Here is a 576716-nt window from a genome sequence, read left to right as displayed (position 1 = left end):
CTTTCAGTACCACGTTTTTGAGCTGTTGTCATGCTTCATTTAAAATCATGCTCTCAGTAGCCTTAGGGAAGCACCATTTCCCACCATTCTAATTGTTATCCATAGTTATAGTTATCTAATTGTCATAGTTGTGTATAGTTAGTTTGCCTTTCTCTGGTGACATATGCTGTGGAACATCTTGTCATATGCTTGTTTGCCATCTGTATGTCTTTGGTGAGGTATCTGTTCAGGTGTTTGGCTCATCCTTTAATTGGGGTGTTTGTTTTCTAATCACTGAGCTTTAAATGTTATTTTGGTATACTTTGAATAACAGATGTTTATGAGGTATGTATTTTTCTAATATTTTCCTCAAGTCTGTGGCTTGTCTTTTGATTCTTTGGACAGTGTTTTATGCAGAGTAGAAATTTTTATTTTAATGAATCCCAACTTTCACTTCTTTCATGGAATGGACTCAATTCATTTTCGTTAACACTTGCGAAAGGTATAAACTCTGTGTCTAGAATCATTCTTTACTTTGTGGTTGTCCAGTTTTTCTAGCACCATTTGTTGAAAAGACTATACTTGCTCCATTTTATTGCTTTTGTTTCTTTGTCACAGATTACTTGACTACCATTATGTTGTATGCCTTAAACTTACACAGTGTTATATGTCAATTATATCTCAATAAAACTGGAAGAATAAAAAACCTTAAAAAATGAGTAGACAGTACTTAGGTGGATCTATTTCTGCTCTTTATTCCACTTCATTCATTTCTTTGTTCTTTCAACAATAGCAAACTCTCTTGATCACTGCAGTTTTATAGTAAGTTTTGAAATTGAGCAGTATCAGTCCTCCAATTGTATTCTCCTGTTTCAGTATTGTGTTGATTATTAAGACTTTTTAACCTCTCCATATAAATGTTAGACTCAGTTTGTTGCTTTCCATGAAGTAACTTGCTGGGAATATGGTTGGATTGAATCCATTGATAAAGCTGGGAGGAACTGACATCTTGATAATAACGAGTCTTCCTATCCATGAACATGGAATATGTCTCTATTTATTTAGCTCTTATTTATTTCAACAGATTTTGTAGTTCTTCTCATATAGATCTTGTACATATTGATTTATGCCTAAGTACTTTTTTTGTAGGGGGTGCCAATTTAAATGACATTGCATTTTAAATTTCAAATTCCAGTTGATCATTGATAGTATGAAGAAAAGTGAATGAATTATATGTATTAAGTTTGTATCCTTCAAACGTGCTATAATCATATATTAGTCCCAGTAGTTTCTTTGTTGATTCTTACAGATATTCTACATAAGTGAACATGTTATCTGTCAACAAAAAGCGTTTTATTTCTTCCTTCACAATATCTGTATCTTTCATTTCTTATTATTGCATTATCTAAGACTCCAGTATGATGATGAAAAGAAGTTTCCTTGCCTTGTTCCCAAAGTTAGTAGGAAATTTTGAGCTTATCACTATTAACTATGATGTTAGCTGATGAATTTTTGTAAATATTCTAAATATCCAATTTTAGAAAGTTCTCCTCTGTTCCTAGTTTACTGAGAATTTATATTATGCACGAGTGTTGGATTTTGTCAAATGCTTTTTCTGTATCTACAGATATCATCATATGCTTTTCCTTCTTTAGCCTATTGCTTCATTTATTTTTCTCTATTGATTTTTTATTTTCAATTTCATTGATTTTTGCTCTAATCTTATAATTTATTTCTTGTTCTACTTTGGATTTAATTTGCTCTTATTTTTCTAGTTCTAAGATGAAGCTTAGATGATCGATTTTTAGATTGTTCCTCTTATCTCATATACACATTCAATGTTGTAAATATCCCTCTAGGCACTGCTTTCACTGTATTCTACAAATTGTGATAAGTTGTGTTTTCATTTTTATTTAGTTCAAAAACTTTTAATTTCTCTTGATATTTCTTCTTCAACCCGTGTGTTATTTAGAAGTGTGTTGTGTAGTCTTCAAGTATTTTCAGATTTTCAGTGTATCTTTTTGTTATTGATCTAGTTTACTGTCATGGTTGTCTAAGAGCAGACATTGTATGATTTCTTTTAGATGTGTTAAGGTGTGTTTTATGACTCATAATTTCTGTCTTGGCTAATGTTCCATGTGAACTTGAGAAGAATGTGTATTCTACTGTTGGATAAAGTAGTCTGTTGATGTCCATTATATCCAGTTGATTGATGGTGTTATTTAGTTCAACTATGTCCTTACTGATATTCTGCCTGCTGGATGTGTCCATTTCTAAAAGAGTGGTATTAAATGTCCGCTGTAATAGTAGGTTCATCTATTTATCCCCTAAGTTCTATATGTCAAGTTTTTGCCTCACATATTTTGACACACTGTTATTCGGAGCATATAAAAAAATGGGTGCCCCATTTTTTCCCTGATAAATTTTCTTTCTTAGAAGTTAGCTCTAGCTGAGATTAATATAGCTACTCCCACTTTCTTTTGATTAGTGTTAAAACAGTCTATGTTTCTCTTTCCACCTATTTTAATCTCTGTCTTTATAATGTTTTTTTTTCTGTGTGTGGACAGCATGTATTTGTGTCTTGTATTTAGATCCACTCTAACAATCTTTTAACTCATGCATATAGATCATTGATGTTCAAAGTAAATATTGATTTAATTGGATTAATATCTACAATATTTGTTAGTTTCTTTATTTGTTGTCTTTGATCTTTGTTCCTATATTTGTTTTCCAATTTTCTTCTGCTTTTCTTGTTATAATTGAGCATTTAGTATGATTCCATTATCTCTCATTTCATTTTTTCATTTCTTAGCATATATGTTTATATATATGTATACATATATATGCATATATATGTATATACGTTTATATATATGTATACATATATATGTATACATATGTATACATATATATATATATATATATATATTTCCTTTTTTAGTGGTTGCCCTGGAGTTAGCAGCATTTATTTACAACTTTTTCGACTCCAATTTCATATAGCTCTATACCATTTCACTAGTAGTACAAGTACCTTATAGGATCAGAATAATCCAAATTCTTCATCTCATCCCTTGTGTCATTGGTATAACTAATTTCACTTATTCATACTTATTCATAAGTGCACACAAATACATTATCCATAATCATACATAATTGAATATATTATTGCTATTATTTTGAGTAAACTATTGTCTGTTAGATCAGTTAAGAATAAAAAATAAAAGTTTTTATTTTACCTTCAGTTATTCATTTTTTTCATGCTCTTCCTTTCTTTATGTATATTCTGTCTGACCTATATTGTTCTCCTTCTTTCTGAACAACTTTTAACATTTCTTACAAGGCTTTATTTCTCCTTCACTATTTTTTTTTTTAATTTTGGCTGCGCTGGGTCTTCATTGCTACGCACAGTCTTTCTCTAGTTGCAGTGAGCAGAGGCTACTCTTTGTTGTGGTGCGCAGGCTTCTCATTGCGATGGCTTCTCTTGCTGCAGAGCATGGTCTCTAGGCTTTTGGGCTTCAGTAATTGTGGCATGTGGCCTCAGTAGTTGTGGCTAACAGACTCTACAGCACAGGCTCAGTAATTGTGGCACACGGGCTTAGTTGTTCCGCGGCATGTGGGATCTTCCCGGTCCAGGGCTTGAACCCGTGTCCCCTGCAATGGCAGGCACATTCTTAAAGAGTGCGCCACCAGCGAAGTCCCTCTCCTTCACTTTTGAAGGATAATTTTGTACAGTACAGAATTCTACACTGGTTTATTTTTTTCTCTCAGCCTTTTAAATATTTCACTCAATTCTCTTATTGCTTGCATGGTTTCTGAGGAGAAGTCAGATATAATTCTTACCTTCCTGACTTTATGAGGTTTCCCTCCACCCCTGGCATCTCTTCAGGGTTTTTTCTCTATATTAGATTTTCTATACTTTGAAAATTATATGACTAAATGTAGGGTTTAGGGTTTTTTTATTTGTCTGTTTGTTTTGCATGTCTCTTGCTTGATGTTCTCTGAACTTCCTGTGTCTGCATTTGGTGTCTGACATTAATTTTGGGAAGCTTAAGTGATTATTGTTTCAAATATTTGTATTTTGTTTGTTTTGTTTTTTGCTTGTTTGTTTGGCTGCACCATGCAGCTTGCAGTATCTTAGTTCCCCGACCAGGGATCGAACTGAGGTCCACGGCAGTGAAAGCACCGACTCCTGACCACCAGACAGCCAGGAAGTCCCTTAAGTATTTCTATTTTTGTTCTTTCTCTCTTCTCCTAGGATTCCTTTTATTTGTATGTTACACCATTTGTAGTGTCCCATTTTTCTTGGATATGCTGTTCTCCTTTTTCAATAGCTTTTGTTTTTTTCCGTTTTTAAGGTTTCTATTGAGTTATGCCCAAGGTCAGAGATACTTACATCAGCTGTGTCCAGTCTAATAATAAGCCCAGCAAAGGCATTTGTCATTTTTGTTACAGGGTTACAGTGTTTTTAATCTCTAGCATTTCATTTTGGTTCTTTCTTAGGATTACCATCTCTCTCATTAGAGGCCTTCGCTATTACTTATATCCCCACAATGTCTGGGACCTAATGCTTGCTCAGTCTCCTCAAATTGTGGTTTTGCCTTTTGGTATGGCTTGTAATTATTTCTTGATAGCTAGACATGATCTATCACATAAAAGTAACTGCTGTAATGTGGTGATGAGCTGTCAGAGTGGGAAATACTCTATTATCCTGTGATTAGGCCTCAGTCTTTTAGTGAATCTGTGCTATGGACTGTAAGCTTCACATGTGCTTATGAGTTCTTTCTTTCCTTCAGTAGGACAGGATGGTTAGAGGGGGCTGAAGTTGAATAATTCCTACAGGTTACCCATCTGTAGTTGGACATCTCCCTTCCCCTGGATTAGTTAGGATCTGATAATACCTCAGTGGATTAGGCACCAGTAAATTAGTTTCTCCTGAAGGCTGAGTTTATTAAGAACAGAATGCTTTGGAGTATTTCAAACTGTTCCCTTTCCCCTCTGTACACGGAAGCATGAGATGATTTTTCTCATATATTGACTGTGGGAACCTGGTTAGAGCTATCTAAAGTAAAACTCACCAAATTGTGGAGCGTGCCCAATGACTTGGTCCTGCTGAATTTTTTAACTCTTAGAGCAGTCCACTCTGAGCCTCCAGCATTTTGTCAATTGCAGTTCTAGTTTCCCTACCCCACACTGGTTATGGCATGTTTCTTCTCTGGTAAGTTGTGATTCTCTGTATTTACCTGTCTCTCCAATTTTGTGGGCAGTTGTTTGCCCTGTGACCTCACATCTCTTAAGAATCTAGGAACAATTGTTGATTTTATGTTTGTTCAGCTTCTTATTTGTTGTTAGGGTAGCTTGGGAACTTCTGAGCCTCTTACAGGCCTGGTTTATAAATTTTTAAAATTATTAAAATATGCATATAAATAACAATGGGAGCCAAAGAGGACCAAAGCTCAGAACTCTGATTTATCTCCTTATTCAGCATTTTGGATATGTTTGAGAAATGCATATAATTTGAGAGGTAGGAAATAATTTCAAAGTAGCACAGGACCATAGTCATACATTTTATTTCCCTTCATGTTTCAGCTGTAACATATTAGTATCCAAAATAGAGAGTTTAAGAATTTCTGGGAAATACTTATACATTAAAATGAGCCTCTTACACAAATACACATAAGAAAAGGCAGATTTTTTAGAAATGTAAACACTGTCAAAATCTTAGTAAAAAGTAGAAAGCCTTTTGGGAAGTTTAAGTTCCCATCTTACTTTATTAAAAATAACTGATACTCTTAAAGACCAATGGAGATTACCAGAGTAGCAACAGAGGAGAATTGAACCACTGAAATGGGAATTTTGAATAAATGCTTTCCTCTTCTAAAACCAACTAAGATTTTTATGCTAATAGGCTAATAGGAAAAAGATACTAGAAGAATGTGTTCAGAGTTGGAAGGACTAGTGATAGTTCCCCATATTCAAGCTTAAACAACAAGAGAGGAAATTTTCTATTAAGACTCCATCCTCTTAACACATCTAAAGGAGAAGGGTGTGTAACCTCAACCTGATTGATCTTTAGTAAAATGTGATCAACTTTTACTAATTAGTTTCAAAAAAGGATCCAGGACATCTTTTTTCCACCTCCTTAACTCAAGTATAATATTCTCTCTATCTTGCTCTCTGCTCCTGGACTAGAAATAACTTTCCTCTGTCTTTATTAATCAATATTTCAGAGGCAAGGGTGGCAAATTTGATAAATCAAAGGCAAGATTTATGTTGAGGATTTAGACAAAGTAAAAGGCTTAATCTGCCTCATCCAGCTGAGCTTTCAGCAGTGCCTCTCCATTTGAGGTTGCATGGTTTTAAAATTAATTAATAAAGTTGATAATTTTATCCAGAATAATTATACATGTTTCATTAGCAAAAATTTTGAGTGGTCCAGAGGTGACTTTTCAGAACACCTGATATTTATAGTTGGGAGGACTCTAAGAAAATGATACATTTGCTTTAATCTTTTAAGAAAATAGTCAAATGTATATTTATTGCAGTTGTTAGTTGTAATTAGATTTTTATCTAAATATAATATGGAGGATATGGCATATCATTCCATGTGTTTTACAATGCAAAGTTGATATCTATGGCTTAAATAGAACAATTTTAGCAATTTAATTTAAAAAATTACACTTAAGTTTGAGTTTTATAGTCCTCCTTCATGCTTACAAGTTTCTTGGTATTTCTAGTGGAATTTTAATTTTACACACCTGTTAATCAGTATTTGTCTTAATACACACTATGTCTCCACTTTATTCTGATTGCCTTTAAATAGGATGCATATAAGAAATGTCAAATATGCCTTCCGATATATCTCCAGATATTTCGTGTTCTTTTAAATTCCTGAAGTGATATTTCCCTTTTTTGTCACAGTTCAAATGGTCTCAGAGTACAGTTGAAGAACAGAGATGCTTTTAGTCTTAAAGTCACCATTACAGTCCCACAAAAAATCATGTAAACTATTTCTCATTCTAAATATTCATGATAGTATGTCATTGACATGAAAATTGTTATTCACAAGTTTCTTTATACCTGATGAATTTTATTGTTAAAAATGATGAGCACAATAGACTTTATCAAACTAAAATAACTTAAGATGAGGAAATTCAAAAAATAGTCCACACATAGTCATATGATACCCAAGAAAATTTTTTAAGTTTTCAAAATACAGGAAAGATGAAATATGAGAGAAGGAGGTAGAAAATGAATATATCATGTCTATTAGAGTTAATTAAGAACAAGTGCTACATCAAAAGTGTGGTATAACTGTTCTTATGTTTTCTTCCCCCCAAAATTAATGAGTATTTTTCACTGAGCCAGAGAGGCCTGAGCTAACAATATTGTCTTGAGTTTTGTTGTAAATTACTTAAAATGCCATTAAGAAATATTAACACAAAAATAGAGAAAATGCATAGGCACAATTAAATTCAGAGAATAAAACCACTGAAATAAAGCCAGGCATGAGTTTTTTTTTTAATATTGTATCTTAAATTGAAAAAAAAATAAGATTTGTGTTTAAATGATGAAAGCTGAATCAATGCTGATAGCCAACTGAGAAAAATAAGGGACGATAGCTTACTGATGATTCTATAAGGCAGGAAGGAAACTCCCATATTTTAAAAAGTGTTTGAAGTTTTTGCTTTCTGAGTGTTAAACTGTAAAATAGATGCAAAGCCAAAGCCACCTTATAAGAAGGGGAAACTTTTTTTTTTTAAGAAGATGTTGGGGGTAGGAGTTTATTAATTAATTAATTTATTTTTGCTGTGTTGGGTCTTCGTTTCTGTGCGAGGGCTTTCTCTAGTTGTGGCAAGCGGGGCCACTCTTCATCGTGGTGCGCGGGCCTCTCACTATCACGGCCTCTCTTGTTGCAGAGCACAGGCTCCAGACGCGCAGGCTCAGTAGTTGTGGCTCATGGGCCTAGTTGCTCCGCGGCATGTGGGATCCTCCCAGACCAGGGCTCGAACCCGTGTCCCCTGCATTAGCAGGCAGATTCTCAACCACTGCGCCACCAGGGAAGCCCGAAGGAGAAACTTTTAAGTAGTCCTGAATGGATCATAATCACTGAAATAAAGAGAAAGAAAATTTATCAGGGAAAGAACTTGGGAGAAGCAGAACACCAGACCCTAGTTCTGCAGGATCTATAGCTCCATTGCACAAATTTTCCCTACTTGAGAAGTGTAGACCTCATATATGGGGCAAACTATCTGTATTATGTAATGGCTTTGTCTGCTGTCTTGACTGACTTCTGTTAAAAATACAGTTAACCCTTGAACAGTGTGGGGGTTAAGGGCACTGACCCTCCACAAAGTTGAAAATCTGTGTATAATTTATAGTTGGCCCTTTGACTACATAGTTCCTCTGCATTTGAGGTTCTGCATCCTAAACTCAACCAACCACAGATTGTGTAATAATGTAGTATTCAATAGTGAAAAAAAAATCTGCTTATACGTGGACCCCTGCAGTTTAAACCTGTCTTGTTCAAGGATCAACTGTGTAATTCACCAAATTTCTTTTTTAGCTAACAAAACCAAGTCTCCCATGATCTGATCAGCATCAGTGCACATACAAGAACAACTGCTGACATTTTTTTTTCCAGTCTAATGACTTTTTTCTTTCCCAAGCTTTACTGAGATATAACTGACATATGACATTGTGTAAGTTTAACATATACAACTTGATGGTTTGACACACATGCATGTTGCAAAATTATTACCACATTAAGGTTAGTTAACACTTCCATCACTTCACATAACTATCATTTGTTTGATAGCAAATATCTAAGATCTATTTTCTTAGCAACTTTCAAATATATAATACAGCATTGTTAACTATCTTGACCATAAAAAAAAAAAGGGGAAGCATACAAACTTGTGAAAAAATCAAACTACTTAGGATATCCATGGAGGTAAGCTGAGGTAACAGAAGATGAGGTCTTCACAAGCTATGGTGTCTTGTTTATAATTGTAATGAGGAAATGTTGATAATGTTTGACTATCACAAATCAACAAAAAGGTACATCTCATAATTGATGTAGATTTATGTGTCCTCACATTACTTCAATTTAACTTTTATTGTGCCAAAATTATAGAGACATGTTAAGTTTTACCATTGCTCTTGCTTCCCTCCTATATACACACATATCCCAAAGGTTGACTTTTAACCACTTCTTTTGGTATATATCTCTTTATCACTAGATAACATGTTTACAACTTTAATACTCTATATTTTAGATTTAGGCATTATCTAGGCACTTGCCACTGCTAAAGATGAAAATAAAACTCTCTTCATTAACTAAAACTCAACATATATATACAACTGCCATCCTGTTAAAATAATTATGAATGAAACCATAATATGCACAACTGAGCCATATGGTATACTTCTTTGCACAGATAAAGGAATATCTGTGAATCAGCTATACATATACATATATCCCCAAATCTCTACCCTCTTGCATCTCCCTCCCACCCTCCCTGTCCCACTCTCTAGGTCGACACAAAGTACCGAGCTAATATTCCTATGCTATGCTGCTGCTTCCCACTAGCTATCTATTTTACATTTGGTAGTGTATATATTGTCAATGCTACTCTCACTTCACCCCAGCTTCCCCTGTGTGTTCAAGTCCATTCTCTATGTCTGCATCTTTTTTCCTGCCCTGACACTAGGTTCATCAGTACCGTTTTTTGGATTCCATATGTATGCGTTAGCATATGGTATTTGTTTTTCTCTTTCTGACTTACTTCACTCTGTATGACAGACCCTAGGTCCATCCACTTCACTACAAATAACTTAATTTCATTTCTTTTTATGGCTGAGTAATATTGCATTGTATATATGTGCCACATTTTCTTATCCATTCATCTGTTGATAGACACTTAGGTTGCTTCCATGTTCCAGCTATTGTAAATAGTGCTGCAAAGAACATTGTGGTACATGTCTCTTTAACTTTGTTAAATCATACAAGAGTAATAATTTTATTAATTGAAATCATACTAGAGCAGTAATTTTATCTAGTCAACACAAATATAAAATTTATGTATTTTTGATACAATATATTTTTGACAAAAGCTTGATAAATTAATTGATGAGACTTTTCCATCAAATGTTATAAATTTAAGCACTACTAAATTTTACATCTGTCACTCTTTGTGACCTATGAAATTATCTGAAAAAAATTTTAACTGATTTTAAAACAGCAAAACCCAAAAGTGCTTATTCTTCATAAGTAAAAACTTATGTATTTGTAGGAGAATTTTTCTCCTTCTCAAGACAATTATCCGTTCTTAGTCTCTGATACAGTAGTTCTCTTTCTCATTTCCTTTTTCAGAGTTTTTCCAAAGACTCTTCTAAAATATACATATATATATATTTTTCCCCCTTGTTTTGTTATTGAGCCTAATAGTTTTCCCCATTTAAAAAAATGTTTTTGGTATTACTTTTTCAACATTTTGCTTCTGCAGCATAAACTCAACATATAGTATTTAATGCAAGCATAATCTTATTAATGGTGATAGGAAGGTTACTTGCATAATTATTTTTCAGTCTTCAGCAAGCCAAGAGTTATAGGTACAATTTGTAAGTTAATTTAGTTAAATAACTTGGTTACATTCTTGTTCATTTACAGTGGGTTTGACTGTTTTAAGATAATTTTGTTGGTTCTATAATGAAATTATAAAAATTAATAGTTCTTCCTAGCTGTCCAATCATAATAGCTGTAGAAAGTAGAGTCCTCTATATATTGCTTTATTCCTACTGTTTTTATGGTTATTTTTATGGTTACTTACACTTACATTTTATTCTATTTTGTCTGACATTACATTTGCTACATTAGCCTTGTTTTGTATCTAGCTACTTAACTGATTTCCATCTATTTTCAATTTCTATATTTTTCAGATTTTAAAGCTATTGTTTATTTAATAGCAGTCTTCAATGTGCCATGTTTAAAAATAGAGTTAAGATGAGTATATATATTTATTCCACCAAACAGCTGAAATAAGTTTATAATCATTTATTGAAGTAAATACATAAAGAAACTGCATATATCATAACTGTAAACTTGATGAATTGTCACTAACCAAACACTCGTGCAACCAGCACTCAGGTTAAGACATCAGATATTATCAGCTATAGACACGTAACTCACGTTCCTTCTAGTTAAGACCAGCCCTTCCTTAAGGGCAACCACTACCTTAACTTGTAATAGCATAGATTTCTCTTGCCATATTTTTAATTTTTAATCAATGGTAGTATTTTTAATCAATGGAATCGTACAGTGTATACTCTTATCTTGGCTTCTGTTAATAAATATGAACTTTGTGAGATGCATCCATGTTATGGACTGTGTGTGTATCCCCAAAGTCATATGTTGAAACCTTAAATCACTCTGTGACTGTATTTGGAATTAGGTCCTTTAGGAGATAATTAAGGTTAATCAGATCATAAAGGTGGGGCTCTTATCTGATAGGATTACTGTTCTTATAAAAAGAGAAACCATTGTGCTTGCTCTGTCTCTGAGACCTAAGGACACAGCAAGAAGGCAGCCCTCTGTAAGTGAAGTAGCGCTCTCTGACTGGAAACTGAACCCTGCCAAGAACTTTGGTCATTGACTTGCCAGGCACCAGAATTATAAGTAATTTTTGTTGTTTAAGAAATGACACTGTCTGAGGTGTTTTGTTTGTTTGTTTTTTAATGGCAGCCTGAGCAGATGAAAACAATGCACATTTTTATGTAGATTTAAATATTGTTATTCCTGTAGATTATTCCACTGTGAATATGCCACAGCTTATCCATTCTGTTGTTGAAGAACATATCCATAGTTTCCAGATTTTGGTAATTATGAAGCATGATTCCGTGAACTTTCTTGTACATATGTATTAGTGAAATACTACTCCATTGTCTCATAGCATTTACTTTCCCAGTGTAAAATAAATTTGATTGTGGCTCCAGTTAGGCAATTACTGACACTGATGCATAGAAAGCATCTATAAGCTCCCAAGAAACTTTTTTTCTTTTTTTTTGTTTTTTTGCGGCACGTGGGCCTCTCACTGTTGTGGCCTCTCCCGTTGCAGAGCACAGGCTCTGGACGCACAGGCTAAGTGGCCATGGCTCACGGGCCCAGCCGCTCCGCGGCATGTGGGATCTTCCCGGACCGGGGCACGAACCCATGTCCCCTGCATCGGCAGGCGGACTCTCAGCCACTGTGCCACCAGGGAAGCCCCCAAGAAACTTTTGAAGGAAATGAAGTGCAATCCATAATTGCCACACTGAAAATTCTAGTCCTGTTGTGTCAATTTCATATTTCACTGAGATAGGTTACTTCAAGATTTATTTTTCGATATGATCAGGATTTTTATTTGTATTGTTTTAAATAAAATTAAGGAGTTTGTAGTTTTTACCATCATGTTTGCATTCCTAAAAAGGCTGTTATTTAATATTTACAATATTATGAAGTTTACATACAAAGGCTACTATTGTATACTTTGAGTTCCTTTTTCTTATATTTTTAGATGCATTCATACTGATACACATTTCATTTTATTTTGATTTTGATAGCTTTGAATGTATCTAACAATTATGCCTCTTTTCTACCCTTAATAACTATTAGGTTTTTTCAGTTTCTTGTTATTACAGAAAATCCCATTAGAAATAAGGGAGGATTAGGATATGAATAGGATAAACTATTATCCTATCCCAAGCAGTTTTCCAGAGCAGTTGGCCCTAAAATTATCACTGGATGAACTTTGATTACCCTCCAATCTTGCCAACTGTTAATATATATTGAAATTTGCATACCTATAAGAAATTAAATATTTAACCTGGTGTTTTTAGTTTGCATTTTCCTGACTTGCTAATAACTTTGGTAAATTTTTCTTTTTGAATACTCCTGTTTCCAAAGCCTTTCATGAATTTAGCCTTTTTTTTTCTAATGTAATATTTGTCATCTTAATGTTTTGTTGCAGTTCTCTGTATTTTCTGGACACTAATTTTTTGCTAGTTAAATATGTAGGAAAATCATCCCAATATTTAGCTTATGTTTTTTCCCTCTTTTTAAAATTTTAAATGAACATACATAAATCTATTATCTTTTCTTCAGTCTCAAATATAATTCCTTATATTCTCTTCCAACAATTAAAGGACTAATTTCATCTTTCAACTTTTTATCTACTTGAAATACATAAATGCACATGCTTCTGTTTTGACTATTTTGATCTATGTATCTTAGATATATATCATAGCATATTAATTGTCATAGCTTTGAATATGTCATTACATCTGGACAGGTAGATTTACTCTCCGCATATTCTATAAGACTAAGAAAAAGTTGAAACTTATATTGAAATTTAATTGAATCTATAGATATTTTACTAATAGATAATATTTTATGGTGTTGACTTTTTAATCCAAAAACATTATTTTTATATTCCATTTATTTGTATAGTTGTTGGAATATTTTCATTCTTTTATGATTTCTCCATGAAAAGTTTATATAATTCTTGCTAACTTTCTGTACATTTTCTTCATTTTTTTATTTTCTGGCTTAATATATTAATGCTGATAAGTTGTCAATTTCTCCTTATATTTCTATAACTTTTTCATTGTATTTCAGGTTCTAATGACATACTATTTTGAAATGGTCAAAAATTTTTTTAACATCTTTATTGGAGTATAATGGCTTCACAATGGTGTGTTAGTTTCTGCTTTATAAAAAATTGAATCAGCCATACATACACATATATCCCCATATCTCCTCCCTCTTGTGACACCCTCCCACACTCCCTATCCCACCAATCTAGGTGGTCACAGAGCACCAAGCTAATCTCCCTGTGCTATGTGGCTGCTTCCCACTAGCTAGCTATTTTACATTTGGTAGTGTATATATGTCCATGCCACTCTCTCACTTCGTCCCAGCTTACCCTTCCCAATCCCCATGTCCACAAGCCCATTCTCTACATCTGCATCTTTATTCCTGTTCTGCCCCTATGTTCTTCATAACCAATTTTTTTTTTTTTTTTAGATTCCATATATATGTGTTGAGCATATGGTATTTGTCCTTCTCTTTCTGACTTACTTCACTCTGTAGGACAGACTCTAGGTCCATCCACCTCAATACAAAGAACTCAATTTCGTTTCTTTTTATGGCTAATATTCCATTGTATATATGTGCCACATCTTCTTTATTCATTCATTGTCGATGGACACTTAGGTTGCTTCCATGTCCTGGCTATTGTAAATAGAGCTGCAGTGAACATTGTGGTGCATGTCTCTTTTTGAATTATGGTTTTCTCAGAGTATATACCCAGTAGTGAGATTACTGGGTCATATGGTAGTTCTATTTTTAGTTTTTTAAGGAACTTCCATACTGTTCTCCATAGTGGCTGTATCAATTGACATTCCCACCAAAAGTGCAGGAAGATTCCCTTTGCTCCACACCCTTTCCAGCATTTATTTTCTGTAGATTTTTTTTTTCTTTTTTTCAGTAGGCAGGCCTCTCACTGTTGTGGCCTCTCTCGCTGCGGAGCACAGGCTCCAGACGCGCAGGCTCAGCGGCCATGGCTCACGGGCCCAGCCGCTCCGTGGCATGTGGGATCTTCCCGGACCGGGGCACGAGCCCATGTCCCCTGCATCGGCAGGTGGACTCTCAACCACTGCGCCACCAAGGAAGCCCTGTTTGTAGATTTTTTGATGATGGCCATTCTGACTGGTGTGAGGTGATACCTCACTGTAGTTTTGATTTGCATTTCTCTAATGATTAGTGATGTTGAGCATCCCTTCCTGTGTTTGTTGGCAATCTGTATATTTTCTTTGGAGAAATTTTGGTTTGGGTTGTTTGCTTTTTTGCTATTGAACTGCATGAGCTGATTGTAAATATTGGAGATAAATCCTTTGTCAGTTGCTTCATTTGCAAATATTTTCTCCCATCCTGAGGGTTGTCTTTTCATCTTATTTATGGTTTCCTTTGTTGTGCAAAAGCTTTTAAGTTTCATTAGGTCCCATTTCTTTATATTTGTTTTTATTTCCATTTCTCTAGGAGGTGGGTCAAAAAGGATCTTGCTGTGATTTATGTCATAGAATGTTCTGCCTGTGTTTTCCTCTAAGAGTTTTATAGTGTCTGGCATTACATTTATGTCTTTAATCGATTTTGAGTTTATTTTTGTGTATGTTGGTAGGGAGTGTTCTAGTTTCATTCTTTTACATGTAGCTGTCCATTTTTTCCAAAACCACTTATTGAAGAGGCTGTCTTTTCTCCATTATATATTCTTGCTTCCTTTATCATACATGCATGGGTTTACCTCTGGGCTCCTATCCTGTTCCATTGATCTATATTTCTATTTTTGTGACAGTACCATACTGTCTTCATTACTGTAGCTTTGTAGTATAGTCTGAAGTCAGGGAGCCTGAATCCTCTAGCTCCGTTTTTCTTTCTCAAGATTGCTTTGGCTATTCAGGGTCTTTTGTGCTTCCATACAAATGGTGAAATTTTTTTTGTTCTAGTTCTGTCAAAAATGACATTGGTAGTTAAATAGGTATTGCACTGAATCTGTAGATTGCTTTGGGTAGTATAGTCATTTTCACAGTGTTGATTCTTCCAACCAAGAACATGGTATATCTTTCCATCTGTTTGTATCATTTTTAATTTCCTTCACTGCCTTATAGTTTTCTGCATACAGGTCATTTGTCTCTTTAGGTAGGTTTATTCCTAGGTATTTTATTCTGTTTGTTGCAGTGGTAAATGGGAGTGTTTCCTTAATTTCTCTTTCAGATTTTTCATCACTAGTGTATTAGAATGCAAGAGATTTCTGTGCATTAATTTTGTATCCTGCTACTTTACCAAATTCATTGATTAGCTCTAGTAGGTTGTTGGTAGCAACTTTAGGATTCTCTTTGTATAGTATCATGTTCTCTGCAAACACTGACAGCTTTACTTCTTTTCTGATTTGGATTCCTTTTATTATTTTCCTTCTCTGATTGCTGTGGCTAAAACTTCCAAAACTGTTAAGTAATAGTGGTGAGAGTGGGCAGCCTTGTCTTGTTCCTGATCTTAGAGGAAATGGTTTGTTTTTCACCATTTAGAACGATGTTGGCGGTGGGGTTGTCATATATGGCCTCTGTTATGTTGAGGTAAGTTCCCTCTGTGCCTCCTTTCTGCAGGGTTTTTATCATAAATGGGTGTTGAATTTTATCAGAAGCTTTCCCTGCATCTATTGAGATGATCATATGGTTTTTCCCCTTCAATTTGTTAATATGGTTTATCACATTGATTTCTTTGCGTAAAGAATCCTTCCATTCCTGGGATAAACACCACTTGATCATGGTGTACGAACCTATTAATGTGCTGTTGGATTCTGTTTGCTAATATTTTGTTGAGGATTTTTGCATCTATGTTCATCAGCGGTACTGGCCTGGAGTTTTCTTTCTTTGTGGCATCATTGTCTGGTTTTGGTATCAGGGTGATGTGGCCTCATAGAATGAGTTCAGGGTTTTTCCTCCCTCTGCTATATTTAGGAAGAATTTTAGAAGGATAGCTGTTAGCTCTTCCTTAAATGTTTAATATAATTCACATGTGAAGCCATCCGGTCCTGGGCTTTTGTCTGTTGGAAGATTTTTAATCACAGTCTCAATTTCAGTACTTGTGATTGGTCTGTTTATATTTTCTATTTGTGACACAAGATATGATCTATCCTGGAGAATGTTCCATGAGCACTTGAGAATAAAGTGTATTCTGTTGTTTTGTGATGGAATGTCCTATAAATATTGGTTAAGTCCATCTCGTTTCATGTATCATTTAAAGCTTGGACCCTTGTGGGTAGTTTCAGGTCTTCTGCCAGCATTCAGTAGGTGTTCTGTAGGAGTTGTACCACATGTAGATGTATTTCTGATATACTTTTGGGGAAGAAGGTGATCTCCAGGTCTCACTCCTCTGCCATCTTGAAAGTCTCCCACATTTATATATATATATGTATATTTTTTTCCTTTTTTGTGACTTTGTATATATATGCTTCTTTGTGTGATTTTGTCTGTATGGCTTTGCTTTCACCATTTGTCCTAGGGTATTTGTCTGTCTTCTACAATCCTACCTCAAGAAACAAGAAATATCTTAGATAAACAAAAAAACTTTTTTTTTTTTTTTACTATAGTTTTAGTGCTTGCTATCAGTTGGATTTCTTTTTTCTTGGTTTGGTTGCTCTCTTTTCTCTTTTTATTTTATTTTATTACTTTTTAATTTTTTTCAATAATGAAAAATTTTTTATCTTAATTATCTTATTTTGTTTTATTTTATTTTATTTCTATTCTCTTTTCTGCCTTTTCTTTGGAGCCGAGTTGCTGACAGGGTCTTGGTGCTCCGGCCAGGTGTCAGGCCTGAGCCTCTGAAGTGGGAGAGCTGAGTTCAGGATATTGGTCCATCAGAGACCTCCCAGCCCCATGTAATATCAAATGGCGAAAGCTTTCTCAGAGAGCTCCATCTCATTGCTAAGACCTAGCTCCACTCAATGACCAGCAAGTTCCAGTGCTGGACACCCTATGCCAAAAAACTAGAAACACAGGAACACAACCACACCCATTAGCAGAGAGGCTACCTAAAATCATAAGGTGAGACACCCTAAAACATACGAGTGGACGCAGTACTGCCCACCAGAAAGACAAGATCCAGCCACATCCACCAAAACACAGTCACCAGTCCCCACCACCAGGAAGCCAACAAAACCAACCGAACCAACCTTACCCACTGGAGCCGAATCCAAAAACAGTGGGAATTACGAACATGCAAGCTGAGAAAAGGAGACCCCAAACAGAGAAAGTTAAACAAAATGAGAAGACAGAGAAATATGCATCAGATGAAGGAGCAAGGTCTGAACCCCCCAGACCAAACAAATGAAGAGGAAATCGTGCAGTCTGTCAGAAAAAGAATTCAAAGTAATGATAGTAGAGATGATCCAAATCTTGGACATAGAATGGAGAAAATACAAGAAACATTTAACAAAGACCTGGAAGAACTAAACACCAGACAATGATAAACAACATAATAAATGGAATTAAAAATTCTCTAGAAGGAATAAATAGCAGAAAAACTGAGGCAGAAGAACGGATAAGTGACCTAGAAGATAAAATAGTGCAAATAAGTACTGCAGAGAAGAATAAAGAAAAAAATAAAAGAATTGAGGATAGTCACAGAGCCCTATGGGACATAATTAAATGCACCAACATTCAAATTATAGGGGTCAAAGAAGAGAAAAGGGACTGAGAAAATATTTGAAGAGATTACAGTTGAAAAATTCCCTAATATGGGAAAGGAAATAGTCAGTCTCGTCCAGGAAGTACAGAGTCCCATAGAGGAAAACTCCAAGGAGAAACATGCCAAGACACATATAAATCAAACTATCAAAAATTACAAAGAAAAAATATTAAAAGTAGCAAGGGAAAAACAAATAACATACAAGGGAATCCCCACAAGGTTAACAGCTAAACTTTCAGCAGAAACTCTGCAAGCCAGAAGGGAGTGGCAGAACATATTTAAAGTGATTAAAGGGAAAAATGTACAACCAAGGAAGTTTTCTAGGCAGGAAACACAAGAGAAGGAAAAGACATACAATAACAAACCCAAAACAATTAAGAAAATGGTAATAAAGACATACATATCTTAAATGTAAATGGATTAAATGCTCCAACCTAAAGACATAGAGTGGCTGAATGGATACAAAAACAAGACCCATATATATGTTGTCTATAAGACAACCACTTCAGACCTAGGGCCACATACAGACTGAAAGTGAGGGCATGGAAAAAGATATTCCATGCAAGTGGAAACCAAAAGAAAGCTGGAGTATCAATTCTCATATCACACAAAATACACTTTAAAGACTATTATAAGAGACAAAAAAGGACACTAATAACAATCAAGGGATCAATCCAAGAAGAAGATACAACAATTGTAAATATTTATGCACCCAACATAGGAGCACCTCAATACATAAGGCAAACACTAACAGCCATAAAAGTGGAAATTGACAGTAACACAATAATGTTAGGGGACTTTAACACCCCACTTTCTCCAGTGGACAGATCATCCAAAATGAAAATAAATAAGGAAACACAAGCTTTAAATCATACATTAAACAAGATGGACTTAATTGATATTTATAGGACATTCCATCCAGAAACAACAGAGTACACTTTCTTCTCATGTGCTCATGGAACATTCTCCAGGATAGATCATGTCTTGGGTCACAAATCAAGCCTTGGTAAATTTAAGAAATTTGAAATTGTATCTTGTGCATTTCTGACCACAGCACTATGAGACTAGATATCAATTACAGGGAAAAAAAAACTGTGAATACACAAACACATAGAGGCTAAAAAATACACTATTATTAACCAAGAGATCACTGAAGAAATCCAAGAGGAAATAAAAAAAAATACCTAGAAACAAAAGACAATGAAACACGATGACCCCAAACCTATGGGATGCAGCAAAAGCAGTTTTAAGAGGGAAATATTTAGCAATACAATCCTACCTCAAGAAACAAGAAATATCTCAAATAAACAAACTAAACTTACACCTAAAGCAATTAGAGAAAGAAGAACAAAAACCCCCGAAGTTAGCAGAAGGAAAGGAATCATAAAGATCAGATCAAAAAGAAATGAAAAAGAAATGAAGAAAACAATAGCAAAGATCAATAAAGCTGAAAGGTGGTTCTTTGAGAAGATAAACAAAATTGATAAACCATTAGCCAGACTCATCAAGAAAAAAAAGGGAGAAGACTCAAATCAACAGATTCAGAAATGAAATAGGAGAAGTAACAACTGACACTTCCTTAATACAAAGGATCGTGAGAGATTACTACAAGAAGCTATATGCCAATAAAATTGACAACCTGGAAGAAATGGACATATTCTTAGAAAAGCACAACCTTCTGAGACGGAACCAAGAAGGAATAGAAAATATAAACAGACCAATCACAAGCACTGAATTTGAAACTGTGATTGAAAATCTTCCAACAAACAAAAACCCAGGACCAGATGGCTTCATAGGCGAATTCTATCAAACTTTTAGAGAAAAGTTAATACGTATCCTTCTCAAATTCTTCCAAAATATAGTAGAGAGAGGAACACTCTCAAACTCGTTCTACAAAGCCACTAGCACCCTGATACCAAAACCACACTGAGATGTCACATAAAAAGAAAACTTCAGGCCAGTATCACTGAGGAACATAGATGATAAAATCCTCAACAGAATACTAGCAAACAGGAACCAACAGCACATTAAAAGGATCATACACCATGATCAAGTGGAGTTTATCCCAGGAATGCATGGATTCTTCAATATATGCAAATGAATCAATGTGATAAACCATATTAAGAAATTGAAGGAGAAAAACCATATGATCATCTCAATAGATGCAGATAAAGCTTTTGACAGAATTCAACACCCATTTGTGATTAAAAAAAAAAAACCTTCAGTAAGTGGGCATAGGGGGAACTTACCTCTACATAAAAAAAGGCCAAATATGACAAACCAATAGCCAACATTGTTCTCAGTGGTGAAAAACTGAAACCATTTCCACTAAGATCAGGAACAAGACAAGGTTGCCCACTCTCAGCACTATCATTCAAAATAGTATTGGAAGTTTTAGCCACAGCAATCAGAGAAGAAAAAGAAATAAAATTTAGGAATCCAAATCAGAAAAGAGGAAGTAAAACTGTCACTGTTTGCAGATGACATGATACTCTACATAGAGAATCCCAAAGATGCTACCAGAAAACTACTAGAGCTAATCAATGAATTTGGTAAAGTAGCAGGATGCAAAATTAATGCACAGAAATATCTTGCATTCCTATACACTAATGATGAAAAATCTGAAAGAGAAATTAAGGAAACACTCTCATTTACCATTGCAACAAAAAGAAGTACCTAGCAATAAACCTACCTAAGGAGACAAAAGACCTGTATGCAGAAAACTATAAGACACTGATGAAATAAGGACCATACAAACAGATGGAGAGATATACATGTTCTTGGATTGGAAGAATCAACATTGTGAAAATGACTATAGTACCCAAAGCAATCTACAGATTCAATGCAATCCCTATCAAACTACCAATGGCATTTTTGACAGAACTAGAACAATAAATTTCACAATTTGTATGGAAACACTAAAGACTCCGAATAGCCAATGCAATCTTGAGAAAGAACAACAGAGCTTGAGGAATCAGGCTCCCGGACTTCAGACTATACTAAAAAGGTACAGTAATCAACATAGTATGGTACTGGCACAAAAACAGAAACATAGAGCAATGGAACAGGATAGAAAGCTGAGAGATAACCCCACACACATATGGTCACCTTATCTTTGATATAGGAAGCAAGAATACACAATGGAGAAAAGACAGCCTCTTCAGTAAGTGGTGCTGGGAAAACTGGACAGCTACATGTAAAAGAATGAAAGTAGAACATTCCCTAAGCCCAGACACAAAAATAAACTCAAAATGGATTAAAGACTTAAATATAAGGCCAGACACTATAAAACTCTTAGAGGAAATCTTAGGCAGAACATTCCATGACATGAATCAGAGCAAGATCGTTTTTGACCCACCTCCTAGAGAAATGGAAATAAAAACAAATATAAACAAATGGGACTTAATGAAACTTAAAAGCTTTTGCACAGCAAAGGAAACCATAAGCAAGACAAAAAGACAACCTCAGAATGGGAGAAAATATTTGCAAACGAAGCAACTGACAAAAGATTAATCTCCAAAATATACAAGCAGCTCAGGCAGCTCAATATCAAACAATCAACGCAATCCAAAAATGGGCAGAAGACCTAAACAGACATTTCTCCAAAGAAGATACACAGATTGCCAACAAACACATGAAAGGATGCTCAACATCACTAATCATTCGAGAAATGCAAGTCAAACTACAATGAGGTATCACCTCACACTGGTCATAATGGCCATCATCAAAAAATCTACAAACGATAAATGCTGGAGGGAGTGTGGAGAAAAGGGAACCCTCTTGCATTATTGGTGCGAATGTAAATTGATACAGCCACTATGGAGAACAGTATAGAGGTTCCTTAAAAAGATAAAAACAGAACTACCATACAACTCAGCAATCCCAATACTGGGCCTATACCCTGAGAAAACCATGATTCATAAATTCATGTATTGGGGCTTCCCTGGTGGAGTAGTGGTTGAGAGTCCGCTTGCCAATGCAGGGGACATAGGTTCGTGCCCCGGTCTGGGAAGATCCCACATGCCATGGAGCAGCTGGGCCCGTGAGCCATGACAGCTGAGCCTGCGCGTCCGCAGCCTGTGCTCTGCAATGGGAGAGGCCACAACAGTGAGAGGCCCACATACCGCAAAAAAAAAAAAAAAAAAAATGTTATGTATCACAGTGTTCATTGCAGCACTGTTTACAATAGCCAGGACATGGAAGCAACCTAAGTGTCCATCGACAGGTGAATGGATAAAGAAGATATGGTACATACATACAATGGAATATTACTTAGCCATAAAAAGTAATGAAATTGAGTTATTTGTAGTGAGATGGGTGGACCTAGAAACTGTCATACAGAGTGATGTAAGTCAGAAAGAGAAAAATACCATATTGTAACACACGTATATGAAATTTTTAAAAAAATCGCTCTGAAGAACCCAGGTGCAGGAAAGGAATAAAGACACAGAGAGTGGACTTGAGGACACGGGGAGGGGGAAGGGTAAGGTGGGATGAAGTGAGAGAGTGGCATGGACATATATACACTGCCAAATGTAAAATAGATAGCTAGTGGGAAGCAGCCACAGAACACAGGGAGATCAGCTTGGTGCTTTGTGTCCACCCAGAGGGGTGGGATGGGGGGGTGGGAGGGAGACGCAAGAGGGAGGAGATATGGGCTATATGTTTATGTTTGTCTGCTTCACCTTGTTATGCAGCAAAAACTAACACACCATTGTAAAGCAATTATACTCCAGTAAAGATGGTTAAAAACAAAAGAGATTATGCTGGGGTATAAACTACTATATGTAAAATATATGAGCAATAAGGATATATTGTACAAAATAGTAAATTATAGCCGTTATTTTGTAGTAACTTGTAATGCAGTTCAATCTATTAAGAAGAAAGGAAACTGAAATACAATGCTGGATGAGGGTATTAAGTAGATGTATTTTTGAATTGCTTTTAATTAGATACACTTACATTTGAGGATATTTAATTTTCTTTGCTGACCCTTTTTTTTATTATACAATTACCTTCTTTCTGTTTGTTAATACTTCTCAATTTGACTTCTAATTTGTAATTAATAAAGCCAAACCAGCTGTCTATACTTTTTCTTCCAATGTTTTACTTTCAATGTGCTAGTGTATTTATCCTTAAAATTCATTTCTTTTAAAGAGCTTACAGCTTCACCTTGCTCTTTTAATCCTGCTGGGCTATCTTTGCTTGTAATTAGAGGTTTTACTTCACTTATATTTAACATAATTCTTGGTACGTTTGGTTTTATGTTTGTCATTATGTTACATACTTTCCTTTTTTTCTTCTTTCTTTTCTGTCTTCTTTAAAATCAAAGAAATTTTGTTGTTATGCCATTCTGTTTCCTCTGTTGACATTTCAACTGTCTTGCTTTTTGTTATTTTTAGGGATTTCTTTAGAGAACAAAATAGGCAGTCTTAATTTATCAGTCTTTAGCTTGAATTGATACTTACCACTTTATTTATAATGTACGAATCTTACAACAATCATTTCAAATAAAAAGTTCTTTTCTTGATATCAAATATTTTACAGACATACTTGTTATAAAGCCTTATAGATTCCCTTAAAATCTCATGTAGTGCAGGTCTGGTATATCTTGTTTAATTGCACTTCACAAATTGTGCTTTTTACAGCCTGCATATAGCAAGTCTATCGGTGCCATTTTTCCAGCAGCATTTGCTGACTTCATGTTTCTTTGTCATATTTTGAAATTTCTCATAATATTTCAAACTTTTTTCATTATTACCATATTTGTTATAGTAGTCTATGATCATTGCTCTTTAATGTTAACTATTGGGACTTGTTGAAGGCTCAGATGACCATTAACATTTTTTAACAATAAAGTATTTTTAAATGAAGGTTTTTAAATTAACTTTTTAGACATAATGTTATTGCACATATAATAGTCTACATAATAGACTACAGTGAAGTGTAAACATAACTTTTATATGCACTGGGAAACCAAAAACTTTGTGTGACTTTTTTTTGAGATATTCACTTTAAGTTGGTGTTGTCTGGAACCGAACCTGCAATATCTCCAAGGTTTACGTGTACTAGAGACAATTATCTCTGCTTACATGTGAAAAACCTATACTTCAACTTTACGGTTGAGAACTTTTACTACAAAATTAAATTTACAGAAATAATGTGGAGAGAGTGGAAGCAGATTCCATAAACTCTGCACCCAGTTTCCCTTATATTTAAATTGTATGATACACTTGTTAGAACTAAAAACCAGTATTGATTATTTGGTAAAGTCTATGTATTATTCAGATTTTCTTAACGTGCACTTAATGTCCTTTCTCGGTTCCAGGATCTCATCCAAAATAGCATACTGAATTTAATCATCATGTATCCTTAGGCAACCCCAGGCTGTAACAGTTGCCCAGACATTTCTTGTTTTCAGTGAACTTGAAAGTCTCAGAATACTGGTCATACATTTTGTAGAAAGCCTCTCAATTATAACTGAATATTTTTCTCATTTTTAGACTGGTGTTATAGAAGAAAGACCACTGAGGTAAAAGTGTCATTTTCAACACATCATATCAACAGAGCACAATACCAAGGTAAGTAATGACTGCTGATGTTGATCTTAATCACCTGCCTGAGTTAGTGTTTGTCAGCTTTCTCTACTTTAAATTTGTTCTTTATCACCATTTTTCAGTACTGTACTATCTGAAAGGAGTTCACCATCTACAGTCCATACCTAAACAGTGGGGAGTTAGGCTTTACCTCTGTGGTACTGGATTATCTAGATAAATTATTTGGAATCCTTATTCATGGGACATAAGTCTCTTATCTCTGCCCCATTTATTAATTTAATCATCTAATTGTATCAGTATGGATTCATGGATACTTATTTTATACTTTGGTTAGCATCCAATACTATTTTATTGATTTTATGGTTCAAAATATTCCAGTTTTTTGCCATTGGAAACTCTTTCAGTTGGCTTCTCTAATCCTATTTACTTACCCCTTCCCATTATTGTGTGTGTTTTGGAGGAGTTGCTTTGTTGTTTTAGCACTCTCTTACTTTCTGGTGCTACAGGATGATTCAGGAACATCTGGTACACTTCCTATTCAGTCCTAGAATCAGCCACTTCTCCAGGAGCTCAGTTTCATTTTATTGGAGGATGATATTTGAAACTAAGATTTGGGTGCTAGATGTGCTTGTCATTTCTGTAGTATCACTGTTTCTAGGGCATCTTGGCTGATAGAGCAAAGAAATATATGTGTGTGTACTAACCCATAAATATACATATATCTATAAATATTTCTCTATATAAGCTAGAGATGATTCATACTGGTATCTCCAGTTCTAATTCCCTACTGTATAGATCATTCTAGCCTCTCCCCCTTGCTTGTGTGTGAACTCCTGTTCCAAAAGTGATACAGTGGTATCAAAAATTTTAACCTATGTCCCCATAGGCAAGAAAAGTAATCAACTAGAATTCAATTCTTATGAACAGCTTCTTTTGCCTTTATTCTTGCTAACCTAAGTAACTTTGAAAGTGAATAGAACATGCAATTTTCTCCCCCATCCACTTCAGTGAGAGTGTTTCATACATTTATAATATAGTTAAATTGTTTTTGTAATAGTTCACATTCCTTCACGGGACCTCCCAACATCCTAATTGATTTTTGTTTCATACATAAAGTTCAGTCTTTGTGTTGTAAATTCTATGGATTTTGACGAATTCATAGTGTAATGTATCAATCATTACAGTATCATACAGAATAGTTTTACCACCCTAAAAATTTTCCTATGTTTTACATATTCAATCCTATTCATCCCACTCCCAAAACACTTGGAACCTATTGATCATTTGTTGTTTCTGTAGCTGTGCCGTTTCCAGAATGCTATATAATTGGGATCATACAGTAGGTAGATTTTTTAGACTGGCTTATTTTGCTCATCAGTATGCATTTTTAACTCATCAGTGGCTTTGCATGGCTTGGTATTTCCATAGCATTCCTTTTTATTGCTGAATAGTATTCCATTGGATAGATTAAAACATTGTTAGTTTATCCATTTCACCTATTGGAGGTCCTCTTAGTTGATTCCGTTGCTTCTAGTTTTTTGGTGATTCCAAAGTTGCTGTAAACATTTGTTTGCAGATTTTTGTATGGACATAAGTTTTCATGTAAGTTGGGTAAATACCTAGGAGTGATACTGTTTTATCATATGGGAGACTATATTTACCTATTAAGAAACTGCCAAACTGTCTTCCAAAGTGCCTGTACCATTTTACATACGCAGCAGAAATGAATGAGAATTTTTGTTGCTTCTCATCCATACCAGCTGTTGGTATTATTAGTATTTCGGATTTTAGCCATTCTAATAGATGTGATATTTCACTGTTGCTTTAATTTAAAATTTCCTTATGCCATATGTTGTTGAGTATCTTTTTATATGCTTTCTGGCATATGCTGTAAATGTTGTATACATCATGGTGAGATACCTGTTCTGATACTTGGTCCATATTTTTTATTGTGCAATTATTTTAAAATTTTTATTGGAGTATAGTTGATTTACAATGTTGTGTTAGTTTTAGGTGTATAGCAAAGTGAATCAGTTATATATGTACATATAACCACTCTTATTTTTTTAGATTCTTTGTCTATATTTTAATTGGATTGTTTTTATTGTTGAGTTTTGAATTCTCTGTATATTTGTGTGTATTTTGCAAATGTTGTCTCTACATAAGTGGTTTCTCTTTCAAGTTTCTTGATACTGTTTTCACAGAGCAGAAGTTTTTAATTTTAATTAAGCTCAAATTGTCATTTTTTTCTTCCATGTTTCGTAGTTTGGTGTTGAGTTAAATAATGAAATCTTAGATACAAAATCACACAGATTGTCTCCTATGTTTTCTTCCAGAATTTTTTGTTTTTGTTGTATATTAAAGTCTGTGAACCACTTTGAGTTAACTTTTATAAAAAGTGTAAGGTCAGTGTCTATGTCATTTTATTTTTCCTTTTTGTACCTTTGGGTTTGTGTCTGTTTGGTTTTTTTGTTTGTTTGTTTTATTTCATTGCATATGGACATCCTTATTCCAGCACCATTTATTGAAAAGTCTATCATTTCTACTTTGTATTGTCTTTGTTCCTTTGTCAAAGCTCTGTTCACTATGTTTGTATGTCTTTTTCTGACATCTCTATTCTGTTCCATTGACCTATGGGTCTATTCTGTCACCAGTACCATAATGTTTTCATGGTTTCCTACATAGATAATCATGTCATGTGCAAATGAAGACAGACTTATCCCTTTTCATATCCATATGTGCTATATTTTCTGTTCTTGTTTTATTGCACAAATAGAAAATCCAGTGTGTTATTGAATAGGATTATTCAGTAGAGATAATTGCCTACTTTCTGACCTTAAGATTAAAATGTCCAGTTTCTTACCATTAAGTATACTGTTAGCTGTAGGTTTTTGTTGACGTACTTTATCAAGTTGAGGAAGTTCTTTATTTCTAGTTTGCTGAGAGTTTTAATGAAGAATGAGTGTTGGAATTTGTTAAATGCTTTTTATGCCTGAATTGATAGGATCATATAATTTTTCTTCCTTATCCCATAATGTGGTGAATTATACTGATTTTTAAATATTGAATCACCCTTACATACCTGGAAGAAATCTCACTTGATTGAGATGTATAATTTTTTTATACATTTTTGGATTGGATTTGCTAATACTTTGTGAGGATTTTTTGAGTATAAGTTTATGAGAGATACTGGTCTGTAGTATGCTTTTTTGCAATGTCTTTATCAAGTTTTGGTATTTGGAGTAATGTTAAACTCACAAAATGAGTTTGGAAGTGGAAACTATTACCTCTGCTTCTGTGTTCTGGAAGATAATTATGGCTTTATTTTTGAAGGTTATTAATAATTGACTTTATGTAATTGATAAAGGTCTAGTCTTATTATGCATTTCTCCTAATTTGAGTGCTGGTAGTTTGTGTCTTTCAATGAATAGATCCAAATTAAGTTAATTTGATTTAAGTTACCAAATATGCGGGCATGGAGTTGTTAATAGTAAGTTTTTATTATACTTTTAGTGCCCATGGGATCACTATTGATAACCCTTCTTTTATTTCTGATAATGGTTATTTGTATTTCCTGTATTTCTTACTTAATTAACCTGGCTGAGTTTATCAATTTTATTGATCTTTTTAAAGAAACAGCTTTGATTTTGTTCATTATACCAATTTTTTTTTGCTTTTAATTTCGTTGGTTTCTCCTCCAATTTTTATTTCCTTCTACTTGTTTAGATTTAAATTGCTATTATTTCCCTAGTTTCCTAAAGTAGAATCTTAATTACTAATTTTAGATATTTTTAAAATATATTCATTCAACGCTATAAATTTCCCTCTAAGCATTGCTTTTACTACATTGCACAAATTTTTATAAGTTGTATATTCATCATACTTCAAAATATTTTTATTTTTCTTAAAATTTCTTCTTTAAACCATACATCACAACAAGTATATTGCCTAATTTCCACATATTTGAGGATTTTCCAACTATCTGTTCTTGATTCTAGTTGAATTCAACTGTGACCTGAGAAAAGATTTAATAATCTTTTCTATTCTTTCATATTACTTTAAAAGAAATTTCTATTCTTTTAAATTTGTTGCAGTGTGTTGTGTGGCCCAAATATGGTCTATCTTGATGAATGTTACATGGGCTTTAGAAGAATGTGTGTTCTGCAAGCCTTTTGGAGTATTCTATAAATATCTATTGAATCATTTTAAAAATGCTGTTCAAGCCAAATACATCCTAAGTAAGTTTATGACTGCTTGATTTATCAATTATTGAAATTGGAGTATTAAAATTGCCAACTATAATAGTGGATGTGTCTATTTCTCGCTGTAGTTCTAGCAGTTTTGCCTCATGAACTTTGAAGTTCTTTTGTTAGGTGCATATGCACTTAGGATTGTTGTGGCTTCTTGGAGAATTAACCCCTTTATCATTATGTAATTTTCATATTAATCCCCATAATTGTCCTTGTTCTGAAGTCAGATTTGTCTGAATGTAGTACAGCTACTTCAGCTTTTCTTTGATTAGTATAAGCATTGTACATCTTTCTCAATTCTTTTAATATGTGAGTCTTTATAGAGTCCTTAAAATTGAAGTGGGTTTCTTTAGACAACAGATATAGTTGGGTCTTGATTTTCATATTCTCTGACAATCTCTGTATTTAATCAGTTTATCTAGATCATTCACACTTAAAGTGATAATTGCTGTAGTTGAATTAATGTCTGCCATGCTTGTAACTGCTTTATCTTGGTTAACTTACTCCTAGTTTCTTTTATTTCTACATTCTTTGGTTTTTAATTGAGTATTTTATGATTTCATTTATTTCTTTTTTGAGCATATCAATTATATAGTACTTTTAGCTGTTGATTTAGATTTTGCAATATATATTTTAACTATTTTTAAGTCTGTCTTAAAATAACACAATACTACTTCACATGTCCCTTGTAACATAGCATCATTCATTTCATTTAGTCACATGTTATGAATACCCAATATATTTTTATTACTACCTAAACAGATAGTTATTTTAGATAAATTTAAGAATAGAGAAATAAAATATTTATCTTCATTTATTAATTTTCCAGTGCTATTTTTTTCTTTATGTAGATACAAATTTCTGATCTATATCATTTTCCTTCTCCATGGGAATTTTAAAAAGAAACTGTTTCTTTCTGGACAGGTCTGCTAGCCTTGAATATCCTTTTTTGTTTGTTTTTTCCTGAGAAAGGATTTATTTATCTTTCATTTTTGAAAAATAATTTTTCTGGACATAGAGTTCTATATTGGTGGATGTTTTTCTTTCAACACTTTAAATATTTTACTCTACTTTCTTCTTGATTGCGTGGTTTTGGCATAAAGTTGGTTGCGATTCTTTTCCTCTTTTTCTGTATAGGTAGGGTGGTTTTTGTTACCTGTTCAGCTTCTTTTAAGACTTTCCCTTTGTCTTCAGTTTTCTGCAGTTTGCTCATGATATGCCTAATGCAGAATTTTTTTGGTACTTATTCTGCCTGATGCTCCTGTAGTTTGATGCTTGTTGTTAACTTTGGAAAATACTTGCGGGACATTTGATCCTGTCCAAAACATCGATAAGACGTTTGGACCATGCCAAAAAGTACTTAACATTTAATCATATTTAAACTTGTCCAAAATGTCCATAAGACATTTGGTCTATGTGAAAAGTCCTTGACATTTGGTTCTGTCCAAAACCATTTGGAATGAACCAAAAATGCTCCACAGACATTTTAGATAGGACCAAACTTTAGGGACATTTTCACGTGGATAAATATGGACATTTTGGAAAGGACCAAATGTCTGCTAACCTTAGATAACTCTTTACAATTATTAGTTCTAGTATTTGTTCTGCTCTATTCTCTGTCTTCTGGAGAGTCGTGTTTATGTTAAGCTTTTGAAATGGTCCCTTAGTTTCTGGATGTTCTGTCTGTTGTCTTTCTTTCAGTTTTTCTTTTTGTATTTCAGTTTGGGAAGTTTCTGTTAACCTATCTTCAAGCTCACTGATTTTCTCCTTGGACATATCTACTTTATTTATAAATCTATCAAAGGGATTTTTCAACTTTTTTACAATGTTTTTTAAAAAATTAAAGTGTTTTAGATTTTTTTGAGTTTCTATCTTTTAGATTACCTATATTTTATTGTACAGTGCACATTTTTTAACATATAAATGATATTTAAATTAGATTTGTGATAATAGTTTTATGTCATATTTCAGTCTGGTTCTCATGTTTGCTTTGCCTCATCTTGCCTTTTAGAATGGCTTATAATTGTTTTTGTTCAAAGCTGGACATGATTACTGAGTAACAGAGACTGAGGTATAATTAGGTCTTCATGTAAATCTAGTTAGGAGTTGGGCTATTTTGTAATGTTAGCTATGAGAGCCAGAGACTTCAAATTCATCTAGTTTTTATGGTTTTTGTCTCCCCTGTTAACTTTGGACTTCCCTAAATACTTATACTCCAAGTCGATCTGTGTTTCATAGCTCTTTGGTCTATACTCCACTGTTATTACACTGGAGTCTTGCTGGTTTGGTGGTAAGGTGTGGGGGCAGGGAAGCATTCTAAAATATTTTGATTAAATTTCTTTTTTTTTTTTGCGGTACGCGGGCCTCTCACCGCTGCAGCCTCTCCAGTTGCGGAGCACAGGCTCCAGACGCGCAGGCCCAGCCGCTCCGTGGCATGCGGGATCCTCCTGGACGGGGGCATGAACCCATGTCCCCTGCCTCGACAGGCAGACTCTCAACCACTGCGCCACCAGGGAAGCCCAACTTTCATTATTTTAATGAGTCTATGTGTCCTTGGCTGTGACCTTAACAAGTGTTTCTTAACTTTCCACTCACAAGGCTACACTGAGCGAGAATGGGAGAAATGCCCTGTCCCCAGGTGGAATCAGGCTCTGGAGATTACGCCTTTGTTATGAAGAAGGTGCTTGGAGTATATTTCACAAGTACTATTAGTCCCCTTCCTGTATCAGAGCCATAAGGGAATCTTTCTTGAATTGTTACCATGATAATCTTTGCTTTGTAGCAGAGAAAGGTCAGTATGCTGATGACTTTCCTCCCTGGTACTCACCAGTTACCTTATACTAACTTAGAGTCTTCTAGTGCTTCTAGGGATCTTCAGATTTTCCTGTTCCCCTTCAAATCTTGGCAAGCCCTGCAGACGTGCACCATGGGGGGCAGTAGTCTATCAAGTCTCCAACCCTACATTATTGTTTCTCATGAGACCTTGGGGAAAAATAATAATAAGGTGCAGATTAACTTTGTAGTCAAGGTTTCCAGTGACTTTAAAATGTCATACTAGTTCTCTATAAGATTAAAAAAAAAATTCATCTGTTTCTTCTTACTATCTTCCATGATGGACTCCTATTCATGTTCTGACAAAGGTGAATCTGTTTGTATGCCTAATCTCCACAGAGATGTTTATCAACCTTTGGACTTCAGTTAGCATGCTTACCTTGTGACCTCAGATATCTGTTGGGCTCAAAACCAATGATTTAATAGACTAGCTTATTTTATTACTAGAATGGAAGACATTGTCTTGCAGCTTTTTATCCCTCAGAGAACAGGTGTTCCTGAATTTATATTTAAATAATACACTTTTCCGTAGTTTTACTTCTGTTTGTTTTTATTTTTCTTGTTTCTGCACATAATCATATCCAAAATCAATGTATTGTATTAACTTATACAATCAGTTTGTACTACTTAGAAAATACCCTCAGTATGTCTCTTCTAGAAGTCCTCAGTTACTTATAGAATAATTATTTTAGTATTACATTTTCAAGTCCCTTTAGAATTCTTTCCTTTATCCCCCCTTTGGCAGGTTCTGGATGTATATTTATTTATTTTAGAGAAAATGTCCCAGGAATTATGTTAAATGCTATGAACATTTAACAAAATAGCACAAAATCTGTTTTCTCAAGGGGGTCTCAAATAAGTAGAGGAGATAGTTTCAAAACAATTTAACATATGTCAAAAGAGTGGCATTGACTAAGGAGCCCTATTTCTGTTTGAGGACATAAGGGAGCCCTAGACTGAAGAGATGATGCCTGAGCTCAGTTATGCTAGCATCTCTCAAGGGTTAGAATTCCAAAACTTTAAATTTTTTAATTTATACTACAATCACTATCTAGAATACAAGGTCTCCTTATTTGGATAATGGTTATTGGTTTATTTCATGCCCAATGTTATTAATCTTTATTAAAAACAATCATCCTACACTTAAAGATTAGTACATTATTCTTGTTGAACATAAATGCAAATACTTAGTTTGATAATCAACATTCCAACTACCTGCAAAACATCTGATACAGTCATGAAACAGTATTGAAAACAGTATCAATAAGCGTTTGATTTATTTGAAATTAATAATAAAGCTGTTTGCTAATTTTTTAACTACAGTTTAATAAGTCATAACATATGATACACCATTCTCACAGCCATTTCTAACCTTGACCTACAGCCTTGGTTTAATCCAAACTCCTTGGTTCTACCATATTACCTAATTCACTACAGCAGTGACAGCTGTTATCTTTCACTATATTGGAGATGAAACAATCACTTTGAGCCAGACAGGCTGTCACTTCTCATTATTCTTGGTTAGCATGATATGCCATACAAAATTAACCAACACGTTATAGGAAATATCATAAGTGGTTTCATGGTAATAATCAATATAAATCTGGCATTTGATTCTGGAATCAATAACTGCCAAAGACATCTTAGACCCAGACTTCCAGCAAGGGAATCTGCTGAACTATAGTGAGTAAGTGTAAATAAAGAATGATAAGGCTTAAACTCTAGAGATGTCATAAAATCCTATGGTTATGTGCCTCAGAGTTTAAATCAATATGACTTTAAAAGAGTAGAAATGTCAGGAATGTCCACACTTAACCGTAAATGATGAAAATGTGTTTGTAGTAACAACTCAGGGAAATCTAAAACTACTTGTGTAGAAGAAAAATAAACAATGCAGTCTAGTCTGTGCTAGTCTTTTCTATTCTCTTAACAGTGTCTTTCTCAAGCAAAACAAAAAAAATTAACAAAGTTAAATTTATCCAATTTTATTTTATTGATAGATTATACTGTAATGTTTTATGTAAGAAATTTAATACTAGATAATCTATAGATAATTAAATTATCTGCTAAATAATAGATCTTTATTAGATTATGTAAGCTACCCAAGGTCATAAAGATTTCTCCTTATTTTTTCTTCTAGAACATTTATAGTTAAGTTTTCACATGTATTCCTGAAATCTATTTTGATTTACATTTTGTATTTGGCTCAAGTTATGGATTGAAACTTACATTCCTATTTTCTGTATAGATTGAAACTGTATAGATTGATTCCTTTTTGAGAATAGATTTACAATTTTTCTATCTCCATTTGGTATTAAAAAGAAAAAACCTTCTTGCTTTCTCCATTGAGTAGCCTTTACACCATGTCAAATATTAACTGACAAAAATGGACGTGTCGATCCACTTCTGAACTTCATATTCCTTTCTACTGATATATTTACCTATCTTGATGCTACCACCAAACTATCTTGATTTATAGCTTTATAATATGATGCGAAGTGAGCTAGTATAGTCATATAATTTTGTTCTTCTTTTAAAAGTTGATTTAGGCTCCTATACAAATCCTTAGACTCCATGACTCTCTTCTAACATGGCCCAAGATAACTCTTCAAACAAGACCATAGCAACAAAGCGTAGAGGCAGATGCAGCAGCTTCACAGAAGATCATCTGAAAATCCTCACTGACACATTCAACAAAACCCCTTACATAGGTTATGCTACCAGACAAAGACTTGCTCTAGAAACCAACACTGAATAGTTTACAATCCAGTATTGCTTTCAGAATCGAAGAACTAGGCATGGATTCCAGAAAAAATCATAACGTGAGGAGCACGTAGAATCAAGCCAGGACTGAGATCACACTGAAGAGAAGATTCAAAGTAGAAATGACAGACAGCCTCGCATCAAGTACACTTGCTCCCAATTACACACCCTCAACAAAGCATTTATAGGCAACAATTATCCTGGGAGAGATTCCATAGAGAAACTTGCAAAAGAAATTGGGGTCTCAGAGTCAAGAGTTAAAGTTTGGTTTCAAAATCACAGATCTAGTTGCTGTATCCAAAGAAAAACAGAAGCTAATGAGGGCTTAGAACAAAGACAAAACCAGGGACAAGATCTCTGAGATGAGAGCCTTGAAGGTATAGAAAGTACGTAGAATGGTACCTATCTCATTAGAGACAACTATCTTATTTCTCTGGAGTCAGAACAGGGTGAAAAGGGAGACAGATTCAGTGTATTTTATGTCATCAGCCTGGGATCCAAATTTTTCAGTCTTCCTGGGAGCATACCCTGCTAAACATACCTTCAGCTTCTCCAGAGGCAGAGCCTTCTGGAGATGGTAAAGAGGACTTCAGGAGGCAGAGGCAGAGGCAGATTAAAAGCACCACACAACCCTACTGACTGAGCCTGGCTCCAGAGTTCAGCAGATCTTGAGGACAGCGAAAATAAATGTATTAATATCAGTTTTCAGTCATCATAGTAATGACTGATTCAGGCAAAAATCATAAATACATGTGTGGTATTGTGACGTTTGATAAAATATAAATATTTGTCTACATCTTTTCTGGTACAGAACTCCTAAAGCCCTTGGGATTTTCTGTGGTAAGAGCAATAAATGTGTTTTTTGTTATGTGAAAAAAAGGGTTTAAGGTCCTTACACACACACACACACACACACACGTACACTCACACGGTCACATATATATTTTAGAATCAACTATTCATTTGGTTAAAAAAACAAGCCTGCTGGGATTTTGACTGGAATTGCATTGAATGTGTAGATAAACCTGTAGACAAATTTAGGCAGAATTGGCATGTAAATGATAGTGAATTTTTTGATTGATGAAAATTTCTCTTAGCAATTTTTTTGTAGCTTTCAGTATACAAGTCTTTATACATCTTTAGTTTATACTTAAGTATTTCAGATTTTGATGACATTTTAAGTTTTCCCTTTGTAATTATATAGAAAATAATTGATGTGTATATATTGATCTTTTATTGTGCAACCTTGCTAAATTTATTGTTTATAGTAGCATTCTTGTAGGATCTGTTATGTTTTCTACATAGATGATCTTGTGTTCTATGAATAACATTTATGTCTTCCTTTCAAATCTGGACATTTTTATTTCTTTAATTTTCCCCATTTCATTGAATGGAACCTACAAGATCTTGTTGAAGAGAAGTGATGAACATGGACATTCTTGTCTTGTACCTGATATCAGGGGAATTCCTTTAGTATTTCTCCATTAGATATGACACTAGCTGTAGGGTTATTTGTAAATGTACTTTTATCACATTGATGGGGTTCCCTTCTACTTTGCATTTTCTCTGATGTTTATCAGGAATGGATGTGGAATTTCACCAAATGCCTTTTCATGAATTAGTATGTGTTTCTTTTCTAGTTTGTTAATATGGTGAAATGCATTAGACAATTTGGAAAGTCAATTCAACGTTATATTTCTGGGAGAAACAAAACTTAGACATGATGTATTGTTGATTTCAGTTTGGTAAAACTTTGTTTAGAATTTTTACTTGTATGTTCATGTTAATTTGGGACATTGGTCTGTAGTTTTATTTTAATGTCTTTCTCTGATATCGGTACAAAAGTGATGTGAACTTCATAGAATGAACTAGAAAGTATTTCCTTACCTCTAATATTCAGGGAGATTCTCTGTAGATTTATTAGTGTTTCTCCCTTACATGTTTAGAAAAATTCTCCAGTGAAGCCATCAAGGCCTCAAACTATTTTGTTGGAAGCTTTATTTTGTTCTGTTTATAAGAAATATGATGTATTCAGTAGTACTGAGCAATTCCTATTTCTTCTTGAATGAGCTTTGATGCTTTGTGTCTTTTAAGAAATCTATGTAGATTGTCAAACTTATTTGAATAGTTTGCATTATACCCTCTTAATATACTTTTAATATATAGAGAGTTTGTAGTGATATCACTTGTCTCGTTCATGACATTCTAATTGGTGTCTTTATATCCTTTTCTGAATTATGGATTTAATTGATCTCCTGAAAAAAAATTGTATAATTTATCTATTTTTTGTTTTCTTTTTCTTCAATTTCTGCTCTGATCTTTCATTTTTTCCTGCTTATATTGTTTTGTTTATTTTTTAAATTCTCAAGGTAGAGGCTGAGGCCACTGATTTAAGATCACTGTTCCTTTCTGAAACAGGACTTATTGTTACAAATTATCTTCTAATAACTACCTTAGTAACATTTCACACATTTCAATATATCGTTTTCAGTTTCATTCTACTCAAAACTAATTTCCAGTTTCTTTTTTTTTATACATCTTTATTGGAGTATAATTGCTTCACAATGTTGTGTTAGTTTTTGCTGTACCACAAAGTGAATCAGCTATATGCATACATGTATCCCCATATCCCCTTCCTCTTGAGCCTCCCTCCCACCCTCCTTATCCCACCCCTAGGTTGTCACAAAGCACAGAGCTGATCCTCCTGTGCTTTGCAGCAGCTTCCCACTAACTATCTATTTTACCTTTGGTAGTGTATATAAGTCAATGCTACTCTCTCACTACGTCCCAGGCTCCCCTTCTCCCAGTGTGTCCTCAAGTCTGTTCTCAACGTCTGCATCTTTATTACTGCCCTACCACTAAGTTCTTCAGTACCATTTTTCTAGATTCCATATATATGCTTTAGCATATGGTATTTGTTTTTCTCTTTCTGACTTCACTCTGTATGACAGATTCTAGGTTCATCCACCTCACTACAAGCAACTCAATTTCATTCCTTTTTATGGCTGAGTAATATTTTATTGTTTTAAACTTCTTCTATGATCCATATGTCACTTAGAATTGTATTACGTTTTCAAATATTTAGAAATATCCCAAATAGTTTTCTGATATTGATTACTTAGTTTAATTTTATTGTGGAAAATAGGGTGTGCATAATTTTAATCCTTTTATATATATATTAAGACGTATTTTCTGCTGGTGTTGGGTTTGAGGTGGAGTGTGCAATAAATGTCAGTTGTACCAAGTTGGTTTCAAATGTTGTTCAAGACTTCTATATATCCCTTACTGATATTTTTTTCTAATCTATCAACTATTGAGATTTTTTTAAATCCCTGAATATACTTGTAGAATTACCTATTTTTCTTTGCAGATATATCAGTTCTGTTTCATTTATTTTGAAGCTCAGTTATTATGTACATAATAATTGTAGACTTATATATCCCCACATATAAATTTTTGCCTTAGTCAATGAGTAAATTTTATCCTTGGTAATAGTATTTGCTCTAAAACCTATTTTGTCTGATATTAATATAGCCACCTTAGATTTTAATTTAGTGTTAGCATGACAAACCCTCTTCCATCAAAAAAAAATCAGTGATTTTAATGTGAGTTTCTCTTAATGAGTATAGAGATGATCTTGCTTTTATATTTATTATCAAAGTCTTTGCTGTAAATGGGGTGTTTTATACCTTTATATTTAATGTTATCATTGAAATAGTTGGATTTAAATCTATGTTCTTGCTATTTAGTTTTCACTTGTCAAATCTCCTTTCTTTCCTTTTCCCTCTCCTTCTGACTTCTTTTCTATAAATTGCTTAATTTTTATAGTTTCATTTCCTTTCCTTTTTGGCTTACTAGCATTTATCTCTAATACTTTATTGTGATACTTTGGTGGTTGCTTCAGGGTTTGCCATATATCTTCAACTTACCACAGTCTGCTTTCATATGATATAATTCATCCATAGAAAAATAAGCTTCTTGCTGGCTTTTTGTTATTATAGTCATTCATTACATTTCTACATATATAATAAATCATACAATTCATTATCTTTTTTCCCATTAAATCTTTGATTATCTTTTTTAAAAATTTCAATAATATGGAAAAAAACTCCACATGTACTCAGTATTTTTGATGTTCTTCATTACTTTTCCTTGTCCCACATTTCTATTTGGTATCATTTTCCTTTGGCTTAATGACTTGCTTTATCATTTCTTTTAGTGCAGTATGGCTGAGGATGGACATTGTCAGATTTTGTGTGTCTAAAAAAATTATTTTTCCTTCCATTATTTTTGAAAGATATTTCTTGCTTAATAAAGATCTCTAGGTTGACATATTTTTATGGTTTGAATGCATTGCTTCGCTATCTTCTAATGAAAAAAATACTGTATTTCTTACATTAACATACAGAAGATTTAAATTGTCTTTTTGTTTATGAGCTTATTTTAAGATTTTCTCTCTTTTTAAAAATATACAATACAGTATTACTGTTAACTTTTATTTACTGTAGTCACCATGTTGTACATTACATTCCCATGACTTATTTAGATTATAAGTGGAAGTTTGTACCTTTTGACTTCTTCACCCATTTGGCCCACTCCCCACCCTCCTGTTTCTGGAAACCACCAATCTGTTTTCTCTTGCTATGATCTCGTTTTATTTTGTTTGTTTTAGATATTACATATGCATGAGATCATATGTTATTTATTGTTCTCCTGACTTCTTTCACTCAGCATAATGCCCTCAGGGTCCATCCATGTTGTCAAAAATGGCAAGATTTCATTCTTTTTTATGGCTAGATAATCCATTGTACAGCACATATTTTTATTCCTTTATCTATCAATGGAAACTTAAGTTTTTTCCATATCTTGTATGTTGTAAATAATGCTGCAATAAACATGGGAGTGCATATATGTTTTCAAGTTAGTGTTTTTTATTTTCTTCAGATAAATACACCAAAATGGAATTGCTAGATCATATGATAGTTCTATTTTTAACTTTTGGGGAACCTCTATACTGTTTCCCATTGTAGCTGCACCAATATACATTGCCACCAACAGTGCACTAGTCTTCCCTTTTCTCCACATCCCCACCAACAGTTATCTCCTGTCTTTTTGATAATAGCCATTCTGACATGCGTGAGTTGATATCTCATTGTGGTTTTGATTTGCATTTTCCTGGTGATTAGTGATACTAAGCATCTATTCATGTACCTTTTGGTCATCTGTATGTCTTCTTTCGAAAAATAACTATTCAGATATATTTCCCATTTTTAATTGGATAGATTTTTTGTTCTTTATTTTTTTGTTTGTTTTTGCTATTGAGTTGTATGAGTTTTTTCATATTTTGGATATTAACCCCTTATCAGATATATGATTTACAAATATTTTCTCCCATTCAGTATGATGTCTTTTCATTTTTGTTGATGGTTTCTTTTGCTGTGAGGATTTTTAGTAGGATGTAGTTCCACTTGTTTATTTTTACGTTTGTTGCCTTTGCTTTTGATGTGAGTTCCAAAAAATCATTGCTGAGAGTGATGTCAATTTGCTTACTGCCTGTTTTTCTTCTAGAAGTTTTATAGTTTCAGGTCTTGTGTTCAACTCTTTAATCCATTTTGAATTAATTTTTGTGCATTGTTAATTTTGTACATTTTTTCTTAATTTTGTATAAGATAGCAGTCCAGTTTTTTTTTTTTAATGTGGCTGTCTACTTTTCCCAACGCCATTTATTGAAGAGACCATACTTAGCCCATTGCATATTCTTGGCTCCTTTGTTGTAAATTAATTGACCATATAAGTGTGGGTTTGTTTCTGAACTCTTTTCTGTTCCGTTGGTCTATTTATCTGTTTTTATGGCAATACCATACTGGTTTAATTACTGTATCTTGTGATACAGTTTTAAGTCAGGGAGGATGATGCCTCTAGCTTTGTTTCTTCTAAGTTTGCTCTGGCTATTCTGGGTCTTTTATGGTCTTATGTAAATTCTTGTATTGTTTGTTTTATTTCTGTAAAAATGCCATTGGAATTTTGATAGGGATTTCGTTGACTCTGTAAATTGTTTTGGGTAGTATGGACATTTTAACAATATTAATTTTCTAATCCATGAGCGAAGAATATCTTTCCATGTATTTTTGTCTTCTTCAGTTTCTTTCAACAATATCTTATAGTCTTAAATACAACATACTGAAACTTATGGGATGCAGCAAAAGCAGTTCTAAGAGGAATGTTCATAGAGGTAAATGCCTACCTCAGGAAGCAAGAAAAATCTCAAATAAACACCCTGACTTTACACCTCAAGGAACTAGAAAAAGAAAAACAAATGAGGACCAAGCTAGTAAAAGGAAGGAAATAACAAAGACCAGAGCAGAAATAAACTGAAACCAAAAAGACAATAGAAAAGATAATGAAACCAAGAGCTGGTTTTTTGAAAAGATAAACAGAATCGACAAACCTTTAGCTAGACTCACCAAGAAAAACAGAGAGAGGACTCAAATAAATAAAATCAGAAATGAAAGAGGAGACATTACAACTTATACCACAGAAATACAAAGGATCATAAGGGTCTACTGTGAACAATTATACACCAACTAGTTGGACAACCTAGAAGAAATGGATAAATACTTAGAAACATACAACCTTCCAAGATTCCTCTTCTGTGAATCAAGATGGCAGAATACAAGGACATGGAACTCACCTCCTCCTAGAAATACATCAAAAATACATCTACATGTGGAACAATTCTCACACTATATCTACTGAACACTGGCAGAAGATCTCGTAACAACAAAAGCTGCAAGAAAGACCACCACATAATCATGTAGGATGAAAGAAAAATAAAAAGGAATCTGATAGGACCTGTGCTCCTAGGAGGGAGCTGTGAAAGAGGAAATGTTCCCTAACCCTGGGAACCTCCTCCAATGGCTGAAAAATCAGCTGGGACAGATAGGGAGCGCCAGAGGCTCAGAGGAGAATGCAGCATCTGGCTTGTGGCAGGCAGAACAGAAAGAGACCAGCACAGATGCTGCTGGCCACCACACTGCAGTCTCCAGCTTGAGACATGTGTGTGCTTCAACAGACAGATCTGGGGGGAGGACTGGGGCTGGCTGCATGAAGATAGCCTGAAGGGGCTGGAGTGTGGTCTGAGCTGCAAACAAGGAAGAACCCAGGTCCACCATGGAAGCCCCATTGTGAACACAAGCATGAAGGGAGGGGTAGGGTCCTGCAATAGTAGCCTCATTCTCAAAGTGCTCACAGTAGGCCCAACTCTGCCTCTATGAGCTCAGGTTGCCCACATGCAGAGAAAGGGCTGAAATCTGAGCCAATCCCCAGGGACCATGGGATTTTGGAAACAGGGCTGAAATCTGAGCCATGTCCTGGTGGCTTTGAAGGACTTACGCCACAGGCACCTTGTAAGCTCAATGCCTGTGTGATGTCTGAGCAGATTACTGGTGCTCCTTTGGCTGGGACTGGGACAGGTCCAGCATTAGCAGCTGTGGACCTTGCATGTGGAGGTGGGGCTGGGGTCTGGGCTGACTCCATAGCTCCCATGGTGGGTCTAGGTGTGCGACTACAGTGGTCCCGATGCCTGACTTCATCAGCAGATCTGTGTGGTGGCTTTGGGAGCACAGTGACTGATGGACATTCAGGATGATTGCATTCATTCCCACAGCTGAGGCAGAGCTGAGGACAGTGCCAATAATAATGTACTTTGTGAGCACACACAATGGGTGATGGGCAACAACACAGAGTGCACTTCCCAGTGGAAAGCTCCTGTGGAGGAGTACTCAGGGCCTCTTCTCCCAGCAGAAGTGCTCCAGTCCCACCTAACTCACACTGCAGCTCAGGAACTGATCTGGGGGTTTCCACTCCAACAACTGGGGAGCAGACCCTGACCTCAACAGGGATGTGACAACCACAGAGCAAAGAGGAGGTCACACTCAGCATCCAGTGCAGGCTCTTGTCACCACAATAATCACAACCCCTATCAAGGGGATAGCAGTCAGCACACACTAAGCTAAGACATGGCAGGCATCTATACTAAAAACAGCCCTCGAGTCAAAAATATCAGACTTAACATAGGCTACACAAGGATGCTTCCACATAAAAACAGTCCTTTAAGACCACAGTAGATGACTGTTTCTCCTAAATTCATAGAATCAGAGAAATATAAATAAAATGAAGGAGAGAAACCACTCCTAGTTAAAAGAACAAGAGAAATCTACTGAGAGAACAAACAATGAAACAGACCTCTCCAGTCTACCCAATCCTGAGTTCAAAAAGAAGGTAATAAAAATACTGAAGAAATAAAGAAAGGCTATCAAGACAAAGGCAGATCAGTGTAACACGGAGGTAGAAACTATAAATAAGAGCCAGTTAAAATTAGAAAACTCATTTGCTGAGATGAAAGGTGAGCTAAAGGCAATAAACAAATAATGCAGAACAAATAAGTGATCTGGAAGATAAAGAAATCACCCAATCAGGACAGCAGACAGAAAGGCAAATTAAAAAAAAAGAAAGCAATATAAGAGACCTATGGGATAATATGAATTGAGCCAATCTATGCGTAATAGGGATCCCAGAAAGAGAAGAAAGAGAAAAGGGGAACAAAAATGCATCTGAAGAAATTATGACTTTAAATTGCCCAAATCCAGGCACAGGAAGCACAGAGGGTCCCAAACAAGATGAACCCAAACAGAACTACACCAAGACATTTTTATAAGTAAATGGTAAAAGTTAAAGAGAAGGTTCTAATAGCAGCAAGAGAAAAACAAAGGGTTAGTTACAAGGGAATCCTCATAGGCTATCAGCTGATATCTCTACAGAAATGTTGCAGGCCAGAAGGGAGTGGCAATATGCATTCAAAGTCCTAAAAAGAAAAAATATGCAACCTAGGATACTCTACCCCTCAAGATTATCATTTAGATTAGAAGGAGAGATAAAGAATCTCTCAGACAAGCAAAAACTAAAAGAATACAGCAATACTAAACTTATCCTAAAAGAGATATTGAAAGGTTTTCTCTAAATAGAAAAAAAGCAAGAATGTATACGAAAGAGAAAATCACAATTGAAAAAAAAATCACTTAAATAAGCAGTACATAGATTAAAAAAAAAGGTGTGAAAGCAATAATAACTACAACAGTAAAAGGATAAACATGAAGATGTAAAAGAGGGCATCAAAATCATAAAATGGGAGGGTGTAAAAATATAGATTTTTAAAAGAAAATGTGTTTGAGCCTACGTGACTACCAGTCTAGAGCAAGCAGATGTAGTAATGAGTTAACATCCTTGAAAAACAGTGTAACCACAAATCAAAAACATACAATAGATTCACAAAAACCAAAAAGAAGAGAACTCAAGTATAGTACAAAAGAAAATCATCAAACCACAAAAGGAAAGAAGAAAGGAACAAAGAAGAAATACAAAATCATCTGGAAAATAAGATTTCAAATGGCAATAAATTCATGTCTAGCAATAATTGCCTTAAATGTCAATGGACTATATTCTGTGATTAAAGACATATAATAGCAGATTGGACGGTTAAAATAAGAGCCTAGAATATGCTGCCTACAAGAGACACACTTTAGCTTAAAGGACACACAAAGATTAAAAGGGAGGGGATGGAAAAAAATATTACATGCAAACAGAAATGACAAGAAAGTGGGGGTAGCAGTACTCAGGTCAGACAAAATAGACTTTAGAACAAAGACATAAAGAAAGATAAAGGACATTATATAATGATAAAAGGACCAATACAAGAAGAGGATATTATATTCATTAACATATATGCACCCAATATAGAAGCACCTAAATACAATAAAATACTAATAGACATAAATGGAGAAATTGATGGGAATACAGTAATAATAGGAGACTTAGTCACCCCACTCACATCAATGGACAGATATTCCAGATAGAAAATCAATATGGCAACAGAGATCCTAAATGACACAATAGAACAAAGTTAATTGATAGTTTCAGGATATTACATCCAAAAGAACCCAGAATATACATTCTTTTTAAGTGCACACAGAACATTTTCTAGGATAGACCAAGTATGAGGACACAAAACAAGCCTCAACCAATTTAAGAGGATAGAAATTATTTCAACCATCTTTTCTGGACAAAATGGCATGAAACTAAAGACCAACCAAAAGAAATGAAAGAAAGGGAAATGAGATTTTAAAAAAATGGTTACATGGAGACTAAACAACATGCTACTAAAAATCCAATGGGTCAATGATGAAATCAAAGAGGAAACTAAAAAAATACCTTGAGATAAATGACAATGAAAACATAACCATAGAAAATCTGAGACACAGCAAAAGAAGATTTAAGAGGGAAATTCACAGAGATACAGGCCTTCCTCAAAAAAGCAAGAAAAATTTCAAACAACCTAACCTACCACCTAAAAGAATTAGAAAAAAGAAAAAACATAACTTAAAGCCTGCAGAAGGAAGGAAATAATATCAGAGAGGAAATAAATAAAATGTAGATAAAAAGCAATAGAAAAAAATCAATAAAACCAAGAGCTGATTTTCTGAAAGGGTAAATAAAATTGACAAACCTCTGGCCTGGCTCACCAAGAAGAAAAGAGAGATAACATAAATAAAATAAAAAATAAAAGAAGGAGAAATAACCAGTACTGCAGAAATACAAAAAAACCCCCAAAAAGAATACAATTAGAGGTCAACAAATTGGACAACCTAAAAGAAATGGACAAATCTCTAGAAACGTATAACTAACTCACCAAAACTGAATCAAGAAGAAATAGATAATTTGAACAGACTGAACACAAAAGTGGAATAGAATGTATTAAAAAAAAAAGACTGTAAACAAATTTCAGGAGCAAAAGACTTCACTGGGGAATTCTACCAAACATATATAGAAGATATTATACCAATCCTTCTTAAACTCTTTCAAAAGATTGAAGAGGAGGAGGGAACACTCCCAAGGTCATTCTATGAAGCCACCATAATCCAAATATCAAAACCAGACAAAACAATACCAAAAATATAGATGCAAAAATTCTTTTTTTCTCTGTAAATATTTTCTTTTTATTGGAGTATAGTTGCTTTACAATGTTGTGTTAGTTTCTGCTGTACAACAAAGTAAATCAAGTATGTATACATATATCCCCTCCCTCTTGAACCTCTCTCCCACTCTCCCCCTCCATCCCACCCATTTAGGTCAACACAGAGCACAAAGCTGAGCTCCCTATGCTATACAGCATGTTCCCACTAGCTATCTATTTTACACATGGTAGTATATATATGTCAATCCTAATCTCCCAGTTTGTCCCACCCTCCCCTTCCCACCCTGTGTCCACATGTCCATTGTCTACATCTGCCTCTGTTCCTGCCCTGCAAATGGGACATAATTAAGCTTACAAGCTTTTGCAGAGCAAAGGAAACCATAAACAAGACAAAAAGACAATGCTCAGAATGGGAGAAAATATTTGCAAATGAAGCAACTGACAAATGATTAATCTCCAAAATATATGAACAGCTCATGCAGCTCAATATCAAAAAAACAAACAATCCAATCAAAAATTCTTAACAAAATATTATCAAACTGAATCCAACAGCACATAAAAAAATGTCATACACCATAATCAAGTTAAATTTATCCCAGGGTCACAAAGATGGTTCAACATAGGTAAATCAATGTGATATACCACGTCAACAAAAAAATGAGAAAAAAAACTCATGATTATCTCAATAGATGCAGAAAAAGCATTTGATAGAATTCAACATCCATTCATGATAAAAGCTCTTACCAAAATGGGTATAGAGGGAACATATCTTGACATAGTAAAAGCCATTTATGACAAACTCACAGCCAACATGATACCCAATGGTGAAAAGCTGAAAGCCTTCCTGCTAAAATCTGGAATAAGACAAGGATTGCCCACTCTAACCAATTCTATTCAACATAGTATTGGATGTCCTAGCCACAGCAGTCAAATAAGAAAAAGAAATAAAAGGTGTCCAAATTAGAAGGGAACAGGTAAAATAGTCATCATATGCAGGGGACATAATACTCTATATAGAAAATGCTAAAGACTCCACACAAAAACTACTAGAACTGATAAATGAATTCAGCAAGACAGCAGGATACGTGTAACATACAGAAATCTGTTGCATACCTTTATACTGACAAGGAAATATCAGAAAGGGAGAGTAAAAAAAAAATCCCTTTTAAAATCACATCAAAAAGAATAAAATAATTAGGAATAAACCTGAACAAGGAATTGAAAGACTTCTATGCTGAGAACTACAAAACATTGATAAGTGAAACTGAAGATGATTTAAAGAAATGGAAAGATAGCCCATGCTCTCGGATTGGAAGAATTAATATTATTAAAATGGCCATACTTCCCAAAGTAACCTACAGATTTAATGAGATCCCTATCAAATTACCCATGAGATTTTTCACAGAACTAGAACTAATAATCCTAAAATTTATATGCAACCATAAAAGAACCAGAATTTCCAAAGCAATCCTGAGGAAAAAGAATAAAGCTGGAAGTATAACCTTCCTAGACTTCAGACAATACTACAAAGTTACACTAATAAAAACATAATAGTATTGGCACAAAAACAGACATATGGATTAATGGAACAGAATAGAGAGCCCAGAAATAAATCACACACCTATGGTCAATTAATCTTGGACAAAGGAGGAGAGAATATACAGTGGAGAAAAGACAGCCTCTTCTGCAAGTGGTGATGAGAAAGCTAGACAGCCACATGTAAATCAATGAACTTAGAACACTCCCTCACACCATACACAAAAATAAACTCAAAATGGCTTAATGACTTAAATATAAGACATGACACCACAAAACTCCTAGACGAGAACATAGGCAATATGATTTATTCTCTAACATAAATGGTAGCAATGTCTACCATTGCAATAGAAATAAAAGAAAAATAAAGAAATGGGACCTAATCAAACTTATAAGCTTTTGCACAGCAAATGAAACCCTAAACAAAACAAAAAAACAACTTATGGACTGGGAGAAAATACTTGCAAATGATATGACCAGTAAGGACTTAATTTCCAAAATACACAAACAGCTCATCCAACTCAATAATCAAAAAACAAATAACCCAATCAAAAAATGTCAGAAGACCTAAGTAGACATTTCTCCAAAGAAGACATACAGATGGACAAGAGGTACATGAAAATATGCTTAACGTCACTGATTATTAGAGAAATGCTGATCAAAACTACAAAGAAGTATCACATCACACCGGTTAGAATGGCCATCATTAAAGTCTACAAATAAATGCTGGAGAAGGTGTGGAGAAAAGGAAACCCTCATAAACTGTTGGTGGCAATGTAAACTGGTTCACCCACTATGGAAAACAGTATACAGCTTCCTTAAAAAACTAAAAATAGAGTTTCCATATGATCCAACAATCCCACTCCTGGTCATATATTCAGAGAAAACTTGTAATTTGAAAGGGTATATGCACCCCAATGTTCATAGCAACACTATTTACAATAGCCAAGACATGGAAGCAACCTAAATGTTCATCAACAGATGAATGGATAAAGAAGGCCTGGTGTGTCTCTCTCTCTATATATATATACCCACACACACATACACATACAATGGAATATTACTGAGCCATAAAAAAGAATGAAATAACGCCATTTGCAGCAACATGGATGGACTTAGAGATTGTCATACTGGGTGAAGTAAGTCAGACACAGAAAGACAAACATCATATGACATCACTTGTATGTGGAATCTAAAATATGATACAAATTAACTTATATACAAAACAGAAATAGACTTACAGACATAGAAAACAAACTTATGGTTACCAAAGGAGAAAGGGGAGGTGGAGGGATAAGTTAGGAGTTGAGATTAGCAGATATAAACTACTATATATAAAATAGATAAACAACAAGATCCTACTGTATAGCACAGAGGACTACATTCAATATCTTATAGTAGTCTATAATGGAAAAGAATATGAAAAAGAAATGTATGTGTGTGTGTGTGTGTGTGTGTATATGTAAAACTGAATCACTTTGCTGTGTATCTGGAACTAACTCAACATTGCAAATCAACTATACTTCACTAAAAAAAATGAAAGTTAAAAAAATAAAAATCTAAACAGACTGATTACTAGCATAGGAAACTGAGTCAGTAATCAAACTCTCCCAACAAACAAAAGTCCAGAACCAGACAACTTCACTGATTAATTCTACCAAACATTCATAGAATTAATATCAATCCTTCTTAAACTTTTCCAAAAAATAGAACTGGAGGGAACACTTCCAAACTCATTTTTTAAGGCCAGCATTACCCTGATACCAACACCAGACAAGGATGCCACAAGAAAAGTACACACCTGATGAACATATATGCAAATATCATCAGCAAAATATTAGTAAACCAAATTCAACAAAATGTTAAAAAGATCATATACCATGATCAAGTGGGATTTATTTCAGGGATGCAAAGGTAGTTCAACATATCCACATATCGGTGTGATACACCAGGATAACAAAATATTTAAAAACCATATGATCACCTGAATAGCTGCAGAAAAATTATTTGACAAAATTCAACATTCATTTATGATAAAAACTCGATACAAAGTGGGTATAGAGGGAACATAACCTCAACATAATAAAGGCTAAATATGACAAGCTTACAGCTAACATCATTCTTAAGGTGAAATACTGAGGCTTTCATCAAAGATCAGGAACAAAAGAAGGATGCCCACTCCTGACACTTTTATTCAACATAATATTGGAAGGTCTAGGTAGAGCAATTAGGCCAGAAAAAGAAATAAAAGTCATCCAAATTGCCAAGGAAAACGTATACCTGTCATTATTTGCAGATGACATATTATGTATAGAAAACCCTAGACTCCACAGCATACTATTATAACTAATAAATTCAGTAAAGGTGTAGGATACAAAATCAGTGTGTAAAAATCATATGCTACTAATGAACTCTCAGGAAGAGAAATTAAGAAACCAATCCTAAAAATACATTTAACCAGGGATGTTAAAGTACTGAATATTGAAAACTATCAGATTTTCTCTTCATCACTGATTTTAACTAATTGAATTATGATGTGCCTTTTAGGGTTTTTTTTGTATGTGTGTGTGCTTGTGATTCATTTAGTTTTTCAGTCTGTAGCTTTTTACTTTTCATAAAATTTGGAAAAAAATTAGTCATTCATCATTTATTTAAACACTTTTCTGCATCTGCCCAACTTTCAGTTCTCTTTTTTTTTTCAGGTTTTTTTCCTCTGTGCTTCATTTTGGGTAGTTTCTATTCCACTGCCTTCAAGTCACTGATATTTTCTTATGCAATATTTAATCAGCATTAACCCCAATTAGAGCATTTTTAAAACTCAGACATTATAATTTTAATCTCTAAAAGCTTGAGTCTTAATCCATAATTACCATGTCTCTGTTTAACATGTGCAGTCTTTCCTCTAACTTTTCAACATGGAAACAATTTTAACAACTACTTAAGTGTCAGTGTCTACTAATTCTCATATGTTCACATCTGAGTCATTTTTAAATGACGGACTTTTTTCATTTTGTTTTATGAGTTGGTTGTCCTGCTTTTATGGTGTCTGGTAATTGTTGTTTGTTTGTTTTTCTAGGTTTTTGTTAGCTGTCAGGCATTGTGAATTTTACTTTGTTGTATTGTGATTTTTATTGCATTTGTTTAAATATTTTGGAGCTTTGTTCTGGGACATGTTTGAGTAAATTGAAAATGCCCTTATCCTTTAGAGTCTTGCTTTTAAGCAGTTTTAGGTTAGACCAGAGTAGTGTTTGGTCTAGGGCTACTTTTTCTCCACTATTTAACTAAACACTTATGAATACTTTACCCAATGTTAACAAACTGTTGAGGAGGGTTTCTACTCTGGCTAATGGGAAGAGCACGCAATAACTTCCTTTGGTCAACTCAAGGAGTTTTAGTTTTCCCTCTAATTATCTGTTTGTTTGTTTGTTTTCCTCTTAGCCTTGAGTCCTTGCCTGACACATATATATGAGCTGATCAAGTACTCAGCTAAATACTAAAAAGGGAATCTTCAAAGCTATCCAGAGCTCGCTCTCTCTGCAGTTCTCTCCCTGCCAAAACTCCACTTCTAGCTGCTTTAGCCTTCATAAAAGCCCAGCTCCATTTCACAACTCATGCAGACTGCTGAGCTTGCCTGTGTTTGTCCTTCTGTACAATAATCAGAAAACATTCTATAGGCAAGATGTGAAAATTATTGGATTAATCTCCTTTGTGTTTTTTTAACCTCTCAAAGATTATAGTCTGTTCTTGTCAGATATAAAACTTGAGACCATTAATGCATATATCTTGTCCATTTTTAAAAAAAAGTTTTTCATGCTGAAAGGTATTGTTACTGTTCAGGTTTTAGGCTCTGGTACTCCATCTTGGTCTGATATTCCCCATTATTTAATTTTTCCTTTCCTACCATCCTAGATTAACCTGACCCCTGTCTGTTTTGAAAACATAAAAATTTTATCCTATCCTTATTAGGTAGGATAACTTACCTAATTCTTTCTTGCATTGACCAAATATGACCCTCATAATTTTAAAAGCAAAGGCAGCCTTGCTGTGTCACCCATCCAAAGATGGATCAGTCTCTGATATCTCACGTGGCAATCTTCTTCAGTGTTATTAAAGGATGCTGAAGATTTGCTTTGTCATGGTAAAAACTGTTGCTTGTGGGAAGATTATTTAAAAATACAGTAAATACATGTATGTCTATGTGTGTGCACATATGTGTGTGTACATGTATCCATGTCAAAATATTGGGACATCTGTATTAGCTGTATGTTGTGCTTTGGGAGGACTTTCTTATGATTTGATCAGATATAAATTATTATAAGAGTTTCAGCAGGAGTTGGCAAACTTTTTTTCTAAGTTTCATGTAGTAAATATTTTAGGCTTTGAGGGTTGTATCATCTCTGTGACGACTCAGCTCTTCTGTTATAGTGAGAAAACAGCCACAAATAATACAAAGGAATGGGAATGGCTGTAGTCCAGTAGACTTTATAAAAAACAACTAATGGACCACATTTGGCCTGTGGGTCATAGTTTGCTGGTACTTAATCTAGAGAATGTCTTGAATATTTATGGTAGACAAAATAACTTTTGTGGCCCCTTTAGGTAGTAAATATTTTGGAAGTTTAAATTCTTATAGGGACATATTATCTTAAAATGTCCTTCAAAATAATTTTAGGTTCTTTAATGAGAGCAGGAAAAAAGGGTCATATTTGAGCCATATTAATTCCATACCTGAGACCTTTGGACAATTACAAGGAAATTGCTTCCTTTAAAGAACAAAGGCCACTTGACAATTTTAAATTAGTTTTTTTGTGCAGTTTCTTAGTCTTTCCAACGGGTCCTGTGTGATGCTACTGCTAAAAACTGTCCTATCTGCTTCCTTCCTCATTTGTTCTCTTTCAACTGTATTTTCCTGGCATGTAAAGATAAAGTTTAGGAGATTTCTCACACATAATTCCTGACAGGTTGGGTAAACACACTTACAAAATTTATTGAAACTTTTTAGAATATCTTGGATATTTTCTTTAATACCTTTAAGTCTTGTTGGTGCCAGAATTAAAACCTGATATGTATCAATTAGATAGGATATCAGAATAAGCATTTTAAAGAACTTACTGAAATTTATGTGGTATTTATATGTGTGAATATTCTTATTGGTCAATTTCCTTAGTTCCCAAGCAGGAATTATTCCTTTTAGCAACTTTCTTTGGTTCTGCCCAGTGTGGTACTCTTTGTGAGTGGGAGAATCAGTGATAGTAAGACAAATATTGTAAGGCATTATTATAGCATTCTTCAGAGAAATGAACTGACCTTTTTCCCTGAATCCACTTCCTAAGCCTGTGATGCCATCACAGGTGTATATCATTGTTGCAACCTGCTAGACCTCATTGCCATGGGGAAAAAAAACAAATAAAAGATTCAAAAATAACAAAGTTGCAAATATTAATAAATTATTATTGACTTACATGCCAAAAAGAATACAAGGAAATCTAATAAGTAATTTTTTACCTTATTTTAAAATTGATGATACTTGAATTCTCTATCACTTTACTCATTTTCTGTCATAAGTCTTACTGCCAGATGGTAAACTAGACACTGAACTGGGCATGAAGAATACAACAAATCATATTCCCTGTACTTTTGGCAAGTAAACTGATTAAAATATAGACTACTATATGCTATGATCGAGAAATACTCAGAATACTATGGAACCATAGAAAAGGGGTTAAGCAAATCAGATTGAAGCATCAGAAAAAGACTGAGGGAGTTCCTTGTCTGAATTTTGAAAGAAAATAATGTGCTATGCAAACCAAGATAAACTTGAGGCAGGATAGAAAGTATTTCATGTCAAAGGGCCCAAATATAACAGTGAACATGATCCATCAGGGGTACTAAAAGTAATTGGGTATGGTTGTAGCATAGAATGTAAAAGTAGTACTGATGAGAGGTAGCTCTGGAGAAGTAGAAGAAAATCTTGAATGCTTTACACAGGGGTTTAAAAGTATTCAGTAAAGACATGCAAAACCATGAATGAATTTAAATAAACTGCTATGAATAATTTTGTTCTTTTAGAATATTTTCTTGGAATTTTTGAAAACTGAACTTGAAAGGTGAGGGTCTTATTAGAAGGATATTTCAGCAATACAAGCAAGATATAAGGGCTTGAACTAAAAAATTGTTAGAATGATAAAAGTGGGATAGATTTCAAGGACATCTAGGAGGAAAATTAAATAGAACATAGTTTGTTTTAAAATTCTGTTAACAGCAGTAACATATCTAAGCATGTTCTGTGTGCTGCACAGTATAAGTATTTATTTAATATTCATAAATACCATAACAGTATCAAGCAAGTATTATGATATTATACTCAGTAAAGTTATTATTCAAATCTTGTGTGGCCAACTATAAAGTTCATACCTTTAAACACTTCACTATGCAAATTTATTTTTTTATTGAGATATATTTGTTGTACAATATTACATAAGTTACAAGTGTACAACATAATGATTCACAAGTTTTAAAGGTTGTATTCCATTTATAGTTATCACAAAATGTTGACTATATTCCCTGTGTTGTACAATATGTCCTTGTAGCTTATTGACTGTATTCATAATAGTTTGTACCTCTTAACCCCCTACCCCTATCTTGCCCTTCCTCCTTTCCCTTTCCCTCTGGAAACCACAAGGTTGTTCTCTTTATCTGTAGTCTGTTCTCTTTTTATGTTCACTAGTTTTTTTATTTTTTAGATTCCACATGTAAGTGATTTCATACGATATTTTTCTTTCTCTATCTGACTTACTTCACTTAACATAATACCCTCGAAGTGCATCCATGTTGTTATAAATGGTAAATTTTCATTCTTCTTTATGGCTGAGTAGTATTCCATATATATACACACACACACACACACACACACACACACAATGGAATATACCACATCTTTATCCATTCACCTGTTGGTGGACACTTAGGTTCTTGACAATTGTAAGTAATGCTATAAACATTGGGGTGCATGTATCTTTTAGAATTAGTGTTTTTGTTTTATTTGGATATATACTTGGGAGTGGAATTTCTGGATCACATGGTAGTTCTACTTTTAGAGTTTTGAGAAACCACCATTCTGTTTTCCACAGTGGCTGTACCAATTTACATTCCCAACAACAGTGTATGAGGGTTCCCTTTTCTTCACAACCTTGCCAACATTAGATATTTGTGGTCTTTTTGATGATAGCCATTCTGACAGGGGTGAGGTGATATCTCATTGTTGTTTTAATTTGCATTTTTCTGATGATTAACATAGTTGAACATTTTTCCATGTGCCTGTTGGCCATATGTATGTCTTCATTGGAAAAATGTCTATTCAGATCTTCTGACCTTTTATAGTCAGGCTGTTTGTTTTTTGATATTGAGTTGTATAAGCCTTTATGTATTTTGGATGTTAACCCCTTTTTGCTACAATTCATGTCAAAGAGTGTTTTGCCTATGTTTTCTTCTAGGCGTTTTATGTTTTCTCCTCTTACATTTAGGTATTTAATCCATTTGGTGTTTATTTTTGAATATGGTATAAGATGTTCTACATCCATTCTTTCACATGTAGCTCTTTAGTTTCACCAGCACCACATATTGAGGAGACTGTTTTTTCTCCATTGTGTATTCTTGCCTCCTTTGTCACAGATTAATTGACCATGTAAGTATGTTGGTTTATTCTGGGCTTTCTGTTCTGTTCCATTGATCTCTGTGTCTGTTTTTGTGCCAGTACCATACTGTTTTGATTACTTACTTTTGTACTATAGTCTGAAGACAGGGAGAATGATTTCTTCAGCTCTGTTCTTTCTCAAGTTTGTTTTGGCTATTCAGGATCTTTTGTGTTTCCATACAAATTAAAAATTTTTTTGTTCTAGTTGTGTGAAAAATGCCATAGGTAATTTGTTAGGGATTGCATTGAATATGTAGATTGTCCTGGATAGTCTGGTCATTTTAACAATATAAATTCTTCCAGTTCATGAACACAGTATATCTTTCCATCTGTTTGTTTCATCTTTAATTTCTTTCATTAATGTCTTATAGTTTTCTGAGTACAGGTCTTTTATATCTTTACTTAGGTTTATTCATAGGTATTTTATTCTTCTTGATTCAGTGGTAAATGGGATTGTTTCCTTAATTTCTCTTTCTGATACTTCATTGTTAGTGTATAGAAATGCAACAGATTTCTGTATATTAATGTCATATCCTGCAACTTTACGAAATTCATTAATGAACTCTAGTAGTTCTCTGTTGATGTCTTTAGGATTTTCTATGTACAGTATCATGTCATCTGCAGACAGTGACTGTTTTACTTCTTCCTTTCCAATTTGTATTTATTTTATTTCTTTTTTTCCTCTGATTACTGTGGCTAGGACTTCCAATACTGTGTTTAATAAAAGTGGTGAGAGTACGCATCCTTGTCTTATTCCTGATCTTAGAGGAAATGCTTTCAACTTTTCACTGTTGAGTATGATTTTAGCTGTGGTTTTGTGATGTATGTCCTTTATTATGTTGAGATATGTTCTCTATATGCCCATTTTGTGGATAGGTTTTATCATAATTGGATGTTGAATTTTGTCAAAAGGTTTTTCTGCATCTACTGAGATGATCATATGATTTTTATTCTTCTATTTGATAATGCAGTGTATCACATTGATTTTTGTAGATACTGAAAAATCCTTGCATCTCTGGGGTAAAACCCACTTGATCATGGTGTATGATCTTTTAAATGTAACACTGGATTGGCGTACTAACATTTTGTTCAGGATGTTTGCGTTTATGTTCATCTGTGATACTAGCCTGTAAATTTGTGTGTGTGTGTGTGTGTGTGTGTGTGATAATCTTTGTCTGGTTTGGTATCAGGGTGATGCTGGCCTCATAAAATGAGTTTGGAAGCATTCCTTCCTCTGCAATTTTTGGGAATAGTTTGAGAAGGTAAGATGTTAACACTTCTCTACATGTTTGGTTTGGTAGAATTCACCTGTGAAGCCATCTGGTCCTGTCCTGGACTTTAGTTTCCTGGAAGTTTTTAAATTGCTGATTCAATTTCATTACTGGTAATATGTCTGTTAATATTTTCTCTTTTTTCCTGGTTCACTCTTAGCAGATTGTATGTTTCTAAGAATTTGTCCATTTCTTCTAGGTTGTCCACTTTATTGCCTTATAGTTGTTGGCAAATTTTATTTTTTAAGAAGTATTTGCTTACTATGGGCCAATATCTATTATATGTGCTTTTTGAATATTAACTCAATTTTAAGTGCATTGAGTTTGATATGCACATGATACAATAATGATTAAGTGCTAATAAAAGTATGTGTATGTTTATTTGAATATATAAATTTTATAGTCTTCAGGCTATAGGTTTTTAAAATTTATTTTATTTTTTAATTAGAAAATTATTTTTTATTTTTAATTGGAGTTTAGTTGCTTTACAATATTGTGTCAGGCCATAGTTTTTATGTAAATATTTCAAAGGGAGTAAGGACATGTGGAAAAGAGATTATTTGTAGCTTCTCTGGAGAAATTGGCTGGGGAATAAGATCACTGAAAGAAAAGAAATGGAGAAGCCAAAATGTAATTTTTTGGAAGCCATATAAAGAAAAAGAGTAATGAATGAGAGACAGAGTATAATAGTCTCACCTCTGGCCAGTTTTAGGTAGTAATGAGCCATATTTTCCATTGGCCTTAGCATGAAAATCATCTACAACATTGGTTGGATGGTGGGATCAGAAACCCATTTGCAGAGATTTGAAGTAGGAAGGAGACTGTAGTTAGGTACACGAGCTGGGTCTGCAAAAACTGAAATGACATGAGAAAAAGAAGAGAGAGGCTGCTGAGTAGAAGTGGATTGGCAAGTTTCTTGGAGGAAGAGTGACAAGAATAGGATAATAGACATAGTGCAGAATACTAAAAACTTACAACCTGAAGTTCAGAGATAAAATATTTCACGTGTGGGACAGCTGTATGTAAATCAGTGAAGTTAGAACACTCCCTCACACCATAAACAAAAATAAATTCAAAATGGCTTAAATATAAGACATGACACCATAAAACTCCTAGAAGAGAACATAGGCAAGACCCTTTGATATAAATTGTAGCAATGTTTTCTTAGGTTAGTCTCCCAAGGCAAAATATATTAAAGCAAAAATAAACAAATGGGACCTAATCAAACTTGTAAGTTTTTCACAGCAAAGGAAACCATGAACAAAATAAAAAGAATACCTACAGACTGGGAGAAAATATTTGGAAATGTTGCAACCAACAAGAGCTTAATGTGCAAAATATACAAACAGCTCATACAACTCAGTAACACAGAAAAAATAAACAGCCCAATCAAAAAGTGGGCAGAAAACCTAAATAGTCATTTCTCCAAATAAGACATATATATATGGCCAACAGGCACATGAAAAATGCTCCACATTGCTAAGTATTAGAAAATGCAAGTCAAAACTACAATGAGGTATCACATCACACTGGTCAGAATGGCCATCATCCACATGTCTACAAATAATTAATGCTGGAGAGGGTGTAGAGAAAAGGGAACCCTCATACACTGTTGGTGGGAATGTAAATTGGTACAGCCTCTATGGAGAACAATATGGAGGTTTCTTAAAAAACTATAAAGAGAGTTTCTGTGTGACCCAGCAATCCCACTCCCGTGCATATATCCAGAAAAGACAAAAACTCTAATTCAAGAAGATACATGCACCCCAATGTTCATAGCAGCACTATTTATGATAGCAAAGACATGGAAGCAACCTAAATGTCCATCAACAGATAACTGGATAAAGAAGATGTGGTAAATATATAGATAGATAGATAGATAGATAGATACAAAGAGTGGAATATTACTAAGCCATAAAAAAGAATGAAATAATGCCATTTACAGCAACATGGGTGAACCTAGAGATTATCATACTAAGTAAAATCAGACAGAGAAAGACAAATATTACATGGTATCACTCATATGTGGAATTTAAAAAATAGTACAAATGAACTTATATACAAAACAGAAACAGACTAGCAGACACAGGAAACAAACTCGTGGTTACCAAAGGGGAAGGGATAAATTAGGAGTGTGGTATTAACAAATACACACTACCAAAAATAAAATAGATAAACTACAAGGATTTACTGTATAGCACAGGGAGCTATATTCACTATCTTGTAATAACCTATAATTGAAAAGAACTCACTTTGCTGGATACTTTGCTGTATACCTGAAACAATTACAATATTGTAAATCAACTGTACTTCAATAAAAAAATATTTCAAGTGTGTTCAGGGTACAGGATTTAGTTTTTTAAAACAGAGGATAACATTATGCACGCTCCCCCAACAGAATGTTGCAAATAATGGGTTACTTAGGGGAGGCAGGTGTAATTAATTATTCTTCTGAGTGTCCTTTAAATGGGACAAATGAGTCTCATGAATCAAGCATGGTAGAATTTGCTTATGTCTGAATTACTTTCACTTTTCTAGAATTTTATTACTTGCAAAATTTGAAAAGGATTTTTTAAAGAGGAGGAATGCTGATATTTCTGTGTTTATCTTGTCTATGAGTGTTTAGTGAGGAGGAGAATTATATTTAATTTTTACAACATTAAAAATTAATTGGTATATAAATAGGAAGTAAAATTTAGGTAAAAATATCTATAGGGCCAGAAAGTACCAAAATTTTCTTTCACCCGTCATAGTTTCTCTGTGTTTAAATATAATTAGCAATGTGTTTTATGCACTTGGGTGTAGCTAACTGCATTTCATAATTACACTCAAGTCCCCAATGTAGGTTTTTCCTAAGCAAGAAGGAAAAACTATTGGTTTTCCTTTCCATGTTTTTATATCACAGACAGTAGGGAAAGAAAGACCAATAAATCACTACAGCCTTTATGTATATCATATATATATATATATATATATAAATATAAATATTCAGCCAGCTGTCAGAGCCCGTGCAGCTGAGAACCACAAATGAGCTGACCTGACCTACTTGTGGTTTGGTGCAGTTTTCCCTTTTCCATCTCAGTTAATTATACCTTTAGAGACAACTCAGATTTGTTTATTAAAAAAAAGAAAAACCTCTATTTTTTCTCAGTAATTTTGATGACCTTACATTTCCTGTGATTCTTCTTGTTTTTTTTAAATAAAAAACTATTTTCTTCCTTTGAGGAAATTTTCTTTTAAGCTTTTTTAATTTTTTTTATTTACAACTACTGCATTTTCTGTGTCAGAAAAGAAAAGTCATTCAAATTGGGGAAATGGCAGTCAAGTCTCTGCCAAGTTTGTCAATGTCATTTTGTTCCCAGGAGAGATGATTTTCTCTCATTTCACAAATGTCACATAGATACCAGAGAATAAGCTTATACAAGTTGAAAAATAGAAAGCATGTGAGGGTCAGAACAAGGGACATAGACTCGGGCTAGTGTTTTAGTCTTTATGTGCTTCTGCATAACTATCTATAAAATGGGTATTATGGTTGTGCCTGTCTCACATTTGTACCAAAGGAATTAATAAGCTATTTATTATGAAATTATTTCAGGTTCCCACAGTAAACATCTAATAAGTTATAAGGAATATATATATAAAATAATGTATGACTATGAAACTATATATATATATATGCATATATGTGTGTGATATATTATTTCACAGTATCAGAGCAAAACATTTTTAGGTATTTATAAAATGTGTAATTTCACAGAGAGGACAGTTTCTAACATGGCCCATCTGTGCTTAGCACTGTGCTGTGCAGAGAGTAGATAATGAAGAAAAAAAGTAGGAAGCATGTAAAATGACAATTGTTAGATGTATTTACTACTATTAATTTTCCTGTGCTCAGCAATACCTTAAAAAATCAGAATATTTCTATAGTAGTCAGGATAGAGTTTGCTATATTGTGGTATCAAGTAAATCCCCAAATCTTTATGGATTAACAATACAAGCCTTTATTGTTCCTTCATTTAAAGTCCAGTGCATCCAAACCTGCCATCCTCTTTTGAAACTGACCGATTTTGAACACATCGGTCTGTAACCTGTTATGAATGGTGAAAAAAAATAATTAAAGTCACTTTTATTTACTAAATATAATTGAGCTAATCTTGAGAATCAAAGACATGAGCCTACTGAGATGCAAGGTGGTTCAAAAAGGCAGCTTTGGGGCTTCCATGGTGGTACAGTGGTTAAGAATCAACCTGCCAATGCAGGGGACATGGGTTCAAGCCCTGGTCAAGGAAGATCCCACATGCTGTGGAGCAACTAAGCCTGCACACCACAACTACTGAGCCTGCACACTACAGCCTGCAAGCCACAACTGCTGACCCCACGTGCCACAACTATGGAAGCCCGTGCACCTAGAGCCCGTGTTCTGCAACAAGAGAGACCACTGCAATGAGAAGCCTGCACACCACAATGAAGAGTAGCCAGCACTCACTGCCACTACAGAAAGCCCACGCACAGCAATGAAGACCCAATGCAACCAAAAATAAATAAATAAATAAAAGGCAGCTTTGCTCTATACCTAGGAAAATGAAGTTATTTAGTAAACTCATAGCATTATGTTATAATTCCTCTTAGAAGTATAATTCTCAAAACTAAAGTTTCACAAACAGACATTATCTAAAATGAACTGGTAGACACATACACAGAACCACACACACAACCACACACACACATAGATATACACGTTGGTATTTTAATAATTTGAGGCACATTAACCCTTAATTCCTGAAGTATTTTTTAATTGCAAACATAATTAAAAAAACCTCTTCTTTAATGCTATGAGATTAGAAATTAATTACAGGGAAAACACTGTAAAAAACACAAACGCATGGAGGCTAAACAGTGCACTGCTAAATAACCAAGAGATCACTGAAGAAATCAAAGAAGAAATAAAAAATACCTAGAAACAAATGGCAATGAAAACACGATGATCCAAAACCTATGGTACACAGGAAAAGTTGTTCTAAGAGGGAAGTTACAGCAATTCAAGCTAACCTCGAGAAAAAATAAAAATCTCAAATAAACAATCTAACTTTACAGCTAAAGCAACTAGAGAAAGAAGAAGAAGAAAAAAAAAAACCCAAAGGTAGTAGAAGGAAAGAAATCATAAACATCAGAGCAGAAATAAATGAAAAGGAAATGAAGAAAACAATAGCAAAGATCAATAAAACTAAAAGTTGGTTCTTTGAGAAGATAAACAAAATTGATAAACCTTTAGCCACACTCATCAAGAAAAAAAGGGAGAGGACTCAAATCAATAAAATTAGAAATGAAAAAGGAGAAATTACAACTGACACCGCAGAAATACAAAGGATCTTAAGAGACTACTACAAGCAACTATATGCCAATAAAATGGACAACCTGGATGAAATGGGCAAATTCTCGGAAAGGTTACAACTCTCCAAGACTAACCAGGAAGAATTAGAATATAGAAACAGACCAATCACAAGTAATGAAATTGATACTGTAATTAAAAACTTTCCAGCAAACAAAAGTCCAGGACCAGTGGCTTCACAGGCGAATTCTATCAAACATTTAGAGAATAGTTAACACCTATCCTTCTCAAACGCTTCCAAAAAATTGCAGAGGCAGGAGCACTTCCAAACTCATTCTACAAGGCCACCATCACCCTGATACCAAAACCAGACAAAGAAGTCACAAAAAAAGAAAATTACAGACCAGTATCACTGAAGAACATAGACACAAAAATCCTCAACACAATACTAGCAAACAGAATCCAACAGCACATTAAAAAGATCATACACCATGATCAAGTGGGATTTATCCCAGGGATGCATGGATTCTTCAATATGCAACACAATGTTGTACACCATATTAACTAAGAATAAAAGCCATATGATATCTCAATAGATGAAGAAAAAGCTTTTGACAAAATTCAACATCTATTTATGATAAAAACTCTCCAGAAAGTGGGCACTGAAGGAACCTAACTCAACATAATAAAGGCAATATATGACAAACCAACAGCAAATATCATTTTCAATTGTGAAAAACTGAAAGCATTTCCTCTAAGATCAGGAACAAGACAAGGATGTCCACTTTCACCGCTGTTATTCAACATAGTATTGGAAGTCCTAGGCATGGCAATCAGAGAAGAAAAAGAAATAAAAGAATACAAATTGGAAAAGAAGAAGTAAAACTGTCACTGTTTGCAGATGACATGATACTATACATAGAAAATCCTACAGATGCCACCAGGAAACTAATAGAGCTCATCAATGAATTTGGTAAAGTTGCAGGATACAAAATTAACTCACAGAAATCTCTTGCATTCCTATACACTGACAACAAAAGATCAGAAAGAGAAACCAAGGAAATAATCCCATATACCATCACATCAAAAAGAATAAAATGCCTAGGAAAAAAACCTACCTAAGGAGGCAAAAAACCTGTACTCAGAAAACTATAAAACACTGATGAAAGAAATCAAAGATGACACAAACAGATGGAGAAGTATACCATGTTCCTGGATTGGAAGAATAAATACTGTGAAAATGACTATAATACCCAAAGCAATCTACAGATTCAATGCAATCCCTACCAAACTACCAATGGCATTTTTCATAGTATTAGAACAAAAAATCATACAATTTATATGGAAACACAAAAGACCCCGAATAGCCAAAGCAATCTTGAGAAAGAAAAACAGAGCTGGAGGAATCAGGCTCCCCGATTTCAAACTAAGCTACAATAATGAAGACAATATGGTATTGGCACAAAAACAGAAATGTAGATCAATGGTACAAGATAGAAAGCCCAGAGGTAAACCCATGCGCCTATGATCACCCAATCTATGATAAAGGGGGCCAGAAAGTGCAATGGAGACAAGACAGCCTCTTCAATAAATGGTTCTGGGAAAACTGGACAACTACATGTAAAACAATGAAATTAGAACACCCCCTAACACCATACACAAAAATAAACTCAAAATGGATTACGGACCTAAATGTAAGACCAGACACAATAAAACTCTTAGAAGATAACATGGGAAAAACACTCTTTGACATAAATCACAGCAAGATCTTTTATGACCCAGCTCCTAGAGTAATGAAAATGAAAATGAAAATAAGAGAATGGGACCTAATGAAACTTAAAAGCTTTTGCACAGCAAAGGAAACCATAAACAAGACGAAAAGACAACCCACAGAATGGGAGAAAATATTTGCAAATGAAGCAATGAACGAAGGATTAATCTCCGAAACATACAAACAGTTCATGCAGCTCAATATCAAAAAAACAAACAACCCAGTTAAAAAAATGGATGGAATACCTAAATAGACATTTCAGCAAAGAAGGTATACAGATGGCCAAGAGGCACATGAAAAGATGCTCAACAGAACTAATTAATAGAGAAATGCAAATCATAACTGTAATGAGATATCACCTCACACCAGTCAGAATGGCCATCATCAAAAAATCTACAAACAATAAATGCTAGAGAGGATGGAGGGTAAAGGGAGCCCTCTTGCCCTGTTGGTGGGAATGTAAATTGATACAGCCACTGTGGAGAACAGTAGGGAGGTTCCTTAAAAAACTAAAAATAGAACTACCATATGACCCAGCAATCCCACTACTGGGCATATACCCTGAGGAAACCTTAATTCAAAAAGACACAGGTACCCGAATGTTCATTGTAGCACTATTTACAATATCCAGGACATGGAAACATCCTAAATGTCCATCAACAGATGAATGGATAAAGAAGATGTGGTATATACATACAATGGAATATTACTCAGCCATAAAAAGAAATGACATTGGGTCATTTGTAGAGATGTGGATGGACCTTGAGTCTGTCATACAGAGTGAAGTAAGTCAGAAAGAGCAAAGCAAATATCATATATTAATGCATATATGTGGAATCTAGAAAAATGGTACAGATGAACTTATTTGCAGGGCAGGAATAGAAAGGCAGACGTCGAGAATGGACATGTGGACCCGGTGGGGGGAGGGGAGGGTGGGATGAATTGGCAGATTAGGTGTGACATAAATACACTACCATGTGTAAAATAGATAGCTAGTGGGAACATGCTGTATAGTACAGGAAGCTCAGCTCGGTGCTCTGGGATGACCTAGAAGGGTGGGATAAGGGGGTGAGGGAGTTCCAAGAGGAAGGGGATATATGTATACATATAGCTGATTCACTTCATTGTACAGCAGAAACTCACACAACATTGTAAATCAATTATACTCCAATAAAAAAAAAGAAACCTTTAGTACTCCGAGCCATGACTTATACCTACATTAGTGATTTAAATTTAATTCAACTGTCAAGGGATATATTTCCTTTGTGTTAACCACATTTATCTCTATATCTTTCTGATTTTTTGTTTTTTTCCCCAAAGTTTGGAAGCTTAGAAACTCCATTTCCAAGAGTTGTGTTCATCAGAGTTCTCTAAGTGATTTATGGTCTGTCCTTCAGAAGCATTAGTTTGAGATTTGGAAGGGGAATTGGAATCTTTTTCACTCTTTCATCAGCAGTGACAGCAGATATGTGGGTTTCTCAGGGTCACACTTTACAGATTCCTTTGTCCCTTTGTCATCCACTTTAGAGTGAGACACAGTAAGCAAAGTATGCAGAAGTTTCTTGAATGTTCCTGATATAGAAGCATCAAAAACTCTTTTGAAGAAATGTAATTGTGATAGTCAGAATAAAGACTACCTCTCCACACACACACACACACACACACACACACACACACACACACACACACACACACACACACACACACACACACGTTCATACCCTAATTCCCAGAACCTGTATGTTATTTTACATGACAAAAGGGACTCTGCAGTTGTGGTTAAGATTAAGGAAATTAAGATGAGAAATAATCCTGGAATATCCATGTAGGCTCAATCTAATCCCACTTGTCCTTAAAAGCTGTGAACCTTTCTGGTGTGGTCAAAGGGAGATGTAAATATGGGGGGAAAAAAGTCAGAGATATAATACTAATGGCTTTGAAGACAGAGGAAGGGGGCCAGGAGCCAAGATGTGCACACAGCCTCTAGAAGCTGGAAAAGGCAAACAGAGTCTCTCCTAGAGTCTCCAGAAATGAATGCAGCCTTGCTGACATTATAGCCTGATGCAAACTGTTGTGGTCTTCAGACTTTCAGAACTGTAAAACAACAACTTTTTATTTTTAAGCCACAATTTATAGTAATTTATTATAGCAGCAATAGGAAACTAATAGAGGTAATTTCCTACATCTTAGATAAAAATAGATATTATCAATCTTTTTAGGAATAAAAAAATTATGTAGTGCTATTGGAATATTCACTTTAATTTTGTCTAAATTGGAGTCTGTATTCATATTTGAGTGGATATTCTGCAATTTAGTAATTTTTCATATTTTATAATCTTCCCACATCTGTCAACATGCCAACATATGTGTATGGGAGCAGTGGATGAGCGAGGTCTTCATAAAAGAAGAATCGAGGCAAAAACAGTGTTTTTCTTTTCTCTGGCCTGTTTCACTTCAGTCAAGAGGGTTCCATCCTTTCTAGTAGACAAACTATACTCTCCTTTCTTAAGTATGTGGATCCCCATTTCCCCAAATATTCAAAGCTAGATCCTTCATTCACTACTTATACTAGCTGAGTGTAAGGAAGTTTCTGCCAATTTAGCAGCAGAATTAATAAATTGTATCATCAAATAAATCACCTTTTCCACGTAACAGTTTAATAAACTGCTGGCAGGCCAATTAGCGTTTACTCATAGCTGACTTGTTCTTGAATATCCTTTTATTTCCAAGTCACTTGAAAAGACAAAATGTTTTTGTTAGTTAATGTCCAGTTTAATTAGCTTCCATTGAAATATTGATTTTACATTAAGGAAGATAAATGCTAAAGTATTGGCAGATGAATGTTGTTTTTATAAAAAACTGACGGTTTACAGATAGAAAAGACTTTGCGCTGTCATTGCTCTGTCATTTTTGTGCAATTTCAATATGTACATTACTCTCTATATACAGCAGTACTTATAGTGCTCCTGAACTTTTAATATCTTGGTTGAAGAGGCCAGGTCAAAATCTCTACATCTGGATTAAATAAACATGCAACCCTACCTATTTATACATCAGGAATATCACATACATGATTTTTTCCTAAGCAAATCTATACTTGGAAAACTTACAGGACTTGTTTATGGTGTAGCACCAACTTCCCTTGAACTTGTTGAACTCTATCTGGTAACTGCCAGTATATTTTAATCTTGGCTTTAATAATGGCTGTGGTGATGTCCAAAAAAAGCAAAAGATGATTGAGGCAATGCCTTTGATAAGTTTCATTCTGTTCTTTTCCTTGTATGTGTGTGTGTATGTCTATGTAGATATATGCATACGTTTTCCTCTGTGGAGAAATGGTTATGAATGAAAATTTTGCGTTATTTTATTGAAATTAGATAGTTATCTTACTGGGATATTTAGTGAATAACACAAAAATTAAGTTCTTAAAAAAGTCTACTAACAATATAGGTATTGAGGGCTTATAATCTTTGTTTCTTAGAAAATGTGACATGGAGAATGGAAATCTGCATGCTCAGAACCCTGTATTATGCTATTTTAAAATTAATATTTTATGATAGTGTTGTAATAAACATTTTTTAATGATTTTTTGACATCTTTATTGGAGTATAATTGCTTTACACTGGTGTGTTAGTTTCTGTTTTATGACAAATTGAATCAGCTATACATATCCCTATATCCCCATATCTCCTCTCTCTTGCATCTCAGTCCCACCCTCCCTATCCCACCCCTCTAGGTGGTCACAAAGCACCGAGCTGATCTCCCTGTACTATGCGCTGCTTCCCACTAGCTATCTATTTTACATTTGGTAGTATATATAAGTCCATGCCACTCTCTCACTTCCTCCCAGCTTACCCTTCCCCCTCCCCATGTCCTCAAGTCCATTCTCAATGTCTGCATCTTTATTCCTGTCCTGTCCCTAGGTTCTTCATAACCATTTTTTTTTTTAGATTCCATATATATGTGTTAGCATATATATGGTATTTGTTTTTCTCTTTCTGACTTACTTCACTCTGTAAGACAGACTCTAGGTCCATCCACCTCACTACAAATAACTCAATTTCGTTTCTTTTTATGGCTGAGTAATATTCCATTGTATATATGTGCCACATCTTCTTTATCCATTCATCTGTTGATGGACACTTAGGTTGCTTCCATGTCCTGGCGATTGTAAATAGTGCTGCAGTAAACATTGTGGTACATGGCTCTTTTTGAATTATGGTTTTCTCGGGGTATATGCTCAGTAGTGGGATTGCTGGGTCGTATGGTAGTTCTATTTTTAATCTTTTAAGGAACCTCCATACTGTTCTCCATAGTGGCTGTATCAATTTACATTCCCACCAACAGTGCAAGAGGGTTCCCTTTTCTCCACACCCTCTCCAGCGTTTATTGTTTGTAGATTTTTTGGTGATGGCCATTCTGACTGGTGTGAGGTGATACCTCATTGTAGTTTTGATTTGCATTTCTCTAATGATTAGTGATGTTGAGCATTCTTTCATTTGCTTGTTGGCAATCTGTATATCTTCTCGGAGAAATATCTATTTGGGTCTTCTGCCCATTTGGGGATTGGGTTGTTTGTTTTTTTGTTATTGAGCTGCCTGAGCTGCTTGTAAATTTTGGAATTAATCCTTTGTCAGTTGCTTCATTTGCAAATATTTTCTCCCATTCTGAGGGTTATCTTTTTGTATTGTTTATGGTTTCCTTTGCTGTGCAAAATCTTTTAAGTTTCATTAGGTCCCATTTGTTTATTTTTGTTTTTATTCGCATTTCTCCAGGAGGTGGGTCAAAAAGGATCTTGCTGTGATTTATGTCATAGAGTGTTCTGCCTAAGACCAGACACTATAAGCATTTTTCTGAATCAAGCTGTCCTGGGTATTTGGACATGATGGAAGATGGTTGCCTAAGTGACATCTCCAGAGTCATCTTTGATCTTTTGCTCCATAAATCTACCTGCTTGTGAGAAATCTCTTCTTGGCTGAATGACAGACATTTTAATTGTACTTAGAGTCACCATATTATTCCCATGTTACAAACAACTTTTTTGCTTCTGTTCCCTATCACAGTGAATAGCACCATCAGAAGATGGCATCAGTTTTAACACACTCTCTACTTCATCTTTCTCCATCCCTACTGTGATCCTTGGAAGCCCTGCCAATTTTGTGCCGGGCTTGGATAGGGTAAACTTCTTCCAATTCTATCCAAAAGCCTAGATTCTGCCTTCCTAAATGCAGTGTCTAAGAGGTCTTCCAAACCTCCTCAGGATTATTCCTTGAAGCAGGGTGTGGATTCCAACCATTTCCAAGACTTACAGAGTGCTGGCCCATTCCAATCCTTGGAAATCTCCCCAAGTTGCTTGCCTGATTCTCAAAGGCAATGCCTTTCTAGAATACCTAACACATCTTCTCCACTCGGTTAAAGCTTTTGGGAAAAGTCTGTTCTTTCAGATTATGTTCGCTTCCCATGGTCCCTTCTTAGGACTTATCCCAATGCCACTACAATCCTTAAGGCAGACAATCAAAAATGTTACTTACAATAAGATAAAAAGAAAAGAATTGAGAGGAAAGTATGAAATTTAATATCTTAAAATATGCTTGGCTGCAAGTATGTGTGACTTTGTTTATTGCATGTAGTTTTAAAATTTTTATTTTATATATAGTAGCGTGTATATGTTAATCCCAACCTCCTAATTTATCCCTTCCCCCCTTTCCCATTTGGTCAGTTTGTTTTCTGTGGCTGTGGGTCTATTTCTGTTTTGTAAATAAGTTCATTTATATCTTTTTTTTAGATTCCACATATAAGTGATATGATATTTCTCTGTCTGGCTTGCTTCACTTACTATGATAATCTCTAGGTCCATCTATGTTGTTGCAAATGGCATTATTTCATTCTTTTTTTTATGGTTCAGTAATAGTTCATTGTGTGTATATGTATTTGTGTGTGTGTATATATACACACACACACACACACACACACACACACACACACATACACCACATCTTCTTTATCCATTCATTTGTCAGTGATCATTTTGTTTGTTTCCATCTCTTGGCTATTGTAAATAGTGCTCCTATGAACATTGGGTGAATGTATGTTTTTTAATTTTAATTTTATTGGAGTGTAGTTGATTTACAATGTGTTAATTTCAGGTGTACAGCAAAGTGATTGAGTTATATACATATACATATATTAATTCTTTTTTAGATTTTTGTCTCATATAGTTTATCACAGAATATTGGGTAGAGTTCCCTGTCCTATACAGTAGGTCCTTGTTGGTTATCCTATATATAGTAGTGTGTGTATGTTCATCCCAAGCTCCTGATTTATCCCTCCCTACCACATTTCTCCTTTTGTAACCCTAAGTTTGTTTTTGATATCTGCAACTTTGTTTCTGTTTTGGAAATGAGTTCCTTTGTATCACTTTTTAAGTTAGATTCCACATATGAGTGATATCGTATGATATTTGCCTTTCTCTGACTTACTTCATTTAGTATGATAATCTTTAGGCCCACCAATGTTGCTGCAAATGGCATTATTTCATTCTTTTTTATGGCTGAGTAGTATTCTATTGTGTATATATACCACATGATCTTTATCCATTCATCTGTCAATGGACATTTAGGTTGCTTCCATGTCTTGGCTATTGTAAATAGTGCTGCAATGAACATTGGGGGTGCATGTATCGTTTTGTATTATGATTTTCTCTGGATATATGCCCAGGATTGCTGGATCATATGGTAGTTCTCTTTTTAGATTTTTAGGAACCTCCATACTGTTCTCCATAGTGGTTGTACCAATTTACATTCCCACCAACAGTGTAGGAGGATTCCCTTTTCTCCACACCCTCTCCAGCATTTATTGTTTGTAGAGTTTTTGATGGTGGACGTTCTGACAGGTGTGAGGTCATTGTAGTTTTGATTTGCATTTCTCTAGTAATTAATGATGTTCAGCATCTTTTTCATGTGCTTTTTGGCCATCTGTATGTCTTCTATAGAGAAATGTGTATTTAGATCTTCTGCCCATTTTTTGATTGGGTTGTTTGTTTGATATTGAGCTGTATGAGCTGTTTGTATATTTTGGAAATTAAGCCCTTGTCAGTTGCATTGTTTGCAAATATTTTCTCCCATTCTGTAGGTTGTCTTTTGGGGTTGTTTATGGTCTCCTTTGCTGTGCAAAAGCTTTTAAGTTTGATTGGATCCCAATTTTTAATTGCTGTTTTTATTTCCATTACTCTAAGAGACGGAGCCAAAAAGACAGTGCTGTGATTTATGTCAAAGAGTGTTCTGCCTATGTTTTACTCTAGGAGTTTTATAGTGTCCTTCCTTACATTTAGGTCTTCAGTCCATTTTGAGTTTATTTTTGTATATGGTGTTAGGGAATGTTCTGTGTCATTCTTTTACATATAGGTGTCCAGTTTTCCCAGCACTGCTTATTGAAGAGACTGTCTTTTCTCCATTGTATATCCTTGCCTTCTTTGTTGTAGACTAATTGACTATAAGTGCATGAGCTTATTTGGCTTTCTATCCTGTTCCATTGTTCTATATGTCTGTTTTTGTGCCAGTTCTATACTGTTTTGATGACTGTAGCTTTGTAGTATATTCTGAAGTCAGGAAGCCTGATTCCTCCGGCTCTGTTCTTCTTTCTCAAGATTGCTTTGGCTATTCCGGGTCTTTTGTTTTTCCATTCAAATTAAAAATTTGTTTTGTTTTTATTCTGTGAAAAATGCCCTTGGTAGTTTGATAGGGATTGCATTGGATCTGTAGATTGTCTTCGGTAGTATAGTCATTTTAACAATATTGATTCTTACAATCCAAGAACACAGTATATTTTTCTATCTGTGTTATCTTCAATTTCTTTTATCAGCTTCTTATAGTTTTCTTAGTATGGATCTTTTGCCTCCTTAGGTAGGTTTATTCCTAGGTATTTTAGTCTTTTTCATGTGATGGTTAATGGGAAGTTTTCCTTAGTTTCTCTTTCTGGACTTTTATTGTTAGTGTATAGAAATGTAACATATTTCTGTGTGTTATTTTTCTATCCTGCAACATGACTGAATTCATTGATGAGCTCTAGTAGTTTTCTGGTAGCATTTTTAGGATTTTCTATGTATAGTATCATGTCACCTGCAAACAGTGACAGTTTTATTTTACAATTTGGATTTGTTTTATTTCTTTTTTTTTTTTTTTTTTTGCGGTATGCTGGCCTCTCACTGTTGTGGCCTCTCCTGTTGCAGAGCACAGGCTCCAGACGCGCAGGCTCAGTGGCTGTGGCTCACGGGCCCAGCTGCTCTGTGGCGTGTGGGATCTTCCCAGACCGGGGCACGAAGCCACGTTCCCTGCATTGGCAGGCGGACTCTCAACTGCTGCGCCACCAGGAAAGCCCTCTTTTTCTTTTCTGATTGCTGTGGCTAGGACTTCCAAAACTATTTTGTATAAAAGGAGAGAGTGAGCATCCTTGTCTTGTTCCTGATTTTAGAGGAAAAAAAATTACAGAGGAAGGAACACTTCAGAACTCATTCTGTGAGGCCACCATCACCGTGACACCAAAACCAGACAAAGGTACCACAAAAAAAGAAAATTATAGGCCAATATCACCAAAGAACATAGATACAAAATTCTCAGCAAAATACTAGCAAGCCAAATCCAACAATACATTAAAAGGATCACACACTATGATCAAGTGGGATTTATCCCAGGGATGCAAGGAATTTTCAATATCTGCAAAGTAATCAGCGTAATACACCACATTAACAAATTGAAGAATAAAAACCGTATGATCACTGTGATCTCATTAAAACCATATGGCTTTTTATGATCTCACTTGATGCAGAAAAAGCTTTTGATAAAATTCAACATCCATTTATAATAAAAACCCTCCAGAAGGTGGGCATAGAGGAAACATACCTCAACATAATAAAGGCCATCTATGACAAACCCACAGCTAACATAATACTCAATTGTGAAAAGCTGAAAATAGTTCCTCTAAGATCAGGAATTAGAGAAGGATGCCCACTCTGCATGTGTGTGTGTGTTTTTAAATATATTGTACTTGCTCTAGTTGTGGGTAGATTTAATGTAAGATGGCAATAAGTTGATCCTTTGTTTCTTAAAACAAATGGTAAAAAGAGGGTTTTGGGGGTCTCTCTGAAGTTTATTACTGTTCTGTAGAACTATCCAATAACAATTTTATATCAAATGTAAGGTATAGATATATAGGTGTAGATATAAAATACATATATATATTCGGTTATCAAAATGGGTAATTTTTTTCACCCATGTACCCTAGAAGGTCTATGAATATGATTTATGGGATCGATTAGCTCCTTGATATGGTATATGATACACAGAAGATTGTGTATTTCAATTCTTCTATGTGTAGTGACTGTAGTTCTAATCAAATTTTCAAATGGCCCATGGTCCTCATAAAAGCCGTGATAAAAAGTGTTTGACTTTCTCACATTCCCTGGATTATATATGCCAGGGTATCCAAGAAAGTAACTATGTCATTCCTTCTGTGAGTGAAATGAGGAGGGAATAAGTTTGGGAGTTTTTAAACAAGAAATGGAGCAAATGGTATGCTTTATGAAAGCTGAGATTAATGCAGACGCATTGATTGTGTTTTTCATTAAACTAATGAGAAAGCTAAAAAGTTTCTCAAAGAACTGAAAGTGTCCAGTTTGTCTGAGTACCAGAAAGGCAGAGATAAATTGGATAGAAAATACCACAATCTCTCTCATATTCCAGCTTATTTTAGGCCCCAAAATGATTTACATTTACTCCTCTGTTGACTAAAACTTGTTTGGGTCAGTCTGAAGTCAAGTACCAATGGTGGCATACCCTAAAGGATAGATACTGGAAAGTTATCCATGGAACTGTCTTTACCCAGTTCTGTTCCATGCAGCGTTTTCACTTTAAATAATAACTGTATTAAACCTCTTTCACATCAAGCCATTTATACTCTTAATAGAAGTATATCCTGGTTATATCTGAGTATTTGATTTCTGTTAATATTTTTATTTTATGTCCTATTATCATATTAACATCACATACGATCCTTACATTTCAAAACATTTTCCTCAGAGGTCAAAGTATAAGCAACCTGAAATATCTGAGTGCATATGCATGCTCATATTATGAGTTTTGAATAACATAAAATATACCTAGTTAACAGTCTTACCTGAGTTAACACTAGAGAGTTTGAATCAGTAAAAGGGAAAGACTGAAATTATCAAGAGAACATAGAGGTTAACGAAGTGTTTCCCATTAATCTCATGATGCTTGACATAAATACGATAGTGAGGAAACAGATTCAGTCTCCTGTGGGTATGAACCACTGCCAGAAGGCGCTATTCAGTACCAAGGTAGTTATAGTATCTGATACCTTGATCATTGAGCATATTGCCTCCAGTTTATTCCTATGATAATGGGACTTTCTTTTTAAAGTTGGAGGAAAGCATCAAAGATACAAAATACCCTGAACCCCCGGGAGGAGAGAAATAACTTCAGTAGGGAAAAATAGAAAATGAAGAGTACATGAAAAGTTAAGGTTGAACTCAATAATTGATAAATCCATCCATGCCTAAGATGAAGGGTTTTACTTTGTGTCTAGTCATATAAATACATATATATAACTATCAGAAGGAGTGTTTGGCTGATGCATCCTAGACAGTGTGTGTGTGTGTAATTCTGTTTTGTTTTGGTTTTTGGATGATGGTGACATTTTCTTATGTTAGTAATAACATTGTTTAACATAAGTTTTATGTATATATGTAAAAGTATATACATATATTTTAAAAGATGTAAAAATATGTATGTGTGTATACATATGTAGTTGATATATATGTAACATATACATGAATTATTTGTCTGCAATCACTATTTCTATTTGGGTCATCCTACTAGTTTGATTTAGGTGTCAGCTTCATTTGATCTGTAACTTTTTTTTTTTTGGAAAATCTTCGCTTCCTGCCCCAAGCACCTCATGAAAATTTAGCACATTATTTTGACATTGTTGATGACCCAAGGTGAAAACATTTGTTAGAAACACTATTGTTGTCTCTGGGGAATACTTAGTTTTGGGGAATAAACTGAACCCCAAATTAATATGTATTAATTAGCAGGGTTATATTTTAACAAGCTTTTTGTATATGTCATTTTCTTCGTAAGCATATTCTTTTTAAATTTCTTCTTTTCTCTTCTTCCTCTCTCCATCAATTGATCTATTTCTTTCATTTTTAGCATCATGAGTAGATAGTACCATATTGAATAAGACCTGAAACCATCCTACCGTTTTTCAAATGAATGACATCACTGATGATCCCAAGCAATAATCCATATGTGGAAACACTCTCAGTATCAATGAATGGAATAGGCTGACTGAAAGATAGTGAGATCAGAACTAAGGAATCTGTTTTCTAATATGTGCAAATCTGGTCAAGATGATAAAATTAAATTTCCTATTTACAGGTATGGCATGGCATCCATAGGTAAGCATCTTGGTCAAAGGTTTCATTTCCTTTTTACCATTTATTAACCTCTCACCTTTTTCATGCCCAAAGCAGAGCTTTACAAATCTTTTCAACCTGTACCCTCACTAAGAACTGCCAAAATGTTCAGTCTACTAGAATCATTTGTTATGACATTGGCCTGCAATGACTAATACCTCTTATAGACACATTGTTTTTCAGTGTGACTTCTCTGTTTCTCTCCTCAATATTTGGAGTACCTTTTCTGCTTCTTGTATCTAGATTGCTCATGTGAATTTCTTTGATCTTTACAACATGGTTGTAAGTGATATTGTGTCACTTCCGAGTTAAGGCCTTAGAGGCTTTGCGAATTCTGCTTTGACCCTCTTGGAACCCAGTTGCCATGTGAGCTAGCATGTGGAGAGGCATAACTAGGTGTCCCAGCCAAAAGTTCTGCACAACATCCATACTTGTGAAGGAGATGGCATGTGATCAGCCATCACAGTGAACCTGCCAGCAGCAGGCATGAGCCCTACTGACCCCAGGGGAGGCAGGGAAGAGACATGTAGTTGAGAATTACCCAAATATTAAAACTACAGATTTGTGAGGAAATGAACAGAGATTAAATTTTTGGGTGATTTTTTAAAGTATGTATATTAAACATATATATTTGAGGTGATTTTATATGTGTGTATATATATATATATATATAGAGAGAGAGAGAGAGAGAGATTTGATACCTTCACACATTGAGTGAGACAGAGAAAGAATGGAGATTCCTTTTAAAATTTGTTTTATAAATACATAATCATTTTAATGTATTTAGGATAATTCTTCCCTTAGTATATAATTAAAAATAGCACACCATTAGATAATTCATATGTAATAGCTGTTGAATTTGCATTGTTAAACGTAGAGTTCAAAATTAGTGCTATGTACATAAAATGTGATTTATCAACACATGGATATTATATTGCCTATGGTACATGTTAACTTTTTTTCATGAGGAATACTGAGTGGATTCTCATATGGATGATTCCTGGAGGGTCATTATATTTTTTTTCTGACATGGATTAGCATTTAATTTTATTTTGAATGTTTACCATATAGAATGTTATAATTTTAGTAGTTATTTCATCAATTTTTTATTGAATATTTCCAATTTTTAAAGTAACTTTATATTGAGAGCAGCTTTAGTTTCTAGCAAAATTGAACAGACGCTCATAGATTTCATGTATACCCCCTGCCCTTAAACTGCACAGCCCTCACAATTATCAGTATCCCTCACGGTACATTTGTTACAGTTGATGGACCTACACTTCCAAATCATTATCCCCCAAAGTCCATAGTTCATATTAGGTTTCACTCTTGGTAGTGTACTTTCTGTGGATTTTGACAAATGTATTGACATGTATCTACCATTATAGTTTTAGACAGAATAGTTTTGCTGCCATAGAAGGCCTTTGTGTTCTCTCTGTTAACTTCTCCCTTCACATTATCCACTGGAAGCCACTAGTCTTTTTATTTTCTCCATAGTTTTGCTTTGCTAAAATGTCATCTAGTTGAAATCATACAGTATGTAGCCTTTTCAGATTGCTTCTTTCACTTAGTCATAATCATTTAAGGTTCCTCCACATCTTTTCATAGCTTGATAGCTCATTTCTTTTTAGCACTGAATAATATTCCATTGTATGGATGTACACAATTTATATAGCAGTCCTATTAAAGATCACTTTGTTTGCTTCCAAGTTCTGGCAATTATGAATAAAGCTGCAATAAACACGTATGAGTAGGTTTTTGTGTGGACATAAGTTTTCAACTGCTTGGGTAAATACTAAGGAGCCTCATTGCTGGATCACATGGTAAGAACATGATTACCTTTGTAAGAAACTTCCAAACTGTCCTCCTCCAAAGTGGCCATCCCGTTTTGCATTCCCACCAGCAATGAATCAGAGTTCTGTTGCTCCACATTCATGACAGATTTGGTAGTGTCAGTGTTCTGGATTTTGGCCTTTCTAATAGGTGTGTAGTGGTATCTCACTGTTTTAATTTGCATTTACCTAGTAACAGATGATGTGGAAAATCTTTTCATGTACTTATTTGTCATCTGTATATCTTCTTTGGTGAAGTGTCTATAAAGGTATTTGGCCCTTTCTTTAACTGGGCTGTTTTCTTATTGTTGACTCTGAAATGTTCTTTGTATATTTTGGGTAACAGTCTTTCATCAGATGGACTGTTATTTTTAAAATATATTTTCCCAGTTTGTGGCTTTTCTTCTCATTCTCTTGCAATTGTCTATTGCAAATCAGAAATTTCTAATTTAATGAAGTCCAGCTTAGCAACTATTTCTTTAATGTATCATGCCTTTGGTATTGTACCTAAAAGGTCATTACCAAACCCCAAGTTATGTAGATTTTCTCCTATGTTATCTTCTAGGAATATTATAGTTTTATGCTTTTCATTGAGGTCTGAGATTCACTTTGAATTGTTCGGATGGTTGTAAGTTCTGGTATAGATTCTTTTTTTTTTTTTTATGTCAGTATCCAGTTTTTCCAGCACTGTTTGTTCAAAAGACTATCTTTTTCCATTGTATTGTCTTTATCCTTTGTCAAAGATCAGTTAACTGTATTTCTGAGGGTCTATTTCTGAGCTCTCCACTCTCTTCTATTGATCTATTTATCTATTTTTTGGCCAACACCACACCATATTGACTATTATAGCTTTCTAGTTAGTCTTGAAGCCAGGTAGTTCTTTGACTTTATTCTTCTGCTTCAATATTGTGTTGCCTGTTCTGGTCTTTTGCCTCTCTGTTTATACTTTAGCATTAATTTGTTGATATCCACAAATTTAACTTGCTGGGATTTTGATTGAGAGTGCATTGAATCTATAAATCAAGTTGAGAAAAACTGACATCCTGACAATATTGTTATCCTGTGCATAGACATGGAATATTTCTCCATATATTTCTCATTTAAGTTCTTTCATCAGAGTATTATAGTTTTTCTCATACACATTTTCTTATACACATTTTCTTAGATTAATACTAAGAATTTCATTTTTTAGGGTGCTAATGTAAATGGCATTGTGTTTTTAATTTCAATTCTACCTGTTCACTGATAGTCCCCTCCTTTAAGAGTAGGAAAGGACCTCAAGAGGTTATCCAGGCCAATGTTCATGCTGTACAGACCAGGAAATTGAGGCCCAGCAAAGGGGAGGTGCCTCATCAAAGCTTGACTTGAGAGCAGGAGCTGGGAAAACAAGGCCTGCGTCTCTCTCTCTATCTCTGCACACACACACACACACACACACACACGCACACACACACACACACGGTATTTGCACTACCAATAAAGTGATACAATGTTACATATATATATACTTTTTATCAGTTTTATGAGAAAATATAAATTTCTATATTTAATATGTATTTCTATATATCAAATAACACTTTATTATATAAATATTTATATATTTTCATCAGAAAAATATGCTTATATATTTACATGCACATAGATATTATTGCACCATTTCATAGGTAGTAAAAGTACCTTGTAATAACAAAATTATCCTAACTCCTCTCTCCCTCCTGTACCATATTTTATTGCTGTCATTTATTTCATTTTACATAACTATATATATATATATATATATATATATATATATTCAGCTTTTTATACTTTGTTAGGATGGAATGGAGACTTCCAAACTCCTTACATGCCAGACTGGAAACCAGAAGTGTTTTCATATACTTTTACTACTTGCAAACCTCAGTACCATATGAATAACTAAATGTTCATAACTGTTTGCTTCAAGCCATGTTTTTTATATTGATACATTTAATCTAGCTGAAAATAGTGTCAATATAAAGTATGAGGTGTGAAAAATACTATTTTCTCCCAAATTATAGCCAGGTTTCTTAGTAGCTTCTACCAAGTAACTTACCTCTTTTCTCTACTAATTTTAAATGCTACTTTTGCTGTTGGGGAAGAATTTTTTTCTAGGTGCCCTATCTTCTACTTTTATCAATTTGACTTTTTTTTGCATAAGTAACACATTGTAATAATTACAGCAGGTTTATAGTATATTTCTTGACTAATAGGTCACAACCCTCCTTTTCCTGGTCAAAATGCATCTGGATATTCTTGCCTATTTTTTCAGAAAAGCATGAAAATTTTCAAATGTCTCCTCTATCATCCCAACAGCTCCCCACAGTTTTGCCTGAAAGTATAAGAAAAGTTACATTAAGCCTATACATTCGTTTAGAAAAGAATGGATTAAAAAAAAGTAATATCAGGAACAATATATGCTTTCACTTAGAAAATTCATTTGTTCTATCTTCTAGTAAATTTCTGTCAAATAATTATCAAATTTATTGTTTCTTATTTGTATAAGTGTTTACATTAATAAACACATGCATATATATATATAATTTGTCCATATTTTTAAGTGGGACAACCATTGGTTTAATTATCATCAATATATGATCTAGTCTTCACATATTAAAATTCAATTATGTGAAATTTAGTCGTTTGTTCAATTCCATTGCCTTAATATATAGTCATTTTCACTAAAAATTGAAGGAAGTAGATATACATAATGCAATCTTCTATGTTCTTTATATTCCTTCTTAAACTTTAAATGAGAACGATCTGTATTATTTGTTAAGATTTGAGAGTTACTCAAAGAGCACTTCAGAGACTACTAATATAGTATATATCTCCTCTAGTAAATAAATATATATCATATAAAAACGTAACTAACAGTTTATAATTTTACATACTATAAAACTCATATAAATTCAGAACCTTAGTAGTTTGGATGAACTCAACCCCAACATCTGAGCTAATGTCAGAAGGTAAAATATTCTAATACCTGACTTTTAAATTGCCTACTGTTAATCACATCAGAACATTTCATAGAAAACTATATGAACTATATCAACTATTTGTCTTCAGTAGAGTTATACTTATTACTAGGCTGCTCATTCTCTGAAATTTGGGGTAACTTGGCATTCTTTGCTTAACACTTGCTATAGAGCAGCTCACATCTTGGCACCACCATATAAACTATTCATTTTTTCAAACCTATGAAATATAAGTTGGTACTGTTTATTCTCAGCCTTACACAGCCACCAGGAGGGTTTGAAAGCCAGTAAGAATAATTAATTACAGAATTCTGTTGAATGTAGTCATCTAATCCAACATTGCTATTTTACATCTGGATACAGTGTAGAAGAGGCTATATAGTTTGCTTATGACTAGGTGACAAAAAGCAGACTGCCAGCATGGAGACAGTTATAGGCAATGGGTCCACTTGAGTTTGAATTAAGATGCAGACAATTAGTAGCTATAAACATAGGAAAATTTATTTTACTCATGTTGCCTCAGTTTGCTCATTTAAGATATAGGAAATATGTACCTTTCTTTCTTATTTTAAAGATTATGAAACATAATGTAAGTAAAGCATCCAGTAGATACTCAGGGAGTCTAAGCTCCGAGTAACATTAGGAATACATAGTAGAAGGACTCTGGTCTGTGAATGAAATGAATGAAATTTCCTTAAATATATTTAACTCTTTAATCAGGTAAAATACAATTTGAAATATACATACCACACATGCATATAAAAGAAACAAAATTTCTAAGTCTTCTCACTATCTGACCACATTAGTAAGACTATTCTGGATTCACTCTTTTTTAATTGGGGTAAAATTCACATAACATAAAATTAACCACTTTAAAATGTACAATTCTCTGGCATTTAATGTATTCACTACATTATAAAATGATCACCTCTATCTAGGTCCGAAACATTTTCATCACCCCAAGTGAAAACTCCTTACCAATCAAGTGGTCCACTCTTTATTCATTTTTCTCCCAATCCCTGTAAACTACTAATCTGCTTTAAGTCTATATGGATTTACACATTCTGTATATTTCATATAAATGGCATCATGCAATACGTGATTTTTTTTTCTGTTTGCCTTTTTTCACTTAGCGTAAAGTTTTCAAGTTTCATTCACATTATAGCATGTATCAGTATTTCATTTTTTACTGGCTGAATAAGATCCTATACTAAAGGTATGTAACGTTTTTCCTTTCATCATTTGATGGTCATTTGAGTGTTTCCATATTGTGCTATTGTGAATAGTGCTAATATAAACATCTGTATACAAGTTTATGTTTGACTATCTTTTAAAAATGATATTAGATACCTGAGGAAGAATTTTTGGATATTGTGTAATTTTTGTTTAAATTATTTTTTAAAAAATCACAAAACTGATTTCTACAGAAGCTTTGCCATTTTATATTCCCACCAGCAATCTACAAGTGTTCTAATTTCTCTTTGCCAAGACTTGTTTTTTTTTTTCCCCATCCGGGTTTTTGATTATAGCCATCCTACTGAGTATGAAGTGATATATCTCATTGTTGTTTGGATTTGCATTTTTCAAAAGAAGAGCTGTGTTTAGGATCTTTTCACGTGCTGGTTGGACATTTGTATATCTTCTTTGGAAAGATGCCTATTCAAGCCTTTTCTCCTTTGTTTATTTGGGTTGTCATTTTGTTGCCGAATAGAAGAGTTCTTTATAAAGTCTAGGTACTAGACCATTGTCAGGTACAAGATTTGCAGTATTTTCTACCATTTTATAGGTTGTTTTTTCATTCTCTTCATGATGTACTTTGAAGACCAAACAAATTTAATTTTGATGAAATCCAGTTTATCTCTTTTTCTGACATACCTAAGAAACCATTGCCAAATCCAACATCCTATAGAATTATCATTATGTTTTCTAAGAAGTTTACACTTTCAGCTCTCTTACATTCAGGTCTTGGATACATTTTTAGTTGATTTTTGTATGTGATGTGAGATACTTCGTTCTTTTGCATGTGTATATATAGTTTCCCCAACAATATTTGCATCACTCTGATAAATAGTAACATTGAGCACAATTTTATTCCTGTTGGCCATTTGTATTCCTCCATTTGAGAAACGTTTCTTTAGTTCTTCCCCCTTCTGCCAACTCTTTCTCTTTTGAAAAAGTTTAGGTATAATCAACGTAAAACATTATATTAGTTTCAGGTATAAAACACAATGATTTGATGTGTGTATACACTGTAAAATCATCACAATAAATCTAGTCAGCATGTCACCTTACATGGTTTTAACAATATTTTTTCTTGTATTGAGAACCCTTCAGATTTACTATCTTAGCAATTGTAAAAAAGCAGTACGATGTTATTAACTGTAGTCGCCATGCTATAGTTTATATCCCCATGACTTATTTTAAAACTGGAAGTTTGTATCTTTTGACCTTCTTCCCCTATTTCTCTCCCCCCCACAACCAGCCTCTGGCAAAACATCTGTTCTCTGTATCTATGAGGTTGGTTATTTTCTGTGTTTGTGTTGTAGATTCCACATATAAGTGAGATCCTACGGTATTTGTCCTTCTGTCTGACTTATTTTACTTAGGGTAATGCCCTTAAGGTCCATCCATGTTGTCACAAATGGCAAGATTTCATTCCTTTTTATGGCTGAATAGTATTACAAGATGTTTTTAAATCCATTCATCTATTAATGGACACTTAGATTGTTTCCATATCTTGTATGTTGTAAATAATGCTGCAGTGAACATAGGAGTTTGTATATCTTTAAGAATCTGTGTTTTCATTTTCTTCAGATAAATACCCAGAGGTGGAGTTGCTGGATCATATTGTTAGTATTTTGAGGAACCTCGATACTGCTTTCTATATTGGCTGTACCAATTTACATTCCCACCAGCAGTGCACAAGCCTTCCCTTTTCTCCACATCTTTGCCAATACTTGTTATCTCTTGTTTTTTTGATAATAGCCATTCCAGCAGGTGTGTGGTGATAGCTCTTTGTGGTTTTGATCTGCATTTCCCCAATGATTAGTGTCGCTGAGTATCTTTTCATGTACTTGTTGGCCATATGTATGTCTTCTTTAAAAAAATGTCTATTCAAATTCTCTGCCCATTTTTTAATCAGACTGTTTATTTGCTCTTGAGTCTTATGAGTTCTTTAGATATTTTGATATTAACCCATATGAGATATGTGATTTGCAGATATTTTCTCCTGTTCATTTTGTTTATGGATTCCTTGGCCGGGCAGAAGATTTTTAGTTTTATGTAGTCCCATTTGTTTATTTTTGCTTTAGGTTTTGAGGTCAGATTTAAAAAAAGAATCTTTGCCAAGGAGTTTACCATCTGTCTTTTCTTCTAGGAGTTTCATGACTTCAGGCCTTACATTCAAGTCTTTAATGTAAAGATTTCAATTCCTCAGGCTTTGCTCTTCTTTCTCAAGATTGTTCAGCAATTCTGTGTCTCTTACATTTACATAAATATTTTAGAATTGTTTTTTCTATTTCTGTGAAGAATGCCATAGGAATTCTGATAGATCTTGTACTGAATCCATAGGTAGCTTTGGGTAATATGGACATTTTAACAATATTAAATCTTCTGATCCATGAATGAGGGATGTCTTTCCACTTGTTAGTGTCTTCTTCAATTTCTTTCAACAAAATCTTGTACGTTTTGTTGGACAAATCTTTTATTTCCTTGGTTAAATTTATTCCTGGGTATTTTGCTTTTTAACTATTGTAAACTGGAGAGTTTTCTTTATTTCTTTTTCAGATATTTCATTCTTAGTATATGAAAATGCAAGTGGTTTCTGTATGTTGCTTTTATATCCTGCAACTTTACTGAATTAGTTGATCTAACCGTTTTTTTGTGGGGTCTTTAGGGTTTTCTGTGTATGGTAACATGTCATCTGCAAATGGTGACAGTTTTACTTCTTCCTTTCCAATTTGGATGCCTTTTATTTATTTTTCTTGCCTACTTGCTCTGGCTAGATCTTCCAATAGTATGTTGAATAAAAGTGGCAAGGGTGGGCATCTTTGTCTTGTTTCTGATCTTTTAGGAAAAGCTTTCATCTTTTCACCTCTGAGTATGATATTAGCTGTGGGCTTGTCATATTTAGCCTCTATTATGATAAGGTACTTTCCCTCCATACCGATTTTGTTGAGAGGTTTTTTTTGTTATTATCATAAATGGATGTCATATTTTGTCAAGTGCCTTTTCTGCATTTATTGAGATGATCATATAATTCTTATCCTTCATTTTGTAAATGTGGTATATCATGTTGATCAATTTGTGGGTTAAAACTATCTTCCAATCTCTGGAATAAATCCCACTTAATCATGGTGTATGATCCTTTAAATGTATTATTGAATTCAGTTTGTTAATACTTTATTGAGAATTTTTGCCTCTATATTCATCTGGGATATTGACCTGTATTTTTCTCTTCTTGTAGCATCGTTGTCTGGCATTAGTATCAGGGTAACATTCTATTCTATTTTTTGGAAGAGTTTAAGAAAGATTGTATTAATTCCTTTTTAAATGTTTGGTGGAATTCACCAGTGAAGCCATCTGGTCCTGGACTTGTATTTGTTGGGATGTTTTTGATTATTGATTCAATCTCTTTACTAGTAATCTGTCTGTTCAGATTTTCTATTTCTTTATGATTCAATCTTGGAAGTTTGTATGTTTCTAGAAATTTATTCAATTCTTCTAAGTTGTCCAATATTTAGCTGTAAAATTGTTCATAGTAGTGTCATGACCTTTTGTATTTCTGTGGTATTAGTTATAACCTCTCTTCTTCCATTTTTTTTAAATTTAAATTTTTATTTTTATACAGTTTTTAAATGTTACACTCAGTTTAAAGTTATTACAAAATGTTGGCTATATCCCCCATGTTGTTCAATGCATTCTTGCAGCCTATTTTACAGCTAGTAATTTGTACCTCCCACTCTCCTACCTTGTATTGCCCACCCCCACCACTGGTAACCACTAGTTTGTCCTCTATATGTGTGAGTTTGCTTCTTTTTTGTTACATATACTAGTTTGTTGTATTTTTTAGATTCTACATATAAATGATATCATATAGTATTTTTCTTTCTCTAACTTATTCCACTTAGCATAATGCTCCATCCAAGTTGCTGCAAATGGCAAAATTTCCTTCTTTTTTATGGCTGAGTAGTATTTCATTGTGTATATGTAGCCATTCATCTGTTGATGGACACTTAGGTTGCTTCCATATCTTGACAATTATAAATAGTGCTGCTATGAACATTGGGGTGCATGCATCTTTTCAAATTAATGTTCTTTATGTATACACACACACACACACACACACACACACACACCAAGGATTGGAATTGCTGGGTCATACAGTAGTTCTATTTTTAGTTTTTTAAAGAAAACTCCATACTGTTTTCCACAGTGGCTGCACCAATTTAAATTCCCACCAGCAGTGTACCAGGTTGCTTTTTCTCCGCATCCTTGCCAACGTTTGTTATTTGTGTTTTTTGTTGATCACCATTCTGACAGGTTTTAGGTGATATCTAATTGTGGTTTTGATTTGCATTTCCCTGATAATTAGTGATGCTCAGCATTTTTCATGTGCCTGTTGGCCATCTGCTTATCCTCTTTGGAAAAATTTCTGTTAAGTTATTCTGCCCATTTGTAATTAGGCTGTTTGTTTGTTTGATGCTAAATTGTATGAGCTGTTGATATATGTTGGATATTAATTCTTTATGGGTCATATCATTTGCAAATATTTTCTCCCATTCCCTAGGTTGTCTTTTCATTTTGTTGATGCTTTCCTTTGCTGTGCAAAAGTTTTAAAGTTTAATTAGGTCCCACTTGTTTATTTTTGCATATATTTCCTTTGTTTTAGGAGATGTATCCAAAAAAATATTGCTGCCATTTATGTCACAGAGGGTTCTGCTTATGAGTTCCTCTAGGAGTTCTATAGTATCTGGTCTTAAATTTAGGTCTTTAATATATTTTTTGTTTATTTTGTATATGATGTTAGAGAATGTTCTAATTTCATTCTTTTACACGTAGCTGTCCAGTTCTTATTTTATTTGAGGATTCTCTTTTCTTGGTAATCTTGATAAGTCTTGATAAAGGTTTGTCAATTTGCTTAACTTTTCAAAGAACAGATTCATAGTTTCATCGTTCCTGTTGTCTTTTTAGTCTGTATTTCATTTATTTCTGTTCTGATCTTTGTTATTTCCTATCTTCTAGTAACTTTGAGCTTCACTGTTTTCTTTCTCTAGTTTTTTGAGGTGTAAATTTAGGTTGTTTCTTGTTTCTTGAAGTAGGTATTTATTCTATGATCTTCCTTCTTAGAACTGCTTTTGCTGCATCCTATAAATTTTGATATGTCATATTTCCATTTTCACTTCTCTCAAAGTATTTTTTAATTTCTCTTCTGATTTCTTCTTTGAACCATTTCGGTTTTTCAAAAGCATGTCATTTAATATCCACATATTTGCAACTACATATTTGTAAATTTTCCAGTTTTTTTCCTTATAAATTTATTTCTAGTTTCATAGCATTGTGGCCAGAGACATGCTTGATATGATTTAGTCCTCTTAAGCGTATTAAGACTTGTTTTGTGGCCTAACATGTTATAACCTGTAGAATGTTCCATGTGCACTTGAAAAGAATGCGTATTCTGCTGATTTTAGGTAAAATGTTTTGTGTATATCTGTTAACCTATCTTGTGTAATGTGTCATTTAAGGGCAATGTTGCCTTATTAAGTTTCTGTCTAGATGATCTATTCATTGATGTAAGTGGAGTATTAAAGTCCCCTATTATTGTTTTCCTGTCCATTTCTCCCTTTAGGTCTCTTCATATTTGCTTTTTATGTTTAGGTGCTCCTTTGTTGTGTACATAAATATTTACAAGTGTTATATCCTCTCATTAGATTTACATTTTTATTATTATGTACTGTCCTTCTTTGTCTATTACATTTTTGTTTTAAGTATATTTTGTCTTATATAAGTATTGCTACCCCAGCTGTACCCCTGTTTCCATTTGCATGTAATATGATTTTCTATCCCTTCATTTTCAGTCTTTGCATGTCCTTATATCTGAAGTTAGTCTCTTGTAGGCAACATATAGATGGGTCTTGTTTACGTACCCATTTAGGCACTTTGTGTCTTTGGTTAGAGAATTTAGTCCATTTACATTTAAAGCAATTATTGATAGGTATATACTTGTTGCCATTTTGTTAATTGTTTTTAGGCTGCTTGGAGTTCTTCTATGTTTGAGTATTCTTTTCTAGCTCTCTTAGTCATTTGATGACTTTTTTAGTGACTCACTTATATTCCTCTCTCTTTATCTTTTGTGTATCTACTCTAGGACTTTGTTTTGTAGATACAATGAGGCTTCATATAACAACTTTTATCTATAGCAGTCTATTTCAACTTGATAACATCTTAAGTTTGATCCCATTCTAATGTTCAATATTTTTACTCTCCCTCTTTCATGTTTAATATTTCTGATGTCACATTTCACATCTATTTATATTGTGTATCCCAATATTGTATATTGTGTATTGTGTAATTAATTTTTATAGTTATAGCTATTTTTAGTATTTTTTGTGTTTAACCTTTACACCAGCTTTATTAGTGATAAATCCACTATCTTTACTATATATTTACCTTTCTAGTGAGATTTATTCTTTTATATGTTTTCTTCTTACTAATTAGCACCCTTTCTTTTCAGCTTAAATAAGTTCTTTAATATTCCTTGTAAGGCTGGGTTAGTGATAATCAGCTGTTTAGCTTTTGTTTATCTGAAAAACTCTTTACCCTCCTTCAATTCTCAATAATGATTTGATTTTTTTCCCCCACCACTTTAACTGTATTGTGCCAATCTATTCTGGCCTGCAAAGTTTCTGCTGAAAAATGTGCTTATAATTTTATGGGGGTTCCCTTATATGTTACAAATTGTTTTTCTCTTGCTTCTTTTAAGATTCTCTCCTTGTCTTTACTTTTTGGCATTTTAATTATGATGTGTCTTGGAGTGGATCTCTTTGGATTCATCTTGTTAGAAACTCTATGGGCTTCCTGGTTCTGGATGTCTATCTTCTTCCCCAGGTTGGGAAAGTTTTCAGCCATTATTTCTTCAAATAATTTTTCTGCTCCTTTCTCTTCTCCTTCTGGGACCCTTATAATGCAAATGTTATTCCACTTGGTGTTGTCTCATAATTCCTTTAAGCTTTCTTCACTTTTTTTTCTATTTTCTGCTCTGTTAGATGAGTACCACTGCCTTGTCTTGAAGTTCACTGATCCTTTCATCTGCTTCATCTAGACTGACACTGAAACCCTCTACTATATTTTTCAGTTTAGTTATTGTATTTGTCAGCTCTGTGACTTCTGTTTAGTACTTTCTTTTTTTCTTTTTATATATTTTCTCTCTTTGTTGAAGTTCTCAGAGTGTTCATTCTCCTAAGTTCAGTGAGTATCTTTATGATGATTGCTTTGAACTCTTCATCAGGTAAATTACTTATCTCTGTTCCGTTAAGGGTTTTTTTCCCGTGAGGTTTATGTTTCTCTTCTTTTGGATCATATCCCTTTGTTTCTTCATTTTGCTTGACTCTCTGTTTGTTACTATGTATTAGATACAACAACTTTCCTAGTCTTGAGGAAGTGGCCTTGTGTAGAAGATGAACCTTGTCATTCAGCCCTGCCCTAGTTCTTGGTTGTCTCTCAAACCTTTGAGACTGTTCCAGCAGCCTATTATGTTTTAATAGCTCTCAGTTGTTGAGAGTATGCCAAGACTTGTCAGTATTCCAAAAGGGAGGATCTTAGTTGGCACCTAGATTTAGGCTGATTGGAAGGCAGACCTTTAGTCAGTAGCTTTTAAAGTATGCAAATACATACACTTCTATGGGGCTGCAAGCATAAGCAGTCACAGGAGCCAGGCAATCTAGAGGTTTCCCCTAGGTGGCAGTCACAAATGAATAGGATCTCCACTCAGTTGGATAAACTCTTTTCTCAGAGATATCAGAGGGAGATCCCAAAGATGGCATCTCCTTTTCCATTCCCTGAGAGCAGCTTCATAGGCCCCTAAGTGTATGCCAAACCTGAAGCTTGCCCCTCAGGCCAAAGCTCCAGAACTAAGAAATAAGCCTCTTTCCCAGTAATAATGGGAGTGTGTTTCAGTCTGTTGTCTGTGTAGTGCTTTGGGGGTAGTAGCTGGCAAAAACTGTCTCCAATTGTTACAGTTTTATGGGACACAAAAGCAAAAGCCACTGTGGCCACCAGAACCAGGTGGTCAGAGGGCATCCCCTGAATGGCAGCCATGAAAACTATGACACCTGATGTAAATGCCAGGACAGCAGATGCATGTAAGAGCTCCCCTTTGGGAGATGCTGCTATTCTACAGTGAAGCAGAGGGAGAGCTCCATGATAGCACCTGCCTTCTGAGGTCTCTAGAAGGGATTATGGTCAGTCCTTAGTTACATATTTAATTAGAAGCCTGTCCCTGGATCTATGATTAGCTAATAGATGTCCTTCACAGAGAGACTAAGCTCCTGGATCTGTTGCGTCTTGCTGCACCCTAGGGTTTGTAGCTGTTTAAGGACTCTTTTTTCATTGTTTATAGTCCTGTGGAAACTGTGAACATAAGCCCTGCTAGCCACCAGAGCCAGGCCATGTAGAGGTGTCCCAGGTGATTGCTGCAAAAATTGGGGCACCAGATAAGGTTACAAGTACTTTTCTGGGAGATTCTGTCTTGTCCGTTGTGACTCAAAAAGATACTTGGTATGCTTTCTGTCTTCTTAAATGTGTTGAGACTTGTTCTGTGACCCAACATATGATCTATTCTGAGAATGTTTTGTGTGCTTGAAAACAATGTGTATTCTGCTACTTTTGGACTGAAATTTCTGTATGTGTCTGCTAGGTCAATTTGCTCTATAATGTTGTTCAAATCAGCTGTCTCTTTATTGACTTTTTTGCCTCCATGTTCTATGACTTATTTTAAGTGGGGTATTTATTCACTGACTATTATTGTACTGCTTTCTATTTCTCCCTTCACATCTTGAATATCTACTTTATATATTAAAGTACTTTGATATTGGGTGTGTGTATGTTAATACTTGTTAAATTTCCGGTTTAATTGTCCAAATTTGTCATTATATAATAACCTTCTGTGATTATAGAGACAGTTTTGGACATAAAGTGTATCTTATTGGATAGAAGTGTAGTCACTGCTGCTTCCTTTGTTTACCATTTGCATAGAATATCTTTTCCCATCTCTTTATTTTCAGCCTGTGTGTGTTTTAAGATAAAGTGAATATCTTATAGATAGTATATCCTTGAATTGTGTTTTTTGATCTTTTAAGCAACTCTATGATTTCTGATGAGGGAGTTGAATCCACTTACATTTAAATTAATTATAGGAAGGACTTACTATTGCTATTTGGTTTATTGTTGTTTGTCTCTTTTGTAGTTGTTTTGTCCTCTTTTCATCTATTCCTGTCTTCCTTTGCTATTTGATTTTTTGTAGTGATTTGTTTATTAATTTTTCTTTATCTTTTGTGCATCTATTACAGTATTTTGTCCTTTGTGACTAGCTCAAGTCTTCCATAACAAGTTATAATCATCTATTTTAAGTTGATAGCATTTAACTTGTTTTCTTAATTGAAAAATATTAGAAATACAGCATTGTGCAAGTTTAAGGTGTATAATATTTTAATTTGATACATTTATATATTGTAATATGATTGCCACTGTAGCTATAATTAGCATGTCCATTATGTTACATAATTATCATTTCTTTTTAGTGCTTGAATGCTTATGTTCTAGTCATAACAAGTTTGATAACTAAGGTACAATATTGTTGTCTGTATTCACTATTGTGCACTAGATCTCTAAGATTTATTTACTACTCACTGTAAGTCAGTACCCTTAAGCAGCATCTATCCTATTCCCCTGGTAACCACCATTTTACCCTCTGGTGTCACAAGTTTGGCTTTTCCAGATTCCACATATAAGTGGTATCATACAGTACTTGTCTTTGTCTGAGTTTTCTCACTTAGCATAATGTGCACAAGGTCCATTCATGGTGTTGCAAATGGCAGAATATCCTTTTTCTCATGCCTGATTAATATTCCACTGTATATATACACCACATCTTTTTTATCCATTCATCACTTGATGGACACTTAGGTTGTTCCATATCTTGACTATTATGAATAATACTACAATAAACATGAGAATGCATATATCTCTTTGATATCCTGTTTTCATATCCTTTGGGTATATACCCAGAAGTGAATTGCTGGATCAAATGATACATCTATTTTTAATTTTTTGAAAAACCTCCATTGTTTTCCATTGTGGCTGCACCAATTTACCTACATTCCTATCAGTAGTACTCAAGGGTCCCCTTTTCTCTACACCCTCACCAACCATTGATATTTCTTGTCTTGATGAAAGCCATTCTAGCAATTTTGAGGTGGTATCTCCTTGTGGTTTTCATTTGCATTTCCCTGATGATTAGTGATATTGGCCCTTTGGATGTCCTCTTTGGAAAAATGTCTATTTAGTTCCTCTGACCATTTATCAAGCAAATTGTTGTTGTTAATGAGTTGTATAAGTGCTTTATACATTTTAGATATTAACCACTTACCCAATATATGGTTTGCAAAAGATTTTTTCTCATCTGTAGGTAGCCTTCTGGTTTGTTAAATTTTTGCAGAAGTTTTAAAGTTTGATGTAGTCCCATTTGATTTTTCCTATTGCTATTTGTGCTTTTCATGTTATACCTAAAATTATTGCCAAGACCCATGTTGTGAAGCTTTCTCCCCAAGTTTTCTCCTAGGAGGTTTTTTGTATTTTTTTTTTTGCGGTACACGGGCCTCTCACCACTGTGGCCCCTCCCCCTGCAAAGCACAGGCTCCGGACGTGCAGGCTCAGTGGCCACGGCTCACGGGCCCAGCCGCCCCGCAGCATGTGGGATCTTCCCGGACCGGGGCACGAACCCGTGTCCCCTGCATCGGCAGGCGCACTCTCAACCACTGCACCACCAGGGAAGCCCTCTCCTAGGAGTTTTAGTGTAACAGGTCTTATATTTAAGTCCTTGATGCAATTTTAGTATGTGGTACAAGATAAGGTCCAATTTCATTGTTCTGTTTATGTGTATCCAGTTTTCCCAGCACCATTTGTTGAAGAGACTATCTTTTCCTCGTCGTGTGTTCTTGGCTCCTTTGTTGAATATCTGTTGACCATATTTCTGGGGGATTAATTCTGAGCTCTTCATTCTGTTCCATTGGTTGATATCTATTTTTATGCCATAGTTTTGTAGTATAGGTTGAAGTCAGAAAGTGTGATACCTCTGCCTTTGTTCTTTCTCAGGATTGTGATGAATATTTGATGTCTCTTGTCGTTCCACACAAATTTTAAGATTGTTTTTTCTATTTCTGTGAAGAATGTCATCAAAATTTTGATAGGGATGGCATTGAATCTATAGATGGCTTTGGTAGTATTTTAACAATATTAATCCTTTTGATCCATGAACACAGGATGTCTTTCCATTTTGTTTGTGTGTTCTTCAGTGTTTTCCCTCAAAGTTTTGTACTTTTTATTGTACTGATCTTTCACTTCCTTGGTTAAATTTATTCCTAGGTATTTTATTATTTTGATGCCATTGTGAATGGGGTAGTTTTATTTCTTTTTCAGTTATTTATTATTATTATATAGAAATGCAACTGATTTCCATATGTTGATTTAATACCCTGTAACTTGAATGAATTCATTGATTAGTTCCAACAATTTTTCAGTTATTTGAGATTTTCATTATATAAAAACATTATCACCTCCAAATAATGACAGTTTCACTTCTTCCTTTGCAATTTAGGTTTCTTTTATTTCTTTGTCTTGCCAGATTGCTCTAGTTGGCACTTCCAGTACTATGTTGAATAAGAGAGATGAGAGTGTGCATTCTTCTTCCTGAATTTAGGGAAAAGGATTTCAATATTTCACCATTAATTATAATGTTAGCTGTGGTTTGGTCATATATGGTGTTTATTATGTTGAGGTAAGATCTTTCTGTACCCAACCTACTGAAGGTTTTTATCATAAAAGGATAATATATTTTGTAAAATGCTTTTTCTGTACCAGTTGAGATGATCATGTAATTTTTATCTTTTATTTCATTAATGTGATTTATTACATTTATCCGTTTGTGTAGGTTGAACCACTTTGCATCCCAGAGATAAATCCCATTTTGTCATTGTGTATAATACTTTTAATGTATTCTTGAATTTAGTTTAATATTTTGGTTGAAAAATTTTGCATCTATATTCATCAGGGATATTGGTCTATAGTTTGCTTGTAGTGTCCTTATCTGGCTTGATTGTCAGGGTAATACAGCCTTGTAGAATGAATTTGGAGTTCATTTCTTTGGAAGTGGTTGAGAAAACTTAGCATTGATTCTTAAAATATTTGGTGTAATTCTCTAGTGAAGCTGTCTGGTCCTGCAGTTTTCTGTTTGGGGTTTCTGTATTGGGAGTTTTTTGATTACTGATTCAATCTGTTTTTATTCTGTTCAGATTTTCTGTTTCTTGCTGATTCAGTGTTGGGAAATTGTATGTTTCTAAGAATGTATCCATTTCTTCTAGATTATCTAATTTGTTGGCATATAATTGTTAATAGTAGTCAATTGTGATCCTACACATTTCTGTAGTATCAGTTGTAATGTCGTCTCTTTCATTTCTTATTTATTTGAGTCTTCTCCCTTTCTCTCCATTCCATACTTCCCATCTCTCTTTAATAGAGTCTAGCTAAAAGTTTGTCAATTTTATTTACTTTTTGGCGGAATCAGCTCTTAGATCCTTTCTATTGATTCTTCTGGTCTCCGTCTCACTTCCACTCATCTTTATTATTTCCTCCCTTCTGCTAACTTTGGACTTAATTTTTTCTTCTTTTTCTAATACCTTGAGATATAAAGTTAGGTTATTTAAGAACTTTCTAATTTCTTAATATGTGTATTTATCACTTTATAGTGATAAAGTTTATACTTTTTAAAGTTTATGGTTTCTTCTCAGAACTGCTTTGGCAGCATCCCATAGGATTTGCTATTTTGACATTTGATATTTGATGTTTATATTTTCATTTGTTTCAAGATAATTTTTTAAAATTTCCCTTTTGATTTTTCATTTTATCCATTGGTTGTTCCGAATGGTGCTGTTTAGTTACCACGTATTTATAGATTTTGCAACTGTCCTCTTTTCGTTGATTTCTAGTTTCTTACTTTTGGGGTAAGAAAAGATTGTTGGTATGATTTCAGTCTTCTTAAATTTGCTACGACATGTTTGGTGTCCTTTCACATGATCTATCCTGGGGAGTGTTCCATATGCACTTGAGAAGAATGTGTATTCTGCTGATGTTGAAGAGCCAGTTCTATCTGTTTCTTTTAAAACCATTTGGTCTAAAGTGTGATTCATTTTCAACATTTTCTTGATTTTTCCATTTGGATGATCTATCCGTTGCTGACAATGGAGTAGTAAAGTCCCTTCAATTGTTGTATTGTCAACTTCTTCCTTCAGATCCATTAGCATTTGCTTACTATGGTTAGGTGTTCAGTACATATATATCTACCAAGGTTGGATGCATATATTTTTCATTTTATGCCATCTTGATGACCTTTTTCTCTTGTTACCATTTCTGGCTTACAGACCATTTTTTCTGATATAGTAAGTATGGCTATCCTTACTATCTTTTGGTTTCCCTTGCATGGAATATCTTCTGCCATCCTTTTACTTAAGCTTAAATGTGTCTGTAAAGCTGAAATGAGTCTACTGTAGGCAGCATATAGTTGGGTCATTCAGCAACTGTGTGACTTTTGGTTGCTAAATTCAATACGTTTACGTTTAGAGTGATTATTGATAGGTAAGGACTTACTACTGCCATCTTATTCTTTGCCTTCTGGTTGTTTTGTGTTGCTGTTGTTTCTTTTTCCTTAGGTCTCTGCCTGCCTATGTAAATTGGTGAGTTTCCATAGTGGTATGCTCTGTCATTCCTTTTTCTGTGTGTATCATGAATTTACTGTAGATCTTTGCTTTGTGGTTACCGTGAGACTTAGACAAAACAGTCCACTGTATGTTGACAGCACTTACCTTGTTTTACATATAGAGGCTCCATGCTTTCACTCATCCCCTTTATTTATATATTTGTTTATTTATTTACTTATGTATGTATTTATTTAACAGCACCACGTGGTATGCAGGATCTTAGTTCCCCTACCAGGGATTGAACCCATGCCCCCTACAGTAACAGCACCACGTGGTATGCAGGATCTTAGTTCCCCTACCAGGGATTGAACCCATGCCCCCTACAGTGGAAGCATAAAGTCTTAACCACTGGACCCCCAGGGAAGTCCCTCATCCCCTTTTATATTTTGATGTCATAATTTACCTTTTTATTCTGTGTTTTCATTAATAATAGTTGCTACATTTATTTTTAATGTTCTTTTTCTTTAACATCTATAGTTAAGTGGCTAACACACCATCCTAATATAGTTAGTTTTCTAATACTATTTTCACCTTTATCAGAACGTTACGTACTTTCATATGTTTTCATGTTGCAGATTACCATCTTTCCATTTCAGCTTGAAGAACTAACTCCTTTCTGTGTTTCTGCGAGTCAAGTCTAGTGGCGATGAGCTCCCTCTGCTTTTGTTTGGGAAAGCTCTCTTTCTTCTTCATATCTGAAGGATAACTTTGTGAGATAAAGTATTCTTGGCTGGCAGTTTCTGTCTTCCAATACTTTAAGATAGCCTATTGGTAGTTATTTGTAAGTTACATTATTTTCTTTTTCCCTAGCTGCCTTTAAAGTTCTTTTTCATCATTGAGTTTTGATAGTTTCATTATAATGTACCTTGGAGAAGGTCTTTTTGCATTGAGATAATAGAGTGTTCTATTAGCTTTGTGGCATTGTATGTCCAATTACTTCCCCAGGTTTGGGAATTTCTCAGCTATTATTTCTTTAAATAAAATCTCTGCCCCCTTCACCCTCTCTTCCCCTTTTTATGTACCAATTATTCTTAGATATGCTTTTTTGACTAAATCCCATAGCTCTCATAGGGTTTCTTCAGTTTCTTCATTTAAAAAACAATCTTAGTTCTCTGTTCCCTTCTACCTGAATTATTTCTGTATTCCTATTTTCCAAAACCCTTATTTTTTCCTCCATCTCATCTGCCCTGTTACCAATACTCTCTATTGCAATCTTCACTTCATTCATTGAATTCTTCATCTCTAGAATTTCTGTATGATTGTTTTTAATAATTTCATTCTCTTTAGTAAAGAACTTTTTTGGTAATGTTATTCCTGTGTTGATTGAATTTCCTTGCTGATTTTTCATGTAGTTTTAAAATTTCATTATAAAAGCTATTTTGAAACTTTTATTATCATTTGGATTACAATATTCTGTGTATTTATGTTTAGTTGCTGGAAAATTATCATTTTCTTTTTGTGATACAATATTTCCTTTATTTTTCATAGTGTTTGAGGTGTGCGCTTTTGCTTTCACATTTGAAGTAGTAGACACCCTCCTTACATAAAGTTTATGTCTGCTTTGGTTCTTTCAATTCAAGAGTTTGGTTACTAGAAACTTTTCTTTTGTATTCCAATATACAAATTCCAGGTGGCACTATAGCTCAAGTTTGTGGTTTCTCCTACCTGGTCTGGCTATCTAAGATGTGCTTGTGAGCATGCACACGGTGCCAGCAGCAGGGTGGGGGGAGGTGTGGGCTTAGCACCTGGGGCTTTGTGGGGACCCATGGTCCCAGTGAGGGAAAAACATGAGTGGGTTACTCCTAGGCATTCATGGGTGGACCTCCAACTAATGTCCCAAAGGAGACAGCAGGAAATGCATTCCTTTAATGCCCTTTTATATTCTTTTTTTTTTTTTTTTTTTTTTTTTTCAGTACGCGGGCCTCTTACTGTTGTGGCCTCTCCCGTTGCGGAGCACAGGCTCCGGACGCGCAGGCTCAGCGGCCATGGCTCACGGGCCCAGCCGCTCCGCAGCATGTGGGATCCTCCCAGACCGGGGCCCGAACCCGTGTCCCCTGCATTGGCAGGGGGACTCTCAACCACTGCGCCACCAGGGAAGCCCTGCCCTTTTATATTCTTATCTGGATCCTTCTCTTTCCTTTCCCTCCTCCCAGTCATTGGGGTCCCTCCTCAGAAATCTGGGTCCTGCTACAGAAAAATCAGGTCTCTCCAGCCACAACCTGAACAACTGGGGCAGCCAGGCAGTCATTCACCACTTTTGCTTTCTACCTCCTCTGTGGGGGATATCACCACTGCCAAAAGCCAAGCCCCTTGCAGTGTCACCCTGGGGAGGTGGGCCTCCTTAGCAAGTTCCTCCCTCTCCTGTGCATCCAAGCATGTCTCTGTCCCACTCGAATTGTATGTCAGATTCTTCCCTCAGGCAGGCTGGTCTCTCACCCATGGGTATCTATATAGTTTTGTACTCTCTTTTTCCTGATTGTGGCAAGTGGGGTTAGGGCAGATTCACTAGCTTCCTTGGATCCACAGTTCCCACTGAGATTCAATCTGTCCCCTTTCAGATGTATAGGTGGATAGAAACCTCCTGGGTATGTGGTATGATTTGCAGAAGAAGTTTCGTTCAGTTAAGAATGTTCAGTTAGTTGTTAATCAAAAAGGAGAAAAAAGAGGAAGGACTCACACTACCCTGAATGCTGACGTAACACACCAATAAAGCAATAACATCTTAATTTTAATAATATATAAAAACTCTAAATTTCTACTCTCTCTTCACACTCTGTGTTTTTGTAATGTTTGCTTCTTTTTATACTGTTTATCCATGAGCAAATTTTTATCTTTGAACTTTTATATTAGGATCAAAAGTAATTTATGCACTACCATTACTGTGTTTCATTGTTCTGTGTTTGTCTATATATTTACCATTACTAGTGGGATTTATGCTTTCACATGATTTTGCATTGCTATTTGCCATGTTTTCTTTTCAATTTAAGAATTTGGTTAACCATTTGTTGCAAGGCAGCTATAATGATGATCAAATCCTTCAGTTTTTATTGTCTTGGGAAGACTATCTCATCTTCTTTTTCAAAAAGAATTTTGCAGGATAGAGTATTCTTGATTTTCAATTTTTTTTTCATTTAATACTTTGAATATATAATCCCACTCTCTCCTGGCCTGCACAGTTTCTGCTTAGAAATCCAATCATAGCCTTATTCAGGAGTTCCTTGTATGTAATGTGTTATTTTTCTCTTGATGCTTTCAAATTTTTTCTTTGTCCTTATCTTTTGACAATTCTATTATAATGTGTCTTGGTGTAGTCATCTTCCAGTTGATCCTATTTGGAGTTTCATGGACTTCATGAATCTGGAGACCATTTTCCTCCTAAGACTTGGTGAATTTTCAGCCACCATTCTATTAAATAAGTTTTCTGCACCCCCTTTTTTTTCATTTTAGGACTCCTGTGATACAAATATTGTTTCACAGGATAGTGTCCCATTATTCATGTAGGCTTTCTTCACTCTTTCATTCATTTTTTCTGTTTTTTCTTCTTACTGGATAATTTCACATGATCTCTCTTTGAGTTCACAGATTTGTTCTTCTGATTGGTCATGTCTGCTGCGGAAGCTCTATATTATACTTTTCATTTCATTTATTGTATTCTTCAGCTCCAGAATTTCTTTTTTTCTCTTTGTTGAATTTCTCTTTTTTCCATATATTGATTTTCTAATTTCACTCTCTGTCTGTGTTCTCTTGCAACTTGCTAAACTTCCTCAAACCATTATTTTGAATTTGTTTTCACACAATTTATAGATCTCTATTTTTTTGGCATCAGTTACTGTAAATTTATTGTGTTCCTTAGGTGGTGTCATGTTTCCTTGTTTTTCATGTTACTTCCTTGTTTACATGTTACAATACAAGTAACATGTTTCAATGTTACTTGTATTCTTTTTTTTTTTTTTTTACATCTTTATTGGAGTATAGTTGCTTTACAATGGTGTGTTAGTTTCTGCTTTATAACAAAGTGAATCAGCTATACATACACATACGTTCCCATATCCCCTCCCTCTTGCATCTCCCTCCCTCCCCCCGTCCGCCCCTCCCCATCCCACCCCTCTAGGTGGTCACAAAGCACCGAGCTGATCTCCCTGTGCTATGCGGCTGCTTCCCACTAGCTATCTATTTTACGTTTTGTAGTGTATACATGTCCATGCCACTCTCTCGCTTTGTCACAGCTTACCCTTCCCCCTCCCCATATCCTCAAGTCCATTCTCTAGTAGGTCTGTGTCTTTATTCCTGTCTTACACCTAGGTTCTTCATGACATTTTTTTCCCCTTAGATTCCATATATATGTGTTAGCATACGGTATTTGTCTTTCTCTTTCTGACTTACTTCACTCTGTATGACAGACTCTAGGTCCATCCACCTCATTACAAATAGCTCAATTTCGTTTCTTTTTATAGCTGAGTAATATTCCATTGTATATATGTGCCACATCTTCTTTATCCATTCATCCGATGATGGACACTTAGGTTGTTTCCATCTCCTGGCTATTGTAAATAGGGCTGCAATGAACATTTTGGTACATGACTCTTTTTGAAATATGGTTTTCTCAGGGTATATGCCCAGTAGTGGGATTGCTGGGTCATATGGTAATTCTATTTGTAGTTTTTTAAGGAACCTCCATACTGTTCTCCATAGTGGCTGAACCAATTCACATTCCCACCAGCAGTGCAAGAGTGTTTCCTGTTCTCCACACCCTCTCCAGCATTTATTGTTTCTAGATTTTTTGATGATGGCCATTCTGACTGGTGTGAGATGATATCTCATTGTAGTTTTGATTTGCATTTCTCTAATGATTAATGATGTTGACCATTCTTTCATGTGTTTGTTGGCAATCTGTGTATCTTCTCTGGAGAAATGTCTATTTAGATCTTCTGCCCACTTTTGGATTGGGTTGTTTGCTTTTTTGTTATTGAGCTGCATGAGCTGCTTGTAAATTTTGGAGATTAATCCCTTGTCAGTTGCTTCATTGGCAAATATTTTCTCCCATTCTGAGGGTTGTCTCTTGGTCTTGTTTATGGTTTCCTTTGCTCTGCAAAAGCTTTGAAGTTTCATTAGGTCCGATTTGTTTATTTTTGTTTTTATTTCCATTTCTCTAGGAGGTGGGTCAAAAAGGATCTTGCTGTGATTTATGTCATAGAGTGTTCTGCCTATGTTTTCCTCTAAGAGTTTGATAGTTCTGCTCATTTGAATGAGTGGTCACCTCTTCCAGACTTTACAGACTGATTTTGGGTTAGTGCAAGGGCACTGGCTGTTTGGTGTGCAAAAGCTCTGGCCCCAGGGATTGCAAAAGTGGCTCCATCTCCAGGGTGATACTGTGGCATGGACTCTGGCCAGCTCCACCAGTTGAAGTCAGTGACTGTGAAGATTGCCGGGGTCCTTGGTCACTAAAAGGCTGAGTGTCTCTGCCATACTTGCAGGGCTTCTGAGTTCTTTGATAGTGAAGTGAGGTATGCGGGGATTCTCCTATTCTCATTTTCCTAGATGTGGTAACATCATGGCTGAGGGATCCCTCTTGGTAGTAAACTCTTGGTGGTGGTGGGGATTTGTGCAGTAGTGACTCCTGTTTTGGAGGGTTGTGGCAGTATGAACTCTGGACAGCTCTGTCCACTGGGGTCAGTGTGGGTGAAGATGGTGGGGGGGGTCCTCCTCTCCTTGCTTTCCCCATGATGGAGGTCCAGCTGAGGATATTGAGGGTATCCTTCTTAGTGCTGAGCTGTTCTGGGACAGTGAATGGAGTGACAGATGTAAAATGCTTCCTGTGTTTTTCTGCGCAGCCATCCTCGGTTTGGGTGTCCCACTGGGTTGCTTCAGCTTCTTAATTTTAATCTGGATTTATTCCAGAGATACTTTCATCAGTCGGCAGTTGTTTAATCACTATTTTTGTGGGAGGATGAAGTCTGACCTCCCAATCTACCATCTTGCTGACACCATTCTACTGTATGTCCTATCTATTATTGATAGTGTGGTATTGAAGTCTCCAGATACTATTGTAGAATTGTTTCTCCCTTCAACTCTGAAAGGTTTTGCTTTACATGTTTTTCAGTAAATTTCATAAATGGATTGTCATTCTACATAATTCTTTATGGCTTCTTCTTCTTGTCTCTATTCAGCAAGGCAAAAATTGCTACTCTTAAAAAATAGTAACTCATTTTTCCTTTGACATTTACATTGTTTCAGTTATTACCCTTTCCAAGTACTGAGATATCATTGTCTATATATAGATGATTTCTATCTTGGCCTTCAGAGTATAGTGTGATAGTTAAGAGCGTCAGTTGGTTCTGCCACTTGCTTGCCGTATGACATTCAGTAACATAGTTTCTTTTGCTAGCAGTTTACTTTTGAGATAATGGGGACATCAATATCTACATACTAAGTTATTCATAGGATCGAACAATAATAAGTACAGGAAGTGTGTACTGCAGTGACTAAGCTATAGTAACATGCAGTTATTTGGAAACTATATTACTATAATAAATATAAGTATGATTTCCAGTATACTTCTTTTGTTATATGTATTTAACATAGTAGTAAAATGCATACTCAACAATATGATTACATAGTTAAGGAAGTACTAAACTATACACTTACTTATACTTTAAAGTCACAACAATCAATTTGAATTACCAACATTATTGTGATTTTTATATCATAAAATCCTATCATAAACATTAAATATATTATTAAAATGTCAGCAAGAATATACATCCTATTTTTTGGAAAATTGTGTCTTTTATTTTTGCCATGATAGGCCCCAGATCTTTGAAAGAATAAGAGGTTTATTAAAGAAAATTTGAGAACCACTGTTCAGAAGCATTCCCCAAGGTGGAATATTTGAAACATTATATCTGGAATTGGAAAGCTTGAGTATAAATCCTGTCTCAGCTGTCACCAGTTCTGTGGCTTTGAAAACCATTTCAACCTCTTTAAATGTCTTGAATCTTTTCTAAATAGGAATAATAGTTATTGTGTAACCTCAAAGGGTTATGTAATCATCAACTTAATTAGGAATACATTGTGTGCTTTGATACAAATGCTATTCTTTTTTAAAAAAAATCAGCTTGGTGTACTTGGATTAAAAGTATAGTAAGACTGGCTTGGGGTCTAATCTTGGCTCCAGTCACTTACTAGTTACGTTATGTGAGCACATACTGAACCTACTGATTTTATCTGTAAAATGTGGTTAATTTTATTTTCTTGCTGGGTTATTGAGAGGATTAAATGAGATGGCTAATTCTAAACAAAGATCTGACTCTTAATAAAGAGGAATTGTTGTTACAGTCGTTGTTGGTAAGTATGATTGCTGATTTTCTTATTACCCACCCAGTAAACGCTTTTTACTGTGCCTTAGTTTACGTACCTACTATTTGACAATTGGCTAGGAATGCCAGTTCAGTCATATGTTCCTAGGCAAGTAGACAAGGGCTAGGCATTGTCCATTATCTTGTGCTTTACTCTTCACTCCCCTATTTCACTAATGTAGAATTCAAAGCTATACGTTGTTCTCATATATATTTAAGGACAAAATAATTTGGAGTTATCAGCTTAAGGACACTCAACTCTCATACTTCGTTTTACTTATATTGACTAATGGTGACATAACTTTAGAGAATTTATAGAATGTGCCTCAGGTTCATTATTTTTATTCTTTCAACATGCAGCACTTGAAAGCTAATCTGAAATGTTCGTTACTATCTCCACTAGTGCCGTTTTCTCTTGGATATTCTTTAATTAGAATACTAGATAGAGATGATAATAACTTTCTGCTTGAGGTTAAAATGATTCCTGTTTCAGCCTTTTTGTGTGAGCTCTTTGCTTCTCAACACAAACCACAAGGATGTATTTGTGAAATCCATATCATCTTTTGAAAAGCTTAACTTGGCGAAAACATTGCAGGTGTATCTAGAGACTGTCTTCTTGTCCTGAGTGGCAGTACTAAGGTTTAGGATAAGGCATTATTGTTCTCTCATGGAAAGTGAAAGTGCTGAAGTGTCCTTAAGATCTCAGCGGGAGTGATTTTACTTATAATAAAGGAAACTGCATCCATTATGGTTACCACATGCTTTGCTACAATTCCTTTAAAAAATACGTATCCATATGTACATGTGGAAAAAGGGATTTGATACTAAATCCCTTTCCACACGTATATGTGGAAAAAGGGATTTGATACTAAAAGGAAAATGTTACAACTTGAAAAACAACAACAGCATCCCTGTTATTTTTTCAAGAATGAAAATGAAAATTATGCCTTTTTAATGCCACCTTCTGAGTGTTTTTAGGTATGGATCATATTCACTGTACTAGAATACATCAGACCCAGACACTTTGGTCCATTCTGCTCTTCCAGTGTTATCTGATGGTCATTGTGCAATCACTGGCCTTTCACAACAGTAAGATTTTAGATTTAAAAAAAGTATTTAGTATCCTCGTGCAAAAATAATAATTGTTCTATCTCTGGAGTGTCAGTCCCCAGTGCCTATGTGATCAGAGCCTTCTGAAGAGTAACTTCATTGTGCTCACAGATGTATTGCTAAGCTTTTAAATTAGTAGACACCTCAAAGTGCTGTACTATAAATAGGTCACAGACTATTGGCTCAGAAATAAAGGAAACATTTAAGTAATGAAGGTCTATAAGGAATGTACTCAGGGTAATACTATACTGTACTAATGGTCATGTTAGGTAGTCTGGTGAAATGTAAGCCAGAGTAATTCTGTTAAAAGATTTCAGGAGTCAGTAACTTAGCTTCATCCTGATTCTAAGAAGAGGTGTTCCTGTTGAAATGATATGCCATTTCTGAGGTTTGTGGCATTTATGGTGCTCATGAAACTGTACAACCATAAAATATCAAAGTTTTACAAAATACACCTCAAGGAACAATTTAAAATCAGCTGGTTAAATGAAACTGCCTCGGCAATTTTTTTTTTAGGACACATGAGAGCCTGACAGGAGGTTAAATGGAGGTTCACTCTCTCTCCTAACTTCCCAAATGTCATGACTTCATAAGTCATTCCTACCTTTTGGTCCTCAGTTTTTATTCTCCTCTATATCAGTCTTCTAAGGGAAGTGATTTATTTGAAAAATATGTTGTAAAAGCTACATTTTGGCCTAAATCCTTTACAGTTGCTGCTTTGCCAGTAGTCACATTGACTTCCATTCAACTGGACCAGGAAACTTATAGTTCAAAGTGAAACATTAGAGAAAAATTAACACTCTCATAGCTTTGAAGGCATTCCCATGCCTTCAAAGGTATGAAATTCATACATTTCAGGGTTGTTTTCTTCACTTTTGTTGTGATTGCTGTTATAGGGTTTTGTATAAAATGAAATACTTCCTATCTGTATTTGCATTACTGAAAAAAAATTTACCTGATACGACAAACTCCATAATGCAAATGTACACCCATTTCACAAAGGATAAGAAGATATTTCAACTTAACACACATACTAATTAGGAAAAGGAAAAATTAACATATAATAAATAAATAACTAAGATGGAATATATCCAAATGACTACAGGCAGTCATTGTAAACTTTATATAAAAACTTTTAATTGTGGGAAAACAGAATTAAATGCAAGATAAAATGATTTATTCAGTATGATGTCAAATTTGTTTAAATGTGTTTAAAAATTGTGTAAATTTGGTATTGATGATTTCAGGTTTGTAGGAATTTAAAAAACAGTTTTCTGCTTTGCATTTCTAATAATTTCCCAGTATCATAAATTAAAGAAACATTATTTTAAAAAAGTTAAGCAGGAGATCTTTAAAAAGAAAAACAAAAAACTTAGAAACAACTAGCAAGTGTAAAATGCTGTATTATCTTTGACTCTTTCAAAATGTCACCGATGGTCACCAACCATAGCATTGGATTAAGAAATTAAGAGTTAAGGGTGTTGCTTTCTATAAATTTATTTGAAATTGTCTCTTTTTGTCATTACATCATTTTTCAGTTGTTCTGTATGAATATTACCAATTACATTTAGCTGGAATAATGTTTCTATTAGACGTGAAAACTAGTTAATACTGTCATGATTCTATAGTACAACTTTTCTGGTTACACACACAACTACCTGACGGGAAATCCTGATATATTTTTACATACATATTGTAGCTAGCCAGTGTTGGGGCAATGTTGCCTGAAGGTTATATAACTTTGAGTTTAGTGTAAAAATAATGCATAGCTTTACAGAAATGTCTTGTTTTGCGTGTTGGCAGTGGCTGTTTTTCCAGTAGATTGGATTTTGAATTTGTCATGAAAATTGTACTTTGAAAGAAAATTCTGATACCTAGCAAATAACTTATTCCACATGAGATGTTTATGATTTGGAACCTACTGTTGTGTGATTCAGGAGTAGACAGTGAGTTCAAAAATATTTTTTTCAGATGAATAGCTATTCAGGCAAGAAAGCCTTTGCCATCAGATTTTCCAAATAAGAAAAATATCATTAGAATGGAATTAAATAAAATGAAACACCAGAGAAAAGCACCCCGTGTTTTGCTAAACTACATCTAAAAAATAGTTTAATAGTATTTCAAGATTTATTCTAATCAAGATTCATTTTCCAATTTATGAACTTTGATGCCACTACAGCTGATATGAATAGAACAGAATTTATGTAGATACATTTACTCACTAGTGGTAACTTCAAAGTTTTCAATCGCAATATTATAAGAGAAATTTTAAGTGAAAAGCATATTTAATGGTATTTAAAATGTTTGAGGGCTTTATACTTTACCTGGTACACATTTATTTAATTTCCAAAACATCTCATTGGTGTTTCAGGACAGACATTATTTTTACTATTTCACCACTGAGGCATAGAGAGGGTAACATGTGGCTACTGCAAACTGCATTCAGAACTTGACCCTGGGTCCTGTGGCTTCAAAATAGTAGTTTTTCTTTTCTATATTAGAATTTGTGATTATTCTTATTAAAATAAAGAGCCCAACAATTGTCATTTTGTTTTTATAAATAATATAAATGGTATGTAGTGGCTGCTTATGTATGTGAGAGGTAGTCCAGTTCTTTCACTCACCTCTAGGAAAGGCAACAACACGATACTCCTTAAGATATTCTCTAGGACAGTAACCAAAACAAAGAATGAAATTAATGCTTGTTGAATGAACTGTGTCATCCCATTAGTTCGAGTAGCAAATGGAATTTTTTCATCATAGTTCTTTTTCCCTATATTTTTATTCATTCAGCTAGATATCATGAACTGAACATTGAGGACAGACGCAAGTTCCAGTTGTTTATAGAAAGCTGACCCAGCTACTCTGTACAATAGCTATGACTAACATAAATATCAGGAGATTCTTCAATAATCATCAGCTTACAGGCTGTGGGCTATAGTTAGGGGATAGCGCTCCAGCTCATAAAAATTGTTATCCCTCTTGTGGAGCCCTATTTTGATATCCATAACATTCAATTGTTTGTGCTCTTTGAGATTGCTAGTTTGCTATCTCAAACTAGCTTATTTATTTTTCTATTTTTGGTATTTTTTTCTTATATTTTTAACATCTTTAGTGGAGTATAATTGCTTTACAATGTTGTTATTTTCCTCTGTATAACAAAGTGAATCAGCTATACGTATACATATATCCCCATATCCCCTCCCTCTTGCGTCTCCCTCCCACCCTGCCTATCCTGCCCGTCTAGTGGTCACAAAGCCCCAAGCTGATCTCCCTGTGCTATGCGGCTGCTTCCCACTAGCTATCTATTTTACATTTGGTAATGTATATATGTCCATGCCACTCTCTCACTTCGTCCCAGCTTACCGTTCCCCCTCCCCATGTCCTCAAGTCCATTCTCTACATCTGCGTCGTTATTCCTGTCCTGCCCTACCCCGGGTTCTTCAGATCCTCTTTTTTTTTTTTAGATTCCATATATATGTGTTAGCATATGGTATTTGTTTTTCTCTTTCTGACTTAGTTCACTCTGTATGACAGACTCTAGGTCTATCCACTGCACTACAAATAACTCAACTTCGTTTCTTTTTATGGCTGAGTAATATTCCATTGTGTATGTGTGCCACATCTTCTTTATCCGTTCATCTGTCAATGAACACTTAGGTTGCTTCCATGTCCTGGCTATTGTAAATAGTGAAACTACATTATTTTTAAAGGAAAAAAAGGGAAATATTATATACATCAGGAAACTAAATTAGGCTGTTGGATGTTTCCTTTGAGAATTCTGCATAAATACAGATATTTCAAATTTAGGAGACAATTTTTCCACTAAAACAGCATTTCTAAAGCTGAGCTTAGTAGAAACTGTTTTCTGCAATGTTAATAAGATGGCAAGGTCTCTGGTTAAACAAGTTTACAGAGTTATGTCTACAAGTATTTTCATCATGCACATTAGCCCTTTAAAAGACTCTGGGAAGCTGTTCTTTACAGAAATCAGTTAAAACAACCCTTCAAATTTATTGCCTATGAATATTCCATTCTTTTTTTTCATTCACGGAATTCCTCTTGTCAGCTCCAGAAATCACTGCTGCTTGGATCACAGGTTGGGAAATGCTGTTCTAGCATTGTAGTGTAAAAAACACTAGAAGTGAGATCAGAAAACGTGGGTTTGAGTCCTAACTCTATCAATTAAATTAGCTCCATGGTTTGGGGCAAGATCCTTCTCTGGATATCAAATTAGAACATTATCTTCTTAGGGCAGTTTTTTTTTTCCTTGAAAATAAATTTTAAATTGTTTAATATACGTGTGTGTATGTATGTGTGTGTGTGTGTACCTCTTAATGCCTTTTATCCTTTTTTAATTGGGATATCATTGATCTGTAACATGGTATTAGTTATATGTGTTTGATACATGTATATATTGCAAAATTATTAAGTTAACTAGCATCACCACAATCGTTAAATTTTTTTTTCTGTGATGAGGACTCTTTGGGTGTACACTCTAAGCAACTTTCACATATACATACAGTATTGTTAATGATACTTATCATGCTGTACATTACATCCCCAGGATTTATTTATCTTATAACTAGAAGTTTGTACCATTTGACCACTTTCACCCATTTTGCCTACCCTCTACTCCCAATCTCTGGCAACTACCAACCTGTTTTCTGTATCAGTGAGTTTATTTGTTTGTTTAAGATTCCACATATAAGTGATACCTTACAATATTTATCTTTCTCGGTCTGATTTATTTTACTTAGCATAACGTCTACAGGGTCCAACCGTGGTGTCCTAGGTGTCAAGGTTTCCTTCTTTTTTATAGCTAAGTAATATGTGTATATATACCACGTCTTCTTTATACATTCATCCGTGGACGCTTAAGTTGTTTCCATTTCTTGGCTATTGTAAATAATGCTGCGATGAATGTGGGGGTGCTGGCAGATTGGAGGTGCAGATAGATTTCTGAGATGGTGATTTTGCTTCCTTTCGATAAACACCCAGAAGTAGGATTGCTGGATCATATAGTAGTTCTAGTTTTAAATTTTGAGGAGCATCCATGCTGTTTTCCATAGTGGCTGCAAATATTTACATTCCCATAAACAGTGCACATAGGTTCTTTTTTCTCCACATCCTATGCAACACTTGTTATCCCTTGTCTCTTGATAATAGCCATCCTGTTATCTCTTGTCTCTTGGTATTAGCCATACTAACAGGTTTGAGCTGATATCTCATTAATCCATTTCGAGTTATTCAACTCATTAATCCATTTTGAGTTGTTCTATGTGTATGATGTAGATAGTGGTCCCATTTCATTCTTTTGCATGTGGCTGTCTGGTTTCTCAACCTCATTAATTGAAGAGGCTATCTGTTGCCCACTGTATATTCTTGGCTCCTTTGACATAAATTAATTGACCATTTATGTGTGGGTCAATTTCTTTACTTTCTATTCTGTTCCATTGATCTGTGTGTCTGTTTTTATGCTGATACATTACTGTTTTGATTACCATAGTCTTGTAATATAGTTTTTCATCAGTAAATGTGATGCCTCCAGCTTTGTTCTCTCTAAGGATGGTTTTGGCTATTTGGGGGTCTTCTGTGGGTCCATACAAATTTTAGGATAGTTTGTTCTATACCGGTGAAATATGCCATTGGAATTTTGATAGGGATTGCATTGAATCTATAAATTGTTTAGGGTAGTATGGACATCTTAACAATATTAATTCACTAAAACATGAGCATGGAATATGTTTCCATTTATTTGTGTCTTTTATCAAATGTCTTATAGGTTTCAATGTACAGGCCTTTAACCTTGGTTAAATTCTCTGAGGTAATTTATTCTTTTTGATGTAATTTTAAATGGGATTGTTCTCTTGCTTTCTCTTTGTGATAGTTCATTATTAGTGTATAGAAACACAACTTATTTTTGTATATTAATTTTGTATCCTGAAACATTACTGAATTTATTTGTTCTAACAGTTTCTTGGTGGAATCTGTATGGTTTTTAATGTATAATGTCATTTATTTGCAAACATATATATATATGTATAAATGATATATATTTATATATTATGTGTATAAATCATTTGTAGATGGTATATACTGATAGATAATAGTAGCAAACAAAGAGGCAGTTTTTAATTGGCTGTCTGCCCAGGGATCAACACAAAAGGAGCAGACAAAAATGTCCATCTCCCAGTCTTTCCCTGAAAGGGGTTTATCTGCATTCTTTAAAAGCTGTTGACTGAGGGCCAGCTTTTTAAGCATACATCTCGGGGCTGGCTGCAGTCCTCCATAGGGACCAGAGCAGCTGGAGAACACATCCCCCACTTTCTCCCTCCAACCAGTTCCAACAATAAAACCAAGTTGCCAATATCTTCTGGTAAAGAGCTTGTACATACTTCTGGTGCCAAATCTTTTGTGGCAGCCATCTGAGAGTCAGCCCTCTGGATCACTAGCACTGATAGCCAATGAGTTTTGCATTTAGTAGTCCCACAGGACCGTAGAAAACCGAGAAGCAGTTCTAAAGGGTGCAGGAGCACCACTTCTGTGGCTTTATACATGAGTCCAGCACCGAGGGAGCAGGCAAAAGTTCCCACCCGCCAGTTTCTTCCAGGAAGGGGCTTAGCTACTACTTTCTCAGCAGCTACCTGAGGGTCCAACTTCTAATCATCCTGTGAAAGGTGCTGAATGTAATTCTCCCCTTTGGGACACTGGTGCTTTAGCAAATCCTTAACTACTAGGTACCTCTAAGAACAAAGGGAGTGACTTGAACAATCACAAAAGTTTAGAGACAATTAGCAGCACAGGCCAGGTATATTGTCAAAGTTCATCGCCAATACAAGACCATTCTGTTAACACTGGGAGAAGTGGATGTTTCATCTGACACACAGAAACCGAAACAGATAGTTGAAGAAAATAAAGAAATGGAGGCGTATGTTCCAAATAAATAACACGACAGCACTCTAGAGACAGATCTTAATGAAATGGAGATATGTAATTTACGTGAGAATTCAAATTAGTGGTCATAAAGATGCTCACCAGGTGGTGCAGTGGTTAAGAATCTGCCTGCCAATGCAGGAGACACGGGTTCGAGCCCTGGTCTGGGAAGATCCCACATGACACAGAGCAACTAAGCCCATGTGCCACAGCTACTGAGCCTGTGCTCTAGAGCCCGTAAGCCACAACTACTGAGCCTGTGTGCCACAACTACTGAAGCCCACGCACCCTAGAGCCTGTGCTCTGCAACAAGAGAAGCCACCACAATGAGAAGCCTGTGCACCACAATGAAGAGTAGCCCCCGCTCACCTCAACTAGAGAAAGCCCCAGAGCAGCAACAAAGACCCAACACAGCCAAAAATAAATTAAATAAATTAAAAAAAAAAAAAAAGATGCTCACCAAGATCAGGAAGGCCATTCATAAACAAATTGAGAATATCAAAAGAGAAATAGAAAATATTTAAAAGTACCAAACAGAAATCACAGAGCTGAGGAATATAACAACTGAATAATATAATAGTAGAGTTCAGTAGCAGACTAGATTAAAAGAAAGAAAGGATCGGTAAATTTGAAAACAGGGCAGTGGAATTCAGTCTTTCAGAGAAGAAAGGATGAAAAAGAGTGAAGATACCTACAGGGACTTATGGGATACCATCAAATGGTCCACTGTATGTATTAAAGTGGTCCCAGAGGGAGAATAGAGTGAGCAAGAAGCATAAAGCTTCTTCAAAGAAATAATGGCTGAAAACTTCCTTAACCTGGGGAGAGAAGTTGATATCTATATCCAGGAGGCCCACAGAATTCCAAAAAAACCAAAATGATGACTCTAAAGAGACAGAAACCAGACTCATTATAATTAAAATCTTGGAAGTTAAAGACATAGAATCTTAAAAGCAGCAAGAAAAAAGCAACTTGTTACTTACAAGGAAGCCCTCATAGACTATCATAGGAATTTTCAGCAGAAACCTTGTAGGCCAGAATGAAGTGGGATGATATATTTATAGTGCTGGAAAAAACAGCCAACCAAGAAATCTACCCAGCAATATTATTCTTCAGAATTGAAGGAGAGATAAAGAGTTTTCCACCAAACAAAAGTAAAGGAAATTGGTGAAGTGAAGGCCATGATACTGGCCTTATAAGAAATCTTAAAGAGCCTTCTTCAAGTGGAAATGAAAGGATGTTAATTAATAACATGAAGCATGAAAGTATAAAACTCACTGGTAAAGGTAAATATGTAGTTAAATTCATAATACTCTAATATGGTAATGATGGTGGGTGACTTTCTTATAAATATAGTGTAAAATTTAAAAGACAAAAGTATATATTGAAAATATAATTTCAATAATTTATTAATGGATACAAAATATAAAAAGAGGGAAATTGTGACATCAAAACATAAGATGCGTAAAGTTTGTAGAGCTTTAGTGTGTGTTCAAAATAAAGTTGTTAATGGTATAAAATAGACTGTTATACCTGTAAGACTTTTTAAGAAAGCATCATGGTAACTGCAAAACAAAAACCTATAGTAGACTCACAAAAGATAAAGGAATCGAAGTGTACCACTACAGAAAATCATCAAATCACAAAGGAAGGGAAAAAGAAAGTAAGGAACAATGCAGCAATGAAACCAACCAGAAAACAATTAACAAAATGGCAGTAGTAAGTACTTACCTACCAATAACTACTTTAAATGTAAATAGACTAAATTCTCCAATCAAAAAACAGGGTGGCTGAATGGACTGAAAAAACAATTTCCAACTGTATGTTGCCTCCAAGGGACTCACTTCAGTTTTAAGGACACATGTGGACTGAAAGTGAAGGGACAGAGAAAGATAGTCGATGCAAATGGAAGCTCAAAGAAAGGAGGAGTACCTACAATTATATTAGACAAAGTAGACTTTAGCCAAAGAATGTAACAAGAGGCACTTTATTATAGAGTGATAAAGGGGTTAATTCATTAGGAAGATAAAACACTTGTGAATATGCACCCAAAAATAGGAGCATCTAAATATACAAAGTGAATATTAAGAAATCTGAAGGGAGAAATAGCAATACAACAATACTAGCAGATTTCAATACTCCAATTTAAATAATGGATAGATCATCCAGACAGAAATCAATAAAGAAACATTTAACTGATTTACACTTTAGATGACTCTAACAGACATATACAGAACATTCCATCAAACAGTAGCAGAAAGCACAATATTCTCAAAAACACATTCTCCAGGATAGACCATGTTAGGCCACAAAACAAGTCTTGAACTTAAGAAGACTGAAGTCATACCACATATCTCTTCTGACCACAGTGTTATGACACTAGAAATTAGTTTCATGAAGAAAACGGAAGATTAATAAATACATGGAGATTAAACGACATGCTCTTGAAAATCCAGTGGGTCAAAGAAGAAATCAAAGGGAAATAAAAAAATATATCTTAAGACAAATGAAAATTGAAACAACATGCCAAATCTTATGGGATGCAGCAAGCACAGTTCTAAGAGGGAAGTTTATCATGATAAATGCCTACATCAAGAAACAAGAAAAACCTCAAGTAAAAAAACCTAATTCTACACCTCAAGGAACCTGCCAAAAATAAGAATAAACCCCAGAGTTAGTGGAATGAAGGAGATAATAAAAATCAGAGCAGAAATACAGACTGAGAGGACAATGGAAAAGATCAATGAAACTAAGAGCTGTTTTTTGTAAAGATAATGAAAATAGAAAAAGTTTTAGCTAGACTTACCAAGAAAAAAGTGAAAGTGCTCTAATAAATAAAATTATAAATAAAAAAAGAGACATTACAGTTGATAACAAAAATACAAAGGATCACAAGAGACTCCTGCCATTTTGGATAGAATTAATAGGATTTGTAAACTTTGGCTAAGGCAAAACTTAATTGAATAGATATGCAAATCTTCAAATAGATTTTGCAAGATTTCCAAATTTCTTTTTCATATGAAGTTTTTGTTATTGAAGTATGGTTGAATTACAATGTTGTGTTAATTACTGCTACACAGCAAAGTGACTCAGTTATACATGTATATATGTTATTTTTTATATTCTTTTCTATTATGGTTTATCACAGGATATTAAATATAGTTTTCTGGGCTATATAGTAGGACCTTGTTGTGTATCCATTCTCTATATATCAGTTTGCATCTGCTAATCCCACACTCCCAATCCATCCATCTCCCACCCCCTTGGCAACTACCAGTCTGTTCTCTATGTATGTGATTCTGTTTCTGTTTTATAAGATAGGTTCATTTGTGCCATATTTTAGATTCCACATATAAGTGATATCATGTGGTATTTGTCTTTTCTTTCTGACTTCACTTAGTATGATAATCTCTAGTTGCATCCATGTTGCTGCAAATGATATTATTTCATTCTTTTTTATGTCTGAGTAGTTTTCCATTGTATTTACGTACTACATCTTCTTTATCCATTCATCTGTTGATGGACACTTAGGTGGTTTCCATGTCTTGGCTATTGTGACTACTGCTGCTATGAACATAACTACGGTATGAACATACTACTGCTGCATGTATCTTTTTTTTTTTTTGGCGGTACGTGGGCCTCTCACTGTTGTGGCCTCTCCCGATGCAGAGCACAGGCTCTGGACGCACAGGCTCAGCGGCCATGGCTCACGGGCCTAGCCGCTCTGCGGCATGTGGGATCTTCCCGGACCAGGGCACAAACCCGTGTCCCCTGCATCGGCAGGCGGACTCTCAACCACTGTGCCACCAGGGAAGCCCTATCTGTTTGATTTATAGTTTTGTCCGGATATATGCCCAGGAAAGGATTGCTGGATCATATGGTAATTCTATTTTTAGTTTTCTGAGGAACCTCCATACTGTTTTTCACAGTGCTTACACTGACTTAATTTCCCACCAACAGTGTAGGAGGGTTCCCTTTTCTCTACACCCTCTCCAGCATTTGTTATTTGTAGAGTTTTTAATGGTGGCCATTCTGACCAGTGTGAAGTGGAACCTCATTGTAGTTTTGATCTCTTTAATAATTAGCAATGTTTAGCATCTTTTCATGTGCCTATTGGCCATCTGTATTTCTTCTTTAGAGAAATGTCTCTTTATGTCTTCTGCCCAGTTTTCTATTGGATCCTTTGGGGTTTTTTTGTTGTTGAATTGTGTGAGCTGTTTGTGTATTTTGCAAATTAAGTCCTTGTCAGTCACATCATTTTGCAAATATTTCCTCCCATTCTTTAGGTTGTCTTTTCATTTTGTTGATGGTTTCTTCTGCTATGCAAAAGCTTGTAAGTTTGATTAGGTCCCATTTGTTTATTTTAGTTTCTATTTCTATTGCCTTGGGAGACTGACCTAAGAAAATATTGGGAGGATTCATGTCAGAGAATATAGGCAAAACATTCTATTTTAGGAGTTTTATAGTGTCATGTCTTATGTTTAAGTCTTTAAGCCATTTTGAGTTTATTTTTGTTTGCAGTGAGAGGGTGTGCTCTATTTTCATTGATTGACATATGGCTGTCCAACTCTCCCAATACAACTTGCTGAAGAGAGTGTCTTTTTTCCCATTGTATATTCTTGCCTCCTTTGTCTAAGATTCATTGACCATAGGTGTGTGGGTTTATTTCTTGGCTTTCTATTCCATTCCACTGATCCCTATGTCTGTTTTTGTGCAAATACTATGCTGTTTTGATTACAGTAGCTTCGTAATATTGTCTGGAGTCTAGGAGGGTTATGCCTCCCGTTTCCCCCACCCCCACCCCACCCAGGATTGCTTTGGCAATTCTGGGTCTTTTATGGTTGCATATGAATTTCAGGATTATTTGTTCTAGTTCTGTAAAAAATGTCATGGATAATTTTATAGGGATCACGTTAAATCTGTAGATTACTTTGGGTAGTATGGACATTTTAACAATATTAATTCTTCTAATCCCAGAGCATGGGATATCTTTCCATTTCTTTGAATCATCTTCAGTTTTCTTTATTAGTGTTTTATAGTTCTCAGTGTGTAAGTCTTTCATTCCTTGCTGAGGTTTATTCCTTAGTATTTTATTTTGGGGGGTTGCAATTTAAAAAGATATTGTTTTTATGCATTCCCTTTCTGATATTTCATTGTTGGTGTAAACAAATGCAACTGATTTCTGTATGTTAATCTTGTATCCTGCTGCCTTGCTGAATTTGTTTACCAATTCTAGTAGTTTTTGTATGGAGTCTTTTGGGTTTTCTCTATATAGTATCATATCATTTGCATATAATGACAATGTTACCTCTTCCCCTCTTCCCTTATAATTTGGATACCTTTTGTTTTTCTTTTTCTCTTCTGATCACTGTGGCTGGGACTTCCAATACTATGTTGTATAGAAGTGGTGAGAGTGAGCAATGTTGTCTTGTTGCAGATTTTAGTGGGAAGGCTTTCAGCTTTTCACCTTTGAGTATTATTTTGGCTGTGGGTTTGTCATAGATAGCTTTTATTATGTTGAGATACTTTCCCTCTATAACCACTTTCATAAGTGTTTTTATCACGAATGGATGTTGAATTCTAACAGATGCTTTTCCTGCATCTATTGGGATGATCATGTGGTTTTTCTTTTCTTTTGTTGAGGTGGTGTGTCACATTGATTGATTTGCATATGTTGAGCCATTCTTGTGAACTTGGGATGAATCCCACTCGGTCGTGGTGTATGATTTTTTTTTTTATGTGTTGTTGGATTTGGTTTGCTAATATTTTGTTGAGAACTTTTGCATCTATATTCGTCAAATATATTGGTCTGTAAATTTCTTTATTTGGTGGTGTCACTGTCCAATTTTGTTATCAGGGTGATGGTGGCTTCATAGAATGCCTTGGGAGTGTTCCCTCTTCAATCTTTTGGAAGAGTTTGAAAAGGATCAGTATGTTATTCTTTATATGTTTGGTAGAATTTGCCTGTGAAGCCATCTGGTCCTGGAGTTTTGTTTGTAGGGAGTGTGCTTTGTTTGTTTGTTTGTTTTTAATTACATATTCTATTTCATTTTTAGTGATTGGTCTGTTCAAATTCCCTATTTCTCCTTGAATCAGTTTTGGTGGGCTGTATGTTTCTAGAAACTTGTCCATTTCTTCTAGGTTGTCAAATTTGGGGGCGTATAATTGTTCATAGTATTCCCTTACGGTTGTTTTGTATTTCTGCAGTGACAGTTGTTATGTCTCCTCTTTCATTTATTATTTTATTTATTTGGGTTCTCTCTCTTTTATTCTTGGTGAGCCTGGCCAGTGGTTTCTCAATCTTGTTTATCCTTTCAAAGAACCAGCTCTTAGTGTTATTAATTTTTTCTATGTTTTAAATCTCTATTTATTTCCTCTCTGACGTTTATTCTTTCCTTCCTTCTGCTGACTTTAGGTTTTGTTTGGTTTTCTTTTGTTAATGCTTTTAACTGGTAGGTTAGGTTGTTTATTTGAAATTTTTCTTGTTTTTTGAGGAAGGCCTATTTTGTTATGAACTTCCCTCTAAGAACTGCTTTTGCTGCATCCCATGGATTTTGTATGGTTGTATTTTCATTGTCATTTGTCTCAAGGAATTTGTTAATTTCCTCTTTGATTTCATCATTGACCCATTGGTTTTTTAGTAGCATGTTGTTTAGTCTCCATATAATCATTTGTTTTCTCACTTATTTTTCTGTGGTTTATTTCTAGTTTCATGCTGTTGTGGTCAGAAAAGATGCTTGAGATAATTTCTACACTCTTAAATTTGTTGAGGCTTGTTTTCTGCCCTACCATGTGGTCAATCCTAGAGAATGTACCATGTGCACTTGAAATGAATGTGTATTCTCCTTTTTGGGGACGTAATGTCCTGAAAATACCACTCAAGTCTAACTGTTCTATTTTATCATTTAGGATCTCTGTTGCCTTACTGATTCCCTGTCTGAAATGCATGTCCGTTGATGTGAGTGAGGTGTTAATCTCCTACTATTATTGTATTCCTGTCAATTTTTCCCTGTATGTCTCTTAGTATTTGTTTTATGTATTTGGGTGCTCCTATATTAGGTGCATATATGTTGATGAGCGTAAAATCTTCTTCATGTATTGATCCTTTTATCATTATACAGTGTCCTTTCTCTTTCTCTGTGGCCTTTGTTTTAAAGTCTATTTTGTCTGATGTGAGTATCGTGACCCCTGCTTTCTTGTCATTTCCATTTGCATGAAATATCTTTTTCCACCTGCTCACTTTCAATCTGTGTGTGTCCTTTGCCCTAAAGTGGGTCTCTTGTAGGCAGCATACTGTAGGCTCTTGTTTTTTTTGTCCAATCTGCCACTCTGTGTCTTTTGATTGGAGCATTTAGTCCATTGACATTTAAGGTAAGTATTGATAGATATGTATTTATTGCCATTTGAAACCTTGTTTTCCCGTTGATTTTATATTTCTTCTTTGTCCCTTCCTTTTTCTCTGTTTTTCCTTTTGTTGCTTGATGATCTTTTGTTTTATATTTATGTTCTCTTCTTTTTTGGTTTTTGTAAGTCTGTTGTATGTTTTTGATTTGTGGTTACCCTGTTTTGCAAGTGTGTTAACCCCTTCCTATATCTACTTGCCTTAGACTGGTAGTCATATAGGCTCAAACACATTCTGGGAAAAAAAGGCCTGATTTTCTTATTCTCCTCCCCCACATTTTTTGATTTTGATGTCCTCTTTCACATCTTCATGTTCATCTTTTGTTGTTCACTGTGGTTATCATCACTTTCACAGAAAAACTTTTTCATTTTTTTGTTTAATCTTTGTTCTGGCTTATTTAAGTGATTTATGTTCCAATTGTAATTTTCTCTTTCCTATAGATTCTTACTTCTTTTCTATTTAGAGAAGACGTTTCTTTTTTTTTTATCTTTTATTTTTTGGCCATGCCACATGGCCCGAGGGATCTTAGTTCCCCAACCAGGGATCGAACCCATGCCCCCTGCAGTGGAAGTGTGGAGTCTTAATCACTTAAAGGGAAATCCCAGAGAACCTTTCAATATCTACTTTAGGATAGGTTTAGTATTGCTGTATTCTTTTAGTTTTTGCTTGTCTGAGAAATTCTTTTTCTCTCCTTCTCTTCTAAATGGTAATCTTGCTGGGTAGAGTATCCTAGGTTGCAGATTTTTCCCTTGTAGGGCTTTGAATATATCTTGCCACTCCCTTCTGGCCTACAAAGTTTCTGTAGACCATTCAGCTGATAGCCTTATGGGGGTTCCCTTATATTTAACTGTTTGTTTTTGTCTTCCTGCCTTCAGAATCCTCTCTTTTTAACTTTTGCCATTTTTATTATAATATGTCTTGGTGTAGGTCTGTTTGGGTTTATCTTGTTCGCCATCCTCTATGCTTCCTGTACCTGGATATCTGTTTCCTTCATTGGGTTTGGGAAGTTTTTAGCCATAATTTCTTCAGATATATTTTCGATCCCCTTTTCTCTTTCTTCCTCTTCTGGAATCCCTATTACGTGTAGATTGGCACACTTCATATTATCCCATAGGTCTATTATATTGCTTTCCTTTTTTTTTTTTTTTTTTTTTTCATTTGGCTTTCTGTGTTCTGTCCCAATTGAGTGACTTCCATTATTCTATCTTCCAGGTCACTTTTCATTCTTCTGCATTATTCATTCTGCTCTTCATAGCCTTTAGCTCAGTTTTCATCTCTGCAAATGAGTTTTCTAATTTGTCTTGGTTCCTCTTTCTAGTTTCTTTTTACAGTAACTCTGCCTTTCTGTCAATAGTCTTTCTTAATTCCTTCAGTATCTTCATTATCCCCTTTTTGAATTCAGTGTCAGACTGAAGAGGTCTGCTTCATTGTTTGTTCTTTTAGGGGAATGCTCTTGGTGTTTTAACTGGAAGTGGTCCCTCTGCTTCTTCATTTTACTTATATTTCTCTTATTCTGTGAGTTTAGGAGAAACAATTATCTACTTGGCCTTGGAGGGCTATTTATATGTGCAGGCATCCCTGTGTAGCTTGTGAGTTTAGTATATTTGGTGCGAGGGCTATTTTCACTGTGTATATCTGGCGCCTCTTTCCTCAGCATGTGCTGGTCATTATCCCTTGCTAAGGGGTATGTAGATGTGGTGGCTGGTGTCCAGTTCTGGGGTTCTCAGCTGAGGTGGCAGCTCAGGCGCACCACCGGAGTATGGGATGGGAGCAGAGGTGGCTGACGACCACTCCTGGAGTTTGGGTGGGCGGCGGCTCCTGACCACTCCAGGATTCCACAAGGGTGGCGGCTGCCTGCGATCACTCCAAGGGTCTGGGAGGAAGGTGGACGGGGGCCTGTGACCAGTCCCAGGGTCCAGGTGGGCACGGGTAGTGGCTCATGACAGCCCCTGGAGCCTATTCAGGCAGTGTCCTCCTGCCCTCTGGGAGCGAGTGCACCCAGGGAAAAAGACTACAATGTGGTCCTGCCTCTCCCCTCGTGCACCCCTCAAACAATGGCAACTGACCTCTAAGGCAGCCCCAGCTTCGTCCACGTAAAGCTCAGCCGTGGTCACACTGGATTCCAGCATCCCCAGTCTGTCTCCACATAGACAACCCCAGTCCTCTCCCCATTTCTGATCTCCAAATCCCAAATTCCAGCATGCGGCCCGCTCCAGAAGAGTGAGTCAGGCTGGGGACTGCAACGTGGTGACACTGACCATCTGTGCAGTTCTTCCTCTGCTCTGGCTGCCACTAACTGGCTGCTGTGCTCTCCCTCAAGGATCTGAAGCTCCCTTTCTGTCCAGGCCAATCTCCTAGCCAGCTAAGGGGCTACCCAGGGGGCAGGAACTTTCCCTATTTCACAGCTCTCTCCCAGGGCCACAAGTCCCATCCCAATTCCTTTCTAACTTTCTTTTTTATTTCTTTTTTCATTTTTCCTCCCTGGTTATGTGCCGAGTTTCTTGCCCTTTCAGCAGTCTGTGGTCTTCTGCCAGCATTCAGTAGATATTCTGTGAGAATCATTTCACACGTAGATATATTATTTTTAAATTTTTATTGGAGTACAGTTGATTTACAATGTGTTAGTTTCAGGTGTACAGTGAAGTGAATCAGTTATACATATATGTATATCCACTCTTTTTTTAGATTCTTTTCCTATATAGGTCATTACAGACTATTGAGTAGAGTTCCCTTTACTATACAGTAGGTCTTATTAGTTATATATATTATATATAGTAGTGTGTACATATCAATCCCAATCTTCCAATTTATCCCTGCCTCCCTTACCCCCTGGTAACCATAAGTGTGTTTTCTACATCTCTAACACTATTTCTGTTTTGTAGATAAGTTCATTTGTACACTGTTTTTTAGATTCCACATATAAGTGATATCGTATGATATTTGTCTTTCTCTTTAGGACTTACTTCACTCAGTATGACAATCACTAGGTCCATCCAGGTTGCTGCAAATGGCATTATTTCGTTATTTGTTTTGGCTGAGTGATATTCCATTGTATATGTGTACCACATTGTCTTTATCCTTTCCTCTACTGATGGACATTTAGGTTGCTTCCATGTCCTGGCTATTGTAAATAGTACTGCAGTGAACATTGCGGTGCATGTATCTTTTTGAATTATGGTCTCCTCTGGATATATGCCCAGGAGTGGGATTGCTGGATCAATGGTAGCTTTATTTTCAGTTTTTCTAAGGAACCTCCATACTGTCCTCCAGAGTGGCTGTACCTTTTCCGTTCCCACCAGCAGTGCAGGAGGGTTGTCTTTTCACCACACCCTCTCCAGCATTTGTATGTAGATTTTTTGATGATGAACATTCTGACCAGTGTGAGGTGATACCTCATTATAGTTTTGATTTGCATTTCTCTAATAATTAGTTCTGTTGAGCATCTCTTCATGTATCTTTGGCCATCTGTATGTCGTCTTGAAATTGGGTTGTTTGTTTTTTTGATATTGAGCTCCATGAGCTGTTTTTCTATTTTGGAGATTAATCCTTTGTCCATTGCTTCATTTGAAAACATTTTCTCCCATTCTGAGGGTTGTCTTTTCATCTTGTTCATGGTTTCCTTTGCTGTCCAAATGTTTTAAGTTTCATTTGTTTCTTCTTGTTTTCATTTTCATTTCTCTAGGAGGTGGGCCAAAACGGATTTTGCTGTGATTTATGTCATAGAGTGTTCTGCCTAGGTTTTCCTCTAAGAGTTTTATAGAGTCCAGTCTTACATTTAGGTCTTTAATCCATTTTGAGTTTATTTCTGTGTATGGTGTTAGGGAGTTTCCATTTCATTGTTTTACATGTAGCTGTCCAGTTTTCCCAGCACCACTTATCGAAGAGACTGTTTTTTCTCCATTGTATATTCTTGCCTCCTTTATCAAAGATAAGGTGACCATATGTGCGTGGGTTTACCTCTGGGCTTTCTATCCTGTTCCATTGATCTGTATTTCTGTTTTTGTGCCAGTACCATACTGTCTAGATTACTGTAGCTTTGTAGTATAGTCTGAATTCAGAGATCCTGATTCCTCCAGCTCCATTTTTCTTTTTCAAGATTGCTTTCGCTATTCAGGGTTTTTTTTGTTTCCATACAAATTGTAAAATTTTTTTGTTTAGTTCTGTGAAAAATGCCATTGGTAATTTGATAGGGATTGCATTGAATCTGTAGATTGCTTTGGGTAGTATAGTCGTTTTCACACTGTTGATTCTCCCAATCCAGGAGCATGGTATATCTCTCCATCTGTTTGTGTCATCTTTGATTTCTTTCATCAGTATGGCATAGTTTTCTGAGTTCAGGTCTTTTGCCTCCTTAAGTAGGTTTTTCCTAGGCATTTTATTCTTTTTGATGTGATGGTATATGGGATTATTTCCTTGGTTTCTCTCTCTGATCTTTTGTTGTCAGTGTATAGGAGTGCACGAGATTTCTGTGCATTAATTTTGTATCCTATAACTTTACCAAATTCATTGATGAGCTCTATTCGTTTTCTGGTGGCATCTTTAGGATTTTCTATGTATAGTATCATGTCATCTGCAAACAGTGACAGTTTTACTTCTTCTTTTCCAGTTTGGATTCCTTTTAGTTCTTTCTCTTCTCTGATTATTGTGGCTAGGACTCCCAAAACTATGTTGAATATTAGTGGTGAGAGTGGACATCCTTGTCTTCTTCTTGATCTTAGAGGAAGTGCTTTCAGCTTATCACCTTTGAGAATGATGTTTACTGTGGGTTTGTGGTATATGGCTTTCATTATATTGAGGTGGGTTCCCTCTATGCCCACTTCCTGGAGAGTTTTTATCATCAATGGGTGTTGAAATTTGACAAAAGCATTTTCTGTATCTATTGAGATCATATGGTTTTTATTCTTCAATTTGTTGATGGAGGTGTATTACACTGATTGATTTGTGGATATTGAAGAATCCTTGCATCCCTGGGATACATCCCACTTGATCACAGTGTATGAGCCTTTTCATGTGTTGTTGGATTCTGTTGGCTAGTATTTTGTTGAGGATTTTTGCATCTGTATTCATCAGTGATGTTGGCCTGTAATTTTCTTTTCTGTGTGATATTTTTGTCTGATTTTGGTATCAGAGTGATGGGTGGCCTCATAGAATGAGCTTGGGACTGTTCCTTCCTCTGTAATTTTTAGGAAGAGTTTCAGAAGGACGCATGTTCGCTCTTCTCTCAATGTTTGATAGAATTCGCCCGTGAAGTCATCTGGTCCTTGATTTTTGTTTGGCAAAAGCTTTTAAAGCACAGTTTCAATTTCTGTACTTGTGATTGGTCTGTTCATATTTTCTATTTCTTCCGGGTTTGGTCCCAGAAGGTTGTACCTTTCTAAGAAATTTGTCCATGTCTTCTAGGTTGTCCATTTTACTGGCATATAGTTGCTTGTCGTTGTCTCTTATGATCCTTTGTATTTCTGCGGTGTCAGTTTTAACTTCCTTTTCATTTCTAATTTTATTGATTTGAGTCCTGTCCCTTTTTTTTCTTGATGCGTCTGGCTAAATGTTTATCTTATCAAAGAACCAGCTTTTAGTTTCATTGATCTTTGCTATTGTTTTGTCTCCATTTCATTTATTTCTTCTCTCATCTTTATGATTTCTTTCCTTCTATTAACCTTTGGTTTAATTTGTTCTTCTTTAGTTGCTTTAGGTGTAAGGTTCGGTTGTTTATTTGAGAGTTGTCTTATTTCCTGAGGTAAGATTGTATTGCTATAAACTTCCCTCTTAGAACTGCTTTTGCTTCATCCCATAGGTTTTCGATCATCATTTGTCTCTAGGTATTTCTTGATTTCCTCTTTGATTTCTTCAGTGAGCCGTTGGTTACTTAATAACACATTATTTAGCCTCCATGTGTTTGTGTTTTTTACATTTATTTCCTGTAATTGATTTCTAAATGCATAGCACTGTGGTCAGAGAAGTTGCTTGATATGATTTGTTTTCTTAAATTTACCAGGGCTTGATGTGACCCAAGATGTGATCTATCCTGGAGAACGTTCCCTGTGCTCTTGAGAAGAAAGTGTATTCTTCTGTTTTCAGACAGAATATCCTACAAGTATCAAGTAAGTCTATCTGGTCTAATGTGTCATTTAATCTTGTGTTTCCTTATTGATTTTCTGTCTGGATGATCTGTCCGTTGGTGTAGGTGAGGTTGTTAAAGTCCTGCACTAAGATTGTGTTACTGTCCATTTCTCGTTTTATGGCTGTTAGCATTTGCCTTATGTATTGAGGTGCTCCTATGCTGGGTGCATAAATATGTAGAATTGTTATATCTTCTCCTTGGATTGATCCCTTGATCATTATGTAGTGTCCATCCTTATCGCTTGTAACAGTCTTTAAAGTCTATTTAGTCTGATATGAGTATTACTACTCCAGATTTCTTTTGATTTCCAGCTGCATGGAAAATCTTTCTCCCATCACCTCACTGTCCGTGTGTGTCCCTAGGTCTGACATGGGTCTCCTGTAGACAGCGTATATACAGGTCATGTCGTACTACTCCGCCATCTTGATAGCTACCCCCAAGATTTCCGAGTTATATAATTAAAATCTAATCTATGACTGTTAGAGCATAGTTATTAATAATAGCAGACAGGTGTGGTCTTTTAAGCAAACATCATCCGAAAATTAGAATAACATTATGAACATTATTTTTTCATAATGCAATTTGCTTTAAATAATTTCTGCCCATGACTAAGAAATTAAAAACAAAATAGAAGGCTGTGATTTCAGTGGCAAGAGGAATTTCTAGATTACATGTAAAGGGATAGTTTTTATCTATCTGAAAAGTATTGTAATGAAATCTAAATTCAGAGTCTGTTTAGACACGTGATGGCATATATTTCTAAATTGGGTGACCTTTCATCTCCTATTTCTACCACCACACCATTAAAATACACTTATTATATTACTTTAGGCCAGAGGACAATGAATAGAGAAGTTGAGCTTCTCAAGGGGTAGGGGTGTGAATTTTCTCTGTACCTATAATGTCAGAAAAATGAATGAAGTGTTAATTCTGCAAAAACCTGCTAAGTAAATTTGAGAAATAATAACAGCTACATGTTTTCACTTATTGCTGTGTCCCAGGAGCTTTTAAAAAAACTTAGGCATAAAATTTAATTTTCGTGGGCCACAGTTTAATTACCTCTAAAATGAAGCTGTAGAAAGAGATGATGTAAAAAGGCCCTGCCCAGGTGTCTCCTGGAACTATATATGTAAACAGAACAGCAATGTCCACTCTAGAGTAAAATGACTCTTCCTGGCAAAACTTTTCACTTTATTGGAAACTTAACAATTTTTAAGCCACATTCATATTTGTTGCCTCATTAAATCCCTCCATCAAACCTATGAGGCAGATTTTATTACTTGCTCTTAGTGTGTGAATGACTGGGATTGAAAGATTCTTGACTTGACCACGGTCATCCATCAAGTAAGTAGAAGATAACTGAATACTGTCTTGTTTAGTCCGAGACCAGTTCTTTTGCCTCTATACTAATGGCTTTCCTTGTTTTTATTTTCTGGTTTTGAATTATATTTGCATTGAACATTTTCCACTCTCACATTTACTTACATTCTCTGGCTGTTTTATGTTCATACCATTTATTTCCTCAATCAAAATTTCTCTTGTTTGTATATATGTGTGTCTTTCCTAGTTTAGTTCCTACATTGCTCTGCACATAGTAGGTAACTAATAGAGGCTTACTTGGTCAGCTTTATGTTTAGATAGTTTTGCTTGGAAATTTGCTATGAATTACAGGAGGTTGAACTGCTCAAATATATGAAAAACTCAATTCCTCTTCAAAAAAAATATATCAGGTGGCCTATAGATCCTTACTAGGTTGTTAAATTAGTCTTGATTCAGCTCTGGTAAAGCCTGCATTTTTGAACTAGTTGGGTTATTTCATTTGCTTTCACCGCCTGGAATGTGACAAGACCTTTTAGTCTTCTCTGGGCTTTAATGGTATTCATGGAAAAGCAGACTAAATTTTTTTAAAGCGAATGAGGTGTCAGCTTCCTTAGTGACTCATTTTCTCTTTTGTCTGTCACTATTTTACATTCTCTGCCTCAGAGCCACTACAGAGTAACCAAATTGTAAGAGGCTATTAAGAGAGCATTTGGGAACCTCATGAAAACACTTAAAAAAAAATCAGAACCAGGACTCAACATTAATTTTAATATTTTCCTCAGTATCTAATTTCTATCTCCACATTTACGTCACAGAAAGATTGCATATTGATGACAGCATTCACCAGATGATCTTTCAGCTTCTTCAACATTTTACCACTTAGGCTCGTCTAACACTCTGGTGAAATATGTTTTAGACAATAGATGTGAATAGGCTGACTGAGCCTCTGCCCACTAACAAACACTTATTTGTAGTGTTCTAAAAGGAAAGAGATCTCTTTGGCCGGTGTTGTCTGAAGTTCTTGTATTTATTTCCATAATTTGAGTAAGCTCCTTATTAAAATGAAAATATTTTGACTTGATGTTATTATACTGATCCACTTATACATAAGCATGTAGTAACCAACAACATATGAGCAGCACCCTGGGGAATGGATGTTGATGCCCTACGGAATTTGTCTCCCAGCAAAGGTCCACATGGGGCACAACTATCATGGTCAGGCCCTCTCTTCTCTCACATACTCTGGTGTGAATATTTTGATAACCACTAGATCTTTGGCATTGAGGAGTTACCAGTCCTGTTGTTGACTCTGTTAGCAATTGCAAAGGCTCATGACATGTAGACATTTGTAATTTTCTCAGGCACAACACAACCTTACATAACAAATTTTATGACTGATGTGGATAAGTGAAATGCCTATTTGGTAAAGGGGTCACTTGCTTGAAAAGGGAGTATCTCCTATCATCAAAAATCCTGGGGTTTTTTCATGTTATTTTGTAATTTCTGTTTGAATTTCTATTTCCATTAAAGTTTTGGCTCATTGTTTTCTTAATTTTCAAGCAGTTTAGATTTTTTTCCAGGTCATATTTTTAGAGGGTAAATTTTTATTATGTTTTTCTAATTTTCATTATGAGTTGAGAAAATGGCTTGTCTCTAATTTTTTTTTTTTTTTTTTTTGCGGTATGCGGGCCTCTCCCATTGTGGAGCACAGGCTCCGGACGCGCAGGCTCAGCAGCCATGGCTCACGGGCCCAGCCGCTCCGTGGCATGTGGGATCTTCCCGGACCGGGGCACGAACCCGTGTCCCCTGCATCGGCAGGCGGACTCTCAACCACTGCGCCACCAGGGAAGCCCTTGTCTCTAATTTTGATCCTTTCTGTTCTTGATCTTCCTACACAAACATACATATGTATAAACAGTATACCCAGAGTTCATTAATATCGGGCCCAGCCGCTCCGTGGCATGTGGGATCTTCCCGGGCCGGGGCACGAACCCGTGTCCCCTGCATCGGCAGGCGGACTCTCAACCACTGCGCCACCAGGGAAGCCCTTGTCTCTAATTTTGATCCTTTCTGTTCTTGATCTTCCTACACAAACATACATATGTATAAACAGTATACCCAGAGTTCATTAATATCAGGTCCTCCTTTTCCATACTTTGTGGTCTACTGAACTGGTCCCCTTTCTTTGAGATAATGACTAAAATACATTAGTACTGGAAGTATTATATATTAAGCTAAGTCTATTCTTCCTCCCTTCCTTTCTAGTTTCCCTTTAATGGCTTTTGAATGTATAGATTTTGGACTTTCTATGTCTTAATAATAGACAATTCTGTTACTTATGTACTCTTTGCATCTCTCTCATTTATTGAGTTTCTTCTTTAACTTCCGAGTATTGGAGCTATCCTCCAATTTTGTTATTTTCTACTTCTTGCAACCTCCATGTTGTTTAGATTTTTCCTCCACTGCTTTAAGATATTTTCTGTGGTATCAAAATTTTTTATTCTTAGAAAGCTTTGTTTGAGCTACTTACTGTAAGGTCGGATCTTAACAAACGGCACCGCGAAACAGAGGAAAGCTTCAAGTGAGCATTATTAGGGAGCGCTCCCGGGCGAGGTTCAGTGGTCCGAGAGCAAGGGGCCAGAGAAGTCGCAGCCGGGCGAGGGTTGGGCAAGATTTTATAGGGGAAGAAGGGAAAGGGGTGTGGTGAATCTGAGAGGGCGCAGGGTATTCCTTATTTGATGGTCTCTTTGGGTATGGTGGCAATATCCGGTGCCGGTTGCATCAGTCTTGGGACCGTTAGTCCCGCCCCTCGAAAGGCGGGAAGGCTGGGTGGAAAGTCCCCAGGTCAGTTCCTGGAACTGGGTGGTCCGGAGAGTTTCGGTCTGATGCAACCTGTGAATCTGATTGCGTTCCCCTGCCTCGGGCCAGCTGGCCGTACCTCCCGACATCTTTGGTGTAATGGGGCAGCGTTCTGATCTCTGGCTACTTCATGCTGAATGGGGGCGTCGAAAGGGGAGTGGGGCGACCAGAGGTCTGAGGCTTAGGGGAGACCAGTGGGGGGGTTCTGTAGGAAGCAAGGTGTAAGGACCGAGGAGCACTTGGTTTGTGGCCACCCTAGAGACTTCCTCCATGCGCCTGCAAAGGAACCTAAGAAAACAGGGAGCTTAAGATTGCTGTTAGCCAGGTAGAGAGGGTGGATCGCCACCAGTTGGGGAGGCAGACTGTTGGTGTTTGCGTTGGAGTTCTTAAGCGATGGAGGGCGTTTACGTTGTCTTCAACGAGTCCTGTTTCACCGATGTGATAGCAGCATTCCTCCTGTAGGAAGAGGCAGGTACCTCCTTTGTCGGCCATCAGGAGATCCAGGGCTTGTTGCTTTTGGAGGGCAACTTGGGCTACGGAGGTGATCTGGCGCTGGAGGGAGGTGATGGAGGCGGCAGAAGCCTCGATGGCTAGCTGGAGTTTGTTCTAGGTCCCGGGATGTTGAGACACTGTGAGTTAGGGCTCCTCCCCTGATGCCTGCGACCATAGGGAGAAAGATGGCCCTTTGGCCCTTAGAGAGGTCGAGGGCCTGCGTGAGTGCTATCAGTTCAGCTCTTTGAGAGGCTGTCCCTTCTGGGAGGCTGTTAGCCTTGATAATAGTTGAGATAGTTACCACCGCATAGGCTGCCTGTCGGCACCCATCAGGACCGAGTATCGACCTGCCATCTATGAAGAGGGTGTGGTCCAGGTTTGAAAGAGGGGTGTCAAAGAGTCCCTCTCTCGGCGGGCTGAGGGCCTCTATGACTTGGTGACTTGGGGGCAGGAGTGGGAAGAGGAGGTCCTGGTGCCAGAGATAGGCAGGAGAGAAGCCAGGTTCAGGTGAGGGGAGAGATCAAGAGAAATAGCTGGGTTTTCAATGAATAGTAGGTGGAACTCCTGGCTGTGGGAGGGACCCAGGAGGGAGAGAGACTACTTGTGGCCTAGGAGGTCGACCAGCGGGTGGGAGGAAAACACGGTTAGTGGGTGGGCCAGAGTCAGTTTGAATGTTTGTTTGGTCAGTTCGGCTGCTGCTAGGGCCCGAAGGCATGGTTGCCATCCCCGAATGGAGGAGTCCAGTGGCTATTCTGGCCCGTTCATCCACAAAAAGGTGAAAAGGTCCGTTTGGGTTGGGCAGAGAAAGGGGAGGAGAAGATATCAGAGCGTTACGGAGGGTGAGAAAGGCCTGTCGAACGGCGGAAGGAGAGGTGAGGGGTTCTTGAGGGGTTTCTTTAGCGGCTACATATAAGGGTTTAGCGAGGAGAGCCAAGTTAGGGATCCAGTGTCGGAAAAATCCTATAAGGCCCAAAAAGGAGAGAATTTGTTCTGCTGTTTCCGGAGGCTGGAGTTCACGGATAGTCCGGGTGTGGTAGGGGTAAGGTGGAGCCCCAGGTAGGTTACGGAAGACACAGAAAACTGAGCCTTGGCTGGGGAGACCCGATAACCGTGAGAGCCAAGGTAATTGAGGAGATCTGCAGTGTGTTGTCTTGAGAGACGGGCTACAACGGAGGAATTCATCTACATATTGAAGGAGTGTGTTGGGGGCAAGGGAGCAGGAAGTGAGGTCCCGTGCGAACGCCTGACTGAAGAGGTGAGGACTGTCGCGGAAGCCCTGGGGAAGAAGGAAGTATGAGTATCTGGATCCGTCCAGGTAAAGGCGAAGAGGAAATAGGAGTCGGGATGTAGGGGGATAGTGAAAAAGGCATCTTTGAGATCCAGAACCGTAAAGTGGGTTGTGGATGGGGGGTATGGGAGAGCAAGGTGTATGGGTTTGGTGCTACTGGGGGGAGAGGAATTATGTCCTCGCTGATTATGGGGGGAGAGGAATTATGTCCTCGCTGATTAGTCGCAGGTCCTGGACCAGGCGATAATCCCCAGAGGCCTTGTGGACAGGTAGGATGGGGGTGTTGCAGGGAGAGTCAGAGTCAGTGGGGATAAGGAGTCCCTGGTTTAGGAGTCTGGTGATAATAATAGGTTGTAGGCCCCTAAGGTGAGTCTCAGAGATGGGAAAGTGGGGCCTTGATGGAAATTTGGAGGGGGCCTTTAGGTGGATGAGGACGGGGGAATGGGGGGGGAGGGTTCTAGAGACAGGCCGAGAAGAGGAAGCAGGAGTTGGGAGGAGGGGACCTTAGGGTCAGGTCTAACCAGCTGCAGGGAGGCCCCTAAGTGGAAAAGGACGTCTCGGCCTAGCAAGGGAACTGGGCAGGATGGTCTGACTATGAAGGAATGAGTAAAAGGGAGTCCTTCGATATGACATGGGAGTGGACCGGTCTGGAGTGGGAAGGAGAAACTGGCCCGGAGGACCGAATAGGTGGCCCCCGTGTCCACCAGAAATGAGACGGACTTACCCGCTACCTGTAGCGTTGTTACACTGGGCTCGGCGAGGGTGATGGGGGGGTCTTCGAGTCCAGGCGCCGTCAGTTGTCAGCCAATCCCAGCAGTTTGAGTGGTAATGCCGTTGGGTCAGCCTGCCCCCTGCGTGGAGACACTGAGGGAGGGCCAGTCGTAGGGCAGTCACTCTTCCAGTGGCCCGTTAGCCCGCAGCTGGGACATGGGCAAGCCCAGTGGCCTTCTTTTCTGCACTTGAAGCAGGACCCCGGTGGGGTTGCCTTTTGCAGACCCCTGTCCCTGCCAGGGTGTCGGGATCCAGCCAGGTGTAGAGAGTTAAGGCCTCTGTAAGGCGATTGAGAAAGATAGCTGGATTTTCGTTAGGTTCTTGGGTTATCACTTCCTTATGGGTGGCAGCCTGCAAGCCAGCCAGGAGGCATTGGATTATGAGGTCGCGTTTACGGCGGCCACCTTGGCCATCCTGATAAGGCCAGCCTGGATCGGTGCCAGGTACATCAGTCGCTCTGACAGGCACGGAGTTGTCGGTAAGGTGAACCTGATCTGCGTGGTTTCAGGCAGCAGTTTGAATTCTTTCCCTCTCGTCAGGGGTCAGAGTAGAAGATAGGATCACAAAGATGTCGTGCCAGGTTAGATCGTAAACTTGAGAGAGGTAGCGAAGTTCTCTGATGTAGCGGGAAGAGTCGGCAGAAAAGGAGCCCAATCGCTTTTCTATTTGAGAGCACTCTTGGAGGGAACATGAACTCTAACTAATCCTTCTGCTCCTGCTACCTCCCTCAGAGGGCATTTGGATCTCGGGAGTTGTGAGAGTGCGTATGTGCACCACTGGCAAAGCAAAGGGCGTGGGAGGAGAAACCGTTAAGGGTAGGCGGGGGAGCAGTTGGAGGGGCCCGAGCGGGTTCGGGAGGAGGAGGGACTGCTTCAGGGTAGGGTGGAGAGGAGCTCTGGAAGGGGGAGAGGTGGGAGATTCCGGTGGGTTGGCTAGTGGAGAGGGGTCATAGTCAAAGGAAATTAGGGGCTTGAATGTAGGAGATGTCTGTTTGGCAAGAAGGATCTGGGAAGTGGAACAATCGATGCAGAGGGAAGGGCGGGAGCGCAAACACCAGAAGGCCTGAACATAGGGGACCTCGGACCATTTGCCCGTCCTGCGGCAGTAATTATCCAGATCACGGAGGATGTTAAAATCGAAAGTCCCTTCAGGAGGCCATTTGGATTTTTGGATTGAGATTGATTGTCTAGGGGATATTGTGGCCAGGCCACAGTGGGATAGAAAATAAGCTGTCGGCGACGGAGATCTTGGGAGAAACCGAGGGCTGTAAAATTATTGGCTAGGAGACACCCCACGGGCGTCTTAGGATCTGGTTTCGATTGTGAGGTTCCCATGACCCCCAGTCTGTCCCTGAGTGAATGGAGAGGGAGAGAGGCGTCCCTGGTCTCAGTCTCCAATTCACGGCAGGTCGGAGGGCGGTCAGGCGATTGGGACGTCTCCACAGTTGCCCGAGGCCCGGAGAGAACAAGGGAGCGGGACTTACCCTGTTTTCTGCCAGATCGGGTGGATGAGTGGAGGTTCCCTGGTTGTCTCCTGGGGGAGGAGTGGCCTGTGCGGTAACCCGCGGGGCTTGGTACCCCTCCCGGGTTTCGGCACCAAATGTAAGGTGGGATCTTAACAAACGGCACTGCAAAACAGAGGAAAGCTTCAAGTGAGCTTTCTTAGGGAGCGCTCTCGGGCGAGGTTCACTGGTCCGAGAGCAAGGGGCCAGAGAAGTCGCACACCCGGGCGAGGGTTGGGGAAGAAGGGAAAGGGGTGTGGTGAATGAATCTGGGAGGGCACAGGGTATTCCTTATTCGGTGGTCTCTTCGGGTATCGTGGCAATAATATCCGGTGCCGGTTGCATCAGTCTTGGGACCGTCAGTCCCTGGAACTGGGTGGTCCGGAGGGTTTCGGTCTGATGCATTCCGGTCCCCTGCCTCGGGCCAGTTGGCCTTCCACTTACATTTCCTAATTATTATCCTCTTTATTATCCTCTGTATCTGTCTATCAATCAATCAGCGCCAGTCCTTTCTTTCTTTAGTACTGTGCACACTTTTTTTGGATTGAGTTTTCTCTGTCTGGTTGATGAAGAAACTTTTTAATGACTCTACTATGCTTTTGTTAGCCTACAAAGCCAGCTTAAAGTCTGAGCTAGTTATTGAAGGACACTGTGTTGGGTAGAAACAGGAACCCTTGCTGAAGAGGCTGCCTGACACTTGAGTCGAGTCTCCTAATAGTCTCTCAGCCTGCGGACAGTAGGCCTCAGGCCATAATGCCAGTTCCTTTATAGTGGTCCGGGGCCATCAGAATGCATGTAGACTTTGCAGGTTCCCACATCAATGTTGTAGTAACTTACTTACTTACTCCATTTCTTATGCCTTGAGGCTGTCTCTCAATGTTGTGGTGCTGACTCCAAAAGATCTTCTGTTTGTCTTGTAGATCTGTTTGTCTTGTAGAGGAGCTGAGGTTGCACTGGTACCAACAAGCTGGCAGTGAGCCCAAGTAGAAGGTTAAATTGGAGTTGTGAGGGTTTGGGAAGAGAGGTGCATCGTAGGTCCTATTTTGGTTGCTGCAGTCACAATAGCAAGTGGGAAAGCCATCGTTCCTACTCGTACGACTCCTGTGTGCTTACGAGGGGGAAGGAAAATGTAACTCATGTGTGAAAACGTTAATCTCAGCTAGTGATGTGCTATGAAGATTATCAACTAAGAATAAATAAATGATATAAGATGTCTGGGAGATGTCAGAGTTGCATATACTTGGATCAGGATCATGAGGGAAGTGATCTGAGATAGATAGGTAATAATAATATAAGGTGGGAAGAACTGAATGCGAAAGAGCTAGACGTACAAAAGTTCTGGAGAGAAACAAACATTCAAGGCATAGAAACAGCATAGGCAATAGCCCCCCAATAGGTTTTGTGTTAGAATTCAAAGAAGGAAGGCCAATGGAGTTGAAAGAGAGTGCCCTGAGCATAGTGGTTGGTACAGATAAACGCAATGATATCTGAAAAAGGGATGAAAATGTCTTCTGTGGCCTTAATATAAAGCCAGTTGCAGGTGTCAGCATTAAATACAATACAAACGATTTCTGAAGAAAATAGTAGTGTGTAACTCTGCAAAAAGGTTGTCTTTCTTTAGTAAAATAGAGAGATACAGACTGCAAATTTGGTTATCTTATCAGTAAATATACAAAGCTCTCTGGATAGAATGGAATGTTGAGCACCAGGATATATAATTCCTTCCAAACATGTCAGACAGTTTCATACTTTGTATCCTATTCTCAGGTGACTCCTTTTGATTGGTAAACACTTTTTCTTTTCATCGTCTTCAAGAATCAAGACCAAAATGGAGAGGCAGAAGAACCAGGCCTCTATCCCCTCCCTGACAAAGATCAACAAAGAAACAGCTGTCCACAAAGACTGGCAGAGCTCCGGAGTCCGTGTAGAAAAGCAACACAGCAGGACAGAAAACCAGAAGAAGGGCATGACTAAACAAACAGAGAAGGGAGACAGCTTCATCTTGCCTGTATCATCCGTCCACCAAGCTGGTACTGCTTAGCCCCAAGAGGGAACTTCCCATCTAGAAAGAGTTTGCTGCAAAAGGAAGAGCATGGTGAGTAGTAATTAGCTTCCCCAGGCTTTTGGGACACCCAGTGAAGGGCTTTCTATGGTTTCACCCCAGGCAAGCCAGCAAAGCCGAGGAGATCTTATTATAGAGATGACTAGCAACAAGAAAGAAAACGGTGGCTACCGATAGCAGCCATGCAGCAGGAGTGATGGTGGATCACAGTGACCTGCTCTATAGGATGACGATACTAAAGGGGCCAGCAAGGTCACCCCAAAGAGAGCTCTCTTATTTTACCTGCTTTTACCCCACAGATATTTGCATTTGCTGACGTCAGCCCAGGGCTCTGTGTAAGACACCAGTCTAGAACCCCTACCGCAGACCACCTGGCGTGCACTCTGGACAAGCCTCTGCACCCACCACTGTGCAAGTCCCGGAGTGGAAAGTATCCACCCCCAGGAGAGCATGCCTATAGCCAGGGCCCCTGCAGCTGCCAGTGAGCCTGTAGTTGGCCCCACCAATGATGTGGGCCCCTTAAGCTGTCCCCCATAGCATAGCCGAGTGTGTGCGCACACTGGCTCTGGACACCACCACATTTGCCTGCCCCAGTTCTTAGCTGCTGAACTAAGAGGTGCCACTGAGGACACATCCCCACTGCGTTGCAGTGCTTACCACAGTTGTTGAAGTTGTTGATTCTGTGCACCACAGAGCAGAGGCCCGAGATCTCGCAAACCACCGGCTCTAATGCCAAAGCACACCCCCCACGCTTGCAGCCCTGCACCACTTGAGTCAGGCTCATCCTATGCGTAAGCACACTTCTGTGCACAGGTAGAAGTCTTCTCTTACCACAGCCAGTCCATGAAGTCTGGAAGAGGTAACTGCTGCTTCAAATGTGCTGATGCCTATGCAGGGCTACAAGGGACATAAAGAAGTCAAGTAACTGTTATGAAGATGGTCAGAGAGCTATTAGAAAACACAGGTAAGCAATTTAATAAAAACAGAAAAAATGTACATGAACAAAATGAAAAGTTCCACCAAAAGAAAACGTGAAAAAGACCTGAACAGAAACTTTGGAGCTGTAGAACACAACGAGTGGATGAAAGAATGCAACAGAGTTTTCAACAGCAGACTTGACAAAGACTCAGCAGAGAGATCAATTGTCCAATCAGAGAAGAAAAAAGAACGTCTGTGGGACTTACAGGACAACATCAAGATAACAGCAGAGCCCCAGAAGGAAAAGAGCAAAGGGCTAGAAACTTACTTACTTCTTTAAGGAAATAAGGGCTGAGAAATTCACAAACCTGGCTGGGAAGGGATTTGGACATCCAAGTAGGTGAAGCTAAGCTAATCTAAGCTAATAGGTGACCCCCAACCTTTACCCCAGAATGATCTTCTCCAAGACACACTATGTATGCTAAAACACCAGTCAAAAGTCAAAGAAAGGATTTAAAGGTAAGATAGTTTTTTAAGGTATTCAAGAGTACTTCTTTCAGGCTATGATCAAGCAGCTCTCTCAGTAGAGACCTCGCAGGCCAGGAGAGAGAGAAACGGATGATACATTCCAAGTACTACTATGAGAGAAACGGCCAACCAAGACTATTTTACCAAGCAAACATATCCTTCCTAAATGAAGGTGAGATAAAGCCTGCCTAAGAAACAAAAAGCTGAGGGAATTTATGAACGCTAAACCTACCTTACAAAAAATGCCGCCAGGAGTTCATCAAGCTGAAGGTACCATGAAAAGATACAATACACTGGTAAGCATATAGTCATATTCACACTACTCTGATATTTCAATTTAGGGATACGTTAACTACTCTAATATCATTAACTGCTTTAATATAAAGGTTAAAGAGCAAACGTATCAAAATAGCTGTAGTTGGATGTCACCGTCATGGCATGAAATGGTTTTCTTTTTTTCTCTTCCTTTCGATTTACAACTAACTGGACCTCTACGTCTCTAACAACCATAACCCAACCAAAGGGCCTCTGCACAGGACACCTGAGAGATCACCCAGTGGACATCTAAAGATGCTGCAGCTCCAAGTCCTGAGCCTGCCTCACCCTCAAGTACCACCTAATCTGGAGAGTACAAAAGTGGGAAGACACTCATGGGAGAGAGGGAATTCGTGGTGCTCTCGCCAGTCTGACAGAAGAACTTGGCAAACCAGCTGAGCAGGATAGAAACAAGTCTGGAGGCAGGCAAAGGGAGGAACGGCCGGAGTGGACCCCTCTCCCCAGAGCTCACTTGGTGAGTGCAATGGTGGCAGCAGCGACTTCTCTGGCAGAGGAAGTGAAAAGTGCAAGCACCTGCAAACGTTATAGCTGGAGGTACCCTGAGGTTTCTCTCAGGCAGAATGCAGATTTCTGAGCAGGGGCCTCTGTGGAAAGTGTTACCTGCTACCTGCTCAGGATTTCAGCAGGAGATCCAGCAAGAGACCTCTGAGAGTCTTGCAATCAATCAGACTCCCCTGACAGGTGTGTTGGGGACCCTCAAAGCCCCAGGCGCTAAGCCCACGCGTCCCGCAACTCTGCAATACCTTTCGTTTTTATATGTACTCTCCCAAGTGTAGTAGCAGGGACAGGCCGGGCCAGTGAGAAGTCAAAAACTTGGGCTATATCACCACCTTCTGGTAAATAAAAGGAAGTTTTGTTTTGTCAGCACGTTAAAATGTTAAGGAAACGAAGATTTTTTGTAACTAACTAACTAAGAAAGTAAGAAAGGTGCCTGCTACTTTACACGTTACAGCAAAGGCACAGTTAGTTAATGATACACTATGAAGAATCATGGTACCACCGAAAGAAAATGACTATTCTCCAGCACCTGAACTCAAAGATATGGACTACTACAGTCCAACAGCTAAATACCTCAACATAGCTGTTTTGAAGAAACTCCTCAACAAGCTACAAGAAAACTCGAACATAATTAATGACTAGAAGGAAGGAATACTGTACCACAGTAATTGAAATTATAAGAAAGAATGCGTCGGTGCTAGAGGAGATCAGATGGAAGAAAGAGAAAGTGAAGTAGATGACTGACAGGAATTTAGAAATGATTTAGACGGAAGAGGAGTGAGAACTAAGATTTGAATAAAGTGAAGAAATGCTATGAGAGCTATTAGACTCAATTAGGAAAACCAAGATAATGATGATAATGGGTATATCAGAGGTAAAAAGAGAGAAGGGGGCGGGGCAGAGGGTGTATTTAAAGAAATAATAATAGCTAAGTACTTACCAAAGAAGGAACTGGACATGCTGCTAAGGCATTCTGTTGGCCTTGTGGATAAAAAAGACCTTCTTCAAGATACATCATAAGGAAACTGTAAAAAAAAAAAAATCAATGCTAAAGAATTTTAAAAGTGGCCAAAGGGGAAAAAAGTAACTTACAAAATGATCCCCCATTTAGACTACCAGCAGATTTCTCAGCAACAGGCTAGGAGAGAGTGTAATGACATATCCAAAATATCAAAAGATGAAAAATTGCCAGCCAGGTATACTCGTCCCTTATCTGGCAAAATTACCCTTCAGATGTGAAGGAGGAACGACGGCTTTCCCAGACAAACTGAGGGAGTTCACCACCACAAGCCCTGCATTGAGAGAAACGCTGAAGGGAGTTCTTCAAACAGAAACAAAAAGGCACTAATTAGAGACACACACCACAAGCCCTGCATTGAGAGAAACGCTGAAGGGAGTTCTTCAAACAGAAACAAAAAGGCACTAATTAGAGACACACACAAAATGAAAGAACATAAAACACTGAAAAGGGTAATAGACAGTCGGAATTAGAAAACCATGACCGTTTTACAACAGTGGGTTAAATAATTATACCAAACAGGTTAAAGGAAAAAAAACTGAATTCATAACATAAAAGCCATAATTTGTGAAATCACATAGAGAAAAAGGGAGGAGTAAAAAAAACAGTGGAACCTTTGCAGGCAAATGAAGATAAGATGCTATCAGCAGAATAAAGGACTGTTTTACCTATGAGATGTGAGATGTTTTACGTAAGCCTCCTGGTAACCACAAAGCGAAAATCTAGAGACCTAAGACATAAAAATAGGGGTGACTGAGCAAATCACCATGGAAGACCAAAACTTTACAAAGGTAGGTAGTTTGAAACAGAAGGATAAAGACACAAAATGAGAAGAAGGCAAAAGATAAGGTGGCAGTAGTAAGTCCTTACGCATCCATAATCAACCTTGACGTTGTAAATGGATCAAACTCACCAATCAAAAGGCATAGAGTGCCTGGGTGGATTTTCAAAAAAAAGTAAGATGCAACTATGTGCTGGATATAGGAGACCAATTTAAACGCTAAAGACACACAAAGGCCCAAAGAGAAGATGATAATATTCCAAGCAAACGGAAACCAAAAGAAAGGGGGCATAGTGATATCTGTATCAAGCAAAATAGACTCCAAGCCGAAAATGGTAACAAGAGACAAAGGAGGTCATTATATAATGAGGAAGGAGCCAATACAACACAAGATACAATCATTATAAATATATAAGCTCCCAGCACCCAAATACTAACAGGTCTGAAAGGGGACATAAACAATACGGTACTATCAGGGGACTCCGATACCCCACTGTCAGCAAGGAGAGATCACCAAGACAGAAAATCAAGAAAACATCTGAACCAAACCATAGTTTAGACGCGATGGGCTTCACACACACAACCTATAAAAACTGAATCAGGAAGACGACAGAGAAAAAACCAGGACCAGCTTGGCTTCACTGTCGAATTCTATGAAACATTTAAAGAAGACTTAACACCACCCATTCTGAAACTCATCCCCAAAATCCAAATTCATTCTATAAGGCCAGTATTCCCCTAATCCCAAAGCCAGATAAGGACATCACAACAAAGGAAAACTAGAGACCGATATCCCTAGCGAACAGAGGTGTGAGAATTCCCAACAAATATTAGCAGACCGATTCATGAACACATTAAAAGGATCATAAACAATGAAGAAGTGGGATTTATCCCTCAGATATAAGAATGGTGCACTCAGATATAAGAATGGTGCAAAATACACAAGTAAATCACACCAGTACAATGAAAGGTAATCACATGATCAATAACTGTAGAAAAACCATTTGACAAAATACAACATGCTTTCATTATAGAAACACTTGATAGACTAGGTATACGAAGGAAAATCCCTCAACGTAATAAAGGCCATATATCAGAAAACCACAGCTAACATTATAACTCAATGGAGAAAAAACCGAAAACATTTTCTCGAGATCAGGAACAAGACAAAGCTGTCTACTCCCACCACTCCAGTTCAATGTACTACTGGAAGTCCTAGCTAGGGCTAGAACAATTCTAGAGCTAGAACAATTAGGCAAGACAAAGAAATAGAAGACATCCAATAGAAAAAGAAGTGAAAGTGTCACTCTTTGCAGATGACATGATTTTATATATAGAACCCCCAAAGACTCAACCAGAAGACTGTGGGAACTAAGCAGTGACTGTAGTAAAGTTGCAGGGTACAAAATGAACATACAGAAATCAGGTGCATTTCTATACATTGAAAAACCTTTTGAAAAACACTACCCTATTCACAATAGCATGAAAAATATACCTAGATATAAATTTATCCAAAAAGGTTAAAGACCTGTGCACTGAAAACTGGAAGACATTGATGAGAGAAACTGAAGAAGACACAAACAAATGGAAAGAAGACAGCCCATCTTCATGGCTCAGAAGAATTAATATTGTGAAATTATCCATAATATCTATACATCAATGTAAGCTCCATCAAAATACCGAAGGAATGCTTCAGAGAAATAGAAAAAACAATTCTAAAATTTCTATGCAACCACAAAAGACCTCAGATAGCCAAAGCAATCTGGAGAATAAAACCAAAGCGGGAGATATCACTCCTCCTGTTTCAAAGTACACTACTAAGCTCTAGTACGTACTAAAAACAGTACGGTAGTGGCACAGAAATAGTCACATAGACCAATGCAATAAAATAGAGTCCCCAGAGTCAACTAATTTTGACAAGGGAGTTAAGAACACCCACCGGGGAAAGAAGAATCTCTTTGACAAACGGTGCGGAAAAACTGGATAAGTACATGATGAACAATGAAATTTGATAACTATCTCACACCACTTATGAAAACTAACTTGAAATGGATCAAAGACTTAAACGTAAGACCTGGTACTCTAAAACTCCTAGAAGGAAATGTGTGGAAGAAGCTCTTTGACATTGTTTTTGGCAAAGATTTTCTGGAGATGACCAAAAGCGCAAATAACAGCAGCAAAAATCAGCAAACGGGACTACGTCCCATTTAAGAGCTTCTGCAAAGCAAGAGAAAGAAACAATTACCAAAATAAAAATAAAATGGCAGTGTACCGCATGAGAGAAAAGCTTTGCAAGCTATATATTGGATACTGGGGTTAATTTCTAAAATATATAAATAACTCATATACAGTTGAAACTTGAACCGTGCAGGTCAACTTATTCATGGATTTTTTTTCACTAGTAACTACTACAGTACTACACGATCCATGATTAGCTGAACCCATTAATGCATAGGAACTGTGGATATGGCGGACTCACATATATGGAGGGCCGACTCTAAGTTATACACAGACTTTCCACTATGCAGAGCACAGACTTTCCACTATGCAGAGGGGCAGTGCCCTTATCCCCCACATTGTTGAAGGGTCAACTGTACTCAGTAACAACAACCAAAAAACAATATACAACCTGATTAAAAATGGGCAGAATAACTAAGTAAACACTTTCCCAAAGAGGATATCCAAATGGACAACAGGCACGTGAAAACGGGCGGAACATCACTGATCATCGGGGAGATGCGAATCCAACTTACAATGAGATATCACCTCACACCTGTTACAGTGGCTACCGTCAAGAAGAAGAGACACAACAGGTGCTGGAAAACAATTGGTAAAAAGGGATCTTTTGTTCACTTTGGTGAGAATATACATTGATCCAACAACTATGGAAAACAATATAAAGTTTCCTCAAAAATTAAAAATAGATCTACCATATGACACAGCAGTACCACTTCTGGGTATATGCAAAGGAAATGAAAACAGGATTTCCAAGAGATACAGATACATGCACTCTCATGTTTACTGCATCATTAGTCTCAACAGCCAAGATATGAAATCGACCTAAATGCCCACTGCCAGATAAAGGATGAAGAAGACGTTATGTGGCGTGTGTGTGTATACCTGCCATTTGCTACAGGTATACACCTTTTGGTCCATTTGGATGGGCCTTGAGCACATTATGCTAAGTGAGATAAGTCCGAGAGAGAAAAGACAAGTACTGTAAGATATCAATAATATATGTAATCTAAAAAAGTCAAACCTGTAAAAGCAGAGTAAAATAGCGATTACTGCTGGGGGTGGGTAAGACAGATGATGTTTCAGGGTACAAATTTGCAATGAGTAACAGCTACGCTGTAGAGATCTAATGCACAGTATAATAAATATAGACAACGATATCATATGTATTTATCAAACCTGCAAAGAGACTCGAACTTAATTATCATGACTACTAAAAAAGGCATAATTATGTAACGTGATAAAGGTGCTAAATTGCCAAGAATGGCCATGATATCACAGTATATAAATATATCAAATTAGTATATATTTTACACCTTAAATGTACACAACGTTATGTGTCAAATATATTCAATAAAAATAATTATAGTTACAATTTGTTAATGGATATGCAGTATAAAAAGATGTAAATTGTGACATCAGAAACATAAAAGGGGGTGTTAAAAAGTCAAGTTTTGATTGCAACTGAACTTAAATTGTTATCAGGATAAAACAGACTGTTGTTATAAAACACTGTTTGTAAGGCTCATGGAAACCATAAAACAAACCCTACAGTAGATTCATAAAAGAGACACAGAAGGCAGTTGAAGCATACCACAATAGAAAATCACCAATCACGAAGAAACGCAGCAAGAAGCAGCAGCAAGGCATCTACCTATAGCCTGAAACAGTTAATAAGGTGACATTTGTAAGGGCTTACCTACCAATAATTATTCTAAATGTAAAGGGATTGAATTCTTCAATCAAAATACATGGAGTGGCTGGAGAGATTAAAAACAAAATAGACCCTACTATAAGCTACCGAAAGAGACTCACTTCAGCTTTAAGGCTGACTCTGATAGGCTCCAGGTGAAGAGATAACAAAGGTACTGCATGCAAGTGGAAACCAAGAGTAGGAATAGCTATACTTGTAAGAGACAAAATTGATTTTAAACCAAAAATGGTAACAAGAGACAAATAAGGTCATTGTATATGTAAAGGAGTCAATTCAACCAGAGAATATATCATAAATATATATGAACCCAACACTGCAGCACCTAAATATACTGAGCAACTGAACAGCTCTGAAGGGAGAAATAGACACCACCACCACAATAGTAGGGAACGTCAATCTACCTTTCAACACAGATAGATCATTCAGATAGAAAATCAACAAGTAAATGGTGGACTTGAAATAGACTTTACCAAGTGGATCTAACAGACAAGAAAACGTTTCAACCAATAGCAGCAGAATGCACTTTCCTCTCAAGTGCGCATGGAGCATTCTCCATAATATGTCACCTGATAGGTCACAAAACAAGTCTTAGCAAACATAAGAAGATTAAAATTACACCAAGTATCTTTTCCTACCACAATGGCATGAAATTACACATCAATAATGAGGAAAGCAGGAAAATTCACAAGTATGTGGAAATTAAACAATACAATCCTCAATAACCAATGAGTCAAAGAAGAAATCAAAGGGGAAATCAAAAGTATCTTGACACCAACACAAATAAGAACACAACATATCAAAACATGGGATGCTGCAAAAGGAGTTCTAAGCGGGAAATGTAAAGCAATACTGAGAGAAAGGAAGGATGTCTACTAAACAACCTAACTTTATACCTCAAAGAACTAGAAAAACAAGAACAAACTAATCTAGACCCTGAAAGATCAGAGCAGAAAGAGAGACCAAAAACAAAACAAAAGCAAAGAAAAGATAAAACTTAAGACCAGTTTTTTGAAACAATAAATAAAATTAACTACCTTTAGCTAGACTAAGAGAAAACCCTCAAATTTATAGAAATGAGAACTGAAAGGGGGGGGGGACATGAAAACTGACTGCATAGAAATACAAAGGTCAGTAAGATACTATCATGAATACTTATACACCAACCATTTGATTACCCTAAAAGAAATGGATGAATTCCTATAGACATACAACCTCACAAGGTTAAATCATGAAGAAATAGAAAATATGAATAGACCTATAATGAGTATGGAGGTTGAATGAGTATTCAAAAACCTCCCAAGACAGAAAAGCCAAGGACCACATGGTTTCCCTGGTGAGGCTACCAAACATTTAGAGAAGAACTAATGCCAATTCTTCTTAAATAAACTCTTCCAAAAAACTTGAAGAAGTGGGAACACTCCTAAAATCCTTTCACTGGAACAGCATTGCCCTGATTCCATAGCCAAATAAGGACACTAGAAGAAAAGTATACTACAAACCAATATACCTGATTACTATATATGTAAAAATCCTCAATGAAATATTAGCAAACCAAATTCAATAGCATATTAAAAGACTCATACACTATGGTCAAGTGGATTTATCCCTGGGATACAAGGTTGCTTCAACATATGCAAATCAATAAATGTGTTCATAAGAGAAAAATAAAAATCGTATGATCATCTCAACAGATAGAGAAAAAGCATCTGAGAAATACATCTTTTATGATAAATAGATTTTAAAAAGGTATAGAATCAACATACCTGAGTACTATATGACAGTCCCACAGCTAACATCATACTTCATCATACAATGAAAGATTAAAAACTTTTCCTTTAAAATCAGTAATAAGACAAGTGTGCCACGCTTACCATACCTATTAAATATAGTGCTAGAAGTCCAACCCAGAGCCATCAGGCAAGAAAAATATATGAAGGACAATGAAAACAGAAAGAAAGAAAGAAAGAAAATTCTATTTGTGTACGATATGATCTTATGTATGGAAAATTCTAAAGACTTCACCAAAAAACTGTAAGATCTAATCAACAAATTCAATACAGTTACAGGATACAAAATCAGTATACAAAAACTAGTTGCATTTCTATATAACAACAAGGAACCATCAAGAAAGAAAGAAAGAAACTAATCTCATTCAATTCAATTTTCATAGCATTAAAAACAATAAAAATCCTTAGGAATAAATTTAGACAAGGAGGTGAAAGGTCTGTACGCTGAAAACTACAAGCCTTTGATGAAAATCGTTGAAGACACAAGAGTGGAAAGATAGCCCATGTTCAGGAATCAGAAAAATTAATATTGTTTAAAAGTCCACACTACCCAAAGCCATCTATAGGCTCAATGCAGTACCATCAAAATTCCAATGGTATTTTTCCTTAAAAAAAAAAGAAAAAATCCTAAAATTTGTTATGTAACCACAAAGACTTCTAATAGCCAAAGCAATCCTGAGAAAGAAAAAAGCAGGAGGCATCACACTTCTTCATTTCAAACTATACTAAAAACCTATAGTAATAAAAAAGTAAAATACTGGGATAAAGATAGACATAGACCAGTGGAACAGAGTCAAGAGCCCCAAGATAAACCCACGCATATTCAATGGACTAACATTTCACAAAGGAGCCAAGGATACTAGATGTAGAAAGTATGGTCTTTTCAACAAATAGTTTTAGGAAAACTAGATAAACATATGCAGAAACGTAAAACTGGACCTCTATCTTACACCATTCACAAAACCTTACTCTTAATGGATTAAAGACTCAAACGTAAAACCTAAAATCGTAAAACTCCTAGAAGAAAATTAGCAAAACTGATTTGAGGTATTGCCCTTGGCAACGATTTTTGTACATGGTAACAGAAGCACAAGCAACAAAAGCAAAAACTGATAAGTGGGACTACATCAAACCAAAAAGCTTCTGCACAGCAAACGAAAGAATCAACAAAATGAAAAGTCAATTTACTGAATAGGTGGAAATATTTATAAATCATATATCTGATGAGTTTAATATTCAAAATATGTAAATAATTCATACAACTCAATAGCAGAAAAACAATACAATTTAAAAAGGGGACAAGGAAGTGAATATATATCTTTCCAAAGAAGATATATATACAAAGAGCCAACAGGTACATGGAAATATGCTCAACATCTCTAATCAGAAGAGAGAAGCAAATCGAAACCACAATAAGATATCATCTCACACCTGTTAGAATGGCTATCATCAAAAAGACAAGATATAAGTGTTGGCAAGGATGTGAAGAAAAGAGGACCCTCATGCACTGTTGGTGGGAATGTATATTGGTACAGGCCCTATGGAAATAGTATGGAGATTCCTCAAAAAATTAAAAATAGGACTACCATATGATCTAGCAATCGCACTTCGGCATATGTATCCAAAGGAAATAAAAAGTTGATCTCGAAGAGTTATCTGAACTCCCATGATTATTGCAGTATTATTCACAATGGCCAAGATACAGAAACAACCTAAGTATCCACCAGTGAAAAAATGGATAAAAAAGAATAGAATACTATTCAGCCATGAGAACAAATGAAATACTGCTCTTTGTAACATCATAGATGGACCTTGAAGGCATTATGATAAGTGAAATAAGTCTGACAGAGAAAGAAGAATATACCAGCACTTATATATAGAATCTTAAAACAAAACAAAACAAAACAAAAACAAAGAACTCATAGAAACAGAGGTTAGAGTAGTTGTTGCCTGGGGATAATGGGAGAGACTGGTCAAAGGGTACAAACTTCTAGTTATAAGACAGACACATTGTGGATGTCTAATATACTGCAGGTAATTTTAATTAATAAGTCTGTTATATTTTTGCAAGTTGCAAAAAGGTGAATCTACGTGATCTTGCCACAAAAGAGAAATATAATTATGTGAGGTGATGGAGGTGTTAACTAACCCTGTGTTAATTATTTTCTAATACATATGTATTACATTAATTCACTGTATATCTTAAACTTACAGAACGTTGTATGTCAATTATATCTCAATAAACCCAGGAAAATTTAAAGAGGAGTAAATCACAGATCATTTGTTATCCCCATATGATATCTCATCGATTCTCTTCTAAAACTATTTGAGTACTCTTTTCTTTTACCCCATAGGTACCTCATACAAACCTTTATGATTTCACTTATGACGCTTAACTGAACCTAAAACCTCCTCCTCCACGCGTGAGTTTTCCTGTTTAAATTATTTTTCTATACTTAAATCTTAGCCCAATAACTGGCACATATTGTATGTTCAATAAACAATATTGGTAATGAATGAGGGAGAGAGAAGAATTCCTATGGACACGTGTAAGTGTCAAAAGAAGGGAAGTGAATAGTGTCAAAATACATTGAGTAATGAATGAGGCTGGAAGGGAAAGGGAATTGAGATGTAGGTTGTGTACAAGTGCTGGAAACTTTCAGCTGCATGATACTGTCAAAATGCTCATGTTGTTATTATCCAAATCCAAAAATCTATTGTAAAGATACTAATCAATATGTGGGAAATGTGGAAATGTGGGATATTAAAACAGTGTAGAGATTTGCACTAAGTGATTTTCTCATTGACTTATGAACATTATCAGCCAGTTTAGAACAAAAGAAACTAACATCTCTTTGTAAGTATTGATCAGTCTATAAAAAAACCTTCACAAGTAAGAGATATTTGCTTGGTTAAGGCTTATTTCTTACTCTTCCGAGATCATGTTGTATAGGATTCATACTTTTCCTATCCTCACTCTTACAAAATGGGTAATTGGCCACCTAAGTTGACTTACTCCTTGAGTTTAGCGTGCTCACAGGAGGTGTCTTTTGTTCAAACACTATTGAATCCAAAGATCAATCTTCAGAATGCATCTTTTCTGGGTTGGACTTGAGAGAAACCCTAAATGACACTAGCACCCAAGCAGCTGTTGTATGAAGAGAGATGAAATACTTAGTAGTGTTAGAAGTGCAATTTTCAGTGTGTAAGCGTAACTGAGTTTGCAGAAAAACTAATACAGCAGACAAATAGGTTTATGAAGGACCTGCAATAAGAGATCGAATAGCTATGACTGAAATGTGGCTATGATCTGATCACGATGGAAACTGAAAAACCCTGAAGAAATATATATTATTACTCTGTCTAAAGGTTAGAGAATGAAGTTCTCATGAGTACCATAGCAAGAGGGTCTGATGTTTTTTGTGTTAATAATGTGATTTTTAAAATTTTGTTTTGATCATGATAAGCCTACTTGAGCTAGCATAGTACATTAAGAAAAAGAATACTTCAATACACTAAGTTTTAGGTGGCATGTATATACAAAATATCCTTTAAGTAGAAACTCTCTGTATTCCAATATGGCTAAAGTTTGAAATAGTATTTTAGTACTGTAGGTCACTGGCTCTTCATCAAGATACATTACACTTTCTGTGACTTTGGGCAAGTAACTTTGGGCGAGTATCTCTGGGCAAGAAATTCTTTAAGCCTCTGCCCATTTGTGAAACCAGGTAAAACTTCTCACACTGAATGCCTTCCAGCAGATTAAATGGTGTCTATTACAAAGACTGACATATGAATGTTTGAATAATAGTTACAACAGATATTCTAATTTGACTGATCAGAAAACACGTCCCAACCAACTTTTCCCTTACTGGCTTTTAGAAGAGAGCCAGGAAATGTAAATGCTCTTATTTCCAGCATTATTACAGCTGTGAGTAGGTTTTTGATACTGTTCTGGACAGTAATATATAGAAAAGTTTGGGGTGGGGGGCAAAAGCAAGGGGTTCTGGAAAATCTCCAATGAGAGGGATCAGAAGGGATTGATATCACTCCTACCCTGGCCCGCAACACATCTCCATTCTTAATTCCTATGTTGAATAATGGCTTCATTTTCACAGTTGTGTCAGCGTTCTGCTGATAAAAATAGAAAGACTAACAGGATCACAGAGATAATACAGAATCACAGTCGATTCAGCCCCATCCACTGGGTTCCAGGTTGCAGTGCTAAATCTTTATTGGAGGAGCTGCTGTTGCTGCCCTGGGCTTCACTCCTTGAGTCCCAAGTCATGCTTCAACTGCCATTATCAGGACTATGCTGCTGCCTCCTTACCACCCACCGACCACTTTCCAGGTTGCAGCTCTGAGTAGCCATTGCCAAGGCTGCTGCTACTGCCCTGAACACCACCCCTCATCCAAGATTAAGATGCTAAACTGTCATTGCTGAGAAGGGCTCTTGCTGCCCTAAGCCCCACCCTCTGGGGTTCCAGGTTACATCTGTGACCCATTCTTGCCAGGGGAGCTGCCACTACCCAGAGCCCTACCCCCATGGCAGGTTGAGGTGCTGACACATTCTTACTGAGAATGAGCTGCCACCGTTCTGGACCCTACCCCCAGGTCCTGAGTTGTGGCTCTGAACTGTCACTACCAGAGCCATGATGCCACTGCTCTATGCCCAGCACCCCAGGTCCTGCCATGTAGCTTTAACAGACTACCATGTGAATTGTGTTGCTGCTATCCTGTGACTGACCCCTGGGACCAGAGTTGTGACTTTGACATATTACTGTCCCCCAGCTGTCCTACTACTGCACCCTGCCTTCTGGGTCCAAGTCACCACTGCAACTTCTCATCCCAGGGCATGTGACACTGCTGCAATCCCCCCACTCTCACCAGCTGGATTCACAGTGGTAATCCCCTGAAACCCAGGTATTGGTTCTACAGGACATCTGCACACACCCTTATCCTAGACACGAGTGCCACAGTCATAGCGAATGCACCTGTGCATCAGGACCCAGGCACTGCGGTAGTCCCACATATGCCTGATGCTAGGATCCTAGCTCCAATACTGCTTTGTGGATTCTGAGCTTCAGCATGCCAACCCATTCTCCAAGAAGGATCCCCTTGGATATAACCTCCTCCCATGGGCGAACATAAAAAAATAAAATAAAATTTAAAAAGGAGCGAAGAGGAAGACCTCAGCATCTAAAGATCTGAATAGCCCTACCTGCCATTCCGACCTGCACTTCCTCTGCAGCCTTGGCCAAGAAGACCCCCCACCACCATCTGACCAACATCAATCTCAACCAGCAGAGTGGCATGGGGACTATGCCACTGTGACTTCCCAGGAACAAAAGATGCTGCATCCCACCCAGCTAGCACCCTTACAGCCACCTCCAGGTGAATGTCTTTCCTTACTAAAGTCAATCCAGATCTAAGACTGACAGAGATGAATGTGCCCTCAAATGCAGAGATACCAGTAATACTCCAACAACTGACCCAAGGATACAATCTGCACATTATGTGAGAAAGAATTGAAAACAATTTTAAGGAAGCTCAGCAAGGTTCAGGACAACACAGATAGACAAATCAATGAACTCAGGAAATAATACATGACTGAAATAAGAAATTCAATAAAAAATAGAATTCATAAAAAAGAGACAAAAATAAATTCTGGAGATGAAGAATACAATAACTAAAATGGAAAATGCAATACACAGCTTCAAATGTAGTCTCAATCAGGCAATAGAAAGAATCTGTGAGCTTGAAGACGTTTCCTGATATCATTTAATCAGAGGAAAATAAAGAAACTAGCAGGAAAAAGCGTGCAGAAAGCCTATGTGAGCTTGGGACCAGATCAACAGAAACATTATGGGAGTCCCAGAAGGAGAAGAGAGGGAGAAAGGGAAAGAAACTTCAGATAAATAATGGCTAAAAACTTCTTAAATCTAGGGTGACAGATGTCCATCCAGATACAGGTGCCATACAAGAAATGCTAAAGAATGATCTTCAAGGTAATACAAAAGTATGCTAATTAGTAACACAAGAACATACAAAACTATAAAATTTACTGGTAAGGTAAATATGTAGTCAAATTCAAAATACTCTCATACTGCCATGGTAGTGTATAAGTCACTTTGAAATCTACCATATAGGTCAACAGAAGAAAGTTTTGAAAATAGGTATATCTCCAATATTATATTAATGGAAACAATGTAAAAAGATAAAAATTGGGAACTCAACATAAATTGGGTGGGGATAGACTGGGAGTTGGGGATTGACATGTATACACTGCTATATTTAAAATACATAACCTACAAGGACCTACTGTAGAGCCCAGGGAACTCTGCTCAATATTCTGTAATAACCTAAATAGGAAAAGAATTAGAAAAAGAGTAGATACATCTATTGTATAGCTGAATCACTTTGCGGTACATCTGAACCTAACACACCATTTTTAATCAACTATGCTCCAAAATGAAATAAAAATTTAAAAATCTGTGGCGGTGGCAAGTAAATGGGTAAAACTTTCTTGTGCAATGAAGTTGTTATCAGCTTAAAATAGATGGTTATAAACCTATAAGCTGATTTATTAAAGACTCATGGTAACCACCAAGCAAAAACCTAAAGTAGACATACAAGTGGTAAAGAGGAAAGAGTCAAAGCAAACCACTTCAAAATATCACCAACAGAAAAAAAATTAGGAAGAAAAAAAACTAAGGAATTACAAAACGATCAGAGAGCAGTGAACAAAATAATGATAGGAAGTCTTTATCTATCAATAATAACTTTAAATATTACTGGTTTAAATTCTCCAATTAAAAGACATAGAGAGACTGAATGTATTACAAACAAGACCCATTTATATGCTGCCTACAAGAGACGCACTTCAGTTTTAAATATACTCACAAGCTGAAAGTAAAGTGATGAAAAAAAGATATTTCAAGCAAATAGAAACCCAAAGAGAATAGGGTAGCTATACTTTTCAGAGAAAAGGGACTAAGTTAAACTATCCTAAGAGACAATGAAGGTCATTATATAATGATAAAGGGGTCAATTTATCAGAAGGAGATAACAATTGTAAACACATACTCTCTAATAACGGAGCACCTAAGTATATTAAACAATCATTAACAGAAATGAAGGGAGAAAGAGACAGCTATGCAATGATAGTCGAGTACTTCAATACCTGGCTTTAAACACTGGCGAGATCATCCAGACAAATTAAATAAGGAAATAATGGATTTGAATGATACTTTAGATGAAATGCCCTAACAGACACATAAAGAACATTCTACCCAACAACAGCAGAAAATACATTCTTCTCAAACGCACACAGAACATTCTCCAGGAAAGATCACATGAGAGGTGATCTTTACACAATATGTCTTAACAAATTGAGATCATTCTAAGTGTGTTTTCTGACCACATGATATGAAACTAGAAATCAATCAAGAGGAGGAAACCTGGAAAATTCACAAATCTGTAGAAATTAAAAAATATAAACCTGAACAACCAGTGGGTCAGATAAGAAATTAAAAGGCAAATCAAGAAATATCTTGAAACAAACAAAAATGGGAGCATAACATAGCTAAACCTATGGGATGTTGCAAAAGGATTTCTGAGAGGGAAGTTTATATTGATAAACACATTCAGAAACAAGAAAAATCTCAAACTCACTTGACGTTTCCATGAACTAGAAAGTTTCTGTTCAACATAGTACTAGAAGTCCTAGCCAGAATAATTAGTCCAGAAAATGAAAGGCATGCATATTTGCTTGGAAGAAGTAAAATTTCCTGTTTGCAGATGACAAACTCTACTAAAAACCGTTAGAACTAATAAATTCCGTAAAATTGCAGCATACAAAATGAACGTACAGAAACTGATTGCATTTCTGTACACTAACAACACATTACCTGAAAGAAATTATGAAAGCAATCCCACTTATAATAGCATAAAAATACTTAGAAGTATATTTAACCAAGGAGGTGAAAGACTTGCACACAAAAATGATAAAACGTTGATAAAAAGAGATTGAAGAAGACCCCCCAAAATGGAAAGATCCATGTTCCTGTATTGAAAGAATTAATATTTTGAAAATGTCTACACTACTCAAAAGTGATCTATAGATTTAATGAATTCCCAATCAAAATTCCAATGTGTTTTACAGAAATAGACAAACTATACTGAAATTTGTCTGGAACTACAAAGGGCTCCCATAGCCAAAGCAATCCTGAGAAAGAACAAATTGGAAGCATCATAATACCTTATTTCAAGCTAGATTACTAAGCTTTAGTAGCCACAACAGTATGGTATAGGCACAAAAACAGACACATAGATCAATGGAACAGAGTAGAAAGCCCAGAAATAAATCCACACATATACGGTCAATTAATTTATGATGACGGAGCCAAGAATGACTAAGTGAAATAAGTCAGACAGAGAGGGACAAACACTGTGTGATCTCACTTATATGTGGAATCTTAAAAAAAAAAAAAAAAAAAAAAGGAAGGTGAGATCAGATCTTTGGTCACCAGAAGAGGCAGGGGGTAGGGAGAGGGGAAATAGGAGAAAGGTGGTCAGAAGTTACAAACCTCCAGTTTCAACATAAATAAGTACTAGGGATGTAATGCACAACATGATGACTCTAGTTAACACTGCTGTATCGTATATATGACGACTGTTAAGAGAGTATCCTAAGAGTTCTCACCATAAGGAATTATTTTTTCTTGTTTTGTCTTCTCCGTATGCTATCTATATGAGATGATGGATGCTAACTATACACTTATACCAGTAAATAATTTAACACTATATGTAAGTCAAACCATTATGACATATACCTTAAACTTATAGAGTGATATATAAAAATTATATCTCAATAAACCTGGAGGGACAAAACCTAAAAAAAACAAATGTTGGTAAGGATGCGGAGAAAAGAGAACCCTTGAACACTGTTGGTGGGAATGTAAATTGTGCAGCCACTATTGGAACACCATGGAGGTTCCACAAAAGATTAAAAATTTAATTACCATATGATCCTGCAATCCCACTCCTTGGTACGTAACGAAAGAAACTGAAATCAATTTCAGTTTCAATCAATATCCCTCGAAGGGATATCTGCACACCCATGTTCAGGGCAGCATTATTTATACTAGCCAAGCTATGGAAACAACCTAAGGGTCCAATTACAGATGAATAAAGAAGATGTGGTATATATACAATGACTTATTATCCACCCCTGAGAAAGAAGGAAATTCTGCCGTTTGCCAACAACAGGGATGGAACTTGAAGGCAACCTAAGTGAGGTAAGTCAGACAGAGAAAGGAAATATTGTGTGGTAATATTTATAGGTGGAATCTCAAAGAAAACTGAACTTGTGAAAACAGAGAAATGGGGTCGAGGTGACGAGGGGCTGGGGGAATTAGGGAGATGCTGTTTTAAGAGTACTAACTTACAACTAGTAGGTAAATAAGTTCGGGGGAGCTAATGCACAACATACTGATTATAGTCAACAATACTATATCATAAACTTTAAAGTTGCTAAGAGACTAAGTCTTCTCAACCCAAAAAAGAAATGATAAAAGTATGCCATGATAAAGGTGTTAGCTAATGTTACTGTAGTAATTATATTGGAATATATAAATGTATCACCAACATGTTACACAACACTATGTTATGGTCAATTATATATCAATTTAAAAAAAAAAGAGTCCAGGAACTGTAAATGCTCTTTTTTCCAGTCTTACTATGGCTGGGAATAGGCATAATTTTCAGGGCAATAATGGATAGAAAAGTTTGGGGGTAGAGAAAGGGAAAGTGTTCGAAAAAATCTCTGAGGAGAGGGATCAGAAATGGTTGATGCCACTCTTCCCCCACCCCTCCAACACACACTTACCTCCATTCTGCCTTTGTTGAATGATGCCTTATTGTTCAGTGTTGCGGCAGGATTCTACTGATAAAAATAAAAGGATAACAGAATTAGAGATACCAATCAATTCATCATTAAGTCGACTGGAACTGATTATTCACAAAAATGAATAGTTTCTATTTTAAACCACTTTAAGTAAGGTTTTCTGCTACACAGAGCTAAATCCAAGCCAAATTGATAAAATGACTAATTGTAATATTACTTTTCTAGGGAAAAACCTCTCTGTAGTGATAACATCTTCACCTTCCCAATTAGAAACATGGATTGCGTGCTCAACACGGAACACTCTGAGAGATGAATGGCAGCATTCATATTTTCACTAAAAATGGAAATAATGTTATAGGATTGTATATATTAACATTAAATATCAGGAAGAGTATAAATTAAAGATGTTACAGCAAACATTTCTTGACTGTTTTCTCCATTATGCAGAAATGAAAACAAATAGCTTTCCAATTTTAAATACTACTCAAGGTATTAATTAAAATTATGACTTTTGATTTACACTGACTATAACCATATTTAAAACATTTACATACTAATATCTTATATGTGACCATATCACAGTTTTAGAGCGTATGAGTTTATATTAGTTAGAACTGACTAGGTATTACTGCAAGGTTTGACCCTACCATGTTAAACCAAGGATTTCTTTACAATTTCCTGATAGCACATGAGAGATGTAGAGAGTCTCATACTGAACTTTAAATACTCTGGAGAAGAAGTAACACACATCATTTCACTTGCCATATTGTCGAGAACTACTCAGAGGCCCATGTAAAACTACAAGCGTTCAAGTCAATGTGTTCCTGTATGTGCCTCAAAGCACAGGAGGCTCAGATATTGATGAGTTAGCAATATCTATCCAAGGGCCTAAATATTAACCAAATTGGCCTAACCCAACTAAATGAGCTAACCAGTGTTCTTGTAATAATTTAACTTTTAATAATTGTCATCTTTTAAATTGGTTATCCAGGGACAAACAATCAAAACAAGCCCAAACAGTGGATATTAGAATATTCAGTGTTCTATCAAGCACCCTCTGAAATGTTGTATATCTTATAATGATGAGTGCCATTTACTTTAATAAATGATAGAGTTATTTAACATCTGAACTGCTTTGGTTTCTTTCCTTTACTAGTCTCAAAATTACCTACCAAGTTGGAGAGCATAGTTTGAGCAATATTTGTCCCGTATCAAAATATTTTACCAACTGCACAGCACCTTTCAATCAGTTCGTTCTGGATCAGGACTATCAACACACTTTCTAAATCATACTTTCTTTATATTAGCATAAAAAAATCTGACCTCTGACCTGACGATACAAACTCCTTGCCTAATTTTTCTCTCCTATATCTAAATCTTTGTATAAATTCTTAAATGGTGGAAGAAGAGATACACAGGTAAATTCAGAGATATATACTTTACTATGTAAATTTTAATGGCTTTAAATTTAAAATTAAATCACTTTATTTGTAAATGAACTAAATGCTCCAATCAAAAGACATAGGGTGGCTATTATCAAAAAGTCTACAAATAGAAAAGGTTGGCAAGGATGTGGAATAAAGGGAACTTCTGTACACTGCTGGTGTGAATGTAAATTGGTGCAGCCACTATGGAAAACACTATGGAGGTTCCTCAAAAAACTAAAAATAGAACTATCATATGATCCAGCAATTTCACTCATGGGTATATCTCCAAAGAAAACAAAAACAGTAATTTGAAAAGATACATGCATCCCAGTGTTCATAGCTGCACTATTTAAAATAGCCAAGTATGGAAGCAACCCAAACACCATCAAAAGATAATCATCTTTTGATTTAAGTTTAAGAATTAGTTTAAGAATTGGTTTAAGAATAAGATATATATATATATATATATATATATAATGGAATATTAGTCATAAAAAAGAATGAAATTCTGCCACTTACAACAATGACTCTGCCACTTACAACAATGTGGATAGACCTAGAAGGTATTATGCTTAGTGAAATAAGTCATACAGAGAAAGGCAAATACTGTATGATATCACATATATTTGAAATCTAAAAAATAAACAAAGGAATATACAAAAACAAACTCACAGGTATAGAGAACAAACTAGTAATTACCAGAGGAGAGAGGGAAGGGGGAGGGACAAATAGGAATACGGAATTAAGAGGTACAAACTACTATGTATAAAATAAATAAACGCCAAGGATATATTGTGTAGCATAGGGAAATATAGCCATTATTTTGTAATAGCTTTAAATGGAGTATAGTCTATAAAAATATTAAATCACTATGTTGTACACCTAAAACTAATATTGTAACTCAGCTATATTTCAACTAAAAAATAAAACAAAAATGACAATGAGTGTTTCTGTGCTATATCCTTTTACATTTTAAATACTAAAACCATTTAAATGAGAATCCTCCTTTTTCCAACGATGTAATAACAAGGACATGACTTACCCTATGCCTGAAATAAGTAAAAAAATTAGACAAAATATTAAAAAAAACTACAGTTTTAGATATGCTGAACCTCAGACAATAATGAATAGTGACCCATGAGAAATACAGAAGAAGCCTGGGAACCTTATGACTGTCCCAGCCTACTGCCTTGAGAGAGTTTACAGGCTGAAATACTGGTGGAAGAAACTCAGATGTAGCCTGGTGGATACTCTGAAATGAGGAAAGAAGAGGAGATCCACAGAGATCAAGACAGTTAGAGTTCACAGGAAGAGGGCTGAGGAAGAGAGAGCTGAACAGAAAGAGAACTCTGGAGATATGCATAGATCAGGAGAGTACTAATCAGTGAATGTATGTGAGGCAACTACCAAAAGCAGGGTAAAAACTTCTGAAAATATTAGAGAACAGTGTCAGGCACTCAGGGCCAGGAATAGAGCCTGTTCCCCCCCCCCCCAAAAACTTGAGAATTTCTCAAGGAATTGGGTAGAATACTCAAGAAGGTCTTGCCTTATTACTGAGAAACACTTAACCCTAGACTGAGCGGTCATTTGGATTGGCCTAATAAATCATAAAATCAGATCAAAAAGGATCACCCTGTTTTAAGTAATGCAACTGCATTTTAGAAAAGGGCTGAAGAATTTTTATAGGAATACCGACATATCCAGTACAGGGGGGAAGATTATCTTTCAGGTTTTCCCATCCCCATCCTCTCCACATAAAGAAACCTCAGGAGGTAACTGAGGGAGACTTCATCCCAGTGTCTCAGATAAGCAGACCTAGGAATGAAGGTGTCTGAGATAGGAATGTAAACATGGCATGGCTGGCCAGGGGAGCTGAAGACTTTGACAGCAATTCCCATCTGAGATTGAAATACACTGTGCATCAGACTCTGAATGCTTTGCAAATGAATCCTACAGAATATTTATGTAAGGAATTCTACCCTAATTCTTCCAGAAAAAGTTGAAGCTGAGGAAATACTTTCCAACACATTCTTTGAGGCAAGATTTACCCTGATACCAATTTTAGACAAACACACTCCAATGAGAGAAAACTATAGACTAATATTCACAGAAGCAAAGATTCTAAACAAAGTTTTAGCAAACTAAATCCAGCAATATATACAAAGGATAATATATCATAATCAAGTGGGGTTTAATACCAGGAACACAGGTTTGGATTTAATATTGGAAAAATCAATCAATGTCATTCACCATAATAGCAAACTGAAAATTAAAATCCATAGTTATTACAAAAATGTAAGAAAAAGCATCTGAGAATATCCAACATCAATTCCTGAAAGCAAGTCTCTGTAAAATATACATGAATAGAAGGTAATTTCCTCAATAGTAAAGGAAATCTATGAAACACCAACAGCTAACTTCAGACTTGATGGTAAAGGGCTGAATGTTTTCCACTTAAAATCAGGAATGAGAAAAGGATGTTTATAACGATAATCATCTTGTCGAGGGTGCTGTCCATGGTGGCATTTATGTAGTAGTGGCAGAACCAGTGGTACTCTATCTATCCAGAATACTGCTGTGGCCTATGCTCTCACTGCCTAACCTCTTTTGCTTCCTGTGTATTTTACGAGATTGGGGAACCAATCTTCCTATCATGTCTGTGTGCATTGGTTAGCTAGAGTTTGTGAACACTGGAGGCATCCAAGGATTCTTATCCAAAATTAAAATTTACTTAGATGGACAATCATACTAATAGCTATTTTCATTTTTTAAGTCTTAAAAATTTTTTAAATATATTATGTATTAAAAAAAATTAAAGCAGCAACATATAAAATTATGTAATTTTAAAGAATGGAGAGTCAATATGGCAGAGTTGCACTGACCTTTTATAAACACACATTAGATTCATATCTTGACTCTAACCAAACATACTGAGATATAAGAACTCAATTTTCCTATCTATAAAATGAAAAATGCTTACCTTTTACTGTCATTGAATTAACTAAACTCTATACAAAATTTAAATAATAATATGTTTTCTGGGACATTGAAAGCATCTAACAAGCAGTGAGAGGTGTGTGTGTGTGTGTGTGTGTGTGTGTGTTGTTTAAGGTGGCATAGTAACACCCCCTCCTCCCCAACAATTGAGCAGCATATCTCCTCCAAAAACAATTCAAAATCGAACTATGGCTATAAGGAGTAAAAAAGCACTAAAAATGTAGCCAGGCATCAGTTTGCAAAGATTCATGACTCTGAATGTTAGAAATGTGGACACTTGGGGTGAGGGTGGGGAGAGGTGGAATCAAATTAAGCATAAAACATGTGAGCTCAGAATCCAGTTCACTCAGCGGAATTTTGGACATTCAAGACCATTACCGTGTTATTTTTATAGTCTCTTGAACTATTCTTCTTTTCTGTGGGAAAAATTCAGAATTTTTTCAATAAAATATCAAGCTTCACAATCACTTTTTGAGTTGTACATATATGTAGAGATTTAGAATGTTTGCCTTTATTTCCAGGTTATAGAAAGGTACAGGGAGAGTAGAAATGTTTGAATGTAAGTCTATCACCTTCTCCGTTTATGACTTAGAAATGCATATTGTGATTCTTTCATCTCTGAAGTGATGAAGGCACATCAACTTATTTCCTGAGAAGATTTTAAAAATGTTCCTGCATGGAGTGTGTGAAAGTCTGAGAATGTACTACATACCCAGTTGGTACAAGTAGTTTTTTCACAGATCATTTCAGTGCTTTAACTTTCAGTCAGTGCTTAAGATCTCAAGCTTATCAATGGAAATCATAATGTTACAGGAAGCCTGGTATGGTGGTAAAGCACTGACTTACAACTTTAGGATCTTGGGTTCAGTCTCCACTCCACCAATACCATGCTACTGCTCTCAAATAGGTTCAAGAATATAAAAATGTGGCATTAGACTCCCACTTTTTAAAAACTCATCCCAGCAGGTAGCCTCAGGATATACTGAGGATGAGTTTTGTGTGAGTCAGCACACAAAATATAGATGTAGACCTATTTTCTTTCTATGTTAATGTTAGGGTGGCTTGAATTTTTATTTAATTTGTGAATACTCTGAAGGGTCTTTGTTGACACTGTGGAAACACATTACAAGTTGTCACATGCAGTCTGTGATACGTTAATTCCTTAAGGATTAATGTACTGTCTATTCCTATTTTCCTACTTTCCTTTTTGAAAATTAAAGAAGAAAAATGATTGAGCACAGAGGTAAAATGAATGCATAAGTATAATCCTGATAAGAATCAAAGAACAATAAGGAAATGTATGGCATTTGCATTTGGAAATGCTTCTCCACAGAGGAAGTGTTAGAGATTTTTAGTAAGAAGAGGTCTGACCTAAGTAGACATTTCTCCAAAGAAGATATACAGATTGCCAACAAACACTTGAAAGGATGCTCAACATCATTAATCATTAGAGAAATGCAGATCAAAACTACAATGAGGCATCACCTCACACCAGTCAGAAGGGCCATCATCAAAAAATCTACAAACAATAAATGCTGGAGAGGGTGTGGAGAAAAGGGAACCAACCCTCTTGCACTGTTGGTGGGAATGTAAATTGATACAGCCACTATGGAGAACAGTATGGAGGTTCCTTAAAAAAACTAAAAATAGAATTACCATATGACCCAGCAATCCCACTACTGGGCATATACCCTGAGATTCAAAAAGAGTCATGGACCACAATGTTCATTGCAGCACTATTTACAATAACCAGGACATGGAAGCAACCTAAGCGTCCACTGACAGAGGAATGGATAAAGAAGACGTGGCACATATATACAATGGAATATTACTCAGCCATAAAAAAAACAAAATTGTTATTTGCAGTGAGGTGGATGGACCTAGACACTGTCATACAGAGCGAAGTAACTCAGAAAGAGAAAAACAAATACTGTATGCTAACACATATATATGGAATCTAAAAATAAAAAAGGTTCTGAAGAACCTAGGTGCAGGACAGGAATAAAGATGCAGATGTAGAGAATGGACTTGAGGACACGGGGAGGCAGAAGGGTAAGCTGGGATGAAGTGAGAGAGTGGCATGGACATATATACACTACCAAGTGTAAAATAGCTAGTGGGGAGCAGCCGCATGGCACAGGGAGATCAGCTCGGTGCTCTGTGTCCACCTAGAGGAGTGGGATAGGGAGGGTGGGAGGGACACACAAGAGGGAGGAGAAATGGGGATATATATATATATATATATGTATAGCTGATTCACTTTGTTAGACAGCAGAAACTAACACACCACTGTAAAGCAATTATACTCCAATAAAGATGTGGAAAAAAAAGAGGTCTGAATCAAAAACATAATCATATATATCATAGAGTGTTAGAGACAAGTTTATTGAGACATTTGTGGATAATTTTATTTATATATACATAGTTAAAATTTTTTAATAAGAAAACAAATAGGAAATTTCAGAAAAGAGTTGATTCTCTGTGTTTTCCCAGAATTTTCAAGTCAAAATATATGGACCATTTTAAAAATTAAATATAAAGAATATTATTTACTTTCAGACAGTTGTTCAAACTTTATTTGTGAAGTATTTTCTGACTACTCGCTTAAAATTACATAGATACCTTATCTCACTTTCCTGGCTCTGTTTGCTTTCTTCTCCATAGCACTGGTTATCTACTATTTTATACATTATACTTTATAAGTTCATCTTCCCACAATTAATATGTGAGGTCTATAAAAGCAGACTTGTATTCGGTCCTCTCTTTTGCCTTAAAACAGTGACTGGCTCAAACTAACCTCAGAAAAATATTTGATAAATGAATGAATCAAACAATTATCTGAACTGTATAAAGTGCATTAAAAACTTATTTAAGTTAGTCTTCACAACAACCCTTGGGACATTATTCTCTCAGTTTTTACAGAAGAAAGTGAATTTTAGGGAGTTTAGCTGCCCAAGATTATACACATATTAAGTGTTGATTTCAGAGCTGTGACTCGAAATACATAAATCTGATTCTGAAGCTTATAATCTTGTCCAGTAATCTCAATATTTCTGCAACAAAATTCATAGAATGATAAAATTAGAATGGATTCATCCAGAATTTGGCTAACACTAATCATGTTATTCCTAATTGAGATGGTATATAGGCTCTTTTACTTTTAGTCATATTAGCCAATAAATATAACTATTGTAATATATAAGGGCAAGGTACTAAAAATATTACCATGCAGGAAATGTATAATCAGAAAAATTATCTTTTTTGGTTCTGCTATACTATTAATACCACTTTTTGAAAAAGGAAAAAAATACTTCTTACTTATACTTTTTCTCTTTGTGCATTTAATGCCAGAATAGAATCTTTAGAGAGCACCATAATTAAGTCTATATCACAAAACTCCAATTTAGTTATTTCTAATAAAGGATAACCGTAAATACTTCTTTTATATGCAGCAGTCACCTTTAAAATGGAAAAAAAAATCTGTAGTTACAGGTGGAATAGGGCAACACATCAATTCTTGAGTATCATGGAAAGTAAGTATTTTTGATAGATTTAAAAAATGTGTTGGATTTTTCTTTTCTCTTTCTTTCCCTATAAGTGCACTATATATACCAAGACTATGCAACCAATTCATAGAAATTCCAATTCCTTTAAAAAAGTGAAACAGCTTATGTCATGAATCTCTCTTAATAGATATATTGTTGATAGAGACAACCTGGTAATACGTGGAACCATAAACACAAAATTTGCACATTTACCACTCTTTCATGTTTATCCTTGAAAAAGAAGTTCTGGAGTTTGCATGATTGGACTAGAAAATTTAAGGATTAAGATTAGTGAGATGGACTGTGGGAATTTCAAATTTACCTGTTTTGGCGACTCTTACTATTTGTGAACTCCTTATGATTCTGTTTCAGGTTTCCCAAGAGAGAATTTCTCCTTCCGTGTCATACTAGTAAAGTTCTATTAAATTAAAACTGGCTTTATCTACAGTGTGAATTAATAAATGGGACACTAGCCTTTGAGTACTGCTTTTCACAAGGATTGTCAGCCAAAATGGTCAAAACCCTACATCAAAAAGACACAGACGGGTTTCCCTGGTGGCGCAGTGGTTGAGAGTCCGCCTGCCGATGCAGGGGGCACGGGTTCGTGCCCCGGTGCAGGAGGATCCCACATGCCGCGGAGCGGCTGGGCCCGTGAGCCATGGCCGCTGGGCCTGCGCGTCCAGAGCCTGTGCTCTGCAACGGGAGAAGGCACAACAGTGAGAGGCCCGCGTACCGCAAAAAAAAAAAAAGACACAGACAAGGTGAGACATGAAAAAATAAACTTGGAAGAAGCCACCTGGGGTTCTACCAAAATGTAACATTTAAAATATGCATTATATCTTATTTTATAAATAATATGTATTTATTGTATAAAAATTTAAAAATCAAAATAAATATTATCATAACCTATTAATTTACCACACAAAGATGAAAACTACTAATAGTCACCAGATATTCTTCCAATTTTTTTCTTTAGTAACATATATGGCCAAAATAGGATCACATTGAAAGTCTGATTTTGAAAACCTACTTTTCTTCCTTTAGCATGTTTTTCTGAGTAAATATGAATTTATTATTTTAATGATGAAAAATAGTAATTTATTTAACCACACTCCACTTTTTTGTTTTTGAGGACAGATCCTGGGACACAATTTACCTATAGTATGAATATGCTAAGTGAAATAATAAAATGATAAATTCTAAGTGACATTTAGAAATCTTATATTCTTCAGTTCTATAAATAAAACCAATTTCCCTGAAACCAGCTAATTCCAGGCCATATTCTGTATCTGTGTTACAAACATTTTGGCTCTAAGAAGCTATCCTTGTTGCTCTATTTTTTCATGTTTATTTATGGATGTGAGCCCCTTTGGTTAAATTCAGGGACTATTCTTTACATAATTGCCAGTTTCTACAAATTATACAAATATTGAATTTTAAACTATGTAAATTTTGTTATTTTATTATTGATTAAATTCAAGACCAACATTTCCTGCCAATGGGCTTCACAGGGTCTTCGCAAAGGGGCAGTTTTTCCAATTATAACCATATTTACACTCTTCACCTCATCATCGTAAAATCTAAAATAACAGGATAGGGTAATTTTTGCATCATTTCTTGACATAACTTTACCACTAGACTCAATGCAAAGTAATCTACTAAATGTCAAGTGGTAAATTCAGGAAAGGTGACTGAATTTTTATGATTAGAGATGGTATAGATTTCAAAAGCTTTTGACAATCAAAATACAGAATCAGCAGGATTAATCTTTTGATGGATGACAGTATCCTGTGAGATATAAGGGCAATGTGTGCTCTTAATTTTACCTTCTTATAGGCTTAATCATCACTCCATACTTGTTCTTTTCTTAACTCAATACTGCATTTGGAGGAGTTAAGTTCCTACTTCCTCTTTCTTCGAAAACTGATGTACAAAGCACAATAGAGATCTTAAAGACAGGAATCTATATTTGGAAGATGTGTTGGGAAGTGAATTCAGTAGGCAACTAACCATGCAATATGATTATTTCTAAAATAATTGGCTTGACATCTGGTTCATGATGGTGGACTGAACAATGCCCAACTCATCTGGAACCTCACTACTGTTTAGAAATACAAGAAAAAATAAAATTGCAAAGAAGACTGTAGAGGAGGTTACATGAACAGGAGAGTTCATGTTTTCTGTATAGTCTATATGAGCAAATGTTTCCTAATGTATCACATAAAAATGTATTTGGAAATAATGCAAGTAAAATCTGTACTATTATATAATATTTAAGGTAAAACCTTCACAGTTTCTAAGAAATTTATAATGCCACATTTATTGAATCACATTTGTGCTATACAATATCAAGCAATCCCTTTAAGAACTATTAGAAAGCTATGTCAGAAAAGTCTCTTCTGCAATATCTACTGTTCAATAGTAAGTAATCCTTTCAAAGTATTAATATGGGCTTTATTTTATATAGTTAAGATTCTAATATTGTTTAAATACTAATATTTTACTAGTTATGGTTTTATAATTAAGTCTGCATTTAGATACTTAATGATTTGTTAAATATGGTTTCATATTTCTGAATATGAAAATCTTTAATATTGATCATTTTTGTGTATACTTTTAATAAAACATGCAACATATATTATTACAAAGGGGAAATTACCAAATAATTCATTGTTTATGTCTAGAGAGATTAAAGCCCGAGTTAAGTAACCTATCATTAAACAATACATTCAAAAGATGCTCAAACTGATTTACCATTGAAAGAAGACCTGTGAAAATGTGTATTAGGCAGGTATGCAGATCAGTTGTTTCCATTCTTACCATTCTCACTGTATTACATGACATTTGAAGCACCTGGGTGGGCGGTCAAATGAGAAATTTAGCATTATACATTGATAGCATTGGGAAACATAGGTCTTTTGTTTCCCTTTTTGGCCTCTATCCCTCCCCTAGCCCTACAACATGTCATTCATCTGGTTTTAATGCTGCATAAATACGCATTGTCTTATGCCTGTTTGCCTTGGATGCTGTGTGCCCAGCTGTAACAAGATGTTGCTTCTTTTGTTACTTGTATACAGCTGCTTGCTTTAAACTAGTAGATTCTGAAATACCTTTCCTTGCATGCCTAAAATAAAACTATTGCTTGTAAAAAAAAAAAAAAAAAAAAAACTGGTAGATACGCATCAGTTGGGAAAACAAAGTAGAGAAAGGAAGCTCCTGCTTAGACCACATCCATCAGTACCTTCTGAAGAAGTGGGGCTGGTGTTATCAGTGAAACCCCAGAGGCTCTAGGCAAGGTGTTACATACATACAGTTCAGCCTGAAAAAGCTGCTGAAAGGGAATTATTGAAGGTATGTTTACTCAATAGTTGTATCAGGGAAACTGACTCTTTCCTATTGCACTCTATAGACAAAATCACTCATATCCACTGAAGCACTTAGGGAGACGTACAGGGCTGCACTAGGCGTTGGCATCTGAAAAAGTCAAGTTTCATGATTGTGAAGAATAGAAACAGTTTCTCACTGATTTCATCAGAAAAATAAATTTATTAAAGAACATTGGTTAGCTCACAGAATTATCTGATAAGCTATTAAATCCTACGGTGAGCTAAAAAACAACAAAGTCTAAAATCTGGTTGTATAACTGTTCCATAAAGGAAACCAGTAGACATAATAACTTGTTTCATTGACACATTTGCCCTGGGAGCTTGATAGTGCCACAACTTCTGCTACTGCTACCACAGAAATTGTCATTACTGTAGCAGAAATGTGATGTTGTTACAATAACTATCTTTACTGGATACAGAATCATTTCAGTTAACTGTATATTTGTGTCACTAGCATTGAGTTAGAGTCTGACATGAGTGTGTCTTACCAAAAGAAATAAGTAAAAATAAAAAGGAAAATTTATAAATCCAAGCTCTCTAACATGTGAATAAAAGGAGTTCCAGAAAAAGAGAATAGGAAAAATAAAGAAAGAATATTATTTGCAAGAGTTGAGTAAATAAATGAGTCTTTATTTTGAATGGTCTCATCAAGTGTTGATAAGCACGAAAGAAAAGAGACTCACATCTAGACATACAAAGCCCATTGAAGTGCCAGATTATCACACATAAATAAAATTCTAAAAACAAAGACAGGTGGATAAGTGAATAAATAGATTAATATATACACATATTACAGATTTCAATTTTTTAAAATACTGCCTTTAAGCCATTTTTTTCATTTCTTGTTCTAAGGAATGAAAAATATTGTTTTTATTAACTTCATATAAGGATAAACTATCTAAGAAATAAAATTGCATTTATATATATTTGATAGAATGATCTATGCATGCATACCTTTTTTAAAAACTCTGGATTATAAAATATAATCTGTAAGAGAATAATTTTAGTTTTTAAAAACTTACTTTTAAGCACACATTTTTTTGTTCATTTCCTACTCTAAGGAATAAAATATGCAACTCCTAAACTCTATGAAACACCACATATTTTAGGAAGCTCTTTTAGCTACCAATACTATTCAATAAATAGCAAAAACAAAGCTTTATCAAATTACATACTCTGAAAAGTGTATACATGGACTCAAGGTCATAGGATATCCATTTGAGGGCAAGTTTTCATTTTTGAAACAGTCTGAACCTAATATCTCCTTGAAGTATATCTGTCTCTTTTGAGGATGAAAATCTTGAAAGATCTCAGATACATTAGAGAAGAAAGGTCATATCTCTCATTAAAAATCAATATTACTTACTTCATAAAATATATGTAGTCTGAGTCCATTTAGAGACCTGCAAGGATCCTCCAAAATCATATTACGGAATTTTAAATCTCCCTGGGGGGTGGGGCATGGAGTGGGAGATAAATCATTACTTGTTAAATTCCCTTTCAATTCTCAGACAGTGTACTGACTGTGTGCCTGCCAGTGTACCCGACCATGCTGTATCAGGCAATAAATACCAGGGGTTCCTGACCTTGAATTAACTGAATAGTTTTGAAAAGTTAATGTGATTTGCTCATGGTATAATTTAGAAGGGAAGTTGGTCCAAAATGCGTTAAGTATTGACCGCAAAAGCTCCCACATTGTGGGAGCTGTGCCAGATTGTAGAAGAGAATAAAATCTGTCATCTGCAATATTCTCTAACCTGTAATTTCTAAATTTTAATTTTTCTTTTATGTTTTGAAACTATTTAGAAGCCAACAGGAAAAAATAAACTATCAAAAAGGCTGACTTAACAGTGAGATGTCTTCTATGATATGCTTGGTGCTAAATATGGAAACAGCATCTTTGCAGTAAATAAGGACTTGGGGCAGAATCCTGCAGATTTCTGTATATTCTAATAATATAATAAATAAAGGATAAGGTATTTTTGGTGCTGCTTGAGAATATCTGCAGTAGAAATACATCAGCTTTCAGATCTTTGCAGTACAATGACAATTATGAAGAATACCTCTGTGTCAAGACAAGTGCCTGACAGGGATTGTCCTTTTGTATTTTACTATTCAAGTTTAGGATAAATCAGCCATTCTCTTATTAAACAGGAATTATCCTGCCTGTATGCTGGAGCCTGGCATAACTAGGCTCTTAACAATGCTATAAAAGCTTTGAGAAATAAAATGTCTGTGAGGTGTTAATTTCCTCTTTTTTTCCAGTATTGCTTGGTAACAGTAAAACACAACTTTCCTTTAGTTACTCCATTCATAATCCAATTACAGCTTCAAATTTATGTTATGTAGGCTAACAAGAAAATTCATAGAGAAGACATGTTCTCTTCGACAAATAGCTGTTAGTACAGAAAGGAAGTATTTGAAAATTGACTTTTATTTCCTGCAGAATTGACATTTTGATACATTAAAAAGGTACAAAATATGGAATTGCTCTTTGGTGATGGCCATTTTATATATATTGCTTGATAAATTATTCTGAGTATCCTGCAATATCTTGAAGAGGTAAACACTTCGTGTCTGTACAAGTGATAAAATAAACCAAAAATCCTGACTAAGTTAGAATGAAACCAGATCATGGTTCCACTTAACCACCATGTGGCTGTACTCTGCTTAATCACTCAGATGCCCCTGTTCCCAACTTTTAATTGCTATGATATACAATGATTAATTAAGGGGAGTTTATTTCTGGAAAAGTCAAACCCTGGCAGTTCCTCCTGCTGATCCTGATGCTTTTGGAAAACTCAGCCCTGCAACTAATTAGAATGTCAGAATGTGCTGATGACCTTTTCATTGAAGAGAACTATAGAGAAGTTAACAGGAATGAGCTATTTAGACAGTAATCATCTCCTCATTCACTCAAACATGTGCTACAGCCAGCAATAATGTATGGCTAGCTTTTTATTACCACAAACAGTGGGAGAAGATTCACATGGTTAAGTGGTAAGAGCACAAATATTTGTCTACCCCTTTTTTTCAATGTAGTCTAAAGGAATTATAGAAAACAAAATAAAGTAAAATAGAAATGTACCATTACCGTGAGCTCAAAGTGCAAAAGGGGAGCGGCCAACTTCAACATACACACTCATACAATTGTAAATCATTCTCTCTTCATTTCTCTCTCTTCACCTTTTTCTCACTCTTGTTATTTGATTGGACTCTACCAACTCCATATTTACCAAAAAAGTTAACTGCAAACACTTTTGTTGTTAACGAATGAATTGATCTTGTTAATAAAATGGTTGATACAACTAGATTTTAATGTCATAATGGATTATCTAATTTTATTCCATAAAAACAGCTGATTGTTTTTAAAGTATACATAATGACTCTAAGAAAAGGAGGGCTAGGGACTTGTAGAAAGGAAAGAACGGAGAAACAGAATTGGTGAAAAGGAAAAAGGAGAAGAGAGATGTCTAATCCCATCTAATCAAGCACAATATGGGTTTGCTCTCTGTCTCTGGTTGTTTTTCTTGGATCAGATTAACCATCCAAATTTATCCAGAAACTCCTAGATTATATCTAGAATACTGAGGTTTCTATTAATAACATTTTATTTATTTCACTCTCATTTTTATTTCACTCTCACCAGTGGTTACAATTAGACAATAAACTATTTGGTCATTTAAATATATTGTGGCAATAAGCAAAGACCACCCAAATGAGAACAGGCAGAAGCTATTTATTAAGAGTTTGCTATAGCAAGGGTGTCAGTCATCATTGTTTGCACTTGGGAGAGTCTCAAATGCAGGCAGGGTAGTATAAAAGCTTTATAGTGGAAAAAAGGGAAGGCTTCACTTATGCTCTGATTGGAAGTTGTTTGCATGGGTGAGCTGGAGAGGAGACGTCCTATGTGATTGGGTAAGGGAGCATATTTGTTTTCCTCTGATTGGTTCTAAATTGGAGTAAGGGCAAATGATTAGGAAAGCTAGTAGTTAAGGACCAAGTCCTGACTGTTTTTAGTCTACAGTTGCTAAAATTGGTTGCTGCAGACTGTGGGTCAGAGTTCTGTTTTGTACATATGGTTTGACCGTTGTCAGTTTGTATATTTGGTCTCTGAATAGTTGCTCAGACGAGTGCTTCTTTGCTCAAACACAAGCAGTCGTTTATGCTTTGCCTTTCAATTTGGATACTGAGATAGAACTGAAATGGTAATGAATAACTATTGCTGTAACTGCCTGTATCTCAGTTGACTCAAGTAAGATATAATTTTCTCGGGGACAACAACGATTATGTTCATAAAGATTCATAGTTAAACTTCAAAGATAAGTTGTAAATAAAACTTTGTTTTTCTTTAGAACGCTAATGCTACAGAATGCAGGTTATTTTCTTGAACCCCAGTTTCCATATCTACAAGAAAAACACAGGATGCCTGAGTTCCTGTCTAGCTCTCACATGCTGATTTTGTGAAGTGTCTTGGTGTGCACAAAATTACAAAATTTCAGACATTTACTCTGGAACTTTAAGGATGGCAGTTAATTCAGAATTCCAGCTTGTGATCATTTCCTTAGCATCCAGTTTTCTATTTGCTTTTGGAGTAACAGACTCCATCTGAATGAGGCCTGCCTCAGTCAACAATATCCAAGGACTATAATTTGTTTTAAAGTTTCACTGAATTGTTTCTAATTAATCTCTGTTCCATTTCCCCTCTCCCCATACACAGAAGTGCCTCAAATACTTTACTTTTTTCTCAGATTGGTCCTAAGTTTAAATATGACACGAAGAAAGATAATTAATTATATATAAAAAAACCTTTAAAAAGCTATTTAGGGAAAAGAAGAAAGCTTACTTCAGTTTGCAGCTTATCAGTTCTCCTTGTTAAATATTCAGAAGTTCCATTCTGCATGGATAGTACAGAAACCTCAATTTAAAAATACTGAATCCTGGGACCGCTGTTACAGGCCTTCAGGGAAATCCCAAAACCCCCTTCACAGAGAGAAACCACAATTGGTGAATTATTAACTATCAACAAAAGTATTCAATGTGGAAAATAAATAGCACAATGCCTGCTCATCTCTTAAAAATTATATATTTAAAGAAAGAGTATGAAAACAGGCATTGCCAATGTAGCAAACTAACCTTAAAGAAAAACACTAAGGTAGAATAGAAATAATTAGATGGGGAAAGAGGATTAAACATATGCTTTTTTGTGTTTTATGTTGTCAGGAAATGTGCCCTTATTTTTAAAATATACATTTTATTCATTTACTAGGAAAACTGCTATAAAGTGACTATACATAATATATGAAAAGATTTGCTGATTTTCTGAGACAAAATTTGAAAAATTTACTTTTTCTATTTTATTTTGTGATAGCTTTACTTTTTTTACCTTTTTATTTTATATTGGAGTATAGCCAATTAACAATGTTGTGATAGTTTCAGGTGCACAGCAAAGTGACTCAGCCATACATATACGTGTATCCTTTCCCCCCGAGACTCCCCTCCCATCCAGGCTGCCACATAACAGTGAGCAGAGTTCCCTGTGCTATACAGTAGGTCCTTGTTGGTTATCCTTTTTAAATATAGCTGTGGTGTACATGTCAATCCCAAACTCCCTAATTATCCCTTCCCTCCACCCTTTCCCCCGGTAAGATTTACTTTTAAACATAAAGGATTCACTTATAAAATATATAAATATAAAATTTTAGATCGTCACATAAGATGTGATTTTTTAAAAACAAATTTTTAAAGAAAATTACTTTAAAAATCATTATAAACTGTAATCCTAATATATAAAGATAATCAGCATTCATATTTTTAAATGTTTCCTTCAGCTCTGTTCCCTCCAGTGTGTGTTCATGTGTGTGTTCACAGTATGTGGTGTGTTTGTTTTAGCTTTTTTTACAAAATGGGATAATCTGGTTATGTATTATTTCATCCTGATTTTTCTTACTTGAAGTTATATTTTTACCATTTAACCCTGTCAATGTTTTCAGCAGCATTGTTTTAAATAATAGCATAGTAGTCTATTTCAAAATTTGAGTTTCCAATTTATGCTATTATAAAGAAGAACTCAATATGGTTCCTTCAACGGACAATTCATGAAATCAATATAGTATTCCTATATTTTTCTTTTACAAAATTATTAGTCAGATAGAGTCTGGATTTTAAGGAGGCTCTTGACTCATATTACCATGTTAGCATTCACAAAATTTAGACCAATTTAATTTCCAGCCAGCTTTACTAAGAAAAACTCTCACCAAACAATTGCAAACATGGCATTTGATCAGTTACAGAAATATTTGATAATTTCATAGATGACAATTAATATCCTATTTATAAAAAACAGAATAACTGTTAAAACACATTTCATTAGTCACTAATAGGTTCTGGGAAGTCCTAAAGATTTTACTCCTAATATGCTTTTATTATTGAGCTGCATATTATTACTTTGAGTATTGAGATAAATAAAATCAATTATATTGTGACGTTGCATATTTGCAGTAGCATTAATTGTTCACATTCCAGCAATAACTAATAAACTCTCAAGCCAGGAAGGCAATAATACCTGATTGTATCGTTCAGAAAACATTTGGGTTTTATCAATAGGGACATACTGTATTCAACTTTAGAAAGCTTGGATTTTAGCTTTCAAATTCTGTCTTCGATTTTCAGATGCTGCCACAGAGTTCATTCACAGGGTTAATTTGTTTACCTTTTTAATTTATTTGGGCTTCAAAATTACAATATGAACTTGGCTAGGTCATTTATTTGTTTTGAACTCTGCTTCAACACTTTGACCATGTAGAAAAATTACTAGAATTCTCTCATAAAGTTTCTTTGTAGCAAATTCACAGAATTTTGGAGTACTTTACATCATTAGTGTCCTCCTAATGCTAAATGACTAATATTTCAACTACCACTTTCTCGTACATAAAATTAATAATATTTCAGGATTTAGTGTTAGAAGGTAACAGAAAATGAACTGGAGTTGAAAGCAGAGTATCTGAATTATATTTCCAATTTTGCCATTTACTTCATGACACCTTAGAAATACAAAACTTCTATAAGGTTACAAGTCTATCCTCAAAGTGAATAAAATAGCCTTCTTAATTCCATTTACAATAGCATCAAAAAGAATAACATACTTAGGAATCAACCAGAGTGGTGAAAGACTTGTAAAATGAAAACTACAAAACAATGCTGAAAGAAATTAAAGACATAAATAAATGGAAAGGCACTCCATGCTTAATCAATATTGTTAAGATGCCAATACTACTCTAGGCACTCTACAGACTCAATGCAATCCCTATTAAAATCCCAAGAATGTATTTGCAGAAACAGAAAAATCCATTCTAAAATTTATAGTGTATCTCAAGGGACCCCAGGTAGACAAAACAATCTTGAGAAAGAGAACAGTCTTTTCAACAAATGGTGCTGGAGAAAAGTGGATATCCATACGCAAAGGATCAAGTTGGATCCTTACCTAACATCATATACAAAAATGAATTCAAATGGATCGAGAACCTAAACTCAAGAGCTAAAATTATGAAACTCTTAGAAGAAAACATAAGAGGAAAGCTTCACGACATTGGCCTTGACAATGATTTCTTGTATATGACACCAAAAGTATAGGCAGCAAAAGAAGGAACAGACACACTGGACTTCATCGAAATTCAAAACTTTTGTGCAAAGAATACTATCATCAGAGTAAAGAGGCAACCCACAGAATGGAAGGAAATATTTGTAAATTGTATATCAAATATGGACTGGTATCCAAATATATAGAGAACTCCTAAACCTTAACAATAACAAAATACAGTCCAATTAAAAATAATCAAAGATGAATAAACATTTCTCCAAAGAAGACATAGAGATAGTCAAAAGAACATAAAAAGGTGCTCAACGTCACTAATTATTAGGCAAATGCAAATCCAAACTACAATGAGATACCATGTCATACTCATTAGAATGCTTATTATTTTTTGAAGTAATAATAGCAAGTATTAGTAAGGATGTGGAGAAATTGGAACCCTTGTGCACTGGTAGTGAGAATATTTTAAAATGTTGCAACCATTATGGAAAACAGTAAGTTAGTTCCTCTAAAAACTAAAAGTAGAATTACCATATGATCCAGTAATCTCATTGCTAGGTATACATCCAAAATAACTAAACCCAGGGACATAAACAGACATCTTTATACCCATGTTTATAGCAACATTATTCACAATTGACAAAAGGTGGAAGCAACCCAGGTGTACACTGACAACTGAATGAATAAACAAAGTATGGTATACATATAGAATGGAAGATTATTCAACTTTTAAAGGAAATTAATTCTGAGACATGCTACCACATGCGTGAACCTTAAAGACATTATACTAAGTTAAATAAGCCAGTCAAAAAGGACAAATGCTGTATGCACATATATGAGGTACTTAAAATAGTCAAATTCATAGAGAAAAAAGGTAGAATGGTGGTTATCAGGGGCTGAGTGGAACAGAGAATGCAGATTTATTGTTTAAAAAGTGCAAGGTTTCAGTTTTGCAAGATGAAAAAAGTTCTAGAGGTGGATGGTAGTGATAGTTACACACCAATGTGAATGTACTTCATGCCAGTGAACTGTACACTTATAAATGATTAAAATGGTAAATTTTATGTTATGCATAATTTACTGAAATTTAAAAAATTAAAAATCAACAAAAAAACAAATGCTGCAAAGAGAAGCATTTTATAGTGGTGCAGACAGAGTTCAAGCTAGGTAATATAAATGGGTCAATGTTTTGAAGCCTCTTAGGTACTTAGGTAATTAAAATAAAATTAAGGAAGAGGTGCATTCCTTTCAAATAGTCTCTCTACTGGCTCTTTAGAAAACCAAGTAAGTGCTAAATGGCTGAGTCATCAGGAGGATTACTCATAGTTACAACTTTGAAGCTTGCCTGAATGTTTTCACTTGAAGTATTCATCTGACAAGGGCCAACAGTGTGAACAATTTTGCTTTCCACTAAAAATCTCATGTCCTTTGCATTTTGAAAATATACCAACAAATTGGAGCAACTCATAGACTAGTAAATGCAGACTGGCATTTTGCTATTTCCTTAGTAAATATAACTAGAGGATTTACCTATAAAAGCAATATAAAAAAATTCATTCTGAAAAAGTAAAAAATCACAAAAACTAAATGTGTTAAATAAAACAAAAAAATTTAGAATTCATGTGTTTGGATTTACCTCCCTTAAGGTAATGATATATAAAGGAGGTTATATAGATTCTTTTTCTTTCCTTCTTAAAGAGTGAATTTTTTACCATCTTACTGCTGTGGAAGCAATTGCTAAGCAGAATAGCCTTGGCACTTTAGGTGCAAGAACTGGAAACATACTCTAGCTAATAACTAAAGCAGGTAAGGGAATTATTAAAAGAGGTAAGTGACTCAAGTTTTTGAAGAACAAAAGAACGAACTTTGGGGGTCACATATCTAAGAGAAATGCTAAAAATAATGCCAAATAATCCTTGAATTTATTCCTGAAAGCTTGTACCACCTCCTGAGCATTAATTGCCTCAGATAGTACTTCTGCTACTATACCCACTTGCAGTTAGATGTGGCTCCTGCTGCCATGCTTCCTAAGATGGGTTATGATAATTCCCTGCTTGTTCACCTCCGTTGTGATTTAGATCATGGGACGGACATATCTGACTTGTACAACCTTCGGAATATGCTAAGTCTTACAAACATGAAAAGCTGGGAAAGTAAAGAACTAGTATTATCAGCTTTGGTGATAGGAGATGCAGAACTGTCAACACAGAAATGGAGGTCAAATGCTGGGCAGTGGAAGAGAATGACGAATGTTACCAACAAGGGTGAGTACTGAAAAGAAATTCAGAGAGCCATGTCAAAATTAAGTTTTATTATTAGCTTGTTGTGTGAAACTTGACAAATGACCAAGCTTGCCTTAATGTTTTCCTCAGCTTGACTAAACTTTAGACAGCTCCTTCCTGACCCTAGGTCCCTGAATTCCCTTGTCCTAGAGCATTTACTCTAGAAAACATCATACTGTATTTTCTTTCCCTGCTCCTTTCAGATGCAACATTTCTTCCAGCCTCTCATCGGTTTCACACCTGGGGAATGTTCTCAAGGACCTGGGAACCATCCCACTGAAATCATCAAGAAAGTTAGGGCCTCTATCTCCTAGTCTCTATGGGAGGGTAGGGGCTTGACTTCAATAAGCACAAATTTGCAAACAACGGTGGGCCTAATCACATACACCAAACTTCCTCCTAATGTCACCCGCAGTACTTTTTCACTATCTGACTCTAGCACTTAAAAACACTCTAACCTCTTCTTTCAATGGAGTTGAGTTAAATCCCTCTCCCCTATTGCAATAGTTTTTATCCCTACTTCCATAATCTTAAAGTCTTCCCTGCCTGTTTAACTCCATCCAGTGCAATGTTTCTTTGACATAAATGATTAAAATATGCATACTTATAAATAGGTAGATAGATACGGATAGATAGGTATGATACATGTATACACACACATACACTACATGGCATACCTGTATACCTGTATACTCTTAAAATGTAATTTTTATAAGAAGATAAAATCATGACTCCTATAGAAATATAAATCAGGTTAAAACATTTGTTTTACTCAATGATATGACAGAACTAGGCAGATATTTTAACTGATTCAAAGGACAAATAAAAAGAGCCTAAATTAATATGGAATAAAGGAATAATAAGACAAAGGTAATTTTTGGTAGCGGCGAGTCAATTAAATCACTAACAGACAGGACAGAATCTACAGATCTCCCAGTTACCTACAACTTACAGAGTTGGAAGTTACACAATAGCTCAAAGTTAATGCATAGAAGTGGAACCTCATAACCTGGGAGGGTAAACTTTAGACAATGAATAGTTTTGTACTGGAAGACAAATTTGTTTTTTCTAAAGTGCACAACAGTGGGTGTGGGTGTGCATGTGTGTGTGTACATATTATGAATGGTATGCTAATAACTTTCTCCTAAGATACTGACAAAGATCAAATGGATAAGAGTAGACATTAGCAGCCAAAGTGCAAGAAAGGCACTTATTAATCATAGGTTGAAACCTAACTTGTTTCAATATCATCAGAAGGAAATCTGGCAACATTTCACACATTTTTAAGTCATCTAGCTGTCGACATAGCAAATCTAATTTTGGAAATTTTTCTTACACAAATATAGGCACATGGATGCAAATGTGTGTGTACACACATACATACACACATATAGCATTTACTCTGTTTTTAGAATAGTAAAAGGCTGAAACAACATACAGATTCGTCAGTAAGGAGAGGCTTAACAAATTGTGGTAAAGCTACACAAGAAAATATTTTACGAATGATAAGAAGAATGTGACAGATAAGCAATCTCTAAAATAATCTTCAAAAATTTAGTCTTAAGTGAGAGAAAGGAGGTTTATATAAGGTAAGTAGCTATAAGTAAATAAATAAATCTATTATTCCCTTATGCTTACACAGCAAGTTTCTTGTTCTGTTTAGTGCATGTGTCATTTTGCCTTCTAAATGTTTCTTCTGCCTAGCTTTCTCCAACATTGTGCTCTGATCAACCTCCTGTCAGGGCTGGGCACTTGCTCTTCTTTGCTTCTAGCATACAGATATATATTGCTCAGATTTTAATGTTGTTACTGTTTTGTGGAATTGAGTAGAATGGTAGAATGGCATATTCCTTTGGGGAAATGAGCTCCAGAGTTGACCCACAAAATAACATAATGTTTTTTTGGTTTGCTTTCTTAGCTGTGCAGTAAAGACCTTCTGAAGAACAGTCTGAAAGCGTTATTTCAAAGTCCATGAAAAAAAGTACAAAATATTGAAAGAAATGATATTGTCAATAAAGGTCTAGAGAATATGTTGCTTGCTGTGTGTGTGTGTGTGTGTGTGTGTGTGTGCTATAGTCCTCAATGCAGTGCTATGATACTCATGGCCAACTTTGACCCAAGAGAATGAATGTAGTGCACTTCTAATTAGAATTTCTTGTATGGGAGAAATGAAACATAATTTCCATCCCTGATACATAGCATTTTAGTATTCTGACCTTTTGGTAAAGGTACGTGCGTGATTAGAAAACATTTGAACACCCTTGCCATTGGAAGACAGGGCTGTAAATGGTAAAAGCAATGAAATGAGCCCCCAATTTAGTACAGCCTCTCCAAAGGTCAAGATGAAGCAGCCCATCTATTTAACTACCCAAATATATGAGGCATTCATTCTAGTACAAGGCAGTTTCATGACAAAGAATATAAAACAAAAGCAATGGCACTATATTAACTGAGTTTATAGTCTGTATTAATAAAATAAAATTCCATATATTTATATATACACGTATGTAATATTCTAGAAACTATAATTCTGAAGGTGTTCTTCTTTGCCAACACAGGATATCAGATTAATTTAAGAAAGCTGCCAATGAATTAAAAAAGTTTCATCAACAAGAAAGGATTTCTAATAGCTTCCTATAAGAAAAACTTCCCTCACTAAACTTCGTTGTTGTTTTCCTTTTCTGTGAGAATTAATGGAATGTTTTCTGCTCTGCTGAATTATTAAGCTTCCTGATATTACATATTTTCAAGCCACTGTTGAAAGGCCATCTTCAGAATTGTTACTTCACTGCAAATAAGTGAGTTTGAAAAAGAAAATAAAAGTAAAACAAAACAATCGGCTTAACAAAAAGAATTGAGAGAAAATAGAAACAAATAACTTCATCATTAGACTTTCAGTGTTTCATATAGTATGTTCTTAAATCATATTTTGGGACCCACTAAGATATATCTAGTTACCTGAAGGGAATTTTGTAAAGTGAACTTTTTTTTTTTTTTTTAACATCTTTATTGGAGTATAGTTGCTTTACAATGGTGTGTTAGTTTCTGCTTTATAACAAAGTGAATCAGCTATACATATACATATATCCCCATATCTCCTCCCTCTTGCATCTCCCTCCCACCCTCCCTATCCCACCCCTCTAGGTGCTCACAAAGCACCAAACTGATCTCCCTGTGCTATGCAGCTGCTTCCCACTAGCTATCTATTTGTAAAGTGAACTTTTTATTCACTTCAATTTATAAAATAGGAAAAGCTGATATAGCTTTTAAAAAGGATTAGGCATTATAATAAAACAGAGAGGAGATGCAAGTTCCTAAAATCCTGGGAATGGCTGTTTGAACTATTTAAATAAGGATTTATTGGGTTTTTTTAAAAAAAAAATTTCTCTATACTAAATTCAGTATAAACAAATAGATTGTTTCAGTTTTTATTCCACATTTTATACTACTGAACAAAAATTCTAGAAAGGCTTTTTCCATTATTCACAAATATTTGTGTATTTGAACACCTATTACATAAACATTCTTCTTCATATCCTGTGTGCTTCTGATGTAGAGCTAAATTTCCTCACTATATAATTGTCTTCTTTTGGCTTTCATGGAATACATTTTCCTGATCTTCTTATTTACACCTTTGAGCTATATATAAGGCAATGGGATTTATGTGAGATGTTCTCTGGTACTCTTAAACAGGATGATCATTTAACATGAATTCACATTTTCGGTCTCACTACTTGTCATTGATGAGAACTGAGTATCATACTCTACTATAGGAAAGAAATGGGAAAACTTGCAGTAATTTAAATTATAATACCATGAGATATCTTCCGTGAAAATAACATGAACTGTGTATATTTGTGGGACATAAAATTAAAAATCAGCACCAACGGTTAAAGAATCTTTAAAGGGTTCAAAACACTGTAACAATATTGACCAGTGAAACCAAGCAAGAGTCTGCTGACGTAAAGTAAGGCTACTGTTCCTATGTTAAAAATGAGAACCCAGAGAAAAAATAAAGGAAGAGAGAAAAGGAATAGATGACTTTCATAGGTCTGAAAAGCAATTTAGTAATCAAAGTGACCATTTTACAATGGCACTAGCGCAAGAGGTCCAAAGCATCATTTTCCCTCAAACTTTCAGACTGCTAGAGTGTAAACATTGTAGCAATAGAAGTTAGCATAAGCTAACATAAAAGGAAATGGAAGGAGGACCTGATATGGTAAGGGTTAGAGGTTGGGAAAGAAGTCAGTGTTGGAAGCAGATGGCCCAGGATTGCTCTCACTCAGAAAAATATTGATTGAGTTTGCAGCTGTCAAATAGCTGGGGTCGTGTCAGTTTTAAACAGAGGTCTACATACATAAAAAAATCTAACCCATTCCTTGACTCCTTACCCACGTTTCAGCATGTCATTTAGGAATCAAGTTTGCTTTTATAATGAACCTGACCTTACCATAAAACAAGTGAGCAATTAGCAGAGAGAGTTTAGGTATCCTTAGCAAAGAAAGTTGAATTATTAACCATTAATCTTCCATTGAAGAGAAGATAAAAAGACGATATTTCTGGCACCATATCCGAACAAGGAAGGGCTGGGGAGTAAATGGATGGGATAGCCAGGTGTGAGGGCAAGATCTCAGACATACAAGGCTGATTAAGCATTCGGTAATTGGAAACATGGAATGAATAAATGGAATTACAATTTTGATTCTCAGTACAATGGTTGAAGAATGTGTTTAAGTCTCTTGCATATCTCATAGATGAATAAAGGACCAATTATTATTTAGTGATTTTCTTTAATTAAAGCATATATTTAATTAAAATTTATCATTTATCTTTTTAAAGATAAGGTTTTAAGCCAATTCTTCTCTATCCTATTGTGTTTTGCAGGCTGTCCCCAGAGCACAAGAGTTACCTCTATTCCATCCATAATTAATGTGTCCACACGATGACACCACACATACACTAACGGGATATGAAAAGATTTTTTACTTATATATGGAAATTTTTTTGAAGAGAAGAACAGTCATTTAAGCTGGTCAGAAATGGCTTAATGGTCGGGAGGGCTTTGGTTTTCCTTGTGGTTGTGCAGGGGGAGCAGGCTGAAGGGTCTGTGGGCTGCAGTTCCCATGGTTTGAACTTTCTCATCAGTGGTGAGGGAGGGCACAAGCAGGCATTATTTGCTTGTCCACATGTGGAGCAAGAAGGGAAGAGAGAAGAGTGGGGTCTAAAAGTGTTCAGCATTCAAGTGTCAAAAGTGGAGTCAGACTCTCCTCTTTAGAAGGATTAAAAACATGCAATTTTATTTGGAGCCAGAAATGTCAGGAATGAAATAAAAAAGTCAAGGCACCTTATACTTTAGTTTTCTGTTTTAGTCATGAGGTCTAATAGAAACTTTCTTCTATAAAATGATCCCCTTCTTATGATCCATTTGAAGTACAGCTGCATATAATCACTGCAAATGACAAATGCTTTTTAATCTAAAAAGACCTATCTTGCATCTCCAAATGGAGTTTAATTTCCCCTCTGTGTGTCCTTAGTGACTCATTTATACTTCTACTATTACATTTCCTATTCCATGTAATTATTTGTTACATGTTGTCGAACCATGATTTTCCTATTCTCCAGAATTTTGGATGAAGGCCTAAAGCTTGGAAAACATGTTCATAAGGTTTCTGTGTGAGATGTCTCTCATTTGCTCATCAATAACTGCTCTCCAATTTTCTCCATCTTTCTCCATTCATCTCTCTACATCACATGAAAAACACTGGATTCTTTTGCCCTCTGGCTCCTGTTCGGTTTTAGCCGATGGGGGACACTGGCAGATATGGAAAGTATAAGAAAGGAAGTCGTGTGGGTCACTTTGGTATGACTGCAACTTCGAGGGAAGATCACATCCCTTCTCAAGGCAGCCTCTCATTAACTTTCTTCTCTAGTTTCTGATAAATTCTTCCTCTTCATTTGATAAGGTTGTCAGAGCCTCAGGGTTCTGCACCATCTTTTATGATTTTCTTTACTCTTTCTACACATTTGTCAGTTGTCCTGTTATTAAACTCTTTATGAAAAATATTGAATGTGCCATTTATTTGCTGCTGGGAATCTGATTTACACACATCCTAAGATTACTGAGAAGTGTAATACACATCTATGCCAGAATCACCAAGGGACAGAACAGATGACATTGGAAACTTAATCTTTATCACTCCATCAAACTTAAGACCAGAAATTCAGAAGGAGATTCACTGATAAATTTTATGAGAGTGTTTTGACTTTTCTCCTCTACTTTCCAAATTATGGGTGTGTATGTATATATATATATATATATATATATATATATATATATATATATAGTTTTCAAGAAGGAAAGCCAGGACTTCAGTCTTGAGTTACAGAATTGCTGGGCTGCAGAAACTAGAGAACCATCTTCATATAGCTTCTTGAATAGTTTAGTGTATTTGTTTTCGATTGTTGCTGCAACAAATTAAAAACTAGTGGTTTAAAGCTACACAAATTTACTATTGTTTTGTTCTGGAAGTCAGAAATTGAAATTGGGTCTTACAGGGTTAAAATCAAGGTATCTCTAGAGCTTCATTCCTTCTGCAGGCTATAGGGGGAAATATCTTTGCCTTTTTTTATTTTTACAGGCTGCTGGCATTCCTTGTCCACAACACTCCAACCACTGCTTCCTGCGTCTCATTTCCTTCTCTACCCTTCTGCTTCCCTGTTACATGGACCTTGGAGATTATACTGGGCCTACCTGGAAAATCCAGGATAATCTAAACATTTCAAGATATTTAATATAATCACATATGCAAAGTCCTTTCTGCCACATAATTTAACACATTTCCAAGGTCTGAGAATTAGGGCATATATATCTTTGGGGGGGGGTCATTATTCGGCCCACCACATAGAGTGAGAGACTTTTGAGGACAGGGGGATATTTGTACCCTGGAAGCTGGGAATTGTGTGAGCACAGCTGCTGGTTCTGCTTATCAAGTGAAAAATATAAAGACTAAATGCAAGCTGCAACAGTTTGCAAACATGGGATAAAGAGACTGATTGTCACTTGGAAAATTGTACTTTCACCATTTAGCGGAAGTAGGATGTGTAGCATTCTATGGACTAAGTGAAGTCCACGGAAGTGGAAGGCTTGAGTCATTATGAAGGGACCCAACCTAGGAGGGGTTACCAGGGTGGAGGAACTTCAGAAGTAAGAAATTCTGTGTGGCAGACCACAGAACATACAGTGAGAGGGAGGGTGCTGTCACAGATCACAATGGGGGAGGTCATGTCCCAAGTCAGAGAATTGGGCAGTATGTCACTGTAGAGGGTTGAAAAGTAAACATAAATGCAGTGAAGCAGCCACAGGAGTGTCTGCAACAACAGCAGGCACAGGGCCAGAAAATATCATCCAAAGAGATAAGTAATACAGCAACAGGCAAATAAAATAACCTTAGCACCTTTCTTTCTGTCCTCTCACAGCCAAGACCCTAGAATAATAAGAAGGGAAAAGGGGGTGGAAAGGGAATATTGCAGAGTGGACCACTCTTCCTTTGCCACTGATGATTCCTGAACCAAAGGAAAGAACTGAGTTGTGGAAAGGCAAATTATTGGCCTGGTATTCGAGACTGAGTTTTTAGAAAATATCTATTAGACTCTACTGGATGTTTTAATAAGTAAACCCAATTTTTTTCTAATTACAGAAATACCTTCTGATATATGTTTACGACTAGGGACAGTAAAATCAGAGAGAACACATTTGAAAATAATGAAATATTGCCATACTTTACTTTTAGCCTATCAAGTGCAGCCCATTCCAGAAAAAAAAATTAAAAAGCTATGCAGAAGAGCACTGTTAATGTTAAGCTCTTTTTCTTTACCTTTAGATTCTGAGTACAAAGAGAAGGTCTCCTTCTAATCATTTGAGTGTGATAGGTCTGTGTTTCTATATTCCTCTTTCTGTTTATTTCATTCTACTCCTGAGGAAAAGGGAGTCTTTTTATATTGTTTTGTTTAATTTGGCTGCACAGTGTGACATGTGGGATCTTAGTTCCGCCACCAGAGATTGAACCCATGTCCCCTGCGTTGGAAGCATGGAGTCTTAACCACTGCACTTCCAGGGAAGTCCAGGGAGTCTTTAAAATTAGAAATGCATCAAGTTATGCCCTGATACATGGTATATATTACATAGAAAAAGGTATTTGTAAATTAATTTTTTAATTGTTATTGAAATATAGTTGATTTACAATGTGTTAGTTTCAGACATAAAGCAAAGTGGTTCAATTATACATATATATGTATATTCTTTTCTTTACATTATCTTCCATTTATAGGTTACAAGGTATTGAGTACAGTTTCCCGTGCTATCCAATGGGTCCTTGTTAGTTATCTATTTTAAATATAATAGGGTGTATATGTAAATGCTCTTTTCTGATGAATGTGAAAAACCTAAAATACCCACAAAGGACTAAATGGATGTTGTCAGCTTTCTAGGATGGAATCTAGAAAATTAGTTTTGACTTTGTAGCACACTTAGGTGGAATAAAGTTAATGAGAGGAATGATAAAAACAATAACACAAACACATAGAGCAACAAACCCAACAAGTAAACAAGCAAATGAAAAAACACCTTTGGAGTTGGTAAGAAGGTAAAGGAATAAAACTAGAAGAAAGAAGGAAAATGATAGGAATGCCCTCTATATAATGAAAAAGGAAGAGTACCTTTTATGTCATTTTCTAGAAATCGTAGGTGTTCATCATCATCGAATATGATACAATAGGTAGTGAACAGAAGCTTTCAGAAAACAAAAGTTTCCATCATACAAATTATATTTCATAGATTTATTTCTTAGTCTTGCATTCTATGATTATCCATAGAATTTTCTAAAAACTGATAGGTTTGCCAGTATGTTAACCTTGAAAAAATTTTGAAAACAACATTTAGTTTGAACTAAAGCAAGGTATAAAATCATCATGTCAGAATTTCAAGAGGAGTGAAAGAATAAAATAGTTTTCTTAATCTGTGTAAATAGTTTATAAATATATCATTACAGAATAATTTAAATCAATTACATTTAATTGGAATAATATTTTTTTGACTTTGTTCACAATTTCTCAAGGAAGCCTACCTTTTCCATATACAATCGTCTGTCTACACATCAAACTAATAATAGGATGTTGACATTTACCCCTAATCAATAGTCACAGTTTCTCCACACTTATTCTCAGAAAACCAAAAGAAAAAAAAAAAATGAAAAAGAAATAGAGCAGTTAAATAGCATACAACTATCATTATGCCTGCTTCCTGGTTTTCATGACGTTGGAATGATGAATTTTTTATGGAAAACCTGCCTATCATAGACCACATACTCAGTGATAAAGTTATCCTACACAGCCCAGGAAGAGCTCTCCAGACATTAGTTTAGATTTTTTTGAAATTAATTGTAGCAAATGGATTGCTTGAAGTATAGAAAATCTCAATTTTCATACTTTACTATAAATGTAGAAATTATAGAAAATGAAATGTGCAATCTATATATAAGGATCAATTCAGAAATCTAGTCCACTATTAGTCTTTTTTTTCCCCATGAATTATAGCTGATTTACAACGTTGTATTAGTTTCTGGTGTATAGCAAAGTGATTCAGTTATACATGTATACATATATTCTTTTCCATTATGGTTTTTTTTTTTTACAGTCTGAATACAGTCCCCTGTGCTACATAGTGGGTCCTTGTTGTTTATTTATTTTATATATAGGAATTGTATCTGCTAATCCCAAACTCCTAATTTACCCTACCCCCTTTCCCCTTTGATAACCATAAGTTTGTTTTCTATGTCTGTGAGTCTATTTCTGTTTTGTAATTAAGTATGTCTGTGTCATATATTAGATTCCACATATAAGTGACATCATATGGTATTTGTCTTTCTCTGTCTGACTTACTTCACTTAGTGTTATAATCTCTAGGTCTATCAATGTTGCTGCAAATGGCATTATTTCATTCTTTTTTATGGCTGAGTAGTATTCCATTGTGTATATATACCACATGTTCTTTTTCTTTTCTTTTCTTTTTTATGGCTATACACATTACCTACTTTTAAGTTTAATCTGCATTATTAGCATTTTCTCTATCCCTTTTTTAAGTCTAGAAACAATTGACAAAACAATATATCAAGTCCTGATTTGTAGCGTTTGCTGATTTCTATGGTGTAATACTACCATCGTGACTGAGTTCAAGCTTCCAATATGAAGTCCCTGAATACAGAGTTGGGAAGAAGTGTTCTACTTCCCACTATTTTGTAGTATTTTGACTACACAGACACAATAGATGTAAATAACCTGGAGAGCATAACCTATAGTAAAATGCAGTAAAATAAGGAGATAATGAATTTTGAGTATTTATTACCATTGTTTTTTTTTAACATTTTTATTGGAGTATAATTGCTTTACAATGGTGTGTTAATTTCTGCTTTATAACAAAGTGAATCAGTTATACATATACATATGTTCCCATATCTCTTCCCTCTTGTGTCTCCCTCCCTCCCACCCCTCTAGGTGGTCTCAAAGCACCGAGCTGATCTCCCTGTGCTATGCAGCTGCTTTCCACTAGCTATTTTACGTTTGGTAGTGTATATATGTCCATGCCACTCTCTCACTTTGTCACAGCTTACCCTTCCCCCTCCCCATATCCTCAAGCCCATTCTCTAGAAGGTCTGTGTCTTTATTCCCGTCTTACCCCTAGGTTCTTCACGACCTTTTTTTTTTTTTTCCTTAGATTCCATATATATGTGTTAGCATACGGTATTTGTTTTTCTCTTTCTGACTTACTTCACTCTGTATGACAGACTCTAGGTCCATCCACCTCACTACAATGACATGATACTATACATAGAGAATCCTAAAGATGCTACCAGAAAACTACTAGAGCTAATCAATGAATTTGGTAAAGTAGCAGGATACAGAAATCTCTGGCATTCCTATACACTATTGATGAAAACTCTGAAAGTGAAATCAAAAAAACACTCCCATTTACCACTGCAACAAAAAGAATAAAATATCTAGGAATAAACCTACCTAAGGAGACAAAAGACCTGTATGCAGAAAATTATAAGACACTGATGAAAGAAATTAAAGATGATACAAATAGATGCAGAGATATACCATGTTCTTGGATTGGAAGAATCAACATTGTGAAAATGACTCTACTACCCAAAGCAATCTACAGATTCAATGCGATCCCTATCAAACTACCACCGGCATTTTTCACAGAGCTAGAACAAAAAAATTCACAATTTGTATGGAACCACATCTTCTTTGTCCATTCATCTGTCAATGGACATCTAGGTTGCTTCCATGACTTGGCTACTGTAAATAGTGCTGCTATGAACACTGCGGTGCATGTATCTTTTTGAATTATAGTTTTCTCTGGATATATGCCCAGGAGTATGGGATGGGCTTTAGAGAAGTTCCTGGCAATTAGGTCTTCATTAAATTGTGACCATTATTGTATTGTAATTGTTGGTTTGATTTGGAAAATTGACAAAATGCCTGAAACCTCTTACAAGAACAAGGCCAAGAGCACTTGTAGTGATAAGATCACTTTTTTTGTTTTTTTGGGAATTAGTGGTCACGTTCAGTCTGGACTTTAATCTCTGGGAGGATTCACAGATGGATTAATATTTGAATATGGAAGACATTTTTCTTTACACCCATTTGACACATCCATAAATCATGTTCTCCTTTCCTCCAAAAACACCAATATAATTTTACAGATTTAAAATTAAAGTTTCTATCCCACAGAAACTTCTTTGGGATATCCTAAGGATATTTTAAAAAATCGAAACCCCATCTGTAATCTTAAGTATCAATGGTGAAATAAAGCAGGAGATAAACATTACTTACTTGAAGTGATCAGCTTTAGAGATAAATTACCTAATTTGATAAGCCATTTAATTCTGTAGAAGAGATAACTTACCTTGTAAAGGGCCTTGCTCTAGTTCCAAAGGAAAGAACACTTTATTCTTCTGTCTGTAACATGATGCTCACATCCGAGAAGAATTAAGAGAAATGGCACCACTTAGCCTCTTGAACTGCAGCAACCACAAGAGAGCAAAGAATTGGAGAAAGAAATGTTAAATGATTGAGTGCAAATGAAGCATTGTATGAAGCAATTCAGATAAAGTATTTTAAGTCCAGAAATAATGTTTTCAGGGACGAGTACTTTGACTACTAATTATATAACTTATAACTTACAATGCCAATGACCCTGGCTTTTGAGATTTTGTGAACAATTTTAATTTAGAAGTATACTGTTGGCAAACCACACAGTTTTCAGCAAGTCAATTAGAAACAAGCAGGAAGTTACCCTAATAGAATCACAGATTATAGTGTCTTTCCCCAGTACTTTTGACTTAAGTAACATCTATTACAGGCTAAGCAAGAGATATCATTGTTTAAATTTTTCTCAGCCCTTTTTTTTAAACTCCAGAGAACTAATTCTGCCAAAGATTTCTCAGAACATGTGTTTGTGATTCCCTTACATGACTCCTGGGTCACTAGGAAACTGTTAACATTTAGTGAACTTTATGCAATTAGCTCTGTCCTTTGGGTGTTCAAACACATTTTCTTTATCCTTACTCTGTGTATGGGAAAAGAAAATTTATAGTAGAAATGTAGTCTTGCAATCTTCATTAAAGTCTCCCAGGGCACTTTACAATCATTAAAAGTTATAATTAGCACTGAATAACATTCAACTCCTAAAAGGATCGTTTTGTAAACTAATAATTTTTTTTTAACATCTGTATTTTAAAACTTGAAAACAGTTTAAGTGCTCCCAACTTCAACCGATAATGACTTCCTAAGTATAGAGGAAAGAACCCAAAGTGTTTTTAAATGCTCTGAGACATATTTCCTGATCCCCTCTAGATTCTGTTCATTGAAAACAGTCAATTATTTATGTAGTTTGAGAAGGGTTTCTTTATTTAAAAGAAAAAAAAAGGCTTCAAGCAAAGAGATAAGTCAACTATAGGAGTAGGTTGGCTAAGGAGACTACGACGAGTTATGAATTTTACTCTAGGTCTTAAGTATGCAACTAGTTAAAATTAGGCCTTTATATTGATATCTTCTGTTACATTTTTAGGAGTTTAGCTTTATATGGTAGATGTTGTTGGGTGGGAACTCAAGCTATGTATACAATCATTTCCTCCCAGCCATCATCCAGCTGGGGTTATATCCATGACACAATTCTAGTCAATATCATTGTCAAGAGCTCTGAAAGATCTGATCGTTTACACTATTTGCAAACTAACAAACGTGCCTGTCACAGTTTATTGGATGCTGGTAGAAGACACAAATCTTCTGGATCAAAGAAAAAGGACAATTATTTTTCACAAAATAGCAGTAGCCAGAGTATCATTTTCTTGTACTGATTCTTTACCAATGCAAGGCTGTAAAACTTGACCAATAACAAAAGGGAAAGCCCTATTAAAATTATGACTGTTCATCACATACATAGGTAGCAAAAAGAGAGAGAAGTAAAGGTGCCTGTGTCTATGTCATCTGTCCCTTAGGATAGCACTGAAACAAAAGGAGACAGATGACATGACTATACAGCATGAGTGTTGGGAACCCCTTTTGCAGAGGAGCTGATGTCATGCTGTAGCTAAGCAGTCTCAGAGTCTGCAGCAGTACCCTAAGGAGGCAATGCAGACAGCCTCATAGCTCCTCAGAAACTGGAAGACTAAGAACAAATGTCTCATGACAGTATCCCAGGGGAAATGGGAAGCAAGTAGAAAATGGCCTTTTAACAGCTCTTCACAAACATCATGATCTCATTAACCAGGAGGATCACAGGGCATTCTGCAAAGACTTAGTCAAGTTGAAGTCAAGTCTTGCCTATGTGGTCTACATAGAAATGTGCAAGGTTGCTAGGGTGCCAAGGTAGAGTCATTCTCACAGATTCCACAAGCCTCAGCTCCTACAGGAAATACAGTAATAGTCAAGAGAACCCAGAACACACAGCGGGTTGCATTACAGAAGAGGCACTCTGAGCCTAGGAAACCTCAACCTTTTATAAAAGCTGCAATCAAATATGACTGTCCTTTATCCCAGAAGTAGATATATTGATATAGTAGATATAGTATATTATATTGATCTTATTGGATAACACACAAACATGCCCTCTGCTCTTCTGGGAGATTCTACTTCCCAAAGCTATTTCCTCCATAAATACCTTTGAACGATTTTATGTAACAAAACACTGTTGGTGCCTTTGCAAACGTGCAAAATCATAAGAGACTCATGGGAAATTGTCTCCAAATATTCATGTATTAACAAGTAGCAGGTGAGAGTGGCCAAGAGGGTGGAGTAAGAAGACCCTGAGTTCACCTCCTGCCATGGACACACCAAAATTACATCTATTTACAGAGAAAATATTGATGAGAAAGACCAGAGGACTAGAAAAAACCTGCATCTAAATATATAAAGAAGGAACCATAATGAAGCAGGTAGGTGGGGCAGAGATGCAGTAGAGTCAAGTCTCACATACTTGGGTGGGCAACCTGCAAAACAGGAAGATAATTAAAATTGCAGAAGTTCTCTCCAAGGCACGAGGAGCAAGAGGCCCACATCGGGCGCCCCAGCCCAGGGGTCCTGTACCAGGAAGACAATCCCCCCAGAACATGTGGCTATGAAGGCTAGCAGGGATTATTTTGGGGAGATACAGAAGGCCATGGGGGAAAGAAACTCTACTCTTAAAGGACACATACAAAATCTCATATGCTCCAGGACCAAGGACAGAAGTAATGATTTGAAAGGAGCCTGGGTCAGACCCACGTGCTGATTCTGGGGAGACACCCAGAGAGGCGAGAGGCAACTAGAGCTCACCCTGGAGACACAGACGCTGGTGGCAGCCATTTTTTGGAGCTTGTTCTCCTATGAGGATACTATTGCTGGCAAACACCATTTTGGAATTCTCCCCCTAGCTTATTAGTGCTGGAATGCAGCCCTACCCACCAACCTGTCAGAACCATTACTGGGATAGCTCAGACCAAGCAACTAGTGGATGGGGAAACAGTCCCACCCATCAGCAGGCCAGTTGTCTTAAGACTGCCTGAGCCCACAGTGGCCACAAGAACTAGCCCCATCCATCACAGGGCCTAGGACATCAGCCAGAGACCACAGGACTTGGCTACACCCACCAGTGGGCCAGCACGAGTGACAGGACCCAGTTTTATCACCAGTGGACAGGTACCAGCCCCAGGATCACCTGATTCACAGCCCCATCCACCAGCAGGTAGACAGCATTTCCAAGACCACCACAGCACTGCAGCCTGCCATGTTAGCACCCAGTCCACCTACCTGAAGGCCAGGACTAGCCCAGGGACCCCCTGAGCTCTGGCCCTACCCATCAGTAGGCCAACACCAGCCCAGGAATCCCCCCCAGGCCCCAACTCCACCCACCAGGAAGCCAACACCAGCTTCAAGACACCTTGGATCCCTCAGTCAGCTGCCCCAGGATCCAGCCACACTCAACAGTGACCAACACCAGATATGAGCCCCACAGGCTGCATAGACAGCCATTTCAGGAACTGGCCTCACACACCAGCAGGCTGACACTAGATCCAGGAAATCCAGTCTTGCAACTATCCATCCCAGGACTCAGCTCTGCCCACCAGTGGACCAGCAATAGACCTGTGACCCTCGGGACTCCGCAGTGAGTTACCTCATGAATTGGCCTTGTGTACCAGCAGCCACAGCACAAGGCAGGACTTGGCAACCAAACAAACTGGGGGCCTGCCACACATACCAGACCACCCACAGTATTCAGACTCCCACAAGAGAAGGACCCATGCAGCCCACAGAGGGTGCACGGCTAGAGCACATAGCTCTGGTGACAAAAGAGGAGTTCACTGCTTGGATGCACATGATATCTTCTACAAAAAGCCACTTCTTCAAGATCAGGAATCACAAACAAACCTCCAAATACATAGAAATAAAAACAGCAAATCAGGCAAAATGAAGTGACAGAGGAATATGTTCCAAATGAAGAAGCAAGATAAAACCCCAGAAAAAGAACTAAAATAAGAGAAGATAAACTATCTACCTAATAAGATTTCAAGGTAATGATTATAAAGATACTTAAAGAACCTAAGAGAAGATTAAATGAACAGAATGAGAAGTTACATGTTTTTAACAAAGAATTAGAAGATATAAAAAAGAACCAAAGTGAAATGAAGAATACAATAATTGAAAGAAAAAATACTCTAGAAGGAATCAACATCAGATTAGATGATATAGAGGAACAGATCAGCAATCTGGGAGACAAGGTAGTGGAAATCCCTGACGCTAAACAGGAAGAAAAAATAAAATAAAAATAAAAAGAAATAAGGACAGTTTAAGAGACCTCTGGGACAACATTAAGCTATTAATATTTACATTATAGGGGTCCCAGTAGGCAAAGAAGAGAAAAAGGAGCAGAGAACATATTTGAAGACATAATAAATGGAAACTTCTCTTACCTGGGAAAGGAAACAGATATCCAGGTCCCAGAATTATAGAGTGTACCAAACATGATCAATGCTGAGAGGACCACACCAAGACACACTGTAAATAAATGACAAAAAAATAAGATAAACTACTAAAGGCAGCAATGGAAAAGCAACAAGTTATGTACAAGGGAATTCCAATAAAGTTATCTACTGACTTTCAGCAGAAACTCTGCAGGCCAGAAGGCAGTGGTAGAATATATTTAAAGTGATGAAAAGGAAAACCCTACAACTAAGAACACGCTACAGAGCATGGTTTTCATTCAGATTTGATTGAGAGATCAAAAGTTTTACAGACAAGCAAAAGCTAAAAGAGTTTAACACCAGGAAATAAGCTTTACAAGAAATGTTAAAGGGACTTCTCTAATCAAAGAAAGGCCACAACTAGAAAAATAAAATTTATGAAAGTAAAAAGCTCATTGTTAAAGGCAAATATACAGCAAAAGTAGTAAATCAAGCATGTAAAGAGTTAGCAGGGAGGTTAAAAGAAAAATGTAGTAAAGTCATCTATATCTGCAATAAGTAGTTAAGGTATACACAAAACAAAAAGCTGTAAAATAGGATGTCAAAAACAGTAAACATGGGAGGGGAGTAGATTCAGAGTTGTTACAATGCATTTGAACTTAAGACATGAGCCACTTAAAATAATCACACACACACACACACACACACACACACACACACTGCTCTATATAAATTTGCATGGTAACCACAAACGAAAAATCCATATTAGATACACACATACAAAAGAGAAAGGAATCCAAACAAAATACTAAAGATAATTATCAAATCACAAGGGAAGAAGAACAAAAGAAGAAAGGAATAAAAAAGAACTACATAAACAATCCAAAAGCAATTAACAAAATGGCAATAAGTACATACCTAGCATTAATTGCTTTAAAAGTAAATTGACTAAATGCTCCAATCAAAAGACACAGAGTGGCTGAATGGATACAAAAACAAGACCCATGTATATGCTGACTACAATAGACTCACTTCAGATCTAAAGACACACAGAGACTGAAAGTGAGGGAATGCTAAAAGGTATTCCATGCAAATGGAAATGAAAGGAAAGTAGGGGTAGCAATGCTTATATCAAACATAATAGACTTCAAAACAAAGACTGTAACAGGAGACAAAGAAGGACATTATGTGATGATCAAGGGATCAATCCAAGAAGAAGATATAACAATTGTAAACATAATGCACCCAACATAGGAGCACTTAAGTACATAAAACAAATATTAATAGACATAAAGTGAGAAATTGACAGTAACACAATAATAGGGAACTTTAACATCCCACATACATCAATGGACAGATCAGTAATAAAACACTGACCTCAGATGACACATTAGATCAATTGGACTTAATAGATGTAAATAGAACATTCAACCAAAAGCAGCAGAATACATATTCTTTTCAAGCTCACATGGGACATTCTCTAGGATATCTCACATGCTAGGCCACAAAACAATTCTCAGTAAATATAAGGAAACTGAAATTATATCAAGCATCTTTTGCAACCACAATATTATGAGACTAGAAATCAACTACAAGAAAAAAAAGCAAAAAAACACACACATGTAGAGGCTAAACAATATACTACTAAACAAAAAATAAATCACTGAAGAAATCAAAGAAGAAATAAAAAATACATGGAGACAAATGAAAACAAAGACAGCAATTCAAAAATCTGTGGGATGCAACAAAAGCAGTTTTAAGATGGAAGTTTATAGTGATACAAGCTTATCTCAAATAAACAACCAGGCCTTACACCTGGGACCTAGTTCAAGTTCCAGTTCAAAACCTGGAACTAGTTTTCTAGTTCAAGGGAACTAGAAAAAGAACAACTAATACCTAAATTTAGTAGAAAAAAAGAAATTATAAAGATCAGGGCAGAAATAAATAAAATAGAGACTAAAAGAACAATAGAAAAGATCAATGAAAGTGAGAGCTGATTCTTTGAAAAGATAAACAGAATTGATAAATCTTTACCCAGAAAAAGAGAGAGATTGTCCAAATCAATAAATTCAGAAATGAAAAAGGAGAAGTTACAATCAACACCACAGAAACATGAAGGATCTTAAGAGATTACTATGAACAATTATACTCCAATAAAATGGACAACCTAGAAGAAATGGACAAATTTCTAGAAATGTAAAATCTCCCAAGGCTGAACTAGGAAAAAACAGAAAATATGACCAGATCAACTACCAATAATGAAATTTCATCAGTAATTTAAAAATATCCCAACAAACAAAAGTTCAGGACCAGATGGCTTTAGAAGTGAATTCTTCCAAACATTTAGAGACGAGTGAACACCTCTCTTTCTCAAACTAATCCCCAAAATTGCAGAGCACGGAATTCTTCTGAACTTACTCTGCAAGACCAGCATGATTCTGATACAAAAATCATGCAAAAATATTACAAAAAAGAAAATTACTGATAAACATAGATGTAAAAATCCTCAACAAACTATTATCAAATGAAATTCAACAATACCTTAAAAGGATCATACGCCATGATCAAGTGGGATTTCTCCCAGGTATGCAAGGATGGTTAAACATATGCAAATTTATAAATTCTATATACCACATTAACAACTGAGGGATAAAAATCATCTCAATAGATTCAGAAAAATCTTTCAGCAAAATTTAACATCTATTCATGATAAAAACTCTCAAAAAAGTGGTTATAGGGGAAATACACCTTAAGAAAATAAAGGCCATATACGGCAACTCCACAGATAAAAATCTCAGCCGTTGGTGAAAAGATGAATTATTTCCTCTAAGATAAGGAACATGACAAGGATGATCCCTCTCACCACTTTTCTTCAACATGGTATTGGAAGTCCTAGCCACAGCAATCGGAAGAAAATGAAAAAAAAGAAATCCAAATTAGACAGAAAACTGCCACTGCTTGTAGTTGACATGATACTAAACATAGAAAATTCTAAAGATGCAACCAGAAAACTACTAGAGCTCATCACTGAATCTGGTAAAGTTGCAGAATACAAAATTAATATACAGAAATCTGTTGTATTTCTAAAAACTAACAACTGCCAGAAAGAAAAATTAAGAAAATGATTCTATTTACAATCTCATCTAAAAGAGTAAAGTACCCAGGAATAAATCTAACTAAGGATATAAAATACCTGTACTAAGAAAACTATAAGACACTGATGAAAGACAGTGAAGATGACACAAATAGATGGAAACTTTACCATGTTCATGTATTAGAAGAATTTGTATTGTTCAAATGACCGTACAACCCAAAGCAATCTACAGATTCAATGCAATTCCTATCAAAATACCAATGGTATTTTTTACAGAAATAGAACAAATAATTCTAAAATATGGAAACACAAAAAACCCAATAGCCAAAACCATCTTGAGAAAGAAGAACAAAGTTGTTATCTCACTTTGTGATTTCAAACTACACTACAAAGCTACAGTAAACAAAAGAGTATAGTACTGGAACAAAAACAGACACATAGGTCAATGGAACCAAACAGCCCAGTAATAAACTCACACTCATATAGGCAATTAATCTATGACGAAGGAACCAAAATATACAATGAGGCTAAGATAACCTCTTCAATAAATGGTGTTGGGAAAACTGGACAGCTCCATGTAAAAGAATCAAACTAGACTACTCTCTCACACCATGCATGAAAATAAATTCAAAGTACATTAAAGACTTAAATATAAGATCTGAAACCATAAAACTTCTAGAAGAAAACTTAGGCAGTAAGTTATTTGACGAGTCTTAGTAATATTTTTTTGGATATATCTTCTCAGGCAAAGGAAACAAAAGCAAAAATAAACAAATGGGACCATATCAAACTAAAAAAATTGTTTGCACACTGAAGGAAATCATCAACAAAATAAAAATGCCACCTACTGAATGAAATAATATATTTGTAAATGATATATCTCATAAGGGGTTCAAATGCAAAATGTACAAAGAACTTACACAACGCAACATAAATAAAACAATCTGACTAAAAATGGGCAGAGTATGTGAGTAGACATTTTTCCAGAGAAGACATACAGATCGCCAACAAACATATGAAAAGATGCTCAACATTGTTAATCATCAGAAAAATGCAAATTAAAACAACAATGAGATACCACCTCACACCTGTCAGATGACTATCATCAAAAAGACCACAAATATCATTATCATAATCATTTCATGGTGTATATAAGTCAAATCATTATGCTGATCACCTTAAACTCATACAGTGCTGTAAGCCAATTATATCTCAATAAAAGTGGGAAAAAAAGAAGAGAAAGAAAAAAGTAGCAGGTGGCAGTGCTGAGTAAAGCTTCTCAGGTTTTGCTTTCCTTACCAAAACAAAACCAAACAAAACCAAACAAAAATAGACTAAGCAGGCCAAACCTTGGCTTCATTGCCCTTGCACCCACTCCGTTCCTTGAACATAAATATAATGTCTAATATAGTGTAGGACCGAGGGGCCAAGAGCAAAATGATTCCACATAAGGATGGTAGAATGGAAAAATAGGAGCCTATTTCCACAGAATATTGTTAAACATCTTCAGTTGCCCTGGACTGCTCTCCTTCTCTTTGTGTGTGTGTATGTGTGTGTGTGCGTACGCATGCATGCATGCATGCATGCATGCATATGCCAATGGGGGGGGAGAGAGAGAGAGAGAGAGAGAGAGGGAGGGAGGGAGGGAGGGAGGGAGGGAGAGAGAGGAGAGGGAAGATGCTATTTGCTTAAGCAACCATGAGCCAAATATTCTGTTGCTTGCATTTGAAAACATTCCAAATCAAAAAAGCTTTAATTCAGAAGAAACTGTATGTCATAATTCCTCGACACTGAATGCTATCTCCCAATCTCCATTATTAGATGGAAACAAACTCTCATTTGATGCTATTATTTCTAAGTTATCATTACTACCCTATGCTTAGTTGTGTGACTTTATGACATATACTCAATCCACTATCTCCTCTTCTGTTGCTATTTCCTCTTCTGTTGCATTTGAGATATTATCTAATTGGCTTGGTGGGGAGAGTAAGTTATAATGATTATAAATGTATCTCCTGAGGCCTATACAGATGCTTAATAAACATCAGTTTCCTTAGAGCAAAATGCCCCTGATAACCTCCTGTGAAGATAATGGTAACCAAAATTTCCTTTATTCAGTATATGCAAAAGTGTTTTTATCAGTTTCTAAACACATCATTTAATTCAAAAGTTTAACAGGATTTTTAGATGTTTTGATCCCTAACTCATGTTTTTTAATAATTTATGTTCATGGGTTTTTTTTAAGTGAATTATCATGGAACCGAATAGAACAGCAGTAATTATTTGACCTTTATTCTAGTGGCAAATAAGTTTACTGAATTGCTTTAAAAAGTCTTAGAAAAATTAGGTATTTTAAACTTACCCACAAGTGAGGAAATATTTAATTTTTATTTTGTCATCTTTATTGTTTTCCTCACCCTCATAACATTATTTTAGGCAAACAATGTATACCTTTGAGGGAAAAATAAGAATGATTTTGAGACAAGCAATAATTTGGAGTGTGGGTAAATTAATATGTATTTTAAAATGTACACTTTTGGGTTCAATTGTTAATATTTTGTTATGAACGTTTGAATCTATGTTCATGAGATATACTGGTATGCAGTTTCCCTTTCTTGTAGTGTACATCTGATTTTGTTTAGGATGATGATGGCTTCAAAGGTTGCATTAGCAAGTATTTCCTTTGCTTCTAATATCTGGCAGAGATTGTGTAGAAATAATTTATTTCTTAAATGATTGGTTCAGATACCTCAAAAAATAATACTATAGGAATAGAGGAAATTTTTAATGATGAGTGTACAGAAAAAGTAGAGAAAAATTAACTATAGCCCAAAGAGTTGAGTTATAAAAAGGTTAACAGTGCTTATAACATTATTATAATTATACTTACTATAACAAATTAATCATAATAATTATACCAAGATAAAGGATATTATTCTAGTACATCTGTTAAAATGAACTGGGGCATAAAATTTTCGTGAATAACTTATTGGAAATAAAATAAGAATGTAAGTGTGAGGGAGAGAGTTACGTATTACCAGCACTTGAACTGAATAGGAGACCTAGCTTAATGATACGGGGCAGTAAAGGAATTTGCATTCAGCGATTGAACATTATTTGTCAAGTACATCCCTAATTATCACAATAATCTCATAAAGTTGTGTAATCAATCCCCTTATTTTACAAAGGATAATGTGCCCGAAGAGAACGAGAACTAACAAGTTGAGTTTCTTTCACCCCAGAACCCTGCTACCTCTACAAGATACCATGCTGATTCCCTGGATCAGTAGACAGACCTCCCTGGAAAGGTATCAGATGATAGGATTTGGGAATCTTCTGCTAATTTATGATAAGCTTCTCCCTATGACAGCTTTAATACTAAAATTACCCTAGTATTAGAGATTAGAAGGCTGAATGAATGGGTAGACGAATGGAGAGAATAATATCACAAACAGGAGGCTTTCAAGAGTATCAAAAAATCTGTATCTCTTTTCCATTCCCTGTCACTCATATGACCATTGAACCGGATCTTACGGGTCCTAAATTTGAATCCTAGGGAGAAGGCAATGCAATTTAAACAAAAGGGCCATTCTCCAAGATGTTGTAAACCTGAGGAGCTATGGTTTTGTGTCTCCTCATATAAATGAGATTGGAACTTAAGTTGGGTAGAGCTATTCTTCTCACTTCATCAGAGTTAGGATCCTGGCAGTACTGGCAGGAGGGCCTCTGCACATTAATGCTTCAGGTTCTGGGAGATCTGGGTGAAGTGAATCACATTCAGTTCTGCAGTGCATTAATGCAGGACTGTTCAGATGGATGTTAATGTTAGACGTTACTACTAGCCTTGGAAGGTGACTTCATTAAGATTGCAAAATGTATATATTACTTCTAAAATATATGAAGAAAATATAACTTTATATTTTATAACTAATTTTAGCTTTTTTAAAGAGCTCCTACCCCATTCATTGGTAGCAGGTGTCAGAAAACTTGTGAAGACACTGAAATGGGCAAAAATGATTACTGTCCCATTGAGTGTATCCTTCCAAGTTATCTGTCTTTCATTGACTTTGAGCCATTTTAAATCTCTGAAATCTGTAGAACACTAATAGGAATAAAATGTTTCTTGTCCATAAAAATACAAATTGTGTCTGGTGGAGACACACAAAAAATTACCCTAAGGACACTGATCACTGTTTTGTAAATCATTTCAGTCTTCCTGAAAGACATTAATATGTATGTTTTTAAAATTCTCCTATGAACTGGTTGTAACATCTACTAGTTACCTCATTGATTAATGAATTAATAAAATCTTTGAAACATAAGAAAATATTTTCTTTCCTTCCAATAAAATTATTTAGACTTTGTGCTTTCTTTTGTGAAATGTTATTAATTAATGATTCAAGTTTTAAATAGATATAAGCACATCCAAGTTATCTATTCTCCTTGCATAAATTTTGGTAGTTTGTATCTTTCAAGAAATTGATCCACTTTATATAAGTTATCAAATATATGGGCATAGATGTGCTCATAATATTTCTTTGTTATCCTTTAATATCCACAAGTCAGTAATGATGACCTAATCTTTATTTCTGATATTCGTAATTCGTGTTTTCTATTATTTCTTAGTTAGCCAAAGTAGAAATTTATTAATTTTATTGATCTTTTTAAAAAACTGGCTTTTTCACTTTTCTCTATTTTTTTCATTTTCAATTTTATTGATTTTTGCTCTGTTTTTATTTATTTTCCTTCTGCTTGCTTTATGTTTAAAGTGCTCTTATTGAATTTTTCTTCTTTTATTACACATACATTCAATGCTCTAAGTTTCCTCCATGTACTGTTTTCACTGTGTTTCACAAATTTTGATCAGTTTAATTTTTATTTAGATAAAATACTTTTAATTTCTCTTGAGATTTCACCCATGATTTATTTTAAAGTGTGACTTCATCTCTCTCTCCAGCTACCATTGTATCACTCTCCTTCCTCACAAGAGTCATCTCCATGCTTCTCCCAAGGTTTCAATTGCCATTCTCTCTCAAAGTTAACCAAATGGACCAATTTTTGTTACACAATAACCTTAACTGTTCCTGTCTGCAGATGACCTGATCTTATATATAGAAAACCTTGAGGACTTCACAAAAAATTAAAATATCAGAATAAACTTATTCATTACAATGGTAGGATACAAAATGAACAAACAAAAATCAGCTATGTTTTTACACACTAACATGAAACTATCCAAAAAAGAAATTAGGAAAACAATCCCATTTAAAATTGCATCAAAAGAATAAAATACTCAGAAATAAACTTAACTAAGGAGGTGAAAGACTTCTATATTGAAAAGTACAAAATATTAATGAAAGAAATTAAGGAAGACACAAACAATGAAAATACATCATGTATTCATGGATTGGAAAACATAATATTATTAAAATTTTCATACTACCCAAAGCAATCTACATGTTCAACGAAATTCCTATCAAAATCTCAATGTCTTTTTTGCGGAAATAGAAAAAAAGCAATTCTAAAATTCAGCTGGAATCACAAAAGACCCCTAAGTAGTCAAATCAATCTGAGAGAGAAGACGAAAGCTGGAGGCATCACACTTCCTAATTTAAAAATATACTGCAAATCCATAGTACTTAAAATAGTGTGGTACCGGCATAAAGACAGACATATAGACCAAAGGAACAGAAGAGACAGCCCAGAAATAATTACTTACACATACAGTCAACTGTTCATCAAGGGTACCAAAAATACACAGTGGGCAAAGGGCAGTCTTTTCAATAAATGGTGCTGGGAAAACTGGATAGGAACATGCAAAATTATGAAATTGGACTGATGTTTTACTATACACAAAGAAACAACTCAAAATGGATTAAAGACTTAAATGCAAGACCTGAAACTGTAAGACTCCAGAAAACAAAGGGAAAAATCTCCTTGATACTGACCTTGACAATACTTTGATAGATATGACACCATAAGCACTGGCAACAAAAGCAAAAATAGACAAGTAGGACTATGTGAAACAATAAAAAAATTCTGCACAGCAAAAGAAATAATCAAGAGTGAAAGACAACCTGCAGAATGAGAGAAAATACTTCAAAACCATATATTTGATAAGGGATTTATTTCCAAAATACATAGGGAAGTGCTACAACTCCATAGCAAAACAAACAACATTTAAAAATGGGCTGTGGACTTGAGTAGACATTTCTCCAGAGAAGACATACAAATGGCCAACAGGAACATGAAAACATGCTCAACGTCACTAATCATCAAGGAAATGCAAATCTAAACCACAATGATATACCACCTCACACCTTTCAGGATGGCAATTATGAAAAAAAAATGTTGGCAGGATGTGAAGAAATCGGAACATTTATACACTATTGGTGGGAATGTAAAATGGTGCATCTGCTCTAGAAAACAGTAAGGAAGTTCCTCAAAAATAAAATAAAAAAAAGGATCCACCACATGATCCAGCAATCCCACATTTGGGTATTTATCCAAAATACAATATATGAAATCAGGATCTCAAAGAGATATTAGTGCTCCTATGTTCACTGCAGCACTATTCATAATAGCCAAAAACCTGAATGTCTATCAGTAGATGAATGTAAAAAGAAAATGTGTTATATATACACATAATGAAATATTATTCAAACTTAAAAGGAACGACATTCTGCAATATGTGACAATAGGGATGAATAAAGATATTATAAAAACAAAACTCAATACAAACAATATCTCATGAAAACAGTTGCAAAAAATCCACGACAAAATATTAGCAAATCAAATTCAACAATGTATCAAAAGAATTATACACCATGATTAGCTGGGATTTTTCCCAGGTATGCAAGACTAGCTCAACATTAAAAAATTAATGTAACCAATCATATTAATAGGCTAAAGAAGAAAAAATAACACATGATCACACCAAAAGTTACAGAATAGCATTTGACAAAAATCCAACACACATTCATAATAAACATTCTCAGTGAACTAGGAGCTCAGGGAAACTTTCTCTAATGATAAAGAATATTTACAAAAATCCTACAGCTCTAATATCATAGTTAATAATGATAAGCTCAAGTCTTTCCTAATCAGATCAGGAACAGGCAAGGAAAGTCTTTCTGTCACTATTGTTTTTCAACATCATCCTGGAAGCCTTAGCTAATGCAATAAGACAGAAGGGGAAATAAAAGGTATAGAGAGTAACAAGGAAAAAATAAAACTATGTTCGCAGATCACACGACTGTTTATGTAGAATATCCAAAAGAATCAGTAAAGAAATTCCTGTAATTAGTAAGTTATTATAGCAAGATTGCAGCACATGAGGTTAATACACAAAATTAAATACATATGTGTGTGTATATGTACATGTGTATACTTGGAGTATGCAAATAGGTAAAATAAGGCAAATTGTTAATACCTGGAAAAATTTTTTTAATGTGGGAATAAAATACACAACAAATAATTAACTAGAACTTTAGACTGGATTCAGTTGAGGAGAGAACATCAGTAAATTACATATAGAACAAAGGAAGGCACTTGTAACATTGTACAGAAAGACAAAATTATAAAAGTAGTAAAATATCTGGATGTAATATGGAAAGGTTGAATATTCTAAGAAGTAGTCCAGAAAAAAAAAAAAAGAGAATATAGAGTATAAAAGAAAACCATTTTGGAAAAGATTATTTTTGAAAACTTTTTTGAATTGTGGAAACACATAGGTTTGCAGACAAAAAAATGTACTTCAAATACCAAACGAGTTTAATACATACATTCAAACCAAGACATATTATAGTATAATTGAGTAACAGGAAAGCTAAAGTGGTACTCTTAAAAGCTATCAACGGTTCAGACATAGTACAGACTACCTTCAAATGAACAATTAAACAGGGAAGAGTTTTCTCACTGGAAATATAATTTCTCTATGATATTGAAAAGATATGTATGAATGCTGAGGAACACTAGGATTTTACATAGTCAAATTACCATATGAGTGAAGACAGATGAATAAAATTTTATATATAAAAGCTGAAATACATTACCACTCACTAATCTCTATTTAAACACATATTATGCAATATAGTTCATCATGATGTCAACTGAAGAAAAAAGAAAGGCTTGGGAATAAATAAAACAAAAGCCATAGAAACTTATAAAATCTATTTTAAATTTATTTAACTATTTACTATATGATAATAATATTCACATAGTTTGTGTTAGAGAGATATATAATACCATCTAAAGGAATAGCAATTTGGAGCAATGTTCAATGGGGAGTTCAAAAACATTAAAAAAATCTGGGCAAAAGAAGGGTATTAATGCTAAATAACTCTAACTTTTTGAAGTTAGAGTATATTTTCTAACAAAATCTAAGGAGGAGCACTAAAACAATGAAATGATAAACATATAATCTATAGTTTATGAATCAAGAAAGGGAAACAAGAGAAATTAAAATTATATCTAATGAAAGGCAGAGAGGGAATACGTCAAGAATCAATGTTGAGGGAAGGTACACAGCAAAAGAAACCATAAACAAAATGAAAAGACAACCCTCAGAATGGGAGAAAATATTTGCAAACGAAGCAAGTGACAAGGTATTAATCTCAAAAATTTACAAACAGGTCATGCGGCTCAATATCAGAAAAACAAACAACCCAATCAAAAAATGGGTGGAAGACTTAAACAGACATTCCTCCAAAGAAGACATACAGATAGCCAACAAACCCGAAAAGATGCTCAACATCGCTAATTATTAGAAAAACTCAAATCAAAACTACAATGAGGTATCACCTCACACCAGTTAGAATGGGCATCAACAGAAAATCTACAAACAACTAATGCTGGAGAGGGTGTGGAGAAAAGGGAACCCTCTTGCACTGTTGGTGGGAATGTAAATTGATACAGCCACTATGGAGAACAGTATGGAGGTTCCTTAAAAAACTAAAAATAGAATTACCATATGACCCAGCAATCCTACTACTGGGCATATACCTAGAGAAAACCATAATTCAAAAAGATGCATGCACCCCAATGTTCACTGCAGCACTATTTACAATAGCCAGGACATGGAAGCAACCTAAATGTCCATCAACAGAGGAACGGATAAAGAAGATGTACGTATATACAATGGAATGTTACTCAGCCATAAAAAGAAACGAAATTGTGTCATTTGCAGAGATGTGGATGGACCTAGAGACTGTCATACAGAGTGAAGTAAGTCAGAAAAAATATTGTATATTAACACACATATGTGGAAACTAGAAGAATGGTATAGATGATCTTATTTGCAAAGCAGAAATAGAGACACAGATGTAGAGAACAAATGTATGGATACCAAAGTGGAAGAGGGGGTTGAGATGAATTGGGAGATTGGAATTGACATATATACATTACTATGTATAAAGTAGATAACTAATGAGAACCTACTGTATACAGTAGGTTCAGAGGGAACTTGGTGCTACGTGGTGACCTAAATGGGAAGGAAAACCAAATAGAGAGGATATATGTGTACATATGGCTGATTCACTTTGCTGTACAGCAGAAACTGACACAGCAGTGTAAAGCAACTATACTCCAATTAAAAAAAAAGACAAAGGTAAAGAAACATTCAAAAATTTAAAAAGTAAACATGGATCAAAAATTTAAAAGTTAACAAAGTTATATGGTGTTTGTAATGATACACCAAAACCAAAATCATGTGGAAACATATATATTCTAAACTACAAATTATTACTGAGTAAAATTAATGAACTAAAAAATTGAAGGACAGGGGAAACTGAATAAAATTTCAAATTTAGCCAGAGCAAACCATATATATAATACAACCCCAATCAAAATCATAGCTCTGTCTGTGTGTGTGTTCATAGATTTGTGAAGGATTGGGGAGGTGCTAAAAGCTGATTCTTAAATTCATTTGTAAACTCTAAGGGTAAAAGTGCCACAGGGATTTGAAGTAGCGCAACACTATACAACTTACACCACCAGATACCAAGACCTATTATAAAATATATTAATCAGGAAGTGTAGTGTTTGCATTGCACTGGGATATACAAACTCATCAGTAGAATGTCATAGAGATTTTAGATATCTACCCTACATAAATGTTCACCTAATTATGACAACACTAAAGTAGAGAAATGAGTTATGTTTCAATAAATTGCTTGTGTCAAATGGATATTCAAATGGAAAAAAAGAAAACTGTCTTGATCCGTACTCCCATTTTAAGTGAAAATAAATTCAAGAGGAAGGGAAAATGCAAATATGAAAGTTAAAACAGCAGAGCAGGTTAGAGGAAAACATAGCGATACATATTGATACCTTGGATTTGGCAAATATTTCCTTACTATCACACAAAAGATATTATCGTTAACTTAAAATTACCTCTGTAACTATATTAACACTAAAAATGTCTATCAAGAGAAACAGCATTGAGTAAAGTCAACCCATAGGGTGATTGAAGAGATTTGCAAATGCAACAAATGTCACTATTGACAATATAAGTAAGAAACTCAAAATTGGCAAGTAATTGAACAGATGTTTTGCAAAAGAGGATATCTAGTCACTGAATATATGAAAATACACTCAACTTCATTCTTCATCAAGAAAATGCAAATATTCATGATGACACTGTTAATGTCGACCAGTGAGGATAAAGTGAAAGCGATAATACCAAGTTTGGTGAGAATATGGACAAATAAGAGTCCTCTGCTGAACTAATGCATAGCTCGTGACTCAGCTTTCATTCATGCATATATAAACAAAAATGTGTACATTTGTTTACCAGTGCACATGCACAAGAATGCTCATAGAAGCATGATTCATAATTACTAAAATCTGGAAACTACTGAAATGCATCATCAAGGGAATAAATTGTGGCATTTCACATAATGGAATAATCTACAGCAATAACAATCTAAATTTACATGACAATATGCATTGTCTTAGTTTGGGCTGACCACAGACTGTTTGTGGCTTAAACAACAAAAACTAATTTTCTCATATGTCTGGAAGTTGAAAAGTCCAGGATCAAGGTTTTCTCAGGATCCAGTTTCTGGTGAGAGTGCTCTTCTTGCTCTGTTGTGTCCTCTCATGGCAGAGAGAGCAAAAGCTCTCTGGTTTCTCGTTTTAGAGGAACACTAATTCGATTGAAAAAGAGCCCGACCCTTTTGACCTCATTTAATCTTAATTACCTCCTAAGGCCCTATTTTCAAATGTAGTCATTTTATGGGTTAAGGTTTCCACATATGAATTTTTGGGAGGACACATTCAGTCTATAACATGGACACATCTCACAAACATACTACTAAGTAACAGAAACCAAACACAAATAACATTTGCTATATGCTTCTATTAACATAAAATGAAAAATATGGAAAGAGAAATCTATGCTGTTAGCAGTTAAGATAGTGGTTGCCCTTGAGGAAGAGGCTGGTATTAACTGGAAGGGAGCATGAGCTATGTTTCTACAGCTGGTAACATCAGGTGTCTTAAACTGGGTCCTGACTGCTCAGGTGTGTTTGATTAGTGAAAATTCATCAAAGTATACAGCTGTATGTTCATTTCCTGTTAGGTATTTACTTCAATAAAATGTTCATAAAACATTTCAGCTTTTGGTGACATACATACATGCACTTTATCTCATTCTTAAACAAGGTACATAGAAGGCTGCTATTAAATAAATACAACAGTGCTTATAAAATATAAAAGAATGTTTAAGTTTGAGACCAAATAGAATTTTAATATCAGAATATAAGTTAAAAGTTATAAGTACACATAAACTTGAAGTTAACCATGAAAACAACAGTAATAAGGCAAACTATATAAAAAAAACCTAGTCCTTGAATATTGTCAATGATAGAGTCCTCAGATGTAAAAATCAAAAAGTGGCAAAATTACAAGGAGAAGCGAGAAATTCAGGGCTATAGTGGGAGATGTTAACATGTCCCTACCAGGACAGAGATTCTGCTGGCCAAAAAAAAAGAAAAAAAAAAATCAATGTATTAGAAATTTGAGCAAGAAAATTAGCTTTTTCAAATTAAAAAAAATGGCTACAAAGAACTCTGCAAGGAAGAAGTGGAGAACATCATTTGCAAAAAAAAAAAAAAAAAAATTGTTACCCGGAGGACATTGGTTCCAAGACACTTGGGGACACCAAGATCCGTAGATTCTCAAGTCCCTTACATAAAATGGCATAGTGTCGGCACTATATATCCATGTGTTCTGCACCCACAGAGTCAACCAACAGTGGACTGAATTCATCAGAAAAAGTAAGGTTTATATTACAACATGGTGGCCACTGACTTACCAAGTAAAGATTATATATTACTGAACTAATTACACTTTCTTCCTAAAGTGTGTTAAATTTTGTCATTACAGTTTCAAGTGACTTTTCCATTAAATCCAAAGGAATTTGACAAAATTGGCAGCCTGGATTAGAAATCTATATCTAATCTATCAGAGCTAAATTATTTTAGACGTCAAGTGTAAATCTTTATTGGGCTGAAAAACTTATTCCTCTGTGTGACCATTAATTTTCTCTACAACTTCATCTATTTTAGGGTGTGTTCCACTCCATCAGATTACAAATTTCCCAACTTGATTATTAATCACATTTAGGCTTTGCTCACCTAGAAATTTAATCCAGCTTTACATTCTTTATGTAGAGAAGCTATTATAATCATCTTTCTATCTCTGAAGGAAAAATACTTTTTTTCCCCTCACATCAGAGAGCATATTGGCCATAAAAAAGCTCATTCCTGTATCATGTATTCTTTAAAAAATACAACACCTGTTAAATAATTGTACAATTTTTTCTAGTCATATCAATGAACAATGGGTCTAATAGATTATAAAATAGGTTACTCCCCATATAAGATACTTTCTTGACTTTATACAGGTATAATGATTGGACAATTAGAAAGAACTATTAACTTCTATAATCTCATTGTGGAACCAAAGAAATTATCTTAACAGCCAAACACGTTACATAATAATAAGTGAACAGCCAAATTATTTGGCTAAATTTATTAAATTACAAATTGTACCTTTAATTCTTGGCCCGCTGAAGACTGAAAAATAATTATATAACACTCTTCATAATACTATTAATAAGATAATGCTTGCTTGAAATACTAAATGTTAATTTAATGCTAAAGAGGCAAAATGTTGCAAGAGTAATACCAAATAGTTTTTAAGTGTGGGGAAATATTACATTCATTAAGGGAACAAGGGGAAAAAAATATATGTTTTAGAAAAGTTTCTTTGGAAAAACTCTAAAAAATAAAATGCTAAATAGAACTACTATATGGGAGACTAAGACCAGATAATTGTCTTGAGAGGGAGAAAATTTCTCCTACAAACATATTTATAAATATTTGGTTATGAAGAGTAAAAACTTTTGTTTTTTCCTGTTTTAAAAATCAGTTAAAATAATTTTCAGATCATTTCAAAGGTCACAAATTGTAACATATGTAAAAGTTAATAGTGTTTAAAATTTTAACATTTCATAGAAAAGATTCATCCATAAATTTATGAATCTTTAGTCAAAAATATATTGTATAAAATGTACAAATTTGATATTTGTGTTGACTGGATAAAGGTATTTGAAATGAGAAAATTATTAATGCAGTGCAATATTAAAAAGGTAGACTCGGGGCTTCCCTGGTGGCGCAGTGGTTTAGAGTCCGCCTGCCGATGCAGGGGACACGGGTTCGTGCCCCGGTCCGGGAACATCCCACATGCCGCGGAGCGGCTGGGCCCGTGAGCCATGGCCGCTGAGCCTGCGCGTCTGGAGCCTGTTGTTCCGCAACGGGAGAGGCCACAACAGTGAGAGGCCCGCATACCACAAAAACAAACAAACAAAACAAAACAAACAAAAAAGGTAGACCCTATGCAATATGCTTCTTACTTGGTAAATTTCATTTATCATAGCCATAAATACTTCACAAATACACTTACATATATAACTTTCCCCCCCAAAATTAAAAAAAATTTAAAACTCACAATTATTTTTGTTTCAAGAATGAGTTTAGCATTGTATCTCAAGAAATGTAATTATTATTTCTACTAAACACACACATAGACACACATATGTCATATGTGCCAAGTAGTATGCCACATGGCTCATCTGTGCATATCATGGTTTCATTCATAATTTTTACATGATAGTGTTATACATATCCTATGTGTATATATATTATTGAGGTGTAATAGACAAAGAGTTATATTTTTATCTCAAGCAGTGGTAAGTGCCTACGTAATACCTGAATCTAAAATACAAAGCACTAAAATTATAAACATGTTGTCTAGAGATAGAGAGATAAATGCCAAAAGAAGTGGCTAAAACTCTACCTCTGGGAAATAGTCATGTAGGGAGGAAAGCAAGAGCAATGGAAAGACTTACGTAAGAATTTGTGTAATTTTGGTACAAATATAAGTTAAATTGAAGAAACATAAGGGTACATAAATCTACATCAATTTTGAAATGTATCTTCTTTACTTTGTGTTAGCAAAAACTTCATAATAGCTAACATGGGGAAACAGCTCTTCTATTACTTTAGTTTCCTTCCATAGATACCATAAGTTGTTTGATTTCTTTTGCAAGTTTTGATTTTTCCCTATGTTGCCTTTTTTTTTTTTTTAACGTCAGCAGTTTGTTAACTATATACTGATCAGATTGTGGAGACTTGCTCTTGTTAGCTAAAAAAGAAATGTGACAAATTCGATGAATTGAATTTTAATAGAAGCCAGTCAATATAGCAGACCAAGCCATTACATAATACACATAATATGTCCCACAAATGAAATCTACTCTTCCCAAGTAAGCAAGATCTGTGCAATGAACCTGCAGACACTGCAGAAAAAGGGTCTGATATTCTTTACCAGCCTTGTTTTGCTTCTGACAAATTAGTTCTGCCTTTCTTTTGCTTCAGCAGCCGAGGGACATTCCTTCTGAGTACATTTTTTCCCCAGATTTGTTTAGTATATCTATTCAGACTATATTCAGCTTGGGCTAATTTGAAAGTCTCCCTTTTTCTATGAGATGGTTTTGTGTCTTTCTTAGAGATTCAACTGACACTCAGCAAAGATTTCAACCATTTTTAAAACTGGGATGTTACTAACTGAACTTTATGGGACCATCAATATGTTACAATCCTTTCTTTATCTCAGCTGCCTATCAATGTTGATTCACCTTTCACCATTTTCACACAAATTTCACATCATATTTCAATATAAAGATATAATATTTAAAATAAATAACTTCTCATGCCAGGCTTTATTTCAGTGGCTTTTCTCTGTGTGAATTTAATCTTCCCTGTGCATTTTCTTTCTTTTGTGGGAATATTTCTGAGTGACATTTTAAGTGATCTCAAGCAAAACTCAAAACTGTCAGTTCAGTCCTCTCAGTCTCAGAGAAAACAAAGTTCATTAATTTTGGAAGTACACATTTTTTTATTCAGATTAAAAACAGAATGAAATCTTGCCATTTGTGACAATACAAATAGAACTCGAGGGCATTATGCTAAGTGACACAAGTCAAACAACACTGTACAATCTCTCTTATATGGAGAATCTTAAAAATAAAACAAAGCAAAAAACTAAGCTCAGCGATACAGAGAAGAGATTGGTGGTTGCCAGATATGGGGCATGGGGAGTTGGGTGGGAGAAATGAGTGAACTACTTAAAAAAATTTTTTTTTAGTTTAAATAAATTGAATAATTTAAAAAAGTGTACCTGAGATGTCTAAATTCTTGGTTCAAGTCCACCCAACTGAGAAAGTTTATCAGGAGCTGATTTGGCTGCACTGGACCCCAAATCCCTCCCTTGGTCTTGTGGTCCAATTATAGTTTTATACTGAACAGTATCCAAAAAAAAGTACAGATACATCACAGTTTTGATGTGGCCCCTGTTCGTTTAATTAAATTAAATCTAACAAACATATTCATTTTCTACCTCCTCACATTTTTGTTCTTTCCTGTAACATAAACACTTTGAAAACATCTTGTGTATCACAAGAAAAAGCATGGAGAATTTTTTAAAATGTCCTCATTTATTTTAGGTTGAAGTTATTTTAGGTTGATAAAGTCTATTTGCTTCATCATTTTTTAAATCACAAAATTTCTCAGGAATAAAGAAACTTGAGAATAGTCATTTCTATGTCAATGGTATACTATCATGAATATCTGGAATGAGAAATAATTTACATGATGTTTTGTAGAACTGTACTTTAAGACTGAAAGCATTTCTGTCCTCAAACTGCTCACTGAGATAATCTGAAATGTGACAAAGGAAATCTCACTTCAGGAATGTAAAAGAATCCAAAATATTTGGAAATTTATCTTAAGACATATTGGACTTTTTAAAAGTGCATCCCACTTAAAGGCAATCACGTTGTGTACGAAGGTAAATAATACTGACAAACAGGTGTGTATAATTAAAGCTCCACTAGAAATACCAAGAAACCTGTGAGCATTGAGGAAGAAGAAAGAAAACTCAACAACTCAAGTGCAATTTTAATTAAATCATTAAAATTGTTCTATTTATGCCATAGCTAATAGCAGCTTTACACTGAAAAAAAACATAGGAAATTCTGCAGTCCATATCACCAATATTATATATAGATTTAGTCTAATTACAACATCTGGAATGAATATGCATTTAAGTGTTTCCTTTTAAGATAAAAACAAATTCGATATAATGTTTTCTTACTGTCTTTCAAAGAGCCATTCCAACTATAAATATCAGGTATTCTGAGAAATCACCTCTGGACTCCTCAAAATTTTTGTAATGTAGTGCATATAATCAAATGGGAAACAATTATCAACTCTATTAATCCACGTAAAAACCAGGTAACCTCATATGAAAGAGGCTCTGCTAAAATCTCAGTTGGATGAGGCAAATTATACCTTTCACTTTGCCTAAATCCTCACCATAAATCTTGCCTTTGAATTATCAAGACCCCTTATAAAATAGTAGATCAAATTTACCACCCACAGCCTCAGGAATGCTGTGACTAATATAGATAGAGGGAGATTGTGTCCAGTCCAGGAGAGAACAAAATAGAGAGAATGTTATATTTGAGTGAAGGAGGTGACCAAAAAAAGGGTGTTTCAGACCCTTCTTTGAAACAAATTAGTAAAAGTTGACCACATTTTACTAAAGATCACATTCCAATCAATCAGGTTACTCACAGTTCCCTTGGGGAGGACGAGTTAACAAGATAAAGACTCAACAAAAATTTCCTTGCATGTTATATAAGGTTAGAATATGGGCAGAAATCAATAGTTCTTCCAACCCTGAACACACTTTTCTACTATTTCTGTCATATTAGACTATTTGTATAAAAATATTAGTTGATATTAGGAAAGCAAAGTATTTAATCAAAGTTTCTGTCTCAATGCTTCAATTCTCCTCTGCTCCTACTTCTGCAATCTCCACTGGACTTTAAGAACACCAGTTACTTTTAATACATTTTTTTTTCTGGCAGGAAGTCAGATTACATGTTTTAGTAATGGGTGAGAAAAATAAGGCACTGGAACAAGAGCACAGGGGTCACAGGGAGAATAAGAGACTGAGAGCTAGCATTTGACCAAATCTTACAAATAAATATGAAAGAATCTGTCTACAGTAACAAAACATCAAAGGTTTATAAGAGCAGTCTTATATACAGAACAAAGAATTGTAGAGCAGAAACTAACACAAGATTGTAAAGCAATTTTACTCCAATAAAAAAAAAAGAAGAAGAAGAAAAAAAAAAGAAAAAATATTGCTTCCCTTGCAAAGATTCCCGACCAGACTGGAAGACAAGACTCAGAGAAGGCCGCAGGGAGGGGAGTGGAGAGCTCATTGTATGCGTAAAAGGAGGGTGAGATGGGAGAGGGGTCTTTTCCCAGCATAAGTTTATAGGCAGGGGCTGGGGTCAGCCATGAATGGGTTGAGGGTGTTTGCCTGCCCCGTCCCCCTGGTGCCTCGCTCTTGGCTTCAGCCTGGAGAGGGTTTCACGGTGGGGACCAGGGGTCAGCTGGGCCAACCGGCCAGAGAGATGTGAAACTTAGATTTCTGAAAAAAATGCTTTTCTACTCTTTAAGATTTTGACCATGCTTGCATTTCTACCAAATTTGATTTTCTTGTGTGTGTGTGTGCATGTGTAAGAGACTCTTATTCTAGCATTTGAGTATTTCCCCCAAATTCCAAACTGTGAACTTTTAATACTAATGTATTACATCTGAAACATAAAAGGAAATAAAATGTTTTTACCACTATCTTCCATTTCTTTAAAATAATTTCCCATCTTTCAAATTATATGTAGCTGTCAAATGTATTACAAATGCTGAATAAGGAAAAAAAGTTCTGAGTTTTGTCCTCTTTGGCCTTCATAGCTACTTACATACGCATTTTTATAAATTTTAATAATTTAACGTTTATAAACCCAAACCCAGACTGTTGGAGGCTCAGAAGTTGACAAGCTGTCCTAACAAGAGGCTAAGCAAACTGAAAATCAACCACTCTTGCATTCTTAAGAGAAGTGAGGACACAGAGCAAACCACTGCCTAAAATTTGGAAACACAGGCAATTACAGAAAATCACAACACAGAAGAAACATGCTGATGACCAATGACTGGTAGGGAAATGAGAACTGTAATTGACAAATTCCTGGAGGCTCAGCGTGGACTACATTGAGTGTTAAAAAATTCAGAGGGACCCAGTGATCGGGAGCTCTCCACACTTCTGAAGCTTTAACTAGGTTCTCTCAGTGAGTATCTGAGAAAAATCCCTTTGTGTTTGCAGCACAGGGAGAGGAAAGGGAACTATTTTGAAATACACCAGGGCATTCCCTTCCTCTTAATAAGGTCGGCCTTCAGGAGAAACTAATCAACCAGATCTTAATCAGGGGGGTATTATCAGAGCCTAATTGACCTGGGGTAAGAGAAATATCCAGCTCTAGGAGGCTACCCAATTTCAGCACACTCTATCCATCCTGTCCCACTAAGAAGGGAAAAAAATCTGACTAGCACATGTGTAGCTTACAGTACAGAGGCAGAGACTCACTAAAAGACTGAGACCCAATCATAGGATTAGAGAACACTTCCACTCCCCCAATACCTCATCACAATATTACTAAAGGTCTAACTGGAGCAGTTCCTTTCACCTGGTACCTCATGTCCAGCTATTAACAAACAATTACACGGAATACCAAAAAACAAACAAACAAAAAACCCCACAAAAACAATACAATTCGAGGAGACAAGGCAAGCAACAGAACTAGACATAGCAGAGATGTTAGGATTATAAGACCAGGAATTTAAAACAACCATGATTAATAGGCTAAAGGCTCTAATGGATAAAGTAAGCAGACAGATGTAAATCCTAAGAAAAAATAAAAGGAAATGTAGAGATCAAAAATACTGTAAAGATGTAACAAATGAAGAACGCCTTGCCTGGGCTTAGTAGAGTGGATGCGACTAAGGAAAGAATCCCTGGCCTTGAGCATTTCATCATAGAAACCTCCAAAACTGAAAACAAAACAGAAGAAAAAAAAAAGAGGTCAAAAATGTAACAGAATATCCACTACAAGTAAGACAACTACAAAAGGTATATGTCAGATGCAAAACCAAAGATCCAGGAAGCTTAGAGAATGCCAAACAGGATAAATGTCGAAAATACTCTACCTAGGCATTATCAGTTTCAAAATACTGGAAAACAAATAAAGAAAAAATCCTGAAAGAAGATGGAAGTGAAAACAAAACAAAACCTTATCTATAGAGGAACAAAGAATTACATCCCACATTTCTAGACAAAAAAATGCAAGCAAGTAGAGAATGGAGCGAAATATTTAAATAGTTCAGAGGAAAAAACCAAAAACAACCAAAATCCCCACAAAATTATGTACCCTGAGAAATTATCCTTCAAAAATAAAGAAGAAATAAACACTTGTCAGACAAACAAAAATTGAGAAAATTTGTGGCAAATAGACCTGCCTTGCAAGAAATGTTAAAGAAAAACTTCTTTTACAACAAAGGAAAATGACATAAGTGAGACATAGATATATATAAATAAAGGAATAGCAATGGAGAATAAGTAAATGTAAAATACAAACTTTTTTTATTCTTACTTTTTCTAACAGAAAACAGTTTGTTCGGGCTTCCTTGGTGGCGCAGTGGTTGAGAGTCCGCCTGCCGATGCAGAGGACGCGGGTTCGTGCCCCGGTCCGGGAGGATCCCACATGCCGCGGAACGGCTGGGCCCGTGAGCCATGGCCGCTGAGCCTGCGCGTCTGGAGCCTGTGCTCCGCAACGGGAAAGGCCACAACAGTGAGAGGCCCACATACCGCAAAAAAAAAAGTTTGTTCAAAATACTAGTGACAATGTATTAAATTATGCATGAATATATATTTATATATTATTACACAAGTATATATAATTGAAATGAATGACATCAATGATATGGGAAGAAGAAATTAGGATTATTTTGTTATAAAAATGTGCTTGTACTACTGGTGAAATAGTATAGTGTTATTTGAAGGTAGACTTGGATTAGATGTTAATGTATATTGTATATGCTAGGGCAACCACTTAAAAAAAGGAGAAAAAGAAGTATAACATACGCTAAGAAAGGAGTGAATATGGAATCATATTAAATGCTCAGTTAAAACCACAAAAGGCAGAAAAAATTGGAAGACAAATATAGGAAAGAAGAACAAGGGCGACAAATAGCAAACTAACAATTATTGTAGATATGCATCCAACTACCTTAATAATTTCTTTGAACATCAGTGATCTAAATGCACAAAATAGAGATTGTTAAGAGTGGATCAAAAAAGAAACCTAAATATATGTCATTTACAAGAAAACCACTATTAACAATAAATACATGTATAGATTAAAAGTAAATGGATGGATAAAGATGTGTACCTTGTTAACACTAATCGAAAGAAAGTGGGAGTAGCTATATCAGTTTCAAATAGAACAAACTTCAAAGAAATGAAAGTCAGCAGGGAAAAAGAGGGGCATTTTATAATGAGAAAGGGATCAAATAACCAAAAACATGTTACAACCTTTGAAGTTTATGTGCCTAAAAGGTAAGTGTCAAAATATGTGAAGCCAAAACTGGACACATAGAACTGCAGGAAGGAACAGATGAATCCACTATTACAGTAGAGACTTTAACTCCCCTCTTGGAAATGGACAGATTCAGTGGGCAAAATATCAGTAAGGACATAGCTGAACTCGACACCACCATTAATCAACTGGATATAATAAACATTTATAGACTACTTTATCCAACAATAGCAGAATACTTATTATTCTCAAGTTCATACAGAACATTTACTAAGATAGATGCCATTCTGGACATACACAGAAAATCTCAAACTACTTCAAGACTAAACAACACACTCTTAAATAACACATAGGTCAAAGAAGAAATATCGAGAGATTAAATAGATTTTAGCTAAATAAAAATAAAAACACAACTTATCAAAATTTGTGGAATGCAGTGAAAGCAGCTCACAGAGGGAAATTTATAACACTGAGTGCATATTATTAGATAAGAAGAAGTATCTTCCACCTTACAACTAAAAGAGAAGTGCAGATTAAATCCAAAGTAAGCACAAGAAAAAAAATAATAAAAATTAGAAATGAATGTCTTCCAATCTTTTTCTGCCTTTTGTGGTTTTTACTGAAAACTTTATCTGGCAGCATTAGACAAAAATCAAAAGCTGGTTCACTGGAAAGGTCAGTATAGTATATAAGCCTTTAGACAGACTAATGAAGAAAAAAGAAGATACAAATTACTAATATCATAAATAAAGAACAGGACAACACTACAGATGCTATGGTAATTAAAAATACATTAAAGGAAAACTATGAACAACTCTATGCTGAAAATTTTGATAACTTAGAATGAACCAATTCCTTGAAAGACATAATTGGCCAAAACTTACACATGAAGAAATAGACAAGGTTAATAGGTATATATCTATTAAAGATATTGAATCAATAACAGCCTTCTAAAACAGAAAGTACCAGGTCCAGATGGCTTCACTGGTTAATTAAAAATATATATAAGGAAGAAATTATATCATCTCTACAATCACTTTCAGAAGACAGAAGCAGAGAGAATACTTCTTATCCCATTTAATGAAGGCATCATTACTCTAATACTAAAAGGAGACAAGACACTACAAGAAAACTAAGACTAATACTGCTCATGAACTTAGATGCAAAAACCCTCAAAAAATCTTAGGAAATAAAATCCAACCATGCATAAAAAGAATTATACATTATGACTAAGTGGGATTTATTCCAGATATGCAAGGCTGATTCAGTATTTGAAAATCAATTAATACAATTCATAACATCAAAAAGCTAAAGGAGAAAAAGTATATGACCACATCAATAAACGCAGAAAAAGCATGTGACAAAACCCAGTACCCATTCATGATACAAATTCTCAATAAACTAAAAACAGAGGGGAACTTTCTCAGCTTGATAATTTATCCACAAAAACCCTACAGCTAAGATCATACTTAACGGTGAGAAATTCAAAGTTTTACCACTAAGATCAGGTACAGCATAGACGTCTCCTCTCACCACTCCTTTTCAACATTGTACTAGAAGAGCTTGCTAATGTAATTAGGCAAGAAAAAGAAGCAAAAGGTATAAAGTTTTAGAAGGAATACATAAAACTGTCTTTATGTGCAGATGACATGATTGTCTATGTAGAAAATCCAAGAGCGGTTAGTGAGGAGGGAGGGATGAATATGTGGAACACAGATGATTTTTAGAACAGTGAAAATACTCTGCGTGATACTATAACGATGGATATATGACATTAAACTTTTCTCCAAACTTATATAATGTATACATCTGGAGTGAACCCTAAGGTAAACTGTGGGCTTGGGGTGATTATAGTGTATCAAGGTAGGTTCATCAATTTTATCAAATGTACCACTCTAGTAGGGGATGTTAACAATGGGGAAGCTATGCATGCATGGGGGCAGGGGATATATGACAAATCTCTGTACCTCCCTCTTAGTTTTGTTGTAAACCTAAAATTGCTGTAAATATATATATATATATAAAACAAAAAATAAAAACAATAAGTCACACGAATGAATATGAAGAAAGCAGACACAGGCCAAAATAACTATGCTTATTATTTTCACGAATAAAAAACAGAGTACCAAGAATTTTGGCAGAAAAAACTTTTAACTATTTAAAAAATAAGTTGGGGATATTATAGACATTAAAAAGTACTGAAACTGCAAACCTAGTGGGTAGATTAACGCCAGATTAGAAAGCACTAAATTAAAAAAATTGTAAAACCGATTATGGTTTTAAAGAAAATATCCACAATACACATGCATAAACAAAAGAAGGAAAATACAGGGAAGAATATAGAAGACATATTTAATAGCATGAAAAGCTCTAACTGACATGTTCTTTGTGTTCCAGATGGGGATGAGAGTGAGAATTAGGCAGAAGCAATATTCAAATAGGATAAAGGCTGAAAGGTTTTCAAAAATATTAATAAAATACACTTCCTGAGGAAGTCTGACAATATGACAATTGCTAAAAATAAAAGCCAAAGACCACAATCTGAAAGGAAGGGGTTCAGTGATAGGCTCAGGGAGGAACTTGAAAAGAATATCCATAAAGTGATAGTTGGCTTCTCAAAAGAAAGAATGGACACCAGAACACTATAGAATTATATTACCTTTGCTTCAAGAGTTTAAAGATAAAATGAAGCCTAGATAAAGACATTTTCAGGCAAGCTAAATAAAGAAAACTCACCAGCAACGGACCTGCTCTAAAGATAATGGAAAATACTATCCCTCACTCAGAAAGAAATGTAACCTGCAACAAAGATTGAAGATAAAGAATATATATGATTAATAGAAAGTTTTCACATAGCTGTAAATTTAATAAAAATACTGACTGTATAAAACAGTAATAAAAATACTTGTGTAGACAGATACATCAGAAATACATCTACACGTGGAAAAGAACACCTACTGAATGCTGGCAGAAGACCTCAGACCTCCCAAAAGGCAAGAAACTCCCCACGTACCTGGGTAGGGCAAAAGAAAAAAGAATAAACAGAGACAAAAGGATAGGGACGGGATCTATACCAGTGGAAGGGAGCTGTGAAGGAGGAAAAGTTTCCATACACTAGGAAGCCCCTTCGCAGCGGAGACCGTGGGTGGAGGAGAGGAGAAGCTTCAGGGCCACGGAGGAGAGCGCAGCAACAGGGGTGCAGAGGTCAAAGCGGAGAGATTTCCGCACAGAGGATAGGTGGCGACCAGCGCTCACCAGCCCGAGATGTTTGTCTGCTCACCCGCCGGGGCGGGCGGGGCTGGGAGCTGAGGCTTGGGCTTTGGTTGGATAAGTAGGGAGAGGACTGGCCGCGTGAACAAAGCCTGAAGGGGTTAGTGCACCACAGCTAGCCTGGAGGGAGTCTGGGAAAAGGTCTGGAACTGCCAAAGAGACAAGAGACTTTTTCTTCCCTCTTTGTTTCCTGGTGCTCAAGCAAAGGGGATTAAGAGCACAGCTTAAAGGAGCTCCAGCGACGGGCGCAGCTAAAAGCGCGGACCCCAGAGACGGGCATGAAACGCTAAGGCTGCTGCTGCCGCCACCAAGAAGCCTGTGTGCGACCACGGGTCACTCTCCACACCTCCCCCGCCGGGAGCCTGTGCAGCCCGCCACTGCCAGGGTCCCGGGATCCAGGAACAACTTCCCCGGGAGAACGCAGGACACACCTCAGGCTGGTGCAACTTCCGCTGGCCTCTGCAGCCACAGGCTAGCCTTACATCCGCACCCCTCCCTCCACCCGGCCTGAGTGAGCCAGAGCCCCCGAGCCAGCTGCTCCTTTAACCCCGTCCTGTCTGAGCGAAGAACAGACGCCCTCAGGCGACCTACACGCAGAGGTGGAGCCAAATCCAAAGCTGAGCCCTGGGAGCTGTGAGAATAAAGAAGAGAAAGGGATATCTCTCCCAGCAGCCTCAGGAGCAGCGGATTAAATCTCCACAATCAACCTGATGTACCCTGCATCTGTGGAATACATGAAAAGACAATGAATCCCAAATTGAGGAGGTGGACTTTGAGAGCAAGATTTATTATTTTTTCCTCTTTTTGTGAGTGTGTATGTGTATGCTTCTGTGTGAGATTTTGTCTGTATAGCTTTGCTTTCACCATTTGTCCTAGGGTTCTATCCGTCCGTTTTTTTTTAATTTTAAAAAAAATTTTTTTCTTAATAATTACTTTTTATTTTAATAACTTTATTTTATTTTATCTTACTTTATTTTATTTTATCCTCTTTCCTTCTTTATTTTCTTTCTTTCTTTCTACATTTTCTCCATTTTATTCTGAGCCGTGTGGATGAAAGGCTCTTGGTGCTCCAGGCAGGAGTCAGTGCTGTGCCTCTGAGGTGGGAGAGCCAACTTCAGGACACTGGTCCACAAGAGGCCTCTCAGCTCCACGCAGTATCAAACAGCGAAAATCTCCCACAGATCTCCATCTTACGACCAACACCCAGCTTCACTCAATGACCAGCAAGCTACAGTGCTGGACACCCTATGCCAAACAACTAGCAAGACAGGAACACAACCCCACCCATTAGTAGACAGGCTGCCTAAAATCATAATAAGTCCACAGACACCCCAAAACACACCACCAGACGTGGACCTGCCCACCAGAAAGACAAGATCCAGCCTCAGCCACCAGAACATAGGCCCTAGTCCCCTCCACCAGGAAGCCTACACAACCCACTGAACCAACCTTAGCCACTGGGGACAGACACCAAAAACAACGGGAACTACGAACCTGCAGCCTGCAAAAAGGAGACCCCAAGCACAGTAAGATAAGCAAAATGAGAAGACAGAAAAACACACAGCAGATGAAGGAGCAAGATAAAAACCCACCAGACATAACAAATGAAGAGGAAATAGGCAGTCTACCTGAAAAAGAATTCAGAATAATGATAGTAAAGATGATCAAAAATCTTGGAAACAGAATAGACAAAATGCAAGAAACAGTTAACAAGGAACTAGAAGAACTAAAGATGCAACAAGCAACGATGAACAACACAATAAATGAAATTAATAATACTCTAAAAGGGTTCAATAGCAGAATAACTGAGGCAGAAGAACGGATAAATGACCTGGAAGATAAAATAGTGGAAATAACTACTGCAGAGCAGAATAAAGAAAAAAGAATGAAAAGAACTGAGGACAGTCTCAGAGACCTCTGGGACAACATTAAATGCACCAACATTTGAATTATAGGAGTCCCAGAAGAAGAAGAGAAAAAGAAAGGGACTGACAAAATATTTGAAGAGATTATAGTTGAAAACTTCCCTAATATGGGAAAGGAAGTAGTTAATCAAGTCCAGGAAGCACAGAGAGTCCCATACAGGATAAATCCAAGGAGAAACATGCCAAGACACATATTAATCAAACTATCAAAAATTAAATACAAAGAAAACATATTAAAAGCAGCAAGGGAAAAACAACAAATAACACACAAGGGAATCCCCATAAGGTTAACAGCTGATCTTTCAGCAGAAACTCTGCAAGCCAAAAGGGACTGGCAGGACATATTTAAAGTGATGAAGGAGAAAAACCTACAACCAAGAATACTCTACCCAGCAAGGATCTCATTCAGACTTGATGGAGAAATTAAAAACTTTATAGACAAGCAAAAGCTGAGAGAGTTCAGCACCACCAAACCACCTTTACAACAAATGCTAAAGGAGCTTCTCTAGACAAGAAACACAAGAGAAGGAAAAGACCTACAATAACAAACCCAAAACAATTAAGAAAATGGGAATAGGAACATATATATCGATAATTACCTTAAATGTAAATGGATTAAATGCTCCCACCAAAAGACACAGACTGGCTGAATGGATACAAGAACAAGACCCATATATATGCTGTCTACAAGACACCCACTTCAGACCTAGGGACACATACAGACTGAAAGTGAGGGCATAGAAAAAGATATTCCATGCAAATGGAAACCAAAAGAAAGCTGGAGTAGCAATTCGCATATCAGACAAAATAGACTTTAAAATAAAGACTATTAGAAGAGACAAAGAAGGAAACTACATAATGATCAAGGGATAGATCCAAGAAGAAGATATAACAATTGTAAATATTTATGCACCCAACATAGGAGCACCTCAATACATAAGGCAAATACTAACAGCCATAAAAGGGGAAATCGACAGTAACACATTCATAGTAGGGGACTTTAACACCCCACTTTCACCAATGGACAGATCATCCAAAATGAAAATAAGTAAGGAAACACAAGCTTTAAATGATACATTAAACAAGATGGACTTAATTGATATTCATAGGACATTCCATCCAAAAACAACAGAATACACATTTTTCTCAAGTGCTCATGGAACATTCTCCAGGACAGATCATATCCTGGGTCACAAATCAAGCCTTGGTATATTTAAGAAAACTGAAACTGTACCAAGTATCTTTTCCAACCACAATGCTATGAGACTAGATATCAATTACAGGAAAAGATCTCTAAAAAATACAGACACATGGAGGCTAAACAATACACTACTTAATAACGAAGAAGTCACTGAAGAAATCAAAAACTACCTAGAAACAAATGACAATGGAGACACGACGACCCAAAACCTATGGGATGCAGCAAAAGCAGTTCTAAGAGGGAAGTTTACAGCGATACAATCCTACCTTAAGAAACAGGAAACATCTCGAATAAACAACCTAACCTTGCACCTAAAGCAATTAGAGAAAGAAGAACAAAAAACCTCCGAAGTTAGCAGAAGGAAAGAAATCATAAAGATTAGCTCACAAATAAATGAAAAAGAAATGAAGGAAATGATAGCAAAGATCAATAAAACTGAAAGCTTGTTCTTTGACAAGATAAACAAAATTGATAACCCATTAGCCAGACTCATCAAGAAAAAAAGGGAGAAGACTCAAAATGAATAGAATTAGAAATGAAAAAGGAGAAGTAACAATTGACAGTGCAGAAATACAGAAGATCATGAGAGATTACTACAAGCAACTCTATGCCAATAAAATGGACAACCTGGAAGAAATGGACAAATTCTTAGAAATGCACAACCTGCCAAGACTGAATCAGGAAGGAATAGAAAATATGAACAGACCAATCACAAGCACTGAAATTGAAACTGTGATTAAAAATCTTCCAACAAACAAAAGCCCAGGACCAGATGGCTTCACAGGCGAATTCTATCAAACATTTAGAGAAGAGCTAACACCTAACCTTCTCAAACTCTTCCAAAATATAGCACAGGGAGGAACACTCCCAAACTCATTCTATGAGGTCACCATCACCCTGATACCAAAACCAGACAAGGATATCACAAAGAAAGAAAACTACAGGCCAATATCATTGATGAACATAGATGCAAATATCCTCAACAAAATACTAGCAAACAGAATCCAACAGCACATTAAAAGGATCATACACCATGATCAAGTGGGGTTTATTCCAGCAATGCAAGGATTCTTCAATATACACAAATCAATCAACGTGAGACACCATATTAACAAATTGAAGGAGAAAAACCATATATGATCGTCTCAATAGATGCAGAGAAAGCTTTCAACAAAATTCAACACCCATTTATGATAAAAACCCTGCAGAAAGTAGGCACAGAGGGAATTTTCCTCAACATAATAAAGGCCATATATGACAAACCCACAGCCAACATCGTCCTCAATGGTGAAAAACTGAAAGCATTTCCACTAAGATCAGGAACAAGACAAGGTTGCCCACTCTCACCACTCTTATTCAACATAGTTTTGGAAGTTTTAGCCACAGCAATCAGAGAAGAAAAGGAAATAAAAGGAATCCAAATCGGAAAAGAAGAAGTAAAGCTCTCACTGTTGGCAGCTGACATGATACTATACATAGAAAATCCTAAATATGCTACCAGAAAACTACTAGAGCTAACAAGGAACTAGAAGAACTAAAGGATGAATTTGGTAAAGTAGCAGGATACAAAATTAATGCACAGAAATCTCTGGCATTCCTATACACTAACGATGAAAAATCAGAAAGTGAAATCAAGAAAACACTCCCATTTACCACTGCAACAAAAAGAATAAAATATCTAGGAGTAAACCTACCTAAGGAGACAAAAGACCTGTATGCAGAAAATTATAAGACAGTGATGAAAGAAATTAAAGTTGATACAAATAGATGGAGAGATATACTATGTTCTTGGATTGGAGGAATCAACATTGTGAAAATGACTCTACTACCCAAAGCAGTCTACAGATTCAGTGCAATCCCTATCAAACTACCACTGGCATTTTTCACAGAGCTAGAAAAAAAAATTTCACAATATGTATGGAAATACAAAAGACCCCAAATAGCCAAAGCAATCTTGAGAACGAAAAACGGAGCTGCAGGAATCAGGCTTCCTGAATTCAGACTATACTACAAAGCTACGTAATCAAGACAGTATGGTACTGGCACAAAAACAGAAATATAGATCAATGAAACAGGATAGAAAGCCCAGAGATAAACCCACGCACATATAGTCACCTTACCTTTGATAAAGGAGGCAGGAATGTACAGTGGAGAAAGGACAGCCTCTTCAATAAGTGGTGCTGGGAAAACTGGACAGGTACATATACAAGTACGAGATTAGAACACTCCCTAATACCATACACAAAAATAAGCTCAAAATGGATTAAAGACCTAAATGTAATGCCAGACACTATCAAACTCTTAGAGGAAAACATAGGCAGAACACTCTATGACATAAATCACAGCAAGATCCTTTTTGACTCACCTCCTAGAGAAATGGAAATAAAAACAAAAATAAGCAAATGGGACCTAATGAAACTTCAAAGCTTTTGCACAGCAAAGGAAATCATAAACAAGACCAAAAGACAACCCTCAGAATGGGAGAAAATATTTGCAAATAAAGCAACTGACAAAGGATTAATCTCCAAAATTTACAAGCAGCTCATGCAGCTCAATAACAAAAAAACAAACAACCCAATCCAAAAATGGGCAGAAGACCTAAATAGACATTTCTCCAAAGAAGATATACAGATTGCCAACAAACACATGAAAGAATGGTCAACATCATTAATCATTAGAGAAATGCAAATCAAAACTACAATGACATATCATCTCACACCAGTCAGAATGGCCATCATCAAAAAAATCTAGAAACAGTAAATGCTGGAGAGGGTGTGGAGAAAAGGGAACACTCTTGCACTGCTGGTGGGAATGTGAATTGGTACAGCCTCTATGGAGAACTGTTTGGAGGTTCCTTAAAAAACTACAAATAGAACTACCATATGACCCAGCAATCCCACTACTGGGCATATACCCTGAGAAAACCATAATTCAAAAAGAGTCATGTACCAAAATGTTCACTGCAGCTCTATTTACAATAGCCAGGAGATGGAAACAACCTAAGTGTCCATCACCGGATGAATGGATAAAGAAGATGTGGCAGATATATACAATGGAATGTTACTCAGCCATAAAAAGAAATGAAACTGAGTTATTTGTAGTGAGGTGGATGGACCCAGAGTTTGTCATACAGAGTGAAGTAAGTCAGAAAGAGAAAAACAAATACCATATGCTAACACATATATATGGAATCTAAGAAAAAAAAAATGTCATGAAGCACCTAGTGGTAAGACAGGAATATAGACACAGACCTCCTAGAGAATGGACTTGGGGATATGGGGAGGGCGAGGGGTGAGCTGTGACGGGGTGAGAGAGTGGCATGGACATGTATAGAGTACCAAACATAAAATCGATAGCTAGTGGGAAGCAGCCGCATAGCACAGGGAGATCAGCTCGATGCTTTGTGACCACCTAGAGGGGTGGGATTCGGAGGGTGGGTGGGAGGGAGACGCAAGAGGGAAGAGATATGGGAACATATGTATATGTATAACTGATTCACTTCGTTATAAATCAGAAACTAACACCATTGTAAAGCAATTATGCTCTGATAAAGATGTAAAAAAAAAAAAATACTTGTTTAGTGTACAACATGGAGGACATTGAAATGCATAAAAATAATCATATATAAGTTAAGAAGAAAGTGCATTGTGCTAATGTAAAAAATACATATTTAATAATAATATATTTATAGTATAATAACTACAACTCACAATGAATGTATAACAGTTGCTGGTAGCTGTGCACTAAAAAATCTGCAGCCACTGGAATATATACAAGGAAGAAGATACAGAAACTGCCCAGAAACTCTCTTCAGGACTGAGAGACCTTTCCCTCAGCTGCTTGGAATGCTGCCAGTTGCCAACTCCCAGTTGTTAGCCCTTTCTGGAAATTGTCTTGGCTGGAGAGAGTTGGCTCTCCTAAGAAAAGCCCTGTTTCTGGTGACAGATGACATCCAGAGACCCATCAATGTAAGAATATAAATGCCTGACCCACGGATGTAACATGGGAGAACTATGAAGGCCCATCCCAGCTTCAGTGCTCCCCTTAGGTTTGCTGGCTGAAGTCTTTGTAGAGACTGCATGACAGCTCAACTACTTCCTTGGCCTATTCTGGCTGTTTCCATTTCTATCAGTAAATATTGATCCCAGGAGCATTTTTTACTATACTTCCAGCACAATATTTTGTTTCAGATAAAATCGATACAATATTGAGTAAAGATGAAAAACATCTGAATAGCAATCAATAAAGAGGCTCTTACTGAAACATCTAATTTTGAACTCAGATAGTAGAAAATCCAGCTACTTTTTACGTGCTCATGGAACCTTCCAGTATTTATTCATTTATTTATTTAACGAAGTATAGTTGATTTACAATGTTGTGTAATACAATGTTGTGTTAGTTTCTGGTGTACCACCAACCTAAAAATAAAAACAATAAAAATGGAACTGCAGAAAAATCAGTAGTAGAAGGAAGAACTAAAAAATATTTTCCATTGATATCATAGTCAAAGTCCCATTATGTAAAATGCTCTGATAAATAGAGAAAAAAAGAACAAGTTGACAGAATAAAAGGGCAAAAGGAAGTTAACTGGGGGAAAGAAAATGGTCCTTAGGAACATGAAATTATGTTTAACATAATAATAACACCAATACATAACAACACAGTGACACCATTTCTCTTTTATCAGACTGACAAAATCAGAAAGACCAAACACATCCTCTGTTGGCAGGTTGTAGAAAGGAGGAATTTTATATGCTGTGGGAATATTTCAAAATTTTAGAACCTCTATTAAATAGAGTTTGATTCAATTCTGTAAATATAAAACAATATAATATGTAAGTATATTGTTATATCATTACATATTATAGCAAAGATTGGAAAAAATCTGCAATTTCAATACCATAATAGGTAACTAGCTGGGTACACTACAATACACACATACTTATCACAGTTAAAAGAACTAATTAATTATAAAAAGAAATAAGATGTTCATTGTGGGTTTATTTCTAGCATATTGTTAATTTAAAAATGCAGGTTACAGATACATTGTATAGTTTGCTAAAATTGTTTAAAATATAAGGGACAGTATGAAAAATATATATTCTCACAAAAGAGGACAAAGTACAAAATACTGAAAATGATTTGTTAATGGGGAGGACAGAGCTAAGGAGATGCAAATGGAGTAATATTTCCCTGAATATACCATTTTTTGAAAGTTTTTATATTTGGACCATGTCAGTTTTACATATTAAAACTATAAATTTCAAATTTTTAAGGAAAAATTAAGCCTAAAAAAATTTAACCAAAGAAAAATAAAACAGAGAGAGAAAATTAACAGGACTATATATCAGGTAGTTAACATAACTACGAAAAGACAATAAGTGTTTTGTAATAAATTTGAATACAGTACACTGACTAAATACTCTTTGTGGGGCATACTCTAAGGACAAAAGGAATTACTAAGGAATCTTAAACTACAATGTTAGTATTACAACTTTAAAATTCTTTTAAGCATATCATAGGAAAACATACATCCGTACATACTTACGAAATAATGTTACTAATCAAAGAAATGTTCCATATTAGACAAAAGAAAGATAAACGTAAAATCAATAAAGGTATGAAAAATGTTGCATACCGTATTTAAATTGGAAATATTAATTAAAGCTCAGATTTTAAAACATATACATCAAGGGATTTCTGGTTGAAGCTTCAATTTGTAAAGAACTTGGAAGTTTTACTCTCTTTCTTACAGCCAGAAACAGCTGAGCAAATTGAGAATCAATGACCTATCTTGGACTCACCAGAGGACTGAGGGTGCAAAGGCTAACTGCCACTTTGAAAGTCAGAAAGACAGACAAATCGAAGGAGTCACAGCTCTTTACCAGGGGAAGAAACAGCTGGAGCCATTACGATTGGTAGGGAGAGTTAAAAGGACATTTTGAAGAATTGGTGGAGTCTGAATATAGACCAGCATGAGGGTGAAGGTGAGAAACTCTTGGGGTTTAGAGTATTGAGAGGGCAGAAACTTCTGTAGATTTATCTCCAAGGAACCAACCAGATTCTTGTGGTGAAGAGCTGCCATTCCCATTATCAGTTTGTCAGAGGAAGGGGGAAAGTAACCATTGTGAACTAGGTTAGAGCTTTCTCCATAACAAAGGCCTACTCTCCAAGGAAAAATGACCTTGTCAGAGCCTTATTGGACTTGGGGAGAGAATATTTCCCCAAATATCTGTCCTTCCTGTCTCATGGAGGGTGGGGGGAGGGAGCTAAGAAATGCTTATTAAAAACCACAGTTCAGGGCACAGTTCTATTATAACACTGAGATTTAATCATAATATTATAGAATGCTTTTCTTTCCCCATACCTGATCACCACACCAGCAGAGAGCCTGTACAGTAACAGGGATTACAGTAAAGATCTGCAAGGCTCCATCTAAGAAGTAGTTCTTAGGGAAGCTCAAAGACAACAGGGAAGACCAAAGCAGGAATAGTCTAGGAATTCAAATGTGCCTACAGGTATAGCAAACATTATAAACACCTCAACTCCTAGGCAGAATGACATAAATGCTCACATTAAGGCTATTTACCTCAATTGATTTTCATCACACCTGGCATTCAAGAAAAATTAAAAGACATGCTAAAAAGTTGAGTATAAACAAAGTCTGAAGACACAAAGAAAACATCAGAAACAGATATGACACAGATGTTAGAAATATCAGGCGGAATTTAAAATAACTATAATTAATATAATAAAGACTCTAATGGAAAAAAATAAATAACATGCAAGAACAGATGAGAAGTGTAAGGATTGAGATGGCAATTCTAAGAAAGAATCAAAAGAATAAGCTAGAAATAAAAAACACTGTAACAGTACAGAATAATGCTATCAGTGAGCCCTTCAGTATACTAAACATGGCCTAGGAAAGAATCAGTGATCTTGAAAAAGCATTATCTTAATTATAGAGGAACAGGGAGATTTTTTTATATAGTTGACTCTTCATCAGAAACCATACAAGGAAGAAAAGAGTAGAGTAATATATATATATATATATATATATATATATATATATATCTCAGCAAGCTAATCCTTCATAAGAGAAGGAGATATAAAGACTTTCCTTTTTTTTTTTAATATTCCCAGACATATTTTTTTAATTAAATTTTTTTTTTTTATTTTTGGCTGCATTGGCTCTTGGTTGCTGCACTCGGGCTTTCTCTATTTGTGGTGAGCAGGGGCTGCTCTTCATTACTGGGGAACAGGCTCTAGGAGCACAGGCTTCAGTAGTTGTGGCACACAGGCTCAGCAGTTGTGTCTCATGGGCTCAGTTGCTCCACAGCATGTGGGATCTTCCTGGACCAGGGCTCAAACCCGTGTTCCTTGCATTGGCAGGCAGATTCTTAACCACTGCACCACCAGGGAAGTCCAAAGACTTTCTTTTAAACAAAACTTAGGGAATTCATTGTGAGCAGTCCTGCAAATAAGGTTAAAAGTTCTTCACGGAGAAAGAAAAGGATATATGTCAGAAACTCAGATCCACACAGAGAAAGAGAGAGTGTCATGGAAGAATTAAATATAAATAAAATATTTTGTTTTTCTTATTCTTAATTAAGATAATCTAAAAGATAATTGCTTCTTTGAAGTAAAACAAGTAACAATGTATTGTGTGATTATAGGGTATGGATAAGTGAAAGGAATGGCTAAATGCCATAAGGAATGAGGCAGGAAGGGATTGGGAATATTTTGTTATCAGGTACACCCATTACAAGAGAAGCAGTATGTGTTTTTTGAAGGTGGATTAGATTAGTTAAAATGTATATTGTAAACTACAGGGGAACCACACACACGCAAAAAAAGGGATAGTGAAAGTAATACAACCAATAGTCTAAGAGAGGAGATTAAGTTAAATCATATAAAATATTAAGTCAAATCAGATTAGGCAGAAAACAAAAGGAAAAGAGACAAAGAACTAACACAAGACACAGAAAACAGTTACAAACATAGTAGTATTAGTCTAACTAAATCATTAATCACCTTAAATCTGAATGGTCTAAATACTATTAATACAATTATAAAACAGATTGTTAGAATGAATTTTAAAAAGACACAATTATATATTGCCTACAGAAAATCCAATTTAAATATGAAGTTTCATATAGGTTAAAAGAAAAGTGTTAGAGAAAGGTATAGCATGCCAATGCTAATCAAAAGAAATCTGGAGTAGCCATAGTAATTTAAGATAAATTAGACTTTGGAGCAAGGAAAGTTATTAGAGATAAAGGTAGACATTTAAGAGTGATAAACAGGTTAACTCAAGAAGATATTAACAGCTCAGTGCTTTGTGACCACCTAGAGGGGTGGGATAGGGAGGGTGGGAGAGAGATGCAAGAGGGAGGAGATATGGGGATATATGTATATGTATAGCTGATTCACTTCGTTATAAAGCAGAAACTAACACACTATTGTAAAGCAATTATACTCCAATAAAGATGTTTAAAGAAAAAAGAAGAGATTAAAATCCTTAATGTCTATACACCTAACAACAGAGAGACAAAAGACATGAGGAAAAACGTATATATTCAAGGAAAAATAGACAAATCCACTATTATAATTAAAATTTTCAACAGCCTTCTATGCCCACAAATTTGATAACTCAGGTGAAATGAAACGTATCTTTGATAGACTCAAACTACCAAAACCCACAGTGAAAAATAAATAATCCAAATAGGCCAATATCTATTAAAGGAATTGAATTAATAGCCAGTAACATTCTAAAGAGCAAAGCACCCCATCTAAGTGGTTTCACGGGTGATTTCTTCCAAATATTTAAGGAAGAAATGATACCAATTATCCACAGTATATTCCAGAATATAGAATCATAAGGAATACTTCCTAGCTCATTCTATGAATTCATCAATCAGTAACCTAATGCCAAATGAGAGACTTATGACATGAAAAGAAAACTATGGACTAACACCTCTCATGAAAGTAAATGCAATAAATTCTCAACCAAATGTTAGCAGATGAAATTCAGTAATATTTTAAAACAATTATAAACTACACCAAAGTCAGATTTTTCTAGGTATTCAGGCTGTTTCAACATTCAAAAATCAATGTATAATATCTACCACGTTGACAATTGAAGCAGAAAGATACTTTTGATAAAACTCAATATTCATTAATGATAAAAACTCAGCATATTAGGAATAGAAAAGAACTTTCTCAACTCGCTAAAGAACATCCATAAAAACACAGAGCAAACACCACATTTAATGGTGAAACATTAATGCTTTCCCCCCAAGGATGAGAACAAGCCAAGGGTGTCTTCTCTCAACACTTCTATTCAACCTTGTACTGGAAGTTCTACCTAGTTCAATAAGCTAAGAAAAGGAAATAACATGTATACAGATTGGGAAGGAAGCAATAAAACTGTCTTTGTTCTCAGACAGGATAATCTTTGTAGAAATTCTCAAAGAATCAACAAAGAAATTCTTGGAAGTAATAATCAAGTACAGCAAGGTCACAGGACACAAAGTTATTATACAAAAGTCAGTTACTTTCTATGTACAATATACTAACAATAAACAAACTGTGAAATTAAAAATACAATATCATTTATAATAGAACCAAAAAAGAGAAATAATTAGGTATAAATCTAACAAATTATGTAAAGATTCTTTATGTAAAAAACTATAGAGGTCTAATGAGAGAAAGCAAGATCTAAATAAATGGAAAGATATTTCATGAACTGGAAGACTCAGTGCTGTTAAAAATGTCAATGCTTCCCAACTTGACTTATAGATTCAATACAATCCCAATCAATATCTCAGGAAGATATTTTGTTGATATTGAGAAATTTATTCTAAGTTAATACAGAAATGCAAAGGACCTAAGATAATCAACACAATACTGGAAAAGAAGAAAAATATACTTGGAGATTTCATACTACTCAGTTCCAATACTTAATATAAAACTGCAGTATTTGTTGTTTCAAAAACGTGTGCGTTCCCCAGGTGAAATCTGAAACTGGTCCCCGTACACGAAGGGGAAGGAGAGACCTAAGAAAGAGGAAACCCACTCCAGATTGGTAGGTGGCAGGTTTAGTAAACAAGGGAACTTGCATACAAGGCTTATCTTGGGTGACTGCAAGATGAGTATATCTCTGCACCCACCCACCAGAATCTTAAAAGTTTATATAGAGACTTTAACTGGGTTCAGTAACATATTCAGTCCACACGGTCTCGGCAGCACTTTCTCAAGTCTATGTTTTTGATACAGGTCCAGCTATGGGAATGGTGGGCAGAATGTACATTCCAACTATAGGAGAAAGGGTAAGGAGTCTCTTATTGCCTGGGTTCAGCTCTTGGTCAACCAGTGGTCATGTCCTCCCAATGACCTCCTCTAACAGTAATCAAGGCAACATAGTACTAGCAAAAGAATAGATACATAATTCAATAAAACAGAATAGGAAGCCTAGAGACAGACCCATAGAAAGATGATCCAATGGAGAAAAGTTTTTTCCACAAATGGTGCTGGAATATTAAATATTGATATGTAATAATGATAATAAAATAATACCAATATAATAAATAAATCTAATCTCAGAATTTACAATTTTCACAAAAAATAAATAGAGATGGATCAAGGACCTAAAAGAAAATGCAAAACCACAAAACTTCTAGGAGAGAGCACAGTAGAAAATTTAAGTGACCTTGGAGTTGGGTATGAGTTTCTAGATAAAGTATCCAAAATGCAATTCATGAAAAAAATTGATAGATGGATTTCTTAAAGTGAAAACTTTTCTCTGTGAAAAACAGTTAAGGGAATGAAGAGAAAAACCACATACTTGGAGAAAAGACTGTCAAAACGCACATATCTAATAAAGAACTACAAAAGAACTCTGAATAAGAAAAAGGAACAACTCAAATAAATAGTAACGAACCTGAAGAGAGAACTCACCAAAGAAGACATACAGATGGCAAATAAGCATATGAAAAGATTCTATACATAAAACGCCATTAGGGAGTTACAGATTAAAACAAGATATCATTAAACACCTATTAGATTAACCAAAAATCTGATAATATCATTTCTGGTGCAGAAGTGAAGGAACAGTTACATGCATTACTTGTGGGAATGCAAAATAGTACAACCACTTTGGGAGCATTTGGAAGTTTCTTACAAAGGTAAATATACATTTAACATGTGATTCATTAATTGCATTCCTCAGTGTTTATCCAACTGACTTGAAAAATTATGTCTGCACAAAACTTGCATGCAAATGTTACAGCAGCTTTTTTCACGGCCGCCAAAAATAAAAGATACCAAGATGCCCTTCAGTAGATAAGTGAAGAATCCACTGTGATACATCCAAAATATAGAATATGTATTCAGTGATGAAAACATGAGCAATCAAGCCACAAAAAAATGTATGAATCTTAAATGCATATTTATAAGTAAAAGGCTAAAAAGGCTACACACTTTGATTCCAATTAGATGACACTCTGGAAAAGCCAAAACTACACAGACAATAAATCCAGTGTTGCCAGGGATTTGGGGAAAGGGGAGGTAGGGTTTAATATATGAAGCACTGGGGAGTTTTTAGGAATGTGAATCTATTAAGTATAATACTATATTTTTGGATAAGTGACAATATTCAATTTTCAAAATCCATTTATCAACATAGCACAAAGTGTGAACCTTAATACTCAAAAATCTTAAAAATAATAATTTAGTAGGTCAGTGACTCCCAGAATGGAATGCAGAATGTGACAAAACAATTGAACTTTATTACAAATATATGAAGCAACCTCACTGAATGGGGTGGGGGAAATGTTCTGAGGTAAGTAACCTCGGAAATGAGTGGAGACTATAAAACAAAAGGGGGAAAAATAAACTATACAAAATCACTGAACTTGAGATGAAAAAGGTATATCCCATCAGGTATGAGTTAACAAATCTGAATACATATGTTTACTAGAATTAAAGTAAATGGAAGGTGGATGATGAAAAAACAGTTTCCTCACTTTTGTAGTGGTAGCTTAGAGATAAGCAACAGGAAGGAACCAAAATGAATGAAGTGGTAATAAATTAGAATGGGATACATCAGTATCCCATTAGATAAATATCGATATATATGGTGACATAAGGTATCTATAAATATAGATATGTATATATACATAGGCTAGTATATACGCATATATTTTTCCTGCACTGACACTGATAAGGGGGCCTAAAGATACCTCAGTAGCAAAGAGTAAACTTATATTAGGGTTTACTAAGCTAAACCTATATTACTAACTATGTTTACTAACTAAACCTGCATTAGGGTTCTCCAGAGAAGCAGAACTAATAGGATATACATAGACATATAGAAAGAGATTTAAAATGAGGGATTGGCTCACACAATTATGGAGACTGAGAAGTCTCACCATCTGCTATCTGCAAGCTAGGGGCCCAGGAAAGCTGGTGGTGTAGTTCTAGTTTAAACTCAAAGGCCCTAGGACCAGGGAAGTCAATGGTGTAAGTAAGACCAGGTCCAAATGTCCAAGAATCAGGAGAACCAATGTCCAAGAACAGAAGAAGATGTATGTCCCAGCTCAAGCAGAGAGCAAATTTACCCTTCCTCCGCATTACTCTTCTATTGAGGGCCTCAATGAATTGGATGACATCCATCTGTATTGGAAAAGGTCTTTCTTTACTCAGTCTACCCATTCAATGTTAACCTCATCTGGAGACGCTCTCACAGACACACTCAGAAATATTTCTACCAGCTATCTGGTTATCCCTTAAGCCAGTCAAGTTGATACATGAAATTAATCATCTTTTCACCTATTGCCCAGATTTTGGTTTCTAAGTCCAAACTCCAAACCTCCAAAATAAGGAACTAGAACTTTGGATAAATGGCTGATTCTAGGACTAAGGCAGGAAATATACCAAATGAGCCTGGAAAAAATCTTGTGGTGCCAGAAAGAGTTCTAAAAACAAAACAAAATTCCACATAATGTGGAATTTAAGGAACCAGAACCAACTGAAAGATCTCCCAAACAATTTGAACAAAATATATAAGCATTGCCTTCTAATCCAAAGTAGAATATAAATATTCATGAGTATTTACTACTATAAATAAGTTGTTGAATAAGGAAAGAAGCAAATGAGGGATAAGACACAAATTTCCAATGCAGAATAAAATCTAATTTATGTAGTTAATTTGCCTTATTGGAGCTGGAAATTCATTCCACAATCTTCAAGTGTTGCTTTCATATTGTGACTTCTCTCCAAAGTGTACAGTATAGAAATGAGGAAAAATAGTAACTGGACAGTGGGGAAACCTGACAAACCACCACCTCAACCAGAGGATCAGGTTAACAGCAACAACGTCAGGATCCTACATACCCTTGATGTGATGTGCTAAAAATGGCACTTCACCTCTGGTCTTCCTTCCAAAAGCCCATGACCTCAGTCTAATCATAAGAAAAACATCAGACTTTCTAACTCTAATTGAGACAATTCTAACTGAGAAACTTTCTATAAAATACCTGAACAGCACTCTTCACAGCTTTTAAGGTCACTGAAAACACGAAATGCCTTGGAAACTTACAGCCAAGAGAAGCCTAAGGAGACATGAGACTAAATGCAATATGGTATCTTGGATGAGATCCTGGAACAGAACAGGTACACTAAATGAAAGTTAATAAAATCTGAACAGGATGTGGACTTTAGTTAATAACAGTGTTTCAATATGGAGTAATTAATTATAACAAATATACTAAAGTTAGATGTTAATTATAAGGGAAACTGAGTGCAGAGTTTATAAAAACTGTACTATCTTTGCAATATTTCTGTAAATCTAAAAGTGTTCTAAAATATAAAACTTATTTAAAAAATATATCCTACAATCTGTCCACTGAAAAGTTCTAAAAGCTATGATATTCCAAGAGCAATTAGCACACCTAGCACCCAGGTCTTGGTTTGCAACTGCCATTTGACACGTTAAAAAACTAGGACTCTGGGCTTCCCTGGTGGTACAGTGGTTAAGAATCCGCTTGCTAATTCAGGGGACACGGGTTCGAGCCCTGGTCCAGGAAGATTTCACATGCCGTGGAGCAACTAAGCCCATGCTCCACAACTAATGAGCCTGTGCTCTAGAGCCCACGAGCCACAACTACTGAGCCTGTGCTCTGGAACCTGCAAGCCACAACTACTGAAGCCTGTGCACCTAGAGCCCGTGCTCAGCAACAAGAGAAGCCCATGCACTGCAACAAAGAGTAGCCCCCCGCTCACCGCAGCTAGAGAAAGCCCGCGCACAGCAAGGAAGACCCAACGCAGCCAAAAATAAAATAAATTTATCATAAAGAAAAAAATAAATTAAAAAAAACTAGGACTCTTTGAAGATATAGCTGAATATAGTTCTATGGCACGAAGAAAATGCAAATAAAACTGATAAATGTTGTTAGGCAAGAAGCACTCAAAGACTAATGGCATCATGTAAAAAGAATGAACTCTACTTGACAGAGGTCCTATTGGTCACATTTGGTGCAAACTGAGCATCAAAATGAATATTTCCAGTGATCATTAAATACTAAAAGCATGTGAATCCGTAATGATGTACAATCAGATAGATATTTAGAGAGAAAAAGGGAATGAACATTTTATACATATTTAGTTCACTTTAATTCCTAAACTTTCCAATACATTTAAAAAATTTATATCAGTAAGTCACTTAAGCCTCATGAGCACAAATGCAATCTTTTAATGTATACACACCCACACAAACACAAGTTAACATTTTAAAAACAACATAAAACCAAAATACAGTAAACCTTGCAGATAAGCAGATATATATTAGAAATGTTGATTCATAATTAAGCACTTGATAATAATATTAAGAACATCATTTAATCATAAGAGCATTTCATAGTATTTATTAAGGATGAAATAAAGTAATATATTTAAAGTACTTAGATTTATGCCTCATATTCAATATACTTTCATATAGTAATTGTTATTTAATAGTGACCATAAAATCAAAATGGTTTGAAAGACAGATATCTATACCTAGCGATTTTTTTATTCATACCCATTCTCTAGGTCACTTGTTTTTAAATCATTTTTTTCCATAAAATTTACTGTACACAATTCCATCTATAGTTTATATTACAGGATATTTGAAGGACGTACATTATCATTTTTTTATCCAAGTAATTTTCACCTTAAGTTTGAATCCGAGTTTCAAGAAATATGTGACACTACATTCTACAGTATTTTTGAAGAACATTTCACTATTTTCCTTTCATTTCATTATATTGCACAGGTATTATCGCTCATCCTCTAGGCTTGTTTCAGCAAGATAAAGTTTAGAAAATGTGATTCACTTTTCCCTGGTATGTAATATTACTAGACACATGGAATTTCAGTTCAATGAAACATTCACAGGCTCATTTCTATTAAAAAAAATTGTTCAGTATTGTTTTTCAAGTCTAGAGCGAAGTCAATGTAAAAGAATTATTAGTGTTTATGTAAATCACATACCAATGTACATCACCAACCGAATACTGAAACTCTAAGATGTAAATGGTGATTATTTGTGTTTTAATAAGCCTTTCAGATGAGCAGAAAACTTATTTAATAAAATGGAAAAATGATACACTTGCAACATAAAATAATATATATAGTCACCAAGTCAATACCAATTTTGCTCTACACATTTTCATTAGTTACATACAGTTTTTACTGTTATTATTGAAATATTTTGGAAATTCAACTCTCCACTCCTTTTTCACCATTCATTATGGTGATCAGTATGGACAAAACATAAATGTCAGATGTTTGACTTCCTGTACTTGGAAATTTCCATGCACTTGCCTTGAAATTCCCAATACTACAGACATAGAGAAGACAAATCCCTTTCACATATTTCTGCTAAATTCCCAAGAAATAACTTAAACTATCTGGGCCTCCTAGGAATTTAGGTCGGTGATGATCCAGCCTGGCTGCTGAACAGAATTATTTTGCACCAGTTTAACTAAAAGCCATGCCCAGGTCACACCCCAGATTAGTTTACACAATCAATTAGAATGGGTCCCAGGTATAGATATTTATTTAAAGCTCTAAAAGTAATGTTAATCTGTAAGCATGGCTGAATCACCCTAGTGTTTTGGCTTAATCATGTTGTTCTCATCCAGTACTGTATTGATTCCAACACAGAACTTAGTCACTTCTTCATGTTCTACAGTGTATATTTAGCGTATACTACTGAATTTGGTATACCTCACCAAATATCATTTGTTAATTACTTAAATATGTGAAGATTAAATAATTTTTCAACAGGCAACTTGGAACTTACAGTGTTGTATTGATTATTTTATGTGTTCCTTTAGCACTTTGAATATAATTCCTAAAGAATACACCACCTTCTATTGTAATGATCTGTAAAATTGCCAGTCTCCTATCATATACTGGGAGCATTATGCAGGTAGAGATCTTTGTACACCTGGATTGATTATATTTCCAGAAAGGCTTAGTCCCTGGCACAAAAATATGCTTAATATATGCTGGATGAATAAATAATAAATAAATGTACCATAATTCTGTGTGGATATTATTTCTTTCCCAAATGTTTTTTTCCCCTAATATCCAATATACAAATACACTGAGATTCTTGTGCAATAGTTGGGTATCTATTTGTAAGTGACAAAACTCCAATTTAAATAGACGAGTAAATATCAAAAATCTTTTCTTCAGTCCAAACAAAAGATTTGAGCTTCTATCAAGGATAAACAAAACTAAGGACATGAAGGCTTGTACACTACTTCTCCCTTCGTCCTCCCCTCCCTCCCTCCCTCCCTCCCTCCCCTCTCTCTCTCTCCTGCCCCCACCCCCAACTACTCATCACTCCATCTTTCTGGATGTGGTCTTCATTTTGTTCAATACATAATCTTCAAGAAGCACACCCATTACTACAGTGCTAAAAGCAGTTCTGCATTATATATTTTCTATCAAAGCAAAAGGAAAGACTTCCTTGCCATCTCTAGTAAGAAAAACATGCCAAGAAATTATTCAGATTGGTCCAGATAACAAATGAGCTCAGCCTGAATCAGAGTTATTTTGAGGGTAACAATTGACCCATCCCAGTTTATATGTTCAGCTTTATCCACAGAGGCAAGTCTATCACCATAAGGACAGGGAAAGCACAGGCACAGCAATGAGAGAATGACAAGGTTGGCAGTAACCTTTGTATCTGATAAAGCTTGCATTCAAAGGCTCCAAGACCACAGGTAAACTAAAGATAAAACATGAGAGAAAGAAAAATACAGAGCTATAATGATTGTGTGGTGTGAAATTTAAAAACATATCTGTATTGTTTCTACATGTTCTTCAAAGTATATTAGACTGAATGAAATGATTAAAGCAACTAATACAGCCAGAAGTAGAGACTGAAAACATAAAAAGTGAAAGTGGACATAATGATTAATCAAATGAAAAAGTATTTATGTAGTGGCGAAATTAGTTAGCTAAAATGGAATATTTTAGAGAGAAAGAAAATTTAGAATGTACCTCTTTTTTGTGCTTTCTTTTCCACATAGAAAATGAGACTTCTTGGTGCTTTCAGACTTGCGGAAAGAAAATTAAGTAGATAGAATTTAAGAGATTTGGAAAGGTGTTCGTGAAGGATTTGGAAATGAACAATGATGAACTCTATGATCTGTTAGCATGGTGACACAGTAAAACTTTATGAGTTCAACAGTTTCATATAATCTTTCAGTTAACAAGTTCCCTGTATGTAAAATGGATATAAGTCTTCCTGACCCAGAAGTAGGAGAAGGGGTGAAGAAGACCAGAAGTAGCATTTATTATCACCTTCTGTGTTAGACTCTATATTTTTTTGAGTATAGTTTATTCTCACAACTACCTAGGGATAATAAACCCCATTTAAAAGGTTAGAAAACTTTCTCAGAGAAGATTTAGCTTGTCAAAGTTCACATATGCTGGCATATCTGTTTTTGAGCAGTTATTTTTAAATCTACCTAGACATACACAGAACAGGACAGGACTGTTATGCAAATGAGCAAACAAAACACTTTTAGAATACATAGAGAAGAAAAATAAATTAGAATTTGTTCAACTCTTTTCATGTTTTTATAGAAATTTTCAAATAAACAGAAACAAGGAGAAGAGTATAATGAATCATCATGACCTCATTATCCAGTTTCAATAAAACAGCATTATGCCTTTCTTACTTCATTGCACCCCTCTTTTATTTGTGAAGTATTTTAAAGCACATTATACACAAAATTAAAAGAAATTATTAACAGTATATACTAACATATAAGGAATTTTAAAAAATACAGTATCAAAATGATTAACAAACAAAATTAAATGTAATTCCTTATTATTAGCTAAAAATAATCTCCACTAATTTTTTTTTTTTTTGCGGTACACGGGCCTCTCACTGTTGTGGCGTCTCCCGTTGCAGAGCACAGGCTCCGGACGCACAGGCTCAGCAGCCATGGCTCACGGGCCCAGCCGCTCCGCGGCATGTGGGATCTTCCCGGACCGGGGCACGAACCTGTGTCCCCTGCATCGGTAGGCGGACTCTCAACCACTGTGCCACCAGGGAAGCCCTCCATTAAATTTTTACTGATAGTTTTATAAATATTATTTTTAGCTAATTTTATTTATTTTTTAGAATTTAGATCCAAATGAAATCTATGTATTATATTTGGCTTACATCTCTTTAGTCTGTTTCCTTTTTCCCCTGTGGCATTACTTTAAGAAAACATGTCACTTGTCAGAAAGAATTTTCCGTATTCTGGGCTCAGCTGACTGTATCTTTACAGTGTCATTTAGCATGTTTTTCTCTCCCAGTCTTTCTTCTAAACTGATGAGTTAAAAGTGTGATCCATGTTCAATGTTTGGAAAGAATATGCCATGGGTAATACTGTCTAATTCATATTATATCATATCAGGAAATACATGATATTTGTTTGCCTATTGTTTAATAATTTTAGCATTGATGAGAAATTCAAGTGCATTAGCCTGATCCTTCTATAATATTCCACATCAACATCCCACAATGGTTACCAGCTATTGATGACTAATTAGCATTTATTAGCTGTGATTTCTCTAGAAGGTTGATTTTTCATCAGCATCCATTTGGTTACCCTCAAATACTCTCCATATATGAACAGCAGGATAAGTACCTGATTTTATTCATAAATCACAAGATTATATATTATTATATTATATATGTATAATAAAGGGTTATATACATGACATGTATAATATCAGGAAACTGCGGTATGGAGTTCAAAAAAAGTCATGGAGATAATCTTTATTAGTTTGTCATGCTTTTTATGAGAGTTGAAGCAATGGGAGTGAATGTGTTTGACCAAAGACAGAGAAATGAGAGCAAAAACAATAGAAGGCCAATAAAAATATCTGAAGTAAGTTTACATTTTTAGGGTAGACTATAACAGAAGTTGAGATGGTAAAGGATAGAGAAACCATTTGGCTTGAGAGGCAGCCAGGAAACCAGTGAATATTCACTACTTGGAAAGTAAAAGAAAAAGATATTTGCATCAGGAGAAGGTTAATGTTTGGGAGTTTCAAAATATAAAGTAGAACTAGATTTGACACAAGGTAAACATTATTAACATTTGAAAACTAATGTCCCTAGATTAGAAAAGTTTTGCCAAAACTGAGTAATGGCCCCGAGAAAGCATTTATGTTTATATCTACATCTATGTATATAGACAGACACACATATAGGAAAAGACAAAGAGTGTGTGTGCGTGTATGTGTTTACTTGTATGATGAAAGGTATGTGGCTAATGTTGTCTTTTCCTATATAATTACTCAAATAACTAATTGGCAAATTTCCTTTGAAAAGTATTTCATGGGGGGATGTGTCCCTATAGCTCATTTTACTTATCCTGAAGGAAGTCATTTCAACAAAATCCAATGCAAATTATTTCAAATCATGTGGACTTATCTGATTATTACATGCTTGAGGGATCCCTTGAAGCACAAAATGTTGTTAAATACATTATTACAGACTCTTTACCAATAATGTATGCCTTAACAGTATCATTTCATCAAAAACAAAAATTCCTCAGTGGAGTGTTAATGTTATGGTCTGCATTTTGTGGAATTACTTTATGATGATAAATTTACCAAAGGAAGGATGGCCTTTATTGTTTCACATTTATTTTGCTCAAATAATTACTGCATCTATCCCATCACTCTTCATGCTGGTACCCAGAGATTGTACCTAGTGCTTTCATATAAGAGCTGCTTTTCATATTTTTAGTTTCAGTACTGCATAATATTCAGTGTATCATTCAATTTCTACTCTCTAAAGTGCTTTATGAATATCTTTTACCGTCATTATTCCTCTCAAATTAGCCTACTAAATACTCCTCATATGACAGTATATAGGGGATCTATGAAAGCTGCAGGAAAACAAAACAAATTAAAAATGATCCTTGTTATTCAAATGCTAAGAAAACTCAAAATTTTTAATGTTACGTTAAAACAAATCAATGTATTATGTTATGTTATTTTACGTTAAAACAAATCAATGTATTATGGAGTAAAATGTAAATTTCACATGAACTTATAAGGAAATTATTAAACCTAAAAGAAAATTAAGGGTTGGAGTAATGGTTTCTAGATGTGTCCTCCAGACCCCTGGAGGTCCATGCTTACTTTTTTCTAACATGATAAGTTCTTCAGGAAGGAAGAAAGGAAAGAAGGAAAAGAAATAAAATGTGAATAAAGATATGTGCATTACAGCTATATTTGTAGAATACCTATCCTTTAAATTATCCTTCAGGAGGGGTGGGATAGGGAGGGAGGGAGGGAGGGAGACACAAGAGGGAAGAGATATGGGAACATATGTATATGTATAACTGATTGACTTTGTTATAAAGCAGAAACTAACACCATTGTAAAGCAATTATACTCTAATAAAGATGTAAAAAAAAAAACCAAAAAACCCCCCAGTAAATTATCCTTCAAATTTGCTTATTCATAGCTTTTGTAACTAATTTTACTTTTTGATAACTCCCAACCCCTTGCTCAAAATAGTTTTGTTCATTATTCTCAAACAGTTCTCCAATTTGTTTATGTGAGTTCTTGCTTATTTTGAACAATTGGTGATAGTTGCAGATGGGCTTAAGAGATAAATAAAGAGGAGAAAGTAAAGAGTGGAGATGAAGGAGAAGGATGAGGAGGAAGAGGAGGAGAAGAGCTATGTCTTGTTCTGTCCTTGTCTTTCAAGTCTACCACATGTTACAGGAGATGCTAAAAATCTAATAACCTTGAATTCACTCACCCCCAAATCTGTTTTATTCTCCTTGTTTCTGGATTACATGCATCCTTTTAACAGAAATTGCTGAACAGTTTTCAGCCTACTACACTCTCCCTATCAAGGATTTTACGGAGCTTCCCTGGTGGCGCAGTGTCCGCCTGCCGATGCAGGGGACAAGGGTTTGTGCCCCGGTCCGGGAAGATCCCACATGCCGCGGAGTGGCTGGGCCCGTGAGCCATGGCCGCTGAGCCTGCGTGCCCGGAGCCTGTGCTCCGCAACGGGATAGGCCACAACAGTGAGAGGCCCGCGTACAGCAAAAAAAAAAGATTTTATGTATGTGTTTTCAATCAACCGTCCATCCATCTAGTAAATATTTATTGATAACAATCGATATATAAACTGAAATATCTCCCTAAGGTAGTGATCTTAACAGAGGCACAATTTTTGCTTAACATTTCATCCTCTCTTTTTAAGAGTGCTATATGACTATTCTAAATGATTTTTTTAAATATAGTTAAATGTTTACTTTATAATGTTTTCACCAGGAAATGCAGCCAAAATTGTGGCATATATTGCATTGTAATCTGAGCAATTTGAAAACTTGAATAAAGTATGTTTCTCAAATAATTTATACTCATTGAACTATATTCATATCTTTAAATAAGACTAAATATATTCGTTAATCCATAACACAACTTTAATATACACTGGTTAATACACTGGTAACACATGAAATAGTAAATGAGCTGTTTCTTTCAGTATTTATTCAAAAAAGCTTCATTTGCTAAAAAAAAAATTTATTCACTGCTTGCCAGAAACTAAGCTAGGTAATGTAGCCAATAGAGAGAAGAATAAAACAAAGAAGATCACAGAGTAGTAGAGTATATTGGGATAAATGATTTTCAGAAGCCCTCATGCCCCAGGTGGACATGGCTACTTGTATTATTCATTTCTGTGCTTGTGTCTTGGAATTAATCATAGAAATGTTATGCATGGGACAATGTTGGTGAAACTATTGTGTAATCACTCATGCCTTAGAATCTCCTGGGTTGAGCAGATATGTGTGAGAAAACGACAAGGAAATCACAAGGGTCAGACTGGAGATACATGAGAAGGGCCAGGAATTTTTCCAATAATGGATTATAGGCAAAATGACCCATGAAGGAGATGACTGGGCAGTGTCTAAGTTACAAGAGACTATCCCATCTATGACTTTCAGGGGCTAAATATTGAAGACATAATGCCAGATTGCCTAGTTAGAAGGGTTTGTTAGCTGCAGTGGTGACTCTCCAGTGACAAGTGACTGAGGAGGTTCATTCCAATTTATCAGCAATTTCTGTTCCATGCTGTTTCCTGGGGGTCCACAATCCTGGGCACTTCTGACTAGAGCGGTTTCCTAATCTCAAGGGCAAGGAGTAGGGTAGATTTTGAGAGGTTTTATCATATGATTGGTTTCACCACTGTACCCCCATAAAAATTTTTTGCTTTAAGAAAAAAGAGTGCCAAGACTATTTGAATTGATCAACTTCAAGGAATTATTGAGGGAAGAAAACATCAGAGGAAGTGATAAGAATGTTAGCTTCTCTTTGTGGTGTCAGAAGTAATACAAATATTAAGAAATACGATTATCTTAAGTGAATAGCACTATATTACAATACATTTTGAGAATTATGAGAAGTAAAAATAAGAATAATCTGTGATGCCTTGGTCTACTCTGTTTCCCCACTTCCTCCAATTCCTTCTCTGTGCTACTTAGCCTAAATTATACATTACTACATCCATGAATGTCTTCCTAATGAGCTTACCTGGAAAAGTACTATCACCTACTTCTAAGTTTTTAATATTTTACACTTTCTTATTTATAGCACTTATCACACTTGACCATATACTATAATATTTTGACCTAAAAGAAAAACATAAGTGAAAGAGTTCAGAACAACTGCTTTATAACTCCTTATTGCTAATAGTGTTTCAGCATGTACCTTTACTTTGTTTACCCTTACAATGGGCTCTTAGGTCTATGTAGTTTCTTAAGGGCAGTTACTGTGTCATTTAATCCTTACAACCGAGCCAAAACTTTCACATATATTTCAGAATAGTCTGATTGTTACTAAAGAATAATAAATATTTACTTTTCTTCTGTTTTCAGTTAGCCATCTAATAAGTTAATTCATTCTAATGTAATCATGGGAATGTCCATTATTAATAATATGCCCATAGGGAAAATTGATATATTAATGTGGCACCTAGCATCTTAAATGCAGTGATATTTAAAACACTTCCAGAGCAGGCTAGGGTTCATTCAGTAGAAGTGCTTTGGAGATCACTGTTGGGGACAGGGCTAGGTGAGGTTGTTGTGAAAAAATAAATGGACTACTCCTCATCCCAACTTTAACCAGTGTAGCTCAATTTTTGTTATAATTTAACTTGGCCCTGTCTAATTCAATAAAAAATCAACTGTTAAAAATAGTTTGAAAGCCATTGGTGTAGTAATTGTAACAAAGGTAGTGTTTGATCAATCTCAGTTTTAATTCTGGTTCTGCCACTTAGAAGCTTACAGACCTTGAAATAGTTATGCTTTCTCTTGTCCTATGAAAATCAGATGATTTATTCCTACCATCCTTCAGATACACCTGATGAACAATTTCCCATTCTTCCCAAGAAAAATGTTGGTCCTAAGGTTGACCAGTTGCGGACTGAAAATGTCAACTGGCATTTCAGCATTACATGTTCGTTTTGTGGGCAGGAACACAGTTAGTTGAAGCAAATTCTAAATTTTCCTAACTTCCTATGGAACATCATTTTACCAAGTCTACTAATACTCAGTTCTTTTTATGAACTTCAAGATTCATATCCTCTCTGATTTCTTAGTTAACATATTTTCCCTGAAGACACAATTATCTAAGCTAAGATTTTTCCCATTAGTTACATAAAAACATTGTTGTTTATTTCATTATGTGTCTGCAGTTAAGATTGAAAACCATGATTTAGGCTGAGATCTAAAACAGCTAATTAAACTGTCATAGAGAATGTACATATCATTAGACTTAGAAGTTGAAACTAATTTACATAAAATGGAAATTTATTTCAGTCTAGGTATCAAAATCATGGGTCCATCTTGATTTACCACTTTCTATTTACCACTTAACCACCATCTGATCTACTTATGAAACTGATCGACTTATACTCCTGCCCCATGAATGAAAGAGATCCTGTGGAGTCTTTTCCAAACATATCTTTGGGTTGTAGAGATCAAGCTGTTACTTCAGGCAGTCAAATAAGTAATAAAAGGTCCATCAGGAAAGGTGATACTGAGAACCAGGTTTGATAATTTTGCCTTCCTACACAATCAAACTGGGCTTGATCCAAAATTCTTTAACTTTCTACTGGTGTAAAATTGAGCTCATTAATGTCCATAAAAGTGCTCAACTATAAAATGGATATAATACGCACCTACTGTGATTGAGTAGTGCTTGAAAAACATGAAACACTGTATGTGACATAAACAATCAATTATAGTCATTCAGAAATGGATATAGACAGAAGATAAACTGAACTGAGAGAAATGCTTTATTATTTCATTTACCATTCTCACCAGTACTGCTTGCCTCAAATTTACTTAAACTATGATTCAGTTTGTGTCAAATATGAGTTAATAAAAAATATCTTTATATATAATCATTAAGGTCTGTACCCTCTGAAATAACATGGTGAATACGCAATCTCAGAATCAGAATCAGAAATATTCTTTGTACCTTTAGAATTTTTATTGAATTATAACATACATATAGAAAATGTGGAACTGAGTTTTGTGGAATCCTATAGTAGGTACTTATTTGTTTTTGGCCACTTTCCACCAATATTTTATCTGTGAGATGTATGTAGTTTTCTATGGTATGAATATACCACAATTACACACTATAACACAGATGGATACTTCAGTTATTTTCATTTTGGAGAACATATATACCTGATTTCATTGGGTGTTTAACTAGGAATTGAATTGCTGACTTATGGGGTAAATATGGGTTTAGCTTTGTAGGTAATGCCAAATGTTTTATTCAAGTTATTAATATAACTTACTTTGCTGTGACAGTTATGATAATTCAATTTTTCCTGCATCTTATCAATATTTGATATTGTCTGCCTTTTGAAAATTTAGTCATTCTTTTGGGTGTATAATAATTTGCATTGTGGTTTTAATTTACATTTCCCTAATAACTAATAAAATTCAGTTCCATTTCAAAGTCTTATTTATCATGTTTTTTTTTCTGTTGTATGAAATGCCTGTTAAAATTCCTTATCCATCATTTTATTAGTTTGTCTGCTTAAGTTATTTGTGTGAAGAGTTTTAAAATATATTATGGATTTGAGTCTTTTGATATGTGTGTATCAATGTATACCAATACATGCATATTTTTAATGGACATAAAGGATTTAGATATGAGTCTTTTTAGTCTTTCTGTGGTTTTGTTTAATAAATAGAGATAAATAGGTATACAGACTATACTACAAAGCTACAGTAATCAAAACAGCATGGTACTTGCACAAAAACAGACACATAGATCAATGGAACAGAATAGAGAGCCCAGATAAACTCATGCACTTACAGTCAATAATCTACAACAAAGAATGCAAGAATATACAATAGTGAAAAGACAGTCTCATAAATAAGTGGTGCAGGGAAAACAGGACAGCTACATGTTAAAGAATCAAATTAGAACATTCTCTAACACCATACACAAAAATAAACTCAAGATGGATTAAACATCTAAATGTAAAACATGAAACTATAAAATGCCTAGAAGAAAACAGAACACACTTTGACATTTATTTTGGCAATATTTTTTTGGATCTGTTTCCTAAGAGCAAAAATAAACAAATGGGACTTAATTAAAAGGTTTTGCACAGCAAAGGAAACCATCAACAAAATGAAAAGACAACCTACTGAATGGGAGAAAATGTTTTTAAATGATATATCTGATAAGGGGTTAATATCCAAATTATGTAAAGAGCTCATACAACTCAATATCAAAAGCAAACAATCTGATTAAAAAATGGGCAGATCTGAAAAGACATTGTTTTGCAAAGAATATATAAATGCCCAAAAGGGACAGGAGAAGATGCTCAACATTGTTAATCTAATTATCCAATAAATGTAAATCAAACCCACAACGATATATCACCTCACACCTGTCAGAATGACTATCATCAAACAGAACACAAATAACAAGTATTGGGTAGGATGTGGTGAAAAAGAAACCCTATTACGCTGTTGCTGGAAATTTAAATTGTTGCAGCCACTATGGAGAACAGTATGGAGGTTCTTCAAAAATGAAAAATAGAACTACCATAGGACCCAGCAATTCCACTCTTTGGTATATATCCAAAGAAAAAAAACCGCTAATTTGAAAAGATACATGCACCGCAATGTTCACAGAAGCATTATTTACAGTAGCTATGACATGAAAGAAATCTAAGTGCCCATCAACAGATAAATGGATAAAGAAGATGTGGTATGTAAATCTACAACAAAATATTACTCAGCCATAAAAAAGAATGAAATTTTGCCATTTGCAACAACATGGATGGACCTGGAATGTATTATACTAAGCCAAACAAGTCAGACAAAGACAGACAAATACTCTGTATCATCACTTACATGTGAAATCTAAAAAATAAAACAAATGAATGAATACAACAAAACAGTACAGACTCACAGATATAGAGAACAAACTAGTGGTTACCAGTGGGGAGAGAGAGGTGGGGAGGGGCAAGATAGGGGTAAGGGATTAAGAGATATCAACTACTATGCCTAAAATAAATAAGCTACAAGAATATATTGTACAACACAGAGAAATATAGCCATTATTTTGTAATAACTAACTGATGTATAATCTATAAAAATATTAAATCACTATGTTGTACGTCTGAAACCAATATTGTAAATCAGCTATTCTTCAGTTAAAAAGACCATCCTTATTCCAATGCACTATGATGTCAACTTAGATATAAATAGGTGACAATGAATGTGTTATTTCCAGATGCTCTTTTATGTTCTATTTTTTCTGCGGTATGTGGGTCTCTCACTGTTGTGGCCTCTCCCGTTGCGGAGCACAGGCTCCGGACGCGCAGGCTCAGCAGCCATGGCTCACGGGCCCAGCCGCTCCGTGGCATGTGGGATCTTCCCAGCCCAGGGCACGAACCCGTGTCCCCTGCATCGGCAGGCGGACTCTCAACCACTGCGCCACCAGGGAAGCCCTATTCATCTATTTTTTTCCATCATCGCACCAGTAACAAATACCAAACAGTCTTAATCCCCATAGCTTTATGTACAAATATTGATAAACTAGTGGTATAAATTTTCAGGCTTTGTTCATTGCCTTAAAGATGGCCTTTATGCAATAAATTTATCTTTAAATGCTAGAATCAGTTTGATAATTTCTACGAAACAACTGGGTACATTGATAGAAATTGCCATAGATTTACAGACTAATTTGGAGTCAACTTTAATAATTTGAAGTTATCTCAATACTTTACTTTATTCCTAGACTTTAACATGTGTATGTTATATGAAAAAAGCTTTTCAAAAAATTTATATATTCTATTTATTTGTTGCTGATTGTTTCTATTATCAATTTTTATGTAACACAAACTACCCCTAAGTATAATGGCTTGAAACAAAGACAACATTTGTCTTGTTCACAATTCTTTTACATGTACAAGCACATGAGAGAAAGGTAACCTTGGCTTCTCTAGATGTCAATGAGGCTCGCTCAAAGGCACTTCATTCTGGCTGTCAGCTTTACTGTCTACCAGAAAAAGACACACTCTATGGGGAAGAATGATATCACTTTGTGTCTTTACGTTTTTAAAAGATAAAAACCTTGAAACACCAAAATACTGTAATCAAAACCAAGACATTAAAACAGACAAAAGATCCAGGCTTAGATTTAACACAGAATCTGGTGTTAGCTGCCAAGGTCTTTAACAATATTGTCTTCCAAAAATTTTTTAAATGGATTACCAGAGGTTAGAATCAATTTTTTAAGAAGTGAAATGTAATTATTATAATTATAAAATATACAATGAGCTATTTAAAAGGCACATAATTTTCTTGAAAAGTAAAAACTATATTTTTAAGATATACTTCATTTTGTATTGAAATATGACATTTAAAATATCCTGGTATCTTTTATCTCAAAATTATTCTTGCAATAATCAGATTTAAATTTCTAATACAACCCAATTTAAGATTTATTGAGGCAAAGTTATCATTGACAATAACCACAATCTGTTTTGATAAGAAGCAGAATCAGGCAACTAAATTAAGACAAGAACTCTGCTCATGGACCATAATTATACGTTTAAAATATTTGTACATTACTGCCTTTAAGTTTGTCACCTCTGCTTATGATAAGATTTATTTGAGTTATACAGTATTCTTTATGGAATAGGGACTTCTCTGTGTCATAAGTATCATTAGCAATTTTAATGTCTGTTATGAAGAAAATGTGATATGTGTTATAAAACAAATGCACTTTTCCAATGGAGAAGAATGAGATGAAAAGAAGAAAAACTAGGCTGAACCATAAGCTGTCACTTTTTGCACATTTATTAACAACACTCTTAGTGTAACTTCCATCTTAGTTCCTGAATAAAATGATAGCGATTATCAATCTTATACTTTATAGTTGTTTACAAGTTTATAAAGTAATTTTTAATAGCTATGATTTATTGAATGCCTGTCACATATAATGATGTTTTATAAAACCGTAATCTCTAATGTCATAGTTACACTTATTCCCATTTTTGCAACAGGAAAATGAGGCTTTGATGACTTAAGAAAGTCACACCTATCGTAAGAACCAGATTTGAGATTTTCTGCCTTTCCGATTCCAAGGTCTTGCTTCTTAAGCACCATAAAATACTACCACGTACAGTAACCCTAAGATCCTAACAACACTGGGAGATTTTTAAGGATTTTTTTCTGTTCATTTCATAGGTATAAAACTTAATAATGAAACAATAAGTGATAATTAGATTATGATGTAGAGAAAATATCTGCCCAATTCAATTGACTGCAAATCTGATTTTCTCTTTTTCCTTATAACTATTATATCCTTTAAAAATTGACTTTTACTTAGCTTTATTGGTGTTTTGCTGCATTAGGTCTGAATTTCACACAGTATTGTTTTAGTTGGATGTTTGTGGTCAGCATCATAAACAAAATTAAAAATCACATTAAACATCAGAGTTACGAAGGTGCACTGATTTAAACTAGATTGCTGCAATTAATCTACTTGAAACATCTCTTCAAGGAAAAATGGTTCATCCTAAGAAAGAAGAGAGGTATTCTGCTTTGCTTAAAAAACTCAAGACCAAATTCTAATTAAAACCAAAAATAATACATGCACCCCAATGTTCACAGCAGCACTATTTACAATAGCCAGGTCATGGAAGCAATCTAAATACCCATCAACAGACGAATGGATAAAGAAGATGTGGTACATATATACAATGGAATATCACTCAGCCATAAAAAGGAACGAAATTGGGTCATTTGTTGAGACGTGGGTGTATCTAGAGACTGCCATACAGAGTGAAGTAAGTCAGAAAGAGAAAAACAAATATCGTATATCAACACATATATGTGGAACCTAGAAAAATGGTACAGATGAACCAGTTTGCAGGGGAGAAGTTGAAACACAGATGTAGAGAACAAACGTATGGACACCAAGGGGGGAAAGCTGCAGGGGTGTGGGGATGGTGGTGTGATGAATTGGGCTATTGGGACTGACATGTATACACTGATGTGTATAAAACTGATGACTAATAAGAACCTACTGTATAAAAAAGTAAATAAAATAAAATTTAAAAATTAAAAAAAACAAAAACAAAAAACTGAATCACTTTGCTGTATATCTGAAACTAATACAACATTGTAAATCAACTATACTTCAATTTAAAAAATAATATGAATATGACTGTATTGATATTAATAATATATGTGATTATAAAAGTATAATATAAATTTGTATATTTATAAAAAACAAAAGTAAATGTATTTTCTATTATCAATGGCTGGAAACACTTCTTCAAAAGTTTTTCTTTATTGAAGTGTAGCTGATTTATAATATATTAGTTTCAGGGGTATGATACAGCAGTTCAATACTTTTATAGATTATACTCCATATAAAGTTATTATAAAATATTGCCTATAATCCCTGTATCCTTATAGCTTACTTATTTTATACCTAGTAATTTGTACTTCTTAATCGCCTTCACCTACCGTGGCCCTTTCCCAACCCCCCTCTCTCTCTGGTAACCATTAGTTTGTTATCTGTATCTGTGAGTCCATCTCTGTTTTGTTAGAGTCATTTGTCTTATTTTTTAGATTCCACATATAAGTGAAAGCATACTGTATTTGTCTTTCTCTGTCTGATTTATTTCACTAAGCATAATACCCTCCAGGTCCATACATCTTGTTGAAAATGGCAAAATTTCATTCTTTTTTATGGCTGAGTAGTATTCCATTTTGTGTGTGTGTAAAAACACATATATATACATACATATACATACCACAACTTCTTTATCCATTCACCTATTGATGTGTAGTTGTTTCCATAACATGACTATTGTACATAATGCTGCTATGTATATTGGGGTGCAAGTTAGTGTTTTCATTTTCTTTGGCTAAATACCCAGGAGTGGAATTGCTGGAGCATATGTTAATTCTATTTTTAACTTTTTGAGGAACTTCCATACTGTTTTCCTTAGTGGCTATACCAATTTACATTTCCTCTGACAGTGTACTAGGGTTCCCTTTTCTCCACATCACCCCTAAAACTTGTTATTTCCTTTTTCACAACAGCCAGTCTGACAGGTGTGAGGTGATATCTCACTGTGGTTTTGATTTGTGTTTCCCTGATGATTACAGATGTTGAGCATCTTTTCATGTGCCTGATGGCTATCCATATATCTTTTATGGAAAAATGACCATTGAGGTCTTCTGCCCATTTTTTAATATCTGGTTGTTTGATTTTTGATATTGAGTTGCATGAATTCTCTATGTATTTTGGATATTAACCCCTTATCAGACTGGTAAATTATTTTTAAAGCACTCAAAATCCATACTCAAGAATTGGAACAATGGCAATGTGTTTTGGATTAATTTATAAATATATGTATATGTTTAAGGCCAAACTGTGGAACTAGAGAATTTCTACTATATGATCTATCATATGCATTCTTCTACTTTATTAGAACAGACATCATATTGAAATAATAATCATAGGAAGCCTTCACTTCTTCTTTGATGTATATTGCTAAATGTCTGACTGGCTCAAATATAAAATAAACTTTGGTATGTTTATACTTGAAAAGAAATCCATACTCATTCTACATTGAAATTAAGAAACATGATACAACCTAATATATTTTTAAAATATAACTTAACATGAATTTTACATATGGTGGCTCTTGATTGACCAGGCTTTCAATTCCAACAATTATTAGTCATACTAGGCTGGGCAATTTACTCACTGATTAGGATCAATCCTCACATTTAAAGGAGGATGCCAATTTAGCCAATGGGAGAAGCAGAGCAGTTATTCTTTTAGGAACCCATTGGCAAGAGTCTCACTGATCCACATAAACCCTGGAGTGGTAAGCAACGGATCATCCTGTGCTTAGACTTGCATTATCCACCAGGTTTCATTGCTTTAGACTGTTAACTAACAGTGAAATCTAGCTAATAACCAAGGAAAGACTCAAGATCAAGATAGGCCTCCATCTGTTGTAGGATAATCAGGTTAGAGACAAGAAAAAAACTTTACAGAAGTGACAACAATTTTCTATTTTGAATTCCATAATAAGTTCTTGAGAATCAGCAAAGAAGACTTAAAAGGGAACCAAACAAAGAATACATGCCATAACAATAACGGAAAGTGGAATAGAGAGAAAATATAAATAACCTTGTTTCTGATCCCTAGAAGACAAGAAGGGAAAGATAAGGGTCTCAAAATCTGGTAATAAGATAAAAAAGATTAAGCAGTTCGGGTTTCCTGATAGATGAGATAGAAATCGAGGAGCTACTGGGATAAAGGGAGTCAGTCAAGCTCCTTTGGTGGCAAATTATATGATGCCAAGCATTCCGGAGAGCAGGTAAGCCAATCCCACTCAGTCCAGATTAAGTGAGATGAGGTCCAAGTCCAGCAGTGCATCAGATCAGTTTGGGAAAGGCATTTGGATCATATTCTTAGTGGAATGGGATACTATGGGAGAGTTTAAGCAAATAAGTGATGTGATGTGATTTACATTTGTGAAAGACCCCTCTGGCTGCTCGGCAAACATTGAGCAGTAGGAGCATATCAGAGAAACCAGTTAAAAAGCTCTTATTGTAATCTTGGTGGGGATAAATATTGGTTAGTCTAGAACAATGGTTGTGTAAAAGGTGAAAATTGAGGAAATTTACAACTTAATTTTAGAAACAGAGTCAAAAGTAAGAATCAGAATAAGTGACTTAAGCAACTGAAAGGGTGTAAGTGTCAACTGCTAATGGAAAACAGTGAAGGATTTGATAGACTAGGGGAGGAGTAGGAAAAAAAAAAAAAAATCAACATTTCTGTTTTAGACATGGAGAGATTAAGTTGCCTTCTGGGTATCCAGCTGGATGGAGGACCTGTCTAGCAGGCAACTGGATACATGAGTTCAGGGGAGACATTATATATATTCATATATAATATAATAATTATATTATTGTATTATAATATATTACTAAAATTTTACAGATATAATTTATATATAAAGCCTCTCCTAAATAACATTTGAAAAGATATATAACACATCTGTGATGTATGTATGTGTGTGTGTGAGATAGAGAGGGAGAAAGAGAAAGAAATAGAGAAAGAGAGAGACCAAATGTGATTACTTAACATTCCAGGAACCCTGAAACCTTGATTTCACATTCAGTCACCCTGCTTTACAATCTACAACACATTATCTGTCTTAATTATATGAGAAAAGAGCCAATTTAGCAGTGGCTCTGCTCTATCATATAATCTAGTCCATTTCATACTTCACACAGATAAAAATGAAGGAAAAGCAATTTGAAACATTTTTAGTGACTGTTTCAGTCATTAGGTATATTTAATTTAATGAGGAATACTATATGCTTATTAATATTTTAAAATACGGGAGTTAGCTACTCATACAGGAAGTTTTGATAAATTGGATACAATGAAATTAATTGGAATTTAACTGGAATTTAATTAATTGGAATCTAATTGAAATTCCAATACATATATCTAACTAAGTATTCAGGCCCACAACATAAAAGCTACCACAAATCTATTTTTAAAAGTAGACAATCCAACAGCAAGATACATAAAAGGCTCAGGGAGAAATTTCACACATGATGACATGAAAGAAGTCAATAAATAGAGCTTAAATTTGACATCAGTGAAATGCAAATTAATACAATATGGTATTGCTATTCATTTACTAAAATGGCTAACATGAAAAGAAAAGGCAGATTATATCAATACCAACTAGGGTGTGCAAAAAACAAAAGTCATTATAGATAGATTAGATTAGATAGCTCTATCTATCTAATCTAATCTATCTAATCTTACCTACCTATCAATCTATCTAATCTATGTATCTATCTACCTACTTACCTATCTCATACTGATGGCAAATGACATATGCCAAAATGTCCAGAAGAAAATATATCAAATCTTATTACCTAGAGGAAAATATGAGTATCATAGCTTCTTGCTTTTTGAAATTTGGAAGGTCCTTAGGTGCTTATTAATTTGTCTAAACACAAGTGTCCATTTATTCTCAGATTAAACTTGATTTGCAACTACATATTCAAATGGTTTACTGGCACATTTACTTGAAAAGATCGAATCAGTATTCTTTGTATGAAAGGAATATTAAAGCATACCTATGATATAGTGAAATATCTTAGCATTAACCAAGAATACATTCATCACAGTTTCTTGGTTATGAATACCTTATAAACACAGAACTGTCATCACCTCCAGCTCAATCCTGTTTCACCTATCCAAGAAGTTCACACTTGTAGCTTGTTAGAAATAAACAGCATGAAAGACATTCAGTCTCAATGTGACTAAAACCGTATCACCTCAATCATGAGGAAACTCTTTCCACCTTTATTATTTAGGTGAATTTTTCCTCCACCTTTAATTACATTTTTTTCTATTTTGTATAAATACTACTTTACCAGGCACTTAGTTCTTCCATGCAAACCACAAATAAACGCAACATAAACCCAGTTCACATGCAAATACACAGTAATGTTCAAGTTACATTTCTGATCAAGTTCCATTTAACAGGAAGAAAATGTTAGAAGAAGTTACAAGACATACCAGAATATTAGAATATTAACATCCACACATCTACCTTAGGTGGTCATTTACTTTTAACCACAGTACATAAAGATTTAATTTTTGCCATGCTTTGCATGGGGAAACATATTTTGAGATTTTAAAGTATTTTTTTTCTTCAATATATTCAACAATCCCTTTTCCCAAAGACTAGGCAATAGAAAAATAGAAAACGTTCTTATCAGCAAAAGTAACACTTGTGCTGATCTATTCATGGAGAATCAAATACAATAAAACATGTTATAAATCATTTTTCAGTTCCCCAATCCAGTTATATAGTAAGTCAAACAAGTAACTCTAAAAAGTAAAGTCTCAAACATAGGTTTTACTATAATAATGACGACATTAGACAGAGATGGTTTTCTTTACCCAGACTTATTTGTATTTCTCAACATTCTAACAAAGGTCTACAAAAAGGCAATTTACAAATAGGGAACCTCTCAGCTGGTATGTCCTTACAAACAGAGCAAAAAGTAGTAGCTAAAAGCTACAAATGATGTTTTTGAGATAGAGAACAATACAGGGCAGCAAACCGTAATGGAATAACTCTGCCATATTATGTAAATACTTCAATTTCTAGTCCTCACTTCCTCATCTTTACAGATGAGGAAGATGGTGATAACTCTAACCTCTTATGTTGTTTGACAGGATAAAATTATATGTAAGTTAAAATACTTTAAGCACAGTTCCTGACAAAATATTCCATAAATAATAGTATTAATATGGCATTAGGACAAACTTCTGTAAAATTTTTAGTATTAATTTTAGAATTTGTAGTCACTCTTTCATTCTTCAAAATACATATACCTTCTTTCCCCTTCTAAAATCTCTAACATGTTAATTCCCATTATCACTGTCATCTGTTATATCCCGGTTCTCATTCAGATATCAATTATTCATTAATTTATTTGTATCTGCGTTGATTCATAGGTAGCTATTTTATTAAATGGGTTAAAACCATTATTGAAAATTTTCTTCGATGCTCAGATTGTCCAAGATTTGGCCAATGGGAGGACATTCAAGCCTGTTTCTGTATCTTCTTGACATGTCCCCACTGTTTTTTTGAGTACTTTATTGCTTTCTGATACAAAAAGATACCCTAGGTTCATCTTATACTTACCCTTCCCAGCCACTCAATCAGTCATTTTCAGAGGAATCTTTGTCCCTTTTTATGTTCTTTAGAGGCCAAGATTTAGGTGTTAGCTATACTCATCACTATGATGGTTTTGCTGTTCCTACATTCTATCATTGGACAGAAATATGCATACACACAGCAATTTACACCTATGTTTATTTCTATATGTATCTACATATTTTAAAACTATGAGTTTAGACCTGTACCTCCAATTACAGTCCAATATTACAGGCTTTAATCTAGTTTTCTCCCTTTTCATATTTGTAACATCTTTCTCTGAAAGAGATATACTTAGATCCCTTATTCTTAATATATTTACTCTTTTGATCAATCTCCTGGTGAATCTCCCTTCTTCATCACCAACTCTATCCCCATAAAGTGCCTCCATCACCCTGCTTAAACTACAACCACCTCACTATGGGTTTCCTGCCGAATCTGCTTGGACTGTGACATCTGTTCTGGATCATCCCCATATGTGCTCTGACTCCCTATGCTAAGCAGTCCCCCGCGTGGACTCCACCTTCGCCTTGCTTGGATTCTAATTTGCTGTTTCAAGCCAGGTGCCTCATCCCCAACTTCTGACACAGATGTTTGCCTCTATCTGCCCCATCGAATGGATTTATGTTGAAATTGTTCAGGCAGAGAAGATAAATGAATAAAAGAGAATGGAAAGTTGAGAAAAAAGGAGAGAAGTGAGCACTACTATAGTTTTAATAACAAGTAGATGGTGAAAAATATTCTCAATGTGATATATATACAGATATGTTATTTACATTAACTTATGTCATCACTAAACTCTCAAGTTTATTATCTAAATCTATGTAATCAACTAACACACATACTACACAAAATGTCATTTTTGTGTTCTCAGTCTGACACTCCTAAAATATTATGTCTCATTAAGTTGCTTTGTAGAGTTTTGAGTTTCTAGTTGAATTAACAATTAGTAAATATAATTTGATATTAATGACCCTTTTTTGAGAATGTGGTTTGTCGGTTTGTTAAAGAAGGTGTTGAACTAATTCTTAATAGAGGACAGAAAGGGTGCAGTTTGGAGGATGACAAGTTAGGCTGTCTCCTGGTCAATGCAAAGTTCAGAGATGTCAAATATACCACACATGTCAAACACTAGGGATGAAAGTACGTAGATCATTATTCAGAATCAATTTTAATAAGACTCTCTGGTAGGTTTAGTTTTTAAGAATTACCACTCACCTAAAAGATAGGTGGCTGAAGGACTTTTCTCTTTAGCCCAAAGCACCATAAGTTGAATTCAGTATTATATAAAGGGTTTTACATTTTTCCTAGATTAACATTTATTATAAAAACAAAAATATTTTAAAGGGGTTACTGATATCAAGTCTTTCTGACAGGCTTATGCTACTTATGTAATGTACAGAAAAATTATTTCTGCATCTAACTTAGCCTGAGACCTATAATTATCTAAAGTTCTTGAAATAAATTGATTTTTTTGTACTTTGCAATATCAACTAAGAGTTTGAAAACCTCTAATTGTCTTGTTCAAATTACTTAATTTATTGATAATACCCTGCTCATCAAGTTTCAGGGTACGACTTGAGAGAAAGTAATTTTGCAATTAATAATTCATTTATTGCTCCTCGCAACAAATGAAATTTTGCTTTTATTATGAAATAAATGTGTTTCTTCTAGTGATTTAAAGTACATAGTGATAATATATAAGTACATTATTTAGCAAAACAATGAAATAATCTTAGTTAAAAAAACTGTTAGAATAATAAAATATATTTGCTACTTTCTCTTCTTTAGTCGATATAAAATGGAAATATACAGCTTGACTACCATAACCACTGGCCCAGATTTTGAATAAAAATGTTATTTTATTTTTTTGATGTAATGAATTTTGTTCATTCAGATACCCATTAAGAGATTAAAAATATATGGGGCCATACATTTATGTATAATACACATATCTAACAATTGACTAGTATTCATAAGGAATTTCTAAATATCAGTAATTTAAAAACTACTTAAAGAATTAAATACACATTTCGCGAAAGAGGAAAATAAAATGTCCAATAAACGTATAAAAATTCCTTCATCCCTGGTACGCAGTAGGGGAATGCAAATCAAAACCACAGTGAAATATTGGCACACATACCAGAATGACAACAATTTTTAAAGTCAATATTATTATTTCTTGACAATCATGTGAAGCAACTATATCATATAATTCTGATGGGAGTATGCATTGACAAAACATTATTGGGAAACTATTTAGCATTATCTACTAAGGCCTTAATTATTCTGTGATCCAAAAAGCATTCCTAGCAGAAGAGATATGAGAATAGTCTCAGCAACAGTCTTCACAATGACCCAAAGTGGTCACAACCCACACCTCCATCAACACTAAAATGGATCACACACACCTAAACATATATATACTTGTCATTAGATCTCATTCTAAGACAGGCTGGGACCTAGAACCCTTTGCTGCAGTGCTGCAATGCTTGCACCTGGACAAGCATCTCTTCCAGCAACAAAATACAAAGAAACTATAAGAAACTAAAAATAACTGCATGCACGCACAGTTGGGGCAAATTATGGACAACAAGACACAAAAAGACCAAAAAGACCAATTGCCACTTCTGAAGAGCCAGGAGCAAAAGCAGGGAGTCAGAAGCAAAAGCAGGGTACTGCACATGGCCCCTGCACCCACCACCACTAAAGGGGTGGGCAAACCACCTAAGCTAACCCTCCAGCCCAACCCCTGGACACACCCCTACCCTCACCCCATATAAGGAATCAGCTCACCCCGCTTCGGAGAGCGAGCAAGCAAGGGAACTTGCTTGTTTTCGTTTCCCCCCTGTTGCAGCAAGGGCCCCAATAAAGCCTTGCCTGAATTTCTTGTCTGGCCTCTAATCCATTTCTATTGATTATGAAGGCCAAGAACCCTGGTCGGTAACAATTCTGTTATATAGATATAGATATATTGTAGATAGATATATAATCAGTACCATACAGCAATAAGAATGAAAAACTCTATATGCAAAAAAAAAAAATAGATGAATGTCAATTATCAGGTTAAGTGGAAAAGTCAGGTGTACTGCATTTTTAAAAGCAAATCTATGATGATAAAAGTCATCATGTTATTTAGCTTTGGGGTGTAGTGAGTGTATGGAACAATAGGAAACTCCGACAGTACTGGAAATATTCTATATCTTGATCTGGCTGCTGGTTAAATAGACTTTTTTAGTTTTCAAAAATTTGAGCTATAAGCATGATATTCAACAAAACATGTCGGAATAGTCTCTTCACATTTGTCTAAGGTATAGTATTCTAGGCTTGGATTTTTCATTTGTGCAGTATAATCATGAGTAGTACTATAAAACGTGTTCTAGAAATAATCTGACCAAACTCCACTGCAAAAAGAGGAAAATAAGGTCTTGAAAGATTAAATGATTGGTACATATTGAGGCAGGAAACAAGTCTAAGAACTTATACTCAAATGTAAGCCTCCTAGTTCCTGAGCTCATTCTATTTCATTAGGGCTTATATTCATTCAACAATGTTTTTCCATTGAATACATTTACTTCTATTATATACAATAGTTCTTATACTTCCCACTACACATTGCCAACATGTGTGATGAATGACAATTTATTAATCTGTTCTGAGAAATAAATAATATGGATCATATGTATGTCAAATTAGCCTGTATTTATTTTTCTTTGTTTACTGCATAAAAATAGTTTATTGTAATGGTGCTTCATAATCATACAATCAGAACATGGGGTATTATGAATCTCTACATGTGTTATGTATCTTCCAGGTAGGTAAGACCTGCTATGTTGCCTCTTTTTTCTTGACAGTGTAGAAAAGGCATTTGAAATATTTAATTCAAGGAGAATTTGTACTGGGTCATGTTCTTCCTTGATACAGATCTTTATACAAAATAGTCATATTGTTACAAAATAGTATGGAGCTAGAGGTGAAACACAAATTGTCAAAGACTCCTACTGTTCAGTTATTTAATGGTCCTCCTCTAAAGAACATACAAACTTTTCCAGCAAGAGATCACAAATGAAGTGTTCTGTGGTTCTGCATACTTGATTATGTTACACACACACAGTAAACTTGATATCGCTACCGTGTTTAAGCTCAATAGTAACCTTAAAGATGCAAATGGAATAGGAATACGTTTGACAGTTAAACTCAATATTCATATCTCTCTGCAAGCTTCTGGGTACAATGGCATGAGTAAGCCAACAAGAGGGGAACAGGGACCACAAGGTAATTCCAAAGAAATTGTGTTAGCATAATGTTATGAACAGAATGATTGTGTTCCCCCAAAAGCATATGTTGAAACTCTACCCTCCAATGTGGTAGTATTAGGAGGTGGGGCCTTTGGGAGGTAATGAGGATTAGAAGAGGTCATAATGGTGGAGTCCCCCACGATGGGATTAGTGCTCTTACAAGAAGAGACAAAAGAGTTTGCTTCCTCTCTCTGCTCTCTGCCATATAAGGAGACAATGAGAAAAGGGCCCTCTGTAAATTAAGAGCCCTTCCCCAGACACCAGATCTTCTGGCACCTTGATCTTGAATATCCAAGCCTCCAGAACTGTGAGACATAAATTTTGTTGTTTAACCTACCCAGTCTGTGGTGATCTGTTATAGCAGCCTGAACTGACAAAGACACTATCACATCTGAAGTGAATTCTATCAGCTTTTGTTTCATAAACTGAACATAGCCTGAACTCATCCTCAAGCTAAAAACCTATACCGTATTCAGGGCTTGCTGAACTTACTACAATTGATACCATTTCCTTTCTTCTTCTGAAATTCTTTTCCCAGTATTCATATAATACCTTAGACATATGGGCACCATGAAATAGTTTGATTGACATTAACCACTGGCCCTCTAGGCACCCTGAAACCTTATATAGTTATAGAAAATAGCCACTTGCATCCTAGGAGTGACAGGTAAAAAATAAATTCTGGGTTGTTAGGGAAACTACACAAAGGATTGAAAACACATTGCTCTATATCCAGAGGAAGAGAATTATCTCCAGAAAAGTGCTCTTGTCAGCAATGAATCAAATAAATGGTTTGCTTTACTGAAGTCAGAGGAAAAGAGATTCTTAAAAATATAAACATGAACCTCCTATTTAGTTGGATAAATAATAAAAATGCCTTTCCCCTCTCCCTTAATTCTATTTTCAACAATGAGAATACCATCCAGTTTATAGTTCTTTGGACTTGATGTGTTTGTACAATGCAGATGAATCCATGAAGTTAGAAAACAGCACCGAAAAGTATGCTTCACTTTATCATTTGACTCTCTCAGACTGACAACTAAAAGCTTAACTGTTAGAAGTAGTCAGTCTCTTTCTCTCTCCCTCCCTCTATCGCCACCAGCCCATTCTTTTTTCTTAAAGACCGTACACCTTTGAGCTTCCTATTTCCTGATTTATACTGGGAGGTTTTCATTTAGTCTTTTACATTTTGACACCTTACATACAAAAGGTGTTTTCAATGATTCCTCTGAAAAATTTGCTAGAATGGGAAACAAACAAAAATAATGTAAGCTGGGACTTGCCTGGTGGCACAGTCATTAAGAATCCTCCTGCCAATGCAGGGGACATGGGTTCCATCCCTGGTCTGGGAAGATCCCACATACTGCGGAGCAACTAAGCCCATGCACCACAACTAATGAGCCTGTGCTCTAGAGCCCGCGAGCCACAACGACTGAGCCCATGAACCACAACTACTGAAGCCCGTGTACCTAGAGCCCATGCTTTGCAACAAGAGAAGCCACCGCAATGAGAAGCCCATGCACCGCAACAGAGAGTAGCCCCTGCTCACCGCAAATAAGGAAGCCGCACGCAGCAACGAAGACCAAACGCAGCCAAAAATAAATAAACATATATTGCCAAAAAAAGAAGCATTCATTTATAGATGCTATAATACCTAGTGACTATTTAAAATAAAAATTATATTTTATAATTTGATGTATTAACAGTGATTAAGAAGCTTCTTTGCTATAATCCCCTTTTGAAAAAATGTGTCAAAATATATGTTACTTCATAAAAGAAAGTTGATTAAAACAAGACTTTGTATTATGCAAATTCTGTTATGTTGGCAACTATATTTTCTGAATATTGCATGCAAATTAGAGAAACCATTTGCTGTGGGAGAATCGAATAATCTAAAACTGTTCGTCCCTTGGTTGAAAGAACCAACCAATTAGTTATATGACCCTTAATTAACAGTACATCATCTAAAAGCCACTTGTGAACAGTTCAATGCACTAGCTTCCATAAAATCACTTTACAAATATTTTGATTAAAATTTCAAGAATTGTTCCCTATTATTACTTCATCACTTCATTAAAGCACATCCAAACTATAACATTTACATATTCTTAATTTTACCAGGACTACCCTCACCACAACATCTGAAAATTTATCTAACATTGATAAGCTTTCTATTTTTAAGAACTGATTTTTGAGAAAAGGAAACATTTTTTAAAATTGTGTAAATCCTAATACATCTTAGTCTAATGAAGATTTCAGTAAACGTGTCCATAAGTTCAGTTGAATCAAACCTAAAATTGTATTATTCTAGAATATGTATTTATATACGTAATCTTCAACCATTTATATAATATATATGTAATCTTCAATCATATGTATAATATATACCCCCTTTATATATATATAGTATGTTATATATGTAATCTTCAAATGTATATAATCTCTGATCATATATATATATAATAAATATCCCCTTTATATAAGTTTTAGGTTATATATATCTACTTTTTAATATTTCAACACTTTATAATGAATGATCTGTCACATCAATACAGAGATGCAACTCATTGTTTTAATAAACTATAAAATGTTCTATAAAATAGATACATTAATTTATTTATCCAGTATTTTCTTTGATTTTTTTTTTTTGCTTAAATGAATATATTTGTCAATATACTCTTTAATTAATTCCATGAGTATCTATCAAATAGACCCATAGAAGCTGACTGTACATTTATTATACGAGTAGACATGAACAAATTGCCTTCTGAAAGTCTGCAACAATACATATACCGTTGAATGTGAGGGTTAAGCAATCACATCATCTGAAAATAATGCATTTTATCTCTTTTTAAATATTCATCTTGCTCTATTTTTACCTTATCATATTGGCTATTATCAGGACATATTAAAATTATACCAATGATTGTAGGTTTCCACATCTTGTTCCTAATTTCAATAGAAATGTTTTTAAGAGTTTCCATATTAGGTATCATGTGTTGTTGATTTCTAAAATATATCTTTTTCTCAAGATAAGAATTTTCTAATTTTAGATGCATAAGAGTTTTAAACTTAATCAAGAATAAGTGTTGAAATTATCAAATGTCTTTTTATATCTATGGTAATTACATTAATCTATTAATGTAGTGAAGCACATAAGTGGTTTTTCCCATCAGTGATGATCCTTGCAAACCTAGATTAAAAATTTCTAAATCATACCACACAATTCTTTTAATATGATGCTGTATTAAGTTACTTATATTTCATTTGGAATATTTTTCTATGTTCAGACATCAGTTTGGTTTATAGCATTCTTTCATATTCAATATTTTACTAGGTTGTATGTCAGAGGTATGGTAATACCATGTAATACAATATTTATCTGCTCTGAATATTTAAAATTAAAGGTATCATTTCTTATTTGAAAGGCTGGTAGAATTCTCAATCCTATACAGTCATCCCTCCATATCCAATGGGAATCGGTTCCAAGACAGCCCTGAGGATAACAAAATCTGTGAATATTCAAGTGCCTTATAGAATAAGGGGAATATTCACATAATATAATCCACACACATCCTCCCGCATACTTTAAATCATCTCTACATTACCTATAATACCTAATAGAATGTAAATACTATGTAGTTACCAATGTATGGCAAATTGAAGTTGTAATAATTTTAAATGGAGTATAACCTATAAAAATACTGAATCACTATGTTGTACACCACAAACAATATAATACTGTAAATCAACTAGACTTCAACTTAAAAAAAGGAAAAAAACTGTATCAGCAACAACTGCAACTACATCAGCAATAACGGCTGTTCTGGAAATGTCAAGAACCAGCTGATAAAGAAAAGATGTGAGGCTTTCTAAGCTAAGAGAAGGTAAGATATGTAAAGGATTATCATACATATCAGTAACTTTTGGTAATGGCAAGATCAAATAAGTGTCTCATGACTAGTTATCAAAACTAGTATCAGAGATTACCAAATAACAGTAATACTGATCAGTTTAACTTTTCACTGCCATGCCAAATAATCTGTATATACATATGGAGTAAGGAGATATTGAGAGGGCAGCAGTTGGAAAAAGAAAGAACACACAATAATTCATCATATGGCAAATTTAACCTTCATTTGTGAAGAATATATTCCTAGAAAGCAAAGGGACATGTCAAATTGAAACTGTCTCCCATGAATCAAGCCATGATAAACAGAAACTCATGTCCAACCTTCGTAAAGATGCCATTTAAATTTGTTTTTAATTCTTAAAATGAGCAGATTGTCCTATTCACTAAATCGCCTTCCAGACCCAACAATTTATGAGTTTAGTTATTTCTTCCTTTTACAAATAGGGATCAACAGACTTAAGAAAAATTAGGAACATATTTTCTGCGTATATTTTTTAAAAGCTAGTAATAATTATTAAGTACTTTGATACATTATATTTCTCAAGGATTATCATTTATAAGGTATTTTTATGTATATTCTCACTAAATTTTAAAACACTGAAGCAAAAGAGGTCACTAGTCTCGTTTTATAGATTAAGATTGTAGGTGTACAGATTTGTTCCCTGAACCAAGAAGGCGGAGTAGAAGGATGTGCTCTTACTCCCTCTTGTGAGACCACCAGAATCACAACTAACTGCTGGACAATCATTGACAGGAAGACACTGGAACTCAACAAAAAAGATACCCCACATGCAAAGACAAGGAGAAGCCACAATGAGATGGTACGAGGGGCACAATCACAGTAAAATCAAATCTCATAACTGCTGGGTGGGTGACTCACAGACTGGAGAACACTTATACCATAGAAGTCCACAAACTAGAGTGAAGTTTCTGAGCCCCATGTCAGGCTTCCCAACCTTGGGGTCTGGCAAAGGGAGGAGGAACTCCTACAGAATCAGACTTTGAAGGCTAATGGGATTTGACTGCAGGACTTCAACAGGATTGGGGGAAACAGAGATTCCACTCTTGGAGGGCACACACAAAGTAGTGTGTGCACAGGGACCCAGGGGAAGGAGCAGTGACCCCAGGGGAGACTGAACCAGACCTACCTGCTAGTGTTGGAGGGTCTCCTGCAGAGGCAGGGGTGGCTGTGTCTCACGGTGGAGACAAGGACACTGGCAGCAGAAGTTCTGGGAAGTACTCCTTTGTGTGAGCCCTCCCAGAGTCCTTCATTAACCCCAACAAAGAGCCCTGGTAGTCTCCAGTGTTGGTTTGCCTCAGGCCAAACAACCAATAGGGAAGGAACCCAGCCCCACCCAGCAGCAGACAAGTGGATTAAAGTTTTACTGAGCTCTGCCCAGGATAGCAAGAGTCAGCTCTATGCACCACCAGTCCCTCCCATCAGGGAACTTCCACAGGCCTCTTAGATAGCCTCATCCACCAGAGGGCAGACGGCAGAAGCAAAAAGAACTACAATCCTGCAGCCTGTGGCACAAAAACCACCTTCACAGAAAGACAGACAAGATGAAAAGACAAAGAGCTATGTACCAAATGAAGGAACAAGATAAAACCCCAGAAAAACAACTAAATGAAGTGGAGATAGGCAACCTTCCAGAAAAAGAATTCAGAATAATGATAGTGAAGATGATGCAGGACCTCGGAAAAAGAATGGAGGCAAAGATCGAGAAGATGCAAGAAATGTTTAACAAAGTCCTAGAAGAATTAAAGAACAAACAAACAGAGACGAACAATATAATAACTGAAATGAGAACTACACTCGAAGGAATCAATAGCAGACTGAGGCAGAACAACAGATAAGTGACCTGGAAGACAGAATGGTGGAATTCACTGCTGCAGAACTGAATAAAGAAAAAGGATGAAAAGAAATGAAGACAACCTAAGAGACTTCTGGAATAGCATTAAACGCAACAACATTCGCATTATAGGGGTCCCAGAAGGAGAAGAGAGAGAGAAAGAACCAGAGAAAATATTTGAAGAGATTACAGTCAAAAACATCCCTAACATGGGAAAGGAAATAGCCACCCCAAGACCAGGAAGCGCAGAGAGTCCCATACAGGACAAACGCAAGAAAAAAAAAAACCCGAGACACACAGTACTCAAATTGGCAAAAATTGAAGACAAAGAAAAATTATTGAAAGTAGCAAAGGAAAAACTACAGGAATTCCCATAAGGGAAACAACTGATTTCTCAGCAGAAACTCTACAAGCCACAAGGGAGTGGCATGATATACTGAAAGTGATGAAAGGGAAGAAACTACAAACAAGATTACTCTACTCCACAAGGATCTCATTCAGATTTGATGGAGAAATCAAAAGCTTAACAGGCAAGCAAAAGCTAAGAGAATTCAGCGCCACCAAACCAGCCCTACAACAAATGCTAAAGGAACTTCTCAAAGTGGGAAACACAAGAGAAGAAAAGGACCTACAAAAACAAACCCAAAACAATTGAGAATGGTCACAGGAGCATACATATTGATAATTACCTTAAATGTGAATGGATTAAATACTCCAGTGAACAGACACAGGCTTGGACTTCCCTGGTGGCTGAGTGCTTAAGAGTTCGCCTGCCGATGCAGGGGACAGGGGTTCGTGCCCTGGTCCGGGAAGACCCACATGCCAGGGAGTGGCTGGGCCCATGACACACAGCTGCTGAGCCTGCGCGTCTGGAGCCTGTGCTCCGCAACGGGAGAGGCCACCACAGTGAGAGGCCCGCGTACCTCACAAAAAAAAAAAAAAAAAGACACAGGCTTGCTGAATGGATACAAAAACAAGTCCCATATATATGCTGTCTAAAAGAGATGCACTTCAGACATAGGGACACATACAGCCTGAAAGTGAGGGGATGGAAAAAGATATTCCATGCAAATGGAAATCAAAAGAAAGCTGGAGTAGCAATACTCATATCAGACAAAATGGACTAAAATAAAGAATTTTACAAGAGACAAGGAAGGGCACTACTTAATGATCAAGGGATCAATCCAGGAAGAACATATAACAATTATAAATATATATACGCACCCAACACAGGAGCACCTCAATACATAAGGCAACTGCTAACAGCTCTACAAGAGGAAATCAACAGTAACACAATAATAGTGGGGGACATTAACATCTCACTTACACCAATGCACAGATCATCCAAAATGAAAATAAATAAGAAACAGAAGCTTTAAATGATACAATAGACCAGATAGATTTAATTGGTATTTATAGGACATTCCATCAAAAACTGCAGATCACACTTTCTTCTCAAGTGCGCATGGAACATTCTCCAGGATAGACCACATCTTGAGCACAAATCAAACCTCAGTAAATTTAAGAAAACTGAAATCATATCAAGCAACTTTTCTGACCACAACGGTATGAGATTAGAAATCAATTACGGGGAAAATAACGTAAAATACACAAACACATGGAGGCTAAACAATACGTTACTAAATAACCAAGAGATCACTGAAGAAATCAAAGAGGATATCAAAATATACCTACAGACAAATGACAATGAAAACACGACGATCCAAAACCTATGGGATGCAGCAAAAGCAGTTCTAACAGGGAAGATTATAGCTATACAAGCCTACCTCAAGAAACAAGAAACATCTCAAATAAACAATCTAACCTTACACCTAAAGGAACTAGAGAAAGAAGAACAAACAAAATCCAAAGTTAGCAGAAGGAAAGATATCATAAAGATCAGAGCAGAAATAAATGAAACAGAAACAAAGAAAACAATAGCAAAGATCAATAAAACCAAAAGCTGGTTATTTCAGAAGATAAACAAAATTGATAAACCATAGCCAGACTCATCAAGTAAGAGGGAGAGGACTCAAATCAATAAAATTAGAAATGAAAAAGGAGAAGTTACAACAGACACTGCAGAAATACAAAGCATCCTAAGAGACTACTACAAGCAACACTATGCCAATAAAATGGACAACCTGGAAAAAATGGTCCAATTCTTAGAAAGGTATAACTGAACAAGGAAGAAATAGAAAATACGAACAGACCAATCACAAGTAATGAAATTGAAACTGTGATTAAAAACCTTCCAACAAACAAAAGTCCAGGACCAGATGAATTCACAGGTGAATTCTATCAAACATTTAGAGAAGAGCAAACACCCATCCTTCTCAAGCTCTTCCAAAAAACTGCAGAGGGGGCTTCCCTGGTGGTGCAGTGGTTGAGAGTCTTCCTGTCAATGCAGGGGACACAGGTTTGTGCCCCGGTCCGGGAAGATCCCACATGCCGTGGAGCGGCTGGGCCCGTGAGCCATGGCCACTGAACCTGCGCGTCCGGAGCCTGTGCTCCACAACAGGAGAGTTCACAACAGTGAGAGGCCCGTGTACCAAAAAAAAAAAAAAAAAATTGCAGAGGAAGGAAAACTCCCAAGCTCATTCTATGAGGCCACCATTACCCTGATACCAAAACCAGACAGAGATACTACAAAAAAAGAAAATTACAGACCAATATCACTGATGAATATAGCTGCAAATCCTCAACAAAATACTAGCAAACAGAATCCAACAACACATTAAAAGGATCATACACCATGATCAAGTGGGATTTATCCCAGGGATGCAAGGATTCTTCAATATACGCAAATCAATCAATGTGATACACCATATTAACAAACTGAAGAATAAAAACCATATGATCATCTCAATAAATGCAGAAAAAGCTTTTGACAAAATTCAACACCCATTTATGATAAAAACTCCCCAGAAAGTGGGCATAGAGGGAACCTACCTCAACATAATAAAGGCCATATATGACAAACCCACCCCAAACATCATTCTCAATGGTGAAAAACTGAAAGCATTTCCTCTAAGATCAGGAACAAGACAAGGATGTCCAATCACACCACTGTTATTCAACATAGTTATGGAAGTCCTAGCCATGGCAATCAGACAAGAAAAAGGAAAAAAAGGAATGCAAATTGGAAAAGAAGTAACACTGTCACTGTTTGCAGATGACATGATAATAAACATAGAATATCCTAAAGATGCCACCAGAAAACTAATAGAGCTCATCAATGAATTTGGTAAAGTCGCAGGATACAAAATTAATGCACAGAAATCTCTTGCATTCCTATACACTAATGATGAAAGATCTGAAAGAGAAATTAAAGAAACACTACCATTTACCATTGCAACAGAAAGAATAAAATATCTAGGAATTAACCAACCTGGAGAGAAAAAAGACCTGTATGTAGAAAACTATAAGACATTGATGAAAGAAATTAAATATGATACCAACAGATGGAGACATATACCGTGTTCTTGGAATGGAAGAATCAACACTGTGAAAATGACTATACTACCCAAAGCAATCTACAAATTCAATGCAATCCCTATCAAATTACCAATGGCATTTTTTATAGAACCAGAACAAAAAAATCTTAAAATCTTTATGGAGACACAGAAGACCCCGAATAACCAAAGCAGTCTTGAGGGAAAAAAACAGAGCTTGAGGATCAGATTCCCTGTCTTCAGACTATAGTACAAAGCTACAGTAATCAAGACAATATTGTACTGGCACAACAACAGAAACACAGATCAATGGAACAAGATAGAAAGCTCAGAAATAAACCCATGCACCTACGGTCAACTAATCTATGACAAAGGAGGCGAGGATACACATTGGAGAAAAGGCAGTCTCTTCAATAAGTGGTACTGGGAAAACTGGACAGGTACATGTAAAAGAATGAAATTAGAACACTCTCTAACACCATACACAAAAATAAACTCAAAATGGATTTGAGACCTAAATGTAAGACCTGACACTATAAAACTCTTGGAGGAAAACATAGGAAGAACACTCTTTGACATAAATCACTGCAAGATCTTTTTTGATCCACCTCCTAGGGTAATGGAAATAAAAATAAACAAATTGGACCTAATAAAACTTCAAAGCTTTTGCACAGCAAAGGAAACCATAAACAAGATAAAAAGACAACCCTCAGAATTGGAGAAAATATTTGCAAATGAAGCAACTGACAAAGGATTAATCTCCAAAATTTACAAGCAGCTCATGCAGCTCAATATTAAAAAAACAAACAATCCAATCCAAAAATGGGCAGAAGAACTAAATAGACATTTCTCCAAAGAAGACATACAGATGGCCAAGAATCACATGAAAAGCTGTTCAACATCACTAATTATTAGAGAAATGCGAATGAAAACGACAATAAGGTATCACCTCACACCAGTTAGAATGGGCATCATCAGAAAATCTAAAAACAACAAATGCTGGAGAGGGTGTGGAGAAAAGGCAACCCTTTTACACTGTTGGTGGGAATGTAAATTGATACAGCCACTATGGAGAACAGTATGGAGGTTCCTTAAAAAACTAAAAATAGAATTACCATATGACCCAGCAATCCCACTACTGGGCACACACCCAGAAAAAACCATAATTCAAAAAGACACATGCACCCCAATGTTCATTGCAGCACTATTTACAATAGCCAGGTCATGGAAGCAACCTAAATGCCCACTGACAGACGAATGGATTAAGGAGATGTGGTACATATATACAATAGAATATTAGCCATAAAAAGGAACGAAATTGGATCATTTGTTGAGACGCAGTTGGATCTGGAGACTGTCATACAGAGTGAAGTAAGTCAGAAAGAGAAAAACAAATATCGTAAATTAACGCATATATGTGGAACCTAGAAAAATGGTACAGATGAACCGGTTTGCAGGGCAGAAATTGAGACACGGATGTAGAGAACAAACATATGGACACCAAGGGGGGAAAGTGGCGGGGGTGTGTATGTGATGTAGTGGGCGATTGGGATTGACATGTATACACTGATGTGTATAAAACTGACGACTAATAAGAACCTGCTGTAAAATAAATAAATAAATAAAATTCAAAAAATAATGATTGTAGGTGTGTGTGTTAAATAAATCAGCCAACAATATGCAAAGAAGCAACCAAAAATCAGTTATGCAAAAGTCAGCCTTCAGGGTCAGTTAAAAAAAAAAGTTACTCAAATTATTGTTGTGATTTCTAATTATTCTTTGATCTTTGATAACACTATTCCTTAATTTTTTAACACACAGTTCTATAGAATTAACAAAAATGGCCATATTCTGATAATTGGAATATTTGGAATCTGGAATATTTCTAAAGGTTTTTGAGTTAAAAAAAAAAGTGCACTTTTTCCACTTTCTTAGCAAGTGTCAGTGGAAGTGTTAAAGCAGTCAAATTTAAGTCTCCTAAAATAGCCAACCCATGAAATAATATCAAGTGTGTTAATTGGTACCAAGATTGAAAAATAAAATTAATTCAAAGAATAAGTAGTCATTTTTTGTGTGACATTGGTGGTATATGAATGTAGTCTCACAGGGTATTTTAAAGAAGGCCAAATATTCCTTTCTTATTGATTGGTATAAATTACATATTGGAAATATAAAACCAAGACATTTTTATCCAGTTGAAGTAAAAGAACTGTTGTTTCTAACCCACTATATCAGTAAGCATTAACACTTGTAATGGGTTCAGTTTTTAAATATGTTCTCTTGGAATGGTGAGTTTCCATGTAGGCATTATAATTATCATACATCTTTATAATTGGGGTATATTACCTATTAATCATAGAACTCAGTGAAATGTGATATTACTTCCTCATATATTAAACTATATTAATTACTTAATTATTGTAAATAGAAAGGATAATTTCAATGTAACTTCACAGAAATCACAGATTAAAAATTTAAACTATCCAGCTCTGTAACAGGAAGGCTTCACTAAAGATGAAGGCAATTGGACAACTTGCATAATTGACATTTTCTAATGAATAGAAAGGACTGTCACTGTGTCCAGATGATTAAATGGATATCGGAATGTACAAAGGGACACACATCTCTTGACGCCCCCCAAAGCCTTCTATCCATTTAAAGAGAACACTCTATTGCAGGAGGTTTTAGTCTAGTTTATTTTGTGAGTTCAGACAGTTTGATTATGTCCAGAATGGAACGTTCACATTTGCCGTGAAATTTCCTTTAGTCAGAAAAAGCTAAAAAATTAAAGGATACTTTCTTCATGATACCTCATCTCTGCAGCCCAATTGATTTTAGGAAACATAACTCACCAAATAGGTCACAGGGCACAAATCCTTTGGCCCATCAAAAGCCAACATAGATGCCCTGCATTCATACTTGACCTTACAATAGGTTGACAGAAGCTTTTGATTTTGAGTGGCATAGATCAACAGAAAGTTGTACTTGTAAAATAGTAACATCACAAAATGGAAGAACTGAATTTCAAATCACTTCTCTAGCTCAACTGTAAATGAGAATGATATTTATGAAGCATTAGCACTATGTTTTTCTGTAATGAGTATCTAAATGTGTTTATCAGAGATTAAGTGGCAGTATAGCCCATTAAACTACAGCAAACATCTGGAAGACTCTCCTTAGCAGTTTAATCACAGCACTTCCCAAAGTCTGCTCAGAGCAGTGACAGTTATTTCAGACGTATTTCAGAGTAAGCACATTGTGGACTTGGTGCAGTGCAGTGAATATCTACACCAGTTGAAGCATACTCATTCCTGAAGGGGACTCCCTGTTTCCCAGTGGCAAATGTGAAAACCTTTTATTTCTAAAATTAAGAATACTAGGGAAAATGATTATCTTAACTACTTTACTAAACTGCCAAACCTTGCTACTAGGTTCTGGTGGTACAAAGGGGATGAATATTATCCCAGGATCTGACCTTAGGGTCTAGCAGAAAACAATAGTTAAATAACGAGAAATTATTACAAACTCCGATACACACTGCAACTGGAGATATGTTGATACTCTGTGATGTTGGAGTACAGTTCAGTAGCAACTAACCTAGTCAAAGGAAGTAAAGAATATTTCACCTATTTTGTAAGTGAAGGTATGTGGGTGAAGAAGGGACTTCGGCATTTTTTTTATACTAGGTAATTCCCAACTCTGAAAAATTGTTAAACATTTACATAGACTATAATCTCCTTAAGAGCAAGGGCCATGTTTATATTTTAGATTCTAAGGCTTAGAGATTCCATCATAAAATATAGCATGATAAAATATTTGGTGGATTGGGTTTATAGAAGAAGCAATGAATAAATGAATTAAGCAATGAATTAATAAATGAATCACTGACCAAGGGAGAGAGAGAGGACCTGAAGATAATGTCTTTGCAGAGGAGCCCCAAGTACATCAAAGATGAATGTAGGCAGACCCACTGTTTCTCTATATATGTCTCACACATTTAACGACCATCTCCATGGTGAAGAAATGAAAATCATCTTGCATTTTGTAATCAAGTCATTTTCCATCTCTTTTTGAGATTCAATTAACTAATACAAAACAAAAGATGAAAGAAGTAAAAGAGAAAAATTAAAAGTCACTAAATTCAAGGAATACTATCTTTTTCCATTTAATTTGTAATCACACCAAATGGAGGCACAGTACTGTCATCTGTATTTTCAATCAAGTGCCAAACACAGGGTTATGATTCTGTTCTAGCTGGAATATTTTCCATTATTCAACTTATTTAATAACCTGTCACTTGAAAGGGGGTCTGATAGGCTTTTTCACAATGAATCAAAGAGTTGCTCTGCCTTCCTCCTTTATTATGCATGCTACATTTGAAGCTAATGAAGCATAACCTGTGAGCTGTTAGTTTTATAGATGAAAGAGACATCATGACACATCTTCTATTTATTTCATCAGCTACTCTAGCCAACACAAAACACATTGATTGCCTTGCACTTCATTTTTGACAGATGATGGGCATTCTTGTTGCTGTCTTATATAATTGTCCCATACCATATGCGTATTTTAGTTACTAACTATGAATGACACTACTTGAAAAAATAATCTGTGATAAAAATGATACATTTAAGAAATGTAGTGGGGATAATCCCGATTATTTTATTTTACAGAACTGAATGTATTCTCCTCCTAGAGCAAATATTGCCTTGGAATAGTTATTTTTAAGAAGTGTAATATCACCTAATACTGTCTTCATGAGCCTTTGTTATTTATTAAAAAAAAATCTAGAAAATCAGCTCAGATAAAACCATATAATCTTCTCTGCAAGTAGGACAGCTTCACTATAAAAGGGCATCAAAAGGAATAATTCATCACTAAAAAATGCTTTCATTACAATAATAGTACTCAATGTCACTAACACTAGTCAATTCAATGTGAAATAATACTCAGGCATAAGCTATATTTGATCCATAACATGGTATAGGAGATAAATAGCCTTTACCATTTATAGAAGCACACAAATATATGTAACAAAAACCAGATTTTTATATATAACATTTAGCAGCTTTTTAAACTTTAAAAAATGCTAATGTAGGATATAACTTTTTTAAAAATTGGCTCCACAAGTAAAATTCCAAGAGTGTAAAGATATTTCCAGAATAGTAAAGTCTACCACTGTGAGTAGAAATACAGCTTTTACTCATAAGAATAGAAAAAAAAGTTTTGCCTACATGCACATATTCACACAGATTACTGGACAAATATAGAGCCTTCATTTTATTACATAACTTGCTTCTTTATAATCGATTGCTAGCTTGTTTACTCAATAAACCTCACTCGTTCCAAGCACAGTAAGTTTTACATTTGCAAGTGAGGAAAAGTACTTGAAGTGGGATTATAACATACTCCAAGACATATCATTACAGGGAATTGTATCATGAGTTATCACAATCAAAACAAAGATGAAAAAGCTATGGTAACTCTAGAGCAACTAACTGGAAAATTGTTCCACATGTGCACAATAACAAGTTACTGAAAACATACATAATAACAAGTTATTATAAGTCAGTGACGACAAAATTAATAGAGAACAAACACACCCAATGTACAAAAGCTATGTAAAGCCTCTCTTCCTAAAGACAACTGTCAAGGATCTTCACAGTTAAAATGACTACACAAAAAGGAAAGAAAATGAAAATGCATAATTTACTCAACAATTAAAAACTGGACTCCAAATCTGTTATTTTTATATATTTGGAAAGTTGTGGAGTTTTAAAATATGTTTTAACGAAAGTAAAATGTTAAAAGTACAAATTATTTTTCAAAAAAAGTATTATTCATTGCAATTCAAAATTTGCTTTCTGTTATACCTTCTCTTCGGCTATACTATTCAATCAAAGTTATATAAGTCACTGATTCAGGGTCCATTATGGCTAAGGTCTTATTAACTCTGTAGTATTCTCAGTTTTCAGTCCCCAAGAGACAACCTGGCTCTGTCTTTGCTTGAAACTGGTCTGTTCCTTAATATAGTGCTGTCAAGTGTACTTCATTAGAAATCACAAGAAGCCCATTCTATTCATGGCTCATCTACTCATCTACTCTGGGTCAGTACCCTCATTTGCAAAATAAAGCACTGAACCAACACCAAAGCTCTATAATTTAGTAATTCTAAATCATCAAATACTATGAATTCTATTACTCATTTTTAAAGAATACTATATCAGAAATCCAAATATTAAATGTGTTAATGTACATACGTTTTCTGTATATAAGACATAGTCATAAGAAATACAGCTCTTCTTATGTATAATCAAACTCTTTATTGCTCAAATAAGCCTAGTTATCCCTATCATGGTATCACATAATTGAAAATATATTTACATGTTTCCCAAATCAAAGAAAGCTATTACATGATCATCCTTTAATCATCACTAGAATAAATAGTAGTATTCTAGTAAAATTTTATATCAAGTTCAATTTCAATTTCTCTGTAAGAATCCCTTTCTTAACCCATTCTGGCTCATAAAGTTTCTGTGAAACTTGATCTCATCAGGAGTATTATCTTCAAAATTGTTCATATTATCTTTAGTATATTCAGCATGGTATCAAAGAGTTATATTAAAAGATTTTAATGTTGATCACATACCTATGGATTGTTTAATACCTAAGTTCAGCTTTTTATAATCATTATGCAACCTCCTTGACTGTCTAGCTATGACCTCTAATAAATTTTCTATGTCTCCCTAAAATATATATTTCAACAGATAGGTCAGTATAATGAGAATTTCAGTGGTTAAGTATAGGTTCAAGAACAAAACCCAAACTTGAGTAGACTTCTTGTTGCTCTGCATTTGTACTTATCTCTAGACTTTATTTTCTTGTATATTAAATACATAGAAACAAAATACACCCCATATGATTTTAATTGGAATCATATACACTAAAGGATATGAGGTACCTAGAAAAATTTCTGGGCGTGTAATTATTGTCCTGTAAGTATTATTATATTTTAATTGTATAAATATTATATCAAGTATATATATAATTTAATATTAAATTATATATGGCCATCATTACATACTAGATTTTATTGATATTCTTTAATGATATCATACATAATTATTATAAGCACCATAATATATATTAAATTATTTTATATAATGAGGAAAAACATATATAACCCTGAGGAAAAACCTATATATTTAAAACATTCCATTTGATATATGGAAATGTCCTCAGGTCTTTATTTTGCATTCCAGATATTTATAAGGTGAAGTTAAACTTTCTTCGAGATTTTAATACATTCATATTAACAATCTCATCAAGTGGAAATACATATTCTCCACAACTACAAGAGTGACTGAAAGGGTACATTTGAGATCTACAATACAAAATTATAAATATGTTCATCTGTAACTACTCTAAACCTTTATTATTCAAATACATTGAATCACAAACAAGATTTTGTCAGTATGATCATCATAGCAAGAGTTTATCAACAAGCTACATTTCTGGCATGCTATTTAAAAACATACTTCACTGTTTCTGAGATTCTGTACAATTACAAAACAACACTAACAGGATGTGACATAAAAAACATGGTGCGGTCCTGAATGTGTACCAAAACAATGCAAAATGCAATTCAACAAACATGTATTAAATAGCTACTCTATACCAGTTACGTTCCTAAGTGCTAGGGAGAAAGATTTGGCAGGTAAACCATAGACAATTTCAAAGTGTTTTAAAGGAGACTAAAGAGTGGGGTATTAGTGAGGGGATGTAAAAAGATATTCCTTGCAAATGGAAATCAAAAGAAACCTGGAGTAGCAACACTCATATCAAATAAAATAGAATTTAAAGTAAAGAATGTTACAAGAGACAAGGAAGGACACTACATAATGATCAAGGGATCAATCCAGGAAAAACATATAACAATTATAAATATATATGCACCCAACGTAGAAGCACCTCAATACATAAGGCAACTGCTAACAGCTCTACAAGAGGAAATCAACAGTAACACAATAATAGTGGGGGACTTTAACATCTCACTTACACCAATGGACAGATCATCCAAACAGAAAATTAATAAGGAAACACAAGCTTTAAATGACACAATAACCCAGAGAGATTTAATTGATATTTATAGGACATTCCATCCAAAAACAGCAGATCACACTTTCTTCTCAAGTGCACACGGAACATTCTCCAGGAAAAATCACATCCTGGGTCACAAATCAAGCTTCAGTAAATTTAAGAAAACTGAAATCATATCAAGCATCTTTTCTGATCAAAACGCTATGAGATTAGAAATCAATTACAGGGAAAATAACGTAAAATACACAAACACATGGAGGCTAAACAATACGTTACTAAATAACCAAGAGATCACTGAAGAAATCAAAGAGGATATCAAAATATACCTACAGACAAATGACAATGAAAACACGACGATCCAAAACCTATGGGATGCAGCAAAAGCAGTTCTAACAGGGAAGATTATAGCTATACAAGCCTACCTCAAGAAACAAGAAACATCTCAAATAAACAATCTAACCTTACACCTAAAGGAACTAGAGAAAGAAGAACAAACAAAATCCAAAGTTAGCAGAAGGAAAGATATCATAAAGATCAGAGCAGAAATAAATGAAACAGAAACAAAGAAAACAATAGCAAAGATCAATAAAACCAAAAGCTGGTTATTTCAGAAGATAAACAAAATTGATAAACCATAGCCAGACTCATCAAGTAAGAGGGAGAGGACTCAAATCAATAAAATTAGAAATGAAAAAGGAGAAGTTACAACAGACACTGCAGAAATACAAAGCATCCTAAGAGACTACTACAAGCAACACTATGCCAATAAAATGGACAACCTGGAAAAAATGGTCCAATTCTTAGAAAGGTATAACTGAACAAGGAAGAAATAGAAAATACGAACAGACCAATCACAAGTAATGAAATTGAAACTGTGATTAAAAACCTTCCAACAAACAAAAGTCCAGGACCAGATGAATTCACAGGTGAATTCTATCAAACATTTAGAGAAGAGCAAACACCCATCCTTCTCAAGCTCTTCCAAAAAACTGCAGAGGGGGCTTCCCTGGTGGTGCAGTGGTTGAGAGTCTTCCTGTCAATGCAGGGGACACAGGTTTGTGCCCCGGTCCGGGAAGATCCCACATGCCGTGGAGCGGCTGGGCCCGTGAGCCATGGCCACTGAGCCTGTGCGTTCGGAGCCTGTGCTCCACAACAGGAGAGTTCACAACAGTGAGAGGCCTGTGTACCGCAAAAAAAAAAAAAAAATTGCAGAGGAAGGAAAACTCCCAAACTCATTCTATGAGGCCACCATCACCCTTATACCAAAACCAGACAAAGATACTACAAGAAAAGAAAATTACAGACCAATATCACTTATGAATATGGATGCAAAAATCCTCAACAAAATACTAGCAAACAGAATCCAACACACATTAAAAGGATCATATACCATGATCAAGTGGGATTTATCCCAGGGATGCAAGGATTCTTCAATATACACAAATCAATCAAGGTGATACACCATATTAACAAACTGAAGAATAAAAACCATATGATCATCTCAATAAATGCAGAAAAAGCTTTTGACAAAATTCAACACCCATTTATGATAAAAACTCTCCAGAAAGTGGGCATAGAGGGAACCTACCTCAACATAATAAAGGCCATATATGACAAACCCACCCCAAACATCATTCTCAATGGTGAACAACTGAAAGCATTTCCTCTAAGATCAGCAACAAGACAAGGATGGCCAATCTCACCACTATTATTCAACAGAGTTTTGGAAGTCTTAGCCATGGCAATCAGAGAAGGAAAAGAAATAAAAGGAATACAAATTGGAAAATAAGAAGTAACACTGTCACTGTTTGCAGATGACATGACAATAAACATAGAATATCCTAAAGATGCCACCAGAAAACTAATAGAGTTCATCAATGAATTTGGTAAAGTTGCAGGATACAAAATTAATGTACAGAAATCTCTTGGATTCCTATACACTAATGATGAAAAATCTGAAAGAGAAATTAAGGAAACACTCTCATTTACTATTGCAACAAAAAGAATAAAATGCCTAGGAATAAACCTACCTAGGGAGACAAAAGACCTGTATGCAGAAAACTATAAGACACTGATTAAAGAAATTATGATACCAGCAGATGGAGAGATATACCATGTTTTTGGATTGGAAGAATCAACATTGTGAAAATGACTATACAATCCAAAGCTACCTACAGAATCAATGAAATCCCTATCAAATTACCAATGGCATTTTTTACAGAACTGGAACAAAAAATCTTAACATCTGTATGGAGATACAAAGGACCCCGAACAGCCAAAGCAGTCTTGAGGGAAAAAAACGGAACTGGAGGAATCCGACACCCTGACTTCAGACTATACTGCAAAGCTACAGTAATCAAGACAATATGGTACTGACACAAAAACAGAAATATAGATCAATGGAATAGGATAGAAAACCCAGAGATAAACCCACACACCTATGGTCAACTAATCTATGACAAAGGAGGCAAGGATATACAATGGAGAAAGGAGAGTCTCTTCAATAAGTGGTGCTGGGAAAACTGGACAGCTACATGTAAAAGGATGAAATTAGAACACTCCCTAACACCATACACAAAGATAAACTCAAAATAATTAGAGACCTAAATGTAAGACCAGACACTATAAAACTCTTAGAGGAAAACATAAGAGGAACACTGTGTGACATAAATGACAGCAAGATCTTTTTTGATCCACCTCCTAGAGTAATGGAAATAAAACCAAAAATAAAAAAACGGGACCTAATGAAACTTCAAAGCTTTTGCACAGCAAAGGAAACTATAAACAAGATGAAAAGACAACCCTCAGAATGGGAGGAACTATTTGCAAATGAATCGTTGGACAAAGGATTAATATCCAAAATATATAAACAGCTCATGCAGCTCAGTATTAAAAAAACAAACCACCCAATCCAAAAATGGTCAAAAGACCTAAATAGACATTTCCCCAAAGAAGACATACAGATGGCCATTGAAGCATATGAAAAGCTGCTCAACATCACTAATTATTAAAGAAATGCAAATCAAAACTACAGTGAGGTGTCACCTCACACCAGTTAGAATGGGCATCATCAGAAACTCTACAAACAACAAATGCTGGAGAGGTTGTGCAGTAAAGGGAACCCTCTTGCACTGTTGGTGGGAATGTAAATTGATACAGCCACTATGGAGAACAGTATGGAGGTTCCTTAAAAAACTACAAATAGAACTACCATATGACCCAGCAATCCCACTACTGGGCATATACCCTGAGAAAACCATAATTCAAACAGACACATGCACCCCAGTGTTCATTGCAGCACTATTTACAATAGCCGGGTCATGGAAGCAACCTAAATGCCCATCGGCAGATGATTGGATAAAGAAGATGTGGTATATATAGACAATGGAATATTACTCAGCCATAAAAAGGAACAAAATTTGGTCATTTGTAGAGACGTGGATGCATCTAGAGACTGTCATAAAGAGTGAAGTCAGTCAGAAAGAGAAAAACAAATATTGTATATTAACGCATATATGTGGAACCTAGACAGTGGTACAGATGAACCGGTTTGCAGGGCAGAAATTGAGACACAGTAGAGAAAAATTGTATGGACACCAAGCGGGAAAAGTGCCGGGGGGGTGGAGGTGATGGTGTGATTAATTGGGAGATTGAGATTGACATGTATACGCTGAAGTGTATAAAATGGATGACTAATAAGAACCTGCTGTATAAAAAAAATTTTTTAATTAACTCAAAAAATTTTAAAAAGTAAAGAAAGTAAAATTCAAGATTTCTTGCACTGCTGTAGTGGGACTGCTCTCAGAAAAAGTTATGAGAAAGTTTCATATTAGAGTTACACGATATTGTCATTTAGAAATAGGTAATTTAAATTTTCTGCTCTTGTTCTTCTCACGTACTCAGACATTTTTGTGCTGGATATATACTCATATTATGAACTACCCCAGAGTATTTATTTAAATGATATTTCATTATGAAGTAACACGAATTCCTTAGTGACTAAGATTTGATACCTGTTGTAAGTAAACGACTCACATAACCAATGTATAATCAGGGTGTTACTTTAAATAAATCATTTAAAATGGCAAAAAAAAAAGAGTGGGGTGTTAAGTTTTGTATAAGATACAGAGATAACAGATCTTATTAATGAAATGTATCTGAGGGTATATTCTGGAATTACATGCAATTTTGTGTTGCTGGGCCATAAAATATAATTAATGGCTTTTATAATGTCCTACCAGGCCTTATTGAATTTGGCTTTTGGAAGATCCAATGGAAACCATCTACTGGCCAAAAGAAGAAAAGCAACTAATGTCATAGAAGGTAAGCAACATGGGAATAGCTTGAAACAGATTATACTGGTTTTGGAGGCATTACTTCAATCTATTAAAGAGTATATAAGGAAGGGATACATATAAATGGCGGCTTCCTACACATTTGGGAGAAATGATTTAGAAACTGTGATAAGATGTGATATAGATCTCAAGTGAAAAGCCAAGCTGATGATTATATATGGATTGCAAAATCAAGATTCTAGCATATCTCAACATATCAAATGTCATCCCAGAAAAAGCATTGCTGATTATGTGCTTTTTGTTTTATACAGTAGAATTTCAAGGAATTTTCAACATTTAAGTGCTTAAAGTATGAGAACGCATTACTGTCACTTGACATTGGGAGACACATGGTGCTTTTTGAGAGTACCTGTTCCCACCCTCTTATAAACTCTGGGTAATCTCCTCCTGAATCTATCCTTAGAAACAACCCTACTTTTTCTGGTGCACGTTCTTTGGTCCAGAGCTGGATGTCACACAGCACAACACACTTTCTTTTACCCTCCATTCCTTTTCGTGCTGATACACCATTCAACAATGAATTTTACATATAGTACCAAGAAGTGTCAGCTTTAAGTCTTTTGTTTTCTATGAAAATCTGTCATCTTTTAAAGCTTGGTTGGTGAGATTGAAGTCTTCATTTTTCAAAAATGTTTCATATTTATCTGATATTCATGGTTGCCATGCAAAGATACAGATTCTGATCATATATATGAGTGAAGTTAAAGAATGCAGACATCAGCATAATGCACATTGCTGGGTGACTGTCTCACTGGCTTTAGGTGATTCTCATTATCTTTTGAATTGAGGAGTTAGCTATACTTGATAAAGCTGCATAGGTGTGAAAAAAACAACAGTACGTGATATTTTATGCCTTTAAGAGTGTACAGAGTAAAAAGTATTAAGCAGAATAGCTGAACCATGAAGGTCAGCATAGTATTTTATACAAGTAAAACATGTAGCTTCTTGATAGTTTTTCTAATCTGATTTTAACACATGTAATTTCTTGCCAAAGCTTAAAGGGTTTGAATGAAGATCTATTATATGTGTAAATCGATAGCCTGAATATATTTTTCTCTGTTATCTGGTTCAACACTGCTACAAAAAGATAAATGTGAATTTGTACTGTATATTATCTCAAAGAGATGCTTCCTAATCCTTTGACAGTAGTGTTCAGAATAATAAGAGTTTCAGTCAAGAGTTAAATGATGAATCTTTGCTGATTTGTTGACATGGACAGTGCTACAAAACACAATAAAGAGGGAAAACCAGTATCTCTAACCGTTTTCACAGTGCAAATGAAGAGGTAATAAGTGGGAAAGAAAAACTCTTATTAATATAATTTATATAAATGTTTTTGTTTTGAAGGTTTTCAAAGTTCTTTAAATTCGGACTTAATTTTATATTTTTTAACCCTTCATATCCAGTTCTTCATTTCTTCTTAGTTAAAGAAGAGATTATAGTGTAGCATAGTGTTGGAGTAGTTTACTCTCTCTACCTTTGTGTTCGTAAACATTCATAAATACAATGATTAAAAAGCAAATATAGCTGACACTTGTTTTCCGTCCCACTGTAATAAATCATCCACATATATGTCACAATGAAACTATTTCTAAAACTCCCTGCTGACCTCTCCAATTCTTTCTCCCCAGTACCTCTGGAACATCTGCAATTACTGCATAGCTGTTGTTTGCTGGCTTCTGTTATAAAAGAAAAAAGTCTGGATTCTCCATTTATCTCTATGATCACTTCTACCCAGTTTCCTTGCTGAACCCCTCTTACATTACTGTATCTTTACTTTGTAAAGATTATTCAAGTTATTACACTTTGCTCTGTTATCAGAATCTCTGAGAAGGTCCACCTGTATCATGTTTTCCAGTACCATTATTATGTCAGTAGTTCCGAATTTTGTATCTCCATTCTTGTCCTATGTCCTGAGTACCAGGACCAAACTGTCAAACAGATGGGGACTATAACACACATATGTCCATCACCACGGGAAACTAGCCATGTTCAAAACTGAACTCATCTTCTTCCTCTCCAGAGTTATTCCTCCTTTTATTTTCCTTCTGCCTATTCCCTAGATTGTACACTTGAGTTGTCCTTTACTCATCCATCTCCCCTTTTATCTACCTTCGGTTACTAAATGCTGCCAAATTTCTTCTTAACTCTCTCACATCTCACATCTATAGACTCCTTTCCATCCTACTGTCACAGTTCTATTACAGATCTCATTATCTCTCACCTGAATTATCATCTCAGTCTAATTGCTCTTCCTCTCCTCTTTCACCTCTGTTAATTATCTATGTGCTGTCAGAGTTATCTTTCTAAAGTATAGTTATGAGAATATCTTATATCTTACGATTTCTCAGGACCAAGTAGGAAAAGGTCAAACTCTAGTCTGGTCTACAAAGTTCTGTGGAGTAATACATTTTGTGGAAATTATTTTCTGAAGATATTTAATCTCACATGTATGATATTTATATGCATTGGTTTTGGAATCAAGTCTTGTGATTGTTTTACCTTTACTCAATCCTAGTTCTGAAACGTTAAAAAAGTTCTTTAAGCATTTTAAACACCGGTTGCCTCACAGTGAAAGAGGTGTAACAAAGGATTTAACTCAGAACATTCTAACTGCCATCAAAGAATAAACAATAAACATTATTTTCTGTGGTTTTTTGTTAGTTTGAAGGATGTGAAATACCTAAAAGAATTTCCAAATGTTTCCAAAATCCTTAAAGATAAACTGTTAAATAAACCAACGGTAAGTTAAAAGAGTTCTTAATATTTGTATATGTTTATGAGCAACTTATTATTGGAAGAGCATGTGCAGAACATTAAAATAACACATTTTTTGCAGTAATAATAAGAGGTACCATTGTTCCGTTGTTTCAACTGTGAAATTTTTACCAGAGGTGAAATCCAGATATGCTGCCTTAAAGTGCACTGTTCTCTCTCAGTGTTACACTATTTAATATTTTCAAGAGGATTACTAAAAACTCCTATTTCATCCATCTCTGGAAGATGCCTTCTTTGTAAGAAATATTTTAATTTAGAAATGTTTAAACATATATTTTAAAGACATTTAAAATAATTTTATTTTAAAATAATTTGGTCAAATTAATATAATTTTATACAGTACTTGAAACACTTGACCGATTCCTATGTTTTAAATATTTATAAATTACGAGATGTAAATACAGAAAGAAATATTTTGAGCAAACATAGGTTGCTTACTCCAAAACCTGAGAAATATAAATAAGCACATCAAGAGCCAAAACATGATTTTCACTAAGCATTACTTGGTGTGAATAGTGCCCCACAGAGTTGTTTCAGGATAACTCATTTCATCTATAATGAGAACGAATGGAGTAAATTTGCAAGCACTGAAGACACAGAAATGGCACTGCCAATTACCCAGTGCCATCACAACATGCTTCTTCCCTCTGACAAAATAGTGAATGAAATTACAATAAGCACAGTCTAGGGACATATAGCAACTACCAAAGAAATAGTTTGCCTAATCTTGGTAATTATGTCCTAAGTGCATTCCTTCCAACATTTCCATTTGGAGTTAGACATTTTTTTTCCTCTGTGTTTTTGAATACTGTGAAAGAAAAATGCTGTGCTTCAGCCTAGAGGTATCTGAGTTTCACTGGGAAATCTTTTCAAAAAGTTCTAGAAATCTTGGAACTGTATCACTCATGGTGCGTTCTAGGCAGAGATCAAGCTGAATCTCACTTGATCTTTTCTGAGGTTGTGGACCTAGATTGCTGAGTTGTTTGAGTAGTATGGTTGGGAAGTCAACTGGTGGCTTATAAAGAGGCATTTCTGTATCCAAAGATCCAAATAAAATTTAACTTCACAGACTTAACCACAATAGCACCATATTCCTTTCGGATGCTGGTTCACTGTTCCTAGCAACCGGCTAGCAACCGGTAAGAGGGAGGGAAAACCCCACCAATTGTGACTCAGCAACATAGTTTTGACTTCTGACAAATATCACATGTATTATTTTTCTAGTGCAAATAGACATGGCTGTTAAGAGACTTGCTAGGTAGCCCTAACTGTCACAAGGACCAGCTGTGTGACTCAACCCAGGTTATGCCACATTTCTGATCCCAATGACCTTTATTTATGAAATGAATGAGTTTGAGACTAGCACAAACAACATATGATTCCCTTCCTTCATGTGAGAAGACATTCATTTTCAGAACACTTCCCTTCATTATACTCTAGGATAACATATTTGGGTGAAAGACTTTGCAGTTGACTTTTCAATATGCGGAGTATCTAGTCTTATTGCCCTAGGTAGTTCTCTATCATAAAATTGATAACGTGTGCCATGAAACTTTCATTGAACAAACATTCACTAAGTGCCAGTAAGTGCTAAGCACTGTGTTGAGTGCTGAGGGTAGAAGAAAAATATGATATAGACCTTGACCTAAAGACATTATAGAGAAAATAAAACATGAAATGCTTCACTATTCCTTGTGTGTTTGCTATGCACCAGGTTGTATATTTCCAATTAATAGATAAGCAGAGCAATTTGTATTCAAGTCTATATCTGACTGCCTCCAAATTCTGTGTGTGGTCAACGATACACTACCACAACAGGCAAGAGGGTTTAGCAAATAATTATGCAGTCTCCCTTGCATTCCAAGCCCTGTTTATGTACATTCCTTGATGCCTTTAATATATAAAGCTTATCCCACCAAATTTCTTGAGCCAATCTTGGTCAATACAGACAGTTTACTCTAGGCCCTTATCCCTTCCAGTGGGTGTTTCAGAAATTAGTGATATTGCCTGTTAATCACACACTGTACAAAGTGTCACAGGAAATCCTCATTAATGCCCTCTCAACTTCCTTGCCTAGCAAGGTCCTGACCATTTGCTTTGCCCACGCCAGCCCCCTCCTCTAAGAGTAGAACTGACTCTAAAAGCACAGTCGGGCTTCCCTGGTGGCTCAGTGGTTAAGAGTCTGCCTGCCGATGCAGGGGACACGGGTTTGTGCCCTGTTCCGGGAAGATCCCACATCCCGCGGAGCGGCTGGGCCCGTGAGCCATGGCCGCTGGGCCTGCGCGTCCGGAGCCTGTGCTCCGCAACGGGAGAGGCCACAGCAGTAAGAGGCCCACGTACCGCAAAAAAAAAAAAAAAAAAAAAAAAAGAAAGCACAGTCATCATCTGGAGTTCATACTACAACCCAAAAGATGCATCTATATGAAAAACAATATTGTCAATAATCAGCCAGAAGATATTACCTTCTTCAAACATGATGCCTGTCCTCAGAATGCCCAAAATCATCCTGGTTTTTTGTCTAATGACTATTTTTCTTGGTGCTAACCATAAAGCTGGGCTTTTTCTTGGCCTCGGCCCTATTTGATTCTGAATTTCCTCCATTAGCCTCCATCCAGCTAAGGTCAGGAAAAATTCTCAACATTGCTTTCCTATTTAACAATCGTGTCACTATTCAATTTACAGTAATTACATTAAACTGATAACAGACCCTCTATCCATTATGTTTGGCTTAAATTAAATAAATACCTCTCACTTAAATAAGTATAATAAATTTACAACGTTTGTACATTTATCTTTATAGATTGAAACACAAATGACAACCCTTTGTTAAATAGATTCTGTGGCTTTCTTCTACTTAGAGTCAACACAGTAACTTTGATGACCACATCTTATGGATGCCAAACTCTTCTATGGCAAGTGTCTTTCTCTTTCTCTCTGTCATCTTATCTGTTTTGTGATCTCTATGGGCAATGGTTTAGCTTGAAAATGTCTGTGTGACTAGGCAGTTGAAAACATCCTGTGTTTTGTAGGGTTCCACGTTCTGATGGCTTAATTATACTTGATCTCTGGGAGGATGTACATTTTTAATTGAGGTGCAGATGCTACATTTGTAGGATCAATGACCGGGTATTCTATATGTTCCTATTTGAAAATAGGAACTAGCTTCCTTTTAATGCAATTATATTCAAAATACAAAATGCAGTTATTCTGTGAAGTTTCCTTATCATAGAAGAGAGAATACATTGTACAAAAAAGCATATTTATTACAATTTTATGGAAATTGCTAGACTTGAAACAAAACGTATTTTCTCCCCTCATAACATTTTTAAAAAGAGATTCATTTTAGGTGTGCTCAGTTAGATAATGACTATATTCACTAAAATTCCATAATTAACGGTAACACCACCAGTAATAATAGGATGTTGAAAATAATATATCACATTGCGGAAATGTTAAAATTTGCAAAGCTCCTTAGAACATGGGCCTTATAATACCTTAGATAGGAAGCCTATTGTTTACTAATTTTGTGACTTTAGTATAATCACAACCTCTCAGAACAGTTTCCTACCTACCTTATGTGTTGGCTTTAAGCTTCATCTGAGTTAATATAGGTAAAAAAGCATATTTTTGTTAATAACAAATGCTTAATAAATATCAATTTGTATTAGAACAGATTTTATCCACAAAGCAACACTGTGAGACCCCCACCAACAAAGAAGCTCACTGGGAAAAGAAAAGATCTACATATGGATGTAATCATCATAAGCAGTGGTGATCAATTAGTTCCATGGTGTTTTGAGAAGCACTAGTGATACATATTTTGCTGGAATAACAGATGATACATGAGAGTAATAAAGAAAACATTTGGGAAGAACGAGAATGAGAGTTACACCAATTTTTCTGAAAAACAAATGTTCTCACCATATAGAATAGCCATCTTAAAAGACTTGGTGATGTTAACGTATAGAAATGCGGCTGATTTTTGAACATTCATTTTGCATCATGCAAGTATGCTGATTTCATTTATTACCTCTAACTTGTTTTTGGAGTCTTTATGGTTTTCTACATTTAAGATCATGTCATCTGCAAAAAGAAATAATTTTACATCTTCCTTTCCAATTTGGGTGTCTTTTATTTCTTTTTCTTGCCTTATTGTTTTGGAGAGATTTCCAGTACTACGTTGAATACAAATGGCAGGAGTGGGCATCCTTGCCTTGTTCCAGATCTTAGAGAAAACTTTTTTACCTTTTCACTATTTAGAGTGATATTATATGTGAGCTTTGCATATATGATCTATATTGGGTTAAGGTAATTTCCTTCTGTAACTAATTTGTAGAGTTTTTTTTTTTAATCATAAAAGGGTATTGAGTTTTGCCAAAGGCTTTTTATACATCTACATTCTGTTTTTACCCTACATTCTGTTAATGTTGTCTATCACCTTGATTGACTTGTGTACGTTGATCCATTCATTCTTGCATTCCAGGCACAAATTCAATTTGGTCCTGGTGTATGATCATTTTAATAAGCTGTTGATTTCAGGTTTTCAATATTTCATTAGGATTTTTGTGTCTATGTTTATCAGGGATATTTCCTACAATTTTCTTGTGGTGCCTTTCTCAGTTTTTGTAACACAGAGAAACTTTGGAAGTCGTCCCTCTTCTTCCATTTTTTGGAAGAGTTTAAGAAGGACTGAATTATATTAAAAGGAAATTAAGGAAACAGTATAATATACAATTGCAGCAAATAGAATAAAATACTTAGGAATAAATTTACCGAAGAGGTAAAAGACTGATGAAAGAAATTATAGCAGACACAAATAAATGGAAAGGCCCCATATGTTAATGGATTAGAGTTATTAACATTGTGAAAATATCCATACTACCCAAAGTGATCTACAGTTACAATGAAATCCATATAAAAATCCTAATGACATTTTTTACAGAAACAGATAAAATGATCCTCAAATTCATATAGAACATAAAGACTCTGAATAGCCAAAACAATTTTGAACAAGAAAACAAACCTGGAGGCATCACACTCCCTCATTTCAAAATATATTAGAAAGCTACAATATGGAACTGGCATAAAAGAGATATATGGACAATGGAACAGCACATAGAGTCCCGAAATAAACCCACACATATACAGTCAACTGATTTTTGACAAGGATGCCAGAATACACAACGGGGAAAGTTTATTCAATAAATAAATGTTTCTTCAATAAGTTGTATTAGGAAAAGTGGATATACATATGCAAAAGAATGAAATTGGACTCATCTCACACCATACACAAAAATCAACTCAAATGGATTAGAGACTTAAATTAAGACCCCAAACCACAAAACTTCCAGAAGAAAACAGAGGGGAAGAGCTTCTGAATATTGGCTTTGCCAATGATTTTTATGGACACCAAAGCACAGGCAACAAAAGCAAAAGTAGGTAAATGGGACTAACTCAAACAAAAAAGTTCCTACACAGCAAAGGAAATAATCAACAGAGTGAAAAGGCAACTTAGAGAATGGGAGAAATATTTGCAAACCATATTTCTGATCAAGTGTTAATACAGAGAGATAAATATAGATACCACCTATAACTTAATAGCAAAAAAAACAAATTACCAGTTGATAAACAACAAAGGAGCTGGATATGTATTTCTCCAAAGACGACTTACAACTGGCTAACAGGTATATAACAAGGTGCTTAACATCACTAATTATCAGGGTGATGCAAATCGAAACCACAGTGAGATATTACTTCACACCTGTTAGGATGGGTATTATGAAAAGAAAAAACAAATATTGGTGAGGATGTGGAGAAATGGGAACACTTGTATACGCTGGTGGGAATGTAAACTGCTGTAGCTATTATGGAAAACAATATGCAGGTTTAACAAAAAACTAAAAATAGAACTACCATATGACTCAGCAATCCCGCTTCTGGGCATTTAGGCAAAGGAACTGCAATCAGGATCTGCACTCCCATGTTCACTGCCATATTATCCAAAATAGCCAAGATATGGAAGCAACCTAAATGTCCATTGATGGATGGATGAATAAAGTATGGTATACACATACAGTGGAATATTATTCAGGCTTAAAAAGGAAGAGAATCCTGCTATTTTCAGCAACATGGATGAAACTAGAGGACATCGTGCTAAGTGAAATAAACCAGACACAGTAGGCTTATTTCAAAATGTCACTTATGATATATAAAATACAACATACAAAATATCACTTATGTATCTAAATTAATCAAACCCTTAGAATCAGAGAGTTGAATGGTAGCTGCCATGGGCTGGAAGGAGGGGGCACTGGAGAGATATTCGTCAAAGATTTAAGGTTCAGCTATACAAAATGAATAAGTTCTAGAGATCTATTCCACAGCAGAGTGCCTCTAGTTAACAATAATTAACACTTTGCAAAGAGTGTAACTCTTAAGTGTCCCTATTATAAAATAATAATAATAAATAAGAGAGCTGGAAGAACCTTTTGGAGGCAGTAGATAGGTTTTGGCCATACATTATGGTGATGGTTTCACAGGCATATACATATCTCCAATCTCATATTGGATACATTGCTTTAGTGCAGTTTTTATATATCAAAAAAAAAAGTTAAAAAAATATATATACTCAACTTTCAACTGACGTTACTCTAATACATTATCCTGGACTTCCTTCTTACAACACTCATTGGAATTGTCTCAGGTTTTTAACTTAATCTAATGTTTTGTGACTTTACTCAATTGACAACTGGTTGATTTCATGGATATATTAATTTAAATATCAAAATATTCAGAATGAGCATTAAATCCAATTGAATATAATTTATTAATTGAACAAGTCATGCATGAGAGAATAGATGGGTGAATGAATCCTTCAAAAAATAATTACAGCGTATTATTGAAACTTTTCTATATATTTCTCTGCCTGCTTCTGTTATTTCTAGATTTCTTATCACCTCATTACCACCATTTTTCACCTAAGTTGTGAACTTCACTTTATCACTGTATATTTTTTGTCCCTTATATTACTGAATTCACCAACTTAAGTTTTTCAGTATCACCTCTGTGCTGAAGACTCCCGAAGTTCTTTCCCAATCCTGATCTTTGTTGTTTTCCTGTTCGAAATCTCTAATTGTCTCCTAGACAATCCCATTGGATATTCTCTTTTCCCCTCAAATAGTTCAAAGCTAAAATGGATTGATTACACTGCCTTTCACTTTTTTTGTGCAGAGCTGTGCAGAACACCAAAGTTGGCACCAGCAAAATAAAATGAGCAACACTTTTCTGTTATATACCCCGCTTCAAAACTCAGTGCCTGTTTCCTGCCAGCATCTGGGATCATCTAGTTCCTCACTACTAGCCAAGCCCAAGAGTGTCATCACATGGGGTCCTCCCTCTGACAGTACTTTATATCCACTGATCTCTTTCCCTGCTAGAAAATGTAAAGGTCTGTAATTTCTCTCCATCACATATAACAGTATTCATCAGGACGGACCACACGATAGAATTATGTGGAAGATTTAAACAGATACTGGTGTTTAAACTACATCCCCAAATATTCTTCTTTAATTGGTAAGAAGTAAGACTTGAGAATTTGAATTGTGATAAACTCCCTGGATGATTCTAACATGCATCCAGACTTTCCCATGACTGAATTACAAGAGAGATTCTGGATTATTTTGTTTAATAACACATGTTGTCCAGATGCTGCTTCATTCGCTCTCCAGACTCACCTTCCCTGTATACGTGGCACTTCAGCAGTATTGCACTACACTTGTCATTCCCTAAATATAGCATGTGGTCTATTTCACAGTACTAAGGTGTTTCTCATGCTCTTGTCATATTTTTCTACTTCCAAGTCATCCTTCAAACTTCTGTTCACACATTGCCTCTCCCAGGAAGCATCTCTGGATGACAATATCCCTTCACATCAGCCTGTATCTTTACCTATGTTCATTTGTAATAAATTTGAGAATAGAGAGTGGCATCTTCCTAAATTTTAATAAGTCAGACTCACATAGGTGTATCAGTCTTATATTCCCATCTGGTCACTAATGAAGGAGTTGGGCTGCTTACCTGAAGATGCAGTGAAAAGTTTGCTAAGGCTGACCAAACCAAGAGCTCAGAGTAATCACTGCTATTTAATACAATGGCCCTAAACTGTGCTAAATATGTCCTATTATTTTCCCATTTCTGGAGATGGAGAGTGACAAAGAAGTGGATGGAGATTATAACTAGACGGATCCTGCATTAAAATAGAGGAGAATTAGAATAGAGTATCCCTTCATAGAAAGGTAAAAATGATGGAATGAGAAATATTCTAACAGAATTAAAGCTTCCTTTCCAGCTGTGTCATCTGAGATTAAATTATTTAACTTTTTATTACTATATTTTGCAAAATTCCTTCCTGTGCTATTGTTTTAGACCACAAGACTTTCTGCAACACTGGATTTTATTTTTTTTTAATATATTCTTTTGGTAGTTATGGTTCTGTCCAAACAATACATGTAGAACAAGATCAAACAAACAAATCCAAGACTTTGTTATAATGGGTCCCTGATTCCACAGCCAAAGTCATAAACAGTAAGTTAGAAGCATCTCAACTTCACAAAGCCACCATTGATGTCATATATGTTATCGCCAGTGGCCTGAGTTTTTTTTCCCTGAATTTTTGAATTTTTATTTATTTTTTTTATACGGCAGGTTCTTATTAGTTATCCATTTTACACATATTAGTGTATATACTGTCAATCCTAGTCTCCCAATTCATCACACCACCACCACCACCCTGCCACGTTCCCCCCTTGGTGTCCACACGATTGTTCTCTACATCTTGCAACACTGGATTTTATTCTTCATTATTCATTCACCCATTCCTCAAATTGTACTGTCTACTATTTATTGAGTGCCTACTAAATATCAGATAGCAATCAATTTAAATACATTAACTCTACAAGATAAATGGATGTTTAATAACATCACACTGCCAGTAAAAAAAAATCATTTGATTTTAACATGTGTATCTTCATTATTTCTAAGTGATACAACCTCCAAACATTCTCAGGCTATTTAGAGTAAGCATGTCACAGTAAGTATTTAGTAAAATCTTTTACCCATAAGACATATTGAAAGGACTAGGTGAGATTAAAAACCACAAGAACAGAACAAAACAATTATAGCAAAAGGAACAAAAATTCAGAAATAAACTTTCCCAAAAGTAGGCATAGAGTAAAGGGATTAGCTATGCACTCAGAAGAAAATAATAAAGGATATAAAGTTACCAGTAAGGCAATACCTATTCATTGAGCACCTACAAAGTGTGTGCATGTATGTGTGATTATGTATACACTCACACATATATAAACATAGATACATATATTCACATATACTCATAAACATATGATAAATGAGTGTATATATACACAAAAATATATGCACAGGGCTTCCCTGGTGGTGCAGTGGTTGAGAATCCGCCTGCCGATGCAGGGGACACGGGTTTGTGCCCCAGTCCGGGAAGATCCCACATGCCGTTAGGCCCGTGAGCCATGGCTGCTGAACCTGCGTGTCTGGAGCCTGTGCTCCGCAATGGGAGAGGCCACAACAGTGAGAGGCATGCATACCACACACACACACACACACACACACAAATATATATATATATATGCACATATATATTAGCATCACACACTGAGATATATGTATATGTGTACATATGTACAAATATGTATATATACACACAGACACACAGACAACACAAACACATAGATATGTTAAAACACATAGATATGTTACAACAGCACAAATAATTACTTATAGTAACTATATATATAACTATATATATATATATATAAAACTATATATATATATAACTATAATTACTTATAGTAACATTAGCCATTGTTGTCACTGTTGTTGCTAATATTGTTATTACATACTAGCCATTCTCTAAAACCTAAGGAGTTCATGAACTGATATGTGAAGGTAGAATCCTTATGACTGTTCAGTAGAGAAAGACTACAGGGATACAAGGATGGAAGTTGGAACAATAATGAGGAGATAATTGCAAGAAAACAGCTGTGATATGACAGTAATTTGACTGCGTAGGTAGAGGAGAAGGTGGTAGGAAATTATGGATTTTTAAACATATTTCAAAGGAAGAATCCATAGGTTTGCCTATGGACTGGACAGAGAGCATTAAGGAAAGAGGAATGCCAAGGATCATTTCAAGAATGACAGTGATTTAAGAAGTACAGATGAATATTGTCCAAATTCAGATGAAGAAAAAGTTTGCATCCAGCTAGAAATATACAAAATGCTACATCAATAAGATCGTATTTTTGCTGGACCTTCTAAATCATTGTATGAGTAAATGTTTTATAGACATGAGGGTAAAATATAAATATATGTATGTTTTCATTTCTTTCTCTTAAACATTTTACATTCTTCTAGACTCCCCAGCTGGTAACTGATGATAAACACGATTTCTGTTGCTTGTAGGACCTCCAATGTATGTACATGGGTCACGCATTGATCCAAAGTTTACAAGGAGCTGGAAAACTGGAAGGGACCAAATCCTTTGCCAATCCCTGTCACTATTGTTGTTATCACCAGTATTCATTATTACTCTAAGTTTTTCTATGTGATAATCCACTGATCTTTCAGAAACTATGCGGCAGGTCCCTTACAGAAAGACACTGTACAGAACACAGAGTCGCATAACTTTTGAGGAGATGCTTCTGAGAATATTTCATATCTTCTGCCACATGCAGAATTCCCCCCGCAACCAACAACCACCAAACATCTTAGTCTCTAGAAATATCAGATCACTTAATGCGGCTCTATTTACCTGCCATCTTCTTCAACAACAACAGCAACAAAACAACAACAAAAACCCAGTGAGTAAGGATGTTAAGTACTTGGAAATTTCTGGGTTTGATGCTAAAATGCACAGACCAATAAATACCACCCATATTTCTGCTTCCATGCAATGAACTAAAACTTAGGACCGATCTTAATTACTTCCTTAAAAAAGGAAATAGAAAAATATCAACAGCAGAAAAAATAAATCTCAATTTACTATTTCCATAAATTAGCCTGAAGTAGATTTAATTTTTGGTATCTACAGACATTTTGAGAAGGTATTCAAGGTAACATTGCTAAAATAAATGATTATCCAGCAGTTAAGACTTCATTGTTGCAAAAGTGAAAGCAATTCTGCAACTCTGGGAATATCTTTGGTTTTTAACAACTTTTGCATGTGATATTAAACCTAATCCCCAGTTGGATGATGGAATGCAGGATATAATTTTTTTCTTCTGTTCAGTCATTTTTATTAGAGTATTGTCACATATGGAAGAAGAAGGAGAACACCATAAAAATAGCTAATAAAGCTAAAGATATTCACAAATAAAATTGAAATCACAGAGAATGTTACTACTCACGTAGGACTCCTCAGCCGCTATATCTGATAAAAGTAATTTCAACACAGTCAAATTCAGAAAGATACTACAGATTTACAATAACAGAATTATGCAAACTATATTTCACTCTTCAAATGTTCTACATTATCTAATATTAAAAGTAATAAGATGTAGTTTGATTACTTTTTAAAATTCTCAAACCTCAGCTATTTTAAAATCTGATTTTAACCTACATGTGCCATACGTCCTATGCTCCTTATGTAGATGACAAAATAATGAAACATTACCCAGTTTTTCAATATGTACATTAAGTTACAGGATTATAGGATGAAATATGGAATAGTTAACCCGGAAAAAAAGACAGAGTCCTGTTTTTGTTGTTTTTCGTTCTTTCTTTGTTCCAGAAGCCACTTGACAAGTCTACCAACACACTAAACTTTCTTCTCTCTCCCTAGAGTTTCTAGTAATAGAGCAAATGTGCCACTTCCTATCAAAGATGAGCAATATGTTTGTGGGCTGGGAGGTTTGTGCTTCCCCTTCAGCATGATTAGCCTTGACTGCTTGGATCCACACTTGAGTTTAGAAAACATGTACAATCCTAAATCACTTTTCTTTCTGAAGCGCAATTTAAAAAGGGAGGTGGGTAGAACATTTGTGTGTGTGTGTGCGTGTGTACAATGAGTTAAGCTTATCAAAATTATATTTACAATCTCATGTAATCATTGCAAAAACACTGCCAATGGGACTTCCAGGAGACTCTTAGGAAATCTTTGTTATTTGCAACATAACAATAATCTTTATTTCACCTTTAAAAATTGAGATTGTAGTAATTTATTCTCCATTTGCCCCTTATATCCACGTTCAATTCTTGTTGATCCTATAACACACCTCAGGAGACTGTCTACGGGACACATCACTCAGACTCCATTGTCACTGGACTTCCCCTTGGGTTTGGCCACTGGAGGTACTGACAGGAGATCAAAGAGGGGGAAGAGAACTAACTTAGGAGGTATGTTTTTCCCATCTTTCTTTCTCTGAAGGGGTTCTGACAGAAGTTGTGTTCCTTTATGAAACTAGATTCTGCATGGGAACTCCACTTGCCTGATCCCAGACCTTAGCCAGTCTTCAATACCACCCTTACAAACGCTTAATGTAGGCTCAGATATGCTACTGCTAACACCACGTAGCCTCAAATCCTTAGCTGATTCTCATAACCTAGCCCACATGTCTATCAAAGGTCCCTTTATTACAAAAAATAACTTAAAAATCACAGCTCAGTACACTATCTAATCCTTCTGTGGATTAGAGAGAAACAGTATTACAAGACTGAAGGTTCTACCCCAAAATAAAATGTAATCAAGTTACAACAAAGGAAAAATATGAATTATTCTAAACAGAAAAATCAACAAACAAAACACCTTTATATTTCTATATCCTCAGTCCAAAGAAATTATATGGGTTGACTATGTTGTGATACTTCTGTTAGAGGATGCCATCTTTCAATTACCCAAGTTAAAAAAAAAATGTAATCATATATTATCACTGTCAATCATATAGATGAGTGATTTTCAAATAGTAGGTTCTAATATTTAGTGCCTCATTAAATCAAAGTAATCAGTCAAGACCAGCAATTTTTTAAAAGGTACAATACATCAGACAAGTCAGAGATTTAATTAAAATAAAATGTAAATGATCATAATGAGTTGTACATAGTAAGGATCTTTTTTCATGAATCTTGATTTATTAGAAACACGTGTGTTTATGAATATGTCACAATGTAAAATATAGTTCTTACCATGAGTTACATTTTTAAAAGCTTGAAAATTTCTTTTATGAAATAGGGATCTGAACCATTCTTCCTTTGGAAGCATTTACAAGGTTGTGTCAACAGAAGTTGATTCTGTACGCACTACAATATACGTATGCCTTCTAAAATTGAAAGAGTCATCATTCTCCAGGATTTTGACACAAAATAAAGAAAACAGCTAAGGGTTGGGAGAGCACTGTGAGAAAGCTCATTTTTACTCAACGTATTTTGTGTAGAATATAAATGAGGTTTTGTTTAACCTCAAAGTTCTGAATCTCTTGCTCACTGCTTAATTGCAAATACGTACATACATATATATTTGTGCATATACTCCCTTTATAAATAGTGAGCAGAAGATTTAATACCTGAAAATAGAAAGAAAATTCCTCAGATCACAGGCAAGGATTACCTGTAAAGTGTAGGAAATATTATTCACGTTTGAGAGAAGAAGGAATTTAGGTTTAGTAGGATAAAGTAATACCTACACCAAAACAAAGCCAATTTTAATGGTATTGATGTTGAAGTGGACGTATAACCTAATGATTTATATTATAGGCCCTAGGGACTGACTTTCTGGGTTTATAGCCTTGCTTTAACATGGTTTAGCTATGTCATCTTGCACAAGTTTTTAATATCTTAATTCGTCAGGTTTTTTTTCTTAAAATGGAGACAAAAATATTTAAGACTTGATTGTTCTGAGAATTATATAGTTAAATAAGTAAGTACTTAGATAGTGCCATATATATCATAAGCATCCGATAAAGGCTAGCTACTATTCTTCGTAGTTTTCTCTTTCTTTTTACTCAGAGTTGTCATTTCTTGGTTCTTTCCTGTATGATAACATTGGCTTATAATGTTTAAAATATACATATCTTTATGTATGACCATGGTAAGCTTACATACAAGCTTATTATATATATATTATCTTTCATTTCTTACATATTTGAAGGAGATTAAAAAGATAGTCTTAAAAAAAAAAAAAAAAAAGATAGTCTTGGAAATTCCCTGGTGGTCCAGTGGTTAAGACTCCATGCTCCCAATGCAGGAGACATGGGTTTGATCCCTGGTCCGGGAACTAAGATCCCACATGCCGCATGCCACACAGCTCAGGCAAAACAAAAAAAGATAGTCTTCTTACCAACAAGAAAGGCTGCATAATATTATATATAATATATGCTAACATACATAACATGTAAATAATACATAGCATATAGTTCATTTCTTTTCTTTTTTTTTTTTTTGTTTTGCGGTACTCGGGCCTCTCACTGTTGTGGCCTCTCCTGCTGTGGAGCACAGGCTCCGGACGCGCAGGCTCAGCGGCCATGGCTCACGGGCCCAGCCGCTCCGCGGCACGTGGGATCTTCGCAGGCCGGGGCACGAACCCGTGTCCCCTGCATCGGCAGGCGGACTCTCAACCACTGCACTACCAGGGAAGCCCCAGTTCATTTCTTTTTAATTTGAAGATTCTTGTTGTGAGAGAACTGTAATACCCCATTTCTACAACAATATCAGGGAATATGGTAATTCTTTTAAGTAAGTTATTCAGAGAATTTTAAACTGTTCAATTTGGATAGGAAACTTTAGAAAAATATACATAGTATATTGACCAGGCAGAATGATGTGGTTCAAATAGCAGTGTATTAGATATTGGACCTAATTTCAGTTCTAAGTTAGCAACTTGTTATGTCCCTCTGGTAAGTCACTTAACTACACTGTACCTCGAAATTCATCTATAGAATGGAACTGTGGAACTACATAATATATAAAGTACTCTTCTGTAGTTCTCTGACTCAGGATAATAATTATGAATATAATTTATTAGTACTACTCCAATGTATTAATTCTCTCAGGAACTATTCAGAAGTATTGCTTTTTCCCTCACAATAAAAAATTCACTCTTTGATTTTCTCTGTTTTGATGGAGTAAAATTTTTTCTCTCTCTTTCCCCATGGTATAAATATTTTCTACTACTTTTCACTGCCTCGTGATTGTATTTAGTTTCATCAAATAAAATACAGTGCAGTGATTAAGTGTAAGAGTGTAATATCACTAATATCATTTCTTTTACTTACTAGTGACATAACTTTGGGCAAATTGCCTGAACCACTTAACTCTTAGTTTTTCTTTTTTATACAAAAGAGATATTAAAAACAGTAATTATTTCACTTTTTCAGAAATGATTGATTATCCAACACATCACTGACTGAACTCTAGCTATAGACAAGCATTGTTCTATGTGCTCCTGGGCTGCAGAATATGCATGACAAACTTAATGCCCTCATGAACGGAACCCTGCTTTTAGGGAAAGAAAAAACAAACAAAAACGCATTTAGTGCCAGAAGGCTGTAAATAAGGTGAAAATATAAAGTAGTGTAAACATTTAGAAAGTGACGGACAGAAAGTCAGAGTGTGACGTGAACTATTTTAGATTGGGTAATTAACGTAAACTGATATATACTCCAAAGTCTCAATGGCTTAACATTGTTTAAATTTACGTGCTGCTCACGTCTCAGCCCCATTTGGGTCAGGATTTTCTCATAGACATCCCTGTATTAAGTCTGACTCAGATATTCAAGTTCTCTTCATACTGAGGCAACATCCTGCCTTTGTTTTTGCAGTTGGGGAAGGGATAGTGGAAAAATCATGGAAAGTGTTTTTCAGCCACTCGGTATGTGGCATGCTTGATTTCTGACCACGTCATATTTGTTAGAACCCAGTCACATGACCCCAACTTAATTATAAAAGAGACTGTGAAATTACCCTACTCTTGTACCCATTACACACACAAGAAGTGAACCTAGATTTGATGAACACTGAGTGGGACTCTTAGCCACTCCTAATGGAGAGTACTATACAGGCCTTTCTGAAGGCATTTGGATAGAAACACCCAATTTCCAGCCTTGCTAACATTGCAAGAATTTGGCCTCTGAATAAGTGAATATACTTTTAGTTAAGTTTTTGGAGGGAATGTAGAGTCAATGCTAGAAAAAAAATGCCAATGATTTATTACTTGTCCTTCACTCTGTGGTCTGGCTCTGATCATTTAAGACTTCATACTGGATAGAAAAATTGTCAATGACTGGTCTATTATGATTGAGGTAAATTAATTGGTTTTGCAGTGACTCTTACTGCTTGATCCCCAAACAGTGTATCCCTTTTCCTGTACCCCAGAACCTAAGTATACCTCATTCTATTCCTCCAGTGATCAATCACTAATTCTTGGATGTCACTGGTTGCATTATATTTTAATCAGATATGTATTTTTGAATGAACTTAAACATCAGTAAATATCATATTAATATCAACAAATAATTCATAGAATTAAATTCAAATTTCATCTTCAGAAAAGATAATTTTCTAGAAATTAAGGGTTCATATATGTGTGTATGTGTGCGCACATCATACACACACACACACCAAATGTAAGTTTAAGTGCACTTAAGTTCGAGACTGTTTCTATAATTTTTCTCAATAAAATTACTCAACTGGAAAAGATCCATTTGTTTCCAAGAGAGTAATTTTGTAAGTAGAAGCCTATTGCTTGAAGTAGTTCCCTATGGGAATACTATCATCTGGCAAAGAAGTATGCACATCAAAGTAGAGAGATAACAGCACCACTTAAAAAGTAATTTTCTCTGAGGGTTTTCTTCCTGGTATCCTACCAACAACAATCTTTAAACCCTTAGCTTGCTGCACAGAGAAAGGCTCCCAGCACTAGTCCCAGATTAGCGATGCCCAGGTTTATGCTTCTAGTTCTGAATAAAATACATACTAATATTTAGGGGAACCAACATAGAAACAAAAACTCTTAACTTTATAGCAGACAAGTAACTGGGTTATTTCTTTTGCTACATTAACCACAGATTTCTTCTGAAAATAAAATATGCACACCATTTTGGGATAACGAGGCAAATCTAATCATTTACCAAAGTAAAGAATTCATGCTGATGACTCTAAGATTATGTAGAATGTAAGTTTATCTAGGTATAAAAGTAAAATAATAATAATGGGGAATGATAATACAAAGACAATAATGGTAAATATACTAGTAACTAATTTTGTAATTACCGTGTGCCAGAAATGGTGCAAAGCATTCTCATGAGTTATTTACTTAAATGACATAACAATTCTGATAGGTGTCGTAACTAACTTCATTTTACAGATATGAAATGTGAGGCTTAAGACTTTAAATAATTTTTACAAGATGGCAAAGTAGTAGAGATGTTTGATGCCACAATGTTTGCTCTCTATCTCTGTCAACCCCCTTTTATTCAAAAAGACAGATGATGCATTCAGAATCCTTTCGTCTCCATCCACTTTGTATTTTTTCTTCTTACTGTGCCTTCATTCTTTCCTTCATCTTGCCATATATATTTTCACCCACTCAACCTGCTTAAGCCTCTTCTACTGTTAATGAGTTTTCTTTGCTTAAATTCAAGTTTCATTTCTCCCTAGGGACTATACAAGAAATTCAAAAACCCTACACATAGTGGTCAAGTCTTCTATAAACTAGTTTTAATCTTATATTTAAAACTCAGGGAATAGTTACTTTGTTGAAAGAGCAAGGTGTAGGGGTTAGATTCTCTCGAACATAACTCATACCTCTAATATACACTGCACACTGCTTAAATTTTTAAAGTATCTATATTCTCACATTTGAACTTTGTATTACATTGTACATTGTGATTTTATTAGGAACAAATGTGATGTAACATATAAAATACAAGGTATAGAGTAATTATTTAATTCTTCTCTGGGTATGGTTCCTATTTTGATCCTGTAGGTTCCTATCTTGATCCCCTTCTCCAGCTAAAATACAGTACTTGTCATTTGCCGTTTCACAGCTATACAATGTCTTTCTTGACTTAACACTTTGCTGCATCCATTACTACTAAATAGACTTTCCCCCCAATTTTGTTCCCGGAAAAAAGAAATATATTTAAGGGAGAGTTAAAAAATCACCTCCTGACAAACGTGCCGAAATAAGAAAACAACTTCTTCTAAGACAAAATAAATACATCTACAAACAAAAAGGCTGAAGAAAGTGATCTCTACTGGAAGCACAGACCTACTGCAAGGAAGGAAGAGCACTATGAAAGAGTAAGTATGGATGACAGACAAAAGTGAAGCAGTGACATAGGCAAATCCATCAAATGACGGCAGCATTTTAGACTAAACCACCAAAAAATAGAAAGCAGTGGCTAAGACTATGACATTCACATGGATTAGTATGATAGTATTACTCGGGCATTTGTAACTGAGCAAATTCTGTCCCGATTTGTGTGTGTGTGTGTGTGTCCATCTTATTGGAGTATTTCTCCTCTCTTTTTTTTTTTTCTTAATTTTTTTTCATTTTGGCCTTTCAGCTTATGGGATCTTAGTTCCCCGACCAGGGATTGAACCCAGGCCACAGTAGTGAAAGCTCTGGATCCTAACCACTAGGCCACCAGGGAACTCCCATCTCCACTCTTTTATAAACTAGAATAAGAGAGCTGTGAATACTATAATTCATTATATTTGTATAAGCAGTTATATTTACTATGAGGGAACTAAATTTGAATGTTAAGCTTTTTAATATCATAATTTAAATACTTATGTAAAGCTTTTAAACCTGTCCCTTTTTGTTGGGGATATTATATATTTTAAATATACATGATACATATCAAACAAAAAAAACAAGAATTGAAAGAAAAGAAATGATTATCATAATATACAGGATATTGGTTACCTCAGTGAAGAAAGCAGCAGGGCGGGACACAGAAAAGAAACATGGTGGACTGAGCAGTACTGAATCTTAACCTCAGTTTTTTTTTTGTCTTGTTTTTTGTTTTTCTATATTAAAAAGAATTTTTTTTTGGAGTATAGTTGCTTTACAATGCTGTGTTAGTTTCCGCTGTAAAGCAAAATGAATCAGTTATACGTATACATATATCCCCTGTTTTTCAGGTTTCCTTCCCATTTAGGTTACCACAGAGCACTGAGTAGAGTTCCCTGTGCTATATGGTAGGTTCTCATTAGTTATCTATTTTATACATAGTAATATATATATGTCAATCTCAATCTCCCAATTCATCCCACCCCTGACTCCCAGCCTTGGTATCCATAAGTTTGTTCTGTACATCTATGTCTCTATTTCTGCTTTGCAAATAAGTTTATCTGTACCATTTTTTCTAGATTCCACATATAAGCGATATTGGACGATATTTGTTTTTCTCTTTCTGACTTACTTCACTCTGTATGACAGTCTCTAGGTCTATCTATGCCTCTACAAATGGCACTATTTCTTAATCTCACTTTTAAGACGGGTAGTGAGTTTCCCAATTTGCATGTCATTATTCATCAAAATTTGCATAGTTCTTTATGTATACCAATCTTTCCTTAATAAAAATTTTAAGAGAAGAGAGATAATGAAATGAGATAGTTTGATTTATTATTCCTAACCAAATAATTAAAGGAAAGTTTTGTAGAAGGAAAACCTGCTTCATTTCCTGTTCCATGATCATTGTGGGTCTGCTGTGAGCCAGGAATTGCCCATGTTGTCAGATACCAAACAGCATGTAGGACATCTGTGGCATGTATACGATTGTGATCTAAAGTCACCAAAATGTTTATAAAAATAATCATTCTGTTATTTTTAATGTAGGACATTTTTAAAAGTACTTTCTAGTTGTACTGTATCTTTATAAATAAAATAGATGGCTTAGAATAATTTCACACACACCTCCTGCAAGGAGTCTTCCCTGATCTTCCTAAGGAAACTTATCTCTCCAAACTCCAAATCTGATAACTTTATTATTTCTAGTATATTCTCCTTTGTAAGTTAGTTAATGGTTACTTTTTAGTCTATATAAAATGAATAGGCTTTTCTTGCCTACTGCATTGGAAACTCCAGGGCAGGAACCAAATCTGAGATGTATCATGCCCTCTCATGCCTATCGTGGTGACTTCTATGTAGCAGAAACTCAATAATCATTACTTATAGGTAATTCACATATCTCCTTATTCATTTAACATTGTTTTGAAGTTACAGTGCATTATGCACTAAATACAGTATAGATTTACCTACCAAGATAACATATAGTATAGTAACTCTATCTTTTATGCACTTAATAAATTTGTCTTTATATTGATATTAATGCATCTTTTGGTGACTCCTTTGAATCCTAATTTACCAACTTAAAAGGGTGGCTTAACCTCCATCCGCCATCTTCCGCCCTCTATTTCCTAGGTACTGTGCCATTCTCCTCACTGTTTCTTCCAGATAATTATCACTATTGTCTACTCCTTTCTGATATTGCCACTTTTGGAGACTATGCATCTTTAAACTGTGGCTTGTCACCTAGTGCAGAAATTCTACCAAGCTGAAAAATAAAACCTTTTATCAGCTCTGACAATATTTGCAGTTATTTCCCAGATGTTTGGTTGGTCATATTAGTCAAAATGGGTTTATAACTATCAGAAATCACTGTGCAGTTTATTTGGGTTCAATTTTGTTTTGTGTCTGTCTGAGTACTCTCCACCCTTTAGGACTCAGAAGAGTAAGGAGGAAATGACAACTAATGATGCAGCTCCTACTGTGTTGCACTAGGAATGGTATTACATAGAAGAAATCAACTACTGTACAATTCTTGTAGTTAACTGTCTCCAGTTAAGTAGAGTTTTAATTTAAATGAAGCTTAGCTAATTTTAAGTGTTAAGCGATTTTATATTAAAGTATTCATACAAATGAGAAAAGAATTTTATCCTTCTACTTTAAAGATGACATGGCTTCCACACCATGAACTCAGAGTTTCTACACCTCCCTGACTGTGTTAAACTCCGGCTTAGTGCATCACCTGGAAAAAAGTGTGATTTTATTACATGCTAGAACTATGACCTTAAAAAGGGAATCTTATTTAACCTCTCTAGGTCTTAGTTCTCTCACCTTAAAATGAGGAATAAAATTTATCTTTCCTTGCCTTGAAAGTTTGGTTGTGAGGCATAAATATGATAAACATCAAAGTTGTATAATAAACTACAAGTGTTTTGTACTTATTATTATTACAAATGAGAACTCAACATCACTATGAATTTTGAAATTGACAAAATCATTGTCTTAGCACAAATATCTTTCTGGTCACTTCAATTACCTCACCTCCTCTTTTACACACTGTGAGCCTGTTCTTCAAGTACATGAGGACTACATTCATTTCCAATCATAACAACAAATGTTTTCAAACACCCTGTGTGGACAGAAGCTCCAAAGATTGACGAGCCACATTTCTGGTATCATCTCTTTAATTCCTCAGTAGAACTTGCAAAGCAGCTCCTTCAAAGCTTTTTATCTCCATTCAAATCTTTATTTCTAAATTTCTGAGTTAACTGAGAAAATTGAAAACATATAGCCTAGTTGATCCACATTTACCTTGGTTTCCGTATCAGTACACATTTATTCTATTTCTTCTAATGCAGCATGTCCTAAGCTGTGTTATAAAAATGACTAGTCACACAAGAATCTCCAAGGGAAAAAAGTCACAGGTATATTTTATTTGATTATCTGTCTCTATTTAACACTGTTTTCCATTCTAGTTTTCATGAAAATCATTTCTATTTTTTAGTATCTGTCTCATCATTCTCTCCTAATTCTTCTCCTATTCTTTTAGCCCATCCATTTCAAATTCATTGCAAAATTTTTTTCCCTCATTTTTCTTAAGCAGGTATTTTCACTGTTACTTTGGTTTCCCCTTTTTCCCACGTTCTACAACTTATTCCTTTCATTTTATCTGTGCCTTTAACTGCTACACAGATATCATAAACTACACACACACACATATTGCTGACTCAGCATCTCTACTCTAAACCCCTACTCTATGCAAAAAAGAAAAAAGAATTCAATGAAAACTCAACTCTATACTACGACTCCAAAATCTACCTAATCTTTTGAAGTATTTTGTTTTTTCACTGAGTTATTCAAGAAAACTAGCATAATACTAAGTATAAACATTGCATGTAATTAATAGATGTTTATTTTTTTATGGTATTTAAATCTATCTGAAATTAGTGTGTGTCCCTAATGCTATGTTAAGGCACATAAAAAGATAGGGCAGAATTAGGAAACCTAATCCCTGTCACTATACAGTTCTTCTAAAGCCTAGAACATTCAACTAACATGACGTCTACAAGTACTTTCTTCAAAAGTTTAACTGTAGGCTCTTTTGATGAATGAGGACTGAAGAAATCAATTTAACTAGAAAGAACTTTACCGTCCCTCATTTCTACTGTGCTAAGTAAAACCATCTGAAATCCTTTCAAAAATATTCCTGCAAATATGTCACTTTTTAAAAACTTAATATAGTTGCTACACACAAGGCCACATTCTTGACTTAGATTTACTTACTTTGATTCATTATTTTTTATCCTCAGCCAGCATTTCTGAGCATACAGATACTGGCTAGTGAACAGCCTGATCTCATGAGTCAGCAACAAAATATTTAGCTATACTTTATTAGAGATGAGGGTGTACAGGGTGAAAAGAACACAGTGTGAGTCACACGTCTGGATTGAATTTGTCACACTAAACTGCAAATAAATAAGTTTGCAAAGTGCACGAGTTTTTATGGAAGATACTGATGGAGAACAAATATGAAATGTGAAGTGTTTTAACTCTCTTCTGGCTCTAAGGCTAATTTAAAGCAAAAAATAGTTTAAAATGAAATAGAGAAATAATAAAAAAACAAAGACCTACGATTTAATGCAGACCTAAGGCGCATCTTAATGCACTCCTCTGTTCTTTAGATGAGGATTCTCAAAACTGTCTGTTTGCCCTGAAACTACTCTCCATAGAACTGAACACTCCTCCATCACTTATTTCCATGAAAGACAAATCATAATAGACCTATAGAAAATTTGGTGTTCATTTTTTGAACATTTCTCAAATCAAATTTTTAAAAAAATCTACTTTCATAGTGCATCTTTTTATAGTCTTCATTTGTTCAGGTTCTATGAAAATTTTGAATTAGAATTTGGCTTTAATGTATCTGGCTTTTAAATGTATAGTCTGAGGTATCATTTCTTTCCCTGTGGTTTCCTGATATTCTTTTAGTGAATTATTTAAAAGATTTTTTGGCTAACTTTTGTGTAATTTAAACTCATATTATCTGAACTTAAACACATAGTCTCTATGTACAGAATTGCTTGTGGAATAAATTCTCAATCATAGATGCCTGTACTTAGATATCTTTCAGAAATTGATGATGTATTATTCATCAGAGTATAAATTAAATTTCATTTAAAATAAGTGATTAAAAACTATTAAATCTAGAATATATTGGCAAGGCAGTATAATTTTAGTGGGAGGGTCATCATATTTGAAACCAAAAATAAACTACTTTCCAAATGGAGCCACAATATTCATTTTGTAATTTTGACCAACTTATTTAGCTTCTTGGTTTCATTTCACTTATGTGTAAAAAGCACAATATAAAAAACCTAACTCTCTATGAGGAGTGATGTTCTAATGAATGTATGAATGTGAGGACAATATTCTGTAACCACAAATTTTTATATATTTCCGAGTTATTGGAATTAATGTTTTCTTGCTTTGGTTCCTAGCAAATTGACATTTTTAGGACTTTCAGTCTCTTTCTGTAGGCCAAAGTGGGAGTTTAATGTTAGCTTTATGCATATAAGACACTAATAAAGCTGAATAATATTTAAATGTTTTCTTCTTTCTTATTCCCTTACAGATCCTCTCACCCCTTCTACTCACTCCCCACTGCCACATGCACTGCTCACTGTGAACAATGAAGTGTCCCTGTCATTTGGATAACATCTGGAGAAAACAACTTGTCACAAAACACTGTAGATTTTCACATGTATTTAAAGCAGTCATATGATTTTCATTATAACCTGTAGGAGAACGCAACCGTTTAAAAAATTTTTTGAAACTTTAATAGACTGTGAACATAACGGCAATAGTGAAGTAGCAAACAACTTTTGATTCTCCATGTAATCATATTTAACTCTGTTACCTAAGGCTTACTTAAGATTCATTTTAAATGGTATGTTTTTGAGCAGTTACAATGTCTGTAATTCGAACTATGGAATTTATGTTTTGCAGTTTCTTGACCACTCTCATTTATCTTCTACATAGTCTCAATGTTTGCATTATTCTTGAGTTTTCACTTAGTAAAATTCTTAATGTTTTCTTAGAGATAAATCTAAATTAAATGTAATAAAAAGGATTCCATGAACTAATTCCTGTAAATTGTTATCATATCTAATTCTGGGCTGCAAAGAGACTCAAAAAAAGTAAGGTAGTTATTATAATGTACCTAATTAATTTTTCACTTCCATATACTTGAATTTTATCTAGTGAATATAAAAAATCTGATATGGCAAAAAATTATATTTTATTGGATTAATTTTATAAAGATAGAAAATGCATGTGAGGTGAAGACAACATTTAAAATGTAATTTAGTGTTCTCTTCTTCATTAAAAATCTAGAATTGGAGTTGTTTATGATTATATAAGATTGAACTCTATCATGAGGGATAATTCATGTCTAATGTAAGAAAAGTTTCTAAAAGCTCTACCTTATTTCCTAAACTAGATGGATACCATAGAAAAACCCAAAGTGAAGAGAAAGAGAATGATTGAAATTTACTTTGCAAATATAAATGAAATTGAATAGCAAAGATATATGAGTACATGTACAGCTTGTCAATGACAACGGGGCATAGACTTTAGAGAGCAAACATTTAGGTACTTAATATTCATAAAAAACAACAAAAAATACTTTAAAAATAATTCCAGATAGAACTCTTTAGAAGGTTGATCGAAGTAAATGGTAACACAAATTAACGATTGCCAAAACATCTTTTAATTTCAAGCACAAACAAAAAATCCCGTATGCATTCAAGAAAAATATTCAAATACTTAAATAGAAAATAATAAACAATAAGTTTGCAATAGACTTCTCCTGGCCAACATTCGAGGCAAAATCACCAAAGGATCTGGATTCTAAAGGATATAGATATAAGAAAATTGTAATCCAGATGCTTCAACGAAGTTGTTCCTGAGGACAGCAGCAGAAAAATCGCAAATGTGCTTGGCTTTGTAAACAAACCCATTTAAGAACAAAACCCCATTCCAGACTTCACTGTGTCTAAAGAATCATAATGAAATAGATTGAAATGTAATGTTGGGAAGTGAAACAACAGGTAAAGGTATAGCAGGAAAATATGCAAAAGGCAGAAAATTAGTATATTTAGTAATATCACATAAAGTTGAATAAAGAGAAAGCAACACTCAATAACATTACAAACAACAACCATTTCAAAAATAAGAATAGTTGACAACAATGGACAGAAAATGTATAATAACTGCATATTTTTTCTTAGTCGAAAAATATAACATATAATATATAAAAATTAGGGAAAATACCAATACAAATTGGCAGACATAAAATAGTAAAGGAGGAGATTAGCATCTTGGTGCTAAGCTAATAAAAATGATAAAAATTAAAGATACAGAATATCACCTATCTACCTATCTAGCAACCTAGTCACCAAAATCCATATTTTCATCAGCAAAAATTTGTAAGAGGAGATTAACTGTGACTTTTCTTTTAGCTTGGAATATCAGAAGAAAGCCTAAGACTGAGAAATAGTTGCATTCTTCTACAGTTTAATATGAAAATCATATAACTGCCCTAAAATACACACGAAGACTTTGCAGTATCCACTTAAACTATACAAAGTTATTATGAAACAGATTTTGAGACTCTTAACTCAATACTCATCTAGACAGTTTTAATTAGGCTAGACTACGTATCTGACCCAGGGACACTGAAGAAACTAGGGAGGCTGCAGAATAAGAAAGTCTTTGTAGAGAGTTATCAGATACCAAGGTGGATGGATCCTTGAAGAGGACTGAGGCTGCTTCTCCCCTAGTTTAATCTAGTGATGTTGACTCTTTGAGAAACACATAGAGGATGTGGCATAAGTCTTTTGACATAGGGATGTCAGGGATTGCTATTTAATTTGCAAGCAAAAATCTGAATAATACACTGGCTAGCAGGAAGGAAAGGAGGACTACCTTGAGAACTGCCTGGACGTTGCAAGTTTGGTCAAGCAAAGACACTTACATGCCTTCTGTGAACCTGATATAGACACTGAAGAAGGGATCTCGATGTGAGTTATTTTACAAAGAAGCACCCTCGAAAGAACTGCACTGAGAGGAGTAGACCACTGGAAGACAGGGACTGTAAGGAAGAGGCCATAATAGGCTAAGATAAGGAGGCACTGTCCCTGTCAATGAACTATAGTCCAAAGAATCCAGAAAAAGCATTTCTGAGGAAGCCAAAAAAGCATTCTCTAAGAGAAAGCAGAAGCTTGGGTGCCCATGATGTGCCAGATTGCATCTCTTCTAGTTGTATAAGTCCTTTCCCATTAGGCCTGACCCCAGAGGGGCCACAGATATCAGCTTGCAAGAAGAGAAGGAAGGAAAGCAGACTATAGAGGAGACCAGTCATTTATTCTTCTCCACTTATTACCAGTTTCCAGCCTAAAGAAGCATCAATCTGGGTATGCGATGACAGTAAGGAGTTTTGAGAAAAAACTGTATTTATTTATTACCTGAGACTCATTACAAAAACCTGAGATTTCATCCAGAATTAAACCAACCAAACAAACAACTAACCAACTAAACAAACAAACAGCAACAACCAAAAGTCAAGGGAACAATTTTAAAGGATAACTATAAAACTGAATAAATTTGCTTTACTTGTATCTTATTGAGCTTATTCAAGGCAATAGGAAAGGAGTAAATACTATGCAAACCAGCAAACGAACAAACAAAACCTTTCAAAAATTTTTCAGGAACAAAACACAGAGAGAAGAATTAAAGTTTATTTTTACTCATTTCTATAGTGTTTAGGAATGGAAGATATAAAACTCTGTAATTTAGTGTATGCTACCATATATTTCCTCTGTTAAAGCAAAAAAAAGGAAGAAAGGAAGACTTTATTCAAGATTATTGTAATAGGGCCGAGATACCAGACTCAGTTTGGATTCAACTCCATTGAAACAAAGGGCTGGAGAGTTTGTAATAGCTGGAGTGGGAAGATCATAGGCTACTTGTTTCTCACTGGCCTCACAGAAAGGAAAAGTATTCTCTTACCTTCATGACAGGAGGTTGTTTTGTAACTTGGAGAAAAGCACCCACCCAAGTTAGAATCCTGCCCTCTCACAAAGACCCTGACAAAGGGGTGCTATCTTCCTAGATGATGACATTTCAAAGGGATGGCTCCCAGGTACTTGACAAAGACAATCCTGGACTATAAAATGGGCAGGGGTCTTTTAAAAAAGATTTACACCTCAAAGGGACAGAGAAAGAATTTACAAATATTTTAAAGTAAATGCTCTAAGAAAAGGAAAGTGATTGCATATTAATACATAAACTGCATTTTATGCTTTGAGATGGACCGACATCTTTCTACAGCTGAATCTTAATACCTAAACTTCACTTTGTTATACTTTTTTATTCAATTAGCTTTCACTTACCTTAGAGATGAAAGGATCAAAATGAACAACCCAAGTGCATTTACTTAAACAAATCCAGTTAAAAGGACTCAAAGAGCTGAAAAAAATATTTTCCTAAAACATATTTTAGTAGTAAATCTACAGATTTAAATATTCACTGTTGAGATTCAAACAAGTGGCCTGGAAGATCAAGTGTTAGAAACATCTAAGCCTCAAGATAAAATGTAACTGACTGAAAACTGAGGGATAATTACGAGATTTGCCAGCATTTTTTATTCAGTTGATAAGTTCTATTCTTTCTTTAGCACTCTTAATCAGGCACATGATTTTACTTTTGTTTGTAAGCAATATTCATACTATTTCCCATCATAAAATACATTATTCTCTTTCCACTACCTCCCAATTTCTCCCCTATTTCTTCCCCTCATAGGTGACAACATTTTTTATCTTCCCCTTCCCCAATTCATCTTTTCCTTTTTATACCTCCAGTGAGTCTGTATCACTGCAAAAACAAACAAACAAACAAAAACAGAAATAATGCTTATATGTGTAAGAAAATGGGATTTAATTCAGGGAAACAGGTGTAAGGAAAGGTGTTGGATAGGCGTGGGCATCAAGAGGCTATGCATGATGCTGATGCCTTGTGCAGCTGACTTAGATGATTTGATCTTTGAGTCTGGGTGCTATTGCCACTGAAAGTGGTTTCTCAACGGTCAAGTCTCTACCTTGCTTGAGAACAGAAATAGACAAATCTGTATAAAGTCTGTTGCACAAACTTGGGAAGTGAATCTATTTAATGGAAACTTATTTGCAACCATAAAAGCTGCAAAAGAGGATGAGATGTTGTGCTTTGTTTCACCTATCCAGCCTCTGCTATACCTAAACACTTACTAGAAGGAAGTAGAGATGGGTACCGAATGTCAATTGATTACATACAACACAGTACAGCCTTTGTCTACTCAACATTTAAAATTTACCTATCTACTTACCCTAAATTTTAACTCAACCACAGCAGTAACAACATAATGCATCTCCTGCTCAAGAAACAAACACTGCTCAACCTCTCCCCCAAATGGACGAGCAAGGTCATTTCAGTCTTTGTAGTTCTTTCTGTATGAGAATTATTCCATTTCTAGTTAATAACAATCACCCTACATATTCTATAACCTAAGGAATAAATTATATAAGTAGCTACCAATAACAATCCTATAAAATAACTGGTAAAAAATAAAAGGAAAGGGATAATTGGTTTATATATAACACATATATAAATTTGGTAAGGTCAAAAATATGAATAGCTATTACATTCTTTATTTTTGCACTTTGTCAGAACCTTATTTATAACAGTGTTACTTTATTGTTTAAATATTCTATCAGTTCTAAAATACCCCCTTTAGTTGACTAACAATTTGTAACTGATGGGGTGACTTAAATGGTTATATATGAAATATCTGAGTGTTGAGGGTCCTGCCTGGATGAGTTACTATAATTGTTTACTAATTTTTATCACTGCTTATGGAAGTACCAGAGTCATCCCAAATAATTCCCTAGCTTCCAGACATATTCCTACTGCCTCAATCCCACGTTCCTTAACAAGAATGAATTACTCAAGATAACACAGTAACTTGCTTTTGACCTATTTGTTCAATGGCATGAGGAATCCATATTTTCAGAGAAGGGACTTCAATAACCAATTTAATAGAACCATTGTTCTGTCTTTTTAATGGAAGCACCTCCCTAAGAATAATTAAGTCCTCTTGATGAACAATGTCTAAAGATACAAAATGAGAAGAAAAAATGTAGAAATTGGTCATTAGAAGTCATGTTGAAAACAGCCATTCCTACTCCCACCCCTTGGTTTTCAGGTCCATGCATATTGGCCATGGTGTAAATAGCATCAAATATCATTTGTTGGTTTAGAACATGTATAACCTTTAAGAGAGTATCCACACTTGTATGGTATAGGTTACTGTCTGGTATTTTATTGAATCTTCCAAAAAACAAACACATAATAATATTAGAGTAGGCTAGCTGCCTCTCATTAAATCAATTACATCAAAAATAAAGAAGAGAAAGAAATCATTGTATCATATCAATAAATGCCAAAAGGGTATTTGATAAAATTCAACAGAGCTGTCTAATAAAAACTCCTAAGTATCACTGGACTAGAAGGCAAGTGTAATAAAGATTATCTACCAATACTCAAAAGGAAATATGTAATATGGTGACAAAATGAATTGTTTTCTGTTAAATAATTATCTAGACAAGTATGCCAACTATCACCATCAGAGTTTAACATTTCTTTGAAGGACTGGCAAATATAATAAGAGATGAAAATAAAATACCTTACACAAACTTCAGAAAGGATAAAATCACCTTGTTTTGCTAAATGAAAAGATGAAAATCTAGAAAATCCCTAAGTTAGTGTTGCTAGACTGAAGAAAATTTGTCTTCATTTTAATTCTAAATATTAGGAGTGAAATGAATAAAAACATTCTATTGGAAACAGTGAAGTTAATATGTGAAATACTTAAAGATACTTAAGAAATAATACTCAGGAAAGAAAAAAATATCTATATGAAATAAAATAATGAAAGCATTAGCAGAGATAAAACAGTATCAGTAAACAAATGTAGGGGCTTCCCTGGTGGTGCAGTGGTTAACAATCCACCTTCCAATGTAGGGGACATGGGTTCAAGCCCTGGTCTAGAAGATCCCACATGCCACGGAGCAACTAAGCCTGTGCGCCACAACTACTGAACCTGTGCTCTAGAGCCTGCAAGCCACAACTACTGAAGCCCGGGCACCTAGAGCCCATGCTCTGCCACAAGAGAAGCCACCACAAAGAGAAGCCCACGCACCACAACAAAGAGTAGCTCCCGCTCGCCACAACTAGAGAAAGCCTGCACTCAGCAACAAAGATCCAACACAGCCAAAAATAAATAAAAAATAAATTTAAAAAAATGTAAAGTTGTGTATAACGAATACCTGGATATCATCATAAAAATATCAGTTCTCCCATAATTAATACAGTCATTTATTGTTATCCCAATGGAATCCTAAAAGAGGTTAAAATTATCATAAAAATCATTTTAGTTTGTATTCATTTGTACAAAAACCTAAGATAATGATTTGAGTGCAAGTGGTTTATATGGCAGATGATCTTAGGAAGCAAAAGTCAAGGAAGAGGGGTGAATGAGGAAAGGAAAAAAAATCCATAAGAAGTGTGATCATGGTGCCTGTTTGAGGGTACTGGGGGCTCAATCCACTGGGGTTACCTGAAAAGTGAAAAGAATGTTTCTCAGAATTGTGCACCGTACCACTGGGAGGATGTAGTTTTTTCCACCATCTTTATTCCCTTGCTCTTTAAGGATGGATCCAGGAGGCATTAATTCAGGGCAGCACAAAACTTGGGCCAAACAGGCTGCCAGTCTTGCAAAAGATCTGGAGTCAGAAATGGAAAGACTTTAGATGAGAGCTTGACTTTGTCTAGGGTCTAACAGAAAGAGGTAAGTCTGAGTTCTCAGGGAATTAGCCAATTCAGATGCTACTGAAATGAGAGATGGGCCAAGGGGAAGTGACAAAGTGCAGTGAAAGTATCTGGAACAAAATTCAAATGAAAATAAATGATAACACTATTAAAATTTTAGTAGAGAATTTTCTTAGGATAATATTAAAATATATTAAGTAGACACTGTAATCAAATTAATTTATTACTGAGGTAGGAATATACAAACCAATGAAACTCAATGGAGAAACTAGAATTAAATTCTCAAATATAACTTATTAATATATGTGAATATACAAAATTGATTCAGTGGAAAATGGTAAATAGTACCATAAAACAGTACCAGACATAAGATATTCAACTGAAAGAAAAAAACTGATTCTAAGTTTTCATCACATTCAAAACTAAAATCAAGACGAATAAAATACTTAAATATTTTTAAAAAGCAATGAAAACATTACAAGGAAACCTAGAATATTATACAAATTATTTGAGCATAGGAAAATATTTTCTAACAAGACTAGAAACCAAGGAGCTATAAAATTTTTTTTTGACCATATAAATATGGTCAATGAACAACAAACAAAACCAAAAAATGGGATCACAGTAGACAGATAAGAGTTAGTTTTTATAATGCCTAAATTATTTATTAGAGATTAATAAGAGAAATAAATGATAAAACAAGTCCAGGACCAGATGGTTTCCCAGGTGAATTCTACCAAACATTTATAGAAGAGTTAACATCCATCCTTCTCAAACAACTCCAAAAAATTGCAGAGGAAGGAACACTTCCAAACTCATTCTATGAGGGCAGTATCACCCTGATATGAAAACCAGGCAAAAATAATGCAAAAAAAGAAAATTACAGGCAAATATCACTGATAAACATACATGCAATAATCCCCAACAAAACATTAGCAAACCAAATCCAACAATCCATTAAAAGGATCATACACCATGATCAAATGGGATTTATCCCAGGGATCAAGAATTTTTTAATATCTGCAAATCAATCCATGTGATACACCACATTAACAAACTGAAGAATAAAAACCATATGATCATCTCAACAGATGGAGAAAAAGCTTTTGACAAAATTCAACACCCATATTTATGATAAAAACTCCCCACAAAGTGGGCATCGAGGGAACATACTTCAACACAATAAAGGCCATATATGACAAACCCACAGCTAACATCATACTCTGTGGTGAAAAGCTGAAAGTATTGCCACTAAGATCAGGAACAAGACAAGGATGTGCCTTTCACTGCTTTTATTCAACACAGTTTTGGAAGTCTTAGCCACAGCAATCAGAGAAAAAAAGAAATAAAAGGAATCCAAATTGGAAAGGAAAAAGTAAACTGTCACTGTTTATAGATGACATGATACTTACTATACATAGAAAATCCTAAAGACACCACCAGAAAACTACTAGAGCTCATCAATGAATTCAGTAAAGTTGCAGGATACAAAATTAATACACAGGAATCTGTTACATTTCTATACACTAACAACAAAACATCAGAAAGATAACTTAAGGAAACAATCCCATTTACCATCACATCAAAAAGAATAAAATACCTAAGAATAAGCTTACCTAAATAAGTAAAAAACCTGTATTAGGAAAGCTATGAGACCCTGATGAAAGAAATTGAAGACAACAAAAACAGCTTGAAAGATACACCATGTTCTTGGATTGGGAGAATCAACATTGTTCAAACGACCATACTACCCAAGGCAATCTTCAGATTCAACGCAATATTCAGATTCAATGCAATCCCTATCAAAACACCAAAGGCATTTTTAACAGAACATGAACAAATAATTTTTAAATTTGTACGGAAACTCAAAAGATGTGGAATAGTCAAAACTATCTTGAGAAAGAACAGAGCTGGAGAACAGAGTCATGCTCCTTGACTTCAGACTACACTACAAGCTCCAGTAATCAAAGCAGTATGGTACTGGCACAAAAACAGACACAGATATCAATGGAACAGAATGGAGAACCCAGAAATAAACCCATGCACATGTGGTCAATGAATCTATGACAAATGAGGCAAGAGTATACAATGGAGAAAAGACAGTCTCTTCAATAAGTGGTGCTGGGGAAACTGGACAGCTACAAGTAAAAGAATGAAATTAGAACATTCTCTAACACTGTATACAAAAAGTAAATTAAAACTTTAAATGTAAGACAAGAAACCATAAAACTCCTGGAGGAAAACATAGGCAGAACACTCTTTTACATAAATTGTAGAAATATTTTTTTGGATCTGCCTCCTAAAGCAAAGGAAATAAAAGCACAACTAAACAAATGGGACTTAAACTTAAAAGCTTTTTCACAGCAAAGGAAACTGTTGACAAAACAAAAAGACAATGTACTGAATGGGAGAAAATATTTGCAAATTATATGATCTCTAAGGGGTTAATAAAGATATACAAACAGCTCACACAACGCAACATCAAAAATACAAACAGCCCAATTAAAAAATGGGCAGAAGAACTGAATAGGTATTTTTCCAAAGAGGCAATGCAGATTGCCAACAGGCAAATGAAAAGATGCTTAACATCACTAATCATCAAGGAAATGCAAATCAAAACCACAATGAGATATCACCTCACACCTGTCAGAATGGCTATCACCAAAAAAGAAAACAAATAACAAATGTTGGCAAGGATTTGGATAAAAGGGAACCCTAGTACACAGTTGGTGGGAATTTAAATTGGTGCAGCCACCATGGAGAAGAGTATGGAGGTTTCTCAAAAAACTCAAAATAGCACTACCACATCACCCAGCAATTCCACTCCTGGGTATATATCTGAAAAAAACAAAAACACTAATTTGAAAAGGTACATGCACCACAATGTTCATAGCAGCATTATTTACAATTGCTGAGATATGGAAGCAACCTAAGTGTCCATCAAGAGACGAATGGATAAAGAAAAAGGGGTATATATACACAATGGAATACTACTCAGCCATAAAAAAGAATGGAATATTGTCAGTTGCAGCAACATGGATGATTTGGAAGGTATTATGGTAAGTGAAATAAGTCAGACAGAGAAAGACAAACACTGTGTGATACCACTTACATGTGGAATCTTAAAAATATAACAAACTAGTGAATATAACAAAAAAGAAACAGACTCACAAATACAAAGAACAAAGTAGTAGTTACCAGTGGGGAGAGGGAAGGAGGAGGGGAAATATAGGGGTAAAAGATTAAGAGGTACAAACTACCAGGTACAAAATAAGTTATAAGGATATATTGTACAACATGGAGAATATAGCCAATGTTTTATAATAGCTATAAATGGGGTGTAACCTTTAAAAATTGTAAATCACTACATTGTATACCTATAACATATAATATTGTACATCAACTATACTTCAATTAAAAAATTTAATAAAAATAAAATTTAATAAAAATTGAAAAGAGATGAAATGATATTACAGAGGAAAATATTCAAAAGATTGATAAAAATATGAAGAGATGCTCTAAATCAAGAGTAATCAAAGAAAGGTGAATTAAACATACATTGTAATATCTCAAGTACTGAAATATATTAAAAAAGTAGACATCATTCAGTCATTCCACATTGTAAATTTATAAATTACAAAGTACTTCTTACAAAGTAAGAAAGAGGAACAAAGTGAAGGAAAATAGAAAAATAGATTTGGAAAAACTGCATATGGAACATATGTTACAATTAAAAGGCAGTTAAAACTGAAGAGAATGAAGAGAATTCCATAGTCAAGTTAGAAAAGCAAGGTTTTTTTTAAGCAAGATATTTTTTAAAAAGAATGTAAAATAATATTTTTTTAAATTTATGATTACAGTTATAGAGACAATTTTGAGGTAGAAACATATTTGATAATTGCCATGGCTTATCTCTGTGTAGAGATGCAAGCCTGTACTAAAATGATTTGAGGAGGTGCAGATGGATGTCATTGCCACAGAGAAAAACAACATCTATGCTATGAATTCAGTTAGCTAAAATGTATGATTGGAATTAATTTACATATGATTGTAGGAATAATTAACCTTCTGTCATGTTAAATTTTTCTTGCTAAGCTATATACATCATACAAACTTTATAACATGTATGCTGAAATATAATACTAGCTGTTATTATTTTCATTTTTCTAATTATATAAGCAATATGTTACTAAAATCAAATAGTTAAGTAATTAATAATTAAATAATTCTAAATTTTATTTGAAATATTACACTTATAAGAACTCAGAACACCTGGACAAAGACAAGGTAATAATGAGTAAAGTCTTCAGATATAAAAATGTTACATAATCATACAAAAAATACATAAAAATCTTTCAATAATAGGAAGATCAATGAAACAGAATAGAAAATCCAAAAGTAAGTAAATAGCATATATAATGTAGTATATGATGAAGATGGAAGTTTAAATCATTTGAGAAAAGTTGAAATATTATAGGTAATATTGAGACATTTTGCTGGTTGTTCGAAACATAAAGCTCTGCTTCTCTCGCATTAAAGGAAAGAAGGAATAAAAGAAGGGAAGGGAAGTCAGGGAAGAGAGATAATATCGAAATATAAAAGTGAAATGGTAAAAGTACTTCAGTGAATTATATTTTTATAATGCGAAAGTCCTTTTTTTGATATAAAAATCAATAAGCCATGATGGAAATTAATAAATGTGACTGCCACAAATGTGGTAATCATAAAACATACACAGAACCAAAAACATATAAAAAATATATAAAACTAAAGACAAATTTTAACAAAAGATAATCTGTACAGATAATGGTTACAGTTAGCTCTGTATTTTGTGATTTCAGGTAATTAAAATGTTTTTCTCAATTATGTTTGATTGTTTCTTTTTCTACAGTAGTTTCTGAGGACGTAGATTAGTTTCTGAGGGTTTCCATAGCAATGCGCTACAAACTAGGTAGCTTAACACAGCAGAAATGTATTCTTTCACAGTTCTGGAGGCCAGAACTGTGAAATCAGATGGTGGCTCTGAGGCAGAATCTGTTCCATGTCTTTCTCCTAGCATCAAGTATTGCTGGCAATATTTGGCATTCCTTAGCTTGAAGTCACATCACTCTAATCTCTGCCTGTTTTCACATAACTTTCTCCCTGTGTCTCTGTTTGTCCTCTTATAAAGACACAAGTGTTTGGATTTAGGATCCACTCTTATCCAGCATGATTCATCTTAACTTGATTACATCTGTAAATGCCCTTTTTCCAAGTAAAGTCATTTTCACGGGATTCAGGAATTATGACTTCAACATATCATTTTGAACGACACACACACACACACACACACACAGTAAATATATACAATTTATAAGGTAAAATTATTTTTTGCCAAAAAGCAACTTTAGCCTTCTGCTTTGTGCTGGCATCACACTCAGAACTTATTGAACATTCCCCATGTAAAATTAATAAAAGATACTGATTCATTAACCCATTAAGCCACCTTTTGAAATCATTCATCTTTACTTTTGTGCCTTGATTTACTGTTAGTTGCAGTTCTTAATACTTTAGGAAATAAATTATCTCACAGAGCCAAGTAATGGCTGTATAATGTGTGCACACATGTCCACATGCAAGAAAAGAGTGTATATAAAATACCTGCCTTGTATTTAAAGATTGCTTTGGGGGTAGAAGGGATCTTTAGAGGTAATGGATACAGATCATGGTGATGATTTCACAGATATGTACTTATCTCCAAACCCATTGGGTTGTACACATTGAATACATACAGCTTTTTGTATGTTAATCATACCTAAATAAAGTCATTTTAAAAAACTGCTGTGGGTTATTCATTCTTGTGTGTGCTGCTTTTCATTCAAAATAATCTAGAGTTTCTGCAAATACCTGTATTAGATTGTTTAGTCTTCTTCATTAATGCTCTTAACAATGCCCCCTATCTCATGTAGCATAATTCCATACATTCTCAGTTTCTAAATGAAATGTGATTGATTCATTCTGGGTGCAACTGAAGGTGTTTTTCTATGATATCACAATAAATAAATGTCAATTTGCCTTATAAGATTTTACGTAACCAGTTGTAACCCTTTCAAACATTACCTGATTTACTAATCCCATATTCTAGGGATTCCTTTCACTGATATTTGCCCTAAGAGGATCATGAGTATTAGAACAACTTATTCCCAGATATGTTATTTTTAAATGTTTTCTCACATATGTATGTGTGGAAATTCTTAATAAGAAGCCATGAAAATGAAGCCCAGTCAGAACAATAAGAAGAAACTATGAGATGATGCCTTTTTTTTCATAAAGTAATTTTCTAGAATAACTAAGGAAAATAGTTATGAGCAGTATCATTTTTTACCTAGACTTTTAGCATTAGAGACCAAACTGTGGGCCCACTGATATGTCCTAAAAGAACCTGCTGAGAGAGACTGCTGTACAGACAGCTTACCAGGGATGAAGGGACTTGCATCTGGGTGTGCTGGATACTGGGGAATAGAGAAGAGGTGAAAACCCCTGTCAATCTCCCAGAGGTCTGTGTTTGGTCTGAACAGAGAGCTCTACCCACTGAAAGCTTGAGTCTCTTTGTCTCTCATAGGCATTCTTTTACTTCCAAACAGAGAAAAGAAAGTGCAGGGAGGCCCCTTTTCAGAATTCACTTTTTAGTGCAGCTGTACACAGATTTAAAAATCATTCTTTGATTTTTCAATTTACTCTCCTCTAAAGCTGATAACGCTTGAGGGTTGTGCTGAAGAGAGATTAGAGGCAGGTAATGGATAGAACAGAAGTAGAGACACTTGTTTTCTACTATGGTAAATATGAAAAATTATCCTACTTTGATGAGTGCAAACCTGACGTGCTGAGAAACACAGAAATAAGACAAAATGTAAATTAAACGGCCCTTTTATATTCAAAGGAAAATTCAAGTTATGTTTAGAATTGGGTTCTCTCCAGATGCAACTGAATGACAAGCTCTGTGTATCCTAAAAGAAATATTTTCTATAGACAGAAAAAAGGAATGAGGGCTTTATCTTTGTTTCTCTTTGTATGTTGTATGGCAAAAGTTTTGGAAGCTAATCATTTTTATGTACCATAACTGCTAGAGTAGCATTTCACAAACTGTGCTGAGTAACTCATTTTCTGAGAAACATTACAAGGAGCCTCTAGCCACAAACTGCCAATTGTTTTTTAAATGTTAGTAACATATTTTTTCTAATAATTTGTTTTCAACATATATCGATTTATGATTTATTTACTTGTCCTCTAATTGTCTGATAAACAGCCCTCTGGGAATTCAAGAGGGTAAAGGAGAGATGAAGCGATATCTGGCTACTTTTAAGCCAGATATTTCGAAAGACAAACTAACATGTCATGTGCACTCACTATATGCTAGCCCCTGATCAGAGGTTCTATGCATTAATTCCTTTCATCTTCACAATTTGTGAGGTAGGTGTTAAATTAACTCAGCAAGGATGCTATTAGACTGAGATGGCTCTAATGCCATGGAGGCCTATGTAAGCAAACCAAAATCTAAGCCTTTAGATGCTTCTGGCTTACGAAATGTAAACGTAAGGCTAACCAACCACAAACAGTCAAGTAGGCATTAAATGATAGGTGATCAAATAATGTTCTTGCTTTATTACCCACCCCTTCTCTATAAGAGTCTTTCCCTGAGTTCCTCAACAGTGGGCTTCTCCGAACTACTTCTAGTTTGGTGCCGTCAGATTTCAATTGGTTTTTGCTCAAATAAATGCTTAAAATTTTTCTTATTCCTCAGTTTATCTTTTTCACAGGTAATGTAACTATCACCATTTTACCAAAGGTAAAGCAGTCCACCTCTTGGTGACACGACTGAAATTAAGATAAGGGGATCAAAACAGGCCAGAAATATGCCCATACAAGCATAGTCACTTGATTTTTAATGAAAGTGAAAACTTGGCTCAATTTTATGGAGAAAGAATATTCTTTTCAACAAAAGGTGTAGAAACAATTGAACCTCCAAATGCAAAACTTGAACCTTCACCCACAAGATAATAAAACTTCTAGAATGGAACATAGGAGAAAATATCTGTGACCTTAGAATCAGCAAAGTGTTTTTAACTATGTCACCAAGAGCGTGACCCATGAAAAAATGATAGTTTTAACCGCATCAACATTAACCGCATCAACAGTCTCTCACACTGTTAAGAAAATAAAAAGACAGACTGAAGACTGGAAGAGGATATACACACACACACACACACACACACACATATACACACACACACACATATACACATGTATGTATATAGATCACATTTGTGACTAAGGATATGAAGGCAGTGTATATAAATAACTTAAAATCAAAAGAAGATATAATCAGATAAATTACAGGAATATGAAGAGACATTTCCACAAAAAGGATATACTTTATGGGTGGCAAACATATAAAAAGATGCTCAATGCCATTAATCATTGGGGAAATTCAAATTAAAATCAAAATGAGATACCACTACCCATTCACTGGAATAGATAAAAATAAGGTAAAATGAAACTGACAATAACAAGTGCTGACAAGGAGGTAAGCATCTGAAACTCTCATACATTGTTGGTGGGAATGTCAAAAAATTACAGGTAATTTGGAAGAGAGTCTGGCAGCTTCCTGATTTATTTTTAAGCTTTGTTCTTAAGTAATTATTTCCAAAAATGGAACTATGTTTTGAAATTTTTTTGCACAAATTAATTTATATAAGATTGAGTCACTAAGAAATACAATCTAATTATGTTTCACTATACAAATTCCCCTTGTGGGTATATAATAATGTCGTTTAAAATTTTTCCTTTTGTTAAATAATTTTAAGAAAAGCTAGCAAGCAATAACAAGAATAACATATGAATTATGGGCAAATGGAAATGGTTTCTACATATGAAATAATAGATATAATAACAGCAATATTGTTTACAATGTGTCACCATAGACATGCTAAAATTATTGAGGGGTATGTTCAGAAGGCTCCTTTCCCTTTATCAATTTTCCCACTCACCAACCAGTATTCCTTAAACTTCTCAAATGCTTCTCGGTGTCTCTAAACTAAGACAATCTGAGTTAAAGTAACTATTGTTACTACCACACATCTATCTTTTCAAATATACATCCAGACTGAAATCTTAAGTAGTTAGTTTACATATAGTTCTCTGATATATATTGGCAATGGAATCCTCAACTTGAATTTTCATGTTTTGATCTGAAATTCTGTTAATTTTCATATATTCTTATTTTAATTGTGTCTTCTCCAAGGCTATTTAGAACACCCTAAGGTGCTGTGTTCTTCAATTTCTTTCCTAAAATACATTTCTATTGCTGATGATTACCAAATTTCTGAAGTTACTCAACTGGCTCAGAATTTTTTGGTAGATTATTAAGAACAACAACAATAAAAAGCACCTCTACATTGCTTCAAAATTGGCTCTGCATTCTTTAATAAACAAGAATTGAGAAATTATCAATGAAACAGATGTTCATTTACCTCAAACTGACTCTAAAATTTATTATTTAGAATATTTTGAATTATTCAATGTTTACACTATTTTCCCATTAATAGAGAAAAATAAGAACACATTGTATGTGTATTTAATTATATCTGATCTTGTTCTCAAAAGCATTTTTGAAAATTTCCAGAGAAACAAAATAAAACAAGGTAAGTTAAATTAGAAATACATGAGCCATTAAGAAGGAGAAAAATTTTAAAAGAAGGTTAAAAATGAAATATATATACAACTGAGGCTCAGGGCTCACTTATTATTTGTGCCTCAAAAACTAGGCTTTCAGACAAATAAAATACAGATAACAAGAATATAGACTTAAAATTTTTTTCACTTTCATTTACTTTCAGCAGAATCAAAAAGGATTATCTCTTAAAATGAAACATAATTAATCCTGATAACAAAACAGAATTTTCAAAAAGAAAATATCTTTTAATATGTGCAAAATGGTTTCAAAAACATTTTATATACATAAGTATAATAGGTTCTTTCAATTTAGATGGTTGAAATTTTATCAAAATACAATGAGAACAACATCAATTACTGGATATAATTGACACTTATAGACAACATCAACAGCAGCAGACTACACATTCTTCTCAAGATCCCATGGAGCATTCACCAAGATAGTCCACATTCTGGGACCAAAACACATCTTAAGAAAGTTAAAAACTAGGAATCATACCATATCTGCTCTCAGACCACACTGCAGTTAAACTAGAAATCAATAACAGAAGGATAACTGGAAAATAACAAAATGTGTGGAAATTAAACAACACACTTCTAAACAACACATGGGTTAAAGAAAAAAATCTCAACAGAAATTAAAACATATTTTGAGTGACATGAAAATACACTCATCAAAATTTATGAGATGAGCAAAAGCAGTAGAGAATAAAATTACAGAAATGAATGCATGTATTAGAAAAGATCAAAAATCAATATTCTAAGCCTCTACCATAGGAAACCAAAAATGTAGAGTAAAATAAATCCAAAATAAGCACAAGAACAGAAATAATGAAAATTAGAGCAAAAATCAATGAAATTAAAAACAAGATATCAAGAGAAAAAATCAACAAAAACAAAAGTTGGTTCTTTGAAAAGATTATTAAAATTGATAAGCCTCTAGCCAGGCTAACTGAGAAGAAAAGATAAAGGACACAAATTACTAATATCAGAAATAAAATAGGGAACATCATTACAGATCCTATGGGCATTAAAAGGATAATAAAAGAATGCTCTAAACAATACTATGCTCACAAAATTGATAACCTAGATGAAACAGACCAATTCCTTAAAGGAACAATTTGCCAAAACGAACACAAGAAGAAATAGACAATCTGAATTGGCCTATACCTATTAAGCAAACATTGGATAATAACAAATAACCTTCAAAAACAGAAAGCACCAGGCCCAGATGGATTCACTGGTGATTTCACTATATGTTTAAGAAAGAAATTATACCAATTCTCTACAATCTTTTTCAGAGGACAGAAACAACGGGAATACTTCCTACCTCATTCCATGAGGCCAGTATTACCCTCGTACTAAAACAAGATAAAGAAATTACAAGACAAAAACTATAAACAAATATCTCTCATGAACATAGAGGCAGGAGTCCTCAACAAAATATTAGCAAATAAATTCAAACAATGTATACAAAGAATTACACACCATAACCAAGTGGGATTTATCCCAGGTATGCAAAGCTGGCTAAACATTCGAAAGTTGATTAATGTAAGCCATCCAATTGACAAGTTAAAAAGAAAAATCATCACTCCTTTTCAATATCTTACTAATGATCCTAAATATTAGGAGTAATAATTATCTTACTAATAATCCTACCTAATGCATGAAGGCAAGGTAAGGAAATAAAAGCTATACAGATTGGAAAGGAAGACATAAAACCACCTTCATTTTAGGATGACATGATCCTTTAGTTAGAAAATCAGAAAAAATTAAACATAAAAAAATTCTGGGGCTTCCCTGGCGGCACAGTGGTTGAGAGTCCGCCTGCCGACACAGGGGACACAGGTTCGTGCCCCGGTCCGGGAAGATCCCACATGCCGCAGAGCGGCTGGGCCCGTGAGCCATGGCCGCTAAGCCTGCGCGTCCGGAGCCTGTGCTCCACAATGGGAGAGGCCACAACAGTGAGAGGCCCGCGTACCGCAAAAAAAAAAAAAAAAAAAAATTCTGGATCTAATAAGCAGATATAGTAAGGTTTCCGAATACAAGGTTAATATAGAAAGGTCAATTGCCTTCCTGTTAACCAGCAATAAAGTGAAATTAAAAATATAATACCATTTATATGAGCATCCCCCAAAATAAAATACTTAGGTATAAATCTAACAAAACATGTACGAGAGCTATATGAGGAAAACTGTAAAACTCTGATGAATGAAGTCAAATAAGAACTAAATAAATGGTGAGACACTCCATGTATATGGATAGGAAAACTCGATATTGTCAATATATCAGTGCTGACCAATTTGGTCTATTGATTCAATGCAATTCCAATCAAAATCCCAGCAAGTTATTTTCTGTATATGAACAAACTGATTCTAAAGTTTATATGGAAAGGCTAAAGACCCAGAATGGCCAACTCAATACGGAAGGGAAAGAACTAAATAGAAAGACTGACACTACCCAACTTCAAGACTTACTATAAAGCTACAGAAGTCAAAACAGTATGGTATTGGTAAAAGAATAGAAAAATAAATCAATGTAGCAATAGAGAGCCCAGAAATACACCCAGATAAATATAGTCAACTAATCTTTGACAAAGGAGCAAAAGCAATACAAGGAATAGTCTTTTCAACAAATGGTGCTGGAACAACTGGACAACCACATGCAAAAACAAAAACATGAATCTAGACACAGACCTTACACCCTTCACAAAAATTAACTCAAAATGGATCACAGACATAAATGTAAAATACAAACTATAAAACTCCTAGAAGATAGCATAGAAGGGAACCTAAATGACCTTGGGTATGATAAGGACCTTTTAGAAACAACACTAAAAGCTCAGTCTATGAAAGGAACAACTGACAAGCTGGACTTCATTAAAATTTTAAAAACTTCTACCCTGTGAAAGAAAAGTCAAGAGAATGAGAATATAAGCCACAGACTGAGAAAAAATATTTGCAGAAGACATATCTGATAAAGGACTGTTATCCAAACTATAGGAAGAACTCTTAAAATTCAACAGCCAGAAAACAAACAACCCAAATTTTAAAAATGGTACAAAAACTTAAACAGACATCTCTCCAAAGAAGATATAGAGATGGCAAATAAGCATTTGAAAAGATGTTCTGCAGCATATGTTATCCAGGAAATGCAAATAAAACAACTAGATACCTCCGCATACCTATTAGAAAGGCCAAAGTCAGGAACACTGACAACACCAAATGCTGTTGAGGATGTGGAGCAACAGTAATTCTCATTCATCACTGCTGGGAATTCCAAATGGTACAGCCACTCCACAAGACAATTTGGTGTCTAAACATACTTTTACCATATGATCCAGCAAAGGCACTTTGTATCATATACTCAAAGGATTAAAAAACTTATATCCAAAAAAAAAAAAAAAACTTATATCCACACAAAAACTTGCCCATGGATAATTATAGTTATAGTTGGAATCAACCAAGATATCTTTTAGTATGTGAATGGAGAAACCGCAGTACACCTAGACAATGGAATATGAAAGTCCAAAAAAGAAATGAGCTATCAAGGCATGAAAAGACATAGAGGAACCTTAAATGCATATTACTAAGTATAAAAAGCCAATCTGAAATGTCTTCATACTGTGAGTCCAACTAAATTGCATTCTGGAAAAGGGAAAACTATGGAGACAGTAAATGATCAACAGTTGCCAAGAGTAAAACGAAGAAGAGTGAATTGGCAGAGCATAGAGGATTTTTAGAGCACTGAATACACCCTGTATGATACCATAACAATGGATGCATGTCATTTTACATTTGTCCAAACTCACAGAATTTTTAAGAGTGAACCGAATGTTTACTGGACTTCGTGTGATTGTGGTGTGACAATGTAGGTTCATCAGTTGTAGCAAATGTACCACTCTAGTGAGGAATGCTGATAATGGGGGAGGCTATGTGTGTGTGGGGACAGGAGGTATATGAGCAAACTCTACCTTCCCCTCAATTTTGCTGAGAACCTGAAACTGCTGTAAAAAGCGGTCTTCAAATGAACAAACAAAAAAACCAAAGAGATTAAATACTATAAGTTGTGGTTTTGTTATACATTTCATCACTAAAATGGAGTATTTTGCAATAGATTTTTAAATGAGGCATATATTCACCACCACTTTTTGGTACCTATTTTATATTAAATCTGCTATTTTTAGATATTATCCAAAATTATTTCACTATGTTTGATTTTCAAATTCAAAAGTAATAGAGAATTCATAATATGTAAATGCAGAAAGAAAAATGTTTTCTTGGCCTTGGGTAAATGTATAGTATTATAAAAAGTCAGTAAGTCAGTTGGTAGATGGAGAATATCAATGGAATTTAAATATGGTGTTTGTGATTTACCTGCTTTTCATGTAATTATGGTAAATATAAAAGGCAATATTTTTGCTAGGAAAACGTCAGAATTTGAAATATGAGAACAGAGATCTTTTCTAATATATTATTTTGAAAGGATTCTGCTTTGTTTATTCATCCATGTTCTGATTTCTGCTCTCTGTTGGGAATGTAGAAAAAGTCTGAAGATGTTCATGTTTTCATAAAGATCACAGGGTGCCATTTATAACTCCCCAGTAAATACAATTTATGTAAAATAGTTAATGTGAGAGACAAGGTAGCAAACAGCTGTTTCAAACACCTCACAAAATCCTCAATTCTATTGTAAAAAAAGTACAAATAAACCAAAAAGGAAACTCCCTGTGGTGTAGCGTATGTATCAGTTTTCGTTTGATTAGTATAAATTGGTAGAAATGACATTCTTTGACAGGAAGCTTTTGTTTATATGACTGAGAGAAAATGAAAAACCAAATCAAATAACTTGAAAAGAAAGGTTTTATTTACACAACAGGCTTATGAAACCAATGCTAGGCTCTGTCAAAGCAAAGCAAAATATATATTTACGGTTATTTAAATTTTCTTTCCTTATGTGCATTTCCTAGAAAGAAGAAATCAGCTTGAAGATTCTAAGTAGGCATTTATGCTTGAGATATAAAGGGTTTTTATTTTTTTCACAAAATATTTCCTGTGTTATAGTGGATATACAGAGAGCTAAAATAAAAGTCATAATTATAAAGTAATCCAGAAATCAAACAAAATGAAATAGGGAAATCTCTTTTTTAAAATAACTTTTTGTGGATAAAATGTTACACATATTCATTTTACAACTCATTTAAAAATAAAATTATATATACTTATGATATTCCAAGTAATTAGACATTGACGCATTTAGATTTGTGGGTCTTCCAGCCTCTTTTACTCTAGATGCTCTTATTAAATTGGAATATTTTTTCTTTCTCTTTCACTATCTGTCTTTATCTCTCAGTTTTTATTTAAAAACCACTTCCTATATCATCTAAACCCTTATAAACCATAGCTTAATTGACCATATATACATATATCATTTCCTGTATTTTTATAATTTTTCTATTAAACATGTCTATTTCCAAATTTTCACTTTCATAAATAGTATAAAATATTTTACTCCTCACTTGTTATGCTTGTAGAATGAATTCCTCAAGTTAAACTATTGATAAAAACATGAATATCTTTATCACCTGTTTTATATTGGCAAAATAAGCTCAAAAAGTTATGCAAACTTACAGTCACAGCATTCCTATAGTTGCTGATTTCATGATATATTATTAAAACTTACACAGAAAGATAATCTTTGTCTCATCAGTAGGAAAATATAATTTATAATTACCTTAATTTTCAAACAAAGCCTATTACTTCCAAATTTTAACATTTTATTTGTTATTGGAAATTATCTTTGGCTAAAGAGTTTGTTGATACACCTTTTTTGTTAGCATTCTCCTCTCTTTATGATTTACAAGCACTTAATTTACAGAACGTCACCGTTTCGGCTCATAAATGTTACAAATGTTGTTTGTTTAGCAATCCACCATTTTAATTGCATTTGCAGTAATGTTTATGTGTTTACTGATATTTTCTTTCCTTTTCTTTTTGTATGTCTTTTCTTTATTGTTTTAAAAGGCTTACTACATTACAAACCATATAATAGTAAATCATGGTTTGGTTATAATCTTTTATTTTTTTCCCTTTTTACCATTTAATTCATTTGAAATATCTAGTGTTTTCATTGTGCTAAAATTTTAAATGATATATCATTTCAGATTTCATTTTCCTTGGGTCTAGGATATATTTATCTAATTTTTATATTTTAATAATTTCTAGTTTTTCTTCATTGTGCCTAGAGACATAACATTTTTAAAGTAAATGTTTTCTTTGCAGTTTATCAAATTGGTAATGTTATACTGATATAACATTTGGTAAAGCTGATACAGCTACTCTTTTATATATACTACTTATATCTATCAACACTTCCCTATTTGATGTACCAAAATTCAAAGACATATGTTGAAAACTATTAATATTTTGTTATAAATATCTAAATTATTTTTTACATGTTTGGAATCTTTTAGTTTAACAAAAAAAGATTCAAAACTACTCTAACTCAATAGAAAGTTAATTTTAACATTATACTAAAGGCTTGTTTTACCTATAAACATAATTTTAAAATCTTAAATTTTAAGTTACAGTTAACTAAATATTATATGGATGGGAAAAATTGATATTGTAGGAATACACGGTTTAGCATCAGAAAATTCATCACTGACATTTAGCATGAACATAATATAAAGTTTAAAAAAACCTATGATAATTCTAACTGGTGGAAAAAGCAATTTAATGAGTTTTAACACCCCCTGATTGTAGGCATGTTTATCTGGATTCCTCAAATGCAGAGCCTGAGGCAGGGACTTAGAGACAGGATATTTATTTGGGAGGTGATCCCAGGAAGAAAGAATGAGAGAGTGGAGAAAGTAAAACCCCAAGCAGGAAAAACTAATACAGAATGTGTTTTGAAGCTGATTAATGGCATTTACAACTGGGAATCCTAGGTCTTTTCTGAGGAATCTAATTCAGAATACTTCCTGCAAGAGATGAGAGACTGTGACAAAAGCCTTTTTAAGCCTTTAACAATTTCCCATGCTACTAAAACGTGAAAAATATCCTTTCATTAAGGTGAGACTAATAAAATAAAATCTATTATGGAACGATGTAGCACATCACAATATGTTAAATCAACAATTCTACGTGATCTCTGAACATGAGAAGATCCCTTTCACTGAAGAGTCTCATCCTTTGAAGGAGAGAAATAGAACCTTTCACACAGTTGCATGTTTGTTTCAGAAACCAATTTTAAGATTAAACAAATACTCTGATATTTCTAACAAATTATATCAGTTAGTTATCACCAGTAGTTGAATGGAAATGATTTTTATGGCATCAATACAATTTCTTTTAAAGAGAAAATGTTGGCATGACTATTTAAATGAATCAACATCCTCTTTTCAGCTGATTTTTGTGATGAAACAAGTATGGTTATGAAACCGATGTGAATATTTTAAACCTAATATAGATTATTTTTCATCTCACCAATAGTAGTGTTGGGTCTTTTTTTTTTTCATAGTTTTCATGTGTTTTAAAGCTGCATGTGGCATTCTGTGTAATGTGCCTGAATAGAGGTTGCAACGATAGAAAATAAGGAGCAAATAAAGCTACAGCAGTTACACAAGAAGTGGTAAAGAATTAGAAAGAGAAAGAAGAAAAAGAAAACAAATACAGATCTTCCTTGACTTCCAACGAAGTTATATCCCAATAAACCCATCTTCCTTGACTTACAATGAGGTTATATCCCAATATAAATTGAAAATATCTTAAGTCAAAAATGCACTTAAGGAGGGGGACCTTCAAGATGGTGGAGGAGTAAGACATGGAGATCACCTTCCTCCCCACAAATACATCAAAAATACATCTACATGTGGAACAACTCCTATAGAACACCTACTGAATCCTAGCAGAAGACCTCAGACTTCCCAAAAGAGAAGAAACTCCCCACATACCAGGGTTGGGCAAAAGAAAAAAGAGAGACAAAAGAATAGGGACAGGACCTGTACCTTTGGGAGGGAGCTGTGAAGGAGGAAAAGTTTCCACACACTAGGAAGCCCTTCACTGGTGGGGACAGGGGGAGGACGGGGTGGGGGGGGTGGGGAAGCTTTGAAGCCACAGAGGAGAGCACAACAACAGGGGTGCAGAGGGCAAAGCAGAGAGATTCCCGCACAGCGGGTCAGTGCCAACCAGCACTCACCAGGCTGAGAGGTTGTCTACCCACCCACTGGGGCGGGTGGGGGCTGGGAGGTGAGGCTCAGCTTTCGGACGTCAGATTCCAGGGAGAGGACAGGGGTTGGCTATGTGAACACAGCCTGAAGGGGGCTAGTGCACCATAGCTAGCCGGGATGGAGTCTGGGAAAAACTCTGGACCTGCCTAAGAGTCAAGGGACCATTGTTTCAGGGTGCCCAAGGACAGGGGATTCCTTCCCTATCTGCCCACAGAAGGCAGAGCACCGCCTAAACGAGCTCTAGCCTTGGCTACAAGCAAGGACCCCACAGATGGGCATGAAATGCTAACGCTGCTGCTGCAGCCCCAAGAATCCTGTGTGCAAGCACAGGTCATTATCCACATGCCTCCCCCTCACCCCGGCAGCCTGTGCAGCCCGTCACTGCCTGCGTCCTCTGATCCAGGGACAACTTCCCCGGGAGAACACACGGCACACCTCAGGCTGTTGCAACACCACTCCAGCCTCTGCCACTGCAAGCTCTTCCTACATTCCAATTATAACTACCATACCCCTCCCACCCCCTGGCATGAGTGGGCCAGAGCCCCCTAATCAGCCACTGCTTTAACCCCATCCTGTCTGGGCAGGAACAGAAGCCTGAAGGCAACTTACATGCAGAAATGGGACCAAAACTAAAGCTGAACCACAGGAACTGTGCAAAGAAGAGAAAGGGAAATTTCTCCATGCAGCCTCAGGAACAGTGGATTAAATCCCCACAATCAACCTAAGGTACACTGCATCTGTGGAATACCTGAATACACAATGAATCAACCCAAAATTGAGGTGGTGGACTTTGGGAGCAACTGTACACTTGGGTTTTGCTGTCTGCGACTGACTTGTTTCTGATTTTTATGTTTATCTTAGTATAGTTTTTAGCCCATGTTATCACTGGTGGCTTCGTTTACTGGTTTGGTTGCTCACTTCTTTTTTTATTAATTTTTAATTTTATTATTTTAATAATTTTCCTTATTTATTTTATTTTGTTTCATTTTTTATTTACTGTTTTCTCCCTTTTCTTCTGAGCCATGTGGCTGACAGGGGTCTTGGTGCTCCAGCCTCATGTCAGGCCTGAGCCTCTGAGGTGGGAGAGCAGAGTTCAGGATATTGGACCACAAGAAACCTCCCGGTACCACATAACATCAATAGCTGACATCTCTCCTAGAGATCTCTGTCTCATCACTAAGACCCAGCTCCACTCAATGGCCAGCAAGCACCAGTGCTAGACGCCCCATGCCAAACAACTAACAAGGCAGGAACACAACCCCACACATTAGCAAAGAGGCTTCCTAAGTCATACTAAGTTCACAGACACCCCAAAACACACTACTGGATGCAGCCCTGCCCACCAGAAAGACAAGATCCAGCCCCACCTACAAGAACACAGGCACCAGTCCCTTCTACCAGGAAGCACACACAAGCCACTGAATCAACCTTGCCCACTGGGGGCAGACACCAAAAACAATCGAAACTACGAACATGTAGCCTGTGAAAAGGAGACACCAAACATGGTAAGTTAAGAAAAATGGGACGACAGAGAAATATACATCAGATGAAGGAGCAAGGTAAAAACCCACCAGACTAAACAAATGAAGGAGAAATAGGCAGTCTACCTGAAAAAAAATTCAGAGTAATGACACAAAAGATGATCCAAAACCTTGGAAATAGAATGGAGAAAATACAAGAAACGTTTAACAAGGACCTGGAAGAACTAAGGAGCAAACAAACAATTATGAACAACAAAATAAATGAAATGAAAAATTCTCTAAAAGGAATCAATAGCAGAATAACTGAGGCAGAAGAACGGATAACTGACCTGGAAGATAAAAGAGTGGAAATAACTACTGCAGAGCAGAAAAAAGAAAAAAGACTAAAAATAAATGAGGACAGTCTCAGAGACATCTGGGACAACATTAAATGCACCAACATTGGAATTATAGGGGTCCCAGAAGAAGAAGAGTAAAAGAAAGGGTCTGAGAAAATATTTGAAGAGACAATAATTGAAAACTTTCCTAATATGGGAAAGGAAATAGTCAATTAACTCTAGGAAGCACAGAGAGTCCCATACAGGATAAATCCAAGGAGAAATATGGCAAGACACACATAAATCAGACTATACAAATAAAATATATTAAAAGCAGTAAGGGAAAAGCAACAAATAACATACAAGGGAATGCCCATAAGGTTAACAGCTGATCTTGCAGCAGAAACACTGCAAGCCAGAAGGCAGTGCCAGGGAATATTTAAAGTGATGAAAGGTAAAGACCTACAACCAAGATTACTCAACCCATCAAAGATCTCATTCAGATTCAAAGGAGAAATTAAATCTTTTACAGACAAGCAAAAGCTAAGAGCATTCAGCAACACCAAACCAGCTTTACAACAAATGCTAAAGGAACTTCTCCAGGAAGGAAACACAAGAGAAGGAAAACACCTACAATGACAAACCCAAAAGAATTAAGAAAATGGTAATAGAAATATACATATTGATATTTACCTTAAACGTAAATGGATTAACTGCTCCAAACAAAACACATAGACTGGCTGAATGGATACAAAAACAAGACCCATATATATGTTGTCTACAAGAGACGGACTTCAAACCTAGGGACACAAACAGACTGAAAGTAAGGAGATGGAAAAAGATATTCCATGGAAATCAAAAGAAAGCTGGAGTAGCAATTCTCATATCAGATAAAATAGACTTTAAAATAAAGACTATCACAAGAGACATAGAAGGACACTACATAATGATCAAGGGATCAATCTAAAAAGAAGATATAACAATGGTAAATATTTATGCACCCAACGTAGGAGCACCTCAATACATAAGGCAAATGCTAACAGCCATAATGGGAAATCGACAGAAACAAAATAACAGTAGGGTATCTTAACACCCCACTTACACCAATGGACAGATCATTCAAAATGAAAATAAATAAGGAAACACAAGCTTTAAATGACACATAAGACAAGATAAACTTAATTGATATTTATAGGACATTCCATCCAAAAACAACAGAATACACTTTCTTCTCAAGTGCTCATGGAACACTGTCCGGGATAGGTCATATCTTGGGTCACAAATCAAGCCTTGGTAAATTTAAGAAAACTGAATTCATATCAAGTATCTTTTCTGACTACAATGCTATGAGACTAAATATCAATTACAGGAAAATAATGTAAAAAATACAAACACATGGAGGCTAAACAATACTCTACTAAATAACCAAGAGATCACTGAAGAAATCAAAATGGAAATCAAAAAATACCTAGAAACAAATGACAATGAAAACATGATGACCCAAAACCTATGGGATGCAGCAGAAGCAGTTCTAAGAGGGAAGTTTACAGCAATAAAATCCTACCTCAAGAAACAATAAAAATCTCAATAATTTAACCACCTTACACCTAAAGAAACTAGAGAAAAAACAAAAAAAACCCCTCCAAACTTAGCAGAAGGAAATAAATCATAAAGATAAGATCAGAAATAAATGAAAAATAAATGAAGGAAACAACAGCACCAAAGATCAATAAAACTAAAATCTGGTTCTTTGAGAAGGTAAATAACATTGATAAACCACTAGCCAGACTCATCAAGAAAAAAAGGGAGAAGACTCAAATCAACAGAATTAGAAATGAAAAGGAGAAGTAACAACTGGCACTGCAGAAATACAAAGAATCATGAGAGATTACTACAAGCAGTTATATGCCAATAAAATGGACAATTTGGAAGAAATGGAAAAATTCTTAGAAAAGCACAACCTTCTGAGACTGAACCAGGTAGAAACAGAAAATATAAACAGAACAATCACAAGCAGTGAAATTGAGGCTGTGATTAAAAATCTTCCAACAAACAAAAGCCCAGGACCAGATGGCCTCACAGGCGAATTCTATCAAACATTTAGAGAATAGCTAACACCTATCCTTCTCAAATTCTCCCAAAATATGGCAGAGGGAGGAACACTCCCAAGTTCATTCTATGAGGCCACCATCACCCTGATACCAAAACCAGACAAAGATGTCACAAAACAAGAAAACTACAGGCCAATACCACTGAAGAACACAGATGCAAAAATCCTCAACAAAATCCTAGCAAACAGAATCAAACAGCACATTAAAGGGATCATACATCATGATCAAGTGGGGTTTATCCCAGGAATGCAAGGATTCTTCAATATATGCAAATCAATCAATGTGATACACCATATTAATTAACTGAAGGATAAAAAACAAACGATAATCTCAATAGATGCAGAGGAGCTTTTGACAAAATTCAACACCCACTTATAATAAAAACTCTCCATAAAGTAGGCAGAGAAGGAACTTACCTCAACATAATAAAGACCAAATATGACAAACCCATAGCCAACATCATTCTCAATGGTGAAAAACTGAAACCATTTCCTCTAAGGTCAGGAACAAGGCAAGGATGTCCACTCTCGCCACTATTATTCAACATAGTTTTGGAAGTTATAGCCACAGCAATCAGAGAAGAAAAATAAATAAAATGAATTCAAATCAGAAAATAAGAAGTAAAGTGGTCACTGTTTGCAGATGACATGATACTATACCTAACGTATCCTAAAGATGCCACCAGAAAACTACTAGAGCTAATCAATGAATCTGGTAAAGTAGCAGGATACAAAATTAATGCACAGAAATCTCTTGCATTCCTACACACTAATGATGAAAAATCTGAAAGAGAAATTAAGGAAACACTCCCATTTACCATTGCAACAACAAAAAAAATACCAGGGAATAAACCTACCTAAGGAGAAAAAAGACCTGTACGCAGAAAACTATAAGACACTGTTGAAAGAAAAGATGATACAAAAAGATGGAGAGATATATCATGTTCTTGGATTGGAAGAATCAACATTGTGAAAATGACTCTACTACCCAAAGCAATCTACAGATTCAATACAATCCCTATCAAACTACCAATGGCATTTTTCACAAAACTAGAACAAAAAATTTCACAGTTTGTATGGAAACACAAAAGACCCCGAATAGCCAAAGCAATCTTGAGAAAGATAAACGGAGCTAGAGGAATCATACTCCCTGACTTCAGACTATACTACAAAGCTACAGTAATCAAGACAGTATGGTACTGGCAAAAAACAGAAATATAGATCAATGGAACAAGATAGAAAGCCCAGAGATAAAACCATGCACATATGGTCACCTTATCTTTGATAAAGGAGGCAAGAATATACAATGGAAAAAGACAGCCTCTTAATAAGTGGTGCTGGAAAAACTGGACAGCCACATGTAAAAGAATGAAATTAGAACACTCCTTAACACTGTACAAAAAAATAAACTTAAAATGGATTAAAGACCTAAATGTAAGGCCAGGAACTACAAAACTCAGAGGAAAACATAGGCAGAACACTCTATGACATAAATCACAGCAAGATCCATTTTGACCCATCTCCTAGAGAAATGGAAATAAAAACAAAAATATACAAATGGGACGTAATGAAACTTAAAAACTTTTGCATAGCAAAGGAAACCATACACAAGACGAAAAGACAACCCTCAGAATGGGAGAAAATGTTTGCAAACGAATCAACGGACAAAGGATTAATCTCCAAACTATATAAGCAGCTCATGCAGTTCAATATCCAAAAAATAAACAACCCAATCCAAAAATGGGCAGAAGATCTAAATAGACATTTCTCCAAAGAAGATATACAGATTGCCAGCAAACACATGAAAGGATGCTGAACATCACTAATCATTAGAGAAATTAAAATCAAAACTACAATGCGGTATCACCTCACACTGGTCAAAATGGCCATCATCAAAAAATCTACAACAATAAATGCTGGAGAGGGTGTGGAGAAAAGGGAACCCTCTTGCACTGTTGGAGGGAATGTAAATTGATATAGCCACTATGGAGAACAGTATGGACATTCCTTAAAAAACTAAAAATAACACTACCGTATGACCCAGCAATCCCACCACTGGGCATATATCCTAAGAAACCCATAATTCAATAAGAGTCATGGACCACAATGTTCACTGCAGCACTGTTTACAATAGTCAGGACATGGAAGCAACCTAAGTGTCCATCAACAGATGAATGGACAGATACACAATGGAATATTACTCAGCCAAGAAAGGAAACAAAATTGAGTTATTTGTAGTGAGGTGGATGGACTTAGAGTCTGTCATACAGAGTGAAGTAAGTCAGAAAGAGAAAGACAAATACCGTATGCTAACACATATATATGGAATCTAAAAAATAAGATGGTTCTGATGAACCTAGGTGCAGGACAGGAATAAACACACAGACGTAGAGAATGGACTTGAGGACACGGGGAGGGGGACGGTAAGCTGGGATGAAGTGAGAGAGTGGCAGGGATATATATACACTACCAGATATAAAATAGCTAGCTAGTGGGAAGCAGCTGCATTGCACAGGGAGATCAGTTCGGTGCTTTGTGACCACCTAGAGGGGTGGGATATGGGGGGTGGGAGGGAGACGCAAGAGGGAGGGGATATGGGGATATATGTATACATATAGCTGATTCCCTTTGTTATACAGCAGAAACGATCACAACATTGTAAAGGAATTTTAGTCCAATGAAGATGTTAAAAAACAAAGAGTGCCTATCTTACACTGAAAGACCTGAATTCAAAGTTCAGTCAATAGCAGTGTAAACTTAGAGAAAATATTTAATTTTCTAGACCCCCAATTTCTCCAACCAAAATTTTAAAATGACACCTACAAAACAGGTCATGTTGAAAGGGAAACGAGGTAAAGATTATAAAATGCCTTTTATACAGTGTTTGCTCCATTCATATTAATTCCTCAGCCAACTAATATGAATAAGTATAAGTTTATGTTAAGCCATGATTTCTCTCAATGACACAGCGCTGTTCAGGCCTCCTGAGAAGAATCTCCATTTGCGGAATCATTACTGGCATTCCCCTCATGGCTTCTGCTTACTCAATATTGGGATCATCTTATTACTCATTGCTTATTTAATTTATCAATGAACTTATGATCTTTTACGCCAGTAATTTGTAATGATTAAATACGATATAAAATGACCTCATTGCTACCAGTGTTAAACAGTTGAAATGAATTTCCTGTCGTGATGACGTCTACTTCAATTATTTGAAATTTCTTTCTAGTAGCTACAGTCAGTGCTCTTGACCAGATCATCCAGAATCCCCTTAATGGTTCTGTACACCAGATGCCCACAGAGTCAGATGCCCCCAAAGATAACCGTGCCTGGAATTTCAGCTCTCCCACGCCCAAAATTGCCTGGCATAGGACTGTGAAAGTCCAGCTCCCTCACCTCAATGGAGAACAAAGCAGTGATTTTTACAATCCTGATCCCTGCTTCATCAGCAGAAGCATCACCTGATGGTTCTTACCCCTTCTCCATCCTGCTTTCCTCCACTCTCTTACCAATTCTCCTGGGAGCACTTTCTTTTCTTTTTATTTTTTTGCGGTACGTGGGCCTCTCTGTTGTGGCCTCTCCCGTTGTGGAGCACGGGCTCCGGATGCGCAGGCTCAGCGGCCATGGCTCACGGGCCCAGCCGCTCCACGGCATGTGGGATCTTCCCGGACCAGGGCACGAACCCGTGTCCCCTGCATCGGCAGGTGGGCTCTCAACCACTGCGCCACCAGGAAAGCCCTGGAACATTTTTTAAATAACTCATTTCCATAAGAAATGATTCTGCTCCAGGAGACCATTAGACACTATTCACACTGTTAAAATACCGTGATCTAACACATTTAAAGAGAAACGTTCTCTTTAAATTATAAGCCATAATCAAACCACTGGAAGGTATACCTTTTTGCAAAGATCTCAGTGATTGCACATCTATTCACCAAAAAAAGTGAGCATAACTTTTATAAAATTTGTTCGTAACTGTGTGCTTAATATATTATAGATGATATGATTTTACTTCACCAGGAAGTATCTCATTATTATTAGCCACTGGAAGAGGAAACACAAATTATATCCACCTCACAATTACAAATTTATACGACTAATTTAACCTGACTAAAGTTTTCTGGAGGCCTTGCTTATATTTATTTATTACTGACTTTACACATTAGGTAGCTCCACCTTCTTTAATATTTTTATTCTTTTTTGTTACTCTCTTTTACTGATATGGTATAAATATTTGCTGTATCCGTGCCAGACAAAAAACACAGCACAAGGATTTGTGTTTATGGATTCATTTATAAATATAAAATGAATATAAGTTCTTCAATAATTTTATAGAATTTTACAAAATGCATTTAATACATCTAACATATCAAACATCATAGCTGAGCCTAGTCTACCTTAAACATGCTCAGAACATTTACTTTAGCCTACAGTTGGGCAAAATCATCTAACACAAAGCCTATTTCATAAAATAGTGTTGACTATCTCATGTAATGTATTGAATACTACACTAAAAGTGAAAAACAGAATGGCTGTATCAGTTCTTCACCCTTGTGATGGCGTGGTGGACTGGGGGACCTGAAACTTGCAGCCACTGATAGTTCACGTGATAGCATCATGAGATAGTACCTACCACATGTCACTAGCTTGGGAAAAGATCAAAGTTCAAAATTTGAAGTATGCTTTCTACTGAATGTGTATTATTTTTGCATCATTGTAAAGTTGGGAAATTGTAAGTCAGACCGTAATAGGTCAGAGACTGTCTGTACTTGTGGTAGGAAAAATTTTACTTCATCAAAATATAACATTAAACTGAAACTGCTTTTTTTAAAAGTCTTAAAACAAACAAACAAACAACAACAAACCCAGAGATATTAAATACTGTGTGTGGCAGCATAACTCCAATCTCTGCCTCTGTCTTGGCATTCTCTTTTTGTCTCTTTTTCCACATGGCCATTTTCTTATGAGGACACCAGTAATATTGAGTTAGGGGTCCATCCTACTTTAGTATGGCCTCATCTGAACTTAATTAATTATATGTGTGGTAATCTTATTCCAAATAAGGTCACATTCAATATAACAGGGGCTATAACTTCAACATATCATGATGGGGGTGCAATTCAACCCATAACAATTGTTAAATATATTTTAGAAAAAATATATGGTTGCTCAGTGGGACTACAAAATTGAAAATAATTGCACTATATATCTGCAGAAAACCAGGAGTTCCCTTTACAGGCTCCTCCTTTTCAGCCTGAACTCCGAATGTTAGAATGCCTCAGGACTCCATCCTTAGCCCTCAATTCATTCCTATCTGCCCTTACTCCCTAGTTAATCTCATCATTGCTGATGACCACTGGACTGAACTCATTCTGTTGCATATGTCTAATTCTTCTTATGTTTAAATGAACATCTGTGGAACATTTGCCGGTACATTGGGAGTGTTAGATGAGGTTAGGTGATTATTATTACTTTTCAGTATAAAAGAGTTCAACTTAAGTGACATTTTAAAAATGAAACTTAAGGAACTTGTTCAATTAATTCTAAATCAATTGAGATTTCTCACTCTCTAATACTGTCTCTTCCAAATAAACTCAGTGTCAAAAAAGTATTCTGTGAAGTAGATAGGTGTCACGTGATGTGATACAATAAACATTAACAGAAGTGATATTCACCAAAAAAGCAGAGTGTGACTCATTCATTTGAAGAGCTAGAAAATTAGGGCACATAAACTAATATAGCAGTGCTTTATAAAAGCAGTAATAGTTAAGGGGGAAAAAAAAAAAAAACAGACCAAATTTTCTCCCTAAAATTACTGAACGCTTTACAACACATGAATTTCACAAATCAGTAAGACTATTAGTGAGGAGAAAGCTTTTGTCTTTCCTTGTAGTTGAATTTTTTAATTGATTGACAAACTTTACTACTATAAAATTTGGGTTTAGGTTTATCAACCACCCCACTAGCTCTACCCCGCCACTGTGGATGCATGCATGCATGCATACACACACATACAGACGTTTTTAATTGAGAATAAAAATTCTGATACAGGCATACCTAATTTTATTGTGCTTTGTTTTACTGTGCTTCGCAGATATTGTGCTTTTTACAAACTGAAGGTTTGTGACAACCTTGCATCAAGCAAGTCTATTCATGCCATTTTCCCAACAGCATTATTTTTTAATTAAGGTATATACTTTTTTTTAAATACATGGTGCTGTTGCACATGTATTTGGCTACAATATAGTGTAAATAAAACTTTTATATGCACTGAGAAACCAAAACATTTGTGTGACTTGTTTTATTGCCATATTCACTTTATTGCAGTGGTCTGAAACCAAACCCACAATACCTCTGAGGTACGCTTGTATTTATATGAGTTTTATTATTTAAGACTGTGAAGTGGAGAATGTTGAATGACAGCGGGAAATCATTGAAGACGATAAAAGTCCCTGAGAAAAAGCTTCATCTGCTAGCTTACTGGGGTTCCTTACTGTGGGTAAAGGAGAGGAAAGAGAGGTTGATGCGAGATAGAGACAGAGAGAGAAAGAAAAAGAGAAAGAGAGGCAGAGAGAGAAAGAATAGAAAAAGGAGGAGGAGGAGCAATGCTATTTTTTAATGTACTACATTCACCTTGTTGTAATATGTGGTCAACAATCTGAAGACTGATCTATATTTTTCACAATTCAGATAAATCACTTTCTCCAATGAGATTAACAGCAAAGCTAAAAAAATGCTATTTTTATTCTAAGAAAATTTTACTAAGGACACGAGAGAAGTAAATTAAATTTCCCTCTAAACGTGTATTATCAAACATGATACAGATAAATTTTGAGTGTTGTCTTGTTTCAATAAAAAAAGAATGAAAGAAAACAAACACATAAAAACTCCACCTATACTTGTCTTAACAATGATTTATAGTATGTCAAATGCCTTCTACAATTACTCATATTCTAGTCAACTACAGAAAAGTTAAATTTAACTGGAGAAAATAGATAATAAATTGTGATAAATCTCAGCTTAACTCTTTAAATAAAAGAACTGGCTAAGTTATAAACACCGTTTATTCTAAATTAAGAAGAAAATTTTGAAAACCTATTTATGGTCTACATTATATATTTCATATATAACTATGTCCATATAATTCAAATTAAATACTCTGTAGCCCTTTACACTTTATAAAGCTTAACTTATGCTAATGCCTGGCTCAGAGAATCCAGTAAATTAAAAGAAGTTCAACGTTCCTATTTAAGATAAGAAAACTAGATCTTAATGAGTTTATGTAACTTAAATCAGATACAAATAATGCTCTAGAACGTGACCCCCATTTTTCCCCCCACTGTTTAGAATGTGTGTGTGTACCTGTATTTGTGTGTAATAAAGAAAGGCAAATGTATTTTGGTCAGACCTGGGAACACAAGAGCATGATGATTATGAGCGCGATGATGACAGGAGTATGGCTAAAACATAATGTAAATAACCCAACTGGATTTGCCCAAACTGGCTGAGCCATTTATTTCCATGTAAGAAACCTGAAATGGTGCTACCCATCCTAACAAAGTGGAAAAAAATATCTTCTCTGAAAAACAAAGTCATTCAGAAAATATACAGGACAAGGAGAATAACTCTGACTTTTGGAGTACAAAATGCATATATTTAAGAATAATGACGTATAATTGAGCAGACAGAAAGAAACCATGCTCGGAGTAGCATTTAAAGCAAGCATCCGTTATCTCGCAGAAAAGAGAGACATACACCAGGTGAGAGATTGTATATTCCTCCCTGACTTATGCAAAAGGCAATATTGGACTCTCCTTCCCAGCAACTCGTCCAGTTTAATACATCTGTATAAATGAACCCAGGTGAAATCAGCAAAGAAACAATTCAACCAACACACACAATAATAAGAAGTAATAAATAGCTATTGTTTATAGCCACTATGTTTTAGGCTCCTTGGTTTAGTAGCAACTGAAAATCAATACACTGACTATGCCAGGCATGGAGTGAGAATAATGTAATTTATGGAGACATCCTTTAATAAATGTATGTTGGCCACCTATATTCTCTGTGATAATCACTGATTATACAACAACATAAACTAGAGAGTTCCTGCCCCCATAGACCTACCATATAAATCAGCAATTCCATTTTTGGGTATACATCTAAAGAAAACAAAAACAATGTGTTGAAGAGATATCTGCACCCCCTGTGCATTATACGTTTATTTATAATAGCCAAGACATTGGGGCTTCCCTGGTGGCGCAGTGGTTGAGAGTCCACCTGCCGATGCAGGGGACACGGGTTCGTGTCCCGGTCAGGGAAGATCCCACATGCCACGAAGTGGCTGGGCCCATGAGCCGTGGCCGCTGAGCCTGTGTGTCCAGAGCCTGTGCTCTGCAATGGGAGAGGCCTGCGTACCGCAAAAAAAAAAAAAAAAGAAGGCTCTATATAATAGCCAAGACATGAACATAACTTAAGTATCCATCATTGGATGAATGGATAAAGAAGTTGTGGTATATTGAATAGAATATCATTCAGCCATGAAAAAGAAGGAAATTCTGCCAATCACAACAACATGGATGGGCCTTGAGGGCATTATGGCTAAGTGAAATAAGTCAGACAGAGAAACACAAATACTGCATGATCTCACTTACATGTGGAATCTAAAACAAACAAGAAAACTCATAGAAAAAGAGATCAAATTTCAGATTTGGGGTTATCAGAGGCAGAGGATGGGGGGAGAGTTCAATGAAGGTAATCAAAAGATGCAAACTTTCAGTTATAAGGTAAGTACTGGAGTTATAATGTACAACATGATGAATTATAGTTAACACTGCTGTATGGTAAATTTATGAGCTATTATGCGAGTAGATCCTAAGAGTTTTCATCACAAGGAAAAACCATTTTTCCCTTTTTTGGTGTATATATGAGATGATGGATATTAACTAAACTTACAATACATATGTCATTATACTGTACATCTTAAACTTACACAGTGATGTATATCAGTTATTTCTCAATAAAACTGGGGAAAAAAGAGCTGAATAAAGTTTAATTGCCAGTGAAGAAGAGGTCTTGTTGGAGGTGGTTACCTTCCTTGTGTCACATTTACAAGTTTTACCAGAGCTCTATTTTTGACAGATGGCCAAAGAAGTCACCTCTTGTTCCAGATAGGGGTAAAATTTCTTCACGGATGTTGGTAGTAGCGTGGAATCAGTTTCTCCCTTACACGTTGAGTGATATTGTAAAGGCCAGAGAGTAAACTTTGGGTGAGAGAGCCAAATAGCCACCTGGGTGTCTCCAAAGTACATCTGGGTGGATAGAACATCCAGCTTGTTTCCAATTGATCTTTTCGTATTCAGGGGCTTTCAACTGGGAGATTTTAAATTCCTCAATTAGGGGGTCAGTGGGTAAGTAGAGTAGATTCAAGATCTTGCCTGATTGTGATGAGACTGAAATAGATTTATGAGCTCCAGCTTAGCATATTTGTCAGAGGCTGAATTTCCTTTTACTTTGGGACTTTCTAACTTATGTATAGCTACCTCCTTCGAAAATTAAAAAAAAAAAAAAATTCTAAGAAGACAGACACCTGTGGGGAAAAGAGAAGCCTGACCCAAATTTAGTGAATACAAGGCAAAGGGTAACAAATGGGCAGTAGCGAACAGTTAGAGTTCTTACAGTAAAGGAGACCAAGGACGCAGTGACTAGTAAGTTCTTTATATTCTAAAAAAAGTCTCAGGGAAAGGGGGTGAAAGTTGTGACTCTTTCACCCAAATATGGTTTGTTCAAATTAGAGATTTTATTTGAATCAAGAAAGGGAGAGAGATGGGAGAGCAGGTGAGACAGTAAAGAACCACAGCAATCTAAGAAGCAGGCTGGAAAGGAACTGTGATTATTTATTATTACTTTACATGTTATATCCATCCTGACCTCCTTATAGCTATCAAAATTCTCAGTTAGAATTCAAAACTCAGTGCATATTTCATTTCATCTGGAAACCATTCCCTGTATCCAAGTTTTATCTATTTTTTTCTTCCTCAGGACTTCTGTAACTCTGTGAATAACTTTAAAAAATTATTGGATTAACTGGTTTGGACTTTTTTTCTTTCTCTCAGTAGACCTGACTCCTTGGAATCACAAACCACTATTTTCTCAACTTTATCCTATGGGCTGACACCTTGACATTCAATATATGTCAGGTTTTGTTCTTGTTTTTGACAACCCTTACACTGTTGTCTTCATAAAGTTCTGAGGAAAACATTTTTATTGAAAATACCCATACAGGGAGCACTACCTACATTATAATTTCTCATATTTATTATTAAACAAGAACTACACCTTCTAGAATGTGACTTTAACAAGAAATATTTCCATCTGGGTTTTTTTATATATTAAAAATTCACTTAGGTAATTATGTTATACTTTCTACTGCTATCAAATTGAATGCAGGGGAGTAATCTGGGAATTATTTTTGTCACCAGAAATCAAAGACTTTCTTTTGCAGAAATAACACATGCCCTGCTCTAGTCTAGCCAGATGACCTTTGCGGATGCTTGGTTATTTGCAGGTAGATGTAGAAGGATACAGGAGTATGCTGGTTTCAGCAATTCTACTATGGTCATTCCTTACCTAAGACTTTCTTCCTTTACAGAGAATTTCAACCACTCTGGATCCTGTGCCTGTGATTCTAGCAATAAGCACAAGGCTGAGCACAAAATACAACTCCAGTGAGTAGATCGGAACTGTAGAAATGATTGCAACTTTATTACTTATACTTAAGAGAGTTGTCTATTCCCAAATACTTATATTTCACATAGGGCACAAGTTACTATAAATGGTGTTTTTAGTATATTAAAACTTAGAGATCTCTCTAGTATTTTACACATTTTTCTTTTATCCTTATATATTATCCCTAAATCACAAGGAAATCAATACTTATTAATAAATATTATTATTATTATTTTTGTTTGTTTTGCAGTACGCAGGCCTCTCACTCTTGTGGCTTCTCCCATTGCGGAGCACAGGCTCCGGACGCACAGGCTCAGCGGCCATGGCTCACCGGCCTAGTTGCTCCGCGGCATGTGGGATCTTCCTGGACCGGGGCACAAACCCGTGTCCCCTGCATCGGCAGGCGGACTCTCAACCACTGCGCCACCAGGGAAGCCCAATAAATATTATTAATTTCAGGTAAAAATAAGATGAAATCCCTTATTCCACATTGCATAAATGTAGAATGTGGGACCATGTATTTAAATGTTATTTTCCTGTTAGCCTATTTCTGTGAGTTTTGCTTTTCTAAGCTTTTTTTTCCTACCTATTTTGCTTCCTCAAAGGATCACTTTGAAAATTAGTTCTACTTCTGTAAATATGATTTAAATTCCTTAGGGAGAAAGCACTCAGAAAATGGAATATGTAATACATTTATTCAGTAAATTGTTATATCAAATCATAATCTAAAGAGCTGTTTATTGAGTTTGTAAAGTGCAGAAACCATAAATATATCATCTTAAAATAAAATCTTATAAAAACCATTTAAGAGAAAATCATCCACCAGCAATATTACCTTAATAAAGCTTCTATTTTATACTATTTTTAGTAGCTACTGTCCATTTATGTTTGCAATTCCAATTACATAATTTGGATTAAACTGATTATATTTTAACTTTGGTATATTAGTGATTTTCCCTAAGAATGGTATATAGTGATATTCCTTGCCTTTCACAAACACAACTATTACACCTTTCTCTAGCTTTATAAACATTTCCAACTTATGATGCCTAAATAGAGAGCTTTCTTCCTCAGAATGAAATTGTATACGAAATTTAAGTATTCACTGTAGTACTAAAAAAGTTATTAGATTATGATGAGCAAACCACAGGCACAAAAATATCTCCATATATAAAAATCATGAAACCAGAATGAATGTACAACTCGATAAAGCTGGGTAATTAACAGCCTTATGTCAGACAAAAGACCTCAGAATAAAGTAGCTTGTAGCCTGAACAATAGCCAGAATAACTCAAGGAGTGGGAAATGGACCCTGGAATAGTGGTGTAATTACTTGGCTAATTAATTTAAAGACTGTGGAGTAATGGATTCCATCCCTTCTCTCACAAGTGCCGGCACCCAGCATCTTCTAAAGGGCTAAAGCTACAGGCCACTTCCTAAAGGGTCAGTTTTGAAAGGGGAGAAGTAGCAGAATGTCCCAGGTAACCTAAAACACTGTCAAAGCAAATAATCTTCACTCCCAGAATATTATCTCACTAACAGTAAACTTGCTTAGCCATACATACTGCAACAGATATCAATTAACTTCTCATAGGTATCTATATTTTTCCTCAGGGAAACAGAGATTATCATCTGTGGATGACCAAACACAATTGTTACCAATAATAGTCAAACTAGATGGCTATTTATAAATGTGAATAACCAATGTAGCTGAAAAACATATATAAATATATAAAATGCAAATGCACATATTTATATTTGATTTGTTTCAATGAGATTAGACTATCAAGTTTTCTGTTTAAATATAAAAAATACATAACCATATGTTTTGATTTTTGCCTCTTTCCATGAGGAAAATAATGTGTCAATGATCTACTTCTGATTTAAAAAATAAATCTCATAACTGCTTAAACTTTTCAGAAAAGAGATCTTAGTTTAATTTTTAGTAACAATATATTCTTAAGGCAACCAAACAAATTATAGACTTATTAGGGCTTAAAAATTACCCATAAAACAAAGATATAATCTTCATATTCTGAGTGCATCTCAAGAATGTCATTAGAAATAATATCTGTAAGAATACCTCTATAATGTTGAATAGCATGTATCTTTCTGCAGCTGTATGAGGAAAAGGAACTATTTCTTATTTTAACCTTGTGAGATATCTTTCACAAGGAGGTAAAGAAATCCTATGGCTTTCAAAAACCTCAAAATTCTGGGATTCCATGAGTTAGCAATGAGAGTCAAACAAAACATGACTAAAATTCAGAAACTAAAATATAAAGAGAAGAGAAGCAGACTCAGTCTATGAGCAAATGGATTATAGAAAATGGAATGTTTTACACACCTAGCCTTTGAAAGCCTCTGCTAAAAACTTAAATAGGTGGGTGGTATTCTTATGAGCATTAATTTTAAGCTTCAACCTAGTCACTGAATATTCAAAAGGAGACTTACAACTAAGCTTGATAGTAAGAACTGGAGAAAGCTGTGTTTCTCTACATAATATTTCGGCACAGCTTTTGTAGGGGATGTCTTTGCTTTTATTTCTGAAGGAGGGGAGTTAGAAATCATGGATAGAGGCAGAGAAGGAAAGAGGGAACATCAGAAAGCTGAGAAATCTGATAGGAAGTTTGAACCTGTTGGGAGAAATTGCCAAAAGAATTCCTAACAACTAGGATACTTAATGGTAACATTCAGTTGTTTCTTGCCTAAAGATCTTTCTGAAGGTGAAGGGTGTGGCCATGATGATGACGTGCTTTCAAATCCCAGCTCTGCTACTTAGCTACATGACCCTGGGAGAGCCATTTAACCTCTCTCTGCTCAATTCTCTCATCTATAAGATGATGATAATACTAGGACCTAATTCATAGAATTGTTGTGAGGACTAATTGACCTAATACATTTAAAAATCTTAGACTGGCGCCTCTAAACATTTGGAAGATATGCGTACTGCTTTGAATTCCATAAATTCTTGGTGCTGAGCTTGCAGAGTAAGTACACGCTTACTTAGTTGAGTAAGACACTTGGTAATAGGGATTGGGGGATACTAGGTAATAGGGATGCGGTAAACAGACTGCCATCTAATCCTCCTCTGGCATCAGTGCTGGGAAAAAAAGGATTTCAGCCTCTGACTACTTCGGAAGCCTTATATGTTTAGTGGTTCTTGCTCTTAGATTCAAATATATACCTTTTATCTCTACACTAAACTCTTCTTGAGCTAGCTCGTTTATGGCCTTAATTACTATTTATCATGTGTTAATTCGAGCCATCCGATATACACATACAGACAATAAGTATGATCATTTTTTTCTGAATATTAAAGGATATTTCAATAGGAATATGAGAAAATGTAAAATTTTGCAATACATATGCTTCCAAGTGTTGCTTTTCTGTTGAATTCTGTTTATATATAGAAGCACATCCATCAGCAGCTTTGTACTGATTGCTCAGTTTTCTGCTGACAATGTCGGTGACGCAGCCAAAATGACTAAGCTAATACATTCAGTAGAGACAGGTGATACATATCTAGAAATATGTTTTTTTAAAAAAACATTTGTCTTGAAGATTTAGCTTAAGTTCTGTCTGTTCCCTCACTAATTTGAAAAGGGCTGGGGTTGGGGGGGCACTGAGTTAAAGTTGATAGTAATAAAAAAACAACAACACTTACTTTGCATTTGGCATCAAAACATTAAGATTCATGATACCCAAACTCTAAGAAAACCAAGGTACATCACTATCCAACACCTAACTTGAAAACAATTCTATGTACTGGTTAATATCCTAAGTACTCCTAAAAAAATATGAGCAAAAGTTCCTCTATATAGTGTTGATTTTTGTGTTTTGGAGAATTTGTATGTATCCAGCTATAGTGAATATATATATAGATATATATATTCAGACATTCAGGATGAAGGGAAACTATGATGACTTTGGAAGAAAAAGTTAAATAAAATGTGCTAAGGGAAGATCAACACATATACAAGAATTCAATCTCACAGTTCAAAGATTTGCATAATATTTCAGGGATTCAGAGGTTCTCTTCCTCCTTCAGCCTTTCCATGGATCACCTTGGAATAACCTCCAGAGGATTAAATTTCCTGCATCCAAATCCAAATAAACTAGAAAACTGTTTAATTGTAGGTAACATACAGCCTGACAAACTCTTGGTCTGTTGCTATGTTACCTCTAAGTATTGAATATGATGCTGTGAACCTTGTCCTATAAAAATTATGGGACCCAAACAGGATAAGTACCTGAATGAAGACCATTTCAAATGGAAGTAAGTTGAGCGATTACAGGCTTAAAGCCAAAATAGGCACAACTGTTGCTTCTTTCATTACGTACAGTTGAACTGACACTCAAGTTTTATCTCAGAATATACCTAGAATCACGTTAGCCTGGAAAGTATTTAAAGGATATTTAACCAAATGACCTGAAATAATAAAACAAAATATCTACTGGGTATCAAATCTTGGCCAACATAACTAACATATTTACGATCCAAGGTAAAGTAAAGATAATATGTGCCTATGTAGATTAGGGTTTTCCTTTATAGAGCTATGTACAATAAACCACTTAAAAACTGGGACACACAGCTATGCTGGAAAACAGTTTGGCAGTTTCTTGTAAGGTTAAAAGTTCATTTGCATAAGATCTAGAAATTGCACTTGTGGTTATTTATCCTAGAGAAATGAAAACTTATGTTCACATAAAAACCTATACGTAAATGTTCATAGAAGTTTAATCGGTTAGGAAAGAAACCAAATGGCCTTCAATGGTGAATGGATGAACACACTATGATACGGCGATACAAAAGTATACTGCTCAGTAATAAGAAGGTACAAAGTATGGCTATATGTAACAACTTGGATAGACCTCAAGGGGATTATGCTGAGTAAAAAGACAATCTAAAAGGCTACATATTGTATTATTTTATTTATTTATAACAAATCCTTAAGGTAACAAAACTAACAGTGATGGAGAACAAATCCATGGTTGCCAAGGGGTTAAGGTTAGAGGGAGATTGTGACTATGGAACAATAACATGAAGGAATTATTTTGTGACAAAATCTGTATCCTGACTGTGGTGATGGTTACATGAATAAATATATGGAATAAAATTTCATTAACTATAACCTCTCCTCTTTAAAATAAATGAGTGCATGTAGAAACTGGTGAAACCAAAATACGGTTTTTAGTTAACAGCAGTGTACTGATGTAAGTTTCCTGATTTCGCTAAAATACTTTAGTAGTGTAAGGTGTTATCATTGGGGGAAGCTGAATAAAAGGTACAAATGAACACTGTAAAATTTTTAACTATGAGGATGAACTACTTAAAAAGAAAATACCAGTCCCTCCCATCAAGAAACTTGCACAAGCCTCTTAGATAGCCTCATCCAGCAGACGGCAGACAGCAGAAGCAAGAAAAACTACAATACTGCAGCCTGTGGAACAAAAACCACATTCACAGCAAGACAGACAAGATGAAAAGACAGAGAGCTATGTACCAGATGAAGGAACAAGATAAAACCCCAGAAAAACAACTAAATGAAGTGGAGATAGGCAACCTTCCAGAAAAAGAATTCAGAATAATGATAGTGAAGATGATCCAAGACCTTGGAGAAACAATGGAGGCAAAGATTGAGAAGATGCAAGAAATGTTTAACAGAGACTTAGAAGAATTAAAGAGCAAACAAACAGAGATGAACAATACAATAACTGAAATGAAAACTACACAAGAAGGAATCAATAGCAGAATAACTGAGGCAGAAGAACAGATAAGTGACCTGGGGGACAGAATGGTGGAATTCACTGCTGTGGAACAGACTAAAGAAAAAAAATGAAAAGAAATGAAGACAGCCTAAGAGACCTCTGGGACAACATTAAATGCAACAACATTCACGTTTTAGGGGTCCAGAAGGAGAAGAGAGGGAGAAAGGACCAGAGAAAATATTTGAAAAGATTATAGTCAAAAACTTCCCTAACATGGGAAAGGAAATTGCCATCCAAGTCCAGGAAGCAAAAAAAGTCCCATACAGGATAAACCCAAGGAGAAACACAGTAATCAAACTGGCAAAATTTAAAGACAAAGAAAAATTACTGGAAGTAGCAAGGGAAAAACAACAAATAGCATACAAGGGAATTCCCATAAGGTTAACAGTTGATTTCTCAGCAGAAACTCTACAAGCCAGAAGGGAGTGGCATGATATACTGAAAGTGATGAAAGGGAAGAACCTACAACCAAGATTACTCTACCCCACAAAGATCTCATTCATGTTCGATGGAGAAATCAAAAGCTTTACAGACAAGCAAAAGCTAAGAGAATTCAGCACCACCAAACCAGCTCTACAACAAATGCTAAAGGAACTTCTCTACGTGGGAAACACAAGAGAAGAAAAGGACCTAAATAAACAAACCCAAAACAATTGAGAAAATGGTCATAGGAACATACATATTGATAATTGCCTTAAACGTGAATGGATTAAATGCTCCAACGAAAAGACATAGGCTTGATGAATGGATACAAAAACAGGACCCATATATATGTTGTCTACAAGAGACGCACTTCAGACCTAGGGACACATACAGACTCAAAGTACGGGATGGAAAAAGATATTCCATGCAAATGGAAATCAAAAGAAAGCTGGAGTAGCAATACTCATATCAGACAAAATAGACTTTAAAATAAAGAATGTTACAAGAGACAAGGAAGGACACTACATAATGATCAAGGGATCAATCCAGGAAGAAGATATAACAATTATAAATATACATGCACCCAACATAGGAGCACCTGAATACATCAGGCAACTGCTAACAGCTCTAAAAGAGGAAATCGACACTAACACAATAATAGTGGGGGACTTTAACATATCACTTACACCAATGCACAGATCATCCAAAATGAAAATAAATAAGGAAAAAGAAGCTTTAAATGACACAATACACCAGATAGATTTAACTGATATTTACGGGACATTCCATCCAAAAACAGCAGATTACACTTTCTTCTCAAGTGTGCACAGAACATTCTCCAGGATAGATCACATCTTGGGTCACAAATCAAGCCTCAGTAAATTTAAGAAAACTGAAATCATATCAAGCATCTTTTCTGACCACAACGCTATGAGATTAGAAATCAATTACAGGGAAAAAAATGTAAACAACACAAACACATGGAAGCTAAGCAATACGTTACTAAATAACCAAGAGATCACTGAAGAAATCAAAGAGGAAATAAAAAATACCTAGAGACAAATGACAATGAAAACACGAGGATCCAAAACCTATGGGATGCAGCAAAAGCAGTTCTAAGAAGGAAGTTTATAGCTATACAAGCCTACCTCAAGAAACATCTGAAATAAACAATCTAACCTTACACCTAAAGGAACTAGAGAAAGAAGAACAAACAAAATCCAAAGTTACCAGAAGGAAAGACATCATAAAGATCAGAGCAGAAATGAATGAAATAGAAACAAAGAAAACAATAGCAAAGATCAATAAAACTAAAAGCTGGTTGTCTGTGAAGATAAACAAAATTGATAAACCATTAGCCAGACTCATCAAGAGGGAGAGGTGCCAAATCAATAAAATTAGAAATGAAAAAGGAGAAGTTACAACAGACACTGCAGAAATACAAAGCATCCTAAGAGACTACTACAAGCAACACTATGCCAAAAAATGGACAACTTGGAAGAAATGGACAAATTCTTAGAAAGGTATAACCTTCCAAGACTGAACATGGAAGAAATAGAAAATACGAACAGACCAATCACAAGTAGTGAAATTGAAACTGTGATTAAAAATCTTCCAACAAACAAAAGTCCAGGACAAGATGGCTTCACAGGTGAATTCTATCAAACATTTAGAGAAGAGCTAACACACATCCATCTCAAGCTCTGCCAAAAAGCTGCAGAGGAAGGAAAACTCCAAACTCATTCTATGAGGCCACCATCAACCTGATATCAAAACCAGAGAAAGATACTACAAAAAAAGAAAATTACAGACCAATATTACTGATGAATATAGATGCAAAAATCCTCAACAAAATACTAGCAAACAGAATCCAACAACACATTAAAAGGATCATACACCATGATCAAGTGGGATTTATCCCAGGGATGCAAGGATTCTTCAATATATGCAAATCAATCAATGTTATACACCATATTAACAAACTGAAGAATAAAAACCATATGATCATCTCAATAGATGCAGAAAAAACTTTTGACAAAATTCAACACACATGAATGATAAATACTCTCCAAAAACTGGGCATAGAGGGAACCTACCTCAACATAATAAAGGCCATATATGACAAACCAACAGTCAACATCGTTCTCAAGGGTGAAAAACTGAAAACATTTCCACTAAGATCAGGAACAAGACAAGGTTGCCCACTCTCAGCACTATTATTCAACATAGTTTTGGAAGTTTTAGCCACAGCAATCAGAGGAGAAAAAGAAATAAAAGAATACAAATTGGAAAAGAAGAAGTAAAACTGTCACTGTTTGCAGATTCCATGAAACCATACATAGAGAATCCTAAAGAAGCCACCAGAAAACTACCAGAGCTAATCAATGAATTTGGTAAAGTTACAGGATACAAAATTAATGCACAGAAATCTCTGGCATTCCTATACACTAATGATGAAAAATCTGAAAGAGAAATTAAGGAAACACTCCCATTTACCATTGCAACAAAAAGAATAAAATATCTAGGAATTAACCTACCTAGGGAGACAAAAGGCCTGTATGCAGAAAACTATAAGACACTGATGAAAGAAATTAAACATGATACCAACAGATGGAGAGATATACCATGTTCTTGGATTGGAAGAATCAACATTGTGAAAATGACTATAATACCCCAAGCAATCTACAGATTCAATGCAATCCCTATCAAATTACCAATGGGATTTTTTACAGAACTGGAACAAAAAATCTTAAAATCTTTATGGAAACGCAAAAGACCCCGAATAACCAAAGCAGTCTTGAAGGAGAGAAACGGAGCTGGAGGCATCAGATTCCCTGACTTGAGACTAGAGTACAAAGCTACAGTAATCAAGACAATATGGTACTGGCACAAAAACAGAAACGTAGATCAATGGAACAAGATAGAAAGCCCAGAAATAAACCCATGCACCTATGGTCAACTAATCTATGGCACAGGAGGCAAGGATATACATTGGAGAAAAGACATTCTCTTCAATAAGTGGCACTGGGAAATCTGGACAGCTACATGTAAATGAATGAAATTAGAACACTTCTTAACACCATACACAAAGATAAACTCAAAATGGATTCGAGACCTAAATGTAAGACCGGACACCATAAAACTCCTGGAGGAAAACACAGGAAGAAGACCCTTTGGCATAAATCACAGCAAGGTCTTTTTTGATCCACCTCCTAGGGTAATGGAAATAAAAATAAACAAATGGGACCTAATGAAACTTAAAAGCGTTTGCAGAGCAAAGGAAACGATAAACAAGACAAAAAGACAACACTCAGAATGGGAGAAAATATTTGCAAATGAATCAACAGACAAAGGATTAATCTCCAAAATTTATAAACAGCTCACGCAGCTCAATATTAAAAAAACAAACAACCCAATCCACAAATGGGCAGAAGGTCTAAATAGATATTCTTTCAAAGAAGACATACAGATGGCCAAGAAGCACATGAAAAGCTGCTCAACATCACTAATTATTAGAGAAATGCAAATCAAAACTACAATGAGGCGTCATCTCACACCAGTCTGAAAGGGCATCATCAGAAACTCTACAAACAACTAATGCTGGAGAGGGTGTGGAGAAAAGGGAACCCTCTTGCACTGTTGGTGGGAATGTAAATTGATACAGCCACTATGGAGAACAGTATGGAGGTTCCTTAAAAAACTAAAAATAGAATTACCATATGACCCACCAATCCCACTACTGGGCACATACCCAGAGAAAACCATAATTCTAAAAGACACATGCACCCCAATGTTCATTGCAGCACTATTTACAATAGCCAGGTCATGGAAGCAACCTAAATGCCCATCGACAGATGAATGGATAAAGAAGATGTGGTACATATATACAATGGAATATAAGCCATAAACAGGAACGAAATTGGGTCATTTGTTGAGACGTGGATGGATCTAGAGATTGTCATACACAGTGAAGTAAGTCAGAAAGAGAAAAACAAATATCATATATTAATGCATGTATGTGGAACCTAGAAAAATGGTACAGATGAACCGGTCTGCAGGGCAGAAGTTGAGACAGAGATGTAGAGAACAAACATATGGACATCAAGCGGGGAAAGCCATGGGTGGGTGGGGATGGTGGTGTGCTGAATTGGGCGATTGGGATTGACATGTGTACAGTGATGTGTATAAAATTGATGACTAATAAGAACCTGCTGTATAAATAAATAAATTTAATTTAAAAATTAAAAATAAAATAAAAAGGAAGTATAAACATTAAGAATGTATGTGTAACTGTCTCTAGGTCCATCCACATCTCTGTCATACAGAGTGAAGTAAGTCAGAAAGAGAAAAACAAATATCGTATAGTAACGCTTATATGTGGAATCTAGAAAAATGGTACAGATGAACTTATTTGCAAAGCAGAAATAGGGTCACAGATGTAGGGAACAAACTTATGGTTACCAAGGCGGGAAGGGGTGGGTGGGACGAACTGGGAGATTGGGATTGACATATACACACTACTATGTATAAAACAGATAAGTAATGGGAACCTACTGTATATCACAGGGAACTCTACTCAATGATCTGTGGTGACCCAAATGGGAAGGAAATCTAAAAAAGAGTGGATATATGTATATGTAAAACTGAATCACTATGCTGTACAGCAGAAACTGACACAACATTGTAAAGCAACTATACTACAATAAAAAATGTATGTGCCAAAATTAATTTTAGAATGATTAGTCTGAACTTATTGCTGGCTCTAGTTAGATGTTAGTGTCTATTTATTATTGAAACAATTTCTAGTTTATGGCAATAAAACCAAAGCATAAGCATATGACCATTGCGTTCTTTTGTTGCTGTTGCTGTTTTCCATTAAAAGGTAGCAAAAGTGGGATGGAAGACCTCCAAATATTGCATGGAGGGTGTACTACCAAGTGGTTCAGATAATTAAAGATATCTCTTGGGTGTTGGTGGAAATATACTATATCAAATATATTCCAGCATAAAAGCTTTTTTTGGTAAAAATGTGGGTATCATGAAAATATTGATGGGTATGGAAAAGAAGGTATTTGTGAATAATTTCTGGAAATCATCCTGCTGTATCTCAAATTTTGCATTTGACTGTTGCTTTGATTTTAAATGAACTTTGATATTATTTCAAGACTTGAAAGACCATACTCTCCAAATATTTTAATCCACTGGGATTATGTGATGCAACCCTTTACATTGTTAACAGCAGTTATAAGTAAAAGTTTTGCATAATTTCCTTAAATATAGTCAAAGAATAGTGATCCATCTCCAAAAAATGCACATAACAAAATAGCCTACTATATTCCATATACCCCTAGATCATTCTCTAACATTTTACATATACATAATGTGCTTAGTTCTCCAATTAGATTCTAGCGTTTTAAGACAAAGTGTTTTTCCTACTTCTGTTGCATCTTTGTTATTCCTTAGCAAAGTTGATGAATGCATTTTTGGTCCATAAGAATTGCTTTGTTGATTATAGAAGCTAGTACTATATTGAATGCTGCTTCTAGAAAACAAATATTTCAAATTATATTGAATCATTTGGTCCAAATATATTGCTTTCTCAGGCTTTTGTCAGCAAAAATAGCTCAGTTTGTGTATTAAATTGTGAATAATTGCTACAATTTCCCCTACTTATCATTTTTTTATGAAGTAACTTAATTTTCACCAAATCTTTTATGCACAAATGGTTTAGTAACTTCCATTTTATAGAATAAGAAACAAATTCAAATAGGTTACATTACTGTCAAAAGATATTCCCTACTTTTAACCACTACTATCACTATACACATACTAGAAAGGCTAAAATTTATATATATTTATATATGTTATATGTATTTAACACACAAATATACACAAAATACATACATATACACACAAACACACTGACAATACAAAATACTAGCAATGATATAAAGCAATTAAAACTCTAATATATTGTAGCTGGGAATACAAAATGGTACTGCACCCTGTAAATTAGTTGGGCAGTTCCCAGAAAGTTAAACTAACATCTGCAAAATGCTGTAGAAAACCCATTCCAAGGTATTTATACAAGAGAAATAAGAGGTCATGTTCACACAAATACTTGTATGTAGCTACTTATAGCATCTTTATTCATCTGGGAAATTTGGATTTTATTTATTTGGGAAACAACACAAATGTTTTAAACTGAGTATATAGATTTTAAAAACTGGTACATTATGCAATGGACTACTACTCAGCATTAAAAAGGAACAAAATGTGGAAACACACAACTTGAATGAACCTCAAGGTGTTACATATATGTTAAATGAAGGAAGCCAGTTTCAAAGTGTTACCTACTCCACAGTTCCAGTGATATGGAACATGGTATGATCAAGCAATTCCACTCCTGGGTGTATACCCAGAAGATTTAAAATACTAATTCAAAAAGTTACATGCACCTCAATGTTCATAGCAGCACCATTTACAATAGCCAGGACATGAAACAACCCATGTGCCCATCAAAAGACAACCGCATTGGGGCTTCCCTGGTGGCACAGTGGTTGAGAATCTGCCTGCCAATGCAGGGGACTCGGGTTCGAGCCCTGGTCTGGGAAGATCCCACATGCCGCAAAGCAACTAGGCCTGTGAGCCACAACTACTGAGCCTGCGCGTCTGGAGCCTGTTCTCCGCAACAAGAGAGGCCACGATAGTGAGAGGCCCGTGCACCGCATTGAAGAGTGGCCCCTGCTTGCCGCAACTAGAGAAAGCCCTCGCACAGAAATGAAGACCCAACACAGCCAAAAATAAATAAATTAATTAATTTAAAAAAAGACAATTGGATTAAAAAGATACAGTGTGTGTGTGTGTATATATATATATATATAGTGGAATATTACTCAGCCACAAAAAAGAATGAAATACTGCCATTTGCAGCTACGTCAATGGACCTAGAGAATATTATGCTTAGTGAAATAAGTCAGACAGAGAAAGACAAATACTAAACACAATCACTTATATGTAGAATCCAAAAAATAATAACAATGAATGTACATACAAGACAGAAACAGACTCACAGACATAGAAAACAAACTTGGGGTTACTAAAGGAGATAAGGAAGAGGGGAGGGAAAAATTAGAGGTATGGAATTAACAGATACAAACTACTATATACAAAATAGATAAGCAAAAGGATATACTGTATAGCTCAGTAAATTATGCCCATTATCTTGCAAGAACCTACAATGGGATATAATTTACAAAAATACTGAATCACTATGCTGGACTCTTGAAATTAACACAGTATTGTAAATCAACTATACTTCAATTTAAAATTACAGTTAAAATTAATATTTCAAATTTATAGAGATATTTTGTTATAATTTCTTAAAATATTCTCTTCTTCCCCACCCACATGAGTATGTAACTAACCAAATGGAAACTGAAGAGCTCTACAACCATTTCTAAAATACAACTACTTTTTAAAAAGCAGTTTAAAAACTGATGAACAAATTTCCAAAGGTTCTATTATTTTGTTCTCTATTAATGTGATTTTAAATGCGACTCTGAATTTTATCTATGTGCAACATGAATGCAAAATGTCTATATAAGAGTTAATTGGATGAAAATACTTGTTAACCTGATCATTAGGCTTCCTGCGGTTAATACAGATTTACACTTGGCCATTGGAATTGACTTAAATTTCAGAAAAAAGTTGTTTCTGATTCTACTGACCTTTCTACTGTGTTTTATCTTTATTCAAATCAAAAGGATACTGTGGAACAAGAAAAAAATTACAAGGATATAGGACCAGCCTCTGACCATTACTACCGTATATCTACAATTGAATTTGCATCACAGCAATACCATCGAGTAACTATGGAGGTCACAATAGATGAGTGACAACAGTTTTGTAGCTCAGTTTGCTCATCTTTACCACGGGATGTAGAGTGTCAATTACCATTTCAGTGCTTACTGGGTGCTGGCTACCTGTTAAGTAGTTTTAGAGTTTGAATAGGTGGCAGGACAGTGTACTATATGAGCATACAAGTGATCCAAGTGGCAGAGACAAGGAGAGTTTGATGCAGGATTCATATATGTACATAATGTGTCTGCCATCTTACACAAATCACAGAATCTCTCTAAGTGCCATGCCTTCCCTTAACATGGGGGAATAACAGTAAACCTTAGCTCACAATGCTGTTAAGAGGATCAGAAACAGTTAATGGAAAAGCATTGTCAATTATAGATAAAATATATGTTTTGTCTTTTGGGGAGGGTACTTTTTAGGTAATCCCATTGTTTAAAAATACATGGACACTGTATACATACAGTAGGAATTCTGATTATAATACAAGTACAGAGAATACAAAAGAACACAGCAATAGAGAATAAAGAAACTTTCACTGTTTAATATTTTCAGTGCAGTTAATCTATATTATGCGTAAAGTTGTAATTAGAGAGTGCTTATATGAAAATAATTACTATTATAGGGACTTCACTTGAATCTTCAGGATCTGCCAACTAATTAGCTCATTCCAAAGACAAAATGATAATGTAACATTATCCACTTTCAGAAACTGACCCTTGCCACCTACACAATTAAGTATTTGTGAAAAGTATGATCTTGCTACATTCCATTAAATGCCAAGTAAACAAACTGAAGCGAGAAAAACATTTTACAAAGTAGTTAGCTAATTTGAACACACTTTCTGATATTATTCACAAAAGCATTTAGTCTGTATTTTTTCTCTTAAATCCTATGTGGTAATGATTAAAATTTAGTTTCTTATTTTATCTCCCTTAATAATAATTCCAAATTCCCAAGCACACATACTTTTTCAATTAAAAATATTAATCAAATTAGATACATTTCATTAGTAGCCAAGTGAAATCAACTAGTATTTAATAAGTACTCATACATAGAGTACACTAGGTCTCCAAGCGGATAAATAAAAGGAATAAACTATAAATTCTTGTCTCAAAGGGTGACAAGAATGAGTGTGGGCTATAATCTGAAAATAAGCTAAGAAAGTTTTATAAGGGAAAATTACCAAGTCAGTACCTAGAGAATAGATATGCAGAGACTATGATGAACCCATTATCAATTGGAGGCAAAAAAAACCCACAGGATTTATTGAGAATGATGTTAGACTGATTTAACGACTTTGGGAAAGGCAATAATGGGAGGTGTAACACAATAGGTTGCTTGGGACAAGGTTGTTTAGACTTTGGAATGCTAGGTTTGGGAGTTTTAATTTGATGTTTTCCATTTCTCTAAATGGAAAGTCACTTAAACTTTCTGAGGATAAATTTTTTTATCAGAGTAATAATGAAAAAACAAAAATGGAAAGGTCAAACTGGAGGGGTTTTTTTTCTTTCTTTTTTTAATGTGGGCAAAACATAACTAATGTTATAACTGCAGTGGTATTAGAAGAAAGGAAAGAGAATATGTATGTGAGAAACCCTGAAGAAATAGAGTCATTAGGATTTTAGAATGGAAGAGTTAAGAGAGAAGACAGAATTAGCTATCAAAATAGAAAAGCTTTTAACTCCAGGCAGCTTTGAGAATTGGAATATTAAGAAGATGAACTCCTCTGAGTGTGCAGGGGGAAGTATATTTAAAGCCTGTTGAACTTGAAGAAGCAGAATATTTAAGTGGAAATGTCTGAGGAATCACTGCAAATTGGGAAATGCAGAGTAAAACTCCAGAAAAACTAGCAAAGAGAATATTCTCCAAGAGAAACCTGAGGAATATTTATACATTATACATGAGAATTTTGAGAAGAAGCATCAAGGCGAGTTATATATTATGAGATTTAGAGGAAGCAGTATTTTTAAAACGAATGAAATGACCCATTGTGTTGCCCTCTACAGTGAAACCAAAGAAGGTGGGACAAAGAGGAGAGAACTGTTTGACTATTGGAAAGTCTGTGTTGATAGAATAAGTTCAGAGAAGTAGGGAAGAAACCCAGATAAAAAGGAGTTAAGAAATTAGTACTTGGTGAGCAACTGGAGGCAGCAAATCATGTACCATGCTTTCTAGAATGTTTACAATTCAAGATTTAACTAATCAGACAATCCTTGAAAGAGTTCTATCTAGCCAGAAAACAGAGTTGTCATTGAAGCTTAGAGTACTGCACACGTTAGGGCGACTGGAAAGTAAAATATTCTGAGGGGGTCATTGAGAATTTACGACACTGGTACAAAATGAGACTAAACAGGAAGTCATGACCTTAGAAGTATTGCTAAGAAATTATAACTTTCCCTCGAGTAGAAAGAATTACAGGACCCTAAGCAGGGGAGTGCTATTTATCTCAGTCAGTCACAAGATTAGCCAAGCTATTCCCTTAAGTTTACGCAAAAGGAGAAAGGCAGAGAAAATGAACACAGTCAATTGTCAACCATGGGACAAAAATCTATGTCTGTTTCTTCTAGTTTTGAAATTTCTGAACCCTCCAAGGATGGGAATTATGAAACTCATAAATACCCTGAATTTTAGGTTTATGTCATAGCCTGCCTCTAACTTAAAAAAAAAAAAAAAAAAAAAACAGTCTGGGTGATCTCTTAAGTTAAAGTAAGAGCAACTGTAAAAATGGTGGGAACGATTATTCATCGTACAAGGGACTTTATTTAGATCTGAGGCGTAAACCAGTATGACTCTGAGCAAGCCAATGGGCACGAAAAGGAAGGATGCTCAACAGAAAGGGCAGCATGGAACAGAGAGGCTCAAGGGAACTCCTCCCTGCATTTGAAGATATTGAATAATCTCTCCACAGCAGTAGAAAAAAATCCTCTCGCTGGAAAACAGCATGAATAAAAAATGACTGACTACGGTGCAAAGTAACCAGTCACTGGGGAATGATTTGCCTATATTACTAGCTTACAAAAATGGGCAAAATAAAATATAATCTTACACTCATTTCATTTGTTAGCACTTTCTGAAGAAGCACTTTAAATCCTGATGTGTATCAAGAATAAATACATCAATGTAGCTGTGCTATACATTTTATTGAATCCTATATGATGTACCAACACCCATAAATTTCAATTGCCACCCAGAGGGGAAAATCATCAGTTGTGAAAATAAACACTTTTAAAAATTACTGTGGGCTGGTTATTAGGGACAAACTTTCCTAAAATAAATGATCACACTTCAAATTCATGACCCCAAACTGTTGCTCTTCTTAGCTGTGAGATGGGCACCCACCAGCAGCTGTGTGTTAGGAGAAAGATACCTTTTTAAAGATCTGTTAATTTAACTTATGTAAATTAATTGGCTGAAACACAAAGTAATCGTGTACAATTTTACCATTTGGACGGCTTTATTCACTGAAAAGTCAGGTGTTGAAATACATTTAAAGATTTGTTTTTCTGTTCTCTGCTGGTGTGATGTGGGCAGATTCTCACTTGTTAATTATATTGTGTATCAAAAGTAGAAAAACTAAATTGAAAGAAATAAAATATTCTATAAGTATTTTTTGCATGGAAGCTTATGCCCACAAAGAAATACGGCACTTGCTGTCCCAAAACTTGCTCTGTGCTAATCGCAACCCCACAGTCACAAATTATTATGACAGAATTACTTCCTTTTGCAAATGCTGCTTTCTACTGTAATAAAAACTCTTATTACTCTACTGTCAGTATTCATCATTATGCAATAGCTACTTAAAGACACCTACCCAGAAACTCTCTAGAAAATTGTAACAAACCTTGACTCGTCATTTCAGAGAGCCAACATTCCAAGATAAAGTACTGACACCACTTAATGAACAATTCAGAATTGCTTATTTTTCAAACTATGCATGGTTGCAAATTCCAGCTTTACAACTATTCTTACACATAACACTAAGTTAAAAGACTAAATTTCAACTCACCAGTTACTCCTAAAATTTATAATGATGTGTACTTGTGAGAAACTGTGATTTCACAATTACTATTTCATAGACCTGATTCCTCAAACATGTTAGACATATAGAAGTTTACACCTCTTTTAAAAAACATTATGAATCTGCATCTTTTCTATGGATTTTAAACATCAAAATATACTTTTTAAATTCCTATTCTGATTTACATTTGGCATACTAAATATTGAATAATTTATAAATATATGTAAAGTTATCAAATTAGATATCTTTTTATACCTATTTCCAGATTCTAGTATTCTTGAGAACCCTGACCTACTAACACTGTCTGTCTAACCAACCCAGTTTTATGAGAAAGTGGATTAGCTAGTACCCAATGAAGTGATATGAAGGGTGATTTCTCTGAGATTTATTTGGTATGCTATGTTAACATAGCAGAAAGCTCCATAGATGGGAGCTGCATTGTGAGTTCAGGAATATTAACCAAGTCATATTATAAATTATACATCTTTACATTCCTATGTTATTTAAGCCTTATCTCCCACATTCATTTTAGAGGTCAAGAAATTTTATACAAAAGTTTATTTATAAATAAATAGTGTCAGACATGTATGAGACTTTGGACAAAAATTGAGTCAAAGAAAAATAGGGCCTATTTTGTTGAAGTTTAATGATCACAACAGATATTTATTAATCCAACCAATGCAGAATAATACAATTAGATAGTTGATTCTTTGAAGCAATGTATAGGGAGCTATGAGAGCTAAAGCAAAGGGGTCTGATCTAGTTTCAGGGCACATGGCGTTTAAGTGGAGAAATGATATGTGAGCAGGAGTTAAACTGATAAAGGGATGAAGTGGGGTGAAATTCTCAGCAGAGGGATGAGCAGGCCAAATAGACTGAGCCTGATGGACATGCTGAGTACAATCTAGTGCAGGCAGTATAGGTAGTAAGAAGAATATTTGCAGATGAGCCTGAGACATCCATAGGGTCTTAGATGTCAAGGCTAGGATCTTTGAGCTTTAACCTAATAACTGGCAAATGATTTTAAATGGGAAGGTAACATGACTAACTATAGCCACCTTTATGAAGATCACTGTGAATGCAGAAGTAAGTGGATTGGATAAGGAGGGCTGGGGTTGAGAAGGGATCATCTATAATTTTGTCAGTAAGAATGCTTAGGTGATTGTTATAGTAGAGTGACAATCTTGGCTAACCACATTGTTTTCTTCATTTCTCCAAGCTCTGAACACTGAATGACTCACGTCTCAGTAGCCTCTTTTCTTCTTTATGTATGCTTACTATCTAGATGCACTCACATCTCATGGTTTAAAAATCATAGATCATGATATCTCCCAAATTTGTGCCTAATCCATCAGCAAATCACATCCCCGATAAACACACAATCCAACCCTGTTTTGCCATCTCCACTCAACACCATGGTCCAAGTCACTAATTCCTCTTAGAACAGTTTGACAGCTTCTTAATTAATCTCATTTTGTCTACATTTCACCACTAAAGTGTATTTCAACAACAAAAACAAAAACAAATCATCTTATATCTTTTCCCATCTCAAAAACCCTCCGGTACATTTGAAATACATTCCAAATAAAATTTAATTTCCCTACTCTGGCACATTCTGTTTTCCACAAGGGCCTGCAATATTTACCATTTCACATGATCTTCGGGATCTTGCCACTTCTCCACTAAGAAACTAAATCCATATCTCTACCTCCTTGACTCCAGATGACTCAATGACTGGTTTGACCAAAAGAATAAGGCAGAAATGATGCTGTGCCAGTTCTAGAAATAGCCCTTACCTAACTCAGCAGCTTCCTCTCCCTGCTTCTTGGAATGCTCGATTTTAAAACTCTTGTTCTTGAAACACTCCTTTTAAACCCAGGCTCCATCTTACAGCTAGTTCACGACACATGAATAAGCCACACATAATAAGGCTGTTGTTTGAAAGTCCTAGATAAGCATCTAAGCATTAGCCTACAGCAGCCCAGCCAAGTGACATCTACATACCAGCTCAGATGAACTTTTGAATGAGTACAGGCCCACCTGACATCTGAGTAAACACACATAAGAAACGATGAGCATGAATACCACCTCCTAAAAAATGGTGATGTAGGAGAATCCACCTTCCCTGTCTCCCCACAAAGATCAATGATTGGACAGCTACCCAGGAACAAAAACTCCAGGCAACCTCTAGAGTTCACTTTGGAAGTTTTAGCACAGAAGAGAAAGAAGGCAACTTCATTTTACCTGCAGCCTCCCATCCCCCAAGCCATCATTGTTCAGTGTCAATAAGGAATTTCCCAGCTTGAAACATTTTTCTCTCACCAGAAAAAGAAGAGGTGGGTGAGCGATCAGCCTCTCCAGCCTCACATGCAGGGCACTATACGAAGGTTCAGCTTCGGTTTCACTCCACTCAGACCAGCAAAGCTGAGACGCGTGGAGACAGCTAGGGACAAGGAAGAAAAGCAGAGGCTGTTAGCAGACATGCAGTGGGAGGTATTATAGTTCGTATAGACCTTCTCTGCAGACAAACTCAGCAGATTTTTCCTCAGGGAGTCAATGGCCAGCACCGCCTCATGGTCCCACTGCAAAACTCACCCCCTTTTGCCCCACGGTTATCTGCATTTACTGGTATCAGCTACCTAAGTACATAAACACTCCCTTGCCACCACCACCCCTGCCAGAGCCCAGGACCCACACTGGCAGCCATCCAAGTTTTCTACAGCTGTGCAAGTATAAGATGCCAGCTGAGTTCCTTCCCACACCACTACCCCTCTAAACTGAAAGCCACTTTTGTAGCCAGTTCAGGCTTCTGCAGCTGTGCGAGTACAAGATACCAGCCTGGCGCCCCACCCTCTGGCTGACCCCCTACATCACCATGCAGCCTCATGTCTGTGCTTGGGTCTAGCCCCTCCTGCTATGCACCCACATGCCACCCACCTGATACCTGTCGTTGGTCTCCACTGCAGTGTGCACACACAGGAGAGTGGGTGTAGCCACAGAAGAGCACCCTAACTGTAAGCCCACAGTGGGCACTGGTCCTCCATCACTATGAGTATGTCTGAAACGAGCCCCTGCTGCTACACAGGCACTTGCAGCTGACATCCACAGCTGAGTGTCTGAACACCACTTGCTTTGGCTACTATCACTGCCTGCCTTTGTCCCTTGTTACTGGACCTGGAGGTGCCACTTAGAATCACAGCAGCTCTTACAGCTACTGTGGGTCCTCTGCAGTACTGGCCAAGAACCACATAGCTGTTGATACTGTGAAACACAGTGGCCAGAGCTGAAGAAATATCATGCCTCCCTGAAATCATTGCTACCATACATCCCTGAACACTTCATTCTGCACCAGTAGACCCAGGGTCACATCATCATCTATCATGCTCCCACCCATAGGTAAAAGGCTTCCTTTACTAAAGTCAGTCCATAAAGTCTGGAAAAGGTGAATGCTTCTTCAAATGCACAGAAGCCTATGCAAGTCTACAGGGACCCAAAAGAATCAGGGAAATATGTCTCTGCCAAAGTAATAGAGTAAGCCTCCAGGAATTGGCACCAAAGAAAAGAAGAATCAGAAATTGCCTGACAAAGAATTCAAAATAATTGCTATACAAATGATCAGAAAGCTATAAGGGAACACATATAAATAATTTAACAGTATCAGAAAAACAATACAAGAACAAATTGAGAAGTTCAGCAAAGAGGTAGAAAAAAAAAAGAAACAAACAGAAGTTTTGGAGTTGAAGATACAATGAGTGAAGTGAAGAATTTAACAGAGAGCTTCAACAGCAGACTTGAACAAGCAGAAGAGAGAATTAGTGAGCTTGAAGACAGATCAACCGAAGTTATCCAATCAGGCGAGCAAAAGAAAAATAATAAAAAGCAATGAAGAAAGTCTACATACTAATGGAATACTACAAAAAGAAATTATGTATACATCATTGCAGTCCCAGAAGGAGAAGAGAGGAGAAAGCAGTAGAAAGCCTATTTAAAGAAATAATGGCTGAGAACTTTTTAAATCTGGGAAGAGATTTGGACATACAAGTTCATGAAGCTAATAGGGAAACTCATAATTTCAATCCATAACAATTTTCATCAAAATATATAATAAAACTGTCTAAAACAAAAGACAAAGAATTTTAAGAACAGCAAAATAGGAAAAAAACAAAACAAAACCTCTTTCATAAAAGGCAACCCTCTTAAGGCTACCAGCAGATTACTCAGCAGAGACCTCGCAGGCCAGGTGAGTATGGGACGATATAATCAAAGTACTAAAACAAAGAAACTACCAACCAAGAATACTTTACCCAGAGAAACTGTCTTTCAGAATTGAAGGCAAAATGAAGAATTTCCCTAATTAAAAAAAATGTTGAGGGAATTCAACACCACTAAACCTGCCTTACAAGGAATGCAGAGAGGAATTCTTCAAGCTGAATCAAAAGCATGCTAATTAATTGCATTGAAATATAGGAAAATATACAACACACTGGTAAAGGTAAGCATATAGTCAAATTCAGAATACCCCAATACTCTAATATGGTGGTTTGACAACTAATTAACTTTGGTATAAAGGTGAAAGGACAAAAGTATAATAAATAGCTAAAGCTTCTACAATTTGTTAATGGATTACATAATATAAAAAGAGGTATGGTGATATCAAAAACATCAAGGGGGAACAGAAGGATAGAGGATTTGAAGGCAATTGAAGTTAAATTGTTATCAGCAGGAAATATAATGAGAATATATATATACACAAATACATATACATATATGTTTTATGTAAGCCTCATGGGAACCACAAAGCAAAAATCTACCATAGATATGCCAAAGATAAACAGAAAATAATCAAAGCAGACCACTAAGGAAAATCATCAATTTAAAAAGGAAAAAGAGCCATGGAACTGCAAAACAGCTAGAAAGCAATAAGATGGCATTAGTAAGCCCTTATAAGTAATTACTCTAAATGTTAGTGGATTGAATTCTTCAATCAAATGGCACAGTGGCTGGATAGATTTAAAAAACAAACAAACAAACAAAAAACAAGACCCAAACTTTGAACTGGCTACAAGAGATGCACTTCTGCTTTAAGGACACACATAACTCAAAGTGAAGGGATGTTAATAGATATTCCATTAAAGTAAAAACTAAAAGAGAGAAGGGTTAGCTATACTTATATTGGACAAAATGGACTTTAAGCCAACAATGGTAACGAGACAAAAGCGGTCATTATATAAAGATAAGGAGGTCAATTTATCAAGAAGATAAAACAATCATAGATATATATGCACTGAACATGAGAGCAACTACATATACTAAGCAAATAGTAATAGACTTGAAAAGACAAACAGCCAAAAATAATAGTAGGGGACTTCAATACTCAACTTTCAGCAATGAAAAAATCATCCAGACAGAAAATCAACAAGGAACCTTGGACTTGGACAATACTTCAGAACAAATAAAACTAATAGACATATACAGAACACTTCATCCCAGAGTAGCAGAATACACATTCTTCTCCATCACACACATAACCTTCTTCAGGACTAATCACAGATCATAAACCAAATCCTACCAAATTTAAGAAGATTGAAAACATACTAAGAGTCTTTTCTGACCACAAAGATGTAAAACTAGAAGCCAGTAACAGAAGAAGGTTGGAAAATTTACAAGTATATGGAGATTAAACAACATGCTACTGAAGAACCAATGAGTCAAAGAAGAAATAAAAAGGGTAATCAAAAACTATCTTGAAACAAATGAAAATGGAAGCAGAACGTATCAAAACTTGTGGGATAATGCAAAAGCAGTTCTAACAGGGAAGTTTACAGCAATAAACACCTACATTAACAAGAAAGGTAAAAAATAAACAATCCCACACCAAAAGGAACTAGAAGAAAAATGAATAAAGACCAAAGTTAGCAGAAGAAAGGATATAACAAAGACTTGAGCATAAATACATGAAATAGAGACCAAAAAACAATAGAAAACATCAACAAGCTAAAAAACTGGTTTTCTTAGAGGTAAAATTGACAAAACTTTAGCTAGACTAATTTAGAAAAAATAAAATCAAAAACGAAAGAGAAGATGTAACAATGATTCCATAGAAATACAAAGGATCATGAGAGACTATTATAAATAATTATACACAAACTTGATAACCCAGAAGAAATCAATACATTACTAGAAACATATAACTACCAAGATGAAATCATGAAGAAATAGAAAACATGAACAGACAAATTATGTGCAAGGGGATGAATCAGTAATCAAAAAACCTCCCAAAAGAGGAAAGAAAACTAGGTGGTTTCACTGGTGAATTCTATCAAATATTTAAAGAAGAATTAATGTCAATTCCTTCCAATTACTTCAAAAAAAAAAAAACTGAAGAGTAAACGACACTTCCAAATTCATTTTATGAGGCCTGTATTACCCTGATATTAAAGACAGATAAGGACACTACAGGAAAAGAACATTACAAACCAATATGCCTGGCAAAAATAAATGTAAAAATTCTCAACAAAATATTAGCTAACTGATTTCAACAGCACATTAAAGGATCATTTATTATAATAAAGTGGGATGTAACCCTGAGATTCAAGACTGGTTCAACATCCACAAATCAATATATGGTATATACCACATTAACAGAAGAAAGATAAAAATAATATGATCATCTTAACAGAGGTAGAAAAATCATTTGACAAAACATAACATCCCTTCATGATAAAAATGTTTAACAAATTGGATATAGAAGAAACATACCTCAACACATTAAGTGCCATATATGACAAACCTAAAGCCAACACAATGCTTAATAGTGAAAGCTTCAAAACTTTTCCTCTACAATCAGGAACAAGACACAGATGCCCATTCTCACCATTCCTATTCAACATAGTGCTGGATAGTCTAGCCAGAGAAATCGGGCAAGATAAAGAAATAAAAGGCATCAAAAGAGGAAAGGAAGAAGTAAAATTATCTTTGTTTGCAGATAGAAAATCCTAAACACTTCCCCAAAAGCCTGCTAGAACTAATTAATATATTCAGTAAAGTTGCAGGATACAAAATTAACATACAGAAAAGAGTTGCATTTCTATATGCTAACAACTTGACATTGGTCTTTGCAGAAATTTCCTCATTAAGACACCAAAAGCACAAACAGCAAAAGCAAAAATAAATAACCAGGATTACATAAAACTAAAAAGCTTCTGCACTGCAAAAGAAGCAACCAAGAAAATGAGAAGGCAATGTATGGAATGGGAGAAAATATTTCCAAACCTTCTATCTGATAAGGAATTAATATCCAAAATACATGAAGAACTCAAAAACAACAACAGCAACAAACAAATAGCTCCATTAAAAAATGGGCAGAGGGGCTTCCCTGGTGGCGCAGTGGTTGAGAGTCCACCTGCAGATGCAGGGGACACGGGTTCGTGCCCCGGTCCAGGAAGATCCCACGTGCCGCGGAGCGGCTGGGCCTGTTAGCCATGGCTGCTGAGCCTGCGCGTCCGGTGCCTGTGCTCCACAACGGGAGAGGCCTCAACAGTGAGAGGCCCGTGTACCGCAAAAAAAAAAAAAAATGGGCAGAGGAAGCAAATAGTTTTCTAAAGAAGACATATGGTACAAAAAAAGGTGTTCAGCATCACTAATCATCAGGGAAATGCAAATCAAAACTACAATGACCTATAGAGTGAAGTAAGTCAGAAAGAGAAAAACAAATACCATATGCTAACACACATACATGGAATCTAAAAAAAAAGACAAACTGGTTCAGATGAACTTGGGGCAGGACAGGAATAAAGACGCAGGTGTAGAGAATGGACTTGAGGACATGGTAAGGGGGAAGGGTAAGCAGAGACGAAGTGAGAAAGTGGCATGGACATATATACACTACCAAATGTAAAATAGATAGCTAGTGGGAAGCAGCCACAGAGCACAGGGAGATCAGCTCAGTACTTTGTGACCACCTAGAGGGGTGGGATAGGGAGGGTGGGAGGGAGACTCAAGAGGGAGGGGATATGGGCATATATGTATATATATAGCTGATTCACTTTGTTATACAGCAGAAACTAACACAACATTGTAAAGCAATTATACTCCAATAAAGATGTTAAAAAAAAAAAACCTACAATGACCTGTCACTTCACACCCGTTAGAATAGCTATCATCCCAAAGACAAGAAATAGTGTCGGTTAGAGTGTGGAGATAAAAGAAGACTTGTGTAACACTGGTAGGAATGAAAATTGTTACAGCCACTATGGAATACAGAATGGATGTTCCTGAAAAAGTTAAAAATAAAAATATCAAACCACCCAGCAATCCCACTTCTGGGTATATATCCAAAGGAACTGAAATCAGGATCTCACAGAGATAATGTACCCCCATATTCACCGCAGCATTATTCACAATAGCCAAGATATGAAAATAATGTGTCTGTCAATGAATGAATGAATGAAGAAAATGTGGTATATTCATACACAATAGGATATTATTGAGCCACGAGGAAAGGAAATCCCACCATTTACGACAACTTGAATGAAACTTGAGGGCATTAAGTGAAATGAGCCAGAGAAAGACAAATACCATATGATATCACATATGTGGAATCTAAAAAAGCTAAACTCGGAGAAACAGAGGGTGTTGGTTCCCAGGACTAAGTGTGGGGGGAAATGGGAAGATATTGTTCAAAGAGTACAAACTTCCACTTACAAGATTAAGTTTTGAAATGTAACGTACAGCATTGTGATTATAGCTAACAATACTGTATTATACACTTGAATGTTGTTAAGAGAGTGAATCTTAGGTATCCTACAAAAAAGAAATGGTAATTATGCGATGGCTGGAAGTGTTAGGTAGTGCTTTGATGGTAGTTATTTTGTAATAGTGTAATATCAAATCAACTTATTGTATATCTTAAACTTACTCAATGTGACCTGTCAATTATACCTCCATACTGGCAAAAGTATTCTACCCCCAACTGAATCAGTCCACAGAACAAAAGAAATTAATAATTATTTTAGGTGATTTAATACATATCAATGGATGAAACAATACTTACTATGATCTACAAAACCTTACTTGATACGGTCCATACCTCCACGATTTCAACTTCTACCACCGCTCTCACTCACCCAGTTCCAACCCTGCCGGCCCCTTAACATTCCTTGGACTTGGTCTAGCATACTCTTACCTCAGGACCTTGATGTTCTTTTCTAATTATAATGCTCTTGTTTCATAGAGTGGTCTGTATGGCTGGCATCTTCATTCCCTTTATTGATCTGTTCAGACGTCATCTTATTAAAGAATTCTTCCTTGACCGTCCTACAAAGAGTAGGCCCACTTCTCCCCAGCACACATTTTGCTTCTTGATTTGGTTTATTCTTCTTTACAGCATTTATTATTGTATCTCATACTATGTTTTTACCTGTTTGTTTTAATTATTTATCTTTCTCAACAAAAATGCAAGTGCTATAAAGGCAGGACCACTTTTTCCACCCAAGTTTTTACTACTTCAGCTCCAGCACCTAAAATTGTAGCTGGCAGATCAATACTTGTTTTTTATCAGTGAATTAATAAACTAATGGATGATGGATTGATAAATGAATATGAATCCCATAGGAAAAAAACCACCAAATTGCCTTACTATATGTATAAGAGCAGAAATTATTAATTTAGAGAACACAAAAGGAGGATCCCAGGTTTGAGAAAAGGATCATTTTCCCTAAATGTTGAATATAAGGCTCTTGTAGGACATCTAATAGTAAGTTAACAATTGGAAATAAGTGTCTCAGAGGATATCTCTTCCCAAAGCCTAGTAAACTCTAGGCTTTTATATACATATGCAGTATGTAGATATGGAGATTTAAGGCATTGCTACAGATAATTTTTCTAAGCGTGGCATCTTAGTGCATTTGGGTTGCTACAGCAAGAATACCATAGACTGGGTAGCTTATAAGTAACAGAAATTTACTTCTCACAGTTCTGGAGGCTGGGAAATCCAACATCAAGTCACCAGCAGTTTAACATCCCATGAGAGCCTGCTCTCGTGGGCAGTCTTCTTCTAGATGTGTCCTCACATGAGAGAGGAGAATGAGGTAGCTCTCCAGTCTCTTTTACAAAGGTACTAGTGCAATTCACGAGGGTTTTGCCCTCGGGATCGAGTCGCTTCCCAAAGGCCCCACCTCCAAACACCACCACAATGGGTATTAGGTTTCAGCATATGAATTCTGGGGCAACACAGTCTATTGAAAGAGGAAAATAGAGTTAAGAGAAGGCGGCCTAGAATGCAATATGGAGAGGGAAAATGTTTATCGTTTCTAAGTCTTAAATTATGCCAATCCTTGCTATTTACAGGTGTTGTTGTATCAGTTTGTCACATGTCACTGAGGTTATATATTTAACGAAAGAAATATATGTCTGCTTATAAAAAGAATATCAGGCATGGAATAAGGACCTCTGCACTTCAAAATACTCTTATTTGTTATTTGATTTTTGATTCAATCATGTAGCTTCTCATGGTTTTACTTTGACTTTCAAGGCTTCTTCTTCTCTTAGCTTAATTTCTGGCTCTTTACCTTCAAGTGCCTCCAATGCTAGGCTATTAGTTGAAACCAAAATCCATTTGCTGAGCTGGACTTTGACCAAAAAACCACAAGTTTTGGCTTGACAATTGTAGCTGCATTCACTCTGTTGCTAGGAAAATCAGAAAAAACAAAAAGTGATGCAAGATTGCTTCCAAGGTTGTGTCTCTTACAATTCCTTTATGAAAATAAAGTCCTCATCTGTTAGTTGTTACTGTTTTTTGTTCAGTCAGTATTGTGTTCTTATGTTGAAGGAACTCTTCTTTCTCTTGAGAAGTCAAAACAAATGTTCGTGAAAGTGTTATTTTAGATTTGTTTTTGCTGTTTTATGTCATAATGGTCTATTTTGTCATAATTTTTTTTTTCTTACTGTGCTTTTTGACTTTTAGTATTCTGGGGATTTTAGGGGAGAAGCAAAATATATAGTATAAAGTTGTCTTACCAAGGATGAAAAAGTTACCAAGGATAGTTCTTTTTTTTTTGTTTTTTTTTGTGTGTGCCGTACGCGGGCCTCTCACTGCCGCGGCCCCTCCCGTCACGGAGCACAGGCTCCGGACGCGCAGGCTCAGCGGCCATGGCTCACGGGCACAGCCGCTCCGCGGGCATGTGGGATCTTCCCGGACTGGGGCACGAATCCGTGTCCCCTGCATCGGCAGGCAGACTCTCAACCACTGCGCCACCAGGGAAGCCCTGGATAGTTCTTATTGTAATGTTTCATAAGAGGTTTATTGCCTGCTGTAAGCTTTTAAAGATGCCATGATTTTTGTGGACTTCAGTTCAAAACTGTTACATAAGGTTTAAAGAGTCAGACAAAAGGTATATAATCGTACAGTTCTTGATTACATTCCTTTAATACAAAGTTCCTCGTTCTCTTTAGTGAAATTAGTGCTTAGTACATAAGATGCTAAAAGTGATTCTAGTACCAATTACAATGTTTGTGAAGGTATGAGTTTCCCCACACCAAGCAATGTTCAGACACCAGCTGGGTTTCCCAAAATTCAACTCAGTTCTAACACTATTGGCCCTGAGGTAGCACTGCATTCCACAGAGGAAGGGCTCCATCCAAAAAGACCACCCTCCACTTCAAAGTTCAAATGCAAGCCCAGGTTGTTACCTGTACTTCTGACTGACTGGCTATAAATCACAGATTGCCATGACCCCCTCCTTGGGTTCCCCTCCTTGCAGCTCACAAATCTCAGGAAATCTGTTTATTAATTAGATTATCAGTTGATTTCAAAGGATATTAGAGGATATGAATCAACGGCCAGATAGAGAGATACATGGGTGAGGTCCTGAACAAAGGAGCTTCTGTCCTCATAAAACTTGAGGCCCAGAAAGATGGCACCAGGCAGTATTCTGTTTCCCCAACTTAGAAGCTCCCAGAACCCCATCTCTAACTCAGGAGCAGCCAGATGGAATAAATGTTTAGGGCAAAATTATGGGGAAAGGACAATGAGTTTCAATGCTCTCTCCAGGCAAGCCACTCTCCCTGTATCTCCACAGGTTCACCAACACAGAAACTCTCCAAAGCCTCTGCTTTCGGATTTTCTATGGAAGCTTCATCACATAGCCATGATTGATCAAATCATTGGCCCTTGGCCAATAATTCAACCTCCAGCCCCTCTCCCTTCCCTCAAGGAGGTCTTGGGGTGGGACTAAAAGTTCCAACCTCTAGTCACACGGTTGGTTTTCCTGGCAACCAGTTCCCATCCTTACGTGGGGCCCAAAAGCCACCTCACTGACATAACAAATGACACTTTTATTGAAAGCAGCTCTTTTGCCCCTTTCCTGTTTGCCCATTTCTGTTCCCCTCTTTCCTTAAAAGAACCTAATTATAGGGATGAGATCACTAAGCAATTGAAACTAACTCCTGACTTATGCGCTCCTGAATGTACACCATGCCCTGTCTAACCTGTTGATTCTTTTCCTAGATAAAATGAAGGGTGAAGAATTAAGCAGTTAAAAAATGACTAGCTCTCTACCCTCAACAGCCCCCCTAAGTAATCCTGCAGGCAGATCATGTAGGCAAGATAATATCTGAAGAAAGAGTCGGCCAGTCTGCACTCAATGGAGCATGATGAAGAACCCAACCTCCTGCCTTGATGATTCACTGAGATTCTTCCCCCTGCCCCATTTTTCCTTTTAAAAACTGTCACGGCGAGGGCTTCCCTGGTGGCGCGGTGGTTGAGAGTCCGCCTGCCAATGCAGGGGACGCGGGTTCGTGCCCCGGTCCGGGAAGATCCCACGTGCCGCGGAGCAGCTGGGCCCGTGAGCCATGGCCGCTGAGCCTGCGCGTCCAGAGCCTGTGCTCCGCAGCGGGAGGGGCCACAGCAGTGAGAAGCCCGGTTACCGCAAAAAAAAAAAAAAAAAAAACTATCATGGCTGAGCAGACTCCTCAGGGGTGGTCTCTGGACCCGAGGACACCTTCTCCCCAGATTGCTGGGTTTTCTGATTAAAGATTAAAACACCTTTCCTCTCTACCTACACTTGTCTCTCGAATTATGAGCTGAGAGCAGCCGAACCTGGGTTCAGTTACATTATTACTCTCTCACTTTGGAAATCTCAAGTGTTTCAGGAGCTGTGAGCCAGGAACTGTGGATGAAGACCAAATATACATGAGAAATATATCTTTGGTCACCTGAAAGGCAAATATGTATTTCTTATAAATCACAGATGCCAAATGATTTCTATTGCTTTGTGTAGTAATTAATATCTAAACGAAAAATATAGTGGAGGCAACATGAATTTGGGAATTAGATGGACCTGAATTAGCACCCCCCATAGCCATGTCTTGTTTGTTTCTTGAAGCCTTCAAATAATGTTTTTATATGCAAGGACACAGAACTGTGCATTAAAATGAGAATCAGTGAGGCATACAGTTTTCCTTGAGAGAGGAAGGTCATGCGTTTTTCTTTTAACAAGGATTCAGGGTAATCATCCTGAGCCAGAAAGGACTCCACTGGTTTCCCCTCTTCTTTGAGTTTGAGAGGACAGGTCTGTAGTACAGAAGTATGTGCACCACAGGGTTGGTTTGGCAGGCAAGACATTTGATATTTCTGAAGCATATATGTTGCTTTCTATTTCTAACACACCAGAGGCTCTTGTCAATGCCAAAATTTCTCCTTTGTCAAGCTCCATAGGAAAATGATGTAGTCCGTGCTCAAAAGACATCTAATAAAAAGCTATGAAGCTGCCATTGACTTCGCATCTCCAATGGAGGAAAAAAAAATTATTACAGAATGTCAGGCCAGTCTTAAAAAGTTATGCTTATGCTATTACAAAGGGCTGAGAATTCCAATTTTAAAATATCCTTCTGGGTATGGTAGCTCTGTGAGAGAATGAAAAATGCCATTGAAGAAAGGTTACTAGTTCTTTCTTGCTTTTCTAATCCCTTTATACTTCTCCTGAAACATATTATCATGCTGTTGTGAGATCTTCTGGCTGGGTGTGGATTTCATTTAATGGTTTCCCATCAGCCATCCCAATCTCAAGAAAAAAAAGTGAATGGGCTTCCTTTTTTTTTTTTTTTTTTTTTTGTGGTACGCGGGCCTCTCACTGTTGTGGCCTCTCCCGTTGCGGAGCACAGGCTCTGGACACGCAGGCTCAGCGGCCATGGCTCACGGGCCCAGCCGCTCCGCAGCATGTGGGATCTTCCCGGGCCGGGGCACGAACCCGTGTCCCCTGCATCGGCAGGCGGACTCTCAATCACTGCGCCACCAGGGAAGCCTGGGCTTCCATTTTAAAACAAACAAACAAAAAACCCACAACTGGAAACACATTCATTTTTGCTAGTCCACTTACACAAACTCCAGAAATGCTAGAGCTTTACTGTGAAGAAATTTTAGTGCTCATCAGCCAGATCTTATGAAAGCAGTAAGTAAAAGCTGATGAACTGTTTACTGCCGCCGTATTTCTCCAATTAACAGTATTGTATAGATGTATTTCGTATTCGTTTACAGGAAGAGCTGCTACAATAAAAATACCCCAAAATGTTGAGTTTTAAATGAGATGGAAATTTATTTCTCTCTCCTGAAAGAGTCCATGGTTCATAGCCTACAGTGGCAGAGGGGCTTGGCAACATGAGATCATGCAGGGACCCACAGCCCTTCTTGCTTCTCTTCTGCCTTTGCCCGGGGTGTTAGATGTGTCTGTAGGGTTGAAGCTGAAAGCCTCTAGGACTGGTTCCCAATACTCAGGGTAGGGAAAGGAATAACAGAGGAAACATGTATATATACATAAAGGTTACGTTTTTAGGGGGCAAAACTTGCCACCCCAAAATGTCTCTTTGGTATGCAGCTTATTTTGAGTTGACAACAATCAAAATCCAAAACACCTAGAAAATTTGACCTTCCCCTTAACTGCCTAAAAGACTGTAAATAGAGAACCTGTTCCAGGAAGGGAGCTATCACCATAGATAACTATAGTAGGATTCAGGTGTGTAGACAGGGAGGAACCTAGCAAAGTCGATTAAAATCCCTCTCTGCGTCCCACTAACTCTGCAGGGACCAGCATTTGTTTACCAAACATTTGCTTTTCCATCTTCATGTGAAATACCTTCCTCCCCTTTAAAGTCCCAAACCACTTCCCCAACATCCTGTTTTGTCTTTAGCTGAAGATGGTATTTAAGGTGAGGGGTTCAGTCCTTTTGACAAGTTACTCAGATTTCCTGGTTCTCTCCCATATATACATGTTATTAAACTTTCATTTGATTTTTATCTTGTGAATCTGTCTCATGTCAATTTAGTTTTAGATCAGCGAGAAACACCAGAAGGGTAGGGGAAAAATGTCTTCCTCCCTGACACCTTCATCACTGTTGCCCATGCCCCACTAGCTCTAACTTAATTCACATTTCCTCAGCAAGGTGCAAAGGAGTCTGAGCACTGAAGTCTCTGGTGGACAGGCACATTCTCAGCTAAATATTGATCAGGGAATGAGGAAGAAATGTCATATTGCTAAAAAGAAAAAGGTGAGAATGGATATGGAGAGATTTAATAATCTTTGCTGTAATATGATCAGAGAATTTCCCCTAGGAAATATAATTGTTATCTTAGGGATATTTAGTTGTGGAATATCAAGTTATACTACTCTGGAATGTTGAAAGAGGCAAGCTTTTGGACTAGTGGGCTTACAGATTATATGGGCTTGATATGCTTCTTACCAAGTCTCCTCTTAAACACACACACACACACACACATACCAGCAGGTTTGTACTAATGTAATTAAAGAAAAATAAAGAACATATGTACAATTTCATTCAGAATTTAAACAAATGGTGTTGTTGATGGAGATGAATTTAAAAGTATATCCTCAAAACACATATCACATCCAACTACAGTCTTATGGAGCAGAACAGACATCCAAAAATAAAACAGGAAAAGATTCTGATACCCCTAATATATGACATTCAACTGTAACCTTAAACCAGAATAGTTGTCAAGAAGAAAATAGGACTATGACACTTTGCCTCAAGTGCAAAGAAGTTATCATTTTATCCCATCAGAGCTATGAGTTCTGTCCCCAAACTTTGTGAACAGCTTTTTCCTCACTGGCATTGGGACACTGCCAACATACATCACTGCAAGAAGTAGGCATATGCAGTGCTTCTTTATTACCTGAAGTGCTTACATATCTTAGGGAATGCACTGGGAAAAGTGCTGAAACTAAGCTTGCAATGCTGAGTGTGGAGGGGCTTATGAACTGTAGTGCTGAAGTGACAATTTCAAACTAGATCCTACCCTCTAGTTTAATCAAAAATACAAGAAGAGAAGAGAAAATGAGACTTCAGGCTAGTAGAACACATCAAATGACTCTGAACAAAATTTACATACTGACCTACAAGAAAGAACTCTGTACATCAGCCAAACCATCTTATTGAAATTTAGAAGGAGGAAGTTGTTCAAACATGGATGGTGGTGACTACACACATGTACTACTTTTGCACTAGACTGATATTCTGAACTCAAAAATGAAAACAGAAACACCGACATGCTTATGAACAGGAACTACAGAAAAGGGGACAATGCCTTGATGAGCTTGAGGATGTTCATATCTTTGAGAAAATTCTCTATAAATATGATTAGGGAGCTATGAAGAAAGAACACCTTGAAATAAAAGCAGAGATGAAATGAGAGCTGACTATTGGAAGGAAAGAGGAGTGAAGGGAGAAAAAAAGACAGAGAAGGAAAACTTAAAATATAAAATAAACATGAAAATCTTATTTGGAAGCAATGAAAGTTTGAGGTAAATAAAGGATTTTATTTTGGAGAGCACATTCAGTAATTTCACTTGTAATGCACAGGAAAGTTTAAAATAAGAAGAAAATAATAGATGAATAAGAAAGTAATAGACAGTTTATTTAAGAAGGTGATTGAAATTCTAAGAATTATAAGTTTTCAGCTGAAGAAATCATGAATAACAGGAATACAGCCAACAATCACAAATAATAACCATTAACATGTATGAATCATTAATGATTTACATCTACCATTAGCTCATTTAATCTGCAAGAAACCTCTACATGATACAGTCTTACATCTGTTTAACAACTGATGAGACAGTCTTGCAGAGAATTTTAAATAACCTGCCTCCTAGTTAATAAGAAGCAGATGTTGCAAAGCCAGCATTTCTACCTCTAGAGGTGATGTACTTTATATCAACTTCCATGGAGCTGAAGAAAAACTTGATTCTAAAATTTGAAAGTGTTTGGTGTTTTATAGGATAAAAAATTACAAAGTAGTTCCCTCTCTAGATATATCCTGGGGAGGAAAAAAAATTGAATTTGAACAAGTTAAAAAAAATCCTGAATGCATCTATTAAGGAAAAATACTTTAGCTTAAAAATTAAAACTAAAAGTTTTTTTAAAATTCAACAACTCCTTTCAGAATTCTATTTTCTGACATGGAGCACTGTGGAGATGACACTGGAATTTTGATGGCAAAAGTTTAGGATCTAATTGTCATTCACGTGTGAAAACCTCAGAGGAAAATGCTGTTTCCCATGGACTCCTTGCCTTTGTAAGAAAATAAAGAGCTAATCTAACCAACAAAATGTCGGTTATAATAAAGTATCTGAGTGGAAAAGCTGTAGTGACAGAGGAGGCTTAAAACAAAGGAATGAGAACATGAATTAAGGAGAGTTACCACTGGAGTTTAAAAGTCAATGACATGCAGTTAACCTGCTCTGGTTTACAAGGCCTTTCTTTGGTTCTCCCAGATTAGTATTTTCAGAGTTTTCTCTTGTTCTATCGTGGTAGTTCAGCCACAGGCTCAAAGTAAAAGTTCAATAAATATTTGTTTGATAGATTAATAATAATGCATTATATTTCCATATCTGAGTACAAGGCTCTCAAATAACAATGTGAATTCCCCTTTTCCTTTGAATGCTTGTAAGGAAGACTGGAATTTTCCTACATATGTATCATTTACTAACAATGGTTTAAAATCATCAGGATGCCTTGATTCACATGGGGGCTTTTCAATGCTGTTGGTTGATATAGGTCAGGGGCCCATAAAATCAATGGATGAGACCTCTGAAAATCATCCTCCCTGAAACAATTATCTTTACTTGGGATTTGGAAGTTTGGGAAACTACAGGTGCTTTCCATTAGTCCTTCCTGATCTTATTCATCACACCTGCCATGAGATGAATGCTGTTGTTCGGTGAGGGGTGGTAGTTGGTGGGGAATGAAACGGAGGAGGATTGAGTAATGTATATACAGTGTAAGGTAAAAATGTGTTTGAGACTGTGCTCCTTGGTAATGAGCATGAGAACTATAATGGCTCCGTGTCATTGACAAACACCATAAGCACATTGAAATTTCCTAAAATTCTCCAGTTATATTGTTCTATCATTTAGTAGAATGAAGACAAACATGATTATTAATGTAGCTGGGCCTGGCTTGGCATCGGATATGGGTGAGAGGAGGTTACAACAGAGGAAGAAAATGGTACAAAAAGACTGACGAGAGCACTGAAATATTAAAGTAATTCTACAGTTCTCTTGCATAAGATGCTATTGTATATATGGCTTATAAACTGAAAATTCATTTTAAAGACTTCATAGAGTAAATAAAATTTGAGTCCAATAACATTTTTATAAGCTAGGCCTATGATTGAACATTACATTAACTTACACTTAGAAATAAGGAACGTCCTAGCAGAAGAAAGTAGGATAAGTACATTATTTTGAAAGTTATAACATTACATTGTCTTTGTTCATTAGAGAGAGATAGATAATGTTTGCATTTAGTATACTGAAAGGCAGCTGGGATAGCTAGTTTTCAAAATAACATTTATTACTTCCCCACAACCTTCAGAAAACATAAGAAAACAAAGCAGTTTCTGTAAAGTCAAAAGAAAAGGAAGCACAAAAAATAGGGTAAAATGAATAAGCAGATTGCCAAATTGTTAAATATTAAACAATAAATATACATGAACTGACAATGTTGAATTTTATCTCAGCCCAGTACTCTTGGAAAATAGAAACAGTTAAGAAATTTTTCTCAACTTTAGGTTCCAGAAAATGCTTTACAGCAAAGAACCACTTTTCCCCACATGACTTAGGTAACACTCGTGTATGACCCCTTGTTTATCTACGACAAGGCCAGGAACAGACCCTTCAAATTCCTGTTCTCTTTCTCATAAATGATTAGCTGAACTATTTGTCCACCCCACCACCCCCAGACTAGCCAAACCCAGCGATAAACATTTACTGGTTGACAGAGATTCCCTGATTACAAAACAATCCCACCTGTAAAATCACCCCACATACAACTTTCCTACAACTTCTTGTAAAAATCTAAGGCAAAACCACCCTCTGAGACACTCAAATATTCAGATCTGGGGTTCTATTCCTACCGCAGGAGCCAGAATAAGGTTCATTTCCCAAGCTGTTTGTTTTTTGTCTTTGACGGTTCGGTGTCATAACTTGCACTTTATATCAGATACAATGGGCTTTTTATACCAAAAGCCTCCCATTTACCCCTATCTTCTGCTCTCAGGTACTGGAGCCTCTGGAGCCCCCATGTTCCACAATTTGGGGAGCCCACAGTGAGTCCAGCTCCTGACCCCTGTGTTTCAGACATCTGATGGCCACACAGTAAAGACTGAATTTCAATTCACTTTTTCAGCGCTCTTTTGGCTTGGTTTGGTTGCCAGTGTTTGTTTAAACTTGTTATAAAAAAATTTCAGTTCACTTTCCAACACCCTTCAAAATCCCTGTGAATTATAAATTTCACCACTACAGAAACAATTCAGTTGATTACCTTTGTTTGGTAGAATTTTACTGAAGCTTGTCTCTCGCCGCCAGTGGCCTCCTCCAGCTCTTCCTTCACCTCCAGCAAACTCAGATCCTCTCCTCACTCAAAACTCTCCACACAGATCATTCCCAACCCTTTCTCTTGCCAAATACTCCTCCTTAATCTACAGTTTGCCCTGTTTACTTTTAGCCCCTATTACTCCTCATTACTTTCTCCTGGCTCCACTAAATGCCCGTGCTTCCCAATTTTCCATCCTAACTACTGTTATTGGCTTGTCTCCACCTGTGATGAAAGGTCAGTGACCTTAGCATCCACCTGAAGACTTTAAGCCTTGGTCTCATTCAGATTTGCATGATATTATTAAAGATTTTCCAGAATCATATAAGAATAGGAAAAAAATTAGTAATCAATTCAGGCTGGTCCTCAGGATATATTTTTCTGGGCTCCCTGATATACATCTACTTGTGCAGCTGCTGGTGAGCCTGGGAGATGGGCCATCAAAGAAATCAGAACACCTCTGAAGCTTACATACAGGCTAAAATCATAAAGAAGAACAAAAATTTGTTGAACGAAGATGCAAGACTGCAGACAATAAAGAGATAAATTCAACTCTAGTTATAGGTATAGATTGCCCTATGCTTGAAAGAACTATCATGGATTTGCTCTCCATAATTGAATCACATCCACCATCAACATTAGTTTTGTTAAGAGCTTACAACAAATATTAGAGATATTATTTTTAAAAAAATAAATTAGTGAAATATTGCTATCTCTGAAACACATACACTAGCTCAATACCATGAGGACTCCACTGCAGAAAAAACGAAATCAACACAATGTAAACTCATGGCTTTACAACTTAAACAATGTGAAGGAAACAAGCCAGGGAAATCTGCTCCCTGCAAAAATTATAGGTAGGGACACTTACAAACGTTATAGAAGAAAGAATCATGGGTCTTGGCCTTAGAATGCAAAAGGGAACAAGAGTACAAAAATCCACTTCCCCAATGATTTTTCTTTAAGCTACCAACTTTGTCACAATTAATTCTCAATGGGCAAGGGAAAACAATCATCCCTATAAATGTATACCCCTCTGTCTTCCTAGTGGACACAAGGGGAACACACTTCTCTTACTCTCCCACCACCCTCTCTTGGAGTAAGCAAACCATATCTGTGATGGGACTTGAGAGTCAATCTACCTCGTGACCTGACCTTATCTAAACATCCTTTTATCTCACTAGGACCTCTCACTACTCTGCATAGCTTTCTGCTTAACTCTACTACTTCAGTAAACGTTATGGGAAAATATGTACTTTCCAATTAGATCATCTGTATTCTTCACTTTTCTCAATGTCTCTAATTCCACACCTATACAACTTTGCCTTTTAATGCCTCTCACTGACTCTAAGACAATTCTTGTTCCTGGCAATGCTCCCTCCTCCCCCACAAGTCTTTAATGGACATAAATGAAATTAATGGTAGCTGCAGGGATATTTATCAAAAAAGAAACCTGAGTCACTAACCTACTGGGGGCTTTACCCAAGGAATTAGCAAGTATCCCCCAAAGCTAAAGGAAAATCTTTGGCTGGCAAATGTACTAAAGATAACCACTTGCCAAGAAAGCTATTCTTCAATCACCAGCATACATTCCTTTACTCAACCTCCTTTAGAGTCAAAATTTAAGGAACTTGGGCTTCCCTGGTGGCGCAGTGGTTGGGAGTCCGCCTGCCGATAAAGGGAACACGGGTTCCTGACCCTGTCTGGGAAGATCCCACATGCCGCGGAGCGGCTGGGCCCATGAGCCATGGCCGCTGAGCCTGAGCGTCCGGAGCCTGTGCTCTACAACGGGAGAGAGGCCACAACAGTGAGAGGCCTGCGTACCGCAAAATAAAAAAAAATTAAGGAACTTAAGACGTAACATTTTTAGCACCTGAGACTAACAAACATAATTGGAAATAGGATGGATTTTTTTTTTCATTCAAATAATCTTTGGAGATACCCACACAGCCCCGGATCTCTCCTTGGTCTCTCATATAAAATATGGTCCAGAGTCTACTTAATATTATACATCATGGTACAGAAATTCTTAAAGGTCTCCTTCACAAATATCAGTGGAGATGCTTCAGCTAAATGTTTTATCTGTCATTTTGAGAGAGTAACATCAATTTGCCTCATCTGTAAGAAATATAATCCTGCAAAAAAATAAAGGTGAGGCAAAAATAAGAATCAGCTCTTTTATGTGACTCAGTGAATTTAACATTTAAGCTATAAACTCTCTATTGTGTCTGTATGCTTATGTACGTGTGTTTATATATGTGATGTATGTATATTATCTTACTGCCAATGATATGATCAAATCAGATTATAAAATCCCTTAAAGGATATCTATTCTGATTGGTTTAGAAATAAGCACTTACATAAACTGCATATTCTAAACATTTCCAGATATTAATATTTTCAATGTACATAAACAAGTATTCTTATAGAAATCACCAAAACATTTTAAGAGTACAAGTTCACATAATTTTAGGCATGTCTTTGACAAACAAGACTTATTTAATATTATTGTTTTAGTAAAAATGTCTTCTGAGTTGTCAGTGTTAAGTACAATTCAAGCATACATTTTTATTCTACTTGGGCATATTCTCCCAACAAAAACAGGTGCATCTGTACATGTTTACTAATCAAATAAGCTAGGATTACACATACTAGATGTTTAAATTGATAAAAATACAAATTTGTGTTTAATCAAATTGAATCATTGTTCTGACAAACTTTAATTCAACAGTAATTATCTCACCTTGAAGACAGTATCCAAGATCACTGGGTAACTTAAAACCTTACACTCAATGCTAAATTAATGAGTAGTCATTAAATACCTAGATTATTTCTAGTAAGAGAATACTGAAGTGTAATTTTAAGTATATATACTTTTTTTTCTTTCTATTTTTATGGTACAGAAAGGCTGTGTACATTGTATCTGAAGAAAGTGTATGGCTATAAAATATTGTGAGATGTATATTCACGAGCTCTGTTAGTCTGCTACAAAATTCTGCTGTATGAAAGTTTATAATTATCCACCTCATAGTTACTGTGGGAAATAGAAGTTACTGTGATTAAAAGTTATACTCAATGGGCTTCCCTGGTGGCGCAGTGGTTGAGAGTCCGCCTGCCAATGCAGGGGACACGGGTTCGTGCCCCAGTCCGGGGAGATCCCACATGCTGCGAAGCGGCTGGGCCCGTGAGCCATGGCCGCTGGGCCTGTGCATCTGGAGCCTGTGCTCCGCAACGAGAGAGGCCACAACAGTGAGAGGCCCGCGTACCGCAAAAAAAAAAAAAAAAAAGTTATACTCAATAAATGTCAAAGGACTCTACTAGGGGCAATAGTGGCAGAGAGGAACAATTTTATATGCAAGGTGTACAGGATGTATTTTTGTTAAAAGAAAAAGAAAATAGTTATATTCTAAAGTAAGAAGACTTTTTTTCCCTAGAGTTAGAAAGAGGAAAATGTATGACAAGACCTAATTGAATATATATAGTTGTAGAACATTCGTGGAAAGGGATTTTTATTTGCCATGGTCAAAGATGGCTAAAGTTCAGTGGATTTATTAAGATTGTTTAAATAGAGCTTTAGCTTAAAAATTATACTGATGCAAAATTAGAATTTAAGTTTCTCTCTGTAAAAATGACAAAACTTTCTTGAATAATTGGTCTTCTCTTGATGTGAGATTAAAAAGCGTTTCTCTTTACATTCTACGTAATCTTTTAAGGCAAAGATACTGTGTCTTAGAATAATTAACTGTACTTTATGCTGACTTTTAGCATGTCCTTGACTATCTAAGAGAACAAAGTCTAACTTTTGAAAGATCTAAGTTTCTTCACAGTTGTGTTATTTCTTATTTTTAAAATATTTTAAAATATTTTATTTTTTATATATTTTAAAAGTATTTTATTGTCACATTGGTTAAATAGGTAGCTGAGTGTTGTTACTCATTAACTCATGATCCTATTTAATCCTATGTTCAAACTTCCTGACAACTTTTGACTTTTTTCCATCCCCAAATCAAATCCAGAATGCTATATTTTACACCTAAAACTGTCTCTGAGGTCTCCCAGGGCCTCCAGGAAATTACAAAGAATTTGTTCTTTTGCCTTGTAAAAAGAGAAATGCTAAAAATAATTTTATTTCATATGATGTGAGTTGCATAGGGAATATTATCAAGTCGAAAGAGATGCTTAGTCTTCCTTATGTTAAATCTATACGGGTAAAATATTATTGATATAAAAATTCCAGAAATTATTTATTATATGGGAAGTTCCTAGGGAATCATCAATCTCCTTGCTGTTCACAATGTTTCTGTTTATGAGTGCTCGTGCAGCCTTGCCTGAATTTATACAAAAGTATGGTATTTTCAGTCATAGCTTGTTATTCTTTAAATTATTAAATTTGGTGGAATTTTACTTCTTTAATTTAAATCCAGAATGTTCAAGGGCAGTAGTTTTCAATTAGGGACTCACATCACTTACCTATTAAGTTTTATTAATATGTAAATGTTTAAGACTTACTCCAGACTTACTGGATCTCTTCACTTGATAATCTTGACATATTCTCACTATAAATGCTTGGTATATTCATGGCATATTAAGACTCAGGACTATTAGATATTATATCTGAAGACTGTTTTCTCTGTAAAGGTTATGGTCATCCATTTATTATATGTAAGTCAGATGTAATATTTACTGTTCTTTGAACATAGTCTTCATCATTATGTTTATAGATATTCTGTCTAAACTTTTCTGCATTAACTATTTTGTTTTGCATGCCATAGAAGAGATGAAATTTCCTTACCAGCTGAATTATTTGTGCAATGAACTTGTGTCAGATCTTTCACTTGTGCAAATTATAGTAATAACCTGACCACAACCATTTTAAGTCTTGTTGTCTACAAACAGATTTCTGTTTTACTCTGAGGCTTCCCTGAAGGTGCTTGCAAATATGTCATAGAGACCCAAAAGAATGGACTGTGCCAGGTACTCTTGGCCTCTTTCCTCTACTTCAGTAACCTTGAATAAAGTCATTCTTGCCTGTTTAACTTTGGTGCAATTTTTCCTTCCACAGGAGCCAAGATTAATTATGGAAGTAATGCTTGCAAAGCCCTCTTGGGAAAACTAGCAAGGTTCCACAGTACAAATTTACTAAACCTTACAGGTGAGGAAGGAAGGCCCAGGAAATTTAGGATATTTTAGGGGTCTTGAGAGGAGAGGAATTTACCCAATCCCTAAGTATTGCAGGTAAAATATCACAGGTAGTTCTAAGGTTGGCTTCCTAGTCTCAAGAGATTTTAAAAGTCCAATCTAAGATTTCTTGTAAAAATTTATAGCAAAGCAAACTTTAAAAGCCTATATGGTTAATCCCATTCTTACTTCACCTATGTAAACAATCAGGGCAAATCTAATGAAATCAACCTTACTTTAAGATCAAGGACAATATTTCTTTGAGATTGTCTTTGATCAAAAATAGGAGACACTGTAGAGAGAAATTTTGCTTTTCAATAAAAAAATGATAGCACATTATTTTAGGTTATCAGATTCTCTTCATTGTCTTTGTGCTATTTTGCACCTCTCAGTAAATTTCAGGTAACTGATGGATATGCAAACTACCCTCTCTGTTAAATTTAATGGACTTCCTCTCCCACTGTGGAAAACCCACTTTTTTACTTATTTATTGTGATAACACTTAAGTTCTACTCTCTCAGCAAATGCCAATCATAAAATCATACAATGCTTTATCTACTATAGTCATGATGTTATACATTAGATCCTCAGACCTTATCCATCTTATAACTGAAAGTTTGTACGCTTTTACCAGTCTCTCACTATTTCCCCAACCCTATATCACCTGGCAACTGCCTCTTTACTCTCTGTTTCTGTGAGGTTGATTTTTTTTTTTAAGATGCCACATGCATGTTATATTATGAAGAATTTATCTTTCGCTATCTGGCTTATTCCACTTTACCATAATGCCCTTCAGATTCTTTCATGTTATGGCAAATGACAGGATTTCCTTCTTTTTAAGGGCTGAATAATATTCTATTGAGTATATACATTCGTCCATCATGAGACACTTAGATTGTTTTCATACCTTGGCAATTGTGAATAATGCTGCAATGAACATGAGAGTACAGATATCTCTTCAAGATTCTGATTTCAATTACTTTAGGTACACATCCAGTGAGGTTACTGGATTAGTATGGTGATTCTATTTTAATTTACTGAGGAAACTTCCTACTGTTTTCCACGGCAATGTGTCAGTTTACATTCTCAGCAACAGTGTACAAGGGTGCCCTTTATTCCACATCCTCACAAGCATTTGCTATCTCTTGTCTTTCTGACAATAGACATCTTAACAGGTGTGAGGTGATATTTTATTGTGGTTTTGATTTGCATTTCCCTGATGAGTACAGATATTGAGCACCTTTTCAGTTACCTGTTGGCCATTAGTATGTTTTCTTTCTTGGAAAGCTGTTTATGCAGGTCCTTTACCCATTTTTAATTGTTTTATTTTTTTGTATTGTGTCACATGATTCTTTGTATAGTTTGGATATTAACCTCTTGTTGAGTATGTGGTTTGCAAACATGTTCTCATGTTCCATAGGTCATCTCTTCACTTTGTTGATGCTTTCCGTTTCTCTGCAGAAACTTTTTAGTTTGATTGAGGCCCACACATTTATTTTTGCTTTTGTTGCCTTTGTTTTTTTGTGTCTAGTTGAAGAAATCACTGTCAAGGCCAACGTCAAGGAGCTTACCGCCTATGTTTTCCTCCAGGAGTTTCATGGTTTCAGGTTTTACATTTAAACTGTAAGTCATTTTTAGTTGATTTTTTGTGTATGGTTTAAGATTGGGGCCATTTTTATTTTTTTGCATATGGATATTCAGTTTCCCCAATGCCATTCATTGAAGATCCTTTATCCATTGTATATTCTTGGCTACTTTAAGATTAATTGACCATACATATATTGATTTATTTCTGGGCTCTCTCTTCTGCTCCACTGGTCTCAGTGTTTTTATGCCAGTACCATACTATTTTGATTACTGTAGCTTTGTAGTACAATCTGAAGTCAGGAAGTGTGATGCCTCCAGTTTTGTTATTCTTTCTCAAGATTGCTTTGACTGTTTGGAGTCTCTTATGGTTCCATACAAATTTTGGGATTCCTTTTTCTATTTCTGTGACAAATGCCACTGCCATTTTGATAGAAATTGCATTGATTCTGTAGATTGCTCTGGGTAGTATGGGCATTTTAACAATATTAATTTTTTCCAAGCCATGAACACAGAATATCTTTCCATTAATTTCTGTTTTCTTCAATTTCCTTCATCAACATTCTATAATTTTCAGTGTACAGATCTTTCAGCTCCTTGGTTAACATTTTTCCAAAGTGTTATATTGGTTTTGATGCCAGTGTAAAAGGGACTGTTTTCTTAATTTTTCAGATATTTTGTTGTTAGTGTATAGAAACACATCTGATTTTTGAATATTGATTTTTGTATCTTGAAACTTTTCTGAATTCCTTTATTAGATCAACCAGTTTTCTTGTAGTGTCTTTAAAGTTTTCTATATATATATAAGATAATGTCATCTGAAAACAGAGACATTTTTATTTTTTTCTTATTTGGAAGGCTTTTATTTCTTAATTCTGCCTAAATGCTTTGGCTAGGACTTTCAGCATTATGTTGAATAAAAGTGGCGAGAGTAAGCATTGATCATTCCTGAGCATACAGAAAAAGCTTTCAGCTTTTCACTGTTGAGAATGTTAGCTGAGGGCTTGTCATATATGGCTTTTATTGTGTTGAAGTACCTTCTTTATATACACAACTTGTTGAAAGTTTTTAATCATGGAAGTATGTTTTATTTTGTCAAATGCTTTTTCTGCATTTATTGAGATGCCCCTAAGATTTTTTATCCTTCATTTTGTTAGGGTGGTGTACCACATTTATTGATTTGCAAATATTGAACCATTTTTGCCTCCATAGAATAAATCCTATTTAATCATGGTGTATGATACTTTTAATGTACCACTGAATTTGGTTTGTTTTTATTTTGTTAAGGACATTTACATCTATTAATATGTTCATCTGGAATACTGACCTGTAATATTCTTTTCTTGTATCTTTGTCTGATGTGATATCAGGGTAATGCTGACCTTGAAAACCGTGTTTGGAATTTAACCCTCCTCTTGTATTTTTTAAAAGAGTTTGAGAAGGATTTGTATCAATTCTTCTTCAGGTGTTTGGTCGGATTCACCTCTGAAGCCATTTTGTCCTGGACTTTTCTTTGTTGGGAGTTTTTTGATTACTGACTTAATCTCCTTAGTAAATGGTCTGTCAGATTTTCTATTTCTTCATGATTCAGTCTTAGTAGAATAGGTGTTTCTAAGATCTTACCTTGATTATTGCTAATTTTACTTATTGATTCTAGTAAAATTCATTCTTTCAATTCCTGAGAATTTTCTATTTATATGATCCAGTTTTCTGTAACTGTTGAAATTTGCAATCTGTGAAATTTTAAATCTTCTTTTTCAATATATATACCTTTTTTTTTTTCCATGCCTTATTAGGGTTAGTAACTCCAGTACAGTGGTGAATAGAAGTGGTGAGAGTCAGCCTCCTGGCCTTACTCCTGCTTTAAGAGAAAGACTCAATCTTTCACCATTTAAAATGTTACCAGTAGAATTTTTTAAAATGTCTTTTATCAAGATGAGTAAGCTTCTATATATTGTGGGTTTTTCCATAGTTTTAATTATGAATATTGTTGAATATTGTCCAAGTTTTCTTATGTTGAAAAGATGATTATGTTCATTTCCAGATGTTAAACCAAGCTTGCAATACAAGGATAAACATTCATATATTTTTTATATATTACTAGATATTTGCATTAATATTCATGAAGGATATTGGTCTTTGGTTATTTTTGCTTGCAATGCCTTTGTCAGGTTTTGTTGCAAGGATAATGCTGACCTCAAAAATTATTTGGGAGTGTTCTCTCCTGTTCCATTTTTTGAAAAAAATTTGTGTGTGGCGTTACTTATTTTTTAAATGTTGATAGAATTCAGTAGTATAGTCATCTCAGCCTTGAGTTTCCTTTTTGTGGGAAAGTTTTTAATTACAAACTACCTAAATGTTTAACAGATATAGGGTTATTTACATATCTCATTTTAATTTTGGTGATTTGTATCTTCAAGGAACTTATCTATTCTACCTGAGATTTTTAAATAATTTATTGGCATAAAGTTGTTGTAATATTCCTTTTAACATCCATTTAGTGTCTGTAGGATTTGAGATGACCTTCCTTCTTTACTTTCCAATATTATAATTATAACTTATCATTTTTATATTTGTGTCTCCTCTCTCTCTCCCCTCACCCCCATCATTCCATTTAGGTTCTTATTAATTTCATTAACTTTAAAAATAGTAACATTCATTTCACTGACTTTTGCAATTAACTTTATTATTTTCTTTCTTCTCCTTACTTTGTTTTTTGTGATAGCTTTTTAAGGTAGAAGCTCACATAATGAATTTTAACCTTCCTTCTGTTCTAATGTAAGCATTTAGAGTTTCTAAGCACTGCATTAGCTATATTTTGTAAATTTTTACCTTGAATTTTCATTACCAGTTACTTTGAAATATTTTCAAGTTTTCATTTTGATTTAATCAACCTACTAGTTATTTATGTATGTTGTTTCATTTCTAAATCTCTGGGGGATATTCCAGATAACTATTTGTTACTGATTTCTAATACAATAATTCCACTGTGGTCAGAGAAAATACTCTTATAACTTTGTAATTTATTGAGACATGTTTTATGGTCTTGAATTACGGTCTCTCTTGGTCAAAATCCCAAGCTATTTTTAATGACAGCATTCCATAGTCATTGGTTATTATGTGACATTAACACTAAGGAGATTAAATTTCATGATAGTATTCAAATCTTCTGATTCTTAATGACTTTTGTCAGCTGATGAAGGAAGAAAAGAAGACTGTTAAAGTTTATAATTGGGGATTTGTCTTCCTCCTATCTTTAGATCTGGTGGGTTTTGCCTTATATATTATGACAATGTCATTAGGTGCATAAACATTTAGGTTTATTTCAAATTTGTCAATGAATTGGCACTTCTATCAGTAGAAATGACGCTTTTTATCTTTGATATTACACTTTTTCATGAACTCTACTTTTCTAGCATTAATATAGCCATTCTCACATGCTAATGCTACATGTTTGATTGTACGTATTTCTCTATTCCTTTTCCTTTAATTTAGTAGTGTCTTTATGTTTTTAGTGCATTTCTTATTGGCAGAATATATTTGCATCTTGCTTCTTTACTCAGCCTAAAAACAGCTCGTTTTTATTTAAATAATACTATCCATTTTAAATGCAATTATTGATATGCTTGATTTTAAGTCCACTATCTAGCTGTCTGTTTTATTTGCTTCACCTGTTCTTATTTCTTCTTTCTTGATTTCAACCTTCTTTTTCAATAAGCAAATATATTTTGGATTTCATTTATTCTCTGATCTTATCTTTTTAGATATATGTATTACTTTTTTATTTTATTGCTTCTACTGAGATTACAATATTCAGTCTGAATTTATCCTGTAATATCCTTTAAATTAATATTATACAACTTTACATATGAGGTAAAAATCATACAACAATAAACAACATATTCATCAAATTAAAATATAGAAAACAAAATTAAATTGAATTCAGAAAATAATATTTACATTCATGCATTCATGACAAAATATTGAGTGAGTACTAAACTGTCATGAGAAACAATGAAAGGAAGAAAATAATGGGTGAACATCATTAATGTGCTGAAAGAAAAAAATGTAAAAAAAAAACTTGTCAACTTCTAATTTAATGGCTATTACAAATATCTTTTTAAAATGAAGTTAACATAAAAGCATTTAAAAATAAATAAAAACTGAAATAATTCTTCACTCACAGAAATTATCTACACAAATCAATGAGAAAGAACATTTCTTAGTTGAAGGGAAATATTACCAGAAAGAAACTTGGAGGTATTCAAAGAAATGAAGACCATCAATGATGTTCAGTATGTGAGTTAACATAAAATATGTTTTATTGTTTATTTTTATTAAGCACATGTTATTACATGCAATGGTAATAACATATAGAATAATTTATAGTATTTCTGAAAGTAAAATGCATGCAGTAACACATAGGATGAGTAGAGCCAAATTTTCCTTCTTCTGCATATGTCTAGTAATTTTTACTGTATGGTGGACACTGTGGATGCTATTGTTAAAATTCTGTTGTTGTTGTTGCTGTCCTTTCAAGAGTTTTAAGTTTGTCCTTGTTGGCAAATAATTTACTGGTAGACTCACCTTGTCAATGCTTGTTTTTAAACTTTGTTAGAGTCCTTAGTTTAGTCCTGTTATTACACTAGAGTAGCTCTGCTTTTGAGGTTGTGCCTTTCTAGGGCTCAACTGAATGCCCATGTTATTCAGTAAGGTTTACTCACTCTGTATAGTCAGAAATTCAATGCCTGATTTCTATATGATCCACAGAATCTCTGCCCTGAATATGTTTAGCTAATTATTCTGCAAAAATTTTAAAGAGACCTATTTGTAGATTTATGGAGTTTCCTTTCTTTATGGATCCCTCATTTCTGGTAACTTACATGTGAATTCTAGCCATCTCAATTACCCTAAATGATAATCAGTTTTCTCTGCCCAGTAATATTAGCTGCTATTTGTCTGGATTCCAATTCTCTGTGTGTATTTTGTAAAATACATTTAGATAGAATGTTGAGATGAATGTAGAGCTCACTTTGTGTGTTTCTTTTCTTTCAAGAATCAGGGGTCCGTTTGCTTTTTGTTGTGAAAATAGTTGATTCATATATGTTTTCCAGATAAAAATTATTTACAAAAAGTGTGTCAGTCTGATACACATTATTCTCTGATTACCAGGAAAACGACCCTGCAATTAGTTTTCAACTAGGCTAAAACAGTTCAGAAAAAAAAAAAAAAAAGGTAATAAATAGAGTACTGTTCTATTCAGTGTTCCTGAAGCAATTTACATAAGTTAGTACATACTAAAATAAAGGAAATACCACTTTCTAGAAATTAAAAATTCTACATATTCTCTGATCAAGATTAAGTAAAATCCAAAATAACTGCCAAAACTTCAAATAAAAACATTCTTGACAGAGATTCTTTAATTCCAAATGTGAGTTATGTATTAAGCCTAGAAAGAAGTCAGCCGAAATTAGTATAAATAAGAGAAGATTCCAAATGTAATGATTTCCAAAGGAAATAAATTTCAGTTACTTATAATATGATAAAAATGCAAGATGATGTTAGCAAGAAGTTGACTATTAAATAAAATTTAAATTTTAACAATGCTTTTTATGAGTTTTTCTTTCCCTTGCTTTCTCCAAATTTCCATTAGGTATCTTTTTCTTTGTGATGCTGAATTATAAAAACATAGGGTCACATATCCATCTCTATAAATCCAAACTCACTATCTCATTTCTAGAGTAAATGATATTTATAGCCAGAATGCTGTCTTTGAAAATTGGAATCGACCAATGAACATACCCTGGAAGATACGATTTTATTCACCAGATTACAAATTTGATGAATTCTGTGGTATAGAAGAAATAGTAAAGTGGGTAGATATGGGGATAGGGCATGGTAAAATAGTGTTTGGAGGTGAGTATGTTGACCTCCTCCTACTAAAGGACAGAAAGTTGGGGTACGGTCTAAAACTAGCAGATTGTGACATATATTATATATAATATAATCTATAAAAAGGACAAGGAATGGAGAGAAAGAAAGTGTCAGTGATATAAATTCTTAATGTTTCATAGTGGCAAATAAATAAACTTTGTTTATAATCAGCAAATCAAGAACTAAATATATAATTATATTATTTAGAGTTATGGAGATAACCACCAACACTAAAATCAGAAATTAAAATCTTTATTTCATCCACTACCCAAGAACCTACTTCCCAGAGGATATGATATATCTTATTTAAAGAAGATGAACAGCTTTTTTAATACTACAATGAATTAAAAAAAAAATGCCTGCAGATACACAACCTGACAAAATTTCAAATATCCCAAGATAAAAATGTTATAAAAGCCTATAAAGTAAGAGGAAAGAGAATGAGAGAAAAGATAAACAATACTTGAAGTTACAAGAGTCAGGTTGATGCCAGACTTCCAAACACCAGTCTTGAAGACTAAAACACAAAGGAGCAATGGTTCAATATAATAAACAAAAATAATTTCACATTATTTTACAGTCTTACATTCTCTAACCATGTGATATTTTATTGGGAAATACGTTGTTTCTTTCTAGCTTCTACTTTACTAAGTAAGAAAAAAATAGTTTCATATTGAAGAATATTGTTTTCTAGTCAATCAAAAGCAATTATTTAAACATTGTCAAGGAAAAAATTATATGGGGAGGTGGAGGAGGGCTAAAATATTTATAGTACAACCAAGAAAATGAGTAAGACTGTGAAATAAGAATTTAAAGACAATCCAACAGCATTTTACTAGACTAAGCATGCCAAGAAAGAACTATTAAAAGATTCATGCATGTATAAGCATAAGAAACAGCATCCGGAAAACAGGAATTGTAATTTATTCAGATGTAGCTCTAAGGCTCAGTGGTATTTACTAGTATTTCTCTAAATGCCAGGCTCCACAGTAAGCAATAAACAAATAAAAAACAATTCTATCAATATGTACTTGTATAAAAATTTCATTGAAATATAAAGAACCATGGAGAATTGCCACAAAAAAGTGCATATGTAGCTACATATGCTTTTAAATTTAAAATATATTTTTAACAGTCACTTTACCCTCATACTCTATTGTACTATATACACGGGTATCATATTTCTCTAACTACTACATCTTTTTTTCTGGCAGTTAGTGACCTATTTTAGAGGAATAAATAAAATATAGTGAAATACGCATCTTAATATGCTAACAGATAACCATGTACAAGGAACAAATGTTTGTGACAGTATTTAACACTCCTTTCTTCTGAATATATTTAATACCAGAAATAAGTACTGGTTATATTATTTCTAATTAAGCCTTCATAACTCTGAATGCCAAGAAATTTTTTTAGACATACATTCTAGTTTAACACAATTTTAGTAGTGTTAACTGAAGTTAATTTCCCACTAATATCAGTGAGAAAGGGTAACTTTATATATAACTGACCTCTCGGAAATTAAATGAAGTCCAGGAACAGGCAAGCTGAGGAAGATTTTGAACTCCCTATGCTTTGTCTTTAGAACATAAAGTGCTAATTTCTAGAGGTAAGAGTGAATCAGAAAAATGCTGGTGCTTTCAAGAAAAGCAGCACCACTTCAAATAATCTAAATTCCTATGAACAGGTTAAGGTTATCTGGGGTTGCCATTGCCCTTAACACCTGACAAGAGTAAATAAAAACCGTCTTCTAATTACAGTCCTTTAATTATTTCTACAGTTTTTTAATTTGATATTCAGTACTACATTACCTATTAAGTGACAAAGGAAAAAAGATACACCATTAATATAAAGCAAAAACACATACAAAAAAGAAAAAAAAATTGTAAAAACAGACTCAGAAGAGATCCATATGATGTAATTATCCAGATAAGGCTTAATATGTTTAAAAGATAAAAAGCAAGACAGAAAATTTAGCAGAGGACTAGAAAGTATAAAATTCAATAAAATAAGTGGGTTTAACAAGATAGTAGACTGAGATGAAAAGAGAATAATGTGTTGGAACATAGGTTTAAAGAAAATATTCAGAATGGAAGCAGAAAATAAAATGGATATTAAATACAGAAGAGAGAATAATATAAAGGAACAGTAATGTAATCTAACATGGATAATTGGAGATTTGGAAAGATAAGAGCGATAAAATAAGAGCAATAAAATAAGCCCAAAGCAATATTTGAAGAAAAGATGCCTACAAATTTTTGAAAACCAATGAAAGATATCCAGCTAAAGATTTAACAATTCAAATAAGAAGGAAGGGAAAAGACAAAGAAAGGTTTATTATAGTTAAGCTACTAAATAAAGGCATAGAAGGGCATATAAGTCAGTCAGAAATTGAAAGGCCAAGATATCAGAGAGAAGAAAAATGTTCTGAAGTGAGCTCAGTCTGCTGTGAAGATTTCTTCCTCTAAATTTTCATCAATTCTTAAATGGGATGGCCAACCAACCAGAGCTCTTAAGCCAGAGTCTTTGGTAGAGTCATGGGACTAGGGAGAGAAAGTTGAATTTCAGAGCTGCTAAGGCAGTCAAAACTTAAGGGGACAAGATCCTGTAGACAAAAGAACTACAGAGAAGTGAGACCAAATCTGTCCTATTTCCCTACCTCACACAAAGGATGTTTCTGTTTTCTTAGACTGTGGCTTTTAGGATATAAGCAAAATTCACCAGGTAGGGAGCAACTAAACTAAAAAGAGCCTTTAAAAACTCCATTGTCCTGGGAGTACAAAGAATAGAGTTAAGAGACCACCAGGTTATTATTTGAGAACACATATGAGATACATCCTAGGAACAAAGGCAAACCCAAAATGACATCCCTTAAAAAAAACTAAATGCAAATTTAATTATTGCTTCCTCTAATTGGAATAATGTGATCAGACTTTATAGAAACCCTGACTGTAGGAAAACAACATCAATCAAAGCCTCTAAAATAGAACTTTCCAATAAAACTTGCTGTTATTATGGAAGCTGCAATGTCCAAAAATATAACCACTAGCCATATGTGGCTACTGAACACTTGAAAGGTGGCTACTGTGACTTAGAAACATAATTTTTAATTCTATTTAATTTTAATTATTTTAAATGTTTATTTAGATAGCTGCATATAATTAATGGATACTTTACTGGACAGTGCATTGTTTTTATTTGTTTGTTTTTGTCAATGTCTAGCATTCAATCAAAAGTTATCAGATATAACAAGAGACAAGAATAGTAAGAGGTGAAAAACAGGTAATAGAAAGAGCCTACAGATGATACAGTTTCTGCAGTTTTCATGTACTTGTACACTTGATTTATTAAGGGAATTAGCCAAAGAGAAACAGGGAAGAGCATGAAAGCAGGAAAGAAAAGGGAATGGAATCAAGCAAGGGACTTAATGTCAAGTGGAATCCCCATCTCAAAATGATATCACAGGAAACTCTGGCATGTAAATTGCACTGAAGAATTTGTCCTATCTCAGAGAAAGAGCTGTGCTTTTATTTATTAGTTTTTTTTACCAGTATGCCACTGGATACAGGCTGCTCTAGGGGGACAAAAATTACCAAGTAATTCTTGTTTTTCCATGTCTGGGCAAAATCAAGTTATCTGAAAAGGCTGCAATATAAATTACTAAGATTGAAGTAAAGATAAATGGGCACACAGAGGTGAATTAAACTGACATCCAAGTTGTGGCTGCATCCTCTATAACAGGAAAGGATTCCACACACTGACAGCATCCGCTAAAGCAGTAGTTATCAAAATGTGATACCCAGACCAGTAGCATCAGCAATACCCAGGAACGTGCTAGATATACAAATTCTCAGGCCAACATTTTCAATATTCTCTTTTTACATACTATTATTTTAAGTATAATGTTTAAATCTATGATAGGGAATTCCGTTATCTGAAGCTTCCACATGTGTCACTCTATGGTCATTTTTTTTTCCTTATGCGCTATGTTTCCTTATCAATATGTTTCCTTATCAATATGTTTCCTTATGCACTAACTTGCTTTTAGAAGGACTGGGCAAACAAAGGTTAGAGAGGATGTATCTGTTTTTCAGAAAATTGGAAAGTTCAAGAATCTTAAGGGAGGCACCACAGGTGATGGCTGCTTCTGAAAAGCACCAGAGGGCATGATTCTTAGGGACATGCTTGAACTGCCCGGTTAAAAATGTCACATCTATCATATACATATGCCACATGCCTGCTTTAAGCTTTCACCAAGAATAATAGCTTTTTTTTTTATTCTACTTTCCATCTCAAGCAAGTTCTTCTCATCAGTTAACTCTAACTGAAACCCTGCTGGAAACAAGCTAGGAAAAGTAATTTCCAGTCTTTCAGAACTTTTGACATGGAAGGAATTTTAGAATGTTGGAATGAAACTGTTTACCAAATAAAGAATTTGGACACATCCTACAATTATATTGTTTTTTTCCCCCCAGTGTTTCTCTAAATGGTTTCCTTTTCACCACCTATAGCCTAAGTGTGGGTTTGAAAATAAGTAGTGTATTTTGTAACTTCTCCTAACAAATACAAACCTCTGTTAAGGAGGATTCTAAAGGAAGGGGATGCTGCTAAAGTATAATATTATGTTTAAAAATAAAGATTTTGAAAAAAAAAGTACCAGCTCTGCTTTTATTATTTGTTATGAGTCATGTCACATAGGACAGATTTCTTCCTCTTTTTAGCATGCTACCTTGCACATAGATGCATCTTAGTAAATGTTGCTCTATGTCTACCATCATTTCATCAAATGCCAAAGGTTTGCCTTCTCTGAGAAACAGAACCTTGATTCTGATAAGCAGATTGGGCCCATTTATTTCAAATAGCTCTACTTAACAGTACATAAATTCTTTTGTAAGTCCAAACTTTATAGAGATAAAATAGAGATTTCTTTAAAATAACCAAGTCTATACTCTCTAAAAAGAGCTATAAGTATTTTACTTTTCATGCTACTGGCCTTTAGATAAAGTACTATTCCTTCCTGCACAGAAGTATTTCTCCCTCACTCTTCTTCCAGTGACAATTAAGTAAGCTGGGGCACAGAAAGGGCAGCCCCTCTATTTAAAAAGATTGGAAAACCGGGTGGGAGGGAGGGAGACGCAAGAGGGAAGAGATATGAGAACATATGTATATGTATAACTGATTCACTTTGTTATAAAGCAGAAACTAACACACCATTGTAAAGCAATTATACCCCAATAAAGATGTTAAAAAAAAAAAAAAAAGATTGGAAAACCTCTATACCCCACTCCTATGCCAGTACAGGACATCATGTCTTCTTCCTGACGATCTGGGTATGGAAAACAATTAATGTTTCCCCTGTACAAAAAAACCTGGCCACAAATTAGCATAAAATTGTCACAGTAATAAAATTGAAAACCATATGAGAGGATCAATAATGGAGGTATCACACCCAACAAAAAGGAGAAGTAGCTCTACAAGAAGTGGAGATAATAAAATGTTCTGTAAAATCTGAAAAACTAGCAGTGAAAACCCCCCAAAAATCAATGAAGGAGTCAAAATGATATTAAATACACTAAGAGATGACTCTAGAGACAGGCTTCCTGAGTTTAATTACCAATTCCACCATTTGTGTGTTTCTTACCACCTATGTTGTTCAGTTTTCCAATCTGCAAAGAGGGGATAATTACAGTATCTACCTCATTAGGTTGCTGTCAACAAACACTAAAGATTTGATAATGTGCAGGGCATAATTTATGCCTATCGAAGAATAAATTCAGGAATGAATAACAAGAACAGAGACAAAATTACTTCATATATATTGTGTAACACAAACTATTACATAATCCACAGGTAAAGGAGCAATTATAAAAATTACTAAATATGTTTAAGAATGAGAAATGGGATTATCAAAATACATCTAAATTTGGGGGATTATTAAAATATATCTAAACTTGAGTTACACTAAAACTTATAGTTGTAGGTATTCTATTGAAAAATTTAAAAATTGAAAAGTAATCAGGTGGCTTCTAAATCTAGAAGTTGGAAAAAGAATAAAAAAATAATCCCAAAGAAAGTGGATGGAAGTAATAGAGTTACTTATAGTAATAGAGATTTGCAAAATGGAAAACAAATATGAAGAAGAATGAAAGCTGGATCTTTGAAAGAACAAAAGAGAAGGCATTAAATACCAACATTACACATTAAAAGAGGATACAAATAAATAAAAGTAAAGAACTTTTAAATTTTTTTGAAAAAAAGTAGAAAATTTTCTAACAAAATAACAAAATTTTCTAACAAAATAACAAAATTTAAAAAAGAAAATATGATTCAAGTTATTACTGTTTAAAAAATTAAATCTATAGTATAAAATCAAACTAAAAAAATTAGCTGGAGAACATGTTTTCATGTTACATTTATTTTATTATAGTAAATACATATTAATATGTTAAATATATTTATGTATAATATATAATTGTAATTAAATCAGGTGGTGATAAACTTCATGAAGAAAAAAAAGCCAAAAGCAATAGAAAAAATGTGTGATATATTCAGTAGTCATGAGTGGTACCTTTGTGAAGATGACATTACTGCAGAGACCTAAATGAAGGGACAGAGAAGGTCAAGCAGATTTCTATAGGCACTACAATGAGAGCATTAGAGACAAAGTAAAGAAAAAGCACAAATACCCTGATGGTGTTAGCTCAGTGGTCCAGAGACAGCATGGAAGCCAGTGTGGTATGAGCTGAGTGATGGCGATAGAAGATGAAAGAAAATGAGGTCAGAGAGGTAGAAGCCATCAAAGTAGTGGCCTATAATGCAGAACAAGGAACATCAAAGTGTGGTCCCTCAGGTCAAGTAAAGAGAGCAGTTCCAAAAAGAGGAGATGATCAACTGTCCCATTTTACTTAGAACTCTCCTGATTTTATCACTGACACCACATATCCAGGGAAACACTCAGTCCCAGAGAGACCAGGACATTTGGTACTCAATGATGAAGACTGAAAATTGACATGGGAATTGGCCAAATGGAAACCTGTCTTGAACCTGGTAAGAGCTTAAGTAAAATAGAGGGGAAAAGGCTGATTTTCTTACGTGTTCAAGAGAATATAGGAGGAAGTACCAGGATTAGGTTCATGAAGAATACACGTCTTTCAGAGTTTTTCTATAAAAGGAAACAGAAAATGGGACAGTAGATCAAGGGTTTTTGATTTATTTTCTTTGTTTTAGTTAAAAATATGTACCTCCACTCCACTCTGTATATCCAATGACTTTCTCAATTCATCAGGTATGGTGTGTATACTATCTTTTAACATTCCTTCTGCTGTAGACGGAATGTTTGTGTCCCTGCAAAATTCATGTTAAATCCTAACTCCCAGTGTGATGGTATTTGGATGTGGGTCCTTTGGGACTTGATTAGGTCATGAGCGTAGGGCTCTCTCTCATGAATGGGACTAGTGCCCTTATAAAAGAGACCCAAGGGAGCTCCCTTCCTCCTTGTGGGGACTCTGCACAGAGAGACCTCTATGGAAAAGGAATCTGACTCTCACTGGACACTGAATCTGCCAGCACCCTAATCTTGAACTTCCCAGCCTCTTGAATTGTGGTACTAGGTATAAAGTTCTATTTTATAAGCCACCCATCCTGCAGTATTCTGTCCTAGCAGCTGAAATGTCCTAAGACATGGCCCAAGTAATTCTTAGTATTAAGGCATTTAGGGAAAGCCACTAGTATTTAATAATCCCATTTCAAAACCCTTCTCCCATCTTTCTAAAAACTTCAATCCTATATTTTCCTCAAGGCCCATTTAATATTTTATGTTTTCCATAGTACAGATTCTATCATATCCTCTAATTCTTTTGGCTTATGGTGCCTTTAATTGACCTTGACATATATTTCTGAACCCATAGTAGATATTAAACTTCTCCTGGGTAGTGACACATTTCTATTTCTTCTGTCTCTGGCTCTATGTTCAGTATATTTTATATTGCTAAATGCTTGCTAACTTGTTGCAAATTAACGATGTAAATTCTAGTATATCTGCAGTGGTTTACCATGAGGTTTTGGAAACGAAGGAGGTCTTGATTTTAAGAGTAATTTATGGGTCTTCCCTGGTGGTGCAGTGGTAGAGAGTCTACCTGCCGGTGCAGGGGACGCGGGTTCATGCCCCAGTCCGGGAGGATCCCACGTGCCGCGGAGCTGATGGGCCCGTGAGCCATGGCTGCTGGGCCTGTGGGTCCGGAGCCTGTGCTCCACAGCGGGAGAGGCCGCAGCGGTGAGAGGCCCGCATACCGCAAAAAAAAAACCAAAAAAAAAACAGAGTAATTTATGAAGATATACTGTGCTCTAGGTGAGCTCATAGATTTACAACATAAAATCCCCTAATGGATATACCCAGATCCTCCCTGCAGTCTTCTGAGTAGGTACTGCATACAGGTTTACTGTGCTACTTTAGCTGAAAGGTGCTTTGCTGCCAATAACCACGTCATTATTATTTGTCTCAAAGGAATAGAAATATATTCTTCTCTCCTTTCTGCAGTGATACACAAATAATCAAGGCACAATCACAGCACTCTCTTCTTCTCTTAGAGGTATAATTTAAATTCTGAGATATTCACAACGAGAAATTAAAATGCCTTTTGCTTCATGTATAAAACCTGACATCTTAATTCCAAATACTTTGGAGATTTAACTAATGAGAAGTGAATCAGCCCTTCAACATTAAAAAGAAAATCCATAATTTGGCCTCTTTCAGTGAACAGAGTGAAATGTCAAATTAGTTTAGGCCAACAGACAGGATTTTTCATAACTTTTTTCTTTTTTTTTTTTGTGGTACGCGGGCCTCTCACTGTTGTGGCCTCTCCCGTTGTAGAGCACAGGCTCCAGACGTGCAGGCTCAGCGGCCATGGCTCACGGGCCCAGCCACTCCGCGGCATGTGGGATCTCCCTGGACCGGGGCACAAGCCCGTGTCCCCTGCATCGGCTGGCGGACTCTCAACCACTGTGCCACCAGGGAAGCCCAGATTTTTCATAACTTCTATGATGTAAATGTTTCATAATAATGTCAAAACTTCTCCTCTATTAAGCCAGCATGTAACTGATCCAATACAAATTGGCCATGACATTAAACTATACTGATGTCTTACCAAAGAGATAAACTTGGCTGTGGAGAGTGGGCCATGCTCCCTCAGCAGCAAAAGAAAGATATTTGGGAAATCAAGTGACCAAGCTACTTACCACTCCTGGAATTGCTTGCCTGTAGCAGCAGCTCAGAGGTGTGCCTGCTTAACTTGGAGTAACAGGAGTAGAAAAGTCTAAATTGGAACTGACAGTCAGGTTTTGTACAGTAATTCTCTATTTGCTCCTGCTTCTCTTTTTACTCAGCCTTTAGCTATACACAGTGAATTCATTAAAAGCACTCAAAGCTGCAAATTCTGTAGGACTAAATGCCTGGCCCAGACAGCAAATGAAAATGTTGACAAATGTGATTTCCACAAGTTGCTGCATTCACACTATTTTCCAGGGAATAGGTATTTCTCCTTCAATCACCAGGACTGATTAATAGCTACAAATAATTTGCTAATACCTCACATTATAATACTATGTGCATGTATTTGCAATTATAGAAGGTCTTGATAGATGTCACAGACTTCAGCTGTGAATAATAGTAACTTTTTCTACAATTACGTATTTATGGACTATAAAAAATAAGACAAGTTAGGAACATGAGAGATGAGAATATTTTGTTATAAATGGTCAAATGAAATACAAACACTTAGCCAAGATAAGATAATATGGACAATAACTTTTCAAATAAGTAAAAAGGCTAAAAATATAGTAGAAGGATTAGGCATATTGCATAATGCTTAAAAGGGAAGTATAAGGAGGGATAGAAATGATAATAAGGTTTATTCAACTCAGCATTAAGGGAATCCTCTTACATTATTTAGAATTAGTTCAACATTGAGTTAGCTGTTGGAGGAGGTAGTGAATTTTCCATCTCTGGAGGTATTTAAGCAAAGCATATGGGGTTCAAGCAGTGGTTTTCAATCTTGTTTTGACTATGCCTCATGTTACAAAATATCTTTGACACTATCCTTAATAAACACATGTAGGCTTCATGAAACAATATTTATCATTGATAGCTATATATTTCAATATTTTCTAGAATATATAGGTATTGAATATATGTCATTGATACCTGATATATTCTATTTTTCTATAATATTTATATTTTAGAAAACTAGTGTATGACCTTCAAATTTTATTTTTGCGCATTACTAATGTTTCATAATGCACACTTTGAAAAACAATTAAATAAACATCCTCTTAAATCTCTTTCAATCATAATTATATCAAAATAAAACAGTAGTACACATAAAATGATGGGGAAAAAAAACCTTCACACATCTATTGCTTGAATAAACTGAATCTGACTTATAAATGACTCACAGAGCTGACAAGAGATACGTTCTCAGTCATATAGCAGGGGTCTTAAATCCCTTCTAAGATCATGTAAGAATCTTTGGAGGCCCAGTGTCTTAGTCCATTTAGACTGTTATTATAAAATACCAAAGGCTAGTTAGCTCATAAACATCAGAAATTTATTCCTCACTCTTCTAGAGGCTGGGATGTCAAAGATCAAGGCTGCTGTTTGGTCATGCTCTGGTGAAGGCCCTCTTCCTGATTCACAGCCAGCACCTTCTCCATGTGTCCTCATGTGGTGGGGAACAAGAGATCTCTTTGTGTTCTATAAAGTACTACTCCTGTTCTTGAGGGCTCCACTCTCATGACTTAAGCACCTCCCAAAGGCCCACCTCCTAATATCATCACATTTGGGGGTGAGGATTTCAATATATAAATTTGGGGGGCACACAAACATTTAGATCATAGCATCCAGAAATTCAGGAGAAGGCAAGGAAAGAACCACAGTCACCATGGTCAGGGTCACCATTAAAATCCTCATTGCCCAAGACCCTGTGGGTCCTCTTGAGATGGGCAGCCCCATGAACTCTAGACTGAAAAGAGACAAAGGATCTTCGATTTCAGTGTTCACAGCCATAGGTCTGTGTGTCTAGCCCCACTCACAAGAGAAGCTGGAGATCTCAGTACTTTGTGGGACCATCACCACTGACATCACAATCTTGGATGCTAACTCTAGTGTGTATATTAAACGTATAATCAAAATAAAATGTTACAGAAATGTGTCAACCCACTACTCTGTTTTTGCATATACCTTTATAATATGTCTTTTTGAAAAGTTACATGTGGTCCAATATCCCTTCATTGTATTAACTCTTAGCCAGTTTGGGTAAAATTATATAAATAAAAGTGGCTGAGGTATAGTATAAAAATAGTTGATATCAAAATCAGAGAGTCCTTATTTAAACTCCCATGTCTTCTTAGTTAATGTACCTGAAAGTCATGATTTTCTCATCTGTAAAATGGGCCTCATATTTGTGGGGCTATTGTGAAGGTTAAGCCATAAAACGAGTGCCTAGAAATAGAGCCAAGAGGAGCTCATGGAGACATGACAACAAAATGTCATGTGATATTTGCATATGGAATCCTGAAACAGATGAAGGACATTAGGTAAAAAGTTAAGAAAATCTGAAGAGATGATAGACTTTAGTTAATAATGACATATCAATATAGGTTCATGAATTATAAACTGATGTACCATACTAATTTAAGGTTTTAAAAATAGGGGAAACTGGGTGTGGAGTATATGGAAACTCTTTGAGCTATCTTTGCAATGTTCTTGCAAATCTAAAAATACTCTAGAATTTAAAGTTTATTGGAAAGAATGCCTAGAACAAATCACATAATTATTTAATACCCATATATAGTAGTCTGTGTATATGTGTATGTAGATATGTACATTATACATATATGCATACTCATGAGTATTTGATTAAATATGTGTATACACATTCAATATATGCATACACATATATTCAAGCAAATACTCATAAAAGTACACATGCATATAATGTACTTACATACACATGCAAAGAGGAGACATGGATTTCTAAAAAGTTTTCTCAACTTTTGAAAGTTTCAAAATCTTGGAAGTTATATAAAATAGAATAGAATGAAGAGACATTAATTTTTTTTCTTCAGTTTTAATGTTTAAATTTCATAACAGATTTAGTTAGGTTTTTTTTTTTGAGTTTCTATGCCTTCACTAATTAAACAGATACGGTTTACATAAATCTGTGTTAAAGCAATGATTAAATCATCTTCTGAAGATGACAGCCAGTATGTTCTCTAATGAGGGTACAGTTTTAGTAAGAGCACACCAAAGCACTTAACTGACGGGCCAGTAGTCATAACCAGCTTAATTGGCTATTAGTAGGTTTACTCTGTTGATGTTGTTAGTTCAGAATCCTCCACTCTTAATGTAACAGTTACTTACAATTCGACATTAAAGCAAATTTTGTCTCACATTTTCTTTTTCAGGCCTCAAATTATTCTTTTAAATTATTAGGGCTGCACTTACTGATATAATTAAGGTAGATAAACCCACAATATTGGAATCATTTAAAAATATCCATTTAATAATATAGCCTGACATCTCTTACCTAAGATCAAAATACCAAAAACACAAAATTGCTTCCTCCCACTCACCCTGCCTCTCCCAACACATGTGACCAACAGATGCCATATTATTAGAAACATGTATTTTGGAATTAGAAGTGAGATAAGATACTGGCCCTGCCATATTGTGTGGGCTTTGATTTTTCTCATCTGAAAATAAGCAATGATATGAAATATCAGATATCTTAAAAGGATTAAAAACTATCTGAGATAATATGGCCATCGGCCCACCTCTCTAAACTTTACCAACACCTCCTCATAACCATCCCATGACTAAGTTCTATTCCATACTTTTTCTCAAGTCGCTCAGTTTCATCTGCACTTCTATCCAAAATTCAATGAAAATCTTATTATCTAGATTTTTGTAATCATCTCCCTAGTTTTCCATCTTGCCTAAAATTCAAATTTATTTTTAGTAACAGGAAACTACTCTCTCCCACAATCAACTTTTATTTGCTGATTAAATGTTTAGCTTACTAGGTAATTGTTTAATGTATCTGGTGAATGACTCTGCTTTAATCATCAAATATCAGAAACTGTCTGATTTGAGAAATTTATTTGAGTTTCTTTTGCTTCATATTTTAGGGGTGTGCGTTATTTTCTTTTTAACATCTTTATTGGAATATAATTGTTTTACAATGTTGTTAGTTTCTGCTGTATAACAAAGGGAATCAGCTATATGCATACGTATATCCCCATATCCCTTCCCTCTTGCGACTCCCTCCCACCCGCTCTATCCCACCCTTCTAGGTGATCACAAAGCATCAAACTGATCTCCCTCTGCTATGCAGCTGCTTCCCACTAGCTATCTAATTTACATTTGGTAGTGTGTATATGTCAATGCTACACTCCCACTTCGTCCCAGCTTACCCTTCCCCCTCCACGTGTCCTCAAGTCCATTCTCTGTCTGTGTCTTTATTACTGTCCTGCCCCTAGGTCCTTCAGAAACATTTTTGTTTTTTTAGATTCCATGTATATGTGTTAGCACACAGTATTTCTTTTGGTCTTTCTGACTTACTTCACTCTGTATGACAGACTCTAGGTCCATCCAACTCACTACAAATAACTCAATTTTGTTTCTTTCTTTGGCTGAGTAATATTCCACTATATATATGTGCCATATCTTCTTTATCCATTCATCTGTCGATGGACACTTAGGTTGCTTCCACGTCCAGGTTATTGTAAACAGTGCTGGAATGAACATTGTGGTACATGACTCGTTTTTTTTTTTTTTTTTTTTTTGCGGTACACAGGCCTCTCACTGTTGTGGCCTCTCCCATTGCAGAGCACAGGCTCCGGACGCGCAGACTCAGCAGCCATGGCTCACGGGCCTAGCCGCTCCGCGGCATGTGGGATCTTCCAGGACCGGGGTATGAACCCGTGTCCCCTGCATCGGCAGGCGGACTCTCAACCACTGCGCCACCAGGGAAACCCCATGACTCTTTTTGAATTATGGTTTTCTCAGGGTATATGCCCAGGAATGGGACTGCTGGGTCATAAGGTACTTCTATTTTTGTTTTTTAAGGAACCACCATACTGTTCCCAAGAGTGGCTGTATCAATTTACATTCCCACCAACAGTGCAAGAGGGTTCCCTTTTATCCACACCCTCTCCAGCATTTACTATTTGTAGATTTTTGATGATGGCCATTCTGACTGGTGTGAGGTGATACCTCATTGTAGTTTTCATTTTCATTTCTCTAATGATTAGTGATGTTGAACATCCTTTCATGTGTTTGTTGGCAATCTGTATATCTTCTTTGGAGAAATGTCTATTTTCTTGAGGATTTTTGCATCTATGTTCATCAGTGGTCTGTAGTTTTCTTTTTTTTGTGACATCTTTGGTTTTGCTATCAGGGTGATGGTGGACTCGTAGAATGAATTTGGGAGTGTCCCTCCCTCTGCTATATTTTGGAAGAGTTTGAGAAGGATAGGTGTTAGCTCTTTTCTAAATGTTTGATAGAATTTGCCTGTAAAGCCATCTAGTCCTGGGCTTTTCTTTGTTGGAAGATTTTCAATCACAGTCTCAATTTCAGTGCTTGTGATTGGTCTGTTCATATTTTCTATTTCTTCCTGGTTCAGTCTCGGAGTGTTGTGCTTTTCTAAGAATTTGTCCATTTCTTCCAGGTTGTTCATTTTATTGGCATAGAGCTGCTTGTAGTAATCTCTCATGATCCTTTGTATTTCTGCAGTGTCAGTTATTACTTCTCCTTTTCCATTTCTAATTCTATTCATTTGAGTGTTCTCCCTTTTTATTTGGCTCTGTCTGGCTAATGGTTTATTGATTTGTTTATCTTCTCAAACAACCAGCTTTTAGTTTTATTGATCTTTGCTATTGTTTCCTTCATTTCTTTTCCATTTATTTGTGATATGATCTTGGTGATTTCTTTCCTTCTGCTGTGGGGTTTTTTTGTTCTTTCCCTAATTGCTTCAGGTGTAAGGTTAGGTTGTTTATTTGAGTTGTTTCTTGTTTCTTGAGGTAGGACTGTATTGCTATAAACTTCCCTCTTAGAACTGCTTTTGCTGCATCCCATAGGTTTTGGCTCATCGTGTTTTCATTGTCATTTTTTTCTAGGTATTTTTTGATTTCCTCTTTGATTTCTTCAGTGATCTCTTGGCTATTTAGTAGTGCATTGTTTAGCCCCCATGTGTTTGTATTTTTTACAGATTTCTTCCTGTAAATGATATCTAGTCTCATAGCATTGTGGTCAGAAAAGACACTTGATACAATTTCAATTTTCTTATATTTACCAAGGTTTGATTTGTGACCCAAAATATGATCTCTCCTGGAGAATATTCCATGAGCACTTGAGAGGAAAGTGTATTCTTTTGTTTTTGGATGGAATGTCCTATAAATATCAATTAAGTTCACCTTGTTTAATGGATCTTTTACAGCTTGTGTTTCCTTATTTTTTTCATTTTGGATGATCTGTCCATTGGTGAAAGTGGGGTGTTAAAATCCCCTACTATGATTTTGTTACTGTCCATCTCCCCTTTTATGGCTCTTAACATTTGCCTTAGGTATTGAGGTGCCTCTATGTTGGGTGCATAAATATTTACAATTGTTATATCTTCTTCTTGGATCCATCCCTTGATCATTATGTAGTGTCCTTCTTTGTCTCTTCTAATAGTCTTTATTTTAAAGTCTATTTTGTCTGATATGAGAATTGCTACTCCAGCTTTCTTTTGATTTCCATTTGCATGGAATATCTTTTTCCATCCCCTCACTTTCAGTCTGTTTGTGTCCCTAGGTCTGAAGTGGGTCTCTTGTAGACAGCATATATACAGGTCTTGTTTTTGTATCCATTCAGCCAGTCTATGTCTTTTGGTTGGAGCATTTAATCCATTTACATTTAAGGTAATTATCATTATGTATGTTCCTATTACCATTTTCTTAATTGTTTTGGGTTTGTTTTTGTAGGTCTTTTCCTTCTCTGTGTTTTCTACTTAGAGAAGCTCCTTTAGTGTTTGTTGTAAAGCTGGTTTGGTGGTGCTGAATTCTCTTCACTTTTGCTTGTCTATAAATGTTTTAATTTCCCCGTTGAATCTGAATGAGATCTTTGCTGGGTAGAGTAATCTTGGTTGTAGGTTTTTTCCTTTCATCACTTTAAATATGTCCTGTGACTCCCTTCTGGCTTGCAGAGCTTCTGCTGAAAGAGCAGCAGTTAACCTTACGGGGATTCCCTTGTATGTTATTTGTTGCTTTTCCCTTGCTGCTTTTAATATTTTTTCTTTGTATTTAATTTTTGATACTTTGACTAATATGTCTCTTGGTGTGTTTCACTTTGGGTTTATACTGTATAGGACTCTTTGTGCTTCCTGGACTTGATTGACTATTTCCTTTCCCATATTAGGGAAGTTTTCAAGTATAATCTCTTCAAATATTTTCTCTGAACATTTATTTTTCTCTTCTTCTTCTGAGACCCCTGTAATTCGAATGTTGGTGCATTTAATGTCCCAGAGGTCTCTGAGGCTGTCCTCAATTCTTCATTCTTTTTTCTTTATTGTGTTCCCTGGCAGTTATTTCTACCATTTTATCTTCCAGCTCACTGTTCCATTCTTCTGCCTCAGTTATTCTGCTACTGATTCCTTCTAGAGTATTTTTAATTTCAGTCATTGTGTTGTTCATCACTGTTTGCTCTTAGTTCTTCTAGATCCTTTTTAAATGTTTCTTGTATTTCCTCCATTCTTTCTCCAACATTTTGGATCATGTTTACTGTCATTACCCTGAATTCTTTTTCAGGAAGGTTGCCTATTTTGTCTTCATTTATTTGGTCTTGTAGGTTTTTACCTTGCTCCTTTGTCTGTAACATTTTTTTTGTTGTTTCTTTTTTTGTTGTTGTTTTTAATGGGCGGGCCTGTATTCCTGTCTTACTGGTTGTTTGGTCTGAGGCGTCCAGTACTGTAGTTTGCAGGCAGTTGGATAGAGCCGGGTCTTGGTGCTGAGATTAGGACCTCAGGGCAGCGTCTCTCTGACTAATATTCCCTGAGGTCTGAGGTTCTCTGTTAGTCCAGCAGTTTGGACTTGGAGCTTGCACCACAGGAGTTCAGGCCAGACCCCTGGCCTGGGTATCAAGATATGCAAGCTCATGGCCCAACAAAAAAAAAAAAAAAAGAAAGAAAAAAGGAGCAGTACAATATCAAAGAATAAAAATCAAAATAAAATTTGGAAGATAAAAAATATATAAAATATATTAAGAAAAATAAAAATATAATTCAAACAACTACAGCAAGGTAAAATAAAACCACAACAGAAAAAAAAAAGGGGGCAGCAGGGGGACCAAGCCCTGTGTCAGGATGTGTGGGTGGAGTTAAGCCCCATGCATTGGTGTGGGTTTCACAGGGGGTCTCTGAGTCTAGTGGTAGGTCCCTGGATGGGGGTGTAGGGGCAGGGCTTGGGCTCTGTGCAGCAGGAGGTGCTCTGAGGGCAGAGGATTAGGCCTGGGAGCCCAATAACTTCCCTGGGGCCTAAGTGGACAGGGAAAGCGCTGGCTGCATTCCCTTCCGTTCCTGTGCACCCCCCAACCGTCTCCCCCAGGGTCTCCCCCATCCCTGCTGGACTCCTAACCATAGGTGGGTTCCACTGGGTGTAGGAACTCCTCCCCTCCCCCAGCCGCTCCTCAGGGTTGCAGTTCCTTGAGCTCTGGCCTCTACTTTTGTTCCCCTTTCCCTCCCTCCCATTCCCTCAGAACCCGCACAGCTGGAGGGGGCCTCGGTGGGCAGAGGATCAGACCCAGGATCTCAGCAGGCTTCCAGGGGCCCAAGTGGGCAGGGGAAACCTGGCCACACTCCCTTTTGATCCTCTGCCCTCCCAATGGTCCCCCAATTTCCCCCTTCGGGCATGGGATCCCTTCCCCTCCCCCAGCAGCCCCTCAGTGGTGCCAGTCCTGTCCCACCTCCACTTCTCCTCCTCCTTCACTTCCCCCACGCCCCACATCCTACTCGGTCGCTGGGGGTTCCTCCCGTCCCCTTAGGTGTCCGTGGTCCCCCACCAGGGCTTGGTAGGTGCCCTAGTTGTGAGGAGATGTGAAATCCGCGTCCTCCTAATCCGCCATCTTGACTCTGCCACCGGGTGTGCTTCATTTTATCTCACAGTGAGTTAAAGAGAAGTGCGCTGATTGAGAGGCATTAGGATGAGCATGTGCACTTGCATGTTTTTCACTGGAATTAACCTCACAACTACCTTGTTTTAGTTTTTGTGTGTGTGGATTTTGAAGATCGCTAGGTGTAACACTTTACAAACATGTGATTTGGAGATTCTTCACCTGAAGTAATACTGTACCTTTCACTATGAATTTTTATGATGTCTACAGTTATATAATATTGCATTGTAATTTAAAATTCCACTTACATAGCCAGAAACACAGCCTTTGCTACAGAAATAAGTATGTAAAGAAGAGCAATATATTTAAAATGTTAGTGTAGCGGAATTGCCAGTTATGAAATTAACTGTTTTCTCAGCTGTAGTCTAGTCATGAAAGAATGTCAGATACCCACTGAAGAGGGGAGATAGGGTTTACCATTTTGAAGATAGAGGTTTTATTTACTTCTAGAAGAGTTAATCCGGCTTTATTTCCCAACGCTTAGGCTCTTAGAGTAATTAAGTGGACTTGGTGAGAAGGAAAGGAATAAAGGTGCAGGCTTTGAGAAATAAAAAGAGAGGATTTTAATTCTAGGTAGTTTCTTTGAGAATGGGAAAGGGAAAGGGAATGGAGTTGCAAGTTTCTCTGGGTGGTAGACAGAACTGGAGACACCGAATGGGACTAGGTTTCTGATACCTGGTAAAACTGACATCTAAACCTACAAACTTCCCCGCACAGTGAAGTCTCCATGACCCAATGTGGTGGTAGCGGAGGACAGACATGTCCAAACCATGGTGAGAATTTCCATCCAATACAGGCTGAAACATATGACATTCAGCCATATAATTGTATTGCAGAAGAAACAAAAGTACTGAGGGCAACAACCCTGGTCCCTTCCCCATTTTTCTAGAACCATAAGAGCCTGGGAACATTGAACATCCTTTGGATACCAGAAAAGCCACCATTAATGTCTGACATTTAAAATCATGGTTTATTTTATTGATTTCTGTTTGGAGCCAGATTTGACATGATTTTGAGTATTAAAGAAATATAATATTTCTTGCCTTTCAAGTGTTGTAGTGAAATTCATATTTGTTTCATAAATTTGGTATATTGTTTTCATTTTTAGTTTGTTAAAATTTCTCATTTTATCTTTGCCAGACTCAGACATCTTTCATGTCTAGTATAAAATTTCTTAAGTATCAAAGAATAAATTGATTATCTTAGCTCTCTTTCTCTAGGTATAGAATTGCTCCAATTGCTAAGTATTTTCTGTATCTGACTCTTTTCACAACCCACAGCTTTTCTTACTCTTGGGTTAGGAGACATAAAGCTATGTCAATAGAACATATGAATTCCATTAGATAAAATGTGATGATGTTAGAATAAACCAGTAATCCATTACTTGTTTTAGTAAAATAGTATTTTAGCTTATTTAAAAGCTATGTCAAGTAAATTTCTTAATTAAAATGTATTGTTACTGTAAAGAAGTACTAAAAGATTTTATATCAAAACAGCAAGCAAGGGACTTCCCTGGTGGTCCAGTGGTTAAGACTCCATGCCTCCACTGCAGGGGGCACAGGTTTGATCCCTGGTCAGGGAACTAAGATACCGCATGCCGAGAGGCCAAAATAAATAAATAAATAAATAAAAGCTCAAAAAAAAAAAACCAGCAAGCAAAACTCAATTTAAATGTTAGTCACTTTTAGTAAAAAAGTATTTAAAATATATTATACACAGTCTATGGAAACAGATTTGGACATAATGCTTTTATCTCCTGAGCACTTATTTCATAATTATTGGAACCCTCTTTTTTCTTTGTACCCTTAAAATCAGTTTGCCTATGGAAAATCTAGATCAATTTGCATAATATACACATGAATGCAAGTACCAAAAAGGAAAACTAAAGAGGGATGATGAATTAGAATATTAGGACAAACAGTTAAGATGAAATAGCATACTAAAGTATAGTCAATTCAAAAGAAGGCAGGAAAGTTGTGGAGCTTAGCAAGAGAACAGCCATCTTAGACTGCGGAGGTCATTTCAAGATAAGACCATCACACCCTCCCCCAATGGAAAACTACCAGCAGTCACAAGCAGTTGGCATTCCAGGAAGATTGAGCTACGACACACCCAGCCTTAACCACCATATAGGGGGCACATTAACCCAATGGTGAACAGAGGGGGCCAGAAAGGAAGCCCAGTTTCTCTCCTCCTGTGCAGACCCCCTCTTGGTCTCACCTGCTGCTCCCTTGCAATGTACTCAATAAATCTTGCTTTCTACCCTTGCTTCTGACTCGGTAAATTCTTTTACCACCAGCGTCGCCAGTACTACTGCCACAGTTTGTGGCAAAAGTGAGAATACAATCAACAAAGAACATTTAAGACAACAGAATGTAAGCAGTGAGGAGGTATACTTAAATCCATCCATGCTGATATTTACAGTCAACTAACATTGCTCTTACAAGCCAAATCCTAGACAGAGATAATCAAAATGGATAAAAGCATGACTCAGGAGTACTGTGTCTATATATAGGTTAAAAGTTAAACAAAAAGAAATGACATGCAAAAACCGATCATAAGAAAGCTGGAGTGACAGTATAAATATCTGGCAGAAAAGATTTGGGGATAAAGAACATATTCCCCATAAAAGGGATCTGGGACCTGATTTCCAATGGGAGGGGGACAGGGGAGAAGTTTTTCCCACACACCACCAAGCAATTCTCCAGACACCAGCTGGGTGTCCTACAATTCAACTCAGTTCTGACATTATGTACCCAGAGATAGCATCATATCCCACAGCTTAAGGGCTCCATCCTACAAAATGTACCCTACCTCCTTTGGATGACAATCACAAGCCCAGACTATCACCTGTGCCTCTGACCAACCAGCTACTGACTGGAGGTTCCCAGGACCCCTGCCTTGCGTTCAATTAATTTGTTAGAGGTGCTCACAGAACTCTTTTCAGGTGCCGATTTTATGAGCACAGTTCTTGTATCTCCTCATATCTAGAAAAACACTAAAATCCTTCATGGTGACGTCTGCTCCTCTTGACTAGCAGTGACCTTCAGGAGACTAGCAGAAACCTGTGCAAAAAATATGTGCTCGACTGCATGGACTCCCTCTTCACCAAAATCACATGTATACTGGCCTCCCCCCGAACCTCTTTGGAGCAGTTTTTCAGAGCTATCTGGGATGCTGTCTCCCAGGCTGCAACCCTCATTTTGCCCCAAATAAAACTTAACTCGCAACTCTCACATTGTGCATTTTTTTAAGTCAACAGCAGCAACAGCCAGATGAGAGAGATGAATGTAAGGCCGACTGGCCCGAGGCAGGGGAACACAGTCAGATTCATATCAGACCTCTCCGGACCACCCAGTTCCAGGAACTGCCCTGGAGACATTCCAGACCACCCAGTTCCAGGAACTGACCTGGGGACTTTGAACCCGGCCCAGCCTTCCCGCCTTTCGAGGGGCGGGACCAACGGTCCCCCAGGATACCCGAAGAGACCACCAAATAAGGAATACCCTGCGCCCTCCCAGATTCACCACACCCCTTTCCCTCCTTCCCCTATAAAATCTTGCCCAACCCTTGCCCGGGCGCGACTTCTCTGGCCCCCTTTCTCTCGGACCAGTGAACCTCACCCGGGAGCGCTCCCTAACAAAGTTCACTTGAAGCTTTCCTGTTTCGTGGTGCCGTTTGTTAAGATCAGACCTTACAATGAATAAGGCAAAGTGTGGGGAAAGGGGTGCAGCTTCCATGATCTCTTGGAGCAGATGAATCTCTGTCAACATGGAAGCTCTCTGAACCGTCTCCATTTTGGAATTTTTAATGGAAGCTTTATTACATAGGCACAATTGATTAAATCCTTGGCCATTGGTGATTGAACTCAATCTCCAGCCCCTCTCCCCTCCAAGGAGGAACAAGGGGTGGGGCTGAAAGTTCCAACCTTCTAATCACATGGCTGGATCCCCTGGAAACCAACCCCCCAACTTCAGGGGACTTCTAAAAGTCACCTCATTAACATAAACTCAGTTGGGGTTGAAAGAGGCTTTTTATGAATAACAAGACACCCATTTCACTTTATACCTCTGAAGCAATATCCGGAACTGAAGATAAGAAACCAAATATAACAAAAGATGCTCCTTGCTCTTATCACTGTTTGGGGATGTTTATGCCAGAAATGGGACGAAGACCAAATATATATTTCTTATTATAAGTCATAATATCACAACCAGTGGTAAAGAACATTTCATAATGATAAAATGATCAAAATGAACATACAAGAAGCGTAAAAGTGTACACAGCTAATAACAAATCCAAAAAAATGAGAAACCAGGCCCCCTTCTCTCTCTCTGCCATTTCTCTGTCATCTCTCTCTATCTGTCTCTCTCTTTGTCTCTCCATGGAAAGCAAAGTAGTTGTATGAATTCCATTTGTTCCTGAATCATTTTTTAGTACCAGTGAAAATGATCTGCTATTCATTTCCATTAGTACTGTGTATATTTCCTACAGGTAATAGGAAATCGAATTTTCTAAGAAGAGCTTACCTCTACCTTCAAATGCAATCTACATGCATTCAGTATTTTTATTTTAGAGTATTTAGAATAGTCATGCATTAATTTTTTTCAGCATACAGATTAGAAGTAGTTCATTAGGGCAGGTTTGTTTGTTTCTTTGTTTCCATCTAACCATATATTTTTTCCTTTTAAAAATACAATAACAAGAAAACCTCATATTCTAAAACAGTGTAAATTCTTTTGGAATTCTCTATTTAGGATAGGTATCAGATTGCCCGTAGTTTAAAAGTCTGAGTGGAACTCCAAATCTCTCTAATCAGAGTAATCAGAATTGTCACACAGGGGACCTCTGAAGGGGAGCAGAATTAGCCACCCCTAAAAATGCCTCTTTGAGGCAGGTCATTACTTTTTAAAAAAATTTATTTTTTTGCGGTACGCGGGCCTCTCACTGTTGTGGCCTCTCCCGGCTCTGGACGGGCAGGCTCAGCAGCCATGGCTCACGGGCCCATGTGGGATCTTCCCGGACCGGGGCACGAATCTGCGTCCCCTACATCGGCAGGCGGACTCTCAACCACTGCGCCACCAGGGAAGCCCTAAAATTTTTTTTTAAGAAACAGCAGACACAGGAGACCCTCTAGTAGATGGTATCTTTTTGCAAGAGACATTTACATTTGCAAGGGAAACCTCCACTTGTCAGGGTGTCTTTCTTTTTGTACCCTGAGGAGGAGGACCACTAAATCACTAGAAGCTCTTGTCAGGTGGAGTAGGCAAGACTTAAATCTGCATAACAACTATTCCCTTATTTACTGTGCTTTGCCTGATAACTTCCCCCAACTGGCTCCACACACTTCAACAGCTTTCTTTCGTCTTTAGCTTAAGAAGGTATTTACGGTAATGGCTTGGGCCGTTTATGGGAATTAGTTTTTCTGGGTATCTTCCATATATATATATAGGAAATATATATATGTTATTAAACTTCTGTCTGTTTTTCTCCTGTTAATCTGTCCCTTATTACAGGGGTTCTAAGCCAAGAACTGAGAAGCGTGAAAAGAAAATTGTTTTTCCTCCCCTACACCTCCATAAGCGATGCTAACGTACCTTTTTGAGGATTGCGAACCACTGATAACTAGAAACACATGTCAACTGAAAAAAAATGCACAATGTGAGAGTTATGAGTTAAGTTTTATTTGGGGCAAAATGAGGATTATAACCCAAGAGACAGCTTCTCAGATAGCTCTAAGAAACTGCTCCGAAGAGGTAGGTGGGGAAGGTCAGTATATACGTGATTTTGGTGAAGGGGGAGTACATGCAGTCGAGCACGTATTTTTTGCAGAGATTTCTGCTAGTCTCCTGAAGGTCACTGCTAGTCGTGAGGAGCAGACATCACCATGAAGGATTTTAGTGTTTTTCTAGATATGAGGAAATGCAAGAATTGGGCTCATATTCTCCTGAAAATAACTATCTGAACACCTGTTCTGCCAGTTTTCCCAGAGCACGGAGGGCCTCATTCCAGATCTCCACCCTGAACTCCTTTGGGGGTGTTGATGCTCAGGAGCTGCAGCAGCTCATAATTTGATCCTTGTTGAGGTGGATGGCAAGTGCCAATTTGTAGGTAAAACACAATTTTAAAATCTATTATTGCATTTTAAAATCTAATTCAGAAATAGTGTGTTGTGCTGTAGACTAAAATATAGGTGTAACAGAACAGGGCCACCTCACCTCTGCTTTTATTAATTCTACCTCTATTATAAGTGAGATTGAAAATTGTTTTCACTCCTCTCATTTTGAAAAAAAAATATACAAAGACCTGAAGTTCTGATTATTGTGTACATATATTATTTCCAAATAAGTAAACTTAAATTTCACTCTATTTTATAAATATTCATACTATTCATCTGAAAAATATATTTTAAATATATCAGATCAAAAAAGAGCCATTGATCCATATTAAATCTAAGCAAGGTATGACCCTTCTTTCTAAATTTCCTAAATTAGACCCCAAGCACTTTGTGTTTGTTAGATAAATTATGCTCTATAGTTTAATTTTCATGAATATAAATTCCAACTCATGTTTTATCACAAAAGGTTTACGTTCTACTGAGGGGCAGCAGACTGTGCCATGCTTATACGTACCTCTTTGGCACATAGATTATTTTTAGGTGACGACAATTAAGAACCATAAGATTCAGGAAAATCTGAATCAGGCAGTTCTCCCTTAACTGCCAAAAAAGAATTTAAATAGGAAAAAACCTGTACCCGGAAGGCCAGTATGAGGAAGAGAGCTATTACCAGACATAACTTTTTATACAGGAAAGATTTATCTGCATGACATGGCAAACATCTGTTTACCAAACATTTACTCTCTCATTTTCCTGTGAATTATTTCCCTCCCCTTTGAGACACCAGACCCCTACCACCTTCTGCTTCACTCAGGTATATAAGCCTCAGTTGCCTGACTACCTTAAAGTCTCATGTTTTTGTGGGTCTCCTCTAAGTAGGTAATTCAATGTTTTCTTTCTCCCATTGATCTGTCTTATGTCCATTTTATTATTAGGCTGCCAAACAACCTAGAAGGGAAGAAGAAAAAATGTTTTCTTTCCTACACTTGGCTGAGGGTCTAGATTATTCTAACGGGTTAAGTGCACACATATATCTGGACTAAAAAAAAAGCATGGATTTCATGGTAAAAAGTAGTATTAAAAGAATGCTTTTTACAGGTGTAATAAACAAGACAACAGGCCCAAAATGGAGTCACTTATGCTAAGCCCTACATAACCAAATGGAGGCTTAATTACAATTTTGGCTTTCCCATAAATGGAATCTTAAGTCAGTCAATAAGGAATTACCTGATCAGCAACAGCTAGGTAATCCACCAGATAAACCCCTGCCATTCCCTAAAGGAAAGTGACCTTGCCATAACCAATTCACATTTTTGCCTAGTATAACTTCCTTATTCCCACTCCCTTCTGCCTATAAAAGTCTTTCATTTAATTTACTTAGTAGAATTTAGTTTTTTAACACAGTCAATATTACTCTGTAAAAATTTTCTTTTATTGAAAATCCAGTAGTTTACACATTACTTCATTTTTCCATCCAGAAAAGATTATGTGTGTATTGTGGGGTAAAGAACAGGACTACTTTATATTGATATCATTTAAGAATTAGGATTTTCTGTTTTGGACAAGGGGTAGAGAGATATAAGCTCAAAGAGGTTAAGGAAAAATCCTAGAATACTGAATTTTTTGGGAAGTATTGATATGAACTCATAATGGCATTTTAAAAATCTTTTTTTATTAGCTTTTAATAAGAAAGAAAGTGGCCAACCTAGTGACCAAGTTGTGGTCTCTAAAATTCTTTTTAACTAAATAAATCCATGGCTTCTCGGATATGACTGATTCTAGTTCTACGCCAAGAAATACACTAGATGACCCTGGGTTCATCTTATCATGTAATGAAGCAGAAAATGTTTTCAAAGACCCCTAGGGTCATGTAAGTGATCAGGAAACAACTTGAAGACTGTCCCACTGACTCAAAGATAGAAAAGCTTGATTATCAAGAAGAAGAATTGCAATGGATTGAGATATATCACATTTATTTAAATTCATGAGCTCATAATGGTATTAAAGAGAATAATAACAATAACTGACTAACATTATAGGGTTCTAGAGAAACCAGTCATTATTTTGAAAACTGGAAAGAAGGTTAAGAATCAAGAATCTGTTTTGCCTTACTGTGCAAACCATATTTCTGGATAAGTATTTAAATGAGAATGGGATGTCTCTTTAGAAGAGTATCGTGGTCTTAATGAAAAGAAAGGATGGATTAGAATATCACCATTTGTAACCACTGGTGAAATCATGGATTTAGGCAACAATCACAAAACGGAAGCAATTAGACATAGAGACCTCCTGATGGAAAAATAGCAAGTAACTACAGCATATTCTTGCCAAAAATCAACCTTAAACTGATCAAACTTCTAGATCCGAGTACTAATTTACAGAAAATATATGAGCAGAGGAAGATGTTCAATATGATTTCAAGGACGTAGTCAATAGGATCCAGACTATGGGATACTGATTAAACAAAAAGTCTGATTATTTTTAACAGATAAATTGTAAGTAAAAGACAAAAGAGAGATGGAGAGTCATTTATTTGATCTTCACTTTCCAATACTGGAGCCACTTTCTATATGTGGCTATTTAAATTTAAATTCATAAAAATTAAATAAAAAATTCAGGTCCTCATTCACATTAGCACATTTCAAGGGCACAATAGCCACAAATGAAGACCATGAATACAAAACTTTTCTATTATCACAGAAAGTTCTACTCAACAGCAATGCTACTGACTGTAAGAAAATTCATTGTTGTATCAACTAAATGTACTGCGTGGATTTCATTAGGATCCTATTTCTATACATTTAAAACACATACATACATTTATATGACAAGCAGAAAAATTTTAACAAGGACCTGATATTTAATTATATTAAGGAACTATAGTTATTTTTAATGGTTTGGAATGAATTGTGGTATGTTTTAAAAGAGCTTTTACTTTTTAGAGATGAATATGCTAGTGTATATGTATATGAAATAGTATGATGTCTTGAGTTTGCTTTAAAATTCACACAATTGGGAAAACTGACTGGGAGTGTATTTGAGGCATGTTCGCCCATATACTAATAATTATTGAAGCTGTGCAACATGATGATTTGATAGATGTAAATACTGTGAAAGGATAGTCACAATTAAGTTAATTAGCACATCCATGGACTCACTATAGTTAGTTACTGCACCATACACTTGCAGTTTTCTGAGGGTAGATCTTAAACGTTCAAATCACAAAAATAATTGTTAAATTTTTTGAAGAAAACCTTAAATGTGTAGGAATGTAGGTTTTTCAAATTTCTTTTAAGAGTAATATGAGCAAAAGTTTGGAGACCATTGTTCAAGTACTCAAGTGCGTGAAAATTACTGTTAATCATGCAGATTTGACATTCTCCTACCAGAGATTCTAATTCAATGGGTCTCTTCTCAGAGTTCACTTGGAATTGTATCTCTTTATATTGTGAGTTCTCAAAATGCAGTCAATGAAATGTCTTCTCTGATGCTACCCCTTTAGGAAGCTCCTGAATAGATTCTAAAGTGAGTGTTCTTCAGCAAAACTTTGAGAACTAACTTCTTCTCTAAGCGCCTGCATTGCCCTCTCAAACTACCTCTTGCAACAAACGGGGCTCAAGCCTAGAAAACCACACAACAGGTGTCCCAGCCCAAATCTTCAAAACCCTGAGACCCTTTCTCAGAGACAGAGTCTATGTTAGGATGCCCAATATATAATTTTCTGCCAGTTTTAATTTACTCCATTTACCCTACCTAACTTCCTTCTAAGATTGCAGGATGTGGCTGAACAACTGTTCTCTTTATGATCTCTCCAATAGATTTCTTCTTAAATGGTGGAAACTTAGAGAATCTTGGCATATATCAATCCAAGTATTAGAAATATAGATTGCTTTTATTATTTAAACATTGTAAAACAGGCTGAAATCCCTATAAGTCTTCATAATATACCAAAACATAAATCACCTATTTCCACATTATTTCTACATTAACATAATATCTGGAAAATATTACATTTGTCTTATTTTGGTTTTGCCGATAAGTAGATAGAGGGAAAAATAAATAAAAGTACAAGTACTTGGATTCATTGCTCACAGGTTGTATTTTACATAGCATACAATACAAGTATTTGAGCACAATCAAAAAGTTCTTTCTATCTTATTATTTTTATGAAACTCATACATGTTTCACTACTTTGAATATGGTCTAATTATCCATCTTCTCAGATGTCTGAATGACAATGTCACACTTACAAAGAATGATGATCATTATTAATCTTTGCTAAGCCACCTGCTTATTGACTGAAGAGTCAAAGGAACTTGTCACTGTCTCATGCTCTATTGACTGGGGGATTAGAGGTCAGATCAGAAGGAGAGAGTGATGTACTAGTGAGAAGCAAGAGATTTAGAAAATAAACTGTCACTCATGAGCTCTAATGGAGCAGTTTCTGTATTTGTAGAACTGAGACAAAAATAAGGTAGGTAACACAAAGAAAGACGCATGATTCTGCCTTCACAAAAGCTAATGTTAAGTTTGATTTTATAAATAGGATATATGTCACTTCCATTTCTCGTTGCTCACACCTTGCTTTTAATAACTTTCTCACTTGCCTTCTGCCATTGTTTTTCTCTCCTCATATTCATTCTATATATTGAGGATGATCTTCTGAAAGCTATTTCTTTGTTAATGTTACCATAATAAAAATCTCCAGCATGTTTCCATTAGCTATTAATTGAGACACAAATTGCTTGCATCAATAAGCAATACCTCTGGGTATACAGGTTCTAACCAGTTCATCAGCATTCCTTTGCAACACTTTTCAATGAAAGCCTTTTGCTTTAGCCAAGTTAGGATATACTTTTCAAACTTCACATGGTTTGCTTGGAGTAGTATGTCTTTTTATCCCTCAAAATATAGTTCAGTGCAATGGCTTCTCTGATGCTTTCTCAGGACAAACCATCCTGGAAAGACTTATCCCTTTGATGCTCTCTTAAGCAACCTTGTTCTAACACTGATATACTACTTGTCACATGATGTCTTTATGGGAGCTCTTTGTATGTGAATACACTGACGCATTCCCATGGTATGTTTGGGAAGAATCTATGAGAGTTAATCTTATGTTCAAAGGATAAGTAATCATTTGCCAGGTGAAAAAGATGTATGAAAGCTCAAGAAAGGATGTAGAGGTAGAAATGACAAAGGCAGTACATAGGGCCCCTTGTTTTTACAAGGTAACTTGCACTAGAAAGAAAACTAAATCAAGTTAGATATCATCTTTGAGTTTCAGTGTCCTTACCTGTAAAATGAGGACAGCAATTTTGTGATTATTAAATATGAGGCTATATTATAAAGAACAAAGCACAGTTACTAACACATAGTAAATGCGCATTGGCTCCTGGTTCCCTTTGTTTTCCTCCATCATCTTCTTCCCTAACTATGTCTCCCTAATTGCGTCATGTTACAGAATTCAGTAGTACTAAAAGTTTGGGTAATTCTAGAGTTATTTGTTCAACATTAGAAAAATAAGTGTACTGAAATTGGGCAATAGCCGCATTCTGGTCTTCTTTTAGCTAGAATTATGATATTGTACAAGTCAGTTCACATCTCTGTCACTCATTTTCTTCAACTATAAAGTAAGAATATTAGATTAGATACCTTTGAATCTTCCAGCAGCAGCATTCTGTGACATCCTCACAGGCATTTTTCATAAGCAAAATGATTCCATTATGAAACACATGGAGACTCTTTTAGTCCAAAGCCATTTTCAAAGCATTTGTCATGTTTCTGGGGTTCAGTCCATTTTTTTTTCTTGCCTGCAAATACATAGAAGAAAATGATTAGTTACCCACAGTGCATAATATATGGGTGGATTTTCTGAGAAGCCAAGGAAGTTCAAACTTCAAGATCTCTCATGTGGATCCCTCCCAAGTTCCTAGGAGTTTCTGATGCTTGTGGCAATCAACAGATTCTAAAATTTGGAATTGTGTGTGTTTTCTTCTTAATTCTAGACAAACATTAACATTTGTACCTAATTTTTAATTATAATTTCTTATTATTCTTAAAAAGAACCATCCAGGCTTCCCTGGTGGCACTGTGGTTGACAGTCCGCCTGCCGATGCAGGGGACACGGGTTTGTGCCCCAGTCTGGGAAGATCCTACATGCCGCGGAGCAGCTGGGCCCGTGAGCCATGGCCGCTGAGCCTGCGCGTCCGGAGCCTGTGCTCCGCAACAGGAGAGGCCACAACAGGGAGAGGCCCGTGTACCGCAAAAAAAAAAAAAAAAAAAGAACCATTCAGAGTTTTAAAGATCTAGAACTACCAGAACTTGGATCTGCCCTGTCTTGTTAGGTCCCTGTCAACTTGGCATTCCTTCTAGAAATGTACCATTAGAAAAATAAATAAGTAGAGAAGATAAAATTCCATACCTACATGTATACATTATGTTTAAAATACATACTAAAATTTAAAAGAGACACAATGAAATAAACATATTGTATACAAAAACTATTTTTTCATTAAGTGGTAAAGGGTGCAGTGAAATTTACCTTGCCTGAGATAACATTTTGTAAATATTTTTTTAATGTTTTTTCAGTAGTAATTACTAAGCATTGTTTATTTTAAATTCCTAAGTAAGCAAAAACATCTCTTAAATACATTTGAATGAAGGATGATGTTTAAAAGTTCTAATTTCACTAAGTCTAAGAGACATGTTTTTATGCCCAATTTAACATTTCTTAATTGATGGTGAGTTGGCAGTAATGATATAGTTGTCTTTACTTATACATGTGAAAACTTGACAAGTACATCTGATTCTATGACGGACAACTCTTTGAATTTTCAGTAAAGAGATCTCTTAAGAATGATTTGAAGAAGGATTATAATTCCAGGGTATTGTTTTTAAATATTCCATAATATATTGTGGCATGATTTTAATAATGTGTTGTCTATACATGTGGAAACTAGTTCGGTGGTTCATTATGAAGTTAACCAAAGAATTATCAAATGACCCAGTAATTCCAATTCTAGACATATATCCCAAAGAAATAAAGACACTCAAAAAAAAAAACCTTGAAAATGCACGATAATAGCAGAATCGCTCACAACAGTCAAAGGTAGAAACCACCTAAATATTTAACTGATAAACAGGTAAGTAAATTAGGCAATATGCATACAATATAATATCAGTCAGCCATAAAAAGGAATAAGTCTTAATACATGCTACAGTCTTGATAAAACTCAAAAACATTATGTGAAGTTAAAGACAACAGACACAAAACATCATATATTACCTGATTCCATTTATATGAAATATCCAGAATAGGTAAATCCATAGAAACAGAAAGCAGGGTGGTGGGTACCAGGGACTAGGGAGGCCAGGGGGAAAATGAGGAGTAACTGCTTAATGGATACAAGTTTTGTTTGGGGGAGCGATGAAAATATTTTGAAATTAGATAGAGGTAATGGTTATACAACATTGCGGAGGTGCCAAATATAACTGAATTGTTCACTTTAAGTGGTTAATTTATGTGACACACAATCAAAAAAGAAAAGTGCCAGTATTAAAATTTACCAAAGGAATATTGATGACTTAGAATAAAATTCTAGAGACAACAGGGAGCACTACTCTGAAAACGTTGCTTCAGTAACTCACGACGGTGCAGACGACAACGCTATGTGAAAAACCATGAACCTGAATCACTCTGGGTAGAAAACAAGAGTTTGATATGATTGTTATGAAGCTTTATAAAGACCTTAACTAATTCCTTAATTTATATTTCCTGTTTCATGTGTATACAAAAATGAGAAATAATATAAATGTATGTCTTGGGCTCTGGCCAAAAGAATAATATAAAATTCAAATTGAGAAGAAAATATTGCGTCATAGTTTCCTGGCCAGGTTTTTTTTCTTCTTAGTAGAACGCCGATAAAGATATACCTTTATAATCAAAATCATCTTTACTTCAATGAAATGCAGTATAGCACACTTTGAACAGAGTATTTGCTAGTTTAAGAGTCAGGTACCCGAGGCAAGGAGCTGGGGGAAATGGAAAGAGGGTGGGCAAAGTGTGCAAGTTGTAGTTATGTAGGATGAACTAATTCTAGAGATCTAATGTGAAGCATGTGACTACAGTTAGTACTAATATATTGTATCCTAATGATCTACTTAGAGAATGGATCTCAGGAGATGGATATACTAATTAGCTTGACTATAGTAATCATGTCGTTCTGTATATTTATGTCAAAACACCATGTTGAACACCTTAAACATTTACAATCTTTATTTATTAGAAAAAAGAATCCTGAGTAGTGACTGGCAGAGGGAAACATAAACTGGGTTTTTCTCTCCTGAGTGTTCCTCTCTGGACACAGAGGAGCAGACACTTTGGAAACAAAATCTTGGTGTAGGTGGGGCCTAAGCTAAACATGTTATTAAGAAGTGTGTGCACGGCATTTTAGTTTATATGAAAACAGCTAATGGTCCTGACCCTCTGACAGCGTTGGTCACACTCTAGAATTTCCACTTTCCATCTTAATCCTCATTCAGTCATCTTGTCTAATAAAAGTGTGTGCTAAATTAGCCTAGGAAAGTTTAATCCCAGTAAATGCAGTCAAAAGTTAATTTATTTGTGAAGATTCACAATGCAAATTATTGGTCTCCTCTTGATGCCAGTTACTTAGTTTCTAACTAGATTTTCATTTAAAAAAGACAAAAATTTACTTAATGTAAATTGCTCACTGCCTATTTTGATTTCATCAAAAGTCTATATGTAAACTAAATATCAATCTAAATAGCATAAGGGCCATAATCTTGTTAGCTGCTGGTGTAGTCTGAGTGTGTTTAGTGTGTAACATCAGTATCAAGTAAATTACTGATATTATATTTATGACTGGATAATGATAATACAGCTAACTCGATATCATAAAAACTTTACTCAACTTCTCAAAACTGTCAGGTTAAACAGGGTAGTTGAGTATGTATAGCAAACAACTGCTTTCAAATACCCAGTATTTGACTATTGCCATTTGGGTATACAACGCTTATATTTTGAGAAAGTAATTTAAAGTGCCGGAGTTTTATGATGATCAGATATAGTTCACAACAAAATAAGACATCTGAACACAATTTACCTAGGAGTACTGAATTATTCTATGGATACTCACGGATACATCTCAGCTGTCACTGAAATATTTTAAAATTTCTTTGCAAAATGATTTTAAATTTAAAATTAATATGGTTAAATGGATTGTGCCATTTTCTCTAAGTTCTTCTCAGATTGTGTACTTCACAGGAAACAGGGACATGATAACTCATGAGAGGACACACTGTTTTCTCTCTTCAAATATCAGCAAAGGTTTAATGTTTGCATTTATTTTAGAGAACACATTTTCTACTTTGATTGACCCATTTCCACTGTTTCTACATCTATGACCTGTTTGATAATTCATCTGTATGTTATGCTTAGACAAGATAATTTTAGCTTTGTTGATTGTGGTCATATTCAACTATGGAAAATGGACTTTTTGATTACTTAAGAAGATAGGGTTTTAAAAAATGTGTTTGAAGGTTCAAACGGGCACATTTTCCTCTTAAACAAATAATAGATTACAGGACTACTTACTAACAGGTTCTTAACCTTACTTGGTTTGTTTGTTTAATATAGTAGTCATGATACAGTCAGCTCAAGTATACCCACTTCTTTAATAATAGTAATTCGATTATACAGAATAAACAATAAATTCTTATATATTAGAAATTAATCATATGCTCTCTCAACTGCGTGCTCTCACGCAGTCGTCTTGTACTTCTTGTGGTTTTACAACTTTATTGTCTCTTCCACAATCCCTTTTCACTCATTAATAATATATCTTTTCTCTCTGTAATGTAAAGGGAAGGGCATTTTAACCTCTTTGGGATCAAAGACTCATTTTCTCCCTTGAATTTGGATGAAAACTGATTCCCCACTGTGCAGTGTTATGAAGCTTCCACTGAAAATCCATTCAACATCTCCTTAGGAGCTGGGAAAGAAATGAGTTTACTATTTAAATTATTCCATATCCAAATTCCCTCGGGCTATAATATACTTAAACTTCCACTGCTCTTTTTCTTTCAAAGCTAATTAAAACTGGAGATCTTTAACTAAGAAACTGTTCTAAAAACAGAGGAAGATAACTGAAACAGTTCTTTCCTGCCCACTCCTCTAATACTTTTTTGATTAACATTAAAACTTGAAGATTCTATCAGTTCAAGATAATTCCTCTTTAAATGAGTAGCTAAATTACAGGATGTTTGGCTGCTATTTCAAATTTCTTTAATAGAAATTCTATTGATTACAAAGGTACTATAAACTATGGAAAATTAATTTGATAAGAAATAAGTTTTATATGAAAATATTTGAAAACTAGATACTAATTTACCATTAATATATCTTAAATATTAATTTTTCTTAATATGGCCCTAACCCACGTATGTTTGCTTCTATAGCTTCAAAATCTTGTATTAATCTGCTCGTCACAAAAAATAATGATTGAAAATTATTGTTTTTACATAAGAATTGTTACAGACAAAATGAAAGATAAATAGAACTTTCTACCTTGAAGTGGATTTTTTGAATTGATGGATACTAAATACATAGTTGTGCAACTTCAATTTTTTTTTAATGTATTATGAATTATTTATTTTTAAAAAGTCTTTTGGGACATAAAGCCTGTTAGCTAACAATTGCAAAATGGTCTAACAATATCTTTCTGCAAAGTAAATATGAACAATTATAAGCAGAAGACTTCCTGTTCAGTTCAGACATTGGAAGATATCACTCCTATCCTGACAAGCGGACAAAATGAAATGCAATGTTTTGAGACATATCAAAGAACTAAGGTTTCAGGCCAAACTGCCAATGCAAAATCTAGAGACACGCGTGCATTCAGATAATCACAGCCAAAATATGTAAGTCTGGAGTAGAAACCACTGGACCAGAAAAGGACAGGAACATTTAAATAGTAAGTTCAATGAATTGTTGGAGGCTGAATATGAATTAGAATGAGAGTGAGAAACTCCTGTGGATCATAATATCCAAAGGCCACCATACTGTCATGGGGTTTAACTTTAGGACACCCACCAGCTTCTCACTGAAGATTTGAAGAAATTCCCTCATAGTTCTGGCAGGGGAAGAGGAAGAGGAATCATCATGAAATACCCAAGAGCCTAAAATTAAGGACATCAAACCACAGATTTAGGAGTTCAGAGAGTACCACTCAGGATAAATACTAAAAAGTTTCTTTTTAATCTCACACCTATGTATATCATATTAAAACTGTAAAATACCAAAGACAAAGGGAAAATTCTTGAAAGAAGACAGAGAGAAAAACACCTTATCTATGGAGGAACAAATATAATAATTACAGCAGACTTCTATTCAAAAACCATTCAAGCACAAAGAAAATAAAGCAAAACATTTAAAGGACTGAAAGAAAAAACTGCAAAACTTGAATTCTGTATCCAGTGAAATTATCCTTCAAAAGTAAAGGAGAATTGTCAGACAAAAAAATACTGAGCGAATTTATTGTCAGCAGATGTTGTAAGAAATGTTAAATAAAGTTCTTCAGGGATGAAAAAATGATACAGGTCAGAAACTTAAATCTACATGGAAAAAAAAAAAAAAAGGAGAGTACCAGAAAGGAATAAATGAGGGAAATATATATATATTAAGTTTATCATTCTTATGGAATTAAAAGAACTATTTGTTAAAACTAATAGTTGAATGATTAAAGTATATGTATAAGTAAAAATAATGAAGCAATGTCGCAAATGGTATGAGGTAGGAATTGGAAATTCTGTTATAAGGCATCTGCATTTCACATATAATATTATATTTGAAGTTGGATTTCCAATGTTTAAAATGTGTATTGTTAACTCTAAGGCAACTTCTAAACAAATTAAAAATAAGTAAAATTGTTATGTTAAGATTGAGATAGAATGGAATCATATAAAAATCTCAGTTAAAACCAGATACAGCAGAAAAAAAGGGTGAAAAAAGGTACCAGGAAAACAAATGAAACAAATAGAAAACAGAAAGACATGGTGGGTATTAACTATATCAATAATCAATTTAAATGTGAATAACGCAAATATAGCAATTAAAGCCAGATATTGTTAGAATAGATTTTTTAAATTACAACTATATGTTAACTAAAGTAAACCAGTTTTAAGTATAAATGCTCAAATATGTTACAAGTGAAGGGATGGAGAAGGATACACCACAGTAACACTAATCAAAAGAAAGCTGGAGTGGCTATATTAAGTTCACATAAAGCTGACTTCAGAAACAGGAAGATTACCAGGGATAAAAGGAGCATTAATTAATGATAAATGTGTCAACTTTCTAAGAAGACATAATAATCCTAAGCTTGTATGCATCTAAAAACAGAGCAACAAAATATGAGTCAAAACTGACAGAAATGCAAGGGAAGAAAGAGACAAATCCACTCTTATACTTGATTACACCCCTTTGTGAGTAATTGATAAATCAAACAGAAAGAAATCAAAGATATAGATGACCTGAACAGCTTTATCAAAAATGACTAAACTGGGGGCTTCCCCGGTGGCGCAGTGGTTGAGAGTCCGCCTGCCGATGCAGGGGACGCGGGTTCGTGCCCCGGTCCGGGAAGATCCCACATGCCGCGGAGCGGCTGGGCCCGTGAGCCATGGCCGCGGAGCCTGCGCGTCCGGAGCCTGTGCTCCGCAACGGGAGAGGCCACAAAAGTGAGGGGCCCGCGTACCGCAAAAAAAAAAAAAAAAAAAAAAAAAAGATTGAACTGGGAATTCCTTGGCGGTCCATTGGTTAGGACTCGGCACTTTCACTATGGAGGGTGAGGGTTCAATCCCTGGCCAGGGAACAAGATCCCACAAGCTGCACAGTGAAGCCAAGAAAAAAAAAAATTGAACTGATATTTATACAATATTACATCCAACAACAGCATGCAACAACAGCAAAATATCCATCCTTTCCCAAGCTTCCATGGAACATTCTGGTAAATCAATTCTAGGCCACAGTGGAATTGAGTTATATATCATTAACAGAAATCTGGATAAGGATGAACTAAATGCCCACTAATAAGATAACTTACATGAAGTGGACCAATTACCTGAAAGTCAGAAACTACCAAAAAGTCACACAAAAAATATAGCCATAACCATAATTTATTAAATAAATTGTATTAACAATGTATAACCTTCCTAATAAAACACAACAAGCCCAGATTGTTTCATTGATGGATTCTACCAAATATTCAAGGAAGAAATAATAACAATTTTCTGTAGTTTCTTTTAGAAATTAGAAACAGAAGGAATACGTTCTAACTCATTCAAAGGAAAACTGGAGTAGCTTTAGTAAGTTCACACAAAGCAGACTTCAGAAGAAGAAGATTATCAGGGACAAAAGAATAAACATAGTGATAAACACATCAATTCTCCAAGAAGATATTCTAGGGTAGCATTACCCTAATATTAAAACCAGATAGAGAAATTACAAGAAAAGAAACTATAGACCAATATCTCTTGTGAATAACAGACGCAAAAATCCTCAACAGAGTATTAGCAAATTCAAACCCACAATGTATGGGAAGAATTCCACATCACAAGTATGTTTATCACAGGTATGCAAGGCTGGTTTTACATGAGGATCACTCAGTGAGAACCACCACATCAACCAGCTAAAGAAGGAAACTCACTGATCATATCAATTGAGGTTGTAACCACTTGAAAAACCCCAACACCTGTTTGTGATAAAAAAAACTTTCAGTCAACTAGGAATGTAAGAGAACTCTCTCAACTTGATGAAGGACATCTACAAAAAAAACCCCTATAGCTAACATCATACTTAACAGTGAGAAACTGGATGTTTTCCCCCTGAGATCAGGAACAAGATAAAGATGTCTGCTCTCATTTTTATGTGGACAATATACTGAAATCCTAGCTAGTGCAATAACTATGAAAAAGAAATCGAGCCTACAGTTTGGAAATTGAGAAATGAAACTGTATTTATTTGCAAATGGCATGCTTGAATACATAGAAAATCCCTAAGGATTTACAAAAAAATAATCCTGGAACTATTAGGTGAATTTAGCAAGGTCTCAGGATACAAGATCAGTATACAAAAGTTAATTTTTTACCTATACACCAGTGTTTTGGTCAGCTTGGGCTGCCATAAGAAAATACCATTGACTGGGTGGCTTAAACAACAGAAACTTATTTCTCACAGTTAAGGAGACTGGAAATCTGAGATAAGGATGCCAACAGAGCCAAGTTCTGACAAGAGATCAATTTCTGCCTTGCAGATGGCTGCCTTCTTAGTTTAACCTCAGGTGAGAGAGAGAGAGAGAGAGAGAGAGAGAGAGAGAGAGAGAGAGAGAGAGAGAGAGAGGGAGGGAGGGAGGGAGGGAGGGAGGGAGGGAGGGAGGGAGGGAGGGAGGGAGGGAGGGAGGGAGGGAGAATTCTCTAGTGTCTCTTCTCATAAGGACACTAATTCTGCTGGATCAAGACTCTGCCCTTATGACCTCATTTAACATTAATTTTCTCCATAGAAGTTCTATCTCCAAATAAGGTCTCCATGGGCGTTGAGGCTTTAATACATGAATTTTCGAGGACACAAACATTCAGTTCATAACAATCAATAATGAAAAACTGAGATTTGAAATTTTTAAATATCATTTATAATAGAACCAAAATAATGAAATAGGTACAACTCTAACAAAATGTGCACAGAATATGCATGCAGAAAACTATACAATATTGATGAAAGAAATCCAAGACTCTCTTAATTGATAAATGGAGAGATAGTCTATTCATGGATTGGAAGACTCACTTATATTGGAGGTCGGGGGGATCACAGGATCTAAAGTAACATGTGGCAAAAGATTTAACTATTACAAATGTGTGAAACAACCTCACTGAAGGAGGCAGGGGGAAAGAAGCTTACCTAAGTAACTTTGGAAATGAGTAGAGTCTCTGATTTTAAATGCAAAAGGAGCAGTGTGTAGGCACCGTACTCTGAGTTGATAAGGTTGCTTCTCATTCTGAAACTACTATAAATGTATAGTGGAATTGAACAATTAAGTAAATAAATGGCAGGTGGTTGGAGCCAGGTTTCTTACTGTTGGAGTGGGAGGTTCTATCAAGAGCAGGATAGAATTATCCCTGTGATAATGGATTAGAATCAAAGACATTGGTATGAATTCATGATTAACTTACAGATGGACACATATAGAAATATTTATAGATAGATATATATACATGGGTTAAGATATGCACATATTATTTCCTTGTTCTAGCAGCTGACATTGCCTAGAAGAAACAATACTTCTATAATAATGAGCACCCTAGTGCCCATAACTTGGTTTCTAATACTATGCTCCAATAAAAGGAACTTCTGGGAGAAGTGTTTGATTCTAGGACTGGAGCAGTTAATATACAAGATGACCCTAGAGCATCTTGTAGTGCCAGAAACTGAGGTAACGTTTATAAAACCCATAAAGGAATGTTAAAGAGACACAGGAGTCAACTGAACCAGCTTGTGGTTGGTAATGTTTCAGTTCAACATCTGAGATAAATCTAAATAGCTGTTGATGCCATTTAATTTTGCATATAAAATAAAAATGGAATTTTTGAGTGAAATATATACTAAACAATAATTTATTAGTAATAAATAATAGTAACATGATTTACTAACAGAAATTATTGAATTGTCTGATAAAAATGAATAAAGATAGAAAGCTTAAGTATGCCTATAAAATTGAAAGAATCCAATATAATTCAAAATATCAAATAAATCTTTTGAAACATTGGATTTCTTCCAAACACCACTTATAAAGCAAGCATAGATACAGATACATAGATACAATGATAGATGATGATGATGGTGAAAGGTAGATTAAGAGTGTATTTTCTGAAGTTTTTGTGTAGCAGAGTAAATACTATTTCTATATCAAAGAAATGTGGGGAATATTTTTAATGTACCTCTTTTTCCAGCTCAAACCTGCCCTCAACCTTCCCACAGTGATAGTTCTTAGTTATTTTGGAAGAACAATACAATAAGGCAGAAATTCTTTAACAGATAGAATCTTGGCAGAGAAACACTACCCACCAGAAGGCATAAAAATCCTGACCTGAAATCTTCTTGGAACATAGTAGGGGAACAAAGGAGGGAGGATTTCAGGTTATGTTTAAGCATGAATTATTGGTTAATAAATAATTTGATTGAGTTATTTTTGAATCGGCTAAATTAAGTTCTCAGCTATTTCTCAGAAACAATTGCTTGAGATTTTTTTTTTAATAAAAGGTTGTTTCAGAATAATAAATACAGTATATTATTTTTCTGTCAGTCTTGAGGATTCAGCTACATGAAGATGATAAATCACAGGTTTACATTTTATTCAGGTAACATAGTAGAAATCAAAGTTTAATTCCTGGGGTCTATGAGATTATTTTCTTCTCAATATGGGTGAATACATATATACCAGCAAATTTTGACAAGTACCGCATTAATCCATTTTTGAAAAGTATAGCTTTAAGATTTTGTTTTAACCATTCTGGTTGTTCTCTCCAGATGTTTTCTATTGTTCTCTACACAGCAAGTTGTATTTCCTCTTAAGAAAGGCCAGACACAGGGGAGTGGTAATGAACCGTAATCCTTAAACTAATATTTTATTTTTCTGTTTATTCTGTTTTATTTTTATGCAGGTCTGACACTTTAGAAGATCACTTGAAATACCATTATATTTAATCTTTTCTAACTTGTATATTTGTGTTATTTTAAAAACACCACACTTGATATTAATTTATCTTAGCTAAGGCCATGATAGAGAAAAGTACATTAAGAAAATTTTGAATAGCTTTATTCCATAAATAGAGTTGGGGGAGACATTTGATTCCTTCTTCCAGTCTTTCTCAGAGGAGGAAAACTGAACTTCAACAGTCTATAGCTTGTTTTCAATACATGATTTAACATCATAAAAATCTACATTTGTTGTTGAATTTTTTTCTATCAGAAGTTGTTTAGTGTCCTTCCTCCTTTTAGACGTAAAGTGTTCATTCATTATATGTGTTTCCATTTATAAGCAGAATTCAACATTTTGTTAAAGCACTTATTGGACTCATGCTACAAAATTACTTGAATTAGGAGTAATAAAAAATACACAGTTCTTTATGTTTTCTTTTTCTATAAACATAGGCTTTGGTTTGCCGTTTGTTAACAATGGGCTTTCTTTTTATATTAATGAAACAGGCAATGGAGTAAAGGGCATATTTAAGAAATATGAAGCTTTAATAGTTATTTCTAAGACTGCATTGAAATTTGCAATTACTTTTTTGATAATGTACCTTTATGTCTTTATGTAAATTCTATTTCACTTTCCTACGCCCTTCTTACTGATACATGTTCAGAAAAAACATCCAACAAGTGTACATGAAAATAGGTTATATAACAAGACAGAAAATACAGAAACTCACCACAAAATGGTTAAGAAAGAAAAGCACAGTATAAGACATCAAACCTAACTCTAAAATCAATCCCAGAAAGCTTGACAAAATTTTATGTGTCAAGTTTCTGTTTTAAGAGTTTAATATAAAGGGAAGTTAGAATTTTACTCACACTAAACTAGTATATACATATATATATTTTTAACAACTTTATTGGAGTATAATTGCTTTACAATGGTGTGTTAGTTTCTGCTTTATAACAAAGTGAATCAGCTATACAGATACATATATCCACATATTTCCTCCCTCTTGCGTCTCCCTGCCACACTCCATATCGAACCCCACTAGGTGGTCAAAAAGCACTGAGCTGATCTCCCTGTGCTATGCAGCTGCTTCCCACTAGCTATCTATTTTACATTTGGTAGTGTATATATGTCCATGCCACCCTCTCACTTTGTCCCAGCTTACCCTTCCCCGTCCCTGTGTCCTCAGTCCATTCTCCACATCCACATCTTTATTCCTATCCTGGCCCCTAGGTTCTTCAGAACTTTTTTTTTTTTTTTTTTTTTTTTAGATTCCAAATATATTTCCTAGGATACGGTGTATGTTTTTCTCTTTCTGACTTACTTCACTCTGTATGACAGACTCTAGGTCCATCCACCTCACTACAAACAACTCAATTTCGTTTCTTTTTACGTGTGAGTAATATTCCACTGTATATATGTGCCACATCTTCTTTATCTATTCATCTGTCAATGGACAATGGACAATTAGGATGCTTCCATGTCCTGGCTATCGTAAATAGAGCTGCAGTGAACACTGTGGTCCATGACTCTTTTTGAATTATGATTTTCTCAGGGTATATAGTGGGATTGCTGGGTCGTATGGTAGTTCTGTTTTTAGTTTTTTAAGGAACCTCCATACTGTTCTCCATAGTGGCTGTATCAGTTTACATTCCCACCAACAGTGCAAGAGGGTTCTGTTTTCTCCACACGCTCTCCAGCATTTATTGTTTGTAGATATTTTGATGATGGCCATTCTGACTGCTGTGAGGTGATACCTCATTGTAGTTTTGATTTGCATTTCTCTAATGATAAGTGATGTTGAGCATCTTTTCATGGGTTTGTTGGCAATCTGTAAAGCTTCTTTGGAAAAATATATATTTAGAGGTCTTCTGCTCAGTTTTCGATTGGGTTGTTTGTTTTTTTGATACTGAGCTGCATGAGCTGCTTGTAAATTTTGGAGATTAATCCTTTGTCAGTTGCTTCATTTGCAAATATTTTCTCCCATTCTGAGGGTTGTCTTTTGGTCTTGTTTATGGTTTCCTTTGCTGTGCAAAAGGTTTTAAGTTTCATTAAGTCTATTTGTTTATTTCTGTTTTTCCATTTCTCTAGGAGGTGGGTCAAAAATGATCTTGCTGTGATTGATGTCATAAGTGTTCTGCCTATGTTTTCCTCTAAGAGTTTAATAGTGTCTGGCCTTACATTTAGGTCTTTAATCCATTTTGGGTTTATTTTTGTATACGGTGTTAGGGAGTGTTGTAATTTCATTCTTTTACATGTAGCTGTCCAGTTTTCCCAGCATCACTTATTGAAGAGGCTGTCTTTTCCCCATTGTATATTCTTGCCTCCTTTATAAAAAATAAGGTGACCATAGGTGCATGGGTTTATCTCTGGGCTTTCTATCCTGTTCCATTGATCTATATTTCTGTTTTTGTGCCAGTACCATACTGTCTTGATTAATGGAGCTTCGTAGTATAGTAGTCCGAAGTCCAGGAGCCTGATTCCTCCAGCTCCATTTTTCTTTCTCAAGATTGCTTTGGCTATTCGGGGTCTTTTGTGTTTCCATACAAATTGTGAAATTTTCTGTTCTAGTTCTGGGGAAAATGCCATTGGTAGTTTGATAGGGATTGCATTAAATCTGTAGATTGCTTTGAGTAGTACAGTCATTTTCATAATGTTGATCGTTCCAATCCAAGAACATGGTATATCTCTCCACCTGTTTGTATCATCTTTAATTTCCTTCCTCAATGTGTTATAGTTTCCTGCATACAGGTCTTTTGTATCCTTAGGTAGGTTTATTCCTAGGTATTTTATTCTCTTTGTTGCACTGGTAAATGGGAGTGTTTCCTTAATTTCTCTTTCACATTTTTCATCACCAATATATAGGAATGCAAGAAATTTCTGTGCATTAAATGGCATCCTGCTACTTTACCAAATTCATGGATTAGCTCTACTAGTTTTCTGGTAGCATCTTTAGGATTCTCTACGTATAGTACCATGTAATCTGCAAACAGTGACATATTTAATTCTTCTTTTCTGATTTGGATTCCTTTTCTTTTTCTTCTCTGATTCCTGTGGCTAAAACTTCCAAAACTATGTTGAATAACAGTGGTTAGAGTGGACAACCTTGTCTTGTTCCTGATCTTAGAGGAAATGGTTTCAGTTTTTCACCATTGAGAACACTGTTGGCTGTGGGTTTGTCATATATGGCTTTTATTATTTTGAGGTAAGTTTCCTCTATGCCTACTTTCTGGAGGGTTTTTTTCATAAATGGGTGTTGAATTTTGTTGAAAGCTTTTTCTGCATCTATTCAGATGATTATATTGTTTTTCTCCTTCAGTTTGTTAATATGGCTTATCACATTGATTGACTTGCATATATTGAAGAATCCTTGCATTCCTCAGATAAACCCCACTTGATCATGGTGTATGATCCTTTTAATGTGCTACTGGATTCTGTATTTTTATCTCATTGCCCTTTTATGCCTTCTATATATCCTTATGCTTTTAAAAGCATTTTACTATAAATTATTATTAAAATATTCAGAAAATATATTCTTATTTTTAGAAGACTGTTCCATTCTATATACAGTGTCATGCTTCACGACTTTTCACTTGACCTTTTTTTTTGCGGTACGCGGGCCTCTCACTGCTGTGGCCTCTCCCATCGCGGAGCACAGGCTCCGGAGGCACAGGCTCAGCGGCCATGGCTCATGGGCCCAGCGGCTCCACGGCATGTGGGATCTTCCCGGACCGGGGCACGAACACGTGTCCCCTGCATCGGCAGGCGGACTCTCAACCACTGCACCACCAGGGAAGCCCTCACTTGACCTTTTAATATGAGCATTTTATATACTATTAAGTATTTTTAAATTTATTTTGTGATAATTATTTAACATTACCTAGCTTCTAATGAGAGCTCTCTATTATAAGTAATGCCGTAATTAATGCCCTTATGATATAAGCTTATACTTTCCTTTTTTGCTCAAAGGCCTTTCTCTATTTTGTCTGGTTCTGGCTTCAGCAATGCCTTCAATTCCATACACACTCCAGTGCCCTCCTTCCTGAGTAAACCTTCCTTCAACCATAGTTACTTTTCTGACTACTTTTTATCCCCGATCTTCATCTAATATTTCTAAAAGATTGCCTGCAAGTGCTGCTTATTCTTCATCACTTACCTACTTCACAGACTCTAACAAACTAAGGTCTTACAATGACCACAGCTCTTTTACTGAAACTGTGCTGTCAAACATCACAAATAACAAACTCATGTATTTTCAACTCTGTAGCATGTAAAATTGCTAATTAAAACCCCACCACCTCTCTCTCAAAATTCTGTTCCCTTGGATTTTATGACTTTGTTAAAAAGGTGTTTTTTCACTTGTCAGTGACTAAAAACTCCACTGAAGACTGTTTAGTCTCCACTGAAGACTGTTTAGTCTCCACTGAAGACTAAAAAGTGACACGAATCTGTTCACATAATGGAAATGTCTAGATTATATAGCTTTAGGTACTACTGAACACAGGGCTCAAGTAATAACAGGAAACTTCCTCTCACTTTTTACTTTGGCTTCATTCAAGTGGGATCTTTCCTTGTAGTGGTAATTTGTCTAGCAGCAGCTCCATACTCATGCTTTATCCTCACAGCAATTCCAGAACAAAAGAGCCTCTCTCCTTATTGCTCCATCAAATTTCCATAATACAGTCTCATTGGCCTGCTTTCATTCACATGCATATCTTTAAAGCTATCATGATGCCTGGAAACTACTGATTCACAAATATATTCATCAAAATATATTATACCTTATATATGGTATACATAATACTTATGAAATATATACTATGTTATATATTATTTTGTTAAAAAACATATAAACATGTATAATTAGCACTATATTGCTTTATTCATTGTCCTACTCGAGGTTCCATAACTCTCATCAGGAATATTACACCATTCCATTGGTTGGTTTTCTTGACACTTTGTCCTACTGTGCATTTCTACTATGATACCCTTCCTAAAGCACCATTTTAAACATGTCCCTCTTAAGGGTGACATGTTTAAATTTTCAAGGGTTTCTCATTGACTATTAAAGTCTACTTGACTTAGACTGTCATTTAGATCTTTCATAACATGCCCTTAAGTGATTGTCCGGTATTTGGTCATAACCTCCAGCTTCCACTTGTGACTTTTCTGTGAAGTTGTTTTTCTTCTAATCCAAATTAAAACAAAGATACTCCAAGTGACTTTTAGCAAGATTCTTGACCTTTCGGTGCTTTTGTAGTGGGGACAAATAAAAGCGTAGCTCTTCATATTGTTTGACAGGTTGCATTGTTGAATTTCTCAGTGCTAAGATTTTGGAGTCCTCAAATTAAATACATTTTGTGAGTGCAGAGTGTTGTGTCCAAGGAGCGAAAAATAACTGTAGGTTAATAAGTACCATAGGTTTCTAATTGAAAAACCTGGGTGTCATCTCACAAACAACATTCATTGTTGTGTTTTAATTTACTACATGGACTGCTGGCTTCGGCAGCACATATACTAAAATAATTTACTATATGGAATTAAGCTTTTATTCTTTACCTGTAAAGTATCCTTACAAGTTTAATGCCACCATACTGTGCTGTCCATTTAGATAGGCGTGTTTCCATTAAAATCCATATACAGTTGAATCAGTCCTCTTCAGCAAGCTCTGAATTGTCTTATGGTATTGATCACAATATAGCTAAATAAATTCATTGTGAAAAGATAAAACACCAACTGGGGTTTTTGTGTTATTCCAATTCTAAAGAAGCTCTATTTTTCTAGCTTTGCTTTTTCAGTGAGTTTGGCAATGTGTTTCCAGTTCACATCCTAAAATAAATTACAACATGAACCCTGAAAACACATCTTTGATTTATACACAGAAAACCTACCTTATTTCATTAAGTTTACTTGTAAAGAATATCTTTCTTGGACCTGAGAAGCTGAGTTGTGCATTCCAGAGGGACACTCTTGTTGTATTCAGATAATGATGCCTAACTACCTTTAGGGGCAACATTATCATCAGTAACTTTGTTACCTCTCTGGTACCATAGAAACTCACATAAACATAACCTCTTCTCTCACAGCTCAGTCCGCTCTTCTTGGCTACTCTACATTGGAAGAAGACATCTATGAATTTTTGACACTTTCTCAGATATCTGTGACTCATGTTCCAGGATACTTTCTTTGTACCTGTATTTTTCATACTTCTAGAATACTTTATCTGCTCAAGCCAGATTCGTCTCCCCTCTCTAAATATACTACCCACTTCATTTAGATAATTTAAAATTACTATTTTCAACTGATTACTGTAATAATAAGGGTAAAATTTGCTATTAATATTCTTACTATCATGATTGTTATGAGATCACAGAGCATAGGAGAATGGTTAACAGCACAGTGTACAGAAACAAACTGCGGCGGCGGACTTCCCTGGTGGCGCAGTGGTTGAGAGTCCGCCTGCCGATGCAGGGGACACGGGTTCATGCCCCGGTCCGGGAGGATCCCACATGCCGCGGAGCGGCTGGGCTCGTGAGCCATGGCCGCGGGGCCTGCGCGTCCGGAGCCTGTGCTCCGCGACGGGAGAGGCCACAACAGTGAGGGGCCCGCGTACCGCAAAAAAAGAAACAAACTGCCTAGAACTGAAGGCTGGCTCCACCAAGTATTTGCTATATAATATTGATAATGTTACTTAATCTTTCTAAGCCTTAGTTATTTTCTTCTCTAAAAAACAAAAATTTACAACATAGAATTTTAATAATCAAATGAAGACACATATGTTAGGGAACCTTCAGAGTGTCTTGTTCATGTTAAGAACACACTAAGTCTTATTTATATACCTCAATTTACTCATTGCATTTAACATAAAGCCCTCCTAAGACCTCCAGGTTTGTGAGAAAAAAAAAGTAGCTTTCTAATCTTGGATGACTGGCTCAGGAGTAGCATGGCACAGTCCAGATTTAACCCTAGCCATTGTGATTTCAATTCTTATTCTTTTCCCATGCTGACTATATCCCCTCATTATTTATAATAGCTAGCCAAAGGAAGGATATGGATAGAGATTATAAGCTTTAAGGCCACTTTTTGGTTTCTATTTTCTAAGTGAAAAGCTAAGGAGGCATCTGTAGATACTGGTATCTATATGTCTAAGAAATTCAACTGTACTGGATGCTGTGATACATCATTCCAGTCCCCATTCATGACTGAAATATATATTCTGCAAACTGCTGACAGTGCTTCACACTGACAGCCTCCAGCTGTCATCCTCCTTCAAAAATGGCCCTTGATTTGAGAGAGCCCAGTGTCATACCCTATGCCCCCAGGAAAGCTTGCATCCAATGACTGATCCACCCTTATGTATAAATGTCCATTCCCTGCACACAATGCAGGGTGACTTTAGGAGTCAGTCCAGCTTCATAGCTCCTCCATCTCAGCCCAGTTTCTCACTCTGCCCCATCTGATTCCCTTTCTTTTTCTTCCCAAGAGCACTCTAGGACACCCAACCTGCAACAGTAACAAATACTCTTCTTAGCAATGCTAAAACCATTAAGGAATCAGACTGATTAAGTAAGAGCATAATTTATTCCCCTCAAACGGTATGGAGACACATCTTCAAAGTTGTAGAGAATAAAATCATTTTTAGTTGGTCATGATTAAATTTTATTTTAAAGTAAAATTTTAAGGATGTCAGTGGTCTTCCCAAGTAGTAAACACAAGAATTTTGGGGGGAAATTTGGTTGCAGTTTCACAGATTGATTTCTCCAGAAAAATCTAAGAAAGTATAAAATCTATTAAATTTTTTTCAGGAAAAATAAAACAAAAATGTGGATGTAAAAAAAAATCATAGGACAATCATTATACCAATAAACCATCTTACACTTTATAATATCTTTATAAATTGCAAAGTTATTTCACTGGCATTGCCAAAAGTATATGCAAAAGTTACTTTGAGTTTTTTAAAAGAAGGGGTTATTTTCCATCTTGTTACAGAGGCTTTTTCAGGGTCTTTCTTGCACTGGACACTGCGCTTGGCACCTTTTATGTTCATGATTGTCATCCCCAAGAGTTAATCTGGTGCCTCAAAGATCATTCAGGCTGTTGAAAACTACTTCTTCATGTATAAGTGAGTAATGACAGCCCCTGGGAACATGACATCTGAACTTAACTGCCAGTTCTGTCATGTGTAGGAGTTGTGGAAATTTCTCTTAACCTTTCTGTTTTGAAGTATGGTTAGCTGTAAATTAAGACTGAAAATAATAATAGTTATATCACAACATGTGTGATGAGACTTCAGTAAGATAGTTTATGAAAAGAATATAAATAATAACAGTACAAATTCTGTATTCATCCTTATTCATGTGATATACGATAAAATACTAAATTGCATATTATTAAATGTTTATCAAGATGGTCTTAATGTTCCCCTCAGCTAGCTTATATTGTAGACAGGCTTCTTCCTGACTCTACTCCCCTCTCCTCCTTTTTCTTAGGAAATTTACTTAAGAAAAATTTGTAATTGAAAACACTTTTTCATGCTCTTTAAGATGTAAGTCTTTAAAAAAATTCTCTTGCCAGTTTTACCACCCAGGGCTATCTTTTTCAAGGACCCAGGGACCATTTCTTTGAAATGTAACCATCAAGGAATATAGGGCTCCTGTCCCCCAGTCTCTGTGGGAAGGTAGGAGCCTAAATGAGATGGGAGCCTTGCTCCAAGCGGTAAAACTACCGCCTGTCATGAAGATATGAGAAAGCTTACTATTCCTGTGGGAAAGCCAATTAGTAAACACAGATGGCCCATGACCTCTATCTCACTCCAATGTTTAAAAAGCCTCCCAGCTTTGTTTCAGTAGAGTTAAGACCGAGGTCTGGCCTCTCTCTCCTATTGCAATAGCCCTGAATAAAGTTTTCCTTCCCTATTTAACTTTGGCTGGTGCAATATTGTACTTTGACCTACCAACTAAAATTTATTTCCAAAAGCTATCCTTTCTGAAATGTTTTAATATGTGTAAGGGAAAAAATCAGAAGGATAAGATACGTAGTGGAGGAATCACATGACAGCCTTAAAAGCAGGTAGAAACGAGTTGAAAAATATTTTTATCAAACAGTCTGTTACCCATGAAGTTACAGAGATGGAGAGGTTAAAGCACTCTCAGAAATTATTGTACCTCAGGAAACCACAATTTTTTGCTAAGAGTTTCAGATTTAGAATACACATGCTCTGGGGCTTCCCTGGTGGTGCAGCGGTTGAGAGTCCGCCTGCCGATGCAGGGGACACGGGTTCGTGCCCCAGCCTGGGAGGATCCCACAGGTTGCGCGGAGCGGCTGGGCCCATGAGCCATGGCCGCTGAGCCCGCGCGTCCGGAGCCTGTGCTCCGCAAGAGGAGAGGCCACAACAGTGAGAGGCCCGTGTACCGCAAAAAAAAAAAAGAAAAGAAAATAATACACATGCTCAGTGTTCCCATGGTCATAGTTTTCCCCAGACATATTTAGAAAAATAAATAATGAAAAGGAGGTAGTATTCCCCTCCCAAATTGTACAAATGTCAAAAAATATAGCCACCCTCCTGAGTGTTATTGTGCCTTGCTGTCTAACCCAGGCAGAATCATCATTCCTTTTGTCAAAACACACTAAAAATAATGTATGAAGAATAGGAGGGATCCTTTCATACTCCTGGTGATGAATTAACACCACGATGGTCCCCATACTCAGCTACCTATTCTCAGCAAAGTCAAGCAAATTGAAGGATTACATAGAGGATGCCAAGAATTAATAACCTCTAGAAAGGGTAGTTACTTTTAAGTCATGCTACAAAGTCACTGCGATTTGCAAGAAGCCTGACTAAGAAGAATCATCTCAGTATAAATATGCATATGTATAATTATGTCTTGCTTCCCAAACATTGGCTTCCCAAACAATGCCGGTTTGAGAAACTGACATTAAGAAGCTTATTAAAAATAAGTTTTGTTATAATTGTTGCAAAAGTAATGCTTATATGTAACAAAAAAAGGAAGAAAAGTAGGAATCTAAAACCATCTATACACCCACAATTTAGTGATAATGACTATAAATATCTCTGTAAAATTTACTTCCATGTATGTGTAGAATATTTAGCATAGTTTAAGGTTTTAGCTCATACTGTAAAGTAGGGATGGTTGTAACTACTATACCAATATTAGTTTATTTAATGCTCAGAATAGCCCTATAAAGTGGGCACTATTCCTATCCACGTTTTACAGTTAAGGAAACAGGCACAGAAAGGTTAAGTGATTTGCTCAAGGTCACAGAGTTAGTAAGTGATCAAGCCAGACTGTGGTTAGTTAATGTGGCCTCATGGCCCATGCTTGTATACAACATAACATCTATAACCAAACACTTATTTTGAAAAAAATGCGGCTTGCCAAAATTTTTCACTATTATATACAATTTAATGGTGAATTTCTTATAGTTACATTTTTGCATACTTTTCCAATTATCACCTTAGATAAATTTGTAGAAGATTGCTTAGTTGAAGAGCATGCCTATTTTAGAAACTGATACACATTGTCAAATTTCCCTCAGTAGTGATTACCAATGTTATTCCATTTATACTGTAACAAAGAGTTCATTTTTGCCTTCTCACAAAGGACTGTTTTCTACTCTACCCTCTTTCCACTGTATCTGACAACTTAGACCAAGGCAACACCTATTGGATATATAAATTACATTATAATTGTTCCTTATTTATTAGTAAAAAGATGCTATATAGCAACACTTGCACAAACCTCATTTTCTAGTTATTTCTCCTAGTGCTTTGAAAAGAACTCTTAAGTTTATGTTAGTTTAATTACATTAATTTTATTAATTCAGAACATAGTAGGTACAGGCTACTCTGCTAGGTACAGTCAATAATGGAAAGATAAATAATGTTGTTTCTTCCCTTAATTAGCTTGCTATGTAAGAGGAAGTTATCCACGTAAACAGCTAAAGAATAAGGCAGAGTAAAGATTTTGTTAATTATAATACAAGCCGAGTATTATTATATTACAGAGGGGTTAATAGAAACATGCCATTAATTCTGATTGAAGTGGTCCAGAAGCCTTCACTGTGGGTTACCTTTAGAGTTGAAACCTAAAGAGACAGAACATTTGGGTAGATGTACACAAGGTTGAAGGACATACCTGAGTCAGTGAACGTGAAGAAGCAAGCCCCACACACATAAAAGTGTATAATGTTTTCTGTTTTATATTATGAACTGAGGGCATTTAGTGGGAGGTGGACTTGATTTTTCCAGCTATAAATACAAATTTTATCATCTATTTATGTGAACAAATTGTTCTATCAGCTTTCTAATCAACACTGCGCCCAAGAGGACCAGGCATTTTGATTGATTAAATTTGCTGCACACACCCCCAAAAACATATAAGCTAGTCATTAAAAAGAAAGTGTTTATTAATCACTTGCTTTCTGCTCAGCACTGTTCTAGGCACTGGCAAAGGAGTGATCTGCTCAGACCCTTCTTTCTGGGAGCTTATATTCTAGGGGTGGGAGATAAAAAAAATAAGCAAATATGTCAAAAAGATTACTAGTAAGAGCTGAATGATCAAAATATAACCAGCAGTTGAAATAGATAAGATGCAGCCAGCCAGACAAAGATCTGGGGAGCATATTACAAGAAGATTAGAAAGAATCTGTGGTCAGGAGGTAATTGTCACAAAAGGAGAAGGCTTGATATTTTGACAGAGACAACTGCTACCTTCAGTCTATTAGTCTAAATGAGCATCACCTTTAGCCTCCTTTGCACGATTGTTTGATACCTCTTCATTTTTAGTTTTTGTTTGCTTAGGGAGTGTGTTCAGCAAATTGAAAAAAAAAAGTATCATTTCATATTTTATTCACATGTGCTGAAGAGTTACTGGAATTCTTCCCCAGTCATTAAATACCATCTACCTTATCCCTAGATGCCCAGTAATCAAAACCTACTGTCCCTCTTCATCCTGCCTTTCCAATCTAGCCACACATTCTAGCCTCTGCCTTATTCAGTCAGGTCATGTAAGGGTTCAAAAATTCTTTAAGTATTACACTCAAAATGCCAGATAGAGTTTGTTTTCAGGATTATTTTTTCCTTGAGAAATGACTATAAAATGAGGTTTCCCATCAAAATCCACCTTTTATCCTGTATCCAAAATTGGAGTTGCTCTCTTCAATATAATTTCATCTCAATTTGATATATATTGATATTAATCAGTAGCTTGATGCATTCTTTTCACTTCTTTTCCTTTTATCCTGGGTTATTAAATATTTTTTAGAATATGTATTGTATAATAATATTAATATAGAACTATAAAGTTTTCTTTAATGCATTTTTATTTATCTAAATATAATAATGCATCGAATTTATATATATTGTTATTAACTATTTTGAATATTTTTTTTACCCTATGGGCCCTTAGCTATATACTGCTGTCATCACCATATATGACCATGGAATAAGTCTAGTATTTAAAATTTAGGAATTATGGTGGGGACTTGTACCCAATTTGCATCAATATTCCCCTTGAGGAAAAGACACAAATTAGCTAACTATTTCTCAAAAAGCTCATTGTACATCAACCTTTGCCACTTGAAACTATGTTTCCTAAATTTTTGAAATCTCTTGCCAGTGTGAAAAAATGAATACTAAACGTTTGTGCTTGTCTAGCTTGTGGAAGGAAGTTCTTTGGGGTTTTCAGGTTGTTTGGAGATTGTCACTTGATGCATTGCTTTAATCATTTTGCTGTTTTAATCAATGTGCACATGTGCTCAGAGAGATCTGACGAACATAATACAATGAACGCCAAAAATAACAAGCAGGAAAGCCTCTGGGTCCTCGCCAATTCCAAAATATAATGTAATCTCTGAACCAAATGAAAGTGTCCCTGGTCCAATTTGTTCAAGGGAACATGATCAATTTATCTCCTCCCACAGAGAAATGAAGGGAAAGAAAATGTAAAGGCAGTTGAAGCCTCAAATATATTCAGAGATGCTCTGATGTGTCAAATAAATGTCACTTTCACCTGAGGAAAAAATTTTAGAAATAAAGGTTTCAGAGATACATAGAAGTGTCTTTTTAGGTAGTGTTCTAAAGGAAAACAAAATACGTTTAGGCATCTAGAAGTGAATAAACCATGGTAGAATCTAGTTTTTAAAGTTTTTATTCAAATGACATATATAATTGCTCTAATGGTTATGATACTAATTACCATTTTTTATGTTTGCCAAGTGGCAGGCAGAACATTAAAAATGTTATCCCATTGGGATATAATGTACAGCATGGTGATTATAGTTAATAATGCCATATTGCATATTTGAAAGTTACTAAGAGAGTACATCATAAAGGACTTCATCTCAAGAAAAAATAATAAGAATAAAAATTTTATAACTATGTATGATGACAGATACTAGGTAAAATTATTGAGATGATCATTTTGTCATGCATACAAATATTGAATCATTATGTTGTACACCCAAAACTAATATAATGTTTTGTGTCAATTATACCTCAATAAAAATGAGAAATTAAAAAACTATTCCTCCATTTTAATCTACACAAGAATCTGAGAGGAGAGGTGGTTCTTATTATCTCCATTTGTAAAAACGAGCAAACTGAAACTTAGAAATTTTAATCAACAGAGATACAACTAAAACAAACAAAAAACTGTTCAATTAAGCTCTCAGGTCCTTTCCTATTTTCAGAAAGCCTTTCATTATTCTAATGTTTTGTGTGTGTGTGTGTGTGTGTGTGTGTGTGTGTGTGTGTATGTGAAATTATGTTTTAACAGGAGACCCAGATACTTCATCTTCAGGCCTTCCACAGTCCTCACTTTTGTCCTTCTCCCTACTTTACATGGTATACCCCAATTTGACAGGTCTTTAAACTTCCCCGGATTTTTGTACTTTCATTTTATTTGCTTATTCATTCTTACCAGAACAATATTCGTTTGTTCCTCTTCTCTACCTTTGTACCTATTCCTGCCTTTGATGATTGGTTCAAGGATCCTATTTTTATTAAATCTTTCCTGGACTCTCCCAGTCTCTCACAGGATTCCCTGGGTATTTATGACATGTTGTAACCGAGATTTTCTTTACTATACACCTCTGGGTTCTTTAATGGTGATGACTTTCTTTTTTTCATCTCCATAACCACATCATCTAGTTAATCCCAAATGTATAAATAAAAATAAATGAATTATTTTCTCTCTTATTGCTTTACTTTGTCTCTCAACAGAAAATCTATTAAGTTAAAGCAGAGAATAAAAAAGGAAAACATTTCTAACTATTACTAATAAGAATGCATTATGTTTGCCTTTCTCTTTTAAAACAATGAATACTTGGTGCTGGCACACATCTAAATCAATTGAAATGTTATTTTGTACTTATTTCAAAATTGTGTGAATAGAGTGGTTGCATTATATATAATGATTTGGAGACCCTCTTTTTCTTCCGGTCTTCAGTACTCATGCTTCTAATTTTAGTACATATATAAGTTAGTTTTCTGAAATTATTTTAAAATAAAGGATTATTTTCAATTTTTAAGGAGATTGGGAAAGAATTCAGGAAGAAGTAATTTTTTAAGAAAGATAAATTCAACAATAGGAAAACGACAAACCCAATTTAAAAATGGACAAAAGTCCTGAACATACACCTTACCAGAGAAGATACACAACTTGCAAATAAGCATGTGAAAGGATGTTCAATATCAGATGTCATTAAGGAATTGTTAAGTCAAAACAACAAGAAACCACTACGCAAGTATTAGAATGGCCAAAATCCAAAGCATTCACAACACAAATGCTGGCAAAGATGTGGCACAAAAGGAACTCATTCATTAATGATGAGAATGTACCATTTTTAGCTATTTTGGAAGATAGTTTGGCAGCTTCTTAGGAAACTAAAACTACTCTTACCATATGATCCAACAATCACGTTCCTTAGTATTTACCCAAATGACGTTTAAAACTCATATCCACACAGAAATCTACAAATAGATGTGTATAGCTGCTTTATTCACCCTTGAACTACATACAGATGGAATAAATCCAAGTCAGCACAGCAAAGGCATTGATCGCTAAACTGCAACTTGAAGCACTGCTCAAACTTCAGACTAACCTGTGAACCATGTATGCTCAGAAAGAATGTTTTGCTACATTCAGACCAATGTAGCAAAGACAAAGAGTTGATGTGCTATTTGAACTGCTGCCCACAAGAGGTGAGACAAAACTTAACAGTCCAAAAGTATCTGCATTGATAAACTGCTAAAACAAAAACAAGATTCTCCAGAAGATTTTCAAATGGAACCAGAGTTTACACAACAAAGGATTCAAAATTTCCAGGATATAACTCCAAATTATGCAACATACAATAATCCAGGGAAATGTGGCCAATTCTCAAGTAGAAAGAAAACTGGGATATATTGCTGTCGACTGAATGTGTCCCTTCAAAATTCACGTGTCGAAACCCCACCCCCAATGTGACGGTTTTAAAGGTGGGCCCTTGGGGAGGTAATTAGGATTAGATGAGAATTTGAGGGCGGAGCCCTCATGAATAGGATTAGTGCCCTTATAAGAGTCACAGGCGAGTTTGTTTTCCTCTCTTTCTTCCCCATGTAGGAACAAAGGAGAAGATGGCCTTCTACAAACCAGGAAGTGGGCTCTCACCAGACACCAAGTATTCTAGTGCCTTGATCTTTGAACTCACAAATTCCAGAACTATAAGAAATTTTTATTGCTTAAACAGTCCAATCTATGGAACTTTGTTATATAGCATCTTGAACTAAGATGTCAACTCCAAGATGATCCAAATGTTGAAATTATCAGATAAATATTTAAATCAGTTTTTATAACTCACCAACATGAATCAAAGGGAATTACATGAAGCACTTTCAATAACTGGAATACTCAGGAGAGAAACAGAAACTATAGAAAAGAACCAAATGGAAATTTCAGTACTGAAAATTAAAATTTCTGAAATTTAAAGAAAATACGAAATATCAAGAATAGAATATAGGCATCAGAACAAATACATAGTGATCTTAAAAATAAGTCAATAGAAATTACACAGTCTGAAAAAAAAGAGAAAGACAATTTCAATAAAATGAACACAGCTGCAGGAACCTGGGGTAAAGTATTACCAAAAGAACTAACAAATATGTATTGGAATACTAGAATGAAAGGAGAAAGAGATTGGGGCATAAAAAATACCCAGTGAAATACCCTTCAAGAACAAAAGCATTCTCAAATGAAAGAAAACTAAGAATTCAGCAACATCATAACTGCTCCATAGGAATTGCTAAAGAAAGTCCTTCACACTGAAGAGAGAGGACAGACACCAGATGGAAATATGGATCTTTGGGGATGCAGTAACAATAAAAGTGGTAAATACCTGAGTAAATATACTTAAAAAAACTATTTTCCTCTTAAGTTATTTAAAATATATGAGACTGGGACTTCCCTGGTGGCAGTGGTTAAGAATCTGCCTGCTAACCCAGGGGACATGGGTTCAAACCCTGGCTCGGGAAGATCTCACATACCACGGACCAACTAAGCCTGTGCACCACAACTACTGAGCCTGTGCTCTAGAGCACACGAGCCACAACTACTGAGCCCAAGTGACACAACTACTGAAGCCCATGCACCTAGAGTCTGTGCTCCGCAACAAGGGAAGCGACCACAATGAGAAGTCCCCGCACTGCAATGAAGAGTAGCCCCTGCTGTCCAGAACTAGAGAAAGCCTGCATGCAAAAACGAAGACCCAATGCAGGCATAAATAAATAAGTAAATAAATAAATAAATAAAAAATATGTGACTGCTTACATCAATAACATTGTCTGGTATGATTCTGAATATAGGGATGTAATGTACATCACTCCTCTAGCATAAAGGTCATTGGAGAAGTCATTAAAGGTATAATACCTATAAGTTTGCAAGGTATTTTATATCCAGTGTTACTATATTAGTTCTAAGTTAATTGTGAAAGTTTCTGTTATAATTCCTAAGGCAAATACACACACACACACATACTGATGTGCACATGCTCTCACACAAACACACTAGAAATACACCAAAAGTCAAGATAAATTAAAATGGGATAACAGTGACAATAACAGATGATCCAAAAGAGGGCATGCAAGGGGGAATGAGGAACAAAAGGAAAGGGAGCAAACATAAAACAGATAATGAATTGGTAGACCAATGCAACCATATTGATCATTACATTAAATGTTAATAGCCTGACCACTATAATTGTAAAGAAATACTGAAAAAATGAATAAAAATCATGACCAATCAAATGTTGCCTTTAGGAGAAAAATTTTAATAAGACACAGATAGGCTGAAAGTAAATGGATGGACAAATAAACACCATGAAAACACTAAGGATAAGAAGACTGAGCTAACAATTTCAGTATCAGATGAATTCATGACAAAGCTTATTACCAGGGATATATATTAGCCTTACATAAGGATTAAAGGGGCAATTCATTAGGAAGACATAACAATTATAAATGTATACACATCTAATAACAGCGCCTCAAAAATACATGAAGAAAACTGAGAACATTAAGGGGAGAAATAGACAATTGCACAAGTACGGTATAAGTCATTGAGACCTGTGTCTCAGTAGTTGATATAACGCCTGGATAAAATATCAGTAAAAACACAGAAGCTCAGAATCAACCAGCTGAATCTAACTGACATTTATAGGACACTACAACCTACAACAGCAGAATACACATTCTTTCTAAGTTTACATGCTACAGTCAATTAGACACACAATATGTAGGATCATAAACAAGTCAATAAAATGTAAACCGATCTAAAATCATATAGTGTATTAGATAGCTGGGGCAATGGGGAAATGGGAAAATATTGGCCAAAGGGTACAAACTTCCAGTTCTAAGATTAACAAGTTCTATGGATCTAAAGCACAGCATGGTGATAACAGCAAATAACACTGTATTATACAGTTGACCTTCAAACAACACAGAGATTAGGAGCATAGACCCTCCACACAGTCAAAAATCTGCATATAACTTATAGGTGGCCCTCCGTATACTTGGTTCCTTCAAATATGTGGTTGCTCCATATTCAAGAATCCATATCCGCAGATTCAATCAACCTCCGACGGTATAGTATTGTAATATTTACCATTGAAAAAACAATCCACATACAAGTGAACCCATGTAGTTCAAACCTGTGTTTCTTCAAGGGTCAACTGTATACTTGAAAGTTGGTAAGAGAGCAGATCTTAAATGTTCTCACCCAAAAAGGAAATGGTAATTATGTGACAGGATGGTGGTGTTAGCTAATGCTATGGTGGTAATCATTTTGCAATATATAAATGTATCAAATCAACACTTTGTATGCCTTAAACTTACACAAGGTTATATGTCATTTATATCTCAATAAAGCTGGGGAAAAACACAGAATAAATGACAATTAGACCAAGTTTTTAAAAAGGAAAGCAGTATCATAGGAAAATCTCAAATTCCTGGAAATTAAAATAAAATACTATATGCACCAAATACAGAACAGAACTTTGCATTAAATTACAATTATCCTATTTTGATTGTGTCATCTCTAGCATTGTTATTTGTGTAATTTTTTGTCCAAATTATATTCTAATGTAGCCCAGACTATACCCAGGAAACACAAGCAAAGGGGTCTAGTTTTTAAGTAGCATATCTAAAATAAGTGGAGAATAATGTAGATACACAATATAGTTACTTACTCTAAGTAGTCTAAAGTTTGAACCTCAGAGTCAGCTTCTGGGAACCAAATTAGAGAGAAAGGACCAAATTCTCCCTGATAGCTTCATCAGATCCTTTTCATTGTTGGGCCCCACTGTTGGTCTGAAAACAAAATTTAATCCTTTTGTAATATATCCCTTTTAAAAATCAAATGTCATTCATTTAAAGTCTGATATCACTTTCTATAAATACGATAAATCTAATAATATTATTGAGTGCTCAATATCAGATATATAAATGGGTTCTAGATTTTAATTACATAAAAAGTCTTATGAACACCTATACAAAATTTATTTTTGTGAATATTTTCTTAATTATTAGCCCCTTGTTATCTTATGATTTATTTTCAGCCTTTCTCGGAAAACCCTTTCTATTTTCTACTCACCATGCTTTTTCTCCTGTTTTTCATTTCAAGTACGGAAACAAGAGTATAATTATTTATGCAAAAGTTTATCCAAGTGATCTTCACTGGGGACATGTGTTACCACTCACATATTTTATAATAAGAAAAATTCAAGCTGATTTATTGGACATTCTTAAAGCAAAAATTACACTGGGCAATGTTAAACAGGCAAGATCAAATTTATTCCAGGCAACAGGGGAGAGAGACCAGAATGAATTCTGAACTCAGTTCCACTGAAACAAAAGAGGAGAGCTTTTAAGAGCTGGGTGAGGGGCATTGTAGTTCTTCTGTGTTTGCTAATTGGCTGTACCCAAAGGAAAAGTAAACTTTCTCCTTCTTTCAGAACAGGTGGTAGTTTTACAAGTTGGAGCAAGGCTCCTTCTCAGTTAGGCTCCTACCCTCCCACAGAGACTGGGGAACAGGGGCCCTATTTTCCTTGATGATTACATTTCAAAGTAATGGCTCCCAGGTCCTTGAGAAAAACAGCCCCTGGTGGTAAAACTGGCAAGAGGAATTTATACGTGTATGCATGTATGTATGTATTTGAGATATAATGGGCATAACATTATATTAGTTCCAGGTGTACAATGTAATAATTTTACATTTGTATATATTGCAAAATGATCATCAAAATAAGTCCAGTTAATACCTGTCACAATATGTAGTTACAGTTTTTTTTCCTTGTGGTGAGAACCTTCAAGATCCATTTTCATAGCTACTTTCAAATACAAAGTACAGTATTGTTAACTATAGTCACCATGCTGTACATTATATCCCTATGACTTATTCATTATGTAAGTGGAAATCTGCACCTTTTGACCCCCTTCACTCATTTTGCCTACCCACAGCCCACTGCCTCAGGCAACCGCCAATCTGTTCTCTAGATCCATGAGCTTGCTTTTGTTTGTTTTTTAAGATTCCAAATATAAGTGAGATCATGTGATATTTACCTTTTTCTGTCTGACATATTCCACTTAGCGTAATGCTCTCAAGGTCCATCCATGTTGTCTCAAATGGCAAGATTTCATTATTTTTTAATGACTGAATTTTATTGTACAATATATATTTTAATTTTATCACTTTAAAAAAAATCCATTCATCTATGGATGGATGTTTAGATTGTTTCCATGTCTTGGTTATTGTAAGTAATGTTACAATGAACACTGGGGTGCAGATATCTTTTTGAATGTGTGTGTTTTTTTTTCTTCAGGTAAATCCTGGAAGTGGAATTGCTGGATCATGCAAGAAGCTTTTTGAAATATTTAAATTCTCAAAGGGGCAGAGAAAGAAATTACAGTTACAAGTTTTCTAAAGTAAATGTTCTAGGAAAAGAGAGGGGAGGGACCTCTGTGGTTAGGCCATCTTGAGTCCTTAAGGGTCAGGGTGAGGGGAAAGTCAGGAGCCCACAGGCAAGAAGCATCCTATCTAGTTTTCAGTCAAGATGAAGAAAAGGTTAAGGTCTTGTTGTCCGGTATCAACTGTTAAACAATTTCAGATTCAATTATGAATAAATTTAGCATTTCAGGATTCTCGGAGATCAGATTTAATAACTGCAATGGGTTAAACTAGAGAGGAAGGAGTGAAATTTTCACTTCTTTATAGCAACTGGATGATATAAATTATTACTTTTTTAAGTTTTGAGGTAAAATAATTTAATTACTGTAATTAATAATTTGTATATATAAAATTCATGGAAGATGCCATCACACACTTTTTGCAGATAATAATGCTAATGGAAGTAACCTAAGTTAGCACAATGCCTGTAAGAATTTCACATTTCACAGAGTGCTTGCATTCTGAAAGAATTTGATTTAACTTGGTTAGCAATTTGAAAATATAAAAATTGTACTATAGATAATACTGCTGGAAGACCCCCTTCTACATTTTGATACCCCTTTTTCTTAAAAGGATGTTGGTATTAAGAACACTTTTCCATTTCTTTTTCCAGTAGGCTATATCAACACATGGCAAGTACATGGTTTATCTGATCAGGTTTTTTTAAGAACCATCAATGCAAATAAATATTACAAGAGGAAAAGTTAGGCGATGCATATGCAGATCCAAATTCAAAGTAATAATTTCCAATTACCTGCTATGTTTAAAATATTGTAAAGATTAATGTGATATTATTATTATTACTATTATTATTATCTCAAGTTTTCAGATAAAAACCCTCAGGATGACAGAATAAATAATTTTCGCAAAATTATGTTATCAATGTTTGTAAGAACATAGGTTTAATCCAAGTTTGGCTCACTGGTTTCCCTTATGGTATACCCACCATCTGAGACAAACTACTACAGTAAGTATATTTTTATTTGTTTATATACAGTGACCATTTTACTTTATAAAATATAATAAGAATAGGACTTCCCTGGTGGCGCAGTGGTTAAGAATCCGCCTGACAATGCAGGGACATGGGTTCCAATCCCTGGCCCAGGAAGATCCCACATGCCGTGGAGCAACTAAGCCTGTGCGCCACAGCTACTGAGCCTGCACCCTAGAGCCCGCGAGCCACAACTACTGAGCTCGTGTGCCACAACTACTAAAGCCCATGTGCCTAGAGCCTATGCTCCACAACAAGAGAAGCCACCGCCATGAGAAGCCTGGGCACCACAACGAAAAGTGGCCCCCGCTCGCCGCAACTAGAGAAAGCCCACATGCAGCAGCAAAAACCCAACACAGCCAAAAATAAATAAAAATTTTTAAAAAGTCTTTCTTAAAAAAAAAATGTATATATAATAAGAATAGGCTTAATAAGTTATTGATAATTAGATATTTTTAGGTAATAGATGGGAATGTCAATAAGGATACCACAGTCCTCAACATTGAGATATAAATTGACTTACAACAATCATGTTTAACAGCTTTCAAAAGCTAGAAACACTGTATTAGAAAACAGTACGTTTTCAGAAAGACAACATGTGAAAAAACAAAAACAGCAATTTTTTTTTTGAATACAAGAAAGGAACTGAAAAGACAGAATGAATGGTTTATAGTCTGTTCACTGCCATGCCACCACACCCCCATCAAGCAGAACCAAACCAAAATAATTTACACACACACCTCCCATCTCCATACACTCACGTACATTCCCACACAGATCAGCACTATTGCCGCCAAGATCAAACTGAACTAGTCCCTGAAGTTCTCTCATTGAGAGTGCTCAAGTCAGCAAAAAATCTAAACAAGATTCTTGGGCTTTGTACTAAAGAATTCTGAAAATAATATCTGTGGGCTGTTTCCAAACATAAGTCTCCAGCTTCACTAAGTTCAGGATGGGTCACTTCTGAGTAAAGTAGAAATTAGGTTTGCTTTAATGAACTGTTTTTTCACTCAATTCACTAAGTGGTCTCCTAGACAGACACAATCGAGAGGATGAAAATTAAGATTATGTCTTTAAATATACTAGCAAGTGATCAGTGCATGGAACAAAAAAGGAAAGTCATTATGTCAAGCTCTGGATGATACCTGTGTATCACCTGAGCATGTTTTGGATCAGCTGCAGGAGTGTAGATGAGGAAAACTTCATGTGATTCAGTAAAATACTCAACCACTGTCCACTGGTCCACTGCCCCTACATTTTTATTCCTATTGACTCTTTTGCATTTTATTTATAGATATAAAATTTTTAGATGAAACATTTGTCAAAAACCACTATCTAGAAAATATTTGAAAATAAATATATACAATATTTTAATCTTCTCAGGAAATAGGTTTAAAATTATTCTAAGCTTATAGGAGCCCACTGTGTATCCACTAAATTTATGCCTCAAGACAGAATTTAGTGAAGTCAAAGGATTAGAGTTTTAAGTGTGAACCCCTGCGAGTAAAGTGAGTGATTTTCTTTCTTTTTTTTGTTTTCTGCTGCCACAAGGTGAGGTACGTTAAAGTCAAGGTGTAATTTTCCCTAAAAAGCGGCTTCTTCAGAGTAGTTTAATCTTTGAACTATTTCTGTATTGACAAATTATTTTTCCCAAGGGTTCTAACTATTTATGTTTAAATTTATTGCACCTTATTACAATACATGATTTTTGGCTCTGGAGTTCAGGGACAAAATAGAACTTTAGTGAGATTCAGCACAGCAAGAGCTGCAGCAACAAAACCCTTCTTTATTGGGGGTGATTATTTATTAGCCAACAAATGCTATTTGGCCAATTTGGTATTTTTCTGAATAAAGCCATTGGTCAAATCTCTTAAGAGAAAGTGTGTTTCTCATTCTGACAATCAAGTTTAATTGTCCTTCGTATAAATAGATGATCAGGCCTGTGAGTTCAGATATTCTCAGCGAGAGAAATTAATTTGTCCAAAATATTAGTCAGGAGTCAGGAGCAAGAGTCAGTTTCTAATATAGCTTGTCAAATAAATAGTAACCACATGACTGTTACATAATCATATGGATTAAGCTTCTGGTACTATATACAGTGAACTACATAATTTACCTATTATATTCTACATAGATTTCTTAGAGATTTTTATTATTGTCTTTCATAACATATTTCAAATGTTAGTAACATGTACTTTTGTTCTCTTGATCTCTCCCTTTCTCTGTAAAGTGTTAATAACAAGAATGCAGGTGAATATTTTCATTTACTTCAATATAAAGTAAGTGCTTCTTTTCAAAATCAACCTGAAAAAATGAGTTATTCCATGCAGCATGAAAATGATAAAATGTAAGAAAGGCTTACATGACTACAGGTCCCAGAAGAAGGGTGAAAACTACTTGTAACATCCTACAGTGGATTTACCTACCTACAACCACACAGGGACCAATTATACAGATTGAGGATAGCTTGACAGAATCAAGGATGAGTTCAGCAGCCCCTGAAAGAGAATCGAAGATTAGATCAATACAGTTCTGGCATAAATGATAAAAGAGGTATTAATACAGGAGGCCAACCAATAAATTAGGCAATTGTGTTAAGGAAATGGTGTGGGACTTCTGCTGCCCTAAAATTTCCTCTGTAATCACATGGAAAGGTTTAGTTAGACTGGATTCTTTTCCATAAATAAAGTTTCCTCACTTGACATATAAGATCTATGAGCTAGAAACATGGTAAAAAATGAAAATTAAAATCAGGACTTTAAATATATTAATAACTAGCACAGAAAGAAAAGCAAAGAAAAAAGAAAAAATCACAATGCCAAACCATGTTTGATACCTGTGTGTCAGTATCAAATGCATATTTATGAACAAAATCTTCATTGTACATGATATTCCTAATGTCTGAAAATTTAACCTGTAATTCTAAATATATAATTCCTCATAAAATCACAAAATTAAAATACATTATAACTAAGTCAAATTTTATAATGAAAAATTAGCAAGGGTTCAAAAAAACAATTTTTCAAAATTGATATGAAGGATTCAAACACGTGGGGACTGTATTTAAATAGTACAATTACAAATTTTATCATATATGCATCAATAGACAGAGATGTGAAAATCACATATGAAACACTGATACCATCTAAATAATATTCCATAAAGCTTTGGGAAGACTTTAGGAAGTCTTGTGTCTATGTTCTGAGGTCATCCTTGCCATGTGGCAAGGCTATAGTTTAGATAAACGGTCAACTAAAAAGTACATGTCTCTCTAAGCACAGATTGCTGAAGTGTCCAGAGTTGACTGTCAAATGACATATATTGCTCTACTCTCCCCAAACTATTACTGCTTCATGACATCAGTGTAAATATTAAGAAAATTATTTAACCAAAAAAATTAGAATAAGAAAATATGAGAACAAAATAATTGTCTGTATAAATTATCTAAAAATTTGGAACTGAATTTTTACTTTAACTGACAATGTTTTCCACAAATGTGAAAGTCACTTACATTAGTAAGAAATCGCCTGTTGTATTTGTTTTCTATTGCTGTGTAACAGATTACCACAATCTCTGTGGCTGGAAATAACACCGATTTATCTTACAGTGTTTATATGTCATAGATCTAGGCATGTCTTAACTGGGCTCTCTGTTCAGGGTCCCACAAGGATGAAACCAAAGTGTCAGCTAGATTGCATTCTAATCTGAAGTTTGACTAGAGAAGCATCCTCACCTAAAGTCTCTCAGGTTGTTGGTAAGAATAATTTCCTAGTAGGTATAGATTCATGGCAGCTTGCTCCTCGCTCCTTGATTCTCAACAACAAAGAGAATCTTTGCCTCGCAGGCCTCTAACTTCAAAGATTGCCCGACCCTCTTTTGGAGAAATCATGTAATTAGATCAGACTCACCAGATTAATCACTCCCTTTTATTTAACTTGGAAGGAACTGATAGGGAGCTGTATTAAATTTGCAAAATTTCTTCACTTTCATCATACATGGTGAACATGTTCGCAAGTCCCACCCCCACACAAAGGGAGGGACTGACACAGGGTGTATACAACAGGAAACAGGAATTTATAAGACCATCTTAGAATTCTGCCTACAACACATGTCTAAAGCATCCTTTCACACTGTGTTTTCTGTCTCTGAGCAGTTCACCTAGCTGGAGGAGGTCCTGACATTTTTCATAACGAATTGCTTTTGCTTTCACTGGTTTGATATTTAATTTTAGGAAACTGTTCTTGAATTGCAGATTTTTAATATATTTGTTTCCTTACTTTGGTTCCTCTTCAAGGACTGCTATAATTCATATGTTCATTCATTTTTCATAGATTTAATAATTGTCATGTTTTCTCAAATATTTGAACACTTTATTTACTTCTGATTTTTAAGTTTTTGTCCCCCTCATTTTTAATCTTCTATTTACCTTGAGTCATCACCTGTTATCTTCATTTGCTCTTGTGTTCTTTATAATTTAATTGTTATGGGTCAGTTTTCCAATTAAAATGGTGCCTTTTCTGCTGACTCCATTGCCTTTGTCATTTCTTAAACTGTTTCTATTGACTCCTCCTGTTCCTAGTTTTGGTGACATTTTCTGCATTCTTCACATATTTAGCAATTTTTAAAATTGTATTCTTGTCATTATGATGCTAAGTTCTTGATTGCCTGAGTTTTTCTGATGTCTAACAATGTTTTATTTTCTGCAACAGTTAGATGATTTCCTTGACATTAAGCTTGATATTTTGATGCTTGCTTTTAAGCACTGTTAGGAGATATCAGAGTAGGCTTTGCTGTAGAGTTAAATTAGTCAATTCCAAATTATGTATTTTTTTGCTTTTGTTTTTATTGCTGTATAGTTAATGTACAATATTATATTTGTTTGTTATATTTGTTTCAGATGTACAACATAGTATTGATATTTTTATGGATTATGCTCCATATAAAGTTATTATAAAATATTGTCTATATTCTCTGTGCTCTACATTACATCCTTGTACCTTGTTTATTTTATACTTAGTTGTTTGTACCTCTTAACCCCCTTCACCTTTCTTGCCCACTCTCCCCACTGGTAACCACTAGGTGGTTTGTTCTCTGTATCTGTGAGTCTGTTTCTTTTTTGTTATATTCATTCGTTTTATTTACTAGATTCCAGATACAATTGAAAACATACAGTATTTGTCTTTCTCTGACTGACTTATTTCACTAAGCTCAATACCCACTAGATCCATCCATGTTGTCAAAATTGGCAAGATTTGGGCTTCCCTGGTGGTGCAGTGGTTGAGGGTCCGCCTGCCGATGCAGGGGACGCGGGTTTGTGCCCCGGTCCGGGAGGATCCCGCATGCCGTGGAGTGGCTGGGCCCATGAGCCATGGCCGCTGGGCCTGCGCGTCCGGAGCCTGTGCTCCACAACGGCAGGGGCCACAGCAGTGAGAGGTCCGCGTACCACAAAAAAAAAAAAAAAAGGCAAGATTTCATTCTTTTCTATGGCTGAATCATATTCCATTGTGTATTTATATATACCACACCTTTTTTACCCATTCATCTGTTGATGGACACTTAGGTTATTTTTCTCTCTTGGCTATTGTAAATAATGCAATTATTGAGGTGCATATATGTTTTCAAATTAGTGTTTCCATTTTCTTTGTGCATTGGCAATGGTGGTTTTCACCTTAGCTGGGAGCAATGCTAAGGCGGGAGAGGCTGGAACAGGAGCCCAATGTGGAATGGGATGCATGCTGGGGTGGTCCTGGCAGGGTTGTCAGAACACGAGGCAGTTTTCAATCTGGTGCCTTTGTGCTGGAACTGGTAGCAAGCAAGTCTGTGTGTGTGCTCTTCAAGAGTGAAGTCTCAGTTTCTTACAGCCCTTTGGTAAGCCCTCCTGGTTTTCAAACCATCCAAAAGGACTTTTCTTCCTGGTGTCAGACCCTAGGGATGGGGTGCCTTGTATGGGGATTGTACCCCTCACTCCTTAGGGAGGATGCCCAAGCTGGTGATATTCCCCTCCTCTTCTGGGTCACCTGCTAGGGGTGCTGTTCCCAACTAGATCTCTTCTCTTCTCCTTCCACCAGGTTCCTTGTGGTTCTTTCTTTAAAGCCTTGGTTGTAGAAGAGCTGTTCTGCTAGTTTTCAGGTCATTCTCAACGAGAGTTGCTCTGTAAGTAGTTGTAGATTTGATGTATTTATAGGAGGAAGTGAGTTCAGGGTCTTCTTACTCCACCATCTTGATCTCACCCCCTATCCAAATTATGTGTTTTTAAGAGATCTATCAGCAGGAGCTTTCCTTATATCAGGTTGCCTTTGAATTCAGCCTGTGAAAGTACCCCAAGTTGACTAAATGGTTTTGAACTTAAGTCATCATGTATTTATATTAAAATGTATACACACACAAGATGGATAAATTAAATCCAAGGTTGTGTAATATATTCAATCTTGGAAAGTATAGGTTCAATCTTTACATCTTAATTAGTTCAGTCTAACATATATCTAGAAGAATGACTATGATCTTACCATATGAGGATAGAAAGATTTGTAGGCCATTCCATCCATGCAAACCTTGTAACATGAATAAAGGTTTAAAAGTCTTTTCATACATGAAATTTTGGAAGAAATATCTACAAATTTTATATTGTTAGATCTTGGTAATCATGGGCTGTGCAATGCAAAGCTGCTGTTGTGGTGTGGTAAGAGGTCTTTATTACAGGAGCTAAGGCAAGAAACTATTCTTTGGGCTAGACATAAGCCCTTCAAAAGTATTTTTATTGTGACTTCAATTTTTGTTTTGACTAGTGTCATAGATTTCTGACAGAGCCTGGCAAAAAATGTTTAGTTCTGAAAGGGTATCTCTAAAGAGTCATTCATGAGCTTAACCAAATTTCTTGGCGTTACCATTTCAATAGTCATACATAGCAATATTTAAAATTCATGCAAAGTCCCTAGAAAGAGGGCAAGATTCTCCCTGGAAATGCAAAAAGAAAATATTTAAAGAATTATTTACATTTATTTTATTCCTTTTCTCCTTTGCCTCAAGAGGATTTTCTATAGGGAAGAATTATTTAAACTAGATTAATCATTTGGAAATATGACACTGGTATCCATCCAATTTTTATCATTTTCATTATTTCCGACAAATTCCATTTTCATCTTTCACTAGGAAGACTCTTTGATGTCAAGATGGGTTGAACTAAAGCCAAGGACAGGGTTTTGTATGCTTCCTATTAGACTGTTAGTTCCCCCTTCTCCAGATGACTAAACTTACATCTAATTTTAATATTCTAAAGTTTCAAATTCCTCTCTTTCTCTAGTAGCATGACTTGCATCTAACTTATGCCATAATGCTCTCATCAAAGCACTTTCAAATATATGAAATTAAAATGCAAATATAATGTAAATAAGGTATTAATTCACAAATTTTAAATTAAAATGAATTTTAAAAAGATAAAACTTAAAACTTTTCTTGACAAGAGAAACCTTACATGAAAGAAAGGGATATTACACAAGGCCAAAAATAAAAGGGAACTACAAATCATGGCAGTATTTATGTGAGTGGGTTGTGACTACGTTGATGAGATATCACTGGTACCCAGAGCAGCTTTTCAGCCCCTGAATAAGGTTGAACACTGCCTTTGAATGATGCAGTAAAATCTTGCTCTTGTAAAACTAGAGCATAGAAGTAACACATTATTTTGTATCATCTGTAAAACGTGAAGAAATATCAGCACAAGGACATTGAAGACAGCCTTTGGTAAAAGCTAAGGCGTTACTAAGTGCCCTCATTAAGGCATCACAATCCAAGCTTTCTTTTCAAACCAGATAAAAAAATGCTAATGTATTTCAGAGGGTTCAGATAATTATCAAGATGCATAAAGAAAACTTTTAAAACACAGGTTTTAAGAAGAATAAAGATTTTCATAGATATTTCAAAAGAAAACAACTTGAAAAAAGCTATTAATAAGCACAAAAGATATAATTGGCTATGATCCATATTATACAAGTACCCCCAAACAATTTTCCAAAGGTATTCTTCAGTTGTACCTTACCAAACACAGCATCACTTTAAGTACAAGAACTGAAAAATGCAAAACAAATGTCTATCTTTCAAAAGCAACAGAAGTTGTCCAGTTTATTGCTGTGTCTAAAGGGAATTAATTAGTAAAGTTTCTCCATCACTACAAGTTTGAAGTCATGGGAAAGGAGAAAGGAGTATAGACCCGGAAAAAAGAAAATCTTGCAGGCATAACATGAAAGCAATAAAGAGTAATCTTCATTGAAAGAAACCTATCTTGTAGTTTAAAAGAGATACTAGTAAGTTAAAAACAGGTCATTCATTTTAGATGTTCTTTAGTGTGGTTCAAAGTATGCAAAAGAAATATTCACCTTTGAAGTTAGGTTTTCTTCTTGAATTCACATACCCATAGTTCTTTTCACTTTTAACTTGCCTTAATGAATTTACCATTTATATATTAAGTAATTCTATATGCAAGCACTCTGCTAATTGCTGCAAGCATACAACAGATCAGTGTAAGTTTCTTAAATCTGGGAACTCACAGTCTAGCAAGTGGGGAGAGTATGAGAGATTCACATGACCACTACAAACAGTTTTTTAAGCTGTACTCTGAACACTGATGCCATATTTAAGGGGGTACTGTTCTCATAGACATCATAAATTTGTATATTTATTAAAACAATTTTTGGCTAATGACAACAAATTATCTTACTCTACTGAGTCTAGGTGTTTTTGTTTTTCATTTTTAATATAGGTACTTGGTGGGCAGCAATCAGAAAGGCTATGGAACCACCAGCCGAAAACTTTCCCAATACAGTCCAAAAGGATTTATTTTGATAAATTAGGTGTAGCCCAAATGCTAGCCTCATCTTTTCATGCTCACAGACTTGACTGGGTAAAAACATTTCAATTATTCCTTAGAGGGTCAACTAAGACGCTTCCAACACTGATAACTAAAAGCATCGTGAAAATGCATAGATTTATGTGGGCAGCAGAACTATCATGTGGATCAAAATATTTGCATTTATAGAACTAGGAGATTCTCTTCCTGTATGCACTGTGACAAGGAAAGCCAAGTACATAATTAGTAGATGGTTTGATGAGAATCAGAATAAGAGTAATAACACAGATAAATAGATATTTGCTAGTAACAGGGTTAAGATACTTAATGTGCATAAATACATATTTATAATTGGATATCTCTTGACATCGAGTCCATAATATTCAAATGTTATGGATAAATGACTAAACCAACCTTGAACAACTAAGATGGTATCGTTAAAGGAGTAGTAGTAGTACCTCACATCTATAGATGCAGCCTTTTTGTTTTATATATATATATATATATATATATTTGGATGAGCATTTATACTGTTAGCCTCTCTCTCTTTTTCTTAGTTTTCATTCATCAGCTCTTCTGATTCATTTATATTTTATGTATTAATCCCTTTCCTTTGATCACTGGTACAACTACTGGTTTTCTGACCCATAAGAAGCATGACTACCATTGAATACGTTACATGTTGACTTTTAAACATGTGTCAGAGAACATACGATTGTTGAGTTGGGGGTGAAAGGGAGATGATCCAAAACTGCAGAATAATCATAATTCGTATTCCCTGAGCATCAGTCTTAATAATGATTAATAATGTGAAATATTACTATGGCTACTAGTAAACATCTCCCTATTCTAGAAGTTATGACACTGAGTTTCTAATTTATTTATAATAAAATGAAAACTATTTAGATAGAAAAATGAGATTTCGTGTAATACATGCTTTCACCACATATGGGAATCAAATGATAGTTACTGACACACAACATAAGAGAAGGAAAGGACAACCAAAATGTTTTCATTAAGATTTTGAAGCCCAAAATATTGCATTATCTTTCTAGTAGTGCACCTGACTCTCTATATAACAAAAAATGTATGAAGAAAGGTTGCTAATGCTGTCTTGTCTGAAGATGTACTTCCTCTAAGTTTCCATGAATTATTATTGAAAATACTAAACTACTGACCTTTAAACACCCTTTAAAGACCACATTAATTGAATATTATATGCCAAAATGGATTGATACCAGTAACATGGATGGGTAAAAAATAAGAGTGGTATCCCAAAGTAACTGGTCAGGGAAAAGAAAGAATTAACAGCAACAACAAAAAAGCCATTACAAAAATACAAAGCCATTTAAAAACTCTGAAACCATACATTCTTTAGGTAATAATTAGATTCATGGGAAAATTGGAAAAGTTAAATATTTTCTTCCAGTATAATGCTATTTCAATTTCTATTTGATTAAGTCTCTATAAAGTTATTCATATTAATTATCAAAGGAACAAATATACCCAACAGCCACATTTTGGAGTAAAATGCAAAATGTGCATGCTATATTAAAGGAAATCATAAACTTCAAAGAAATTCATGCTTATGCTTGTTTGCTTTAACATTTCCAAGACCCTAAAGCATGTGTATTTATCTTATCATCCAATGGGTGTTCCTTAATAGAAAAAAATCAAGTATAGTTGAACTCTAAGGTCATATCTAGCTTCAAACATCAATTTTTTTTTTGATCAAGATGTTTTAGTTTCAGGTGACAGAAATGCAACTTAAGAAAAAATAAAGCCTTGTAAAAATTACAGTGTAATACTGGTTTGGGGCACTACCTGGCACTGGGGCTACATATAAGACTCACTGTCATTTCCTTCCTTTATTCTCAGGCTACTTCTTTTCATGGTGGCCTCTGGAAACTAACCCTTCATCATCCTCACGCCTACCTTCTATATCCCAATAGTTTCAACAAAATTCCTGGCATTAAATTTCATTCTCTTCATGCCCATCCCTGAATATATCACCGTAGCCAGTGAGAAGAACTACATGATTTGGCAAGGTCTGGGTTATGTGCCAATATCTTGGTTAAGAGTAGCAACAGGCATCTCCACAAAGGGAAACTGAGGTGATATATCCATGTTTATAATACTGCCTCTCAGCACCTGGCACCTAGTTGGGCCTACACAGAAGATTTACAAATGATCAGTCTGCATCCCTGTTCTTCAGTATTCTCAATTCCAACATACGTTGGGTTATAGTTTATTTTCTTTTAACTGCTATTTTTGCTCATTCAATGTACTAACAACTAGTGGACAAAAATTATTTCTTTGAATCATACCAAACCTTTGAGAAAACCACTATGTGGACCTGATAGGGTATTTTTGTCACTACCAGTGGGCTCCTGGAGTGATTCATCTTACTACAAATATTCCCTTAAAAGCTTTATAGTATGAGAATGGTACCTCACACCTGATACCATGAGGAATCTTAGAGTGTTATATCCAAGGACACTAAGGGAATGGAATGTCTAGAGCAGCTTTGTCCAGTAGAATTCTTTGTAATGATGAAAATCTTTTTAAATCTGTGCTGCGCAATATAGTAGCCACTGGAAATATGTGGCTATTAAGTACGTGAAATATGACTAGTTTGACTGGAGAACTAAATTTTTAATTTTATTTAATTAGTCTAAATTTAAATAGCACTATGGGCTATTGGCTACATATTGGACAACACAGCTCTAGACAAACTACATGAGGTCACGTCTCTGCAGTTCACTGTCATATTCCCATGCAGTACAGTTTCTGGAGAGAACCAGGCACCTAATAGTTGTTGTTGCTGTTGATAATGACAGCAATAGCTGACATTTCTTCTTTTTTTTTTTTTTTGCGCAGGCTCAGCGGCCATGGCTCACGGGCCTAGCCGCTCCGCGGCATGTGGGATCCTCCCGGACCGGGGCACGAACCCGTGACCCCCGCATCGGCAGGTGGACTCCCAACCACTGTGCCACCAGGGAAGCCCTAGCTGACATTTCTTAAGCACTTCCTGTAAGTCAGGTACTCTGTTAAGTTCTTTAAGCACTTCATATAAATATCTTCTCAAAGATGTTCCACATCTAAGTTAATATTACAGGGAATATCTTAGAAGTCCAGAATGTTGTGGTAGACAATGAAAGATTCCAGCTCATTATAATGTATGAATTGAATAACCTCAATTCAACAGTATAATCTCCTAAGAGAATATATGTATACTACCGTCACTCTCTTTTTTATAAACTTTAGAGGTATAATTGATAACCAGAAATTACACATATTTAATGTATACATTGTAAGCTTGGGCATAGGCATAGTCTCATGATACTATCACCACAATCAAGGTACTAAACACACGCATCACCTTCAAAAGTTTTTCTATGTTCTTGTGTGTGTTCAGAATACCTAACATGAGATCTATTCTCTTAACATGTTAAGGTGAACAATATTGCATTGCTAACTATAGACATTCTGTTGTACAGCAGATCTGTGGAACATATTCGTCTTACATAGCTGAAACTTTATACCCTTTGAGCAACAACTCCACATTTTCTCCTCCCCCCAGCTCTTCACAATCACCATTTTATTCTCTAGTTCTATGAGTTTGATGATTTTAGATGCCTTATATAAGTGGAATCACGCAGTATGTGTCCTTCTGTGACTGGCCTATTTCACTTAGCATAATACACCCCTAGGTTCATTCATGTTGTAGCAAATGGTAGAATTTATTTTTATGGCTGAATAATATTCCATTGAATATATACACCACATTTTCTTTATCCATTCATCTGTCAATGGACATTTGGATTGCTTACGTATCTTGGATACAGTGAATCCTGATACAATGTACATGGGGGTGCAGATATCATTTTGAGATCCTGATCTCTATTATTTTGTTTATATACCCAGAAGTAGAATTGCTGGGTTCTATGGTATTTCTATTTTTTAATTTTTTGAGGAACTTCCATGCTGTTTTCCATAGTGGCTGTACCTATACAGGAATTCCAATTTCTACACAGCCTAACCACACTTATTATCTTTTGACCTTTTGATAGTATCCATCCTAACAGGGGTGAGGTGATATTTCAATGTGGTTTTGATTTGCATTTTCCTGATGATTAGTGATTTTGAGCATCTTTTCATATCCAGGCTGGCCATTTGTAGGTCTTCTTTGAAGAAATGTCTATGTAATTCCTTTGCTCATTTTTAAATTGGGTTATATTTTTTTTGTTATTGAGCTGTAGGAATTCCTCATTTGAATATTTGGGATTTTAACCCATTATCAGATAGATGTTTTGCAAATATTTTTCCCATTCCATAGGTTGCCTTTTCACTCTGTTGAGTGTCTCCTTTGCTGTGCAGAAGCTTTTTCGCCGGATGCAATCCCACTTTATTTTTGGGTTTGTTGCCTGTGTTTTGGTGTCAAGTCCAAGAAGTCATTGCCAAAATCAAGGTCAAGAAGTTTCTCCTTATGTTTTCTTCAAGGAGTTTTACCATTTCAGGTCTTTTGTTTAAGACTTTAATCCATTTTGAGTTAATTTTTGTGTATAGTGTATGAGAGGGGCCCAATTTTATTCTTTTGCATGTGGATATTCAGTTTTCCCAATGCAACGGCCATTCAAAAAAATCAAATACTGATTCTTCAAATTTGGCAATGAAAGGATATTCATATGGGGTGGATGTTTACACTTGCAGGTCCCGTTCTTTTCATGTGTTAACTTACTTCTGATTCATAATTGCCATATACTACATCTACTAAATCATTAACAATATGTTAGTCATGGCTATATTTCCATGATTTTTCACCTTAATGACCTCTCATAATTTAAAGTTGCCTAACATTAGACCAGATTTGGGGTGAAGCTCTTTCTTCTTTATTGCACTTTGCCAAAATTAAATGCAGGATTGTACTTTGACAGAGAAAGACTGAGAAAAGACTGCGACATTTAAGTAAGACTTTACAAATCTTGGGGAATCAAAAACAAAACAAACAAGCAGGCAAAAGAAATACATCGGCTACAAAAAGGAACACAGATAATCTGCTTTACAAAATTAGGCACTTAGGATAGGTATTAAGAAATAAAACTGAATTGAGAATGCCTGGATTTATATCTCAGCCCTGTAATTTATTTGGTATGAGACCTTCAACAATTTCTTAACCTCTCTATGACTCAGTTTTTCCATCTGTAAACTGGGGATAACAGCTGTGCCCACCACATAGTATTATAAGGATTAAATTTCATATGTGCAATATGCTTAGAATAGCTTCCAGGAGGTAGTCAATGCTTAATAAATATTAAATATTATAATAATTATTAATAGTATCAATATGGTTTCTACAGAAATGTTTCTCTGCCTAGGTTCTGGACATTTCACCATGTGACAGAAACCGTCTTCTCCGACTAACTCTGGATTATACTCAAGCACAATTGGATCCCTCAAAGAATTGGATCCCTCAAAGTCTGGAGCATAAGACAATAAGGTCTACCCTACCATTATCTTGTCATTATCTTATCATTATCTCCCCAAATTCCAGAATTCCTACTAGTTAATCTTTAAGATTAACATTCGTAATGATAATAGCCTTTCAAGGGTGACTATCTCTCCTATTTTCTAAGGAAGATCATATTCCATGACTTCCATTAGACAATCATATCAGAATATTCAAATAACCTCTGAAAATTATAAAACCAGTCTCAGAAGATTTCTTAAAAAGTTTTCAAATTTTACAAAGTAGCTATACATTCACTACTCATTTGATCTGGTCTTCACAACTGTCTGTGATAGAAGTATTAGCATATGTACTTCATAAATTTAAAAAAAACTAAAAATTGAAGACACCAAGACATAGAGATGGGGTTGGTGTCATGACTATGAAAAAGGGAGTTCTATTCTTGAACCCAGTTCTTAAAAGTCCAAATCCAGAGATATTTTTCTGTCTAAACTTTAGACTTTCTAATAATGAGTTTTAAGTGGTCAGGTTTACTTTGTGGATAAAGCAAGACATGAGGTACTTCCCTGGCAGTCCAGTGGTTAAGATTTCACCTCCCAGCGCAGGGCGTGAGGGTTCGATCCCTGGTCGGGAAGCTAAGATCCCACATGACTCACAACCAAAAAGCCAAAACATAAAACAGAAGCAGTATTGTAACAAATTCAGTAAAGACTTTTAAAAAAGAAAAAAGAAATGCGAGGGGGAAATGCTTAATTTATATCTCTTTACTAGGCTTCAAAGTCATTTATAAAAAAAAACAAACTGTATATTTGGCTATTTGGGTTATTTTCCTGTACCTCTGAAATCCAAATAAACCTCATAAACTTTTCAGAAAGAAAAAAATATCAAGGTCACTGTTGTACTAAAAACATGCAGTTTTAACTTTAGTCTATTCTAAATAAAAATAGTAGGAAAAAAAGACCATTAATTACATTTTATATTTTACTCAATGTCTTGTTTATGCTACATATCTGCTGCCTAATAACATATGTTATTGCTACTGAAACTCGGATGTTTATGTGCTTACTTCCATATCAAATATTGTTTTCTCTTGGGGAATAATTAATTTTCATTGCTGTGCTTTCATATATATTGTTTTCTTGCAGTTTCTTCTTCAATCTCAAATTTTTAATTAGGGATTTTACTTAAAAGAGGATGATAAAAGGCACAAAGATTTGATGTCGAAGCAAAGTGACTGAAAAATATTCGAATGCATTCTGTCTTTGTTATATTAAAACTTCAAAGAAAATGATGGAAGATTTTCAAGCTCCTAACTCTTGTATATTAAAAAAAAATTTTAATGATGAAAAGCCACGTAGATGAATAGGTCTTTATAATTGCATGTGTGGTTGCCTACTGGACTCCTTCTAGCTTTTCATTTATTTCTGGTTTTCTTTGGGTGGAGGGAGATTATCATTCTTTAATAGAGGAGCATTCTGATTAATTTTAGTACAACACTTAAATACACTACATAAAAGGGTTTATTTAATCAAGGGCTACAATTCTGTGATACCATTCCTGACCCACAGTACAAGAACTGGCTTTTAATGCATAAAGATATCTGGTTACCATGACTATAATTACCATAATTTTACACCTATTAATTTTGTCTGTAGAATTAATTTCCATAACTTATGACTTGAAACAAAAACATCAGCCTTGTTCCATAGTTTCCAAGAGCAGAATTATGATAAACCTCATAAATGCCAAACGTTATTAGTATTTCTCCCTTTTGCTCTGAATCCTCCAAACTGGTTCCCTCTTATTAAAATTCAAACAGCTGTGAAATGGCCAGGCGATTTTAAGATGAAAGTAAATGTGAAGTGACCTTCATCCATGCTGAACAAATAGAATATTATAAACATACTTTCCGGTTGAAGTTACACAAAGCAAATTAAGAAATACCTAGGGCTATAATTTACTACAAAAATGTTTCTTAGATTTCTGACAGTTTCATTTAACTGACTAATTAAATTTGCTTGTAGGCATTTTAGAGATGGAGTCTAATAACTGCACTGTCATTTGGGAAGAAAATGAAAATTACTTTTCTGCGTGTCAGATACATTTGTAATGGTCCAGGTCTTGTACTAAACATTTGACAAATATCTGTAAGTATTTACGCCTACTTGTATTAGATAATAATGCCAATTATATTAAAAGGTGATTAAAAGAAAATCTCACATGCAATAGCTTGGAACTGTAAATTTGCATTTTCTAAAGGACCTGCCAAGGAAAGAAGTTAAACTGTATTTCTACAACATGAACAATATGCCCTTATTGCATACTGTTTACTCATTTCATAGAAATTAACATGAGAGGATGACCCATTTTACGATTCCCCCATCTTTGACTGTGCTACTTCTTCCCATGAATGACTCAGATAAATTCCGTCCCCAGGAGATTGCATTCTTAGATGCCAGCCAGAGTCTGTTGTGGAGGACTTGGAATTCAGTTTCCTAGTACACAAGCTTATATGTTGAGAGAGCTAATAGATTTTTTGATTTTCCTCTAAAGAAAACCAAAAATACAGACTCTTGAGCCATGTTGTAAGGCTGCAAGGAAAAACATTCAAATAGAGTTTTGCAAACAGTGTCTTCAGGTGACTCTTAGAATAAAATACCCTACAATCTTCTATAATTATACCCCCAAACTGTGGATAATGGTCAAAACACTGATTTTTCTCTTTTTATTCTCTTTAGAAACAATCCAGAATCTTGGCATGTAAAATATAAAACACCTGACAACATTTAATAATCATCTCCTTTCATTATGTGTAATTGTGTTATTCATTCCATGAAAATGACATTTAAGAGAAAAATGTGAAAGCCACAATTATATAATTATTTTGCCAAGTACCAGGGCTCTGTGAATATCAGACTAGCTCAGGGTTTAAAATTTCATTGAATCTATGTGCAAAATTATCCACATTTATTTTAGTTCCTCTCTTACCTCCCATTAACCTGTGACTCTCTGAAGCCATGAAGTGGTATTAGCTCATGGTAGAATGCGCTTCAGCCCCTAGGATAGTACCATATACATAGAACTCATTTAATATGCATTTGCTGAATTGAATTGACTGAAATGTTTTAAAATGAAAGTAAATTAATAGGCTGTGGCATTCAGGGAAGGGGAAAGTTAAAAAAGATCAAGTCTTTGTGGCCTTTGTTATTCTTGCTGCTCTAGTGATTTCATGTTTTTTTCCCTAATTTTAAAAAAAAAGAACAATGTTCAAATCTGTAGCAAAAGTGAGAAAATATTTTCATTATGGCAAAACTGACACTAATTTTGGTGTTAATTAGGGAAAACTGGGAGGATTTTTACATTTCTAATTTCTCTTGCTGTATAGAAAATTTGAATCAACACCGCTGAAGGCCCTTCTACCATCCTAACTTCATTTCAATAAGGAATCAAATCATAACCTGTCATTTCAGGCTACGCTTTAAGCCATACTTTACATAGACAATTTAGATGGCCATTTTTGCCATATTCCCAGTGGTGAAGTCAACCGACCAAAGACTACTAGAAACCTGCAGTCACACAGTTAGGTTTAGTCTTCTGCAGTGAGTGAAAGCATGTATCAGAGGAGCCATGGGAGTCTCAGCACCGGGGAGTTTGATAGGGGTATCTTATAGTGCTTGTGCTTCTTCTGGCCGATTTTAAGGCAAATGTAGGGAAGCGGGTGTCAATTTTGGATTAAGTGCCATCAGGAAGGGAAGGCAGTGTGGTCCTTGCTTATCTCGGTAATTTTTTGTCTAAGAGACCTGAAAATTAAAGAAGTATAGCTGTCAAGGGTAGAGAAATAACAACCGCTAAAGTTAGCCAGAAGAAGGTAGCTGACTAGTGGCTATTACTGTTATATGTTTTGCTTGCTTAAGATACTTGTCTCTGTCTTGTTCCATCGCGGTTACAGAGTGGCGTTTTGTGAGTGTTGTTTATACTCCATAAACGTCTTTTATGCTAAGTTAGAAACACAACAGCCTAATTGAGAGCTTTTAGCTGCCACGTCCTAAGGTCATTTTTCCCTTTCTTATGGAACATTATTATAATTATGTGTAACTATTTTTTAAATTTTTAAATTGTGAAATAAAACTATACAGGTGATCACTTTTTTTTTTTTTTTTTTGCGCGGTACGCGGGCCTCTCGTTGTGGCCTCTCCTGTTGCGGAGCACAGGCTCCGGACGCGCAGGCTCAGCGGCCATGGCTCACGGGCCCAGCCGCTCCGCGGCATGTGGGATCTTCCCGGACCGGGGCACGAACCTGTGTCCCCTGCATCGGCAGGTGGACTCTCAACCACTGAGCCACCAGGGAAGCCCAGGTGATCACTTTTTATGGAAGACTGGAGTTTTGGAAATCCTTGCTCCATCTTTCTGGAAGTACTTACCCACTACATCATTTTCAGAACTTCCTTATATGAAAATAAATGTAGATGTTACAGGTGTAGAAATAATATATAATAAACCTTAATAAACCTGTGTTTCTTCATGTTAACTATTATTAGCTTCATTAATAATAAGACAAAATAAAATGATTTACCTATATTCAGTAGTAGGCATAAAGAAAGCAAACAAGAAAAACTATATGAATAAATATATAGAGTGCAAAAAGAAAACTAGACAGGTGACCACTGTCTAAAAAAAGAAAAAAGACAGGTCCTTTTGTGACCACTTCATCTAACATAAACACACTCATTACGAAGGCAACCTTTTTCCTTTTATGTCAGATCTCTCTTTCAGTCCAGCTGGTCAGGAAAACTCCTATACACAGAAAAAAAAAATGATCTGAGTCCCCATTCCTATGGCATAAGCAAAAGCAGAATGTTTGGTAACAGAAGTCTGGGGTTCCAATTGAAAATCTCCTATTCATCTTGGGAATCTCTCTTTCCGCAGGATTTCATAAAGATTCATCGGACTAGAGTTCAATCTAGGTGTGATAGTTACTTATGTGATACTGTACTGTATAATTCTTGGTATGATAAACCCCCTCCTTATCTTATGTAAAAGTAGGCTGAGGTAGCTGTTTTTATTTTCCAGAACTCAAAATATATGAAATTATCTGGTACAGATCAGGAAAAAGAAAGATTGCTCATATCAAATCTGACTCATTGAGAACAGGAGCCAGTGCTAAATAATGGTGAATTAATGCCTGATCTAAATACCTGAGGATATGAAAGGGAACCATGTGCTTTTGACCAGAAGTTCTCCTGAATCACACTTGTTGGCTCTTAAGCAGTATGCCTATGAAGCAAGTAGAGATAGGGAATGTGATGGAAAATCTATGTGGGTCCAATATTATTGGAAGCAACTAACTGTAAATGACATTTTCCCATGAACATCAATGACTCTAATACAAGACATACACACACACTGATTTAAAGCCCAGGAATAACAAAAATTTCCAGGAGAAACAGAGGGCTTCTACAATATTGAGTAGGAAACTAATTATTTAGGGCACTTTTCTATCTTAGTTGTGTTCACTTGGCATTTCGCTTTATGTTTATCATCATTGCACTAAACTAGGATGAAAATCCTTCTGATACGACTGATCAAGGATTCTATTTTACCAGAAGTTAGGTTCAAGAATAGGCTATGGAAACTTACATTAAAGTGGAAGCCTCACATACTATGTTACTCCCAGGTGACCAGTACTATAGAGCAGTGGATCTGAGTGTTAAAGACCCAGATGAAGCAGACTTATTTAATTGTGAAGGCATCTTGCCAGTAGTAGTTTACTTCCTTACAGAGAAACTTTTATGTGACTCAGTTTCCCTCTGAAAAGATTATGGGTCTAATAATTAAAAAGATATAGAGTAAAAGCAGTTCTAGCATAAATATTACCGCAGTTATAAAAATGTTAATAATTTCAAAATATCTTCTTTCCTAAAAATTTTATTTTACATTCAGTATCTTCAAGGGCTTTTTGCTGTGCATTTCCACATTCTTAAAGACTGACAATTGCAGTAATTTCCTTAGATGTTCTGCCTGTCTTACGGACTAGCACAGTATCTTTCAAAGCCATTCACCAAAGCAGCAAAGAAAGGGGGTAAATGTTGACCACATGCAGAGAATTAAAAACTAAAGACTGAAATAAAATTCATAAAATAAAAATAAAGAGACAGGAGAGTTTTCTTAGCAGCAAGCAGGGGGCTCTTCCTACAAAAGCTGGTTCCACCAAGATACAATTAAGATTTTAGAAGGCTCTGGGACTAAAAATCATTAGGGTGGGTGTATAAATCAAGCCTTATTTTGATTATGAGTTATAGAAAAAAAAAAGGAATGAAATGTAGTGGTTCATGTGACTAGGATGTCTAGAGATTAATCTTGAAATACACCTGGGTCTAAGGACTCAACTAACATTCAACCTCGGTTTCTCTATGTATCTTTTTTTCCACTTTACTCTGGTTCAATTTTTTTTTTTCATCTTTAACCTCGGTTAGGTTCACTACACACAGAGATCCATACAGTCACAAGCTGCCCAAGAGTCTCTTCCTTCCAATTTAGCAATGTATTGGATGCTCTTGGTGCCTTGCCTATATCCCCTTGGCACTCGTAGTTCCTACACATGCTGGTGGCTTCTTATCCCAAGCGTCTGCAATCTCTCTGCCTGGGGGCTTTCTGTGGCTGCTAGACCAAGGGCAAGCTGAAAGTGTGGAGGAGTTAACAACCCCTGGAGCAACCCTCAACTTTGTTTGTTCCACAGTGTTGCCCAGAAGTTCCCAATGGGACTGAGCTCCCATTTCCCAACGTAGTCATCTGCTCATTAGCTCACCCTTAAGTGATTCTTTTTCCTTTCCTGATCACTCCCTGTTCCCTACCAGTGTTTCTTTGGATAACCTCTCAAGTAAACTGATTTCTTTCAAATCTATGCCTCAGGGTCTGCTCCTGAAGAAATCCAACCTACAGGGTCTGCTCCTGAAGAAATCCAACCTAACATGGGCAGCCTCAAAAGGTAGATTTTCCTCTATATACCAGAGAAAGATGCTAAGTCTGGGGTACTCTGAGGGCTGGGTCCAAGTCACATGCCCTCCCTTTTGCTAAGGAAAGAACCGATATGTGTGTTTGTTACATCAATGAATGTGTCTATTATCCAAGGAATAAAACATGAGGGACAAGCAAAATGCATTGTTTTCATAAGACTTTGGTACATCTCATGAGTGAAAAACAATTGTATGAAGCAGAGGATAAGGAAGATCTATTTCTGCCTTACAAGGGACATCTATCAAATTATTATTTAACTACTCACACCCTTCACAATTGTTTATAGTAACATTCTGTAAAATAGGTCAGTATCAATTATAACCTATTTTAGGCTATTAATTTGATACATGTATCCTGATATTTAATTAAGTTCCTATTGGAACATGAGTTTTTAAAAAATCAATATGTGTAATATTATAAATTCCTATAGACTATGGGAAATACATTTTTCTATTATTTTTTGTTTTAAATAAATATGTGAGATTCTGAGGAAAATCAGAAACAATGGAAAGGATACTGGTAAATTGGATGTATAGATTCTGATAGATTTGTGGAAAAACTACACTTAACCAACTTTTTTTTATATCAATTCTGGAAGAAAGCACTATCAGTAATCTACATGTATTGTTGTGGCCCTCAATGGAAATACAGACATACTAGAATTTTTTTTTTTTTGCTTTTGACGTCTGAGTCAAACCCTAGCATACTCTGAGACTTGTCTCTGTTGAACAGCCACTAAATCCACATGTGTGACCCATCCATGGGGTTCATTCTGGAGTCAGACACAGGAGTAGAAGGGCATAATTACCAGAATCACTTCCACGGATACACTGCAAATTTTACTTGTTGACTGGAGGGGACAGAGAGATAAGTATTCTAAGATGTATATGTATCAGAAAGAAGCTACTCAGTATGTAAATGAGGCCTAGGGATAGAAAATAGCCATAAGTGAATAATAAGGGTTATCATTCAAAGCAGAAATTTATCCTTAACAACACCAATACATTTGCTGGCTAATAAATAAATAGGAAGCCACAGTTACTGGATATCAATGAGAGAAGCTGAGTAGATTCAAGTTCACCTCTGAAAGCTTGAAAACTATTTTGTTAAAGAATCCTTGGGGGGCTTCCCTAGTGGCGCAGTGGTTGAGAGTCCGCCTGCCGATGCAGGGGATACGTTCGTGCCCTGGTCCGGGAAGGTCCCACATGCCACAGAGCGGCTGGGCCCGTGAGCCATGGCCGCTGAGCCTGCGCATCCGGAGCCTGTGCTCCGCAACGGGAGGGGCCACAAGGGAGAGGCCCACGTACCGCAAAAAAAAAAAAAAAAAAAAAGGAATCCTTGGGATGATATAGTCAGTGCAATTCATACTCAGCATTAGGATAATGAATTCGCTCCCCTGACATTAATTGTCCTAACTGGAAAGAAGCTCGCCTCCCCAGGATAGACATATGAGGAAGTTCTGTATCAAAAACTGTACCATGTGCTTCACATCTACAATGTCATGGCTTCCCAGGCACAGGCTACTGAACAGAGTACAGATTTAACAGAGCTGAAAAGCTATCATTATCCCACTTACAATACAAAACAAACAATACAAAGAAAAACACTTAATTTTAGAAGAAAAAGTATAATCCATCTGGATACTACAGGGTGCCTAACAACCTTCTGAATGAATACTATTAAAGGGGAAGTGAATGATAATCTTATAATTATGAAAGAAAGTGGAAATTATACATAAGGCACATATGAATGAAAGTTCCCTGTAAAAAAATACATATATATATTCAAGGTGTGACCCTGAGCAAGTAATATCACCAGGCTGATCCACATCTATAAAATCTGAGAGTTGGATAAGGAGGTGTTCAAAGTTCCTTTCAACCCTAATCTTCTCTGTGTGACCTTCCATGAACAGAATTCCTATTCTTTTATAGGCTACAGGGAATTTAAAATAAAATGAACATATTTCATGAAGATATTCAATCAAATAAGCCATTTCGGGAAAATGTTCTTGATGCTCTGTGCCTTCTGAAGGAATGAAGAGTGCCTTCACTTTGCTTTACAGTGGTTTTAAGGGGAGTGGATGTGGATGTGATCAAACATGACACCAACCATGCTGTGTGATGCCTCCTAGCCTCCCCTCCAACAATGCTGAACTTCAGAAATAGCTAGAAAAGGAAAGGGTTTTCCTCGTGTTTGAGGTAGTACAGAAAACTGAGACTCAGAATGTCAGGATTTCATGTGAGGTTTGGCATTGATTTGAAATGTAGCCTAAAATAATTTAATCATTGGTTTATGTCAGCGAGTTTTTCACATGCAAACTTTGAGGTTAGTCCTTATCTGCTGCTGTCTTTGGCAGACATATGAAAGAGATTGGAAAGACAGTCTATGAGAGGCCTTGAGCTGCAGCAAGGCAGAGGTACACAAATATAAGGCTGTTTATAATCATCATTATGCTATTTATTTTTGCTTAGTGACTTCATTTGACTCATAAACTCAACATACCAGCAGCAAAAGCAGATGCACTTTCTTCTTGGAAATGCACTTCATGTGCTCTTAGGGAAGGCAAGACTGCCCACTGGACAACACTTCAGAAGGTGCAATTTCATGTGAGTTCTCATGTGTTTTAAGCTGAAGAAGCTATTTAAATTCTGTTTTCTAATTTTCTTTATTTCTGACATTGAAACCTCATTTCAATTAAATCTTAAAAGAGTACCAAGGATACTTTTATCTGCAGGTTTCAGACAAGAGAGATAAAAGGGGAAAAGAAAAATAATGATCAGTAGAAAATTGTGTATCATCAAGATTAACATACAAAAATTGCCTGCGTTTTTTTTAATTAATTTATTTTATTTTTTTAACTTTTGGCTGCACTGGGTCTTCTTTGCTGTGTGCGGGTTTATCTCTAGTTGCAGCAAGTGGGGGGTAGTCTTTGTTGCAGTGTGCGGGCCTCTCATTGCAATGGCTTCTCTTGTCATGGAGCACGGGCTCTAGGTGTGCGGGCTTCAGCAGTGTGGCTTGCGATCTCTAGAGCGCAGGCTCAGTAGTTGTGGCACACGGGCTTAGTTGCTCCACGGCATGTGGGATCTTCCGGGACCAGGGCTCAAACCCATGTCCCCTGCATTGGCAGGCAGATTCTTAACCACTGCACCACCGGGGAAGCTCCTGCCTGCATTTCTTTACACTAACAATGAAATATCAGAAAGGGAATGTAAAAAAAAAAAAAAAATCCCTTTTAAAATCACATCAAAAAATTAAAATACTTAGGAAAAAATCTGACCAAGGAGGTAAAAGACTTATATGCTGACAACTATGAAACATTAATAAAGGAAATTGAAGATGATTCAAAGAAATGGAATGGTATCCCATGCTCTTGAACTGGAAGAATTAATATTGTTAAAATGGCCATACTACCCAAAGCAAGCTACATATTTAATGAGATCCCTATCAAATTACCCATGACATTTTTCACAGAACTAGAACAAATAATTTTCTATGCAACCATAAAGACCCAGAATTGCCAAAGCAATCCTGAGGAAAAGGAACAAAACTGGAGGCATAACCCCCTCCAGACTTCAGAAAATACTACAAAGCTACAATAAGCAAAACAGCATGGTATTGGCACAAAAACAGACATATGGATCAGTGGAATAGAGAGCCCAGAAATAAACCCACACACCTATAGCTAATTAATCTTTGACAAAGGAGGAAAGAATATATAATGGAAAAAAAGACAGTCTCTTCAGCAAATGGTGTTGGGAAAGTTGGACAGCCACATGTCAATCAATGAAGTTAGAACACACCTTCATATCATACACAAAAATAAACTCAAAATGGCTTAAAGACTTAAATATAAGACATGACACCATAAAACTTCTAGAAGACTACATAGGCAAAACATTCTGACATAAATTGTACCAATGTTTTCTTAGGTCAATCTCCCAAGGCAATAGAAATAAAAGCAAAGATAAACAAATGGAACCTAATTAAACTTAAAAGCATTTGCAAAGCAAAGGAAACCAAAACAGAATGAAAAGTCAACCCACAGAATGGGAGAAAATATTTGCAAATGATATGACCAACAAGGGATTAATCTCCAAAATATATTAACAGCTTATGGAGCTCAACAACAACAAAAAACAAACCCAATTGAAAAATGGGCAGAAGACCTAAATAGACATTTCTCCAAAGAAGACATACAGATGGCTAAGAGGCACATAAAAAGATGTTCAGTGTTGCTAATTATTAGAGAAAGGCAAATCAAAACTACAATGAGCTACCACCTCACAATGGTCAGAATGGCCATCGTCAAAAAAATCTACAAATAACAAATGCTGGAATGGATGTGGAGAAAAGGGAACCCTCTTACACTGTTGGTGGGAATGTAAATTAATGTAGCCACTATGGAAAACAATATGGAGGTTCCTTTAAAAACTAAAAATAGAACTACCATATGATCCAGCAATCCCACTCCTGGGCATATATCTGGACAAAACTCTAATTCAAAAAGATACATGCACCCCGATGTTCATAGCAGCACTATTCACAATAGCCAAGACTTGAAAACAACCTAAATGTCCATCGACAGATGAATGGATAAAGAAGATGCGGTACATATATACAATGGAATAGTACTCAGCCATAGAAAAGAATGAAATAATACCATTTGCAGCAACATGGATGGACCCAGAGATTATCATACTAAGTGAAGTCAGTCAGAAAGAGAAAGACAAATACCATATGGTTTCACTTATATGTGGAATCTAAAATACGACACAAATGAACTTACGTATGAAACAGAACAGACTCACAAACGTAGAAAACAGACTTGTGGTTGTGGGGGTGGTGGGGAGGGGGAGGGCTGGAGTGGGAGTTTGGGATTAGAAGGTGCAAACTATTATATACAGAATGGATAAAAAACAAGGTCATACTGTATAGCACAGGGAACTCTATTCAATATCCTGTGATTAAACCATAATGGAAAAGAATATGAAAAAGAATGTGTATATATGTATAACTGAATCACTTGGCTATACAGAAGAAATTAACACAACACTACAAATCAACTATACATCAATAAAATAAAAAGATTGTGTAACATGTTCAAATATCCACTCAACACATTGTCAGTTAATATAAAATACAGCAAAGGTTATTTCTCCTTCAGAATTAAACCATGCAACTCAATTTTTGGCCTCACAGAAAATTTCAAAAAACAAAAGCTTATTTTAAATTCTATCTCATATCTATAACATTTAATTGAAGCTTAAATTTTGCGGCTGTGTATGTGAAACTGGATGGCCATAATAACAGTAGCTACTTATTTGCCAGACACCATTTTAATAGAGGGCTTCCTATTATTATTTGCCAGGCACCTGTATTAACTAATTTAATCTTTACATAAAACTCTTGAGTCAGTGCTATTATTATTTCATTTTAAATTTTAGGGAACTACATCACAGTAAGATTGAGGAATACATTATTCAAGTCTTATAGTGACTGAAGGCACAACTGGGATTTGAACGTAGGCAGTCTTGGCTCCAGAGTCCATATGCTTATTACAATTCCACAAACAGTCCCTCCTGTAAGAGACTCAGATGTTGTGGGGACCTGTTCCTGCATGTAAATAGTGATTGTGTCACCATCATCATCTACTATATATTCACACACAGTGTCAGCTCTGAATTAGGGTGGGGAACTGGAATATGACACTTGGATGAGAGCCAGAACACACAATTTTAGTTCTGGCACTTTTCTTGACTTACTGTTTGATCTAGAACAAGTCACTCAAGCTCCTTGGGCTACAATTCCTCATGGGTAAAATTAATTAATTAATTAATTAAATTGTTGGGACAGGGGATTGATCAAGCTTTTTCCAAATGATTAAATGAAGATTCTATAATTATAAAGTGCTTAATTTGTTTAAAAATAACTGATGTGACCTTATCCAATTTAGTAGTGAAATAAATTTTATTGCTATTAAAATATGGAAGAAAATGTCCGCTGTATATTCCATGGACTTGATTTGGATTTTTAATAAAGACCAGGTTGGTTCTTAAGAAAAAATAAAACAAAAAGCAAAACATCAGGATTTCCATCAAAATGAACATATGTAAGCAGTAACAAAGAAGCAACTGGTCATATGTTTACATTTTGATTTCAATATATTTTTTCGTTGAATAAAAGAAAAAAATATCTTTATAGAAAAAATGGAAAATGTTACAACGATACAATAAACTCTCATAAAATTATAACTTAATCAAGACAAGGAAAGGGGCTTTTTCCTGACTTGCTAAAGCTACAATCACTTCGAAGAGACATACAAGTATTATGCTGATTTAATCAATAGGCTTGGCTACATAGCATGCTTCAGTTGCCAAGCAGTAGGAATGGCCAGAGAAGAGGGTGAAAATTACTAAATGCTCTGATACTCTGGCCCATCACTGTTGGGCAAATAAGCACCAACTCACAAGAAGCAATATAACTTAGGAAACATTGAATATTAGATACTATAAATATCCAAGTTTTATATTTTTTCTGTACTATTTTTAGTATTGGTAAATGACATAAAGTGGGGGTGTGTAGGTGAACTAGATGACAAAAGAAAACATGCTTGCTGTAGTAAAACTTTAAGAGAGATAGGCTTAGAGTCTCTATACTTATGTAACAGCATCCCTGTGATAGCGGTCAACAGGGATAAAGGAACACTGTCTTGGGATTCACTGTGCTCTGGCATATCTTCCTCTGTGATCAATTAAAGCAATATTATCTCATATATCAGCAAAAGAAAGAGGTTAATGGAGTCTCCAGGCATGCACAAGGAATTAGTCTTTAGTTTATATAAACTATAATAAATTTTATCAAAGCATTCAAGTTTTCCAGTAACATCATCATACCTATAGGACAAAATCCTGGAATATACAATATTCAAAAAAGGGGCCTATCATTATGTTCTTGGAGGCATAGCTGTCAAATGACACATTTAGAAAAGAATCATGCCTTGCTATAAATCTCACAAGTCTCAAAACACTCTCATAGGCTTTATGGACTAGGAAACAACCAAGTGAAACAGATAACATTATCACAATTTTTTGGAAGCGGAAACGAAGGCTCAAATAAACTGCAAATTATACATCATTTAACTTTACAATAGAACTTTTAACCAAAGTATTTTGTTTTTAAATTTAAATTTGTTCTTATCCCACTATAAAAGTAAAAATCAGTGGCTCCTTCTAAACTTCCTGATGATGTACAAATATCTTGAGGAATAGGCCCAGTAAATTCATTTATTAGGAAATTTATTAGGATTTTATTAGGAAAAAAATAGCTTCAGATGTAGTAATAAAACGATTCTCTAGAATGTATAAAATTGTTCCTAAAAATACCTGGCTTACAAATTTAATGTGAGATAGACATCTTTTTATTTTTTTCATTGGGGTATAGTTGCTTTACTATGTTGTGTTAGTTTCTGCTGTACAACGAAGTGAATCAGCTATATGTACACATATATACCCTCCCTCTTGGACCTCCCTCCCACCTCCCATCCCACCCATCTAGGTCACCACAGAGCACCGAGCTGACCTCCCTGCACTATACAGCATGATCCCACTACATACTATCTGTTTTAAACATTGTAGTATAAAACACATTGTAGCGTATATATGTTTTACACACTGTAGTGTATATATGTCAATCCCAATCTCCCAATTCATCCCACCTCTGCTTCCCATCCCCTGTGTCCACACATCCATCCTCTACCTCTGCGTCTCTAATCCTGCCCTGCAAATAGGTTCATCTGTACCATTTTTCTAGATTCCACATATATGTGTCAATATATGATATTTGTTTTCTCTTTCTGACTTACTTCACTCTGTATGACAGACTCTAGGTCCGTCCACATCTGTACAAATGACCTAATTTCGTTCCTTTTTATGGCTGAGTAATATTCCATTGTATATATGTACCACATCTTCTTTATCCATTCATCTGTCAATGGACATTTAGGTTGCTTCCATGGCCTCGCTACTGTAAATAGTGCTGCAGTGAATGTTGGGGTGCATGTGCCTTTGAATTACGGTTTTCTCAGGGTATATGTCCAGTAGTGGGATTGCTGGGTCATATGGTAGTTTTATTTTTAGTTTTTTAAGGAAACTCCATACTGTTCTCCGTAGTGGCTGTATCAATTTACATTCCCACCAACAGTGCAAGAGGGTTCCCTTTTCTCCACACCCTCTCCAGCATTTACTGTTTGTAGATTTTTTGACTGATGGCCATTCTGAGCAGTGTAAGGTAATAACCTCGTTGTAGTTTTGATCTACATTTCTCTAATGATTAGTGATGCTGAGCATCTTTTTATGTGCCTCTTAGTCATCTGTATGTCTTCTTTGGAGAAATGTCTATTTAGGTCTTCCACGCATTTTTTGATTGGGTTTTTTTTCTTTGATATTGAGCTACATGAGCTATTTATATATTTTGGAGATTAATCCTTTGTCAGTTGCTTCATTTGCAAATACTTTCTCCCATTCTGAGAGTTGTCTTTTTACCACATTTATGGGTTTCTTTGCTATGCCAAAGAGTTTAAGTTTAATTAGGTCCCATTTGATTTTGTGTGTGTTTGTTTTTATTTTCATTACTCTAGGAGGTGGGTCAAAAAAGATTTTGCTGCTATTTATGTCAGAGGGTGTTCTGCCCATGTTTTCCTCTAAGAGTTTTATAGTGTCTGGCCTTACATTTAGGTCTTTAACCCATTTTGAGTTTATTTTTGTGTATGGTGCTATGGAGCATTCTAATTTTATTCTTTTACATATAGCTATCCAGTTTTCCCAGCACCACTTATTGAAGAGACTGTCTTTTCTCCATTGTTATTTCTTGCCTCCTTTGTCATAGATTAGGTGACCACAGGTGTGTGGGTTTATCTCTGGACTTTCTATCCTGTTCCATTGATCTATATTTCTGTTTTTGTGCCAGCACCATACTGTCTTGATTACTGTAGCTCTGTAGTATAGTCTGAAGACAGGGAGCCTGATTCCTCCAGCTCCATTTTTCTTTCTCAAGATTGCTTTGGCTACTCAGGGTCTTTTGTGTTTCCATACACATTGCAAAATTTTCTGTCCTAATTCTGTGAAAAATGCCATTGGTAATTTGATATGGATTACATTGAATCTGTAGATTGCCTTGGGTAGTATAGTCATTAGACATCTCAAAGACCAAATGTCTGAGTCTATCACCAAAGTGTTTAACTTTGCAAGGAGATGTGTTGCGATCTACTATAACTGTAACATTAGCTCTACAACTGTACATTACAAATATCTTGTTGCTTTGGTTGAAATAGAAAGATTCAGTTGCTAGGAAAAACTTCCAGAATTATTAAAGAATGGTGCATTTTAACTGATGATATCTTTATTTCTTCTTTGCTGTAGGCTAAATGCTACAATGGAAAGAATTTTTATTTGAGACCAAAAGATCTGGAATTGACTTTCTACTCATCCATCTACCATCTGCATGATATTAATCAAGCTACCATGATGGACCTCTCTAATGCTCAATCAACAGTGTCATGGGCTTCCTTCATCACTGCCCTTTGCCAGATTCTTTTGAGCTCTGCCTACCTGCCAAGATCTCTCATCTTTGCTTGATCCACCAATAATTTTCTCCTCTGAACATGTGCATGTATATAATCCTGTGTTACGGCCATTCCCAACCAGACTGATGCTAATTAAGCTTCAAGTGACAATGCTGCAGGGTTAGAAATTCTAGACGCTGATCATCAGTCTGGGTACCTTGACCATTATTCTGCCAATACTCTCTGCCAGACTTGAACATTCTTTCTCTTCCAGGTCCTCATTCTGACTCTTCTTCTTCTCTCTTCCCCTCAGTGAACATGGAGTACAGACAGACTCATGTTTCATCAAGGCTCTTGAACTTGGCCTCTCCTATGCTGTTCTACCACATCGTGATCAGGCAATTGCTCAAACAACACACTCCAAAAACCCTTATTTATTTTTGATAAGGAGATCTTATAAAGATTCAATCCTTTCTCTTTGAAATTTTCAAATTTCCGTTTAAAGAAAACAAATACCACATACCTCTCATTGAACAAAACGTAGATTTCAGGAAGATAAAAATGCATTTGCTTTATTACATACACTATTAACCTCTCTCTCACAAAAGTTCTGAATATTCTGTTTGTCCGCTTAGGTATATTTTCCACTATTCCTCACATTATGCGTTGCCCCAGAAAACTGAATTCTATGGATTTCATCATCAGGCTACCGGGCTCTCTGGCTTTTAGTTTGGTTTGGCCAATGGAAGGTTATACTGGCAGGAAACCAGTGTGAGACAGTAGAGAGAGGTTAAGTTATCTGTGCCCCAATCCTTGCAAGGCAGAGGGCAGACGAAGGCTGCATTCCTCTAGTAGGGAAGCCCCTTTCTTACAACAACAGCTCTGACTGGGTCATGAAAACCACTCTGTCTCCTTTCCCCTCCTCACCTTTGCTAGCCCTTTCTCGGCTTCTTTAGTCCCACCTACACTTTAGTAAACAATATCATCATTAAATTCCCCTTACTCCTTTTATGTGTGTCACCTGCTTTTCATAGAACCCTGGCTGATATAGTTTCCTCACACCAAGTTTAACTGAGCCACGCCTACTGCAAGTGCTCAGTCCACTTTTGAGAAATAATTGGTCTCTGAACATAAAGGGAAAAGGAACTGGCAGAAATAGTTTACAATGCTTCTGTAAGGATTTTAAAATGCAATTTCTTGTATAAGATAGTCACACCCTACAGGTATATAAAGTAGTCATATTTAATAGAACATTTTATATACTTTAATAATGTTTAAGATTTAATTCTATAAAAGGATATTTGAGGTGAAAAAGAGAAATGAGTGATATTTTTCCTTTCTTATTCAGTTTCTTTCATACTCATATTTTTAAAAATCTTTTTCAAGTCTGGAAATTCCCTGCTCAAAAATCAGGTCTATAATTATGACCTTGGGAGTCTAATGATTTTAGTTTTCCCATTCCCTGTGGCCCCCTTTGAAGCTGCATCATTAAATGATCATTTGCGCATCCTTTTTCTTACATAATTGATGAATAGTACATGGAATTTCTGAATAATCAGGCAAGAAGTCACGTTAGGCTTTCAGAGAAGACATTCTGGCCTTTGCGTGGGTTACTGCAAAAGAGGATACTTTTTTCTAAATACTTCAGTAATCATCTAAGTAATTGTTTCCTACCATCCAACACAAAATTTCAGCTTTAGATATATTTCTATTCTGCTTTATCACACAACTTATAAAAATGATTAATAACATTTCCTTTAGTAATTATGTATCAGCAAACTTCTTCAGCTTTCTCGAAAGGTATCCTGATAGACTTCTAAGCCGTAATAATTCAAGATATTGCTGTATGACGTTGTAGCAGATGCAGTGGCTCATCTCCATGACTGGCTTTCCCTTCTTCCTGAGCCCATTACTAGCCCCCATTTCTCAGGCTCTTTTGGTCAGTTACAGTAATTTGACAGGATTCTAGCTCACTGTGAGGGTAAATGATGGCTGCCATTCTTAAACCTGGTTTAGGAAAAACTCAAATCATGCAGTCCTCACACTCTTTCCTCTTTTGGACTGAGTCATATGGAGATAACAAACAGAGTGATCATGAAAATTATGTGTCATAGATAATACAAAGACATCATCACAGATTGCTGAATAACTGCAGGGGACAGAACCCCCTCCTGCCTGCCTGGAATTTGCCTTTTATCGTAACTGAGCAAGAAATAACCTTCTTTTTGTTCGAGCCAATATGCCTTCTGGGTGTATTTTTACAAATGTTGGCTTATCCTCATACTAATGATATGACTAAATTAATTCTTTCTCAGGATGGTTTAAAATAGTTTTATCATTTGTCTAGTGAATTTCCTTGATCCTATATTTTCCTCTCAATACTACCAATTTCTTTCCTTTCATATGGACGCTTTCAAAAAATGTTTCATAAACACATTTAATAACTCTTTGAAGGGACTTCCCTGGTGGCGCAGTGGTTGAGAGTCCGCCTGCCGATGCAGGGGACACGGGTTCGTGCCCCGGTCCGGGAAGATCCCACATGCCGCGGAGCGGCTAGGCCCGTGAGCCATGGCCGCTGAGCCTGCGCGTCCGGAGCCTGTGCTCCGTAACGGGAGAGGCCACAACAGTGAGAGGCCCGCGTACCGCAAAAAAATAAATAAATAAAATAACTCTTTGAAGAGAGCACAATAAGATTCATGCATTCTACTTGGTTCTTCGGATGAGCAAAAACAGATACATTCCTTGACTCATAGATCTTGTAAAGGAGACAAATATTAATCAAATAATGGCAGAAAAAAATAAATATTTACAAAGATATTGTTTGAAGATAACTATTTTGAAGGAAAGAGTAATATGAAACACTTGGCTTGGTATGGCAGAGGGACAATTCTTCGATCAAGTGAATGAGTGAAATCAGTATAAGGAGTAGTATTACACCAGGTACACAAAGGCGGAGATTGCCTCCCAAGCAGTTGAAACACTGTGTGCAAAGATTGTGTGGATGGAGGGAGCAAACCAACACAACAACTTGGTGAAAAGCCATTGTGCCTGGAGCACAGCCATCTGTGGAATATGAGATAAGGCCAGAGAAACTGATGGGAGCCAGAGTATGCATGATTCCACTGGTCACATTCTTCTTTCCCATTCACTTTGTAAGTCACTGTGACCTGGCTTCCATATATTTGGAAAACTGACTTTGTCACTATCATCCATCAGTTATCACCACTGATTTCTATTATTATCAAACACTAGCTCCTCCTAATATCGAACACAACTTCCTCTTCTTTTGGAAACTTTAGTGCCTCACTCTCTTCATTCATCTCTAACATTACGGCAGATTGCTATTTCCAAACATTGCCTCAGCCATAATTCCAGTCCATGCTCTTCTAGAACCTTGTCACTACCACACCAAGCAGGTAAGTCTATTTCTTCTTTACTTGAAATGAGGTAAGCTGTTTGGTTACCCTAATATGAAGAATGTAGCAAAAGTGATGCTACTTCACTTCCAAGGTTAATTCATAAAATGTAATACAATTTCCATCTGGCTCTCTCTCTTGAGATGATCACCCTTGCATCCAGCCATTATGTTGTAAGGAAGCCAAGTCCACGTGAAGAAACCACATTTAGGCATTCCAGCCAAAAGCCCAAGCTAAGGTGCCAGCCATTAGTCATCGTCAACCACCAGGTATGAGTCAGCAAGCCTACAGATGATTCCAGCCTCTAGATTTCACGTTTCTCTAGTTGATGAGTGAAACAAAGACAAGCTGTCCTTGCTGAACTCTGTCCAAGTTCCCAATTTATGAGCAAAATAAATGTTGTCATTGTTTTATTATTCTAAGTTTTGGAGTAGTTTGCTACACAGCAACAGGTAATAAGAGCAAATATTCTGATTCCTTCTCATTTTTCTTTATTAACTAATTTTCTTCAGTGTAATAGTTTAGTATACTATGTTTTCCAAATTAGCCTTCCTTGGTTCTAATCATCACTCCATCACTTTCTGGCTATGTAAGAGTACAAATTACGATACCTCATTTTACTCACCTGTAAAATTGGGAAAACAGTGGTAAATATCCCATGGTGTGATTGTTAGGATTAAGTAACATAATTCATGTAGAGCATTTATTACAGTACCTGGCACATAGTAAGTGCTCAATAAAAGTGTTATTTTTATTTCAACTCTGAAACTTTGGGGTTTCCCAGCATTTTAGTCATAATTCTATTCTATTATATTCTTACTTGGTGTGCTCTTCCCAGCATTCTTAACTATTCCCATTGCTTCAACTATCATGTTTTTTAAAGTGACATTTTATTTTCTTTGACTTAAGTAGGTTTTCAGGCTATAATTAAAACATTGCATTTTACAATTTTTCAAAATTGTCTTATATGCTTTAATATTTACTCTTTCCTTCCTCAGCGTATCTTATTAATGTAGAATAAAAAAAGAATCAGGATGTGCTGAGCATTTTAAATAAAAAGTATGAGTCACCTTACAGCTAGATGAATTCCTAGCAAAGTGAGAACCAAAGAAAACCTGAACAGAGGGAGAATAAAATAGTATTTCTTTAGGAAAAGAGAAAATCGTTTTTCAAACAAAGTAAAATTTGGAGAGGTATAAAAACAAAAATATAATTACCTCTATTTGAAATGGTTAAAAAAGTCATTTTAAGTTTTGTTTTTAAACTCTCAGTGACTGTGGTATTTGCTTCTGGTTTTATCCACAAACTCCTTGAATACTTGTCTGGAAATAAACATTTCTTATTAAGAATTAGAAATTACAACTTTTAAAATGCATACCTAAGTCTTTAAATCAGTGTTTTCAGCAGGAGTAATCCATGCTAGAGACCACGAGTGACCTAGCAGAGTTGGCATGCTGGAAGGGATTATTAGTAGCACAGTGAATCTTCCAGAAGAGTAATCCAATAAGAATTTCATCTGTAACATTTCCCATACTTCACCTTGCCAAATGTGTCTTGTGCATCACTTTCTGGTTCAAGGCTAATGATGGCTAGCATTATTGTATATAACGTTCACTATGTGTCGGGTAGTGTTCTAAGCTATTTAGCAGATTTAATTACAATGAATTTCAAAACAACACATTGGTACCATTATCATCTCAACTTTTGAGATGGATAAACGGCCCCAGGAAGGTTATATATCTTGTTTAAGGCTACCTAGATACTTGGTACCTACCTAAGTAGGTACTTGTTAGGGTTGGGGATTTGAAAAACCACTGTCTGCCTCCAGAACCCTACTGGTAGTCACTGTGCCGTTTAATGAACCACTGAGGTCTGCAGCATAGAGTCCAATCTCTTCAGCATGGCAATCAAGATCTTCCATGATCTGCTCCCCGTTCTTGCTGCTCAACTATTCCTCTCTCCCCAGCTAGGCTCCAACTAACCTCGAAGAGTGACAGTTTCTCAAGAACACTCTTCATTTTTCTATCCAATTGTCTTTTTAAAAACTCCTATATTTGGTATGCTTTTCCTCTTCCTTTGCTTGTCAAACTCCTAACAATCAACGTCAGCTAAGTGGTATCTCTCCATGGAGACTTACTTGAGCTAGCCCTATTTGTGAGACAGAAAGAAGTCCCATCTTTCCCTTTCTTCGGGAAATTTCACGTATTCATTTAACAGGTTATATTCTAAGCTTTCTGAGAGTAGAAATTGTTGTGCCTTCTTTTTTCCTTTCCCTGAAATAACTGGTATAAAGCCTTGAATATAATCAGTTTTCAAAAACTGGTTTGATTTGAATTAGGTTCATGATTCCATGGCACTCTACAACACAGCTAGCATTCAAAGCAATTATGAAGAACCACTGTTCATAGAAACCTGATGAATAATCTTTTCTATTAACATGTTTTGATGTTCTGGGTATCTAGTATCTTTGTAAGATATATAAAATAGCTGACGTCTACAATTATTTTATGTGGTAAAATATGAATGACAAAAATGTTTCCAATTACTCAAATATATTATCAAAGATGACACAAAGGCCAAGTTGAGGTATTAAGGAAGCTGAAGGTTACAACTTATTTGATTAATCTAAAGTGCTCTTCACATTCAGTCATGATAAGCCAATCAAAACAAGATTATGTGTTTTGTGCCTTGGGATTATTCAGTTATTTTTCTCCATTCTTCATAATTAACCACATGCAGCCAAATGCATTTTTTTCCAAAATAGAGATGTCACAATATATTCCATAAAAATAACATAATAAATGTCCACCTCCCTGATAATACATTTGCATTTTATGTACTCTACGCTCCACACTAATTCATCTCTGTGGTAAATGTTTCAAGACAACAATGACATTTTCCTACCTTTGAATTCTCCCAACATTTAATTCTGTAGAAGTACAGAATTTTCTTTAGCGGTCATCAGTCTTATATTTCTTTTTTTTTCTTTTTTGGTGTGTGAGGAATTTAATCAGATCATCCTGTTCAATCTGTCCAATGTGTTCAATTCTCTCTCTCTCTTCCTTCCATCTCAAAATCAAGGAACTTTCACAATTAAAATGTTCATCTATAACTCAATTAAATAAATATTTTTCTTTAGTTTGTTTGATTTAATATGCAGTAGGCAAGAAAGTGTTGAATTCAACAGGTACCAAAAATGTCTCCTGCTGTATGGACACAGAGCCACTATGGTAACACAGAAACCAACTGCTTTAGCACCAAGAGTAACATTCCCAAGGGCAAGATAATATTGTGGCTCAACGCTCTACGAGTGGGAGTGTTTGATTATACACACTCTCGGGGAGATGTATATACCAGGTAGAACAATCAGGGAGTGCTTAATTTTAAGCACCACTACCAGAAGGATATTGACTACATGAATTTTCTCTACAATACTATTACCCTGCTGTGCATAACCACACATTTCAATCACTTTGATGTGTTAGCCAATCAGTTCAAGCAAGTTTAGTTTTCTTAATGGAGCTTAATCAGACTTTTGGAGAAAATATTTTTATGCAAAATAATTCACCAATATAATGATTTATTTTCTCTTCTCTGGCATGTGTTGGAAATCTGGTCTCTTTAGTCAGACTTCTGTACACTGAGAGACTAAGTTTTAATACATTTGGCTTTATAAAATGCATGAAGGGAAGCCCATCAGAACATAATTGCAGAACTTCCAAAAGAGGGTTGTAAGAGAATATCCCCAGCTGATCCATACTTGCAACCTTTTCCTAAACCCCATTTTCCTTTCAAAGCTTCTTCCCTCTTTGGCTCTCATCTAAGCCATCACTGTGGCTCTTCGTCTGTTAACTGTAACTTTGTTCCTACCTGGATGACTGTATCTGACTATGCTTATTCTCCCAAAGCTGCGCTTGACATTTTAAGGGGCTACATAATCCTATTGAGCTCTTATGTATTTTGATTGCAGACCCAATTGCTGGTGTTTAGGCATCAAATTACCTTTAAAAACTTTGTTTAAATAAGGATGAGGCTCATAATCAATATATATGTTTAATGGTAAAATGTTTTGATTTATCTTTCTGGAAAGATGTTTAAGGCAATGATAATAGTTGATGGAAATATGTCATTTTGCCTGAAAGTTAAAGGATTGACTCTGGCTTGCCTCACCTAATCAAGGTAAAAGGTTGGTCCACTTTGGTCTGTATGTGTAATTCCTATGATGTATATGTGTACACATGCACACACACTCACACATGGAAGTTAATTGTGGAGATTGTACGTCCATAAATTAACTAGATTTTTTCTTTACATATTGTCAACAAAATAATGTTAATATATATCTTGGACTGTACTGGGGGATCAATTTCGTACAAACATTAAAATAAATAGTACTTTGTAAATGTACCTTAAGTGAGATTTAGAGGCATCTATGAGAGTTCTTGATTAACTTAGGCACTGCTCCCACTCAATATAAATATGGCCTGTGGCTGTGTACATTTCATAGATCATTTGCACTACTAACATCTGAAAAATATTAATCAGGATAAAATAAGAGATGGGAAGCTAAAGAAATTCAATATAAACATGTAGCAGAGTGAACCTTCTGACCTCTCTTTGTAGAACAGAGTAAAAGCTATTACTTAGAATTGGGCAACAAATACACAGGAAGGATTTGCCACAGGTTTATCAGATTTCGTAACAATCAGTGACAATGATGGGACCTTCTTATGAATTTGAGAGCTGAGTTTAAATTAAGATGAAATGCCCTGGATTAGGCATTAAAGTTACCCATTATATTAGTAATTTTAAGTAGATTCTTTGCTGTTTATATTCTTTGATCTGAGCTAAGTAATTAAGCCTATTTTACTTTCTAATTAGATTACAGTGCATGTCTTGCTAAATCCAAAGATAAGAGAATGTATAGGTCCTTTATGTATACTGCTTTGCTGTGGGTATCCTGTCTCCAGAATGGTGCTCTGGATGTAAGAACACGCTTAAAATTTTATTTGACTATAGTGGTAGTGTTGACCTTTCCAGAGAGATTGTAAACCATAATTTTTTACATTTATGTAATGAGTCCTATTTAATCCTTAGTTTTTAAAGCAGAGGATTTGGGGATCCAGAAGGAAGAAATTTTCTACTGCAAAGAATCTGGATGATGCCAGTATATAAGGAGGGATCCAGGGGTCTAGAATAAAACATACAGACCACTTAAAAAGGGAGATGTCCCTGTGTCAAGGCAAGGCTAGACTCCAATGGCTGTAAGACAGTCATATGATTTGATGGTGTAGCTTTATCCTGAACCAGCTGTCAGACTGCTGAAAACTTTGAATTTAATGTTAAAGATGACTTTTGAGATTAAAAATAATGATAATAGCTAAATTTGAGCACTTACTATATTCCACACAAGGTAATAAGCATTTTATATAAATCATCTCATTTAACCTTAACATCCACCCACTGGAGTAAATATTTTATTTAAGTCCACCTTCCAGAAAACATAAAGGAAACAGAAAGCACAGAGACTTAATGTGACTTGACCGTGCTGGTATGTGTCAGATGCAGGCCTTGAACCTATGTCTGTATGACTCCAAGCTTATGCATGTTTTAACCACTACCTTTCTCTATAGCAACTCTAATTCGATCATGAGTTTTAGGAACTTCTCTCAGACTCCATTTTCCACTTGTAAAGTGGAGCTTGAAATACATACAGCTCTTAGTGGTACTGCATAAATTAAATCATTCATATTTTTAAACATGATTCATGTGATATCATCCGGGAATACAATAGGTTAGTGAATATATTTTTTCTTTCCGGAAACCACAGCTACATGTGCGAATTATCTGGTGCTTGAGTACAATAGCATTTATTTAACACATTGATAGCTTCTGAACTGCTCTTCTTGCTTCCTTCTTACTCTCCTATGGTTTATTTCCACCTATCAGCCAGAATGATCCAAATAAAATGTAAGTCAAGTCATGCAGTACTTTCACTAAAACTTACAATGGCTTCCCACTTCACATAAAATATAATTCAAAGGTTCCCTCATAATTTACAAGGTCTCCATGATCTGACCACACAACCTGTGTGATTTTGTGTCATATCAGTCATCTGCACTGATTCAGCCAGACAGACCTCTGCTATTTCCTCAAATACTGGCAAATATTCTCAGTCCAGGACCCCTGTGTTTATTAGCCCTTCTTCTCACTGTGTATACAAGTCTTGCTCCTTTCCTTAATTCAAAACTCAGCTCAAATATGGCCTTCTTTGACACACACCCCGACTGTCCTATGCAAAACATTATGAAATAGCACGGACACTCCACCAACATCGCTCTCTTCACTATTTACCCCTTAGTCTTCTTGATTTTTTTTCATAGCATGTATTCTACGACTCTCTATTTACTTATGTATCTATAATTTTTATGATGTCTTACTAAAACATACATTCCACAAGAGAAAAAGAAAGATTTGCTTTTTTTTTCACTGCAGTTTCTCCAGAGCAGAAAAGAGTGTCTGACACATTGTATAAATTCACTTTGAGAAATAATGAATGATGAATGAATGAATGAATGGACATATATTAAAGGTATATTTAAAGGTATATATAAAGGACATATATTAAAGGTATTAAGTATTATGAAATGAATGTGGTTTTATACACTTATTTTCCAAGGATCTTTTTCAACCTTCTTATATGACACAAAATCTTCTTGAGAAGAAGGAAGTATCCCTGTTGGGTAGGCTCCAGGAAAAGAGCTGCTTGAGTGAATTATCTGATTATTTCTAATACCTGCATTTCTCTAAACTTCAGAGCCAGGTGCATTTAGCAATCTATTCTAAGTTAATCCCATTTTGTATTTTGAGGGTAACCCTTTTAGTATATAATGTGACTTAAACTAGTAGATTTAAAGCTGACTCATGTCTTACCTGATTTTCCAGAGTCTGAATTACCTGTAGGAATAGAGTTCAACTTCACCTTACACCTCCTATTGGTATTTCTACTCCTATCTCTCTGCCAACGGCTCCTAATGCCTGCCTCACCCATGGGGACCTCTGGGTGTGCCCCTAATCCTTGCTGTTGGAACCTCTACTTGCTTGCCTAACCATATGATGTTGTGTGGTATCTAATCTCCACTCTGACTCGTCATTCCACTGCTTTAGTTATGACGTCGATCTAACTCCAAAATGTTTTAATTTAACAAACACAAATCATCATGAACAGAGCTATTGATTAACAAAATAAATCACTAAGTATATTTAATGTCAATAGCCATACACATTTAACATCTACTGGGTACTTATTTTCACTACCTGTTAGATGTGTATATCCTCCAAGTTGTACATGGACTATTTCAGCAAGTCTACATTGCTACAATATGCTGTGGTAAGTTACCTGGATATGAGAAATGGGGTTTCAGCGAAGCTATAAATAGAAGAATAACAGACTCTGTGAATATCAAGACATTCTACTGTGGCTCACTATAATAGTTTTCTGTCAATCTTCAATGAGACAATAGTATAAAGCACATTGTAAATTTTCAAGTGATTTAATATGTAAACTACAGTTTGGTTATAGAATATAATTCAAAGTGTACATGATTTTTCAAATTTAAAATATTGTTGTTACTTTGCCACATGGCTTAATGTGTTATGAATGAAAAGAACATTTTTCATCTGATACATAATAAAGATTTTATAAAGATGATTATGAAAATAACATATATGACATACTGGGAAAACTGGATGAGACTGAACTATATTTTTAAATAATAGATTCTATTTAAATTGGAAAATGGGAGGTTTGCTATATCAAAATATGAAGGAAAAATAATTTGTGCTTTACGGAACACCTGTCTGTGTGTTTACTTTATAACTGTGTTTTTTAATGTTAAATGTGCATAATATTTCTTTTGAGCTAGACAGAAACATTCAAAATTAAAATGATATTCCCAGGAAAAGACATTTAATGTATTTAACATTTAACACATTATTACAGGTTTTAATCTATTGAATTATATCTAAATGGGGGTCCCTCACACATGACTATCTGAGAGGGTCAAAGTCAGAATGCCTATACCTTCAGACCAAAAATCAATACTGTATCCTGAGTTTGGTTAGCTATTCAAACTTCTCTGCCTATTCATCACTCTCCTTTTCTATCACTAACATTCATTGCTTCATGTTGGCTAAAATGCATGCTTTTTGTGTTCTATAAAAATTCCATCTTTTTTTGACAAATACCCTTACACCCTTAGGAGTTTCCAATTAATTATTTACTTATCTATATATAAAACATTTTTCTCCCTTTTATATATAACAGAAATATGTAAAATTTTTATTACCAACCATAAGAAGTGGTTTTTTCTCCAGGAAAATTTTAGATACTTGATTGTGATTTAAATAAATGTAGGCAATTTATTTTTATCTGGGATTTAACATTACCCAGTGTTTCATCATGTCCTGACCTGCATAAAGAGCATAAAAATATCTACAAGAAGGTTCAAATGGTCAAGGATGCATCAGGATCTCAACAGGAATATTCAGTATTACTGAATGAGATTTCTTTCTTTAAGAAATGAAAGTTCATCCCTCAACATAATAAAGGCCATATGTGACAAACCCATGGCTAATATCATACTCTAGAGTGAAAGGTTGAAAACTCCCCCTCTAAGATCAGGATCAAGATAAGGGTGACCACTATCACTATTCCTTTTCAACATAGTACTGGAAGTCCTGGCCAGAGCAATTAGTCAAGGAAAAGAAATTTTAAAACAACCCAAAAAACAAAAAAACATGAGAACTAATAAATTCAGTAAAGTTTCAGGATAAAAAATCAATATACAAAAATCAGTTGCCTTTCTATATACTAATAACAAACTACCTGAAATAAGCAATAAAGAAAGCAATCTCATTTATAATAGCTTAAAAAATAAAATACTTATGAGTAAATTTAACTAAGCAAGTAAAACATCTATACAGTAAAAACTATAAGACATTGATGACAGAAACTGAAGGAGACACAAATAAATGGAGAGATAGCCCATGTTCCTGAACAGGAGGATTTAATATTGTTAAAATGTGCACAACACTCAAAGCCACCTACAGAGTCAGTGCAATCCCTATCATAATCCCAATGGCAATTTTCACAGAAACAGAGAAAATGATTCTAAAATTTGTATGAAACCACAAAAGTCCCAAATAGCTAAAGCAATCTTGAGAAATAACAAACCTGGAGGCATCACACTTCCTGATTTCAAACTATATTATAAAGCTATAGTCATCAAAACAGCATGGTACTGGCATAAAACAGACACATGGACAAATGGAACAGAATTGAGAGTCCAGAAATAAACCCACACATGTATGATCAACTAATATCCGACAAGGAAGCCAAGAATACTTAATGGAAAAGGGTAGTGTCTTCAATAAATCATGTTAGGAAAACTGGATACCCACATGCAAAAGAATGAAACTAGAGCAACATCTCACACCATACACAAAAATTAACTGGAAGTGGATTAAGGACTTAAATGTAAGATCTGAAACCGCAAAACTTATAGAAGAAAACATAGGGAAAAACTCTTTAACACTGGTCTTGGCAATGATTTTTTAAAATATAAACCAAAAGCACAGACAACAAAAGCAAAAAAACAACAAATGAGACTATGTCAAATTAAAAGCTTCTGCCCAACAAATAAAACAATCAACAGAGGCTTCCCTGGTGGCTCAGTGGTTGAGAGTCCGCCTGCCAATTCAGGGGACATGGGTTCGTGCCCCGGTCTGGGAAGATCCCACATGCTGCAGAGTGGCTGTGCCCGTGAGCCATGGCCGCTGAGCCTGTGCGTCCGGAGCCTGTGCTCCGCAACAGGAGAGGCCGCAACAGTGAGAGGCCCGCGTACCGCAAAAAAAAAAAAAAACCCCAAAAACAATCAACAGAATGAAAAGACAACCTACAGAAAAAAAGAAAATATTTGCAAACCATCTACCTGATAAGTTAATATCCAAAATATATAAGGAACTCATACAACTCAATACAAAACAAAACAATGGACTAAAAATGGGCAGAGAACTTGAACAGATAGTTTTCCAAAGAAGACATATGAATGGCCAACAGGTATGTGAAAAGGGGCTCAATATAATCATTAGGGAAATGCAAATCAAAACCACAGTGAGAAATCATCTCACACCTATTAGAATGGCTATTAACAACAACAACAAAAAACAAGAGATAAATTCTGGCAAGGATGTGGCGAGCAGGAAATCCTGTGCACTGCTGGTGGGAATGTAAATGGCACAGCCACTATGGAAAACAGTATGTTGCTTGCTCAAAAAATTAAATATAGAACTACCATGTGATCCAGCAATCCAACTTCTGGATATATATTTGAAAAAGATGACATCAGGATTCAGAAGAGATAACTGAATTCTCATGTTCACTGCAGCATATTCACAATAGCCAAGATGTGGAACCAACCTAAGTATCCATTGACAGATGAATGGATAAAGAAAATGTTATATATATAGAATTATTATTGAGCCATAAAATAAAATGAAATCTTGCCATTTGTGACAACATGAATGGACCTTAAGGGTACTATACTAAGTGAAAAAGTCAGACAGAGAAAGACAAATACTGTATGATCTCACTTAAATGTGGAATCTAAAAAACATCAAACTCAGAAACAGAGAGCAGAAGGGTGGTTGCCAGGAGCTGAGAGGTGGGGGAAACAGGGAGATGTTGGTTGAAAGGTACAAATTCTCAGTTTTAAGAGGGTTAAGTTCCAGAGATCTAATGTACAGCACAGCGACTAGATTATATTATACACCTGTAAGTGGGAATGAGAGTAGAGTTTTAATGTTCTCACCATAACAAGATGGTAATGATGTGAGATAAAGGCTGTGTTAACTAATCTTATTGTGGTAGAGGTTTCACAATATGTATGTTACCAAATCATCACACTGCGCACCTTAAACTTACACAATGTTATATGTCAATTGTATCTCAATAAAGCTGGGGAAAAAAGATGGAAGTTCATAACTATCAACCAATTCATTCTAGTTTAAGGCAGCAGTGGAGCAGTGCAAGCATTTGCTGGATCTATGTTAACTAAAATGGCATTCCATTCTAAATTAAGCTAGGAACTCTGAACTTGTACTTGCATTTTTGTGTTATCACCAAGCATGTATGAATAATTATAGAGTGAAAGTCAAATTTTAATAAATTAAATGTTGCCTTCAGGATAAATGTTTTAATACATTTTATGGAGATGTGTAAATCTTTTAAAACCAGGGTTACACTGTATACAATTTATGATCGTTGTCCTTTGGATATTGGATAGTGAGCATAGTCTTTAAATCAGGAAAGTTACATAAATTACTAAGTGGCAGCTGTTCCTTGGGAAATGCTAGAAAGCCTCTGAACAAATATATTTCCTACTCAAAAGAACACTGAAAAAAAGGAAAATACCCCCATTTAATGGGATAGTCAGAAGTTATCTCCTTCATATTAGGAAAAAAATCCACCTTCACGATTGTAAGACTTGATCATTTTAAATCTTCCTTTTCACACTCAGAGAAAGGGAAGGTATGATCTAAAGAAGCTCACTTCAATGGAAAGGGGATTTGCCCTGGACTGAGAAGAAAATTAGTAATAAAATGAAATATCCAGAGCTTGTAGGTGGGTGACAAAATAAGAATATTGACAGTAAGATTTTATTTAGCAACCTAATTCTTTTTAGCTAAATATGACATGTGAGTACCAAGAAATATGACTGATTTCAAAAAAGGAAGGAAGAATCCAAATAGACCATTGTCCCCTTTTAAAGACTCCAAATGGCTACTGTCCCCTTCCATAGGGTCACTTTGAAAACTGCACACAAAATGTAATCATATTTCCACTGATCTTAAATATTTTAGCTCCAACTCTCCAAGGAAGTTGTGATTTGAAATTAGTCGTGGGGGTTTTTGATGCCATCTATGTTCCTTGCAAAGTATATTCCATTGGGCAACTAACATACGACTCACTTTCAATAACCCACTTTACAGCTGTGAAGATGATATAATCAAAACACATAAAGCACTAGATAGCTATTCAATAGTTAATTTCTACTTTCTTTTCTCTTATTTTCCTGTCATGAATAAAAGCCAACATTGCTAAATCCTTAAATAGTATGGTCATTACCTTTTCAAATTCAATTCTTACTAATTCACATGCTTTTATATGTAACCTATCCTTTAATCAAACTTAATTTCTTAAACATGCTTCTACTAATATATAATCTTTTCTGTCTTTTATTCATATAGTTTCCTCTAATAAAATACTCTCTCCTAAACCTCAGTTCAATCTATCACAATTTTACCCATCCTTCACTATTCAAGCAACACGTACCATTGAAAGAATCTCCTATTTCCAGATGGGTATGAGTCATTTTTCTATACTTCAATAAAACTGGATTTCTATTTCTTTGGACAGTTTTTCACACTTATAACATTTTTTGTGATAGCAGGAGTAGTACTCTATCTTGAAATCTTTCACAGTAGATACCCCCAATAAGTATTGGGAAAAAAAAAGGCATTTGGAGCAACTGTCTGGAAATAAAAACTACAAAATTGTCCTGCATTCCATCTAAAATTTGTAATACAAACAGATTCTCAAAAAGCTCCACAGTGAGAAAAATCTGAAAGCCAATGATGCTCTTTTCTACTAAAATAAGAAAATAAGGTGTTTGGGGCTATTTTGTCATTTGTTAGAAATAAGTCCAGTATAAAAATTCTAAGAACAACATTTTGCTAAACTCATTTTTGAAACTTATTTATCCTCTGTCTTTTTTATGTGATATTTGATAGCTTTTAAATTGAAAGAATTTCTTTCCACCTTCTCCATCCTGCTCTAAAAAAATACACACACACACACACACACACACACAAATGTACTTCATATCCTTGAAGCTGCTCATAACTTGACTGATGCAAGTCTTGCAGTTGTCATTTTTGACAATTGGATTTAATTAGAATTATATTGTATTATTATTCTCTTCTTTAATTGCTATTCAAATTTTAGGTGCCACATGGAGAATAACTGTAATACCTGATCTTTTTTCCAAGCAATCTTTTCCCAAGCCAGTTCTCAAAAGTACTCGTCAGTTGATTCTGTTTCTTTTTGCAGTGAAGACTATTTCATATCTGATTTTATCTCCTCACATCACAGATTTCTTACTACCCTCTCTGTTGTTAACACGTTTGCTCTGACTTTGCTAGCAGGACTGATCATGTTGATTTTCTATTGAACTGGGTAAAGAATCAGCCCTGTATTGTCTGCATAGATAGTTGGCCTTCCTAAGTCATTTATCAATTCTTATTACCATGAATGTGGGAGTAATTGAAATTCTGTATTACCATCACCCGCCACTGATGTGACTTGAATTCTTCCCTATGATACTTTCCTTGTCTCTTCTCATTATACAATAACTTCTGGTAATTTATGTGCCCTTTGAATATTCCAGTTCAGTAGTGTGTGATGTGAGGCACACAGATGTTCTGCAATGCTGCCACAAAATATTTCACAGAAAGGAAGGGAAGTTTAATATATGACAACTATATTATTACGTACTAGATGTGCTCTAATGTGGAACATGTGGGATTACAGAGAAATTATACAGAGAAGCTTCATGTTTATTTTTTCTCTGCCTGATAATGGAAAAATGCCTCCAGCTAAACTTATTAAAATATGCCTTATATGGTACTGCATTTTCCTCCACATAGTAGGCAAGTTACGCTTGCCACAGGCTTATGACTCAGTGAGAAATCAAATACAGAAGTGTGTAGCCCTAGCTCAGCAAAAATTTCCTTATATGCTAAGAAGTTATGTCACTAAGTACTCACTTCTTCTTTCCTTCCAGTCACTCATACAAAAGTCATCAAGCTTGGGATTCTGGTGTATTCTAACTGTTAGATTCTTAAATTCATTTGAGATTGTTGAAATTTTTAAATCCATAGAATTAAATTACTATACTTTAGGTAAACCTTCATGAAAATTAGGGGAAGTTGCATCTACTCAATGTTATCTTTGAGCTCAAGAGTATCCTTTGCACTACTTGTTCATTGATTCAGCAGCTGAGTGAATGCACTACTTGTTCACTGATTTAGCAGCTGAGTGAATGCAAACTTAGACCCTGTGCAAGTCATCGTTTACCCCAATTTGCATGTAAACTGCAAGCATACCTAACCTAGTTTACTCAAAAAATATTTTTTCTTTCAAAATTAAGACTTCTTCTTGAATTCCTATTACTAAATTATGTAATTAAATATTTCTGGAATCTCCTCTTTCTTTTCCAAACATTACCACTGTCTTAGTCCAAGCACTCACACTCTCTCTTAGATGATTACTGACTATCTCCTCTTTCTCGTGCCACGCTGTTCCAGACAGATTTCTGTTAAAGGAAATTCTAGTACTGTGACTTTCACGTTTAATACCCTTCAACAATGCCGCATTAACCACAAAAAAGTCTATGCACTTTAACATACCAGACCCTTCTTAATCAGAATAACATTTCCAGTTCCTTTTCTTAACATCACCCTCTTAGAAAATTACTTATAGTTCCCAGTACTCAAGATGCTCACCCATATCTTTCCTTTTTATAATCTGCCACTTCTTAAACTTTTTTCCCCCCACCATATGGTCAACTTCCTACTTAGAAATCAGATCCGGATAGAGTTAACGTATGATCCTGCAACCCACGTCTGGGCATATATCTGGAGAAAACTTTAATTCAAAAAGATACATGCAACCCAATGTTCACTGCAGCACTATTTACAAAAGCCAAGACATAGAAGCAACTTAAATGTCCATCAGTAGATGAATGGATAAAGAAGATGTAGTATATATACGTGGTGTATATACTGTGTGTGTGTATATATATATATATATATATATATATATATATATGGAGATGTTTTATACACAAACACACACACGACGGAACATTACTCAGCCATAAAAAGGAATGAAATGCCATTTGAAGCACCACGGATGGACCTAGAGATTATCATACTAAGTGAAGTAAGTCAGACAAAGACAAATATCATATAAAATCACTTATATGTGGAATCTAAAATACGATACAAATAAATGGACTTATTTACAAAGCAGAAACAGACTCACACACATAGAAAACGAACTTATGGTTACCAAAGGGGAAGGAGAGATGAGGAGGGATAAATTAGAAGTCTGCAATTAGCAAATACAAACTACTATGTATAAGATAGATAAACTACAAGGTCGTACTGTATAGCACAGGGAACTCTACTCAGTATTCTGTAATAAACCATAATAGAAAAGAATACAGGGCTTCACTGGTGGCGCAGCGGTTGAGAGTCCGCCTGCCGATGCGGGGGACATGGGTTCGTGCCCCGGTCCAGGAAGATCCCACGTGCCGCAGAGCAGCTGGGCCCATGAGCCATGGCCACTGAGCCTGCATGTCCGGAGCCTGTGCTCCACGACAGGAGAGGCCACAACAGTGAGAGGCCCGCATACCGCAAAAAAAAAAAAAAAAAAAAAAAAAGAATAAAAAGAGTATATTTATTTTATTTTACTTTATTTGACTTTATTATTTATACAACAGGTTCTTATAAATTATCTATTTTATACATATTAGTGTATATATGTCAATCCCAATCTCCCAATTCATCCCACCACTACCACCCCACTCCCAACTTTCCCCTAGGTGTCCATACGTTTGTTCTCTACATCTGTGTCTCTATTTCTGCCTTGCAAACCAGTTCATCTGTACCAATGGTTCATCTGTACCATTTTTCTAGATTCCACATATAGGCATCAATATACGATATTTGTTTCCTCTTTCTGACTTACTTCACTCTGTATGACAGTCTCTAGGACCATCCATGTCTCTGCAAATGACCCAATTTCATTCCTTTTTATGGCTGAGTAATATTCCATTGTATATATGTACCACATCTTCTTTATCCATTCATCTGTTGATGGGCATTTAGGTTGCTTCAATGACCTGGCTATTGTAAATAGTGCTGCAATGAACATTGGGGTACATGTGTCTTTCTGAATTATGGTTTTCTCAGGGTATATGACCAGTAGTGGGATTGGTGGGTCATATGGTAATTCTATTTTTAGTTTTTTAAGGAACCTCCATACTGTTCTCCATAGTGGCTGTATCAATTTACATTCCCACCAACAGTGCAAGAGGGTAAGAGGGTTCCCTTTTCTCCACACCCTCTCCAGCATTTGTTTGTATATTTTCTGAAGATGCCCATTCTAACCAGTGTAAGGTGACACCTCACTGTAGTTTTGATCTGCATTTCTCTAATAAATAGTGATGTTGAGCATCCTTTCATGTGTCTCTTGGGCATCTGTATGTCTTCTTTGGACAAATGTCTATTTAGATTTTCTGCCCATTTTTTGACTGGATTGTTTGTTTTTTTTAATATTGAGCTGCATGAGCTGTTTATATTTTTTGAACATTAATCCTTTGTCAGTTGCTTCATTTGCAAATATTTTCTCCCATTCTGAAGTTTGTCTTTTTGTCTTGTTTATGGCTTCCTTTGCTGTGCAAAAGCTTTTAAGTTTCATTAGGTCCCATTAGTTTATTTTTGTTTTTATTTCCATTACTCTAGGAGATGGGTCAGAAAGGATCTTGCTGTGATTTATGTCACAGAGTGTTCTTCCTATGTTTTCCTCTAAGAGTTTTATAGTGTCCACTCTTACATTTAGGTCTTTAATCCATTTTGAGTTTATTTTTATGTATGGTGTTAGGGAGTGTTCTAATCTAATTCTTTTTTTTTTTTTTTGCAGTACGTGGGCCTCTCACTGTTGTGGCCTCTCCTGTTGCAGAGCACAGGCTCCGGATACGCAGGCTCAGCAGCCATGGCTCATGGGCCCAGCCACTCCACGGCATGTGGGATCTTCCCAGACCGGGGCAGGAACCCACGTCCCCTGCATCGGAAGGCAGACTCTCAACCACTGTGCCACCAGGGAAGCCCCGGAGTGTTCTAATTTCATTCTTTTGCATGTAGCTGTCCAGTTTTCCCAGCACCACTTATTGAAAAGACTGTCTTTTCTTCATTGTAATTTCTTGCCTCCTTTGTCATAGATTAGGTGACCATTGGTGTGTGGGTTTATCTCTAGACTTTCTATCTTGTTCCACTGATCTACATTTCTGTTTTTGTGCCAGTACCATACTATCTTGATTACTGTAGCTTTTTAGTATAGTCTGAAGACAGGGAGCCTGATTCCTCCAGCTCCGTTTTTCTTTCTCAAGATTTCTTTGGCTATTTGGGGTCTTTTTTGTCTCCATAAAAATTTTAAGATGTTCAATGAAAAATGCCATTGGTAATTTGATAGGGATTGCATTGAATCTGTAGATTGTTTTGGGTAGTACAGTCATTTTCACAATATTGAGTCTTCCAATCCAAGAACATGATATATCTCTCCATCTGTTTGTGTCACCTTTGACTTCTTTCATCCGAGTCTTATAGTTTTCTGAGTAAAGGTTTTTACCTCCTTAGATAGGTTTATTCCTAGGCATTTTATTCTTTTTGTTGCAATCGTGAATGGGATTGTTTCCTTAATTTCTCTTTCTGATTTTTCATTGTTAGCGTATAGGAATGCAAGAGATTTCTGTGCATTAATTTTGTATCCTGCTACTTTACCAAATTCATTGATTAGCTCTAGTAGTTTTCTGGTGGCATCTTTAGGATTATCTATGTAGAGTATCATGTCACCTGCAACCAGTGACAGTTTTACTTCTTTTCCAATTTGTATTCCTTTTATTTCTTTTTCCTCTCTGATTGCCGTGGCTAGGACTTCCAATACTATGTTGAATAACAGTGACGAGAGTGGACATCCTTGTCTTGTTCCTGATCTTAGAGGAAACGCTTTCAGTTTTTCACCATTGAGAATGATGTTTGCTGTGGGTTTGTTGTATATGGCCATTATTATGTTGAGGGAGGGTCCCTCTATGCCCACCATCTGAAGAGTTTTTATCATAAATTGGTGTCGAATTTTGTCAAAAGCTTTTTCTGAATCTAATGAGACGATCATATGGTTTTTATTCTTTAATTTGTTAATATGGTGTATCACATTTATTGATTTGCACATATTGAAGAATCCTTGCATCCCTGGGATAAATCCCACTTGATCATGGTGTATGATCCTTTTAATGTGTTGTTGGATTCTGTGCGCTAGTGTTTTGTTGAGGATTTTTGTATCTATATTTATCAGTGATACTGGTCTGTAATTTTCTTTTTTTGTAGTATCTCTTTCTGGTTTGGGTATCAGGGTGATGATGGCCTTGTAGAATGAGTTTGGGAGTGCTCCTTACTCTGCAATTTTTGGGAAGAGTTTGAGAAGGATGGGTGTTAGCTCTTCTCTAAACATTTTATAGAATTCACCTGTGAAACCATATGGTCCTGGGCTTTTGTTTGTTGGAAGATTTTTAATCACAGTTTCAATTTCATTACTTGTGATTTTTCTTCTCATATTTTCCTGGTTCAGTCTTGGAGAGTTATACATTTCTAAGAATTTGTCCATTTCTTCCAGGTTGTCCATTTTATTGGCATAGAGTTGCTTGTAGTAGACCCTTACGATGCTTTGTATTTCTGTGATGTCCACTGTAACGTCTCCTTTTTCATTTCCTCTCCCTCTTTTTCTTGATGCATCTGGCTAAAGGTTTATCAGTTTTGTTTATCATCTCAAAGAACCAGCTTTTAGTTTTTTTGATCACTGCTATTGTTTTGTTTCTATTTCATTTATTTCTGCTCTTATCTTTATGATTTCTTTCCTTCTGCTAACTTTGGGGGTTTTTTGTTCTTCTTTCTCTAATTGCTATATGTGTAAGGTTAGGTTGTTTTCTTGTTTTCTGAAGTACGATTGAATTGCTATAAACTTCCCTCTTAGAACTGCTTTTGCTGCATAGCATAGGTTTTGGGTCATCGTGTTTTCATTGTCATTTGTTTCTAGGTATTTTTTGATTTTCTCTGATTTCTTCAGTGATCTCGTGGTTATTTAGTAACATACTGTTTAGCTTCCATGTGTTTGTGTTTTTTACGGTTTTTTCCATGTAATTTATTTCCCATCTCACAGTGTTGCGGTTGGAAAAGATGCTTGATATGATTTCAATTTTCTTAAATTTACCAAGGCTTGATTTGTAACCCAAGATGTGACCTATCCTGGAGAATATTCTGTGTGCACTTGAGAAGAAAATGTAATCTGCTGTTTTCGGATGGAATGTCCTATAACTTTCAATTAAATCTATCTTGTCTATTGTGCCATTTAAAGCTTGTGTTTCCTTATTAATTTTCTGTTTGGATGATCTGTCCATTGGTGTAAGTGAGGTGTTAAAGTCCTCCACTATTATTGTGTTACTGTCAATTTCCTCTTTTAGAGCTGTTAGCATTTGCCTTATGTATTGAGGTGTTCCTATGTTGGGTGAATATATATTTAGAATGGTTATATTTTCTTGGATTGATCCCTTGATCATTATGTAGTGTCCTTCCTTGTCTCTTGTAACAAACTCTATTTTCAAGTCTATTTTATCTGACATGAGTATTGCTACTCCAGCTTTCTTTTGATTTCCACTTGCATGGAGTATCTTTTTCCATCCCCTAACTTTCAGTCTGCATGTGCCCCAAGGTCTGAAGTGGGTCTCTTGTAGACAGTATATATATGGGTCTTGCTTTTGTATCCATTCAGTGAGTTTGTGTCTTTTGGTTGGAGTATATAATCCTTTCATATTTACGGTAATTATTGATATGTATATTCCTTTTACCATTTTTTTAATTGTTTTGGGTTTGTTTCTGTAGGTCCTTTTCTTCTCTTGTGTTTCCCACTTAGAGAAGTTCCTTTAGCATTTGTTGTAGAGCTGGTTTGGTGGCGCTGAATTCTCTTAGCTTTTGCTTGCCTGTAAAGCATTTGATTTCTCCATCAAATCTGAATGAGATCCTTGCCAGGTAGAATAATCTTGGTTGTAGGTTCTTCCCTTTCATAACTTTAAATATATCATGCCATTCCCTTCTGCTTTGTAGAGTTTCTGCTGAGAAATTAGCTGTTAATCTTATGGGTGTTCCCTTGTATGTTATTTGTGTTTCTCCCTTGTTGCTTTTAATAATTTTTCTTTGTTTTAATTTTTGTCAATTTTATTACTATGTATCTCGGCTTGTTTCTCCTTGGGTTTATCCTGCCTGCGACTCTCTGCGCTTCCTGGACTTGGGTGGCTATTTCCTTTCCCATGTTAGAGAAATTTTAGACTATAATCTCTTCAAATATTTTCTCGGGTCCTTTCTCTCTCTCTTCTCCTTCTGCGACCCCGATAATGCAACTGTTGGTGTGTTTAATGTTGTCCCAGAGGTCTTTTGGGCTGTTTTCATTTCTTTTCATTCTTTTTTTCTTTATTCTGTTCTGCAGTAGTGAATTCCACAGTTCTGTCTTCCAGGTCACTTATCCGTTCTTCTGCCTCAGTTATTCTGCTATTGATTCCTTCTAGTCTATTTTTCATTTCAGTTATTGTATTGTTCATCTCTGTTTGTTTGTTCTTTAATTCTTCTAAGTGTTTGTTCTTTAATTCTTCTAGGTCTTTGTTAAACATTTCTTGCATCTTCTCAATCTTTGCCTCCATTCTTTTTCTGAGGTCCTGGATCATCTTCACTAACATTATTCTGAATTCTTTTTCTGGAAGGTTGCCTATCTCCACTTCATTTAGTTATTTTTCTGGGGTTTTACCTTGTTCCTTCATCTGGTACATAGTCCCCTGCCTTTTCACTTTGTGTGTCTTTCTGTGAAAGTGGTTTTCATTCCACAGGCTGCAGGATTGTAGTTCTTCTTGCTTCTGCTGTCTGCCCTCTGGTGGATGAGGCTATCTAAGAGGCTTTTACAAGCTTCTTGATGGGAGAGACTAGTGGCGGGTAGCACTGGGTGTTGCTCTGGTGGGCAGAGCTCAGTAAAATTTTAATCCACTTGTCTGCTGATGGATGGTGCTGGGTTCCCTCCCTGTGAGTCGTTTGGCCTGAGGCAACCCAGCACTGGAGCCTACCCTGTTCTTTGGTGAGGCTAATGGTGGACTCTGGGAGGGCTCACACCAAGGAGTGCTTCCCAGAACTTCTGCTGCCAGTGTCCTTGTCCCTGCGGTGAGCCACAGCCACCCCCTGCCTCTGCAGAAAACCCTCCAACACTAGCAGGTAGGTCTGGTTCAGTCTCCTATGGGGTCACTTCTCCTTCCCCTGGGTCCTGATGCACACACTACTTTGTGTGTGCCCTCCAAGAGTGGAGTCTCTGTTTTCCCCAGTTCTGTGAAAGTCCTTCAGTCAAATCTCACTAGCCTTCACAGTCTGATTCTCTAGGAATTCTTCCTCCAGTTGCCAGACCCTCAGGTTGGGAAGCCTGACAGGGGGCTCAGAACCTTCACTCCAGTGGGTGGACTTCTGTAGTATAAGTGTTCTCCAGTTTGTGAGTCACCCACCCAGCAGTTATGGGATTTGATCTAATTGTGATTGCGTCCCTCCTACCATCTCATTGTGGCTTCTCCTTTGTCTTTGGATGTGGGGTATCTTTTTTGGTGAGTTCCAGTGTCTTCCTATAGATGATTGTTCAGCAGTTAGTTGCGATTTCGGTGCTCTCGCAGAACGGAGTGAGCGCACGTCCTTCTACTCTGCCATCTTGAACCAATTTCTCTCAAGAATATATATTTATATATGTATAACTGAATCACTTTGCTGTATCCCCAAAACACATTGTAAATCAACTATACTTCAATTAAAAAAAAAAAAGAAATCAGATCCTATGATTCTCCAATGCCTTAGATAACTCAATTAACTCTCATCTACATTAAAATTATTCATTGTTATTTTTCTATTATTACTGTGCTATATATTTTAAATGTATTAAGTAAGCTTTTTAAAAGCATAGATAGTCTACACCATCTTTGCAACCCAAGTCTTGCAAAATATCTTACACATAACATATGGACAATACAGTTTGAATGGGGTTTAATTTGATGTAATTTAGCAGATTTTTATTATTCACTTCCTATGGAATTTTTTATTTTATGAATATATGATATGTAGAAAATAATATTATAGTACTTTTATAGTGTGGCTTAGAAATTCAACTATGTATACCAATGGTGACATCTAATTTGTGCAAATGTCTTCATTTCTCCTTCTGCCTTAAAAAACCCAGAATTCCAAGAGCTGTTCCTGCTCAGAAATTGTTGCTTATGCGGTAGAATCTTTACCAATGGAATTTCTCCAAACCTCACCGCATATTTATCCTTCACAGGTGATCTTCTTCATCCATTGATGAAACTCCTTTTGTCAAGGATTCTTCCAGTTTCCTACTATTGAACACCTGCTTTTATCCTGTTAGTGTTTGACTTTTAACTAGGAACAGTAATCTCTAAATATATTATTACATTCCTAGAAAAAGATTTTGAGTTCAAAACAAGTGACTTACATATACACTTACTTGTAATCTAAAATAATTTTTTTAATTAAAACATTGAGTTTTGGAAACATTAATGAAAACAGAAATATAGTCATAAAACATGAGAGGCTGAAGGTTTCCTAAAGACCATATGTTTCCACCTATTAAGTTTTAAAATGAGAAAAAACAACTAAGACAGAGGTTAATTAAAATGCTTGCCTCGAATCACATATGCAGTTAGCAAAAGTATCCAGAATGAAAGCTCAACTTTCACACATTCCCAACTTAGGTTTTCACTCAGTATCATACAGCCTTCTGGAAAAGCAAAGCAGCTACCTGAATGCCTGGTCATGGACCTGATCTGCACTATAGCTACAAGAGACCTGGGATCCAGATATTTAGACATTTTTTTATTCCTACCTGAAATTTGGAAAAAGTATCTTTGTCCCCATTTCTTACATCTGGAGTATGCCTTGGAAGGTGAGATCAAGGTTCTGAGAAAGTGTCTATTTATACCCGTGTTTGTACAGCCCTTGAATACTGAGGAAACTAGATATCGTCTCTTTGAGAATAAGCATAACTTTAAAAAAGCAATGCATGCTATTGACTTACTCTGATGCAAACTTGCTTCATGTGAATTATTCAGCTGCTCCTGGCCACTATCTGTAGCTGAATTTATATGCTCAGTTAAACATAAAATCATCAAGTCAGCTACTGGTATCCCTGCCATCAGAAAACTGTATTTTCCTCTCCTGGCATTTAGTATGCTTTAAACCTCACATTTATTCAAACTTGCTCAGGCCAAGTTTTATACTTCCTCTTAGTGCTGTGCTGATTATTCACCCATGTAACTACACTGAGAATTAGCATCAAAATGGAGATCTGAGAACCAACCGTAATAAAGATGTTATGAATACTCATATCTTCAGATCTGAAACTTTCTGCTTTAAGAGTCTAGAGCATAAATGTCAGAGAAAAGCACTAATGTTTGGATTTATGAAGAGAACTCTGATGCCCTCCTGTGGACAGTTAAGGAAAATCTCAAGCTTTCCTTTTACTAGGGCAGCTGTATTTAATGGTATGCAGAGCAAAAGAAGAATGGCATATAAAAATTCGTAAGTACATCTTCTCTAACACACACATGTAGTCTAAACAATATGTATTTCATATAATAATCGTTATTACGGTACACACATACACAAAGAAAGAGTAAACAGCTAAAAGAATAAAGCCAAAATGGTTACAGTGATTATAGCTTAATGGTGTTATTTATTTATTTTTTTTTGCGGTACGCGGGCCTCTCACTGTTATGGCCTCTCCCGTTGCGGAGCACAGGCTGCGGACGCGCAGGCTCAGCGGCCATGGCTCACGGGCCCAGCTGCTCCGCAGCATGCAGGATCTTTCTGGACCGGGGCACGAACCCGTGTCCCCTGCATCGGCAGGCAGACACTCAACCACTGCGCCACCAGGGAAGCCCAATGGTGTTATTTTTAAAACATGAATATGACTTACGTTTTTATAATCTAGAGAAAAATTATTTCCAGTTTGCACAAAATTGATAACACAAGAAGCAATTCAGCAACACAGTAAATTTTATTTTAAATTTAGAGATAGGTAGATAAATTTGGTATGTAATATTTTGCAGACTTTTCTAACAAAGTTAGACATATCCAGGAAGGAGATTTCCTGATGAATATGAACACAAGACAGATACTTCTGCACTATGAATTTTCTTTTTTTTAATAAATGTATTTATTTATTTATTTTTGCCTGTGTTGGTTCTTTGTTGTTGCCTGCAGGCTTTCTCTAGCTGCGGCGAGGGGGGGCTACTCTTCGTTGCAATGCACGGTCTTCTCATTGCAGGGGCTTCTCTTGTTGTGGAGCGTGGGCTCTAGGTGTGTGGGCTTCAGTAGTTGTGGCACACAGGCTCAGTAACTGTGGCTTGTGGGCTCTAGAGCACTGGCTCAGGAGTTGTGGCACATGGGCTTAGTTGCTCTGCAGCATGTGGGATCTTCCCGGACCAGGGCTGCAACCTGTGTCCTCTGAATTGGCAGGCGGATTCTTAACCACTATGCCACCAGGGAAGCCCCTGCACTATAAATTCTTAAAGGGGTTTTTGTCATTTTATTTAATTATCCAGCAAATATTTATTGAGATCCAACAATGTGCTAGTGCTAGAAACAGAGAAATGGAAAATGCTCTCTGTCTTTCAGAGCATCACCATGCAGTGAACAGACATACAGAGCAATGGTAAGTGACTTTGTGGAGGTCTATACTGGATACTGGGGCAGTACAGGCAGGGCATCCAACTCAGATAAAATGGAGGAGCAAAGGAAGCAACTCAAGTGGTCCAAAAGATATGTTTCCTGACCTGAGCTGAATGTTCAAGATCTAACAGAAATTATAGTTAGCCATTAAAAGAGACAGAGGGGGAAAAGTCAAAGCTTCTTTAGTCAGAGAAAATAGGCACTTAGTGTCTGAAAGACTCAAAAGTACACGCTCAGTCCCCCTCACAAGATAATAATTTAGTGTCATGATTCTGGGAAGGGTTACCAGGATGGTTGGTCATGCCTCTTCCTGGATAAACACTGTGAGTTAAGTTTGTGATTAAAAAAAAAGATATAAACTCCTCTTCCTTTGTGTAACAGTCCCCTTCCGGTTTCCACAGTCTGGAGCCCAACGCATACTCTAAATGTGATAGGAGCTGGATGAATCATTATTGAGTGAAATCAGCCTCCCCAGTGATCTAGCTCTTAATTCAAAGACTTTTTCTCTTCCAGTTTTGTTGAGATATAATTGACACACAGTACTGTATAAGTTTAAGGTGTACAGCATAATAATTTGAATAACATACATCATGAAATGATTACCACAATAACTTTAGTGAACATCCATCATCTCATATAGATAGAAAATAAAAGAATTTTTTTTTTCCTTGTGATGAGAACTCTCGGGATTTACTGTCTTAACTTTCATATATAACCTATATAAGGTACATCTTATAACTGGAAGTTTGTACCTTGTAACCACCTTCATCCAATTCCCCTTCCCCACAACTCCCATCTCTGGAGCCAAGTATCTGATCTCTTTTCTACGAGTTTCTTTGTTTCTCTGTTGAAGTATAATTGACCTACAACACTGTGTTAGTTCCTAGTACACAACATAATGATGCTATTATTTCTGTATATTACAAAATGATCACACCAGGATAAGTCTAGTTACCATCCATCACTACATAAAGATGTTATATTATGGGCTTCCCTGGTGGCGCAGTGGTTGAGAGTCCGCCTGCCAATACAGGGGACACGGGTTCGTGCCCTGGTCCAGGAAGATCCCGCATGCCGCGGAGCGGCTGGGCCCGTGAGCCACGGCCGCTGAGGCTGCGCGTCCGGAGTCTGTGCTCCGCAACAGGAGAGGCCACAACAGTGAGAGGCCCGCGTACCGCAGGAAAAAGAAAAAAAAAGTTACATTATCAGTGACTAATTCCCCACATTGTACATTTCATCCCCATGACTCATTTATTTTGTAACAGGAAGTTTGTACCTCTTAATCTCTCTCATCTATTTCACTCGTCTCCCCAATATCTCCTCTCTGGCAGCCATCTGATTGTTCTTTTTAACTAAAGATTTTTACTTGGGAGAAAGTAATTCCTTATCTTGTGATACATTCTTCTTGTGAACTATCAGCATTATAAAATGTTTAAGCTGAAAACTGGACACATGAATTGTTCTGTGAAGAACAGCATCAATTGATAAATTTTGCCAGAAAAGGAGGAAATGCATCCTTTAACTAATTCCCAGGGTAGGGCTGAACTAATTACTAACTAAGTCATATAGGTCATTACAAAAAAAAAAAAAATCAGGAATATATTTTCTCTTTTCAGCAAAGAAAATACAGACTCTTGATTTGAACAGTGGACAAGAATGGTATGAAAATTCTTGAACTTTTCAGGCTAGCTGTATGAATTGGTCAAAAAATTTTTACCACAAGGGACAGAAACCCATCTCACGTAAAAGGAAAAGTTTATTGGTTCTTATAATCCAACCAAGATTAACAGCTCACTTGGTAAAGAGAAGACATGCACCTCAACCTTAGAAACTCATGAAGCAAGCATCTTCAGTGTTGTCAGGACCCTCTGCATCTGTCTACTCTTGGTATATTCTTTCATTGCAAACCTTATTTTTCCACAATGTGGGAACAGTGACCACCAGTGTGTTCATGAGCCTCATACAGAAAGCAGTTACCACTTGAAAAGGACTGACTTTCTCACTTCTAATTTAAAAACTCACAGGCATATATAATGTACCCAGCCTTGGTCAGTTGGGTGTTGGATTTTTTAAAAATTAGGAATTTGGATTAGAGTAGCTGTTTTCAAACCCTGATGGCAACATGAGAGTTATCGTAACTGAGTTACTTAATTGTTCTTGTCTCTGATTCCTCATCTATTAAGCAGAGACCTCTTCTTTATATATGGATAGCACTATGAAAATTAAAAAGCACTATGGAAATGGATAGTATTGGTCCTACTGTTAAACATTAAAGAAATAGTCTTATCTTTCTTGCTTTTCATCCTTTCTTGCTTTTCAAGGGACTCATCTAGAGAGTGTGTCTTGGCCCAAAGTTGTGGAAACTTCAGACAATTAGAAAAGAAGTCTTGACCTTTTAGTAATATTATATCGTCTAGAGGAAATTTCTTATAATCCTGTCTGAAAACCTGTCCTGGATATGGTTTGTGATGCAGAGTTTATACACCTCACTTGTATAGAAGCCTAATTATTTAGAACATTGGACTTTTAATTGAAAAAATATCTAATAGCCAAAGCGAAGACATGTTATGAACCTCTTAGGTAACGTATATATGCAGATAATACTTAACTGATTCTTAAAGCAATTTTCAATAATATCAATTCAGTAGTTCTTTAAAGCACCTTTAGAAATATAAAAAGAATAAAGAGTCAAAAATGATGTGTCCAGAATTTTATTTGGATTTCATTATATTTGTGAATATGTGTATGTGTAATGTAGACCCTAAAATCAGAATTAAAAATCACTGTAAACTGGATAATGAATCTGTCAAGGAAACTTAGAGGCCTACTGAGCATTCAGTTGTGAACCAGGCATGCACTGAATACAGACAGAAGAGCAGAAGACCTGCAAGGCCACTGAGCTATAACCCAGAGCCCAACATGAAACCCAGTGGTCAGCATTGAACAACCAGCCAGAATTGCCCCAAGGACAGGTTGTACCCACCATTGTGATCTCGATGGTCAGGAATGGGGCAAAATAAGCATCATCATAAGGGGAAGAATAAAAATTTTCCAGTATCTTGAAGCTATAGTCCATTTACCTCTGGAGTGCTAAGTGATTTTAATAGGTGCTTCTGGAGATTTTTATTTATCAATTATATTTTAATATGTCACTGTGCATATGACTAATTTTACTTTGAAGAATATTTGTTTTTAATTTGGAGAATATCTACTAATCTATCATGGGATATTAATGTTCTGTGGAACATAGTTTAAGAATTGCTGCCTACCAGATTTAGATGAAGGTCAGGTTAACATATCTGTAATACTTTTCTCATGTCTGCATTTTTCTGAGATAAAGTGGGATACGTGGGATAAGAGGTTAAGATAAGTGCAGAGCAAATGGTAGGTGCACTAGTCAGAAACTAAGGAAATTGAGGCAGGAGAAATGAAAAAGTTAATTATTGGCTACTTGACAATTAGTTTTTCTAACCAGATAATAGCATATAAATTTAAAGTATGTGAAATGGGACTTATGAGATAAATTACTGGCAATCTTTTGAAGGAGACTAGAAGAAACTGAGAACAACAAAGAAGTTTGGGTATCTAATGGACGTTTGTAATGGTGGAACAGAAGGGAACTAGGAAGATATGAACTGCTAAGTGAGATTCATTTGAAATTTTGTTTAACAATATTCCTGGTGGTGACATACCCTAGTTTGCCGGGAAAGAAATCACCTGCTTGCTTTGGCTTACATTCTCTGGCTGTCAGTGGGTAACACCAATTATGCTCTGGGAATATACAGATGAAGCATTGTTTATCCTCCATATAAAACTTTACACGTGAATAGGTAACTAAAAACCATGAATATTTATAGCTCTAAATTATACAAAGCAAGGTCCTCCACATTGGAAATCAATTAAATTTTAGCTTCCCACAGGATTTATTAACCTCCAGACTACCTGTCTCTCCTTTCCCAATGAGTTTCCTATAAATAAACATGACATATAACTCTCTATGTGTGTGTGTGTGTGTGTGTATGTGCATGTGTGTTAGGCTGGGTCAATAGATGAATGAAGCATAGTCACTGGAATATCAATACGTACTTCTAAATGTAAGTTGGCAGACTTATTTTCAGGTCACAAGGCCCAATGTACGAGGGTAAACTGATTTTAGAAAGATGCTCTTTCTTTCTTTCTCTCTCCCTCTCCCTTTCTGCTACCGTTATTCCTCAGTATATTCTCCTTATTTGTAAACGTCTGAACTGTCACAGAGGTCCAAGTCTTTTCTAGCCACTAGCTAAATCAATGGATTTACAGAGATCAAATCATTATGTTATACACCTTAACATTATAAAGTTATGTCGATTATATCTCAATAAAACTGAGGGGAAAACAAACAAAAACAATGGATTTGAATACTGTAGATACTTGGAACAGAGGAATCATCCACCCAGTAGCATCAGGCTGAGTGTGTTCCTCTTCTAATCCCCAAACCCTGTAGCTCTGTGTAAGTGCAACCATACATATGTCTCTATGTAGTTAGTTACCTATGTCAAATGGATTGCATTCACTGACTAGAAGTTTGTCACCTCTTATCGTTTTTAAGAGTGGTGAAATTTTTAACTCATTAAGAATTTAATGAAATTTTGTTTAAACAAAAATTCTAGATTGATTTAACAATCAATCAAACTTTCTAATGTGAAGTAACACACATACAGACAAATGCATACAGCATAAATTTAGAGTAGTTTAATTGGTGATTATATACCAAAGCCCATGTAACCAACACGCAGGTCAGGAAATTGAAGATTGACAGCATCCCAGGAGTCCCTTCCTGATCCAATCCCTCTCTCCCAACTAGAGGTAACTGTTACTTTCCTTTGTAGTTTTACAAAGTAGGTATGCTTTTTTAAGTATTACATTGTTTTCTCATTTGAACTTAATAAAAGTTGATTTGTCTCTTTGTTGTTTTTTTTCCCTTGGTCTTTTTTCCATGTTTTGTTTTTGTGATTCAACCATGTTGGTACATGCATAAAAATTAGGAAAACTCATTAGTTAATACATGTCATTTTTTGGTAGAATAACTTTGTACATAAAAGCTAAGTATAGAAAAAAGACTGTAGTTGCCCCTGGCAACTGGAAGAGAAGATATTGGTCTTTTTTCATTCTACATTAATCTTCCAAATCAGAGTATAGTCGACTTCCACTTATTAGTTGGCTTACACAAATGTCTTTTTCCCCTTATTGCTATCCTTGAGAATGAGGGCCGTATTCTAGGGCTTGCACTACTGGCTGGCTTTTGGTACAACTCACTGGCAAGAATGAACACCATGGAACATAGCCTAGAAATAGACACTGAAGTAGGTCTCCTTGATCTGAACGGCAATACCAAAGCTGGTTTGGTAAGCAACCCAAAAATGTAACATTTCAGCAAAGTTCCCACATAAAGGTGAGTTTCTATTCTACTTGGTGTCTAATACCTTCTTGACTCGGTCTGAGAGAAAATGAGAAATGTTGCCACAAATACTATCAGTATAAAACTATTTTAATATTTGTAAAAAGTTAAGATAAAAAGAAAAAAACAGATTTCATATTTTCCCCCTCATAATAAGTTCCCAGGTGTTTTCATTACAGTTTTGATACAATAAGTAAATGGTCTTTGAGTGCAGCAAAGTAAAACGTTTTCTACCATGAAGAAACTTATACTATTAATATTTCTGGACCAAGATCATAGATGTAAGATATACTGTGAGATAGTCAACTTGATTTACTTCTCTGATGAGTATGCACACTAGGTATGTGTATGTAGGTACATGAATCAGGGAGATAAGCCGGCCCTAAATTTGTCCTCAAGTGTTTCTTTTCGACTTTGCTTCATGTCTCTATTTCCCATTTCAAAAGCAATCCATTAAAAGTAATTTTGTTCTCCACAGGCTACTAGTAAGTCTTTTGCTCATTTTTAGCTAAGTGTGTCATGACTAAGTAAAAGAGGAAAAACAGCTAACCTACTGAGGGATTAGGTAAAACAGACAGATAATTAACATCACTGGGCAATATACATTTTGAATTTGTAGTCCTAAAGTGAAAACTATTATTTACCTTGAAATCATACTACACTTCTAAATCTTGAAATATATCTTCTCATGTTTACACTGGGGTTTTACCTATATATTTTTATAGCATTTCCTTAAAACATTATTTCATTTTTCATCTGTCCCTACCCACATATACAATAAAGTTATCAAGCTATCATTAGTTTACTGTTTACAAAGAACTTTCTTGTCCACATCTCTTTTGATCTCCCACACAACCCTATTAGTCAGACAGATTTCATCAACAAATATTTACTGGATATCCTCCAGATCTATATTTCACACTGTGGCAAAGAGATGGTACAATGTGTAAGCAAATACAGTCCATACTCTCATGAAGTTTACCTTTTGGTGTGGAAGCCAAAGGACAAATTACTCCAATTAATTATAAGTGACTGGATAACTATAAGTGTCAAATGTTCTGAAGGAGAAGCAAAGACTGCTAATATATGGTGAAGAAAGTGAAAAGAACTTTTACCATGTATTGAAAGTATCATGTCTGTTTTCTTTTCCTTCCTTCTTTCCTCCTCTCTCTGTTTCTCTTTTTAAGTACACACTATACTTTTTCTTCTCTTTTCAGGGCAACGTTATAGTTTTTGTAGGGACAAGTGAGTTTTTTTTAATCACTTGATATAGTGTTCATAAATCTTGAAACCATCCAAGAAAGTGGTATATAGTTTTCTCAGATATGTCTTCAATGCCTATATGATAATGTCATTTTGGTTTTGTTGTCAACGATGTCATCACTGTTGTTCTTGCTGTCTTCTCTCCCCCCCACTGCTGCCAGTAAGGGAAGGAATGTTGAATTCATAGTAATTCTAATCTTTTGAGCCCTCAGGGGATTTAAAAAATAATCTTTACTTATTCTCTCCTGTGGCATTTATCCCACAGATTTAGTTATCATTTTTTTTAAAGTGGAATAAAGTTGTAAGTAGAGGCTTCTCCAATTTTTGAAGAAAAAGAGGAACAAATTTCAGCATAAAACCTAGCAATTACTAACCAAACCTAATAGCCTGGGTTGAGCCCTATCTCGAGGAGCTATCCTCAGTAGAGAAAACAGAAAGTTTGAGTACATCTGATAGGGTTAATAGAAAGTTACATTAAGTGTTAGAGCTCATTACAATTTTCACATAAAATATTATCTGATCATCATTTTGATTTTATATGAAAAAAACACTATTATTAGCACCCAGTATTGAATAATTATCTGAGGCTCTGTTTCTGAGGCTTGTCCAAGGACAGTGAATGGTGAAAACGATACTTTAGAGGCATATAAGCAAAGCAAAAGTTACCTGGAGTATTTTAGATTCTAAGATTATCTTCCTACCAATGGCAAAATCAAATATCAGGAAAGCAAGGAATCTCACACTGAAATACACAGAAACCCGATGTTTTAACTCAATCAAGAAAATTCCCTTTCTCAATTTTGCAATAGGAAATAAGGAAATTCAAATTTGTATGCATACCTTACTTCCTCGAGGTAGCAACGCTTATTGGTTGATGCAGTTGATAAAAATGTTGCCACGATCTCCAGGAGTCTTCAAAGCTGCACTACTTCTTGAGAGAAAAATCTACAATAGTACAGAGAAGAGAGTGGCCTGTTGGCATAAAAAGTCACAGCACACTGTCATCCATCCCATAGATACTAATGCCAGGAAAGGGAGACCTCTTTAGGACTCAATCTATGGCTGCGGTTTGGAGCAATAAAGGAAAGATCTGAGAGGTCAGAGTCACAGAGAAAATATCTCTATATTACAGAAGTGAAGAATTCCATTTTTATCCACAATAGCTAATACTGTCTAGAAACTTCTCAGGCAAGCAAAGAAGAAAAAAAAAAATCAAGCTCACCCCAGATGTCCAGAATATGCACCTTCATTTATTGGGCAGTCATATATGAGAAATGACCTCTCCGGAGGGTGCAATATGAATGATTAAAGCTCCCTTTAATGCTCCAAACTACTTCCAAAGCTCAGTGGGAACTCTGTGTTGCATTACTGGAAAAAAATTGAGTAAATATACCATTTTTCCTCTTTAGACCTCATTCTTGACTTTTTCCTAAATACTCTCTCCAATATAGGAATCACTATTTTTTTCTTCTCCCAAACGTTATAGATGTTATAGCTATATAATTTAGAACAACGAGTGCTTGGGTTTAATCATATAAGAGCATTTCGCCTATTCTAAATACAGGATGTGTGGGTTTTCTTATTTCTAACAGAAGATTTAAAATGTTTTATTTGTTACAATAAATATGTCTTTAGCTAAATGAATTCAACTGGCTTCTACTTTATTGGAATCCATGCTAAATGTAGGAATCGCTTGGAATGAATGGACTTTAAAGAATATACTTGAGAGTGGGGGAGTTAGTCTCTTTTCTAGGAAATGAATAATCAGAAAAATAATAGTTCACCCAGAGAAGTGAAAGTCAATGAACAACATGGAAGCTGACTGTGAAAGCTTTCAGAAGATAGATAAAGCCAGTTAGTATTTGGGATTACAGATATCATGAAATATTATAAAATAATGATATCCAGAGGTAAGGACAGGGAATGAAGAAAAAATAGAAGAAAATTTGAGCATCTATGGATATAAAGATACACTATCCCAAGCATGGAGCTTTTCTCAATTAAAGCAATGGTCTTTACTAGAATGTTTTTGCATATTAATCCCCTAACTCAAAGTAGACACTCACATAATTGTGGAAAGGAAGGAGGAGGGTAGGGGAAAAGAGAGTGAGAAAGACAGAAATGAAACAGAAGCCAATGATGAGCATCCCAGAACCTTTCCTGTGCCCTCTTGACTCAGAATCATCCCTAATACTTGTCTGTCATTTCTCCTCACCTTTTCCTGCCCTAGGTAAGAGATACCAATTTTGCATTCTAGCCCCATCTTCTTCCACTTATATCTTACTGCCTTTTTGTAAAGCACACCAAGTTGGAAAATTCAGTAAAGAATTAATTCTTGTCTATCTCCAACCAGGTCCAAGGCAGAAGGCAGAAGGTTGACCCTCCCACTTCGCAAGGAAAGAGGTAACAGCTGTATTACTAGGTAATTTAACCAGATCATACAGTGGGTGGAGGCAGTATCCTTTTTGAATGGATGCACTGAACTAAGAAAAGACCACAGAACTGATTCCTATAGAGGTTTTTGTTTGTCTGGGTTTTTTTAGTCGTCAAGTTATAACTCCTAATTAATAGAGAGCCAAACTCTTTTATGTGAGTAAAATTCCAGAAACAAATCCAATTGCATATCCCACTCCAGTCAATAAATCAAGTGAGATAAAAGAATGAGTCACCATGCTGGTGTCCTTTTCATAAAGTAAAAGGTTTTTTTCTTCCCCCAGAAAGGGGGGCTTACATGCTAAAATTTTCTTTCTGATAAAAGAGGATGAGCTGATTCTCATGACTGAGAAAGAGATTAGCTACTGAGTAAGAGTCATAATGCTCACAGGAACCACATATAGCATTAAGCATGGAAGTCTTGTAGTCTTATGATCCATTGTATGATTTATACATAATTCAGGTCCCAGAACTGGTAGTGCTATACTTACCAGTTGTATCCGTCATAGCTACACCTTCCATACCCCTATTTAGCAATGGTTGAGGAGGATACCTAATGCTCTCTAAGATATGAACCAACTCAAGAAAAGGTGACCTGAGTGTATTAGCTAGCCACAGCTTAGCTTGCATTTAGGCTCCATTCAAAAAAAATAGGAGAACTTGCTATGCCCCCTGACTTCCCCATCTTTAAATGACAAACAGACAGAAGCAATGTGCCAGTGACCTACATTAACCCTTAACTTAAAGCAGATAGAAAGAACAATTACACTAATTGGTACCAGATTCTGTTCTATGCAATAATTCAGTATATACGTATAACAATCTAATTCTAACATCACCACCACAAGCAAGATAATATTTTTACCTTTTTGCAAAAGAAAAATAGAGAATTCGCAAAGCTAATAATTTGCCTATGATCAGACTATTGGTAAAAATTTGAACCTGGCTCTATTTGACTCAAAATCTTATACTATTTCCATGCTGACATAATTTTTTTTCCCTGACACACAAAAAGCTGTAAAATAATTAAGTATACAACTTGATGAGTTTGGAGGTAAGTAGACAGGTATGAAATTATCACCACAATCTAAGCTATAAGCCTATTCATTACCACTGAAAGCTTTCTCCTGTCTTACTATTATTACTATTTGTGATAAGAACATGAGATCTAGTCTCATAGCAAAATTTTTAGTATACAATACAGTATTATTAACTATAGGCACTATGCTGTACAGTAGATCTCTAGGACTTATTTGTCTCATATAACAGAAACTTTGTATTTTTTGACTAATACTTCCCTGCTTTCTGCTTCCTCTAGCCTCTGGCAACCACCATTCCACTCTCTGCTTCTATGAGTTTTACTATTTTAAATTGCTCATATAAGTGGTACCACATCATATTTGTCCTTCTATGCCTGGCTTATTTCACTTAGGATGTTTTCTAGGTTCATCTGTATTATGGTGAATAAGATTTCCTTCTTTTTTTTAAGCTGAATAATATTTCATTGTATGCGTATACCACATTTTCTTTAGCGACTCCTCCCGATGGTGGATTTTTAGGTTGCTTCCATGTCTTGGTTATTGTAAATAATGTTGTAATGAATATGAGAGTACAGATATCTCTACAAGATCCTGATTTAAATTCCTTTGCATACACACCAAAAAGTGGTATTGCTGAATCATATGGTAGTTCTATTTTTAGTTTTTTGAGGAACGTCCACATTGCTTTCCATATTGGCTTAACCAATTTATATACCCACTTAACAGTATACGAGAGTTCCATTTTCTCCACATCTTCTTGGTGAGATAACATTTATCTTTTTTTTTTTAAATAAAAGCTATTCTACCAAGTGTGAGGTGATATCTCATTGCAGTTTCATTTGCATTTCCCTGATGATTAGTGATATTGAGTTTTTTTCATTTATCTGTTGGCCATTTGCATGTCTTCTTTGGAGAACTGTGTACTTGGTTCCTTTGCCCCTTTTTTAAAATCAAGGCATTTATTTATTTATTGCTACTCAGTTGTATGAGTTCTTTATATGTTTTGGATAGTAAACCCTTCGAGACATATGATTTGCAAATATTATTTTCCCATTCTGTAGGTTGTCACTTCATTTTGTTGATTTTTCATATATATATATATATATATATATATATATATTCTGCAAACAGATAATTTTACTTCTTTCTTTTCAATTTGAATGCCTTTTAAATTCTTTCTTTGACTAATTGCTCTGGCTAGGACTTCCAATACAATGTTTGAATAGAAGTAGAAAGAGTGAGCATCCTTGCCTTGTTCCAGATCTCAGAGACAAAAGTTTTCAGTTTTTCACCATTGAATATGATGTTAGATGTGGCTGTTTCCTACATAGCCTTTATTGTAGTGCAATGAATTCCTTCTGTACCTAAATTTGTTGAGAATTTTTATCATGATAAGGTGTTGAATTTTGTGAAATACTTTTCCTGCATCTATTGAGATAATGTGATTTTAATTCTTCATTCTGTTAATGTGGTATATTAATTGATTTGCACATGCTGAACCATTCTTGCACCCGAGGGATAAATCACACTTGGTCATGCTATATGATCCTCTTAATGTGCTCTTAAATTTGGTTTACTAATACTTTGTTGAAGATATCTGCATCCATGTTAAAAAATCCATGTTCAGGTATATTCACCTGAACTTTTCTTGTGGTATCTTTTTCTGTCCTTTGATATCAGGGTGATACTGATCTCAGTGTTTATAAATGTTCCCTTTTCTATTTTTTGAAAGAGTTTGAGAAAGATTGATAATTCTTTAAATGGTCTGTAGAATTCACCTGTGAAGCCATCTGGTCCTGGGCTTTAATTATTTTTAAGTATAAAGTTATTGATTACTGATTTAATTTCCTTTATCATACTGTCTTTATCCAGCAGAAAATTATAGCTTGAAATACTGTGGAAAATGTATTAATTTAGCATTTTGTTAAATACCTTCTAGGCACAAGGCTGTACACAATCATTAAATTTTATGAAGAGAAACGTATTCAATATTTTTTTTTAATTTCAGAGACAATACACTATGTAAAATTTTCAGGAGAATTTATTTCTTTGTAGTAGTTTTTATTCCATTCATTTGTTCAGCAAGTATGTATTCAGTACTACTAAGTACCATGCTCTGTTCTAGCACCTGTGATGGAGCTATGTGCAAAGGAGACCATCATGTCTCCTTTGTCATCATGGAGCCCACCTTCTCTTTTATGTAAGTGTAAGTATGTTTGTGTATTGCCTACAAACGTAAAAGAAGTGTTTTAGAAATGGAAGATTGAACAGGAAGAGTGAAAAATGAAGGGTGAAAAAGTTTAGGTGAAGCACAACAAAGCAGAAATTTCACAACATATAGTGATCATCTGTGTGTTCAGGCCTAAGCCCTAGTCACAGAACTCTAAAAAAGAGAAAAGAAGAGAAAAATATGTGTTATTTATTTTAGGCCAATAATAATTTTCCTTAGTTTTGGAAATTTTAAGGTTCATTTTTTGCTTTGTAGAAAAATAACATGAATGTCTTTAGCTTCACCCATTTGGGGGTACAAATAACATCAACATTTGAATCTCATTAGATTGTTGGCATGGTCCTACATGATATCCAAACTCAACATCCATCTCCCACTGTATCCTCAGTAATTTCTGGGATTTCAGAAAAGTTTTCTCATGTACACACATGTATTTTTATTTTTCAGTTAAAACAACCCTCTTCTCTGCATCTGTAACCTTCTTGAGCGTGCAGCTATGCTGTTTCAAAATTTAACCTCTCTTCCCATAGGAGCTCAATACCAATCTCTTTTAGAGGCAGGGACAAATGTCATACCAGTCTCTTTATTTTCATTTATCCTTTGCTCATTCTGAGCATCTGTGCACCTATGTTCTCCTTCCTCCACAAAATTGGTTTCCCTCTTTTCCCATTTCTGTTTTTAAAAAATTATCAAAACCCTTACATATATCAACTCACACCAGTGAATGCTTGGAAGCAAGGTGTATCACCAGTCTCCTAAATGGAATCTAATTTTCTATAAGATTGGGACAGTCACTGAATTGCTCTAGGCATCATGTTTTTCATTTTTTAAATGGTAGATTTTAAATCTCCTTGGCATTTTTCCTATTCAATATAATTTTTAAAATTGTAAAAAGTTCTGTTTTTTCCTTAAAAATAATCAAATGAGTGTTTTACAGGGTTTATTTTTTTAAAAAACCTTTTAAGATGTTAAAACATATTTATACCTATAAATCTTTACAATTCTCCCAGAGTTTCTGTTGCATGCATATTTAATTTGTAGGCTGAGGGATCTGGGATAACAGTATCCTACTATAAAATGTCCTTGTAGAATAAAGTAGATAGAGGCAATCTTCTGGAAAATAAATTATGTCAAGGCTATAGATTTAGAGAAAGCAAATTCCTCTTCACACAATTATGGGTCTCCCCTCCCCCAAAGAAGCCTGCTAGTTCTTATCCATAGTTCTTTTTTCCAGAAAAAAAGCTGGAATATTGATAAAAATTAATTTGTCACTGAGACATATGGAACTGTGAGTGCTAGGAATGAAAGAATATTTATAAATAAAATATGAAGTAAATAACTAAGAAAAATATCAAAGAACCACTAATCAGCATGAAACTTAGATTACACATATGATTCCGGCATAAATATCAGTGTATAAAAAAATTATGGAAGGTTTGAGTGACTTTTCTCATTAATCATTTATTTTTTGATTTTACTTAAGGGCAAATTCTGTAAGCTGATTAAAAGGAGGTTTTGCAGCCATGTGCTTCCTTCTATGACATACTGCCCTAGACTACAATAACTGTACAAATAAGTCAACAAAAATACCAGGAAGCATCCTTTGGTATAAGCAAGGTTTCACAAAATGAAAAGAGATCAGTTATACAGTTAGTCCTTAATTATTTATTTCTAAGAAGTTATGACCATTGGGGAGCACACTGCAGCACTATTTACAATAGCCAGGTCATGGAAGCAACCTAAATGCCCATTGACAAAAACATGGATAAAGAAGATGTGGTACATAAATACAATGGAATATTACTCAGCCATAAAAAGGAACGAAATTGGGTCATTTGTAGAAACATGGATGGATCTAGAGACTGTCATACAGAGTGAAGTAAGTCAGAAGGAGAAAAACAAATATCGTATATTAATGCATACATGTGGAACCGAGAAAAATGGTACAGATGAACCAGTTTGCAGGGCAGAAATAGAGACAGAGATGTAGAGAACAAACGTATGGACACCAAGGGGCAGGGGTGGGGGTGTGATGAATTGGGCGATTGGTATTGACATGTATACACTGATGTGTATAAAATGGATGACTAATAAGAACCTGCTGTATAAAAAAAAATAAAAATTCAAAAAAAAATAAGTTATGACCACTTCCGTGGTTTCATGCAATGCCACCCACTCATGGACCCTTAGAAATACAGAGCAGAAATCTAGTACTCTCCCCTGTGGAATGGAGTTAAAAATATTCTTAGGTCAAACCTCATAATACATCTATATTTCCTTGAAACTCTAAAGCAATAAGAAAGGGGAAAAGACTCAAACTGAACTAGAATCCATTATTTTAAGCCAGTAATGGTTATATTTTATGACTTCTAGTCATTATTTAAATGAAAATAAAAGCCTATATATTTTTTCAAGTTAAAATTTTAGTTTCTATTTTATCCATTTAATAAAACTCCAGTGGAATGCTAAGCTGTAAACAACCAAGATTTCAGGTTTTTCCCTTTGTATGCTACATTGTTTTATTGCTTTTTTAATAAAAGAGGAAAAATATATTTAACATTTTTACTCTAAGTTATAAATAATTTTCAAGTTAAATTTATTAAAATTATAAGTGACATCTTGAAAGTGCATAAGCATTATAGGTAGCAAAATGCCTTATGTTTGTAGATATTCACACATCCAAAGGAACTGGATGCTACTGAATAAAATATAATTTAAACAATATATAATAATAAAAATACTGTCAAAGCTTTAGACAATAATATAAGCTATTATATTTTCTTCTTCTACCTTTGCCATTAATTCTTACCACCAAAAGGAAATCCATTTATCCATATGTATCACTGGAAGAGATGTGAAATAAGGAAGAAAAAAAATTGATAAGAGTCTAAGCTATTTGAGAGGTCAGTGCACATGAAATATTCTTAGGGGCTCTTATAACAGCTCTGCAATACCATAACATATTATTTCAAGTTGTTATTCTGTGTATGAGTATCTAGCTGACAGTTCTGATTTTAAAGTGGGGCTCTGTTAAATGGAGCAGCTTGTGCAGAAAGAAATACCCACGAGTATTCCTTCACACCTTATAACACCACCTCACTGGTTCACCCTTACTCTATGGCTGGAGACATGCCCAAAATCCACCAGAGGAATGAATGGCCATATAATTGGCCATTCTATGAATGGTCATAGAACTTTTCAAATTATCTTTTCCTGTAAATATATTGGTCATATGCCTTATAAAAAAAAACAGCTCCCAAATTTGATATGATTTCTGCATTTTTTTCTTACTATTTTTTGCTCTACCCCTTCTAAGAATATGGATAATGTCTTCAACTGCTGAAGATACAGGCAAAGAAATGATTAACATTTTTATTGTAAATATTAAGTACCATATATGGAAAAATTGTCTGATACAGTACAAAATGTACAGAGATTACTAATTAATGTTAGTTTAACTTTTGGTTTAATCAAATTAAAAGTGTATTTGTATTCAAATTTCAGAATGAGAGCATCTTGTCTACTGTATTGGCAACATGATTTATTTTTTTAACTATTTTATTTGATAGTTAAACATATGACTTTTCTCCTTAAATATATTAATATGATAAACTATATTTTCTAATTTTGTGTTACCCTTGCATTTCCAAAATAATACCCATGCTTAAAACTATATTATTCCTGGGCCTCCCTGGTGGCGCAGTGGTTAAGAGTCCGCCTGCCGATTCAGGGGACGCAGGTTCGTGCCCCGGTCCGGGAAGGTCCCACGTGCCGTGGAGCGGCTGGTCCCGTGGGCCATGGCCGCTGAGCCTGCGCGTCCGGAGCCTGTGCTCCGCAACGGGAGACGCCACAGCAGTGAGAGGCCCGCGTACCGCAAAAAAAAATAAAAATAAAATAAAAATAAAACTATATTATTCCTTTAATCTGCTTCTGGATGCTGATAATATTTTATTTAACATCTTTAATATTCATAAGTAAAATATAGTTTTAATTTTTGTGAAATCATGTTTTGTGTTGATTTTATCCTCACATAATAGAAAGAATCAGGAATTATTCTTCTTTTTTGATAATCTAGGAGAGTTTCAAAATCATTTGGCATTATCTGTTCCCTAAATGTTGGTAAAATTTCTCTATGACATTCTCCATATATTCTGCTTTGGTTTAGGTAAAGGGACTGTTCTAAAACTTTCTTTTTTGAAATTGTTCAGTTTGGATGTTCTTTTTCATCTAGCGTCAGTTTATAAAAATTATATATTCCTGAGAAAGTATCCTTTTTTAATGAAGCCTTCAAATTTACATAGATGATTAAGAAAAGTCTCATTATTTTCTTAATTTGCTAGCCTATGTCTTAGTTTCTACTACGCTGGATAAATTTTCCTCTTTTTTGTCCTTTAAATACGTAGCTTCAAGTCTCCTGATTCAGAAAAGTTGCGTTGAAACCTATTATTTAATTTTTGTTTTATATGACTATTATGGGTTTTTCCTTTGAGATCAATTATGTTCGCACTGAACGCTGTGTTTGCTGTAGTGTGCCATCCTCAGGCGGGTCGGTGGTTGATAAATCTCAGAAGTCAGTCCTCCGGGAACTTGCTCAGCTGAAGAGAGCTCCTTTACCTAAGATTCATACACTCATCCCAGTGCAGCCTACCTCCAACTACTAGTAGACGCAGGTACATAAAGACTTGACCTCTGGCTCAAACTGTTGGTAACTCTGAATGGCCATCCCAGTTTCAGCATGCTCTACTGATTCATCTGAAGCTTTCTTACGATTGTGCCACAGGCCAAATTTTCCCTTTTGTTCACTCCTGTTTCTCTTCCCTTTCAGGACAAGTGGATGTCCTGATAGCTCTCTCCAGTAAACTTCCGGCATTCTCATTTCCATCAAGGGCTCAGTTCAGGAGTAGCCAAGATAAGTAGACACTAGAATTATGGTGGTGGATTGCTGTACTCGTTATCAACTGCTGTGTACCAAAGCTACTCAGAATTTGTCAGTTTATAACGACATTCATTGCCTCACAGAAATCCTGAGTTAGGGATCCACAAGCACCTCAGCTATGTGGTTCTATGTTAGGGTGTCTCAGGAGGTGGCAGTCAAGCTGTCAGGCAGGACTTCATTCATCTCAGGCTCCAGTGAGTCTGAAGGATCTGTTCCCAAGCTTTCTCACGTGGATGTCGGCAGGCCTCAGTTCCTCATTGGGTATTGGGTAGAGAAGTCAGCTCCTCGCCACATAGGCCTATCCAAGGGGCTGCCTCATTAAATGGCATCTGGCTTCCCACAGAACAAATATCCAAGGGAGACAGTGAGAGCTCAAGACCAAAGCCACATTCTTCTATGAGCCTCATCTCAAAAGTAACACACTCAACATTTCTGCCACACGCTACGGGTCTTAGAGAGCAATCCTGGTATAGTGCAGGATGGAGCTACACAAGGCTGTGAATCGTAGAAGGCAGGGGTCATCTGGGGCCACCTTTGTAGGCTGCCTACAACAATTAGTCATGACAAGGCTGGTGTGTTAGATACATGTTGCTCTGCAACCAACTACAGGAAAATTTAGTGACTTAAACAACATTTATTATCTCATCATTTTTGTGAGTCAAGAATTTGGGCACAGCTTAGCTGGATCCTCAGTTTCTGAGTCTTAGAAGTCTGCAGTCATCTCAAAGCTCGACTGGAAAGGATTTGCTTCCTAGCTCACTCACATGCTTGCTGGCAGGAGTAGTTCCTCATGGCCTATTGAACTGAGGTCTCAGTTCCTTATAAATTGTTGGCTGGAATCCTTTCTCAGTTCTGTGTCATGAGGACCTCTCCATAGAATAACGCATGACAAGCAGTGGCATCAGAGCAAGCAAGAAAGAAGGCAGGAGAGAATGCCAGCAAGACAAAAGTCACAGTCTTCTGTAACTGAATAATGAACGGGACATGCCATCGTCTTGCCATATTCTGTTCACCAGAAGCAATCAGTAGGTTTATCCCACACTCAAGGGGAGGGGATTATACAAGTGTGAAGATCTTTGTGAGCCACACTACAGCTGGAAATGTGTACTCCATCAGAGTTTGTAAGTAACATTAGCTGCAGACGCAAAATGGCTGTGTAATTATAAAAACTCTCTGTTGGTGAACTGGAAGTTAGACTTGTAGGAGGAAATACTATTTTTTTATATTAGAAATCTATAAATCAGTCCTTTGAAAAATATGGAGGACACAGTAATACTAACAATAATGGAAATGAATGATTGTTGCTGGAGACAACTGATGCTTTGGAGAGAGACAATGTAGGGCTGAAAATGATTAACTATCAATTAAAGGCTGAAGATGGGAAGTCAGTGGGCCTGCCTAGCAGCATATAAATCATATCTCCTGCAGCTGGAGGGCAAAGAAAACTGAGGAACAGGCTCATGACTTAATCAGAGCAGTAACAGAGCTCTGAAGATGGTCAAATTCTCAACCTAGACATGTTTGTTAAGCCAAGTTCAGGACCTTGATGGGAAAGAACTGAACCCTTAAACATGGGATAGGAACATCTGGGTTAAATAATATTCAGTGATGACTTTTTAAGCAAAAATATTCAAAGCCTAGATGTAATTCGAGGGATTTCAGAGCAGTGTCGCCTACAGAGTAGTGATCCTGTTGTATCTTTAATACTATCAGTAACAAGTTGTCTTTCCCAGTGCACTGGCCCTGGGTGGTGTGCCACCTTCAGTAAGTCCTAGTCAGCAAGCACCAAATTTAATACTAAAAGCTTAGGAGTGATTGCCATGTCACAAGCTGAGAACAAGACAATATTCTCAAGAAGGAAAATAGAGCAGAAATTCAAGAAGGAAAACGGTGTTACTTTGAAGACAAACTATGGAAATCTTCTTTCCAACTTTGCCAGCCATTACTGACAACTGAGGGCTGAGCAGTGTCTAACAGTAAGTTCAACTATCAGCCCAAGTGTCACCATTGCCAAATAACTGTATTTTTCTGGGTCTCGGTGAACTTTTCAATTAATCAGGATAATATTATTTTCACCATGAACATTCTACAGAGGTTCAGAAAACCATTTATTTTGTATTAAAGTTATAGCCTTAGTATAGGAACAAAGAAAGCTATGTCTCCAATGTTCGCTCACAGAAAATGGGGGCATGTGTCAGAGAAAAAGCTCTGACACGAGTTTTGCAAAATGTTAAAACAAAAGTGAGCAGCGGTTATATATAGAAAACTGAAAAGAGGAGTACTCTGAAGACCACCATTGTTAACCTTTGCCCCCTGCTCACGTGGAGGATGCATTCACATTTAAGAAACTTGTTTGTGCTGCCTTCATACTTTGCTGTAAAAGAAGGAAAACATGCATAGAAATGTAAGCTCCAAATAATTACTAGCTGCCAACCCCTAGAAGCCAGCCCTGAAGCAATTTTCCAACCCTATTTGTTGATCTGGGCAATGAGTCCCCATGACACTCATCTGTTTACTCTTGCCAGGTCAGAAAGTCTTAACCTCACCACAGAGCCTTGCCCCCAGGCCTCTTCTCAAGTTTCCTCGTCCAGGCATCCAAGAAGTTACACCTCAGATCACCCTACTCCTGCTCTTGCCTATCTCACTGGACTGCACAGTTATTCTCTAACTTGTTCTCCACTCTCAGCTATACGCTATTAACTGTTTCCTTTAAAGTCAATCTAGTTGCAAAAAAAGCCATTTCAACTTTTTGTAGAGCAGTGGTTAAGAAAAAAATAGACAAAATTGGGGGGAAAATATAGTAGGTGGATCTGAATCACTCAGAACTGCCTTAACCATTCTAATCATAACCATTAATTGTGGTAAGTAGATTGTAATAATATTCATCTGTCTTTGCTCCTCTAAAGAGCTCAAAGCATTTTAAGGAATCGACACATTATCTATATACTGAAAAAGAACCCCTAGGAATAAATCAGTGGGGATTTAAGAAACAAATATTTTTCAAACACACTTCATTATTTGTACCATTTCCTTTTTATTCCCTTTCTGGACAGTACATGATAAAAGCCACCATCTTAATGTCAGACTTCTTACTGGGGTGAGAAGCCCATTCTTAGTTAACCTCCCTCTTTGAAGATTTCCCTTTTGGTGATTGTATTAGTTTGCTAGGGTTGTCATAACAAAGTACCTCAAACTAGGTGTCTTAACAGAAATGTATTGTCTCTCAGTTTTAGAGACTAGAAGCCCAAAATCAAGGTGTCAGAAGAGTTGGAGGGCTGTGAGGAAAGGCTCTAGTCCACTCCTCTCTCTTTGGCTTGTAGATGGCTGTCTTCTCCCTGTGGAAGTGTAGCTGTGTCTTAACATCATCTTCTATGTGTGCCTGACTCTGTGTTCAAATTTCCCCTTATTATAAATAACCTATTATATTGGATTAGGACCCCACCCACTCCACTATGACCTCATCCTATCTTTTCTTTAATTGATATTTATTTTTTATTGTCATTTTTTATTTAATTTTTATTGCAGTATAGTTGCTTTACAGTGTTGTGTTAGTTTCTTGCTGTACAGCAAAGTGAATCAGTTATACGTATACATATACTCACTCTTTTTTAGATTTCCTTCCCACTTAGGTCACCACAGAGCACTGAGTAGAGTTCCCTGTGCTATACAGTAGGTTCTCATTAGTTATCTATTTTATACATAGTAGTGTATATATGTCAGTCCCAATGACCTCATCCTATCTGAACTAATAATATCTATAATGACCCTATTTCCAACTAAGGTCACATTCTGAGGTACTAGTAGTTAGGACTTCAACATACAGATTTTAGGAAGACACAATTGAACACTTAACCAGTATGTTAAAGCTTGATACAATTTAAAAAATACTCATCAGTGGGAAAAAAAAAAGATGATAGATTAAAACGTGAGATCTAAAGAGAGAAGGTGCCAACTCTATTATTTTGACTGTGTAGCTTCACAACCTTGAAAAGTTCCTAGAAGAGCAGTTTTATATGTACAATTGTAGGCTCCTTTATGTGAACTTTAAGCTATAAAATAGATCTTAGGGCAGCTCATCAAATTACAGGCTCACCAAGGCATTCCTGAAGTTCTTTTTAATTCTACTGCTTGGATCAGATGATTTAATTTTTGAAAATTATCTTTCTAAATAATAGACAAAACAGGATCCATGAACTGTGCTAAAGGAGGCCTATGACTGTGATAGAAAAAGATTCAAGAGAGCAAATGGAATTTCTGACTCTAATAGCTAAAAACCTAGCAAACACTCATAGATCCTTTCTACAGAACACATGACAAATCATAAATTCCTTTATTTTTTCTACTTTCATAAACCATTTGTTTGGACCAACTGAGGAAGAGCTAATAGTTTTTTTCTTTCTCACTGACTTAATTAAACCAACTAATTATTTGGATGCCATGAAACCATGCAAACCTAATGCCATATACACTTTTAAAGGTAGAACCTGCTTAGAAATTCAGTTTAATAAAGAAAGCCATCCCCCTTACACTTACACCTGCTTTGCGTAAATTATATAAAGAACGAAGTCAGGGATTGACTGGTGGACATCTGAGTGATGAGTGTGTAACACATGAACTAAAGTTTTGATTTTCAATTTAGGTGATAACCCTAGAATGCTGATAACACTTTCTTTGTGTTAAAAGTGCTAGTAAATTAAATATTATTTTGATAGAAAGTATTTGGTAATTCAATAAGACTGTCAATTTTAATTAACATTAGGGCCATTTCCCCTCACCTGTTCTACTGGTTAATATTTATCCTGATATTTAAATGTATAAGGTGAAAATATTATTTACTTTCCTCACTTCTCAGTTACACAAATTTGTTCATTCAAAATGTTTCATTCAACATATTTTCTAGAATGTTCTTTCTAACTTAATGTCAAAGTGAGGTCAATCCTCCGAGTTCATTTCTACGTGGCCTCAAATAAACTCTTATTTAAAGTACATGCTTCCCAAACTACATTTCATAAACACTTGTATTAATGGGGATATAACCTCTGTCTTAGTTCTTTCCCTTGACACTAAAATTATAGAGAGAATCTACCACATTGAGAGTTATAGCTCCCATATGTAAACTGGCCATTTTATATTAGGCTTTATAGATTTATCTTTAATCCTTAAAGCTATCCTATCAGTTTAGGCTCTCTGATTATAAACAACAATGACAAATATCAGGTGTCTTTAAATAAACAAACAAACATAATAAATAATTGATTTATGTAAACAAAAGTCCAGAAGTAGGTGTGGCTTCAGACAAGTTTTGATCTGGAGATTCATAGTCATTTCATCCCATCTTAATCTTGCTTTTAAGGTGCAAGCAACTGACAAGGGATTAATCTCCAAAATATACAAACAGCACGTGCAGCTCAATATCAAAAAGCAAACAAACAACCCAATCAAAAAATGGGTGGAAGATCTAAATAGACATTTCTCCAAGGAAGACATACAGATGGTCAGGAGGCACATGAAATGATGCTCAACATCACTAATTATCAGAGAAATGCAAATCAAAACTACTGTTAAGTATGACCTCACACCAGTCAGTATGGCCATCATCAAAAAATCTACAAATAATAAATGCTGCAGGGGGTGTGGGGAAAAGGGAACCTTCCTACACTGTTGGTAGGAATGTAGATTGGTACAGCCCCTATGGAGAACAGTGTGGAGGTTCCTTAGAAAACTAAAAATAGAGCCAATATGTGATCCAGCAATCCAACTTCTGGGCATATATCAAGAGAAAACCATAATTTGAAAAGACACATGCACCCCAATGCTGCAGCGCTATTTACAATAACCAAGACATGGAAGAAACCTAAATATCCATCAACAGATTAATGGATAAAGAAGATGTGATACATATATAAAATGGAATACTACTCAGCCACAAAAAAGAAAGAAATAATGCCATTTGCAGCAACATGGATGGACCTAGAGATTATTAGACTAAGTGAAGTAAGTCAGAGAAAGATCAATATCATATGATAACACTTATATGTGGAATCTAAAAACTGATACAAATCAACTTATTTACAAAACAAAAACAGACTCACAGACTTAGAAAACAAATTTATGGTTACCAAAGGGAAAAGTGGGGGGTTAAATTGGGAGGTTGGGATTAACATATACACACTACTGCATATAAAATAGATAAACAACAGAGACCTACTATACAGCACAGGAAACTCTACTCAGTACTGTGTAATAACCTATATGGGAAAAGAATCTGAAAAAGAATAGATACATGTATAACTACATCACTTTGCTGTATCCTGGAAACTAACACAGTATTGTAAATCAACTATACTCCAATATAAAACAAAAAAAAAATTTTTTAATAGCATAAAGGAAGGGTAAACATATAAGCAGAATCTTTGGAGAGGAAGCTGAACAACTATGGGGAAATGAACAGGAGGGTCTGACAAGAAAAGACTGTTGCTGTGTGCTTAGTGGATTCCCAAGAAAATCTGATGAAAGGCACTGTCTTAGCTTGGGCTGCTGTAACAAAGATCCAAGTAGTTCCTCAGTGTTACAACTTTCCTTCCTCTCACCTGGGATCCTCCTTCATATTCTATAGGATGAGTAGAAGAAAAGGAATACGCATGTATAACACACACTTCCTCTTTTCCTGATTCTAATGCTGGAATCTCTTACATTAGTCAGTAACATCAGTGTTCTTGTGAGAAACTGAATATACAAACAGACATTGGGCAGACCGTAAATGACAAGAGAACTCTGACTCACAACCTCTGCAGCAACTAGTCCAGAAAGTCAAACGACACCTCTGTAGCAATAGGCAAAAAGCTAAAAAATAAAAATTTGGTCAATGATTGTCATCTTCTCTAATTTTTCCTCCTGCTTCCAACTCAAGACCAACCAAGAAAACCCAAATATACTCTCCGATCAATCACATAGAATACTTAGCTTCTGGGTGGCCTGATTTCAGCTTCTTCCTTCTCCCAAAGAAAATTACACCAGACTTTTCTGGTGTAAAAATTATTCAAAACTATCTCAGTAGAGCTCAAGACCATTGGAAGAGGAGACAGTAACCGAACTAAGCTCTCTGAAACAAAAGGTGGAAGGATTTTAAATGCTGGGATGAGCCAATGTAACAACATTGGAGGACGTTAACAGGGAGGTAGGTTAATGTGATTAAGCTTCCTGTGTTTACTAATTGTTCTATCAAACTTAAGCTCCTATGGTCCCAGAGACGGGGAGACAAGGGTCCTGTCTTTTTTTTTTTTTTGCGGTACGCGGGCCTCTCACTGCTGTGGCCTCTCCCGCCGCAGAGCACAGGCTCCGGACGCGCAGGCCCAGCGGCCATGGCTCACGGGCCCAGCCGCTCCGCGGCATGTGGGATCTTCCTGGACCGGGGCACGAAGCCGCGTCCCCTGCATCGGCAGGCGGACTCTCAACCACTGCACCACCAGGGAAGCCCTACATGATTTTTTATAGCAAAATACTCTTATGTATCCTGGCTCCTCCCTTACATCTTCGGAGCAGTTCCTCGGAGGTATCTGAGAGGTTGGCTCCCAGGCTACAGTCTTCAGTAAGGTCTCCAAACAAAACTTAACTTGCAACTTTCAGGTTGTGTGTTTTTTTTTCAGTCAGCAATCCTTAGACATTTCCAAATATTTTTCTATAGAATGACTATTGAATTTTAAAAATAAGTTAGGTCTAAGGACAATGATATCTCTTCATATTTCAATTTAATAAGGAAAGCGTTCTACTGATGTAAATTTAGGAATATTATTTATATCTATTTTAATTGGCTAACTGTGAGTGTTTACCCTTATCTCCATCTTGGCTCACCAAGAAAGTCCTGCAAAATATACATAAATTATACAATATGCTATGAGTTAATAAATACAAAATTACAGAGAGAAGGAGAAGAGTCCATAGTGATACAAGGGTGAGACTAATTTTAAAAAGGGTGATCAGAGGACGTTTCATCAAGAAGGTGAAATTTAGACAAAGACTTAAAGAAATTTAGTCATGCAGCTATCTGGGGTAATATTATCCCAACCTTGCAACTGTAGTTTGTGTTTTGGGGGTATAGTAAAGAGTCCAGCATGGTTGGAACAGGGTGATTTTAATGCATTTGGTGGGGATGGAGGGATGGGGGATAAGGTGATAGGCAATGGAATGAGGAGATGTCAGATGACATAGGACCATAATATCTATGAAGGCAAATGGAAAAACTGGCTTTCCCTGTGAAGGAAATGGACAGCTATTGGAGAATTTGGGGCAAAATTATCAAATAATTTCATGTGATAAAGAGGAAAGAATCCTGTCATAGAAGCCAGTACCTAGCCTCTCCGGAATGCTGATTCTGCCACAAACATGGAAGAAGTCCTTTAACTAGCTAGACACTACTGCAGTTTCTTTACTGGTAAATATTGGGCTAGGCAATCTTTTTTTTTTTTTTTTTTTTTGCGGTAGGCCTCTCCCGTTGCGGAGCACAGGCTGCATACGCACAGGCTCAGCGGCCATGGCTCACGGGCCCAGCTGCTCCTTGGCATGTGGGATCTTCCCGGGACCGGGGCACAAACACGTGTCCCCTGCATCGGCAGGCGGACTCTCAACCACTGCGCCACCAGGGAAGCCCCTGGGCTAGGCAATCTTGTAAGCTCCCTTATCGTATGGTTTGTCTGCTTCCTGTCAGTAGGAAAGAAAAGGCTGTTTTATTCAGGAGGTCCATAAACTGGGAGAAGGCAGACTCATGTCCAAAAACCAACTCTGAAGATTCTGTGGGACCATGAAAGTGGGGCTCCTAGTTCCTGGAGAAGAACTCAAAGGTATTGTTATGAATATTCTTTGAGGAGGAACCAGGACCCTGCCCCAGGGCTTCACTCTTGTTTCTTGACTGCTGTTCCTTCGTTTCTCCATTCCCTTCGTTTCTTGATAAGCAATTGCTTGAATCTGCCCTTTGGAATTCAGGGAAGGTGAAGGAGGCTGAATGAAGCCTATTTTCTACAAACAAGAAAGGCACCACCACGGAAAGGACTGGTAACCAGGAGGGCCTCACAGGGTCCTGCTCTGTTTCATTATCTCTCAAGAAAACTCTGCTATGTGGATAAATCTATATTGAGTTGGAGGAGACCCAGCTCCTCAGATGAGCGGGGGATTGACTAATGTAAAACCTTAATGTTATGGCAGTTGGAAAAAATGGCCCAATATGTTTCTTTAATCTTGCTAAATTTTCAACAAGCTTTTAAATTACAATTTTTTAAAAATTTGATTCTGATTAAAGTTTCAATGCATCAGGAAAGAGTTGCCAAGACAGAAACTGTTCCAAAGAAAACACTTTTTGGTGGCTTATGTGGGAATATTTCCAAAAAATAATATAGACTCCTGAAAAGACAGGATCAAAACTCTCCAGGAGTCTGGGTGCTAAGCCCATTATTGCTTTCTAGGTGCTTTAGCATAGCATAGCAAAGTCGATCAACGCATTTTGGTCAATAATCCCCTCAACTATTAACAGGGGACAATGTGAGCTTCTAAATGAATTTCTTGAGCTAGATAAGGGACTCATTATAATGAGAAGAACAATTTGTTTTAGCAAGGGGAAATAGGATTTTTTTTGAAAAACACAGCTATCTCTTCACTCTCACATTTAACCTGATTGTAAAGGACGTGATTATTGACTCTTTTCTGTAAATTTAATATTTTTTTGTATTTTCCCACCACTTTTGGATTGCAAAATTTCCCACCACTTTTGGATTGCAAAAGCAAGCAAAAGTTTCCTTCAATTTAAAATGTTGTCAGTTTTCTACAATATACATTGCAGGAATATGTGTTTCTCTCTTACTATTATTGGTGGCGGGGAACCTCTGTTTAAACTTAGTGAAGTCTCAGAGGTGGTTGATAAACTACTTTCCAGAAAAAAATAAAAACGAAAAACAACTACTGTAAGGGCTTAAGGCCCACTTGCAAAGGTTATGTTAAAATAAAGCCAGAGGGTACGGAAAAGATTCATTATAGCATGCCACATCTCTCCCAAGTAAAAATTAACTCTAATAAACTCAGAGAGAGAGAGAGAGAAAGAGAGAGGAAGAGAAAAAAAAATTGAAGAAAAGGAAAGCTGCAATGGCTGCTGTTCCTATAAGAAGAAGCCGAATTTTATGCTATTATCTGTTTGGTGGTTTTAAGCAGAATAAAGTGACACACATCTTGAAATGTGAGAATGAGGCAGAATAAGAGAATGTTCGTAATTTCAGGCACCCATGGGGCTTCACATAAAACTCATTTGCACATAGACAGGGCTCTCTTACGGATGATGGATAAATGAAATTCCCAGCTCCTAGTGTATTTCTTTTTATACTAACAAGGCAGGAGAACAAAATCCAGGCTAAAATCACTTTGAAAATTAGAGCAATTTCTAAATGAATTGCACTTCTAAATTAGTGACTTTTGGACATCTCCCTCAGGTCACTAATGCAGGTACTCTTATCAGTTACTCCTGTGATATTCAATATTCTTTAACAGTATTGTCCAATGAAGCAAAAAAAAAAAAAAAAAAAAAGTGAAAATGGCCTCTGAGTTTTAATCAATACATGAAAGCCTTCAACTAAACTTTACATGAGAGAAAACATATATGGACTTTAATCTTTCAAGCAAAATCTTCCTGGAAAGGAGAGATGTGGGGAAAAATTTAAAACAAAACCAAAAAAAAGATTAAAGTCAATTAAAAATGTACGAGCGCCATCTGGTGTAGGAAATAAAAACAAACACAGCCTTCAGCAGTCAAATGAACTACCCTTTTGTGGGTTCATCTCAGTGCAATGGGGTTACGGTGGGACTCAAACAGTAATTTTTAAAATAGAATTCACTTTGTGTCTAATACTCAGATGTGACTAGTTAGCATGTGGTTTAGAACTCAATGAACCTAGGGAAGTGAGGCTGGTTAAAGCAGTGAGTTTGCCATTACTCATATATTGTCATATTTCAGGCAAAAATTTATGTTGTAACTCAAGAATTCATATATTTGCTGCAGTTTTACACTCTCATATACTTCATTAAATCTTCCCTGATATGTGAAAAGTATATCTACACTTTCAGAAGCAATTCCTCTTTAGAGATATAGGAGAAACAGATGGGTAGCATATCTTTAAGGAAGAAAATTTGACGCTTATAATGCTAATGTGCTAAGATAAATTTAGCAATGCATTTTTTAAAAAGGAAATATAAGTAGTGGTATTTGACTGTCTTGGAAATTTATGCACTTATCTATTAATAGAACCTGAAAACTATACTGCACTCCATCTGGCTCTGCAACTGATTTTTACTACATGTATACATCTAAAATGTAATAACTCACCCTGTTCTCATGTTCCCAGTATACTCGAGCTACAGCCGTTTCTTGACGATTTCAAAGACCAACAGAATATTTCACAAATGAGAATACATACTTACTACTCAAGAACTGTCAGCCCTCTGATATCAAGCAGTCTTTAGGCATGCTGTCTGTGGTTTGGCTGTATGAATGAGTCAAATAACATGACTGTTTCTTTCTTTGAATAAATGCATTTGGCAAGATTTTAGCTATGCTCTTTTCCTACAGATATCTAAGTAACAGGCAGTACAAAACACAGCCATAAAAGGCATGAAAGGATAAGTTATATATCTCTTGTCATATAGAATAAGAGATTTGAATAGTATAGTCTATGTTTCTTTTGTTATTAAAAAGCTGGACTTTTATTAAAAGATAAAAAATACTTAAATGGTGAAACACTGGGTCATTAGAATGATCTACCTTTGAATCTCTGATAACAGACTATTGCTTCAAAAATGACTTCACAAGGTGATGATGTTGGCACCTAATGTTTAAGCAATGATGAGAGGTTTTGTGTGTTTTCCACTTGCAACCCCAAGCAATTATCCCTTCCAGAAAAGAACTGGACCAAGAGACACTGGGGGAGCTGGCTACGCGTGTCTTCCTCGTGTCCCATGAGAGAAATGATAGATGTGGCAGAGGAGAGGACTGACTGCTGGGAGTGGGATGTCTCAGCACCTGGCAGCCTGCTCTAACTTCAGGGCTGAGGCTGGCTTAGAGCAGCAAGAGGCAGGAGGGGGCTTGAACGCGACGCAGGCATCTAAAACGTTTCCTCAGAAATGACGCTATTCACACCAGGTTACGAGTTCAGAAGGGGCTCATAGGGAACCGAAGTTTTGACGTAAAACAAGATAAAAAAAATTCAGTACCAAATTTTTCTCCTGGAATTTAGGAATAACTACATTAGCTATATTGCACTAAATGTCTACTGCCTTCTGGAAATGGCTCAGGCATGAAAAAGTTATGTTGTTTGCATAAAATCAAAACTCAAGACAATTCCTAATAGTAATAAATATAAAAGTAGGGGAAATATCTTCTTGGAGTACATAAATTTGCAAGAAGTATATTTTTTGCTTTGAAACATGCATTCACTACTTAATAAAAATCGATGAGCAAATTTTTCCTTTTCCTTTTTTTTTTTTTTCAGTTATCAAGAGCTTTGTGCCCTAACACAAAATATAAGATTGCTTAGAGGCTCATTATGGCAGCATCAATTTTGCAGTCATATTACAAACATTTTTTTTCAACCTTCCCATGATTTGTACTTGAATATAGGTTGATTTTTGCAAACGTAAAGGTACATGTCTTATGACTTTTCATAAAATTTTCTAGCATTACCTTTAACATTAAGGAATACTATGTCCTAAATTAAAATTTTTCTTTGTGGTGGTTTGGCCTTTTTCTTATTTTTTTCTCTAAATTCTGATTAAATTTCTGTTAATTCCAAAGTTTCTTATTTTAGATGCTTTTGTCAGCACTAATGATATAACATTAATTATGAACATCTGGATGAAATTATTATGTAAATAAAGTTTTAAATTATAAGAGTAATATTTACAAAAATATACTGAGGAACTACTAGGCTTACAGGATACTAACAAAGAACATTAGATATTACTTTTTACCAGTTAAAACTATGTTATCATGTAACAAGAACAACCAACAATACACCAGCCACAAAAAAGATTTGCAGCACTTCGAGTTTTATGCATAAAGTGAGAATATTAATGTATCTATATCCGAACAGTTTGAAGTTCACATAATCCAAGTTAGATAAATGTGACCTACATAGCACTGAATGTTTTATAAACATTAATTCAGTTAAACTGACAAAGGCTCCTATGAAGCAAATGACATTATACCAAATGATGGATGTGGAAAATAAAACTCAGAGTTTAAATGAGATCTGCAAGTTGAAACAGTTAGTTACTACTGACAGATCTGTGATTTGAACCTACTTCTCTCTGCTCATTCCGCTGCTCAACACTGAGTTTTAAAACCTGGCCCTTACTATTGGTACAGTTCAACACTGAGCTACATATTACCAAAGAAAAAGGAGAAACTGACATGAGAAGTTCTTTAGGAAGATTATGACCTTCGAGAGAGAAACCTATACACACACACACACACACACACAAGTAAATATACAACTTTATATAATAAAGTTGATAATATATAACTTTAGTATGTTGGTGTGTGGTGAGGAGTTGTAGTTAATCAGCTGAAGGAGCCCTGCTGTCAGTCTGATGGGGGAGGAATGCAAGCTAACATAAAATTATAATGCATAGTAATGAGAAATTTGATAAAGTTTCATGTAGGATCCTGTAAAAGCACACAAAAAAGGCAATTAATGTAGTCTTGGGTTTGAGGTACATTTTTTAAAACATCCCCCAGGGTAAATTACCTGAGAAAAACTTTGAAGGTCAAGTAGAAATTATGCAGGTGAAGAGAATGGAGATGTAAAAGGCATTAGAGACAGAGAAAATAGCACGTGAAAAATTTCAGCAGTGAGAGAGCAGGTGATGGTGAAATTACAGTTTAGTTCCTGACAACTAATCTATAGACTATGTGTTAGGGTGCGAAGAGATGAAACCAGACACGGAAACAGGGACAAGTCAGGGAGGGCTTCTTATATTTAAGACAATTTGGAGTTATGGAATATTTTAAGCCAGGGACTGACAGGTCGAACGAATTGACAGCAATATAGAAACATATTAGAGGGTCTTGTCATGAGAAGTAGAGAAAAGGGATAAGATTTTTTTAAATTAGCCAGTCAAGAAAATGATGAGCCTTGAATGATGGATTAAGACAAATAAATGTCTAGTATATATGACACACAGTGATATAAAATGATCCACTAATGGTAATTGAGTGAAACATATATTTATCTATATTTCATGTTTAAAATTTTCATAATAAAAAGATTAAATATATAAATACCACCTATAATAAAAAATTAATTGGAAATATAGTATTCATTACTTGTGATAAAAGTTATTACTGATAAATGCAACAATATGAAAAGATGTGTTAGATGAGATACACTGGATGATTTCTGAAATCCATTAGAAATATCAATTTCTACATTATGAACTTTTTATAGTTCTATGAGAAAGAGTCACAGACTCTCTTTAAATAGTTTTTAAATGATGTAATTAACAAAGAACATGTGGGGAGGAAAGCAAAAGTTTCGTGTCTCAAAAATAAACAAGATCTTATATAGAAATGGAGTTTATTAAAATTTTCTCCAACTAATGAACTAAAGGAAGTAAAGAATGATGCATAAATAAACCATTTTAATGCTTAATAAGTCTACAATGTTCTGGATTTTATTTTAAGAAAATGTACCATTTTTTGTACTTTGATGTTTTTTGTGCCTGTCATTATAAAAACATTTATTTAGTATATCAACCTTTTTGTTTTTCTACAGTTTTACTTTAGAAGTTATCAAAAACACCATCAGATGTATAGATAAAATTCTGATGCCATGTCTTGCATAAAGTTAACATTTATGCTCTAGGAAGTAATACTATATTTTCTGCTACTAAACTATGATAAAACTCTGAGAGTGTACTAAGAAGCCAAAATTTAAAAGCCCAAAGCAAAAATTCAAAAATTCTTTATTAACACTTAGTATGTGACTTAGATGCATAAGACATGAAAGTACGTAGGTTTTGGGAAAGGGAGTCACAGAAATGTAAATTCTCTACATTGTGTAAGGGAGAGGTAAGCTTCAAGATCACTGTATTCACACTAATGATAGAGCAAACAGATATGTTTGTTTAAACTTTTTTGTTTGTTTTTGTTTTTTTTGCGGTACGAGGGTCTCACTGTTGCGGCCTCGGCCTCTCCTGTCGCGGAGCACAGGCTCCAGACGCACAGGCTCAGCGGCCATGGCTCACGGGCCCCGCTGCTCCGCGGCATGTGGGATCTTCCCAGACCGGGGCACAAACCCGTGTCCCCTACATCGGCAGGCGGACTCTCAACCACTGCGCCACCAGGGAAGCCCTAAACTTTTTTTTAACTTTAAGGAAACAGGTATAGACATATAGAAGACATATAGAATAACAGCACTGGAGGAGCATGCAAGAAAACAAAGAAGCTATAGAATGTTCAAGAACCCTGAGTCTTCCAAGAAACTTTTTTTTTTTTGGCCATGCCACCCAGGTTGTGGGATCTTAGTTCCCTGACCAGGGATTGAATCCGGGCCCTTGCAGTGAAAGCACAAAGTCCTAACCACTAGACCACCAGGAAATTCCCCAAGAAACTCTTTTTGGCTTTTACATAGCACAACTTATACCAGTCTTTGTGAGGCAATAAGTGGTGCTAAATAATTAAACATAAAAAGTTGCATATCCAGCTTTAACTATGTATATGTAGTTATTGGATATATAATTATTTGAACACATGACTCCTAATAGATTTGTAACTATTATACTAAATATATATAAGAATTATATATAAGATACATCTGTAAGAATTATATACAAGCTTCTACAGGAGGACAGTAGAATGGAATTTTTCCCACTCTGGGAGGGTTGAAAAGACTTATTTCTGATACATTTAGAAGGAAGAGTTTGAGTTTGATGATAGAAGACCTAGGGAGTTAGGTATATTCTCTAAAAATAAATAATTTAATTAATTAAAATTAAAACTATAGTCTTTCTAACCAGTGAAATAAACTAAATTTTAAACTCTTCTTTACTGCTGCGTGCTACCAGAATGTAAGAGTATAGGAAAAGAATGAAACTTCTTTAATTTAATAAGGCACAGTGAATAAAAATCCAAAAGAATGATCCTTAATGGTGAAAACATTCAAATATCAAAAACAACTCAAAGATGATCACAAATATACAACTTCATAGCATTATGCTAAATATCCTAGTTAATACAATAAGGAAGAAAATAACAAATATACTCAGGAGGATAAACACAAAATCAACAGCTTCCAAAATAACAGTAATGCCCAATTAAAAGTGATGGAAAATTACAATAGCAATTTAAGCTTTAAAATATATAGGAATTAACATAAAATGAACAGGGACATTTAATAAAAAGAAATCCACATGAAAAATGGATTCTGCATGGGAATCCTATATTCTGCTTGGGAAGACTTGGTATTTTTAAAATAGTTCTTTTTATAAATCAAAGGTAGTTAAAATAAAAATGAATGATACAGTTTATGCATCTTGACCTCCAGCTTCCAAAGTTCTTCTGGAAGGGAGAAATTAGGGGGGAAAAAAAAAGCATGGATTTTAAAAAAAGAACAATGAGATTTGTCACACCAGAGATAAAAAAAAAAATAAAAGTCAGGAGAAATTAAAAGAATAAAATATGGCCTAGGAGTAAACAAAGTAACTGTCTTAGTTTGGGGTGCTATAAAAAATTACCATAGACTGGGGTGGTTTAAATAAGTAACATTCATTTCTTGTAATTCTGGAAACTGGAACTCCAAGATCACGGCGCCAGCATAGTTAGGTTCTGGTGAGGACCCTCTTCAGGTTTGCACACTGCCTACAGAAAGAAGGCTAGCTAGCTCTCTGGCCTCTTCTAAGGGCATTAATTCCATTCATGGGGGCTCCACCCTCATGACCTAATTACTTCCCACAGACCCCTCCTCCAAATACCATCACAGTAGGATTAGAGTTTCAACATATAAATGGGGAGGGCTCAGGGGAGACACAAACAATCAGTTCCATTGCAATAATTGATTCAAAATAATATCCAAAAATAAACCCATGACTGTATGGGAATTTATTATATGTTAAATATTGCATTAAAAATAAAAATGGGGGCTTCCCTGGTGGCGCACTGGTTGAGAGTCCGCCTGCCGATGCAGGGGACGTGGGTTCGTGCCCCGGTCTGGGAAGATCCCACATGCCGCAGAGCGGATGGACCCGTGAGCCATGGCCACTGAGCCTGCACGTCTGGAGCCTGTGCTCCGCAACGGGAGAGGCCACAACAGTGAGAGGCCCGCGTACCGCAAAGAAAAATAAAATAAAATAAAAAATAAAAATGGGAAAGATAGGCTTTTCAATTTATAACACTAGAATAATTTGTTACCCATATAGATTTTAAAAATAGGTGAAAGGTTTATTTTACAATATACAAAATTAAATTTTAGGTGGTTAAAAAGCTAAGTGTGAAACAAATAAACAATATTAAAAAGAAAAATAGAAGAAAATTGTAATTTTGGTGTGAAGACAGTATTTCCTAAGCCACATATAGCCAAGAAGTCACAGAGAAAAAGAATGACAAATTTAACTGCAGAAAAAATAAATATCTTCTTTAACAGAACTATAAATTATGAGATTTCTGGTATAGTTAAGAACTTGTGCTATGATTGGCAGAAATATTTGCTAATGGCATAATATGTAATGGATTAATATCCAAACTATATGAAAAGCTCCAGCTAATAAATAACCAAAAATGTAAACCTAAGAGAACCTAACAGAAATTCATCAGAGTATTGCAAATGGTTGAGTTTTCAGATTGTAGTTATTATAGTCTATGATCTCTTTCGTGTAAGAGTCAAATACAAGAGAAATAGAAAGTCAAAGTTAAAATAAGTTATTTTATGCTCTAGATCACTGCTGCCCGATATGTGAGCCACATATGTGATTCTAGAACTCCAGTAAGTACATTTAAAAAGGTAAAATTAAACAGGTGAATTTCATTTTAATTTTAATAAATTTATAATTAAAATTAAGTTTAATACTATACTTGAACCAAAATATTATCATTTCAACTTTTAACCATTATAAACATTATTAATGGTATGTTTACACACTTTTTCTTACTAGGTGTTCAAAATCTGGCATGAAATTTACAAATACAGCACATCTCAATTAGTACTAGCAACGTTTCAAGTCCTCAATAACCACACACACATGTGGTTTGTGTCTACCACATTGAACAGTGGATCTCTGCATTGCATTCGGTCAGACATGATATTCACCAGTGCTTCCTTGAGGTCAGTGCTCTGCACACAGGCTTGTGGAGCACGCTATGACAGAGAATCCTCTGTTACTGCCACCACAGCTAGCATCAAAGGTTGGCACCAAACCATCTGCTATGCTCTCATTAATGCATATTTAGCACAAAGATCTGAATGACACCAACATTACAAACTTGCTTTGATTAACAAAAGGCAGCATGGAATCCTGGAAGAAGAATTACCATTTGTGATCAATAAATATGTGCTGAATGAATGTTGAATGAAAGGGAATAGGTTTAAGGAAACATAGCCTACTTATGCAATTAAAAGCTGTATGATCTTGATCAAATCATTTTGTGTCTTTCAACCCCAGAGTTCATAGCTTTAAAATACCTACCTAAGAAGGCAGTAAAGCTGTTGGAGGAATCAACAGGATGATTTTCTAAATTTCCTTATTTATGCTACCTTCTCCCACAATGAATTAATCAGTGAACAACTTGAAGACATATATAGAATTCAAAGAGTGTAGAGATATTTTTAATTTAAAAAAAATGGCAAAGGAAAATTAAGATAGGAAAATTAAAATGACAGCAAGGCTAGAATCAGAGTTCAATGTGCTACCACACATTTCTTCAGAATTATATGAATTTTGCCCTCCAAATTTAACTTAGAGTGTTTTTAAATTTTATTTATTTATTTTTTGCAATCAGAGCAATGAAAAATAAAAAAATCAACATAATTTGATTAACAAAGCTCTATCTGTAGGGGTTGTAGGTATGGCTCAGGTCAGGCTCTCTGAGAATGAATCCTGGGCACACCACATTGTACGTTTGTGACATTGGGCTTATCTGCACCTCAGTTTCTTCAAGAAAAAGAGGATAATAATTATTTACCTTATAGGTTTTTTGAGAGAATTAAATGAGACATCATATGTAAAGTTCTTGGGTGAATGTATAGTTAGTGTGATATGTTAGCTGCAATTATTTTTTTATCCATCAGATTAAAAATACAGAGATAATGCATATGTAGCACCCAGAAAAATGCCTGGCATACAATAATTATTTAATATATATGCTATTTTATATATGTATATATATTTTAAAAATCTTAAAGCTGTGTTCAGCACATTTTAATAAATACTGAAAAAACACTGCCAGAGTAGAGGACATAAAAGAAGTCTCTTTAACTAATAGAGGTAAGTTTATCTTTTTGTAAGAAAAGGTCCGGATTGCCATTTCTGCTGATGCTGCTGATGTTGCAGCCATTTCGCCTTTGTACATGAGCACATAAAGAAAAATCTCAATGAGTAGTACCTAATGGGGGCGCTGAAGTGAAATACAGAAATGGATTGACAATTTGAACAAATTTGTCCTTTCAGTAAGTGACCATTGTAAAAGAATGCCATATTGTCCAAGGTAATTATCATTCTTAAAGTCCTTCTCTTTGTTATGCTACATAAAATTCTATCCTACAACATTCGCCTCCTTTACAGTCTAACTACCAACTTGTTGTGCTATCAATTTAGAGGCACTCTATAAAGCACTGTTGATTGAGTTGAATACATATGTAGATTGTCAAATTCCACTGTGATTTACCACCTAAAGGAAAACAGAAACATGTGTAATAATTGGCCAAAGTTTACATTTTAGCTATTAACAAAATAAGTTTTTCTGTCCCTTCCAAAGGATAAATTGCTCCTGTATGAAAAGTTAATATATATTTATGAACAATTCAGACAGTAATGACCTTGGACTCTAAAGTTTATGTATGAGAGGCTAGCATGTCACCTATAAAGGTCTGCACATAAAAAGTATGTGATTTATAAACTGAGTGTATAGTTCTCTTTCTTACACCAATTCCCATTTGTAAGTAGAACTTGCAGGAAACATCTTTGATAGAATTATGTGCTGTTTTCATCTTCCCAGCTCATTAAAAACCTCCATCTTTAGTGTAATCCCCCTCAGGCTTTGCTGGGCTTTCACTGCAATTTGCAGATACATATACTGTACTGTGTTTGAACACTTTAGAGTCTCTCCTAACATGAGTAACTGCTCTTACCATGGAAAGGGAGAGTGAGGCTGATAGGTTTGTCTTTCAGAGTATAGGGACCCTAATCAGAGAAATAGCTTTGTATTGTCCCCAAATTTCCTTCCTTCAGGGGAAAAGCAAATAGAAATACCCCCTAATAATTTTTTACCCCTTCCTCGATTTCAAGCTTGAATTCTATATTCCCCAAAGTTTAAGAAATTTTTTTCATTTAAAAAAATCATTTAAAATCAATTCTTAACTTACATTTGTTATTCACTGATTATTTACTAATTTTTCTGCAGTGCACTTTCAGTATGTTAATGTGGACATTCACACATTACAGGTGGAAGGGGTAACTGCACAAATTTTCTGGATGCAAATTTGAAAATGTATACTGAAGTCTGTAACCACCCACAGCCCTGTTATTCATGGATTCCACTTTTGGTGCCTCAAATCACTTATGTACATGGAGGTTTCTGTAATAATGCCACACATGTATCTCAAATTGACTGTGCATGTGGAAATTGGTCAAATCATTCTTTGTAATTGCTCCAAGTGAGAAACAAAATATATATGCAAAAAAACAAGAACTGATTTAATTATGGTCTATACACATATTGAGAAATATGTATTTAGAAATATTGTAGAAGGATGAATACTCAAATAGAAATAATTTCCTAAAATTTAAAACATGTACATTATACAAATATAATCCTGAATATATGTAAAGAGACAAATATGATTATGCATTCAAAATTTTAGTAGTGGTTATCTCTGTTTTGTTTTGTTTTACAGATTTTTATTTCATTTGTGATTTTTTTGTAGTTTCTGAATTTCCTACCATAAAGAGGCTTTTCTCTGCAGTAATAAAAAAAATTATCACTACTCAGAGGGTAGAAATGATGCAGTAAAGGAATCTGCTTCCAATATTGTGGTAAGCACGTTTTAACAGCTTCTTGCACATAGAGAAAAAAGTAAATGCGTTTACAATATCCAGGGCATGTTGTTTATTTCACTTGTACTGTGACCCTTTAACCTAGTTCAAATCCAGGAACTTTAGGCAAAGCCAGAAGGCAAAATCGTCCTCTATAATCTCAATGTCACTTTGCGTTGATGAGGATCCCCTGACTCTCCTATCTGTCCTTGCATTTATATACTCAGTATTTCTGTTTGTCCTAGTTTCACTTTACTTTTATAGCTTCAAAATGATGAAACATAGAAATCAGGCATCCCCACCTGCCCTGGATTTTAACCAAGGAGGATAAAATAAATCACAACAGTTTTGCACTTTGTTGAAAATTAATATTCATTGCCCAAGTAATGAAGAAAAGGTCTGATAATATCATGTAAGTCATTAGGTCTGTGGATATCACTTGTGTACCATCTAAATTATAATATTCATCATTTCTCAGTCCTGACTGGCTCTTGTAACAGAGACTACAAACAATATTTTAGAGCTTCCCAGAAGCTTAGTGGATGCTGAGAACCATGTTAAAGGACTCAAAAAGTCCTTGATACTTAATATCATCAGGGGCAAGGGAGTATTAGGGAGACTAAATGCAGCAGAATAAAGACAGGTTGGCAGGCTTCCTGCCATCTAAAAGTTATAAGGCAGAAGAAAACCTAATTTCTGCATTCCCTTAAGAGACTCAATGAGCAAAGCAAAGAAAACTATCGTCTTTCCCTAAAAAGCCATCTTACTGTTTACTCTTCCAGAAATGTGAACTCCAAACATGTGGTTAACTTGATTTCTAGTATTTTTAATTTATTTTTATTTTTTATTTTTTAATTGCCACACACATTCAAGGTAAGCCTTGCCGTATGCTGCTTTCTTTGAGACTGAAATACAAAACTTGTGTCACACCTGCAGTGAGATGAAGAATATAATACGAAAAGGAACTTCCTAATGTCTTGCTAGAAATTGGGATTCAGTATCATGATTTTGCTAGAAGAAAATAACTGCAAATACTCTAAGCTGATTCTCGATCTTATCTTCTGTAAAAAGAAGTTTCATAGAGGAAACAAATTCATCCACTTTTTCTAGACCTAACAGCCTTTTTTTGTTAGAGTAAATGCCATGCCTCTTTAAACATTTTCAGAAGCTGTTTTAATAATTACAAACTCTGGCTAACTCTGGGCTTGCCTCCTCCCCCTTTGTCATCTCACCTGAAATGATTACTAATAAGCAATACAAAGGCTGAAGTTAGGTGACAGGAAGTCAGAGAAGCAATGCATATTTTTAAAAAAGGGCATATGAAGAAAGAAGTGACAGCCAGCACGAGAAGAAGGTTTTAATGTAACAGATGGGCACTCTGATAGCATTATATTATGGAATACTAAAATATCTTATGAAAATGAGACTATCATGAATTTACTAATGAAAAAGTTGAGGTTCCAGAGGCTTTAAATACCTTCTAGAGAAAAAAATAATTGGTAGAGCTATGTGAGTATTTGAATTTAGGTGTATCTTACACCAGTTTTCTCTCTACAATGCCACAAAGTCCCTGTGTACTTGAAAAATAAAGAACATATAGAATTGAGTGACTTCAGAAACAAGAACTTGCCTCCATCTACGTGGTCTGCCAAGTTGTTTCCAGGGAAATGAACTATAAAACCAAATTAACAGAAGATTTAGACGTGGATTTGAATATGTACATGCACGTACAGAATTAGACAGATGAAGGAAGAGAGAAATAACAAGTTTAAAAAGTTGAGGAGAGGAAAACCCAGGTACCTTCAGAAGATGAATAATGAGAGATGAGACTTAATCCAAATGTAGCAAGTAGAGAGCTATTCATATTTATCAGGAATTCTAGACTACATTCTAGAAGAGATATTAAGGATTATAAAGGAAAAATAAAGGTGATTTAGAAGAGAAAGTCGAAATTTTGCAAATAAAAAGGAGCACTTTATTTTTGAGTCCTAGGGAGCTTAAAGATGAGTGAGGAATTTTAAAAAGGAGGGTTTAAACAGCTGTATAAATCAACATTGTTGTTGATTTCAACACAGAGAAATCAACAATAATGACAATATGACATCCAAGTTTTTCCCCTATTCCTTTCTTTCATGATGTTTTGTCTTCCTACTATTTGTATCAAACATTGTTGGGTGTGTGTGTGTGTGTGTGTGTGTGTGTGTGGTGTGGTGTTATGTGCATGTTTAAATTTTCAAGTCTTAGATCCCAAGATGTTTCCCCTATATATTCCTAGTTTTCTATAGGGATAATCATTCTTCAAGTCTCACTTTTTGTTATGCCACATAATCATTCAATGTCCTCATTTAACTCTCTACTATGGGCCTTGTACTATACTAAGGATTTTAGATAGATAACGTATGTATACATATATATGTATATATATGCATACATACACACACATATATGCACATGATATATATACACAATATATGATATATTTGTAGATCATTATAGCTACTACAATCACACTTAGGTCACTTTCCCCTTCATAAGCATACCCCATATTCTTTTTCACACTGCAGCTTCAATCATATATTCACTTAACTTGCTTCACCATATTAGAGTAAAAACTGTTTTATCAGCAGCCTGTCAACTAGAAATCTCTATTTATGGGTACTCTCACTCATTTGCAGTGCTCCGTCACTCTCCTGGTTATGAAATGAGAATATCTTATACATTCAAATAACCATTTGCATAGTTCTTGCCCCTCTTCCGACTCACCCAAGATTTTTCCATCACAGCTACTACTCATCCAGTGTCCCAACAAGAAAACAACATCCAGGGAATCCACTGCCTTGAACTGCTACAACAGTTTGAGAAATGTCAATATCCATTGAGCGTATGCTATATGTCAGGAACTATGTTTGCTATATTGCATGCATTACTGCTTTCAAAACACTTAGGAACATATGAGGTAGAGATTTTCACCTGCATTTGTCAGTGAACAGGAACAGATGGCAGAGAAGTAATATCTGTACAAGGTCATATACCTCTAAGAGTGAACCCGGTGTGTGAGTGAGGTGATGCCTGGTGATTGCTGCACTGAAGATGTTTTGATTTATCTGGTTCTGCAAATTGAAAAACGCTAATACAGTACATGAAAACAAAATACCAAGCCCTCTATTGATTAATGCTGTCTTTCTTTAAATGCAAATGGCTTATTTTAATGAATTGGGTCATTCTAATAAGATACCCAGAAATGTAAATTTTCTATTCACTTCAAAAAGAATTCAAAATCATTTCACTATATATAGCTTTCTATAATGATTCCACCATTTCTGTTTCTCTTTTTTTCCAAGAATATATAAAAGGTCACCTGGCACTCCTTTATTTTGGCTGCTTTATAAATGTTCATTTCAATTCAAGTGTGCATGCATTTTAATTGCTTATAATTATATGTCTCAGTGTAAATGGAGTTCTAGTCAAAAACAAAACATTCTGCAGCGATCCTGGTTTATTTTTACTCTGTTGTCACTGAAATCACTTTATCCCAGTCTGCTCATTGGTCTTCCTTACATATTTGTCAGAAATGTACAAGAAAAACATTTAAATAGGTTTTAAATTAAGGTGAAGCATCTGATACTTTATAAAAAATATTGAAAAGTATATTTTTGTCAAAGAGATATGAGTAAGATAAATTAAATAAACAAATAAGCATTCTTTACTGGGCTTTCAGGTATTTTCCCTCAGGCAAACGAATGTCATGATTTATTCATTAAAGATTATCTTAATTGGAGTGTAACTGTTTATATTATTGTGTTAGTTGCGGCTACATAACAAGTGAATCAGCTATACATATATCCCAATATCCCCTCCCTCTTTCATCTCCCTCCCACACTTCCTATCCCACCGCTCTAGGTGGTCAAAAAGCATGAGCTGATCTCCCTGAGCTATGTGGCTGCTTCCCACTAGCTATCTATTTTATATTTGGTAGTGTATACATGTCCATGCCATTCTCTCACTTCATCTCAGCTTACCTTTCCCCATCACTGTATCCTCAAGTCCATTCTCTTTATCTGCGTCTTTACTCCTATCCTGACCCTAAGTTCATCAGAAACACTTTTTTTTTAAGATTCCATATATACGTGTTAACATACGGTATTTGTTTTTCTCTTTCTGACTTACTTCACTCTGTACGACAGTCTCTAGGTCCATCCACCTCACTACAAATAATTCAATTTCGCTTCTTTTTATGGCTGAGTAATATTCCATTGTATATATGTGCCACATCTTTTTTTTTTTTTTTGCGATACGCGGGCCTCTCGCTGCTGTGGTCTCTCCCGTTGCGGAGCACAGGCTCCGGACGCGCAGGCTCAGCGGCCATGGCTCACAGGCCCAGCCGCTCCACGGCATGTGGGATCTTCCCGGACCGGGGCACGAACCCGTGTCCCCTGCATCGGCAGGCGGACTCTCAACCATTGCGCCACCAGGGAAGCCCCACATATTCTTTATCCATTCATCTGTCGATGGACATTTAGGTTGCTTCCATGTCCTGGCTATTTTAAATAGAGCTGCAATGAACACTGTGGTACATGACTCTTTTTGAATTATGGCTTTCTCATATGGGTTTTTACCTTGCTCCTTCATCTGCTTATTTCTCTGTCTTCTCATTTTGCTTAACTTACTGTGTTTGGGATCTCCTTTTCGCAGGGTGCAAGTTCGTAGTTCCCATTGTTTTTGCTGTCTGCCCCCAGTGGTAAGGTTGGTTCAGTGGGTTGTTTAGGCTTCATGGTGGAGGGGACTGGTGTCTGTGTTCTGGTAGATGAGGCTGGATCTTGTCTTTCTGGTGGGCAGGACCATGGCCGGTGGTGTGTTTTGTGGTGTCTGTGAGCTTAGTATGATTTTAGGCAGCCTAATGGGTAGAGTTGTGTTCCTGTCTTGCTATTTGTTTTGCATGGGGTGTCCAGCACTGGAGCTTGCTAATCAGAGTGGAGCTGGGTTTTAGCATTGAGATGGAAATCTCTGGGAGAGCTGTCCCGATTGATATTATGTGGGGCCAGGAGGTCTCTGGTGGACCAGTGTCCTGAACTCGGCTCTCCCACCTCAAAGGCTCAGGCCTGACACCCGCTGGAGCACATAGACCCTATCAACCACACAGCTCAGAGGAAAAGAGAGAAAAAAAAAAAGATAGAAAGAAAAATAATAAAATAAAGTTATTAAAATAAAAAATTTTTTTTAATTATTAAAATTAAAAAAAGAAGAGCAACCAAACCAATAAATAAATCCACCAATGATAACAAGTGCTAAAAACTAAGATAAACCTATAAATCAGAAACTATTCAGGCACATACAGCAAACCTCAAGCCTACAGTTGCTCCCAGAGTCCACCACCTCAATTTTGGGATAATTCATTGTCTATTCAGGTATTCCATAGATACAGGGTATATCAAGTTGACTGTAGAGATTTAATCCACTGCTTCTGAAGCTGCATGGAGAAATTTCCCTTTCTCTTCTTTGTTCGCACAGCTCCTGGGGTTCAGTTTGGATTTGGTCCCGCCTCTGCGTTTAAGTCACACTCTGGCGTCTGTTCTCCGCCCAAACAGGAGGGGTTAAAGCAGCAGCTGCTTAGGGGGCCCTGGCTCACTCACCGGGGGCAGGGGTACGGAACGCAGAGGTGAGCCTGCGGCGACAGAGGTCGGCGTGATGTTGCAACAGCCTAGGCAGGCCATGTGGTCTCCCAGGGAAATTGTCCCTGGATCACGGGATGCTGGCAGGGGCGGGCTGCACAGGCTCCCGGGAGGGGAGGTGTGGTTAGTGACCTGTGTTTGCACACAGGATTCTTGGTGGCTGCAGCAGCAGCGTTAGTGTTTCATGCCCATCTCTGCTGTCCGCGCTGAGAGCTGCAGCTCGTGCAGTCTCTGAAGCTCGTTTAGGCGGTGCTCTGAATCCCCTCTCCTCGCGCACCCCAAAACAATGGTCTCTTGCCTCTTCGGCAGTTCCAGACTTTTTCCCTGACTTCCTCCCGGTTAGCTGTGGTGCACTAGCCCCCTTCAGTCTGTGTTCACGCAGCCAACCCCGGTCCTCTCCCTGGGATCTGACCTCTGAAGCGCGAGCTTCAGCTCCCAGCCCACACCCGCCCTAGTGGGTGAGCAGACAAGCCTCTCAGGCTGGTGAGCGATGGTCGGCACCAATCCTCTGTGTCGGAGTCTCTCCGCTTTGCCCTCCGCACCCCTGTTGCTGCGTTCTCCTCCGCGGATCCAAAGATTCCCCCCACAGCTCACCCCCCGTCTCTGCCAGTGAAGGGGTTCCTAGTGTGTGGAAACTTTTCCTCCTTCACAGTTCCCTCCCAGAGGTGCAGGTCCCGTCCCTATTTTTTTGTCCCTGTTTTTTCTTTTTTCTTTTGCCCTACCCAGGTACGTGGGTAGTTTCTTGCCTTTTGGGAAGTCTGAGGTCTTCTGCCAGCTTTCAGTAGGTGTTCTATAGGAGTTATTCCACATGTAGATGTATTTTTGATGTATCTGTGGGGAGGAAGGTGATCTCTATGCCTTACTCCTCCACCATCTTGAAGGTCCTCCATTAAAGATTTTCTTTAGCAAATAATATTTACAAGCAGCAGCCAGCAACTCTAAAGACTCAAATGCAGAAATAGTGGGCAGTGAATCAAAAAGGAAAAAAAAATTTCTGGGAAAAATGAGGGCTGCTTTTGTAGCAAACAGAGTTTTAACCTGCTTATTTCTTCAAAAGCAGTGTCAAATTTGAGTTTGGATTTGGGAGAAAGTTGATGGAATAGAAGAATCTCCGGCCTTTATCAGAAACTTCCTTTGATTATCAGAACTTTTCTTTCAGGAGTTTATCTTAAGATAATTAGATGCTGGGAGCTCCGTTTAGGACCTTTGAGTGCTATGATGAAACTAGCATAGAGCCTGACTTCATGAGCTTACCATTTGGGGAGGAACACAGATAAATAAACAATTATAATCAACCACGATGAGTGCTATTGAAAAAATAGCAAAAAACAAAGACACTAAATTTAATCTTGAAAACTCAGTAAAGGCTTACTGAAAAATGTGACTTGTGGACAGACAATTGAAATATGAGTGGGAATTACCTAGGTAACTAGGTGATGAGACAGTGAAAGAAAGTATAGGTATCTTCCAGAATGAGATGATCAGAAAGTAAAAGAACCCACGAAAAGAAAATGCATGGTATATCCAAGAAACTGTTCATGGATCAGTATGGCAGAGTAGTGGTCTTCAAAGTAGGTTTTCTTTTGTTTAATTAGTCTTCAAGCCGTGGGACTCCTTCCTTAAAGGAACATACACATGGAGACCCAATATATACCCTCTCCCTGTTCCCCACCTATATAGATACTCTGATTGAACATGAGGTTCCCAAGCAGTCCTGGAGTGAGGTTCTGCCCCAATTGCTCCTGCATCCTTCAAGACAAACTCACAACAAGGACGAACACACACACATGCATACACATACATCCAGTAGTCTCTGAAAGCACTTTGTAGAAGCCTAGCACTCTTTGAGACATGGTTTCTATGCCACTAAGCTTGAGGCTCCAGTGTGATGGAAATGACTGGAAGAAAGGGAGATAAAGTGGTAAATGGACTGTGAAGGATTCTGTAAATTATCTTTGAAGTTCATATGTTAGTTCATCTATGAAGTTACATGTGAGTTTAAAACTCATACTAAAGGCAATGAAGATATAATGACTTTTTTTTGGGGGGGGGGTTGGGTGATCCCATTATGCTTTAAAAAATTACTCTCACCATCATGGCAGGGAGCCAGTTATGAGGCCCTGAGACAATGACGTGAGAAATGATAGGCCTGAACCAAGGTAATGATGAGTGAAAAGAAGTACATAGACTAGTTAGTTGTTGAGGAGGAAAACTGTCAGATGTATTGATAATTGGCTGGGAGTGATTGTTATCAGCTAAAACATTTTTGTCTCCCCCAAAATTCAGCTGTTGAAATCCTAATCCCCATTGTGATGGTGTTAGGAGGTGGGGCGTTTGGGGTATGATTAGGTCATGAGGGGTAAGCCCTCATGAATGGGATTAGTGCCCTTACCAGAGACCCCAAGGAGCTCTCTCTGCCATGTGAGGAAATGGAAATGATGAGAAGACAGCCATCTGCAAACTGGAAAGCAGGTTCTCACCAGAACTTGACAACGCTGTCATTGTGATCTCACACTTCCAGCCTCCAGAACTTCAGAGAAATGGATTTCTATTGTTTATAAGCCACTCAATCTATGGTACTTTGTTATAGCAGCCAGAACTGACTAAGAGAGTAATCAAAGAGAGAAAGATTTCTTCTTTGTGCAACCATATGGACAGTGACACAACTTACTGAAATATGGAACACAGAAGGAAGACTAGTGAAATGAAATGAATAGATTTAATCGAGGATATGTTGCTTGCTGCAACTAGAGAAAGTCCACGTGCAGCAACGAAGACCAAGTGCAGCCAAAATTAAATAAATAAATTTATAAAAAAACAACCATCATGTAAACAAAATAATGAACTTCTACATGACCCGTAAGCGTTTCTTCATGCCCCTTGGTAATCCCTTCCCAAATCTCAGTCCATCCCTTCATTCCCAGGCAACAACTGATCAGCTCTTTCAGTATAGTTTGCATTTTTTTAGAGTTTTATATAAATGGAATAATAAAATTATACATTCTCTTATCTGGATTTGTTCACTCAGAATAAATATTTTCAGATTCATTCATGTCATACTGTGTATCAATTATCCATTACTTTTAATTATTGAATTGTATCCCATTGTCTGGGTACTATGACTATACTACGGTTTACCCATTCACCCGATAATGGACATTTGGATTGTTTCCAACTTATGGATATTACATATAAAACTACAACGAACATTCAAGTCTTTGTATGCATATAACATTTTTATCTTGGGTAAATATCTAGGATTAGAATGTCTGTGTCATATAGTAAATAAATTTTTAACTTTGTAATAAAGTGCCAAACTATTCTTCAAAGTGGTTGTACCACTTTTTCACATACCAACAAACAGTATATGAAAGTTTCACTTGTTCCACGTGTTCTGCAGCATTTTGTATGTTCAGCCTTTTTATCTATGCCATTAAGTGTTTAGCACAATCTTACTGTGGTTTTCATTTGCATTTATCTAATAATTAATGGTGCTGAGCATCTTTTCATGTGCTTGTTTGGCATTCATCTATGTGGGCCTGGAGTTTTATTTGTGGGATGGTTTCAGTTATGAATGGATTTCATTAGTAGATGTATGATTCTTATTGAATACTTAGGTAATTTTTGTATTTCAATGACTTAATGATCTAAACTTCTTAAGAAACAAATTAAACGCAAAGTAAGCAGTACAGAGGAAATAAGAATAAAAGTAGTAATAGATGAAATGGAAAACAGAAAAATTATGATAATAAATAAACGAAACCCAAAGTAGTTGTTTTTAAAAGATCTCTACTTTTGACATTTCAAAGTACTTCACTCACAATGATCAGAAAAATAGAAAAGAGGGGCTTCCCTGGTGGCGCAGTGGTTGAGAGTCCGCCTGCCAATGCAGGGGACACGGGTTCGTGCCCCGGTCCAGGAAGATCCCACATGCCGCAGAGCGGCTGGGCCCGTAAGCCATGGCTGCTGAGCCTGCGCGTCTGGAGCCTGTGCTCCGCAACGGGAGAGGCCACAACAGTGACAGGCCCGCCTACCGCAAAAAAAAAAGAAAAATAGAAAAGAGACCCAAATTACAGGAAAAATATCATTAATGAAATAACAGAGAGGGAACAGTAAGGAAATATTATGAAACTTCTTATGCCAATAATTGTTTACAAATTAAATGAAAGAGTATTCTTTTAATACATGATATACTAAAGCTTAATCATGAATAAATTTATAATATTTTTAACATCATAGGTACCTAAAAAATTATTTTCATAGGTAAAATCTTCCCATGAAGCAAATTCCAAACTCAGAGTTCATCGGCAAGTTTGACCAAAAGGATAAAGAAAGAATAATGTCAGTTCTGCATAAGCCCTTCCAGAGAGTAGAAGGAAGAAAAAACTTAACTCATTTTATGATATCACTATTACCCTAACACCAAAACCAGAAAATCATTACAATTAAAAAAAAAAATCCCACAGACCACAATGTCCAATAGAAATAGACACAAAACTCTTAATTAAATACTATCATATTAAATTTAAAATATGTTAAAAGAATATTACATCATAACAAATTAGGGAAGTTTTACCACAAAGCATGGCTTAACATTTGAAAATTAAGCAATATAATTTACCACATTAACAAAGTAGCAAAGAAACTCTATATGATAATTTCACCAGAGGCCAAAATGCTTTTGGCAATGATTAAGTGAATATTTGCCATGATTAAAGAAATAAAAATAAAATATACCATAAAGGAAGACTGCTTTAGAAGATATAATAAATATCTAAAATAAAAAAAATGAAAAAAACCACAGATTAGGTCTTGCTCAAGACATGATTAATGAACTAGAATACTGATCTAGAGAAACAACCTAAAATCCATTTTAGAGATATAAAAAGATAGTAATTTTTAAAAATAGAGAAAATGTAGAATATAGAAGTTTAACTTATCTAAGAAGAGTTACAAAAGGAGAGCATAAAGAAAATGAATTTAAAGGAAATACTCAGAGACAATGATTGTGATTTCTTACAGAATTCAGAAAAAAAAAAAAAAAACTTGATTATCACAACAAAATGTCAGATTGATTCCCAAGCAGGATAGCTAGTAAGGAATTAGCACCTATACATATTATAGACAAAATGCAGAACACCAAGTACAAAGAGAAATAAAAAATGAGAAGAGACATACTTTATACAAAAGACTCCTCATCAGCAATTAGAATTAAATGAAAACATGACTTTAAATTGGGAAAGCAATGTAATTGTTGACTTAATTTAAAGCCAAGAGTAAATCATTCTGAAGTCTATGTATTGTTCTCATGTCAAGTCCATGAGATATTAATAAGCTAGAGGCATTTTAACTAAAGTATGCATCAGATAATATAATCCTACCTATTAAAACAATAAAATAGAATTACAACCAAACCAATAAAAGGAAAATAAAATAAAACTTCATCAACTCAAGAAGAATGAAGATGGAAAATAATGTATCTATGAAAAAACTGTTGTGGAAAACACTAAGATATTAGGAAAAACTCAAGTTATCAATAATTACAATAAATGTAACAGGATAAATATAAAGGGGAGTCTCAGATTGCATAATAACATAAGAATACATCTTTAAAAGATGTTTCTAAAATTTAAAGAAACCTGCACTTGGTGTTTGTTAGGCACCTTGAGTCTCTGGGGCCATGAGTCTTATCAATTCACATATGGAAATATACAATAAACTATAACATAAATAATATAAATATATAAAAATATATTTTAAAATGAATGAGATCTACATATATCATATAAATATCGGAATTAAATATTAAGGAAACAAAGCAAGTGACAATATGATACAAACAATATGGGGTGTGTGTGTGTGTGTGTGGTGTATATGTATCTTTTTAGATAATAGTTTCCTCTGATAAAAGTAAGGAATTAAATACAGGAAGTAGATATATATGACACAAATACAATTAGTAACTTCTGCTTGTTGGGTAAATAGGCATATGACTTGTTTCTCTGTATATTTTTCTATGTTTGTATAAAATTAACAGTTTCAAGTAAGAAAAAAGGGAACACAACAAAGATGAAGACAATGTATTTACTAAAATTCAAACTATTTTGTTTGACCTTGTTTAATTAAAAACAACAAGTACGTACTTAGTAGTTTAAAGTTTTCAATAATCATCATGATGTTACCCCTGAACTCCGTTTACAAATGGAAATAAATTGTTTAAACTCAAGGAGAAAAATTATGAGAAGATAAAGAATAGCTCTGTATGTAATCTAAAATGTCAACAGAAACTCTACTCAAAGAGAGATTATCAGTGATGTATTACCAGAAATGTGCAATGCCCAGAAACTTTATTTTTACTATTCTATTTATTTATTTAATATTGTATGAACTTTAACTGATTAATTACCTCAGTTTATATCAGAAAAAGATTAAGAGTCATAAAAGGAATTTAATCAATACTAAACTATTCTTTCTGAGATCCCAAGAGAGAAACATTCCGATTTGGAGTGGGTTTTGTTAATGTATTTACTGAGGTAAAATTCTCAAAATGCAGCTCAAAAACCTGACTGCTTGTTTTCTTAAAGGATAGGCCAAAGCCCTGGTATTAGAGAAATGTCCTTTTAAGAACTGACATTAGTCTGGGTGTTAAAAAAAAGAAAATAGCTTTTGAAGGTGTGCTTATCTAAGAGCGTAAGCCCCCAATAAGAACCAGCAAACCCATAGTCTCCACTAATGAGAACTGATCTAGATTTGAAAGTCCCATCTTCATCCTACTACATAAACAGAGATCCATCTTCTCTCAGAATCTGTGGATCAGGATCCAGATTGGCACTGGTACTCATCTTCCTAAAGCCTGACCAGAAATATGACTTCATTGTGCAGGGAGAAATAGAGTGCAATATTTAGAGACAAACTCCTTCCTATGAAAATAAGGTAGATGTTTTTCTGCAATGACTAGGTACTTAAAATCAAAAGATCTGAAGAAGTTTTATATGGTGAGGTGGAGGTGGACCACTGTAGTAGTGGCCGTGTTACTGGGAAACATAGGAGGGAAAGAAATGCAAAGAACCCGCCAAAACTGTCGTACTGTATTTGAAAAATCATACTCTTTGAAGTGTCTTTCCTTATGTAGCCCAATAGACATTCTAAGTCAAGTGGAATTAAAACTATAGATATAAATGGTTATTTGATGGGATAATGTAGTTTCAAGTGAAAAGTAAAGAATCATTAGCTTTTGGAGTAGGTTGTGAGGTAGATTTCCTGATTTATTACATCTCAGAGAGAATCAGGGATGTAATAATGAAAGACATTAAGAAAACATTTGTTGATTGCTTCAGTGGCTGTAAAAGATACTCACTGAGGAGTGCAATATGTTGGGCCTACAAATATCAAGGTTGGTTTATGTTTACATACACATTGTATGTATGTATGTATGTACGTACGTATGTATGTATAGCACTATTCCAAAAATTGTTATTTGGACGTAACTAAGCATCTGTAATTTACGTCAGTTTGCTAGCAATGAGATATCATTTCCACAATGCCTGTTTAGAAGTTTTATATACACTTAAGTTCACCCACTCCCATTTTGGGGTAGGTTTTAATATTTATTTTAAAATACTGGTATTTAAGCCCACAGAATTTCCTTCTAAGCTCTTATCATTTGCTCACATTCTCCTCAAATACTTTGAAAGAAATCTTGACTATTTTCATATCTTCCTAGGTAGGGGAAACAAACAGCCTGGGGAGGGGGAGGAGCATTTAGGATGAATGTCATTTATCTGGGGAAGAAAAAAAGGGACATTTGTCTACAGACATAACCAAAGCAAAATTAGTCTGCAGCATAATTGGTCAAACAACCAGCCCAACCCATTCCCTGAAAGCCAGAGGTTAAACACAGACATTAATTCAAGATTTGGGATTCTAAATAGCCTAGCATATGACAAGATACATCCTTTCACTTATATTTTGAGAGATTTCCGCTAATATTCCAAATATGGGTAGATACTCTGACACGGGCATTTTTCTAAATCCCTGTGGTCCTATCACAGGAAATAGCCCTCTTCTGGAAAGTGCTGTGTCAGCTCAAGGTACATCACACAACCTGCATTTTACAAGAGTGAATGAATTCTTAAAAAACAAAACAACAAAATGTAATTTTTTTCTAGGAGAAATCAACACAAGTACTTTATCTTTGAGTGGAATTTTCTAGTGAGAATGTGGGAAAAGCTCAAAAGAAAGATGCCTATATCAGCAGTTCCTAGAGAAAACAAGGAATTTCACACGTGATTTTTTAGAATTCATCTTGAATTAATTTGACATTAATTATTCACTTGATAGTCCAAATTACACATTTTCTTTGCATAAAAACCAGGTGCGCTCCAAACACCCAAAGCATCTGCTATCTTCTGCACACAAGTCAAGGGGGGATAACACTGTAAAACAAGAACATTGCAAAAAGATGGCTCTAGTCCTTACCTTCAGTGGCATAAAAAAGGCACTGAATTTAAAAAATCCTTTTTTCTTTGAAACAGAATGTGTACTTTGGTGCTGAAGCAAATCATACAAAACTTAATGAATATTCATATGATATTAACCTCAAACGGTAAGAAAATTTCACTTTCATTTAGATACAAATCCAAACAATGTCAGATTTAACATCCTGTTTTTTTACCATGGGGTATTAAAAGTGGCATGTCCAGAATCATGTTATCCTAAGGAGGATTACTGTCCTTTTGGAAAGAATTACAGGTTTATAATTGTTTCAAGACATGAGCCCTTGAGATGAGCTAAGCTTGAATGATTAAGCAGAGTGAAGTTATCCAAAATGTCAGCTTTGCAGTAGAAAGCTTTGTGTTTTTAAAGCCCAAAGTCTAGGAAAATGGTTAGATGGTAGGAACATGAGCATGGAGGGAGCGATGGAGAGCTTGCCTATGCCTGTGTTTGCAGCGAAGAAGACTGCATGCATTTGTCTTGATCTGTTCACGTAAACAAAAGGCGACACAATATTTGGTACAGTGTGACTGGTGAGGGAATTCCACAGAATAAAGTAGGTTCAAGACTACCCATAGCAGGCTTTTCCTTCTCCCAGATATTGTAACTAGGCTCTTTTACACTTTCTGTTAAGATCTACTCTTAATAAAAGAAAATAATATGTATATTCATTCATCCACAGATCATATGATTTTAATTCAGGTAAGGAATAAGCAAAATCACTGATTTCTCTTTCTAAAGTGATATGGGGCATATTTTCTTGACAAAAAAAATTCAAGCAACTTATATTCCATTTGCCTGCCCAAGGAACTGCTTAAAATATCTGGTAGATGAACCATTCCTTTAGACTTTCATGGTGGACTAGGTTTCAATACAGTTGGTTTTTTTTAATCATGATATTATCTTGTAGTTGTGTTCTCTCATATTTGCCAATTTTCAGTCCTTCTGGAACAAAGGAAATGTTGATGAAGATTGACTGTGTCTAAACACTTTTAGGAAAAAAAACCCTTAAAATTCACAATGCTCTGTTACTTAAAATTTACCACAAAACTAGATTAGTTAATGTAAGAAAAAAGTACAGACATCAAATATGGTGAGCAGTGACTTTTAAGTGGGCTTTACAGAAAACAATAAGAATCCCTAGTTCTCTCAATATCCCATTCTCAACCAAGTCTAAAGATAATTCTGTTTAAGGAATATGTTTTCCTTTTAAGTTCATCTTTGTCAGAAGTTTGACAGTGATGGGAAAAGTAAAATCATTATCAACATTTTAGTGAAGCAATTTACCAAGTAATAGTTCACACCTTGTTGGTAATTTACCTCATTGTCAAACTTTGAAAAAAAGTTCAGCCTATTTGTTAACTAAGATTATATTTCTCTATTACCAG

The 576716-nt window shown here is 35.5% G+C and overlaps 1 long non-coding RNA gene across 1 annotated transcript; it reads right to left on the bottom strand.

Moving 5' to 3' along the window:
* Positions 1-118772: 118772 nt before the first annotated feature.
* LOC111174678 (uncharacterized) lies at positions 118773-530799 on the bottom strand. The gene is made up of 11 exons (XR_002644542.2): positions 530095-530799; positions 465963-466034; positions 430928-431085; positions 370695-370815; positions 191314-191398; positions 186771-186885; positions 153557-153613; positions 137073-137157; positions 134684-134749; positions 130243-133866; positions 118773-129506 (listed from the first exon to the last, which is right to left on the bottom strand). It is a non-coding gene; the product is annotated as an uncharacterized LOC111174678 (long non-coding RNA).
* Between the last annotated feature and the right edge of the window lie 45917 nt (positions 530800-576716).

This window comes from Delphinapterus leucas, chromosome 6 (genome assembly GCF_059928025.1).
Source record: "Delphinapterus leucas isolate spDelLeu-1000000601 "Yukka" chromosome 6, BTC_Dleu_Yukka2, whole genome shotgun sequence".
Taxonomy (NCBI): domain Eukaryota; kingdom Metazoa; phylum Chordata; class Mammalia; order Artiodactyla; family Monodontidae; genus Delphinapterus; species Delphinapterus leucas.
This window is presented reverse-complemented; position numbering and strand designations above follow the sequence as displayed.